General features: G+C 42.3%; 4 protein-coding genes across 13 annotated transcripts; 2 read left to right on the forward strand and 2 right to left on the reverse strand.

Moving 5' to 3' along the window:
• Nucleotides 1-2,475: 2,475 nt before the first annotated feature.
• PDIA5 (protein disulfide isomerase family A member 5) lies at nt 2,476-106,942 on the reverse strand. Its single transcript, XM_054070183.1, has 17 exons — nt 106,788-106,942; nt 94,927-95,053; nt 91,074-91,161; nt 77,347-77,430; nt 76,553-76,598; nt 69,407-69,499; nt 68,072-68,132; nt 64,187-64,254; nt 59,497-59,588; nt 59,321-59,392; nt 54,741-54,877; nt 35,964-36,034; nt 34,749-34,912; nt 32,126-32,256; nt 15,646-15,716; nt 6,676-6,810; nt 2,476-3,698 (listed from the first exon to the last, which is right to left on the reverse strand). Exons 1-17 carry the CDS (start codon nt 106,860-106,862, stop codon nt 3,618-3,620), a joined length of 1,596 nt encoding a protein of 531 aa, XP_053926158.1. The 5' UTR covers nt 106,863-106,942; the 3' UTR covers nt 2,476-3,617.
• A 30,849-nt stretch (nt 106,943-137,791) lies between these two features.
• Nucleotides 137,792-421,183, forward strand: SEMA5B (semaphorin 5B). 7 transcript variants are annotated; one of them, XM_054070049.1, is made up of 24 exons: nt 137,792-138,077; nt 225,105-225,165; nt 276,425-276,630; nt 292,200-292,299; nt 307,460-307,505; nt 331,893-331,955; nt 346,248-346,346; nt 347,087-347,300; nt 349,811-350,096; nt 354,085-354,220; nt 358,736-358,943; nt 361,090-361,297; nt 376,442-376,559; nt 382,631-382,812; nt 385,941-386,084; nt 388,139-388,286; nt 389,612-389,837; nt 390,474-390,692; nt 391,154-391,210; nt 392,444-392,614; nt 393,516-393,665; nt 394,566-394,610; nt 397,766-397,971; nt 414,820-421,183. In XM_054070049.1, exons 3-24 carry the CDS (start codon nt 276,477-276,479, stop codon nt 414,973-414,975), a joined length of 3,336 nt encoding a protein of 1,111 aa, XP_053926024.1. In that variant the 5' UTR covers nt 137,792-138,077; nt 225,105-225,165; nt 276,425-276,476; the 3' UTR covers nt 414,976-421,183. The 7 variants fall into 7 exon arrangements, with proteins under 7 accessions (XP_053926024.1, XP_053926019.1, XP_053926022.1 ...); XM_054070044.1 differs by lacking the exon at nt 391,154-391,210 and adding an exon at nt 215,007-215,216 and having other exon boundaries at nt 392,444-392,617; nt 414,820-421,182; XM_054070047.1 differs by lacking the exon at nt 391,154-391,210 and adding an exon at nt 414,283-414,352 and having other exon boundaries at nt 392,444-392,617; nt 414,820-414,953.
• A 7,444-nt stretch (nt 421,184-428,627) lies between these two features.
• SLC49A4 (solute carrier family 49 member 4) lies at nt 428,628-500,464 on the reverse strand. The gene is made up of 9 exons (XM_054069961.1): nt 500,066-500,464; nt 479,353-479,446; nt 466,132-466,400; nt 460,842-460,971; nt 455,590-455,698; nt 454,887-454,954; nt 449,854-449,981; nt 437,822-438,004; nt 428,628-435,019 (listed from the first exon to the last, which is right to left on the reverse strand). Exons 1-9 carry the CDS (start codon nt 500,355-500,357, stop codon nt 434,904-434,906), a joined length of 1,389 nt encoding a protein of 462 aa, XP_053925936.1. The 5' UTR covers nt 500,358-500,464; the 3' UTR covers nt 428,628-434,903.
• Nucleotides 500,465-500,742: 278 nt separating this feature from the next.
• HSPBAP1 (HSPB1 associated protein 1) lies at nt 500,743-539,114 on the forward strand. 4 transcript variants are annotated; one of them, XM_054070409.1, is made up of 10 exons: nt 500,743-500,954; nt 507,285-507,405; nt 508,338-508,418; nt 514,158-514,343; nt 519,489-519,670; nt 523,494-523,634; nt 527,300-527,467; nt 535,147-535,230; nt 538,191-538,301; nt 538,518-539,114. In XM_054070409.1, exons 4-10 carry the CDS (start codon nt 514,205-514,207, stop codon nt 539,073-539,075), a joined length of 1,383 nt encoding a protein of 460 aa, XP_053926384.1. In that variant the 5' UTR covers nt 500,743-500,954; nt 507,285-507,405; nt 508,338-508,418; nt 514,158-514,204; the 3' UTR covers nt 539,076-539,114. The 4 variants fall into 4 exon arrangements, with proteins under 4 accessions (XP_053926384.1, XP_053926387.1, XP_053926383.1 ...); XM_054070412.1 differs by lacking the exon at nt 508,338-508,418; XM_054070408.1 differs by lacking the exons at nt 507,285-507,405; nt 508,338-508,418.
• Nucleotides 539,115-558,233: the final 19,119 nt, after the last annotated feature.

The raw sequence follows: 558,233 nt of genomic DNA on the forward strand, positions 1-558,233 counted from the left end.
TTGCTTTTCTCAATTCAGATTGGAAAGCAAGTCTTTTCCAGTCTCCTCTGTAGGAGTTGCTCTACTTTGAACACATAAGGACATAGTTATTGGGCCACAGATAGATGGACAACTCCTTTACAACAGAAGCCAAATTATCCTCTTGGGCTGCAGGGGACTGGCATATAAGCTTATGCTCATCTTGGGACTCCAGTCAAGGTCTTCCATATCCCAGAGTATATACTCTCCTGGGATCTTGTCCAGGTTCCCTCTTCCCTCATTTTGTTTGATGAAACAAATCCAACATCTGAGGCTCTTTCATTGGAAGGGAAAACCATTCCCTATCCAGCTTCTACTAGTCTGCACTAAACACTCGGTCCTGCTCCCCTTCGTCTCTTGGTCTGACTACACCACAGGACTCAGAGCTGTGGGCTATTTATATCTTGTTTAAGCCAACACTGAGGAACAAAGTCATACACAATCCTTGTTTGGCCTCTCTGCTCTGTACACACTTTATCCTTCCTCAGCAAGATTTAATCAGCTTAGGGTTAACTGTGTAGTAGATGTCCAAGACCTCTAAATCACACCCTGAAAGGGCTGAAAGACCAAACTTGTATTTGCAAAAGCAGAATCTCCGTTTCACTGCAAACCATTTGTTATCAGCAGTTAAGTTTCTTGCTAAAAAATGATTCATGGTTTGAAAGCCCAGATTACTCACTTTTAACCATGGCAGAAATTCCTACGTGGCTATGAACGCCTAGGCTAGGCATGGGCAGTGACGGGCTGGAAAGTCCGAATGCGTGAAATGCCCAGCCGTATAAATACACAAAGTAAGAGCTCCTACCTATACGATACTTTTCATTCACAGTCTGTAGAAAAAAACTGTAAAAGCATTTCATTTTCAACGTGACTGATGCAAATGCAAACATAAACTGACTTCACTAGCAAATACAAACACCAATTTCTGCTTTACTGGAAGCAACAGAGTTACAACAGTGTAAGTGAGATCCAGGCCTTGTCTATTGATTAAAAGCACTTGGAAGCGAAGCTCCTAGCTCGTGGTGCACCCTAGTTCACAGTAACTAAGGCTTTTGTCAGCCATTTGATGTAATCATTTACCGTGTTCAGAACTGCATTTTTCAAAGACAATTCAGACTATAAACCAGATGAGTCATGACCCTGTAACAGAAGGTAAATTATTCTCAAATATTTTATATTTGTGCATTAACACATGATTAGCCAAGAAAAAAAAAATGAATGCCCAAGTCCAAGAAGTAAATGACAAAAGACTGAAGGGAAAAATGAGAATCCTTAATTTCAATTTTATTATGGTGTAACCAGCTGTAAGAAATTACTGGTCTGAAGCACAGTGTGCAATTGTCCTATCCTAAACATTTACTAAAGCCTATAATTCAGAATGATCCTGACCAGTGATGTCACCATTGGCAAGCTATGATTTTTTTCTTCCTCTTCTTTTTTTTCTTTTTTTTTGAGAAGTCTACATTTCTCAGCATTCAGTGCAAACACAAGCATAGTCTATGCACGGAAACGCTCAAGCATTTCTGGAGACTGTACTTCTTTAATGCCAGCTGCTTTTACTCAGATTAAAGAAAAAAATGCACTAAGTTCTGGACTGGTCATACTTGATTGTTCACTGGTAAGAAAAAGCATTCCTATTTGAAATCAAATGGCATCAATATCTTATTACTTACTAAATGCAGGGCAGAATCCTTGCTACCAATGTGACAATAACTTGAAAGAAAGAATTGCCACTATCTTAAGCAAAGGTACCAAACACAACATGAAGCAACCATACTAACAGAAAAGAAAAAAAAAAACAAAACAATAAAGACTTAACAAATTAAACTACTTTCACACTAGAATATTATGTACTACCAGGCAACTGATTTTTTGAAGTGAAGAGACTCATCAGGTGCCTAATAAGAGAAGATCCCTGGCACAGCTCCATCGCCATTCAAACTGATGTCATGGTTAACAAGCTGGCTACCATACAAGGCCAATCAGGCTACCAGTACCCCAGATTACTCACTAATGGCTTCAGGAGCTTAACGAGCACCTAATATACAGTGCCATTAATTGGGCATGAGAGGAGGGAAAAAATATTGGGAAAGGAGATCAAGATGCCATTCACCTTCTGGGCAGCGCAGCAGCGAGTTGTCTATTAGCACAGCATTCACCAAGGAACTAAACTAGCAGAAGAAAATGAGACAGGCAGAGTGAAGAGCAAGAGGAAGATTATAGACCCAAGGCACCGTTCCTCACTGTAAAAAGCTGCTTCCTCTACTTGCTCAGTGTCAAGGCAGATGGAGGCCAACCCTCACAGCACCAAACGCCTCACAGTACCACCCAGCTCGCCTGGACGCCGGGCACCCATTCTGTGTGCACTGGCTCTTCCTAAGCCACTACAGTTGCTCACCTTGTGGGGAAGAAGCTGAACAAGGCCGATTAATGATAAAAATACTTGTCTTTTTTAAAATTTATTTTTAGTTCAAAGAGAATCACAACTTCCTGCCCCTCCCTCTCCCCTCCTGTGAAGACATAAGAACATCCAGATCAACATAAATTTTTTTTCAAGCATCAAGAGTGTAACAGACTTCAATGGTTGCTAATACAGGTTTTACAGTGATGATTGTTTCAGGGACAGATTGTTTATCCAACTCCTTAAACAGCATAAAAGGAAAAATCCCACATACAAATGCTTCTGGCATGTAAACATGTAATATATATAATTACCGCGTTATCAAAAGTATTATGCATTTATCAAAAAAAGTTGAACATAACATTTTCCGACACATATTTATCATAATTTCAAGGGAGACTGTATACCCTATAAGGGCAACTGCATACCCCTATATGGTAACCACTCCTGACTTAATTTACAAGGCATTTGATGATATTAATGCAAAAAAAGGAGAGTTTAGTTTAATTTTACCCATGCTCTGCTGATTTTTGATACTTGGCTTAATTAACTCAATACAGTCTCTATAAAGGTATGTAAACAGTCCTGATTTAAAGATCAGAGAGATTTAAATGAAATCAATAGATCTGGACTGGTCAATGCTAATGTCTTCATTAACTCAGATACCGTATTTATCCCTGAGCTCCTTAAAATTGTTGCCCCAAATCTCACAGAAGAACATGTAACTATTTCACAAGAACGTAAAACGGCATTTGGATAAACCTGTGTCTTACAAGCCCCACTTTCCTTCACTAGTTTAAAAAACAAACAAACAAACAAATAAAACCAACCAAAAACGTGTCCCCTCCCTTTTGTTCTTGACATGTACTGCAATACCTTTAAAAAAAATTTCACCCAATCAAACAACATCACCTACAGACACACTACAGACTACAAAAATATTGCATAGGAGTGTCGGTGGGCATAGTCTCACAACATGAGAGAAAATGCTAAGTTTTCTTTAAAACGTTATGGCAACATTCTAATTTATTTTCCTTTTAAAAATCAAGTGGTTTCACTTTATTTCAAAATTGTACAAAATGGCCATGGCTGTTTATAAAAAAAGTCTCTCTCTTGAGAATATGTGAAGTCTCAGGTATGTTAACAAAAGACCTGGAACCATTCACAGTGCAGCGGAAAGCTTCTTTTGAGGCAGAAACTACAATTCATCCTTCTTCTTTCCTACTCTTTCATGGTCTCTTTCTCTCAGGATTCGCATGAAAGTGGTGAATCCTGACTCCTGGTTTTGAAGAAAGAAAAACATGGGTCACATTTTTGCAAACAAACCAAAACAATGCATCAAGAACACTTTAAGCTTCTGTATCCCACAGCAGAATATAAACCAAGGAACGGGTATTGCTTCTGCGTTGCCTCATCGGGCAGTGCTCTGGTCCTATGCTGTTCTGCTGCAATGCAAGGGGAAAATATCCGCGCAGATGCCACGTGTCAGACTTTGAAGAGATGGGGCGCAGTGGAAATGGCCCTAAAGCTCACAGGACAATATAAAATCTGTCCCTACAAATGCCATCGATGCTTATTTGTCCAAAGTGCTCAAAGACATTTTCATGCCACATTTGTATGCCACCTGTGTCATTCAGACAGCAGTTAGTGGATCATTTGTTGGCTGTACAAACATTTGCCACTGTTCCTCATCCCTTAATAGTTTTGATAATGATCTTCCTCCTTTTCCACAGAGTCAGATGAAGAGAATTACATTTTTTCAAGTTACTATCAAAATTGTTGTCAAACAATATCAATCTAGACACCAACCTCTTACAACTGCTGATTTCTAAGGCTGTTGGATGCCAGCAGTTTCCTTTTCCAAGGAAAGCTCTGGGCACAGAACACAACTGGCAGGCTTTTCAAAAGGCTCAAATACATGGAGGTGTGAGCACCTGTGTTTGAACACACTGTCCACTGGCACACAAACACTGTAGCTGCCTGGGCAAGTAAGGCTTTATCATTAAGCAATCCCAAACCACACCAATCAAAGCTGGTGATAAGCATGGAAAAATACAAAGAGGTAGAGAACAGAGGTAGAGAAACAGAAGTCAAAGATTGACTTAAAAAAATACCCAAAACAAAGAAAAAAAATCAAAATATAAAAAGCAGAGCTGAAAAGCTTCTGAGAAGGTCGAATAAGAAACCACTTCTATAACTATTCACTAATCTTCCATTAAAAGAAAAAAGTGACAAGCTTTGGCCATACATCATCTGAAGCCATCTGACAATCACGAGCTCCCATGGGAAGACCCCAGTTTTCAATGTCATTTAAAGTATACTTGGGTCAGAGGGTGTTTTAACTCTTCCTTGCTCAAAGTGCTTGGGGTAAAATGTCCTAAAATCTCTCCTCTGGAACTGTAGATTCCATGGAGGCTACTGCTGTGGGTCACGCGCTTCCACAGAGCCAAAGCTCCAGTGCAGGGTAGCAAGCAGCTGAGAGCTCCTGCTCTACCGGCCACGGCTCCTGCTGTAGCAGGTCATGCTGCTTCCATGGCAGTTTGACATGACCTCTCTTCCTCCCTGCCCATATAAAACGATGAAACACAAGCTGGACCACACCGAACTAAATGCTAACGACATCTACTGATTTAATGCCAGAATCAGGAATAGAAAACAGGTCCCCTGGCTCCCACTGCTCTCTTGAGATTTCTTTTGCAAGGCAGGAGGCGGTCGGCCAAGTTGGGTCAAAAGGTGTTGTCGTACCAATGAGAAGTCCTTTAACAGCGCAATCCTGTGTTACTGAAACAGAAATGTGAACAGACCTGGAAACTCCATGGAAGACACCGTGCTATGCACTGCCTCCAGCATTACCATGATAAGAGACAACAAAACCTAAACTGATGCAGTTTAGCAGAAGACTACATGTCCCAGGAGAGATGGGACACAGTTGGCAGCAGCAGAGAGACTGCAATAGTCCTGTTGGGTAATTTCATTCTACCCAAGAAAGGGTTGGCTGCATGCAGGAATTAGTCAGTCCACTTTCCAGCATAGGGATAATCATCTCCCAACTGCTGTTGCCTCAGAGCATTCCTGTCTTGCTAAATTCTTTTCATCAGCCACCATAGATTCCTCTTTTCATAAATCATTTCTTTAAGCATGGGTTAGAAATAAAAAGATTGTGGCTGAAATATTACTTAATTGTTAGGACACATCTTTGCTTTTAAGAAAAGATCCACAATCAGAACTAAACAGTGTCCTTAACGATGCCTGGATCAGCACCATAAAATGGTAATTACTGGGGTCCTAATACTGGAGAAAATTAGGAGGCAAAACTCCATGAAGACTTCCCTAAGATCCTAGCTGACAAAGAACCTCAGAATTTGGCTTTTTTCTTCATGCTTCTCTGTAATTTGGTGAGCTGTAATAGCAGTAGTAACTTTCAGGCAGGCTCTTTTATCAAAATGACTGGATGGCTTCAAGACCCCAGGTTTTTCTTGCATACCCTAGCTTCTCCAGGCAATCAATTACTGCTGAGAAGTAATGTCCCTCTAGGAGGTTATGACAAAGAACACACACCAATAATTGGATTGCTCCCTTATTTTCAGACACTTTACAACCATCGAAGGCATTATGCCATTTCTGCCCCTTGTACTCATAGCATATAATTAGCTGGCCACCGCAGGACGGAAGAATGAAACTTCAGCCCATGGGCTAGATGGCACAATTGCTCTTTCCATCCCAAGCTCCAGGAGTGAATCTGATTCAGGAAGAATGAGATATTTAGTTTCCCTGAGTCTCCAAAGGACAGCTTTGTCCCTGCTATAAAACCAATGGTCTGTCACTCTCTGGCAGCCTGGTGGATCTGTAACACGTCTGCCATATATGCACAATCCAGATCCAGAACTGACAGGAGCAAGTTCTGTATTTTCTGGCATTTCTGCACCTAGCAGCAGCTCATGCAATAAACCTTCCACTTTCACTTGATCCAAATTCACTTGCAGACTTCAGCCTAAAGAATAAAATATACAACAAAGCACTACCCAATCTACTTCTTTTTCCTCATTTCGTGTTCCTAATATAGACCAAGTATGCTTCTAATGCAGAGATGCGCAAGGGTGTGGCACACAATGATTCATCCATGTAAATCGGTAACGGAAGCTGTTAAATATCCTTCCAGCTTTGTAAAAATTTACTCTGCATTTTCATTCGCAAGGCAGTACAGGCAAGGGAGACCTTCCTCCCCATTTCAGGTGACAACTCTTGCTTTCACTTACCCCTCTTTCTCCTGTATATTTTTCCACAAATTTCCCATAATTGTAGTAGTTGAAGGTGGGGTAGCCATCAACGCCCTCCTGCTTGCACAGGTCATGATTCTGTTCTTTGGCACAGTCCACTGCAGCGTAGGCGATCTGAAATGCAAGAGAACAGCGTGAGGCAGAAGACAAAGCAAGAGTCAGCTTCATGGTTATGCTGCAGCTTAGACTTTGCCCTAGGAGAGACCAAAGTCTCTCTTCTGCTAAAAATGCAACAGGCTTTCTAAAGGCTGTGGAGGAAGATCAGAGGGTGGTCAACAGGTCAAGCCAGATGAATGGAAGAGCAGAAGGTTGCTCCCTCCCGATCAAACGCTGCACTGCTCACACAGCACCTGGCCTCTGCAGCTGCGACGCACGTTCAACTTACAGAGCAGACAGTCACACTCCTAGCCCTCTTGTTGAGCACTGCCTTAGACTCCAAATGGGAAATCCAGAGGCTGTGTTAGTAAAACCAAATCCAAGCACAGCAGTCGTAGCTTTGTCAGGCTGCAGTATTTTTCCTGCACTTTGGTTTTAAGTGATGAACAGTGACAGGTGACTTTGATAATGGTAACAACTCACCTAACCCAATCTCCTCCCTGTGGCATGGCTAATACTTGGAAAAGTTAACTCTCCTGTTCTTGGACAAACACGGGTGGTCACTTATGTGGCCTATTAATAGATTAGTAATTTCTACCAGATTAATGATTTCTAGCCCAAAATGCTTTTTGTGAACTCCATTCAGTTCTCCCATGGTCACAAGGGGACGGGTGAGGCCAGCGTGTAGTGCAAGTAAAGCTGTAAGTTGCTTTCCTGCCCTCTCAGCATGGCTTTGTTTACTCTTCTGTCTTTTTCCAGACTATCCTTTAAGGCAGGGACTGTACCTTCTGTGCAGCCATTAGCGAAGCAGGCTTTAATTCCTTTTGAAACCTCTAGATGCTACTGTCACACAAACAAACCCTGAGTAGGACACAGCCTGCTGCGCTCAGCCCTTTGGCAGCAGAGCAACACCCTCTGTCCCTGCCTGCTCCAGCACAGGCACAGCGAGGACGCACAGCCTCGCAGCCCCAGAGCATCAGCTCAGGCTAACCTTAAATTAGAGCATTTGACAGTAGAAACCTGAACCTGTGAAGTATTGAGGAAAGCTGCACTTCACATTTCTGATGTTTAAACAAAACGTCATTTATAGGCTTCTACTTAAAGCAGCCAAGCCCTCTGCTGTGATTTCACACTGACTGTTCCCACGAGCGGCGGTTCTGGCTCTGAACATACGCTGCTGCTTACGTAGCCTTCACAGCCCTGTTACATGCTCTGCTGAAGAGCAAGCAAGTTTAAGTACAAGCTACATAAAAACCCTAAACAAATCAGAGGAAGGATTTTTTCAATTGTGGGTTACAATATATCAAATGCTAATTACATAGCAGGCACATCTTAACTTGGAATTTCTGTTCCACGGGCCTCCTTCAAACAATCGGATCAAAATACCTTTCACTCGCACGACTTTAAGGATGCAGTTGAACTGTTCTTCTATAATTAAAAGATCACTTAATATTCCACAATGCCCTCCAGTTTCATGGTGACACTGTCAAAACAGGAAAACCTGATCTCACTATCCTAGCAGTAATTAAAGAGATTGGCAAAGCCAACTTCAGTTAATTTGCTTGTTTTGCTTTGGCTTTGAAAGCCTGACAACACAACACTCAGCGATATGTCGCTTGAGTCTATCTGCAGATGGAAAGCACTATATAAAGTGAGCAGTGATCTTACCTTAAGTATTTGGTTTCTGTTTTCCCATTTCAAACATTAATAAGGGTATTACAGTAACAGGACTCTCAAGAGCTGTTAAAAACACGTGATCACACTCTTCTTTTTTTCCCTTTCTGTCAACAGAAAGGATCCTACTCATTTAAGGCCAGTTAAAACAAAAGGTTAGGAATAAAACACTGTGAAAGAACTTCACCTAAATATTTATGCCCTCCTAACATTCGCAGCCAGGCAAAATTTAGAGCCCTGTTGGCTAATCCTGTGTAAAGGAAAGCTTACAACGGAGACAAACATTTATTTCATGTGACAGTATTGATGTAGAAAGAACACTGGAAGCTGTGGTTCCCTGAAAACAGGAAAAATAAATAAAACTGTTTGGATGTGTTTTTTTTCTCACTGGCCTAAGTATCACACAGGGAGAGAGATTACAGCCAGAAAAAGGTATATGTGCACTCATCCAGATCACAGTAGATGGTCTGAGGCACGAAAATGTTGTGACTGATGATCCATCTGTTCTTAGATAGTCTCTTGGAGATTAAGAAAATTAGTTTTTAGTACACTGGAAAGAGAAGTCCTTTTTATCTGTACCTCTCTGGAAACATCTAGACTGGCTTTGGTTGGAGCAAAGACTCCAATTTCATTTAGAAAAGGCTCTTGTGAGTATTGCCGCCAGCAAGGAGAAGGTGCAGTGGAGGAACGCAATGGCATAAGCCACTGTTAACCTTGTTCAGCACATCTTTACTTGCTGCCTCTAAACAGATGACTGATGGACTATAAGGAAGTGGCTTCAGAGCTGTTTTAGGCAGACACTTTAGTAGTCTGCTTGAGAGACAGCTCTCCTCTACAGCACAAGGGAATCTAAGCTGGTCCATCTGTGCATTTGTTGTGCACCGAAATAATGCACAAGGATCCCAGTCTAAGTCCGGCTGCAACAGTCAAATTAGCCTAATGATATGTCTAATTAAACAGGACTAATGGCGAGGGACACCTACATCTGGAGTAGCATTTGGAGGACACGTCCACAGTCTGTGATTCTCTGAAATGCTCCCACTGCGAGTTCTCACACAGTCCTACGGACCCACCACTGCTCCTGCAAATGTAATTTTTAACCCAGCTCTTCAGAACATGCATTCCTGTTCTGTTATTTTTAGAGCCAGTGAGAAAAAAGAAACAGCAAGTTTTAAAAGCTTTGTAACTCATACAGACCTAAGCAAAATTTCATAAAGAAACATCTAATTCCCAAGACTGTATCAGAGGCTGTATTTCAAATGCCTGCTGCCAACTGTAGCTGAGTAAGAGTACTTAGGAGAGCTTGAGTGATTACTTTAGAGTGGAAATGTTAAGGAAACCTAAATATAGAGGTTGCTACCATCTCTGTGCACTCATTACCATAGCATCACAGCCCTAATTGTCTTGCCTGTCTCACAGCGGAAGAACAAATATAGTGCACTGCAAGAACAGAAAAGTAATGTGGAAAAACACTTGTAGCAAAAGCACTTCTGGACTGAGGACCAATTCCAATCTCAATCCTATCAACTTTAGGCAGCTAAGCTCTGAAATATATCGGAATTCCAGCAAACAGCACCGATGCCCTTCCTGTGTTCCGTTTGTGTTTTCATGGGCTGTGAATATTAAACTCCATTTTTCGTAGAGAAATGCCCTACAGCAGGTTTCAGTGAGGGGGAATTTCTCATGACTATACTAAAAGGCTGCACATAAAAAGATGCAGCCCACAAAAAGAGAGTCCTGCCTCAAGTGAGCAGTGATACATTGCACAGATGTTTTCCTCTCATTCTGAACCATCTTAGCAACAATCATTTTTTTTCTGCATTGCTAAAGAAGAAAACTGAGTCAGGAAAAATAATAACCCAGAAAACCCATACCAAAATGTGTCTGAAGACTTCTGAAGAATATTAGTCTCAGAATTGATCTTCATATTCAACTACCAGCACCTTACATGGAAGTTCACTGGAAAGCATAGGTTAGCAAGACCTATATTCTTTGCCTTGTAAAAACCCTAACTTTATTCAACCAGAAATCTCGGAGACATTAAGCATAAGACACCCCTGATATGTATCCAGAAGCCAAGATCCTTGCCATCACCTCTCAGGAATTCCCTCTTAGCAAGAGGCGAAAAAAATCTTCTAAAAATCAGTGGCAGTGGTGTCTCCTAACACTGGTGTAAAACTCGTGTGTGAGTGTGTGTGCGCCTATATACATTATGCCCATTGTGGAAACCCCCAGGGTAACAGCTTTCAGAAAACAAGACTAATTTTATGGAGATTTTTAATGTTAGGGCTAAAATTTAATTTCATTAGCTTTCCTAACTTTCGTCTAACCAGAGGGAAAAATACACTGAAAAAACATTTCAGGAAGAAAAACCTTAAGTGCTGTATCTGCATCATGCACAAAATTTCTCCATAACCCAAAGCTGCGCTGCCTTAATATTGACAATACATCATTATATACAAGTTCTCTCTCCAGAGGCAATGCCGTTCAGGTTTATCATCATCCTGTTCAGTAGCTGTAGCAGGAATAGAATAGTTATCAAATGAAAAGATAGTCAGAGACTGTAGACCCCAGAGGAAGTTTCTTGGAGCACATCCAGCTTTCTTAACATTATTGGTAGTTCCTCACTACTGGCACGCAGCTTATAATAATTAATAATATCAGGTTAGTATGCATAATAATAATAATAATAATAATAATAAAGTTAAAAAATAAGACCAATTAATATGCATTGCACATTTATTCCACAGGCAGCACAGTTTACTATGACTCTAGCAACGTTTGGAACTAGCAAATATCTTTATCCGAAAAGGGAAATCCCACAGCAACATTTCATGGTTTTACCAAGGAAGTGGGAGCTTAATGACAGAGCTGAAAACTTCACCTCGCACAGCATTAGAAAGTGAGCAATGTATGACCAGCTCTGCGGAGCTCTTAAAAAAGGAAACAGAGCGTGGCATATCATTCAGATGAAGTGGTCTGATCACGAATGCTGAGCTGTTGCAAAAATCAGAACTTTACATTTAGGTGCTTAAATAGAAGCGGAGCTATGCTGAAAATGTGACCACTGATCTACGTGTGCCTCAACTGTAACAGAAGGATGATGCCTTCTTTTTTTTTCCTGCATACTAGAAGGAAAAAGAAGTACTTGCAGTATCATCTAATCATACAGCAGAAATCACAGCTCCTTTTCAACAGAATTACAAAGCAACTTTTTGCTCTAGAGGCATCTTGCAGGTAAGGAACACAATTACATCCAGTGGTTCAAACAGATGTGTAGAAAATTGAAAGTGGGATCCCTTGACCTTCCAGGTAACTCCTCCTTTCTATTCTTATACCTCTTTTTTTCACTTTAACCATTTGTCTCCCAGTCACCATATGACAGTGTAGTAAAAGTACCCCCTGCAATCATAGTTGCTCTCCTGTTAAAATATGTACTGCCATATGCTGGTTTATTGATTCGAGGAGATAAATCTCTGCTGGAGCTAATATTGACTTATGTTGTGAAAATGGAAGTGAATAACTCACTGAATATTGATTTCAGGGATAAACTTAAAAAAAATTAAAAGTAAAATTGCAGCATGGAAAAGAATGCTTCTAAGCAACATTTTTAAACTATAGTCAATTCCAGAGAACAATTACCTGATTATTAGAAAAAGAAGTCTGTTGTTGCCAAATGTCTTAAAAGCACCTACGAATAAGACAGATACACATTCTTCTCTCTGTTTACTCCATAGGTTTCCATTTATATTAGCTGTTCTTGATCCCAATGGCAGTTATGAGCTTCCTTGCTAAAGCTTATGGCAAGTCGACTACTGCTGTCAATGAGAGAGGCCTTGCAAATGGAAGATAGATTATTAGCTGCCCTCATTGCCACAGCAGCATCACCATAGCTGCAGTTCATCAGCTGTTCTCAAAGCACATCTATTTGCAAAGGGAAGATCCAATAGTAGTCACCATGATGCACAGTGCTAACATCACCGTATTTAATGAGTCTAATTAAAACAAAATTCAACACATGCTTTTTAAGCAGAAAGAGATCAATTTTGAAGCCAAACTCAAAGAGTAACTACTTTGGATAACTATACTGCGATTTGGTTGGTATCATGATTTTATACCATGGTTCACACCTAGCAACATGGCTGCAAAGCCAATGCACAATATACACTGAGGATAGACCAGTTTGTAGCCCCCCAGCGAGCACCCCAAAATACCCCATGAACTGCACTCTTTCCTGCAACCTCTGCCACAGCTGGTTCTGTGCAAACTCTCTATAAGCCAGCTGCAGTGCTACGGTTTAGGTCAGTGCATTTGTACAGGAACAATCTTCTGCGAAAATGGAGAAGACTGGTCATACAGCAGCCGCTCTGCGGGAGTTCCAGAGATCTGTTACTTAGAGACCTTGAGGAGTCAAGCACTTTCCTTCTGCAAATCCAAGCATCACAAATCAGTTCCTTCAAGCTGGACTTTACGTAATCAGCCAAACTGCAGAATATAGACTTTTTTTTTTTTAAGGTTTAGCTGGTGCCCTTTCAAGAGTCTCTGGCGCAGTTAGTGACACATCTTTCTGCTCTTCAATCTGCTCAGCAAAGTGACAATCCTCACATTTGCATTTTTTGACATACACAGGTCATTGCCAAGACTCAAGCTGCAAAGCAAAGGCCAAAGGCTTTGCCCCCGCCCCAGCAGCTGTTACCAAAGATCACAGCGCCCCAAGACAAACATGTTTCATCTGACTTTTCTTCCTTTTTCTTTCCATTTTGTTTTGTTTTGTTTTGTTTTTAAAAAACTGGAAGCAATATGCTAACCGCTTCACTAGAAAAGCCTCACCACTGCTCTGGTCTTACTGGCACTAAATTTCTCCAGGTAGATGGAAAGACACGGCTCTGCTTTGTGGGTTACAGCCAGAGCTGTGTTTTGCAATAACCACACCACTGCCCCAGGCAAGCACGCAGGCTCAAGATTTCTGCTAAAACCACCAGCAGTGATGTGGCCAACAAGAATTGACATTCGGGGCCAATGTTCTGAGCACTGCATTTTTAAACTCCGACTCCAGCAGTGCAGATGATTAAAAAGTACACAGCATTACACACAACCCCGGGGGGGGCTCCTGCGCCAAAACCACCCCTTTGCAGCAGATCTGCAGGAACAGAGATACGTATTTAACAGCTTCAAGCTCTGCTCATCTTCAAAATTCCAATGTAAAGACTCAAAGTCTCCCACAAGACACCTTTTAAGATGCTATTTATAACCAATTCAAGGCTGGAATGTATTTGATTGTTCTTTGGCTTCTGCAGAATTAAACATTTAATTAAAGGACCACTCCTATTCAAAAGAAGACACAGTTTAAATGCTACTATACTCTGTTAAAGTGAAAATAAAACTTTCTCTAGGGGAAAAAAAAGACACTACTAGGGAATAAAAATGAAAATTAGTAACTTCCCCTGTTTTTGTAAGAAAAAAATACTTCTTCTCTCTTAAGTAGTGATTTTACAGAAGCTTGAAGACCTAGAGAACTAGAAAACAGCCAAAGTTTGAGGCTTCAGCGCAGTTTGAACCATGGGAATAACCACAATGCTGCTTGTGAGAAGAGCCATGTGTCCTTCTAAAGTCTTAAACAGGTTTATTTTCTTTTCCACAAGGGCACAAACTGGCAGCAAGAAGCACCTTGGCAAGTTATGGTCGTGCACAATTAAGTTGGGCTCCCCAGACAATCAGCCCCTGGCACTTTCATAAGTCACTCGGGTGGAATAACATAGTTTTCCCCAACTGCACACACCTCTTTGAAACTGTACCAGCCTGAATATTCCCTACTGGCTCTCCTGTTCCAACTCATTACATTTTATACCTCCCCACTTCAGCCTTAAACTGAAGTCAAGAGTTGCAACCGTCAATCACTGCCCTGAACTGAAACCTGTGGCCTGAACTGAAAGTTTCACAAGCCTGCGTTTACCGCCACCATGTCCAATAAACTGTGCCATGATTCAAATTGCTTGTTAATACATCCTGGGGCTCTAATAAGCAAGTTTCACATTGTCTGGTACATTTGCTTCATCTCCTCTGAATGAAATTTTAATGAGTTTAGGAAAGAGAGGCTTCATTGGGAACTACAAGAAAAGTGGGAAAATGAGGATACTTTCTCAGAGATCTTGGAAACAAGTGAGTAACCAAAAGGCATCTGAGCACACAAATTTGCAGCCGTAAGAGAAATGAAAGCTGCACGTCTCTAAAGTTTCTGTGTGCCAGAGGGTATATGTGATGAACTTCTAATTTTATGCAACCAGTGATACAAGAATGATTTGCTTCTTGTCAATCTGATGCATCTGTGAGTTACAGAAAAGATGAGAGGGAAAGAAAAAAGAACACCACAGAAATTCTTCCGTTACAGTAGCATGCAGATTAGCAGAGCTATAACTGTTTCAAAATCACCTCTTTGTTTCCATATTAAATCATCAAATTTCCATGCTATACCTAAACTCAAAACAATAGTGAAATTGGAACAAATTCAGAGAGCAGAATGAAATACAGTTCACTGAAAGATAATAAGAAGGTTTCTAAGTGATTATCTGGTGAAATCCAATGGCTCAGGTGTGGTGTGGGTTTTTTTTTTAAATCCCAGTTATGCAAGCACTCAGTTAAAATGGTTCAGCCAATGCAAGGAAATTAACTGGTGTGCTTCAGTCATCAGATGTATTTCCAAGGCAGAAGCATAAGGGTCCTAGAAGGGCCTGACATCCTGGACTCAAAGTCAGCCAACTTACAGAAATACATTATATTTATGCTATGCAAGCAAAGATTAGTTTTATGATTGAGGCCTTCAGGACTGTAACACAACTTGTGGTTTCTCCACACGCACTCCACATACGGCTGACAAAAAGCTGAAGGGGAACGCAGATGTAAATTATCTTTTATTAAACTTTCAATGAGAAAGAATGTATTTTGCTTCATAGAAAAGAACTCTACCACAAAAAAAATTAAACCGAAAAGACAACAAATAAATGAAAACAGAGCAACTCAATTTGACCAAAAAGATACAACCCCTAAGATGCAGATATATTTCTATTAGTGTAACAGCAATGTTACCTACAGGACTAACACCTGATCAATAAACAAAGTCTGTAAAGTATAAATGATGGAAAACATTCTTAAATATCTCCAAAATTATTAACAGCTCGTTACCTTTCGATCTTCTTTAAAGACTTCAGCAGCAGTTGTAAAATGCGGAATGGCATTTTTACAGTGTGGGCACCCTGTTTGACATGGGAAGAAAAAAATAGCATAAAAGTTAGGTGTAAATAAGATACTAGGATAAACTCAAGGCACAAAGTGAATTAATGGAAAATTCGTATTAAAAATAATTCTAAACAAGTGTTCTCCAGTTCTGGGAAGAGCAGGACAAGACATCTGTAGACCATGTGTCAGCTACATGAACTTAAAACCTCTCTCACGTCAGGCAGTTTAAGCGTACACTTTCAGTTAAGCAACATCCCAAGTAAGAAGTGCGGTGCAGCTGGCTTTTCTCTATCGTCCATCCCTTAAGAGCACTGGAAGATCATAGAATCTTAGAATGTTTTGGGTTGTAAGGAACCTTTAGATGTCATTTAGTCCAATCCTCTGCAGTGAACAGGGACATCTTCAACTTGATCAGGTTGCTCAGTCTCATCCAACCTGACTGTGGACGTTTCTAGGGATGGGACATCTACTAATTCTCTGGGCAACCTCTGCCAGTGTTTCACCATTCCCATCGTAAAAACCATCTTCCTTATATCCAGTCTAAATCTACCCTCTTTTAGTTTAAAACCATTACCTCTTGTACTATTGCAACAGGCCCTGCTAAAAAAACCAACAAAACGCTTTCCTGCTGGCGTACCTCCTCTTGGAAGTGCCACAAGTACAAGCTACATTTGGACATTGTTGCGAACAGGAGAAGATCGGAATTTGGAAAGGAAATCACTGTAAGAAAAACTCAATATTGAAGACCAAGAGGAGCATTTAGATGTGTCTGATAACTGTCTGCGTTAGAGCCAAGCCATCAGGACCACAAGGAAGGGAAGAGGAGCAAGTACAACAAGCCACACATCTTTCACGTACGAAGAGCAGATGTCTAGTCCCAGCTTAGGATATTGCTGCTGGCCTTCTTGGAGACCTTCCTTCCGTGCACCACAAAAGCCCAGAATAGTTTTACAGACACAGCACACAAGAACTTTGTGTGGGAGATGAGCTGATACTTGTTTGTACCACTGCAGCATTGAACAAAAGGCCAGTTCACCCCTTGCTTAAACACACTAAATTTACTCAGACGTTTCAGAAGAAGCCACAGAAGGGGAACAAGAACTGTTCTCTTAATTCAAGATTCAGATGCAAGCGCTTTTAATTCAGATGCAATGTTTATTATCTATTATTAAATCTAAACTACTCTGAAAGTATCAATACTAAGTAGGCTTTGAAAAGGAGCGTACCTGCCTGTGTGTGACGAATTACTTTCTTCCAACAAAGCATAAAGAGGTTTTTCCCAAGCAAAGACTCAGGAACTCTATTTTTTGCTTAGATGCACGGAAAAACCAGAATGGATACACTTCTGTCAAGCCTATATAATACCAGCAAGCATGAAAGAGTCCACTCTGCCATTATTTCTGGATAGGAGCAGAACAGAACACCAATGAGTTGTTCACAAGCTCTAATTATGGCTTATGCTACTGTTGTTCATCGTTGTAAAACACTGGTAAACAGCGGCTGCGCTACTTTCAAGTCAGTATCAAACAAAAGCCCTCTTATGAGGCTCACGGCCACCCTCTCATGAACTGTACTCACTCTTTTACTGACAAGAAAAACAGTATCTGTGCATTAACACTGCACAGTCCTTTTCACAAAGGAAAGGCTGCACACCCCTTTCATCTTCACCAAAGGCAATTTCATTACTTATGTGCACTTCTTTGAATTTTAGAGTATTTTTTTCTTCAGAGTAGCATTTTAAAAGCATTGCAGTGACACACGTACAAATACAAGGACAATCTATGCAGTAACTGAAAACACCAAAAAGTCAAGGGGATGTTTCCTGGGAAAGTAAGGCAGTACTGTAAATCCATCTTAACGGCTTCAAACTCTTTACACAATATAATGGCAGCCTATCCTGATGGCAGCTGCATTTCACTGGGAAGTAGTGCAGGTTGTCTACAGCTCGTAAACTGTTAACTATTGAGCAGTTTGGTATTTGCCTGGGAGAAAATGGTCAAGAAAAGGAGAAGGTAGTGGTGAAGACTACGGCTCCAGGGTGCTCCTGCTCCCACATCCGTCAGCCCACTTTGGTGACCCATTTTCTCTCTCACCACATGCCTGTCCTGTCTGCCTGATACTGAAAAGCCTTCAGGTCAGGCCTGCCTCTTGACATATCCTGGATAACGTCTTGTACTGTGGAATGACTGCCTTGGTTGACCTGTTAAGTCTGCCCTATACAAATAAATCAGAACTGGTGATAATATATAAAAAGAATTCCAGAGACAAGAAAACGAGAAAAATCAGGCACCCTTAAAACAAGAACACTTGTTCTAGCCTACGTGCTTACACACTGTAGTTTACTGGAAAGCACGTCCAACTGTTACACTAAAACATAAAAGCTCCTAAAAGCTTAAACCTTTCAGGTTCCCCTTTCTGATCTTGAAACACTAGGTTTCACCAAGCAGCAGCTTTCCAAATCTCAATAAAAGATATTTCAAGAGACACATGAGACTTCACGTTTTCTTATTCCCCTTAAACATCTTTATGATCCATGAGTCAATGTGTTTCCCTTCTCACAGGTGCCGGATCTGCAACTGTATTGAGGGGCCATTGGTAAAGGCTCTCTCTAAAGTCCCCTGCTAAAGTTGCAGCAGGTAAGAGCTCTCCACGAGCCACATTCTTCAAGAAAAGCAGAACATGATTCAATAAATAACAAGCATGCTCCTCCAGACACAGGGAAGTCCAATGGCTATTAAAAATGCGAGCTGCTAACAGATGGCTGGTAAGAAAACAGCCCAAGTGGCCGTTTAGCTGGTCACTGCTCAGAGAAGCATCAGCAGCTGCTCGATGTCCCTTCCGCCTCAGCAAATCACCACTGCAGATGCTGCTGCGTGGTGTTCAACAAGTGGTATTGGGGAGGGCTTTGAGTGTCGTTCTCAGCAAAGATGCACATCTTGTAAGGCCAAAAGGAAGCATCCAATTATCTAGATTGTTATGGCTTTTAGGAAAAAATAGGCAAAACCTAGCATGCTGTGAGGTTGCGGTCAACACCACCACACAGAGGAGAGGGGCACCATGTAGTTCAAAACAACTGATAAAGGAACCTGTGCTCACAGCTTTTATTTTGTTTTCTCTGTGATCTTCTCATCCTCCCACTCTAGCATCAATTGACAAAAGGTTACCTTCATTTACTGATCTGAAGCTCCACCCCTCCTCCCCTTATTTCTCTCTTGGCCAAAGCTCCTTTCTTTACCGCACGGTGCTTGCAAAACTAAAACACAACCATATGGCTTTTGGCAGAGCGGACTCCAAGTCCAGTAGGCATTTTGTTAGCCTTGGACATCCACCCACAGAACAGATGTGAACACTATGCTGAATTCCCAAGGAGTTTCAAGGAGTCACTGAAAAAGGGGGAAGGAGCACATCATATGGAATAGCAGAACTTCATCTGTTACAACTTAGAAGAATTGCCAAACGCAGCAAACACTTGGAAGTCACCCAACCCAGTCATTCTATTTAAAGCACACATGCCAGAAAAATAAAAGCAGAGGTTGATGTCTTCATTTTGACAGACTGAAAACTTGTTCTCCCCATTCCCTCTTCACACCCACTATCACACGTTTATTTTAAGTGTTAACACTATCTTCCAGATTTGAAAGTGCAAAGAAAGGAAATGTACCGAGAGCTGTACTTGAGGATAGGAAGTGTGCAGGCTCCTTACAAAGGATTTTCCAGATGGGCTGCAACAGAGAGAGATTAAACTGGTGGCATCTGAAGGTGTGGGTAAGGTGCTGAGAAGCAAAAGGTCTAGACCCTTTCTCAGTAGTATTTATAGCACGGTAAGTCACTATGGACTAAAGAAGTGGGAAGATTAATTTGGTTTCATTTTAGTTGAATAATTTGGGTGCTATGGTAGGCACACAGGCTTCCTACAGGGCCAAGAGGTGGACTTTCAACTGAGCAGCACTGGAAGTAGCGCTTCAAGGAGCAGAGCCTTCTAATGTAGGTAGCAGAGCTTTGCTTTACCAATTTTTTTTTTCGGTTTTACATAATTGTCAAATTTGATCTCAACAGGGTTAACAGCAGATGGGAACTGAATAGTAATTTCCTGTGCCTAACTTCAGAAATCTGAAAGAAATCTGCTCCTGGAACATCTAGCCTTTCCACAGGATCCCAGCACTGCTGCTCAAAACCTCTAATCACTTCTGCAAATCTCAAGCTAACTTCATTTCCTAATGCAGAAACACACTTGCATCACCTGGCAGGAAAGCAAGAGAGCTTGACGTCGTAACACACATGTGGCAGCATGTGTTAAGGCCATTCTCTGTTCCCAATCAGCAAACGATACAGCTTCATTATAGCTCTGGCCAGATCTTCTCACCTCTCTGTGCTCAAAATTTTGCACTCTGGAGGCCCCCTGTTCAGCTCGTGGCACTTTCTGCTCTGCCTGACCACTAAACCCTACCTGGAGGATCGTGGCTGCCTGCTTAAGCCACAGGTCTGCAGATCCACAGGAGAACACCTGCAATAGAGGGGCTCTAGGTTCCCTTCGCCTTTGCACGGCAGATTTAAAACTCTAGATGAACAAATTATTTTTTTTAGGTTTATTTTTCTCCACCACTCACACTGTAAAGCTGGGAAGGCAAACCACAGTACGGTCATGGCAGGCACTGTCACATCCCTCACCTTGAAAAGCAAGTAGTTCTCTACTGATCCAGTACATGAAAAATACAGTTTCTGTGGGTAAGAATTCAAGAGGAATGGCTGATGAACAGCAGACGAGGGAAATCAAGCAGGCAAGCAAGCAGGCTTCATTCAGAGCCATTATCACGGAGGGGCTGGAGAGGGAGTTAGATTAAATCTCCTCTAATTACAGAGGCATTTAAAGGAAAGCTAGTGGGTCTTTTGGGAGATGAAGTGATGGAAAATATATAGCCCAGCTAATCTTCCATGGTCTGAATTTACTGATAACTAGAATAATCAATCACATGGTAGAGCATCTTGTCTGGTTCTTTCCTCACAGACACCCAATGAGGCAGTGTTGGTTTGGGCACAGAAAGGTGTTGAGGAGGCTGGCACAGAAGCTAGCTGCATCCTCACAGAAACACTGGCTTTAGGACTTGGAAGAAATAAAGAACTGCAGGGTTGAACCGGATATGGTTTCCAACATGATGCCACAAGACATTCATATACATAATGTAAAACAAAGGTATTGCATAGGGAGAGAGAAAAACTTACTAAGTGCTCACAGCACCTTGCAAACATTTTTTTTTTTTTAAACAAAAAGCAGACTGAAGAAAAAACAATAAACACCCATTTGTCAGGAAAGGTAAGAAAGACAAACTGATATTAAAAACCAAGTGCACGTTGCCCTACACATAAGAGTAATCAAGCATATGTTGTGGAAGCAATTCAATACATCCACGGAAATAATATCCTGTATTCAGAATTGTAATCATTTCTTATAATTGTGGAGTCCTATGGGATGCACAAAGAGAATTTCAAAGCAATGGAACAATCAGGTGAATAACCTACATATCTTTATTACATTCAAATGGAGAATTTTTCATTGGACGTGGTTTCTGTTTTTAACCAAGCGAATTGTTTAGAGGTGATAGTGAGTCAAAAGGAAAACTTGAGATTCTTAAAACTTCAATGTACAGAAGTATTAGGACCAGAGAGCAATTATAAAGAAGCCTCCAGAGTAGTGCACGAAACAGATTCACCCTGTTGGACAATAGTCATGTTACTACATTTAAAATAAAATTGCGAGCAATTTTCAGAATTGCCTAAAGGAATCAAATTCTCTTTACAAAAGACATAGGTTTCTACTTGCTTAAATATGAAAACGTCCTTTAAGTTACTTCATGCTTTGTTTAATTCGAAACTACAAAGCCTGGTGATATAATGCAACCTCTCTACAGCTGAGCAGTACAAGGTTAATTCAGTTTCTTTAGAAGAGTGGAAGCTGTATTAGCATAGCATATAGAAGAAAGGTGAAGCTGTTTTTAATGAATATAAATCAAAAGCTAACAATTTGTACAAAATAGATAAAGGAAGCAAATGGGCATCAAAGCAGTATGTACAGTCGGTAGAGGTAATAATGATGTTTTAAGTATATAAGGGGCTTTAAATGCATTAGAAGCAAAAGAAATCCAAACAATACTAGCAATATAGCTTTGAAAGAAAATTATGAAGTTGTCAGAAGGAACTTTACTGAATATATAAATGAAAATATTAAGTAGGTGTGGAGAGAGCCCCTGTGCCTGGCACCTCCAAAATGCTGTTTGCCATTCTGGGTCCATAAATCAAGAATTGAGTTCAAACTGGAAGGGGAATCAGAAGACCTACAAGAAAAATAACAGGACTGAAAGGTGTGTTTCATGGCAAAGGGAGTCAGGAAGCTCAGTGTGTCAATAGCTTAAATGCAAAGATTAAAAAGTGATAGAAATAGAGAAGAATCAGTCTAGTTTTCATTATAACGAGCTCTTCAAGCTGGGTGCCAAAGGCTAAGTAACCTCTAGAGCTGGCTGCAAGATGAAGCCAGTCAAATTCAGACAGGAAATTCACATTCCCCATCACTAGGGGATTTTTAGTCTGAAAGGAAATGGTTTTCCAAAAGAGAATGCTTTCACACAGTGGTTCTCCACGTGATCGGTCTGCAGCCTGCCCTTGACTCACATCGCTGAGCTAAAACTGCTACAGAGGCGAGACGGTTTTGCTGTCCTCGTATCAGTCTCCCGAGCGGCCGTAGGCTGCAGCGTGCCAGCCCCACAGGTCAGGCGAGGCCGACAGCCCCTGCTGACCCCAACCTGAACATCCCAACCAAAGTGGCTCTACCAGCGCACATCAGGCATTCTGACTTCAGAAAGCATTACCTTATACTTTCTGCCCACTGATGTATAACCGCATCCACGCTGTTTCTCTGTGTGCTTTCAGCATCTTGTACATAATAAAATCTGATAAGTGAAGTAACAAAGTGCTGCGTATATATTTTACATGAGATCTTCCAGAGACATCGTTTAAACAGGCAGACATTGTAATTCTGTAGACTGTTTCCATATCAAATACAGCAACTTAAACTGTTGGTATTTTCACAGCTAAGTCCTGGCTGACTCCTCAGAGGAGACCTGAAAGCCCAGTGATTTGTGAGACGGTGGCATTTGTGCTGTCTGTGCTCTGTCTTCAGCATGAGAAAGAGCTCTGCTCCTCCGTCAGCCCCCAGCTTCCTTTAGTACCTCTCAATGGGTGATCTCAAATGCTTTAACTAATATCAATTAATTACGCTTCAAATTGCCCCTAAGAGAGCCAGACGCGATTATCCCCCTCTGTCATTACACCCAAGGTTAAATGGAGTCAGGAAGAGGTTAAGTGACTCTCAGGGTTCACAATCCTGCTTGATGGGGAGCAAGGCTGCAAGGTGCTGACTTGCATTCATTCAACTGCAAAACCATCAGGGCCTCAGAGGGCTCAGCACGTGGCAGGATGCAGTCCTCAGTGTGCGAAGTGCAGAGCAGTGAATGACTTTCTGACTCCCCATCTCAGCTTGAAATCATCACCGTCTAAATAACAGGGGTAGATACTTCTCTCCGTTATTGGTTTTTAAATGACTGCAATTCTAAGCAAGTGAAAGCAGCACATTGCACAGCTATCAAAGCAAACCCGGGAGCTTGTAGACCGCAGAGTAAAGCAAAGTCTTTTTCCACTTCAAGAGTTCCAAGCTATTAACTAGAATTAAAACAAGAATATTACTTGGTCAATCAAAGAAAGACAGGCAACAGACAGTAACCGAAGCAGATAGGGGCTGAAAATGGGTACTAATGCTTAAACCAGACAGTTTGTGTAGCTACAGAAGTTACTGAAATCCACAAGCAGATTTAAGAAAGGCATTTGGAGATGTTAATGAAAGGTTAATTCGCTGTTGTTCTACTAGTAGAGAACTGCAGGGTCTTTTAATTGAATACCTGAAACCAAAGCTCATTTTATGACATGACCTGATACAAAGTGTAATCATATTTCCAAGACGCGAGATATTAGTATTTGAAAGGAGGGAGAGTTATCCTTTAATTTGAAAAAGGTCATGACGTTTTTCATTAAGCATCAACTTAGGTCAACTAAGGCTTCTGTTGCTACTCTTAACAGCAACAGGCAGCCTACCACCAATTTCACAGCATGCCGGTGGGTCTTGTTACTTTTTTTTTCCAGGCTATCTGAACTCTTATTTTGTAGCACTCTGGGTGTATACAGAGAAGATGAGTCATACCTAAACCCAAATCTTTGGAAACCAAAGCCTTAGACACAAACAATTGCAGTAGAGCAGTCATTAAAACAGGCCAAACTGCAAAGGCAAGAAGAAAAATTCAGCACAATCCTCCTGGAGTGTTTCATCCACTACAGAAGTCAAGCATATGACCGATGGCAGTGAACTACAAATAACATGACAACACTTGGCATTTGGCAAAAAGCAATCCTTTAAGATGGAAAGCTGTACAGCAAGCCACCTCTGGACAGAAAGAGTTAAAGAGCGATGGCTACAAACAGGACAAAACTGAAGTGTCAGTTCCATTGGACCTGGATTTCCCCTGGATTTCACCGTGTCACAGGCCGGAGTGCATAAAGCTGGTAACAGCAGTTAACCAAGTCAGCACCAGTCTTGGTTAACTGCAAAAATAGTTGAAGAATGAACAACATCATCTTGCCACCTAACACGCCACTGGATGCAACAGATGATCAGAAGACAAACTGCTCTGAGTTCACAGCGGTCCAGCAGAGTGCTGGGGGAGGCACCACTGAATCACACCGGCATTAAATGAGGCTCAAAAGCAGTGCCCGCTGCATGACCAGAAAAAGCATCCCTCTTACTGGAAATGAGTTTGATGACAACGAAGGATAGGTGGCATATTCATAGTTAAATGTCTCCTAATGTCCCCCACAAAGACTTTACATGGCATTGCACGAACATACAGCTGTGTTTCTGCGTGGGGAGAATTTCACAGGGCAAGGGCATACACTTCCCTCCTCTTGCCCTTTCTCACACGCCTGAGCTCTCTCTATACAGGTAATGTACTTCACACCAACTCAAGCAGCCATGACATTTTAGGGTTACAACAGATTTAAAGCATGAGTGTTCTACAAAACAAGGGGAGCTAGATCACCCCCAAAAAGTCAAGTTTAATGCCACAGCTTCACAACAGCCACCTCGGAGCACTTCCATCACGGCTACACACAGTCCTGTGAAGTGCCTCAACCTCTGAGTTGAGAGTAGTTAAAAACGTTTTCTCAGTGCTAATTATATTATCCTCGACACAACAGTGGGGCTAAGAGCAGTTCTGAGAGCTTGATTGTAGAGAACACTCTATAAATTCATCCTTTATCAAAACCAGCCTGTTAATGGGCTCTGTGGCATCAGCACTATTTACACTGAGAAGAATGCACCTTGCTAAAGTGAGCCTGTAGCAAGAGCACCACTAATGCACAAGAGAAACCAGTTAGCGGCAGAGCTAACATATCAAAATTCTGCAGTGCCAGCCTACGCAGGATTTAAAGCCTCATTATCAGAGGGTCCAGACTTCGTTTGTGCCTCAGTCAACAGCCAGAAAATCCTTCCTGCAAGGGTTTTTGCCTTGAAACGGATTCTTTCTTCCTGTTCAGCATGTTTTTAATAATTTTTTGATAGCTTAAGCTTCATTTACAAAAATACACATTTTGTTCAGGCTCTTTGATGCTGCCCCCTAATAAAAACTTAACGAGATGTGCTTGCAAGTGACGGGAAAACCTCTTGGTGGGAGCCAATCCAAGGCCACCACTGGACACCGAATTAATCTGTGCTGTTGTTTCACTCTGTGCATCTGGATTCATTAACTCAACTGTTGAGTATTTCAGCCCCCTCCGTGCACCCTCCATACAGAATTATGTGCTCAGCACTGAGACCCAGACTGGTCATCTCAGGCCCAGCAGTCACAGTGAAAACTGTCGTGTTTGTTACAGCCATCCGGTTTAGCCAGAACACAGCATTATCTCACCAAACCTTCCCACGCAAAGGCTGAGATACAGCGCAACCAGCTTTGTCCCAGCTTACTTCAAAAAACAGGAGGGATGAGCAGCTTTTTGATGACATCCTGCATTCCATGAGCAAACTAGCAGGGCTGCAGGAGCACACTGGTCCTGGCCGCTGGCATAAATAGCCAAAACAGCATCTGAACCAACTCAGCACACAGTGCAATCCACACTGGCAAGGATTCTCAGCAAAGTGCTTTTCTGTTGTTGTATATTCTTCAATGCATAACTTGGACAGAAGAAAATGGGCAGTTTTTACTGAGAAAAGACAGAGAAGGTGCATATGAGGATAAAGAATAATTAATATTTTGAACAAAGCCTGTGGGTAAAACTAAAGCAAGTTTGCTTTAGCTCTCAGCATCTTATGCACCGCTCCTGAAAGTCACAGGGATGGGCAGGACTGATTTAGTCAGAAAATACGTGTTCCTTATCTGATACCTTACTTCTTGTTAACATCACCCAACAGATGATGTTAAGATTCCTGCTTGACTTAGAAGCCAAAAAGTTTTCTTTGTTTTACATCAGAACAATACCCAGACACCATCTCCCACTAACAGCTTAAAACAATATCCAGCCTTTCAATGGCTCAAACACCATTCCAAAGTCTTCTGCAATTTTATCAGGTGCAACACAGATTAAGCAATCTCATTTGCTTCTTCCAGACCTAAAAAAAAAACCCTATAAATTTTTAAAGTAAATATCCAAGGAGTCTGATGTCTTAATTGCACATCCTCTTGTCACAGCATAGCCCTTACTCAATACAAAAATACCTCGTTAAAACCATCCTCAGTACAGTTTATTTCTGAGTGATTTTTTGGTAACCCCTGTGGGTCAGGCTTCATCAGAAAATAACCTTCTCCAGCTGACAAAAATAATTTCCAGTGAACAAAGAACCGGAAATCATCTCCCAGAAAAGTATTTATTAAAAATACCCATTCTGTGAACCCTGTTGAGTCCCACAAATCGAGGCCATTTGGCAACATAATAACATCAGCAACTGCCACCCTTATGAACCATTAACAGGAAGCATTTTCCCTCTCTTATTTCTCATTGCTGCTGAAAGTCTTTATTTTTGAGAATGCTTGTTACCTTGTGTTTAGAAATGAATTAATGTGGTCAGTGCTAGGACCTTCCACTAAAAGTGAATTATATGAAAAATAAGTGCCAGTCCCAATCCCATCTAGACCTGTTAATGACTGGTCTATCATATTCCTCTTTCTGATGTAGTTGATCCATTAGTAGTCTCTTTGGAGGCAGCAATCTTGACCAAAAAATGATATTAATGTATTTTCGTGTGTTATTTTCTCATCTTATGAGCCACACCTGTTCATCTGTTCATACACAAGAATTAGTAAGGGGTGCTATCAAGCCTTTCCTATTTAGAGGAAATCAGAGCTCCATGAGAAAGGTAAAAAAACCCCAACCAACCAACCAACCAAAAACTATACAAGAAAAAAAACCCAAACCCAACAAAACAAAAACAAACGCCAAAACAAAACAAAACCCCCACTTTGTATTTTAAACACCAGTGTTCCTATTCCTAGAAACACAGCATTGCTGTGGTTAGAATTCACTTCTGGAGATCATCTAGTCCAACTCCCCTGCTCAAAAAATGGATCAACTAGGGCAGCCCAGCACTGTGTCCAGTTAGGTTTTGAATATCTTCAAGGATGGAGATTCCACACCCTCTCCAGTAAACCTGTTCCAGTGTTCAACCACCTCCACAGTGAAAAAAAACAAATAACAAAACAACCATCCAACCACTTCGTCTTATGTTTAAGTAATATTTCCTGCATTTCGATTTGTGCCTAACACCTTTAGTCCCGTCCCTTGGAGAAGAGTCTGGGTCTGCCTTCCTCATCTCCCACGTGGTCCTTATGCAACCTGGTAAGATCCTCCTGAGCCTCCTCTTCTCTAGACTAAACAATCCCAGCTCTCTCAGCCTCTCCTCATGTCAGATGTTCCAGACCCTTAATCACTATCATGGCCCTTCACTGGATTCACTCCAGTATGCCTATGTCCTTTCTGTACTGGGAGCCCAGAACTGGACACAGCAATCCAGTTGCATCTCACCAGTGCTGCAGAGGGGAAGGATCAGCTCCCTTTACCTGCTGGTGATGCTCTGCCTAACGCAATTGAGGATTCCCATTTCTGGAGTCTGTCCCCAGCTCTGAATTGTTTCTATAAGAGCAGAAAAGACCTAGCATAAGTTTGAGGGAGCATCACCCAAGAATAGCTAAAACTTGATGGTCATATCACCAAATTATAACATCAAAAAAGGCATATTAAATCCCAGGGATGAGCAAGGTGGAAGACAGAACTATGTAAGTTTTACTTAGAATGTGATGGTCATTAGTTTGGTACAGGTCTTGGCACTGGCTCAACAAGAAAGCTCATGTAGAACTCCAAGGTTTCCCCAGACAGAAGTTTGGGTTAAAAGTTCCCAAAGAACTATTTGCACCTCCCTATTTCATTGGAAAATACTCAACTAGCTTCAATCACATTTTTTTTTTCCCCTTAATTCAATTTCAGTAATGCAGCAAAACCATCTGAGATGATGTTATTTACCGGAACTTTGTCACCTTTTGTCATTCTGACAACTAATCACAACCAGATGCTTCTATTTTGCACATTTTCAGGGCTACAGTAGGAGGAGGTTAAAATTTAACGCACTGGCAAAGTCAAATCTCAATTATCTGGGATAATGGAGTGGAGAGAGCACATAAAAGTAAAAATGCAGACAAAACACATTCAGATAAGCTATATGAACAAACACTGAGGACATAAGAGAAAGGAGAAAGAAGAAAGAGAAGTCAGTGCACTGATCCCAGAAAATGAGCTGATGCAAACTGGTCAGTCCAGGCTGTGAGGTATTTAATGTTGTCAGTTTTAAAACAAACTGGGTTTAGACCACACGTGCACCTAGTATACTTCTGGCCATAACTGGGTAAAGCACTGCAGTCTAACTGGGCTAGGCTGGATATATTCTTGTCCGTTTGGTTCATGTCTCTAGTTGATCCACAGCTGCACAAACCCCGATCATCCATGTACAAGGCTGTACGTGTACACTGAAGCACATTCAGACCTGTTGTTTCTCTCCCCATTTCTGGATGAAGCCACACAGTTACAAAAGGAAACCTGGAGCAGTTGATGGCATCTAGTACTCAAATGATTAGCCAATAGAGATAACACAGATCCCATAAATCCTCCCAAAATGCCCCATAAATGCCATAAGCCTACTGCTTTCAAATGTTCCTCAAACCCCTCATGGCAGTCCCCAAGACACAACACACATCTGTGACACCATGCTTCGCTTCAGTAGACTGTATCATTGTCCTCCTCTTTTTAGGCATTTGAACTCGGAGATAAGAGAGCAGGATGATAATTACATCTTAGGACCACAAGAGCTACAGAGGAGAGCTGGGTCAGGCGCTGTGCAGCACAGACACCAAAAGTCCGCTCCAAGCGTCAGTCCACATGAGGAGCCTGCATGTCACGGTGACCAGAGGATATAGACCTGCCCAGAGGACACTCAGATGAAGATTAGATCCGTGGCAGTTACTGGCACAAGTAGCATTAGCTTTTCTGCAGCTGACACTCTTGCCCCAAGTCAGTAGTAGGGACCTGCCCCCACTGCTGCCTCCTGCCCCAAATCAGTCGTGACAGTGCACACAGATGCCACTGCAGAGCACTGCAAATGTGAAGCAAGAACATCACTCTCTGTGGGTGTCATGTCCACAGGGGTGGATTTTTTTTTACCCAGTAATTTCAAGACTTTTGATTCTGATCCTCAGTCCTTAAAATATTCCACAGGCACCAAGAATAACCTTTACGCTTCACCCGCATTCAGGGTGATGGAGTAATGAGTTCCCCATCTTTTCCATGTGGAGTCTTCTCTTCCAGAGCTAAATCACTGTGAAGCATTGTTCAGTACCATTAAAGCACCGCTCAGCTCAGTCCAGAGTTATTGGCATAGCAGCAGATTGATGGCTCTCCTGTACATATTAAGTAATTTGGACTGGAAGCTCCCACAGAAAAACCAGATCTCATTTTAATTTGCATGTAAGATATATATCTGTGGCCTTTGCCTAAAGGTTTGTCACTCTAGCTGAAATCTTTACAAAGGTCAGAACACTCAACTTTCTGCTTTAAATTCTAATGACAGAAGAGAGATACACTTCTTAGCATAAATATTTATATATAAACATATTTTATATATGCATGTATACATACACCCCCCAGTCTTAAAATAACCCAGCATATGTCTAAGTGTAATCAATACTGTCATAGAGTCACAAGTGAATGGAATAACACGGTGTGAGTCTGCACTGACCTAAGACGTGGATCTGAATAGCAAAAGAAAATTATTTGAGATAATGGGTCATGGCAATTTTATCAGTGTTCTTTCTGCACTAAAATAAGCAAGTTAAGACTAATTGGCAATGTAAGCTCCAAGAGGTCTCAAGATGGAGAAAATGGTAAACAAAAGCTCATTATCAAGTTTAGCAGGAGGCATATTATCACTGCAGAAAAGCAGAAAAATAGAATGATTTGTACCGTTCTGTTGCATTAATGATTATTCACAGAAATCGGAGATTTAAAATATTAATCTCCCACTTTCCCTCGCACCCAACAAAAGACAGGCTTCTTCCACTCTCCTCGTGCACCTGCCTTCTGCTTTGCACTCAGACACTTCCACATTTGGAGAAAACAAATAAGAAGCCGTGCATGACCCACATACTGGCAACACAGCAGTAATGCTGACTGTCTTAGGAGTCATGGGAAGGCCAGAAATGGTTCCACTTAACACCTCTCTGTCCTGCATATAGGTGGTCTCATCCAGCACAGTATCCAAACCAGCACAACGTGTCTGAAGGGTAGCCTCAAAGGACCCCACAGTCTTACATCATGCGAGCCTTGCATTTACAGCCCATTCATACAGACAGGGCCAGACTGATCTTTATTCACTCCTCTTGGAGTAGAAGTCAACCTGCAAACAACAGTACCATAATCAGCCCATCAGGCGAGATGCCTTGCTCTTTCAACCCTGAGAGCTACATACTGCACATAATGCCTTGGCTTTAAACTTGGGCTTAAAAAAGAACAATTTAAGTCCCTAAAAAAGATGCACCTAAAAACCAAAAGGGAAATGGATCTCTCTCATCCACAGAAAGTCACTCACCAGGTTAAGTGAACTCGAGAGATGGAAAACTCCTCAATCTTACCATTTTGTGTGCAATCATTTGATTTTAAAGTTACAGCTTGCTCTCAACCAGTTGGGGTCTATGAATCAGAAATTCCTGGCACATGGTCAATTTTTAGTCAAGAGGTGGTAGGAACTGGAGTTGAGAAGGGATTAAGTCCCCTTCCCTTTTCTTTTACAACCTTCCAGAAACCTCCCCTCTGAAACGCACCCCTCCCTTCTCCCAAATCTAGCAAGGCTTCACAGGAGCCCCAAAGCATTCACGTTCAATTCTCTAACAGAAAAGCAAAATAAGGGGCTGCCTGATTAAACATTAAGGATCTGAGCTTTTCCTCTCTTTCTGGAAAAATAGTTTCAGTTTAATGAGAACAAGTTAGTAACTTGTTATCTGAAGTTTATCCATAAACCGCAGGGCTGGCCATGTGATAGGGAAGATTTTTTTCTTGCATCTGGGGGGCTGAGTCATGGTGCTATCAAAGCAAGTCGACACTATCTAATATTAAGTGCCAGGATTATCCTCTCCCTTTGACAGACCCGTCAAACATTAAGAACCTGTACCAAGTCTACCTGTCTCTGCAACAACAGTGGAAAACAAAAGAGGTCCCTCCCATTTACCTACTTTAAAGGGCCTGATCCAAAACTTCTCTAGAAATATTCTCAGGAGCTTCAAAAAGAAAGCGTTCATCTGAAGCACACAAAACAATCAGGGAAGAGGATGCTATGCCCATATTCCCAGTGGAGATTTAAATGTAGATTTATTACAGACAAAATTTATTCCATCAAAATTTGTTCTCAGCCTCTAGAGACAGATTCCTCCTACACTACTATATCAATTTCACTGCTGAAGTGCTGCACTAATGAGCCAGGCTCTCCATGTCCATTGTGCTACTATAAAGGATCACATTTTGTTATATGGACCATAAAATGCAGCAGAGGAAAATAAATCTCTTTTGATTTTGTACCCCTGCTTGCTTTGCTGTCTGTATTAATATAATAACTCTTTAAATAAACACGGTATACTGATTTGTTTCCGTTTATAAATGTACAAATGACAGTGCCAATGATGGTCCCATGCAGTTAGATTCAAAATCAGTTCTTCACACTTAAAAGTTGGGGGACAGCAAGAGAATTAATTTAGGATTTCATAAACTAAGATTTATAAAATGTAGAGATATATTTACTTACAAGGTGCATAGAACATGACAAGAGTGTGCTTCTTCTTCTTCAAGGACTCCCTGAAGTCTTCTCCAGCCAGGTGGATAACACTGGTGTGTTTTTCTTCCCATGCAGGCTCAGGTGGAGGTGGTGCTTCAGGACTAAACAAGAAAGTAAATTAGATTAGTTCGAAAATATTTCTGGAAGCAGGCAAAGAGGCATCACATCCTGGTTTTAATTACCATGAGGGAACTGAGGTCGAACAATCCTTCAAGGTGCCTGTGCAGCAGAAAAACAGGCCAAATATTTCCAACATCAGATAACACAAAAGATGCAAGTTAATTTATGTAACTCAACAAAAATATAATTTAAATGATTGTACTCAGGCAAAGGAGTAAGAATGCAGAATCAAGATTTCCTACATTGCATCCAACATCTAGGTGGAAAGAACATTACTCTTGTACGACCGTGTGACCCATAGGCATGAATTGAGAAGAACAGCAAGCAGGTGGAATCAAAAGCCAACCAATACAGAACAGCATCTTCCATTCAAACATCCTTTTTGTACTCTTTATCGCTATCATGCAAACTTCTATAAAGAATTTCATGACCTTCTCTTGAATTCAGATATTAAAGCCAGGATGCAATAATCAGCATCGTTCCACTTGGAAGACTGGGGGTGACTGAACTGGAATATTTTACCTTGATAAAGAGAACATCAGGTTTCAATTATGACTGCACATACTGACTAGATCAGAGCAATTCTGTACATCTAGAACGCCTCTAACAAAACTTCTGCTATTCACCAGCTCAGAGACTTCTTCGACTCATTAAATTCATTCCTGCTGTATCTTAAATAGTGATTGCTTATATAAAATCATTACAATGGTGCCACAGTATAAAGACCTTCATATGTCGCCCTGGTAATAAATTAGCTTTTCAGACTTTCCTGTCTCTTTGAATGTCACCATTTTAACTTTTTTCAGGTACATAAAAACCAAGTGGAGAAAACTTCAATTTTTAAAATCCTACTCAAGGTCACTTGGTAGACATCCATCACATTTCCATCAATGTTGATTTGCTAGTTGTTAGCAAAAGAATTAGGGCAACTGAATTTTCATACAAACACAGTTGGCGTGAGCTAGCATTGGTAACAGTTAAGTCAGAGGTGCGACTGCTTCTCACATAGACCTTCCCGTGCTGACCTGAAATAAGCTACCCACATACTGGTAACAACCTAGCGTGGCAGCACTAACTAGTCACCACAGAGGGACCGGAGCTGAAACCCGCACGGCTGTAACTAGACCACTCATTGGGTTAGGTTGACACAAGCTGTCCTTCATCTCCAGCCTGCATCTCAAATGCATCCCTGTTTCCATCAACTTCAGTGCAGCTGTGACAATTCTATCCCTGGTCGGCAAACAAGGACCTTACTCTACTGTGTCTCTAGTTGGGAGAACATCCAGCAGTCAAGAGCAGGAGACAAGTTGTCTGGGATTCCCCTGTGTTGCTGACCACCTGAGGCTTCAGACAGAAGTCTTCCAGGGGCACAGCAGGATCCAGAAGGAATTACCACCCTTTCCCTCTTCCTCACTGCTTATTCACCAATAAATACAGGCAACATCAACCTGTTTAACGCAATATATATTACATACTGCTCAAAATACTCCAGCAAACTGGTAAAACTAGGACAGCGACAACATCCAGCATTGACACAGCAGCCTGGAACCTGCATATGCAGGGAGACTAAGGGAGTATTATGTCTAAACATAAAATATAGATAAAACTTCCCAATGTGCTACAAAGATGCTGCAGACCATATCTATTACCTGATCTGAAGTACTCAAAGATGCAAATTAAAAAGAAAAAAAAACTCACAAGCCCCATGCATCCAGTCCCCCTCCTCCACCAAATATGAGTGGAAAAATTAAGATTACATTCCTCATGCCAACTGCACTCAACAGTTAAATGATTTAAAAACTTCACAAAACACTGCAATTTTTTTTCCATTGAATAATGCAGAAAATACATTAGGCTTACAGTACCTAAAGGAAATGCATATTTTATTCCAGAATACTTAAAGAGAGAATTGTAACGGCAATTTACTTTGAAACGAATTTATTTTCATCATACATCAAACTTAATTCTGCATATTTTAGCACAGCAGCCAAGAAAAGTTGGGAAGTGCAGACAAAGGTGCTGGTTTTGTTGGTCTTGCTGGCTTTCCCTCAGCCCTACATAGCTGGTATTCTAGGCACTGGCTCCAAAATGCTGGAAAGAAAAGTACAACTGCAAAAATCAGTGAAATCTGCTGCTTATTATAAAGAGGAAACAACAAATGTTCTGTTTATTTTTCAGAACCATTGCTATTCCTTCTCCAGTGAGAGGCTTAGGGTATATTTGAAAAATATTTATTTTGGGAAAGAATTACTGGGACAACTATGAAAACCCCCACAGCAAATAAAGGATTTGGTGTATTAGAGACGATAATTAACATACATGTTTGTATGGCTTTGAATTCTGGAATTCAATTTGCTTTTATTAGCAAGGGATTTAGGCAGTCGATTAAGCTAGGTTTAAAGATTTACTTCCTCACCAAAGCAGTCTTCAGGAACCAGTAACCTGAATAACGTCTCAAACCCTCAAAACTTACTTCAGCAGCCAGTCGATGATCTTCTTCTTCGTTCTGAGATGTGGTAGAGTGTATTTCTCCTCTCCATCCTTAAAATACTTCAAAGTAGGAAACCCTGAGATGTGGTATCTTTCTGCCAGTGCTTTGTTGACGGTAGCGTCGACTGCTGCAAGGACACCTGGACTCTAAAACACAGAGACCACTAACTGTAAATCCCAGCAACATACACACATGCCTTTGGGAAGAAACAGTGGACTTGGGGGCAATCACTCATTATTTAGCTGCCTTCATTTTCTCATATGCTCAGCACAGACACACACAGAGACACAGACGACTGATGCAAAACCAGGAAAGGACATCTTATGGACTAAATGCAACCAGAGCGTTACCTATTCTCCTCCCGTTTCTGACAGGACTATCTGTATATAATTTAATTCATAATGCTCTAACAACTGTTCCCAGGAATGGCATTTCCTCTCATAAATTCCTCATTCTCCCAGAAGAAACTAGCATTGTGAAAGACATTTACTTCAAGCCAAATTCACCTTTCCCTAACTTGCGGGCACCTTTACATGGACCAACTTTAGGAGCACAGACACTTGTGAAGTGTGATTCATCTGACCTTTGTTTTTCTCATCTCCTCCTCCTTCTCTAACAAGTACAAAGGGACTCTAGATGTCCCTACTCAAGACACTTTAATGTGGGGGAGACTTATCCTACTTCTCTTCTTGCATGGTGTACACATTGTGAGAATTGATCAATAACACTAATACTTACATTACTGGATCTCTCTTCTCCATCCATACTGATGGAGCACTTAGGATGAAGCTAATGGAGTGATGCAACCATAAAACCAGGGTATTTGAAAGAGGGACCAATCCTCTTTGTTTTTTTCCTAAATCTAATTAATAAATAAAAGCCCATGTTTCTTCAAATTTGATGCCTTTAAGTAAAGGAAAAAAAATCCATTTTGGATTTGATCATATTATGTATAAGGCCTACAGCAGAATACATAAACATTTTTCGATTTTGTTTTCGTTCAAGACAGAATGTTCTTTCTAAGACTTTGGCAGGGCTCATGCATTAGCGATGAGACTGTACTTTGGAAGCACATTTTGAAGGGTCCTGTGGGAGGATGAGAACAGCTGAATTTGTTGTAGGGGAAAAAGTCACTTTTATTACTCCAGTTATTTATTACTGATTATTTGAAGGATATAATAAAGGAAATTAGCTTACATCACTGGCTACATGGAGAAACTCTGCAGCCTTCTCATATTCTGGCTTCATTTTCTTACAATGCCCACACCCTGCCAAAAAAAAAAAAATCTAATTAAATTGTACATGCCATAGTTACTCATTGACCCATACATCCATTATCAAAATCCAAAACCACGTGGTACAGATTTACTAGCATTTAGTAAGCATTTTACTTATTTGTGAGGCCTTAGTACAATTTAGGATCTTTTCCAAAGTGATCACTATTGTTTAAACAAAGAATTTAATCTATTAAAAACTAATAATAAACTCTCAAACTCACACTCACACCTCTTTCCTCCCAGAAAGTAGTATGACACAGTACTCATCAAGCTCATCACTTCTAGCATGCTCTTGGATGAGGCACAAACTCGCCCATTTCAGTTTCCAAAACTTTATCTGCTTTAAAAAGAAACAACACAGATCCTCACGTGATTTCCTGACATTAAGTGGAGGCACAGCTTAACTGAGTAACGTAATTTGAATTAAACTGCACTGATAATAAGCCCTGCTTTACAGTGGTGCAGCATGTCCCCGTAGCAAGGATTTGCACTGATTTAATCACATCGGTGTAATTACACCACCACATATGTTTTTCAACATAAGCAGGGCCTGTAAAACGGAGATAATGGTGCTTTCTTGCTTGTGCGAAGTTCTCCGGAGATCTGCCATTACTTCACTGCAAAGTGCTGACATTACAATAAAGTAAAATGAATGCATGAGTGAGAAAAGTGCATTTAAAATAAATTATTTGGGTGTAAATGAAAGCGCTTTCAGCTGGTGCAATTGCTTCCAGGCAAGCTGAACTTTCAGGACCAGGTGAGGCTCCCACCATGACGTGAAGTTACGCTCCAGCACCTACGGCAGGATGCTGAACCTCCTCGTCCTCGCCATTGCCACCAGGGGACCAGCACAACTGCAGACCCCACAGGGCCTGAGCAGAGGGTCACAGAGGCAAAGATCCACATCTGGGAAAGGTAAGGGCTGGATTCTGCACCCAGACTGGAGACACAGACAGCGGTAATAATGTGCATGGCACAACGCCGTCACTCGGTGCTCGCCTGCCCCACTGAAATGTAATCTCGACGCAATTGTTTGCAGCAGCAGCCAGCTTATCTTCAGCTGTTATTGTTGGAATGGGTACTTGAAAGTCCAGACTTTGCTAAGCTCTTGCAAGTCATATCAGAAAATACAGCTAGAAATCTGCTTCAATGCAAGTGCAGCAAAGGATATTTCTGAGGTGTATGGGCAATGGGGCTGGGGCTATTTTTACACCATCTAAAAAAACATCTAAAAGAAAATAAACCAAAGACTCTGAATCTCAGTGCTGCTTTCATTCCCTCTAATAGGATGACTGCCAAAGCCAGCAGATGCAAACCTAAGCCTGAACTCAACCAGACAACCCTGGTTTATATTGTACAAGTCAAAGAGCTTTCACAGCCAAAAAGTAATAGGACATCCAGGTGTAACTTCACCACAGCAAGCATGGACTTCAGCAGAGCTCCAATCACTGCAGCACACCATGAAATGCTTTCAGGACATATTTATAGCACCAGGTGGATACATTTGAATAAACACTGCAAATCCAACCTGAGAATTACAGCAAATACCCAAATAGTTGATCCCAGACCAAACTTCAGCTCAAACACTAGCTAAGGTCCATGACACCTAGTGATCTGCATAGTGATTGCAGCATTAAAAAGCTCCACGTCCTTCTTTTGAGCATAATCAGTGTTTTAATATGGTAATAGCAGAACAACAATGGGATCTCAGCAGGAGGAAGCTTTGCTCTGGTTTTACATGGTGGTGGCGGTGGGGGCATATGTGACCAAGCTGGGAGCTTAATGTGACAGCTTCAGGAACAGGCTGGAAAAGGCTGAAGAAGAGTTACTGTCTCAGCATTGCTTGTCTTGGTTAAAAGCACGAAAGAGGCTGGCAAAATGATTTATTTGCCACCCACAGAAAGCTTGCAGGAACATGGCTTTGTGAAAGGGCTGACAGTTCCCCCTGACATCTGCCTGAGTTGATTTATTCCTCTTTCTAGGAGACAGGAACTTTATTCATTTTGCGGTCTTCATCACTACTAAACAGAGGGCATCCTGAATCATAGAATCACCAGGTTGGAAAGGATTCACTGGATCATCGAGTCCAACCATTCCTAACAATCCCTAAACCATGCTCCTCAGCACCTCATCCACCCATCCCTTAAACACCTCCAGGGAAGGTGACTCAACCACTTTCCTGGGCAGCCTCTGCCAGTGCCCAATGACCCTTTCCGTGAAAAATTTTTCCCTGGTGTCCAGCCTGAACCTCCCCTGGTGGAGCTTCAGGCCATTCCCCCTTGTCCTGTCCCCTGTCACTTGGGAGAAGAGGCCAGCTCCCTCCTCACCACAACCTCCTTTCAGGCAGTTGTAGAGAGCAATGAGGATTCCCCTCAGCCTCCTCTTCTCCAGGCTAAACAACCCCAGCTCTCTCAGCCGCTCCTCATAAGACTTGTTCTCCAGCCCCCTCACCAGCTTCATTGCTCTTCTCTGGACACATTCCAGAGCCTCAACATCCCAGAACCGAACACAGTACTCAAGGTGCAGTCTCACCAGTGCTGAGTATAGAGGCAGAATAAACTCCTTGGACCTGCTGGTCACACCGTTTCTGATACCTTCTTGGTCACACCTTCTTGGCCACCTGGGCACACTGCTGGCTCATGTTCAGTCGGCTGTCAACCAACACCCCCAGGGTCCTTCTCCTCTGGGCAGCTTTCTAGCCAGACTTCTAGTCTGTAGCACTGCACAGGGTTGTTGTGTCCCAAGTGCAGGACCCGGCATTTGGCCTTGTTAAACCCCATGCCATCGGTCTCAGCCCAGCAGTCCAGGCTGTTCAGATCCCTTTGCAGAGCCTCCCAACCCTCCAGCAGATCCACGCTTCCACCCAGCTTAGTGTCATCTGCAAACTTGCTGAGGGTGCACTCAATGCCTTCATCCAGGTCATTGATAAAGACATTGAACAGGGCTGGACCCAGTACTGAGCCCTGAGGAACCCCACTTGTGACTGGCCTCCAGCTGGAGTTAACTCCATTAACCACCACTCTCTGGGCCCGGCCATCCAACCAGTTTTCAACCCAGGAGAGTGTGCGCCCATCCAGGCCAGAGGCTGACAGTTTCTGAAGCAGAATGCTGTGAGAAACTGTGTCAAAGGCTTTACTTTAGTTCAAGAAGACTCCATCCACAGCCTTTCCCCCATCCAGTAGTTGAGTCACTTTGTCATAGAAGGTGATCGGGTTCGTTTGGCAAGATCCGCCTTTCATGAACCCGTGTTGACTGGGCCTGATCACCCGGTTCTCTTGCATACGCTTCATGATAGCACTCAAGATCACCTGTTTCATGACTTTCCCCAGCACTGAGGTCAGACTGACAGGCCTGTAGCTCCCTGGATCCTCCCTGCAACCCTTCTTGTAGATGAAAGTCCCAGCTCTGATACCTGGGAACTTCTCTGAATTAGCTAGCTCAAATGTCTACATAAAAATACTGTTTTGCAAGGGTAACTTCACCTTGGTGGGCTTTACACACTGTGTTTTCCAGCCTGAACAAGCCTCACAGTGTGCTCTAGACATGATATCCACACAATTTATGCTATATTCCACAATCATTAATATTAGATCTGATCAACCAAAAGCATCAGACAATCAGAAAATTGTCCAGGTTGTCAGGAAATAAAAAATGATACAAAGCATCTGAAATTTATGTAAGTAATATTTTGGGATAAGATATGCAGACTATGAAATATAACTGTTCTGGGATCTTTCATGAACATGACACAGATGCAGCACTACTAACTGCCATGAAGCTAATTCATTCATGCTTAAAATACAAGGAAAGCCGGATCAGGTCTTTAAAGGCACTTAAATGCAAACCAAAGTCCTCAAATCTTTGTCATGCAATGCTTGTTCTACCCGTGAGAGAGGACAGCATGACATGCCAGTCTGGACAAAAACCACCACACTGAACTGAATCTGTAAGAGGGACAATGAAACTCAAGAGCTTCTCCCACAATAAAAGACACTTCTCTGGCCACCTTTATGAGAGTTTCACTACTGTGTGCTACAGCCTGCTTCCACCTACCACTGCAGAAGAGAAATGAATTGCAAGTCAGACCTACACACTGCAAATCAATTAATCTCTTCTATGATTATTATTCCTACCTTTCAATAATTCTGTGAGGATTGCCATTAAATTCTCAAGACCAATCGAAAAGTCACTTAAATGAATTCCAAGGTCACTGCCTCTCCTCTGATTACTACATTAGGTTCTTCAGCAGCAGCTATATCCTGCACTAAGCTCCTCACCTTTTAGACATTTTCTGTTCATAAAATGAACAGGAAAACAACAACCACCCTAGAGGTCCCTAGCCCAGATGCTCCAATGTGCTGCATAAGGTCTGCTGGGACAGTGGATGGAAGCCCATAGGTCTGTAGTGGGCATCTGCAACAGTTGTGCTCTTAGAAGATGCAGTGTCTTGTCAAGTGTATACTTACATTAAAACTAAAAGTCTAAGCAAGGGAAGCAAATCGTTCCACCTCAGGTGAGAAGAGAAAGGTCAAAGTCAACACAAGGATGCCCCACATCCAATTACTCCAACCACTGACATCCTCTGAGCCTCTCTGGGTCACAGCTTGTGGAAACACTCAAGTGACATAGGTGTCTACAGAAGAGGACCGCCACAGCTTCGGTCTTTTTCCTCAGAAGACAAGTTTCTCTCCTGGACGTGCAAGTCAGAGTTACTCTCCATCCAGCAGCAGAAAGCAGTCAGGGTTCAGTGCCTGGGTCTCCTGAACAGCTCTGGACAACTCCTGTGACCTCTCAATACCTCATCTCGCTTGCCTTGCAGAAAACAAGCAAGTGTGCAAGGGCCAAGGCTCCAACTGAAAAGAGCACGCAGAGTAAGTGTAAAGGAGGAGCATTACAAGACAGGAAAAAGAAGTCAAAGCTTACATAAATCAGTGCTAGGACATCTGGTACAAGACAGGCCCTTGCTAACATTTCTAAAACAGATGTCTAAATGAAGCAAGAAGTCTGTTTTGCCAGTTTATTTATACTCAGTATTCTCGTTTGCACTGTGCAGGCAGGCAGATAAACAGCTCCTTCGTTCAGTGCAGTCGCTGTCACACAGCTCAGCTGCACCCTCAGAATGACAGTGATCAAAGGTCTCCACATCACCCCAGTGCAGACAAGTCATTCCTCCCCAGAATCCCACTTAGCACTTTGCCTTTCCTTCCCAGAGTGTGAGCATAGGCAAGTGCAGAGGCAAAAGCCAAGTGGAATACTAACACGCAAAGGCAAGCAGCACACAGACAAAGGGGAGGTTAACAAATGTACAGAGTAACCTTTTTTTCCAAGTAAATATCTATAGCTGTTCACGGCAGCCTGCTTGGCACTATGGCAAAGACTCACAATACAGAGCTCAGTCGCTCCAAACATTTCAGAAGTGAACTAACAAACAATTCTTCTGTTTAAATCAAGTTTTGCCTGCAGAAGACAGGCAGAAAACCAGTCAAGCAGTTCCAGCTAAGCTCCTGCGTACGCTTTCTTAGTGCTGTCCCCAGAATGTAAATCTGTTTCTGTCTGTCATTCACTGTTTGCTTCTTTCAGGTTATTATGACTATATAAACACCACATTTTTGGTCATGTCCTCTCATTTCAAGGCAACATTGTCTGAGGATCTGAAGTGTACGTGACAAGAAAGAGATGAAAGCCAACATCCAGGCAGTTGCGGACAAGGAATTTCTGACATGAAGAACCCTACAGATAAATCAAATTGCAAATAAAGATTTTAAAGAATCATTACATTTCTGCCATCGACAGACTGCCTCAGTACTGTTACCATGTACCAGCTATTTACTCTACCGTGCCAGCTCCACATCCATCTATGGCTGCACAACAAAAATCCCTTCATTAGCCTGACGAGAAAACAAATTTGAAGCACAAAGCATATCCTGCTTTCAGCAAGTGGGTCACTGGCAGTTCAGACCCCACTCAAGGATGATTTTCAGACAACTTCAGGAAAAGAAAAAGAACTCTCAAAAAAATCAGACATACCTTTGCTAAACATTTAACACCTGGGGATACATCTTTAGTTTCTCCTTCCTAATCCCAGAGGAGCAGTAACCTCTAAACAGAATAGTGACTCCTTATGTATGCCCTATTGTTAACTTTGAGCATCCACTTTTATATATAAAAGTATGTATCTAGCAAGGGAGACACCATCCTTGGAGCGAGGGCAAGGGGACACACAAGCCCCAGTGCCCTTATCACGTACGCAAGAACACAAATGTATTCTCTCTGCCATGGAAGTCTTTACCACGCAAAGATTTCTTATGCATCACGTAAAAGCGTAGCTCTAAGGTCTGACACGAAGCACATTACAGTTCTTTCACTGATGCAGGAGAGCACAAACTACAACAGCTGCAGATTCCCTTGCATAATTTAGCCGTCTGCATTGCAGACATCTGATGGGGAACCATGCACAAATTTGGGAGGGAGGCTGGATGACAAAAGCGGCTGTCTTTCCCCGTAATAACAGGTACAAATTTGCAACTATGTAGGTTGCATGTTCGTTTAATAGTCATAGCGGTCACAGATGTCGAGCCATGCCCAGACCTCCAGGTTTCTGCTTTAAAAAACAAAAATAATAATTAAAAAAATCATCTTATAAGGATCAGGAGCTCAAGAAACTTTATGGATCCTTTTCCCTCTGAGTACTTAGCCCTACCACACTGCCCATCTCCTCCTCACCAGCAGCACTCCCCACTATGGTAAAGTTTCAAATACTTAAAGCTGTTTCAAGGCTTGATGCTTTCTTATAAGAACAGGAGGAGCAGTTTCAGCATTTGTAACATGATACTGAATACAGATTTTCAGCAGTTAGAAATGTGTGCATGCATATACACTTCATTCAGACACTCCCTCACCTCACTACTATACTTCTAAAGGCAGGTTTGATTTGATCAAGTACCACACTGCTTAGGGATCAGTAACAAGCAAACAGCTTTATGGCCTTACAAAAGACAAACCCTGTGAAAGGTCAGCCTGGAAAAGACTCTGAAGAACTAGAAATATAGAATTAAAAAGAAAATACTTCAGCAATTTAGATTATTGCAGTCATGCTCCATTTATGTGGTTGCAGCCTAACGCCTCGGCTGCGTGGGCTGCACAGTTCATCCCAGTGACAGGGGAACAGTACGGCATCTTGTCCCCACCGTTATCACCATCTCACTAGCATTGCCACAAACTCACAGTTCAGTCAATCTGTGTGTGCAATGATCTGGGCAAATCCAATCTCAGCATGTGCACACAGAAGAAAGTCCCTGCCTGCTCCAGCAGCTCTTCAGTCTGCAACTGGGGCACAAAATGACTTACAAATCGGTCACCCTGTCTCCTACATATATGACTTGCCAATGTGACGCGACCCCAGTCACTGTCGCTCTTGGGAGCACTTTGTGCATGTGCTGGTGGAAAGCCTCAGAGCATTAAGAAGCACAGCCTGGGTCACTACCAGACGATTCAGATGGACATCAACAAACTCCTGATCAGGCCACAGGAGCAGGTCAAGAGCACATGGTCTACCTGATACCTGCCTGGTACACCGTGATGCATGCTGAGGGAGCCAAGCCTCACCTCCTTACTTGATCACATTGGTTGTACAGGTGAAAGCATTTGAAGCAGAATTCCTTATCTTTTCTATGCCGGCATAACTGTTCCCCCCCAGCATCACTGAGATTGCTCAGCAGCAGAACATTCGTAACAGCTTTAGACAGTTACAGTAAGCATTTGGATTATTTATTTACTTTTTAAAAAGACAGTCAGATCATTGCATTACATAAGATAAATCAGATCAGAGAAGAGAGCTTAACCAAACATATCCTCCGGGAAGCCTGTCTGCATCTGTACCATATTCACAGCTCCAGCAGAAGGGGTACTACCTTCAGCCAGCAACAGACCTCGGCAGCGGAAGGCTCAGCACAGCAGGGGAGAAACACTGAATGGGTCCTGCAGGCTGCTTCCATAGGATTTAAAAGACAACAGCTCTGATGAACTGCATAACACATGCTTCTGCCCTCATTTCTGGTCACGCTGGAGCATATCTTCTTTTGACGTAAAGGGTCAGAGGAAAGGGTGAATATTCTCCATGGCTAACCTCAGCCACAGGCTGCTGCCTCCCAGGGATCCCTAAGAGTTAAGCAGGGGGAGAGTTCTGCTCTATCTTGCTCTCAGAGTGTGCTCTTTCTGCTTTCAACCTTACAGGGAGCCTTGGCTGAGCCAGGCTCTTGAAATTAGCCTTTGAAAAATATACTCCCATCTGCAATAGCATAGACTCCAGCATGTGTCCAGAAACAATCTTTAAGCTAATCACCATCTTTATTTAAAATAAACTAACAACAAAAATCAAATGGTTCCTTGTTTCCATTCCAAATCTGGCTTCCAGCTACTGGAGATTACACGGCATGTATATACCCTACTAGTCAAAACTATATGGTGCAACTGGTAGGAATCACTGTTGGGAGATGAAGGTAACTCCTACCATTCCTCTTCGGTGGGAAAAGAAGCGAAGGAAGGTGGATGAGCTGGCATTGGGAGATACGAATTACACTTCCTACACCAGCTTTGAGGAACATAGCCCTGAGTAGGTGTTGAAAATTAATCTTCCCCTATTGAAATCTAAGAGAGACAACAGCATGGCTGCCTTAAGGTAAAACTGCTGAGAGTTTATGAAAAATATCACCAGAAGGTTTCCTTCCCAATTAAACCATAATTACTGCACATGCAAAAGAGACACCCCTCTGCCTTCTCCATTGCCAGATGATCAACAAAATTTTGCCTTGGGGAGGGAAGAGAAGTTGCACTGCTTCCCCTCACTCTCTTACCCCACTATGGAAGACTTTATACTTTGGATGTAGCAATGAAAATACCAGAGAACAGAGGTTAGATGAAACAGCTTTGAATGTCCAGCTAAGGAAAACACCATAGCAAGTAAATAATTTCCTAGGATGCAACTCGTACAAAACATCAGCAAAATGGATGTAATGCAAGCAGATCTTCCTAAGAAAGGTACATCTGAAAGCTGTTAAGTTTATGGGGCAGGGGTTTTAAAAGCAATGGCAACATTGGCTGTTACTGTGGAGATACCTGTAAAAGTCAAGTATCAGGAAGGGATACCATGCGGATTGCGTACTTTTTGTCCAAAATCAGAGAATAAGTGGTCACCAGCTGAGGTGCATCTACCTACTTAAAAGAAGTATGCTGGAATACTAGCTAATCACAAGCAGTCAGGACCCTCCAGGAGACACCTCCACCATCAGCACAACACCTCAGTATAAAAGCAATAGATTCATAGAATCACTTATTAATAACTCAGAAAGACAGCATCACTTGCCAACTACCATCTGAAAGGACACAAGGAGCAGACAGGCAGCCAAGCAATCTTTCCCTGTAGGCTTCCATGTTCATTATTTGCCCTTTAAAGTAAGTTCTCTATGCCATCTTCCACAGAATAATAAAAATTGCAGCCATAAGGTATTTAGGAAGATAAACTTGATAATGAAAACTCTGCTGGTAATGATTCAAGTAGCAGAGATACGGTAAGGCACTTTCCAAATGACAGCCCTGCACTGTATATTAAGCTTATCCAGGCAAGGAAATTAATTTACTTCAGAAGAAATAAACCTGGTGCTTAATTCTTAAAGCTAATTCCTACTGTTAACCCATCATTAGAGACAAGTGAAGTAAACCTATAAAAATCAGTTATGCTTCACTCCTATCAGAACTTACCCTGAGAGCATTAAGGACTTCTACGTACACCAGGGTGAAGCTTGCAGGATACTCGCCCACTCTGCACACCAAGACAAGGACTTTCACTGGACAAAAAAGGTCAGCTGAAATAAGTCCTTTGAAAGACCACTCTGAATAACAAAATAATCTACAAAAGAGACACAGAGAAGGGTAGAATACGCGGAGTCGTCCCTCAGCTGTCACTTCACAGCTGCCCCTTGGCTCTCCGGCAGCCACAGCGGCTCCTTTGCAGCAATTTCCGTTAGAAGGAAGGACTTCTTAAGAGAGAGGGAAGGCAACAGCAATGTGAGAAATGAGGCAGCAAACCCCCAAAGAAACTAACGTTCCCTTCACACCACCTGCCACACACTCACAGGAAGGTTTTTCCCTGACTGGAATAGCCTTTGCAAATGTCTCCTTTAATAGAGAAACTAATTGCTTCCTATTGGAGGCAAGTACACAAGTACATGACGATGCATTTTGAACAAATGTCCCGCATTTCTCAAAACTCAAGTATCTACAGTTCAGATTCTTTCCTTCCTCCTTTACTACTGCCCTGCATACTGCTTTTGATACACACAACTGCTATCAAGTAATTTATTTGAAGTACGTGCAGTGTCCTCAGAACAGCACCGTGGCACAGAGCAAGTTGAGTTCCAGCCTGAAAGGCAGAGCAGCCACGAACGCCCCAAATGTCTGGGTTTGCTACTCTTTCTGTTATGAAGCTGAGCCAGGCAGAACAAGGCTCTTCCCTTTAGGTCCCAGTAAGGGCCCTAAGCAGGTCGCAAGTCATCAGCTCTACCTGTGACAGCACTGTTTGATTTGTGCACTCTCCCAGTTGCAGACTTGGTTTCCTAAACCTGGGGGCCAAAAACCCAATCACCTGCCACAAGCCAAGGATTGCTAAAGGCAGAATCCAACATCCTTCATGTTATTCAAGTCTTCGCAATGTTCATAAGCCTTCCGTACCCAAATGCTTGCAATGCTGGAGCATCTTGCAGTCTGGCGCTCACTAGATAAAATTCCCATGCAAGGTGAAATGTTATCTCCACTTCACAGACTGGAAACCAAGACAATTATTTAGCAACTTGGGTCATAATTGTACAAATCAAAGCAAGGCAAGGAACTAAACTATTACATCCTCAGGCCATGCCTACTGCTTTTATCATCCTTTTTTTTTTTTTAAGAAGTTTACCCACCTCAAAGAGCACAAACTGCTTCAAAATGACATAATTTTATACAAACTGTGTGCTCCAGCATGAAAAGACCGATATAAAAGAGACAATGGACTCTGTCGTTACTGTCTTCGCCCTTTTCATTAGGAATCCTATCAAGTTTTACTGCAAAAGCTAGTTATTAGGATTTTTACACTCTCCACATTCCTATTTATATTAAGTACCACTAAAAACCCATATTGATTTTTATTTTTAAACCCTCAAGAAACATAAGTGCGATGGACATTAAAAGGGAAAATCCATGTCAGGTTCTTCATTTTCCTGGTTTGCTGCATTTCCAAGAATTCCTGTTTTCACGTGTGATTAAATCTACACTGAAAATCACTGCTGTAATTAGTTTAATGAGGCAGGTCATTGCACTGGCAGGTCATTGCACTGAACTGTTTACACTTTCTGAGATTTTTTGGTGATACTCAAATACACATAATACCAAGCAACATCCTGATGTAGACTTACATGCCTTTAAATATAGATGAACCTAGACTGAGTGTCCCAGTCTTCTTCCCTCTGAAATCAACAGGCAAAACTTGCTCACTTCAGTGGAAGCAGATTCAGGAGCCAAGAATGTACCTGTTTCTAACTGGTTTATATGAAGAATATATCTGTTCCAGGAGACTGCCAGTAACGTACAGCCAAGAAGTACTTACATACAATGAACAGAAAGTTGGCACAAATTACACTTGTCCAGGGAAGCACTTTATTATATATTCCATTAAAAATGCATTAAGGCTACATTAAAATTAGGCACCTAAGGGATGCAATGAGTCAGGAAATGTGATGTTGAAACCAAGGCAGATCTCTTCACCTATCCATCCAGACTCTTAAACAGCAACATTCATCATCCAAGTGCCCTTGCACAATTCCACCTTAGGGTAATTAGGGCACTGCCACAGCCCATCCTGACATCTGCAGTTTTTCACCGAGAAACCCAACAGACCCAGGTGCTGCCTATGACCTACACAGCAGTCCTGAACATTTGCCTTATTCAAAGCTCCAACTATTCTAAAAGCAAGCAGAGCTTTCCGCTAGCTCTAGCAGGAACAGGACTGAGCCTACAGCAAGCACCTTGCCACACGCATGTCTCCTAGTGTACTGTGCCACGGACAAGTAGGCAAAGATATATCAGGTCTAAATGCACCTCCTGCCTTGCACGCTACAAACTTCCAGTAAGCTTTGCAGGTTGCAGTCAATTAAGCACAGAAATGCTTGACTTAATTTTCTTCTCTGACAACAGCATATCTGAATAATGGGCATAATATAATACTGCATATATGGAAAGTTCAACTCAAAGAGCAGAGTTCATTTGTCAGGTTGGATTGTCAAAGCTTATGATGATCATTCAGGAAATTGTAAACAAACCCCTGACCAAGGGCTACATCCTGCCAAGTTTTCAGCTTCTAACTCCTTGCCATTTTGCACAGCTAATGCAGATTTGGAAAACATGGCTCTTCTCTGCAACTTCTGCCACACAATAAGCTCTTCTCACACACATCTTTATTCAGCCAAGGACTGATCAACATTATACAACCAGAAACAACAGCACAGAGTGCAGAAATGGAGGGACACTGGAGCATCTGCTATTATTGCTCGGCTGCTGCTCTTCCTGGGAAGCTACCAGAGAACCCTTTCTGCAGACACCAGCCAGATGCATGGCTTTTCTCCAAAACACCCAATTTGGATGATGCCAAGGTCGAGGTCAAAAGGCAGACTTTTGGTCACGAATGAGTATTTTCCATTCAAACTAAACTTATGCCATCAACAGAGACAGGCTGTAGCTTCTTATGAAGAGCTACCACTAGAAAGTGTCAAACAAATTAAAGGGGCTCCTAGCACAGGTATAGCAAGGACAGCTTCTCCGCTACTTACTGTTTGTCTTCACCCTAGAGGCTGTACATCTGAAGGCAGACGTCAAAAGCTGTCTATCCAGCCACCGAACGCAGCCAATGTTTTATTTTAAAAACCACAAGTGTCAGATATGACAAGGACAGATAAAAATTAAAAGGTATTTCCATCCATTCCATATTCAGTGTTGCTTGTTTGGGTAACCCACAAGCCTTAAACTTCCAGTTAACTCATGCAACTGCTTTGGTTTACATTTTAAAAAAGTCTGTGACTGAATCATGAATTAGTATGGAAATATTTATCACAGGCTGCCAATGTTAAGCTGCTGCTGACCTGTGCTGGAAAGGCTATTTTTTCAGGCTGCACAGTAAATTAATTCTTCAGCCTTTTCAACTCGTGGCCTTTCTGTTGAGGCTGCCAGTCGACGTACCAATTAGCGCTCGCTGGAATGGTAGCTTGCTTTCATAAGGAGCTTTCATAAGGAACCAGTGGGGGTCTGAAAGGGAGACTTATTTATTTATAGTTGTAAAACCTGGTTTTGAAAAAAAGCAGATTTGATTTTGTGCGCACATTTTGCGTTTGCTTTACTTTAAATATAAAGTGAGAATGGATTCCTGCATTCTAATATCACCACATGCAGAAGAAACAAAATCAAGAGCACTGAAACCAATGGTGTTACTCTGGCAGGGAGAGATCCAAGTCCGCTGCCTGGTTATAAGCTGAAGTCCTTCAACTTGTATTGGGCTAATTGGTTAGCATTCTCAATAATGAGTCCACAACGTGGCTTAAAACCTTGGAGTTTAATGCACGAGAGGAAGGAGGGAAGGGTGTAAAAAACTGTTTTTCAAAGCTAAAATTGATAAAACGGCTCCCTGTGCAATTAAAAACATGCAAAGCTGAATAGCTGTCTTTGCAAAGCACCAACTGCATAATTTATTGGGCTGGTTTATGAAGGGAGAGAAAAATATCTGAGGACAGGAAAGGAATTTCACAAACATTTCAACAATATATGAAAACTACAGTGCATTTTATCATCTCAAGATTTATTTTTGCCCTCCCTTCCATTAGGAGGGAGCAAGAAAAGGTGTAGCAGGGCTGTATTTCCATAGCCACTTCCAAGAACAAATTAAGAAGGGTAAGGAAAAAAAAAAAAAAAAAGAGGTGGCTGCATTTTCCCTGCATTCCCTCCTTATCATGGGAGGAAAAGCGCGATGGCTCCAATACCCCACTAAGAGTACTGACATTTTTTCTAACCTGAAGGTCTGCAACTACAGCTTATCTGAAGCCTCCGAAGAAGTCCCATGAAGAGGGCTGGGAAGAAGACAGGTTTAACATGAATTTAAGCTCATGCACAAGGAAGAAATGTTGCCACAAATAGATCTTCATAGTCTAATCCTTTAAAAAAGTAGATGTCCATTCACACTAACAGTACGGTCAAAGCATCTTTCCCCCCTTCTGTTATCTCTGGCATCAGTACGGGACCACAGACTTTGTTATGTCTGATGAGGTATGAGAGGAGAGAAAAGCAATACCAAGCAACCATCAGAGGTGACTAATGACCACCACTAATTGGCAATACAGACTACTCAAATCTGTGCTCGCTGAATGTACCGAGAGAGGCTACAGCTTGCAGTACGCAGGACACTATTGCACATGACGCTGCAGGAACAGGTACGCTTTAAAATGTTGGCAATTTCATTTGTGGTAACAAACCATCCTGAAAAGTAACTCCTGTGCATGAAAAGCTGACACTTTTAGAACCCGTTTCTGAATTGACTTTCATTTCAATCCTAGGCTTTAAATGCCCTCCAGTAGCATTTCACTTGACTTATCAGTGACATGGCTAAGATTTTTTTGTGCAAGACTGTGCTTTGGAGAAAAAACGCTTGGAAAAATGTAGAAAGGGAAATTTGTGGGCTTTTTATTCCTTCGATAAAACCAAGTCCGAAAGACTACAAGCTGCACTAATTTGAGAAATATTTTGGACGGAATTAGTTCTAAAATTGCATTTGACTCAGCAAGTTTGATGGGACAACTGAAAACACAAGCAGGGCATTTTTGTGCTCAAGTGATTCAGGAGCATTTTAAACCCTAACAAGTCCCTGTGCCACTAAAGCATTTAACAACACTTGACTGGCAGTATAACCCAAATTTAGAGACATTCAGAACCCAGCTGCCATATCAGGCAACTAAATAAATTGATCAGCTGTGGGCTTAGATACCAAACATCAGATACAGACATGGAGTCTTTGTTTCCATTGCTAACAGAAGACTATCATAAGCTGCATAGGTGCCTTTATTATGTTACGTTACAGAAATAGCTTTGGCTGATGTGACGCATCTTCTGTAGAGGCTTGGAAACAGGCTCACTATCATAACTGTGCTATCTCAAGTTGGCAAATATGATCAATCCAAGCAAAAACTCCAAACCTTTTTGGGGAAAAGGGCATTTATTTTTTATTTTACATAGTGCAAGAAATATCAGTTCATAACGGATCAACACATAGAAAAATAACTTCACGTGTCTGCAAGATGCCAATCCAGATATATCCAGGATAACACTACGCTCACCACCAGCAATTATGAAATTTTAGCAAAATGCTTGAATAAGGAGCACAACACTGCAAACCCTTTGCAGGTGGCTGGGGAGGGAGAACGCCTTCAGCCTCCTGGCTCTTTGGGTCGCTGTTTACCTATGCTAAACATTTGGATTTACTGAACATCCTCTTAAGGGCTTTACAAAGAAGGTTAAAAATCCTGCTTTGTGTCCCCAGCGACCTGCAAAGCGAAAGCAGGATGAACTCATCCTGCCCACTTACATTTCTCAGAGCCAGCAAAAACAACTCAAAGCAGCACACCTTCTGCTTTACGGTTGTGCTAAACTATTGCAGAAAAAGGTATAGTGTGCCTCATAGCAAGAGGCGCAAGTTGCATGTTACAGACCTTCCTAATGTGTTTAAATTACATATAGCTGCTCTAGTTGAACACAGTTACGCTAGGCTGCACATAACACAAAATGCTCTAAGCCTTTAATTGGGCTAGTAAGTGCAGCAGATTGTAAATAATGATAGTGTAGTCCTCAAGGAACATCATTAGTAGCCAGAGGCATGGAGACCCAGTTGGCCACATTCATCACAGTGCCCACTTCTGCAGCTCACAGATATTTACCAAGAATGCATTTGGTTCAGCTGTAATTTCAGCACTTGGGCAGGGGGGCAAGAAGGATTAAAAAACCTTTCAGTTCCCCACACATCTTTTAATACTACACCCTATTAATGTGTTGGCCATCTGACTACACAATTAAAGCATCACTGAAATAATTCTCTCCCTGGTAGAACAACTTCTCATGAACACAAGATTGACAGTACACTAGAAAAACTCCAAGTCACATGTATGATGCATGGTGACACAGGTTTTTTAAGTACTTGCTAATTCCAGGAAAGTGCTGAAATCCCATTGCTTATTCGTGGCTACACAGAAGTATAACCTGAGTTCTGGTCCTTATATTGTACAGCTATTTCAACAATTTTTTTTTGTATTAATATATAATTTTTAGAAGAAACTTTCTCATCCTAAGTTACCAAGGTTAAAACAAGTAAATTGTCCTCTGTTTTTACTGCTTCTTTTACTGGAGAAATTGATCTCCTAATATTCGTAAGATGACTCCATTAGCACATTTAAGAAGTGCCAGGAGAAGATCTTTTAATCACAGAGATAACTGTTTGTGATAGTTGTCTGTCATTAATTAGCTTGCAAACCTTACACTCTCTGCTGAGGATGCCCAGAGAGGATTCTTACAAACAGATCTCTTACATATGTACAAGCTGGATTCTGCGCATAAGCATAGCACTACTATCTGAATGTAAATAAAGTGCCCCAAATATTCAAGTTGCATTTAAAATCGAGTTGTTATCGTAGGGAATATTCTTTATCCCAATTCTGAACAGCTGGAACATCTTATTAGGAGATTCCAACAGCCTGATTCAGGCATTCGATTTACTTTCCAAACAGCACTTGCAAAGTACTGCTGCACCTTAGCACAGAACACCCCTTAGTACAAAACACACCTATCTGGAAGCACTCCTCCTCTGCAAATGGGCCACACAATATTGTTACTGATAAATTATACTTGTGTTTTAAAATGTATTAAAAAAACACTTAAAACTGAACAGATCCCTGTTCAGATTTATCATTAACTTGCATTTCCAAGAGAATTAGATTGTAGTTGTGTGTGTGTATATCTATTTTTAATCAGACTTGCTAAAAGAATGAGGTTTGCAAGGCCAGCCGTGGATTTCTTCCCTTTTTCCCTCATCCTGAATACAAGATCAGACTCCTTTGCTGATTTACAAACTCAAAACCAGCAAGTCTTTTAATTAAGAGTAAAAGCTCTCTAAATATACAGAAAGCTAGGGCTAGAGAGAGAGGACAATCGCAAGCCGTTGTGTGCAGACAGAAAGTAGGGAAACTCAGCAGTTGCATTTCTGTTTGGCAGCTGTTGTTCAGCCAAGCCAGCAAGCGTACAGCTCCTGAGGAGCAGCAGCCCATGCCACCACTTGCACACTGGGGTGCATGGAAATCTGGGGAAGGAAGGATTTGTGTAACGAAGGGTAACTCCTGAGCAAACCAGGCTTCATCCGTTCTGCTACTTGTGTTTAGGTTTTCAGATCAGGCGTTAATCTCCGGTCGCACTTTCATTAGTACAAATAATCCAGTGAACACAGTGACAAAACAGCAGCCGGTCACCTGCTTCAGTGGATCAAAGCCCTAGACAATACATGGGGCAAAAGAAATTAATTATGGTATGTTTTTCAGGTAAGTCTTATGAGCAGATCTTAAAAAAAAAAAAAAGGCATTTTGGAGCTAACTCCTGCTGGCTTAAAAGGAAGCAGGATTTCAGCCTTCATGCCAAGACCCTCTGTTGTTCAGCTGTGAGCACACAGCCTGCCTCCAGAGCCCTAACCTTCAAATCCATGCCCATGAAAATGAACATCTCGCCCAAACGCAACTGCCAGCACAGCAGCAAGAGGATACAGAAGCTCCTCGTGTATTACCCAATATAGCAGATTTGAGCCTGAACCTTCCATTGCAGACAGAAGGAATTGGTGGAATCAGCTATGTCGCTTAAATAACTTACATCCTACATGAACAAAGTGGTTAACACACTCATACCCAAAATTATATAGGAGGACAACATGGCTGGAACACCTTTCTGAAGGCAACCCACTGCATTTCAATGCTCAAGCTAAAACATCAAATTATGATATAAAAATAATAAATCAGCCCAATGCATTCTCAAGACAAGCAGTAAGTAGTATCACTACCAGCACTGCATTAGTTTTCAAATGTCCTGGGGACTTGCTGATCTTAGATCAGGTTTTAGCATACTTCAGCACAATACATAATGACCATCACCTCCTACATTGTCAGAACACAAACTAAAGCAGAGGAGTGAAAATGCTCAAAACGACACAGCAGCAACCACGAACAAGGACTCAGGAGCTCATGGTTCTCAAGCTGAGCTGCTCAATCAGCCAGAGCTCTGCTTTGAAAGCAAACAACACAGAAGACAAGCTGAAAATGGGAAGTCAAGCTGTAAAATGATGAGTTCTCACACTATTTAAGCATCACTACTGTCTTCAACTATGTTTTGACTCAGCCTATGAAGTTTCTCTTCCAGCAGTACATCTCCATCCTAAAACCTGGAGTCAGTAACTTCACAAATGTTTCATGCTTTGTGTATTTAACAATCATCACAAAAAGAAAAGCCTGGACCTCTACTGTGAAACCTCTACTGGAAATCATCATTGGTTTTGTTAGCAAGAGTTTGGCTCATGGTACAGAACAGAAAAAAACAAACTCACATGGCGCATGGAACATCACTAGCACAGATGAATGATCTTTTATAAACTTATCGAAGTCCTCATCCGTCAGGTGATAAACTACATTTTCTTCATCTGCCCATGGAGTCTCTGGAGCCTGTGGCTGAGGTGCCTGTGGGCTACAAGACAAACAGACACAGCTGAAAAGCAGCTCTCTGGTCCTAAGCAGTCATTTTAACAACTGAGAATGAAAGGAACAATTTTGTACAGATGTCTCTACGCTTGTGACACACTAACCCTACTAAACTGCTTCCCTAAGTGTACCCACCCAGAACTCACAAGCATTGAAACTCATAAAACTGGGGGAAAAAAATGAGTTATAAAATCATCCACAAAAAGCTCGTGAGGACAGATCAGCAATGGAAGAAGATGGAACAAGGAGTTAACCAGACTGCTGGTTATTAATATACATTGTAGAAATAAGATGCACTCTGTTATTTTCACTCTCCCCAGCAGGATGCTCCCCTTCTCACAGCTGCCACACTTCGTAGTTCACAGGAGCCGTTGCAAATGAAAGAAAAAAGTAGCGAGTAGAAACAGCCAATCTAACCAATCACCTTGAATACTGACAGCATGATTAGGTCTGACAGACAAAGGAGGTGCAGTGTTGGAACCATGAGGTAACTAAGCAGACCGTTTCCCCAGGAATGTACAGTTTTACCCTGATCAACCCTGTGACCTGGGGAAGCATTGTTATGTCCTCACTCAGCAGTGGGTTTGTAGGCCTAATTCAGCAAAGCTCCTCAACCGCATGCTTAACCTAAGAGATAAGTGACATGTTCTACCAACTTCACTATGACCGCACATGAGTTTAACCATCTTTGATGGATCAGAGCCAGAGAGACTGCTCAAAGACATGGTGGCAAATGTGGAAACTGAACCCACGCTCCTCTGGACCAGTTCAGTACTCATCATCCTGCTAAACAATTGTTCTAGGCTTTTACCAATGTACATTAAAAAGAGAAATTGGCAGACGTGAACTAAACTATGCTAATTGACATTTTATTTATTAAAGCAGTGTTCACATAAAGGACACCCAAACATACGAACATTTGGAGCCAGACTTAAAAGTTATTTTATCCTTGCCAGTTGTAGTAATGAGTTCCAAATACCCCCCAAAATTCCCCACATTCTTTGGCAAAGTACAAGTCTGGACGTGACCCCATCTCTGCTGAAACAGATTTACTATTTCTGATTAAAATGTATTACTGTGTCAGCTGCCTGGAACAAGGAATGGCAAATGGATGATAACTCATTTATCCTGCCTTGCTCATTTCTAGGCTGAAAGCCTAGTTTGATAAAAAAGCAGTAGAGATACACAGATTCAGATAGCAAATTATGTTGATGTAAGCAACGGGTATGATCCAAGAATATTAAGCAATCCATACAAAACTGTGATGCACACCTGTGCTGCTGCTTACATGACAAACGAATGAAGAAAAACATCAAAGAAAAGATCAGAGCTGCACTCAGCCAAGCAGCTGAGAGAGAAAGAGGCAGGTTCCCATCCATAAGAGTTCAGTCCCTAAAAGCTTAGCAGATCATCAGTTCCCTTGTTGCCAAGCCTGTGAGGGAGCAATAATTTGCAGGTATCCTGGCAGAGTGAAAGCTTTCCAGAAAAACCCATAACACTTAATGAATTTGGAAGGGGAGTTGGATTGAATAGACAGAGCATGACCAACATGGACACAGGGGCTACAAAGCACTGGGAAAACACAGTGTTTAGCAGGGCCTGGCACAATCTGTTTCAGAAAGGAATTAGTAAAGCAGGGCACAGGATGTTTATTCAAATAGCCCAATTTAAAATGCTGTGCATGCTAATAAGCCTACACAGGAGTTGGTAAGAAGCACTGCGAGGCCTGGAGGTAGCAAAAAGCAAAATCTAAAACGTCATTCAAAGCTGAAACAAGGCACATCCAACTCTTGAAGACCAAAAATAGGATGACAGAAATCTGGAAGAGTTATCAAGAGCTAATTCAACTAAGAACAGAGAACAGGTTCTAGTTTTAACTGAGTAGCTGTTGCTGAGGACGGGCCCAAGAGGCGTCCCTAAAAACAGCAAGACAAACTAAGCAGCTACTGAAGGCTGCAAGAAGCTGTCCAGCTTGTCTACCATCCAGGCTGATGCAGTGAATTGTGTGATTTTAAAAAAAAAAAAAAAAAGAAAGAAAAAAAGGAAAAGAATTATGGTATATACAAGATAGCATCTTTTACTTTAATAATACTGCATGTTGGAATAAGGCTGTATGATGGTTTCTCTCTATCATCTCATAAAAATATCTGAGACTCCATAAGATAGTAGCCTGTGCCTATTAGGGAGATAAGAGAGGTTAAATATCTGTACAACTGATGCATTAGAATACTTTAGCGTAAGGAAGAAGCACCTTCAATAAGTAGTAGAAGTGTTGCAGCCCTCAAAACTAGCAGCATTTCTTCTGAGTAAAGAACATGGAAAATATCTGTTCAATAATTTAAATAATACTAACCTTCATTAAGTTATACCATGCCCTCCCATAAAAGTGGCACAGAACAACCACTTTACCAGTAACATCTACAGAGAAAAAAACAGAGAGGAGAGGGAAGAAGGAGGAGGGGGAAGAGTGGACAGTTGCTTTTCTGCACTGTATACCTAGTGTCAAAAAAAAATAGGTCATTTCATACAGCTCAATGTCTGCTGGATACTCTTTCAAGAATCTACAATGACAGCATATGCATACACAGTATAAAAACGTGTTGGCTTCCCTCGCCATGGGCTGCCATATACACTCCAACACTGCCATGTCCCTGCTCCGCAGAGCAACATCTCACGTCAGAGCAACTTCCTGACTGAATTTTAATATTATACTATTCTGAAATATAACCTATGCACCCTGCAGCTATCTAATCACACTCTGGCTTTCCTAAAGCCCTTGCCATACTGTTTGACTACTAGTATTGCATATTCCTCCGAGTAATACAATATTATGCATGTAGCAGATTTAGACCGTATATGATTTTAATTGCAACATCAATTACTGGCAAAATTCAAGTATGCATAATTTCTCAACATGGTTTCCTTAAAAGTTGACTTATACAGAACACGGGAAAGAAGGCTTCTGCTCAGATTATCTTTTGGGAAACTAATACTAACACTAAGTGAGGACAAATAGCTGTCTTTAGCTCTGGACTGCCGAAATATCAGCCAAAACCCGCAGTGGCTTGTTAGCAGAGATTATCATTGGGAAGAGCTTGCAGCTGTTCTGCTTTGCCTCCAGTAGCTGTGTTCACTTGCTGTCACAGCACTGATATAAAGCCACTGCATATTACAGGGATTATCTGGATATTATGTGGGCAGACGGGAAAAAAAACCACCCCAAAGATCTAATGTTTCACATGTGGTGGCCAAGAGATAACCACATCCTTGGAAAAGTGAAAATAATACAGTGCATAATACAGTGCAGGTGATGAAGTCACATCCTTGCTCCAAGGGCTGATCATCTGCCTCAGCACTGCCAGAGTTGCCAACTTGATCATTCATATCTGAAGGCTTAATGGACTAAATGAGGCTTAAAGACTATGGCTAAATTCCTCTTTCATCCACCAGGCAGTCCTTGCCTGCAGTGTTTGTAGCTCCTGATGCTAACAGGAAGGCTGTTGTCACCTCATTTGTGGGTTCCAAATCTTGTAACATCTAGCCTACCACTGCTGTAGACCCCGGGCTGCCTGCAATCATACACGTGCACCCAGTGCAGCCCCAAGGGTCCAGTAAAACACACTGATTTTGAGCCAGTTTTGCTAAGCCACATAATCACAGTACTTTGCAACTGTCTTTTCCTTTCCACATGTTTCTTTGCTTTTATCAGCTTCTCTTCAGGATTATTTCTGTGGCTGCAGCAAACAAGGGAGGGTTACAAAGATGACAGAATGCCCAAGAGCCGGGGCTAACTGCTGACAGCATTTCTCCATCACCAGAATGGAGAGCAACTACACACTGCTTCCCTCTCTCTCTCTCAACTAGCCCTCTAGGCTCATTCAGTCCCCAAAATATTTATGACTGCAAATAGCTCTCTTTAGGTACAACAAGATACTTTCACCATCTTCATGTCATGACAGGAGACACAGACTTTGTAAAAATGACTAACAATCTGGGATGCCTTGATCTCCGGTTTGTCTCTGCCAGACTCCAGCTAAAGGCTTAAGAACCAATGAGAACCGTGCACTCACTATACAAATTCTCATTAGAACAACAAAGTCAGACCTTTTGCAAGGTATTAAAGTTCAGACGCTCAAGATCACTGGAAACTTAAGTTGGTATTTCTAATGAAGCTGAGATCTGTATATCTGCATTTATTTTGGTCCACAGAGTCTCCTGTTACAGATGAAATGCAACTGCAAAATGCAAGACATGCATGCTAAAAACAAACATTAGGCAATCGCTCTGTATTGGTTCAGCCAATCTCAGTGGGGTAGTCTTGTTTGCTCTTCTGAGCAGAGGGAATGAGGGAGAGGTGGCTGTTCCTAAACCATTACATTCTGTAAATAATGAAAAGTACATAAAAGGTGGAGTGCATGAAGTGCCTTACTTTTTGAGCCACTCTGCTATATCTGCCGCGGTAGCACCATAGTTCTCAAAGTGGAACAGGAACTTTCCTTTCCTGTTAAAGCAACAAAACAGGGTTTAGTCCTTGCCCTGGGAGATAAAAACATGCAATTATAGTTGAGTGTATGATTTCTAAAGTACTAGCAAAACATAACTGACTCAAAATAGCAGATTGTAGGATATCCTCGGACATTGTACTCTTCCTTTATCCTTTCAAATTCAGCAGAGTAAACGTTCATCCCCGCAAGAACCTGAAAAGACAAAGCATAATTGTACAGATTCTTACAAAACAGCAGAAACATTACAACCTTTTTTTTGAAAAGTAAAAAAAAAAAAACTAGGCTCCAGGCAGATTGTTACTTCATTCATATTGCTGTAAAGCAAGAGGAGCTCTGTAAAAGCCAGCGAAGTTCTGATTTTGTGCAAGGGGGAACAGAACAATGTTTGAGTTTAGTACGCAGAAAGCACACACCAGTTTGTCACCTCCTCCTTGCTCTGGAAGTGTCTCTGTTTCTTGTTATTCACCCACATACCTAAAGAGATTTCTCTCAATCACACTACTTGCGCTCCCTTTGCGTATTTGGATTTTAAGCTACAAGCTTATGTAGGACACAAATAGTTCCTCATCTCTCTGGTTTCCACTCCAGCAACAAATTCACAATCTCAGTTAACATCCAGAAGCTCTAACTGCTCAAGCCCTCGCGTTATCCTAGTTCAAAAACGCGCTTACCAAACAGCAAGGGGAAATCAGCTTTACACCGAAGTGAAAGTAAAAAGTGCCCTGTTTTCATAAGCCCAGGAAATACCTCATGGCATTTATAAGCTTTACAAACACTAATATTACCTGACTGGTAGAGTATAATGAGAGTCAAGAATTAACTTTCTCCTACAGATACAAAGAGAGGCATAGAAGCATAGTAACTTCCTAGACTAGAATATGAAACAAAAAGCCTCTCCTTCCCTTTCTTTCCCTTTATCCTAATCCACCCTCCACCTCCAGAGTCCTTCACACCAAGCTTCACGCTCAGGGCTCCTACAACTTATCTGTGCCCTGATCAACTGTAGTCCAAACATTTCTGACCTGAAAATTTGACTATGGGACCAATTCTGAGTTTCTGTGTGTTTGGGATTCACACAGAGGTAGTTCTGCTGTCAAACCTTCAGCCAGCAAGTTGCTGAGACACCACTTCATGATTAACTTAGTTTAACAGCATTGACAGCTTACATCATTTCAGCAGTAGGGTCTTAACCCAAACGCCTCCTCCTTCTCCCTCCAAAATCAGGATTTTCTCCTTCCAGCTGAAATACCACACCAGAATTAAATATCAAGTTCCTGACTGCAGCAAACTGCTCAGACCAACCAAATGTGCTCAGAGCCGGCATGAAATAAATTTTAAAGCAGAAAATCCTCATTTGAAGGTCAACCTTTTCTAAGAAGGTGCTGGAAAGTCACAAAAAGATACTTTGTTTTCTCTCCCTTATCCTGAAAAGGGGGAAAGGAAAGCTAACTGAGTACAGAAAATAGGGTTTCTACAGGCTGACCAAGACTCCCACTTTGAATTTTCCTTGTAGTTCCAACAACCAGATTGACTTAATTCATTTAAGATTATCTACATCAAATTCCGCCCTTCCCTTATCTTCCATGCCTCCAGTCGAGGTTAGGTAAATGCAATTGGATCAAGACACAGTGGTTGTTTCATAAAGCGAGAAACTTTATGAAGTCCATTAACTAATTCATAAACACCAGTCTACCGGATCTCACATTTGCTGTGAGCATTCAGAGGAGTTCCTAGGTTTTAAACAGGCATTCCCAGCGATTTCAGATACTCTGCTACAATTTTAGTGTGTCCACCCAGCCTAAGGTGATTGATACAAGTCAGTAAGTTGGATTCATATGGGTGCTCATGTATCATTTGAATATTAATTAGCAAAAAGCCTATTCAAATGGGATTAATTTTTATGACAAAAGTAACAACTTTTGCCAGCCTATAGTCACAGAATTATGTAATACCAGGCTGCCAGAGACAATCAAAATACACCTACTACCTAAAGCCGAGATCTTCCATCTATACCTGAGCTGCTTCTTCCAGATGTTTAGCTAATCTGCTTTTAGCAAATGACTGAATGACCCTGGCTTCAATTTAAGTCTATTACCTCTTGTAATAGCCACATCAGAAACGAAGATCAGTTTATTCCTTTAACCTCTGCAGTGACATTGGACATATTTCAACACTTACCTGCTTTCCACCACACTACTTATAACCTAAATCAACTCTGAACCTTTCCTAGCTGGCCACATCTTCTGGGCTTCTGACCACTCCCATTCTATGAAGACCCCTACCTTGCTTCACTATTTTCTTGACGGGATTTCTCCAAAACTGGCACCTCCCACTACTATATGAAGCCTTCCTAGAGCCAAGTTTACCGAACAGATTGACTTCCTTCATTTGATATCCGAAATAAGCACAGGAACTTTATGCTTATAAATTTTTTAGAAAAATTAAGACCACCACCTAAGAAGGAAAGCATTTCAGCATATGCTCAAGCTGGTCTTTACTCAGTAAAGTACATTCATGAAATCCATAGGCATTAAGGAGATGCTGACATGCTTTGCGGACCATTAGTTCCTCCAGGCACTGGTGCCACAGCACGTTGGTGACAGCCTCTTGCCAGAGCCCACACTGCTCAAACTATGGGAATCTTTCACACCAAGCACAAAATAAGCCATCCTCTTCCTATTCGGAGCCCCCTTTTTTTCTCTCTGCATGGGGTGTAATGGAATTGCAAGATCTAAAACAAACGTAACGCTGAAAATGCCACCCTGCTTTCCTCTCAGTAACGGTACTGGGACAAGAGACAACCAGTCCCGAGAGAGCATAGCAACCAATGACAGGTACAGTTCACCTTTTCATTTTTACAACCTATTAAATAGGCAATACTGTACTCGTTTTCCTGCTATATAATAGCAGTAATCACTTTTGAGCCTGGCACATCCTGACAGCTAATGACAGGTCAGATTAAGAGGCCAAACCTTCAGCTCATCCAAACCAACCATAAACTTTCCAGCAAAGCATGATCTGGAGGTCAAAATTGCTCTAAGGTACCCCACGGATAATTTACGATGGGTACAGTGCAGTTAACTTTAGAAATGCCAAACCACATACATATCCCACTTGGGAAGCTAATTAGGTCACATTTAGAAGAGCAGACTGATTTTTGTGAAAGACACAGGTGGCAGTGGCATAACTGGACTTTCCTCTGAACTCATCCTGCACTAAAAACACTCCAGTGCAAAAAACACCTCTGACCTGAGCTGCATTAATGACACACAGTGGTAGCCTCAGTGCTGTGCCGTAGCCCTGTCACTCGGCTGTGCAGGATTAGCCCAGATCTACAGAAACCATGTCCAAGCAAGGAAGGAAATAATCAAAACTAGAGTAGACCTGGAGCTTAAATTCTCTGGTCTGAATTTAATAAAACAAGCTGCACATGCACAAGGGAGGGATAATTTCAGGAGAACAGTGCTATGCAGCATGATTTCTCTCTGGCACTACCTCTGTACATGATTCTTCACATTCCGAATTCCTGCCCAGCCCATGTTTTGCCACGTAACCTCTGTGCAAGATGGGAGTACCTTCCCAAAGATGCTCAAGCAAGGGGAGATGGCATAGTGCTGCCTGGCTAGATGAAAACACTCTTGAAGATATCTTCAAGGGCTGTACCGTGTCCTAAATAAATCTGAACAACTCCCACTGATTTAAGCCCTAAGCAAACAAGGATTCAGAGAATATGCTTCTGAAAACAATTAGTCAGGAGAACGTGGGGGTGTCTGACAGCACTTGGTGCTTATTTGGAGCACTGGCCAGAGTTGCCCTAGTGATGATCCGCACTGCTTCATCTTTTCCTTATTGCATGCCACATCTCCCAAGGAAACCTGTAAACTCAGCAGTGAATGATCCAACAGGTAGGATCAGACCAAATCCAGCTAAAGCCGTGAAACAACACTGCTGTTTCTTTGTCATTCTTGTATTATTGGTATCATATAAACAACACACTAAGCCTTGACTTAAGAAAAGCCTTCAGCTTGCTTAGAGACATCAATATGACTTAACAGTACAAACAATTAACTAAATTATTGTGACTGTTGTAGACAAATTTTACTAAGTCAAATTATATATGACAATATATATTCATATATATATTCATATATATTCATGACAACATTATATATTCATATATATATATGAATTATATATATATAAGTCAAAACTTATTTTCATTTCAATCTGGTATGAATACTAATTTTGTTGACAAGAGTTATAGTAAAACTACAAGATCTTGTTAATGTTTATGCTTAGTGGCTAGGAGGACAGTAGCTCATGTAGGGAAACCTCCCTCTTGCAGTGCTGTGATCCTCCACTAAAGAAGTGGATTAATTATCACTCTAAAGGCATCCATTCTTGATCCCTCAATGAAATATCAGGCCAAAAAACTGATCAAACCCATTACGGAAAACATTCCTCTATCTTTACCAACATAAGCTCAAAAGGAGTACAAACTCACAATTTAGAAGCTAAACATAAAGCTACGTAGTGTCAGAGTCATGGCAAGAACTACACTGAATCTAAACATCAAGTAAGTTAACATCTCATTCTTCAAAGTTTTAAAAGGAATAAAACAAAGAGAGAGAATCCTGAAGAGATCTGTAACACAGTCATTAATTTCTATTTTGTTTTGACCTGCTTAAAAATTCCCCACTTCAATAGGTATTTGTAGTTTTAAGCACTCAAAAAATAAAAGTGTTAAAAGGATTTTATAAGTTTTGTATAAATCTTATCTTCTCACTTACATATTTACCCTTCAGTTCTGTGGCTGCCTGCTGGTAAGACGGCATCATTCTCTTACAAACACCACACCCTGATAAAAAAAGAAATCGTTTAAGTAATATGCCAACAATTCAATTCTGACTGTTCTACAGGATGTGTGTTCCAAAGCATACAAAACTACATTTTTTAATACAAAAAATTTTAAAACAAAATTCCTTATCTATTTCAATTAAAAATTACTAGATTATTAGTTTCTAAGGATGTTACTTCTTGTTACATGCACCTGTTTTTGCATGTTTTTCATGCTCTTCATTTTCACACTCATTTCTCATCCCAGTTTTGGAAAGAGTAACACCACCTTGTATTTCTCAGGCTCTGAGCCGAGCCCAGAGGGAAATTTAGGATGAAACTCACATTTCAAAAGTTATTGGAAGATGTCATACTTGTAAACTCAAACAAAAAGCTTTTTGCATTTCTGGTCCTTAAGGGGGAAGGGAGGGATGTGCTTCAGATTCATCCCAGCCTAACAAATCTTTGAAATTAGTTTAAGACATTTCCTAATCACATTAAACAGAGATCAAAAGTTAAACAGTACTTTGTTAATTGAGAAGACATGACTCAGAAGAAGCAACAGCCCTTGCAAGACACAGTAACTTTACAGGCTGAGCAAAACACAAATGGCAAGTGAGGAAGACAACCAACGTGTAGCTGGAGCATGCTAAGAGCTGTTTGATGATGCTCTAGAGTGCTAAACAGATTAACACTAAACCACCTTGTAAGCACCAGGTTTCACCTCTGCCAAGTAAAATACACGCAAGCATATGGGCAGGGGCAGGAAGGCAGACAGTAGGAAAGCAAACAAGCTGCAGCCAAGCACTTCAGATGCTTTTTGTGGAGAATCTCGGGACCACCATGAGACAGTAGTCAACACTTTTATTCTGGTGAAAAGAGAAGAATTCTGAAAATATCTTCCAGAAAAGAAGAACAGATTTCGTAGTCACCGGTTTAGGATCACATCAGCATGCCTGGGAAGAACATCTTTTAATCAGAGGAAAGAGAGCTCACTTCTGCAGTCTCTCCACCTTTGATCACTCTGTTGTAGAATTAGTGCTGCTCAAAATTATGATTTTTTTTTTTGGTGGACACAGACCACTCATTTGAGGCCCACTGAAGTCTTGCCGCTTCATTCAAACCACTGTACAGCCATCAAAAGACACAAGTTGTTAACACCATCTTCTGACTCTTCTGTTTCTTCTCTCTTCAGTAGCCTCACACCCCAAACTCTCCAGGCTATTGATTTGCCTCTGTTCTCCTCTTCAAACTTACTGCTCCCTGGACTCCCTTCTGGAGCACAGGCTCTTACCAGCCTCCTCCACCCAGCCATCATCCCTGTAGTCCTTCTGTTCCCAGCTTTGCTGTAGCCTCAAACTTGCTGCTGCCAATCCCACTTCAGTACAACCTCTCCTGCCCACACATTTCCAGGTTATATTGTTGAAGACACTGCAAAGCCATACACGTACACATATGCATAAAGGGGTAACCCTGAAAAATGAATTTTCTTCTTTCTTGAATTTTGTCTCAAAATGGGGAGTGGGGGACTTAAACACACATTAGTTTTCCCAGGGTTTTTTTAAGCTCTGTTTTCAATGATGTTATAAACAGCTCCTTTTTCATGGATTCACCTTCTCTCGTAGGAGACTTCTTTGACAGAGTTAACTACAGATTAATCCGAATGCCTCTAAGTGTACCTAATTTTTCATATTTAGTACTGTCTGACTTTATATTATAGGTCTAAAAGTACAATGAATGGTCTGCAAATGGCAGGTAATATCTTCTAAGGAGAGTATGACTTTGCTCTGAGTCGTTTTACCCGAACCAAGCATTGTCGAAATATTAAAGAAACTACATTTAAGTTTGCAGTTGCTTTCATCTTCCTCCGCACTGGTATGTAATGAAAGAGCCCATTTCCTATGAATCTGCCACAATGAATTTAAAGCATCTTCCTTCAACAAAGTAAAGAAATAAGGCACCTGCCTTCCCCATAGTTCCCCAGACAAAGCCTCTGAAGTCTTCTTGTGCCGAAGACCTCCCTAAGTCACCCCTTACAAGTCAAGAAAAGCAGGATTTCCTTTAGTGCCCAACCTCGATTTGCTGCTCCCAGTTATGAAAGGTAGAACCTGTACGTAACCAGTAACTTCAGCTGCCCAAAGCCAGTATTTGAATGCATCTGCGGGATGTATTCGGTCTTCAATAACAGGAGTAAGAAAAGAAAAATTGGACAAGAACCAACTCAGAAGGTCTCGTGTGTTAAATAAAAGATGAGGGAGTTAAGAACTGCAAAATCAGAGGGGAGAAAAAAAACTTACAAGTAGGCTTCCTTCACAGCAGTTTAGAAAGCAGCAAAAGTATTACAGCCCCAAAGACTAGCAGGTATTTTGCCACTTCAAAAGAAGAGAAACTGGAAGGAGGAGAGTTTCTGGGGGAACGGTTCAAAAAGAACGCAGGGTTAGATAAGGTACATTTCAGGAAGAGACTCAGTTGTGGAAAACAATTATTCATGATACAGGTAAACTGTGAAAGTACTCTGCAGGTGAACTCTTCCTGAGGCGCAATTTACAGGCAGAGCAGGCATATCATCTCCTGCTGAGGCTGAGGCAGCAGCAGCGACTGGCAAAGACCACGCACCATGTCAGGCCACGCAGGACCATCCTGCTGCAGAGTCTGAAGGCACAGAGCTGCAACTAATTTAATTACAGGGAAAAAAAACATTCTCTTAGTTAAAACTTATCAAACTTATTATCAAACTAAGTCTTTGGCAATCCTGGCCATCTTGGCAGTAGTCAGATGGGACTAAAAAGGTAGAATAGCATTTCCAGCAGTAATTACAAGGAAAAATACACTGAGAAAAACCGAGTAATGCTGCCACAGGGCACTTTTAAAGAGACTCAGCCAGCAAATTGCTAGTGGTGCCTAAAGTCAATTTCTCTATCAGGGCAGTGTTGGGAGGCTTTTCTAGCTTAGGTCACACATTTATTCCTTTCTCGCAGCTCCCATTTACCAGGCGAGCAACAACTCCAGTGCCACACTATCTTGTTTTGAAGAGCTGGAAAGCTCTTACATACCAGTCACCAGCAAACAAACAAAATAAAAAAATAGAAAAGCAGTTGTAAATCTGCAAAATTAAGGAACAAGCAGCAAATGCAATACTAACAATACAAGGTCAAGGTAACAAATGAAATGCATGACACCAATATGGTCTTCTCTTTCCTTCATGCCCCCTGTGCCCCAAGAAATCCCACTTGCATTCAAGCTCCTCCTGCCAATGTCGGTAGGAACACCCAGGGCGCCTCCTGGATGGAGTAAAAAAGATATTCTTGCTCCTGACCACTCTACTGTTCCCTCTGCCTGGAGTTAGGAAGAACAGTTGTTGTTTTCAAACCCACAGTCTTCTCCAGAGATCTTTTGCTTATGTGGAACCAGCTTGTCTCATGCTATGGCCCAAACTGCAAAAGTCAAAAGTGTGTGCAATACCCATTTGCACTTACAGGTCCGTAGAGGCCAGAGGGCTAAGCACTCTCAGACAGAGGTACTAACATTTATGCGCTCAACATACAGGGTTTCTGTCTTTTACAACACAAATCTAGAAAGGACAATGGGTAAAGAAATCACAGAAAGCAATGGAAGAATGAGTCAAAGTCATCAGCAAAAGTGAAAAGAATCAAAATTAGGATACAAACAATGAACAACTCAAGGAAAACAGGACAAAAAGTCAGAACACCACAAGGAGTTGAATGATAAAGATAGTACAAAATGGTATTAGTGAAGTACAGATGAGACTTTTACTCAGACTTGGTCATTTCTTGGTGGAGAACTGAGAAGGAGGTGACAGGACATGCTGGGTTACTTACATGGGGCATAGAACATCATCAGAAGGGGTTTGTCTTCCTTCTTCAGAAGCCTTCTCAGTTCCTAGTGAAAGAACAATAGAAAATAAAATCAGACCTACAACCAAGGACACCTCTTATTATCTGTGTTACAACTTTAAAAAGTTAATATATGTATCCATGTTCCCCTACTTATCTGAGGGAAGAGAGATCATCTTTTCTAACAGACAAGATTTTCCTCTTTTCCTCTTCTTGCTCGATTTTAACTTGAAAGATCATGGCAAATTTCAGTATAGATTCAAATATCTGCTAAACATCCCAGAACAGTATCTTCACTGTTGAGGTGTGGAAGTTGCACAGCTTGGTTTATTCTCACAGAAGGACCTCTGACTGGAAACTTGTTCTTCCCTGACTCATCCAAAAAACATACTCTAATTCAAAAAGTCAGACTCAATAATAAACAAATCAAGTTCAGTTTCCACACTATGAAACTCTGTGAGAGCTATGAAAAGCCATGAGAATAGATTTTTCAGTACCAGCATGACAGAGAAAACATATGAAGTTTTCAAATTGAATGCAACCCTTGGAAGGCTTGTAATAGAGTACATAGGGTGAATATTAAAAATTAATCTTCCTACAGAAAGTGAATGTCAAAATAACTGTTTCTAATATTAAAAATGAAAGCTAGAGAATTGAAAAGGGCCTTTACAAAATACCAGCTAGAGTCCAACCAATTAAAGTTTTAAAAATTATAGACTAGAAAACTAATACAGAAGACCAAGCTGATTATATTAGAGAGAAAACGATGGGTAGCTGGCACTGGCTTTTTAAGGTAGTTTGACTGTATTTGACGCTTTGCCACCTAACATCAAGAGGACAGCACCTGTACAAAGTTAAATTACTCAAGATCTGGATCCTTTTCCTTCCTACTCCAGATTTCCTGAGATGACCTCAGGCACAAATGGCAACTCAAGGTTGAACAACAACCTGCACTTGTAAAAGTAGTATTTTAACTCCTACTTGCATCCTGCAGCGACTGCATCTTGCAAGATGTTATTGCTGAGACAAACGGGTTTCTTCCACCACATCATCCACAATGTTTTGGTACTTGCTGTGTAACTGGCAGACTAATATCACAGCCACATTTAGGGGAGAGGAAGGTGGGAAGCAGGAGACTTTATTCAATAGTTTCCAGAATCCACAAAATCTATTAAGTTACTTAAAACAGTTTGGGTGCTTCAAACTTCCCTTCCAAAGAAAGGAAAAAATGGTGCTTCGTTAAGAGCTAACACAAACATGCACACTTCCTTTACCCCATATATTTATAAAACATACACAGTGTCTATCCAGCTAATTTACCTTTTCACTGTCAACATGCACAACATCTTTGGCTTCAGGATCCTCCTCCCACAGTGGAGCACCTTCTGGATCCTTGAGAAAGGCCACCATAGACTGTAATAAATAGGGGAAAAAAAGCCATTTAAAGCAAAATGAACGTAAAACATGAGACATCCAATCTCAAATCCATGCTGTCACATAAACCCCATTCAATTAGTGCCTTTGCTTTTCTGCTCATATACTCATCTGCCCTAATGCAGATGAACACAAATCTCCTGTTGCAGAACCAAGTCATGCACTGGCATGTACCTTCCTCACAACTGATATCCCAACTTATCAGTTTCCATTTCCAGTATAAAACCAGGGAAAACAATGTGGAAGTAGACCAGCACACAGACAGTAGCTTCAAGGATTCTTCAGCGAGCTCTGTCAATGGTAACAGATCTGCAATACTTCCACAGCTACTCCCTGGCAGGAAAGATTTCTCTTTACATAGAGGTCAGGTTCCCATGTGCTTCACCACATCTCAGTAAACTTTGAATCCAAAAGGACTTGTTGGAGGGCACACTGATACTCATTGTGAGGAAAAGCAATAAACTCTGCACTTAAAGATCAAACTGCTTATTCAGTCAAAGGAAGAATAATCCACGAATGGTTCCTCCTATGACCTATTGACCTACAAACTGCACTCAATTGATTTTTAAGTAGGAGAGTGAAAAGCAAACGTGACAAGAGAAGTGGGAATACAAGATCCTATGATTCTGCAGCTCCCATATTCAATAAGCTGAGTGTACAGGCACTCATACTTTATAACCGTTTTGCCCAACTGACAAACAACCAATGATCCTTTTCAGTAGACCACAGTATATACTCTTTTGTTGTAAGGGAATACGCTCTGCTGGTTCTTAATTCAGCCTAAGCCTGAGGGAAACTCCTGCCCTCTGAATCCAATGAGACACTCTCCTTGGATTCCAGTGGAGTCGCACTGCCCTCCCATTTCATGGAAGCAATGGCTTGATCACTGTTATCCTTGGATGTCTGTGCCCTAGGAAACTAATACTTGGGGTTCTGTGTTCATTCACCACTCAGACTGACCCTGTTTCTTCCCCTGTGGCATTCCTTGTAGGTACATGTCCACTCCCTAAGAGGATCTTTGCCACACCGGTAACATAGCTAGGTCAAAGAATGCCAGGTTGGAAGGAACCTCAAGGATTATCCGGTCCAACCTTTTTAGGTGATATATAGTTAAAAATGAGGTGGCCCAGAACTCTGTCAAGCTTGAGTCTTGTAAATGTCCAGTGTAGAGGAAGCTACCATTTCTTTATGGAGATTATTCCAATGTTTATTCTCATGGTGAAAAAATTTTCTTCTGCAATCCATTCGCAATCTCCTGCCAGGAGCTACTTATACCCATTACCCCTTAACTTTTCCATATGACTCCTCATAAAAAGGGAGTCTCCATCCTCTTGTTAGACATCCTTTATGTGCTTGTACATGGTAACAAGATCTCCCCCAAGCCTTCTCCTCTAAAGGCTGACAAACCCAGTTCTCTTAGTCTTACTTCATATGGAAGGTTTTCCAGTCCTCTGATCATCTTAATGGCCCTTCTCTGGACCCTCTCCAGCCTGCCCACATCTCTTTAGTGTAGTAGGGATCAAAACTGGATGCTGTACTCCAGGTGCCGCCTAACAAGCACTGAGCAGAGTAGGTTAAAGACCTCTTTATCTGTGCTGCTGATGCCACCCTTGACGCACCCAGCACCTTCTTGGCCTTGGCTGCTGCAAACCGTTCGCTCATGTTGAGTTTGTTGTTCACCAAGACCCCAGCTCCATCTCCACAGAGCTGCTCTCCAGCCAGGTGGAACCTAGTCTGAGCTGCAAAACAGGGTTACTTATTCCCAGGCACAAGACCTTACACATCTCCACTGAACTTCATAAGGTTCCTGCTAGCCTACTCTGTCAGCCTGTCCATGTCTTCTTGGAGGGTAGCTCTTCCCTCTGGAGTGTCAACCTCCCCACACAACTTGGTATCATCTGCAAACTTCATCCCAACATCCAGGTCACTTATGAAGATATTAAACAGTGTCAGGCTCAATATGGATCCCTGGGGGACCTACTTGTGACTGTTCATCAATTTGAGAACGAACTATTTACCACCACCCTCTGGGTACAGCCTGTCAGCAAGGTCCTCACTCACCACACAGACCACTTGTTTAGGTCCCCGAGCAGCTTACTTCATTATAAGATTGAGTGGATGATGCCACAACACCACTAAGAGAACTTACTTGGAGCTGAAGCAAAGAAAACTTTCATTAAAGCTTCTTTTAGCCCATTTTGCCAAAGCAGTTTCATGACTGAAGAGCAAAGCTGAGCATATACTAACACACATCAAAAGCATCCATCTAAAAGCACCGGTTTGTACTCCAGCTTCTCAAGAGCAGGTTAGCAGCAGGCTGAGTGACACATGCTGCTGAAGCAGCGAGCGAGATACTTGTGCAACCTGTTTGCCTTTGGTAGGGCTGCTCTGGTACAACATCCCAACAGCTTATCAACAGATAGCAAAGTTTGGTTCATTTTCCTGCATCTCAGTTGGTAGTGCAAGGCTTGGGAGGATTCAGAGCTTACGGCAGGATCCATTTATTGCATTTATGTTTCTGTCTACTTGCACAGCTGATATTGAAGAGATTTGTCTTATCACAAGAGGCAGAGTACATTAGTCACTAGACGGCAAGCAAGCATTTAACGTACCTAGTAAGAAGGCCTAAGGGGTAAGGTGGTAGCATTGGGACCAAACACACTTTAAGGAGAAGAAATTTTTTTTAATACAGCATCAGCAGAGAAAGGAGCTAACTAGGAAAAAAAAAATACAATGCAATTATAGTTGTAAAAAGCTCTGAAACTAGAGGCATTAAAATCCCTAATGACGCTATAGGGAGACTTAATAATATATGGGGATAGGGAAGAAGAGGACAAAACAGAGGAGATGTTCTATGTTTAGGAAAGCTACATTAGGTTCTTGCTCTGTCGGCACAGATCTTAACTATACACTGGAAGGGAGGAGAGGGGGATCAACATTTTAAATGGCTAATGAGTGCGATCGACTCCGCTAGTTTCAAGAATTCCTGCATGCCAAGTTCAGTCATGTAGAAACATACGTGGCAAGAGGATGGGGGATTAAAGAGCTTTAATTCATCCAGCCTCTCTCTCAGCCAAGAAAGAAAAAAAATTAGATGCGTAATGTCTTCTGGCAGGAGCAGGCAGTACGTTGCCTTGCACTCATTACTCCACATGGTGAAGACAGCTTTCTGTGTGACTTTAAATGGGAAAGAACCCCCACCCCCATGCAAACCACAGCACGTTCTAATCACAAAAAAGCAGTGGTCCCCAGGCTGCTGCATTAGAGACCAGAGTGAGGGGCAGCCACAGCGACCCCCACACTGAAGAACCAGTTATGTTCCTGTCCTGCCATGATGTGGTCGGCACTCGCTTTGAGGCGTAGCACTGACAGAGCCACGCTGGGCTGCAGCCCACTGCCTGAACCCCTGCAATAGCTTTGAACTTTAAACACTGATTCCACAGAATACCGGACATGGCTTCATCCATTCTATGCTGCTACAAGCAAGCAAGTTTTAAAAGCACATTCATGGGCTATCATTCATGGACCTAGGTTTTAACATGAAAAAAAAATCTGTATCTTTCTCTACATATACATACAGAAATACATCCTTATATTTTTCCACTCCTTTCAAGTGTAATGGAGTAGTGATGCTAATAAAAAGATTTTCCTTGATTTCATGCACACGCTTGTTACAACAGCAAACTTGAAAATGATTCAGAGTTGAGAGTACGACCAATTTACTGGGTTAGTCTATTCCCTTTGCTAGTACCGAGGAGATCTGTACTATAATGAGTTTTCTCCATTTTAGAAAGAGCATTAAAACTCTTCCTCTACTTTATCCTCCAGAAAAGTCTTCATCATGTAATAAACACAGCCTGGATGCTGGGCTTATGGCACTATCGAGGATTAAGACATGGTGTGGCTAAAGCAACACATGAACAGATGTACCAGTTAAGATCAAAGACTGATCTAAGCTTCAGTCTCCAACAGCAGCTGACTACAGATACTTGGGGAAAAAACTATCCTATTACCATTCTTATCCAGCATACACTGCTATATGCTCTCAGTTTCTGGCAAAAAGTAATTAAGTTTATGAACTCCGCACCAGCTGCCATATCTGGACCTCTGTGCTTGCTAACTATCAATGGATGTATATGTTACAACTATCTAAATCTGGCTTTAAGACCCCTAAGTTCTTGGCTTCCACAACATGTAGCTACAAGTTCCATGTCTATTTTTTAAGCACTGCAGTTATTTGGTTCAAATCAGCCATCCCTAAATGCCACTGTTTGCATCCAAATAGGAAGCCACTCAGATTTACAAACATCTATTGTGATCTCCTCCAGTTGTCCTTTTTATCCAATCCCAACCATCTTCACGTACATACTCAAGCCATCTGTGCCTCTGATCATCCTCACTGCCCTTCTGCAGTTGTTCTACACCGTTCACTTGCTGAGGTAACCAGAATCCCACAAGATGCAAGAACCCAAGGGGCCCAGATGGTAGAGTAACATTTCCTCTTCCATTCTCTGTTCCTTTCCTAATAATTTGATTTTTAAATACTGTTAAGCACAGGGCCTATATTTCCAAGCCAACAGCTGTCCTGACTGGTAATTCAAAACTCATTACAATAGCTTGCACTACTCTAGCATAGCTGGAGCTGTATCCTTTCCTTCCCTTTCACGTTCATTATCCCGCAAGTTGCTACTTTCACATTGACAAGTCACTTGGTATTGTGAGAACTTAAATCCCTCTGTAAAGAGTTGGAAATACAGTTTTAAAACCATTCCGAATAATTTTGCCTCACTGAAATTTGCTATCTTGCAGTCTTCCATGAACTGCTCCGGTGGGGGACCCTTCCACAGATTGCAGTCCTTTGGGAACAAACTGTTCCACCAGAGTTCCCCCACAAGGTCACAAGTCCTGCCAATAAACCTGCTCCAGAATGGGCTCTTCTCTCTTCACAGGTCCACAGGTCCAGCCAGGACCCTGTTCCAGGACAGGCTTCCCATGGCGTCACAGCCTCCTTCGGGCATCCACCTATTTCCACATGGGGCCCTCCATAGGCTACAGGTAGATATCTGCTCCACCGTGGACCTCCATGGGGCACAGCCTGCCTTGCCATGCACGGTCTTCTCCACAGGCTGCAGGGCAATCCCTGCTCTGGCACCTGGAGCACCCCCTCACCATCCTTTCGCATCAACATCGGTGTCTGCAGAGTTGTTGCTCTCACATATTCTCACTTCTCTCTCCAGCTTTTTCTCCCTTCCTAAATCTGTCATCTCAGAGGTGCTACCACCATCACTGATGGGCTCAGTCTTTGCCAGCAATGGGTCTGTCTTGGAGCCAGCCTACATTGGCTCTGTCAGACAAAGGGGAAGCTCCTAGCAGCTTCTGACAGAAATCACCCCTGTAGCCCCCTACTACCAAAACCTTGCCACACAAACCAACCAAATAACTCAAACAGCTCAGATCCTAACACAAGTCTCAGCAGCAGGAAGTTCTGACTGCCAACTCACCCCACTGTAAACACTGAGCTATCCTTTATTCCTCTTTTTTTTTTCTAACAGTAAACTCACAAGGGCATCTCTGCTAATTACATAAGGATTTAGTTACTTAAGTAAAATTAAAGCTTTGCTCAAAAAACTGTGTGTACTATCAGCTGCATCAGACACATCCATAAAATTGCCCATTACTTCGGAAGAATCCTTTTGCAGTTCTCTAGAGCCGTGTCCATCATTCTCCAAAATGTCATACATGTATTAATATATCTACTGGATGCCTGGAAAGAAGATCCAAGTTTTATTGCGAGAAGCTTGCTGAATGATGTGAAATAAATCCTTTAATCTCCCTGTTCTTCACTACGTCCACCTGTCCATAAAATAGGTATGATACCCTATGTAATCATGTTACTTTGCTGCTCCCTGTAACGTACTGGGAGATTCCTGACAAACACAGCTGAGAGAAAGGTAGGTCACAGCTTCAACAGAAGAAAATAGGGAGAAGAAGCAGTACACGGGGAGAAATACAGAAAACAGTCAGGCAGCTATGAGCAACAGAACAAATAAACACTCAGCCGACTTCTTTGACTACTGCACAGCTCTGATGCACCGTATAACATGTAAATCACTAGCAGCTTGCTTCACAGGGGCACTTTCTTAAATTAAGAAAGACTAGAGCTCTTAGAGGGAGGAAGCTTCAAAACCCCTCTTCCACCCATACCAGAACTGCACATCCCTCTCCACAGATGCTGCTTTCTTCTCCCCAGCAGGCAGAGCCAGGTTTGTTAGAGGAGAAAGAGAAAGGGGAACTGAGCATCAGAGCTGGACAGAAGTAACTTTTGGAAGCCAAGTCATTGCAGGACTGCAGCCTCACACAAGGATACTCCCAGGGCTTCAAAGAGGAAGGCTGCACACCTTACTGTAAGGCCTGCTTACTGTGCTTTTAGTCCACTATTTCCACAGTTGCCAAGATCAACACATTCATTTCGCATTTCATATCTTCTTCCCATTGTCCTCACAGCATGTTGGTTTTTGTTGCTTTTTGTCAAGGTTTGCAGGAGGAGAAGGAAGATTGTTTTATCCTTGCTGCACTAGGGACATATGCATAGGAACTGCGGTTCCATAATCCAATAAAAGATAAGGCCACTCAGCTCTCTTTAAAGTTTATAAACACACAACCTAAAAACCTCAGAGAACTCCTTATCAAAATGCAGTATAAGCTAATGCTTTTAGTTATACTGCCATTAACAGCATCTTGTAATCAAAACAAGAAAAATCCTATTTGTATCCAGCCTGCAAGTTAACTCACAATTTACCTTACAGTTCAATGTGGGTTAAATCTTTTTCATAATAAACAATTTTCCTGAATCTGTAGTTGGCAGATGTTTACACACACGAACACCTTTAGGTCTTTCTGACAGCTGTTTATGAAGATTAACCCCGCCCTTCCATGCCCTCAGCATGAATTAGTACCAACACCTGTTTTTAATCCACAAATATCTCCCCCATATCTAGCAAAACCAAAATAATAATAAATATTTAAATTTACCTTCAATGTGACCGCTCTGTTATATTCAGTGTGAAATGCACCGTCTCTGTTGAACAAGGAGTGGGGAATAGTGTTAACTTAAGTAACGTCGCTGGAAATCATACAGCTTTCTCTCCCTCGCTTCTCACTAACCAGAATAACATTATACTGCCAGAGTCACTGAACTAAGTAGAATTTACAGTACAGTAGTTTAAGGGGGGGGGAGGGGGGGAAGAGTAACAAAAAAGGGAGGGCGCAAAACACAGCGTAAAGCAAACAGGTTTCTAGTAGATAATTTCCTCCCTGACACTTTAACAAGAATATTTACTAAGGCATGATCTTTAAAGATGGAGATGCAGCTGATTGGTGTCTCTTGCACTTAATAGTACTCCCACTCCTATTATTTCCAGGAAGGAAATCTCTTGCTGTCTGACTACACTTGCCTTTCTCCACTTTACGAAGTACTATCTCAAATCAGAAAAGCAAGCACAAATTGGTGCTTGCAAGCATATGACAAAGAAAGTAAGAGAGCTCAAACCTAAGCCCTGTGCATTGGGTAGTTTTAGTTCATTGCGACTATCTCCCAGGCTCCACTTGTACTTTTGGTATACTCTATTCAACAGCAGAATAAATTTATCTCAACTTCTCTCACAACACATGCTTGCAAGCTCAAGAAACAGCAATTGATTTCACATGTCAAAGGATAAAAAAATAAGAAGTCTTCATGCTGCAGCAGTATGGAGCTGCAAGGAGAACGAATGGTCCTAACAGGGGCATCAACAATGAGGAACTACAAATCCCAGCCCAGCACTCACTTATAATGGAGTAATTCCACTCCTTTCTCCTTTGAATTAGGATCTACTTTCATCTTCTTGCATAATTTTCGGCTTTCAGTATCACTGCAAAAAACATATTGGAAGAAAAATGGTTACAAGAAAGGAAATCAAATGCATTCAGTTCTGAAAACTCATTGCTGTGCTTCCTCATCAGCAATTAGTTGCAAGTAACAGTAATTAGGAAGCTGTTCAGCAAAGTTTGTGGGGAAAGCATTGTGGAAAGCTGCATTAGCCAATTTATTTCTGTTTGCTTGGTCAGGACACAGTGAACTGTGTTAAAACCACATTCCAAAGCCAGGTCCTAACCAGTAGAAAAGCAGACCATTCTGGCATGTCGAAATATCTCACGAGACCTTCCTTTCCATAGGATTAACATAAAATTTACAAAGTCAGTTTTCAAGAAGACCATGTTATTGTTAGGGTATTGTTCAAATATCACTATGAAAAGATGCACTGAGAACGAGCAGGTCAGGTTTTATATCTGGCAGAAGATAACTCAAAACCAAAAAGCCGATCTTCATGGTATGTCCAAGCCCAGATCACAAATGGCTAGCCTTAAAAAGATCCCGCAGAAAACAAAAACCAAGTCAAATTCTGTAGCCCCAAGCTCAGCAGCTCCATTCACTCTAGGCATGAGGGATGCGTCCTGAAACAAGTGGACATAAAGACCATCTGGCACAGCTCCTGAAGAAGGAAGCAAGTAACAGCAGACAGACCTGCTAGAGGTGGTTTTGAAACTGAATGAGTGTGAACTGCTTCCAACACCAGATTAGGCTGAACTGAAGAAGAGGAAAGGATCATGGGAGAAAACTGCATATATGTTTGCTTAGGTGGGCAAGTAAAGGGTCTTTGTGATCTAACTGATGTCTTAAAGCACAAGCAAGACTGTGAGGATACTTCAAGCTAAGGTGAATATGAAGTCAGTCAAAGGCCTGGGGAGATGAGTGAAACACTGCAACTACAAAAAAAGAGATGATGATTCACATTGACAAGACTATTCTTTGCACTGACAAACAGAAAGATTAAAAACCTTGGAAACTTGTTCCCAGCAGAGGACAACTTGTACTTTTTACACAGATAAATCAATTTTGAAAATTAAAACACTGAAAACCCATCAAGTTTAAACTGATTAGAGACACATTAGGGACACCAAGATGCAAGGGTTGCAAAAGCCCCACCAAATTAAGTGCTGCTGCCAGCACTGGTGCTAACTCTCCCAGTGTTCTCCAGCTGCCTTTCTACAGATGTAAGGCATAACAAACAGTAAGTTTGCAATGTGCTGCAGTGGATACCCTGCCTGCTATTAGAATATTATGCAGAAGATGGAAATGAGCATTTTAAGGAACTAACAAAGCATGCAACTACCTCACCAGAAAGGAGCACTTGTAATCCCAACTGTATAGAAGCATGTTTATCTGAAGAGTCCTACTGAATTGTTGATTCTTCATTTTCAGATCACAGCCAAAGCTACTCATTACAACCCATAAATGTATTCTTTGTTTCTCCAGGAGGCTGAAAATCTGAGACCGAGAAGACAGTTATTTTCCTGTTGTATGCTGCATCTTTGTTTACCCCAGAATGTAGTGGAAGGTGGAGCTAAAATATGTACTCTGTTCATTGAATAATATGAACATCTCTTCCTGTAATAAAACTAGAAAACAAAAAAAAGACAGCCTGGATTCGGAGTTTTGCTGAGAAGCCGGTTTGCCATGTGGAGTCTGCACAAGAAAGCCTGCAGCAACATTAAACCCAGGAGCCAGCAACATCCTGTCTTCCCTCACCTGTAGTCCTCCAACAGTCCCATAGGCTAAACCGAAGTGACTCAAAGGTCAGGAAATCTGAGGAGAACGCACCAGTTTCAGAACACCCTCCCATCTTACCCCAGACAGATCCAGAGGTACAGAGAAGTCCCTGCAGCCCTGTAGTCAGCTGGAGCTGACTGCCAGACAGTGAAGGAAAGGCAGCTTATATCACAGTTGACATCCGTAAATGCTCTTTTAGATATTCCCATATGTTTCCAAGATACACATATATTTGCAGCCACTTCAGCCTTCCCAAGGCAAATGTTAGGTGGCTGAGGCGAACAAATGTAACACTGAAACCCACCTCCACTAACAGGGTCTGTGAAACCCCGAGACATACAGACAGTTGTTCTGGCATCAGTAGGAGACCAAAATGAGTATCAAGACGCGTCTTAATTCTGTTGCCAGTTCTACCACCAGTTTGGTGTAATTGGTCCTTATACGAGATTTAAAGATACAAACACTCATCTTAGAAAAGTTGTGCAAAGTTTATAGTTGAAAAAGGCTACAAAATATTACCGCTGCAATGTACCTGCGAGCAAGCAGCTAGTGACTCCTACCACTCCAACTCCTAATGATTCATTTTCTCTTTGCACGAGTTTTATTAAAAATAAGAAAGATAAGAACAGTTGTTTCATTGAAGTCTGCCCTGCTTTCAGGGCTGCTCCATTTGTAGAGATTCATGTATCTGCTTGAATGCACATCCATTATCAGAGGAAAGAAAGCAGCAGTTTTCTCCAGTATGTCTCCTACCATTTAGTGGGCAGATTCTCTGCACCGCTGCATTGGGAGTTTAGTCTGTTTATGCAAGCTATCTGCACTGATGCAAGGGATGAAAGAGGAGCAAATTCCCAGAATAGGAAGTGTCTAAATATGTATCAGGAATTTTTTCATGCATCAGTGCACATTTTTGCACATGCCAGACCCACCAATTCAGATGCGATACTAATGATTCTTCGGAAAAAGCTGAATAGGAGACATATTGAAATGGCAGAGAGAGACCCATTCAGCTTTTCCTTCTGCTTTCACTTACAGCCAGACAAAAATAACCTGCAAAGAGCAACCTGCTCTGATAACACTTGGTAATGACCATTACCCTTAATAAAAGTAAATATCAACACAGATGCAGTCTCTGCTCTGAGATTTGTCTCTTTTGGATCTCAGCCAATAGCTTCTCTCTAAAGATGAGCTCCTCAACTCTCACATGGGAGAGAGTAATTAGGACTCCAGTTCTTGCAATTTAATTATACCACTTGAAGAGGCAGCGTAAGAGCTTGTTATACAGACTAGAATAAAAAAATAAAAAAAAAAAGAAAGAAAAGAAAAAAATCAACAACTTAAAACCCAAGAAATTACCTCCAAACTCAGCACTCTGCTATCCAGGCCCAGATACTCCAGACAAGGCACCAGGCTCAGGAAATACTGGTTTGAGGACGAGGTCAGTACCGTGCCCCCAGCAGCCATCCTTAGCCACCTCACCACATTTCTGTCCAGAGAAATTTGAACCCTTGCAGGTCCCTGCTGAGCTACTGCTGAAGGGACCCCTGCACTGCCTGCAGGCAGTGCTAGAAATTACCCAGCTTTATCTCTGTTTTGGATGATTTTCCACATCAACCTGTTTGCAATACCACAAAGGATCTAAGCAGCAGCTGTCTATGTGGTATTAAGGTTAGATTTGAAGTGGCACCATGGCACAGCTTCCTTCCATTCCCCACAGGCACATTCTCCACACTCCCCTTCCAACTAAACCAAACCGGGGCTCCAAAAATGCTCCTTTGCTGGAGAAGCAAAGACATACGGCAGTTTGGTAAAAAGAACAAGAAAATGAAAGATCCACGCTGACCTGACCTGACTAAGCAGAAAGTCTAAGTAACAACAAAGACCGGGTGCATTGCAGGAATACTTCACCCCTTTCATTCATATCCTCACCTTCTCTACTGTGAGATACTTCTGTCATCTGGAGTTATAACAGACCTAGCAGGAAGCCTGAGAGGAGTGCTCCCTGTAAACCTCTGGGGTCCCCTGTCAGTGTTAGCATGCACAAATAACCACTTTGCACAGGCAGCCAGCTGTTACCGAGGCAGGAGGAGGGCGAGAGGCTTGGGAAGGAGATCTGGCCTCCTTTGGCTCACCACTAGTGAAACCAGCACCTAAAGTGGATGTGCCACACGCACTCGTCAGGAGCAGTGCGGGATGCTCTGCCCGTGCAGGGCTGCCCACAGGCCTGGGAGCCCATGGCCAAAAGGACAGAGAAGCAGTGAGAGACACTGATGGCAGTCCCAGAGAAAGGCTTCTGCAGCAATGTGGCAAGGTAACTTGGAGAGAGAAAGACCAGAGGACAAAGTCGGACAGGAGGAAGACAAAATAAGATCCAGGGGTTTGGCTGCAGTAAGCCCACATTGGTTTCCAAAACCAAAACAATTCCAAGCTGTATGGATCCTGAACAAGACATGGTGTTTGGAGGTGCAATGCAAAACACCCTCCTTGGAGGGAATTCAAATACTGTCCTGGCAGGTCCTGAAGGCAGCAGGATAAGATTGAGCACCCTTGGCACCATCCTCTCTTATAAGCAGAAATAAGCATCTGCAGCTCCCTAATTATTTCTCTTATCACATAATGCTGCTCATCAGCTTCTCATCAAGAAGGGAAAACAGCCCTACAACCACATCGGGCCCTGGGGAGGAAGGATCCAGAATGCCTGTCAAATCCCCTCTTAGGAAAAGACAAAAATGCCATCCAAAAACAGTTTGTATCTCCAGTTGCCAAAATAACAGCAGCATGTGTATGGGCTGTATGGCCACGCCACTTCAGCGCCTCGGTGCTGGCATTTACTAACACTTTGCACTACAGACTGGACCCAGACTTCTTTTTCACCCCTATCTACAGTGTTCCCAGGCACAAGAGAAATGATTAATAAACACACTGACAGCACCAATTTAAGTAAACAGGTCAGTAAATCTGCCTGCGCTACATCACTCCTCTATCAGTGTACCACGTAACCACACGTGAAACACACACCTCACAATATGTAAACAGTTTCTCTTTTCTATCTGTATCTCTCTCCATCTGACACAGGGCTCAAACACCCACATGAATGATACTTCTGCAGTCCTTTATATCACAGTTGCACTCGTAGACCCCAAGACAATGAAGGCTCTGTTGCATTGAGGGCTGTATAGACAAACACCATCACATTCACAGCTGGAAGACAGGAGATTGAGCAGGTAAGGCAGAGGAACAGACTCTGAGAGCAGGGCAGTATCGCAGAGCATAAACAGGGCTGCCAACAAAATAAGCCTCCCAACACTAGAAAAAGCTTTCAAAGGTATCAGTCAAAGCCGTCATCTTGTTATCAGCATGCTCACTCATTATTCTCTCTGTTGTTTAATTGCTTTCACTTATGTTATGGTGAAAACCATTGGACAGATAACAAGTTCAGGTATAACTCCAGGGAAGTGCAACTGCAATTTCAGACCAGCCCTCAGAAGTGAATTATCAGAGCTTCCCAGCCCAACGTGCAGCCTCTACAAAGCCCTCTGGCTACCTTCCAGAGAATACCCTCTCCAGACAACAGACCGATAAACATCCTGAGAAAGCACAGAGTTGAGATCCTGCCAAACAGCTAATTGAGCTTGTGACCCAAAAAAGCAGCAAAAGGAGTGCCAATGCCAGAAATTTCCTCAAGCCACATAAAAATAAAAACCACATTTGCACTTGCAAACCTAATCTGAAAGAGGAAGTCATTAACAGTCAGTTGTAGTTAGATGTGCTCCTACAAGGTTTCAAAATCAAAAATGCAATTCATTAGCCATTGGTGGGGACAATATCGGATTTTGACTACACTCCTTCCAGTCATCAATCCTGCCCTCCAACAAGGACTGCGTGATCCATTTACACTACAGCAGCTCGTGTGCTCAGCTGACAAAATGAAGGCAGACCAACTCTTACAAAACTCTCCTCCTCTCAGACTGTGGGCACTGCCTCCTCATCACCCCCCCTTCTCACTCCCAGCCTGGGACAGCATGCTGACGGTATGTTACATTTGTAAGGCACTTCGTATTCCCTACTGATTCCAGACCATTTTCTATCACTGTCTTGAGACAGATCTGGAATCCGAGGAGAGGGGAAAATCACTTCTCAAACCGTAAGCCTAGCTTGCAAGAGTGCATCTCCAAAGAGCTGTGCTAAACAGCCACTGGATGGTAATGGCATACATCTACTCAAACAGAAAGCCCATATGCAGCTCTCTGTGCAGACAGGCACTTTGATACTACGCTCCTGAGTGAGGTTTAAGAACCTACAGACACTAAAATAGGAACAGGACCCAGGAGAGATGGATGCAGAAGTAATCAGCACAGGGAGCTTAAAACACAAGATTTATCTTTGAAAACAAAGCACCATTTAGCCACTGTTTTAGGTTCCTGACAGAAATTGTTTTAAAAAAGGAGTAACAATAGCAACAGGTTTCCATAGCACAGAACAAATGAGCCACTCAAACGAAACGGCAGATGAAAAGCATGAATCTTTGAAGGGACGGGGAAGCAAGAAAACGAAAACCAGAAAACATACTGCTGGAAAGAATTAAAGATTAGGATTAGCCAACTGACAGGACAGAGTCTCATATGAATTTAGGGCCTGGTTTTTTTCCCCTAGAACACAGTAAAAAGCCTTCCTGTGACCCACAAGGCAATCACAGCTTTCTGCTCCAAACGCTCCCCTGGAACGTGCCAGGAATGCAAAAACAATAATCCATGTGCTGTGAAGGCCCAGCACTACTCATCACCCAATACAAACGACTCCCTGTACCCATTAGTCAATTAGAAAGGCCAGGAATCTATAGGAATGAGATTAAAAAGAAGTATTTTCAGAAAATTAAACCCCATGAGATTAATTTTTACTGCAAGGAAGAGTGAGCCAAGGAGTAGAAAGAAACCCAAGACAAAAAGGTAACATGCATTGTCAAGGAAAAACAATTAAGGGAAAAAATTATAAGCTCCAGCTCCACAGAAAGTCAAGAAGTTATAACAAATGGTACTTTCCATGGAAGTATAAATTAGTAAGAAGCACTCGGCAGCCCACATACCTGCACAGAAATAAGGCAGAAACATCCACAGGAGATTCCAAAGGCTTTGCAGGAACTTCTATAAATGCCGAAGAGTCAAATTCTTTGCAAAGTGTCAGCTTTCCTCACCAGACCCACCCAGACCTCCTCTAACCCACAGAGCCTGGTACAGGGGTACACTGCCCTGACCAGGGCTACCACTCTATTTTGAGTTCATACTAAGATCCTTAAGAAGGCAGGTTTTGAATGTATCATCCAAGGGCACAAAGTCACTGCCGCACATTCTACCATTCCCTTGGTGCCTGTTTTATCACCTTTAGCTGTGCTGGGGGCCTGGAGAGGATGCTAGAGGATATTTTAAATAAAGTATTGAACGCAGGAAAATGGAGGTAACTTCATATTAGCTATTCGCAAACTTACTCTTCATTTTAGTCTCAGAAGCAGCCACGTTGAAGATTCACAGTTAATGAGAAATTCTAGGCAAAACCAATGTTTAGGGTGAAACAGATATGAGCCCAAGCTTGTAGACCCAAGCACTACAGTGAATTTTAGTTAAACACTCAGCATTTCAGCATTAATACAATACAAAAGACTAAATGGGTTTATGTCAGGAACTGAGAGCTTGCTTAAAAAAAAGAGAATTTTTGTTTCCAGACTGACAGAGCACTTCCTGCATGGTCACTCTTCCAGTAACATAAAAGGGCTTTAATGTGAAATAGCATTAACTGCACAGACAGGTTATGATGAACACAGGAGGAAGGTATTGAAAATCTATGCTGCAAATGCAGAGTTTGCCTATATAAATTGTATTCACACAAGGATCACGTTGCCAGTGTAACTATGCTTGCAAGGTGTTCCTGATGGATACCTGGCTTATCTCCCCTGGACCAGCTGCAAACAGAGCCCCTGCCAATTCCCCCAGGCTGGCACCTAACATTATGTGCCACCCATTCCTGAGCTGCCACTGCCCTTTGCCTTCAAGTCCACTGTAGAAAAAGCCAGAAGTCTCAGACACAGCAAATCTACTTGGACGGAAGAGGTAGCATCAGTGCAAGAGCAGCACTCGTTTCTTCTTTCTTTTTTTCTCTCCTCATTAGATCTGGTCATTTTTATTTGCAATTTCAAAGCTTTTCATCGGCTTTAAAATTCAGCTACAAGGAAGGATGATGAGTAGACTTATTCTCTTAAATAAATCCTACTGCTGATTTGGTTTACAGGAGTGCCGGTAGAAACTAAAGAGCAAAATGACACTTAAAGCCATCTGTACCGGTAGCCTTATTTCTGAAATTCCTCCCTGCTATTTCAAGGCATTAAGCAAATTAATTTATGATTGCGTATATGGGCATAGCCTTTCTGTATGAAAGCACAAGGAAATTAATAGTTTGAGAAGGAAGATTTCAAAGAGGCAGATAAACACAAAAATTGGGGGAAATCCCAGAAAAGACAGCTACTCATTAGATTTGGCTCTCTCCTGAACCAGCAGATATTTAGATACAGAGCCCTGAAAGGGCTGCTCTACCAGCCAAATGATGGTCTTACCTCTATGCTAAGTGTCATGGAATTACAACAACAAGTAATTACTAGGGATGGGGACTACAAGAATGATGCACAGGACACACAAAAAGGACTACAAGGGATACACATACAAAAGCAGAAAAAGGCGGAATAAAACCAACCAAAAATTAGTCAGACATTTTAACCAGATGGCATTTCCTCTTCCTAGCAGTCTGATGTGCTAAAGCCAAGCACATGCGCTATGACAGCAGATAGAAATCACACAGCTTTGTTTATGTTTGGGACCTACAGTAAGGAGAACCATACAAGTGGTAGCTGGGAATAAATACCCTTAGCCAAAGAAATGGGTGCTTTTTTGAAAGTATCAATCCATAGCTGGGCAGTTCTGTCTCATCAAAAAAAACGAGACAATTCAGTAACAGCAAAACTTAGGAGCGTTCACTAAATCACATTCAGGATGGAAAGAGACAGTTTCAACCTCCTGCTACCTCCTCAAAGCTGCACCTGACCACAATGCATTTTATAATCTCCCAAACAGATTTTCTTCTCTTCGAGAAAGCCATCTTACTTTCTTTCCCCTTCCACTTCCAAACTATTTACAATCTTCCAAGTAACATTAGTCTTTGGCCACCCCATGATCTACCAAAAAACCTACTCGACAAGGCTAGATGATAACTTCATATTGATTTCTCTTCAAAACCAGACCCCAGGGCATCACAAACTAGGACTGGAGCTTTGTTCGCTTTCAAGACAAGCAACAAAAAAATTTGTTGCTCAACTCAAGCAGTAATTTTATCTTATTGTGTTCCCAGGCGCATCACTCTGTACCTTTTACTCACCATGATAAGGATTTGTCAGGAGTTTCTACGAGGGAACGTGCAGAGGCTGCAGCACGCACACGGACCATCCGTCCACCTATGCATCCCACACCAGCTCCACTGCACTCTAAGCTGCTATTTCAGTTAGCAGCATGCAAGCTCCAAGATCACACAAAGGACAAGACACTTGCTTTTTTGCAGGCATCTTAAGCTTTCAGCTCCCTCTATCAGCCTCCTACTAAAAATAATTGAATAATAGTCCTCCGCTTGCTCACACACCCATCCCAATCACATCTAAACTCATCTATGCTGCTGTAGCATGTTCTCTTTCAAAGTTCGACAAACTCTTTATAAACATCAACTAATGAATCGGGCCATATTTACCCAGCTGCCTGGAAAACAGATACACCTTTTTTTAACTGCACGAAGTAAGAAGTGAATCATCCACAGAGCCAGGAACAGAAGCTAGGACTCTCAGATCCTATTAACACGGCATCTCCCCAAACCCAGGTCTCAAGACACTTGCTCATAAGACATCTGGAACACTCCAAAGATGCACTGATCTGCAATGTTGTGCTCTATCCCTGCTACAGGTTAGCCTCAAGCCAGAAAAAAATGCAACAGGTGATACAACAGGGAAATAAAGAAATAAAAGGTTGCAGAAAGTGTTGTGTTCAAACTGAGAGCAACAAAAAGCAGCAATCATGCAGAATATTGCATTTACCAGGTATTATTAAATCAATATTCTGTCATCGCTCACACCAATGTTCATTCAACATCAAACACCGCAGCAATGACTTCCTAATTAAAACACAGAAAGGCTAGAATAAAACATTTTTTGTCACATTTGTTTGTGGGTCTTTTATTGACATAAAATAGTTTCAAGTCTAATTGTGTACAGAGCCACAAATGCTATCTCAGCACACAGGAGCAAACAGCAACCACTTCAATGCCACAAGCAATTCCCCTGCTGCCCCTTCATCTCTAGCAGGAGGCACCTATCTGCCTGCGCAAACTGATTGAAATCTCCTGTGAACGAGGGCTTTATCTGCAATACTGCATACAGAGGCACTCCTGAGCGTGTTGCAATCAGCATGGCTCTGCTCCAGCGTGCCACTTAACATAAGTGAGCCTAACTTCACAGGAAAGGCAGGTACCTGGCATTTCCCTACGTCTTCTAAGCCCAGGCACTCTGGGGATTCTCTGCTATCCTGCCGCAAAGTGACAAATTAAGTGGCAACCTCCTCAACTCTGCACTAACCATCTCGGCAAGAAACTAAGTATTTCCCCACATTAGGCTGAAAAACTTACCCCTCTGGTTTCCCTGAGAGCACTCGACCTGGAACTGAAAGCTCAAGTCTAACCTCCATCCCACACCACAGACCTAACAGAAGCCAAGGCCAAGGAGCGCGGTTTCCCTGTAAGCCAGCAATTCAGGCAGCCCGTCTCCAGCCGCAAACCTGCGCATTCCCTCCACTGTATGAAATACAGAACATACTGCTGAGACTTAGCAATCCATAATGACTTCCGTCAGTGGAGCAGTCTGTTCTTGCTTACTCCTGAAAATCAGGGGAAGAAGGAGAATGACAAGAAACAAAAAACAACACTGCCAATAAAGAGAAAGAAAAGAAAAAGACTGCCATCACCACCACAGGGAAGCAGAGATACAAACCACAACTCTGCATGTATGCCAGCCTTGCCAATGTTTGGATCTGAAGGCAAAGAAGTCCGCTACAGCGGGATGCAAAGAGCAAAGCCAAAATTCCCTGCTAAATATTGCTGCCAAACAAGCTATTTCTTGTCAATATTTGTAAAACAAATTGAGCTTGTGCTGTAAATATCCCTGCATCTGTGTGCTGTTTGTTTCAGTATGAAGACTTGCAAATAAGCTTCACAGCATACTTGCAGTGGGAGAATAGCTTGGGCAGCGCTGGTAGGACTCAGCTGTTCAGGCCCTACAACTGGCCCTTTGTGACTGGTGAGACGGCACTACTGCAGCCTCTCTTGTATTATCATGGCAACGAGGTGGGCAGCAGTTTGCAGCCACCTGCATTCAAAAAACCAAAAGCAACAAGCAAGGGGAAAAAAAAAATAATCTTTCAAGGAAAAAAAAAATTCTTTAAAAGTTACCTCAACACTAAGAGACTGATTTCAGAATGCTTTAAAGATTTAACAATGACAAAACTTATTTCAGGCTCAAACTACGTGTTTGTGGGTTTTATTTTTGCACGTGTCAAGACCTCATTTGCCACAAGCCAGTCTTCCAGCTCACCCTGCCCCATGAGGCAAGTCAAAAAAACCCTCTGTTAAGACATCCCTCAGCAGAAAAGAGGAATAGAAGAGACATCTCTGACAAATACCCAGCTACAGTTGGACCGATCACCTATTTTTTCCTGGTTCTTCCCAAATGAGTGATCTGAAAGAAGTGCTGTTCTACCCTCAAAGAGAGTTACGGCTATTGCTACGTTACAGCACCCTGTCCAGTGGCTGTCACATGGCAAGTGGCAATCTGACTGTGATATTACTGCCATCAAAGCAAATTTTAGGAACCTACAAATCTATTCCTAGGACTCCCAACCTCTTATTGCATGACTTTTACCAGGCTGCTTCACCCTCTGGGAATAACTCACCTTTCATTACAAACAGGAAGTTTAAGTTAAATATTTCCTCACTGTGGTCATAGGAAAGGCACTGCAAGTACCAAGCTTCCTATGAAATGTATTAAAACACTACCTGGTGGAGACTTCAAAATAAATTTCTGGCAAGTAACTTCCATAACAAAGTCTGGGTTAGATTATAACATTTGGAAAGGGAGAGCATATTAGCATATGATGAATTTAAGTTTATTTTACAGCAAAACCAACAATTTCTCTCCCCATCACCATCACTTACGAACTCAGGATCAAAGACTGACCCATTGAACTAAGTGCCAAAACTTTTCTGGATTTCAAATGGAAGTCCTAAATGATGTACCTTTCCTTCCCCAACCCAGAACTAAAATACATCCTGGAGATGTTTACTGCTTAGTTGTATTATTTTTGAAGGGCCAGATAAACAGCATCATCATTCCAGCAGTCAAACACATACACACACGCACCCCACCACCACACGTTCCAGCAGTTGAAAATACACACACACACACCTACACAGACCCCCACGGAAACAGAAGACGTAAAAAGGCAGTGACCACTCCAGTCAAAAAATGGGGCAGATTAGAAACTAATGCCAAGAGGCTCGTCCTATTCGCTAGCCATCATTACTGACAATCAAAAATTGTTTATCAGTGCTTTTGCAGGAAAGGGAGACGGAATTTCAGAGCTACGTCAGATCTCCACGCAACCTTCTTCTTGTCAGGGTCAATACAATTTATTTTCTGGCTTTTCAGCAGGTGGTACAGGCTTCACCGATCTGAGGAGCAGCCCTGCTTTCTGCCAGCTGATGACTTGGAACACCGTCCCCGTTAGCTGGGCAGAGATGAAAGTTTCTGTGCATTTGGACAAGCCCAGTAGAATGCAAATAGAAGGCAGAGGATTCCACGGGAGAGATACCTGTCTAGTGGCAGGGGGAGAGCAAGACAGGTTAACCAACAAAAGCACATTGTTTGCTTTAGCAATGATTTATTTTGTGTTACTGCTTGATGGATGGAGATTGGTTTCGAAAGTATAATTTTAAGGGAGCTACATGGTTTTCAGAGCTGACTTAGATTTGCGCATGGCACACAATTTATTCATACCACGGCAATCCACCCAAACACAAAGGTAAGCAGCAAGCTGCTCCTCTGCAGCACAGGAAGAGGAATTTGCCACCTGCAGGCAAAGCTCTCAAACCTGCAGAGACAGAGAGCTGCTATGATACACAAGCTAAAACCACAGGCAATGTGTTACTGAACAGAACCACAGTGGAGGTTTTCACACCTGCAAACCAGAAAGTACACACCTGTTCATTCCTCGCCACACAAGAATAAACCTACAAAACAAGTTTCCCCGCCTCCACATTAAAAATTGCCATGAACCTACAAGCACAAAGAGTGTTCTCTAAAAGAAAGCACATTTTATTCAGAAACACAAAAGGGTAGACACTTCAAAACCAAGCAAACAGCCCTACTCCTTATGCAACTTTTGCAATTGGAGAACTGCATCGCCTGTCAGCTGAGGCACAACATGTGGGATTCTCCTTCCCCAGCTTGTGGGAAAGCCGAAGTAGTTAGCATTTCCATGCTACATGCTCCCCATGAAAGGCAATGCTATCTGGGGTCTCCAGCTTCAGGCTGAAGAGTACACTGTCAGAGAAGTGCGAACAGCTGTAAGGAAATAATGATTCCTCACCGCTGGTCCAAAGGAAGAGAAGATGGTGAGATTTGGCTCCCTACAGCTATTAAGAAACTGCAGAGAATGATGTAGGTTCAGTTACAGGCAAAAAATTTCAGAGTCATCAAAAAAAGCTAAGTCAGCAACAAAGGCCAAAAGGGGAGGGGAAGTGGGGGGAAGAGAAAAACAGCATGACACATACCCACAGTCTATCCAGCTTATAGTACCTCGTCCTTTTACCTCCTGGGCCACGCTGGACAGTAACCTGAGTGAGCTCTCTGCAGCAGCAGCTGGAAAACAAAATAAAATAATAATAAAAATAAATCAACAACTGCACTATTACTCCACATAGAAAAACACAATAGTGCATTCCTTTGTTCTGAAGCACTGCAAGAACATTCTCTCTAACTTGACGAAACCAGTATCAGAGGGATCAGGAAAATCTTCTGTAAACTAGAAGGAATGCTGGCTGCAGCTGAAATTGAACGGCTTCTTCTCTCTACCCCGCCCCCTTAAACAACACGCTGAAATTCATACCTCCAGGCACACTCCCTGACCTACATTTATGAAGCTATACTATGTGCTCTTCTGCAAACCAGCTTCCATCCCAACACTGCCTTTTTCCTGTGGCTGGGCATCAACCCATTTGTAACACTGCCTGCTAATTAGAGCAGCTTCATTTGGGAACTTCATCAGCTGTAAGGGCAAGTCATTCAGTATCTCTGCCTGACTCAATTCTGTCCCTGTCATACCCAGAAAACAACACGCTGTTATTCTCATAATAACCCTGAGAGCTACCCAAACCAACAGTGGTGAAGAGCTCAAAACTAATAGTAGAAAGCACTCAGGAAAGGTCCTTCCAAGAACTGTCCATATTATAAATACCCAGATGAGATTTTTGTAATGCCATGCCACATGGGCACATTTTGCAAAACACTTCCATTTCAAAACAGTCTTATAAACGGTATTAAAAATAAACAGAGAAGAAAAATGAGTGGGATTGTTCACTCAACCCCTGCTCAGATGTTGGCTAACCCAGCCCGTGCTAAGACCTGATGTGTGCTGGGAACAGCACCATGAGGTCCAACCAGAGCACGAGGCAGGCAGGACAGGCAGCCAGGAAGAGCGGAAGAGCCCTTATACAACCGCGGTCACCTGCAAACTGCTGTCTCCCACAGCCATTATCTTTTGCCTGGTAATTTCCTCAGAAGCCAATAACTTATGGAAATGGCACAGACCCAACCACCAAGCTGCTGGGTATAAAACATAAGCTTACCCAAAAAGCTTCTGAAGTGGATCCAGCAGCAGCTGGACTGCTGAGACTTCCCTGCTATCCGGTGTGCACTGGGCTGGAGCAGGAAGGATCAGCACACTCTCAGTCAGCTGGGTGACTAATTCTTTTCTTTCCCTCACAGGTGCACAATTTTAAGATTTACAGGTTGTAAGTTATGAAATATTTTTACCTGAATGGTAAAAAAGTGAATTAACATGACAGACCAGTCTGGGGGAAAGGGGATTGAGCCCCTGTTTGTCATGTTTGTTTATTGTATTTCTTAATGATCGCATGAAATAAAGTTTAAATCACAGAGTAAGTTGTCCTCTAAATTCAAGAGATCTGAATGGACCTGGACAAACGGGACAAAAGTTTGGGGGAGAAAAATACAGAGGTTCAAACAAGTATGAATTCCCCAACAGAAAGTGCTTCCTGCCTTGACAAACAAAACAGGAACCCAGATCCTCTTCCAGATCTATTTAAACTGCTGCTGCTCCAAAACTATTTCAGCTAATTCAATATAAGACGGGCTGTATGGGATCAGAGCAAACGCCTCTGTAGACCAGTACCTTGTCTCCGGCATTAGAAAAAGTGAAGGCCTATATTGGTCAGAGTAGGAAAGCAGAGCCAGGAGTGACAGCCACTTCAAATAATCTATAAGCCTCCACAATTTTTATGTCAAAAACCTCCTGAGCCACAAATGGCTCTTTACATTCGAGAGCCTTTGCTTGAGCCTGATGCCATCAGACACCAGCCCACACACATCAGCTCGCAAGAAACTCTCCTACCCTCAATACTGATAACACACAACTGCCACCTCTCTCCAACACAGGGACGCAGACACGTGGGGGAATTCCTCACATGTACTTGGAGTGGAAAAGTTTGACAAAGCCTTTAAAAATATGCATTCAGGACAGGACAAGACTTGCTCCAGAAGGCTTACTAGTTGAGCAGCCTTGGCAGGATACCCAGCCAATAGTGTGAACTAAACATCTATAAATGAGGACATCTCCTGAAACCAATGAATTTTCCGCTTGAGATAGAAATACCCATCCAGTTCTGCGCAGCTGAGAAGCGAAGTCTTTGTTCCAGCAGTACAAATGGCTGGCCAACATGTCATCGCAGCTGGGGGATGTATATCTGGGATTAGAACTGCACCTTCCAATTCCTATCTCTTTTTATTCCCCTCCCCTCTCTCTGGATGACAGGCAAGAGATTTCTAATTGTGCAAGGATCACTATTCTAGCAAGAAACACTAATCCCACAGTCAGCTCTGCATGCAAAGCTTCAGACCGCTAAAACCAACCAATTAAATAACAAAAACAGAAAAAAAGAAATCTCCACAACATGGCTTTTGAACAATGCCCACAGGGCAACATTTATTTGATGAGTGTCAGAGCTGAAGCGTTCTGGTTGTGCTTCTAAAAATGAAAGCAACCAACACTTAAAATATTAAGCGTAAAAAAGAAAATTTCCCATTTAAAGAGCTGAATAATACAGATGTCTTTTTTATCTAAAGTGTTCCTTTCAAAATCAAAAAGCGTTAGAAATTCTTTTATGACTTTCACTTTGAATCTGTTAGTACAAAACCATTTGGCCAAGTCTGAGGCCTCAAAGTTCCCCACTACAGCAAAACACAAATATTTTAATAAAAATTAAGTCACATATTTCACTTCAACTGTTTCAGAATAAGCTTATGTTTAGAAAACAAAGTTAATTATCCTAACACCTGCACACTTTTGTCTGCAAAATTCTCTGATACTGGGGGGAGGGAGGATATTAGGTCACCACATGCTGCTCCAATTTACCACACTATAAACCCAGCGCAACTCTACCAACATTAACACATTTAACTGTGCTAAGACCTTTTTGACAGGTCAGAACAGGAGGGCCCAACCCCCAAACAAAGCATTATCTTGCATTGTTTTCCTGCAGGAAGAAAAAGGAAGCAAAAACAATACAGCTCTAAGGAAAATCATCTTAGTGACTTCCATGTCCACACCAGTATTACGCACTTGCATATGAAGCCTTACTAAAGATTATTTTTTCATTTTACATGATGTTACACAAAACAACACCACACACAAAAAAAACCCAAGGCAACAAAGGAGGAAAGGTACATCAGGAGCAGAAAATCGAAAAGCAGACAGGCAGGTAAGAGCAAGAGTGAACAGCCAGTAAAGGAGCACCTGAATGACAGAGAAGACAGCAATGAGATTCAAGGGGACAGGTGGCATGATGTGAAATGAGCCATTTCTCCCTCTTACACAAGCAGTTAATTTTTTTATATTTTATTAATTAAAGTTGAAAGACAACCATGGGACATCCAAAGCTGTCAGAAGCAAAGATGGATTGCTTTCAGTACTACCAGTACTCATTAAGCCTTTCAGTGTCACCAGGAAATCGAAACTTGAAAACCACTGTAACAAATACACCATAAAGTCCTGACTGATAGCTACTATAAACAGCCAGTTTTGGAGACAAAGCCAGAATAAAGTGCATTTTTGCCAATGTGACAGAGCAATTAAATGATCAAATTAAAGATGACTCCAGTCCTGAAACATCAGGAGTCTCCGAGTTAGAACAAAGGACAGTGGTCCTGAAGAAGCCCTTGTAGTCATGTAGAAACACCTTGCAGTCACATAAGGCAACACTGAACAGAAAGCAAGTGAGAGGGAAGAGCTTAGTCATCTGAGCCTGAACACTGATAACTGAACACGCACACACCTTGCTGGGCATGAAGAACTGTGACATCAAAAAAAAGAGGGGAGGAGGAACTTACCAGATTTGGAATACAGCACTAGTACATTATTCCGAGTCCTGAGAAGCTTCTTAAAGTCCTTGTGGTCACTTATTTTTTCTATGAGTGGAGACACCTTCAACGAGTAAGCAAACGCTGGCAAGAATGCCTGCAGAAACACAGACAGAAGCATTAATAACAGCTTCCATGCTGAGAAACAAAATAGAAAGACAAACTGCTTCTGAAATTGCCTTGACCTTTTTCCATAATCTTGAGACACACTTCCTTAAATAAACTATCATATCGATTTTATCAGCAAAAGCAAAACAAAAAGCCATAGACATGACTTACTCAAACTGTATGTTTGAGTAACTGGACCGATACCACTCCTAGCAAACATCCTTAAGTGGAAAGATGAGATAACTACAACACCATGAAAGCCACCCCCGTTAGAAGTTTGTTCCCTGTCAGATAATAAGATAAAAATTCTTACGTAAATTTAATACACTGTAACAAGAGAAATATCAAATTACCACTTTGAGAGCACTCTTGTCCCTAAATCTGAGAACACGCTGCAATCTTCATCGAGTACTTTGATATCCCACAGAAGACAGTGAGAGCCACGAAGTTAAAACAGCTAACCCACGCTGACACAGAGCAGATGAAGGAAATTAAAACGGAATTTGTAAGTAACCCAGTATAAGCATTAGACACTAATCACAACCCTCTCCCGTCCACCCTTCCAATGCAGAACAGAGCTTTTGTTTCCCACTGGCTGTACTGTACATCACACACACCAGTGATTGTGCTGCAAGATCAAGTTTGGCTTCCACTGGCCACATGGAAGGCAGTGCATTTAATCTCTCTGCATTTCAGTTTGGCATTTATACAAAGGAATATTTTTTTTTGGTTGTTTCTTTTGTCCTACTTAAATTATGACTACTACAGACGCCTGTCTTTTATCCTACAATGAAGTAAAACTCTTATCAAAATACAACCATAACCTCAGCTGGGGACTTCACTGCTTATTTGTACTACAATAATCTTCAATAACAATAATAATCTTATCCATCATGTTATGCCCCCTCCTCCCTCCTGCACCATACTGAATTCATACTAATGGAATGATTATGGGAAGCTTAGCTGGAGAAATTATCTAGTTCACATTCACCTTACACTAAAACCTTAACATTTAATTGCTTGGCTAAAAGCTTTTGCTCATTTGCCTAACACACACAAGAGGTTCAATGTTTTCTTAATTACAGAACTAATTTTGATGATGTCTCATTCCTGGAAAATGCATCCAGGGTGGATGTGAAGTAGTAAGAGGCTGTTCTTATATCCCGTGTATTACAGACTGCAGCACTCAACACAAGGCACAAGCCAATCAAAGTCACAACACACGGCCCCAGGTACTATATTTCATTACAAATTCAGTTATTTGCAAACACCACGTCACTAAGGCACAGAAACAAAACCTGCACTTACCAAAGATATTTTATAAGTGCCAGAAGTTTTCACACGTGGAAAGGGGAGGGGGAGTTCAGAGACGTACAGGGTAGAGGCTTAGCTGAAATGGGCGTCATCTTCAAGACAACCTCAAGACATGTTTGGGAATTTAAACATACTAGAATATACAACTTTAACATAAAATATAAAAGCACAAACATAAAAGCCGCATGGACTTAGAGTGAACGAGTTATCGCCCTCCTCAGGCAGGGTTCCCACCATGGAGCCCTGATGACCAGATGGTCTGTGAGAAGGGGAAAAAGCACATTTGCAAGTCAGCTCCTACCTTCAGCATAAATGTCCTTGGTGCTTTAATTCAATCGACAGATTCACATTTTTCTAAAATCCAGATGTCCAAAGCTCAGCCTTCCTACTTCAGGCTGGTTCATGTGAATCATTTGTGTATTTTCTGAGATAAATACATGATGTTGCCAATCAAAGTAGACAAATATAGTTGTGCTAAGTGGGGTGACAGAGACATGCAAATTACTGCACAAAACTCATCACAATCAGAGGCCGTACAGGAGAGATTAATCTAACATTGCCTTATGAGCAGATCTCTTTAATCCTAAGTACTTTTAAAAAAACTTTTCCCTTCACTTCAGTTTTTAACTATCCAAGCGTCTTAAAGTTTTACTTATGTCTTGTGTTATAAAAGGCTAAATCGAAACTTCACTGAAACTAAGGCTGAACACAGCGGGGATAAGTGAAACTACAAGGTTGCTTCTTTTAGAAGCTTGCTTCTTTTAGAAAACTGGACTCAAATAAGGAGATTGTGGTCTACGAACTCAACGCCAAAAATAAAGAATTGGACTAAAAAAAGCCACAAAGGCCACTTTCAACATGACACCAAATGATATCATGAACTTTGTTTACAGCATCTGTAGAGTTTTAACCATAGCTTGGCAGCAGGTGTATTTCATGTCTTTTCCAGATGGAAATGCTGCTTAGTCATTTCATTGATTTCCTCCCTTTCCCCCCCCAGCCAATAAAGGCAGAGGTATAAACCTCTTGAAAAATTGGATTCCAGAAACAGCGAGTGCCATACCTACTGCCTTGTCACCATTGCCACTAACAGAAAACTCACTGCGCTGGTAGAACAGCAGATGCTTGGAGGGAGAAGCACATCACATCGCATACATCCACTGCTTCTTTGCCCAATTCCTCCCCAGGTATCAAATCAATTCATGTTACTCATTTTCCTGCAGTTTTACTACAGCAGCTCTCTCCAATCCTATGATTTAGATCAAAACCCACTGGGAAAGGCATTGTGCATAGAAGCGCACCAGTCAGCCCTGTCATATAAATCATCATCTCCCTTTAATTAAGATTAATGTTGCAGACTTTCCCGGTTATAAAACCCTAGAAATCCAAGTTGAAGGCATCAAGCTGGACTGAAATCCGCTGCCTACAGATGGAAGGTAGCCACAGCAGTACTGGGTGGTTATTGGCTGAGCTGAAAAGTTCACCACCTCCCAGTAAGCATTTGTACTACATGGTGTTTGCAAACTGGTAAGAATTAAGCAGTTCCACACTTTCCAGCCTTCTCCTGCTGAAATTAATGAAGACCCTATGCAGCAATAAATGAGAGGCTAGGGTTTTCGTAAAACCTCCCAAAGAACCTCTGTCTTTGCCAGCAGCTCTGTTGCAGGTAAGCAACGCTGAGCAGTCATTCTCCCCCGCAGCTGCTTTGCTGCATTCCAGAGCCAATGGTGTGATGACCCATCCAGCAACTACAATCTCACCAGGGCTAGAGCCTCTCGTACTGTCAATAACATGAAATTAGGAGGACAGAAAAAGAGAAAACTATGGAATCTGTTTCAGCCTCCTTCTCTTCGCAGAAAACTAAGCTCATATTCCTGCACAGTCCATAGGCAAAGCGGCAGCAAAGATGAGGCTTGTTTACATGTACTGGGCTCTATGACTTCAATTGTGAGCTATGACTCCAGTAGATTTATTCCAGACATTTTGCAGGAAACCTCATCAGCCAGACACTGTCTGATCAAACGCTGCTTCTTGTTTAAACCCAGGGCACAAGACATAAGCTCATACTGAAAAAAGAAGAGGTCAAGAAAGGTGGCAGTCCCTCCTGGGCAGGAAATCTCTTTTCATATGCATCAGGAAGTGCTACTTTCACAGGTAGGGAACTCTACAAATATGAAACAAGCTAAAATTGCCTGTCACTTGAGCATCCTAAAGCTTTAAAATCTATTCAGGACCACCACTGAAAAACTAAAAAAAAAAAAACCCATTTCAAACATTTCCTCAAAAGTTGCTTACCTTGGTACCTGTTAAAATAGAAGGCATATCAGGACCAATACGCGCAACATCTGTCAACCACCCCTCTCCTCTCGACTGTTATGCTGACAAGAAATAGCAATAAAACTGGGGAGAGGCGCATTTTGTTTCATACCGTTCTGCACGCTGCCTAGCGTAACAGGTCCTCATTTACGGCTGGCTCAGTGAGCTGGAACCCACACAACAGTCACCTGACATCTTTGAATGCAGAAAACTTCGGTGGAGACCTTCAGAAAAAGGCAGACTACATGTGGCAGACTATGAAATGCAAATCTAGTAGCACTTCTATCTAGTCTGCAGATTTTCCCCAGCTCAAGATCTCAATCTGCATTTATTTTCACAGCATTTTTTATGGCGTAGGTCGCACATCAGTCATGTGACTGGAGTGTCTGATCTAAGATGCACAAAGGATTCTCAACTAAAACATAAGTGAACCCAAACTCCCAAGACAGCCAATTCAATACTGCTGAGAAACACTGCTATTAGAATACAAGGTACAAAACTATATGTGCTCTAGCTCTGCCTCTGCTCTTCAAATCAAAGCATGTTTATAAATATATAATCTTGCAAGCTAGGTGGAAGAAGTCTGATCAGTCTGAAAGGTTTAATTTTCCTTCACACACACAACTCTCCAGTAAGTCCTTGCAGAGTTGCCAAACACAAGCGAGTTAAAGAGCAGCAAAAGACTCCACAACCCCACTCCCTTAGAATGAGAACCCAAGAAAAATCCGAGCCTTCAGAAACTCAGAAAGTTACAGGCAAACAACTATTTGCCAGTTATACGTCCAGGACCGACACTACCAGAAAATGCGGTCATCTCTCAGGCCGTGTTTTCTCAAAATCATCAAGGATCTGAGAAAGCAGAGTTTATTTCACAAGTTTTTTATTCTTGTCTGAATCTCATTTCAGAATGAAAAAAGGGAATATCTTTCAAGCAGCACAAATATGAACGTATTTTCATATTTTACATTTATTATTCAAATTAAATGTGATAAATGCATCACTGCGGTTCCCACAGAACACAGTTCAATTTATGAGTTGCTCCCCGCAAAAGCTTCATGACAGCATGGTCTTTTGCTAAGGATAAGCAGTGGGTCTGGAGAACAATTTATTTATTTTAAATTAAGGGCAATGAAAATACATGGTTTTAAAAACAAGAAAACACAAATCAAAATTAAGTAAGGTGGAACTATCAGAGGAGTATTCTTGTACACTGGACAGAAAAAACTGTTTCCTATTTCTCCTATTTCCAGCTCAAAAGCATGAAAAAATATTTCCCTGGACACAAATTACGCATAAAAGTATATATGGATAGGTGGCTGACACAGTGCTTAACTGCCTGAATCTACATGTCAACATACAGTTTTTATGTGCACGCTAACATGTATAATTAGGTAGACAATTTGCACACTATTCATCAAGAATAACTGAGGCTGACACAAACGACGCTGATTCCAGCACAACTGCTGCTTGACAGGGATGCAGTCATACACTCGACCACAATTTCAAAAGCCCATTTTTCAGCAAGACATTGACTTTGATTTCTGTCTTAGCTTAACCGCCCACTGATGTCACTCTCATTTTGGGACAACAGCATTCAACCCACTGTAAATACGATCAATGGGTGATCCTGTACATATGAAACAGATTGCATCTGACAAGGCATTTTATGGGAGTCTAGCTGAAGAGCAATCCTGCCTCAAAATTCCAAGCAGTAACGGAGATGACTGAATTTAACTTCACAATTAATTTCTTTAGGAGGGGAGCAGATCACATTCCAAAGTGGTCTCCCCTGCTACATTAAAAAGGAGGTGGGAGGTGAGGGGAAACAGGCAAGAAATGCCAAGAACAAGACTGGATCTCACCTTCTCTTCCCTACAGTTCCAAAAATGAACCCTGTGGCAGAGCACATGCTTAACTTGAGAAGGTGGATTTGAAAGAACATCTCTGTACCGCAGTGATGGAGGTTCGTAAACCCGCAGATCAGCGGATGGTGCGGCCAGGTCCTGGTGTGCAGGCAGCGTGCACGTACTGAAAAAAACAGGTCTAAGTCACCTCCAGGCAACTGCAAGAGAGGAACCGATCTGTTGCTCCCTTCCCCCCAAATTTGTTCTTGCTTAAAAGTACAAGACATTCAAATCCAAAGCCCCCTTGTTTACAAGAATCACAGTTTGACTGCAGATGTTTTATCTTCCTTGTTCATCACACAAACCACTCTTGACCTTGTGCAATAATTGCTTGCTTTTCACTCACAAGCCCTCCCTCTGCTGCTATTTACATTCAGGGTTGCGCTGCTTTGATCACTGAGCCATTTGTAACAAATGCCTTCCAAGATGGATAGTGATAAGTAGGACAGTCCCGTTTTCATTCATGATTAATATCCAAAATAGCTGTAGAAATATTTTAATCAAATCAGATGAGGGGAGACAGGTTCTCTCTGTTACTTGAAGGTACCTCAAGGAAGCCTGCTAAGAATTTATTACTTGAATGAGAGGGGGAAGAGAAATCGTAGCACGTGGGTCTCAGATGTCAGGGTTCACATCTGAAGTAGTCCCAGGTCCCCGCTGGGACTGCAACCCCTTTTTCCAACCTTATCTGCAGGGGTTCCCAAACCTGCAACCTGCTGAGGACCCCCAGCACAGGGACTGCAGCAAGTTAATCTGCGACTGATCTGAAAAGCCATCTGGGGGCTCAGTGGGGAGAGGTGGCTCCGGCACCTGCAGCAGCATGGGATGGCCAGGTGAGAAGCACTATGGCAGACAGACCAGAAGATCAACAACTTCTGCATTGAAAGACTGACAGCACTACAAAACTGTATTCTTGCCCAACAGATTTACATTTGCAGACACTCCCACTGGACGGTTCTTGGCTTTTGTTCGTTTCCCATGAGCTCCACAAAGAATGCATTCTGACCCCATATATAATCAAGATCAATTAACTCTCACCTCAAGCCATTCAAGGAATAAAAAAAACCAGGCACTGATGACATTTTATTGCGGTGGGTCCTATCTGCAAGAAGCAAGTGTCATATCTTCTTTTATTCGCAAAGGCAGGCAAATTAAAATCTTGACACAGAGTCATGGTATTCTTTAACTTAGGCTGAAGAATGCTACAAATAAGGCACTCCACTGAATGTGGTGCTTGCTCTGTTCACTTTCCAAATATAGAAGATAGCAAAAAATACCATGGAGACGTCAAGATTTGACTAAACTCTACTGTTCATACCATTCTTAAACACTGTGTTTCAAGGAACATAAGCTATAGGCATAATAGTCTATACTAAAGGTTATTCTTAAGGACTCTGTTGCTAATTAATTGTATGGTTTATCACTGGTTTTCAAATGCTTAGTGAAGGAAAACCTGTGCAACTATTTACTAATTAACTATTGACTGTAATAGGGTCAATTACTAATGCTGACAAAGAACTTTTTCCTTACTATGCATGTGAAGCTTGTTCTCTCTGCAAGCCAGGCATTGGTGCAATATATATTAAACAAGCTGCTGATGAAATAATGGTTCAGGTATCACTTCTGTGCGAGCACATTTGGAAGACTTCAGAAGCTAAGGGCATGAGCAAAGCTTAATCCCCCACTAAAAACTGGGTTTTGAAGAAGTTTAAAGAAGTATCATCTACTCAAGAAGCACATAGGAGCTGCTATAAAAAGAAGACAAAATCACTATTAATGGGACTTATAAAGAAGAGAGAGCGAAAAATGACACCTGAAAATCCTTAGCACTTTCTATGGCACTTGTTATCTTCAAAGCATTGCACAAATATTAACTAATTAATCCTCACATTTTTCCCACCAGGTGATAAGAGATGAAGCTTAATTTAAATATTTGGAGTAAGATTCACACAGAAAGGAGGCAATCTGCAAGAGGCAAAAGGGAGGCAACATCAGAGTAGGTTGGGATGCATTTAATCCCAGAGCAGCACACAACCATACATTCATGGTGTGCCATCTCCTGAAAAGTGATGAGGGGATGAAAAGGAGTCTATTTGCAGCCACTCAGCAAATACACCTTATGTCTATAAACCCAAAGACTACAGTCAGGACAACATCAAGGCAGCCACCAGCGAGGTTAGCTTTGTTCCGCAAGCTCATAAATCACAGTGCCCTCCACCAATGCTACCAGCTACTCAGCTAGCAAAGTGCCAAAACTTTCACAAGCATGAAAAGGTGGAAGGATCAAAGTAAACTAACTTAGTTCCAGAGTGAACCTGTTTGCATCCAGGAAATTGAAGGCAATGCTAGTTTCTTATTCCAGTTGCAAACTGCATTGAGTTTTTCCATTCACAGACCTCCAAACACAACACCGAAGCAAGCAGAGACTCATTACCCCCTTTTTAATGAAACGAAGGAACTCAAACTGTCACCAAAAATCAAAAGAAATGGTGAACAACACAACAGGCTCCTCTTCCACCATGAACTGCTCACAGGGTGGTGAACAGACCTCTGGGAAGAAACACCACTTCTGATGATCACACTGTACTCGTGGAAACACCCCAGACCTTCTGAAGTTAATAGGAGCTTTGGCACCAAAGCCAATGGATTCAAAACATCACTCCATGAGGTATGGAGCTGAGTAAGTAAACCAGTCCTGAAAGCCAAGGTTTGATTTGTGAAGGTCATCTGAGGAGACAGAGCACAGCCCATGTCACAAGTTCTACAAATACGTATGTTGAAGAGGGAACAGGGACAAAGAAGGAGTGGGGCAGGGGAGCAATTAGGGATCTGCTTCTGCACTAATCTCTCTCTGACTGTGGGAAAACACTTCCCAAAGCGGCTCCTGTAATACAAACTAACTGGGAGGGAAGAGGCACTCCTGAATTCAAGCCCAAATGCCACCACAGGAAACAGCACCTGAGCACTGCAGAGGAGAAGCAGCGTTCACACGACACCTGCAAACTCACTGGAGGCAATGCCATTGCTGCCGCCCTGCAGGACTACCTGCAACACAAAGAGCAGCCACATCCCAGCCCTCACCACAAGCTTGGATTCACAAGTTCATATCAGCGCTTATTGGTGCATTGGTCATGACACTGCGGGGACCTGAGGAGCTGGAAGCCCAAAGTGTTTCTTTCAAGCCTTTCTTGAAGGCACTTTGAAGGGTTTGAATGAGATCAAGTCAAGAATCCTGCTTCACAAAGGCTGCAAGTCAGTCAGACTCCTGACTCAGTTTCTCTGTCATCACATCAGGACTGAGAAGATGAACTGACCTTTGCAATGTTGGCCTGAGATAACATTCATCAGTGTTTGCAAAGCAAACAAATCCCAGATGCGTAATCCTGTTGGAAGCAGTGGCTGGCCTCTGCTAGGGAAAGTACAGTACTGGATACATCAGAGGAAATGTAAATTCACCTCCATGTGAAACTCCTTCCCTATGCCTCTAGCAGTAAATTCAGTCCTCTGGTTGTGAAATATAGTCAACCACTTGACACATCAAATAAGGAATCTAAAGTTAAACCCCAACTTCCCTACGACTCTCCGACTCATTCAAGAAATAAAACTTTTCAGCAGGCGGAGATCACTGCAGTATCTTCCTCACATATTCACACTACCACAGAAGATAACACCTTCCATTAGAAGATACTGAAGTGTTTTCTTCATTCAGCTTTGTAGTTTTCCTTCTACAAATGCAGGAAATCTTACAGAGATAAGGATTTCAATTCTCGGAAGCTACCTCCAATTTTGGGTCCTACTTTAGAAACGAGCCCTGTTTTTCAGGAGTGATAGCATGCATGACTCTAGCTGCTGTCCCAGGTGCATTGCCAGCACTCAGCACTTCCAGGAAAGAAAAAACAACAAACCAGAGGAAAACAAAAAGTCATGGCTGGGTACATAAAAAAAGGGCAGAGTGGAAGGGAAGATAATGTTCTCATTAACCTCTGTCCCACCAAGAAGCCGACATTACCTTGGCTTTAACTTTACACACTGAGAACGTCCCGATTGAACAGCCTCACTGACTTTGCAAACATTGACTCAAGAAAAAAATTAAAAGCAGGTTTTGCAATGTCACAGCTGTAGGCTAGTTTTTTAATCCTGCCATACAGCAAGTTACATATTTCAAGATGAAAAATCACACCTTCCAGTGCAAGATAATGCAAATTGGAAGAAATAATTTAAACTACTTGTACACAGCAAAGGAGAAAGAATTAGCTGAATCAACAGCTCAATGAAGACATCTGCTCAGCATGCAGCATCACAGAGCAAGTATGATGCTGGGGCAAATTAAGAAGGGGAAGAGAGAATAATGTGGATGAATTATAATGGCCTCGTATAATTTCATGACAACGGCAGGCCCACTCTGCTCATCTCAAAGACACCAGCTCTGTAATGCCCAAAGAAGGGCAACTACAATAGATGGGAATAGGAAATTCATGTGAAAAAAAAGCTGGGGGAAGGGGGGAAACTTTTAATCTTCAAAAAGAAATCACAGCAAAATACTTATATTATCATAAAATGAATGTTACAGTAAGATAAGGTCTGACAGTTGCAGTGATATAGAAGGAAATACCACAAATACCTCCACATGTTTAGTTATTTTAAATGAAGGGAAAATTTAGTCCACTTGTTACTCCACTAGGTCCACAGTATATGCTGAAACTGAGAAATACACTACCACAAGTAACACTGAGAAAAGTACTGTGTCTATGAAGGACGAGCCATGGGGAAAAAACAACCACACCAAGACGCCTCCAACATTTTAGGAAGAGTTCAGCCTGACCTCAGTTTCACTTGAAATCAATAAACTGCAAATAGCAGAGGGCTGTGCTTCCTGACCAAGCTTAGAACAAACCAAAAATTGTGCAGGATGCAGACCATTTCTTTTCCCTCCTCCTGAATGAGCTGACAGCCAGGCCCCTGCCAGGGGCAAACGTCTCCATAAGCCAGCGCTGATGCTTTCTGTCCCACAATGACAATTCTAATATTAGCGCAGAGTAAGCATACGGCAATTAGCAATTCCGCACTTGATTTGTGTGAATTAGATGAGCAGTCCTGGGTCACGCATTTCCAAATAGGTTTCAGATCACACGTTTGTAAAAAAATTACTGTAATATTTTGTTAATTATTTACTCCATTTGTCCAGGCAGAAGGAAGAACCTTGGTTCATGCCAATAAAGTAAATACAGGAGTGCTTTAAAGCATGTCTTTGCCAGTCATTTGAGCTAATTATGCTAAATTCTGTTGGACAAAAAAAAAAAAGCAGAAAAATCAGACTTTAAAATATTCCCGTAAGTCTAGGAGTCTCCCTGAGGTAAGGCGCGTTCCACTTAGTGTAATACCAATGAAGCATCCTCAGATCCCCCAGAATGCATGAAGATGGAGAGTGCCACATTCGAAGGACGCTCAGGGAGGGTGCAGCAGGGTGGGCGAGGGAGAGTACAAGGGAGGGGGGCAAGGAAGGTGGGCAAGGGGGGGCACAAGGAGAGTGCAGCGGGATGGGCAAGGGAGGTGGGCGGCAGGACAGTGGGCAAGGGAGGGCGCAGGGAAGCTGAGCACAGGGAGGGTGCAGCGGGGTGGGCAAAGGAGGGTGCAGGGAGGGTGCAAGGACAGCGGGCAAGGGAGGGTGGGTGCAGGGGTGGATGCAAGGAGGGTACAAGGAGGGTGCAAGGAGGGAGGACGACGGTGGGTGCAAGGAGGGAAGGTGCAGGAAGGGTGCAAGGAGGGAGGGTGCAGGAAGGGTGCAAGGGCGAGGTGAGGGTGCAAGGAGGGAGGGCACGAACAGGATGGGCGCAACGAAGGTGGATGAGGGAGGGTGCAAGGAAGGGTGCAGCGGGGTGGGCGCAGGAAGGTGTAGTGGGGTGCAAAGAGGGTGGGTGAGAGTGGGCGGGCGCAGGGTGGGCGCAGGGAGGGCGCAAGCAGGGGTCAAGCGGGGTGGGTGCAAGGAGGGCGCAGCGAGGAGGGGGGGCGCGTGAGCTGCCCCGCGGCGGGGGCTGCCGCTGCCCCCGAGGGTCGCTCCCGCCGGGGCGAGGGTTCGAGCGCTGGAAGCGAGCGGCGCCCAGCCCCGCCGCGCAGCCCGTCCCGCTCCCAACTTTCGCCCAACTCCGCCCCGGGGACACGGACACCCGCCGCCCCCGCTCCGCCACTCACCGCCAGCCCGAGCAGCACCAGCGGCAGCCGCCCGCGCCGCCGCGCATCCCCCGCGCCCTGCCCCGGCTCAGCCATCGCCGCCGGAGCCGCTCGCAGCCGCCGCCGCTGCGGGAGCCGCTGCCACGTCTGGCGGCGCAGGCGCGCCCCGCCCCGCCCCCGCGGCACCACGGGCAATGGAGTCCGCCCCCACGGCCCGGGAGCGCGGCGGGACCCGGCGCAGGCGGCGGGGGAGGGCTGCGCTGAGGGGTGGGGCGGCAGCCGGGACGCTAAGGGCGGCCGGGTCGCTGCGAAGGCCCCCGGTGTGCCTTAATGTCCCCCGCTGCTCTTTGTATGGTTATGGACAACGACTAGAGCACCGAATAGTTCTTCACCATCTCTCTTAAGACCCTCTTTAAGGACTTTTAAGTCACAGAATCACAGAATCACCAGGTTGGAAAGGACCCATTGGATCATCGAGTCCAACCATTCCTAACACTCCCTAAACCATGTCCCTCAGCACTTCATCCACCCGTTCCTTAAACACCTCCAGGGAAGGTGACTCGACCCCCTCCCTGGGCAGCCTCTGCCAGTGCCCAATGACTCTTACTGTGAAGAATTTTTTTCTGATATCCAACCTGAACCTTCCCTGACGGAGCTTCAGGCCATTCCCTCTAGTCCTGTCCCTTGTCACTTGGTTTGGGTTGGAAGGGACCTGAAACGTCATCCAGATTGTTTCAAAATCCGCCTGCATCAGTTAATGTCCTGAGCTCCTGTTTCTATGATTACATAGAACATCTAAAGCGACGAACACTTCTTTATCATCTCTCTTAGGTCCCTCATTAAGGACTTTTAAGTCCTTATCAAGGCTTTTCCTTCTTGTAGCTATGGTCTCAATAAGCGTACAAATCCCTCCTAGTCATAGAATCGTAGAATGGTTTGGGCTGGAAAGGACCTTAAAGATCATCCAGATCATTTCAAAATCCCCCTGTATCAGTTAATGTCCCAAGCTGCTGTTTGTATGATGATGTACAACATCTAAAGCTCTGAATAATTCTTCACCATCTCTCTTAAAGATATCAGTCCTTTAAAGACTTTTAAGTCCTTACCAGGCGTTTTCCTTCATAGAATGGTAGAATCATAGGATAGTTTGGGTTGGAAGGGACCTTAAAGATCACCCATATCGTTTCAAAATCTGCCTATATCAATTAACGTCCTGAGTTGCTGTTTGTATGATTATGTAGAACATTTAAAGCACTGAATACTTCTCCACCATCTCTCTTGAGAGGATCAGTCTTTATCAAGGCTTTTACTTCATAGAATCATAGAGCGGTTAGGGTTGGAATGGACCTGAAACATCATACAGATTGTTTCAAAATCCGCCTGTATCAGTAAATGTCCTGAACTACTGTTTCTATGATTATGTAGGAGAACATATAAAGCATTGATTAGTTCTTCACCATGTCTCTTAAGAGTATCAGTCCTTTAATGACTTTTAAGGCCTAATCAAGGCTTTTCCTTCACAGAATCATAGAATAGTTTGGGTTGGAAGGGACCTTAAAGATCATCTAGTTCCAACCCTCTGCCATATTTGCAGCTATGCTCTCAGTACACGTATAAATCCCTCCTAATGATAGAATCGTAGAATGGTTTGGGTTGGAAGGGACCTGAAATATCATCCAGACCGTTTCAAAATCTGCCGGTATCAGTTAATGTCCCGAGCTGCTGTTTCTATGATTATGTAGGAGAACATCTTGAAGCATTCAAAAGTTCTTAAATCTCTCTCTTAAAGCTTGATATTTTAAGTAGTTCATGGCTTTTCCTTAATGCAAATATGGTCTCAGTACTCTTAAAAATCCCTCCTAATCATAGTATCATAGAATGGTCTGGGTTTGGAGGGACCTGAAACGTCATCCAGATTGCTTCAAAATCCACCTGTGTCAGTTAATGTCCTGAGCTGCTGTTTGTATGTTTACGTAGAACATCTAAAGCACTGATTAGTTCTTCACCATCTCTCTTAAGAGTATCAGTCCTTTAAGGACTTTTAAGTCCTTATCAAGGCTTTTCCTTTGTGCAGCTATGGTCTCAGTATGCTTATAAATCCCTCCTAATCACAGAATGGTTTGGGTTGGAAAAGACCTCAAAGCCTATCCAATTCCTACACCCCAGCCGTGGGCAGGGACACCTCCCATTGGATCACGTTGCTTCAAAGCCTCAGCCAACCTGGTCTCGAACATCTCCAAGGATGGGGCAGCCATGACTTCTCCAGGCAACCTGTGCCAGTGCCTCACCACCCTCAGAGGAAAACATTTCTTCTTAATATCTCATCTAAATCTCACCTCTTTCAGCAGAAAACCGTTCCCCCTATCCCTGTGATCCCCAATAAAGAGCCTGTCCTCATCTCCTCATCTTTTGTGTAGCCCCCTTTCTGTACTGGAAGGCTGCTATAAAGTCTCCCTGGAGCCTTCTCATCTCCAGGCTGAACAACCCCAATTCTTCTTTCATGTCCCACTGGCCTCCCCACTTTGTTAGGGTTTTTGTGCATCCACCTTGCTCCCAGTGCCTGCCTCTCTTTCGAGAGCCTTCAGGCAAATAGCCTCCTTCCCTGAAAAGGGAACAAAAAATAAGGAAAAGGGAGAGGAGTTAACTGGAAGAGAGGCTTAGAAACTAGGATCTGTTCTCCTTGTAAGTCGTTCCCACTTGTTTTCATTAAATCCTAAAGGAGAACCCTGCTTTATCCTCACATGTCAGCAACGATGCCAAAGTGCAAGCAAATAAGTACAGTGAGGCTGACCAGGATCGATTTGTGCAGCATCCATTATAATCACCATATTTGAATGATTGCTGCATCCAGACAAACAAATCGTGCCCCTGGTTAGGCACAGTCAGTGAGCCAGCTCTGCCTTGCAAGGACATGCTAGTTGTCCTGCCAGTAATCTTAAGGTCAAAGCGGGTCATCTGGGTTATAATTGGCTTTCCACAAACAGAAGGGATCTTCACCTACCGCCCAGCGGCCGTGTGAAATTCTTCCTTGGCTGAGCAACATTAAAGGAAAATCAAAGGCATCTTTTCGAGTCTGATCCTTACAGCTGGCTGTCGCCTGAGCATTAGACTAAGAGGCTGGCTGCAAGGGAGCAATTTGTAGATCCATACAGCTGACTGATCACTTCGAGCAGTGATCATGAAAACGGAATGCTGTTGACATTAACAAGCCCCCAGTGGAGATGCAATTTTGCAAAGCAGAAACACACATAGAGAAAGTTATCACTATTAACATTTACACTTTTGTGGCATCTTTTTGCAGCAAAACCAGAGCGCACTTTTCTCAGTCACAGCTGGATAACCTTCAGCAAATCATTTCACAGTGCCATGCCTTGCTTCCCATTTGCAGAAGGCCTTGTTTAGCCTGCCTTTAGATAGGGTTTGCAATTCTTAGCTCACTCTAAAATGCCAGTGAATGTACACAAGGCACAGCCCAGGAGCCATCAGAAGCAGATTGGGGTAAGGAAGGACAGAACAGCTGGACAGACACTTGGGGAAGGGAAAGATAGGAATCCTTTCACTCTACAATGAAAGAACCCCAAACAAAACATCCTTGTCGTCAAATATTCGTACTTCTACAGTATATGCTATTTGTGCTGCCACTTCTCCCTTGGAGTCCTTACTGACTGGGATGGATGGAGTGGAGCACTGTACTAGTCACCACCACCACCGCTGTGGTGCCAGCTTCCCAATCTGCAAGCATCAGCCTGCTAGCAAAAGGCTCTGGATCCCCAGCTGAAGACCATTTCAAATAAGCTATCAAAACCTCCAGGAAGAGGTAACATCTTCCAGATGCTGTTCACCTTCAGCTCTCCACCCTAGAGCTGAAAAGATTCTGCACACAACTACCCTGACTCATCCAGACCTCTAATCTCAGCTGGGTACCCAGGTCCTCAAAGACTGTTTAAATCCTTCCGTGACATTTCTGTGTAGAAAACTGTTATATCTTCTGACTCTTCGCATTACAGTTCTCAGTATCAGGCAATGCAAAAGTAACCTCAACGTGGTGGAGTTTCTCTGCTGTGTCATTACCATACAGGATGTGCTGCCATTGTGGTAGGAAAGGATAAAATAATGGGACATGATTGTTTCCTCACAATCTCAGGAAGGAAGAAAAAGAAAGGAAGAAAAAAAGAAGGCAAGCTATTTCAAACTGCTTCTGAAAGGTTATATAAAAAATCCAGTTTGAGAAGCTGCAATCTTTCTATGCAGAAGAATATAAAAAGGATAACCATGTGGCAACTACAGTTTCTTCCTTTCAGTTCGCCTTGATAAGTTGTACTGACATGACAGGCATCGCCAAAACCTAAGAGACAAGAGATTTGAGCATCTGTCTCAGGTTAAAAATAACATATCAAGTATCAGCTCGAGACAAGGCCTTACACAGTGGCAAGTACTTAATCAATCCAGTTGCGCATTACTAACGGACTCATCACAGTTGTATCTGAGTGCACCGCTATCCAGCATCACCAGTTTTACCCTGCATCTGTTTGGCATTGATATCATACGCTGCTTGTTTCTCTGTAATTGTAGTATTTGTATATGGCACTGCAAAACATTGAAAGTATTCATTAATTCACCACTGAGAAGCAAGGAAGAATTACTGCCCTTGGATTATAGGTCAGAAAACAGTAGCAGAGAGATTATATGATTTGCCCAGGGCTATAAAACCAGACAGTTTCAGATCACGTACATTTCCAAAGTCTGCACTGGGTCTGCTAATCCTTACTTGTCTATCTACATTCAAACCACTCTTTTACCAAGAATAAAACACAAAAATGGACCAACAGCAAGTATGTCTGTAAGGAATTACGCTTTCCACGTGCCCCATATGTTACTGCTTTATTTGACAAGCTTTATTCTTTGTTCTCTTTTTAACTAGAACAAGTCTCTATCGGCCTCTCACAAAAAGTAAAATGAGTCACCTTTACCACAAAAAATGACAGCAGAGAGGATGGAAAAAGATACAAGCCCTTTGCAAGCCATACTGAATCCAGGAGCAACATGGTCTGTGCTGGGACCCCAAGCGACATAGCATTTGCCCAAAATGAAAGCAGGATTTGCTCACTGCCTTAACTACGTCAAGTTCTCCTCCTTCTGTCCAGCAACATCTCTTCCTTCTTTAGTCCAGCTTCAGCCAACTGATTTTGATCTGTGGGCTTATCTCCTGTAAGTTTTGTGACATCTCTGTCAAGGCACTGATTGCATCAGCTGAAAAAAGACATATGAGCTGGTTGCCATCAACAGATGGATGGTATTGTAGCCCTCGGCTCCTCATGACCTTTCCTACAGCTCTTCAGCACATGATGAAAAGGAAAAGAGACAGGACCAGCCCCTGTAGGATTTACATGGGAGTGGTCTCAGAGAAGAGGCACAGCTGTACATTGCTTTTCTCCAGCTGATGTCTGTCAGAGGGGAGAGCCTGAAGGCGGCTTTCCACTCTTGCCGCCTCCTCAGCACCTGGTAACAGGGCTGCAGATGCATATCCATACACATCGGCTAACAAGTTCCATGGAGGATCGTTAGCACACCAAAATAAGGGAGACGAAGGTGCAGCTGTTACATAAAGGACTGTTTCTTAGGTGAAACATTGCAGTTTCATACTTTCGCGTGAACTCTTTTTAACATTATTTTGTTAATGGCAGGAATACATCATGAGTCTCTCTCACGGGACTGCTCTCTGCTATTCAGCTGTGACTTATCTGTGCTTTTCACCTGCTTCACTCACTACAGTCGACAGGAATGGCATGGAGGCAAGTTGGGCTGGAGTTCAGTCTGAATGCTTTTATCTCCATGCTCTGCAAGGATGCTGTACTCAGCCGTGTAACTCAGTGCTTCCATTTTCTGCATCACACCCCTTTACGTTTCTGAGGTCTAGAAGGACTGTGGGCTTTTTGTACAGACTTTGCACAGCACAAAGAAGAAATACACGCATGCTGTGTGCTTTCATGGGAATTTTACTTTTGTACTTTATTGTTGTTGTTTCCTTCATTCTAGAATCAAAGTACTTTTGGACCACAGGCAGATAGATGCTCTTTATACATGAGAGGAAAAAAACAGTAGGTACTGCAGGAGTCAGTTAAAAGTTGCATAGATATATTTTCCAAATATTTCCTCCTAGAAATTTTCCATTACAGTTTTTATTGCTTACTTTAAGTCTGAGGTCTGCATGCCCTTTTACATTTAAGTGGCCCTACTGTTAAGAACACTGTCGTTTCTTTCACTGAATCTCCAAAGCTGGATATAATGTGTTCCTGAGTAACATAAAAACCTTCTGCAGCACAGGCACCTTGCTGGCAGGTAGTAGATAATTTATGTCTCTCAGTTCCCTGCTAAGAGAATAGTTTAAACAAGATTAAAACAACCATTGGAGTCTGGCTGTTGTGCACTGACTGCAGCACTAGTGCATGTTTCCGAAGTACTGTGGTCAAAACAGTTTCCCGGTGATTTGCAGAAGCTTTATAAAATATTTGCAGGGTCTTTTACCTTTACTACATTATCTGAGAAGTGTCAAACAATGAGCTCCTGAAAAGGGCTGAGATCTGAATCTGAATTAGCCCAACCCCAGGTTTTCCGCACGATCTAATGGAGGCTGATGTCTCCACCTGTAAATCAGAAACAGGTGCATTAACAGAGTTTAGCTAACACACTTTGGATTGTGATGGTGCCTACATACCCTTGTAACAGGGACCTAGCTGGTTATTTTAGACAATATAAGTCTCTATTCTGCTGGCAAAATGTTCAACTTTAATATGCAAATCCCCTTACTGAGTCTGATTCTGCCATGCTGTTTAGAGGTAGCCTCACGCTAACAGCTGGCAACAGAGAAGACGATGGAGCTTCTCCTGGGCGTAGACTTATTATGCCTCTGCTCTGGGTACACAAAGTATTCATCTGTAAACTGAATATAAAAATAGGACTATGAATACACAATCAAAATACCATTCAGTGTAAAACAGTGTCTGCACTACTGGCCTCAGTCTTTAATGGAGCTGTATCCATCCACAGTAACTAAGCATATGTCTCCGTATTACATCAAAAAATATATTACCATTCAACCATCAGCATATATTTACTGCAGACAGTGTTCTACTATAATATTTTTCATACATCTATCCTATGAGAATATATCCAATACATCCAATACACACATATTCAGTGCTTTTCCTTCTCCATATGTAGACAGATAATTTTTGTCTACTTTTTATATACACACATGTGCACAAATATACGTGACGTATATTAAACAGATGATTTGTGTGGATTTATACAATTTTATATAATATTAATAAATATCCAGTCAATGGAGTTTTTTTCTCCATTTTTCAGTTTTCCTAGCATTAGTTTGCGTGATTAAGTACTGCCTGTTTGAGCTCAAGATCAGCAGTCACTATTAAGTCTATGACTCCGCAGTCAGTAGCTACTCCATGCAATAAGGCAAAGTTTAATGAGAGGGATTATCTTCCTGACAGACCTTGTCTTTGCAAGGACCACTACTCACAACCATAGGAAAAAAGCTGTGCTGGAGTGAAGCTCACGTGAAAAAAAATCCTACCCTTGTGATCAATCCCCTTGGTTTTCTGCAGTTGTGCAGTCAGAGTAGCAATTTAGCAATTCAGTAAGGAATTTACTATGTCCTTAGGATTTGCTCTCTCTAAACCTCCTTCCTTCCCTGCATATTGCAGTAACCCATCTTTTACTAGGGAAACACCACAGAGAATGCTGCCTGGGAAAAGAGATTGCAGAAGAAGCAGGGAAGCAAGTGGGAATAAGACCTTGATCCCAACTCTTTGAAAGTAATGGATTGACTTCAGTAGGCTTTGTCTCAATCCTCAGCTGTCAGGGAGAAAAGTCAGTAAAGGAAGGAGGAAAAATAGCTGAGAAACAACAGGGAAACAAAGGAGGCAGAAAGAGAAAACACTGAAGACAAAAGGAAGAAATCAGAAAGGGTAAAGTACCAAGGGAAGGCAGGCAGGGGAGACCAGAAGTGAACACTACTAAAACATCAATAGAGCAGAGTCAAAAAAAAACAACAGTGACCAATCCGCGAAATGGGTTGTACAGGAAGCTGATTTACTTTTTGGGTTTAAGCTGGTTGTCCACATGGCACAATCTCAACATTGCCAGTGGCAACTAGATTTACCTTTTGATGGGCTTTATGGCATGTCCTGTGTCTCAGCTTCTCTGGTCAGCCAGGCCAGCACTTCTCTAGAGAATGCCATGGCTCCCAACGGCTGTATGCCTCTAGGTTTCCTCTCCAGGGAAGAGGCTGATATGCATCTGTGTCTCACCTTGAATACGGAGCTGAGCACCTGTAGTAGTCAATGAAAATGAAGGGAGCTCAGAATCAGAGAAATAGGTAGTTATGCCTTTTGTCTTCAGTGCAGCAATGAATAGATGATTTAAGGTGGGTCTTACAGTCACATGACTTTCTCTTGGGCCAAGAACAGGAGTTAGGAGACCTAAATTAAGCCCTGTCACAAGGCTCTGGCACTGTTAATAACTCTATAGTATTATTTTTCTTGTTTTCTCCTCTTGAAATATGCATAAGCCTGGTGACACATGGCAACTCAGCTGCTGTTTGCAAAACAAAGCTTCCACTGTGAAATCCTCTAGTACAGTCTGTGTTGAGAATGGACCATCCTATAGATCTGGTTGTTCTCCTAGATCTTCCTTTAAGAATACATTCAATTTTTACAGATACTTAGCAGTACCTCTGCATGGCTCTAGGCACGGTAACACAGTAAAAGAATCTTTGCAGATTATAACAACACTGGGAGAGAACTCTGACAGCCAGGTGAATTCCTCTCTATATCTTCATTATCGAGGGTATCCTCACACTATCTTCTCAAAAAAACCTGATCCAACAGAGATTTGATGTAGCTGAAAAATATTTGTCTCCTCATAAGATTCAGCCTGAGTCTCTGGAATTACAGTATTGCCCCAGGACAGCCAGACAACAGTTCTTTAGGATACAGAAGAGTGATGAGGAGCTACAGACAGCATCTCTCTTCCCCTCACCTCCCTGTCCTTTGGGAAAATGCTGAGCAGAAGAGCCAGCCTGAGTCTCCAGCCAGATGCAACCAAGGCCATGATCTCTGTACATGCAGGTAGCAGTTTGTATTTTGGAAGGTAGCATCTTTGTTCTGTCTTCATTTGTGGCCCTCTGCAAGCGCTTAGGCTGAGAAGTACTCCCCAGATGAGATGAATCTGTGGGAGACTAGGATGAGCAAGGAAACAGGACCAGGAACCAGCATGAAGGGCAAATCTAAGAGAAACTGTGTAGAGATACAGCTAGAGTTGGTGGGGAAAACTCACAGGTAGATGAGGAGTCTGCAATGGCGCGAGGACATTAGGGACAGACTACAGGACTGCGTGATGGGTTGAGTAAGGAAAACTCAACTGAACTTTCAAAATTGGGGAATGAAGCTTAAGGTAACAAGGCAGGAGCTGGAAGGACAAAGGAAGCTATAGGCATACTCTCCCCCAGAGGCATTAGATTCCCAGGTTTTTGCTCTCATTACATGCCTTAACACACTGATCTAGAGATGTCAGTTTGCTATTTATGTAAGTTAACTCTGGTGTCTCAACTGTCAGAATGGGAATGCTGAATTTTACTGATGTCAAAGATATAATATAACCTGCCAAATGGAAAACTGTTTCGTTTGGATTGCTTTTTTTAAAAAAAAAAAGCCTAGGAAATCGCATGTACACAAAATCTGTTTGGAGGGAACAAAGTCACTCGCTGAGAAGTTAGGAGATGCCGGATTAAGAATGCTTGAAAAACTGTACTAGCCTCCTTAAGTGTGGTTTGCAAGATGCAGTTTGTAACTGTGTAATTATTTTTTTTTCCCCACTGATTGCCTAACCTGTTTGTTGCAATCGTTGGGAGATGTGCAATTAAAGGCAGGAGATAACTGGAAGGAAAAAGATGGTCTTATCATCAATGCAATTTGACCTATATAACATTGGGCAAACTGCTTAACTGAAAATTTTCCCACATTATCTCTAAATGTTCATATCTGGTTCTGAGTATCCAGCTTGGTATCTAATCAGATTTGCAAAAATGCTGAGCACTCATAAGAGGAACTGAATTCAATCAGAGCAGTGCAGTGAGTACTTCACACTCTGTACAGCTGACTGTTCTGAAATAGGAGGTCTTAGACAGTTAGACTGTACATTCAGAACAGGAAATTCAACCTTATGTTCCCTATCTATGAAGTGGAAGGGCATCCTCTTTTGTCTTACTATATATTGGGAAGACAAACATATCAACAGACGTGAAGCACTCAGGCACTTTAATGATAAACAGCGTACAAAAGACCCTGTGCTAAAGAATATAACTCACATTAAAAGAAAGTCTTGAGTATCATACAGTAAGGAAGCAAGGGGCATCTGTGGGTCATGGAGCTTAAAGTGAAATGTGAAAAGCTATGCATGTACTGAGCACCATCTATCCTGTGCAGTGAAAAAGAAAGGGGATTGTGTTAAAAAAAACTATGGTCAAATACTGACAGATGCCTCTTTATGTAAGAAAACTGTTTTGGAAGAAAGGAGCAGTGACAAGAGAAGAATGTGTTTCAAAAGGCATTCTGTCAAGCACATGCAAAAATGTGTTAAGGACCTATAAAATGGAGATAATGATACTTCTTGCTAGTGAATTGCTTTGAGAACTGCTGGTGAAGTCTGCTACAAGACTTAATGCATTTTTCTTTTCATGGGAACTATAAGTTCTTACCGAGTGACTCCAGGATAGCTCAAAGGATGGATCTGAAGACAATTGCAGTCAGTAGGAAGTTAGATAGTTTCAGGGGGGTTTGGAGGAAAATCCATAGGCCATCAAACCCAGTTCAATTTTATGAAGTGACTTGACGTCATGAGCTGTAGACCCTAGAGACAAAACCACGGAGTTGAGGTTATTAGGGTGACATGAGCTGGGACCTGGGTTTGGTTTATTTTTTAAACAAGTTGTGTGTTGGCAGCAACTCAGAAAAAGCAATATATATATAAAAGAGGAAGGATAACATGGTAATAAAACAGCTACTGAAACTAGATCTGTGCAGACAGAGAAGTCTCTGAAATAGAAGAAGGGGACAGCTCTGAGACACTAATAAGTCATTGTCCAGCTGAACTAGTAAGAAGCAACAGAATGAGGTTTAGCTGAGGCTGATGGGATCACCTCAAACTCATTTCCCCATGTGCTCTGCACAAGCAATATAGGTGAAATGCCTGCTTTTTCCCCCTTCTGTCAGTTATACAGCAGAAAAACTGAGCACCTGCTGAAGGCATTTGTCAATGACAAGCAGCAAATGGTAGCACTAAAAGTGCAAGTCGGTGCGGCAAATGTGACCTACGAAATATGGACTGACAGTGAAAAATGCACAGATTTGAAGTGCGCCATAGCCCTGAGTTTATGAAAGCAGTACATCTGGGCAGCTATATGGGAAACAACGACAGGGCACATGTCTGAGACGTTACTATGGAAAGACAGAAAGTGCATGGTCCTAAGCATCATTAAGAAATGGAGTGTTACCACTATAGTGAAAAAAAAGATAACCGGATTCCCCATTTTTAATCTCTTTTTGTCAAATTCTCGGACCCCGCTCTAACTGTTCAGGTGGACATACTGTTCCTAGCACTGTTGAAATACTCCCTAAGAGGCCATGGAGACAGAAGGTTCTGTCTCCCACATGCACAAGATCTGCTCCACTGTGAGTTCCCGTGTGTAAGCTTTTTCCTCATTTTGCACAGAGTTTATACGAGCCCCACACTGTGCTGTGGAAGAAGGCTGCATATACATTAGTGCCGTGAGTAACATCAAGTTCCTGTTACTGCAGCTGGGCTGCAGCTCCCTTCTGTACGTGAGTATTTGATAGACCAGGTGTGCAGGGCTTCCAGAAGCAGAAGAACCTCAGATATTTTATTGTGTTGCTTTTAATCCTTATCTGAGGGGCATGTGAGCAATCCTGGATTCAGCAAATCTGTCAAAATGAAGAATTACCAAATGCTTTACCAGAATTACCCAGCAGGACCGCTGGGCTGAGGCCAATGGCATGAGGTTCAACAAGGCCAAATGCCGGGTCCTGCACTCGGGGCATAACAACCCTGTGCAGCTACAGACTAGGAGAAATCTGACTAGAAAGCTGCCGGAGGAGAAGGACCTGAGGGTGTTGATTGACAGCAACTGAACATGAGCCAGCAGTGTGCCCAGGTGGCCAAAAAGGCCAATGGCATATTGACTTGGATCAGAAACGGTGTGACCAGCAGGTCCAGGGAGGTTATTCTGCCTCTGTACTCGGCACTGGTGAGACCACACCTCAAATCCTGTGGTGAGTTCTGGGCCCCTCACCACAAGAAGGATGTTGAGGCTCTGGAGCGTGTCCAGAGAAGAGCGACAAAGCTGGTGAGGGGGCTGGAGAACAAGTCTTATGAGGAGCGGCTGAGGGACCTGGGTTTGTTTAGCCTGGAGAAGAGGAGGCTGAGGGGAGACCTCATTGCTCTCTACAACTACCTGAAAGGAGGTTGTAGAGAGGAGGGAGCTGGGCTCTGCTCCCAAGTGACAGGGGACAGGACAAGGGGGAATGGCCTCAAGCTCCACCAGGGGGGGTTCGTGCTGGACATCAGGAAAAGATTTTTCACGGAAAGGGTCATTGGGCACTGGCAGAGGCTGACCAGGGAAGTGGTGAAGTCACCATCCCTGGAGGTATTTAAAAGATGGGTAGACGAGGTGCTCAGGGACATGGTTTAATGGCAGATAGGAATGGTTGGACTCGATAACCCAAGAGGTCTTTTTCAACCTGGTGATTCTATGATTCTACTAAACTTCCCAAGGTAAGAGCTCTAAGCTAGTAGCTCTTTTATTCTGCTGTCATCTCTTTGGAAGAGGAAACTCTTTTTCATTAGATATCATCTAGCACTATGGTGTTCCAATCTGATTAGAAGCCCTTCATGCTACTGTATTGCAACGTCATTATATTAATAGTAATGTATATTTTCCATTTCTTCCTGATAAATCATGAGATGATTAGGAAAGAAATGGAAATGTTCAGCTATGTGTGATCTATGGATTCTTCCTAACCACAAATTTCTTGGGATTGTGCTTTTCCCTGTCACATTGATATCCAGTTGGTTATGTATTCATAAATGCTAAATCTTTAAGTTGGAATGAACTTGTTTTAATATTGTCTTCTTACCTGAGGAGTTTAAGGGAAAAGACCTTTTCTCTAATTGGCAGATAGACATAATTTCTTTGTAATGAACATGGATATATTTGGGTTACATAAATCAAAACACTCAGCTGTCAGTACTACAAGAGGGATGACATGACTTATGCAAAAGAAAATCGTAATTTCCAAATCTGCTGGAATTACAAACCCAGAACTTTTATCAAAGTTTGTTTATTATATACTGTGTTAATGCTTAAATACTACAACACGTGCAAGATTACATAATAAGACTCAGCAAAATAAGTTAATTTTTCTGCAATGTCAACTCATGTTCCTTGTTTAAAGCATGTTGTGTGGAAAAAGAACAGCTGACTTCTGGTGTGGTTTTGCTGTTGAGATTGTGTTTGCATGCTGTAGTAAAATGCCCTTTTATATGCCCTCTTATTAAAGCTCTTCATTGTTTTTCTTTTATTTTGGGGACAATGCTATCACAAGGGCTGTTTGATTTATATTTGCATTTTGGCAGATGAACCTGTTAACATAAGTATCAGATTTATTTGTCCACATTGCTTGTAATGTATTTAAAATAATTTTAAAATCCATTTGACCTTTCACTTCTGATGTGTTGCTGAGTTCTGAGTTTCCTCATACACTTCATCAAGTGTATGAGTAAACCAGCTTCCTTCCTTTGGAGTATTTTTATGTATTGTATACTAAGCAATGCAGAGAATATAAATGTTCTTTGTTTACAAACAACAGAGTCCCATTCAAGTGTTAAACAACTGTTATTATTAATTATTTACATTGTGATAGCTCTGTAGAGACACTATCCTGGAGCATGGCTCTATTATGTTAGCTGCTATACAAACAGATGAAAAAGATGATTGTTACTATTCCTTATGGCCAATATGCTGAGTTGCCCAAGGTAACAATGATTTGTTTATAAAAAGGAGCAAAAGGGCCTCAATTAATCCAAACAAAAAAGCCTAATTGTACTACTAAAATAAATTGTGGTAAGGAAGAAGGAAACAAAACTAGAAAAGAATGTGGTAAATTAACTTCACATCTGTTTACTGTTGGAATAATAGAGGGATCGTCTATTCAACTCTTCAGAAGGGCCATTAAAAATAAGACTGAAGAGGAATGAAGATGGTTGTGAAAGGAAATATGCTAAAGGGAGTGAGACATTTTTTAATGGCTGCTTCCTACCTCACCTTCGGTGTGCTGGAATACATCAGTGCACTGTTGCAGCATCAAAGTCAGCGCAGACCAGACTGACTGTGGAGGAAGACCTAGATGACTCATTACTCTTGCCAGTTTTGGCTAAAACCTGAACAAGAACTGAGTTCCTGTTGTTGCTCTTTCTTCTGAATCTTTTTTCTTTCCCATATATTTCTTCTATATCTTTCTCTTTTTAGCTTTTATTTAGTAAGGGTTTTGCTTAGCTGGGCAAGATCACACGCCTTGTTGCTATGACATTAAATAGTCTGAGATCCCTGTGTTCAAAATCCTGAACCCTATTTAACTTCTTAGGACTGGTCATGAACACACTTTTGATTCACTCATCCCATCAAATTTAATGTAACGGTGATGCACGGAGCTTATGATCTAGAAGTATTACACTAATCTAAACTTATAAAAAGACTACTATACATTGTCATTTTGGACCCACAACTATTAGAAAGTGTATCTCTTATTAATAAAACCAGCATCAGTAGGTGTTAGATCCTTTAGAAGACTTAGGTTTAAGAAACATGATGCAGAAAGTCAGCAGCATATCATGACACTGAATTCTGTAACACTCCAAGCTAGCATTCTAATTACTGGATTACCTTTCTTTCTCCTATCACGTTGCTGTTTCCAGCAGATTTAATTCTTTATCATTGCTTCATTTTCAGTATTATTCCAGTTTCCTGGGTAGCCAACACAATATACTGAGTTCCTCTGAATTATCCAGAAGCAACAGCCTCCCACAAAACCCCACTCCCTTCAGAGTGCCTATTTAAGCAAGATTTGGTATGTCAGGAAAGCAGTCAGGCATGCTTTTTTCTGTATGCTTGCTAAATGATACTTAACCTACTGTGCCAGAATCTGGAGAAGACTGTTTTCCCCTCTAGACTTTTTCTGAGAAAAAAAAAAATTGTTTCTTTTCTCTCTGAGAGGGTCTTTTCCATTAAGTTTTTGGAGAAGCAATCTCTGCTAGAAGGCATGATCATGACCATAAATGCTTCTCAGCAGTGTAATTCATGTTTGAGAATTAGAGAAGTCCCTGTCATTTAACCTGAGAAAGAAGCAGGCAGAAGCAGTGTCTGCTCAATTTATCAACAGCAAATCTGACAAAAAAAAAAATACAATTCTAGTCTAGTTTTGGTGGAGAGCTGAGCTTTCGGCAGGACTCTTTTAATTAAAGATATCCCTGATCAATGGTACTTATTTTCTGCAGAAAATGGCAGCAGAAGCACTGATCATAACCCTAGCTATTATGATTTTGTAACATTGTTGAAGTATTTCATATACACTTTGGTTCTTAGATGCTTCTTTTCAGGCTATATTATCCCTTGGTGTGTTGTGGCCATGTGACTGCTGCGATGCACCATTTCCCTGTACAAATAAAGTGAAAAAGGAGGGTATGTTGATCTACTTATTTTTGACAGGGAACCCAACCTACAATGAAGAATATTGGACTACAGTTCCCAGGAGGCTGTGCAGCTATATTTAGGAATCAAAATATTTTTCATTTTCGCTGCCATTTCAGACTGTTCTATCTAAAACCTTAACTGCTCCTTATTTCCAAGAAGCTCTAACCAAGAATCCTTAATGAGACAATAAAGGAAATAGCAGGAGAAAGATCTTTTATGGAAAAAAAAAAAAAGGAAACCTAGATTTCCGATTTTCAGATGCTGTTGTCTTCTAATGAGTTTATTTTCTATTATGTGAGGTACTTAGGCTGATTCTTCAGAAAAACTGGAAGTTAATAATGATCAATCTACATTTACTCTGCTCATCACCATAGAGGTTATGATGCATGGCATAATTGCAGTGTACTGAATGTTTCTCTTTTATGGCTGGCTGCAGAGGCTGTAATAGCCTCTTACTCATTTGTAGGTGCAGGAGTTCCTCCTTTGTTTTAGGTGGCAGGAATTTGTACTTCTGCTGCTGAGATTTTCAAACTTTAAAACATTTAATTATCATACAAAATACATTTAATTTATCATACAAAATTTACATTTAATTATTATACAAAAGTTATTGTTCTGTCATTTTCCTCTCAAAATGACCTCAGTGCACGTGACATCAATACTATATCAAACAAATCAAAGATGCTCTTAGAAAGGAAAGAGTTTTCCTGAATGCTGTTTTTTACAAGGAAGAATTTATCACATGCTTTAAGTGTTCTGGTTTCTTTGTTTCGTTTCTTTTTCCCTCAAAGATGATAAAGAAATGGAGAAGACCTAAAGTTATATCTGGCATAATTCCAGCACCAGCCTGTCTCTTATTCACCAATGAATTATTGATCTATATTTCTGAGAAAGACAATTAACATGCAAACAAAATCAGGATGGACTATGTGTATTTACACATAATAGTGAAACACAACAAAGATAAAAGAAAGAAGTGTAAATTGTCTTGAAGATAAGACACCAAGGATAAAGTGAAATTTCATGAATGTATTCAAGTACATTGGCCCAAGTCCACACTGGGTCTTAATCCACAGCTCACAGATAAATTTGTTTCACTGTTGTTTAAAAGCAGAACAAAACCTGATTCCAGAGCAGTTACAATGAACTGACAACCTCGGCACAGAGCACAATGTACTGGATTAGACTAGAGGAAACACATTTAGCTAGATAGCTGCCACCAAAGAGAAAGGATGAGCTTGTAGCTACGGCTTTAGCGCACAACCGAGAAGAGATGGATTGACTTTTTGTGAAAATTATCTCCTCTCTGTGGGTCTGTTCCCTGGGTAAAACAAATCTGTTTTTACTTTTCTGCTTCGTGAAGACCTTTGGTGAAGACATGCTGTGTCACCATATGAGATGAAACCTAAGCTTTGTAGAGCAAAAACCATGTACCTTTCCTACTTGAAGGACGAGCCCAGATCCACTCACATTTCCTAACTGACAGCTCTGGCCATTTCAGCCGAAATGTGGCTGAATTTTGAAGGGAAGAATGTGTTGATACTGTTATCTGTGCTGGCAGACAAATAGGACGAGCAAAATTCACTAGAGGTGCCCTGCACGAGGGTGTGCCTGGGCTGGCAGAGCTGCCCAGCCTTGTCAAGGAGCTGCTGGACAGGAAAAGCCATGGGGCACGTGCCCTGAGGTGGAACCCAGCCTGACAAGGCTGCATCTGTGATAATGTATTTTCTGCTAAAAATGGTGAGCTGGAGGATTTTCCCTCAGCCTGCCCAGCAGCTCCTTTCCCTTGGGACATGGCATGGCGCCCTGACGGCGCTGGGCAGTGGTGAAGGGAGGGTGACCATCAGCGAGGCCAGCAGAGCTGGGTCCTGCTGCTGTGCCAGGAGCTCCTTGGTGGCTGTCACCCAGGAGGAGGTAACACCTGGAGGCACGGGCTTTGGTCATCTTTGCAATGGTGGGGCGACCATGGTGTTCAGAGCTCCACATGTACATTTATAACTGATTTAGAGGACCTACAAAAGTGTTTCCTGGGGCTTTAGGGGTAAACTTGAGACTGTACCTCCTGAGTGTTACAGGAGCCCTCTGGGTGGGCAATGGGTCTCTGTCGCGGCTCACCTGACACAGAGGTGTTTCCATCAGTTATGAAGGGACAGAAAGATGTTGGGGCACTGCTAGAAAGCCCAAAGGAGACAGCACTGAACACAGTCCCTGGAGGCTGCCAGGTGTGTGTGTGTGGAGGGGGGGGGGTGGGGGGCAGTCATTCATAGGAGGTTTCTGTGTGAATTTCATAAAAAAGATTTGTGGAGGGCAAGAAAAAGCCAGCTTTGCTGTGCTGCTTCACAAGACATGGGTGCCGGGGAATTGTTTATCCCTGGGGACTAGCAGATGCTGCCAAGGTGGCAGGACACAGCCTCCCTGCAAAGAAGCAGGGAATCATAGCATTACTAGGTTGGAAAAGACCTTTGAGACCATCAAGTCCAACTGTACCTGTCCACTACTAAATCACAGAATCATAGAAACACTAGGTTGGAAAAGACCTCTTGGATCATCAAGTCCAACCATTCCTATCAGCCACTAAACCATGCCCCTGAGCACCTTCTCTACCCGTCTTTTAAATACCTCCAGGGATGGTGACTCAACCCCCTCCCTGGGCAGCCTCTGCCACTGCCCAATGACCCTTTCTGAGAAAAATTTTTTCCTGATGTCCACTCTGAATCTCCCCTGGTGCAGCTTGAGGCCATTCCCCCTTGTCCTTCTCCCTGTCACTTGGGAGAAGAGGCCAGCACCCTCCTCTCTGCAACCTCCTTTCAAGGCTAAACAACCCAAATTACCTCAGCCGCTCCTCGTAAGACTTGTTCCCCAGCCCCTTTGCCAGCTTCATTGCTCTTCTCTGGACACGCTCCAGAGCCTCAACATCCTTCTTGTAGTGAGGGGCCCAATAGCCCTAAGTGAGGGGCAGCAGGGCTGCTCCAGCCCCAGACATCAGGAACTTCCCTGGGGACAGGGACCCAACTTGGTGGGACCGATGGGTAGAGCTGTGGGGAGCTGGAGGTATCTGGTGCATGAACCGAGGACCACGGGCTGGGCTGGAATGGGGTCCTGGGCTGGGCAGGTGAAGGAGGTCCAGGGGACTGCTCAGGACATTCAGACCTGAAAGTGCATCCAGGGCCCACGCAGTGGGCTGTGTGCTACTGCTGTAACTGGGCAAGAAATGAAAATAAATATCACAAAGTTCTATAAAACGAAGCATCTGATAAAAATAAGCATTTTTATTGAGTATGTATTTCAGCTGTGGAACATATTGTCACCAGAAGCCACTATGGCCAAGACCTGAAAGAGATTGAAGAGGGTTTGGTCAGTTATGTTACAGCAAGATTGACCAAATTTGGCATAATTTATGTCAGATTTCAGAGAGATTTTAAAGCCTGTGCTCCAGGAAAGAGTTGAGTCTCTCAAGAGATTAATTTGAGATTTAAAGCAGAGAAAAAAAGTATGTGTATCAGATTTTGGCACTGCCCTCTTAAACTACTATTAGAGAGGATACTGATCTGAATAGATTGCCAAGTTGATAACATATGACAATTTCTACACTCTAGGCAGAGTGCAGCCATGAAAAACAACAGTGTGTGTAAAGGGCATGTGATTTTAGATTTTACAAGGGCTACACCAACTTAGCTGCTGACAAATGAAAGCATACCTGACCTGAACATCTTTCAATCAGAGAGGTTCCATCCTTCAGGAAAGAGGAATAACTGACAAAAATGTTATTGCTTCCACAAATTAATCGGGTTTCCTGCTCTTTTATCTGTTACATAGCCTTTTGTTCTCTCCTTCCCCTGCCCTCCCTTTTTAGCTTTGCATGCATGGGAGACAGGAATCCTTCATCACTTAGGGAGCTGCTTGTACTTACAAAACCAGTGCGGTGTTATAACATTACTGATGACATGTGAAAAATCACCTCTGGATGTGCCAGTGTATTAGCAGGGCAAACAATAAGCAGGGCATGGAAACCTGTGGCAGGATTCCATATGAGTTCAGACAACATCCATATAAAAGGTACAGTATACGAACATGGAAAGAAGACTGCCATTTGCACCAACTGGCCGGCTGCCACCCACAGTTTGAGCAGCAAAATGTGGTTCTTCAAAGTTGACAGACTACAATTTGGGACCTTAAAGAATTCATGGGTGAGCCTTAAAGATTGCATTAGTTGTATCATGCCTTGCCCAGAGAGCACATATTGGTGTAAAAGGCAATAAATTAGAAATATATTTCTTTATGTACTTTTAACTCCTTTCTACCCAGCAAAAAGCCCAAGCACTTCAGGAGTCATTGTGATCCCTTTCCCTACCATGGAAGTGCAGTGATTTCTGGGCTGAAAACCAGCAGCTGCTGCCTGATCCACTATGGAACAGTTTGAACATTGCATGAAGAATACTCTCTCTTGCTCAAAGCACATGGCATGTATAACCAGTAACTCATGAACAGTTTTGCCACAATCTGTGCCTCAAATCTTTCATGGATTCTGTTTTTCCTTCCAGTGTTTCAGTCCTTTACTTACTATTTTTCCAACATGCGCTAGGAAACAAAGAGAAACAGAGCTTCCTTCAGCAAGCACGCATCTGCTTTGCTGCACCCTGTCATGCAGCATTCTCTTGGCAGAAGTGTTGGGATTTTATACTTTTACTGTGGACTCTTTTTCTATTGCATGCAAACGTTTAGTTTTCTCCCCAGGTCACTCTGCAGACTGATTCTCTCCTCTCACTTGTTTGTTGCCCTCTTGTTTTCAGCATTGGCTGAAAATTTGCTCATAGCTGAATTTTCATCAGAGATACCTGTCAACAAAAGGCATCAAAGAAGAGTGCTTAATTTGGAGTCTAGCTGGTCAAAAAAAACCCACAAGAATTAATCTTGACCTGAGCTCCAAGCAGCAGCAAGACATCACATCTCTGAGACTGACAGATGCTTTACCACGATGGCAGCAGCAGTTTAGTACATTATAGTTTGAGAACTGCTGTGTTTGCTGAGTCAGCAACATTGGCTGCCTGGAAACTGAACTGCTAATTGTTGAATGCCTATACTAAGATCTTGCCCGGCTTCCTCCCCCTCTTCAAATGAAGACATAGGGCTGAATTATAGGTGAAAATCTGGATTAAAGTGAACCTCAACTTTGATAAAATGAAGGCCTTCAGCTACTCTTCACAGCCGGATGTGATCTATCAAAAGTTGTGATTATTCAGACCTACCTAGCTTTAAACACTCCCAAACTTTGGGAGAAGAATCCAAATTCTAACGTTGCTATTCAGGCTCATCAACTGAGCACCTTTGAGTAAGTCTGAGTTGGTATAATTCAAGACATGCAGTACAGTAGAGGATGTGTGTTTCAATGCCAATCACTGAACTTCAGGAACCCTCAGAACCATCAGTTGTAGCAATGTGGCACCAAACCCAAAAGCTTGTTTTGAACTGTGCAGTGAAAAATTATTGGTACTTAAGCTGCGTAGTCTTTTCCCCTGTTATGTCAGGAGCAGATGACAGTTTGAAGTGAGTACTGCTGCCTCAGTGCAGCATCTGATATGTTTGTTTACCTGATGCAGTGTTCTTAGGTAGTGATTAATGAAAGCACTTGAGTCAGAGCCTGTATCCATGATGAACATTAACAGGTAAACCTACAAACAGCAAAGGATAAAGCTCCTCAGGGAGGGAAAAGCACTGACTGGTATTTCAGTCTCACTGCTTCTTCTGATATTGGTCCAAATCAGATTGTTCAGAGGTTGTTACATTTCAACCCAAGCCTCTTAAGGGTCAAAATAAATTTATTCACGAGAATTAATGTTTATAGTCCAATCTGACCCTACAGAAACCAGTGGCTAAATTCTCTGATTTCATCAGACCCAGGCAGACAATTCATATTAGAAATCTCATTTTCTTCTGTGGCAAAATCAAAACTGTCAGGGTATGCTTCTGTGCAGAAACTCGGAGGTGCAGAAATGCCTGTAATATTAAGAAACTTGGTGGTATTTCCCTTTTTGTTACACAGAGGTGTACAAGTAAAAAAGGGAGGTGTACAAGTAAAAACACCACAGGTCATCAGTGCATTTAAGCACATGCCTATCCTTAAGCAAGTGCTTGAATATCATTCCTTGAACTGTAATGGGACTTTGGGCTGCTGTTCAAGGATAAATCGATATTTATGTTCCTTGAACACATGAAACAGGCTTGCTCATGACTTTTTTGCTTTGCTGGATCAGGGTTTATAACCCTACAAGTTGATTTCTATCCTAGTCTGCCTAAATATTTCAAGCACATATACAAAAATAAACCTAATCTTCAGCCAATATTCCACTTCTCTGGTCTCATGACATCCAGGACACAAACCACTGATCTTTCCAATGATCTGACTAAAAATCTAGTTTTAGAAGGTTTCAGCAGCTAATCACTCCTGCAGTTGGAATACCTACATTACTTCATCTCTGTTGCATGTGACTAGCTTGGAAAATGAAGTTAAACTTGTACAATAGAAGTAATTTAATACATGATTTAGAACTTGAACCATCTTACCTCAAATTAATTTTCATGCCGGGAAACCTTCACTTGTATGGGTAACCCTATGTGTTTTGATGAGGAAAGAATATTAGTGAGGTTTGGCCTGCTGACTGTAGAAATGATTGTATCATAGACAAGTGATAATATTTACATGTAATATAGCAGTTCCATTTATTGCTCAGGGGAAAACACTTCCAGTTTTTCTGTGTTTTTTTCCTTCCCTATCACTGTCAAATCTCACATTTTTAAAGAAAGGAAGAAGAGAATTGAGCCTCCTATATCTCAGCCTGTTATGACAATCTGAATGTAATATATAGGCAATCAAATAATTGATCGCACTTAACCTGATTACCTACGAATGAAATCATAGCTGAAATTTAGATCAGTCACTTCTCTAATAAACCAGTTCTGTTGACCCCTGACCAAGCTTCAAGCACCTTTATTGCTGCTGGGAAGGATACTTGGTATCTTGTAGATATGGATTTTACATTTGTAGATTCATAGAAAAATTTAAGTCGGAAGGGACATCTGGAGGTGTGTAGTCCAGCCTTCTGCACAAACCAGGGCTAGCTTCAAAATCAGATCAGGTTGCTCCAAGCCTTGCCAAGTTTTGAAAATTTCCAAGGTTGGAGATAGAACAGCTCCGATGTCCCCGTGTCTTGGTGATGCACTAGTCCCACCAAGATGATTTTTTTCTGCATTTCCAATCAATATTTCCCTTGTTGCAGCAATGGATTAAGGTAGTGGAAGACTGCAACTGTATCCCCTCTTGACCTTCCCATCTCCAGGCTGAACAACCCAGTTGCCCCAGCCTCTCTTTGTACATGAGGTGTTCAGGTCCCTTAACTCTCTTAGCCTGGAGTCTCCCCAGTTGTAGCAGCTGCTGCTCTACAAGCCCCAGATTCCACATGGGGGGTTGTTTGCTCAGCCCTTAGCCTGATCTGGTGCACGGGAAACTTCTGACCCCAAGGCCTGACTTTTCATTTGCCTTTGTGGAACTTCATGGCATTCCTGCTGGTTTCTTCCTCCACTTTGTTGAGGTCCTACTTAATAAAAATCCTCCTTTCCAGTGTATCAACCACTCCTCCAGTTTGGGCATCACTTGAGGAAGTTGTGTTGTGTCTCAGCATCCAAGGCCATATGGCATAACAGCAGAGTAACATATTGGCTTAGTCAGCAAGTGTTAATTTTCAGCTTATCTGGCAGGAATAGAATTCTTGATAATTGTTGACCAGAATTCATGGAATATTTTTGGCCACTAGACTAGACTGAATATACGAGATATCTTGCAGCATATATTACGCTAATTACAAATATATATATATATATATAGTAATTGTATTTTGGTTATACATATCTAAATATGTTTTAATCTAGTAAAGGTATTTCTGACAAACAGGTTCTGGTGGAAAAGAAATACAAAATAGATAATCAGTAATATGTAATTATATGCATATAAATTTGAAGTGGTTGGAATTACCTGAGTAGAAAGAGCGCAGTGCTCAATACCTGTGAGTCAATAGCTGACCCTGCCCGCTCTGACCACCCTACCTGCACTGCTGCACTGCCTTCACTAGGAAGCTCTTGATTGCTTTGCTGCTGCACCTTGTATTTGAGATGCCACCACTATATGTTGTGATGGCCAAGCTGAAGGAAGGATGTGATGTTTCGGAGAAGTTATGGGGGGATTAATTGCTGAAAATGTGAAGCAGAAAGCTTCTCTCTTAGTGCACTAGCCCACTCTGCTGTGATCATTTTTCTCTATTCACACTCCTGGCTGTGCCGGTGAAGGGAAGCAGACACTCTCCCTTAGGAAGCAGCGCAGTGTACACTCCAATGTGACAGCGTTCTTCGCTTTCTGGTACTGCAATGTTTGTGGTATTCCACAACCTCTTTGCTGAGGTACTGCAAGAAAAATGGCGCCTGCCTCTTCTGACGTTTTTCTTTAACAAAAACAGGCCACACACTGCAGTAACATCCAGCCCAACCTCTTCCTGGTGTTTAGGTTTACCAATGGTAAAATAGCAATGACTATTCATATTCCACGTGTTACCAGCTCTTCATAGGACAGCTCAGCCCAGGCCCAAGATTGCCTTTCATCACAGAACTGCTTCCATCAGGCTTCTTTTTGTGTGGGAGAGAAGGCGGCACCTTGCCTCAATGAATGAGGCAGTGAAGAGGGCAGAGCGAGCTCTCTGTGGGAGACCTCCATCTCTCCATACTTCACAAGCCGGTTTCCCTAAGGCGTGGCCTTCCATTCCATTCTACACTGTGTAGATCTAAGCTACGTTATCCTAAAGCAGCAGGCAGAGCTGTTGGGTTTAGGGTTACGTTTCAGGTTTATTGTTGAGAAATGTTTCAGCTTGTGAAATTGTACCCACCCTGCCTAGGAAACTGAAACCACTGAAGATCATGGATCTGTCTGCATCAGTTCTAGTGGACCTATTTCTTAAGAGAGAAAAGACTTTGTCACTCAGTCGTGACCATCATAGGTGAAACTGCAACATAGCCTCTTCTCTAGGCCCTTACTTTCAATACCTGTGTGAAAATCCGCAAAACAGAGGGTTGAAATTTAAACTAATTGGGCTCTGGCTAAAGATGAAAACATGCTTTTAAAAGCCACTCATATTTTGATTGAGAAAACTGAAGAGTTTAATTTTTAAAAATCGGGGTTTTTTTCTCCTGACCTGTTAGTTTAAACAGCTCTGCAGCCAAAGTGGGTGAGATTTGAAACTCATTTGGCTTTGGTCTGGTTTATAAGCATCTGAACACCTCACATTGAGTAGGTTGTTTTTAGTTAGTAACAGCAGTTTTTAGTTAGATTCATTGAAAACATGCACATATGAAAGGATACTGTATTAACTGAGTGTTATGAACTTCTTAAGTCCTCAAAATGGCTTTCCAGGTGTCCTGAGTCCCAAATAATACAGGAGAATTGGGATCTGCCGAACAGATATTCAGTTTTAGCAGCAGGTTCACATTCCCAGTACAATAAGAACTGCATTTTCCAAATCAGACACTGCAAGTTGCATTATCAAGACATCGGTCATCACATAAGGGGGTGGAAGAAGGAATGCTAATACTTTCAAAACCTGCTCACATTTAGACCCAGACTTTTCAGTATAGCACATCTCACTGGATATAACAGTTTGTTGTATACGTGGATCCCTGTAAAATTCCTTAATGTAGCTGTTTAAAGGAAAATTAGAATAGGGCAAGATACTGCAACGGTTGTAATGGGAACTCGCATTGTTGAGCTCATCTTTCAGCTGAATTGCCTAAGGTTGGGTATGAAGTCAGTAGATAAGCTGTCAACAGTCCTGAATTCACTTTCCATTCAAATCTAGTTCTTGCACAGAGTACTCAGCAAGGTGTCTTACGTGCCAAACAACATGTCTTTAATTTAAAGCTTAAGTCTAATTGTAAAGGTACTTATAATCCCCAGGGAAAAAAAAATCCTACTTGTATTTACCAAGGAATTTTCCAGTCCCTTGCATAATGTATGTCTAGGAGTACCACAAATGTGTCCAGTGCTAGGTTTTACACTTCCAGTCTCTAGGCAGAAGTAATTTCCAGTAAACACAGCCTCAAGGCTTTAGAGCTTGAGTTAGAAGAGAGGGAAAAGCAGTTTCTGATGCAATATAAAACCCCCTAATGGCATTGTTAAAAACTAATTTTTCACTGCTCCTTTTACTTTCCAACAGATAGGTGACTGCTAAGTGCTGTACATCTTACCTCAGCGGGGATGCTCGCTGGGCAATGACAATGGCTCAGGTTAACATTCCCTCCCTCCTGGTACACCATGTAGTTAACTCAACTTTTATGTTTCATGAGTCTTTGTCTGCAAACAGGGAACTCTTTACTTCTGTGAGACTCAGTGGGAACACAGGCCTGCTCCTCTTAAGTATGATATTTGCTGACTTTGTCATGTCGAGTGACATATGAAAACTGGCAATTAATAGTACCTGGCTTCAGGGGAAGAAACAATTGTATATCACTTGTCTGTAGGCAGCAGAGGCTTTAGATGTAATTCTCTGAAAATAAAGCAGTTTGTCCCAATTTAAGCTCATTTCATTTCTTTCCAAAGAAGTGAAATACAGTCGCTCTGGTGATAGTGTCAAGTCATCCCTCTGTATTATTCTATTTGTTCCATCACAGCCTCTTCTCTCCAGGGAGCTCATTTGTATTCTCTTGCTTTCAGATCATATGACTCTTAGTTCATGTCACGGATTTAACTGTGCCTTCTCTTTAGTATAAATTAAAATGTTACTGTCACCACCAGACTGAGCCCGGAAACCACAGCTGTGACTATTTAACAACCTATTTTAAATTCAAGAAAAAAAAGCCATGTACCTAAATATTTTATGGCTAATGGCCATTTGGCTTCAGATCTAAATCTCAGGATTCAGGATAATGCTTACTAGCAGTATTGCTGCACGCCATTGCTTTTGAGAATTTGCTGATATTGTATTTAAAAATGTGCTTTTCCCCTTTTTGAGAAAACACTGCACCATCCAGAAGGGCAGTTGGGCTCAACTTGGGTCAGTCACTTGCAGCAGCATAAAGATGTTCTGCTGTGTATATTTCAACTGTTTTCCTCACTGCAACCCTACTTTCCCTCCTGCAGTGTTATGAGAAAATAAAAACTTGTAGGCTAGTAAAGTGACTGCTGAATGTATTTAGAGCTGTGCCCAGCTCTAAATTTAAGCATAATTTGAACTTTTTTTGCCACTGACACACGCACTTTCCCCTTGCCTTGGTCCACGTGAAACGGTCTGTCTACCTACAGCAAAATTACTTTTCTAATGAGCCTGTCACTACTGTGGAATTGTGATCCAGAGATCAAGTGAGGGTGAATGTTGTTTCCTGGCCTCCAGATGATGAGGCCAGAGTCAAGATCTTCCTCTGGATCTCCCCTTAAAACATATACCCGTCAAAGTTATCTGAATGCCCAGAACAGCTCGAGTTCAAGCAAGTCTGTGCAGCCAGTTTAGTTGTAAACTGACCGGTTTTCTGCGTGCAGGTGCAGATCAACACAGCCCACTCTGGTTCAGCGGCGTGCAGATGGCCCGACTCACAGCAAGCCTATGTCTGATCTCTCCTTAACCCCACAGATCTCTGTTTGTTTGACACTTGCAGGTCCTTGTCCCCACCAGCACCCAGGAGTACACCTATTATCCTGCCCCAAGTCCTCCCATGCCTCTGAGCCTTGTTCCTCCACCCCACCGCTTGCATCCCTGCTCTGTTGAACTCGTCTGGCCTTCCCAGTGCGTTTGAAGGCAGCCAAAGAAGTGCCTGTTCTTCGTAGGCAGTGGGAGTGATGGGTTTGACGCCTGCTCCCCACAGCCTTCTCTCCCCCAGCCACCTCCGCGGGATGCGGTGCCAGACCCGCTGCTGGCCGTGCAGGCAGATCACATGCGTGCTGCGCACACAGACACGGACACGGACACAGACACACCCTGTGTGCGGGCTCACACGTGGCTGTGAGCCCACGGAGCGCACCCCACGGGTGCCCCTGTGGGGATGCACGGATGTGGGGATGTGAGAGATGCGGGAGATGCGGGGGATGTGGAGGATGAAGGGATTGCAGGGGTGTGGGGGATGCCGGGGATGCGGGGGATGCAGGGGGTGTGGGGGATGCTGGGATGCAGGGATGCGGGGGATACGGAGATCTGGGGATGCAGGGATGCTGGGAATGTGGGAAATGCGGGGATGCGGAGATGCGGGGTTGCGGGGATGCCGGGCTGGGCTGGCGCTTCGGGAGCCGCTAGCAGCACCTAGTGGTAACGGCCGGCCCGGGCAGGGCGCAGGCTTCACCAAACGTCCCTCTTCTTGGTGAAACTGCTCTGTGCTCCGGCTGGAAGTGACCCCAGGAACATCGCGTCTCTCCCCCGTGGGGCTCTGGGGGATGAGCCGGTAGAAAAGCAGAGCGAAGGGTGTTTCTCCAGCAGAGGAGGCTCCGGACAGAGGTGCAGTTCAACACCTCTGCCAACAACTGTGATGAGTCCTGCCAAGGGCTGAGTTTCTGCCAAGACCAGAACAGGAACCCGGTACATCCTCTCCCAAGTGAGGCTTGGGATTTGTAGATTGAAACCAAATTGTTTGGTGTAGATCACTTCTGACTTCTCCCATAGCATTTCTCTCCTTTTCAGAGAATCAGAACTGTACCTCTTTGAGTCACAAGCCTTTTTCTAAAAGGATTTGAGTAGTTTCCCTGTCTGGCCAGTGATTTTGGAGAGGTCATGCTGTGCAATGACATTAAAGTGCCTGGACCTGAGTGTCCAAGGAAATATTACAGACTTTAATTTATATGCATTTATATGGCTCTCTGAGCAATGCACATGCAGAACCAACAGAAGTACTCCCAGCTTGGGGGAAAACAGCAAAGCAGTAGCGGGAAAACACAAGAATAATAATTTAGGACAATCTTTTCTATAATAGAAAAGTGTTATCCATGAGATGTTTAAATGTTGACAGATACTGGATAAAACCCCCTTAGTTTATATGGTCTCATGCTACTCGCTGGTCAATGCTCAGTGCTTCATCTGTAAGTTTCAGTAAGAAGAAAGGTTAAGCTGGGTCTTCTGGAAATTAGATGTGCAATTATGACATTTGGCAAGGTGTTTTATCCCTGAGGCTTATATAACTGAACCACCTGCCCCAGCACAGCAGTAAAGCCCCACACTGTGTTCAGCTTCCAACACCCAGGCTGCTGTACATCATTATTTAAAATTTAATCTACTAAATTGAAAGATATCATGCTGCATATTAGGGTAATGGAGGAGCTTGACAGTTATTTATTATTCACATGTAAGTTAAGACAGTACCCTAAGAAGATGCTATCACAAAAAATCCACTTGAGTTTTTTCTGTAGGTCTTCAGAACAGACAGGAATAGAAAAAGAAGGGCAGGTGTGGCACCACTGTGTGCAAGGCAGCTGGCTTGGCACCTTCCAGGCTATGCCTGACTCGAAGTTTACACCCGAGTAGCAGCTTTGAGCAGAATACACAGCCTCATCACAATTATTCTGTGCCCATTTCCTGTCCTCAACTTTCCAGTGCGAGTTTTAAAATGGAAATGAGAATGAAAATACTATACATATAAATAATGTATGGACTGTCTCATACAAGCTGTATCCAAAAATGCGTTACTGCATGAGCAGATGTGGTGATACAGTTACTTGATTAAGGAAGGACTGAGAAATTAAGAACAGGCAAATAATTACGTATTGTATAATGATCATCTCAGTGGGTCTACGCTGTTACTTCTCTGAGACGTGAGCTGGGAGAACACCCACTGCCACCAGAACTGGCTGTCATAGCAGTGATGAGCCATCATACAATTACACTGTTTTTATATCGCTGTAACACACTGTCAACACGAATGACTGGATCAGTTTACGGGAGAAAAAAACCCAGCCTCATTATATACGTACACACACACATGCAGCGGCATCACTGCCGGCCATTCTGTCTGGGAATTCGGCTGATAAATAACCGAGGCTCTTATCTTGCGATTTGTAAATGTCACCAGCCCAGATGCATTTTAACCCTTTTCCTGCCGGGCTGCCTGTCCATCAGCAGAGACCATCCCTGCCGCTTTCTGCGGGTGCTGCTCAGGGTGCACAGCTCTGTGCATCACCGGGGGACACCCCGGCACACCAGACACTGCAAAAACAAGTTGCATAAGACTGGCCCTCCTCTCTACCCCCAGCGATTCCTCCGAACAGCCCCAGCCCGCAGCTGCCTCCGGGCCGCGCACCGCGGCGCTGCTGCATCCCTGCATCCCTGCTCCCCTACGTCCCCGCTCCGCGGATTTTCCGCCACCGCCTCCCTTCGGCGTGAGAAAACTTTGCCGCTTCCCTCCCCGGGAAGGGACGGGGAGAGACAGCCCCTGGCCAGGGGAGCAGCTCCGCCCGGGCCTCGCTGAGAGCCCTGCCCGGAGGGTTCTCCAGGAGCGGGGTCTGCACGGCATCCCCGAGCCCCGCATCCCCCGAGCCCCGCATCCCCCGAGCCGCGCATCCCCCGAGCCCCGCATCCCCCGAGCCGCGCATCCCCCAAGCCCGCGTCTCCGCGCCCCGCATGCCAAGCCCGCACAGCATCCCCGCCCAAGCCCCGCACCCTCGAATCCCCGAGCCCCGCATCCCCGAGCCCCGTATCGTCGAGCCCGGCAACCCCCAGCCCCCTCGTCCCCCAAGCCCACACCCCCGAGCCCCGCATCCCCAGTCCCGCATCCCCCAGCCCTGCCGGGGGGCAGCAGCGCGTCTCCCATCCCCGCGTCCCTCCTGCGCTTCGCTCCCATCCCCAGCAACGCGGCCGTCCCTGCCCCTTCCAGCAGGGAGGGAAGGGGGTGGATTTAACTACAAACATCGCTCCGCCGCCGGCTCTTCTCGCTCTCGGCTGGTGCCTCTCCCCCACCCCCACCCCCACCCTCCCCACTCCGCCGGCGTTCGAACCTGCTCGCCCAAACTCGTGCCCCCCCGTCCCCGGGCAGCCCCGCCGCCCCCTCCGCGGGGTCCCGGCGAAGAAATGCCCCGCTGAACTTTGAATACATTAGTTGACATCAGTGCGAGTTAGGGCTGCCAGCCCCTAGCTCCCTCCTCCTTCTCTATACCTCCTCCTCCTCCGCCTCCTCCTCCTCCTCCCCTCCCCGGTCTCCGATGGAAAGAGTTGGAGCCGCGCTGATAGGAGCCGCCGGGAGGAGACGGCGGAGCGCGGGGCAGGACTTGGGTCCCAACTCCGGCCGCGACGCGGGGCCGCTCCCCGCAGCCCTTCGAATGGCCCGGGGCGGCGCTCGCTGAGCCCCCCTTCTCGCCGAGCCGAGCCGAGCCCCGCTCCTGCGGCAGCCGGAGCGCGATGCGCCGGTGAGCCCCGCATCGGGACCCCGCACCGGGACCCGCACCGAGACCCCGCGCACACCCCGTAAGCGCATCTCGGGCCGGGAGGGGGACGAGGGGGGCTCGCAAACTTCCCAACTTGTCCGGGCGGCGCTGGGATGGGGTCCCGGGGAGCCTCGGGATGCTGCGGGGATGCTCCCGGGGAGCCCCGGGATGCTGCGGGGGATGCAGCGGTCCCTCCATCCTCCCCCGGCCCTGCGGGTGAGGGTTTCTGCGCCCTCCGCTTGTTTCCCGCGGGCCGAAAGGGGCTTCGTTTTTGTCGCTGTTTTTGCAGTTGGTTAGCGAGGAGGTGGCAACGAGGTGTTTTCTTGCCTCTTTCTCTCCCTCCCACCTTCCCAGCTCGTCCTAAACCCGCCGAGCGGGGCTATGGCCAAAGGGAAGGGGGTGGGAGCCCGATAGCCCGGACGAAGGGATATTAATGATTTTGTTTTTCTTCGGATGGTAATTTGTCTTTGTGGTAGGGGTGGCCCATTAAATTTCAGCTCACGTCCTGATGGAGATCAAAAGCGAAGGGGAGAGGGAGGCAGAGAGCCTGGTGCGGCTCCTTAGCTCCGTGTATTGTTAGAAACTTGTGCGGGGGGGGATTCCCAGAAACAGCCTTTGTCGATCCAGCTCCAACACCCACACCAAAAGTTGGAGGTGCGTGTTTTCCAACACTCCCATCTGCTCCCCGGTGCAGCCCAGGAGCGAGCTTGCTGTTACGCCTCAGAGGAAACAAACAAAAGGTGCGTTTGCCAAGGCGATGCTGAACCTGCCTGTTCACGGGCTTTTGGTGGAGCATAAGCATCGCAGAGTATCTGTGTCCTAAAGGTTCACTGTCCTCTGTTGGCTCAGTTTAGACTCTTAGATAATTTTCTGTCCTTAAAAACGCTCTCTCAACATGATAGATGCCACGTCCTGGGGTTTGTGTTTTTATTTTATTATTTTTTGCTGGGTTTTTAAATTTTTGTTCTTTTTTTTTTTTTTTTTTTTTTTTCCCTTGAACTCCTTATGCGTGGCTGTATCGGTTTAGCATCGTAGTAAAGTTTCATTTTTTTGTTGTACAAATGTTCCCTCTCATTACAGAAAGTACTTCTTTTCCTAAATTGCAGTCTGAGCGGCCAGAGGTTAGCTCTCTTTGCCTCTGGATGGGTTCAGTGGCAGGCTGAGACCCTAAGCTGACTGTACTGTGGACAAAATAGAAACCAGCTACGCTAAAAGTTGTAACAGGTTTTGATTCTTACTGCTGTTCGAGATCAGTAGAGATCCCGGGTAAGCGAAGGCAAGGAGGAGGAGTGAGAGTAGCTGGAACAAGCTACTTGTACAGAAAAGTGATCTCTTGATTATTTGTGTGATTTGTGAGCACCTAAGGGAGAAAACTAGTCATAAACGGCAGAGAAGGCGGCAATGGGAAAAAGAAAAATCCTTCTGAAACTTAACCAGATTTTTAAATAGAGGCTTTCTTTTTAAACAGCTACTTGAATCATCCATACATTTTCATTTTTTTTCTCCATTTTGGACTAAAACTTTTCTGTTCAGAATGGGTTGGATAATAAGTACACTAGGCAGACTGGAGTAAGGGATCTCTGCATTTTATGTTGTGCCTTTTGTGTTTTCAGTCTTTTTCTCTCTATCTTGCTTTTTTTCCTCAGAGAGATTAAGTTTTTGTCCTCTCCTGCCAGGGACATGTTAATCCTGAAGTCGTGGTGAGGAGAGAGGTCTTGTCATTCAGAATATATATATTTGCTTTGTTCATCCCCCCAGCCCGTTAGGCTGATGGAATTGGCAGTGGCTGCCCTCTGTGACCTCCCTCCCTTCCTGCAAAGAGCTGGGGCAACCAGGGAGGAGAAAATGTGCAAACTCTAGTGAGTGAAAAAGCACAACCCCAGAATACAAAAGGCTTGAACAGAGAGATGCAAGAGGTGAAGGTCTGTGAGGGGAATGACTTCTAACAAGGTGGCCCTGCTCGGTTCATATAGGCTGAAAGAGATGGCATGGGGATGGGGTTAGCAGGAATGTGTGTAGCCTGATAGAAACTCAATACAGATGTTGCCTTGGGACTTCAGCTGCTTTGCAGTAAGATTAATTTAGTGCTCTAATAAAATGGCTTTGGTCCTCCAGAATGATTGCCCTTTATTCTGCAGGCAGACAGCTGACTTTGGGGAACATGCACCCAGACTTTATAGTTTTTGCGTCCTACCTTGGAGTCAGTTGTAAAAGTCCTGCTTGAGTGAGGCTGAGACATGATGGGTCCTTGTTAAAGAACATTTTCCCCGAGAGCAGTCTCACTGTGATATTACACAAGGCTGGAATGAGGGACTTCTGTTTTAGCCAGGAGTCATCAGGTGAACAGTCATGCTAGGGTTAAATAAGACCATCTGCATGAATATGTTTTCCTGAAAACAAATACATGACATGAAAAGTTTCTGTGCACAGTCTAGGCTGTTGCCTTGCTGTTTGGCAAAAGGGGGCAGTATCAAACAATACCACAAAGAAATCCGCTGCGTGGCTGCCTTTCTGCCAGGAGTACTGATGTGTGCTGTATCTACTGGGATCTGGGAATTTAGGGTGCTATCCGGTAACCCTTATTCAGGTAACTACTTGTGAAGACGTCAGGGATGTTAATTGACTGCGTAAAAGATGCAGGATCAAAGCTGTCATTATTTTACTTCGTGGTTGCATGTCTTCCATATGCTGGTTTGATCAGAAAGCTTGAAAAATAAAAGACAATGCTGTATGATTGCAAAGCTACTTTTGCTCACATTAAGTAGGCTGAAAGCAGTAACCTTAATCTGTTCTTACTCAACTGATTTTTTAGGGAAAGCATGATGAAGCCCTAGCTTTGGATTGCTGCTCATATAAACGCCCTCCAAGGAATTGTCATCACTCTTTTCTGTAGTAAGAAAACCAAACATTTTCTTCTCTAAATTTAACTTTCTTTTGGAATTAATTTGTTTCCAGCCTAGAGAAATGTATTGATCTGTTCTATAAAATATTTGTTTTAGAATGCATTTTAAAGTCTTTTCACCTTTTATCTATCTATATGCCTGGCATCATTAGGTTATCATTTCTTAGTTCTTTTTCTACTGAGAGCCATGGATAATTTGGCTGAGGGTCTGTCATCAGAAAGCTAAACACGGGGCTCCAGCTTTGTTGGGTCTCACTGCCTTCATGGCAAGAGCTACAGTGGCAAGTGCAGACTGACCCCAAGAGAGGGCAGGCACTGAGGAATAACGAGTCCATTATAGTAATGTGAAGAGGTTGCACAGCCAGGGCAGTGCCAACATCTAGAGTTTAGGTGCAGTCCAGCGTGAAGTTTGCAACTAGAATTTGCCTTGCTTCAGTTCAAGCCCAACCATGTAATTTCTGGTGTAAAAGTGAAAAAGGGAAATCTAATCATCTGCAGGTAGTGGTGGAGGCGACTCAGAAGAGTTCTGTAGGGGTGAAATTACTTTGTGTGGGCTGTGCAGTGGAGACGTAGTATCAAGTAATGCTGAGATTGCAAAGTCAGTCTTAAGTGATAGACTTCCCTTTTACAGACTAAATACTATAAAGGTGAACTGCTGCTATTTTAGGTGGAGTCCTTGTGACCGAGTGCAGGAGACAAACTATGGAGTATTGCAGCACTATCTTTGATGTGCTTTGAAATGAGCTATGTCCGAATATGAGTGTTGTTGACTTTGAGGGTCAAGTCAACAGTTCTTTGTTATTGTTCTGTTGCCTTTTTTTTCTTTCTAAGGAGGAAAACCCCAACTCACTGAAGGGAGAATGTCAGCTAGTTTTATTGCAGGGGTTGTTTCCCTTCCCATTACACTGTGGGCTGCTGACTCTTCCACCACGCACAGTATGAGGACTCATTCCATCTCTGTCCATGGTGGCAATTTTCCTTAGTTTCAGTGGGAGATGCCTGAGTATAAGATACAAACTTCAACAGTATTTGTGAGTGCAACTTGTGTGGACAAGTTGCTTGCTGGGGTTTGTTCTTTAAGCACAGTTAGACTGAGTATTTGTTTCACCTCTCTTCTAATTGTTGTCCAAAAAAATGCTGCATGACAGCAGTTACTCCTTATCCCAGGCTCATACCGTGCGAGCAAAGTGCAGCAGAACTCTGAGAGCACAACTGTGACTTTAGGTACGCAGGATCTCCTTGACTACAGTGCTGGAAGTCCCAAAGTTACCTCTGCTTCAGCACTTATATAAAGCACACATTTTTAAGGTCCGCACAAAATCACTCAAAGTGGTTTTCTGATGATAAGCTTATGAGTAGTGATACTCCAGAAGCATGACTGGTATCAAGTATGTATCTACAGATCAAAGGGGTTTGTTTTGTTTTGGAATGTAATAAGCCTGGGAGCTAATTTACATGTGAAGGATGTTACCAAGTTACAGAGTATGAGACTGAATTGGTGACAGCGCTATTCATGCGCTTATAATTAAGTATATACCAAAGCACTGTGCTGGTTAAGGACTGGTGTGTCTGTATTAAATTCTAAGTGATCTTTAAATGAGATCATAAGTAAACACGCTGATCACTAGTCCTAATGCCCAAATGAATTGTGAACACCTGGGGAGTTTATAAACCACCTGTATAATTTCATTGTTTTTCAGTAAAGGGTCATTTGTGGAGAAAGCACAGGATATGTTCTTCCAAGAAGCAGCTGCGAAGGAGCTTGATCTTACAAGGTGCAACATGTTCTTTTTTCTTGTTAATGCATCTCTGGGAAACAGCACCCTACATGATCAGACCCTGATAAACACAAACTGTAGCAGTGTCTGACCTCTGCGTGTCACCTGCTTTGTTGAGCAGGCTAAATGCTTAGGGGCTTGCTAGTCTCAATATGTAGCATCCTCCTTATGAGGCTGTTGCTGGAAGCCAAATAAATTGCAGAGTGCTGGTTTCAAAGGTTTGACTTTATCCATTGTGCAGCAACACATGACCAGCTGGGATGTAGCAACCTGCAGGGGAGACCCATAGTCATCGGCTTTATCTCTGCCAAATATCATGCTGCACCCAAAAGCTCGATCATAACTTCAAACCCACTTGGCAGCCTCTGTAACTGGGAATCGTACAGGACGATCTGGTGATGCCAAGTGGATCCTCCGGTGGCCTTGAAACCTCTGTGCTGTGGAGGATGTACTCTGATGCTGGGTGTGCTCAAATGTTAAGCAGAGATGCTGTCGGCTGTCCTGCAGAACAGCCAGGCTAAGTCCTGCGTGGATGATCTATAAGCCTTTTGCAGTTTAAGGGTTTGTGGCTTCTGAAGTGTGTCTATTTTGCAGATTGTTTGTGCCATAGTCTTCAAAAGCTGTTAGCTTTTAAGACAAGCAGATGGCTTTAACAAAATATATTTGTTGGCACCTGGAACAGGTGGATCTGGAATCAATTTATAGAGTGTAATTTTTCCACACCCCTTTTGGAATAATTTTATGCCCTGGAGCCACTTAAGATGCTTATTATGTAGCCAATAGGGAACAGCTTCTGTCTGACTACACAAGGTTTTACACATCTTTTATAGCTAATGCCTAGATTGAAATACAAAATTTAGTGCTGGAAGTGCATGTGAATTTGTGAAACTCCCTGGAGAAAATGTGGGTGCATGTATCAGTGGATGAATTATGCTCCCACATAGATAGAGAGGGCTTTTTTTAGTGGTAACAAATGTCCTGTGCTCAGTGTTTGTTATTTTAAAAGTAGAATTTTTCATTTCAAGTGCACACCTTGTGCAGGTTGCTGATGTAGACTAAAAATGAAAAAATAGCTTTAACTGTGTTTGAAAGGATAACAGAATGAAAATTTCGTATGTGATATGAAAGTGTCCTGATGCAGAGATCAAATTGATGTTTCTAAAGGCTGTGACAATTACGACTAGTTATATGGGAAAGGAGAAGATCCTGCATGTCTTCTCAAGGGGCAGGAAACAAGCTCCGATGAGACCTCGGCCACATCCTCATTCTTGCAAACAGAAACGGGGCCAATGAGCTTATCTGGCTGTGTAGACTCATAGTAACTTCAAAGAGGTTTTGAGTGGGTGTTAGGACCATCTGCACAACTCAGAGGTAGGATTATGAACTAAATCTGGGAACGCTTTGGGGCCAGCCTCTCAAGGGCTGCTGACTACGGGTGGCCTGTTGGGCAGGTAATTGCTTTGCTGTGTTGCCTGGCCACGTGCAGGTTGTTTAGCCTGCTGTTTCAGCTAAAGGCTGCTTATTTATCTCCTACGATGCTGATTTACAATAGATCAAAGATTAGAGGAAAAAAAACCCACAAAGAAGACAAGAAAGGAAAGGGTAGGAAGTTCAGTCTGGATAGTTCAGTTTGACAGGATAATGTAGTAAATTCAAGAATGTAGAAAGAGATACTTTTGGGAGCCTCTGTATGTAATGCAGGGAAGGAAAAATTGGTCTCAGAAGTTTTTAGAGCGATTACAGATCCCCCTGCCTCATGTTCCTTTCTCTGCTCTCTTCTTCCTGATTGAAGACGTTGTCTGCCAGAAAGAGTTTTTCAAACACATAGTTTGGACAGGGCTATCAGTCTATATTTATAAAACACTTAATATTTCACTCACTGACCTTTTTGAGGTCTGCTCCACATATGAAGGGCATTTTCATTAAAAATAGAAAGCTGAGACTCCGTTTCTGTCTGTGTCCAAGGTGCTCCTCCGGTCTAAGAGAGCTTAGCTTTTAGTTGTCATTGCAGCTAGTAACCACCCTCCTGAAATAAAAAGCAACAGGGGAAAGAATATCAGTAGTGGCTTGTGGTGGGATAAAGACACATACTTCGTACAACATGAGCAGAATAGTGCTGTGCACTCTAACTATGCGCTGTTCTGATACTGATGAAGGATGATGTTAAGTAATACATAATACAAATTATGAAGAATTCCACAGTTCCTGTTTTCTGAGAATAATGAAGTGATATAACAGCACAACTTGCCCTTATTTCCATTTTGACAACCATGCTCAGCAGTCAGAAGTAATGATCATCAGGGAAAGAAACTGAGGCATAAAAGGACTGCTGCCTGGAGAGGTTTGTGCTGTTAAAGACATCATGAGATATAACGAGGCAGTTAAGTGCCAAGTAGGATTGCCAGTGACTGAAATCTGTACAAATTAGACATTGAGGTCTGTGAAAAGTCTGATCTTATGTGACTTGCTCAAGGTCATAGAGTGTATTAGAGGCAGAGGCAAGGTTACATTCTCTGAAAACACTTATTCACATACTTACTTCTAAATATGTAGCTAAATCCTATAAACGAAACGTTTCATCTCATTCCTCTCCTGGATCAGAGCCCTAGACCTGTGCCTGACAGGACTGCATTTATCTCCTTGCTAAACATTGTCAATAAGTAACTTGATTGCACAAATCCTTTAAACATCTGAGCAGTTCAGTTCCAGTTAGGGTGGCTACTGTTAGAGGAAAAAGTACCCTGACTGCGTGTGCACAACTGGTCCCAACATTTTGAAGATGATCCAGGGACTATTCCTGTATTTTGTATTTTTACATGCACACTGGACATACATCTGTCTAGATTGAATTAAACCAAATGCAAGTGATTAACATCTTTAAAATTTAACATTTTCTCTCCTTTACCAACAGAAATTGTTCCCAGGAGAGTAATTTACTAGATACAAACTGTATTTTTCTAGGACTGTACATCAAGAATGCAAACCATCGTATTGCTAATGCTCTGTGTTCCCTCTAATGGGTCTTTGAAATATTAAACCAACTTATGTTTGGAACGAGCTTTGCACACCTCCTTGTCTATGGTTGCTTTGCAAATCCAGGCTTCACTGCTTCGCCTTGGAGAATTATGAGTTTATTATACTCCGTGAATGCTAATAGCACTTCGTTTTTTCCCTAAATTTCTTCTTCATATGTATTTATTGATTCTTCATTTGAGCACAGTGTCTCAGATAATGATGGTACTACTGAGAATTGCTGGTGTGAGTTAATTTTAAGAAGGCTGAAGTTACAGTGCCATCCTTCTTCACCAAGAATATCTCTGTACTGCTCATAAACTAAGGCATCCAAAATGCTAAATCAGTTAAGATGACTGGATAAGATTACTCCCAAAGTTACATTTCATTCCTAGTTTCATAAAGACAAGTCTATCAAGGTTGACAAACGTAAATTTAATTTTTCATTGAAAACTCATTGGTGGATTTGCAGACGATGTACTTCAGGAATGCAGTCATTTCTACAGTCTCTTGGTCTTTACTCAAATGAAGAATGCTGACCTATGAGAGAACACATGTGAACTGGGTTTTTAGTGTTTCACTGTTTAGTTTATATTCTACTTCTGATTCCTGGGATTCTTCCCTGTCTAGTCCCTTCTCCCACAGTGATGGATGGTAACTCCAGAAAGGTGCTTTCAGTCATTTTATCTCTCTTCCCTGAAGGCATGGAACTTCCCTGAGTTGATTCATGTTCAAACTTGTCAACTATTTTAAGCAAGTACCCAGTTTTGATTTAAGTATTTCTGAAGGTAGACAACATCCTGCAATTCTTGGTTAAGTGTTTAAAATTCAGTAGCCCCTGTGGTTATGTTGCCTCTTAGTTTCTCCATTGCCAGGTTCTCGGTCCTGTTATGCTGTCATCTGGAGAGCAGAGCAGTAAATTTTTTTGCTGTGGAAGTGACTGCAATCAAACCATCTCTTAATTTTTCTGCAATATTTCAGTATAATACTGGATTTTTCCGTGGTTTTTTTCAATTCTTATTGCCTGATGGCTCTTCTCTGAACACCTACCAAGGATGCTACTGGCCAAAGAAGACCGTAGTGCTGACAGCTGCAAAGGTTTGGGAGAACCGGAACAGCAGAGATTGCAGAGCAGAACTGAGCAGATAGCTGGCAGGAGATAAGGGCTATAAAGTTGGAAGGTAGAAGAAAGGGATACTGGCATAGAAAGCTCTGGGCATGAGGAGCGTGGTGTGATACACGCCAGGTGAAGAACTGGGGTAGTCATAGTGGCAAAAGGCAAGACAGGTTTTCACTGGCAGAGGAGGATGGCTGAGAGGTGGGTAAGAGCTGCAGCAGCAACACTGCTTGTAAATCAGAGCAGCATTGTATCAGAGGAGCTCTCTGCAGGGCAATGTCAGAACACCTGTCTACACTTTGCTTGGGCATAACCAAACTCTCTCACTCAGGAGCACTCCAACCAAGGCAAAGAGAAAAGAGACACTTTAACTGAGAGCAGAGTTCAGGTTGAATTTCTGGTTAGGAAGCCATTCAGTTCTTGCAAGTGTAAGATCTGAACCTGCAGAATAAAACTCACTTTTGCAATCTGTACAAATGTATGAAGTGTTTCTCATTTCAGTGAAATGATCTATGGATGAGAATTTAATGGCCTGAGTTCTTGATTGCTAACAGAAGGCAAACACTTACGGCTGGGCCCCACTAACCTTAACTGTGATCCTTGTGGTCTGAGAGGACTAGAACCTTCCCATAAGTAATACAATTTCTGTTTTTAGTTTGGAAAGATGTTATCATTTAATGAAAACTTTGTTTTCTGGCAGCCTACTCTGGTATTCATTTAAAAAGTTCTTAAAGGACCTCGACATCTATGAAAAGTGCAAGAACCCAATTCTATTCACAGTTACACCCACACAGCCTCATTGAAGAGCTGTGGCTGTGTTTGACTGAGGACTGGTAGTAGGAGTCCAAAAACTCAAAGACAACTTTGTACCGATGGAAAGGGATTCCATAGGGCTGGTATCAGTCCAGAGGCACTCTCCAAAATTCGGGCTGCAAAACCCAGCACCAAGAGAAGCATTTCCAGTTTTAATTAAAACAAAACCCAGAACAGGATCTCTATTTCAGTTGGATTTCAAGCTTCCCAAATGTTTGAGATGCAGAAGTAATTGATTTGAAACTGATTCAACTGAGGAAAGAAAAACCCTAGACTCTGGAGTTTTTACTTTGGTTGAGTAAGACTTTTCTCCACAAAGAGGCCAAATGAACTCCTGAAGTGCTTCAATGAAGTTATCAGGACCTGAGCCAGTAAGAATATTTCCATGGCAGACTTCTACCTGGTAGAATTAGGGGTTTAAATTAATAGTATAAGGAATTAGAAATAATCTGATGTGTGCAGTCTAATGGTCTAAGATATTTATAGAAGAGATAAGGAGCTGATCCTGCACCAAGGGACATCAGTAGCAAGAATTCCATTTATGTATGTTAAAACTGGATTTTCATTTAAAAAAACCCCCAAAAGTTCACATCTTGCAGTTCTTATCCAAGGAAAATTTGCTTTTGAAACTGGCATACTACCTGAGTCAGGGCTGCATTAGTTTGCCCCAGGTTTTCAACCTGACAGTACCTTGTTAAAATGCAGCAGTATAATTTAGGCATCTCTTATTTGTTTTGAACAGCAGAGCTAACATTTCTGTCAGTTACGATGACTTGATAGACATGATTAAAAGGCAGGAGATCAGGAAAAATGCGTGCTTATCACAGCCAACCCTCCTCAATGAAAAAGTAAGTGGCTCAGTGGCATATTTGCAATTGAGGTGTAACTGAAAGCATTTTTAGAAATGTGCTTTGTAGACTGCTTTGAAATGGTGTTTTCTATTATGACCAGTTTCTGGAACAGATTATCATGATTGTAGGAAGCACTTCAAAGCAGATTGATGTAGGAAGATTTTTCCCAAAAAACTTTAGCTTCACTGGAAGACAGAAAGCTACAAATGTGTCTGCAATCTGTGTTGTTTCAGCTACAACAGCATTTATTTGATAAAAATGGGCTGCTGTTAATTTCCAAAATGCTATAAAGCTCTTTGTATTTTACTGGTTCCTCTGTTTCATGGAGGGTTTTAAAGTTTGTTTTTCTTTTCGCCCGTATCCCTCTAAATTTCTGGTTTGTATTTTTTGAAGGCCAAGATTTCACCACTGTAATGAAATATTGAGCTGCATCTGATAAACAGTCAGACACTAATTTAATATATTGGTGGCCAGACTTTCATAGAACAGATCTTGACAAGCCATCTACTCCATTTCCCGACCTCAGACAGCATCAACTATACTTCCACCATTCAGCCAAACACAGGCTCAGCTGAACTCAGCAGTAGCTAAACCTTGGTTGGAAGTAGAGATGTGCTTAAAATACATTTGTCTCTGAGTTTTTGCTCACAAGATGAGCTGTATTCCATTTCAGCAAGACTCCTAAAAACCTGACTTGTCGGCTAAAGTCTGTATCTTTTAGAATTGAAGTCTTCTGTGCAAACACAGGAGCAAACGTGAAAAGCCAACTCTGTAGTTTGTATGAAACCAGGTGGTAGCAGCACATTGAAGGGTGATGGAATGCCTGTCAATTCTTCTTGTTTTTCAAGAGTACTGAAAAAAGAAGAAGTGTTTCAGAAAGTGAAAGGCAGCAGTAAGAAGAAAGACAAGAATCAACTGGAACTGTCTTGCTCCGCTACGTCTAGTAGCACACGTAGAGAACAGGAAGAGCAATTTACAAAAAAGTTGTGTTATTTTGTGCCTTATCCAGCTGTAATGTAGCAAACCCATTGTGTTGTTCTTTATGATTCCTAAGTGAACAAATTTCCTTTTTACCAGGGAAAAAGATGAGGCAGAGAGAAGTTGAGTCACTTGTCTAAGCTTGTAGAGGGAGGTGGTGAATGAGTGCCCTGCAGTCACAGTCACTTCTTCTCGTTTGACAGCAGAAACATGACAAATTCTTTATGTTAAAGCAGGAGTGCCTTCAAATAGTTCCTGCCCTTTCTGGGAAATTATTTTTTCCTATAAAGCAAAGGGCAAATGCTGTTGATAGATACCTTATGAATACATAGGGTAACAATTACAAAATATATTTTTTTAATCCACAGTCATCAAATGAACAATTCTGACAAATCAGTTTGATACCAAAATATTGCATTGTTTTTCTGTATCAGGTCTTTCAATAACTCTAGCGATACACTCTGTATGCTATAATCTATGGATTCAGTTCAAAGTTGCCATCTTGCTGACTAAAGCCCTACCAAGACCTTCCCTGTACCTTTCAGCTCAAGTGTTTGCCACCTTCTGGAGGCTGGGAGTCTGTCTTATTTGTTAAAGAAAATAACTGTTGGCAGAAAGCCTCTTCCACACAACTCATGTAGGTTGCATCTTGCTTTCCTATAGCCATGCCATGTCTCGCGTTCACTACAGAACATGGGAATGGAAGGTCTGAATACGCTGCAAGCTTGTGGATCATCAAACACCCTTCAGCATTGGCCCTGCTCTGCCTTGGCCTCTTGAAGGACTCTTTTAAAACTATGCTATGTGGCACGTCTTTAACCTGTTCATTCTCACTCACACATCACATCATCATTCAAAAACCTGCTTTATTCCTTGCTTACGATGCTTCGCTTTGGTTTTGCTCTGTCACTTAATTCCATAAAATCTATTCTTTTAGTCTAGAATATAATTTATTTATAGAATGTGGTGAGTGAATGAATCTATCTTATGAAAAAGACATATTCTGTTTCTTTCTGAAAAAAAAGCAGATCACTTTTAAATAAGCTTTTAAAGCAGATAGATCTGTGAACCCTTTCTTACCCTTTCTTTTCTCCAACATAGAAAATTAATAGCCAAGCACCAATTTTGCCTGTATTTTTAGTGAGCATAAATTAATCTACTTAATATGTAGTATGCTTCTTGCATCTACACATAATTAAATCATATTTGTTCTTAGAAACTATTCATCTAGTGTAAACCTGCTTCCTGAGTAAATATTCCTTTAATTAGTAGAACAAATAGATTGCGGGATTTGGAGTTGATTATCACAGCATTCCTTTCCCTGATGTCTGCTTCAGAACTGCGCAGCGGAGAGGTCTGCTAAATACAGCCAGGGAAAGCAGCAGCAAGCTGTTTGGCAGTTTGAAAATAAATACGTCTTATGAATACTTCACACCTACGGAACCCTTCATTTGGGGATTACAAAGTGCTTTGCCATGCTGTGTGGATATTATTTATTTCCATTTTAGAGGAGGGTAAAGTGAAACAGAGAGAGATTAGGGCCAATACGCAACACCTCCATGTTGTATTAATAGGCATCGCTGTACTAAGATGTATATGGCTGTACGCTACTCGTGTAGAACAGCAGAGGACATGGCTTTTCATAGAGTCTAATGAGGTACAGTCTCCATTTCTGGATGCCTAGTTTTGCATTTCTGATCTCAGGGCTCCTGAAAGCTCAAAGCAGATGGAAGTTTTGGAGCGTTAAAGACACTGGGGATCTCGGAGCCGTGCTTCTCCGGCAAGGCACCTCATTTTCAGATTTGGCTGCTAGTGTTTTAGTGGCTTAGGACTGGGGTGTGCAGTCAGTGGCAGAGCTGAGAGAGGAGCGCAGCTGTCCTGCTGCCCAGCCTTGCTGTGCCAGAGCAGAACAATTTAGACACAGATGCATATCCTTATCTTCATTGCACAACTCATCGGGGAGGTTGGAAGCTCCATCTGAGCAAAGCTATGTCTGTGCCCGTAATGTTTCTGCATTTGCCTCTGTGAAGGTGTGTGTATGTGGGTGTCACTCTTTCCCAGGAGTTTTTACACTGGAACCATATAAGAGTAATTCTCAGAAGTTATGGGAGAAATGCATTTCCTGTGGGAGGAGTGTTTAGGAGCTGTCAGCAGCTTCATGTTTCCGAACTGCACGGTAAGGAGTTTCTGATAGGGGAGAATAGATTTTGAGCTCTGACTTTCTCCTGCTGAGTTAATTAGCTGGAGTTTGAAGCACTTCCTCTGCTGAGCTGGAGTTTCTTATGTAGGAAAGAGAAGTAAGAGGCCATAGCTAAATGAGAGCTCCAATTAAGGACGCAGGTGAATAACGCTTCTAAATGGCTGTCTTGAGTCTGAGCAGAAGACCGTGTCTGCCAGTGTAATACTATTTGGACAGATCCTTAATGAAAAGAAAAGCTTTACTGTGGAATCAGCAGCCAAAACTTCCTTTTTGCTGTTACAGTGCAGTATGCCACATGTACTGCCCTTCCTCCTGGCTTTGCTTCAGGATTGTGGGCAACGGAGGTGGCATTTGAAGGAGACTTGGGAATATCAGAGCTGAGAAGGGCAACTGGATGCTGGATACCATGTTAACGGGGACAGCTCTTTGCACTTGCTTGTCTTTGGATGAGTTAAATTCATAAACCCATCCGCATTCAGACACACTGACTTAGAGAAATACTCTCTTACAGTTGCTGTTTTCTTTGTTTCCTCACTGGAGCTATTAGCTGATGTAGCTGAACCTGATCATATAATGGACTGTGAAGGAATGGATATGTCGCTTAAACAAACGCATCTTTAGCTGCTAACAGATTGAGTTTTATTTCTTTACGCACTTTAGCTCCGATAGCTCAAGGGCTGTTCCTTCATGGCTCTGAGGGCTTTGTTTTAAAAGCAAAGGCATCAACTGCCAAGTACATACCTAGGATGTTGGTAGCGCTAATATAGCCTGTGCCTTGTCAGCTAGCACAGGTATGCCTGCCCGTGCAGGGGTTGCAGCTCTGGCCTGTGATGGGATGACAACTGAAGAGTGCCTTTGTGTGGTTTAGTGGAATCCTCTTAACCACAAGAAGATGTTCTGGCTGTGTAATACAGTATCCGGTCAGGGAGTTAGCAGGAAATACCTATTGCAATTTAGACTTGCATCCTGGATTATTGGGCAATAATTTCAGTTTTGTAGGAAGTTCTAACTCATGCAGAGGTCAGACGGTGCAGGGACAGGAAGTTTAAACCAGCTCCAAGAGGATGTCTGATGAGCGCTCTCTGCCTCACCTTTCCACTGTGAATGAGTACAAGAGTACGTGTAATCTGTTTGGTTAATTGAGATCAAAAGTTCTTTTGGGATAAGAAGTTACTCCATGGATAGCAACTTGTGCCATATCACTCATGTGGAACCTCTACCTGTCTCTGCAACACAAACAGCAGTGGGAATCCATCTGAAATCCAAGCGCCTCATGGTTTAAATGCTTTCTCCTTGTTTCCAGATAACAATCTCTTTAGCTCTTTGAGGCATTTAATGAAAATTGTTTTAGCATGACTGCAGGATGTTTGAGAGCATTGTGTGTGTTCTCGTGTCGTTAGGACTTGAAACCATGCAGTACAGCTGGACCCTTAGTGTTGTACTGTGCTGTGACAGGTAGCATTGATTTTACAGTTAGGTGAGACTGATTTCAAATGTTCCCTTATTGAGTTTATTGGCACGTACAACTAACGATGTTAAAAGGTTAAATGGTATGCACGTTACACTGCACACAGCCCAAAAATTTGTTTAGAGAACCAAAACAATAGAGTCTCTTGTGACTGGTCCCTTCACCCTACAAAATTTCTGTGCATGGATGTCTAGCCTTGCTAAGGTTGTTAAAAAACACTGGAAAGGGTCTTCTCACATCTTTCTTGTACCTCTTGGGGAGAATATTTCTAATTGAAAACAGAATTGAAAGAAGCGCGGAATGGGCTCTTGAGCTGAACATCAATTGAAGACTTTGAGCATTCCTGAAACATCTGGGAATGACGTGGCATCTGTGGCTAGTGTGAAGCCCTGTTACAGGCTTACTGTGTGAATATGAGCATCCCATAAGCACTCTGTGCTTCATTACTCAGCCCCCTTAAAAAACAAATAACACTTCATAGAGATACTGTGAGGCTTTGGTCCCTGGAATTTGTAAAGCTCTGGAAACAATTAGTCTGGGGCAGCTATGGAATTGCAAGTATTAATATTGCTTGAAGTCATCATGGAATCATAGAATGGTTTGGGTTGGAAGAGACCTTAAAGATCACCCAATTCCAACCTCCCTGCCATGGGCAGGGACACGTCCCACCAGATCAGGCTGCCCAAGGCCCCATCCAACCTGGCTTTGAACACCTCCAAGGATGGGGAAGCCACAGCTTCCGTGGGCAACCTGTGCCAGTGTCTCACCACACTCATCGTGGAGAATTTCTTCCTAATGTCTAATCTAAATCTTCCTCCTTCCAATTTATAGCCATCTCCCCTTGTCCTATCACTGCAAGCTTTTGTAAAAAGTTGCTCCCCAGCTTTCTTGTAGGTTCTTCAGGTACTGGAAGGTCGCTATAAGATCTCCTCAGAGCCTTCTCTTCTCCAGGCTGAACAACCCCAACTCTCTCAGCCTGTGCTCATAGCAGAGGTCCTTCGGCCCTCTGATCATAATCCTGTGTGAATGTCACCTGCTTTGATCTGTGTTAACACTTAGAAAGGGACATGAATTGGCTGAGAAAAAGAGACATGTGCTGTGATAGCTTAAATACAAATCTGGGAATTGGTAAGTTTTAACTTCTCAACTCATCCCTTCCAGCAGCTCACTCATTGCCTTGGGCAAACGATGGGAAGTCAGTACTGGGTGTCTGTTGAAGTAATAATGCATAAGAAAAAAAATGTAGAGAAGGCAGACAACATTTTCTAGAGTTATGAGAATTAATAAGAGATAGTTTTAAAGGATTGACTGAAAAGTGCTACATATTTTAAATGGTTTCCTATCTCTGCATATTAGTTGTATGCATAAGAAAAAAAATCGGTTGGAAGCACAACTCCCATTTGGTGATTTCTGTTTGAAATGACCCTTTCTTTCAACAAAACAACAGAAAGGACAGATGCGTGCTATTACAAACAAGATGTTTTTGTTCAAACTGGCAGCTTTATCTCTGAAATCCACCCCGCTGGAGCAGCACTTGCTGAAAAACTAGATCCCCACCAGTTAGCTGCTGCTTACTCTTCCACTTCATTCCCCAAATTACTTGCAGAACATCTGGCATTAGCCACCCTTTCTTCCTTTGATGCAAGAAGTTTGCATTCCCTGATCTTAGATTCCTCCACACCTGTGCTCCCAGCACCAAGCAGTGCTCAGTGGTGAGTCACTATACCCACTGTGTGTCTCGTGTTAGCTTTGCTCCTGGTGACGTGTGTCTGCCTTGGTGGAAAAAAAGAAAGTAAAAAAACATAGACCCCAATGGCATGGTAACTTGAATTATTTCCCTTCACCCTTTCCCTTCCCACAGTGGAAATCCGGCTTGCATATGGAGTTCATGAACTGGAAACAAGCTGCTGACTCTGTGATTGCTGTTGGCTATGATCCTCCAAACCTTAGCATTTGAATTGAAAGCCAGACCTCTCCAACGCATTAAGACTCATGCACTATCTTTAATTGTGGAGCTTCATTTCAGGACTGAGAGATTACAAGAGTTGCCAAGGCTCTCTTGTCAGTGGTCTGTGTTCCCATGATCCCCTAGCTAACTTGAAGTTGAAGTGGGCTGCAAATGAAGATGCTCTCCATTCTTTTCTTTGCAAGTGCATATCACAACAGTCCAGTTCCCACTGAAGTTCTCATCAGCTTGATTTGTTGGTATCAGCTTTGATGTGCACTGAAATGCTGAGAGCAAATTGTCTTTTTAGAACTACCCTCTAAAAGTTTCTGAAGAAGTTACTGTGTTTGTTCCTCCTGAATTTAAAGCTTATGGAAGGCTATGAGCCTCCTGCCATGGACTTGATCCAAAGGTCACTGAAATAAAAGGGGGAGGGTGTCTTAAAATTCTTCCATCAGCTTTGGAACAGGCTGTCTTTTGAAGATACTCTCTTCTAATCTGGACCAAATATTCCTGAGCACTATGTGTATCATTGCTGTTTCAGAAGCTTTTGCATTTTTCTCCTGCTGGCATGCCCAGTTTAGAGTTCCTCTCAGTTAGCACGACTTGTGGTCTGTAGGAGCACGTTGGTTTTCATTACTGCGTCAGATATGGATAGCTACAAGTGCTGTATTTTAACAGAAGGCTGAATATATCGTTGTTGTACAACTGCAATTAGAGCCAATAGCATAGTTTACTTTTAAACTAGTGAGACTACTGAGGACGGTATTTTTTTTAAGCTGAACAGGGATTGTACATCTGTTGCAGTACAGCTGGAATACATGTCGTTCAGGGCAGGGTGTCCTCTCCAGGGTCTGGGTGTAGCACTTTATATGCTGTCCACCTGCAATGGACTGTTTTCACTTGGCTGCTCTGAGCTGTCCTCATGGTTGAAAATAAGCAGATTTGTTATTTAATGCCTTTGGCAGTCTGACAGGGAGTTATAGTAAAAAATCTAGAGCACGCTTGGTTGGCATCCTGTTCTCGTCAGGAAGGGCTCATGTAGCAACAGGTCCCTGTGCTTGTTTTCTGCCAGAGGTGTTATATCTGCGGGAGGGAAAAGGACTTCTAGGGTGTTGCTCTTTATTGACTCATGTCTGCAAAGGATAATCAGTACCATTGCTTCTTGGAAAGGGCTTTTTGACCTTGGCTGCCCTCATTGGTGAAGGGGATGAAGGCAGTAGCCGGGAATTCGTGGGTTCTGGATGCAAGGAAGTGCTCCTGTATTAGGTTTTCCTTAGAGGTTATGGATCTGCTCTGCCGAATGCAGGAGGGCAGGTTTCTTCCATTTCTCTGTCAGAAATCCCCTCAAAAGCAAGAGCAAACTTCAGTGAAATCCCTTCTCTTACAGGCTGGTAAATTATGTGGCTTTTTGGTTGGAAATGGGCAGAACTCCAGCCTTTCTCATGCTGCTTTCTCAGTAACCTCTGTTCCTTTCTTGATTCCCATCCTCATTGTGAGAAATGGGCAAGCTCCCATCTGCCGTCGGCCGGTCTGATGCCCTTCGGATGAGGCAGGGGCTCTCTCCATCCCCACACAAGATGCTGTCAGTTCCTTTTCGTCTCTTTGCCTAGTCCCTGCAGACCACAGTGCTTCGATGTTGTCCTTTGCTTTCATTCTCATAAATGTACCTAATCCAGTGATTACAGCTGTTTGTGTTTCACCAGAAGACCTTCACATCTGTGCTATGGGCTGGTTGGGGTGGTGAGCGAATCGGAAGTTTTCAGCTGCTCCAACCTTGGGCTGAAACACAGAGACTTTTAAATGACATTTTCAACAGAATGCTAACAGTAACTGTTTATGAAGCCAAGAATATGTCTCTTCATGCCACTCAAACACTTTACTGAGGGTGAGGGCACAATTAGTCATTCGGCAGGCAAACATCTGGTGCTTTCACATGCCCTGCAGCTCTTCCTAGTTAGCTGGCCTCACCTAGCCTGGCTAACCTAGGAATGAATGTCTTAGCACAGACATTTTGATCGGTGGTTTTCACCACCACCATAAATGGGCAGGGGGAGAAATTTGATTGCTCTTGTGGTCTTTTCCAGTTCTCTCTCCTTATATTTCTAGATCCCAACTCATTCCGGACAACAATTTATCTCTCTGGGGTTGTGTGGTAGATAAAAGAAATAGGATTTTTAGAGGATTTCTAATTCGTTAACTCTGTCTTCTCAGGTAGAAAAGGAGTCAGAAAACCAGGGATAATAAAGAATGCCCTTATGCAGTCTGTGCTCACTTCCTCCCCATGCTTGGCTTCTCTTCTGAATCCAAGTCACCCTTTGAACATGGGCAATTCCTAGCTGATAGTTCAATCCTTTAAAATCGTCTTCTTTTTGTTCCTTTTCCCTGCCCTTGTTTTCTCCATCACAGGCAACCCACCTAGGCTTTTAATACTAGAATAAGAGAAAGTTTTTTTGTTTTCCACAAGTGGGGTAATGTCCTTTCACAAATGCTTATCCTTGTAGCCCACTACAGCCTTCTTTCAACTCTTCCAACTCTTAGCACATCTTTTGTCCTGTCTGAACATAAAACTGCTCATTTTGTATTTTGTTTGTCTTAGGTGTTCTTCCAGAGCAGTATGAGATGTGCCATAGGCTTCTGTTCCACCTAGTCTATGGCTGATGCAAGGTGTCTTGAAATTTGGAGCATGAGCTGAAAGTGCATTACAGCTGCCTAGCAATGCAAGCAGTGTTTGTAGACAGAGCCCTGAATTGCTCCAGGTACCTCAGTAGATCTTAATCACAACCTGTTTTCTTATCCAGGCATAGCTTCCAGGCACACTCTGTCTCAGAGAAGCGCTACGCAACTTCTCTGTTGTTTTGTGGAAGCACGAGAGAAGTTCTGTTTAAAGTGAACTTCACCATCGTTTAGAAAGTAAAATCTCTGTGGTGAGAAGGCTTTGCTGCACAATATTTCAATAATTGCAAGGTGATGGGTACAGCATGTTGTACAGGGAGAATCTGTGCTCTCTGTTTTGTGACAAATAGAGTAGTAAGCAGAATGTTGGGGGTATTTTGACCTTTTGACAGAAAGAAGAACTAATAATAAATCATAAGCTAATTAGAACTGGAAAAGGCCTGACAGCATATCCAGTTGATCCCTTGCTAATGTGGGATTGTTCCCTGCAATGCATTTCCTCCTCTTGGTTTTAAATGACTGAGCATCTATTGCTTCCGTTGGGAAAGAGTGCCATTCACCATTTGTGATTCTGTCTAAAGCGAGCCTAAACTTTCCTTAATTTCCTTCCCATTCTCCCTATTAACTCTTTTTAGATTTTTACACTTTTCCAATGTTTGTAGATGACTCTGTTGTTACCATTTGTGGTATCAGTCGTGAATGATCTGTGTAATCTTCATCCTTATAAGCTGCTGTTTTTGCTGCTTCAAGTTCCGCTCTGGAGATGTACGTCTTCCAGTGGCAGTAATTCATGCTCAGCTCTAACTGCAGCATGTCTTTGATAAAGCCACCTGTGCATCTTATGTGCTCTGAATAAAAGTGTAGTTCTGCATACCTTTGAAAATGCGGTGCCACAGTCTTGGAGCAAGATGAGTCCATGCAGTGGGAAGCCACTATCCCCCTTTTTCAATGTGAATGTTGGCACCTGTTCCCCTGGTAGCCCTAGGAAAGTTATTTTCCTTGTCAGATCTGAATCTGGACACAGAGCAAAATGGTTTTAGAGGAAGATGCTCCTTTTTAGACTATCCTTGCCATCATTTACTTTGACTATTAGGCTACCATTTTCATTTATTTTAGCTCAATGAGCAAGCAGCCATCTGGAATTATACATCAACTCCTGTTTCATATATTTCATGAGTAAGTATAAATTAAAACATCCTATTTTGGAAGCCTGAAATTTTACCAGTGCCCAAAGATCCGGAGAATCCATTTAGAGGAAGAATACTAGTAAAAGTAAGAGAGGATAAAAAGCATCGCTGGCTATGTCTTTCGGTGTAAATCACATTCATTTCATAAAAGTCTTGAACACATCCCTTAAACTTTAATACCTGAATTTCAAGCCCAGCAGTCAGTGGGGTTTTTAGCACCAGCCAGAGAGTACTCATAGTTGGCAGGCAGATGGTCCTTTCCCCTCTTTTACATTCTTTTAACGCACTAACACTGCCAGTTGGGCATTTGAAAGCCTCATTAATTTTCCTCGCTGTTTGGCCATAAGACCTTGCTTGTTACTTGCTGTCTTCCATTACTGAAACCTGTGCAGTTTTCAGATTGTGTCTGCTCGTTGCTTTGATGTGGGGCTGGATTATTTGCTTTGCGTGGGAACCGAATGATGGAGAAGCTGAATGATGTAGAAACACGCTGAGCTGTGATGTCAAAAGCACAAGTGGTTAGAGTGTGGAGAGGAGAAATTTGGTGTGTGGGTGCAAGGAGGGAATTAGAAATGAGAGAGAAGGGGTCATGTCAAGACAACATTGATGTTAGATCCAGCAAACTCAGAGGGGACTGTAGCTTTCTCCAGTTATATTGTTTGTGTTTTGATGTTGTGGAGTAACCAGTGATGTTTCTCTATACTTTCTGGAGAAGTCTTGGGTTTCTGTGGAGTATGTGATGCACCTGGAACTACTGGTTTTGCATAACTTTCCCGCTCCTCCAATAAAAAAGAGTAATGCTTTACAATGTAGCACTCCTTAATAAAGTGAATCTGCAGAAATGGCAGCACTGAGCTGCATATTGAGTAGTTTTGAATGGCTCCATATCTCATTATCGAAGTTACAGGATGGATTTTTTGACTGCCTGCCCTGCAAACTCATTTTGAGACAGGTGTGTTAAAAATGCATGTGTCCTTGGTTACCTGGAGAGAGCAGAGGTGCTTTGTAGCTCTCAGTTGAGTTAAACGAATAGAGCCTGTATTATTCATCAAGACAAAATCATTTTCTGAATCTGAAAAAAAAAGAAACTGTCTTGGCTTTGAAAATCATTTATCTGGCCTTGATTTTCCTGAGGGCAGCAAGTGGAAGTCAAGTTTAAAACAGAGACTAAAACTCTTTTTTTGTGGGATCAAGAAAAGTAAATTGCCAGCAGAACCACTTTTGATCAGATGAGTGTCTGCTGCAGGAACTGACTGTGCTGCCTGAGCAGCACAATGCCATGGTGTTCGTCTGCTCTCCAGTCAGTTAGCACTGCTTTGTGCTTTTCCTTTTGGTGTGCCTGGCAAATTGAGAAAGATGGATGTGTAAAAGGTTTTGTCTTTCTCATGTGGACTTCTTGAAGGTGAAGAGCTCACTGATAGATCGACAGTACTTGCATCTGTCAGCACGTGTACAGAGAAACCACTGGCGCCAGGAATTCATGGTAACGGCGCCTTTGCTGATGGCATGGAAAAGCATTTCTTGTTATGTCACAGCTTAAAGAGGGCATGACTGGCATTCTGCAGATCTCAGCCTGGGGCACGGGGGTCTGTGTTCTCACAAGCTGAGAGTCAGATACAACCAGGTCTTCAGTGCAGAATTGAGGGTGATAATCATGATTCACGTGCTGACCGTTCTATGATGCTGTGATTCTATGAGTTCCTCTGCCAAAGGGTAGGATGTTGATGGAGCCATTATCTCTAAGGTAAGAAGTAATTCTATATCCAAACTGTTTTATCATGATCAATATCCATCCGTTTCATACCTCAGCATTCTGCTTTTGAGCCCTTGGGTCTTGGACACATTGCAAACTGGAGCAATTTCTATTCTTGCTGCCATGGTTAGTTACAGGAGAAAATAAATCTCTGGAGAAAAGTGTGTTGGGCTTGTGTGTGAGCAGGCACGAAGCAGAGTCACCAAGGGGACTGAGGCAGCCACAGCTGGGGTGCATGTGTGTGTAACTAATAACAAAAGTAATATATTGATTGATTTTTCTGAGCTTTTACACTAAGAGAGGCTCTGTGGAGAAATTTTTCTGTATGAAGAACTAGGATTGATGAGTGTGGAGAACATGGATCCATATTTGCGTTTGGCCTATAAGCCAACTACTCTCTTCTAAATTCCCCTCCTCTGAGTTGTAACAAGTAAGGTCACCAACCAGCCACTAAGGCACAGCAGAAAATAGTGTGTATTTTTCTGCTCTAAAAATTCAGTTGAAACATTTTAATCCTTGATGCCAATGTTGGCGAATTTTTTCACTGATTCTCTCCTGTTATAGTGGTGGGTAATAAGGTAAAACCCAAATAAGATACAAGGAATATTCAGCCTCTTCTCCAGGAGGAAGAGTTCCAGATGTTATCTATGCAAGGAATATTCAAGATATCCTTTATTTGTGTCTGCATGTGATTCTCCGTAGCATTTCAATTGGTTGCAGTAGTCCTTATCTTCCCTCCTGAAATATTTGTGCACCTGTATGATATATAATTAAACAGGTACTGTTTTCCACTCCAGACCTGACTTCATTGCTAGACAGAGTGGAATGTCTCCTAAGGATAGTTCACAAAATATTCCATCACTAGAGTGTGAGATAATTCTACTAGGAACAGCACATATCTTGTCTCCTCAATGAATCTCAGATTTATTTTCTGTAAAAGATTTAAAGAAAATCTACCATTCTTCTTACCCTTTTGTAAATATTATTAGTTGTCACCCAGATTCTTGCAATAACATTTTGTCTGGCTATTTTCTCTTCTTTGTTATACAGCAGAACTTAATTGAACTGAATGAACTATACATGAACATGAAGTGGTGATTACTCATCCCTGCTTGAGTTAATTCCCAAATGTAATTTAAGAATTTTTAAAAATCTTAAATTCAGTAGTTTTAGAGCATTGATCACAAAATTAATTAGATCTTTCTAACTATGCCATGCAAATTATGCATTATACCCCCAAAATACATATACCATATAAAATTGATAAGTGTTGGGGAAGGCTTGTTGCTGCAGCTGCCTGCAGTATGCTGTTGTGACTACAAACATAGTGGGACCACAGCGTGATGAGTTACACTTTGGTGGCTGATTCTCTGTGCAGAGGAGGCTGCCGTCAAATGCGTTGTAGCTGGAGTTGAGCTGGAGTAAGATGTTACCGCTTCAGCTGCTAACCTCCAAAATATTTATAGAGGTTGTTTTATTTAGGTTAACATGCTTCACTTTTCATTTGCAAAAGGCTAGGAGCACTCACAGAGTTAATTTTTATGTTTATCTGAGGAATGGTAACCATGTTAGCACAATCTCTACCACTGCTTTTTTATTGTCTAAGCAAAGCTATCGCTTAGATTATAGTTGTATGTTTGTTTGCCCTGTATTATCATTCCTTTTCTGAAGTCTTTCCTTCTTCAGCCACCACTCCCCTCCAATCCTTCTCTCCTCAAATCTTGTAGTCTTGACTTAAATTTTGGCCAGATTGTTTTATTAATTTTTAAGTAAATTGGCCTTTGAATCCATCTACAAGACACAGAAAAACTACAGTATAGTGACAGTCCGTCATTTTGTGATAAAGCCATGTACAGTGCCAAGCACAGTGGGACCCTGGTTCCTCACCAGTGCTGTGGAGTCTGAAGAATCCCACAGAGATGCAGGACTGGGATGACATCTCCAGACTATTGACTCTGTTTGCTACTCTTGAAAGATGATATGTTTGCAGTCCTTAATACATCTAGCAAGACCCATTTTTAAAGCATGTAGGTGTCTTGTCCCCACTGTTCTCACTGGAAAATGATTAAAGAAACTCAGTCCTTTGATGGTCAGAAATATTTTCTGAGGTGTATGCTAATTCTGTTCAGAGACAACTTATATCATTTATTTTCTGGTATGAACAGTTTCTTTTAACATAAATGGCTCTTTTATACTTGATATATTTACAGTCAGTAATCATCTCCCTTCTCAGCTTTTGTTTTATGAGGCTAAATAGTCTAAGCTCATGAGATTCATAAAGTGTCTGATAGCATGAGTAGCTTTTCTCTGGATCTACTCAAGTCTGAATTCCTCTTACTTGGGTACAGGATAGAACTGTACTGCACAGGTCCGTTAATGATTTCCCACATCTGCTAAACAGAAACATGTTTTAATACTATGATGTGGTTTCATTTGTCTTTTTAACAACTATGCCCTGTTAATGGCTCCGGTGCTTGTGAATGAAGTTACAAGCCCAGGAGTTCATCTTCCTAGCCAGTGATATCCAGAACATTCTTCCTGGTTTTTAAAGACATTGTATTGCCCTTTGCATTATTAGATTTCTTGCTCTATGCCTGTTATGTCATGTATGATATTGCTGTTCTCTTCTTTCACCAATTTCTTTGAATTGTGAATCAGCATCACCTTTCATTAGAACGTACCAACAAATTAGAAGTGTGTGAACTGTTAGAACTTGGGCTGCAAGTTGCTTACTGAGTGTCTGCACCATCTGCAAGGACTCAGGCTGCAATGAAGCTACAGAAGTCTGAGTTGGAAAGTTTTCATCTTTCAGTTCATGGTAGCAGACCACATATTTAACTCTGCCTTTAGTCAAATCCCTAACATACCTGTCACGTTGGTTTCCACAGCGCTGCAAGATCTTGTGCTGGGCTAAACTATTTCAGTATGTGCATACTTCAAGGTACTCGGCATTTGCTAAGATAAAGCTGCTTTGCTCAAGAAAGCTTTTCAACAAATGTTTCAGAAGATATGTTTCTAGATGTGCCCATGCAGAATTATTTGCAGAGCTGTAGCCTAAATCACTTTCAATTTGATTATGATACCGATGCAGTCTGTGTCAGGCTGTGTATGGGTATTTATACTTCCCCGAGTGTGTAGGATTCAGAGGTCGCCCGCTGTGCCACTGTCATTCCATTAATGAAATTGGAGCAAACATGGTTTACTTCAAAGCAGTGGGACTCCATATAGACAAAATGTATGCCTATGTGGAGGTCTTCTCCAGAGCAGGATTTTATGCAATATTACTGAATCTACTAATATAGATATAGACTGGAAATTCCACTTATTGGCACAACCTGAAGCTGGTCAAATTCCACATTGAAATTGTTTGTTGCAGTATCCCACTGACCTACTCAGTTATTCAAGTGAGGTTACACCAGAGGATGAGTCTGGCCAGTTAATTTACCCTTGATGACAGCAGTTGTGCTGCTGATCTACACAATCGGATTGTGTTTTGGCATCGGAAGGACTCTGGGGAGTCTCACGTGATCTGCACTGTGAAATTAATTTGATAATGCACCATTGTTTTCCCTAAGCTTGATCATTCATTCCCTGCTGAAGCTAAAGGCCCTCAGGATTGGATTCATCACATTTAGAAACCAGCTACGGCTTTCCATTTACAGGATGTCAAAATCCCTGTGTGGTCTTTCTCCTAAAACAAAAACAAAGCAAGGCACTGTGTGCAAAAGGAGGCCTGGTGGAAGTTTCTGCTGGTGAGGGAGACATTATCATCCCTCAAGCTCTACAATTTACTGGGAGCGCTGCAATCCAGAGTCACTGCCCCATGAAAAGCTGGCACAGAGTTTCTTTAGAGCTCATCATGAGTGAATCTGCAGGTGCTCATTCTCGAAGGAACTGATGCAATCCCTCCCAATGAACACTAATCCCAACAGGTTAGGAGGGAAGCGTCCAGTCCTTCCAGGCTGCTGTCTTTCTGTGTCATGCCTGCAGATTTCAGCTGTGCCAGCTAGAGGCACTGGGCCAACTCTAGCCTCGGTATAAGTCCATTAACATCAGGAGAGTTGTCTGCACTTAAGCAAGGCTAACTTTGGCCCACTGTGGTTAAACTTCTGTCAGTATTTCCGCTAAGTCCTCTTCTTTATTCATGGCTTTGGAAGCTGGCTGTATAAATGTGCTCCATGCTGACATTTGGCATCCAGCATCTCCTTATCCCAGGAGCACAGGTTTTCTTCCCCTGTAAAACAAAACAAAATAAATAGAACACCCAAACCCCATCGAGGACTTTTAATCTGATTTCCTGGATTAGAAATAAGTAGAAGTTTGTTTCAGATTCTTTCTTATTCACCTGTGTCTCTGGGGTGGATTTGTGTCAAAGATTACCACATGCACCTGTACATACTAAGAGAATCTGTTCTTACGTGTGATGTCAGCTCATATTACCTGCTTTGGTAGTCAGGGCAAGATGGCCCTTTTAGGAAATGTAATGTATTGCTTAGGACACTATGTCCTTAAATAACTGGCTTGTGCTGAGCAAGTAGCTCCTTTGTGGTTCTGTATCCCCTGCCTAAATCACAGCAGCTACTTTCAGCAAATAAAGGTTTTGTCTTCACACAAGGATTTGAGTGTTGATAAATTTGTTCGTTACTTAAAGTAAGCGTTCACATAGGCTTTTACGTAGGCAACTTTCAGTCTTAGAGTTGCTTGAGGGTAATTCATTGCGGTTTTGCATGGCTATCACCTGTCGGTGGCCAATGGCGTAGTGTGGGCAAGTCACATGTGAGTCTGTCAACAGTCTGAGTGAACAACACAGGTATCGGATACACAAGGGGGTCTTGACCGAGTCTGTTGTGCAGACACTTATGCCAAAGCGTGTTTACATGAGCATTCATGAAACTGCTAGAACTTCCTCTGAGGTATTTCTTTGCCTAAGTTTTTTTTTTGCAAGTGCTGTTACTTTATGGACAACACTAAAATCAGCCTCACAGTTGTTTGTGGACAAATATGTAAATGCAGTGTTTGTCAAGAGGAACTTGCTGGAAGGAGTCCAGATAAAAAAAGAACCTGCCTGGAATTACTGCCCACACCTGGAGCAGCTGAGAAGGAGATGCTGTGAAGGGAGACTGGCTTCTGCCCTCGGATCTGTCCTGTACTCCATATTGCTACAGCAGACCACACAAGGGTAGTTAGGAATTTAGGTGTGGGAGGGGCATATCTATTAGCACATGCATATTTATCTATTTCACAAGGATATAGCAAATTTTGAAAGATAGTCATGCCTGTGCCTTTTAAACAGCTGTACTGATTTAGGTTGTTACTGTCTCTCAGCTGTTCATTATCTGCTGCTCAGTTGACTGATCATGTAAGTATTCCTAATTTGTTTCAGTACAAAGTGAAACAGTTAATTTAATGAAGCTTTTAATTAAGCTGATAGCAAGAAGGGATGGCCAGATCTTAATGTGCTGTTGTTTTCAGCAATGAAGATAGGGAGGTGGCTCTGATATTTGCAAAAGCCTGTGAAGGTACAGAGTTAGAAGTGATGGTTCACTTCATATCTTCAAGGTATGTCTTACTCTAAATGCATAGGATATGCTGTTTCTAAAGTACTTTATGGGCTGTTTTCTCTCTTCTGTATCAAAATACAAAGGCCTGGGAAAAAAGGCCAAAGAAAACTGAAAAAAATTATGTTCTTGTAAAGTGCAGGCTTACTGGAAATTAAATCCAGGCATCACAGATTCAGACTTAACCATACTTGCGTTCCTTATTGCAGCAGTGTTTATATGGCCAGTGATGGAAAAATCCCAGTATTCACAGATCCTCTTTAAGACTAAAACACCTTCCCAGGTTTATCCAGTGCATTGCCTTTTTTTAGCTCATAAAGCAGCAGTCCTGGGGAAGCATATGTTCATGGACCTGTGAGCAGTAAGACCTTGTCTGGTTCTTGGTAATGAAAATATCACAGCCCATCTGCTTTTCCAATTGTAGAGCTGTCCTGGTTGCTGTCTCACTGGCAGGCCAGCTGGAGGGAGCACTAGATGCATACACATCTAGTATTAATTTAATGTACACTATACAATCTAGTACATTTTCACACACTCCTTTGATAACCCTTATGCTTTTGGTTTTAGTGCTTCTGGGGATGGGGGAAAAATCGGGCCCTGAGGACATTTAGGCTCTGCTTTTGAAGGCTCTGAGCTTCAGAGGAACCTAATGGAAGCTGTGGGTGCCCAGGACCTCTTTAAGCTACACCACAGGTTGTGCTGCATTTGCTCACGCAAAATTAGTACCTCAGCTGCAAATAGTTCCATTTGCTTCAAAGCAATCATGAATCTGAGAAGGCGCTTTGCAACAGGAGCGAGCCTTGGGGCCAGATGACTGGAGTCATTAGAGTAAAGCAGTGTGAGCCTCCCAGGGATGCCTCAGCTCTTTTTGAAAGGGTGAGTCCTGAGGTGTCTTGGATCCTGATGTGGCTGATATTTCTTCTTGCTGTTGACCAAACTGATGAATATCCTTTGCTGCATGAAGACCTGTTGTTTGCAAAGCAGAATGTAAAACCTAATATTGGCATTCTGTTTTCAATGTATTTTTAGGTTCAGGCAGAACGCTCAAAGTGAGTTTTGCTTTTATCTGAAATCAGTTTCCCTTTCCAGCTATGTGTTTTCTTCATGATTATTTTCCCTCTGCAATCCTGCAGTGATTTTTAAATATTCACAGCAAAATTAAAAAAAAACAGTAAGTGGAACTGTTTGTAGGAGTCTTCCCTGTAAAGAAAAGCTTGATATTGTTGTAAATGTTGGACAAATAACAGGCTTACACTTTAACATTGAAAGTACTTTGTGATCTTTACTGTGTCATAGAACATGTATTTGTTAAAACAGTGTAGCACTTTTCATGGCCTCTGGTTTTTACTGCTCTATCCTCTGTATGTCCTTTACTGAGTCTCTGTTCATTTTGGTACTTGAGCACAATTGGGGTTTGATGCATTAGAATATTTTGGATTTGTATCTCTGATGCTTATTACTATATTGCCTAGTTCAACCCGAAATTATGGCCAAAATGCAGGAATTACAGGTGATGTTCTGTAGGCAGGGTAATTTGGGAAGTCATAATGGCCTAATCTGGCTGTAAAATATAATAATTTAATTACACCTTTGCAAATACCGCAAAATATTCTAAACAGAGTGAAGAGCCATCTTTTAGAAAGGAAACAGCCTGGCTTCCTTAGTCCAGCGAAGCTGCGGTGGAAAGGGGATATGAATGTTCATAAACATGTCACGGGTGTTAATATCGGGGAAGGAAAAGAACTATTTAAGCAAAAGGACTAGGATGGCACAGGATTAGATGTGTATACGTTGGTTCTGAGTAAGTTGAGAGTGAAAACTGTAATGTTCTGTCTGCTGGAGAAGTGAGGGGTAGGCTTCTGTCAAGGCTTTTGAAAAGGGGAATGTGTTTAATATGGATCATGGTTGTTTATGAAAGAGATCAAAGATGTGGTTGTGTGCGAAGGCAAGAGACTGGATGACCCAGCAGAGTTCAATTAAAGAGCACAAACAGCCAAACTTTTGTTATACACATTTAAGTGTCCAACTCAAAATTGTGGTCAGCAAACCCCAGCAATGTTACAGTTCAAATTGTCTTTAGTTTACCTCATTGCGCATACTTCCAAGATTTTGTAGCAGGTGAGATCTGGATATTATTTGTAAGATCTTACCTTGCATAAAGCAAAACTTGACATTCTCATGATGACCAGCAGAATGCACGGTTGGAAAAGAAGTATGTTCGCCTGCTTGTCACTACTCTATTTAGACATGACTGGGTATAATAAATCTCTTGAGTTATCTTCCACATGCAGTATTCTGTATCTTATGAATCCCTTGAGTGAAGTTTAATGAGAAAGCAAGGTCACAGAACAATAAGGGAAAATTGCCGTGTTTCAGCAGTGAAGACAAAAAGATTGATCCAGTCAATAGCCATCCAAGTCAGGGGAAACCTTTACATTGATTTCAATGGAAACTGGATCAGAGCATTAGTGAGTAAATTACTGTCTGGTCTCAGCACTGTATCTGTCTAGTATCGTGATACAACACAATTATATCCGTGAAGACATTTTAGTCTGTGTCTGTGCTGTAAGGCATTAGAAATTAAAAAAAAAAAAAGTGATCCCAGTCAGAGCATTCTCCATACTACAAAGGTCATTAATTTTTATCTGGAGCTGTGAAATATAATTCAGAATTCTATAGAAAATGCACATTGGCATTTGTGATCTCTCAAAAAACTGCAGATAGTCACTTTTCTTCGATCAGTAAGCTGAGCTCTCTGCATAACTGGTTTCAATCAAATGCTGAATTTATTCATTGGTAATTTAAACTAAAGATGGATCCAAGCTGAAATGTTGAATCCTAAACCTAAGTCTCTGGGACAGGTTTCTAGATTTACAGCTGGGTTACTCTATCAGGGGAGTGGTTGTCTCAGATGGCATGTTTTTCTTGTTAGTCTAGCAAGAAAATGTTGGATCCAGAGCAAGAGCCACAGAGCGGTACTGTTGTAGTTGCCCTAAATCATCAGTACCCTCTACAACAAGCTGCAGCGCATGCACCAGTCATGTTGTGGAATTCCAACTGTGAAATCCAGTTTTGAACTCCATTTTCAAGATGATGACCCGGGGCTTGGAGGCTGAGGGACTGAGCAGGTATCCCTGGCAAAGCCAATATTGAACCTGGATGGTCTGTGTTGCTGTATTTAGTCATAGAGACTATCCTTCAGGTCGCTGAGCTGCATTTTAAATTTTCAGCTTGCTATAACCTCAACGAGGTCCCATGTCTTCTGAGTTACATGTGTGGAGAAAACAGCATTTTTTAGAAAAGTCTTCTTTCCCCTCATTATGCTCTCAACTTTTTTTGAATATGCTGTATGCTGGGGGCTACTGATAAAAATTTCTTTTTCACCTCTTGTATTGTTAGACAACAGAACAAACCCAAGCAAATGAAAAAGCACGGAGAACCACACGGCAAGTGAAACCGTATTGCAATTCTGAACATCTTAAGTATGCCAGTGTATTTTCCAGTTATGCAGACAAGACTGTCCCTGTTTCTTCTGCTATATAAATTGAACTACCAGGTCTTCAGGGATGGGACCCTCTCATTAAAACACTCTTTGGTGTGTTAGCATTTTGTTTCAGAGCCGTCCATAGAGAATAATTGAATCTGACTATTGTGTTTGTCTGTGCAAATAGACACCTCGTGCATTCACTTTGGTAGCACTGCAAAGCCTCTGCTTAGTATGCACATGCTGGAACAGTAGCTTAGCCTGCCCTGCCCTGCATGGAATATGTGTGTATATTGGATGCATTTGCATGTGCCTATATCAGGTGACGCTGGTAGTTTATTATTTTGCAGTATTGCTATGGGCTTTCCAGGCCGAGAGAGATGGCTCTGTGGATGAGGGAAAGCTGGTATTCTTTCTACTTCAGAGCAGGTGCTTAGGTGTAAGTGTTTAACCATTGCAAAGTTGGAGATGGAAAAATTTGAGGTGCTGTGTGAGAAAATACTTGGACCAGTAAGGAGTATGGGCTGTATTGGTCACATCTGTACTGGCTGGGCATCTGCACTAAGCTCCCTTAATCCCTGACAGCTGTCCTCCATCCACTTCCTGTGGAGTGCTGGGACCTGGATCCCATTTGGTGAGCCCATGTTGAAGGTGTATCTTGTCACTGGATGCTTCAGCTCACCCAGGAGCTGTGCTGCGAGCACAGAGTCAGCACAGTGTTGCACCCCAGCATGGGTGTGTGCTTCCTATAGGGCTCCAGAGCTTTTTCCTCTCATGTGATCCAGTATGTCAGGCACAGCCCCTGTGCTGACTGCTGGAGCAGAGGAAACAAGAAGTCTGCAAGTGCCAAAGTTAGAAGCATGTTCTCTCATATTGCTCATTAATGTAGAGGACATTTCCATGGTGCTGCTGCTTCCTATATTCCACCTTCCTGAGACATTTCAGAAAATACAAAGCTGTCTTCACCATTTTTGCTATGTTCTTTCCAGCTTGTAAATATCAAATCTGTGTTCCCATGTTCTGATTGGGCTCTTGCTGAGTTGGGGTTACTGCCCTTTTAGGTCAACTGCTCATCAGATGATGTGAATGCTTCCTGCTGTTTTAGTGCAGATGAACTGAGTTAGGACATATACTGTTTCAATTCAAGTTGAAAGACCTTTATGTCTCAGCTCTCCATTTGTTGTTGATGTATGTCTTTGCTTTGGTCCCATTGCACTGGGAGCTCGTGTTGAGTTCCTTGTTTGCTCTGACCCCCTAATTCCTGTCCTGGAAAGCGGTGGCTCTGCAAGTAGTTCTTAGGCCATCAGGGATGGTGTGCATTCTTGTCTCTAGATGAATGATTCCACCCTGTCCCATGGCTAAATTAACTGTGGGTTTTTTAAGAGGAAACAACACATAAAGAAATCTGGAGCACACTGTATACTTACCTGGACTGGGGAGACCAAGTGAATACATCTCCTCTTAAATGCAGCGCTTATTTTTTTGTATTCCTTAGCTGGGTTCCTTTTTTGGTTTTGGTTCCAATCTATTCCTCAAGAACTTGAGAAGATCATTAAATTCAAACTGTTAATATCTGTGGAACTAAGTGTTGCTACTGCAGATAAGGGCTCTGCTCCATGTTCCAGGGTCCTCTTTGGCATATCTTAGCTCTGCAGATGTTTTCTCTTGTCACTCTCCATCAGATGTCACTTGTCACCCTGAGCAGCTCTGGGCTGCTGGGGTCAGACAGCTCACATGCTGTGAGGACTGCAGAGCTCAAATGCTGCAGTGGTCAAAAGTGCATCTTTGAGATGGGCTCAATCAAAACTACTCGGAAAAGAGACCTGATGAGTGTGCAGATTTGAGAAGTGTCTGTCTCCTCTCTTCATATTGACAAGTTTAGCTCTTGTATGTAGCCTTTATGTGTCTCTGGCATTTTCCACGGTGTCACAACAGCACTGGTAAGGTAGGAGCTTCTTTATGAGTTGGAGCTGAATGGTTTTACTTTCTCTAAACTGGCATCGGACGTATGCAGCACAGACAACTCACAGGAGTCTCACTGTTAATGTGACCAGAACTGGAACAGATAGGACATATTTGCGAATCAATTCCTGACTCCCCATGCATATCTTTGTCCTCTGCCATTTCAGCAGTGTGATGGAAGCAGATAGTATCACAAAGATTTTTTTCTTTTCTCTATAACATAAAACATGCAGGATAGTATAGACATCAAATCAGAAGTGCATACTAGTATATTTTACACACGTGCTAGCTTGCTTTCTTTCCCTGAGTAGGAGATATTTAAAATAAACCCGGCATATTCAGAATCGTTAATGCAGCAGTTAAAGGGCGTTGATCATAGCAGCTTCCTGGAAGACAAGTGTAGCCTAATATATTTGGCACTGGCCTGAGACTGGAGGGGTAACATACTATTTCTGGCCCTGCTATCAGTTTTTCCTGCGTACAATTTCCCTGTTTGTAAAGACAGACCCTTATCTCCTTCCGAAGAGTTTTAAAAATGGTTGAGAAAAGTCATGGGAGAGCTGTGGGAATGGAGAACCTGCTTGGCACTGGAAAAATCTGTAATTTTTGGTTTTTGTACTAATATTTAAGCAGGCTCCTGTTCTGCCTTGTCTGAGAGGCCTCTTTTAGGAGTAGGGCTTCAGCATATGGGAAGCTTTTAAAACACACAGCGTAGGTCAGACCCATCCCCACGCAGATGGTGAAGTGCTCTGTACAGCTCGATCTCATGCCCCGCTGTAGTGAATGGGACACTGCTGCTATAAACAACCTGTGGGATGAATGGCTCATTAAAGAGAAGAGGAAACAAGTGAGTGTTGCAGTAGTGGGGAAATAGGGAGGAAACTGGAAGGAGTGGGAGTGGTTGAGCAGTCTAGCTTGGACACAACTGGATTCTAGATTCTGGTTTCACTTAGTTAGAAAAATTCAGCTTTCTGTGCCCGCACTTCTGCTTCCATTTAAATATAAAACTATTTTCCAAACCTCTGTTTATCTTCAGAAACCTGTTTCTGCCTGTTTTCATTTAGTTTTTTTTAAAATTACTAGTTTAACCCAGTAAGACTTACCATGGATTTTCTTAAGGGGAAGAAATGGATTCTGCAATTTCGAGACAATAATGATCTGTCTGTGTACAACATGAAAGAAAGAAATCGAAGGAATTTTTTGACAAGGAACAGACATCTCTGTAAACTAATCTTCTCTAAGCCAACTGTGGAGAGATTTAGCTTTCTGGTGTTTCCCAGGAAAGCATATATAACTCAGTGCTGTTCAGCAGTTTCAAGTCACTAGATGGGATGTAATTAGCATTCTGTAATGAGCTGGTGAGCCCACTGATAGTCTTGCCAGGAAAATGTTTAGGAGTCTGTAGAATGTACTTTGTACATCACATGCAATTGTTTGGTCCATTAAGACATTTCTCCTCAGCTCAAAAGGTGCATTTGATGCTTGTATACAGATGTGGTGCTTATATGGGGTACGGTGCGGCTGCTTCGAAGAATGCGACAGTATCAAAATCAGTGGTGCACTAACAATTCTGGTTTTGTGAGCTGCAAGTATTGTTCCTGTTGATTGCCTAGAAAGGAGAAGCTGACAGTGTGGGATGGGAGGGAGTGGAGAGACGAGCTTTGTGCGTGTGAGGAGGACATAAAGCCTGAGATAAGTGATATAAAACCCCACTGTGAGTACACAGGGAATGCCTGATTCCTGCCTATCATTAGAGGGAGATGCTCCGTGGGAGAGCAGATGTCTTCTTCAGAGCTAGTCACTGGAGTCTGGAAAGGCTCTTGGGGAAATCTGCTTTAGACTCGGAGAGCAGAATATAGCACATGTTTTCTGAAATACTTTCTGACTGTGCGTGTTCAGCACTAGCAATAATTTAGGCCCCAATCCAATACCCACAGAAGCTAATGGGTGTCTTTCCGTTAACTTCTTTTTAATAGACCAAGCCCATAAAGAGAAGACAAGCGTACTTTTAAGAGCCTGCTAATCTGTGGAGCATGTGTTACTTTGAGTGAAATTCCTGTGTGAATGGAACATTTCCAAAAAAAAAAAAGAAAAAAGAGTAAATATCCATTTGTGGAAGTTAAGAAACTGTAACGGCTGAGAAAGGAAAGGTCAGCTGCATTCCAGGCTAAAGAGTGAACATCTTCATGGTTGTATGAATGTGCTTTTTCCGTGTGTGGGATTTTTGAAGACACCTTAATATTGATTTCACAGCATAGAAATTAATATTAACAAGAAATCCACGCAAACAAAGCCCAAATGTCTTGGCTTGCCTCAAAATAAATTTGATGAGTGTAAGGAGCAAGGGAGGCAACTTCCTTACAGACAAAAGGAAAAAAGGATTTACCTGCTGTTTCATTATCAACGCAGCTTTTGTTGCAGATACACATTCTAATGTCAAAAAATAATTTGATAAGTGACATTATTGCATTGCGTGCTTGTCTAACCATTTTGTATTGTTTGTATAACTCTTGTTTCATTTTTATTTTTAAAGCCAGAATGGCCTATGAGCATCTCGCCTCATTTTCTGTTAAACTACAGAACTTGAAATTTCACCTGCTAATTCCAGCATTAAATCCCATAATATATGGCTGTGCTAGAATATACCTATAGTAGGAAGCAATTCAAACTTTGAGCATTCAAGAAATGTCTCTGACATCTCAGGTTGAGGGGCTGAGTGAAGAGTAAAAAGTCTGCTTTTTCCAGTTTGTTTGTCTAATTTCACCTTCTAGCGCTTTCATCTGCCAGATTAAAGAACTGCGTAGGATCAGATACCAGATATTGTGGAGGTTCTTACAGTCTGTGATCAAATCTCCTCGTAACCTGCTCTTTGATAAGCTAACAAGATTGAATTCTCTAAATCTCCCACAGAAAAGCGTGTTTTCCAGACCATGAATCATTCTTGGCTATTTGTTTGATACTGTTGCACTGGTGTGAAATTGGAGGTGTCCAGTGGAGAATAAAGCTCTGTTGCTTTATTTGTTTATTAGAGGCTCTTGTTCTTTGAAAAATATTAGGCTTTAAATACCTTCCAAAATGTGACCAGCTCTGTATTTCTACCAAAGAAAACCAGACAGTAGTCTAGAAGCATCTCCCCTTCTTGTGTAAACTCACAATTGTAAGTATTTGCATAGGGGTAAATGTTTCTTTACACTTCAGAGAGGCAGTGATGGTGCAGTAATGCTCACTGAGCCCCAGATGGTGCTTGAAAAGCTTCTGAAAGAAGGAGGAAATGTTATGATTGGGACCAACGTGATAGCAACACCAATATCACGTTATTATCAGCTGGGTGACTGAGTCGTTTTGTCTTCATACTCCTGTTGCTACTTAAATCAGCAGGGAGTCCTCCACAGACTCCTGTAGAAGCAAGAGAGTACCTAAACACCGTCTCCTTGGAGGCTGTACCTGCTTGATCCAGTCATCTCCTTTCTGTGGTCACTGCATTTCATGGGAAAGCTGAGCATTACAGTAGTACTATAAGTTAGTAGTTACTTTCAGCTGAGATGTGGCTGCAGATTTTGCTGGCTGAGACAGAAGGGCAGCCTCGCATGTTTGTTCAGTGTGCTAGCGAAGAAGAAAAGTTGGCTGTTGGCTATAGTGACACAGGGTCAAAACTGACAGCCGTCAAAGGCATCAGAGTTTAGGAGGAGTTCTCCTCTCTGTCATTCACAAGACCTATCACACTTGAAGTCCCATTTCTCCTGGTGTCTGCCTTTGACAGCAGGCAGCCGCTGATGGTTACGGCAGAACCTGTGCAGTATACAGTGCATCAGTATGGAGAGAATTCATCCCTAAAAATCGCCCCCTGCATTCAGGGCTGATGCCTTCTTAACTTAGCTGGTTTTATGTTATGTTGTTTGAGGTCATTTTTCACTAGATCAAAATTTCCTATCTCATGCCAGTGTTAGATTTAGGAATAACAGAGCTGTCCAACCCACCTGTTGAGAGAGAAATCGGTTAAAATTTTAACTCCTTTTTGCCTAAACTCAGTGCCATTTTTGTGTGTGGTTTGGAAGCTTATATTCTGAATGGATAGAAGAATTAATGGCTTATGGTTGAACAAAAAGCCTGTAGTATGTGTGCTCCCAAGCATATTAGATTGAAAGTAGCTTGCGAAAGCAAACTTGTATCCTGTATCTGACTCAAATAAGGTCTAAGTAGAGTGTACAAGATCGTGGCTGTGATTTCCTGGTTGTAAAAAGGAATAATTCAGCTTATGTCTGGAAAGTTTTACCTGGTTGATAACCAAGTAAATGACAGGAAAAGCTCACAGTGAGCCTTCTTCTCCTGTTGTCCTATTCTCCAGAGACGGTTCTTGAAGAGCTTCTTGAGACTACAAGAAGTCAGTGAGAGCTGAAGGCACTCATGGTGCTAAAGCTTCCGGTACATAAGCATGAGAAGTTTGGCCAAGGCCAAGTTAAGATAGGGTATAATTATCTGTGCTAAAAGAAATTTCAATTCTCCCTCTGTAGGCAGGAACCTGTGTTGCATAACACGTGCATGAACATTGTCAAAATCCAGCTATTACAATTAGTACAGCTGTAGTGGAAGTTGTATTGATCCTCAATGAAGAATAACTGTTTATGGCTGGCAGAGGCAGCTTGCCTGCAGGATCCACTGGGGTTGGCACATTAAGCACTGTTCAAGCTAAATGCGTGAACTTCAGCCTCTTTTACTCCGCTTAGGTCTGCTTATATTTCAGATAAACCACCAGCAGTTTGATGTTTATAGTGGAATGCAATCTGAAAATCAATGTTCCCTTGTCTGCTTTTGCCATTGTGCTCCATTGCCCTTTGTGGTCTTATGTTATTAAAATTACATCAGGTGTGTAGCTGTATTGTATGATTTGGTAGTTGGAACGCAGATAACACTTGGATTATTGGGTCAGACTTATTTATTATCCATTCAGAGAGGGTGGATATCTGATGTGAATTTCTGGAAGTGTCTGAGTCGATTTTGTAAGCTGAGAACAGTTTCCCCATCATTGGCTGCTGTGTGCAGCAGTCCTCTGGCTGCCGCTTACCTTTGCTTTATTGCATGCTCCACTGGAGCGTAATGAGCATGTACATTGGCAATTGCTTGTTGTGTGTGTGTGGTGAGAGGAAAAAACCTGTAGATGGAATCCAGCATCTCCTGATTCCCTGGCAAAAGAAGAGGGGAATGGGTGTTTCTTGATCCTTTGTACATGCTGTGTGGGATTAGCACTTGGCTTGACACTTCTCTACTGCTGGCACTGATTTGAGGGTCAAGGGCCGGGGAGAGGCGTGTGTGGACAGAGGAGAATAGCTCAAGTGAGCAAGACAGTCATCAGCACTGAGCAACTGGGTGTGTTATAATGACCTCCTTATCCAACTGACTTACTGTTATCTTTTTGCCATCTCTGACTTGTACTCACTCAGTGTCTCTGGATGTTGCCTGTCTCCTCTCTGGGTGTGTGTATGGAGGTGGGTAGGATAGCACATACACCCCTGCCTGGCCTTCAGGAAGGAGTTTCCAGCTGTGGGCAGCAGCAGGTGGCATGCTGTCGTGTGCAGCTGATGTGGTGCAGAGCAGCATTTCTCGGAAATGCCCAGGTGAGCCCCAATCCAGAGCCAAGTGATGACATTAGTATGATGCCTTTTGGGGTTAATTAGTCTTCCTTGGAAGCATGTTGCATTTGCTTGGCAGAATGGTTACGTTGCTCCCAAGCGCCAAATGAAAAGTTGTTGTCTTGCTCTCAAAGCTCAGCCTGGCTTGTTGAGAGCTGCATTGGGTGTCTGCCCAGCAGTGCACTCCAGACACCTACTCTTGCGGATGGGGGCAGGTTTAAACAGACTTGTCTTTGCGTGGTGAAGAGAAGAGAATCATCCACAGCACATGGCTGGACTTGTGCAAAGGAGGAGTCAAAGCCAGGATGAACAGTCTGGCCTCACTTGGAAGCTGAGTAATAGAGAAGTACATCTGCATGTGGTGGCCCAGAGCATAGCAGCCAGCACACAAAAAAATCCCCAGCCTCTTCCCTCCCTGCAGTCCTCAGTTCACTGGCGGACCCCTACAGGTTTGGTTCAGAGAGACTGCAAGTGGATGAATTCCCCTGCAAATTCATATTCAGTTACCCTCCCCTCCCCAAAAGCCAGCTCCCTGCTCAGCCTTTTCTTGTAGAGAGATGCAGGGTTGCCCTGCACCTCAGCTTCTTCACTCAGGTGTCTGCAAGCTGAAGAGGGGAGGTACCGTGTGCAGTGCCTTCCAAGTGAGGAGACATACTCAGCCAGCAGCTGCTGAACTTCCATATCGGGAGCTGAAACCCATAGACGTAAAACGTTGAACCCAGGTTCATATGAAATCTTGAGAATATTTTACAAAGCTGTATGCGTATTATTCAATAAAACAGATTGCACCTGGCCAGCCCTTGGAGCTGTGCATCAAAGGGTTGCACACACGGAGGAGGAGAGAGAGGGAGGGAGCTAGGGAGAGGCTTCTCATTAGATTGTTATCTTGGAGATGATGCTTGGCTCAGCAAGCCTGTTGCTTCCAAGGTTATAGTTTAGAGTTTATTTTTTTGTTACCATCGTAAATAGGTTCTGGCTCCTGAGTCTGACTTGTCAGATCTCCCTAGGATCAGGTATGGTCTTTGTCATACACTTATCTGGCTTTTCCCTGGCAAGGTCCAATTTGCAGAGCAGCTCTTTCCATCCCAGTTGGTTCATCAGGAGGGACCTTGCTTGCTAAGATTCTGGTTTGTAGAGAGTTGTCTAAATAAACTGGGCTCAGTCCATGGTTCAGTATCTAGTCTGCCTGGGACTTTGTGGTCCTTCACATGTTTCCTTCAAGATTTTGTTTCTTTTATAGTCAATCCTACCCTTCAGCCTGCATACAAATTGTTACCAATCCTCTCCTTCTCTGGTAGTTCTGTTGAGTTCTCCCGAAAGGTAAAAACAGCAGGAGGTTTGTGTCCTGTGGTGTTAGCACTCTTCTCTGGTCGGCTGCAGAACTGGCTGCCCTTGAGAGCTCTCGGTGTCGAGGAAGAAGCTCAGGCTGCTGTATCCCTGTCTGCAAGCACCAATGGTACTGAAAAAAGGAGGCTCAGACATGCCTGGGTAGAGTCCAGATGTTGCAGACGGGTAAGGGGCAATATCAGCCTGGGGTTTGTTGGTGTGCCATGCAGCTCAGTGTATATTTCTCTAAGCTGCAATGCCTAAACTAATTTTGATCTAGTTTGGTTATGGATTAGGCTTTTACAGAGTCCCAGTTTTCTTCTTTCTCTGATTCCAAATTTCCAAAGCAAAGGGAACACCTGGAGTGCAAGATAATACAGATGTCAGAGATTTAGGCTATAATATTATAGGATATCTTATTTTTCCAAGTATGACCTTCATCAGCAGCTACACATCCAGGTATTTAATATTAAACTATTAACATATAACGTGGATTTGCAGCTCTATTTTCAGTGCAAATATTTTATAAAACACTGAAATTTAACATGGCTCTATATTCCTTATTACAGCATAGTTAAACCTGTAACGGCAGTTTCTTTCTTTATCAAATCCTGAAGAATCCTATTAGCTGTTGAGCTATAAAATCCAATTGGCCTTTTTCCCGTAAGATCAGCTGAGAAGATGTGATATAAATTCAAAATATTAGCACAGATTTTAGCCTAGGGCAAACACTGTTCTCTGCAAGGATATAGGGCCTTCACTGTACTTACACTAATATTTGTGACATACCCTTTACCCTGAGCTTGAGACTTTGCTTTCCCAATCAACAAGCCTGTCTGCTTGAGACTTATTTGATGAGGCATTTTATGCATCCTGCTGTGAAAGTAAGCACAGCATCTAAGGGTCATTTGAAGTCCAGCAGTGCACAAGTCCTTTCTTTAAGACTACTTGAAGGGGAGGGGGGGGGAATTGGAAGAAAGCTCTCAGAAGAGGAACTTTGCACCAAATGAGCAGAGTGAAGCCATGGGAAGAGATGACCACACAAAGTTAATCACACCTTCTAAACATTTCCAAATTTAAAGGAAAAATGCTAAAACCTACCCATTTTCTTTTTCTTTCCTGGCAAGTCCATTACTAAGTTTCTCACACTAGCATGTAGCTCTGTGCGTTCTTTCAGTCTACAAGCATGTCACAGGCATGAGTAGTGTAGCTGACAGGACACTTGTGTTTTCTGCAGGAGATAGGAGGACCTGTGCTGTAAGCACCACGCTGATCGTGGGGTCAGCGATGGCTCTGGCACAGCTGGAACCCGTAACCATGCCTGGGCTGGGTCCAAACCAGCAAAGCGCTTGGAGAGCTCTGTGGCTGCAGCCTCCATGGCCTCAGGGTCCAGAGGGATTTGCTCACGTGCAGTGAATGCACAAGACCCGTGTGGAGACTGAGCACTTAGGCTCAGCAGAATGAGAACTGAGGAGTTGGCTCCGATCAGGCAGGGCTTTTCAGCTTTGGCTCGGAGCCGGCCATGCTGGATCTGTGCTGACTCACAGTAGCGAAGTGTCTCTTTACCATTTTCATTATTTTTTTTTTGTTTTCTGTTACCTGGGATATTCCAACTTCTCATTACTTTGGATAGTAAAACATGGATGGGATATGTAATAATTTTTTTTCACTTAACTAGAACATGGGAGTTTAACACACACCTTATAATTGGCATCCGTTACACCAATAAAAACAGCAATTAACCTGTTACCCTTCTCTGAGATTGACAAAACAAGGAAGAAAATTGCATACAAATTAAAGTTGTTGCCCAGCAAAATAAAATCTTTTTCTGTCTCTCAGAAATGGGAAAGTTTCAAAGGCAGTTCATTGAGATCAGAAGAAAAACTAACCATCCAGGGGGCTTGCGCCAAGTACCTTGAAAACACATGGATTGCTTTATTGCTAAAAATCTGCTCTTTTTACTATGTTAAAATGTAGAATACATATGTAAAAACCGGCTTGAATTGCTAAATTTCTTGCTCACGGAGTTCAGTAGCATGAACATGCATCTCAGTACCTCATGCTGTAGATGAGGGTTGGGAGTCCTCTGGCTGCACGTACTTTATGAGAAGTAACCTAAGGATCAGAGCTGGTTCATGGAGGAGATTATTATTTCTTTGGCAGGATGTGAGTCAGCAACAGGTAACGTCTACAAAGATATGACTGGAGGGGTGAGTTGGGCCATTTTGGGTTACCAGTAGGACAGAAAGCCTCACCTATCAGCAGTGTGTAGTCATAGCCCGGGGCATGTTGTGCTCTTGCCAGAACTTGTCTGGGAAGTAATGTTTGAGCAGGCCTGGTCTTAAAAAAAGACGCTTAGGGTTGGCAGATGATGACTTAGATGAGAGTCGTTCCAGCTGATTTAGTCAGGCATAGTGTCGCTAGTCCTCCAGGAAAGATATTAAATGACGTTTCTGACATTTGAAATCATTAGTTATCACTTGGCACTTTTCAAAAGTGAAGAGGTGCCAGTTCCATTTTACATGGTTATTTCTTGGCAGATTTAATAGAATAAGAAGTCATGTAGGATTTTCTTCTCCGTACCATTAGACAGCAACTGTGTGCATGAAGCAGCGGCCCTGGTGACCTGTAGCCCAAATCCTCCTGAAATTCACCCTCTTTTTCATATATGAAGCCTGAATAAATTCAGTGTAGAATTGTGGCCATGATGTGTAAGATGCCGTTATATCTTCCCAAGAAGAAAAGTGCTGTGAAAATTCAGGATCTGTATTTTAAAACACCCCTCAGGTGGACTCATGCCTTAAACTCTATCTGAAAATAAGCAGAAATGCCAGACATCGCCTGTTTTGCCCTGCTGCTGGCCCCTTCCTTCAGAGCACATTAGGAACAAATGTAGAACTCACTGCTCGCTTAAGCACTCCAATGAATATAAAAGCAAACATGGTGATAAAAAATCAGCAGCCTTTTCATCGAGTTTTAACTCTGACTCTTTGGTAACAATGGAGGTGTATTACATAAAATAGAAGTTTAATATATAATAATTTCTTCATCCTGTTATTAAAATTCTTTGTGGTGTGTCTTTATAGTTAGTAAAAGAGCAGTGGGGTAATTGAGTGGAGCTATTCACGTATTGTTGGAGGAGGTGAACAAACTTTTCTCTTCATCACTATTTCCTCCAGTGAGAGAAAACACATTCCTTCTCTGATGATGTTGTGACTTTTGTCACGCTCTGCTTCTGAGTGTTTGCTAATTGGCACCTCTCAGATGAGCCTGTCTGTCAAAATCACATGTGGCACCTGGATGCGTAATGTAATAAAATACTCTCAATATTTGAAAGGAATTCAGATTTAATATCATATTCTATAAATAAAGTCTCCTTGTTGATATGAGATTAATGTGATATGCCTTTAACCATAAAAATAAAAAGTCTTCTGTGGATTTGCTTTCTAATGCTGAAGCTTTAACATCACAAATCAAGACAAAACTTAGGCCCATGGATAAGTGCCACTGAAGCTGATGACCACTGGGAATATATTGAATTTTAAGCATGTGCTTCTTAAATGCTGCTCAAAGTAAAGCCCTACTTTTCTTAAAACTAATCAGATTTTCAGACTTTATTGGTGTTCTTATTTCTGTGGATTTGGGAATGTCACTAAGGATGGGGACAGACTGTTCAGTTTTCATAATATTGCTTTGGCCACAGTCCTGCAGCCAGATCCAGAAGAGTGCAAATTATTATCATAGGAATGGAGGTTTCCGGTATGCTATGCAAATTTATAACCCCCTTTCTTTACTTGTAGAAAGCTAAACTTAACGTCCAAGAACAAATGATCATGCAACCAAGTTCATGGTAAAGATCATTGGCATAGAAGGAGGGGATTTCTATTAGCACGTTGAGTTTCCCAAATGAATGACATTGTCTCTTTGCATGTGCTGTGTTCCACATTAGTGGCTCTGCGAGTTGCTCAAGCCTCTTCTTTGGTAATAATGACTGTAAGTAATTGAACGCAGAGTACCTCAGCTAAAGCCCCCTGGGGTCAGTGAAAAGGTCCTTACCATCTGGTTTTGATCATGCTCTTGTTTTCTGTTCAGATCAAACACTTCCTGAAGTAGGAGCTGGTTTTAAGAGAAAACGTCCAGCACTTCAAGCTGAATGTAGGTGTAGGTTTGGAGTCCTTTTCCTGGGAGGTGGCGACGTATGCATTTTGGAAAGAGAAGTATGCCACATTCTTAGAGTCGCATACACAATGTGGGAAGGCTGGAGAAGCATGTGGCTGAGCATAAAAATGAAGGATAAAGTGCTTTCCTTGCCCTGGTGAGAGTGTGCACATACAGACAGAGAAATGCACGCAGACAGAATGAGCCCTTTCATGCAGGGAGTCATGATTTACTGATGCACTGACTGCATACCAAGTGCAGCCATGGAGCAGGGCTCTGCCCCTTGGGAGGTTGGGGGGGTTGACACCCAAACGCTTTGAATCCTGTTTTCTTCTTTAGACTGATTATTGTTCCACTGACTGCATGAATTTACTGCTGACCTACACCAGTAAGTGTGTTAAGATATAAGTTCCTTCTCATCTTCTCTTCCCTCTGTTTCCAAACCGGTGTAAAAGGCTGTAAGGTGATATCAGCAGTTTGCATAGGGAGTGCTGGGCTGTCAGCATAATGTACTTTGCTCAGATGTGAATGACTTTGGTGGCCAAGATATGGGCCTATTTCCTTTAGTACTGATGATCACTTACATTGCTATTGCCCCCGCTGGGTCCCATTCTGCTGGTTATTGCTGCAACGCTGAGGAAGAGGCAATCCCTTTGCCAGATCAAGGGCCTGACTCTGATTTCACGTCCTCTGTGACAGAGTAAATGGGTTGAAGTCAATGGAGCTGTGCCAGTATGAGAGGAGAACAGAGCACCATGGGTGATGGATCTGCCTGCTTAAGGAGTTTTTATGGCTCCCAGGGCTGTGATGTTTGAATGCCTCACAAACTTTAAGACCACTCCTGTGGCACAGGGAAGCACTGTCATCCCTGCTTAACAGCTGGGGAGCTGAGATACAGTAAGATGAAATACCTTGGCCAAGGTCGCTCTGGAAGCCTGTGACAGAGCAGGGTCTGCCAAATAAAACCTTGCCAGATCTCAAGCTGGTATGTGGATGGCTAGGCCAGCTTTCCTCCTAGCATGGGGCAAACGGGCTGTCCTTGCCTTTCGTCCTCCTCTGCCCTCATCTTCCTCCCTTTCTTGTCTTGAGCTGCTTACCTGAAGGCACTGAAAAGGATCGGGCAAAGCCCAGCCGCTGGGATACTCTCCCTGGCACGGACCAGCGGTGGTCTCTGGGGGTGCAGGTGAAGGACAGATGCCCATCTCCCAGGAGCGTGAGAATCCAGGGTCAACACACCAATGGACTGTTCATTACCAGGGTCTGAACAGTAGCACCTTCGTCTCTCACATTTGTATTATTTAGGGTGACTAATCATAATAACAAATTGATTAAGGTTAACTGGATAAAGTCATCTAAGTCATATTTACTGCTAAACTAACTGCCCAGGGAGGTGAATTAATGATCTTTACAGAAACCTTTTATGGTTATTTGGCCACAAGGTGCGATCTGGTTTGATCTTTTATGCAACATAAATCAGTTTAATGGTTAAATCTGTGCAGCTAGCTGTTGAATTTAAATGAGGGCTTTTTAAATGAAGTATGATGCTTTTCCACACACAGAGGGACATTGAGCAGGTGTATATTGCAATTAAATGGGAAAACTTACAATTAGATAATGTTAAGTTTGTGACACTGGCTGACAGAAGCCTGGAGATTCATGGTGAAGGTCCATGATCAATCATTAATTCATGCCACTTCAGAAGGAGTAAAAATGCAAATGGTCTCAGTTGAGGTCAAAGCAGTGTGGGAGAGCGATGCAGGTCGTGCAGCGGATGGCTGATACCAGCCATTCATTTCAATAGCCTTAGGTTCAGTACTCTGTTGAGTCACAGATGGAAATTAGTTGGGCTCAGCAGGTGGCTTGCGGGCTTTCTAGAATTTATGCTTCATTCAGCAATACCCTGGAAGGTCCAGGAGATATCAGGGACCTGTTGTAAGAGGCAGGCTACAAACATGTCCTCGGAGATGACTTCAGACAGTTGCTGATTTTCCAGGATAGGAGAAAGCAAAAAAGGCATTAGCAGCTCTCCCAGCCTCCCTGCACTTCAACACTGTGCTCCTAAGCTGCTGATGCCATCACAGCTGCTTCTGCCCCATTTAGACAGCGGTGGTATCTCTCCCAACAGCTAACTGGTTACGTGCTGAATGCCTTCTGGAAGGTGGGGGCTGGCAGACCTGTGATAATGCATCCTGGGTCAACAAAACAGATCTGAAAAAAAACCCCAGTGCTTCTAATCCTCACTGCCTTTTGCCCAAGCCACGAGACCACACTGCCTGCTGTCTCTTCCATGAATGCTATCTTCACCCAAGGATGGAAAAAGGGACCAACACTTAGACAGGTCAGCTTAGTCATGAGCTGTTTCCCAGGGGATTTGCTGAACTTGAGAGCAGTCTGTTAGACACACCTGTTTGCTCAGGTGCTTCCTGAAGAAAGGGAGAACTGTTTGGGATGTTAACTGAGCACTGAGGAAAAATTGTTTGTAGTTAGGATGTCTTGGAGAGGAGTGAATGGTTACTGTTTGATTGACTTGTCTTCTGAGTGCTCCTATGTTAATGTTTTACTGGTGATATTAAAGAAAAGGTAAAGAGCCTCGGGGCAGGCGGTGAGTTGTGGGTAGGTGAAAGTCAGGGGGGGATTGGCTCAGGCACCCTGAGACATGTTTACCCATTCAAGTAAAAGTTGTTGATGGGCATGACCCTCCTAGTCTTGTCTCCTTGTTGAGTAGAAGACAGTTGGCTTTTTTTCCTGTAGGGCTTGTACCTGTTGAATGATGGAGCTCAAATGCTCAGTGATTCAGCATGTTTGAACTCCCTTGTGTTATGCGGGCAAGGCAACGTAGCTACTTGCTTACAGTCTTGAGCTGGGACTCGTGAGACTTGGGTCATCCAGTTACAGCCTTAGCTCTTTTACCTGGATGACTGTATGCTTTCTGCATGTTTCCCATCTATCTTCCATCATGGAAAACAGATGTAGTAATGAAGAGGTCTAGGTAAATATTGCTTGTAAACGTGAGGATGAAAATGGCTGCATAAGAGTTAAGCCTGCTTACTGTGGATGTGCATCGAGTTTACTGCTGGAAGCAATACAGTCTCTGTAGAAGATGCGTCAATGCGCAGGATCAGGCACATCATGAGCAATTCTTGGGTTTTGGCTTTTCAAAACTACCGGCCAGCTTGTTTTGTTCCTCCCTTCTGGATCACCTGTCCCGGCAAAGTCAGTAAATCATGTTTCAACACTTACAATAATAATTTATATCTTCAAAGCTCTTTGCCAACACGGGGTAATTGATGAATCATGGTCAACCAAGAAACAGTTTAATGTTTTTGATTTTTAACTTACTGTGTTACAAAAAACACATGAAAGTTGTAAAAAATGCTGGTCATAGAGTAAAGAAAGGAAAATGTCATGGGTTTCCTTCTCTCTTCTTTTACTGGTCAAAGCTGTGATTGATGAAGTTTTAATTCCTTTTTTTTTAATAACTGGAATGAATTACAAAAGAATGGGGGGAGGAGGGGGGAAACAGGACAGGACACACACAAACTAGCTACCTTCCTTCCAGCCTGCTTCCGCTGTGAATTTGCAGTATTGGAAATTGGGGCTGTTTGGATTCTAATGCTTTTAACTCTTGGGTATTACCTTTTTGGGCGGAACAAAACAGAGAGAACATAAAAAAAATGTGGTTTATAGAGCCTTAAAAACTGAACAGGGAGGTTCAAGAAAGTGCCTGAAACTACTTCAGACAATATCTTTTTTTGTACCACATTAAAATGCAAGTCGGTGCATTAAGACTCGCAACACTTTGACGGGGTAAATAAATATTATGATCCTATTTAACATATGCCTTACCTCTTGTTTATTACCTTTTTGTGCAGAACAAAATAGAGAGAACATCACAAAAATATGTGATTTTTAGAGCCTTAAAAAACAAAAGAGGAAGTTCAAGATAATGCCTGAAACTACTTCAGACAATATCTTCCTGTATCACATTAAAATGCAAGTCAGTGCATTAACATTCCCACCACTTTGGTGAGGTAAGTAAATATTATGATCCTATTTAACATATGCCTCAAGCCATATAAAAAGCCAAATAGAGACTTGGTATACTTAGATATAAATCATTAAAACTGCAGCTCCTTAAATTAAGACTGAATTCAGTCCAAAGAGGAAGAGTTGAAACTGGAATTATACTTGGTCCTCAACCCATCTCCTGTACACCAAACTGTGATTTAATGACATAGTGGCATATGAAAAACAGTACTGATGACTCTGATGGCATTTCAGATTTTCACTGTCATGGTCGTTTTGCTGTTTTTAAATCAAAGCTCATTTTTTCTGCTGTGCTTGGACTCGCATAAAGGGTGATAACCAATCTTGGATCTGTCTGGCTTACACTTGGGGCTGTTCCCTAGAATCCTGGTATTGTATGAAGCTGGTATCTCAAAACAAACTTTGAAAACTTGCTTGGTTGCCAGTTCAATTTATGGGAGTGCATATGGAGGCTTGGACTCACACAGAATTTTTTTAAAACATAAAACAGGGCTGTTGTGGCAGGTTGGGAAAGTGATTTTCTTTGGAAACAGTCTGTTTTCTGTAGAAAAACAGTCTGAGGCTGGGTGCAGGATGCAGATGCCAATTTCTTTATTTCTTTAGTCACGTATTGTTCTTTAACACTTCATAGAAAAATTGGCTTATTTATTATCAAAACGTTCGGGATTCTGAAAATGGACATCATGATCACGCTGTGCTGAGCCTGTACTGGTCTCTTAGTAACTTTTATCCGTGTTTCAGGCTGGAAATCAAAACAGAAATCATAGAAGTTTTGTTTCATTTGCAGACCATTAGATTAGGGTTGCTCACGTGGCTCTAATGTGGGGTGTACATTTGAGAAACATTGAGAAGTGGAAGTTTAATTCTGTCAGCAGAGAGAGTGGTCGTCATCTGAAATGCCTGGCCCTGACAAAAGTTTCTCTGGGATACTTAAGTCAGTCTCTGTTCTGATTTTATCACTTGATTTTCTTAATTTGGTATTTCAAGTCTGATTTTAATAATAAGGTTTGTCCATTCTGCTGGAGGAGAGGTGTAGTCACAAATTGTCTTAGCCTCTGAATTTTGGAAGGTCAAATGCATCTTCTCCTTTTGTCCCACTGCTCAAGGAGGAAACTGAGAGGAAAGGATTGCATGGGGAATCTCTCTCAAAACACATGCAGAGTCTCAGCAGTTACTTGCTTTGGTTGTGCTTTCAGATTTGCCCTGGCAGAGTTGTCCAATTAGGAATAAAAAATAGTGTTGGAGCCTGACTGTGGTACCCAAAGAAAGAGTCGGTTGCTGAGCATTCAGCATTGCTCCCAATTAAAGCTGCTATAAAACATGAAGCTGATGTTCTGTGGTGATGCAGGAACTGGTGAGAAGCAAAGCAAGTGAGGGTAAATTAGCTCTGCTAGCCCAGGTGTCCACCTCTCTGTAACTCTGCTAGATGTGCTGTGGGAAGGAGTGGGGAAGTGGTCCAAACAGTTCAGGTGTTGGAAGCGGCTCACAACAGGAGGAAAGGAAGTCTCTGGCTGTACCACATCTTCATTAATTGCCAAAAAAGATTACCCACTTGACAGTGCTGCTCCAAGTGCTCTGTATTCAATCCCACCTGGCTATGCTGTAACTCATTTTCTGCTTTTGCTGCATGAAGGAAACAAATAGCTTTGCCATTGTCCCTGCTTTGCCCTTGAAAGGTGAAGATGCTCCTTCGCAGGCAGAGAGGAAAGGCCTAGAGTAAAGCCACTTGCGTGGGACTTGGAGGACTTTGATTTAATTCTTGCTTATACCACGGCCTGCTTGTGTAACCCTGAGCAAGTTGGTTAATCTCCACGTCCTTTGAGTTCTGTAGTTGTAGGATAATCCTCCCCAGCCTTCTCCTTTCTTGTTCAGTATATGTGCTGTTCAGGGCAATAGTGGCCTCCTTTTGTTTTGTGTAATGCAGTAACTAGACAAAGAGACTCCATGGGCTGCAGGAAAAATAAAACAGTCACCCAGGCCACCCTGTGCTGATTCAAGACTGGGGCAAATGAAATCAGAGAGTGGAAGGATGGTGCTTGCCGCATTTGGGAGTGGGGCTTTGCCTCATGGACACCTACAGGAGCAAGGCAGTCATATCTCTTGGGAGAGCTCTCATAGCTGTGCTAAATATTTCTGTGCTGATGTGGAGACAAGGACTCTGGACGGTGACGGTGACGTTGCAGTGCTGCGTCAGCCAGGAGGGATAATGAGGTGTTCTGCTGATAGGAGAAAGTATGTGTGTGCTGTGCAAATTCCTGTGAGTCCAGATACCAGAGTAATTCCAAAGCAATAAAATTCCATTTGCGGTTCTTGTCTCATTTCCCAGACCTGGGACTTGCTTTATTTACCTGAGGTTCACAACACCTCTGTTAAGGTTCAGAAGAACCTAGAGGCTGAGATGGGATTTCTAACTCTGTAGGACAGTCATCATTTGAGTTCGATCTCATACTGGACACCACACCAAGAGGCTGTGGGTTCTTAAGGTAACAAGTCACTCCCAAGCTGGAAGCTGAAATGGTTTGTCACAAATCCCTGTGTCTGGCTGTGTCAATTTGAAACGGTCCAGTGGTGCTAGGTCACCCTTACATGTTATTTGACCTGTTACGACATCATAGGGCTGTCAGTAATTTGTACTTCTGCAACAGATGAGAGCTCTGCAGGGTGCTGCTCCCCAGCAAGACAAAGCAGAACACAAAGGGTAAGACACAAATGACAACATGGAGAGATGGCCAGTGGCCAGGTTTGATGATACAATTTTTAGGAAATTGTGAGTGTGTAGAGAAGATTTCTGTTTTCCCTGACACCTTATCGATTCTTGTGGCTCTAAGGCATTTGAGTGGAGAGGCATCATGAGAACCGCTATTCAATTCTGCAGGAATAAATGGAAACCTCGTACTGCTGCGTGACAGCCCCAGCCCTTCTCCTGCAGGGGAATCACCACATCTGAGCAACAAACCAGAAGTGGCCCAAACATGAGCTGCGAGTTGTTGGACCCAACCCTGCTGAAAGCCCTCGAGCACATTCTGAGGAACCTTGGAAGGGTTTGCATGTGTGGTTCAGATCTGGCATTACTTCTGTCATAGCCTCGACCAGCAAAGTCCCTGCAGTGACTGGGGCCCGAGCAGCGTGATTTACAAGGGAAGTTACTGTGTTAAATAAAAGTTACATGAGGAATAATTTACCCCCAGCGGCGCACAATAATGCTGCTGTAATTCCATCAAGCAGCTCTGCTGACATCAGAAACGGCCTGCGTGAAGTTTCAGTGTCTCGTTAATCTCCTTGGGCTCCTTGAGGGGCTCGCAGCCACAGCTCATGCTCCTCCATCGCCCACCCTCCTCTTGCCAGCAGCCACAACATTGGAGGCACAGGCACGCAGCCCTTCCAGCGCAAAGCCCTGTGCCTCCCCACCACCCGTCTTCCCCCACGAAGCTCGTGCGGTTTGATGGAGGGAATTGCGCCCATCCCTCCATGCTCCTGGCTGGCTGGGTGCAAGTCAACTCCAGCCTGGAGTCTGTAACCGGAGCCTTGGCAGGGCGCGGAGCTCCTCGGGCTTATTAACCAACTCCTCTTTGATGCTTGCTGCAAAAAAAGAAAGAGTTCTGTGGCTCCTGGTTTGCATCCAGTGAAGCTGGGGCGGGTGTAGACGTGGTAGGAGCGTGCACACCTAAGCTGCAGGCATGGCCGGCAGCGTGCCAAAGCAATGGTCTCGAGAGCCCGGAGAGGAGCTCTGCTGCTGGGCTTGCCAGATCCTGACATCTGGCTGCAAATCCCACAAAGGGCTGGGAGCGTGAGCTGGGAGAGCGACTACCCCATGTGGAGAGCGGGGCGGGAGTTGCTGAGCCTGGAGCAATTTACACCAGGGCCTCGCGATGTTCCCTTGCTCGGGCCCCTTGGACTGTTGGAGTGCTCGTGACCCCCCCAGACCTTCTCCGGTGGGACTGTGAGCTATAGCATTTCAAGAGAGAGAAGGATGACAGGGGGATAAAGAGAAGCGAGGGAAAGGCACCTAATACGATTTCAGAGATCGCTCTGGCAGTCTGTCCGTGGGAGGCTGCCATGTATAATAAGGAAACCATTTGTCTGGGAATGATTCAGTGTGTAAAATTCTCCCTCCCTGACCTCTTCCTAAGTCCCCAGCATGAGATTGCGGGAGGTTTCCAGCAGAGAAGAGCCGATAAGGCGCAATAGTTTTCATATGCTTGGAGGAGAGGTCGAAGTGTCGGGTGCTGAGGCAGCGTTGTTGCTGCCACGTGAGGCTGCGTGGAGCCACATTTCACCTTTACCCCATGGAGAGAGGTGAATTTTGCCCTGCTTGGAGACACATTAACCATCAGGGAACTTTCGTTTTCTCCCAAGCTGGCCATCGGGCTTGTGCTTCCCACGGTCTTTCCCCCTGCCTCGGGGAGCATGGCTAGATAGACCCCACCAGCAGCTACAGAGCTCCTTCCCCACCAAGTTCCACGGGGTTGCCTCTATGCTCTGAGCTGGCCCACTGGTATGTCCCTGAGGTTTCCACTCGTTTTGTGGGTGACCATGGGGAGAGCTGAAGACTGGAGCAGCTGCCCTAAGGGAGCCTGGTGATGGGGGCTGGTTTTCAGCAGGGAAAATTTGTGTGAATTTTCTGGAGCTCACTGTAGACACGAGGGCTGGATCTTTTTTTCCTTCTCAGGTGGTCTGGGAATTCCTCCTGTCCAGAACTGTAAGCCTCTACCTGACTTGCACAAATGATTACAAACCCATTGTTTCTTGGGAATTGAACTGGTTTTATAGGTTGTCAGGCTCTCCCAGCAAGTGTGGTTCACGTTTCCCACTCAGCATTCACTGTGTGCAAAGGGGAAGGGGAGAGACAGCAATAACATAAGCCTCAGCGGTGTTGAATTTACAAATGCTGACTTTTAAAACCTGTGTATCTACCTGTGTGTCCTTCCCTGCCCCCTCATACGCATCCTGACGTTTTTGCAGGGTTTTATCATTGGAAAGCATTATTATCTCTTGGGGTGGGATCCTCTTTTGCTGCTTGCTTTTTTCATTTAGTTACTCGATACCAGTGCAAAAAGGTTATGAAGTGTGAGCAGTTAAAACCGTCAGGGATCTGTGGGCAGCCCAAGGGGGCTGCAGGTCCCTGCCTGCTGCCACTGTCACGTGAGGAAGGAGCAGCTGCTCTTCTGTGCAGTTCCCTTCCAGATCAGCGCAGCTGTCTCCACATCCAGCATTGCTCCTTCCCTTTTCATTAGCTGAATGTAGAGATGGCCAAAATTCCTGACCCTACAAGTTCTGGGCAGTCCAAACTCCGTGTGGCTGGAGGCCATGAAATTCATACAACATCCCTTGAGGAGCTGAAGGGGGAACCGAGCATAACTCAGAGATGGGAGAAGAGACAAGCTCTGCGAAGGAGCAACTGTTATGCTGCAAGATGAGGCTGGACTGGGCATGCAATGGGGTTTTAGGGTGAGAAGTTAATGACCTTCATCAGCTCACTTCCCCTACAGCAGTGACTTAGGCTTGTAGCTACTGCACTGCTGGTAAGGTAACCAGCTCAGTATGGGGGCTGCTTTTGAACTAGTTATGAGTGTGCAGGTAAAAACCTGCTAGTGGGCACTGCAGGCTTAGTGAATTCACAGGGTGCGAGGCCAAGGTGAATGGGGCACCTAGGGTTAGCCAGCAGCAAGTCTAATGCTCAGCAGTGAAGGTGTCAGAAGTTCAAACCAGTACTTAGGGTTTGTGAATTCACCTTCTGAATGCATTGCTCTCCAGGTCTTTCAGAAGTATCAACATGGACTGTAAGTGAAGTAACTACTTTCACTGTTATTAGGTGATACTTATTAGCAGACAGCTCATTTTCTGTTCTGTTCCTGGTGGGGACGTTTTGGCCAGAAGCAGTTTCCAATCTGGCAAGCACAATGAAAGCATTACATGAAGGGAGAGAAGGAGAGATTCATGGAGGAAACATTTTTGTTTTCTTTTTCTCAGTGCTTTGAAAATAGCCCCTAAGCAGGACATGTCAGCCAGGAACTGAATTGTCTCAAGTTGCCTATTTGTGTGTATCAACTGGAACCAAGTCCCTCTGTACTTCAGTCTGTTTTCTGATTTTGGTGGGAATATGGGAGAATATGGGGGAAAAAGCAGCCTGGACTGCATTCCAGGGGGGCTGAGTATCTGCTAGGTCCGTCAGTGGCCGAAACCTGCTGCTGTGTGGGATCGTAGTATCATAGTATAGTAAGGGTTGGAAGGGACCTTAAAGATCACTCAGTTCCAACCCCCCTGCCGTGGGCAGGGACATCCCACTAGATCAGGCTGCCCAAGGCCCCATCCGACCTGACCTTGAACACCTCCAGGGATGGGGCAGCTACAACTTCCCTGGGCAACCTGTGCCCATGCCTCACCACTCATAGTGAAGAAATTCTTCCTAATGTCCAGTCTAAATCTGCCTCTCTTCAGTTTATACCCATTCCCCCGGTCCTGTCCCCACAAGCCTCCCTGTCCTCCATGTGCTTTAGCATAGCTTCTAGGAGGATCTGTTCCATGATTTTCCCAGGCACAGAGGTGAGGCTGACAGGTTGGTAGTTCTCAGGGTCGTCTTTTCTACCCTTCTTAAAAATGGGCACAACATTACCCTTCTTCCAGTCACCAAGGGACTTCTCCTGACTGCCATGACTTTTCAAATATCATGGAGAGTGGCTTGGCAACCACATCCACCAATTCCCTCAGGACTCTGGGATGCATCTCATCAGGTCCCATGGACTTACATATGTTCAGATTCCTCAGATGTTCGCGAACTTGATCCTCCTTGGCTGTGGGAGCAAGTCTACCCCCCTAGTCACCATCTTGCTCTCCCATGACCCAGGAGGGGTGAGGAGAGCAGTTATTGGTGAAGACCAAGGCAAAAAAGTTGTTGAGTACCTCAGCCTTTTCCTCATCTTTTCATACATGATCCCCATTTCCAACCATCAGTGGGGGGTACGTTATCTTTGATCTTCCTCTCTTGATTGATGTACCTGTAAAAGCCCTTCTTGTTGGTCTTTACTTCCCTTGCCAAGTTCAGGTCCAGCTGCGCCTTGGCCTTCCTGACTTCATCTGTGTGTGCAATAAGTTGTCCTTTGTGAATGTCTCATCCTACCTGCTAATATTCAGAGATTGGCTCCAAAATGTGTCGTATTTTGCCTCTCAGCAGTTATAGTTTGCTCTCACAACGCTGGATATACTTGTTACCCATATGAATGCCCTGTCCCAACTTTCTGTGTTGTACTTTCTCCACATAGGTGCCAATATGGGTGCACTGCAAAGTGCCAAAACCGATCATGGAGGAAAAACAGGGATCATGGAGGAAAAACAGGGAGCATGGAGGAAAGTCAATGGCTGTCTGTCAGTCATCACCTTCCTTGCTCTGCTGTTCGCTTTTGCTCTGTAGAACAAATCACATAACCTTTCTGTGTCTCAATTCCTTCCCGTGTAATGAGGACAAATATTAATTTGTCTCCTAGTGACAGAGAGCAGTTGTGTTCGTACTTATAAAATGCTTTGGTAATCACAGGTATTCTGTCAGTGCCATATTTTGTTATTCTGCCATCTGAATGATCAGCGTTTCCTGGTGTCTGGCTGCCTAGACCTTCGTCTTTGGGGTGGACGTGACGCAGCCAAGAAACTGTGGGTCTGTGTCACAGGTGCTGGTTGTGACCCCTGGATTTGCACTGTTAGGGTAGAGCCTGGTGCGTTGGCGGCACATGGAGCTGTATGGCAAGTACAGACTATAGCTCCATGGGGAGAAGAGGCCTCTCATCATCTCCTCTGAGCAGCTTGTACACCCTTCTTTCTCTCGCAATCAACAAGCCTGAGAGCCTTTTTCACCACCTGCCATATGCCTGAATTTTCTGCTTACCATGAATGACTTGTGATGGAATGGTCAACAAACCCATCTCCTCAGGCTCTGTGGTCCTGCACCTTGGTATGGTGGAGGCTAGCTCAGTGGTAATTAGCAATATACACTACATTAGCACTTCGGCGTGACTTTTCTCAGCAGTCTGTAAATGCCACACCAGCCCTTCCTTCATTACCTTTTCTTCTCTTCACTGTTGAGTTTCAGTCCTCATCCCCAAGGAGCTGCTGCTCTCTCACTGACGTGTAAGCACTTCTTATCCCTTGACTTTCTCTGGTTTTCATATGTGGAATATTATTTCCCCTCTTGCCCTGCCCTGCCTACACACTTAACAATTTATGTTTCATTTATAGGCCCTGTCTGATATTTTCCCTCTGCATTTTGTCTTCTCAATCTTTTTTTTTCTTTTTTTTTTCTGCTTTCCCAGTCTCACTTTTTTGTATAGGAAAATGGAGTTTGGAGTCTTTCTAAATCATCCTGTAAAACCAAGCAGAGCACAAGCTCCCAGCAGCAGCAGCACTCTAGGTGCTGGCTGAAAAATATTCCCAGAAGCCTTTTATTATTCTTTTTCTTTTTAAATACCATTTTCAGCTCCATTCTGTAGAAATTGGTTGCAGTGCTGCAGAAGCTGTTTGGTTGCATTTCTGTTGAGAAGCTCAGGACCCTTCCACAGGGACAGCTGTGCAACCACAAGGGAAATCATTTATTTTTCTTCTCCTAAGAGCCTCACAGAAGCTAATCTTGACAAAAGCCCCTGGGAGCTGGAGCCTTGCACAGGCAGGAAAGCTGGCACACTGTCTCTAATCAGGGTCACTAGAGGAAATCAAAAGCAGAACTGGGACTGGGATTTTTGCACTGGTGCCTCCAGGCATGTTCTTGGAATGTCTTCGATGAGTCTTCTGCTGTCACGGTAGAAGCACACCATCTACTCCTCTACCACATGGAATGGAAATTGCCACCAGGCATGGACAGCTAACAAACTTTGATGTAGGAAGAATAGTAGAATGGAGGCATGGCTTTGGGACAAGCATGGATTTATTATGATACATGACAAATAAGATACATTTTGTGAAATAGCCCTTTTAGTTGACTAAAAAGATCAAATAGTTGCATTCAAGATTCCTGCTTGAAAGGCTTTCTGTTTGCAAACAGCCAAGCAGCATAAAAGTTAATTGTTCTGTCTAGTGAGGAAGCCATTTGCCCTCTCACACAAGTGTTGATATGAAGTGCAGTGGCTTGGCAGTGGGAGTGGGAAATCCATATGGGTCTTTTTAGGACACATTTGTTAGGATGTGTGCAAATCCATCTCTGTGTCCCCAGCTGGCCAGATGACAAGGAATGACAGCTTTCCTAGGCTTTACCTCTCTGGAAACACCACCACAGTGCACCAGCAAACCAGGACTGCCCCTGCCCTCAGCTCCAGGCAGCATCTCTCCAACACGGGCTTGCCTCCCTTTGCTCCATAGGGTATGTTGGGGATATCTAGAGCACCACAGTGCTGTGACTGAGCTAGCATTCCTCATTGTTCCAGAAAGACTTGGGACCTGGATGAGGCTGTATAAGGTCACTTTGAATATTTCTGATCCTCAGTGCAGTCTGTTGCTCTGACCTATCTGTGCGGCAGTGATCCCAAGCGTCTGGTTTGTAGGCAAGAAGTGGGGAAGTTGCTGCTTGCTGTATATTGTTCTTTAAATATCGCTGCTGAGAGGTGCCTGCACCCTGGGAGGGATGCTGCTTTGGTTTGGGAGCGATCCAGAGCATAGATTCTCTGATGAAATGTCATGTGGATTATTTCTTTTTAAGCGTAAATGAAACAAAGCACGAAAACTGAGATGTGATGTAGAGCACGACCATCCAGCAAGTCTGGATGTTCCGCTTCCACAGCTCCAGCCGGTTTCTGCAGAACGTAAAGGGCTAGCTATTTTAGCAGTAGCGTGATTAGGTGCTAGGAACGCTAATGATCCAAAAAGCTCAGTTTTAGCTTACCTGAGAATTGTATCCAATGTTTTCATGCCTGTTAACTTTTCAGACAGCAGGTTTCCTAGAGGAGCCAGAGATCCAGGCAACTACATGAAAAGTTACTGCAAATGCACGTAGTGTCTGACTAGAGCTGTGGTCTGTGGGAAGTTAGACAAGGTGAGACTGTAAAAGGCCGGTAATTGTACACAAGAGATGGCTGTGATTGCTTTGAATGTGGAGCTATTGTCAGGAGCATAGAGGGAAAAGCACAGACTATCTGAACACTCTTATCTCAAACTTGTGGCTAAGCGAAGTCAGGAAATGATTGGGGGGTGCTGTTGTTGTCTGAGTGTTTTAACCTCTGAGATTTGTAGAAACTTGGGACTTTGTGCTGCCTTTGGCATGGCTTTGCTGCCCTTTGCCAAGTTTCATTAATCAGCAGCCAAGGGTTACGTGAAGGGTATGGTGTCTGCCCGATGGGAATTCAAGGACCGAAAGGAGAGGTTTCAATAACGTTTGTTTAAAGGCACTTCAAGTCTTTTTTTATTTTGGCTCCTGAAACATAACTGCCATCCTTTAACTATTATCAATGGCATTAGAGCTTCACGTAGTAACAGCACGCTGGGATCCATGAGAGAGTGTCAGACTGGCTTGCTGCTACGTGAAAAATGTCAAATCTTGCAGCATCTCAGCTCTTGATTTTTTTCTGGGTTTTAGCACTTTGGAATTTGATGCTGTCATCTTATCAAAGGGAAAAATGTCTCAAATTAGAGCTTGCTTTAAACAGATGCTTTACAGTCTCAAATAAGTACAATTTGTAGACATAACTCAGAGATAAATTTAAATGCTGAAGGCAGCTACATTCACCAAATTGCTGGGATTCAGCTAAATGGATGAATTTTCACACTAGCTTCCCATCACCCCTCAAACAGACCTTTTCCTTCTGAGGCATTTCTCTCAGTGTGCTCCTGTCCCTGAGACTCTGGTCTGTCTTCCACCCTGAACAGCACTGCTGTCCCTTTGTCTTTGTGTCTCTTATGCATTACCATTCCTAGTTGTGTGACGGTGTTGCGCTCCATATGCCTCTGCGTGTGTACTAAAAGCCCTAATTATGGCATGTTAAATGAAACAGTATGTAGAGCGTGGGCTAAGTTCTGGGATATTTTTAGTCTTTTTTTTGGCCTTGTCATGGCCCTCACTGTATTTCTCTGGGAAACAGTTGCTGAGTAGCATCGTTTAGCTTGTCCCACATAATTCCGGGCTCTTGGAAAGCTGGAGTTTCCTGCCAGGCTTGAGACTTCTGGGGCAGCTGTTTTCCCACCGGGAATGTGCCCATTTTAGCATATAAGACCTCATGCCTTATTAATTTCGCAGAGCGTTTTGGGGTGGAAAAGCAATTTCAGGACTAGATGTTAAGTATTGTATTTGGCAGGGGGTAAACTCCAAAGGTCGTGAGTTTAAACTGCCACTGGATTATGTGTGGTTACAAGGGGATAGATTGGCATCCCCTTGCTCCCTTTGCCTGGCAATTGAAGACACACTGCATTACCGCTTTTGAGGGTTCCTGATTCACAGATATCCCCGTGAAAAGGGACAAAAAGCATTACTGCCAGTGGCAAACGAAGATGCTATGGATGGGTGAAGGACAGAGAGCCAAATCAATGTCTCCATGGAGGAGCATTCAGCTGAGGCCAGCAGTGGCTGATGCTCGACGGACAGGCAGCATGGTGGATGTGCAGCATTCAGCTCGGCAAACATCTGGCTGCTGGGGAGGGATATGGGGAGAAAGTGAGGGTCCTGGCTGGAGGTGTGGAGTTTGTGTTGTGAATTGTCAGGAGATTTAGAAAAGGGGTATTGGAAGGCCAGGGTGGAATTACAGGGGAAAAAAGAGAACGGGGGTTACTGGGGTGGCTATGCAGGGAGGGTCACCCAACCTGGATCCAAGCACAGCATTAGCATTGCAACTTCCAAAACAGCTTGCTTGAAATATGCTGGGTTCCAAAAATCATAGAATCATAGAATCGTAGAATCATAGAATCATAGAATCAGTAGGTTGGAAAGGACCTACTGGATCATAGAGTTCAACCATTCCTATCAATCCCTAAACCATGCTCCTCAGCACCTCATCCACCCGTCCTTTAAAAACCTCCAGGGAAGGTGACTCAACCACCTCCCTGGGCAGCCTCTGCCAGTGCCCAATGGCACTTTCCATGAAAATTTTTTTCCTGATGTCCAGCCTGAACCTCCCCTGGTGGAGCTTAAGGCCATTCACTCTTGTCCTGTCCCCTGTCACTTGGCAGAAGAGGCCAGCTCCCTCCTCTCCACAACCTCCTTTCAGGCAGTTGTAGAGAGCAATGAGGATTCCCCTCAGCCTCCTCTTCTCCAGACTAATGAACCTGGGGCCAGAGACATGGCCCCAGAGGTCTGCCCTACCCCATTTGTCAGGGCCCCTGTTCCACAGCAGAATAGGCAGAGAGGCAGAAAACTCTGTGCTGCCTTCTGCTCCTGTGGAAAACCCACCTTTAAGCTGAAACCAGTGAGGAGATGGACACGAACCAAGCTCTCTGGCTGTAAGCTGTTGTATTTAAGTACAGACACGTGTTCTACTTTGCCCATCGCTTCAAGCAGTGGTAACCTCTGGCAAATGGTTGAGGCAGACATCTGGGGATGGTGATGTCTTAAACTGCTGTAACATGATTATCTAGGGCTCATCTGGTTTTTGTAACCAATAATATTCACCTTTGCAATCTCCTCTTTCCTACCCTGAGCACTAAAAGTTTTTTGTTTCTTTTTGATGTAATGAGAATTTCATGTAACAACACGGCTTCAGGAACTGTGGCTTTACAAGGAAGAGAAAGTTAAGAGAGACTGTATAAATTCACCATGTTCTGTTATTTTACATAAAAATGAAACAATACCATACTTCAGAGACAGAGGAGTGCTTTTATTAGCTGAGAAAACACACATGAAATTCAAGTTTTACATGCAACAGCACAAAAGGTGGGTAGCAGGGCTAGAGGCAGAGCTGATTTCTTCCATGGCTTAGCACTGACTGGGGAAAAGGAGCAGCTGAAGATCCTGAGATTGGAATTCTTCCTCCGCTGGGCAAAGACCTTAAAAAATAGAATAATATATCTTCTGCAGTCATTATACTTGCTTAGAAAAGGAAGACCTTTATATGTTTTTGTTTAAAACCAGTTGTTCACTTTAAAAAATGCTAAGAATCTGAGGAGTGAATTTAAGAATTACATTTTTGGAGAAAATGCTGCTGGTCCCAAACTGACCAAGGCTTAGATTAATCACAGTCTTTCGTGCAATAGAAAGCATTTGAGAATCCATCAAGTTCATGGGAAAGTGATCTTGGACAAGCAACAAATAAATACTGTGACCTTTTGACTCTGCTAGCCCTGGAGCTGTGGTAAGTTTGCAGTCAGGCACTTGATTCCAGACACGAATTTTCATTGTTGCAGTGAAGCAAATCACCATGAGGAGGAGGCCTCGTTGGCCCTCTCTGCATGGAGATATTTTCAGATCTCTAATTCCCTGTGGGTGCCCCCTCCATCAGTGACAGTGTAAATGGGAGCCAAATGACAGATGTGCTCAGGGAGCCTAAAATACCAGCATCTCGAATTATGTTAGTTAAAGCAGTACCAGGAATGCCAGCCTTATCAGCGTTGTGGTCTGCAGTGGTGGTTCTGTCTGAATCCCAGCAGTATGGGATGGATTTGTCCCTCTACAACAGTACCATCTTGATGTGGTGCATGAGGAACATGTGGGGTCCACCATTCCTACTCACATCTCTTCAGCTGTTCAAAGAAGCCGAATTAACGATAGGAAGTAAAATAGCTTTTTGAAAAAGAATTGGTCTTCATGATTATTAATTTAACGAACCTTAGAAACAAATGCATTTTAAACCTTATGTTAAGGGAGGGGAGTTTCTCTGCAATTAAATTGGCTGATCTGTTTTTTTTTGGCTTGGCTTTCTGTAGCCTAGGCAGAGCTGTGTCTGCTCTGGTTTAGACTTTTAAGTGTCATGTTTTAATTACAGCTAAGCTTCAGTCATTGAACCAAGTGTCATATTGCCAGAGTGACTTTCAGACCTTGTGAGATCAGGCTTGGAAAGAACTGATTTGTCTTATAGAGCCTGAAAACTGAAAAAGTGACTAGAGGTCCTTTTTGTTTTGCTTCATATATTTTATGGGGATGGAGGTAAATCTTTTCTTGTTCAGATTTTCAGTCTTGTCTCTCCATCCTTAGTTCCGAATGAATGTTGGGAGAAGGTAAGGATGTAGATTTGTGTCTTGTGGTTGATTGTGGAACCTGATGAATGTAGTTAGGTCTCATACATAAGATTTATGTGAGTTAGTTCAATAAGACCCAAGTTCACGTTTCAGCCTTTCCTACAGCTGCTTAGACTTATATCCTCTTCAGAGCTTATGTTTGTGAAGTTTCTAAGAATTTAAACTTATCCCAGAAGCCTCCACTTTTCTCTGTTCTGGATTAAAACTAGTCCATGGGTTCCCAAGTTATTAGGAAGAGGACACATTCAGACTGCTTGTTGGGTCTCATTTCCTTAGGAACCAGAACAGCGTTGATTTTTGTGTAACTATAGGAACTAGCACTTTAAATAAATGACCTAGCCAGTGTAAAACTTGGGATAAAAGCAGGAGTTGAAAATGATGGTTTCTCCTGATTGGTCATCATGCACAAGGGAATAAAAGGCCTGATTACCACGAATCTGCTTGGGGAGACAATACAACCAGGCTGGATGTTGTTCTGGTCTGCTTGATTGCTGCCTTCTCCATGTGAGTTCAACATGGCACATTCAGGGTGTCGTGTGAGGAGAGTAAGAGGAATTTGAGCTCTGTGCAGTCATTGTTGTTCATGGAGAATACAGCTAATACAGTGTTTCTCATTATTATAGATCCTGGTGGGGAGTCTTCTGCACCAACAGGCTCCTTGCAGTTGCTCGCTGATAAAACTACATGAGCTGTCCCTTGTGGGATGGGAAAAGACTAGTCAGTGTGGTAATGTGTGAATGACTAATTCTGGACTGAGGGTTGATCTTTCATTTATTTCTGCAAAGACAGGAACGTGCTCCTTGCCTTCCTTCCACAGATCACCCTCACCTGCCATACCCAGCCTTGTCACCTGTTTGTGAACAGTGATTCATGGGCTCAGCAAGCACATAGCAGCTGCAGAACATCCCGGTTCCAGAGATGGTGACAACAACTGTGATGCTTCTCCACCACCAGCTGAGAGACGCTCCCATAACTAGTCAGAGCAATCACTCAGTGAACGGAGAAGTCTTTTAGTCGAGAGCTGTGCCAGGGACTTTCTTGTACTGTACATGAAAAAGCCAGACTAGAAGAGCTGGGTTGGCCTGACCTGTCGCTGTGCAGGAGGGAATAAAGTCTAGTCCCCCACTGTGCCCTATGCAATATTTCCCCCCACACTGACTCATTTCACCATGACAGAAGAAAGGGAAGCAACAAGCTTGGTTCTGCCCCTTTGTTTCCCTGTAGGGTGGCTGCACACAGCCTGATGTTTAATGTTTCTTGCAGTGGAGTGGAGACAGCTTTTCTCTGGCCAAGATTGAAGGGACTGGAGCTGCCTGAGCCAAAATGTGTTCCCTGGGCCCCGCTCACAGGGTGAGCTTTTGCCAGCCTTCACTCAGGGCAGATGATGTCTTACAATCAAGATGTAAGTGATTGCATTACTGGGTGTTTTTCCCAAGTAAAAATGGCTTTCCAGTAATGTAAAATTTTTCATCCCTGATCATACTGTGATGGCTGTATGGTAGTTCCTCTGCTCCTGCAGCTAATCATCCTTTCTGATAGACAAAGGTTCATTGACTCATTTATTTGCCCTTTTTTCTCCCTTTTAAAAACTCCTTAAATTTCCATTACTGAGAAAACATTTAACTGCTTTAAGACCTCCACATGGGTTTGAGTCTGATTTGTCGAGGCTTTGAGGCCAGACATCTTCATTAATGACAGTGGGTTCCTTTTCAGATAAATCCTTCTTTTTCAGAGAACATATTCCCTAAAGAGTTTCACAGCTGATTATGGACACAAATAACTCACCAGGAAAAGTTAGTGATACTCAGCGCTTAGTAAGCCCTGAGTTATTATCCAGTTAATGCTGCGGCACTGTGCATTTCCAGCTGTGTTGCAGTGGCACGCAGACCTCAGCAGCTGCTGCGGAGCTCATCAAATAGCTGTTGAGCATCATCCCTGATTTGTCATAAACCTAAAGGTTCCTCTGGGGAAAGAATGTTATCGCCTGCCACAGCCTGGCTGCACTACAGTGGTGCTCCAACACTGTTGTTATCATAGGGACGTTTCTTGTTTGAATTCCTCCCCTTTGCCTTTATTACCTTTCCATTTTTGAGGGAGGAAAGTTGTGCTCGGCTTATTTGTAGCCCTGAGCTTGTGAGTGTCTTGTCTGGAAATGCAGATTGGTGGATGCTTTAGGGCTGCCTTCATGTCTTGCTCACCAGCTGAGTTTACCTTTTAAAAATACTTGCATTCCTAACCATACCAAGAGAATAGTGGGGGTTTTGGTGAAATGCTCAGATATGCTGTCCCTATAGAGAGGAACGGAGTTTCAGATGTAAGTTTTGGGATAGACAAAAGCTGTGTTTTATGTAGGATTTTAGTATTTGCACTTACTCCGAATATGAACAAACCCAGAAAACTTCAAAACCAGAAAGAAAGTTCTAAGGGGGAAAAAAAGATTTGTTTGGGGTTCACAGAAAAGTTTTGTTTTAAGAAATGTTTATCTTCTGGTGCATAATACAGAAAATGCTGAAGCAAAACCTTATTTCAGAATATTTTCTGCATCTGAAAGTTTTCCGTGTTTGATTTTTCCCATTTTCAGAATTTTTCACATTTTTTTCCCCTTTCAGACTCAATTTCAGCAGAACTGAAAATTTAGTTTTCATTTTCCATGATCATTTCCCAAGTTGTTTTGGTTCAAGCGAAAAAACCTTCCAAAGATTTTCTGACCACTTCACTCTTAGTGCTGCTGAAAACTCTATTTGGATATTCATGTGTTTCCCAGACACCTGAAAAATCCAGCCCATGGTCTGGCGCAGAAGGTGTTTTGCAAATGCAAGAGATCACAGTTAAGTTTCTGATCCTGGTGGCCAGATCACTTAAACTCTCTGTGCTTCACACATTTCTTGATATTAGGTGAATGGCAATAAATTTGTTTTTCTTTTTAGGTTGTTTGATTGTCTAGGCAGGATCTGAGTTACTGCAGTCCCTAATTTCAGAGTCCAGCTTTTTAACTCAGCCAACACCCCTTCAGACTTTTAGTTCGGAAACACCTTGTTCAAGTCACTGTTAAGTGGCCCTTATATTTGTATGGAAACATTATCAAAAGAGACATGGAAGTCACTCCTGGCCAAATACCCATCTGTCTGTCTCTGAGAAACACTTTGACAATGGTATTTGCCGTCCCTACGTTGCACTCTAGTCCCAAGAGACCTGCAATGGTCGGTTCCAGGGACACCCAAGTACTAGTGACAGGTGAAAGTATTTGTGTGTTTTCACAGAGAATTTCTTCTTTCGTTACTGGGCTTCTTGCACAACATGCCAAGTCACTGTGATTGGGCTGTGAATGTCCCAGTGACTGTGCTCTATAAATATCCTGGATGGATAGAGACAGTGCAAAACGCAAACAGAGCACTTAAGTGGTGAGGACTATTCTGTTGGGCATGCTGGGTTTATGCAGGTTGTCATTGGGACTATGTGTCACAAACAGGCTGCAAAAAATATTTTCAGCTGCTTGAGATAAAATGGACGGAGGTGGAGGCTTTGTGTTGGCTCGAAACAGTGAAATGCTGTAGGGCCAGAAATGTTCTTTATGCTGCCAGCTCCCAGAAGACTTTTTTGGCCTGAAAGCTCATGTGTAACGGCTTATATATTAGTTCAATAAAAGATACACATGATCTACCTTGTCTCACTATCAGTCCATCACCTAAAATGTTACTGCAGCTAATGGTGGTTCATATTTGATTTGTATCCAGTGTATTTTAAGGCTGCAAAACCATCCAGGCAGGATAGATGTCTGTCTCTGCTGTCCTCTGCCTATTATTTTGTATGTTTCTGTTAATGGCGAGCTATCCTGTAGCGTTAGTCAATTTAAATATTGAAAACAAATGTTCTCCTATTTCTCTGCCTTGGGGATAGGAGTGATTATTTCAGCCTCTTCACTGTATATGAATCTGCATCTGTTAGAGGTCTCTATTCTGCAGTGAGTGCAACGTATGAACTCAGTTTGCAAATTCATCTGAGAAATGCTAAAACTGGCACCTAGTTCTGCAAGTACCTATACCAATGATCTATCCGGTGATCCGTATACCACATTGCTTCAGAATTGCAGTTTTTTTTAGACTTTGCCACATGGGTCAACGTCTTTCTGTCTCTTTTTTGTTTACATCTTGATGTTTCAGTGTCACCAGGATACATTATTATGACCCTGGGATGCAAACAGCCCATTGCTGAGGGTTTTTTTTTTTTTAGTAACTTGGCAACGTTATCTGAAGCAACGCAGACTCTTGAAATTGGGACATACTGCAATACACAGGGACAATGAAAAGTATTTGTGGTACAGAGTATTTCTTGCACATTTGAAATCTCTGTTATATCAGTCTTAATCAGAAAAGGAGCAGCTGAAGCAAAAAGCAATCTTTTTGCTGTTTAACGTTTCTGATAAAATTAGCATTTGCAAAAAATACACTTGGAAATGGTGTAAGAGTTTCACACAATAACTGTAACAATGTTTACGGCGCTGTTTATAAATATGTGTTTAGGGAGACATAAAAATGTAGATCATTGACCTGATAAGCCATAATATCATTTTCATAGCTATTTAGGTGTGTCGACTGATTGAATGTTTAGAATGGGTGCAGCACATGCAGTAAAAATTTGCATGAAAACCATACCAATTTCAGTTGCATAGGAAGCATTTCAATGTAGAATAGATGGGCTGCTGGATTTATCTGTAATTTATCTGCAGGCAGGACTTGCCCAAAGGACCTTTTGTAGTCCTATCGTGAGATGGCATAAGGCAGTGGGAGGCATTGAGTACAGGATGTAATGAAAGATTGTGAGCTGCAGCTCCTGGGTTCAGCTCCTGGGTCTGTCCTGTATACCCCAAAGGGGCAATCTGCCATGGACTTTGTCCAGTTCCTTCATTTCTCACCCTTGGCCAGAGGGAGAGCTGCTCCCACGACTATAAGCATAGAGACAGAAGCAGATGCTATTCTTCATGCCATTCTTGACATGGGTTTAGTGATGAGACCCCAGCTCTTTTTAGCTGTGGAACGCCGATTTCAGCATTTGGTGGCTGCAGAGTTGGGATACCATTAGCGACAGAAGGCTCAGCCCCTCTCCAACAGTGGGTCAAGGGAGAACCTACATCCCTAGTGAGTGGAGAGTGGAAGAGCCAGGAGAAAAACAAGAAAGCTTGGGACAAATTGCTATGAGTTGCAGAAAAATAACAGGAATTTTGCAAAGCTGGTACTCAATGTGGTGATGTACCATTTATAATGTGTCTCAATGTATCCAGATAATTTCGGGCATCTTGTTTCTTCAAGCCAGTGTCAAGACTTTTTTGTATCCTGCAATCTGGAGCTCATTAAATGTATGACACATGGAAAACTGTGTTTGCCTCAATAATGTAGTACTGGGGAAAACAAGCTCTTAACCCCATTTTCTGTTGGACACCTTCTGCATTCCAAATTCAATTGATTTTATATATGTGCACTTAAATGTTTGTACTTACATCTTGCTGTGTCTGAGTGCAGATTTGAGCCACGCTCAGTGCAAAAGATCTCCCCTAGTCACCAATCCTTGGTTGAAGGCGGGAGAAGTGCGTGAAGTGCAATGCGTCATCCACCCATCATGGCCTGAGAGACGGAAATGCCCCCTTACTGCCCGTGTTACAAACGGGTATTTCTCCAGAGGGAGATATTGAAGAATGCAGTGCATTTAGGAGTTTGTTGTTGTCTGCTTCAAAGTGAGGAGAGAATCAATAATTTGTTAGGCTGTGGGCTGACGGCTTGTCTGAGTGCCAGCTCCACTGCCCTCCAGGATCAGCTGCCAAAGTGGCTGAGGGAGCAAAGCGGGATGTAAATTCCACAAGTCATTTTCCTGAAGCTCTCATATGGGAAAAATTTAGAAGCCTCTCACTAAGGACAAAATCCTTCAAGGCTTAATTCTTGTTTGAGCAAAATTCCTTCTGAGGTCAGTAGACCTAATCTCAAAGTCTTATCACTTGTTTACCTCAGTGGGATTTGATTGCGCGTGTGTGGGGAACAGAGGGAGGGAAATGGACAGAGTATGCTGGAAATGGTTTCCTGGGAGGCTGGAAGAAGCCTGGCAGGTTTAGGCTCTCCAGAAATGGGTGCACACGTGCAAAGAAGGCTTGATTTTGATGAAACCAAACTTGCTTCCTGCTTTCTTAGCGGTGGTAGAAAGAGCAGGTGAGGATTACTGTTTCCTGCAGAGGTTTTTTGGTGCATGGTGGGGACCCAGCCCTGTCTCTCAGGGGCATTACAGCTGTTCTCCTCATGTGTTAGACATGTTCTCCTCAGGAGAACATCATGCTCTCACGTATGTGTTTAAGAGGTGGTTTGCATCTGAGACCTTCCTTCTTTCACATATTGGAGGGAAAGAAAGCCCTCCCAAGCTGGCAACCTCCTCCTATCTTTTCAGTTGCAATGGGTATGGTACATGAATCTGGGAAAAGAACCTTTCAGGGGGCTTTGGAGCAAGTCCTGGCTCTGCCTTGCGCATGTGCTGGCATAGCAGAACCCCATAAAAGGCCCCTTGTCCCTGCTTTGCAAATTATGGCATGCCAACAGTGCCCTCAGCAGAGATTTCTCCTGCCCATCTTTTTTCCTCCCCTTTCTCCCTGCAAGTTGAAATGTATCTCCTTTATACCAGACTCAGCCTTTATTAGCCAGAGATCACACCTCTGTATTAACCTTCCAATAAGGCTACCTCAACTGAGTGAAACACCGCTCCGGAGGGCATACGTTATCATAAAAGTCACTGCTGGTGTCACACAGCTGCGTACAGTGCAGGACGTGGAGTTGCAACTTTTTTTTGTTTGAGGCTTTCTTGGTTTTTAGTAGAGAGATTGAAATTGTTCTTCTCTTCTGCTTTCTGGTGAGTGGATTATAGACGTCCTGTGTAAAATTGGCTCTAGGAAATATAATCAGAAAATATATATAGGCTGTTGCATTGTTTTTATGGATCCCAGGTCATGGTACAGGGGAGGTTCCGTGGTAAAGTTTCATTAAAAATAAAGAAAGAGCACTAAGAGCTCTGCTGCTGATCCAGGAAAGGCAAAACTTCATCAAGCCAAGTAACACTGGGCCATCTTGTACTTTATTCCCTGCTGTTTATCTAAAGCACATTTCTTATATTCAATAGATTTCTACTTCTGGCAGTTTGTAAATCCATGAGTTTAAGAGCTTTTGACTAATTAAGAGCAGAGAGGTCTTCACCATGCTGCCACAGCCCCACTGAATGAAGACTTTCTTAGTGGTTTTCTCTCTGGGGGCATATGAGGCTAAAATGACAAATAAATGAGTCTTTGTGTACATACACATACATATATTTAGGTGTTCAGGCTATATTTATATCCATATGCATATCTGGTTAAAAAAGTCTTAGAAATGAGCACCTTCAGAGGGAAGAATCCATACTGTAAGGCAGTCTTCTAGGTGGGTCTCCAGATGTGTTATAAACTATTTGCAGGTTAATTGTGGAAAAAATTGAAGAGATTTGATCCTAAAGGTGAAGAGATCTATGTGTTCATGTGAATGCATGTATGTGCATGCAGGCAGCGACTGTGAGGGATGTCTGTGCTTAAACTGCTCAGACAAGTTTTATTACTTCTGTCCATCGATGCTGTTTTGAAATATGGCAGGCTGATACTATTAAGGCAGCTCAGAAATATCTTTCCAAAATGACTTTTGGGCCCCAGATCCCACACTCATTACTTCCCTGATTCACTTCAAAATCTGCTCTCCTCAGCATCTGCTGTTTGCTCACACAATGAAAAATGGATTGTTACCAGCGTTTTTCTGTAACAAAAGGTGGGGTTGGGTCCACATCCAGAGAAAGACAAGAAAGGATCGCAACCGAGGAAATGACTGTTTCAAGTTGCAAGTGAAAAGTGGCACTTGAAAAGTTGGATGGTAGCACCCATATGAAGGAATACAACTGAGTTAAAAAGATATACAAATGAAGGGAAAAGCAATTTGTTTAGAACTCACAGCTCCGTTAACCTTACTGGTGTTAGACAACGCCTCCGCAGTAAATTCCATACACCAAAATTTAAGGTTCAGATTCAGGAAAACATATGAGTTCTTAACTTCATCCCTGTTTAGCAGCATGATGCAGAGCTTTTCACGTGACGGTGAGTCTGGTTGCCATCTCTCATGAGGGTTGGGGCAGCACAGAGACCCTGTGAATTTTTAATGACAGGTAATTCCATGTATAGGTGTTTGTGGTGCCACAAAGGGGAGAGTCTGATCTGAACCAGAGCCTTCAGCAATGCAGGAGCGATGCAGAATGGAAGCAGTCAGGGTAAGAAAGATTTTTTGATGGAAGTTAACAAAACACGTCTCATTTTAGTGTTATGCGTTTGAGAAGAACAAAATAACTCTTAAGGCCTGAAGGCTGAAAATCAACTTTGTCTGGGTAAGAGCATTTATCAATGTGTTATGATGATGATACTGAGATCACACCTGTAGTGTCATGCACCAAGACCATGCTCTTAACTTCAGAAATCACTCTCCAAAGGAAGACCTCAACACTAAAGGAAATACGAGAGTAGGAATGAATTTAGCCAATTTCATCTAAAGACATGGTTGTTGCAGGATGATCATCTTAGGGGTCATTTAATACTGGGAAAAGGAAATGACACATAACACAAGTAGTAACACAAAGAACAATGAATTCAATTTTACAAAGAGCAAATTCAAATTGGAAATGAGGCTAAACTTTTAGATGGTTTAGGGCAGGCAGAAAGGGAAGTCATTTTTGCTTAATGAGGTAGTTATGAGAAACTAGGTAGAAATATTCTGTTTTCCAAATTCAGCAACTATAGAGTTGAATCTTTCCTGCCTGATACAGTGGGTTCAATCAGGGAGCCTAGTGGTGTTTTGTCAGCCTTGTCCATCGTGACCATTAGTTGCATTAAAAATCCATACTTGAATAAAGGCACTACAGAGGCATCGGTTCATGTTGAGAATCCTTCTTTCACCTCTAACAGTGAAGAAAGAAAGTAGTTTTTTTTGTAGCTTCACAATATGAAGCAAAATGTTAAGTGTGCTGTGGTTGTGTGAGGTGAGGTTTATAGCCTCATGGAGTTTTACAGCCTCTCAGCATTTGTGTCAGAACCGTGTTCTAGAAAGGCTGGTGGGGATTTTTCCTAGGATTGCATGGGACTTGGGTACTTCACTCTTCACTGTGTTGTGGAGACAACTGGACACCTCAGAGGTATCTGTTAAAAATCCTAATCCTTTATTCCACTTCCACTGTTTCTTTGAAGCAGAGCTGCCCTGAAGGCTCTTAGTGATGCAGAGGTTGATCTTAATTAACCACCTACAGGTCTCCCTGCTCCAAATGGGCTCTCGTCTCCTGCCTGCTACAGCACTTTCTAGGAGCGTGCCTGAAAACAGACTTTATCTCTGTTGCCAAGAAAACTTTATGAAAAAAAAAACCTACAAATTCGTACTGCCAGAACCTCACATCTGAGTAAAAGTCGACTAAGTGTATTTCCAGTGTAAACTTACTGGCATTAGTGAGCAATGCTAGAACGGATATTTAAGTCAATTATTCTAATATGATGAAGATAAGTGATTTAAAAAACGTTTATCTCTTTGTGGCACAGATACATAGTTTATATTTCTTGCTTTATTTTAAATATATTGCCAGGCACGAAATACCTAATTAATGAGGTTTTGTAGTGATCCCAGTTAACAGCTAATGATTATGAACAGGTGGGTTTTGCAATGTCTGGAAATGAAATGAAATGATAGCATTCGGTTCATGGAAATGGCTCATGTTGTCCAATACAGCTGATGACTGCTGTGTTTAAGTAATAGAATTCTCCTAAGGATTTGAGCTCTTCAAAAATTAATGCAATTTTTCCTGGACCTTGATAGTGATCAGGAAGTGAATGCAAAACTGTGATCTCATGTCATTTGGGAAGTCAATGGAATAATCTGATGAGCAGATCTTGCTAGGGATCTAACTATATACTGCAAATGAAAAAAACTCTCAAGGCATTGGTCTCTGCCAGCAGCAGTGAAAGTGGAGAGGACGGTAGATTTTATTCCATAATTTATCTGAGATGATAATGGGTGGTGTCCCAAAGTGCAATAAAGCAAGGTTGCCTTTTGCAGGAAAATAGGTCAGCCGAAATACTAGCATCAGTTGTTAAATGCTAGTAAAGATGCATATGTTGGAGAGCTGGCTGGAAAATTAATTTATTGAAACATTGCTCTTAGAGAAATCTTTCTTTAAGTTTTGAGATTTTCATTGGAAAATTCAAAATTCTCTGTTTCCAACTACCAGAAAGTTTCAGATGGAAACCTCGTTCATGGTCAAGATGTTTTCCCCAGTGCAAATACATAAACACTTTCAGGAGTCACTGTACTTACTGGTGTGGACATTGCTTCCTCTACAGCAGAAAATAATTCATTTTTGCAGTCTGGTTTGTTTTATTGCTTGCTTCTATGCATCCCTGACTGGATATACTGTAGCTGCTACCTCCTTATTCCAGTTATGAGTTTCCTAAGTCTTGGTTTCTCAGTTTCTGCTCCAATCATAAGTTTGTAAGGTGGTTGGAGGTTTTGCCATCTCAGGTGTTCTCAGGTCTCTACTCTTTGCAGATGAACTGAAGATTAGTAATAAAGTGTTTGTGATAGTCACTGAAAGAAATGGCAGCAGTTGCACTGGCAGTAAATGTCAAGGGAAGAAGCTGTGAAGGCTGAGGAAAATAGATGCAAATTATCCAGAGTAAGGGCAAGGCATTTTTCTGAAATAACTCAATCTTTTTGGCTGAGGTTAAAGAATGGCAATCACGGATTTAATCCATCCCTCATATGAGTCATTGAAGTTGTTGAATAATTATCCATAAAATTTATACTAGTGGAGTTTTTCCAGGACTCTAGGGAAGGCAGTGCTCCCTGGGTGTTTTGTGGGAATATTTTTCGAGCCTTTATAACACATTTTCAGTGTTCATCAGCCAATATGTAGCCCTTACTGGACTCAGCTGTGTAACTGGGGAAGTTGAGTTGTCAGCAGGATCTCGGGGGAAATGATCTGTTTGTTCCTTCTTGCCTTCACTTCTCTCAATTATGGTCCTAGATGCTCCTGTTAATGCCCACAAACATGTGAGTATTTGCACCGAGCAAAGGTTGTTTGGAGCTGCAGAAAAGCTCTTTTGGCTCTGCAAAGGGATCTGAATAGGCTGCTTAGATGGGCTCAGGCCAACAGGATGACAAGACCAAGTGCAGAGACCTGCACTTGGGACAAAACAACCCCATGCAGCGCCTCAGGCTTCTGGAAAAGTGTCTGGAAATCTGCCTGGTGGAGAAAGACGCTGGGGATGTTGGTGTAGACCCAGCACAATATGAGCCAGCAGTGAGCCCAGGTGGCCAAGAAGGCCAATAGCATCTTGGCTTGTATCAGAAACAGCGTGGCCAGCAGGTCCAGGGATGTAATTCTGCCCCTGTACTCAGCACTGGTGAGACCGCACCCCGAATCCTGAGTTCAGTTTTGGGCCCCTCGCTACAAGAAAGACATTGAGGTGCTGGACTACATCCAGAGAAGGACAAAAAGCTGGTGAAGGGGCTGGAGAACAAGTGTTATGAGAAACGGCTGAGGGAACTGGGGTTGTTTAGCCTGGAGAAGAGGAGGCTGAGGGGATACCTTATTGCTCTCTACAACTACCTGAAAGGAGGTTGTAGAGAGGAGGGAGCTGGTGTCTTTGCCCAAGTGACAGGGGACAGGATAAGGGGGAATGGCCTCAAGCTGCGCCAGAGGAGGTCCAGACTGGATATTAGGAAAAACCTTCATTGACAGGGTTATCAGGCTATAACAGGTTGCCCACAGAGTCACCATTCTTGGAGGTATTTAAAAGACAGGTAGATGAAGTGCTTAGGGATATGATTTAGTAGTGGACAGGTACAGTTGGGCTTGATGATCTCAAAGGTCTTTTCCAACCAAGGGATTCTTTGATTCTATGAAACCTGTGTGATCTGCATTAAAGCATGCCTTCATGCAGACAGTCCTCTGCATTTTTAAAGGTTAAAGCACAGGTGTTTCAGAATTTGTTGGGATAATTTATATAGCTTAGGCAGGCTGGTGCCCTGTAAAGAGAAAGCAGAGCTAGCTGGACATGTGCTGGTGGTCGCAGGTCACTATTTAAGATACAGATATATAAGTTAATCTGAATAGTCAGTAACTTTGTGTCTTAGACTTTCAGCTGAGAAGTTAGACAGTGTTAGAGGGTCTGGTTAGATTAGGCAGCGTGGAGATTTAAACTTCAGTCTTCTATGCTGAAGTGTTGGGTTGTTCCTTGGTTGCAGATGCCAGGTGGTCTTTCCCTGGAGAAGGTCTCATTTTTGTCCTCATTTAAAATGGGAGAACCCTGTGGGATGAGAAAACTCTTTCCTGTGTGTTAAACTAAGGACTTATTTGCAATAACCTTAAGTAGGTGTCAGTTGCCTTTTTTTGGTTAGATACCATAGACTAATTCCTGTCTCTGCTCTGGGTCTGTAGTTGAAGAGAGTAGTTCATCACCTAGGGAAAACAAGTCTTTCTTTATAACTGTTTCTCTTCATTTTATCTCGGCTTGTCAGTGTCTGGCAGATTCTCCATCCTTTACGCCATTGCTCTTCAGCCGTCATTAGCTCTGCATGTAGGGCAGACTCAGGGATTTCATTACATCTCTGAAGTTTTGTTCACTCTTTCTTGGATTTTCTTTGAACTTTATTTTCTTTATAAGTGAGAAAGGCCAAGTTCTGCTCTGAATCTGTTCTTGCTTTGTGTGTTCCTAACAGTTGTAATTACTACTGGACTGGACTGACCTGAAGCAGTGCTGTAACTGTGCCTAACATTTCTGTTTGGAAAAGCATTTATGATGTTGGCATCTGTATCTCATTTTGTTAAGTTTACTTGTACTGTTTAGAACTATCTGAGGAGCTTTATAATTGCTTGTTTTGTAATACAGCTGCAAAGAATTAAGTAAAAGCTTTATAAGTAATCTCTCCTTTCCTCTATTCAAGGAAAAACTGTCATGTTTTCATATATCAGCTTGTTTGGGGTCAAAGCTTGGCTTCTCTCTGCATTTGATAGGCATATATAAGTGCTGCATCTGAGTAGTTCACAGAGGAATTTAGCACTTTGATTTTAAAACGCAGTGCCAAACATGTGGAGAGAACAGCGTAGCTTGATTAGAATGGAGCCTGTGCAACGATGGGAGGCATATTTTCAGCAAAAATTACTATGAGAGGAAACGATGACTTAGGAAACCAATTGCAATTAAAATTGTAACTGAGTTGATACTGGAGATTGATAACCACTAGCTTTGGATATTTGCTGGCTATTCAGAAACTCAGAAAATAAGTGTATTCTGAGAGCAGAGATATGGAGTAAAGATGGCTTTATGTTTAAGATTCTGCATTGGGACTCAGAAAACTGACATCAGTTCTTTTCCTGGCTGCCTCACCAGATGCCTGTGTAGTCTTGGGGATGATTACAAACTTTTTACCATATGTTTATGCTGCATCTAGTGATCTGGAGCCCTCATTTTCATTGAGCTTCATGAAATTGTAGCCTACCAGATAATATTTACTCATTAGACTCTACTAGAAAGTAAACAAATGGTCTTTGGAAAATTAAACTGAGTCACGTTTACACTGGATAGGGATTCTGTGTCCTGGTCAGTGATGGATGAAAAGTAGGGCTTTGGGAGATGATGACTATATCAGACTCAATGCTTAGACCAGGCATGGGATCATTTAAGTTGTTACAAAAAATATTGTAAGGAGGGAGAAGGGAGAAGGGGAGGTAATGCTGACTGTGAAGGTTATGAGCTATTTTCTCAAGATTTTAGTCACATAGCTCAGGGAAGAGGAAGGACCTGACAGAAGCAGAGAGAGCCTTCCTTAAAGAGGATTTTATAACAATGTTATTGTATCAGCCAAATGCAGGCACACTTGTTTTTTAATGAAGGAAAAAAATTATTTTTTTTTTAGATAAATCATCACAAACAACCTTAAGAGAGAAATAGAAGGAAGAAGGCCAAAGAGGCTATGCCAGAGAAGGAAGTGTGCAGTCCAAGGGGTTCAGAGAAGACTGCAGTGGGACTGTCTCTGAGAGGGAGGATTTACATCACTAATTCTTGACGGGTTTACCTTCTGGAACTCCGACCTTGGACTGTTGTCTTGAATTTGGCCTCTGGGCTGGTGAGTTAGTGATGGAGTGACACACATCTCTGTTGTGCTGAAACATGATATTTTCATATTGCTCATCGTGAGAGGTTTTGGTCTCTGATCATTCTGTTTCTCCTGTTCCAGTGATGAGAGGATTTGTCGAGTAGCTAAAACACAAAACTGAGAGCTGGAAGGCTTGGCCTCTGTTTCTGAGGTTGCCACGACCTATTTGTGATTTTGGAAGAGGCAAAGAATGACAGACATTAGATGTAGCATTTTCCAAATGGCTTAGAGCTCTTTTAACTGTGCTGTCATTGGACTCAATGGGGCTTTCTCCTTTGATTTTGTTGCGAGCAAGGACCTTATATTTCAGACTGTGTATGAAGTATGTAGGTTTCTGTAATCATTCGGATGAAAAAATTGTGTCTGCTGCAGTGCAGGGAACTGATACAACTTTTGCAGGTGCTGTTTACTGGGTGGGGAAGCACAGTTTGACTAAAAAGGTAGGTCATGTTCAGGCCCTAATTATACCAGTTCAAAGCCAAAATAATGTTGTTGGTGTGTTTAGCCAGAATTCATTGCTACACAAATACTTATTCCTTCACAGTCACTCAGTATAGGTACATGTGATGCAGTATGGGCAGGGGAACGGTGAGGGAAAATTTATTAGTTTGGTCCTAGAATGTATCCCAGACTCAGTAAATAGCATTGCAAGGGGTTAGCTTTGTAATATTGCTTTTCCACTCTAGCGTTACAAGAAGATGCTATTTACAGATTGTGCCCAGTTTGTGCTCTCTGAAACTAGGAAAAGTTTCCACTTAGGGAAGACTGGAGCTTCTGTTTGGGAAATAGAAAAGCATTTTTAACTCCCTTATGGGAAATTAGTTTTTTTATTTTGACAGAAATATAAAATGTTTCTCTCTGGTTTTGTGCAGTGATCAACCCAACACAGAGTTTGCCAGAATAACGAGTCTGGTCTGGAGATTCATTTCCCTTTGGGCTGTCTGGCAAATAGATACGGGTCCACACAAAGTTGTTCCAGGGAAAGGGGCAGTATTGGTCCTGCAGGCAGCTCCCAGCCGGGAAGTACTCTGAAAAGGAGGAGGTGTGAAGTTGATCAGGTGGTGCCATTTGCAGAGAACAGGCTGCAGAAAGATGTTCAGCCGCCTCAGAAGTCCCAGATACACTGCTGGTATACTGAGCGTAGGCTTGGTCATCTCACAGGGGAGAACAGGACCATATGGCCCAATCCTGACGCTGGAAAAAGATAGACATCCAGAGGGACCGAGTGCCACTGTCCCTAGAGAAAAAGGAACAGTTGTGTGCTCCTTACGCTCTGGAGGCTTGCTCAGACAAATCCCTCCTGTACTGTGGGCAGTCTAGAGACTTGGGAATGTTGGCTTAGTGAAAGTCTCTTTGACTGCTTATTGGGGATCATAAGCCCAGTGAGGTTGATCTTCAAATCTGCTTGGACTTCAAATACTTTGGTTTGTGTCATGGCTGCTGCAAGTTTGGGGTTGCTGTTCTAGAGCCATCAGTGCTGTAAAAACACAGACCCTGTTAGTTGTTTCTCTGATGTCCTGCACTGTGAGCTGTCAGGGAGCCATGCAGGAGCCTGATAGAGACCAACAAGAGAAGCTTGGTCGCCTCACACCTCGTTTTTGAGAAACATGGTGAAAACAAACAACTGGACACATCAGTGTTAAGAAATCAAACTTTACTGTCAAAAAGAGTTACGTTGGGAATTTCCTAAGCAGATCTACTCACTCCCTCCTGGGTCTGGTTTAGAATTATGGAGTGAACTTGGCTCAACGGGTTTTACTTCTCTGATCTTTATTGCCCAGAATGGTGCTCAGCAGCTGTCTCTCTGGAGGAGAAAAGGCATTTTCTTTGACTAAAGATGCTTGCAATTATTTCCTGTCTCCCCTTCAACTCTTTTCATATTCATATTCATATTTTCAATGCTAATGAGAATCATGACTATACGCCAAAAAGATTCTCTGTCCCTTAAAACTTCTCTTAGAATAGCCAAAGACAAGAAAAAGTAATGAACTAAAGCTTCCTCTGAGTCTTTGACTCATCCAATCACTTAAATTAATCACTGTTAAAGAAAAGTGTGCAGCTTGGTGCAACTACCCAGCATGCGCTGTCTGGCTCCATGACTTACGTTGCTTCATCTGGATATCACAGCGTACATATGGTGTGGGATTACACTCTGTCCTCAGGTGCCTCCCTCACTTACACTGTGTAATCAAACTGATTTCAGGATGAATGTCGGCTACAATGGAAAACAATTTCCAAGCAGCTGTAGGTTTAATTTAGGCCTTTTAGCATCAAATTCTCATCTCTAGTATAAATCCACGGAAGGAAAGAGTTTATTTAGATGCACACCTGTTGAAAGTAGAATGTAGACCTAAATGTTGCCTTCAAATGATATCCTGGGCCCTGTTGCTGTGATCTTCCATATATATGTAAGTGTGTATATATATATATATATATATATATATGCATTTGGTGACAACTTTAAAGTAAAAGTCGTGGCTGCACATGGGATGGGCAGGGATGAAAATAGTTCCCAGCTCCATGATGTTCTCGGTAGAAACATCTCACGCAATGGGGACGAGTGTTTAGGAGGGTCTGCCCCATAAGTTGGAGCTCCTCCCTTCCCCCAGCTATGCCACTGGCTTGCTGTAAAACCCTTTGCAAATCCCTTACCTTCTCTGGAGGTTCAGTTTTGCTTTTGTACAGCAGGAACAATGATTCCTTTCAGCTGCTCCTCCACAGCAGTGATTGAGCGGGGCTAACAAGCAGTAATGCTGTCTTCAGAGAGCGGTAGCACTGAAGCTACTCTAGTGAGTGTTTTGTACTAGGAGAAGAATGGATCCTTAAAATATTTAATCAACAATCTCTGGGTATATATATACCCCACTTCTGCATTAAATACTCTTAGTGATTTAGCACTGTATTATGTCTTTCCCTCTTTTGTTTATCTCATGTTCTCATCAAGAGGAGCTTTACTTTAGGTCATGATAAAGCTTTTTAACCATTCTTTTACTGGCTATAGTTGTTAGGAAATCTTCTGTTTTGCTTTTAATTGTGACCCCATTCTCACTTCCTGAACTATCTTGACTTTTTTTCAAAGGGAAGCAATAACGAATTTCCATGTGGGCTATACCTTGTAAAAAGATTATCTCTATTTATTCTTTTTGTAAAGTTTTCAGAAGGGAAGGCGCTGTCCCAATGCACAGAAGCAATTTTTCTTTTCAGTGGATCCTGTGACTCAAATCTAAACCTTTGCTCTCAGAGGAGCACTTTTCAAATGTTTACTTACTTCTTGATTCCTGATAGGCAGTCTGGAAAAAAAAACAGATGAGGTGTTGCTCCTGAAAGTTATACTGCTTTATATTGTTTGAAAGGCAGAGATTGAACTGATTTGTCTAGCAGCTTGCTTTTTTTCAGCTTGGGGAAAGACTGTCTTTGTAGCTCAGACTTTTATCAACAGTCCAGTAAAAGTGTTTTATATACATGCATAAAAAATCGTACAACATTTATATAAAGCCTTTCATCTTGATGCCTCCAAAGTAGTTGACAAATTTGTCAAGTAATTTGTCATCTACTTTCCTCAAAAGTTATCTCTTACTCCAGGATAAAAATTGAGCTGTGTCTGTGCTGAATGAAATTATTCTTGCTGCTAATAGGTTTTTAAAGTAATCAGCAGACTTGAAATGCATGCATTACAAAATTTTAATCTAAGAACTTTAGAAACTTTTCCCCGGTCTTCTAAGGAGATTTAGTTAAACATGAAGCCACTCTCTTGTTCTAGTGAGGCCAGAGGGGGGAGTGGTGTGTATGGCGTGCTGAGCAGAAGGTGATCAGCACTGTGTATGTGCTGTGGGTAACTGGGGAATAAAAAAGATAAATAATACAACACCAAAGACAACACTAGGGTCTTATAAAGATCGCCTTTTGACAGTCATTTGGTGATAAATTCTTATTCTGTGGCACAGCTGGAACAGATTGTTGTGCATGGGCAAAACCTGCTTGGGGATGTCTGCTCTTCTCTGTGCTTAGTCTCTGTGCTGAGAGTGGTTGTCTTCCCAGGTCTGGTGATGTTCCTCACAGCAATTTGCCCTTTTCCTTGCTGGTGACAACATGACCTTCCATGGCCAGTAATTCCATATGAACCTTATATATAAACGACACTTGCTTCTTCCCGAAGGGCTCTGAGTTCACTTACCACACATATATACACACACTGCTCCTGTAAGGTTTCATCAGAGGATTGGTTTTGCTGCTGAACCCTTCCCTGTGCAAATTGTTGGCTACCTTGTGACAAAAGCATTGCAAGGTGACTAAAGGTTTCATGGTCGAATCCATAGCACAAGTGTATTAATGGAGTCAAGTACAGTTTATTGGCTCCAGTGTATTTCTCTGCACCCTTGGCGCATTTATGCTTCCCGTACGAAAATTGGCTGAAGGAGTCAACTGCAAGACATCATCCCAAATTCCAGCTGGGATGCGTAACTTGGCTACATGGCAGTCTCATCTCTTTTCTCCCCCCGTAGCGACTTCCCATGTTAAATAGTTTCTCAGGACTCAAAGGGGAAGGGAAAGATAATCTCCATGCCAGTGATTCTACTAAGTAGAAAAATTGCATAAATAAATTAGCCATGATTAATAGTGAGAGATTGTCACTTGTCTGGAAGTTGTAGCTTTCTGAAATGACAGTCCTTGTCTTGCTATTGGGGGTTTAGGATGCAGAGAATGAATGAGGGGGGTAGGGATTTATTTTATGCATATTTTCAAATTGAAAAAAATGTGTGATTTATTTTCTTTTGCTGCAGCCTGCTCCCAATTTTCAGTTTACATTAATAGCTGTGGGAACAGCAGTTCTTATTGCCATATACTTTAGCTATTAACACTGTGTCTGGTTTGACAGTACATCTCTTTTAATTTTTTTTTATTCCCTTGTGATCATAAAATATTTATCAGCCTTCCTTTGTAATCTCCTTTGGCATGTCCAGCTCGTTAATTTGTGTCTTTCTTTTCTCTTTTAGAATTTGATTTTTCTAACATCATGTGCTTAACCAGAAGAAACAAACCAACTCTATTAAAACTTCCTTTTATTTTTTTTTTTTAAATTAGAAATATGTTTGATTTCATATTTAATGGAATGATTTCTCCAGGAGCCCCTAACAGATTTTTACCCCAAAATGTTTGCTTCATTGATATTTTAATTGCTATAATAATCAGCATTCTGAATAAGAGGCCTTTCCCATAGCTCACTAAATCCATACTGGCTGAGTAAAGCATGTCTGTGATTTATGTGCAGATAAACAGCTTTGGATCCTATCCAATCACTTCATCAGTTTTAATTCAGCTGCCTAATCAGTAGCAAACAGGAGGGTTGGTTTTTGTTGCTTTTTTTGCTTTGTGTTGCTTTTAACAGAGTGGGGGGTGTTAATATTAGGGTTTGGCATGTTCCCCAGAATGGCACAGATAGTTCCCCCATTTCTCATCATGTTCATGTCAAAGTCAGCTCTAACTTTCTGAAAGAGTTTATAAGAAGGGGTTGAGGTGCCAAGACCTGCCTTCGGGCTTTCGTTGGTATCTAAGGAACCATACAGATATGCAGCCTGAACAAGTCTGCTCTTATCTCATGTTTTATAAAGGAAATCCCTCAGATTCCTGAGAAAAGCGGAAAAGCTCATATAGAAGCAGATTTCATTCCCTGTGTGTGTTTAGGGGCTGATGTCTTCAAAATTTTCTTCACAGCAACCATGTTTCTACTGCTGCTGCTTCTTAACAGATTAATGACTTGAGGTCCAGGAGGTGGAGGTGACTGGTGCAGCTGCGCAGGGGTAGGAGCAGTGCAGCCCACTCTCACCTGTGTAACTCCAACCTATTGGTTGCTGTTACGTGTTGGCTGTGTGCAGAATGTATATGAAAAGGCCAGGGTAGTCCAGATGACCCCAGACTGAGAGTCTTCTAACTTAAGGCCCGTGGCCAGAGTTCCTGACCTCATTTTTGTCTACAATGACCCAAGCAAATGCTTGTTAAGGTTAAAATATTGAACCATTTACATTATCATCTATTAGCACCATGAGGTGAAGTCTTCTCTGATTTATAAGCAGCCTCTGAAGGATTACGGAGAATAACCTCATTTTGGTCATCATATCTAGGGCAAGCAACACCATCTGTAATAATAAAGCTTGCCTAAAGAGCTTAGCATGGCATGAGTAGTAAACCATAGCTGTGTGTCTCTGAACCTTGTCAGCTATCCTGGCTGCCCTTCACTTCAGTGTGGAACTGTGGCTGGCCACTGGAAGCCTGCAAGATCCTGAGATATGACCAAAGAGACGTTAGTAGTTGTTCTTCTGTATCTATTTTTTCCTGTTTGATAGCAGCCCTTGCTATGTAAGCAACGAGCAGGCTTGGGGAAGCTGTGCTAGGCTGGGTGGCCCCCACTGTTTAGACGACAGGTTAATTCAGAAGGAGAAGACATTAGCATCGCTGTTGCATCTTATTAAAGGTTTGCATCATAACCCAAATGACATATGCCACCTTTTTTTCTGTTTTGGATTAGAACCCCACAGCTCTGTGTTTCACTATTATCAAGAAGAATCCCAATAAGAGCTGCTAAATTCAAACTTTTTGGCTCAGCTTTAATTCCTTACACACACCCATTGCTGTAGGGCTTTAAATAGAGCTTTGAATCATCGTAAAATTCAGAGAATTAGGCTGGGCTGGAGGGAAGGGCAGTAGATTGTGTTTGTGGCATTTTGGGATCAGTTTGCAGTGCAGATGTATGCATCCTGAGGGACCTTGGGTGAGGTACTTTATCCATCTGCCGTGTTGGGTTTTTTATAGCTTGCAAAAGGGCAATAACACCTCCCTGGCTTAGACTGGGGATGATGGAAACCCATTAATGAAGAGAAGACATTCAGATTCCATGGTGATTCTGGTACAGCTCCACCTCTGCTACAGCAGTCATCAGGCTTTTTTAACGAAAGTGCTCAAAGATTTTTCACACACATTTGTGAGAATTCCTTTACTCTTGTGCACAGTCAGAGGAAGGCAGTATGGCTTTCCTGGGGTTGAAGCAGTTGGTGACTGGGTAGCAGTCATGTCTCTGCCAGGAGAAGCCATTCACCAGAGCTCAGCTGACAGCCCTAGAGGCATGACCATAGCCTCAGGGGGAGCAGAAGTACCTGCTTTCTGCTGCTGTGAGCCAGCTGTTGTGCTAATCCCCAGCTCCTTGACTCAGGATGGACAGTTTATTGTTATAATTTTGGAATTCTCTGCTTTTGGCTCAGACTGCATGGATTTGGAGGAGTGAGTGGAAGGGGAAGTTTGACCATTGCACTAAGCTACTTATGCTATCGTGCTTCTTTTTACTTGATGATGACACTATGGAGGTACTACCAGGCTTGGGATTTTCCTGGCTTTGACTGAGCACACTCTACATGTCTGGTTCTTTTAACCTCAACAGGACTTTGGAGCATCCTGTTCCTGTTAAAATTAACATGAAACGAACTTTCAGAGTCCTGAAAGATGAAGGCTGTCTTCATCTACTGCTTTATTGGAGAGATAGGAAAGATTTCATGTTGCAAGCTGAGGGGGAATTCAAACATCTTATAAGGCTCAGTTTCTTGCAGGTGAGTTTAGGAAGTCCTCTATTCTCTGGCCTGAAGGGAGCTATTATATTTAGAGAGGTAGGCAGTTTGCATACCAAAATCCTTCCAGTGATCAAAGTCAAGAGTTTGTGCTGACCAGTGGCTTACTTTTTAGAGAAGACGAGCAGTCCTGGAGGTTTGAGCTTACAGTTGCATCTTATTCTCGTACAACCTGGTGTGCTGGGCTCTAAACTGCCTCCTGAAATATCATCAAAGAAGCATTTTCACAGTTTTCATTTTAAAGAGCAAGAGTTGACTGGCAGTGAAGATTGAGTCCATTTGTCAGGTGCTCCGTCACCCCCGGTTCCCTTGGGTTTCCCACCTTCAGGATTCAGCCCTGGCAGAACAGCTGCAGAAATTTTCCCAGTTCTGTCCCTTTTCTATGATTTCTTCCACAAAGGAAGACTGGCAGGAGAAGGAAGGAAATGTGAGAGTGTGTATGCATGTTGTTCTTAAAATTTTGAAAGAAGGCACTGTGGAAGCATTTTCTGGGTTATGGAAACGTGATGAATGAGGCTTCTTGTGTAAAACAATTGCTTCAGTCCTCTCAGTAAACTGGGTAACTGATTCCTCTGTTGCTTGTTGCTGCAGTTTGCTTCTTTCAGATGTTGCTACATTTGTTATGACTTTTTCTTTGTTCTTTTTTACTTTCATTTTCTTTTTTCTCTCTCCCTCTCTCCTTTCCCTTTTTCCTTTTCCTTTGTCTTTTCCTTTTCCTGATTCACATTATTTTGAAACTGTTGTTCAAGGAAGAACTACCAGGGTGATGAGAGATATGCCTAAGGCTAGAGGCTGATGGCCTGTCCCTGAGTGTGGCACCTTAACCCCTGGGAGCATGGATTTTGGGAGCATTTTGGGGAGCATTTTGTTTCCCCAGGGGGAAAAAAAAAAAAAAGTCTTTCTAGCATCTCCTTTCCTTGTCTATGATGCATGTGCTTTTTCTCAAGAGTGCAGCAAGGAAAATCCCATCTGGTTCGTGTATGCTCAGACATTGCTCTAATGAAAGCCATGTAAATAACTAGATAAATAATTTTCAGCGAGCTCATCTGTAGAGCACAATAGGTAGCAGAGTCAGAATCTCTTCACACTGAATCATTTCTTACTGGCTGAGTGGGATTCATGCTCACAAGCCATTGTGCAGTAGCATTCTCTGATTTTTGCTGTCTCTCTGTCTTTTCCCTGCCTACACATTTAGCTCCTTGATCTCTTGCTCGTGAGCTCCAGGGAGCAGAGTATACCATGGCCAATGTCTGCACAGTGCTTGGCACAAAGAGTTCAGGTGTAGGGCGGGCTTTGTGGTGGTGCCATCAGGTGAAGCTAAAGAATAAATTATTAGAAAATAATCTAGGATTTGTTGTAATTTGTTACAATTTTTGCCTCTCTATTTTCATCAGATTTTGATGGAATTGAGGGGTTTTGATAAGACAGAAGGGTGAAAATAATGCAAATAGCCTGTGAGGTGCAGGTTTCTTGAGCAGATTTGTTCATTCATTTGTTCATTTGCTTTGGGATCAGTCCTCTGAGCGTTCGAAAAAAGGGGGATATGGGCTCGCAGCCAGCGTGGTAGCTGTCTGCCCTGATGGGTGTGCTAAGAGACCTGGGGCAAATCATGTCCGTTCCGTTCACGTGTCTTCATCTGACTGCAGCTCCTGGATTGACTTGAACAGTTTAAACAGATCTTTACTAAGCTGCATCTGACTGCATTTGTGAGTAGTTCTGCTGACAGAATGCAGGATGCAATGAACTCTGACAGGGGTGAATGATGAGGCAGGGTGATGGGTGGTGGGGACAGGGGTGTCCCCAAGCCGAGCACTGCAGAGGGGAATGATATGTGTGTTTACAGCCTACAGTTCTCAATGGTGCAAATCTGCCACTTGGAAATTCCTTGTCTCTTCTGTGAGGATGAAGAATTCAGGATTGTGAAAAGTTCAGGCAGGGCTGCACAGTTTCTAAGTTAGATTGAGTGAGTTAATATATTTATTGTTTCTACAAATATTTGCTGCTAGCAAATCAGCAAGCTAGGATATTTGCAGAAAGCAAATATGAAGAAAAAAGATTGCAGCTGAAGCAAGTTTTGAAGCAACATTCGGATGAGCATTAAAGGAATTGTTTTGTGGTTAAACTTAAATAGTACCTTTTTTTGTCAATAAATAATGTAAAAATTTGACGTTAAATTCTCTTCCCCATTGGAGAGAAGATGTAGTTATAAATAACACTGACAACTCTCTCTCTGATTTTTCCACAGGTTACTAAGGATTTTACCTGGAGCATGATTTCGAATATGACACTTCAGTAATGCAGAGGCTGTAAGTAAATATTTAACAGCTGTGTTTACACTCTTTCCAGAGCTTTGCCAGAACTCATCTTTGCAACACTCTACCTTGAAACGGGCTTGCAAAGAAGTGACTGGAAGATGACACGATTCTAAAGTGGAATGAGCCATTTTAGACACTGCTTTATCATCTTCTTGTCTCATTTAAGAACTCCAATAATGGTTGCTTAATCTGCAGGAGGAAAGACAAAGACATCTGTCAATATTGCAGGAAATACCACAAGCAGACAAAAATAGAAATACCTCATTAGTGTAGATGAGCAGTGACTAAAATGTAACATTACCAAAAGCTGGCATGCAGTTGCTTCCCAAGCACAGAACAAAGGCCAAGAACCTCATTTTGCTTATGATACCACAAAGTAAATAGGCCTTCTAGAATCTGAATGAATAAACCTGCTGCCCTGGTCATGTATTTGTTGGCTTTTGGTAACTTGGTATCAGAGTTGGGTATCTGAGGAGTCTTACCTCAGAGGCAAACTTTTGTGCAATTCCTGGTTGTGAGTGCTTGAAAAAAAAAAACAATTTCCTTCTCTTCCTCAACTTTTCCATCTTTTTCTAAGGTTAATTAGCAAGCTGTTAATTTTGGTAACTCTTTTCTGAATTCTGCATTGTTTTTCTTAATCAATCCTCTCAGATCTGCTCAATCTCCATTTAATGCAGTCAGCTACTCAACACCCAAACCTTTCGTAATAACTAGAGTGCTAATTTTTCCTTTTATTTCAATTGTAGTTGATGGCTTTCGTCAGGTGTTATCATGTAACTCAATCATCTGTCATTGGAATTTGTAATTTAATCAATAAAGGAGGGCATTTTTTCTCAAGGAGATCAAAAGAGAAAGAGCGCAAGGAAAATGCACAGTAAAAGGAAGGTGAAGAATAAAAAAGAGTGTTAGGAACTGTGGTTTGCACTTAATGGCTGCACACCCCAGTGGCTATATCTGCCTGGCAGACAGCAAGGAAAAGCGATACCACTATTTTAGAGTTAATTAATCTAGTGACAACACCTATGCAGTCATCTTGCAAAATCTAGAGGGAAAATCATGGATATTACTTGGGCTGCTGTGACAAGTACCTTCTATCAACTCCACCACACTGAATGGTGTTAGCAACCCTGTACTTGAGCAGTAGTGTTCACAGTAGCAGTTTGATATCAAGACAAACACCAGGAAATGAAGCTCTGTACTATGCAAGATCCTCCAGCCTTTCTGTTCTTATGCTTTTGTGGTGTCTCTGTTGCTTTAGACAAGGGTAGAGGGAGGAGTAACCACTTCACCAGGGCGCTCTTGATGTGCCCACTGAACGGCTCAAGGCTTCACAGCGCAGGGATCTCCCTGACCTCAGTAAAATGTGGCTGTGTCCTGTGTACCTGCTTTGTCCCCTCCCTCTGTGTTTGCTTCTGCTGCTTCTACTGCCCCAAAGGAGGCAGTGGTACTGTACTGGCTTGGTAGGATGAGGGAATGGTTGTTCATTACCAGCAGTGAGACCTCTCTTGGTTCCATGCCCTGGAGAATTTAAGAAGTGCCCTAAACACTCTCTGCCACTTCTGCTGCAGAAGTTATTTTTTTCCCAGGGATGAAGGTTTATTTTTCTCTCAGCCTTTGGAAGGCGACATGCCTTTTTCACACAGCAAAGCAGCTTTGAGCAAGGCCTGGAAGGGAGATCGAATGTGCCACTGGAGAAGTACGTGTGCTGGGTCACAGCTGGGAATCTTGGCTTCTTGACTTCAGAGAAAGATTGCCTGGAAAGATCTCAAATATCAGCCCACTGAAGTAAAACCCTTGGTTTTGCTGATAAATTGCTGATAAGTATTATGGTCTCAGCTTGGCAAGGTCCACAGAACTCAAGATGAAAGATATCAAAATTATTAATTCAGGTAATATTAAGATCAAAAATTACAATAAATCATTTGGTCTTCAAATGAAGTCAAAATGCTGATGTGCTTCTGTCCCTCACAAAGCCCTGCTGCTGGCGTTGTAGCCGCATTTCCTGTGAATGAAATGTTGAGGCAGCCATTGAAACACGCACCTTGGGGGATTTTCAGAACATGTTTTTTAAGTGAAGCAGGCACATTAGTAGTGAAAGACTTAAGAATACAACATTTTAGAGAATTTTTAACATGCCATGTGCAGCATTTGTTTCAAAGATTTTAGTATTCCCTTTGAGGACTACTCCAGATTGAGTAAATAGGTATTTAGAAGGTCTTTAGGTGCTTATTTTCAACCTAAGTTGGCAAACTTTTCCTGTAGTAAGCACATAATTTCATAAGACAACAACACAATCAATGGATGAACTCTACAGTAACTAATCTTAAACACTCCCACCCACCACCAAACACTACAGCAGAATAGCAGAATCTATTGCTTAATTGTGATAGAAACTTACCTTAAGATTTGTTAACCGAATGTCACGAATTGAAGAATGTCTGCACAAGTGCTTCATTGAAATGTCTTGGTGCTAATTTCTCAACAATTCTGCCTTCTGGAGTCTTCTTGAGTTCAAATCCTACTCCTGTTTTGCCCAGCTGTACCAGAAAGTTTTGGACAAGGGGTGTGTGAAGTGTGCCAGTCAGATGGTGACAAAATCTACAAAACTGCAGCTGGCCAGCTTCTGAAAAATCTCTCCCTCTTCCCTTGGAAAATATCACAGAAGCCTTTCCTTGGATGAGCAATATTGTAAATATTGGTTAATCTTTTTTCATAAACCTATGTTTAAGTCTATTCCCCAACCTTTCAATGGTGCCAAAGGATTACCAAACATGCACCATATGACTGCTTATGATCCTTGCTTCCTTCTGGTGCACACCAAATAACGTCATCAAAGTCAATGCTGTTTTGCCTGCGGTGTTTGGCCAAATATGAGAGCAGGATTTCTCCTACCGAGTAACTTAATGTGCTGTATTTGAAGATTGACTTTTTGGAGCAACCAGACTTGGACTGGCCAAAGCAATCAGTGTTTTGCCTAGCCAGGCAGCCTAGGGAACTGAGCTGTAAGAAGTGAAAAGCTTCTGATGAGAACTGAGGTTGAAAGCATTTCTCGGGGTTGATTTAGCACTCAAGAGCTCAGTGCTTTGTGGAATTGTAGCATCCTCAGAAATAAGCAATGGCACATGCAGGCTTCCCCTCTGTCCTTCCCACAATAATGACCTCCTCTTTTCACCTAAAAGGGAGAAAATAAGTGATTATGCTTTACTCCTACTTTTCAGTGGTACTTTGCACAAAATCCTACGACCGAGCAGAATAACTGGGGGGCTGAGAATCGTGCATGTGTATAGTATGTCCACAAATGTTTACGTATATGGTCATTAATTCCCTTCCCCTCAATATCCCTTGCTTTTAAGCTGTAAAACCATTTCAAAACACACCAAATTACCTGGGAATAGTTGGGAAAATAAATAATAAAAAGGAAAAGAACATTGCAGCCACTTTAAAGGACATTGAGTTTTGCTTCCCCTGTTTTTCAATTCAACAGGCTGCAGAAGGACTGAGTGTCATTTAGCTATCAAAGATTTTTGTTTTCCTGATCATTGTGAAGTAGCATCATTAACACAGGCAAATTACCATGCTTCACTGTGCTGTGTCCATGGTACATTAGAGGCCCTTTTCCACTGGTAAAGCTGGGTCTATTCTTCCGTAATATGAGGGGCCCATTGGCAGTTCTTTGGCAAGTGAGACAGAGGGACTGTATAATGAGAAGGAGAGTGGTCTAATAAGGGGGAAGAACTTGAACATGACAAGTGCAGGGAAAGATAGCAGAAGGCTGATTTATAAATCACTGCATAATTGGCCCAAAATATTAATCCATTTTCACAGGGCCAGGGAAGAAGGGGGCTGCAGTTTTGGGGTAAATGAACAACATGATTTTTCCAAAGTGCATTTTAGAAAAGTCAACCACTCTGTTCGATTTCTCTTCGCCATACCAAGTGCTGTGCTTTCAGACTAATGGAAACTTGTTTGTATTGCTTAATTTTCTTCTTTGAAATGGCATATTGGCTTTTGGTAAGAAATTGGACTTATGCTTGCATATGTCTGGATTTTTCAAATAGGTTTTTAGTTTAATAAGATGAAACCAATTAACCAGAAAAGTCATTGCCAATGGATTTTACAAGTACATAAAAATATATTGCTTTTTCTTGAAACATTTCATCACCCTTTTAAATGTTGCTTTTTCTTTCCTTTGCCACTAGTGACAAAGCACTATGATGAATTTATCCCCTTATGCCTTTTCCTGAAGACATTGATCTCTGGCCCTGAACGTGTGTGTGTGTATGTGGGGGGTTATAGGCATATACATATGCATCTATTTATTTCTGTCTCACTTTGCCCCTGCTGTTGTTCTGTGTGTTTAAGTTGTGGCCTGAGGAAAAACAGAGCCCACAAGCTATAAAAAGGTGTTCTTAAAAGGTTACTTAAAGTGGCACAGGACCCAAGAGCTAGTGAGCAATCTCTCAAAATCAGATGTTCATGCAACCACCGAAACATTTGGTGCAACGGAGTTGTCGAGGAAGGCAATTGCACCTTGTCGTTACCCCACTGCGTCCTTTGGAGAGGAAATGTCTCCAGGAAACTCCTCTAAGTTCCCCCTTTATGCCAGCTTTGCCTTGCAAGTGAAGGTGGGGACAGGGGCACACTGTCCTGTAGCAGCACAGAGGTCTGTGGAAATTAGGTCTGGTCTCTGCCTCCCTGTCTCTGAACAGTATTGCTCATTTAATCACTTCTAGCAATAGTTTACTTCCTTTCTGAATAATTAAATTGGAGGGAGTTTTCATATGAGGCCTTGCCAGCCTCCTCTACCCCTAAATTTCCATTGACTCTCTGCCTGCGAGAGCGCTGGGTGACACACAGGACATTGGTGCACACTGAGGAACCTCAGGATTTCTCTTTCCATTACCTCAGCCCTCCTTGCAGCTTTGCCTTCTGCTTAAATTGCAAAGGAAATTAACTTCTCTGAGGATGTGGGGTGTAACCCAGGCAGGCATTGCCTTGAGATGACATGGTTTTCACTGCTCTGATCAATTCTCTGTAAACTGAAGCATAAAGAGTCTGCTTTGATCTCCAAGAACTTTGATAGTTTGTCTCACCAGCTGATGCAGAGATGACTAAAACATGGTACTTTAGGTTAAAATAGGGTGTCCATCCAAGTACATGGTGTATGACACCGAAAATTATTTGTTGCAAAGTGACATCTCTGTTCATACCAGCTTTGGCCAATCCAAGAAAACATCTGCGTAATCTGAAAGAATAACAAATACTAGATTTTAGTAATGGGAAATGCTTTAATTCTTGCCTTCCACAAGCAGTGGGAGTGCCCTTCAAGGCGGTGCCCTTTTTGCATCCCTGCTTCCATTTAGCAGTGGTTCTCACATTTTAAAAAGGTCTAGATGTTTTCCCAGCAGCCTGACATCATTGCTAATGCTCTGCGTATTTACTGCATAACTGGTGACCTGATCGAATTGAAGGAAATGATTACGTGGTGGGCTGTAAAGGAGATACCCCTTCCAGCAGGGTGTGAACTTCAGCGCAAACCGAAGAGTTGCCTCAGGTCCTCCTGGGTTTGTGAAACTCTCTTGATTAGCCACACCAAGTTGTGAATGATGCTGCCCTTTTGAAAAGCTTGGATAGCCCAATACCTCCTTCCAGTAGCTGCGGCGGGAGCTGCATGTGCTGGTTTACATTCAAGCTCTTCTGCTGCTTATTTAATTCCCAAATTTTTTGGCCTTTGTTGAATTCCTAGGCTGTCCCTCATACTAAAATGACCTTGTTCCACTCGGGAAACCTCCCCCTATTCAAACAATTGGTACCAACACCAAATAACTGCTTTGTGGTATCCAGTTTTGTCCTGCATTTGTTTTAAAGCTTCCCAGGAACCCTTGGCTACTTCGCGCAAACTGTTAACTTGAGGGTAACAATTTTGTCTGGGTTTTGTCACAGAAATTCAATTAAGGAGGATTATGAACACAGTTGTAGGCCTGTTTCATTTACAGTTGCAAATGAAACCCGGGCCACACACTGATCGTTTATATAGGAAAGGAGATGCTGTGTAGTTTTGAGCGGTCGAATTACCTGCGTGTTCCTTTGTGTGGCTTCACTTATTGCAGAAGGGAGGGGAGGGAGACTTGCAAAATGAATAAAGGAGTGACAGAAAGGCGGGAGAGAAATCGCCAAGGGAAAAACTACCCCCACTGCTTTTCCCTAGGAGGCACACTTCCCGTCTACACATAATAAACTCCACAGGGAATTTCTTACTCCTTAGAAAACATATTCCGAAGGGCAAGAGCGAGTAGTCATTTATTTATTTATTTATGGTTTACAAAGAGCAATATTCTGTTTTCACGGCCTTGGTTTGGCTCCAAGTCCCAGAGCCACCAGGGGCAAGGCATACGGTTTCACTTCTTTCCAGTTCTTATTTCTGGGCCTTGCAAGCTAACTTTTCTATTTCTTTTTTCTCTTTTCAAGTTTTTCTGCAAGCAGCTCAATTCCCCAGCTAAGGAAGAGGAGGGGAGAGGGATGGTAGGAGAGGACTTTTACCAGATTGGAGCAAAGTGATAGCTGCTGCAGAGGCTGGTTCCTGGTAGAAGCAGCGTGTTTGGAGATAGTGAAAGAAGAAGGAATTTTGTTTATTTTGTGGGATGCCTTTTTTAGTTATGAAGGGCAAAACAAAGGGAAAACTTGTCTTGATATCCTCTGATGAAATGTCTGTGTTTGTAAAGGAGTAATATATCTCAGCTTTGCTTTGCAACAATAAACTTGGGAATGACTCTGCACCACTCTGGAGATATGTGAAGGGCGCTGCACTTGGTCATCTCTTCTTCCTTATAGGGGCTTTGTCCCACAGCTTTGAGCTCTGTCCTCTTACCCTGTGGCTGGGAAATCCCACACTGATTTCCCTAGGGTATTGCTTGCCTGAAGAAACATAGGATATGACCTCCTATTACTAATAAGGCTTGGCTCTCATCTACTAAATGTTATTCATTAGGAGTCGTCACTGTTTCGCAGATAGGGAAGAGTGGTGCCCAATGGTGGAAATGCAGCCCCAGTTGAGGCAAGAGCAGGAACTGCCCCTGTCTCCAGTGCCTGTCCTAAGTTTCTAAATAACTCCTGCTAGTGAGCAATGGAGTGCCTGCTGAGGGATCTAAACAGTGCGTTGCTTTTGATTAAAGCTCTCCTCAAGTATACTCTATTTAACAACTCATTTTCCTCTTGTTTCTTGCTTTCTTCCTGATCCTTCAGTTCCAGGAAGGGTTTTACTGTCCTTACTGTGGTTTCAACTACATGCCCAAGAGGCTTACTGGATTCTTCACCAGATAAGGCGAAATAAGCTTTTTTGTTTCCACCTTTAAATCACATAGTGCTCAGATAGCGTTTCTGTAGACCTCTCTATATACAGCCTTGACACTGTTAAAGTCTGAAAGAGAGTCAGGCAGCTTATTAACTCTCAAAAATTTCAGCAAAATTCACAGGAATCGATGCAGTGAAGTGTGAACAATTTCTACCTTTGCTCCACATCCAGGGCAATTAATCCTGTGGTGAGGGGCTTTTACAGCAATTTATATTTCTCAGTTGTTTTGTTGTAGAGTGCCAGACCAACTTGTGAAAGCTTGTTGTTGAGGCAAAACCTGCATGAAAAAAAGTGAGAGGCCTTATATTAAGTGATGATCTGTGAGGGTCTTACCTTTTGGGCACCTTTTCTGAAGAAGTTAGGACAATTGAATTCAGGTCCTCAGCAGCTTTCAGTCCAGATGAACATGACCTTGGAGTGGGTATTATGACTGGATGGATTTGAGTTTGAATAACTATGCAAAAGTCCGTGGGTTCATGCTGGACAAAAAAAATGCTCAGAGGGAAAAGGAAGAGGATCAGGATTTTGCATTACTGTCAGGTTATTTTGTTACAGCTGATTGGGACAATCTATCATAATCCGTTTTGTTGAATAGTGGAGGAAGGAGAGGAGCATCTCCAGAGGGTGACTCATCAGAAGGGTGTGCCTCTAGACAACAAGATCTGACCTTTGGGAGTGCTGATCTCCTACTGACAGACCAAATGCCTCGCTGCCTAACGTAGCCCAGCTTTCAGGTGAATAAAGTAGGGTGAGATGAATCTCTGCCTACATTTCAATCACATTTTATATTTAGTAAAGCATATAAAACCAGTCTTTTTTTTAGCATCTTTCAATCTGTAGATAGTAGAGTTAGATCCTTAGCCAGCAGAAATGAGTTAAACTTCAGTGCTGAAGAGCAGATTTTCATGGAGTAACTTCTACTTTGCTCCAGTTCAAGCAAAGTCAAATCTCTGTGGAGTTCTTGAGGGTTTTTCCAGTAGTACCCCTAAGCATAGTACCTACACCTCAGCAAAGGGACAGAAAGAGGCTTCATGGTGCAAGGTACACATGATTTCATATGATGCCTTATATTTTGCATGAAGTGCTTTTATATTCATGACATCTGGCAGCATTGCCCTCTCAAGCTGTAGCAAAGAAATAATCCTTTCAAATCAGCTCTGATGGAGACTGAAATGTTTTTCACTAGCCTAGTTTAAAAATCATATTTGAGTCTTTCCCTCCTATGGCTGCTAACTGGTTTAGCACAAACAATGCACACAGGCAGTAGCCATTTCAGCGGTTTCCCTGGAACTTGCTGTACACTTACAATTCTTTTCTTTCTTTTTTTTTTTTCTCTTTTTTGAACAAGCTTTTTTTACACAAAAGGAAAAATGTGTAGTTGAATCATAAAGCTAGATAAAGTATTGTGAGTCTGGGTTGGATTGAGGCCCTTTTCAGCCAAATAATGACTTTATCTGCTTATAATGGAAGAACTGAAAGGGATGTGGGAAAGTAAGACTGAAGCACACTCAGAAGCCTATATTTCAGAAACAAGGAGGAGTCTGTTGGTTAATATAGGAATTAATAATCCTCCAAAGGCACCTCTTTTGAGCAGATGCAGTAGGAACTGTCAGTGTAGAAGGCACTGACTAATTCTCTTTCAGAGCAGCTAAAATTAAATATTTGTTATAGCTTTATGTACGTACACTCTCAGCAGGGGTAGTTTTCCTTCCCTTTAGGCAAACCCAGAAGAGGAAGAACATTTAACAGTGTTGAACCACCCAGTTTGTATGCCATATATATGTGCCGCTGAACCATGCCTGAGCTGTCAGTCCTTAGACTCCTTCTGAAAGGTGAAATCTGGGCTGGTTGCTAGCAATCTGTGTTGTTAGAGGCACTGGAGCAAAAATGCTAATGTTGCTCAGAAGGGGAAGGTTTGAAATCGTAAGCAAACAGAGAAGATCCATCATGCATTTTCACAGATGATAAAAGGCTGACAGTGGCAGACTGCTTATCAAAAAAGTAGATTTACTGAAATAGCCTGTGCCTTCATTAAATAGTTTGCTTTTTATGTTTTCATTTTATTTCATTTTGCTGAAGGTGTCTGGGTTGTTTTTTTAAACCTACTATTACTGCAGTGGCAAACTGGCTAATTTAGATAATTTCTTCTGTTAATGCTTAAAAGAATCATGGACTGCAGTGTTCCCTCCTCTCTGATGTAGTGGAACCTTAGCACAAAGCCAGTCCCTTTCACAAAAGCTGAGCTTCCTGAAAAATAAATTATAAAATCAATATAATAATTATAAGTATGTTCCTTGCAAGATGATAGTGCTAGTGGAAATGTGGCTACACATTTCACTTAGCATAAGTCTCGTGCCATAAGCTGTGCACAGAAAATGGGTAGGATCGATCATTTTTAATCACTAGAGAGAAATAAAATGCAGAAACAGAAACGTTACTAGTATGATGTGACTTCCGTGCGCTGAAGGGACCATTCCTTTCATGGCTCAGAGAGGTACCACGTCTTGTGGGTTTGTTCCCAGGGAGACAAGCTGTTGCTTCCCGCCTTTTCTGAAAAAGTTTGTAGGATAAGAAGTGAATATTAACAATTGAAAATGCAAGCTGCAGTAATGCCATTTGCATCGGGATATTTCTTGACCCATGGAGGATGTTCACTCTTTGTTGAAGAAAAGATCGGCAAAGGAACTGTGGGGTCTTGATGGATCTAAAAGGCTACCTGGCAATAAATGTGCTTCTCGAATCTTAGAGTGCTTCCCAGGACTGGAGATCTCTATTTATAGCCTGGCCTTTTTCCTGGAGGACCTGAGGTGCTATGAAGAGAATCAATTCCCTCCAGTGCTGGGTGTGATGGGGGAGTAGGCAACGGCGTCGAGTGAGGTTTTTTAATGAAGGATGTGGAGACAAATCCTTCCTCCTGCAGTATTTGCTTTGTAAAGTTTAACAGTCCCAGTGACCTTCACTGAGAAAGTCCTTCTCCAAAGACATTTTAATGGCGAACGGCATGGAGTTCACCTGTCTGCTGCAGCAGGGGTTAAGACTGAGTTGATTCTGATGAGATTTTAACCTACAGTTTCAGGAGTTGTGGTGGTTTTTTTGTTAAGCCAGATGCTTATGCTGCAGAGCCATCCTTCCACACTGTTTTGAATGCTTGCAGTAGTGAAACATCACTCATAAAGTGCATACACTGTTACGATTCCTGACTTTAACTCTTAGCATATTTATAGGCCTCATTTCCATTTTTTGTGGTCTCATTAATGGAACAGCAATAATAAATTGAAATCTTAATGGGGGATCATTTCACCAACAGCAGAAGGTATTAACGAACTTGATAAGATAGTTGAAAGGAAAATAACTTTTTAGTAGTGTAATTTTTTTAACCATAGCCACTGATTGTCTCCTTCCAACCATGTGTAATGGGGATAGTTTTGGAATTATGAACGTCATTTATAATGGACGTTTTTATAATCAGCCTCCTGAAAGTCTGGCATGGGAGATGGACTGTCTGCAGGAATTCCAGAGGGAGCAGCCATTCTGGAAGCTGAAGCAGGAGTGGACTTTGCTGTAGTTGTGGCAGTAGTGATAGCAACACAGAAAGTACCTTTTGTTCATGTGAGTTAATGACCTTCATTAAAATGGTGGGAGGTGTGCCATTCACTTCCTGTCGTCAAGTACTTGGAGACAACATTCAGGTATGGTCTCATATAGGAGTTAAATTCTCCAACAGACAAGGGAATTTCACCTAATAGTCACACATTTGTGAAAAGTCCCTGAGAAGTCTCTTGGCGGCACTTTTCCCACTGATATAGTGGAGGGTTTTGAGTTAAGGGGGCACAGTAGAATTTTCAGGCTTGGTTAGTTAATATCCGTGGAGAGTTAGTATCTTCTGAGGGAGAGGTAATACACTGTGGGACAATCCCTAACTGGGAGTAAGAGGTACCAGACACTATCCAGGACCTTTCCCAATGCTGACCTTGTTGAAGACCTCTGGGTTAGAGTTAGTTACAGCTGTAAGGACATTTCTATATGCAAGTTTAGAGGCTGAAGGCTAAAATTTGTAATAAATTCGCAATAAATTTGCATTCTGGTCGCTGGTACAGAGCATCTGTTTGATTCTTTTGCAGCTTGTTCTGGAAAATTTGTTGTTAATGAGTTTTCTTCTCTCTGAGCACGTATATTAATGCTTTTTTGACTTTAATTACCCATAGATATAGTAGAAGTTTGAGATAGATTGTCAACTTTTCACCCACCTTTCTTTCTTTCTTTTTGTTAAACAATAAATTTAAAGGTACTGGAGTGGGTTAAGAGTTGCATGTTTGAACTGGTTGTTTTTTGCACGAGAGCAAAGATTGGTATTTAAATGTGCTATTCAAGCTAATAATCTCATAATCAGGAGTCTAGCCACCTGTAAAGTTAATCTAGTCTTGTGAGTACAAGTATGTGCAATATTTTGAGAAAACAGAAAAAAACAGTATTTTCAAGGCAGGGATGTGAGCGGCCTAATTCTCTCTTCTTTCGTAGACAAAGTTAATTTGAAAATTTTCTCTGGTATCATTGTCCGGCTTCTGTGCAGGCAAACTGCATGAGCACGAGCCTACAGAGCTAAGCACGGGATGAGCAAGTGCATACGGAAGTGGACAGATAAATGCCAATGCAGGGGCATTGGAAACAGGAATAAAAAAGGGAAAAAAGAAAAGAGGATCCATCTAGCCTTACTGGCAAATAATCAGAAGAGTGACTATAGGTATTATATTACATTTTTTTCTTGCTTAGGGCTATATCTAAAACTCACCAAAATGATGGGAAACTTTCCACAGTGTGCTTGAGCTTTGGGCTGGGACACCTGATTCTCACTCAGTCTTTCTCTGTCTCAGCAAAACAAATTGCTAAGTGCCTCAGGCAAACAAAGATATTTTCAACAGCCAGTGCTACAAACACTACCTGGCACTAGCAAAGCAAATTTAATCTACTGTGGCTGTAATGACTCTTCAACATGTAGAGGAAAACAGTTGCTTTGAGTTAAGTGACATGGATATGGATATGGATATAACCCAACCATGTGGCGTGGTGCTATGTATTCAATAAGCTATTATTTTTATATAGACAAGTGACCTAAAAATGCTTATTCCTGTTTGCTGCATCATCATCTTTTAAAGTTCTTGCTCTAGGTTTAGTACAATTGTATTTAATTTCTCCCTGTTTTTCATGTCTTATAAAGTTCAGTGTGTGCCGATTTGGTTTAGGGATAGAGGTGGAGCACAGCTGGTGGAATGGAGGAGCAGGGAGGGAGCAGATCTTTTTAAAGCAGCTAAACTTGTAGCCAAAAAAGATACTGCATTTATAATGTTCCCATTCTTCTCAATACTTAACAAGAAAAATGATTGTGTGTGTGTGACGTGAATATTCAGCACAGAGCTTTGGTAGCTGACCGCTCTCTTTTCACAGCCATCCAACCGCACACACATTCCTAGGGGATTACCTCACTGCCAGCCTCCTCAAAGTGTGGGATACGCTGAAGCCCACCAACTGCAAAGCTCCTTTCTGCTTAATGTGGTGCTGATTTTAGGCAATGACCTTTAAAACCACAAACCTAACCCTACATCTCCCCCAAAAAAGTTTGTTCATCTGTTAGCTAAAATGAAGAGATGCTGGCAGTGGAAATAGGGTAGAGTCCGTAGGTTATGTGTAGAAATTCCTCTCCAAGCTCTCCAGTCCTCTTTGGCTCTAAACACTCCATAACTTTTCAGCCAGAGAATGTTTGTCCCTTCCTTCTCTCTCTCTTTTTTGTGTTCTTCCCTTGTTTTGCATATTCTGACAACACTGTTTACTTCAGCCTGCAGCTCCCACTGCTTTGTGTGCTTTCTCCCCATCTCACAATTGCACAAATAAATTACTGAGGAAAATTTGCATTTGATGGGAATTTTAAAGTGATATTAAGTTTTATGGGTAGAATATAGCGTGTTTGAGTTGGCTTAATTACACTGAATTTTCATTTGTGACATGGAAGTCTTTATCTGTAGAAGGCTATTTGTGTCTTTCATCTTTTTTGTTATTAAACATGCCAGTGGATTTGAAAACCTGAGGATGACAGGTCTCAGAAAGTATCATCTTTCATGTATCAAAATATATGCTTATGCCAAGCGGAACAAATCAGCATCATCCCAGAGCTGCACAGTTAATTTATGCCAGGAATTTCTGAGCGCCAGGCGGTCAGAGTCCGAGACCCATATGTGTTGTAGCACCCTCTAGTCGCTTCATGGTAACTTGTCTCACCCTAGAGGAGAGATGGAGCCTGACAGAAGAATATAGATCAAGCGAAAGTTGATTTATAAGTTTATCCAGAGTTTCTGTGTCCCGATACACTACGTAGGTTGAAAGTGGCTTCCTTTCCCCTCTCAAATAGTGGTACATGCTTTGGAGTCCTACTGGATTTGGCTCTGGTGAGTGAAGGGTTTCTCTTCCTACTGCCTGTCCTGCTGCCATGGCAAAGGTGCAGATTGCTGTTGAGATTGCTGGAGCTGAAGTGGGCTGTGAACACACACTACCTGTTCTGCCACCTGGTCTGAGGTCCTGCCTGCAGAGTGGTGGGCAGCCATCGGGGTCCTGTTGGCTGTTGCAGCTTTGTTTCAGGGAGATGGGGCCATAGCCTCCCAATTCCCATTTTCACCCTAATATTAAGTATCTGAATTGAAGGAAGGGACAGAAGTGCCATTATTCCAAGCCACACATCTAACTAGAACATGTTAAATGCATACCACTGACCAGGAATTTAGGATCCCCAGATCTGGCCTCCAGAGCATAGGTCCTTGATTGAGCTCCAGATGAGTTTGGACTTCTTGACAGTTTCCCTGGAACAAGAATGGTAAATTACAGCTTGAGATTATCACAGTGATTAATACTAATAATGCTGGTGCAGCTCCCCACAGTGCATGAGACACTGATGAAAGTGCTAGTTTCAATTTATTTGTTTTTCAGGCCAAAGATTTCCACACTTGCACAACTCCCCTCACTGCCATTTCCCATGCAAAGGGCCTGCGTGCCCCTGAGACTGATACTGCATCTGCTCCTCTGTGAAGACAAAGATAAACTGGTTCATGGTGTGTTGTTATTTCGCTTGCTCTTCAGCATAAGAACAAGCAGTAAGAATGCATTTAAGATGTTAATGAAATTAATGAAAGCCAGATCTCGGAAACAGCTGAGGTTGTTGACTGTCTCAGGCAGATTTGTACTTAATTTTAATTACAGATGAGCCAGAACCAAAACCCTGATTAGAATTGCTCCAGAGTTTGGATCCACATCTCTCAGCTTTGCAGTTTGGACCAGTTTCCAATGTTTAATTCTCTTCCCATTTTATTTTTCCTTCTGGTTTTACTCCAGGTGTTTTAATGATTTCATTTTGTCTCTGGGAAAGACTGGCCTCAGTGACGGCTGTGAGACCCGCTGCCGCGCATCCCACTGGGGCTGCAGAGGTATCGTTTGGTCGGAGGATGGGCTGATACACACCAGGGGAGCGTGTACCAGACTTTGGGTTGTTAAACATTTCTGCGCCATCGACGCCGGCAGGTGGCTGCCCCTACTGGCATTCTGGCAGCGCGGTAAAATACAGTCCCTGGGAAGTCGTCCTTTGGTTCAACAGCAAATGTCTTTCTCTCTGTCCTGAAACAGCCATGACTCTTGACCAGTCCCCCAGCCGCAAATGCGATTGATGGTTTGTTACCGTGCCTTTGCCCCTAATGCCAGAAGATCCCATCAACAGTGCCATGTTCTCAGTTTGCACATATATCAATTCTATCACAGAATTTATACTTTGATTGAAAAGAAAAGCCTCTTGGAGACAATGTATTAATAATGAACAAATTCCTTTTTATGTCTCCGGGATATAAGGAGACCTTGAGCCTTTCCATGGCGAGAGAGAATGGTCTGAACAGCCCAGTTAGAAATTTCAGAGGTAGCAAACACATGGGAAAGACTGATTTATTATCTGTGTTCTTTTGTTGCTATACTCAAACATCAGGAACAGCGTTACTTTGGGCCACAGATATTGCGCTGTGCATTTTTAGAGTAGGTTGAGAAAAATACCAGATCATAATGGCTCTAAAAACAGTGATAAAAGAGAGAGAGGGAAAAATAATTTACATTAAATGCTACAGTGCTTCACTTACACAATATAATAAAAAGCAAATTTTGTGATTCAAGTAATGATTGCAGGTTATTAAACTAGGCTTTAAAGACTTTATGAATGAAAGGCTTTTAATAAGTGATGAACATGGATGATAATGCCCTTGAAAACAGAGGGAATCTTTATTAAGCTTGACACTTCTGTTCTCCACCCACCCACTTCCCTGCTACTTTACTTGGTCCCTGGATCACTATCAAAATACGTACCTGTGAGACGATGTTTCAGCTGGAAAACTACATGAGAAAGCACCACCTTCCATGGCTGTCAGGGCCTGGAGAACATGACATATTGGGGAGAGGCTGTAGCACCACAGATTCCTGCCAATCAGAGCAGGGGTCGTGGGGCAGCTAAAGCAGGTGGGACTCTGCTTCTGGAGCCAAATTCATCACCAGATGGTTTCCATGTACGTGTGTAAGAGATCTCTCCTACACTGATCATTGAAAATTTAAGCAGAGAGTTTACTGATAAATGAAAGTTGCTCTCTCCAGACAACCATTCCGTTAGAGAACTGGCAGCTGCTGATGCTTGCAGGTGTTGGAGCTGATGGGCAGAGCTGAGCTGTGCTTCATTAGGGCCTGATTCAGAGTATATTGACATCTCTGGGTGCCTTCAAACTGGCTTGAAGGATCTGACCTGGGCAATGCTGGAGTCAGAGACTCTGACAATTATTTCGCTGCATCTTTATATTTTCAAGAGTTCTGACCGGTCAGGGTGTGACTTACTAACCTGGAGAGGAGGTGGCAGAGGGAGAGCTGTTCTGTTAAGCTGTGCAGCAGACAGTAGATCTGTCCTTCTCTCAAGTGGTAATAAACTGCTGGTGGTATGAGGGAAAGTGCTCCCACAGGCACTGCCTTTGGATTAGATATCTGCAAGTCATAAAAAACTTCCTGTTACGAGAGTGAGCATATCAGACAGCCCTGCCCAACTGTGGTTTTGGATAACTTAATTTTACCTGCTCAACTTGCCTCCTCATTTCAGTGGAATATTCTGCTCTATTTTACCTAAATTATTAAAGACTAATGAGGTTTCCAACCTAGAAGTGACTGCATTTCAGTGATGGATGAGTTGATTCTTGTGTGGATATAGTCATCAAGGCATTTTTAAGCATCTTCGCCATGAAAGGCACAATATAAATGTGAAATATTATTTTGTGCCATGCAGCTGCTCAACTCTGAAATACACATTATGTCTCGGTAGTATAGACAGTGCTTAAGACTGTTATATTAAACTATTAAAGCTTATAGAAAAAACAGAGATGACAGAGTGCAAATTAAATCTGAATTATCGTTAAATTGCTGTGCCAGTAGTTTTCAAACACATTCATAGTGACCTGGAAGAGAGCAGGGGGAGTGGAATGACATTCACACCTCCTAATTGGAGTAATTATCTGTTCTTTGTTGTCATGCTGCCCACAACAAGGGCATACTGGAACAGCAGTGACACGGGTAGGGCAGAAGGATGCCTGTGGACCACAAAGGATACATAGGGATGTTGTCGATGTCCTACCATCTTTATGATTTAAAGTCAGAACATGGCCAGGCAGTCACTTTGTCAGGTAGGTAGTTTTTAAAGGTGATAAATGACTGCAGGTTCTTTTCTATGCAGGGTGACAGAGGCAGGAAAGGGGATTCATGGTGCATGGCTGGGTTGTGCTTGTAAGAAATGTTGGTCTCCTGGAGAAATGCCAGTTCTTCCTCTCCTCTTCTATCCCTCAGTTTGGAGCCTCAATGGACCAGAGGGTTGTAATAATTCCAGCTATGGGCTTTCATGGAGTATCAGATAGAAAAGGAGCTTTTTGGGTCATCTAAATGATCAGTCTTTCAGAACATAAGGACACCTGACAGTATGTTTCGGACCATGCTTCTCAGGTGCTTTGGTTCATTTATGTACAGTTGCATGGCTGGAATTTTCAAAGCTTCCTTTGGAAGTTTATCCCTGTCCCATTCTCTAATAAGCGCTCCACAGTGCATTTTAGAATTAAGATTTTGCCTTTGTTTTCCTCATTTCATTACTCATGATATTATCTTTGTGTACCTCTGAAAAATCCCTTTCCATCCTTAATCTTTACAAGCGCTTGCAGGCATGTGGGTATGTGTTTATTATGAGTCAACCTCATGCCAATCCATCAGTTTGCCTCTTGGAGCACTTTATGACAGCAGAAAGTGATTAATTTTCAAAGCAGAAACAACCTTTAATCTGCAGAAAAGGAAACAAACTTTCCCCCGCTTCTTTGCTGATTGAATCTGGAAATGAATGAATGATATCCGACTCAAATGTGTTTCTAAAATAGTTTTCATTAAATATAATCGGTCAGTGTTGATCATCAAAAGCGCCTTGAAGATTGGCCTATGTATGTATGTGGTACTAAAGTCAGAATGAGCTCAGTGATCAATATTCATCCAACAACTTAATCTGCTCAACAGTGTTAAATGGATTTTCCCAACATCCCCGCAAAGTAGGGAAATAATGTAACTCTTGAGCAGGAATAATAAAGGAGAGAGGATAAATGTGATGTCCAAAGCAATGCTGAGCAGCTTCTGACTTGTATCTTTATACCTGTCATCCTGCTGCTTGTCATCACCAACTGGTGCAGTTACAGCTGGGGAAAACTCCCAAGAATGGCCAAGAAAATCCAAGGTTTGGCAAAATTGGAGGAAACATCTCAATGTGGCTTCCCCTGTATGTGCTTTTATAGTCCCAGATCTGTTAATGCTCACCACCGGTGGTGGAATCAGGACTAAAGCTGAGTGTGCATACAGCCTTAGTTCTCAATATATAGTTTATTTGTTTTCTGGGTGTTTTTTCAGTTGTTGGGCTCCTGTGCAAATGATGGGAATACAGATTCCTGTCTTTAAGTTCATCCTTTGCTACACTGCTAAAATACATTTCCTGCTTCCAGCATGGAGCTGAACTTTGGTCCATGAGAAACTAAACTCAAATATGCAAGTTATTTTACATACTGCTGCGCTATGAAAATCATACTAATTTTATAGACATAGACGGTGAGTTCAGTAATGGCTAGAGATCTGTGTTCCTCTCTAGACTTACTGTAGGAAATCTTTTCAATTTCCCTGCTGCAAAATGAGAGAGTAACTAACAGTGTATTTAATTTAGTTATTTAAGGCCAAGCCTGCTACGGGACATTTGTCTCTGGCTATGACTTCTGGAGAGATTTGAATGAATGACCAAGAAGAATCTGAATCATCCAGTCATGCAAATTAAACTATTTCAATAATATGAAGGTTACTTTTCCTGATCCATAGTAATTGATGAGGCTCATTATATGTTAATATCACTCCTTTTTTTTAATCTTACATGTAATTTGCTACAGTGTTTCAATGTGAAGGTATAATTAAGATTCAGTTGGCAATTTCTTTCTAGACCGCTCTCTACAGTTGCTTAAATGAAAATTAGCGCTTGGGATGCTATTTTCTCTAGAGGCAGAAGAAAATATTCTTTTTGATACTTCAGATATGAATCCATTCAGCCACTGCTGAGTTTTCTAAGTGTGAAAAAAATGCAAACTATTACATCTTCCAGGCAAGCATTGCTTCTTTTCTCCCTGCGTGGTTTGGTGCCCCTGCTGAAGGTCTTGTGTTCAGTGCAGCAGCTGGGGCTCAGTTCCTAAAAACCCTCTGACCGTCTGATTTTCATGTCAGCTGTGACCAGTGACCTGTTCCATGAATGTTAATTATCAGTGTGCATGGTGCTGGGGGGTACAGCAGCCAGCCACTCCAAGATCTGCATGACCAAGCTGTTGGTGCGCACATCCTGGTGTGAACCTTCATGAAATTCCATTGGAATATCACCAGGCTTATTATGCGCATTAAGGGCTTGTGTGGAGTTTAAACTGGGCAAAAAAAAAAAAAAAAAAAGCCTTGGCGGTGAGGGCAGGAAAGGCATATGTGTGTCCTTGTGCTTTTGTATATCATCACTTGGCGCTGATCCTCTTCTTTGCCACCAGGCTCTGGCTGCGTGTGGGATTTAATGACTGCCTACCAGTTGACTACACCCATGAGCTTGTGCTGGGGATGCAGCTCGCTGTTGACAGTAATGCTTTGGAAAACAGCGTATGAAAAGAGCAAAGCAAAATGTTTCTGTAATATCATGCAAGGAAAGACAAATGTGGGTGTACACAAAAATGTCTAGGCAAGCCTGCTGAAATGGGCAAGGAGAGGGGGAGATAGGAGTTTCAGTGCTTTTGTAAAGCAAGTAAAATAGCCACTACTCCTGTAGTGGGAATTTCTGAAGTGGGTGGCAAAATCTCATCTTTTTCTTTTTGTAGTAACCATTTTTTGGAACAGATTGTTTTATCACTGTTGCTTTTAGGCTGACATCAGGTGCTTTATGAACCGCATTTCAGAGGTTTTCTCTGCCTGAAATGAGCGGGACCATGTTTTTGGAGCACAAACGTTGTGCCAGTGTGAACCACGGCTGCCTGGCAGTGGTGTTGCTTGGCAGGGCACATCAGGTCATTTTTCTGCCCAAATGGAAATATGCATCTACAGGGATCTCAGTGTGAGACCCCATGGGGGTTCATAGGTTTTAGCATACAGAAATTGTCCTATCAAAGCAATGCAGCTGCCCCAGGGATAGAAGATGAGTAGAGGAGGAGAGGCTGCCCATGCCGGAGGCTGCAGCTACCGTGTGGGCAGGAGGGCAAAATCCCACCTCTGCCCCACTACTGAAGTGGATGGGAAGATGTGTGAACACCTTTTTCAGTGAGATAAATGCTGGTGTAAAAGCCAGAGCAATCATCATCCTTCTCTGCAGTGGGGTGCGCTGTGCAAAATCCCTTGGTGGCTTTCTGACTCAGTTTCCCTCCCCTGTAAACTGAAGGATATCTTTCCCAAGAACACTGTAAAAATGATTATGCTTCAGTGATGCTGTAGGGTGATGGACCACATGAGTCCTCCAGAGAGACAGCTTTCTGTCTGACAGCTGCTTTAAAGATGTAAAAGGAAATGCAAAGATTTGGCTTCACTTTGCACCATGTGGAAAAGCAGGATGTGTCTTTCCAAAAAGGGAATTTATCACAACGTTGTAATGTTGAAGGACTGCAAGTGGTGTGAGCCCTATTCTCTGCGGGTGTAACCACAGCTCCTGCTCACTGCCTCACACAGTAACGGGGATTTGGAGTTGCCTGTCCATGCAGGTAACTACAGTGGAAGTGTGCTCTCTCTGTTCCATGTGTTGTACCATGGTGTGAGTTTTGGAACCGGGCCTGTTTTTAATAAACTGTACCTTTTCCTCAGCTGCTTCCTGTCTAAATACTGTGTGCTAACCCAAAAATGAGCAACCATCACAGCAGCTGTCAGTGGATTTTTTTATGTCCTCAGCAAAGACCCTCTGAGGAATTTCCTTATTAAACAGCCGAGCTATCAAAAGTGCCTTTTCCTGCCAAAAAGGGCAAAAAGCACAGAGAATTGAATGAATGTTCAGTGAAATTCTGTTGCAGTTTAACAAGACCGGGCCTTGGAAGGAGATCTGTCCTGACTGGTGCCTGCTGCAAAGAAAATCAAAATAATACACTAGAGTCTTGAGCATAAAACCTTTATAATTTTTGCTCTGACCTTTCAGGGTATACCAGTACTTTTGACGTGTAACTGATGGAAACTGTCACCCCTGGAGCTGAGCTGGGCCAGGGGGTGTTCGTAGGGCATCAGGCACAATGAAGTCTTGGCTACTTGTGGACAAACTCTAATCTGGGAGAGTTGTTTCAGCCTTCAGTGTGTTACAGATTTGAACTTGAGAAGAGAAAATATTGACCCCAGTTGTAAGAAAACAAGTGAAGTTTATTGGTCTGCCTGTAACTTTTGGTGGTTGAGTAGAAGGCTGGAAAATCCTGGTCTTGATAGACCAAGTGGGCATGTGGAGGAGATCCAGCAAACTGGAGGAGAAGTGGAAGCAGGCAGGGAAGGGGAAAGAGGAAGGATGTAACTTCAGTGAACACATCTGGAAGTCGCTCTTTGGCTCACTGTGTTTTTTTTATGGCCAATTCGAAAGAAGTATTGTTTAGATAATTGCTGTTGGAGGGAAATGTGTGAGAAGACCAGGGCCAGGGGTGATAGTGGAGGAAGTGGCTTAGAAAAATGTTGGAACAAGGCATGAGAGAAGCAGCAGAAAGGCCCAACCTGCATTTTTGCAATGAAGGAGAAAAAAGATCTGATTTGAAGCAGAGAGTAATGTTAAAGAGAAGTACCACGACGGCAAGGCACGAGAACTGATCACATGAATTAAGACTATTCATTTCAATGTTAGCTCAGAAATGTGCTGTCTGCTTTTATTCCATCTCAGCCTGGTTTTGGCCATTTTTGTTCTGAGTCACTGCCGGAAGGTGTCCTTTAATGCTGCTCTCCTGCACAGAATTCAGGAGCAGTGCTCTTTGCCGAAGCTAAGTCTTTCCATTATCTTTTTTCTTTCCTAAGGGAGCAAAATTGATTCCCAATAAAGGAGGTGGTTGATTTTTAAGATTCTGGCACTTGCCTATTTGTTTGATCTTTTGCTTTTCCATTTAATGTGTTGTTCTCTGTGTCCCGCCTCTAAATGACTTTCAGCTGGTCTGTGGGCATGGACTGCAGATCCACGGCTGGGCTCTTGCGTGCTGCATCCCTTCTCCAGGGATTCCCAGCACATTGTCAGGTATGAAAGCTAATGAAAAACGTTGTTTCTCCTTTTCCTCCAGCAGACTTGATTTTTATTCGTTTTGTCCCTGCCTGTCAGAGTCACCAAAGCTCTTTACTCACAGACCTTAAGCGCACTCTGCTTTGCTCTCCTCTTATTCCCCAGAGTAAATTACCGCTTTTTTCATATGCTTGCATTTTCCTTATGCGTTTTTTTCCCTCTCATCATAGCCTTTTATCCTTGTTGCCTCCACTCCTTTTGGTGCTGAAAGATCCTCGGCTTTCAGGCATTTCCTATTTTAGTGAATATGTTTGGCAGTAATAAACATCAGAGCACAGTCCAGGCCAACAGTGCAATACATACCTTGATAGTTCTTATTTATTCCTGATTAATGTTCACACACTCAAGCCAGACAGTTTCCAAGTTAGAACATTTTCTCCTCTGTCTCTGACCACTGCAATCTCTTCCTTTTATGTAGAGGAAAAAAACATGTTTTCCTCCTGCTTTTTAAAGGGATGTGGTAGTAGTAAGGAGGCTGGGTTAGGAAGCTGGCTGGTAATTTTGCACATTATATACAGGGTTGAATAGGACAAAGCCTATTCCCCAGAGTTACTCTGCTTACCCAGCACTAGGCATTTGTTTATGATGCAATACTGTGCAGATGAAACAGTGAGCATGGCTGTGTCTGTTATCCAGTATGTTTTTTTAATACTTTTCTGAAGATAACTTTTATGCAGTAGGAAGCCGGTTATTTGACACACCATATTCTTGTGGGCAGTATATCCCTACAGGATTCCAGAAGGCAACTGGCAGAAAAATTAAGGGTGTATATTTTAAACAGTGCTTTCGAGAGATGCTTACAGCTCTCATTACTTGTTAGGAGGATGGAAATTGCCATGCCAGATGAAACAGACAATCATTCTTCTCCGATGTGCGGCCAGTGACAGTATCCGATGTCAGATGCTTTAGGGAAGATGCAAGAAACTACGACGTGCCATAAAGGAGCTTCCTCTGACTCACACCCATCAGAGCTGGCTGGTGCCCCAAGGTGTACAGATGTAGTATAGACAGTGATTTTTAGCTCATGACTGATGTTAGGATTGAGTCATCAGTGTTACTGAGAAGAGCAGTGATGGAAGCAAGGCTAGCTAAAGCAGTGTGGCTCGGCCAAGCATGGGAGCAGGGAAGGTCGGGATAAATTGAAATAGTACAGTGGAAATTCTCTGTTTTCATTACATTAATCAGTTACAATCCATACCATTTAGTCTTTCCCTTTAACTGGATAAATTAAGTAAATAATTTATGCAAGTCCATAGGCAAATATTACAGTAATGTGTGTCTTAATTTGCTCAGAATTAAAATAAGCTTTGTTAATGAGTTCTTATGGTCATGAAGCAGCGAAGACTTATGAGCCTCTGAATTACTATAGAACTTGAATGAGAAATAAGTGTGTTTTTTTCCTAACCTAATTCTGCTTTTGTTTTTAACTGCTTTTATCCATTTGAGTGACGGGGATTTTGCTCTTCTTTCCCTATGTATTTAAGCCAGCAGAGCTATCACTCATTTTTGATCTAATAACGTTATGGGGGACAGGAGCCACTTGACTTCCAGTAATTTCTTGACCCACCACCTATTGAACAGTGAAATAACATGGAATTGATACAGATGGCTTGGCTATAGGATCTCAATATCCAGGATGTCAGCATCAGCCTGAAATATCGTGCCTGGAGAGCGTTAGATGTGAGCACTGCCAACCCTGACATCACCTGCCTAGGGAGGCTGCACTGTGTCAGTTATTCTGGCAGGTGGTTTTCTGGAACAAAAAGAGATTAAATATCCCAAAGAATTTTAGTCAGCTGCATAAAACATTATGAAAAAGAACTATCAAATAAGGTTTGCGTGTTACTTGCTCTCTGGCTGGATAATGACAGCACTCTAGGCATTGCTGGCTGTTTCCGTAGGTGTGGGAGGCACGGATGCTGGTGTGGTGGTGAGGCTCTGCTCCTGCACCTCTAAGAGCACATTTGCTGAAGAAAGACCTGCACAAGCAGCAGAATTGCAGCAGCTTTAGCTGTGGTTATGTGGGCAAATCTATTTTCATTCAGCACTGTCAGCAGGGTAAAACCAGGTAGGACTGCAAATTATTCAATAGGTTGGTCCGTGGTGCTCAGGCAGACTCTAAGGCACCGTGATTCCACCTATTGCTCTCTGCAGAAAGTAATCAACTTGACTTTGGGGGTTTGGATTTTTTCTCTTGTCTTTCAAAGCTTCAGCACATCTCCTGGTTTTGGCTACAAAGTAATGACCTCTGGAAAACTCTCTTAGCACAGGGACAGTGCTTGTGGTCCTTTACTTTGAATTCTTGTATTCTGATTTCCAGAGAACTTTGCTGTTTGGGGGATCCGCATCAGTAAAGCTGCGGTAATGCAGAAGTCATCTTGTCCTGAATTGTCTCATTTTAGTGGCTAACCTGTACTGATGTCCATGCTGCCCCAGCTATCTGAAAGCTCCTTTCCAGATGCAGCCAGATGAGAACTGGCCCACCTTTATCTGCACTGCTTCAAACACTCTTGCAGTTGCATTAGAGTTTATGATGATGATAGCACCTATTCTGGAAGCAAAATGATGCTTAAAAAAATTAAAAAGGCAAATTTCCAAATAAAAGGAGAGAAAAATGAAAGAGCAGGGAAAGGAAATAATAAAAAAAAATATACCTGGTTCAACTGCATGCACAATTTTTCACCGTTCTTGGGAGAGAATGGCTAATACTTCTTTCCTCTGCAATTCCAAGCTTCTGAATGGGATTTCTGATTTACCTGAATATCCTCTTTTACACTGAAATCAGACTCTTAACGTTGCTTATACACTCTTCTTGCAGTTAAAAACCCAAAGTCATTTTAACATTCCATCTACTGTCTTTACTCCATTGAACAGAAATAATGGAAAGAAGATAGAGTGATAAAGAAAAACACCAATGGGAAGTAGAATGAAAACTGATTGATGAGACATAATGTAGTTAAGCAGCAGATGTTAAGCACCGTTAACTGATTGTCTTATTACGTTCTTCCAAAGGCTCATCTCCCCCGACCCTCACAGGCCGAGTGATCTGGATGTGTGTACTGCAAGTCAATGCAAATCAGAAGCAAAATATTTGCACGTAGACTTATAAGGAGTTTTTCAGTTAGACAGTGGTGGTATAAGTGCCAGCTTGATCTGCTTTATTAGTGCAGTTGTGTCTAACCTCTCTAACCTTTTAAACATGGAAAACCAACAGCTTTAAGTGGCTGTAAGGTTTGAATTACATTTGCACCCCAGAGGGACGCAGCAGTGACCTGGTGCTGATGGATTTATAAGTATGTTATCTGACAGGAAGGTGGAGTTAAAACCAATTGGTGCAGCACGTGCTTAGTTATTAGACTAAACTACTTTCCTTGGTGTGGATGTCTATTTTAGTTCTTGTGGCAGACCTAGGTAGTCCAGGGGATTTCTACTATCGATATGAAGATTATGTTCTTATAGTTGTTTCAAATATCAAAATCAAAACAGAAGTAATTTTAGACATTAAAAACTCCACACCAACATTTGAATCACCAGCACAGTGAGAAGGCTTTTACTTAATATATTTTTTTAAAAGCTAATAAGATTATTTTCTATGACTGGTCTGATTTCAAATGTAAAAAATGTTAATTTTTTGTGAAAGACTTTACATTTAAATCCTTGGAATAAACATGCTTTATTGATGTACTGTCTTGTCTATGTTACATCATAGCAGAGTTTGGTTTACTTAGCTGGAAGCGATAAAAAATCATTCTTGAGAGTTATGAATTGCTTTCCTTATTCCTCTGGAGCCTTTTATTCTCTTTTGGGGCTAATCATTATCAAGTGAAGAATTAAATATTGATGGGGAAAAAAATGAAAACATTTTAAATGGGCTGGAAAATATACAACTGCCATGTCTATGAAAGTCTTCAAATTAAATAGTAATATTTCAGCATTCTCTAGTATGTCACAAACCTACATGTGTACATTCCAGCTCAAAACAACTGTCCTGTGTAATGGTTTCAGTTTTACAGATGTATTCACTGTTAGCCTATGTGTGAAGACTACTAAACAGTTTTTAATTAACTTATGTCAAATGTTGCATAGCGGTACATCAACAAGAACTTACAAGAAGAACAAATCTTCATTCAGCTCAGAACAATACGTGTACATAATTCATTACACTTGTACAGAAATATCCTATGAAGGCACCTTAACTCTGACCCATGAGGCTTTGCAGACAACAGATGTCTATTTTAATAATTATTGCAGTAACAGGGATGAATAGGAATATACCCTCAGATGCTTTTGCACGTAGTAGCATTTAATGGTGCCTATATGTCATCTATCTCCTTGCATTATATTGTATAAATCGTCTTGCAGAGCTAGGAGCTGAACCAAACATTCCAGCCATATTAGCCCCAATTAATGACCTCTTTGATCTTGTGATAGCTTGATGGAAGTGAATGGCATGGACCTGAGCTTTAGATTCATAAGGAAACGTCTCTTTCTTCAGCAGACTCTAATTTTGCCTTTTCAGCTCCTCAGAGACTGTCTATCAGGCAGTGTCAACTCCTATGTACTAGGATTCAGATCTTTTCAGTAGCCTTATGGCCCAAATATTTTCAGGCAACTTGTGTAGCCCTGCTTCAGTCTGTTGTGACTAAGTTGCTAGTGATACCCGTAGTACACGTTTTGAAGATGGCGTGAGCATATCTGCACCTGGCGCAGGGGTTCCAGTATAGATCAGCCCTAAAACGTGAAAAGCTTCTCACCTGAGTTGGTGAGACTGCAAAACATGAGTAGGCCTTCCAAACTAAAGTGGTATTTGAAAGTTTGTAAGTTGTTATCTTTGTATTCCAGGAAGAGCTACACTTTGGGAGGAAAAAAGCCCCAATCCTATTCACTGCCTAACATGTTCAAAACCACTCCCAACTGTTTTGCTACAGACTTGTCTTGGCTGTTCACTCTTTCTTCTAGTGGAGGACAAAGTGGCTGAGTGTGCGGCAGTCTCAGCTTGTTCAGATATCCCTGTACCACTACCAAAGTTCTTGCAGTGGCCTGGGTGCCAAGACTCGGCGAGGTAACACCTCCTCACAGAATTAAGTGTCTGATGCTTGGAGCAAGAGATTAAAGAGGTCCATGTGTGGGTATTTTGTGATGAGAACTCATCACTAGTGCTGCAGCAAGAGGGTGAGAGACGAGAAGAAATCAGAGTGCTGTGACAGACAGTTATGTGGGCTTTGTCTCCTGGTTGCATGACATTGTCAACAACTTTCTTCCATAGAAAAATTTTCCTCTTAGCAATCTGTGCACGAATCAGTCAGGAACATGATGTCTGCTTTAATAATTTTTCCTTATTCCTATTGCCTTTCAAGTGGTCACTGAGGTACAAGGACAAGAAAATTTAAATGTACGAACAGCCAATAACAAGCAGCTTTTGCAAAACTCGCTACCTTGGCAGAGCTCTGTAGCAGCAGCATTTCTGCTTCAGTTTCTGTAGCTGATCTGTGCTGCATCCCTACTATATAAAACAAAGCAGCTTGGGACAAACAGGACTGTGTAACGTATCCATCCTTGCACCTCTCCAGCAATAGCCTCTTAGTGCATAGATCAGTGGACTATTTACCTGATGAGGTGGAGAATATGAAGTCAAGGATTTTCACTCGACAGTGTAGTTCCTATTTGAAACTTGTGTGACCACCCTGTGATTGCCATGTTAGCAGCAATAACGTATTTTACTGAGAATATTTGGCAAGGAGGGGGTTTATTTTGTGCTTTTCCTGTCTGACAGATGTTTTTCGGTTGAAGCAAGGGTAGAAATTCCCCACAGTAGTTGCATGGAGACTTGGCCACATCCACTGGCATTAATTATAATAATTGTCCTTCGTAATTAGCCACGCGCCAGAGCTGGAGGCACAACGTCACGTCTCTGCTGACTCTGTCTGATTGTTGGGTCCTTTTGCAGATTGCTCTCCCACAACTGGGAAACAGATTGTTTGGGTTGGAATCAGAGAATTGTAGGTAGGCAGCAGCTGCTCTTGAGCTTTTTTTATATGCTAGTTGGATGTGTGAGATCAAAATGGTTTTGTTCATTTAACAGCCTGTTCAATGGAGGAGGAAGAACAACATGAGCCCCTGTAGCTGGTAATGCTCTGTTCTGATAGAGGCTCTGTCTTAGATGACACTTAGGTGTATTTATGACTTTGTAAATGGTTGGTTTCTGTTCCGCCACAAATGTAGGAAACAGCTCTACGTGTACCTACTTCTGACAGAGAAACTCTTACTTGTTGCGTGTCATGCCAACCTGTGCAGGTGGCCTTTGGTTTGACCTGAACTTGGCTTGAGTGTTTACTCAGTAAATACAGTGCTACTGAAGTTATGCTGGGATTTTCTGCCTTGTAATTAAAACCTGGGGGTGACCTCACTGTCAAGACCCTCACAGTTAACATGTACGCCTATGTACAAAATTTTGTTTGAGCCCTGAGCTTCACTGATAGCGAAGAACTGAGACTTACACTTTTATTTAGCAGAGTACTCTGCATTCTGGGTTAGCATGTGGGTAGTCTAAAGCTTAGCACCTTTTCCTGAAATGATTTCATATCAGTGGGAACAGGGGACTTACTGGGTACCTGTTAAAAAGGACTGGTGATCTTCACTAGGAGGTGTGAATATCGCACGTGGGTTACTGCGATAACCTACATAAGCTAACACCAGTCATGTGGATAGCAAGGATAGGATGATGGGGCTTACACTACATTTTCCTCTGAAACTTAGTCCTTCACATCATGTGTAGTCAGTCATATCAAACTACGAAAGGCAGAACTCCACTGTCATCCCTACATCAGCAGAACTGTGACCTTCTCCACAGCTTGCAGAGCATTTGATCATGTCTGCAGCAATGCTCTGAATCCCCACAGTTTATTTCATCCTAAAATCGCAACGCATTTCACAAACCGAAATAACAAAGGTATTTTGATAAGATAGACAGGCACTATAATAACCATGTTATTAAAAAGCAAGTTAGTGTTTAGAGAGGTTAGGACTGCCTAGAGCGTGCTGAGATTAAAATCCAGAGACCTTGCTGGCCATTCCTGCCCCCAGACATCAGACCTGCACCAGGTGATCTGCTGATCTGAATGATGCACTTCTGGTGTTATTGGTAGACTTGAGATGAGTTACAAGTGTGTGAATCTGCCTCCTACAATATTGTGTGCAAATTGGTGTTTCGTGTTCAGGGCATGGCATCAGTGCAATATTGAAATGAAATCCAATCTGTGCCAAGCAGCCCTGACAACGCAGATACTACAGTGATGTTGTAGTGAGTGGACAGGTAACCAACCATGCTGAGCCATGAGATGGTTGTTTTCCAGAGACACTCCTATGCAGTACGTTATGAAGCCTCGATGATAAAAAGATTAACTTCTCAAAATGAAACAAAGACACTCCACTTTATCTGGAGAAGAAATGCAAGGTGACTGCCAAACTTGAATTATGGAAAGAAATCTGTGCTCATTGTACTCAACTAGATCTTTCAGAATTGGCAGTAAAATCACAGTTTCTTTTTTCTTTTTAGGCCTCAGGCCAAGTGAAGGATGACACCAAGGGGTGAATCTGACTCTTTGCTCTGTTTGGTCTGGGGATGTGGGAGCAGAACAACACAGTTTACTGTGATGCCCGACTCAAAACTTTCAGAGAAAGTGAGAAAATCTACATTTCCCTCCTCCATCAAGTGCATTAAATGACTTCAGCTTATGATACTGCACTACATTATTAAAGCTGAACTCCAAGGGAGCAGGTGGCCTAGTGATGTGATTTCACATCCCAAGTTTGTTGGCAAATCTGTCTTCTTAACATCAAGTGAGAATAAATTTTGGTGGCTGCAGTCTACGGGGTTTTAAAAGCAAGGAGTTGTTAATGATAATGGATATTGGTGTGTAATGTTTGTTTTTTTGCAAAGATGTTGACCGCAGTTTTTACAAAACACAATAGAGAGAGAGAAATAAGACAGTATTTTCTCTGAAGACATTGTATTTCCAAACTATTCTGAAAGTTTGTGGGAGTTGGGACTATCTCTTCTCTAAACAGTAGGGGATATGTCTATGTCCAAGCTTGGAGGACAATTTCTGGCAATTTGACTGGAGAAGTCATGGATCAGAGCAGGAAATCCATACTTGTTGCCTATATGCATTATGCATAGTTTAAATCAGCTCCAAATTGAAAAGAGAAATTTAAATAGAAAGAAAACCCATATCCAGTGTTCTCGGTATTCAAGAAAAAAAAACAAACAAGCGGAAGAATCTGCATCTCAATCCCATCCTTGCATTAAAGGAGATGTACTGAATTTGCAGAATGGCTGCAGCAAGTTGTGAATAATGTATGAAAGGGAAAAGTTGCTTCCCTGTGCACAGAGAGAATGCAAACAGCTGTACTGTTTGCTCTGTGCTTGTTGCACTGATACACCAGCATCGATGGGGACCCGGAGTGTAGCAAATACAGAATTCCTGAGTTTTCCCTCCTGCTCTGGCACCAGTCCTTAAGAAAGTTTAAAATTAGTTTTATTGCCTATAATTAATTTTAATTTCTCTTCTCCTCTTCTGGCAACTGGTCAGTTAAAGGGAGGGAGAGGGAATGAGAAACATATATAAAGAGGCCAAATAAAGAAAAGTGAGTTTAAATACAAGGTAACTAATGTTTTGTTTGTTGTTTTGTTGTTTATTTTTAAAGCTCATCATTCTCTGTTTCAGTGTTGTTTATATACTGCTGCTGAAAGTTGTGAATCTGTAGGCTTGGCAAAAGCCAATGTCTTCTAGTGCTTTGGTTTTGTCAAACAAATTCTGATTTCTATTGCCTCTGTGTTCACCCACTACTTCGAGCAGCTAAACTGCTTTGATAGGACAAGTCACAATTTGATCAAATATAGGGTTTGTGCTTCCATGCATTGCAGGTCAGACCTTCAAATTTTTTTTGTCTTGATAGCTTCCTGGACAGAAAATGAGGCCCTTACCCTGTTATGTGGCAGTTTTATGGTGGTGTTAAGTAAGGTTTAGAACCAGCAGAACACCAGTTTTTCGAGAAGGTTGTCTGAACTCTTGTCTTTGGGAGAAAAGGGGAATGAAAGCAAGCTGATTGCTTACTCAGCTTTGTAAATAATTAAATAAGCTTTTAAAAAAATTTAAATAAGCTTTAAATCCTACAGTCTAAACTTAAACAAATGAGTGAATAGTGAAACACAACTTGAAAATCTGTCCCTCATTGCCAGAAGAACCTTTTGTCTGATGCGGAGAAGAAAACACAGACAATTAGTCATTTTTATGCTTTCAAAGCATTGGTTTGATGGTGCCAAACTTTTTCTGACACATCTCATCTACTTCAGTTATCTGTCACTCCAGCTAACGAGGTTTCTAGGGCAACTGATATCTTCGTAGTGAACAGCCCAGTGTGTTCTGCGGTTTCATAGAAGCTTGCTCTTAGTGGCTCGTTTTCCTTCAGCACTCAGAGATTCTACTACCTTAATTCCTAAAATCACAACAGCAAAGTATTATTATTATTTATGAGCATAGGTGAATCACTTTTTTTGTCTTAGATATTTGCAAGGCTAATGGTAGGAAGGCTTCAGATTTCTCCTCTGTCGAGTGAGAATATTACTGTCATGAACTTTGTCAGGAGTGCAGTAGCTTCGCTGCTCTGGAAGAATATAGTTGCCTCAGCCTGGGAGCTGCGCTTCTCATCTGAGGAATGAGAGAGGTAAAGAGAAAGGCAGGGGAAAGAGTGAGCTCTGGGCTGGGGCTCCAGAGAGAGGGAGCTTCTGCAGACTGTCCACAAAATTCCTTCTATCAGAGACTCGGTGATTCTCAGTAAACTGATAGGGGATTATTTGTGTTAGTAGAACCTTGTCCTGAAAGGACAGGAGGTAGTTTCCTGGCTAAGGGAGATGAGAACATTTGTTCTATAAGTCCACAGCCTTGGGGGAGTTCAATGGGACAGTGCGGTTGCAGAATGCTTGTTCAAATATATTTATTCTTTGGATCAGGAAAACCATTAACCGCGCTACCTGGGAGAAATAAATTATCTCATTAGTCTGAAGTTCCAGATTCTGAGGGATAATGTCTATACATTTTAAGATAATAAATTATGTTTGGCTCCAGAGTCAAATCTCTGTTCTTAAAACAATTTCTTGTAAAATATGATCATTTTATCATTCCTTGTAAGATGGAGAGGTAGTGATAGAGAGATGTAAGGAAGCTGCACCACAGCTGGGTGCAGCCAGGACAAGAGGCAGGGACTTGCACTGCTGTATTCACAGAGATATTCCCTTGTGTATTAATTTTGTGTTCCAGTGATGCCTAAAAGATCTTTGACCACAGTTTTAGGCTGGCTATTTTGTATTTGAAAAGCATCTAGTGTGTTGGTGGCAGCTATTTAGTAAGGAGTATTCTTCATTGCCTATTGGTATCATTCTTCCTGCGCTGTTTGCTGTGTTGAGGCAGAAGCTGAACAGCATTGATGATTCAGGTCTGATCCTGGTTTCCAGGCCAAAATATTACAAAGAAAGAGCCTTGCTGGCTCATCATCTAGCCAAGGATAAATGAGTTCCATGGTTTTCACCAGACCTTCTCTAAGAGGTGGCACAGGGGCAAGGAAATGCAGAGTTAGCTATTGAAAATAAATGATAAAGTTACTTATAATGCTTGCACTTCCAGCTGGAGCCTGTTTGCTAACACCAGCCACCCTGGCCACTAATGCTTCCTGCTTCCCTGATGAGTGTCCATTTTCTACTGCTTGGCTTGGTGTAAGAATACTGTGAATAGGATTTTTTATTTATTAGCTGTGTTAATGTGGCACATAGGAGCTGCATTACGCTGGGCACAGTACAAACACATTTATTTAGACTTGTGTGAAAATTACTAATGAGAAAGATGGCTGGCCAAAGCTCTAAGCGTTCTAACACCTCTGAATAAAACAATGACATCCCAATAGTGTTTAAAGTGATGATTCCAGCAGAAACTCAGCCAACTGCTTCCAGAAAATCCTACAGCATACCATTAGCCTTCTCTAAATAGTCTATAAAACAGAGAACTTGACAAATGTTAGGAGACGGTCTTTACTGTGAAGTGTTTACAGCCCAAAGCATCCATTCTTTAGAGGAATCTCTACTTATATAACGTTGTCTGGCGAGAAGATGTTGTTACTTCTCTTCTTTAAAATTATGCACATCTCTGGATGGTCAAGACAGAGGGCAAACTGAGATGAAAGGAAAACTCTTATTTGTTTGAAAAGAAAGAAAAGATGAAGACTTAAAGCTGTAAGGACTTGCCTGAGGCCACATAGAGAGTCAGTGGCAGAGCCCAGGACAGAAGTTAGATGAGCCAAGTCTGTAACAATATGCCTTAACAAGAATTTAACAGGGACATGTTTTCCTTCAAAGCCTGTTTTCACCTCCCTTTTGAATTATCTTTTGGTTGAATTCTTATTTTTTCTGAAAGCTATCTAAAGAATGTCGTGGGGAGTTTCAAACAGAAAAGATACACTGAGGAATTCAAGCTTTGGGACATTTGCTTGGGTTTGGATTTACCATGCACAAGAAGAGCTGCTCTGATCCTAATTCTTAGGAAGGAACCTCAAAGATTGCAAGAGTCTATAAATATTTGCTTTATTTGCAGTGAAGAGTACAGGAAGTTCTGAGTTAGCCTAATTTAGGCTTCAATATCGGCTATTTATATACTACCTCCTGGGACTGCCTCTGATTACTGAAAGAGTGACCTTATTGGAAACCAACAAGTAGGTCTGCAGTTAATTATAAAGGATTCAGAGCTTGCTGCAGAACTCTAACAAAGGTATTTTTGTGGATGATGATACTTGTTTTTCTTTAACAGCTCGAATCAGGCAAGCTAAAACAGATGGCGTACTTGTTACTGCTCTCCGAGAACACCTATAGAAAGACTGATAATAACTAAGGGAAGCCAGGCTTTATAGTCCTCGAGTAATGGCAAAGCTCAGGTTGTCTGGGCTCACAAATTACCATCTGAAAGCAATAATGAACTGGTCAGTGGGGTCAGGAACAGGTGATGCTGTGTGGAGGGAGAGAAAGAGAGTTTTGTTTGTCTCTTGCCTTTGGAAAAAGTGGTTTAAACATTGTTGCCTCCTTTTTAACTTTATGATAATAGCAGTGATTTAACTTAATCTGAATGTGGCCTTTGGAGCAAATCTGCTCTAGGACTTTTCCAAAATAATTTCCGGAAGGAAAGAAAAAATCTCTTTGAGTAAAGTTCAGAGTAATGTCTGAAGAGAGAAATGTAAAAAGCTGACTTATGGGACAGCAAGTTTATACATGGGATGATGTTCCTCTGGGGCATTATAGAAAATGATTATAGCAGATTCGTTCATCAAGGCAAAGTAAATCAGATACAAGGCAAAGCCCTTAGGAGGGGGAAGAACGTATTCAATTTAGTGAGGCAACTGTGATAGTAATTAAAGCCCAGATGGAAACCTTTGAATGTGTCTGGCGTCTGTGTATCCACTGCGTTTTTTTCTGTTAACTTGACATTATAGAAGGAGGACCCAAAGAATAAAGAGATGATGCTTGAAATTTCATCAGTCAAGCATTGTTCCAAATTTGTTTTATGGTAAACAATCTTCAGAAATTGCTTTCGGTGTGTATGATACAGGCTGGGAGTTTTCTCAAGTGGTAATTCATGAAGAGAGAAATGGTACATTATTTCTAGATTTGTCTTCACTGAAAGGCAGTCAGGATTAATCACACCATTTGCCGGCTTTGACTGTGAACCTCTTGTACATTGGACATATGGATAGAATTTCATTCTGCTGTTATATATTCTCCCTGAAGCAGAGTGCTATGCTGTTTACTTTATGAACAGATACACTGCAATATTTCACTAAAAATCTCTATACAATGAAAGAATTAATGTAAAAATCAAGGATTAAAAAGAAAAATGTTTTCCTACTTTTTCCCTCTAATACACAAGCCAAGAGCAAAGGATGGTATTGTATGGAAGTACTGTTAAAGTGCTAGAAAAATGTAAGGAGTGATTTGCTGTTACTGGTGAATGGAGGGCTGGGGGTGGCTGTAACTCTGCTGGGCTGTCGCACACATTGGGAGCCTCAAGCTCTGCTTGTCCTCAAACACTGCCTTGTGTTTGAGTCATTACTTTATCTGGAGCAGACAGACTGCTTGATATCTAGTAGAGTCCTGTATATTGTGCTAAGATTTACTACTACCGCTTGAGTAACTGGAGACTTGCAGCCCGTGCTGACGTTTGTCCTGGTTAGACAGGCCAGGCTTAGGGTGCCAGCACCACCGACCAGCCTTTCGTGTCAAAGAAGGGTGAGCAAGTCGAAGGTACAAAAGCAAAAGGGAAGAGGGGAGATATTCCTCTTCAGGTATGTTAGATCATTTTTCCCCATATCACCTGTAGACACATATTGAGAGGATTTTAAAGAGGTCTGTTACTCCCTAGACACACCAGTTTATTGGCAATTTTGTGACTTTACAGTTGCACTCAAAGCTGCAGTTAAGTATTTGTAATTAGCAGCAATATTAATGGTCTTTAATGATATTAACTCCAGGCAGTGTTGTTTCCCCAAGTTTTCATTACATTTATGCCGATAATGGCTTACATCCTTTGTACTAAATCCATGTTGCCAAAATCCTTCTGGTGGTTTTCACTTACAAAAATATTTCTGTGTGAGCATATTTCCCCTACGTGTGCTCTCAGTCTTCATTAGCTTTTTGGGCTTTTTTTTGTACTGAAGTACATGGGGCCTCTTTTGTAGTCTGTAGTCTGAAATAACAAAAAAGCCACATCTTAAACATATGAAGCTTTCTTTTAATGAATTTTTTTTAAGAGCTCTGCTCTTAATCCACCTGCTCTGTGGCTACATTTGCTCCTGTGCTCTCTGCAAGTGGTTCACTGCTCACTGATGAGAACCCAAGTCCCTTTGGTCCCACGACTCATGAACTTGAGACAAACTAAATTTTCAGATCTAAATTTTTTAATCTTCATTTTACCTTCACTTTTAACATTAGAGAGCAAAACAATTATATGTGGCTACAGAAGGTATTTTTCACATAAGTCAGGTTGCCACTTCTAACCCTGGCAGTGGAGTTGCTGTGTTCATGGGCTCTGTGATCAATCCTCCGGAAAAGGATAAGAGACTTGCAAGTCAATAAAAGACTTGAGTATAGTGTAGAACTGGAGCTTATTCCCAATCACCTTTTCTATCAGCTTTTCACCTGCCATCCCGTGACTTTGCTTAAAGCCAAACTAATTGTAATAATAAAAAAAAATTACCCTTTTTTATTCCCTAAAACCAATACCCTCTAAAGTTTATAAGACTGCTGGTTATATTTATGGCTCTCATACCTCCAAAGAGAGGCCACTGTGCTTTTGTCTGCTATTTCATTGCTGTCATGGGACTGAAGTCCGAGTCTTGCATCACCGTACGTAAGAGGAGACTTGAGAGATTCATAATGGGAAAATGCAGACAGCTCTGTAATTTATTGCAAGGCTAAGGGGCAGCGCTGTAGTTCCTGACAGCTCCAAACCCTTGTTCTCCGGGATAGTCTGTTTCTAATCCACTGCCTTTACTGGATCTTCCCTCCGCCTCTCTGGATGAATGGACCAAGGCTGGTGAATATCTATATTGCAGCATTTTCCCTTGGTATTGCAACAGCCTTTCACTTTTAGGACTTGCTATTGTTGAAATTTGTAAGGGATTTCAGGAACTTCACAGCAGAAAGGCTTTTTCATTAAAAAAAAAAAAAAAAGAAAAAAAGTTGCCTTTTTTCTTGTTGCTCCTTCCCCAGCCCAGCATAGCTTACATATTCATTGTCCCACCGGATACTCCAGCAGCAGCTTTACATTTGTGAGCCCTGGTACTTTGCTGCGTCGGAAAAAAAATGGGTAGACACTGAACAATACCTACTTTTTAGCTTATTTGAGGAGAATGCTGTGAATCTGCATAATGGCCTCACACAGAAAGTGCTCTATCTTCACGAGTTAGTGAGTCAGTTTGGGGGTATTCTATTGGCAAAAGCTTTCAAAGAAATTATGCATGGTAAATTAATGAAGGCCGTCTGAACTATTATTGTGTGTGAATGCACATGCCATTAGAATCAATGGCTGGCTGAAAAAAGTTAACGGTCATTAAGGGACTGTTAAAAAGGCCAGTGGACACAGATTTACTCCCTAGCAGGGCTCTGGTTGCCTTAGGTGAAGGCAGAGATTGCTGGTTGCCTCCAGGCCACAGGACAGCCCAGGCTTTCTGCTTTCCTGTCCCCATTTCTCTTGGCTTCTGTCACTGGCAGATTTACAAGAGTCTTCAAGAGACGGGTCTTCTGAGCAGGTAAAGACCTTTGCGTCACTTTTCCTTATTCTTACGAGTGGTTGGCAGAGAAAGTCCAAGTGGCTGAGCTCGGAAGCTCATTTGCGGGGGTGTGATATGGAGCTCTTCAATATAAAAGTTGCAAAAGAGAGGGTGCTGTTTAGTTTTGGAGGATGCCAACCTGTCTGAGGGTAAGTCTTTGAAATATTGCTCAGCTGAGTGGTAGGGTATCACCTCCAATTTATTATGTTCAGATAGCAAGAAAATAAATCGAGCACTGCGACAGATCTAACCATTGGCCAATGGTATGGGAAATGGAGCGCTAAACACCAACTGAAGATTAGACAACTGTGTACCATTACTGGCAATTCAGCTGTGAATTTCTCATGCACAAAACATAAGTGACTTGAGCTATTGCCTGGGCACTGATATTCCCCTGGGCTGTGTTCTTTTCCTTGAGCACAGTTGATTTTTTTTTTACATTGTATTTTGAGTGCAATGAGTCTGACTGAAATACGATGCATGGAGAAAATTAATGATTTGATATCTTCTTGCTGCTGCCAAAAGAAATATAAAAGCATCTTTGATCTGGGGGCTTTAAAAAAGTAAGCTAGACCAGTTACTGATACTTACTTACTGACCTAAGTAAGTGATAAAGGAACTGTGTCGAAGTTTAATTAGTCTTGATCAAGATAACATTTTTATGATTTAGAACTAGTGGCCTTTTGAAGAAGAAAGGCTTCCAGTTGTCATTTATGCCATAACATGTCTTTTTATCATACTTTGTATGTCTTCAGCAAAGGACAGTTTTTATTTTAGAGGAAAAGAGAAATGGCTTATTTGATGGAGATTAGCAGGGACAAGCTTACTAATATTTGAAGACAATTTCTCTGTCTTACCTTTTTCCCTGTTTCATATCCCACAGAGATTACCTCAGACTGCCGTTGTTAGTCACTGTTATTTATATAAAGATATGTAATGTTTGTGCTTGAGGGGTCGTCTGTAACAGGGTATGCGATTTCAGATTGTAGAGACTGGCAGGAATTACTGTGAGGAATTGCTTTCCAGTGACAGCTTTATCCTGCCTGTAATGGGTCATTGCATGTGACTTTCAATTAATCATGCAACAACAAAACATTGCGTCTGGCGACAACAGTGTGTCCGTTAATATGGAGAAGTAAGTCTCAGCCTTATGAACACAAATGAAATGGTCCCCTGCCCACTCGTGCACTTTAATCAGTAAATCTTAACCCAGAAGGAACATTTCTCTCCTTCCCTCTCCCCCATCATCCTCCATTGCAGTCTATTAAGGGGCAATCCATAATGTCTCGTGTCTCTGTAATGGTCTGATGGTGTGCGGTTTTAAATGATTCCATGAATTTGACTTTGTCTCACTCTGCCTTGACCTTGGTGTCTTCAGTGACTTCTCCTCCCTCTGTTTTCAAATTGGGAGTGGGGAGTTGGGAGAGAAAATAGAAGAGTGACTGAACGGACTTTGGAGATCCTTCACAGGACGTTTAATGTTGCTCTCTGAGGAAATAGGGGAGAGAAGAGGTAAGAGAGAAACCATTACTGGAAGACAAAACACACTGATTTGCAAATTTGCAGGAAAAAGACATCCTGCTGTCGAGCATAGCTGGCTCCATAGACTGAAGCCTGGACCTCATTGGTAAGCACAGTGGAAAACTTGCAATAATTCTTCATCTTGCTCACTCTCCCGTTCATAATAAGATTGCTAAGTAATGTTTCAATTTAAGTAAGCCCCTCAATCTCACTGTGTTTTACAGCTTTATCTATATCCTGAACATAAAGAGGCATTTGGGTGCCCTGTGCTTGGGCTGCAAAGGAAGACACACACCGTGGTCTCAGTCGTCAAGTACATATCCCTGTTTTTATATCCAGCCAAATTTCAGAGTAGAATCTCACTTCCATGGAAGCCTTGATCTTCTTTCACTTGTTTTCTTTTGGTATAGTATTGAGGGTTTATACCTTGTGGAACTTAAACAGGAAGCCTGATAGTAATTGGTGTAAATGTTTTTTTCTTTTTCCCCAATGAAGGAGACAAACAATTTTTTTAAAAATTGTCCGAAGAATCTTCAGAGTATCCCGAGAGCTGCTTTACAGCAGAGCATTAGGACTCATTTTTGTATCTCCTCCCATAGATTAATGCTGTTTGTGAATGTGTAGCACTTCTGACTGGTAGCTATGAAAAGTGCACACTGAATGAGGCATTTGTGTTAGTTATGGCTTTTTGGTGTGTTGGGTGCATTGGAATACCTTCACTTTTTGTAAATAAAAAGCAGAAGTGTTGGGGATTCTGAGGAATAACAAGGTTTGTAGCTCTCTGGGGAAATCTTCATGCTCTGGCTTGCTGAATCTCCCCATTGTCTCCAAATCATCAGCCAGACAATAAAACAATAGTTAATCAAGGGTTTATCTCGAACATGGTTATCCTGGGGTAAATGCAGTATTATACTAGTGCCATACAAGGTTCTTACTCCCTCTGGGCAATGTAACTTCGGCCAGTTGGCAAGGGTGTTGCTTTTGGTTCTTTAATTAAAGCTAACCCCATCTATCTTGCTGTACGAGCAGTGGATCTGTCAGATGCTGAACTTGCTAAACTACATAAAGTAAAAATACCTGCCCTCCCACAGACTGGAGGCATTTAGCACCACAGAAGCTGAGCTCCTTGGTGATCCCTGGCAGATGCAAACCCAGCACAGCTTCATAAAGCCATTTACTGCCAGGTGGGGGCCATCTATTTACATCAGGCTTTTCCATCAGGTGAAAGGGGTTGGCAGGTGTGTTAGGATCCAAGCACACACAGGGGAGGCCTCCAAGAAGGAGGGTTTGTAATCAATTTCTTATTCCCAAATTATTTTTCCAGGATCCCCGCAGTATGGTGTTGAGAAACAGAATAATTTCCTTGCTATTAAGTGCCTGAAAATCAGCAGTAATTAATTTAGCGCAAATTCTTCTCTTCCTCTCCCTCCTCTTTGCTCAAAAACACAAACAAAACCCCTTTCCTCAACAGAGGAAATGCAGATGGAAGCAGTCTCTTCTGCCCTAGTGCAGTAGTGTATAGACTACATCTTTTTCACCCCTTTCAGTTCTGTGAATAACATAATTGCTTTGTTATCCCTCAGGGGATTTGTAATATTAACATTGGTTAATGACATTAATTTGAGTTTTTACCATTAATAAAACGGCATTGCTTAGAATTAAGCATTACATTTCAATTAGTAGTCCATCGAAGACTTTAATAGTCTGGAGCTTTAAAGCGATATATTTTTTTAATTTCTTATTAATTTTTTATTGTATCATGCTAATTTCCAAAGAGTGATTGAAAGCCCAGCTGATCCAACAAACGACCCTATCTGCCATGTTTCTGGAGGGAACGTCTTTCTTTTATGACATTATGCAAAAAGGTCACATTTCCACAAAGCAGGAATCTGTTTCAGTCACCTCCTGAATTCATTATCATCCTTTTTACTTTTTAACATGAGGCACATGATATACAGGCACCCCAGGTGGACATGTTTAAATTAATCTAGTAATAATTGATTCAGAAGAGATTTGGAGGACAGAATTTGCATAAAAGCCATAATGAGAGCAAATCCTCCAAGGCCAGACTGAACCGCTAAGTCTCTGAATAACTTACATCTCCTAAACTAATTTGGTTATATATGCAGGATGAAGGTGTGGGGGCTGGAGTGCCATGCGATTGGAATTCATTACAAATAATTTATTTTCTACTGAAAGCCTGGCCTCGGAGTGTATTAAAATGATATCAGCCCCCAAATGCTTGCTCAGACCCTGCCTCCTGGAATATGATGACAAGGTTTCTATCCAAGGGCTTGTTTGGGCTTTTAAAAGCATTTCTGAGGAGAAGAGCTGGCACCTCAGGGCTGGGGCGTCTGCTGGCAGACTGGGTCTCCAGGCTGATGGGAGAAGATTCAGACGTCCGGTTTTGGCTGCACATCTGAATTTGTCAAAAGCATGAGTGTGGAGGATGTTCCCAGCTTTCAGTCCAAATATTCTTCCTTTCCATTCCAGAATCAAGCTGCTTAGCAAAGTGATAGATTGTAGATAGGGTTTGTATTAACTCCCGGATCACCTTGGTATCTTTGGGAATTTAGGGAAAGGGGCAACTTACAGGATGGGGACTGTACTGTGTACTGTTTAGGTAAAGTAAATCTATGGACGGTGAAAATTACAATCACAGTTCATTAAAAGAATGCAGCCAGGGGCTTTCTGAAGGTCACCTATCCCGCTTTACTTTCTCTTTGCCTAAATACAGGTTTTGAATAAAGCTCTAAAAGGGTGATGCAGTGACCTAACAGCAGTACCAGTGTTCTCGGGGTGGTGAGCTTCAGCTAGCAGGTAACACAGTACCATGCTCCTGGTATAAGAGAAGTTGAGTAGGCTGTTTGTAGGAAGAGGAAAATTCAGGTCAGCCTTATAAGAAACTGCTGATCACCAGATATTTCTTTTTTGGGAGAGTTGATGTCAATGTTGTTTTCAGCAGATGAGGAATCAGTTGCATTTTGTTTACACACAGCAGTCGGTAATAACATGCCATTTGTAAGCTGTATATTTTCCACGATGCTTCTCTTCACTGCTGTCCTGCAGCCCCGTAGCTCTGGGAAAAGCTGTTCTATACAGTACCCTAAACCAAACATGAGAGTTAGGGCAGACCAAAGCAGCCCTGCTGCTAACGAGAGGAACAGTTAATAGACCCCAACAGGTAACTACTGCTGCAAGAAATATGAGAAAAGCTGAGAGTGGTAGGAGAAGAGAGAGTCTAGCTGACAATTATTATTTTGTCTGTTCAGATTTGGGGTATATGTAGGCCATTTGAATGCCTGCTAGCCAAAGGTTTCCATATGATAAATGATGCTGTGCAGTGCCAAGAAGATGCTGCAGCAAAATATATTCTTGTTTCCAAGCAGGCTGAAACTTGGAATTGCACTACAGCGATGCTTTATGCTCACTCTCCTAGAGTTCCAATTAAACCGTGAGTACGTGTTATGTAGCACAGGGTAATTACAAACCTTTGACAAAAACAAACAAGCTGTGGTTTCTGTCTCCTGCATGGGCAAGCGTTGAAAGAAAATGTTATCCTGTCGTTGCCATGTAGGGGTAGAGCAAGGAGCTGCTGGGTGGGATGAAACGGGTTTGTGATGTGCAGCAACTGCCTTGGATCTCAGTGCATGGGGCTGCGTGAGTGGTGCAGGATGGAGCAGAACGGGGGTGGGTGGCAGGAGCTGTAGCCCTGGAGCTAGCACTGGAGTCTTTAAACTGGGAAAAACAAGACTCTAGGGAAAGCCAAGCCCATATGTTATGGCTGACTCTCAGTCAGGAGGTTGATTAGTGTGATGATTTCATGGCTCAGTTTTCATCTGCTGGAGACTTGAATTCTAAGATTGCTTCAGGTCAAAGGAGAATTAAGTGCATTTTATTTTATTTATTTATTTTTTAAAATTTCTTCTTCCTGTTTTCACAGTTGTTTGCTCACAGAGCCACCGTAGTGGCTGCTATACAGTTTGCCAGCATTGGCTGGCTGCTTGACACAATCTGGGGACTGCAGTTGTCCCTGGCTTGCCCTCTTGATGTTGAAGAGAAAAATCTTCCAAGTTACCAACCTGTATTAGGTTTGATACAATTTGGAACCATTGTCACTAACTCCTTCCTAAAAATCCCATTTGATGTCACCAGTTAGACCTTCTAATTAGAGCTGAATTAAAAACTAGTGTCAGTCAGACAACAGTACTCTAATAAGTAAAAAATTCAAGAACATTTATGGTTTTCATATTAAAATGTGAGACAAAAGAAAGCCCCATACCAAAAGCATTTGGAAGAGCCAGGAGGAGTTTACTTCTCTTTCTGTCTCTACCACTGCAGTTACCAGTGACCAAGTCAAAGAGTTTTGTTGTGCCTCAGCTGCCCCTGCTGCAGTGGGGAGGTGAGGGAGCAGGAGTGTCACACCTCTGGATATGACTGCAAACAGAGGAGTGTCTCCAGACTGTCAGGCACCAGAGTGTGCTGGAATGACATTGGCTGTGCAGTGCGGTGCTCCGAGCTGCAGCTCTCCTAACTTGTAAATTTACAAACCACTCCCACATTGTGCAGGAGAGTAACCTAAAGAAAAGCTGCTATGTTAGTGTTTCTACAACAGCTATAGGCTCAAGTCATGGGTTTATGAGCTTGAGTAGCAAACCTCAAGCCGGAAAGAGCCTTTGCAGTAAGTTTGATGCTGAATTTACCTGATCTGAGTGTGAACAACACATCTGGCACCTTGGATTTCTAGCACCCACACAGAGGACTCTACGTCACACGTACTGTGAGAAATGTGACTTACATTGCAAGGGGTGCCAAGCCCTGGACATGCTCCTCTGCTGCAGGCAGGGCCTCTGGAATTGTTGTTCTTGCTGTGTTGCTGCTGCCTCATTAGCCCTGGGATGGCTCCTCTCTTGAGCTGGGTTAGTCATTCATCCTCTCCTTCTGATGGAGCATCCAGAGACTTTGACGGGGAGCCAGGAGCTCCTGATTTCTAATCTAGGCCGCAGTGAACTTTGTGTCTAAATTGCAGTTGTGCTAAGTAAAATAGCATCCATTGCGCTATGTAGTTATGTTAGTCTCTGTCTTCGTCTCTCTATTTCACAGATGGAGCACGTGAAAAATAATTCCATAGCCAGTCCAGGTCCCAGAATTACTAAAAATATCTCCACTTTGGCATCTCTGTTGACAGCTTCACAGAGAGGCCATTCTGTGACCAGCAAATAGGTCTTTCCACCCCACTGTAGAGTTAGTTTTCTAGAGAACGGTGGAGGCATACCACCAGGGAAGTAAATGAGTGTAAGCCTTCATTGCCAAATGCAGTCTTTGGATAAACAGAAGACTTCAGACTCCAAGGCACCTTTTCACAAATACTAAATTCATACCCTAAGCAAGCACTAACAAAACTTCTCATGTCTTTATATAATGTGTAGCTAGTGAAAAAAAAAAAAAAAGATGTAGAGTCCTTTTGGGATAGCCTCTTGAAGCACTTCGGGACGCACTCAATGTGTGGTCAGGTTAGCACTATTCAAAAGCAGGTCTGAGCGTCAGCAGAGTACGTATTTATTTATGCCCACTGGGTTTGGCAGGAACCCAATGGTATATTTTGCTCTGTTACACAGGCTTTTGTTGTTGAATCAGTGTTATTTAATGGGAGCTTTCTGTAATAGATTCCTGTTCTGGAGGACCTCCTCTAAAGGTGAGGAAACAGTTTCCAGGACCATGCAGCCGCTGATTGTTCTTCTGAGGGCAAGTAACCAAGTGGTGGCTGACAGTGGCTCATTTAGGGCTTACACCAGTCCTTAAAAAAGTGGGCTGACACCAACCAGTTCATTTTGTACCAAGCTGTTATTGTTTTCTCTCTAATTTGTTTGTTATTGAACATCCCATTGCATTTTCTGGCTTGATTTGGGACCCTGATCAGTCCTGGATGGGTTTGAAGAGCAGTGGGAAAGCGCTTTAGAAATAAAATGCCCCAAAGTGCACTGTCAATCTGTAGTCCTAAATTCAAACTATGGACTATTACTATTCAGCTCCAACAGAGGCTTTGGGAGCCATGGACTTAAAAACTATATTAGGTCCAATTGATTTCTCCCTTGCAAAGAGTTAACCGCATCATTTATATAGATATATAATATATACAATCTATATAAATAGTATGAGGTTGATGATCAGAGGGCTGGAGCACCTCCCATACGAGGACAGGCTGAGAGAGCTGAGGTTGTTCAGCCTGGAGAAGAGAAGGCTCCGAGGAGATCTTATAGCGACCTTCCAGTACCTCAAGGGGGCTACAGGAAAGCTGGGGAGGGACTTTTTACAAAGGCTTGTAGTGATAGGACTAGAGGCAATGGGTATAAACTGGAGAGGAGCAGATTTAGACTAGAGATAAAGAGGAATTTCTTCACGATGAGGGTGGTGAGGCACTGGCACAGGTTGCCCAGGGAAGTTGTGGCTGCCCCATCCCTGGAGGTGTTCAAGGCCAGGTTGGATGGGGCCTTGGGCAGCCTGATCCAGTGGGAGGTGTCCCTGCCCATGGCAGGGGGGTTGGAACTGAGTGATCTTTAAGGTCCCTTCCAACCCAAACTATCCTATGATCCTATAACAGAAAGGTTGCAATGAAGTGACCTGTGATTCAATATCTCCATTGCTTATTCCTGATATGAAGCTTACTGTGATACTGCAACTGGTGCCTTGCAGACTGTGGGAGGCAGGAGCTGTGAGAGCACCCCAGAGCTCAGCAGGGAACTCAAGCTTCTGCTTTGCTGCAGGAGAGTGTATTACCTGTGCACTGTTGTGATCCACCCTGCTGCTGAATTAGAGTTGGGTTTTTTTTGGAGATAACACTTGGTTTATATGCATGAAAATGTGGTTCTCTGTTGTGAGAATGAGTTCATTGTGAGGCTCTTAGATGCTGTGTTGGTGGAGGCCATGGGAAGCTCTGAGCAAGGTGGACATGTGAGAGCACAGCAGTGCTCAGCCAGAACGAGAGCTGCAGACTGTAAGCTGTTGTGGAATTATGAGGTGAGCTCACTGATTCTTCAGAAGATTGTAGGGTGATTTAATTAAAGCTAAACAAGATCTTTTCACTGATTCTCATCTAAACAGTAGTTTGACCAATCCCACGTGTTTTCCTCAAGAGTAAATAAATGAGAAAACCTCGTTAAGTGGGAGCCTTAAGGCACCTCTAAGGGTGCCGATGAGATCTGACATGTGGATGTGCAAGTGCAACATGCCATGTTCTGGCTGTGAGACAGATCTGTCTCCCCAGCACAGGCATGGCTGAGGGCTGAGTGTATGGATGTGGCTGAGGGCACAGGGAAAAGCTGTGTCTTTTCTTCGATAGTGTGAAGTGGCCCTTGGAGCCAGTCCGGTGGGATGAATTCCAGCTGGTGAGGGTGGAAGGGGAGCGCAAGGAATGGTGTATGAATAAAGGACTGTGGTTTTGTTGGCCTTGGAGTTTTCTAGGGCAGAGCTGCCTGTGCCAGCCTGTCGTAGCCGCATTGCTGAGCTGTCTTGCTTTGTAATGTTTATATTTATTTCTCTTATTCTTCCAGTACGTTTTTTAATACTTTCATGTCCACCTCTTTCCATTGCTCTTCCTCCAGCTGGTATCCCATTCTAATAAAATTATAACTGTGCCAATCACAAAAGATCCGAAACAGAAGAATTAATGCTTTTACAGGAGGTTCCTTCTTTTAAGTTTTTTTTAGAGGCATCTCTTTTCTCTAAAATGAAAGATGAAGCATTTTCTTTTATCCTTAAACTTTACTGTCACGTTTTATTAAGTCAAAATGATAGCTACAGTCAGAGGAAAGCAGGATATGAATTCCTGGTACAGCCATTTTTAAAGTGTGCTTTGTTTCAAAGCTCTGAAGATTGATTGAAGGTATTTTTCTTTTAGACATGGAGCTTTAGTCAAAGGGGGCCTGATCTGAGTTACCCTCTGTAAATCAGGATTAGTTCCTGTGAAATCAATGGAGCTACAATGATACAATACCGGGTGAGTTAGAAAAGACTCATGCCTCGGGAATGAATAAGGGAGGGACTAAGGGTGATCCCCTGAATGCTGCAGTTGTGCAAGGGGTGAAGCCACACAGCAAAGCAGAATTATATGCTATCCCTATCGGGCTGCTGTGAAAGAGGCTGGGTGAGAAACGGGCATGCAGCAGTGGGTTTGTGCTCACATGGTGCTGTGGTTGCAGATCTCAGCTTTGGGGATGCACTGAGCATGCAGACCTCCTGCTTTGCCCAGACGGGGCAGCCCTTCGCCTGTCCCTTGCCACCACCGCTACAGCCAGGGAGGCCCAAGAGCTGAGAGAGCCTGATTTAAGAGACAAGGGGATGGTGGCAGAAGTGGTGCTCTACAAAATATCTGTCTCCGAAGCATATTTCACTGGATCCAATGGAGCCTGAATTTGTTGATGGTTTTTTGGCAGAAGGCCAGAGGGATTCACTGTGCGGAGTAGGGGGTGGGAGGGAGATGCCCCATCACTGGGCTTTGAGGGTGTGCAGAGGCGCAGAGGACAGGTTTTCAGGAAGGAGAGGACAGACAAACTTGGACAGAGATAATCTTATCGGACGTTTTTATCCCCTCCTTTTTTTTTTTTTTTTAATATGTCTGCATTTTGGAGGGGGAATAGCTAAGGTGGAAGATACATGAAAATGAGCAAATAAAGAATTGAAACGATATGTCCTGTCTGAGATCTGAGTTTAACCAGGGATTTAAGCTTTTGTCTCTCATCTGCACTGAAACCTTGACAGCTGGTTTCTTGAGCCCTAAGCCATTTTGAGTCAGATAAGAACAGCTCTTTTTATTGCCTTTAACTGTATCTAAACAGCTTAATGCTAGGGCAGGTTCCAATAGTGCTAACCACCGCTAGCCGGAGCTGTGCTTAGGGTGTGCAGTGTTTTAGCAGTCTGATGAGGATTAGTTTTAAGCACTGGTCATACTGCAGCACTCAGTGAAAATCTGCAGGCTGGGGAAAATTAGAAACTAGAGTTCGGCCATCTCCACCAGAAATAAAGTGTTTGCACTTCCTAAGTAGCTGCTGGACTCTCTCAGGCAGTTACCAGTTTTCTCTTGGCATACAATTGACCTGCTCTTGCAGATGGCACTGCTTTGTGTTCGGATTAAGTTTTTATCAGAAATAAAGTTGCAGGAGCTAGGAATAGCAATTACTGATTTAGAGACTGTCTTAAAATATTGAGAAAAAAAATGAGCAAGTCAGCTTGGGAAGGGGCAGGATGAAGGAGTAACCTTTTGCAATGCTATCTATTGTCTGGTTATTGTTCAGCTGGTGCTCTAGAGCTCTGGCTTCTGTCGCCCTTGATCAAGCTGGCGTTTACCCATTGACTCTGACTCTAGTAGACACCAATTCAGGGCTGCATATGATGCTGATTTTGTTCAACTTCCCAGCACATGAAGGATCCACACATTTGGTGGATGCAGTTGGCTGTAGGGGAGAGAGGACATAGGAAAGGACACCAGTTTTTATACTGTTCCTTTTTCATCTTTATTATATACTACCTTCCACCTCACAACAAATTTGAAACCAGTATTTCAAGCACATTTTGGCATTCTCAAACGCAATAAGGAAAATAAGATGGAACTTTACCCCAAATACTGGTTACAGCTTTCTAAGGAACACTGAAATCTCTTGGACTGTGGTAAAGTCTCCCAGGGAAAGTGGCAGAAATCCAGCTACTTGGCACAGTTTACAACTAGTCCAGACAAAACACTAGTAAATGTACTCTACTTTGGCACAGAATAGGCCGTGGGATGTTATGAAGCTTTCCAGTATGCAACTTTTTGTCATTTCATGACCCTGATGAGTGTGAAACTTGAATTCACTCTTTTGCTGATTGTGGATCATGTAGGGCCTTAGCGGAGTCTTTGATTTAAGAATTTTTTTCAACTAGCTTGAGATCATTGTTTGGATGTTTAGCACATTAAAATGGCTATACTGTCTAAGTCCGTCTAATGTAGCTCAATCTGTCTCCATTGAGTACCTTATTTCTAGGATTAGCCAGGAATGGCTGCACCGGGAGGAGTAGAGCATGGCTAAAGTGAGATTTCCGTAACTGTCTCTTCCAGCTTGTAGCATGGATATCTGACAGTGAAGAAGTCCTTTTGCACCTTGTGCGTTTCCAACAACAACCATTTCCTGTCTCAGGAAAGTTCAGCTTTGTCTTCTGGAACTTCAAGTAGATCTGACAGCTGTACAAAATGCATCTCCCCAGGGTTCACATCTCTGTGCTGTGATTCACTTCTGTATCTGTACTGAAAAAAATGATCGTTCAAACCAATGGCTGAAAATATAATCCTATGTTTCTTCATCAGTAATTTTCATTACAGTGTTACTTGCACAACATCTCCATCATCTGAGATGTCACAGTGCTCAGTGGTGTACGCTCTGCAGTATACTTGTGCTTAATGACTAAATGCTCTGCTGGCCTTAGCTTTGAATGATTGCACATCTCTTTCTTCTGCCAGTCACATTTTTTAATTTAACGTGATATTTGCTGTGTTTTAAAAAAAAAACCCAAACCTGCCTGTAATGGAGGACTGTAGAACCTCCTCTGGAGAACTGGAAGATGATTTTATACATGCCTGCATAAAATCTGCATGTTTATAAGGCTGGAAAAAAATGTAAAATGCTGTAATCTCTCACTTACACTAGTTGGGAAACCAAGTCCCTAGAACTACCCCAAATCCTGAATGCCAACACTATTTTCAGTCAATGGTGTGTAGCTGCTGCTGAGGACATGCATAATGGATGCACTGGCAACTCATCTTTGTGCCGGTGTTTAAAATCGCAGAGAAATACAGATAAGAATAAAATCTAGGATGCATCTTTCAAATCAGCTGTCTCCCACTGCTGCTGTAAGCGGGCCCTTATTGCACCCACGGTGCCCAAAGATCTTTACAAACTTCTTCCAGCTCCTTGGTGTTGCAATATTGTTCCCTATATTGGAGTTACTCAAATGCCATGAGCCTGTCATTATGTATCAGTGCCTCATTTTATCAGTCACCACCCTGGCCACTTCAGCTCCCTGAACATGTTTTGGAGACTCCAAACAAAAATATCGAGGTATCGGGCACTGCAGGTGTTGACTGTTATGCTATGTTTATGAATCACTACACCTGTAAGAACTGAAAATCTCATTATGTGTGATTTTAACCAGAATCAGCTTTATCACCAGATAAGATTTAAGACTAGGATGCTCCATTTGTTTGAAAACATGTTTGCAATAAGTGAACAAAGTTACATGGGAAAATACAATATGCACATCTGTAAGATTAAATTTGGCAATGCAGATTTTCCTAAGCTGCAGCAGCGTCTTGGGGAGCCTGTGGCATGGACTAATTAATCCTCCATCCCCTGCCACAGACCTGGTAGGCCCAAGGGAGTTTTTAGAGCTCTATCTTTTCGGCTGCTATTGTTAAAAATGCTCATGCAGAAAAGGCATGACTCCCTCCTAGCTGGGGAGTGAGCACTCCTCCTCTTTAGCTGTGCCTCAGCTCTTGTTTCTGGGAGCTATAGCATCCCATGATAATGCAGGCAATCAACTTGCTTCTCACCATTTTCCCCATTAAGCTCTTTTAATTTTTATGTTAGCTTGATTAGTACTTTCCTGGCAACACCTTTAAATTGGCTTTTCTTTTTCCTAGACATTCAACAGCAGTGGTAAAATGTATAAATCTCCTATTAGAACAGTATTAATTGCACATGTGTTTGAATCATGACTGATGTTGGTCTTTCCATAGTGTTCTCTTGAATGTAGCATGACATGGACATATCATGGAGCTGATAAGTGAGGTGTCCAAGCTGCGGGGACGCATTTATGTCTTGGGGATTTGAGATTTCTTGTTATCAGCACTGGCCATTGCACAGGCTGCTGTTTAAGGACTATACCCCAAAGGTACACAGAAAGATGTGTTTAGGGAGCTGTGCACTTCCCTTCTCTTTGAAGTCAGAAGCCCAAATACAGTTGTAAATTGGGTCATTTTTAAAAAATGCTATTTGTGGAATATTATCTTGTGTACTTAGCACAAGTGGGGTTTGGATGAAAGGGGAACCTCCACCTTCTCTACCCATTTTACACGCTCTGCATAAGCATTCGTCTTTCTGAAAGTGGAATTATTTGTATTTCAGGTATCCTCCCTGGGCCTACCTTGGAAGCTAGATCCGCAGCTGCCGTTCAGTCATGGTTGTTTCAAGATTAAAGGCCATTTCCCTGTCATTGCCAAGCCTTTTTCTTCTTGCTTTTCATCTCTCAGCAACACAGAATGTACCTGAATACTCTGAAGCTGAACATCAGCAATGTGTCAGGAAAGAACACCCCACAATTGCTTTTGAAGGTAAGAGCTTCTATTCCTATTTCAAATTCCAGTAGGATGATCCATTTTGAAATCCCTCCTGGTGTTGTTATGGATGATGGTTTATTCTGTGCTGTTTTCCTGACAGTGGTGATTCATAGGTCAGGGCAAGTGGCCTGACGAATCGTATTGCCTTTGATGCTTTATGGTGTTTTCACTCTGAGGTTTCACAGCAGTCATTTAATTCAGATAGTTTTTTGACTACCGGTGGAGGAATCTCCATTTTCAATTCTGCTACAGGCTCCTTGTAGTTTTATGGCACAATGAAAGAAAAACTATAGACAGTTTCCTTGTCTATAACTAGATTCAGTAACACTCAGAATCATAGAATCATAGAATCATAGAATCATAGAATCATAGAATAGTTAGGGTTGGAAGGGACCTTAAAGATCATCTAGTACCAACCCTCTGCCATAGGCAGGGACATCCCACTAAATCAGGATGCCCAAGGCCCCATCCAACCTGGCCTTGAACACCTCCAGGGATGTGGCATATACCTCACCTGGCTCGCTGGACATTTAATGAGTGAAAAGTGATAGAGTTTGGACATACTTGAATGCAAGAGAAGTAATATTTTTAAAAATCTCAGGGAGTGGGTACTTTTCTGTTTGTTGCTTTTTTTCTGTTTTGGTTTGGTTTTATGATGTTCCTCTGCTAGGAGTTTTTCTGTCTTTCATCTGGGCATTTAACTTGACAAGGTCTTAAGAATGTGTGAGAGGGCCTTTGTGTTGCAATGGGCAATCCTCTTACTGTTCTTTTGCATCAAGGAATTTCTCTTACCCTTATCCCAGGAGGATTTTCCAGAAGTGTACATGGTCTCCTAAGTCGCTGTCTGCCCAATCTGTCCACCTACCCACATGGCAGTTAGATCACTAAATCTGTACCACCGTTATTTCTGAATTTGCCCCAGACTAGCATGTTAAGCTCAGTGTACCACCATCATCAGCGGCTGAATCTCTTCTCTAGAAACGGTGTCCTCCTAAATGCTGAAATATTGATTTTCGTTCCCATTTAAGGCTTTTCAATGCATCTCCAGTTACATTCTCCACTAAAGGCAATTAAGTACCTTGCAATGTGTCTCTAGTTAGGTTCTTTGCTAAAGGCAATTTAGTTGTGGTTTTGTGACCTTTGAGATAGGGTTTCCAGGAAGAAAGTAGTCAAAGGCTTCCTTGCTGACCTTTCAGGGTTCTTCAAGACAGCTTTACACTTTTGCACAGAGGAAGAAACTCTTGTTTCTTAATTTGGAGAATGTTAAGAGATTTCTTGTCTTTTTTCCATTATCTATGCTTTAAAGGTTTAAGTGGATTAAAGTAAATTAGAAAAATCTTTAAGACTACATGTTATGGCACTGGCTCTAACCTTGCTCTGGTGGAATGGGTAAATAAACCTTGATTTTAATTGCTAAATAAGTCTAACCATCTGTTTAACTGGGGAGGGGGAAAAGGAGAAACTTGTGGTTAAAATGTGGTGTAACTCAGTAGGATATTTTAATAGCTAATATAACAATGAGGATGTTATAGGTAAAGAAAAGGGAACAAGTATGCATTCTTTATATTAACCAGGAGCACTAAACTTTGAGTTTAGAGAGGATGTGTTTGTAGGATCCAGCACCGAGATAAATCATTCTGCAAGAAATATTAGAGCCCCGATTCCTGGTGTTGAGGAATTGGTGGGCATTTTGGGCACTCAGTACAAATGCTTCTCTGCAGAACTGATGTCTAAACACACTAATAAACTGTCAGTTTGCTTTGTTTTAATTGGGCGTGAATTTTTCACAGAAAAAAAAAAATCTCTCCTTCCCTTTCACTGTTCTTGTTCCCTTCTTCTCTTTAATGATAGAGGGCAAAAACTGGTATGAGTTAATTAGAACTTGACAATTACACAAAAGAAATGAAGATTGAAATTGCAGATACATCAAGAAAATGACCCAGATTATCACTGGGGTCTCTTAAACTGAAGTTAGATTCAGAGTTACTTTTTTTTCTCAGCACCTGTTTCCTCATGATTGTTTATGATACAGATTAATCCTGCATTTTCTGCTGCAAACCTCAGCTGGAAAATGCACAGGAAAAAAAGGAAAGGCACCTTATTTCCACTGCACATGGCATTTAAGTTCTATGGAAGAGTGTTTACATCTCCAAAAGCACATCTTAATTTGTAACATAATTTACCTTCAAGCTATACCCTGCCCTCATGCCAGCACAAGCAGGTTCAGGCTACAGAGGAGACGAGTAGGGAAGTCTACATCTTATGTGCTGTTGCAAATTGCTCCGAGGATGTCTCTGCTTAGCAATGCGGCTCATGGGCTTTGTATGGGTCTCCAAATACATTATCCATTGATCACAACCTGCTATACAATGGCAACATCAAGCCAACCACTTGAAAGAGTGACCCCAGCAGCAGCTCTGCCCATGCTCCCAGTGCCAGGGGAAGGATTATGTTACAGCAGCAATTTTCAGTGGATGTGCAGTAATAAAAAGTAAGGCCCATTCAGTCGTTCAGGATGCATTAATTTACTGCGAGGAAGAACAGATTAACAAAACACTTCATGTTACAACGATCTTGAATGGCTTCTTTTTAGCAACCCTGCTGGCCAGCCTTCCCATAACAAGATGAAGGGGATGCCATAACGAGTTTTGTGTTCTCCAGTCTTCGAGTTCCCACCTTACTTGTGCTCAGGCGCTTTTTATTGTCCCTGTCCTCCAGATTATGATATTCTTAACATTCAATTGACTGGATAATATGCTTGCCATGGAAGAATCCAAGTAAAACTCCTTTCTGTCTAGCTTTTAACTCAATTCCTGAGAAATTATGTATTTTGTATGTCTCATCTTTCAATTATTGTATCTCATCCACACTACTCAACTGTCTGTTTGAATGGATATCTCTTTGTATTGGTATGGGAGGGGAAAGAGAGAGAATAGAGTACATGACCCACTCATTAAGCAGAAAGGAGTCTATGTATGCAAAATGCTTTTATTTTAGCTCTGTTCAGACCTGAAGAAATGCTTTTTTTCTTTACAGAGTCCATTCCCCAAATGACTTGCCGTTACTTGTGACCTAGAGAAAATGGTCTAGACAAGTCAAGGGACATAAATTCTGGTCCTAAATGTGCTTATTTTTATACGCTCAAGATAAAGTTTGCACTGTCAGGAGAGATGTGGGCTGGGAAGGGGTTGTGAGCTGAATGATTTATCCTAGCAGCCTGCATAGAGATCGTGAAGTACAGGTTAGGAATTTGTGCTGTGAGTGCTATCCTGTGTGTTTGCACAGTACCAAAATAACACAACAGAGCCCCAGTTTCCCTGGGGCTTGTAAATAATGCTCATTGTACAGTTCAGCAACAATAATAACGTGCCCAGTTTGGGCTTTTCATAATTAGATTGTTCTACTCTGTGCTTATAGGAAATGCAGTTAAAGTTTGATTTCCCTTGTTAGATCAATAAGAAAATGATCTTTTACTTCTCAGGAGCCTGTTTCTGGTGTCTGATTACCTATTTGGCCGTGAGTGGGTAGCTACATTAGGGATCTTGCATGCTTGTTTGTTTTTCAGTGAGTTGAGATATTAGCAAAACAAGTCAGGTATATTCTTAGTGCATTCTTTTTTATTTATACATGGAGGCACGCACACGTCCAAGTCACATTTCACTAAACAGTGTGTCATCCCACCATAGCTCCACTGTGAGCCACTCTGGTATGCCAGGCACTGGAGAAATTATCTCTAGTTCTTCTCAGTCATGGTCATTTTGTCTTTTCCGTATATATCTTATAACCAATAAATTGATCCCTGTGCTCACGGCTGGGCTATGCCCTTCCCCATACTGTCCTGGTTCTTAGCGGTATTCTTCAATGTAATACAGCTATTTCTTAGACATAAAGCATCTTTGCTATTTTTTAGAGACATTCGGAGCACCTTCGTAATCTGCCCCTTGGGAAAGCCAGAAGCACCTTCTGCCATAGCAATACTACATAAAATTTGTTATTTTGAGAGCAAGAGCCATGACTGATTGTAACAAGTAACAGAGTGCTTATTTCAGCCTGTTTACCAAAAAAAGTGCTTAAAAGTTTGCAATTTCATCTGTTTTAAATGAATTACGTGGATGTTCACAACTTAACTCGAAATGAGTGGTGTACAGGTTTCTGCTTGCAGTTTCTACCATTATTTATTTCTTGTTAGTTTTATCCATTAAGTAGCTGTGCTCAGAAAAAGATGTGATACACATCCCGGATTCTTCTTGGTTCTGTCTCACAGGGTTTTCTCCGCTGCATCGTGGCATATAGTGTAAGCTGGAAGAACATAATTTGCCCCTGCTTTAATAATTGCAACTGGTCTTCATTTGTTCGGAACACCTTAGCTGATCCCATGCTGAAGCACAGGAGAGAGTTGGACTTGGTTGGATAGCCCAGGTCTTCTCAGGCCTGGAAATCTCAGCTGTGCAGATTGTGTTATCAGGGCTGGTGTATGTTCTCAGTGTGCAGCGTTTTACCCATTTTCTAATCCTCAGTCTCTCATAGATGCAGACAATTTGCTCTGTGTGTTGCCTCAGGTTTTCAAAATGAATTAGTTGGGGAGTGTTTAAATCTGGGGTTTTACTTCAGACTGTCTGTAATTATTACCTCCTACCAGATGAATGCGATTCAGGTTACTTGAATGTAGCCTGCTATATATTTTCTTAATATTTTTTTCTTTAAACAACATTTTATTGAAATGTGCCCAGCCTCAAACACTGAAATCTGTGGGGAACAGTTAAGTGTTCACTTGTTGTATTGAAAGGAAAAGCTGTTTTAGCTTTGTGGGCTGAAGGATAATAGAGTATGATTTATTTCTTTTCAAGGTTCTTGGATGTTTTACCAAACACCCCCACTATTGTTGTATTGGTCACTCATACATTATTTGCTTTACTGTATATTGATGGAAAAACCCCACATTAGCATCCTTCAACCCCAAAGGCCCTCAGGAAATTGTGATAAAGATCTACACTTTTCTAGAGCAAGTGAGATTTTGACAATTCAAATCAAAATTTTGGTTGACAAAGTATGAAGATTGTGGGGTGAAGCATGAGAGGTATATCTGGCTAAACATCAAAGAGAAGGCAAAATACATTACAGGAGAATTGTCTTTAGGCTCATAGTCTTGCTGCCCTTAAATCTCCATACAAGGAGTCCAAACATTACATAATGATGGCGTGTTGACCAAGAACTGGTGGCGTCCTGTGAGTGCAACAGAATATTTGACCTTCAGTGTTTTTCAGTATAGATTTTTTTTCCCCATTAAGCAAGCCTTGTGGCAATTTTCTTTTAATCTTGAAAAATGGAACTGTGGCAAATGAAGCTGATATTTTCTTCTTTAGGGTTGATTTAGAATTGTTTGAAAATTATGACTAATAAAGCCATAAATACACAGTGGTTGGGGAAGTAATTTTCTTTCAGGCAAAACTTCTGAAAATTATACCCAACAGCTCTCAATATATTTTTCATTCCATAATAATAATTTTAACAACAATGACGCTAGTTCTTTGACACTTCCTCATTAATGGTGTCCAAGACATTTCACAAACAATCACTATGAGATTTGATTGAAAAAAATAATTCAGTGTGCTGTTTCTTGGGGCGTCAAGAAGAAAAGAGGTCTTGGAAAAGCATCCTTCATTCACAAAATGCTTTAGACAGAGCAAACAATGACAAGCAGGAGAGATGGAAGGCTTTATGGTGATGCTCCAGAAAGCAAATAATTGAGTAACTCTTACATATCAGAGTGATGAGAAGGTAAATCTTTAAAGAGGCATGATAGCTCAAGTGAAGAAGCAGCCTCTGACCATGAGTGGCAGTGATGATGAGAAGGAGGGCATGGTCAGCAGCATGAAGTGGGGTCATCATGTGTAGGCGTTGGTACTCAGAAGTTCACCAGCATAGTATGCATGGACCAATGGACCAAAAACTCTGATCAATAGCTGAGTAGCCACAACATAGTGGTTGGATCTAGGATATCGGAGTGGGTTGCCTCTTCTCAGAACTCAGGCAGCACCTCAGAGAAAGGGAACAAGGTGGCAAGCAAAGTGCTTTTCTTCTTTTTCTGCATTTCAGTGCAAACAAAGACATGTCTTATGGAGGCCTCATTCCCAATTTTAAAGTTTACTTAGCATAGTTCTCAAACTGAATAAGTTTGTGAGTCAGTGATATGGCAGACCTAATTTATTTAGCACATCTGCTTCTGATGAATGTTAATATATGACATTCTCGTTGAACCTTCTATTCAAGGATGTCATTATCCTTTGATAAAATTCATTTTAGCACTAGCAATCCCATAAGAAATTACAGAATGGTCGGGGTTGGAAGGGACCTCTGGAGATCATCCAGTCCAGCCCCCCTACTAGAGCAGGTTCCTTAGAGGAGGTTGCACAGGAACATGTCCAGGTGGGTTTTGTATATCTCCAGAGAGGAAGACTCCACAACATCTCTGGGCAGCCTCTTCCAGTGCTCTGTCACCCTCACAGTAAAGTAGTCTTTCCTCATGCTAAGGTGGAACCTCCCGTGCTTCAGTTTGTGCTCCTTGCCCCTTGTCCTGTGTTTGGGCACCACTGAAGAGTCTGGCCTCATCCTCTTGACACGTGCCCATTAGATATTTATAAGCGCTGGTAGGATCCCCTCTCAGTCTTCTCTCCTCCAGACCAAACAGATCTATGTCTCAGCCTTTCCTCATAAGAGAGATGCTCTTGTTTTTATTCTTGTTTAATCAGGCGGGATTCATCCTGGAAAGCCATGAACAGTCTCGGCTCAGTCGAGCACTTACTATGTACTTACATTGAAGTCAATGGGATTGTGTACTTGAAACCAAGCATATGCTTCTGTGCTGAGCTGGGAAATAGAGTGCACAGCACTGAAGCATCAAGTCTGTAACTGGAAACCCTAGCATATCGCTCTCTTTCTAGTGAGTTCTGCTGCCATAGGTCCAACTGGCCAAGTTGTTCCTCTAAAGTGGACAGATCAAGTAGTTAAGAAATCCAACACGTTCCTCGGCTTAGTATGGGATTAGCTGGATGAAGTCTGTGATCTGCAATACACAGTAGACTGTGTTAGAGGTTTTTATGATCTTTTCTAGCTTTGGGAGGTGCAGATAAAATCCTGAAGAAACTTTTGTGCTTAGGCTGAAAAAGCTCTGACTTCATAGATCATTCATCTTTTTATAATATTGGGTGATCCTGAGAATGTATTTTAATGGAAATGCTTGAGCTGCAAAATTCAGATTTGTATCTTATACATGAGGATTGCTCTGTTTTACAGCACATTAATAAAAGAGGTGGAGGTCATTGGTGAAATGTGGTCTTTGATAATCCTTTACTATTATTAGCCAGCTTCCAATTTAGAAAACTGATCCTTATGAGAACAGGTTAATTTCAAAAGTATTTCAGTATTTTACAGCCTCTGCTCCAATTCATTGGTGTAACTGACTCATGGTGGGACCTGTGTCCTCAGCAGACAGGAGTCCTCATAGGCCTGGCTACCTGAAAAATATGAATTATGTATTTTATTTGGCACCTCCAGTTCAGTCTCTGGCAAACCAGCAAAGAGGGCCAACTTCTGTTTCAAGTGCACGTCAAAACCAGACACTTTTGCTTATGTGGCAGATCCATCTACCCACAGGTGAAATTCAAGGAGAGTTTAGCCGTGCTTTCTCTGCCATCTCCTACGTTCCCACTAGTGAAAACAGCTGTCCTGAATCTTGCAGCATCTCTGCTGGCACAAGTGGGTGATGTAGACATATAACTGTAAGGATAGTGAAAAAAATTTGCCTTCAGATGTGGAGGAGGCAGATCGAACGATGGTTGAGAGGTGACAAAGGAGTGTTTTTTCCATCGGACCACAGTGGCTGTAGGAGCCAAGATGCAGCTTGCTTTCCTGTCTGGAAACAGGGATTAAACTGATCAGAATGTCATAGAAAGCTGCAAGTGATGCGTGAGCACTCACCTTATCTTTCTCAGAGAGGGAAATTTTGTGACAGCTGCAGGGCTTGTCCCAGTAAACAATGGATTACAATACTTAAATCTCTGCCACATCCTTAAGAAATCAAGAAAGCTCTGGGTTTGCTAACGGTGGAGCTGTGTGTGGCACTGGTTAGCTGAGTGTTACAAGGTGGTGGTGGGGCGCAGGACTATGTCTGCATGACACCATGCAGTGCTGTGTGGAGTAGCAGGCAAAGTTTTTGAGGAACGTTGTTGAGAAGTGTAGGCAGTGTTAGGGTATTGTTTGCCCCGTTTGGTAGCCTGCTGTGGAAACCCAAATCACACTCTTTCCATGAAGTCCTGTGCTGTGTAGACACTCCTGTTTCATCCTGTGGATCTCAGGCATGGCAAACAGACACGCTAATGCCTCATGGACATCCATCCATATCCTACACTCTTGCAGCACTGTGGTGTTTCCTCTTGCTCTTGATGAGCCATTGCCAGTGGGAATCTGCATTGTTGGACTTTAGTTTGGGGTTTGAGGTCTTGTGGGGGTCTGAATAACAGGAGCCGTGCTGAAGAGAGTAGAGCCTCTGTCATGTTACAGGATGACTTTCCCAGTCCACCATTGTGAGGTTTGGGAACTCGCAGAGTGGAAGTCTCCTGGCTCTCCCGTGAGGCAAGTCTTGACAGAGCTTCTGCCTGCTCTTCACCATGTACAAATAGGGGTCCAAGTGAAACAGAATGGGCCAAGGCTGGCCTTTCTGATGGAGCAGAAATGCTGAAAAAATGTAGAAACGTGCAGAATTGGGAATGTGACTCAAGCCCTTCAATTCCCTTCCTTGAGGGGCCCCCAGGACAACCTAACAGCATGCTGTCCCATACTGGGAGTGAGCACTAGTTCATGATTGTTATCTGGTGTTTTCTTTATCTGGGATTGAATCCCTGAGTTCTTCCTGATAGACTGGTGTGTTTGCCAGCTGCTCCATATTAATAATAAAAAAGTAAATAAACAAGCAGTCATAATTGTACATTTGCAAAAATTAGATTTGGACTAAGTTTCTTTTTTTCCATATTGAAACAATTTATCAACACTTGCTTTGAAGAAATGACTAAAATTTAGGAAAAAGAGTCAAGATGCTCAGTATGCATTAGCAGCAGTTAGTGTCTCCTGTCCAGCATGGGATTTACAGGTTATTAGACCTTGACACGCTAGCCAGTATCCCAAAACCCATTTAACAGATGGAAGCACTGAGGCACTAAAGAGTTTCATGATTGGCTCAAGACCAAGAGGACTCCATTGTTAGTGTCATTGGGTGCTTGGGACCACACCTAGATCTCCAAATGTCATTTTTCTCTTGGGATGGAAGAAGCTAACTTTAAACGATATCATGCCTATGTCATTATGATTATTGTGATTCCTATAGCTCTTTGAAGATACAACTTGAATCTTTCGCTCTCTTCCTTTTCCCTCCAGAGTGGTAAACAGCAGAGTCTTTTCTTCTGTCTCCTTCCTTTCCTTGGTAGCTGAGAGATGAGACTATTCCCACTTTCTTAATACCAAGAGAGAAAAAGCCTTATTCTTTCTTCTTCTAATTGTCTCCTGTCCACATGCTCCAAGACAGGCTGGAGAGGGACCTTAGCAACCCTTTTGCTTCTTGGAATTCATTGAGAGGGAATGGCTCTCTGCAAGCAGATATCACAGTGACTCTCAGGCCACCCACGAGTTAGATCATTGTTTCTCTCATCCGAGGAAGAATTTTGTAGTTGGCCAAGACAGGAAGAATTGATTGAGTGGGCAGGAAATGAGGTAGAAACATGGCTAGAAGATGAAGACTGCTAGAGAAGAAGGCAGGAGTGGGAGGGGAGGTAAATGTGGGGTCAGAGGGGTAAACTTAGTGAAACCATGAAAATGAGACAGCTGGAAGAAGATCCAAATTGGATATGAGTATTGAGGGGAGAGAGAAGGAAACTGACAGTTTGGCCCATTTAATAAAAGGGGTTGTGCTCTGCCAATTGCTTGTGAGTGGAGAGGGGAGATTTGAGAAGGCAATGAAGCTAGAAATTGTGATGGTTTGGATGAGGACATATTTAATCTACAGTTAAAGATTTTAATGGATCAAGTTAAAGAAAGAGAGAATACCAGTGATGAAGTGGAGGTGGTGATGGGAGGACAAGACAGCAGGGTGGTATGTATATGTAGGATGACTTTTGGAGTAAAGCCAACTTGAGTTTTTCGGCCTCATGAATAAAGTTGAGCTCTGAATGCTGACACGTTTATTTGCTCAGCTCTGCCCATGCAGCAAAAGATTTCTCCTTCTCCTGATAAATTTGCTGAATTGTGGAGTGTTTTTGTGTTGTGGAGACTACTTTTACGTCACAGCATGGGGTAAGCGTGAAAGTTATTTTCCAAAGACTGTTGCACTAGCCTGTGGTGTGACCTACAGCAGAGCGCTAAAATTTAAAATGAGGTTGATATTAAAATATGATTCATTGTCAGTCTAATAAAGATAACACTGTAAGTAGACTTTACCCTCTGTGCATCCTTGCGCGTGTCCGCACTTGCTGCATTTGAGAAGACGGGTGGTAGCATGGGTAGTCATTAGCCTTCTGATCTTTGCTTACAGCCTTGTTCGCTTTGTCTCTGATGGGTTCTAATCAGTGGCCCACAAGGAATGGAAACAGTGGCCTTACTCTCAGCAGGCAACTGTCTACTTCATGAAGTATCCTCTGAATACTGAGGGTAATTTTAGCAGAGGATGGTCTGAGATGGTAGGTTTGATTCTGAAAAGAGGATGTCAGAAGACAGCTTGAGACCTTACCTTATGTTACAAAGTGGTTTGCATCTGTTTGGCATTGTTGGGATCCAACACTGAGAGCCCTCCAGGCTAGTGGGTGGTGTGAAAAAGATCTGTGTGGTTGTGTACTTGTAAACTGGAGTACCTGCCAGTCACTAAACACGGTTTGTCCTGTGCCAAAGCTGAAGCAAATCAAAAGGAGAGAAGATCACACAGTTACAGAAGTCATGGCTGTCATCTGGACCGCCTCATGAATGCTGACATACACAACAGTAATTAAACATGCCATAAACTAGTAGGCTGAGTTAAGAGAACTTAGACAATCATGAGGCAGTAAGGGAAGCACTCAATGTGTGGCCAAGTTAACATTGCACAAAAGTAGGCCTGAGTATCTGCAGAACAGGTATTTACTGATTTCCATTAAGTCTGGCAGACCCCCAGTGCTACATATATACTCTATTTCATTGCACATGCCTTTACTCTTGAATCAGCTTTTACAGGGGCTTTATGTCATCTATGGGGTACAGGTTGTATTTTCTGGAATAGGGTCCCTCTGAATCTTCCTTCGTGTCCAGCCTCCCTGTCTTCTTCCCTTAGATCTTTCAGTGATATTTTTTAAACCTTCCTGTGAAGTGCCAGGGCAGGACCGTGGTTCAGTGGGGGCATAGTTAGTCTGTATAAATAAGTATAACCTTATTTTGCACAAAGGATCCTTTGTCCTCTTTAGTTTAGTTTCTTTTGCTTCAGACTAGGAAATCCATGTTGAGAATTATTCTGGAATAGATGTCGTTGAATAGCGCAGTGGTTACTCTTGCTCTGTGCGCTTAGCAATGGCTTTGCAATTTCAAGGCATGGGCATTTAACCTCTCTGCTCTCGTGTGGTGTGTGCTGGATGCATAAAACTGTTACAGCCTGCTGGAGATGCAAACTACAAGCGGGCTTAAGTGAGATGAAGCAGTAAATGCTGTCCTTCAGACAGGGAAATCTCAAGTCACTGTTTACATACTTCTTCCCTCCAAAACACACAGTGCAAGGGTGAGGTGGGGAGCAGCTGGTTTTGAGGAGTTGGAGGCTCAAGTTTTACCACATCTTTAGAAGCTGATCCAAACCCCATCAGGCTCAGTGGAAAGCCGCCAGTGGTTTGAAGAGCCTCTGGATAGGCCCTTTAAACCCAGCTCTGGCAATTTGGCACACTGTCCTTGGTGCAGCTGACTAACCCTCCTCCCAGTCCTGTACTCTCAGGAAGCCGGTGCAGAGCAGCATGCTAGCAGGCTGCGGGGACCACCCTCTGAAATGGCAGAGGACCTCTTTTCACCTTGTCATGTGCAGGCATAATAGCCTGAGCACAGCTGTGCCTGCGGACTTAACATTTCCTGCAAATCTTTGCCTTCTTTACAGCTGCATACTTGAACCACCTTGAGTGTGGAGGGACTTGCAGAGACTTAGAGGCTCTGAATCAGATGTCTGGCGATGGGTGGTGTTGGAAACTATTAAACTTTTGTTCATTGGTCCTCATGTGGCGGAAGTGAGAGCATGGATCTTTAACCCCCTGGAAATGATTAGGAGTGAGAAGCACAAAGGAGGCCTTGATGAGCATTTTGCCCCTAAGCCATGTGGTTCCTTGCTTTCCGGCTCCTGCTGCCGAGATGCAAAGCCAGGGCCTTGGTTTTTAATTTTTCATACTGTTTTTAAACAGATACTTTTGCAAATGTAAACATGCCCCAGCACTGAGGGTTTGCAGCCAAATTAAAGAGTCAGCACTGGAAAAATCAGCCTTCTGAGAAAGGTCAAATACAAGCAAACTCTGGAAATCATTGGGTCCATATGTGCAAACTTCAGCTAATATGGGGTAGTCTCAGGGCAGCACTTACCTCGCAGAACTGAGTTAGCTTCAGAATGAAAGGCTGGAACTGTCCTTACGGATGCCTGTGGCCTGAGCAGGAGATTTGGTTGCATTGAATGAGAAAACACCCATGTCCTGACTCTTGGTTGCATTTCCATTTCACTCTGTCTCCTCCCTTTTAATGGAAAGAAAGAAGGATAAGAAAGAAAATGCGCCATTTGGCATTAATTCTGACAACTCACATTTAGACATTGTTAGTTGGGACCACGCTGGGTTTAATAATCTTCAACTACATGCCTACAAAAGCTTAATTTTGCTATGAGGATGCATGCCTTGCAGCCTTTAATTTAATAACCAGGAAAGGTTTCTTTATAAGTTGTACCACCTGCAGGAGTAATAGACACTGCCTGTTATTTCTTGGGCTTGATTGACATTTCAGCCAACATGGAAAGATTCAAGCCACCTACTGCCTTAATTTTTTTTAATTATTTTTACCTGTAATTTGTCAGAGCTTGCCGTTAAGATGAAGAACTGATGAATGTACCTCTCTGAAGTGAGGAGCTTTTGCTTAGAGCAGCAGATGAAGAAATATTCTTCCTGCTACTGTGCTGTAATAGTGGGTTAGTTAGTAGGAAAGGGTTGGTAGGAGAGGAGGTAAAAATGACAAGAGAAATGATGGCCTAAAAGCAGGAGCCTTAAAAGGTGTCATGATTATACAGCAATCCCCTAATCCCATCCCCATCAGCCAATAAAAATGCCAGGAGATCTGTAGCACATGTCAGCGGGCTAACCTGCCTGAAAGGTGTTATTGTTGCTGGTTATGCTGTTTGGCTCAGAAGTGTCTCTGCAGCTAAAGAGCTACTGGAAAAGAAGACAGAGCCCCATTAGTTAGGAGCATGCCAGAGGTGAAACTGCAGTGCCTCCCTGGTGCTTGTACATCATTAAGGGTCCCAGAGGACTGTAGGAGGTGGAGATGCTCGAAGGTTAGCTGGGCTGAATTATTCCTTAACTCATGCCTTTTCATTGAAGAGCAGAGGAGGTACATGTGTTGTGTGTGGTTACATAGTGTGATAGGAATGTTGAGAAGCCTCCAGCTCCTGGCAACAGGGTTTTTATATTGTGAGGATGGAGGTCTCATTGTCAAGAGGCCTTGGCAGCATTCAGTTAGGCGAGACATGGGAACAGGCTTAATGATGTCCAGCTCCATGGTGAGGGGGCTTGGAGTTGTTATGAAACATGGTGGTGTTCAGGGCAGAGGCAGAAACTCTACAACAAGGTTCTGCTTTGGAAGGGGAGGCAGGAGAAGAGGAGCATAGGGCCTTCTGTGTGTGTTTTCTTAAGGTTTTGATAATGGAAGGTTTTGATTAGGTTTCGCCCATCCTTGGAGGGAGAAGAGACTTGAAATTGCTCAACAAATATCCCTGCGTCAAAGATTTTAAACTGCTGCACATCTGTAATACTACAAGGCATGCCAAGACGCCAAAGGCCTTAATGAGATTCCTCATCAGCACTGTCATGTCACCTGTGTGTCAAGGGAACTAATGCCTGCAACAAAACATTCAAACCTGGCTGCCTTCAATGAGAATTCTCAATTTATCACTGGGGATATAAAATGACAATGGAGCATGTTTTCTTCAGAGCTCTTTTGAACTGGTCTCAACTGCATCATTATTGTTATGACTCATCAGGTCATTGGCCTGTGTATTGGTATCCGGTAGGCATGAGGCCAAAAGATATTACCTTTCATGTTAAGCCTCCTGAATCTTCAACATCCAGTCCTTGAATCAGATGGGGTTACTCATCAAGAGGCCACAGAGGGATTACAGAGGTACTGATTTAGTCTCATTTGTGCCTTGGTCCCTCAGATATTTGGTATTCTCCATCTATTTAACAGCCAGAGTTGTTAACAGTTGGAATAGATTTGCAGGAGAAGTCCTTGATGACTTTATGAAAGATATGTATGAATCTATCCCCATTTATTTTGTGTGGTAAATGTACGAAGTGAAAAGTTGAAATTCCATGATCTGTGATATACACAAGGTCAAAGTTGGTTACTATATTGAGAGTTGGGATTCGGTCAATGCTGTAGCATCATGCCTGAGAGTACCCTAAAAACAGTAATTCAGCTTTTTCTTTAAACAGGCGTATTTTTATTATATCAGAACTATCTCCCCTAGATCTCTCCACTGACGTTGTGTAAACAGGTGCAGCTTCTAGAAGAGCTTTGTCTCCATGAGCATAGCATAGTCAAATATATTGCTTTGCATTTAACCGGTGTGATTTCAGTTTGCACAAATGCCTAGACGAACAAATCCAAGCTAGTCGATAGAGCCAGTCTCAAGCTGGTGCAATTTCTCAGCCGCAAAGATGCTGTGATGACATCCCACCCCCCATCTAAATTAAGTAATCAGTTAAGTAATTTAACTGATAGGGATCCCAAGTGTTAGGTAAAAGGAACCCTAGAAAAGAACCTAAAACCTGAAGAGAAGGTATAACCTCTTATTGGAGTAGCCAGGACTTGCATGCAGATAACTTCTGCTCTAACTCAGTTTTCCCTCAGTTGACCCCACCTTCTTTTTCTGGAGGGCAGCAGTTTCTCTTTGCTTACTGCAGAAGGCAAGGCTATGCTTGTGTTACAGCAGGCAACCCAGTCCCGTCACATCACTTAACCCTGGCACTGGAAATGGTTCTGCAGTCTTAACAGAAGTGAAATAGAGCTGCTCTTCTCTCAAAAACCAATGCTGACACTCTGTCTTGGATGTGAAAGTAACTGCTGAGACAGCTCTGCATTTCTGTATGTTTTTTCGCACATTCTGTGGAAAATCAGAATAAATAGAAACCCTTTAAATAGATTAATAATTAGCTTTCCCCTGACAGATAACTCAGTAGAAATCCATTAGTGGATGTCCGGGTGAACTCATTGCTTCTAGAGCAGCTTTATTGTTTTCTGCTTTCTCATTTTTGTTGCAGATCTGAAGCCGTGGGTGTCGAATTTCACCTATCCAGGTGTGCATGACTTTTCTCAGCTTGCACTGGATGCCAACAGGAACCAGCTCATTGTGGGAGCAAGGTAAAAATAATCTTTTAATTAGTCCAGGGCTGCTGCTCAAGGTCTTTCCCTTCAGGTTCTGACTTCAGAGGGGAATATTTCCAGCTTATGTGGCCAGTCTCTCTCTTAAAAAAGAAAGCTATAATTTATGTAGAGGGATTTATATTCCTAATATAATTGCAAAGAAGAGAAAATTGCTAGAATTAAAAAAAAGAAAGATGCAATCAAAATGACTGGTTAGTGAAGCAGAATGCTGGCATCTCCCTTGGCTATCAGGAACATTAGAAGAGTTATAGTAAATCATTCTGACAGTCCTTCTGTCAGAACAAAGTTGGACTTTATGGTTTATTTACCATAGCCATACTTTCCCTCTGTACCAGATTCACTGACACACCATTGTATGAGTCGTAGTGAGACTTTGGCAGTGTAAATGATGGCTTTCTTTCCTCTTCTTTTAGAATTCATTCCACAACCTGTTTGCTTCGTCTTGCTGATATAGCCAGATCCTCATCTAATGCATTTTGGTCCAACTCTGTTGTTCTGTCCCATTGTATATAATTACCATACATTTTCCTTTATTTTTAAACATTATTTATATTTAGGATGCTGTGAGAGGAGAGTAAAAACAAATAGTATGAACATAGGCAAGCTCTAACAAATTTAGAGCTGCGTTTGTAAACAAGGGAAAGAACTATGATTCAGTGAAATAATATACGTCAGGAGTGGTTGAATCATGAGTCCCAGTAGTGACTGCTTTTTATTGCATAATAAACAGATAAGACAACCCCAAAAGAAAAGACTAAGCATGGACTAACAAATCAGTTTAAGTATAACATTTAGAATCAGATAACATTGTGGTAGCAGTCTGTGTTATTAATGAAAACAGAGGAAGAGACTGCTTTCTTCCTGGTAGAGGACAAGGAGGTGAGGAGCAGAGCTGGAAGAACTCATGATACAAACAAGAGAAAAAAGCAATATATGTAGCAACGGGAGAGTTGTTTGCTTCACAGACACAACTGAAGTGTGATTTAATAGAAATTTTCTGTGTGTATTTGTGCAGTAAATAATAACACTTACCTTCCTGTAGCTGTTCAGATTGCCAGTGGCCCCCTTGCTCTTCATACAGAAACATTTTACTTTTCAAGCCATGGCTTTACCTGTTCTGGAATCTTGAACCAGCAATTATTAATATTTATTACCTGAGAATGGCATTGCTTTGGAGATGGCTGTGAACAGTGCCTTCTGTCAGGCATTGCACAATCACAGGCACGCTGTTCTGAGGAATTTATAGTTTAGATAATTTGGCTGCATGGCAGGTCTCCCCCTGTGCAGACGCTGCTAGCGCTGACACAATTCGCTTCTGCTCAAACCCCACCACCATGTACTGGAGGGAGTCTCTGTCTCCGCAAGAGTTTGTATGAGTGCAGATAGACACAAGGTTACAATATCATTATAAACAGGGGAAATGATAGCAAATTAGACTTCCCGCTGGAAGTGCAATATAGTGCAGTGTATTGCCTCATGAGGAAGCAGTGGCAAGTATTTACAGAATTTGCTTGGAAAAGTCAGTTTTTATGAAGCACTGCCCACCTGACTGGGAGACTGAAAGTTTTGATGGTGCCACACAGACCTGTTGAGCAATTCTTGATAGAGTTCATGGACATATAATTTCCCTGGGTGTTTTCTGGGGGCTGGATACAGGCCTGGCATGAAGAAAGTGGGGGATGCTGAGCCCTTTCCCTTTTCACCATCTCATTTCCACCCTGAGTGAGGTGACAGGGAGAGATGCATCGATATGGGGGTGTGGATGGCATCCGTGGTGTTGTACAGCTCTGGGCACGCTGAGCTCCAGGAGCTGTAATGTAGAAATGGGAACAGGAGAGGAGCCTTTTATGTTCCCTCCTTCCCTGATAAATCCACACCTTGTTCTGGACTATTTTTAGGGGTGATTTTTTTTTAGTCATTAGTTGCTCGTGCACCATCTGCTTGAATTTGCAAATGAAACAATACCTCAAAGAGATAGGAGCTGTCTCTATCCATCTCTACAGGGTGTAATTTATGAAATCTAAATTTAAATGTTAACTGTGTTTAAATGTGCTACTGTAGATCTTATTAGGAGTAACGCCAGCTATTCTGAGGTTGTGGAAGGAGTTTGGGATCAGGGTGGAGTTTATAAGTACTCCTACTTCTCAATTTCCTGGTTAACATCATTCTCTTAGATGATAGCGATATAAATTATTTCAGCCTAGTTCTTTCTGTCTCTATCTAAAAGCAGTATGACTTCACCACAGCACCTCTTTGGCTTAGTTCATCCTACATTTCAAAGCTTCACAGAAAATGCTTCCTAAAAGAGAAGAAGATCCTGGGGGCTCACGAGGGTTTTTGGTTTCGGGAATCGGACACAACATGACTGAAACTGTAAGAGGTGTTGAGGGCATGCCATGCAGACAGGGAGCTGGAATAACACGAGCCTCAAATTTTTAAGCTCTATCCTTATCTGAGAACCCTCCCCGAATGACTAGTGCTGTCTGAGTGCTAACCAGAGGAGTCTGATAACTCCACTGCACCAAACACCTGCCAAGCCAAAATCCCAGAAACAAAAGAATTAGTTTCAAAAGCCCACCATGGTTTCTAAGCAACGTATTTATTTGTCACATCATTTGTAAAACCCAAACACTTGCAAGTGAGGATGCGAATAGTTTAGAGCACTGTAAATCTCACATTGCCTATATTATGAGCCACATTTCATTAAGTATAAAAACACACATTTAAAAAATTCATAACCTTCATTTTGACTCATAATTTGCATATTTTGGCTTTGTTTTAAACGCAGTGTTAGTATTTTAATGCACTGTTTTTCTTCTGTGAATGAGTGATTGTTTTGAAATATTTGCTGCTTTTTTCAGCTCTTGAGCGCATGTGATTACTATTTGAGCTGATTTTAACGGGAGGAAAAACAATTTTCTAGACCTCGTTATTGTTGAGAAAAAACTTGAAAATATGATCTGAACAGCTCAAAAACCCAAAACACATAAATCTCCTCATGCATTAAAAAAATCCTGATGATTTGGGGAAGTTGAATCCTGTTTTTTTCTGTGCTAGCTATCAGCAATGCCATTCTGTCCAATCGTCCTGCTTTTCTGCAAAACACTTTCTTCTTTTCATCAAGAATAAGCCTTGAATTTTTCAGACCTGAGAAACCTTACCAGTCAAAGCCAATAAAGGAGCTGAAATGGAAACTGATTGCAGCCTTGACTATGTAGAAACTTCCCTCCCTCTCTAATAGCATGATCTGGAACACTCATTGTCTTTACTTTCAATCTCTTTCCCATTATTAGATTTCAAATTTAACTCTGCTATACCACATTCCTAGTGTGCAGTTTGCTTTTATTAACTGAGGGTCTATTTGCTCTACCTAAACATCTGAAATCAAAGAGTAATGGTGAGGAAACGGGTGGCAGTTTCTTGCAGATTAGTGTCACATAATGAGTTATAGTTTTGAATTATCGACACAAGTTGTATATATGCTGCCATGGCAGAAGAGCCACAGAGGAGATTATTCTGGTACCAGAACAAAGGCTAGGAGACTGGGACACTGCTCTTTTGTCACTAATATAGCTGGTGAATGGACTGGGAAGAACAGCTTGAATGAGCTGCTTTATAATAAATGGCTTAACAAAGGAGATAAGCTGAATTTCCTAATTTGATGGGCAAGCAAAAGAGACCTGTGTTAGAAAGTGGTAACTTAAAAGATGCAACTATTTGAATTGATGGCATCTGCTTGCTGTAGCTGAAGGCCAGATATAGACACTGTCAGAAACTGTGGAGAGCAGCAGACTGCCTGGGCAGCCAGACAGCCGCAGACCTTTTGCCTACACCAGTATGCCCATGCTGTAATGGGGATGCCAGAGGTGATGGTGGTGGGGCAGGAGGAAGCCTCCATCCCCATTCCTGTAGGATGTTGCACCTCAGCTCTCCAGCATTCTTCCTTTGCTCTTTCCCCTCCCTCCTTCCCTTCCCTGTCCATAGCAGAGACATTCTGGCCTTCTCCCATCCCCATGGCAGTGATTACATCTACATGTCGGAGAAGCAGCTCTCTGCTCTCTCATCAGTGCTATAGCAGGGTGCTCAGTTCCCAAGGAGGGTGGGTTTTGTGGAGGAGGTACATAGTGTGGCTGTGACATCCCACCTCCTTGAGGAGCCTTACTTCTTGAGACTATCTCACTACTGGCTGGGCAGAGACAGAAGCCGGTAAAGAAATGATGATATGAAACACCCAGCTTGGAGTCAAGCCAAAAAGCATGTTTCACAAAAGCTCCCTGGTGAGGAGAACATAAAACGTTTAAAGGAGGATGGCTGAGACACCGTGTGACAATCTGGCACGACAGCAAACTGAAGGGAAACAGCTTGGACAACAGGAGGATGATACCCAAACAAATGGCTGCACAGAGAGTGGCTGGGAAGCCTTAAGGGAAACATTTGACTTTTCCCAGAAGGAAACTGTAAGGGTGCCAGCTCGGGGCAGTAGCCTGCTGGGGCTGCGGATGGTATATAGCATGGCTGTAAGGGTTGGCTATTCGCAGTGAGGGGAGGTGGTACTGTAGAAAACCAGCCAGAAAGTATCATGACCAGAAGTCCTCATAGTTCTGCCTCCCAAGGGGACTGTCAGCTCCATCAGGACATAGGTAAGGATCATCTCTCATGCCTGTCGCATGGGGAACTGCAGCTCAGGAGCCCTTGTCACAAATTACCATTACCAAGAAGAGCCTGGATGTAGAGGGCAGTGAACAAAGGCTGCATGAAGAGGCTCAAAACTGGAAAGTAAAGTGCATCTCATTCTAGACTGCCAGATTTCTCTACAATAAATGTAAAGCCACTAAGCTGCTGGTGATGCAAGTCTGTATGTTTGGGTGGGATTGATTTTCATACTCGATTTAGAGCCGAATTGAATGTGCCTGCTAGTGCCAATAAAGGAGCTATGGTTAGTTTGGGGAGTGGGAAAGGTGCTCTATTTCCAAAGGCTGTTTTAGGGGGAGCAAAGTAGCCTGAGTGCACTCCTTCCTGGCTGTTTTTGCTTCTGGCTGTATAAGCATTAAAACAACTCTGGATCGTGCAGGCTTAGGAGCTGAAGACTGAATGGAGTGAGTGATGTCCCAAATGAGTGGCTTTAAGTTGCAGCTTGCAGAAATATTGCAAATTCTAAATAGACTCTAGGACCCTCAACCAGCACCCTGAGTTTATTGAAAGTCTCTGGTGAATGATAGATTAGCCTGTCAGACACCAGGTTTCATGCAGATTTCTGGCTGAACATAGGCTCTTTCCTGCTTGCTTGGCAGAAAGCTCCAGAACACCACAGTAAAACTCTCAAAACCTGTGCTGCTTGGAAAATATCACTCTTACCCTTGGGCACCTTCAATCCTGTCCAGATCTGGACTGCCACTGAACCCTGAAGAGAATAAGTCTCAGCGGATTACACTGCTTGGGCAAAAAGAATTTTGCAAACCAGGAAATTCAATGGTACAAGTCGCGTCAAAGTTGATCTGCAGATTTAGAGTATGCGTGTTGGGTCTAAACTCTGTCAAGAATACTTTCTGTTGCCAAATGATCAGGGTCCCTCACCATCATTTGTCTTCACAGGGCTTCTGTGAGGCAGGAAAGCGTGAATAATTTTATGGTATAGATGAGAATCTGAGGCCCAGAGGGATTAAAAGCAAGCCAGCCCTGTGAAAAGGCTGTGATGCTGAGACATGAATTTATAGTAGATCTGAAAGGTAGTGCGTTGCTGCCCCTAACACAGGCATTCCTGCAGAGAGACCGCTTTCTGAAGGTACCAGTCAAATCTGCACAACTTTGGAGGTCCCCGCACTTGGCTACTGCAAACATAGCCAAAGCTCTTCTATGGACTCAGAAAACCTGTGGCAGAGGTGGGATTTGGACCTTGTACTGTTCTATTCCCACCTGGTAATTTAATCACTTGTCCTCAGCCTTCCATCTCCAAAGAAGATCTAAGTCTTCAAAATGCTCATGGAAGTCCCACACACTTACACTGGGACAGTAGGGCTTCAGCATAGCTGAAAAAGTCATGTCTCATGTAGCATGAAGAGGCTAATGTGCGAACAAGCTAACATTGGCCACAAACACATGGGCATAGACAAAGGTTAAATAGTCCACTGGCTTGTCCTGACATGCCATTGGTCACTGACTACAGGATTTGACTCAATACTTCCCTGAGACAAAATGAGCTGAGTTACTGCCATTTTGGATGGCTCGCATTGGTATCACACTGCCTTACGCCAGCTTTGCCCCCTACTAAGTCATGTTTGGCTGAGAAATTACCTTGCCAGTTGAGGTATTAATTGGGACGTGAGCAAGCCAAGACCATGATAATAATTCTTTTTATTATATCTAGATCATAGGAGGGTAGCTGAAAGTGCTGCTGTGGAAAAGCCTAGAAAAACAAATACCATCCTTTGTCATTGTGATTTTTCCTATCAGACCAAAGAATGCTCTCAAAGTTGCATCCATGTAGCAGGGGCTGAAGGGGGGCACATTACATGGTGATGTGAGCAAAAAAGGGAGAATCAGTCTCAGAAATCAACAAAAACTTCGAGGACAATTGATGCTTTTTAAAGAAGCTGCCAGACCTGCATGGTAAAGAATATGGTGAAGGTGAGAAACCTGTGATTCGGTATTGCAGCTAGTTAGAACCATAATTGGGAGTGCACGGTTTCTTTACACAGGGAAGAAAAATGTGATTTGAAGTGCAGGTTTTAACCTCTCTGAGCCTGGAATAGTTCAGAGGGAGATTTTCCTCTCTGGTACTGTGCCATGTGAGGTCAACTCAGCCCTTGTGTAAGTGCAGATGCATGAAGCCCCACTGGCATGTGTCATTTACACCTATGGAGTTTGTTTTTCTGTGCTGGTCTGCAAGGAGTCTGAATTTACCATACCTCAAATTTGTTCTGTCCCTGACTTATACCCCTTGGGGAACAGCAGAATAGGTATGGACAGAAAAGGACAGAAAGAGAATTGTGACTATGACAGTCTGGGAACTTTGGAGCCTCTTTCAAATTTTGTTCAAAGTGTAAATTTTTTTTCTTAGTTAAAATTTGTGCATTTGCTCAAGTACAGAATGTGAATTTTAATTCACTCAAAACAAATAAATCAAATAAAATGCCATGTGGGAGCACTGTCAGGTTGCTGGGTCAGACCAATGCAAAGAAGAAGCCGCAGCTGCAGGAGAACAGGGACAGATTTGCCCCAGGTGTTGTACATGAAAAAGAGGGTGAGGTGAAGCAGTCTCTGGTCTGTCATCTTTGTTGGCAAAGAAAACAATTGGTCCTCCAAGTTGCCTGCAAAGCAGTACCATCTACTTCTCTGCAAATAACCTCACTGGCATGGTAGTCGGTGCACTTTTGCCCATCCCTGGAGGAAACAGGCCATGGGCTGACTCATGGGCAGTGTCTGCGCAGGCAGTGCTGTGTGAAAGGCAATCTTGGCACAGCACAGACTGATGAGAAGCATCTTTACACAGCGAATTGCAGGCCTGGCTGGAAAAATATCTCATATTCAAGATAAAATGAAAATTGGTGATACCCTATCACAAAAGCAACCACCCATGAGAGGCTTGCTTGCCTTGGTAACACACTGAGAATAATTAAGTTTGAAGATTTGTATTTTAGTGACGGGGATGCAAGCAAACAGAAGGTCAGGAAAAAGGAAAAAGTCTTTTAAAGTTTTGGAGGTTTGGACCTAATGTGTTATATAGCACCAGAGGATGGGGCTGCAGAGCAGTTTCGTTTTGCATTGCTGAAAATACTTTCTCTTGCTCTGGTTAACTTGGTGATACGTTGGTTTCCTATGGCAAGGTTCAACATAAGGACTTGCATATCACTTTATATCCATATGCTGAGGTACTAAGCCTACTGTTCTGTGCCACTGCAATGATATAAAAAAGACAGCAAAGAGAAGAGATCGGTTGGCAATAACTTCAACTCACAAGCCAACTCTGTCAGTATTTGCATACAAGTCATGCTGAACTCATCCAGAGTTTGAGAAAAGCCTGACAGAACTGAGCATGTTTATCAGCCTAAGTAGGCAGGTGGGGAGGGGCTGCCAGGGAATATTGGAATGATAATCAGTGCCTCAGAAGATGAGGAATTTTACAGTATGACTTATTGAAAGCACACCAAAAGTGATGGGCAAATAAGACACCAAAGGTCCCTATGCGGTTTGGGGCCATATCAAGGTGCTATAAATGCTCTGTGACTGCCTGTTGGATGAGGGGGGAGAGAAGAGCTGTCAGTTGCATGTCAAGAGACACTTGAAGTAGCATGTGGGATAGTACTTGATGGTCTGAGAGATGGACTCACTCTTCCAGGAAAAGAGGAACAAACCCACACGAGTTGTAAAAAATTGGCTCAGTTTCCATCTCTGAGGTTTTGAAGAAACTCATCTTGTGAAACAGAAGGAGTGAAATGTAACAAAAAAACATGGAAATTGTCCCATGTTTTATTAAAATATTCAAACAATATTACAAAAAAAATCCCACTCCCTGTTCTCTGAAGTGCGTACACAGGGCTACTACCCTCCAGAAAACGGCTGGTTCAAGGCATCTCGGGAGCATAACAACACTGTCACTCCCAAGGAGGTGGGATCACATTGGAGCAAGGCTTTGGCTCTTCTACCCTGCGGAAAGGGAAGGGTCAGAGACACCAGAGCCAGCTTGCTGCTCTCCTTGCAAGTTGGTGGAAGAGGTGTGACAGCTCTCGATCCAAGGGTTGATCCCTTCTTGCATCCCCCTCCCATGGCAGCAGCCATCCATCTGGATTTCTGAATATCAGTATAGTCCAAGGGTGTCGGTGTCCTGTGTGCTCTGCAGCCATAAGCACCTGCGTCTTTTGGTTCTTCCTAGAATTGACCCTGACTACACAGCACTGAGACGGAGCAGATCTGTACCATGTGCCCTATGCCACAAAAGCTGATGGTAATTCTCTGTTGAATGGAGTATAGAGGATTTAATTTTCATCCTTGTTTCCATTGAGGAGTACTAAATGGGCTTCAATGGCAATCCAGAAACAGAAGCTGGGACCCTGGCTTAATTTCGAAGCTGCTTAATGAGAATGATATGCTGCTTGCATAAGGATTCTCTTCTAAGATGATGCTTCTCTAGCTCTGGCTGGATTTATCACTGAGAAATGTTGCTTTGGGAAAAGCAATTGCTCATACAGCAACTGCATCGTATTACTATATGCCATTTACTATGGTTCTCTGTTGAACATCTATCGATTTTTAAGGAAGAATGATATACCGGACAAGTTTTTCTTCAATAGAATCAAAATTACTAGTGAATGAGGATCCAGCCTGTAAGGGAGATGCCGGCTCTCCACCTTTTCTCCAGCACAAGTACGCCAGGCCCTTCAAATGAATCACTGGTGTAGCATCTGCAAATGGATCATCTCATCACACTCAGGAGCAGGCATGTAATTAACTCCTTCTGACAGCAAAGGCCAGAATCATCCTTCAGGAGCTGATTTTCTTGGGATGGTTGGCTAGTTCAGAAATGAGTATAACCATCTGAAAAGTTCAGCCACAGCTGGACCTGCATAGAAGCACTGTGTGTTAATCTAGCATGAGATTTGGTAGCCAAGAGCCCTGGGGTCTGATCTTGATTCCATCACTGACTTGCTGTGTGCTTTGGAGAAGGTCATTTAACCTTTCTCTGGCTCATTTTCTCTATTAGTGTAAGGGGGGGAATGATACTAACCAGCTCCCAGGGTGTTGTGAAGCATGACTAAGCTGTGTTTGTCATGTACCGTGGAAGTACAAAGTATATCTAAGGCCTCTAGGAGCAAAGATACGAATTGCTGACAGGAGTTGCTGGCTCCTAGCCTGAGGCTTAGCCCCAGTATGTGTCTTCCAGGAGTGCCAGAAGGGAGTATTAGGTTTGTCACATGCATAATTCTGTGTCTTGTTTTGCATCACCCAAAGGGCTCTGTTCTGTTAATTATTTTTCTTATTATCTACACTGTGACAGTTGTGAGTCCCTCTTGCAGACCTGGCTCCTGTTTGCAGCTCAGTGGGTGGAATGCCTTCTCAGAGCACCACAAGCCTACTTGATTCTCCGCTACCTCACCTAGGCTGTGTGGGATGCCTGTTCCAGTGCAATAATAGCCCCCAATATGCAAGAGCAACTCTACACTCAGCTCTCTTCAGCTTTCCCTAAATGTATTTTTTTAGCATGATCAGACATTATTATCAGCTTCTATTGGTTTTGTTTCTACTTGCAGAGTAATTTTCTGTATACAAAGAGACAGAGCTTGAGATAGCCTGCTCTGTAACGAGGGAGAGGTGAGCTTCTCGCATCTACTCTCAGGTGCAGGCAAGTAGCAATATGTGAGTAGATGTACATGTCTTGTTGTGATACAGATTGGCTGAAATAAGGCAGCATATTGTTGGTCTCTGCATGTCAAAGTCCTGAGGGGTTCTGGTAGTGGTCAGCACTAGGGATCGTGGTTCCCAATTTCTAGCAGGGATTGCTCTGAAGCACAGAGAGGTTAGCTGACCTGTCTAGTGTGTGTGGAGGAGGACGGAGGTGTGAAATGTGAATAAACTTCACTTGTTTAAATGGAAAAAAGAATCTAAAGCTAGGGAAGCCTTTCATTTACACCTGTTCATTCCGTTGACTGTAGGGATGTTCCTCCTGATCTGCCACAGTAGAACTGAAAAGTGTGCTCTCTTTTAATTAGAAGGAAGCACCTTTTAATCAGCCAGTGCAGTGCTGACAGATGCAGTGCCTGAAAAGAGGCATTGAAAAAGAAGCCTGAATGAGTGTCTGAAGCATGTTCCAACCCTCATAATTTCAGTACTCCTAAGAGGAAGGGTCTCAGCTTTTATTCAATTACTCTTGTTATGCAGCTTCCTGATGGAAAGGCTTAATTCGTCTTGTAGCTCTGTTGCTCAGTGGCATCGCAGACAAAGTACTTTGCCTTCACTGTAAATTGTTCCAAGGCCAGGCAGTGTGTGAACAAGAGCATGGGCATCACGTTACAATGTTCATCCAAGGTGCGCTTGGCTATATGAAGTAAACACTCGATAAGCAGCTTTGACTTGGGAATGTCATGGCAAGCAGATTTAAGTGGATATATTCTTCCACTCTTTCCTGAAACACATCTTAGTGGCTCTCCTGCTGGTCTTGTATGTATGCTTTGTGGTGCCAGGCACAGGAAGCACTTAATCATTTTACAAGGCAGCCAAATACAAATTACGCAGCCAATTAACAAATACTTTCATCTACAGGTTTTATACTGCAGCTTGGCTCTGGTCATATGCAGACTAGCACAGAAGGCCCAGTTCAGAAAAGTAATTCAACATCTACCCAGTTTCCATGAGTGCAAATGGCACTTCAGCACAGGTTTACATGCGGCACCCCAGCCTTGGAAACAAGTTATTCTCCTAAGCAGGACACAGTCTAATACACCAGGATATCATCTTCTGGTTGTGCTGCAGATATACTTTGTGATCTTAGCTAAATTGCTTACTCTATGCTTTAAATTTAAATGAGAACAATGACTCTTCTTCACTCTTCTGTGTATATTTAGGTGGCAAGTTCTTGAAGACTAGGATATATAGAGCAGGAGGGTCTTAACAGCAGCTAACTTCATATATCTGATAATATACCCCTGCAATCAGAAGGGACAGAGAGAGGGTCCACCCTCAGGTTGTTTAAATAGGCATTTGCTGTGAATCAGTCTCCAGAGGAACCACCATCAACCCATTCTGTGTTTTAACACAACCAAACCGCGGTCTTGGCCGAGACTTCAGCGTATTACTGTTTAACATGGGCATTTTCAGAAATGCACTCATGTTAATGAATAATAAGGTTAGTAGTAATAGTAATTAGGAATTTAAGACACCTTTTAATGTGTATAATACCATTTGTCCCAAACTACTTAAGAGGAGTGTAGTTGCTTGCTCAGTAGATGGCTGAAATGCAGCCAACTCTGGGATGAAACAAAGCTTACATTTTAATGCTGCAGGGTGAAATTGTGTGAACTTTTAAGACAGAAAGTGCATAAGAGGGCTGTCCTATTCCTCTATGTTTCTACACCAGCTTTTTATACAGGAGTAGGAGGTCATTAGCATAACTGGTGGCACCAGACTCTTGTGGCCTAATCCAAATGGCTTTAATTTAAGAGAGAAAGGAATTAACCAACATTCATTTACAAGATAAAATGGGAGGAAAAAAGAAAGAAAAAAAGACCAAGAAGGTACCTCACCTATTCATGCCGAGATCTCAGTGTTCTCATATATTTCTTACTCCTACTCTTTCAGCTGCTTTAAATTATAGGTCAGAAAGGTATTAAACAGACATAACTTCAAACACAAGCAGAAAAAAAGGACACAAATGGGGAAATTCTAGGTATAATAAACCATGCCTGTCATTCAGACACCTTGCTCATTCTTGGACTGAAATTGCAGTTAAAATGCAATTCATAAAAACGGCACTGTCTTATTCAGCACATCTTTCCCCTTGGCTTTTTATTCCTCATGTAGCTTTACAGAATAAATATGGTTAAAAGAGCATGTTATTAACTAAGGATTAGTTGATTCTAGCTGGGCAGGTCAACTGGAGTCTGGAGGTGTCTCTGATAGCCTGGTCTGCCTACCGGTGTTCATGTTATTACTGATAAGATGTTAGAAGGATCAAACAAACAAAAGGAAACTGCCAGTGGCAAGCTGATGAAAAATGTAGGGAAACCCTTATTTCTGTAAAAGAGCCACAAGGTCAGACTTAAAGAGCTGAGGTTAGTATAAAGCCTTTGGAAGATCGCTGTGCTATTCACATTAGCACCACTTTCCTGCCTGGTTGAGGTCTCAGCCACCTGAGCAATTGCAGTGCTAATACTTTGCCCAGGTGCTGCACAGCAGTCACTGAGAAGACAGAGACTGGTTTTATTTAAATGGACACTATTCCTGTTTGCAGCTGTTTAGTCTGAGTTCAGTGAAAATTGTGTCCTTTAGATACGTCTCTTCCATTAAATATATTTTGGTTTGAATTTGCTTTGTAGTCCTATCAGGGAAAAAAACCTAATATTAAAATTTATTACTCAGTCAAACTGTCCAGCTTTTTACAAGACTAAAACAAGGAGCTGAAATCTGCATTATAAGGCTTCCAAAATCAATGCATTTAAATAGCATGCTTAACAACAGCGTAGTAACTTCAAGTCCCTAGTTGTGAGAATTTCTCCTTAGGGTGTTGTAAGATTGGAGGCCAGGAACACGCTTGACTTGTCCAGGGAGAAAGCTTATTCCATGATATCTCATGTCCTGGAATTGCATTAATATTTTAGTGAGAGTTGCATGTGTTTTTCTAAGGGAGCTAAATCAGATCAGTCACTGGATGTGAATTTACCTCTATTTTGAAATTTTAGCTTTATGTAAGCTTAGTGCCTCTGTTCTGCTGCATGCACCTGCAGGACATAATATTTAGGTCTGTAGTTGATGCTAAAGAGTTAATAGCAAGTTGAGACAGACTGTACAAAAAGAAGTGCAGGACTTCCAATGATAGGACTAGGAGAGAAGATGGAGAGCATAGAATCATAGAATCACTAGGTTGGAAAAGACCTCAGGAGGTACAATATTTACTGATATATTTTGTTCAGATACTGCTGATGGGTCTCATTCTTCTCTGGGTAATCAGTCGTAGCATAGGATAGGATGGTGCAAATCAGCTGTCTGCTGAAGATTCAGTACAAGGACTTTGACTTCCCAAGTTCCCCATCATCCTTGTTCTCGTTCTTCCTTATTGACAGCCAGCAGCAGTTGAGACCTTTTGATTTATTTACAGGGCTAGGACAAAATATGCAGGCAACTCTATGATAGTGAATTAGGTGATATACAAGCAAGAGATAACAGAAGAAGGAAAAATTGCTCAAGCTCTGTAGTGATCATTGTGACCCAGTATGAAATTTCTTATATATCGACATTTGAATAACTGTCTTTGCTTGGGCACAGCGTCCTGTTGACTACAGACCCTAAAGAAGCCTCTTCAGAAGAGTTTCTTAGGACCTTTTTCATCACTATAGGAGCTTTCCACTGACCCATCTGACCTTACTGACCTAAGACTGGAACTTGCTTTTCTGCTACGTAGGGAAATGTCTGGATACTGGCACTTCTACGGTAGATAAAGCTGTATCATTGAAGCTGCACTTTCTACTATTTAAGTAGAGCCACCTCCAATAACATTGTTCACCGGGTATAATATAATTGTGTCTTCTCTGGGAGATTGTTGTAACAGGGATGCTGAACAAGAATGAAAGCTCTTCGTACTCCCTGACAGATGGAATGCAAAAATACTAAGTTAGATGTGGCCAGACCCTCAGGCACACAATCAAGTCTGTATGGCTTAATATGTCAGCTGGTTCCTGGTAACTGCATTGTCTTCACAAGTGAAAATGTGAGATAAATCGTGTTAACTAAGCCTCATTAATAGATGTTTATGCAAACGTGTATTCCCTCCGATTTGTGGTGGGATATAAACACACAGGAGGAGGGATACAGGAGCTCAGCTTATGTGTGGTATCTCATGCTACAGTGACTTCTGTCACGAATTCCCTTGCTCTGTCTGTAGAGATGTGATGACAGGAGAATTGGGACTATCTGTAGTCATTGCGTTGATTTCCCTGCTGGTTTTCTGTGCAGAGAGATTCTGCTGAGAAGTATCTGTCCTCTTCTCCTCCTTTTCCATGAAGTCCTAAATGGGAGCACCCACAATGACAAGCTTGGAAGGACCATACTATAGGAGTCATCTTTGCTCCAGGTGGCTTCTATCTAACTCCAGTTTTCTCAGTATGCAGAGGAAAACATGAGCACACCCCATACAGGACTTCAGCCACAGCCTTTTGAGGGTTTGCAAACAGTCTCTGTGTTGTTGGGATTTCATTGTTGTTCTTGATTAGGGGTTCTGTAATATTTCACTCCAAACCTGCTCAGTTTGACATACACTAAGACACTGACAAATGAGGGGCACATACCTGTTCTTGCATTCTGCGGAGAGGACTCCAAGAAAAGCCGATTGTTTGTAGACATGAATGACCAAAATCTATGACTTGCTTTTATAATTATTCCTTTTCTTCTTTGGTAGCCTAACAGTTTGTAATTTTTCTGTTTGTTCGTGCAGGAACTACCTCTTCAGACTTAGTCTGCACAATGTTTCTCTTATTCAGGTATGTTCACTTTTTACTTTCTTATTTTATTTGACTTGTTAATGAATGTTCTGTAATATTCAGTGTACATTTTCAGAAGGCTCTATAGTGTAAATTTGCCCAGAGTGATGGAGCAGGGAGAAGACAAAGTCAGAACCAGATGCTTATACACACTCCAACAACAGTGCTGGGGGAGGGCTATTCTACACTTGCCCATTTGGACAGTGCTCTCTGCTCTTGATTCTTGAGTGTTTCGGCGGTAACGGGATCTGCCAAAAATATGGCATCCTAAGGAACAAGGCATGTAGTGTGACTGATAGGGGCTTAAACACAACAATCAATAGAAATTCTTGGCTTTCATTAGAAGAGATGTCAGCAACATATAGGAGAAGCTTTTACTATTCTTGTCCATCCTTGTTTTTAGCCACTATTGGCATTTGTGAACACAGACTGCTGAGGAGCTGTGTTTTGCTGAATGCAAAACCAAGATTGTCTTGCAAACATTCAAGATGCAAAGAGGATTGAAAAATGTATGTTAGCTGTGGCAGAATGAAAGCAAAGCAGATAAAGATTGAAAGGGCTTGCAAGTATCCAGAAGTATGAGGACTTTCTTCTCACTGCACTGAATCTGGAATTGAAAGATGCAGCAAAAATTGTTAGTGAAAACCCCAAATGCTTATCTTTAAATAAATAAATAAATAAATAAATACTTATTCTCTGGGATATTTACCATCATCTACAGTTGCTAGAGCACCAAATCATTCAATTCAAATTATTATACCAAGAATTCAGCATTTCTCAGACAGATTCATGGGCCTCCTTCCTGCACATAACCACTCACAGAGGCTCTAGGGGTGGATTGCCAGTCATTCCCATGTACACAAGCCTTTTGCTGTTAGTAGGAGTTACAAGTTGAGATGAAGAGAAGAAAAGATGTTTAATGGTTGTAAAATGCATTGAATCTTCCTTTAAAAGGAAAACAAAGTCCACAGTTACCAGTGACAACAATGAAGAGTTGGAGAACCTGATACTCCCATTTGGCAAGAGTTTCCTTTTGCAAAGCTGTATTAGCATGGCTGGAAGGCTTCCAGTGAGCACATAGGAGAAGGAAGTCTCTGTAGTTATGTGAGGTGTTGTACCTCCTGCAATGCCTGTTATAAGACTGCCTGACACAGCCTCTTGTACTTATCAGATGAGAGATCCCCTTCCACGAAACCCAATTGTGAATCTCCATTATATACTTCTGAAGTCAGGCTTGACTTGGGCCCTTTTCAGTGCTGCGCATTTCCTTTCCTACACTGCAAAACATGGGAATTCTCCTTCTATGGCACTGGAGGATGCTGTGAGATCTCCGGTTAACATAATGAGCTTAGTTTGCTACTGCTTTCTGGGTGTATCCGGTCATTTTGCCAAGACTTTTTGCATGACAAAGAGAGCACGGAATTATGTTGACACACGTGTTGGGAATGATGGAAGTGATTGTTTCCTGACCTAATGGTTGCCTAAGTAGCTGCTTGGCTTGTCTCCATAAAGCACATGATGTGGCTTAGAGGCACCCCCTCCCACCTTCTCCCTTCACCGTGCATCATTTTAAACATCAGATCAGAAAGTGAGACAAGAAATGCAAGGAATTGGCACTTGGTTCCGTGGAGGGTGAGAATGCAGTTTAAGAAGTAATCGAAATGTTAATCTGGGGTTTTCTGTATTTTCTCTTTGCTTGTAATTAAAATACAGCGTGGATCTGGTCAGGACTGATTTGGGGGTAGTCTTTCCTCTTGAGACTGTGGTCTGATTTATTTCTGTTCATGGGACTTACTTACCAGGTTACCAGCAGTGCTAAATCTGCCTCAAGGTACAGGATTTTATTGACAGATGTCAACATCAGTGCCCCTTGCATTTGTGCATCCACGAGGTGTGGACAGAAACACGAGGAGCACAGACTACGGAGGCAGCAGGATATGCTGGTTGTGAGGCAAAGCCTGGTAGTGTGAGGAACGTATCTCTTTGGGAGGGTTAGAGGAAATTTAAAGCTGCTTTTCCCTGAGTATTCTTGTGCAGTTGGTTATATCCCCAGGCTGTTCTGTTTCTGTGGGAAAACGGCAAGGGCACATTTCAGCCCCACAGCAGTCGTGGAAAGGAGAGGAGACCAGGATGTTCCTGTGAAGATGACCCTTAATTGTCTTTTCAGCAAGGGCGGCAACAGCATCTTGTAGCAGCAATATCCCTGTACCACCTCTTGCCAGCACAGCAAATGCAGTGCTTTAGTCTCTCATTCTAGTAATGGGTAGATCTACTAGCTCACTCTACGTAATGCATGTTTGCCTTGGCAGTTATTCTTCTTTAACCAGAAAATGAGTATTTCCTGCCATTGAGCAGGCTATAATGTTTTTCATCAAAGCATTTCTTTATTCAATGCTTTCCAATGGGAATAAATACTTCTTTTCCTAGATTATAATCCCATTTATGGACATTGCATATCACAAACCCAGTGTTAACCATGTTGTTACACTCTGATTTTAGAAAGGTTTTAAGCTCCCAGACTATAAAGCCTGTGCTCTTTCCTTCAACCTGTTGAATGACTGTGGATATCTTTCATATAAGCCCAATGCAAAACCAGTAAAATGAGCAGGAGATCTCCATCCACTTCGAGGATCATTTTATGAAACCATCACTCCTGAAAATACATTTTATGTGTCTTTAGTTCCAGAAGCTAATGTTGTGGTATTACTCGTGAATCTGTGTTGAACTGACATTAATATAAACTTCATTTTGTAATCTCCATAGCAAAGACCACTCTGGAGTATAATGTAGCCACTCCATGTAGTTGGGATAGTAAGTTTTTGTCTTAGAATTGCAATAGACCAGAAGGCAAAATTTAGCATTATGTGGGAAAGTTACTGGAAAAGAACTGGTCAAAAAGATAATATTACCCTATAAAGCAGTTGAGATTTCAGGGTGGGAAAGAAAAGATGTAGATTCTAGGATGTGTCAGCTATTGGACCGTATTATACTTTCATAAAGGGGTAATTTCTTTTTCTCTCTAGCTCCTAGTTCTTTGTCTTAGATTCCTTCTCCAGAAATAGATGCTTTTGTCCCTACTGTTCTACCATGTGCCAGTTTACTCCTGTGTTTGAATATTATATCGGATCTGCTGAGGTTATTTTTCCAAGACTATAGAACTGAGCTTTTACATGAGAACTAATGAGTGGACTGGAGCAGAAACTGAAGCAGAACAAGCTAATTTCCTGCTTGACAGAACAAAATATCCCAACTTCTCTGAGACTTCCCCCTCTTTTCTCCTGTTACCAAAATGTGTTTCAGAAATTCCATTTGGGACCTGAGAAAACTTTCACCAAATGAGTTTTACTTGCATAAGAAACTTCATGGTGGATAATTTATTTTTTTTTTGCTGAATGGCAATATCTAAAAGGTATTTTGGGGATCACCAAGGTATTTTGGGGATCACTTCAGATTTTTTCTGCCAAAATTGAGGCACATTGTTAAAGAAATTCTCAAAATCAGCAACTTGACATGCCTCAGGTGGGGTATCCAGAAGCACCTGTTAATTTTGAAAACGTTAGCATGTAGCATTCAAATTCTTGCAGCAGTCAAGAAATACAATTTGAAATTGGTTACTGTTCTTAATCATTTAGCATCTTTTTAAACAAAATCCCTACAACATGTTTCATCTCCATCTTTAAACCGTCCTCTCGTATGTATTGTAAGTTCTAAATATGAGATATTTTATAGAATGTATTCTTAAAATATGCACTTGGAGCACATGCTGTTTCATTCGCACGTGGGCCTGAAAGAAGGCTTGCTCCTAATCTGCAGTTTTCACAGTGAGGCCACAGAAAAGTCCATTTTATACTGGCATTTGTAATTAATAGAGTAGGTGGAAGGGTCATTTTAAAAACATAAGCCTTTGAACAGATTTCAAAAATGCACAATGCTGATTAGGACTTCTTAGCAAGGAATGCTGTTCTCTGATGTGCATCAAAAGCAGGCTACTTGGCAGGCATTTCATAAATCCCAATGCAGTGCCTACCCTCTGTTCACCCTGATTTTACCTGGAACTCAGAGTTCTCAATAGAACTGTGTGGGAAATGATTTTTCCAACCTTTTTGAGATGCCAAGATATTTTTCATGGAGATCAAAACAAGACTTTTTGACACCTTTGTAAAATCTGAAAGAGAAGGAGATAGACACATGGTTACTTAGGATGCAAATATTGTGTGTCAAGTTATTTTCTGAAGCATCAAGGGAGAGGATTTGAATGTGCATTTCTCTCATCTCAAGCGATTAACCTGCTTTGTTTGGGGCATCTTTTTTCCTTTCTGTTCCTTTCATTTATATTTGTGACCAAAGCTTTCCCTCTGGATCCAAGGTTACCTTCTGGACTGTTGTCCAATAAGTTTAATACAAACTGTTAGCATTTTGTAAAATGTTTTTATTTCAGTTAATTTTAAGGGCAGATCTCTTCTGAAAAAGTTTCTAACCTGCCCCGTGAAGTCTGTATGCTGACCAGTTTTGTTACATCATCATAATAGTATTTAAAATATTTTAAGAGTATGTATGTATACCCTTTCTTAAAAATAAACTGTATTTTAACAGAAAATGCAAGAATAAATTGGTGCAACTATTGCAAAACTATTTGGATGTCATATGTTATTTAATCCATTAAGAAAGAAACAAAAATTTGAGATAAAATGATGCTTCAATTAACAATCTGATATTTTTTCTTGAGAATAAAAATAATTAGTGAGGACCAAGTTCTTTTCCCAGTAGTTATAGCCCTGAATTTTATAGGTTTGCCTGTGGAGTTACATGCTGTCCAGTACCACCTGGGCTGCCAGGATCTAGATCGCTAGTTAGAGATGTAGAACTACCCCACGGCAAAACATGAAAATGCTAAAAAACACATGACTTCATTCACTTTTTAAATTTTGCTCCAAATTTACAGATCAAAAGCACATGCATTCATGTGGACACTTTGGAAAATGTTACCCAGTTATTAGGGCGTAACTTGATGAACTTTTCAGTCCCACTGGAGGCACAAGACTAAAACCCAAGCTATAGGTTAGCAGCCTGTTTAAGCAGCGTTAACTCTCAAGCTTGATCTGAAACTTAATGAAATCCATTTCTCTATGGCTATCATGGGTATTTTTTCAAACCCCAAATAGAGACAGAACGTTCCTGCGTGGTCCTGTAGCAGATGGACTGCAGCTACATGTGCAGTGCATTTCTCGTAAGGTTGGTTTTACTCCATTTTTTTCTTTTCCTTAATCTAAGCAGCAGAAACATCCCTGCTACAGAGATCAGGCTCTTAAACTGCACAGCTGCTCCCGAAGGCACACTTCCCTCCCTGCTAGTCCCTGGAGGGATCTTTAACTCTGTGACATAATCACTGGTTAATCAACAGTACCTATCAACAAAGAATAGTTAATAATAATAAAACTTGCCTGTCAGTTCTCAATATGTCACATAGCAACAAATGGAACAGGTTTCATATTTTGCACTTTGGATCAAACTGAGCATTAAATGCATTATTTTCTACTTGTTTAGGGCTCAGTAGTGCCACATTAATGTGTGCTGATGAGAAACATGCTCTGCAAGTATATAAAAGTGTGAGGAGAGGTGGCAGAGTTTAACTCGTTTTTTCTCTGTGTAGTTGAATAAAATACGATAAACAAAACCAACAGGGAGCAATGAGTAATATAGTTTACAGCACAAATTGTCACTCAAGTAATCTTTCCTGGTGAAAATATTTCACGGAGAAATTTTAAGGATTCAGAACATGTTCACAAAGCCCTGGCGCTCATCACAAAACTTACAAATAATAGATAAATCTTACAACCCCAAGAGACGCTCGGTAGGCACCAGACAGGGCTCAGGGCGCCCGGTTTATCTGCCTGGTGTTTGCTGGCATGCAAAACAGGGATATAGCACCCCTTTGTAAAATGCTGTGAGTTTTGTCGAGAGAAAGAGGCAAAAGCATTGTATTTCAGGTTTACTTGCAGAAACATCCTTGAGCCAGAGCAATTCCCATTTTTCAAAGTATCCTTTCAAAAATCATGAGGAAACCAGGTGTTAATATATCAGCACAAACCCTGGGGTGCTCAGAAGCTGGCCCAACTTTGCAGAAAATATTTATTTCTTCAGTCTCCTTGGAGTGTCATGGTCATCATCCAATTTAAAATCCAGTTTGGGAAGTAATTTTGGGAAAGAGTGAGAATACTTTACCAATCTTTATGTGCCACTGAGCCGCCTGACAGGAACTCCATTTTGAAATATTCAGGAATAAGCTTCACTTTCCAGAAATCATTTTCTTAAAAGCAGTTTATTATTTGTTTCTTGCAGATTCCCAGATACTTGTTGTATCATATGGCACATATTTCTAGATAAAATATTTATTTATTTATTTTTAGGCCAGTGCTGTTCCCTCATTTAAAAACATAATCAAAACCTCTACTAGAGCAGATGCAGTCTTTAATATGTGGCTGGTAGCTGAGTTATGATTGTCACATATTTTATCAGTATGCTACAGTTTTTATTAACAGATTAACATATAAATCTACTCATAAATCACCTTCCAAAGCTGCACCTAAAACCTCTCACTCTCAGCCTAGAGGTTTAAAGCTATTCCATAATAAAGCTTATATTGACTGAACAAACTTTCTGGCAAATTCAGCTTTTTATTCTTACGTTATCAGGTTCCCAAATCAAATCTGCTCCCTGACTACGCCCTTAAAATGACTGATTAGGAGCTAGAGTGTGGCTTTCAGGTGCAAGTCTGCCTTCCCAGGGTTTATCTTAGGGAAAAATTTCTATCTGGAGTGGGAGATGGGGAAGAAGATGAGGCATGTCAAACTGGAGATGACCGTGGCTGAGGGCCATGCTTCATCCTCCAAGGATGCAATTCTCCAGCTCCTCGCTGTAGGGAACTGTGTAGGCTCCAGCATATGCTGTTGTGAAACAGCCTTGTGCTGATGTTACTCATCAGCTGTAATTGGGAGAGCAGAGAAAGCAAATCTCTTCTCACACTCTGTAGCATTGAGTGATTTCTGAACACAACATCCTTTCTGTCTGAAAGAACCCGAGTCAGGAGTCCATTTATAGCCAGTAAAGCTTTTAAGCCCAGGTTTAGCTTTAAATAAATGCCAGTTTTCCTTTGAGAATTGTCCAAGTTAAGAACACTCTGCATGCTCTACTGAATGAGAATACACTTCAATATGTGCATTTATAGATTAACTAAACTGGCTTAGAGTGCACTGTCTGGTTGTGATCACTATAATTGCCCTCTAAATTAGTATTTAAGCATGGTATAGGAAGTTCTGATATATATGTTTACATATATATTTCTATGTATGTATGTACACAGGCGGGTCTTATACATAGGGTTGTATAGCATATATAGAAGATGCAGGAGCTATACCTGCTTGGATTCATACTTGGCATTAAGCAGAGCAGCTCTCCTGGAGCTAGTGAAGGCTGTAGACCTGATTTACATCTGGAGGAGAACTACCTTGCACGCTTACATGGTGAAGTGAGGTTTGCATGATGCCTGTCAGCTATGGATTGCCAGCCCGCTTTCCTGAGTAATTTGTTGTCGTTCCCTCTTCCCTGCCTCACCTCACCTAAAACCCAAAATTACTACAGGGGTTTTGGTCTTTGTCAGCAAACATTATGAACAGGATTCAGAAATTGAGAATTTAATTAGCTGCTGAAGTCGCTTACTGATAGCAGTAGCATATTGGGCTCTTTATTTGATAAAACCTTGCCAGGCATTTTATGTGTAGGGAATGAAGACTAATGTTCTTTCTCCTTGCAACTTACAGTCAGGACCATTAAACATCCTTAAGAAAGGGAAGGGAAAAAAATGAAACTGAAAAACACCTGAACCCCTTGGACTTTTCATTTTGTGTGACCAACATTGCTTCTGTATCTTTGCAAAATGTATTTTGGTTTTCTTATTTACCCCTTTTTCTCGGTGGGCTGCTTTCCACTTTACCAGCTCCAGGAGGCTCTTGGGGATCTGTGCACGCTTATGCTCTGGTTGTCCCCTGCCCTGACATACGCTTTCATCTGCTGCTGCTGCTGTCAACAAATCCAGCCCTGCAGATGTTCCTGAGAGGCAAATCAGCCTCTCGTTGCAGGCTACACCTTAGCTAAACTGACATTTATATAATCTGAGATTTATATAAAAATATGAGTATACCGCTTCTTTATTATTATTACTTTAGGGACGTGGTGTATTTTTAGACATGGAGAGACTTATTCTCTAGCTGTGAATGCTGGCTCGCCACGAGCCACAGAAAGCATTTCGTATTTGTTCCTGTTCCAATTAGGATAGTCTGATCTGATCATTAGTGAAGACTCTAGCGCAGGACAGGTTTAACGCAGCACCTTCGCCTAAGAGCAGTTGATGCAGCAACAGCAACCTATTGAGTTTCACACGCCGAGCGGAGGGTACACGCAGTCAGCTGCCACTTCATGGTCTCTTGGAGAAGAGGTGATACCTCCCAGAGTCCCTCCCCTGTTCAGCCAGCTGGAGTTTGTGGAGGTGGTGAGCTGCTGGTCAGTGATGTCTGGGAAGAGTTCCTATCACTCTGCCGGACCCAGCACTGCCGTTTGCTGCTTCTCAGGGCTGTGCACTCAGTGATATGCTCTTCCTACCTGGGACACAGTGCCCTGACCTGTCCGTGGCATTAGAGCTGAGCTGCACGGGGAAGTCAGAAGCAAGAAGAGTCCTTGATAACACAAAGGGCAGCATCTTCCAAGATGAACAATGGAGCATTTGGGCCAATTACTGCAAAAAAGAGGAGCAGGTTTTTCTTTAAGACTGAGAATATAGGGAAATAGCTACATTTTATTCTCAAAGCAAAGCTTAAGAGAGATTTAAATTATTCGCGTCTCTTGCACTGGCTCTCTGCACAGGATTAAGTTTGACCCTGATAGCATCCAGTCATTTATAATGAAAGCGTACAAAAAGAATATCACCATTTATTGATTTGCGCCTCTTTAAGAGGGCCCATGAATGACCTCATATGTTTCCCTTTATAACCAACTATTGAGCCCTTAGAAAAAAAGAAAAGAATTATTTTATACTAAATACATTTCATGTCAGTGCGTGCATTTTTTCCCTAGATAAATAATCCTACTTTTCTCTGTTAGTAACAGTTGAGCCGATGTGTGTTTTACAGCTTCTTTTAAATACAGCAGTTCTGAATGACTAACACGAGGGGATTATTGAGCCTGGAGCTGCACAGCAGAGTCACTAACATGGCCTGTGCAGCTGTTAGCAGAGCTGGGGAGCAGGGATGGGAACTGTTTGCTCATCACTCCCACAGCACATCGATCCTGTCTCAGTGCAGCTTTGAGAACCTCAAAAAGCTTTGGCCTCCAAGGTTAACCCGCCTTCCCCAGACTGAGCTGAGGAAAGCACAGCCAATGTGCTAAAAGGACAGGTGAGTAAACAGGCACAAACTTGACTGTGTCTATGGTATCTCCAGCAACCTCAAATGGAGAATGATGGCAAGTTTTCAGGCTCAGAAGCCTTTCTTCAGGGCTGCAGGAGGAGTAGCAAACCTCTAGATAAACACTACCAGGCAACAGCTGCTGTGAGTCGCCTGCTAATGGGAGGAAGGTTGGGTTCTATCACTGGAGGAGGATGAGGGGTGTGGCTGTGGTGTATAAATGAGTCCCTGGATAGTGCTGCTGCTTGAAGAGTCAATGGAAGCAATGGTTTTACAGGTATTTTGCAGTTAACTGAAACTTCTTTCATGTAAAAGTTGCTACAGCTGCTTATATCTGATACACTTGTATTAGTAATATGACTGAATAGAGACTAAGCTAATCTGTCACTGGGGATTCCAAACGTGGAGAGTCAGTGAAGGAGATATACAGGAAAAGAGGTGTGTATTACTCTCCATTCTCTGTGAGAAGAGTTTGGATAGCTGTCTCACATGGACTAGCTGTCTCACTTATAGGCTGCTGTGGGGAGTTGAGTTGGTTTCCAGCCATCTCCAGCCTGGGCTTTTCTTTCTCCACGTGTGAAGCTGACATAATGACACTTGTCCTTTTGAAGTACTTTGAAATATGTGGCTTTTTGTTCAACTCCTAAGTATTATACATGATGATATGCACTTGTAAACACATGGAATTTGCCTTAATCATGAGTCTGCAAAGTTGTTATATTGTGATTCATAGTACATGTAATATTAAGCAGATGTTATCTTCAACTCTGCTTTCTAGGTAAGCAATTGTGCAACTTCAGCATGTCTGTATGTTTAAAATGGACCCATTTTTCACTACCTTTTTCCTAGACTTCTTAAATGAAGACCTTTAAATGGAAAAATAGAATAGCTGAGGGTCTGAGGGGGGATCAGGTGCAATAAAAATTTATCCCTTTAGATAAAAATGCTCAGAATATAAATAACACTTTAAATTTGTTTTATAAGAGAACATCTTGGAAAGAATTTGGAGGAAAGGTTATTAAAAATATTTTTTCATCTGAAACCCTCTTTTTCAGGAGTTTGGATCAAATGCCATACCTCATTTTAGTAGCTAATCACTTCAGACAGGAGACAAAGCATGGTTTTCCATTTTTGAAAGAGAGTGTTTTATTTCTTTTCTTAACTTAAAAGTAAATAAAAGGGCTGCAGCCATTTGAATAGGCTACAAGGTTGTGCAAAGAGGAGTTAAGTTTTATTAAGAATGACAATAAAGTTCCTAAGTTAGCCTGGAAGAATTAAGGGGAAAAGTGCAGTTGCCTTAGAGGAGAGGATTTTGATGCATGGGGCAGAAAGGAATGATCAGTGGTTCATAAATATAATAGTGGTAAACACAGTGACAGAGGAAAAAAATGTACATGACTAATATAATTGTTACAGATTTAGTAGCTTTTGCTGTGAGATCAGTTATTGAGGATTTAAGAGCAATTTAGAGAAAAGAAATTTAATTTTTTTTTCAATGCAAGAGAAATGTGAAAGCATTGAAAACCACCAAAAAGGAGTTAGAGAAGAAGCACAAAGAGCTATGCTGCATTAATCCTAGTGGAGAATTATTTTATATTCCTTCATACTAACGACAAGGCATATTCTCAAAACTCATTTATGGAATCTTTGACTTTGGTAGCAGTCAAATGCAAACATGCTGGAGGGGAGGTGAGGGAAGAAACAGGTGGTGGGGGAATGTAAGGGCAGGACTCAAACTGAAAGGAATTGGAAAATAAATCCTGGGTTGGCAGGAGAGTGTTGACTGGAGAACAGAACAGAGGAGTTGGGAGCAAAGAATAAAGGACGCTACATCAGAGTTGTCTTAGCAGGAGAAGGACCAAATAAATTCCTTGTTGAGAGAAAGCTTGGCAGAGCTCACTATGGCATCAGGTGCTGACGTCTGGTGTTGGAAAAGAGAAGGCAGAAGCAAGGCAAACTGTGACAGACCAAGCAGGGAGTCTGAAGGCATCTGTTTCCCAGTTTTAAGAGGAAGCGAGATGAATTGATGCGACACACAGTAGTGGGGCTCTGGCCGCTTACAGTGGCAGCAGGCAGGGACTGAGTCCAGCTGGGCTGGGCAGCAAGGGGACAGGAGAGGTAAGAAACACTTGAACTTTTGATGGTGGGACAGGAGAGAGGCAGAGAACCATCTCCCTTATAATGTCACAGTCCAGCTTTGATTTAAAATGTTGTGCACTTTCATTTTGCTGCAATAAACATAAGACTTGAGAAATATCTTTTGGATTCTTGAAAAATCAACCCCTTTGCTTTTTTTTTCCCAAACTGACTCTTTGTGATTCTGAAACAAAGTATTTGATTTTACATTGATCAAGTGCTGAACTTCACCACTGCATATATTAGTGGTGGTGTGATGACATTTCAAATGTGAAGCTTTTGATATAAAGATGTAAAGCAATATAGAAATATAGGTCTTTTCTAGCTTGTCATTTCCCCACTGACCACTGAAAGTGTTGCTGTGTCTGTAGATAACTGTAGCCTGCTGGAGCCTTCCAGTGTAGTTAGGACTGGACGGATGTTGGCTTCATAATTAATTGGAAATGCTGGAGAGAGGAGCTTGGGATATTGTATGGGGAATTCAACACTGTTGGTTCTTTACTTTATCTGTATTTAAGTGTTCCTTGCTGATGGAGCACAGATGGTCTTAGATTAAGGTAAAAAACATGCCAGAACTGCAGGCTAGACTCAAACTGGGGAGTTAAGCTTGACATGAAATAAGCAGAAGGCTGTAATTAGCTTATCAAGAGCGTTAGGCACCTGGTGGAGGAAAGCAGATATGTAAAGCACAGTGTAGCTATAGAACAATAAAAAAATACCGAAATTTATTTTATGAAACTTGGGGGACATTTCATCACTGAATTCCTCTTCCAGCCCAGCCTGGTAACAGCTGAAAGGTCCTACTTATTCTTGCTTATTAGTGATTTATCAAAAGTGACATTTTCTGGCAGTTTGTGATGCTGAGCACCAAACTCCATAGAAGCCAGAGAGTCCAACGGTGAAAATCTAGGTGTGTTGCCAAAAACTTTCCTGGGAAGCTTGTGTCACATTTCCCCGTGCACCACATGTACTCCCTGACTGCAGTTATCAGCCATCTCACTGTTTCCTCTTGTTCTTTCTGCCTTTCTTTTTTCAGACACACATTGTCTTTCACCTTAACCCCAGGATTTAGGCTCACTGGGGCAAAGTTTGCCATTTAAATTTGAGGAGAAACGCCTAGCAGAGTGCAGCTGAGTATTTCATGTACTTCCACAGTACATGTCAGAATCCTGGTGTCTAGGAATAGGGGTCTGGATCCTTTCCCTAGGTATGCAAAACAAATGGAAATTCAGATATACATCTGCTGTGTTGAACAGGGAATGTACAAAGACTCCGTTTTAGCGAGGGTTTAGATTTTTTTGTTTTGCCTATATTCCTGAAGCTCAGAAACTATTAGTTTAAAATGGGGAAGAGCAGGAGGGAGAGTCTGGTTTCACTTAAGTTCCTCTGGTACAAGCAGGCTCAGGCGAGATCTGTTTTCATCCTGCCTTGCAAAACTTTCCCAGTTTCTCTGGCTTGCACGAACTGGCTTTGGTTAATTAAAGTAATCACAAAGCATTTGTTTGGTCTCAGTAATGCATCTTTCAATTAATTAAAAATTTCTTGTGTCTTTTTTCGTTTCTTCATGGTGCTACACCAACCTTAAGTGCATAGTCAGAAAATAATGTTGATAGGATAAATCGAATCACATGCATATTTATTTGTTTAGCTGCACACTGACCCTTTTTTTTTTTGAGCCAAGACAAGTTTCAAACCATGTTCAACATCTTATAGGATTTTAATGAGAATATATTGCAGTGTTTGTCTCATCTGAAAGAGCATTAGGCTCCCTCCAGTGCAATAGATATGATTTCCCTAAAGAAAAAGAGTAGGCTCAAACCGGTGAAAATACCACCTCGAGTTCTTCATTAGTCTCTTTAATAGTGCAGGATGTGCTGATTTTGATTCTTGAGTCTCAGTTTAATTGTTGGGAAAATCAGACCCAAATTGAGTATTTCCTTATATACTTAGTTTAGGTCCTTCTTAAAGCAAACAAATAAATGCTGAGCCAGTATGTTCAATGGTGTAATCTGGAGGGGAATAGAGAATGCAAGGCCTCCCCAGTTTAGAAAGCTGATAATACACAGAGGTTTCACGTGTGCTTCAGTGATTACATTTTGGGTTTGAAGCATAGCCGAACTCTTAATGGGAGTGCATAAAAATGCATTCAATTGACTGTGCAGGATTTGTCCAGTTTGCCTCAGAAGCAGAGTGGGGGGGAACAAAAAAAAATGTATAGTGGGGAACCGTTAAAATCTCTGTGTAACAGTGAGCTTCGAAGAGGCACAATGGCTAGGAAACCCGGAGCAGAAAAATGAAGGAGAGTAAAATTGCCTTACTTGATACAGGAATACAAAAGAGACTACAGCCATGGTAAATTGATTTTGTACTGAATATTGGCTGGTCCATTGGAAGGGTTTTTGAACCTTCTACTCCAGAGATCATTGTGCAAAACGGTTAAGAGGAGGCTACTTATAAGTCTCGTCACATCCATCAGTAGAGCTCACAATGAGGAAGGAGGGATTTAGTTCTGAATCGTGACTCTGCCAAAGAACATAAAGGGGTGGCGATGGACATCTTTTGGTGGTAGAGGGGCCTCCAAGGAAGAATTGCCTCCACTTTATCAAGGGCAGCCATTGCTGTGACTCCATTTGTTGGCTGGCTTCTTAGAAACAGCTTGTTGTACCTTGTTTGTAGCAACTGAAGGGAAAAAAAATACCCAAGAAAACCACAACAAAAACTGTTCATTACAGAATAAAGAGTGCTAATGATGTGAGAAACAGTGCGGTATGGTACCCACCTCACCAGTGACAGCCACACCTGCATGTGCATCAGCTGTACTTGTATTCCTGAGCTGTGCTCAACTGCAGTGGAATTTTTCTTTAATTGTTTTTGACTGAGTGTATTTTAGCCTCTTTAGTTATTTTACTGATTTATCATATAATCTTATGTCTCTGTAATCTCCAGTACATTTAGTAACGTTTGTTGTCATAAGCTATAGACTGAATGTGACATGGCAGGAAACCAAATTCCACTGGCTGTTAATTACCCAGTGTGCTAAAAGTCTCAGTTTCTATATGCTTTTGATCTTCAGTAACAGGAACACTATAAGTCTTCTTTCCTTAACATCTTCTGTGCTGTTCTCCAGTTCTGGATGTTGTCATTTGTTCTAAACTGGCTACAGGTGAGAGCTTTTTTAATGTCTTTTTTTACTAGCATGCCAAATGTCCAGTTAACTAAGACTATCAATTTGCACTTGGCCCTGTCCCTGGTTTTGCGTGCTTAAACACAATAGAAACATCTAATAGATTCAGTTGTTTTTTAAAAAAAAAAAAAGCATTCCTTTACAATACTTGCAACTAAATCATTGTCAGTGTTAAGCACTTTCAAGCAAAATGAAGTGGATCATCAGCAAAATGAAATTGTTGTCACAAAGTGACGTTTTTCTTTACACAGAATGATAAAATACAAACACTAGATAGTGGAAACAGAAATTCAGAGCCATCTTTATCTCTTCTTTAGAGCTGTATCTTTCTTCCAAAGTAACATGTTGGTGTGTTCATCTAACTTTGCTGCATAAATATGTAGCTGTCAGTCTAAGCTCGGCAAGTAGCCACAGCAGGGTGTGTATGCCTTCTTTCTTTACCCTTATGGACAGCAGTGCAATCCGATCTGTTGCTAAAACCCGTAATGTGAGCATCATTCCTGGCTTCTACAAGCCCTTCTGTTCAGGTATAGTGTTGCATCCATAGCTCCTCATATTACTGCATCACTAATATCTTTGCACCCTTCCACTAATTCTCCTTTTTTTCAGTGAATCTTTTTCCCATTACATTAGTGCTTGTATTAATTTTAAGGGTCTCTCTCAGATCTATTTATCTCTTCCTGTAAGAGGCTCGCTCCACTCGGGAGCAGCCCAGGAAGCCAGCATCTCTCTCCCCTTTGGTTAATATGCCTTTTCCTCTTGCTTTCTCCCATGTATTTTCTTTGTGTCTCGGAAAAATCTCAGCCTTGGTATGTAAAACTCTTCTGGTTACCAAAACCTCAGGATGAGTTATGCAGCTGGTGAGCTGAGGCTTTTCCCTGTTGCGTGGTTATGCTCCGTTGTCTCTGTGCCCTGCCTTCCACTGCTGCCTGATGTCTCATATATTACTATGTTTTGCTTATAATGTGTTTTGGCAAGGTTGTAGCTACACCAACCACGGTGTGTTGGTGCACGGGGAGTCCTAGGCTCTGATGGTGGCTCACGGGCACTACAAAACCAAATTTGGATGACAAAGAAAGTTCCATTGTGTAGAAAAGCTCGTATTGTCCTCTGCGTGGAATTCAGCATCAACTTGCAAATGTTTTATACCAGGATTACTGCAAGCTTAGAGCACTGGCAAGTCAATCTGCTTGCTTCAGATATGAATTTTAATTTGAAAGTACCTCCTCAAGGTTGAGCTGGCTGCTCCGTTATAAGCTGTGATTTGTACACAAACATTCCCGAAGAGCTGAAAAGTACAGGTTGTAGCCTGGATGTGACTATCCGCATTTATTGTTTAGCTTAGAAAGCACTGTTTTAGTACTTGGTATCAAATGTTCTTTAGTAAAGCTTTAGACAATTGCCATTAATAATAAAACTTTGTACTTGTACAGTACTTTCTATTTGAGTACGCTGTAGAAACCATGATCTGTTAAGCCTCACACAGTGCTGCTTTCAGGTAAGAAAATGCATGCTCTGGAGCTGTAAATTCCTACCTGACACTGCAAAGAGGGGAATGTCTAATTTACAGACCATACGTTGTTTAATGGACTCTTGTATAGGACAAACGGAAGCCAAAGGCACCAAAGCTCAGATTTGTTTTGTACATTATGCTGTGGCCTTGCCCCAGGGTGTCAGAAAGAAGACAGGATGTGTGGCATATCTCCTGTTGTTCTACTCTCTAAACCTGCTCCCTCTGTGCTACACTGATTCAGTGCATGCATTTTATGATACTAGGGGGAAAAAAAAAAAGCTATCTAAGAACTCATTTTGTGCTAGAGAGGAAAGCTTTTAGTCCACAAGAGAATGAAGTGCGGAGCTCATCCCTGCCTCTGACATGCTCAGTGGCTTTTCCTAGGCAGCTGACCTCTCTCTGCTTCTGGTTTTCTTTTTCTCCTATGTGCCTGCATTGTCTGTTTAGCTTGTAAGTGCTCTCAGACAGAAATTCTCTCCCATGACATGTTTATATATTGCCTGGAAATATGAGATCACAATCTTAGTTCATGCCTCTACATGCTCATACAATAGAAGTAAATAATAAGAGATTTTGAAGCTGTGGAAGAGTGAAAATCAGTAACGTTGACCATCCAAGAAGAACTCAAAGCAGGCGAAAACTTTCCCTCAAAGAGATAGTAACGTTTGCAGTTGAAAACAGGTTGTAGACACAGACACACAACAGAGGAAGAGGAGCTTACTGCGTGCCACGGGGCTGTGTTATTAGGATGTGCTTTCTGCAGGAGGAAGGCTGCAAAGGGTTTAAACAAATATTTTACCTAGTGTCTGAGATAAGGCAGAAACATGAACAGAGTGGGTTAATGTGACTCAGCTGTTGTACAGTAGCTCTTTGGGCTGGGATAGCTCCCTCAGAGAAAGGGGAGCTCCCATGCCTGGAGGCTGAGCCCCTGCTCTGTCAGATGCTCCGGTGATGCTCCCTTCATCCATGCGTAGAATCTGAAAACGGGTGGAAGGACAGCCTCTACGCTACATCAGCGAGGCTTAAGAATGAAACCAACAAAGAGAATGCAATCAGACCTCCTGGAAACTCTGTTCCCTGACTAGTGGGTGCAAATGTACACTATTTATATAATTTCTTGTAAAATAGGTGAGGTAGGGCAGTGGAACTTCCTTCAGGGTATTGCATTTCTCTTTGTAAGGATGCGATAAGAGTCTGTGAAAGAGACAAACATGAATATCCAAAGATATGTTGTTGGGAGCTGAGTTAAAGATTCATTCTTAAGATGAGAAAGTCCTTTTTGATAAATAATTCCATCCTTACTAAGCCAGCATGTAGCATTCATTTCTGCTCTGATGTGAACAGAGTGAGTGTTCATTTTCAGCAGCCAATAAATGCCAGGCCAAAATCAATCCCAGTAGAGTAAAAGAGTGACTTTTGTTTATAGTAAGAAGGTCTGATTCAGAGATGAAGGTTATGGGAACTGAAACCCACCAATGAATTCTTTTTGTATGTTTGCCAACCTCCATCTTCCAAGTGTTACATTTTGAGGTCTTCCCCAGCTGACTTACTGCCCAGCCTTCCAGAGCACTGTGCAACTGGCCTCGTCTCTTGATAGGTAGCATGGGTGCTCAGTGTAAAGCAAACAGCTTGAATATTAGCGCATCTCAAAGGATCTGAGATCACGTAAGGGAAATCAATTAGTAATTTGATGAAAGGCAATGCAATTCCCTTCATCCAAGGCTCCTCCTCTCCTCCTGATGAATTGACTGAATCCTGTGATCTTTCCTCATACCTGTCACTGCACGCAGCAGTGATCTGTAATTTGCATACTCCAGTACGCAGCAGAACTATTTATTGAAGCTTGGCATTATGTTCTTTCAGTATTAGTTATCTGTTTATCAGACATGTTTATCACAGTTTTAGTAAATTACCAGTGTTGGAGCTTCAGAAATAGCCTCTAGGGATTTAAGCTACTGTGCTTTGTTATTAAGAAGTTAGATTACAGTACGTTATTATTTATAGTGCACTGTAAATGTACCTTGTCCTCAAGAGACAAAACCCAATGCTTCAAATAGGGAATTCAACTTTCCACTTTTAGACTAAGGCAGCAAGTCTTGATGGAAAAGTCCTGGAGGATTAAATAAGGAAGAAATAGCTAAAGTGTTGTAGAAATATTTTTACAGTACACATCGCAGAAACCTAAGTTAAACAAGAACCTTTTCATGGATTTTTTCAATCCAGCCTATAGAACTGTCTTTCCAAGATTTTTCTTCTAAGTGCTGTAAGACTTACCAATTTCTTCTAAATGCTGTAGAACTGGCCCAGGGGAGGGTAGGTTTACTCTGGTGCAAACTTATTTAGAGACTGCAAGTATGTAGAAACATAGAAATAAACTTATGAAATGGATTTGTCATTTTCAGCAAGAATCTATGGGTGATATTTTAGAGGTCCAAAATCTGTTCATCAGTATGAATGAAAAGATTGGTGCTGACATCTTGTAGGGGAATGAACTGGCCTCTGATTGGCCACTGCCTGAAAGACTTTGCACCCCAATTTAGCAAAGCCCTTAAGCTAAACTGGTATTGTAGGGTATGTAGACACGTGCTTTATTTCCATTTAAATTGGCAGATACTAATGCAGTGCAGAAACATGGTCCCCCTGTGTTCCTCTCTTGCTAGAGGTGGAGAAAATCTTCCATTCTTGCTGTGAAATGAGCTGATAAAGAAAAAAATGATAAATATAAATAAGAAATGCAGAGATTTTAGGCCAATAGAAGGAATCCAGGAGGTTACCTTCAAAGAAAGTATTTTTCCAAAGGTACATTTTTCTGAACATACTAGCACCTGGTACAGCTCCTGGAAAGGAAGATGTAAATGAATACACAAGGAAAGCAATAACTCTGCCAGCACAGGTCTCTAGTGCACAATAACTGTCATATCACAGCACCTCCTGCCCTTCTCCCTCATGCATAACTCAGCAAAGAGTGATGTGACTGGCAGACTCTGCTTGGGGTGCCCTGCATGGCGCAAGTGGAGAACCGAAATCACCTCTTACTCTGTGGATGGATTGAGAAGTCTCCTGTGGGCACTGTGAAGGGTTGATGGAAATGGAAGCTCCTACCGTTAGCATCCCTGCAGACCCAAAGCTGGGACACAAGGTGCTACTTCTGCTTCTGCTGATATTTGCAAAAACCTGAGGAACTCAGTACCTTTTAGGAAATACTGAGCATCTCACAGAATCAGCCCATGGTTGGGTTTTTTTTCAGTAAGCCTGTACTTGGGTATTTTTGTCTTCTTCCAAACGTACACAACGTACATTTTTGTATTACACCTTTTCCCCTTTAACAGAAGAAAACAACGTAATTCTGGGTCTGTCTGCAGGCATGCGAGGCTGCCAGTAGCTTGCACAGAATACTTATTTAATGGAAGTGAGGTTGGTAACAGATGGATAAGTTTCTAATAAATGACTTTAGAAATTAAGAATGGGTTTAATTTACCTGATAAATATGTATGTAACCTATTCTCTTCCAATCTTCACTTTCCAGTTCTAAAGCAATGTTCTGGTTTTACACAAAAAACCTGTAACCTCTGTTGTGCAAGTACAGTGCAGAGATTAATGTGTGCTTAATCTATCAAATTCATATGTGGTGTTTGAAGTAATTATAAATTGCTGCCCAGAATGTAAAAGCTAGTCTATAGAAGTAGAAGAGATTTTCACATCAGCATTTGGGGATGCACGTAACTATTGATAGCAGGACTTGCTAGTGACAGGCAGGTACTTGGGATGCTAGCACTGGGATGTGCAGGTAATTAAATAAATGTATCTAGAAAGCTTCTCTCAGCAGTGCGCGCTGAATAACTGATTTGACAGTGCATGATGAGCTAGAATTTCTAGAGCGTTGTTGATCTGCAGTCTGAACTGGGAGCAAACCATGATGCTTATAATTTATTAGAACATACATTAACTCCTTCTATGCCTGAGTGTGACATTTGAATATTCAGATGTCCACTGAGCATAGCCATTGTGGCCCATATCTGTTAATTTCTAGTTGGGCAGTGTTGCACCAGGTACAGGTGGTTGTATACATGGCTGCTTCTCCTGTGATTGTTCTCCTTCATGTGACTTTCTGAAGATGCAGCAATAACACGCAAACCTTTTTTTTTTGTTGTTGTTGTTGACGTTGTTGAGAAAATCTTCCTGCATAGAACTCAAGAACAGAAATAGAGTTGTGAAGAACCAAGTGGCCATGCAATTTGTCTGAAGGAAGGCGTGTTCAGTTCAGGATCAAAGTTGCTGGTACTCCTCTGTGTGTCTGCACAGGGGCTGGACAGTCCTGCTCATGGTTTAAATGGCTCTTGTCTTAAGCAGCGCAACTACAGCCCTGAGCTGGTTGATTCATTCGTATGGCATATGGATCTGGTGTTCCCTCATCCTGCACATGGGTCATGAGGTTGTAGAGGAGGTCCACAAAGTGCCTGGGAATACTGTTAGAAACTGCATTTCTTCTGGAAGTGCAGGAGGGAAGAGATGCTGGAGAGCCTGTAAGGAAGTAACATGAGAAGCTGGAGTGTTCTTGGTAAGAATGCAAGGGGAGGAATTGCTTACTTCCTGATGGCCTAAAAAGTATTTGCTTACTTGCATAAGCACATGGAAAGCAGGGAAACAGCTAGGAGAAAGTGCACTCTGTCCTGTGTTTCTATGTAGCCTTGCCACCAGGTTTGTCACGTCTTCGATCAGGCTCTGTTTTCCATGACACATGTCATGAAAGTTGTTTTATTGCCACATGGGTCCACAGGTGTCTACTCGACTGCTTTTGACTGACGTGTAGCAAGAGATACAAAAATAATCCCAGATGTGTTTTCTGGAGCCAAGAAACTTAAATGTCTTGGATAACTGAGAAAATGAGTCATAAATTCAGGATGATGACCCAACTAAGTGACCCAAAATTTCTGGTGGATACAGTTTGTACATCATCCAAGCATGCAGAGACAGCTTCCAGCAGTAAAAGGAAATTTTTTCCTTTGGTTTATTGATGGAGATGAGGAAAGGGAGGGGAGATGGCTAAGTCAGCTGTGCAAAAAGTTATGATCAGGTAAGAAGGCAAAAGTACAAAGCATCCCTTTAGAGTACTGTAGTGTTATGCAGGTGTTTAGTAGATGTCTGCCTCACTGAGAAACATATGAGTACATACAGAAGCACTCCAGAAGAGAGAGGTCTTTCTGAAAGCTTCTCTGTCAAATGTCCAGGATGCAGTTTGATACTGAGAGAAAACAAATCTAAGGCGGAGGAAGAAACTTTCATCTGGAAAGAATTGGGTTGGGTTGGATATACCAGTAAGATGCAGGAGGTAGAGCACCAGCATTACACAGGGACTTTGCGTAGAGAAGCCGAAGACAGCAGAGATGACAAGAGTGGGAAATTTTGAACTGAAAAAACAGCTGATATGTCAAATAATGAAACCAAGCAATTCTGAAGGCTCATGTGAAAACCCCAAGCTCAGAAGTGTGAGTCTGCCTAGGACCTCTTGCCAGGTCCAGCCCAAAGGCTATGACTACAGATGTGTGTGGGTTCCTACGAGCCCAACAGAAGGACATGTTTAGGCTGTAGGTCAGCTGACTGTTGCATATCCATACCTTGCAGTACAATTACTTAAATACACATTAACTCGTTGGCCTTGCAATTATGTTTTTATTATTGACAAGATGTTCTGCTTTGCAGGGTTGTGAATATTTTCTTTGAGTCACTAGAGGTCATTGGAATTACTCAGCCCTCAAACTAGCTCCTCCTTGTCCTACCAAAGACATGTGTGAGACTTGTAAAACATGCTCTGGATTGCCATATTGCCTAATTATCCTCTGAGCTCTAATGAAGTGCTCCCTGACTAATGATGCAGTCACAAACAACATGTTCCTATAATCTGGGCCATCACCAAGATCTTCTGTTATCACTAGACATCAAGGTAGTGCTTCAGAAAGGTCAAGGGCAGTGTTGCTTAATAAAAGAAAACAGTTAAGAACGGAGACCATAGCTGGAGGGGACCAGTGCTCTAACATGAGCTATGTTTACAACATGCCTCAAAGCTCTGTGTGGTGCAGGTGTTTGGCAGGAAGAGCTAGGTGTCCCCTGGGAGGCCACCTTCTTCTCTTGTGTTGTTGCATTCCCAGAAGACCCAGAGAATTTGCAGAGAAGCAGCATTGATTGTTGAAGTAACCAATGATTTTTGTTTTCATTTTGTCCTGTCAAGCACCGTTAAGGTAAACTGGGCTGTATAACAGAGAGTGCTCTGTATCTGTTTTTGAAATGGGAAGAAGAACCACCTAATAAGCTGTCTCTTTTAAGATTTTTTTTTCCCATTAATATTGTCAAAATTTGTTCCAAGGTGTAAGGATACTGTGGTTAGATGAATATGGGCTAGATTTGGGTGTTAGGACCAAAACAGTGCCGCGCAGTTATTTTGCAGATGCCAAGGGTTCCTGGGAGTCACCAGTCAGATTTTCTTGCTCTCCTATAATGGCTTATCGACAGGAGCTATCTCATCCAGTGACATATCCCCTCTCAGGATATGGCTAAATGATTGTTTCCAGCAAGGACTCATGCCAGCTCTCACAAAAACACTTCTGAGGCACAAGCTTTTGTCCTACAGCCTGGATTGGACAGCAATACATGGGAGGTATTTCCCAAGCGAATCCCAGGGAAAGGTCTGTGCTCTCCCCTTGTCCCACTGGATCTTTGCCTGTGCTTGTAAAGTCTTACTTTAAGCCAAAGTGAATAGAATGCTCAGCTAATAGAGAAGATACTTTTTTTTTTTTTTTTCCAATGAGGTAGAAATATCCCTTCCCCAAATGTTGTAATATTGCATTTCCTGGTGGTACAATTTTTTGCAGTTCTGAGTTAGTGTCTTTATGGACCTGAGCTGGGTCTGGGAAAATTCCTCCTCTATTCTTAGTTGTCTCCCATCTCTCTCCTACAAAAATAAAAAAGTCTATCGTGTCAAGGGGACGATTTCTATGGAAGTTTAAAGAAATATCTTGGCTGCAGTGAGGAGGTTCAAGAAGAGTTCAGATCCAGACCATACTTTGAAGCTATTTTCTGTGTTGGTAACACACTGGGGGGAAAAAAGAAATCTTGGCACTTCTAGGGGAGCTTTGGATCTGTATCTGAACTTTGCAAGCCTGGCCTTTCCCTATGTAACAGAGCTATTTTTCTTGTACTCAGAATGATGTATTATGTATAGTATGGATGTTTATATGTATTTTTACCTCCAGCTAACAATACCTGCTTGAATTTGTTAAGACTATTTTTAAAAAATGCTGAAGGGAGGAAAATTGCGAAGGGCACTGAGTGGTTGGGTATGTTGCTGAATATTTTAAAACTAAAAGTTCTCTTTTAGCAGCTTTGCTGGTCTTGACTTTTCTTGCAAAGGAAGGGGCCCCTTCACTCCAAAGGAGTCAGTCAGAGCCAACCGGGGATCCCACATACTTTTTGCCCTGGTCTCTAAGCCCCCATTCAATATTGCCATCAGCCCTAATGCATTTTGCTCCACCTCAGGATCTGACCCCACTTGTCTGGCATTTCAAATCACCATCCTCCCTTTCTCCCTTCTTCCTGGCTCTCTGGGTTTTATCTGTCAGCTCCTAGTTATTGTTTTATCAAGCTCACTTGGCTGCAGGTTTACTTAGGAGGTGATAATCTTGTGGGTAAGTTTAAGGAGACAGGCAGATTTGTGCAGAACTACTGGACATGGCTGTAGGAGTGGTTTTCATTTTGGTGATGAAAGCTTGTACTTCTGTAAAGCACTGTCCCCTCTGAAAATGGGAGATAGCTCGGTGTACAGGGCTTGTGTCTTGGACCTTCCAAGTTGAATGATAATGAGAAGTTTTATTTACATGTAAATTAAAATCTATCCTCTGTTAACATTCCAGTTGCTTCTGCCTCTGGACTTCTCAGCGATTTATCATTTGTGAGCACAGTGGGAGCGAAATACATATTTACCATCACTATGCAGCTTTTATATTGGGCTGTGAAAATTGGCTGGAGATACTCGCCCTGGCTTTGGGAGTCTCTGGACATGGTGGTTGGTGACGTTGTCATGTGACTTGTGTGTTTTGGTTTCTCAGGCAACATCCTGGGGTTCAGATGAAGACACCAGGAGGTCCTGTCAAAGTAAAGGGAAAACAGAGGTAAGTTTTGCTTTGTTACTGTGACGCTGTGGGTAAATTTGTTTGCATCATGCGAAATCCACACAGGGAGCGTGGATCTGACACCACCTTCAGCTTCTAAATTTGCAGCAGTTCAAATCTACCACCAGAAGTGTATAAGCACCACTGAGCAAGCCATTTCAAAGGCCTACTGTCCGAGTTATTAGACTTGCTCTGCATGAAATTTGAAGGTGATTTCACTGCTGGAGAGGACACAATTTGTGACACATCAAGGAGCAGAGTGGTGGTAAGCCAGCAGTAACAACTTGCAGTGGGGTCTGAGGCTGTGCAGGTTGGCTTAGTCTCGTTGCTCAGCAGTGAGCCGCTGGCATTTGGCCATGTGAGCTCTGATGCTTGTTTGCAGTTAGAGTTCATCTTTGTATAATTCTCTTGAACATGAGAATGGGAAATGCTAGCACACTGCAGATTGTTCAGGTGGAATATCACAGAGCTCCTTTGGAGGCAGGTGCAGTCTGCTGAAATGCAGTTTAAAGCAAGAATTACTTGAACGGAGGTATACTGTCTTACAGGTCCAGAGTGCTGAGCCAAACAGAGGTCCTTTCTACTCCTCTTCTGAGAAGCTAAAACAAAGTCATCTATCTAAAAGCAGGAAATATTTTGATTTTTCAAATGTGGTCTTGTTACTGCTCAAAAATTTTCATGCCTCAGCTGAGAGGGCATCGAGTTGTCCCTAATAATACACTGCAAAGAGTTCTCAGTCTAAACCAGAGGAGTTGGACAAAAGATAAGAGAGGATAAGCATGATCTTTGCTTAAACATGAGTGATGAAGCAGAGAGTTAGTGTGGTTGTCCTGAAATGCTGGAATTCCTCCAATTTCCAGTTCAGTACTTTAAACGCAGGATTATATGATCTTCCATTGACCATGTCCATGTTATATAATAAACCTTGTGATTACTATATTATCTTGTATATACTCAAAGAAATCTAGCTTGAATTTGTCTCCTGTAACTGTGGAGGATAGGAGTATGGGTATCCTGAACATGCGTTAGAGTTTCATGTAGGATCTTTGTTATGCAGGAAAACACCATGAAGGCAAAATGGGCTGGATGAGGCGAACGCCAAACATGGCCAGCCAGTAGGAGAAGAACCAAACAGAAGTTGAACAAAGTTCAAAAACTCTAAAACCCAAGACATGGAGAATTTTTGAATTTGTAGTCTTTGTACTCTAAAATGTGTAAAGAAAGGATTTTGTTCTTTTCTTCCATTGTAAAGTTTGTGAGATTTAAATTATATCCCATTGTTCATGAAGAATTTGAATTTATAACCCAGAATTATTTTGTCAACCCCTGGATAAAACCATGCATTTGACTGAACAAATTCTAGGATAATTTCAATTTATCTTTTTTACTGTCACGCTGAAAGGAAGCAATGGTCTGAGTATACCGAGCATCTTTACTGCTGCTGCCTCCTCACACTAAAAAGAATTTGCCAAGAATTTCATAAGGATAGTGCTCTGAATAGCTCAGTTTATGCTGGTTGTGATCCAGACCTTGAAATTTTTGAGGGGGCACAGTGGCCATGGGTGTGAACTTCTGAGGAACTATAATTAAGCAAATTGTTGAACACTTCTTGACATACAACTAATGGCAAATAGAGGTGCTGACTAATAGTCTAACAAAAAGGCATAAAGCTACAAACAAAGGCAGATGGATTCTGTGGTAGATGAGTAAACTAAGGTCTCCCAAGTGTGTATCTGCTCTGTGTGTCCATGGCCAAGTCTTGGACTCTTTTGGGGAGAGTCTACACATTTATTGTTCATTACACTGCAGAGAAATGACATAGTGCTGGCTCCAAAAGTACCAAGTTTACCCTACCTACCTGGCAACATGCTCTACTCCAGCTAAGAAGTCCAGCTCTGACCCAGTGTCTCTGCCCTTGTCTTGGTAAAATCAACAAGTGAAGGCAGTACTAATGTGGATATTTCTGATTCTACTGTGCCTTGATCCAGAGAACAAACAAGATCCAGAGCTCTGCCTGCCTCAGCTCTGCTTTGTCAAAACTTGAATAATAGCAGTTTTCTACCTGGCACAGATGATTTGATGATAAATGTGTTATGGATTGTCAGGCACTTAGATATGTGGTGATAGAGGCTAGAAATAAGTAGGACCTTTGGCTCTTATATTAATTCACGGTGTAGTTTGTGTAAGTTATATGACTGGTCCATTTTCTGTGCTGATTTAATAATGTCTGTATTTTAGGGTGAAGTTTTCAAAGCCACCTAGTATATTGCAATGCCTTTTTCCTCTTCATTCTTACGCCTGTTGAGTATCTAAATCAGATTCTTCCTGCTGCTTAGAAAATGTCTTCTAAAATTCTTAGAGCTTTGCTATAAGGGAAATAAGAAGTTCAAGAATAAAAGGCACAAAATGCATATCACGGAAGTATAATTCTTATGGCATGATGAGTACTCTACATTTAAGAATTTATTAGCCAGAGAAAAGGGAGATGAGAAATCTGGGGCCCAGATTTAAGTTTAGAAGGCATCATTCGGTTATTTTTTCTGACAACTTGTGTAGTTCTGGCCACAGATTTCACCTGCTTATTCCTAAATTGACCTCAGGAATGTGTTTGGCTGCTGCACCTTTTTAAGGAAGGCAAAAAGTTTTGAACTGAAGGCCAGAAGCAAATGGGCTGACTGTGTGCTTTGCTGACTCATTCTATTGGCAGACCACCTTCCCTGTTAACAATATCTACTTAACTCCCTCTTTGGATCTGGCTTCAGTTTTGAGTGGCTGGGGCTCATTTTGCCCATTCTCTGCTTGATTAAAGAGCCCTTTACTTACCAGTATTTGGTTTTTTTTACAAAAGCACTTACACGCTCTTGTTAAATCACTTACGCTTTTTGATAAAGTACAAAGCCAAGCCTCTTTCTTTAAATCATTTTTTTACTCAACCTGGATGTTTTTTGTGTCTGTTTTCTGCATAGTCCAATTTTTCACCTGTCTTCCCTTGTCAATCTCTCTAATGCCTGGGTGTGATTAAAACAGTCTTCCACCTCATATTTACCTTCCTTTGTTCATATACCTGGCAGTTTCATAAGCTCTTCTGCTGCAGGAGATCATGCAGAATTGCCTAACCACTGTGACCACTAAATCCTTTTCACACTTACTAGTCTTGGTATATAATCTCCCGGTCTATATATGGAGCCTTTTTGTTCTTTGGTCTTTAATGCATAATATCTTTCAAATATTTAATTTGTTTGTTGAGTCCAGCTCACCAGCCTTGGCAAGTATCACTTTGTGTGGTAATTTCTATTTTTGCAATATTTGGGTTATCCACGAATGCTTGTTAAGAAAAATGTTGATATTGGGCTAGCATCACCCCATCTGAGACCCTGCTGGAGTAGAAAGCTTATGAATTATTTCACTCTGAGGGGTTTTTTTTCAGTCCAATAATTTATCAGATTTTAATCCATTAATGTATACACTCTTGAACCTGATTTTAAAATTAGATCTCCACTATATGTCATGTGGTATTAAAACAAACACCTCAGAAATGTCTCTTTCATTTGTGTCGTATTTATCAAGCAAAACTTGTAGTTTCCTGAATGAATTGTATATGCTTCATTTGCCATGTCTCTAGGCAAATGCTGGCTTCCACGAGTAATCTTTCTTATTTTTGCAGTATTTAATAAATGTATCCTGATTAGCGCCTTAAAATTGTCCCCTGGAAAGCAGCCACATTACTGAGAGACAATGCAGAGAACAAAGTCAGTGTTACGCTGCTTTTCTTTGTCTTCCAAATGATATCACCCAGAGTTTGCAGTTAAAATGAGTGACGGATAGAACAGAAGGGGAAGAAGTGTATTTAATTTCATCAGGAGTTGCTCAGCTTCTGCTTTCTAATTGGTTCATCTCTGTGTAACAGTCCACATCTACCACATCTAAGGAATTTTGCCTGGCATGGAAAGCTGTGGCTTTCTAAACAAGAGCGATTTGGTCTTTCTTTTGTCTAAGCACACAACTCTTTCTTAACTTTCCAAAAGCAGCACATTGTCATTTCAAAATGTGAAAAGGAACCATTTGTGAAAATGGCAGTGATCCAGCTCTTACATGCTGTCCTAAGAGCTTTGTGTAGGAGAAAGACGATGCACTAATAATACTTCTGGAGCAAGAAAGAACCAAGAGAAATGTCTGATTGGCATCCAGCTACTGGTTGTCCCAGTCTATTGCCGGTAGAGCTTCTTCCTTTTCTTGGGTGATGTCCTGATGCAGGAGGATCTTATGGCTCCCACAAGGTTACAGGGCCACAGCCAGAGCCCACCTGCAGGGTTTGGTGCAGAAATTACTGAGCTAATGGAGGAATCTGCTGTTTGAGGCCTTCAAGTGGTTCTGCATCACATGGAGGATGTGCCCTCTGGTTATCTAGTGGAGCTGGGAATATCCATGCCACTTGGGAATGGTAGGGAGTGTACTGATACACTCTGATAGCTCAGGGAGTGCAGTGATAGGATGAGAGGTAAGTTTTAAGCTGAAAGAGGGGAGATTTAGATTAGATATTAGGAAGACATTTTTTACTGTGAGGGCGAAGAGGCAGTGGAACAAGTGGCCCTGAGAAGTCATGGATGCCTCATCCCTGGAGGTGTTCAAGACCAGGTTGGATGAAGCTTGTGAACAGCCTTTATCCTAGTGGAAGGTATCCCTGACCATCGCAGTGAGGTTGGAACTGGATGATCTTTAAGGTCCCTTCCAACCCAAACCACTCTATGATTCTATGAATAAGCATCCAGGTAGGACAGGCATCTTATAAATCCCCAGGCAAACAGAAGTAACTGAGGCCATCAGATATTTTCCCCCCTTTGTAACTGTTCCTAGAGATCTGAACCTGCATTCCTAGTATTTCTGCTAAGCTACCTATGCAGAATCAGCCCCCAAATTTGATTTCAAGTTCATTAAAGAAAACGTGGCTGGAAAAATCATTAGCAATTCTCTTTGCTATCTTTTGCACTCAAAGGAGAAAGGCAGCTTGGTCAGAAGATTGGCTTAAACTGAGTAATAGGATTGTTTGTCCAAAGAAATAAATACAGGTATCTCAAAATATGTTAATGACAGTACTCAAGAACGTGTTAGATCTTGATAATTTTTTTTTAACAAATTGGGATGACCCGCAATAGATGAAATGTTTGCTGAACTCTAAAATGTTATGGAAGGGGTAACATTTGAGTTCTGCTGGCTGAGCTCTGAACTGCAGGTTGTGTTCCCCAAGTTTGTGTTTCTTCGCATACAGCATGTAACTGTGTTTATAGTCTGTGATTAAAATATACTAGTATGTGCTGAAATAGCATTAGTGTTAAAAAAAAAATTATTAAAAAAAGGGGTCTCTGACAACAGGGCTTGAGTGGTTTATTCAAAGTAAAAGACCAATTGAAGTAGTTCCTATATGTGGTTATGCTTTCAAAGAAAAATACATCTGTACAATGAGATTAAGGGCTTATAACATTTCAGAATTCCAGTGTTCAGAGATGACAGATGAAACGACTCAAGAAGCACCTACCGCTGGCTTATTTGCAGCATCCTGAAAATGTCTTTTTGAATTTTACCTCAAATCAAAGCTGGCAGGTGTTCAGCCCCTCCATTTGCTGATCTGTCCACAGGAATGAAGGGAATAACAGGGCACCACTCTGCGTTCTTAGGTTTGAAATGTGCTTTCCAAGCAGCCAGATATCTGTATGAGTTAGAAGGAGGTCCACTCCTGCCCACTGTCATGGATGTTACAGCACTCCCAGACACGTTTAAATCTAAAAGTTACTGAAAATGAAATAAATTAGGATAGCCAAAGCGGAGGTAGAAGGGATAGAGGGGCTTCAGTGAGGTTTATTAGTGACCATGAGACCCGGTGCCCTATGTGGTTGAGCATTAGAAGTTGTGTACATTCCCTTTCTAGAAAAAACAAGGATAATTAGACTGGAAAAAAGTGGTATCTCCTCAATTTAAGGCCTTATCTCAAAAAAGGGACCAGTACAAGGTAACTTTGAGGAAGGACCAAGGATCCCAAAGTGGATAGCACACAATTCATAGGAAAATTTGAGATAATGCTTAATGCTCTGTCAGTGAGCCACAACTTTTTATCAGCTCTGCCATATATTTAATAATAATCCCAGCTAATATAACTGGGTTATTCTCATTAACCATATAAATACCCAGTCTTCTCCCTTTATTTAAATCCTTAATCTCTTGATCCCAATAATATCTTCTGGTGATGAGATTTGCAGACTGATCATATCCAGATTTAACTGTCTGCTCCATAATGTGAGTACAGGATCCAAATATTGTCTCGTCTGGACAGACTTGAGTTCAAGCTTGCAAGATTTCCTGGCTTTAAAGCCTTTCTGAATTTTGCCTCCTGCATGCCTAGAGTCTTCCAGCCACATGGAAGAAACTGCATTACTTAGCTCCTATTTTCTGTAGGGGTTTGTGAGATCAACTTACTAACCAGTTGCCTCAGCTACAAATTGTTGCAGAGAGCAGCATGTTGAATGACTTTTCAGAGCAAATCCAGGCTAGTTTAAAGAACACAGAGTAGAGGCTGTTCCTTGCTAGTTCTTTTGAGAATAGCGTAGAAAGGGGATCTAATGTAAATCTCACCAACAGTGTCTTGAGAAAAATCCTGCAAGCTGGAATGTTTAAGTGGTTCTGTTTCTTCTTTGCATTTCCTAGAGGTTTTCGTAGACTAACATGACTAATAGTGGGTATAGCAACCAGAAATGCCTGATGAGCACAGTATTCCTCTTAGGGCCAGGCTAGAGAGGTGGAATCTGGTAGTTAGACCTTTGTTGCCGTCCTTCAAGATCTCCTTTGACTCAGTGTGTCACCGTGGCAAATCCTGGAGCACCTCTGTGTTTTGATTCACCTGGCTGAGAGAATAGGGCAGATAATGCACATCTGTTTCAGAACATTACTTAAAACTGTATAAATTGCTTTGAGACCAGTAGATGACACGTACATGTTATCATTGCTTTTCCTCCAGGAACATGGAGCTCTGTTACCACGATCAGTGAGGCAAGTCCAAGGAAAATGCCTGCTCAGCTAATTCATAGGCATCATTATCTAAGCAGAGTGGAAAGCATCCACTGGTCACCCCAATTTCTGCCTCTTACAGCCAATGCAATAATTAGTGAGCTTGGTGTATCCAGTTCCCTGAAAAGTGTCAGCTGCCAAGTGTTTCCAATCTAACACCACATCCATACTAACTACATTCTTTTGCTCTTTGCTGGAGCAGAATAGGCTAGAAGTCACAGCTTAAATATTCAAGTGCAGGTTCAGACGGCAGCAGATATATTTGCTCAGTATGATTTTTCCTGTTTCAATAAATAACTTCTGCTTTGGATTGAGTGGGTACAAAAAAAATTGTGCTTAATTAGGTTAAAATAACAAAATATTTTACCAGCTTCCAGCATCCTTACCCACTCAGGCTACTGTGTCTTGCAGTAAAGTGTGCAAGAGATATATCAGTGCCAGTAGAATCTAGAAGATCATCCATCACAGAATCACAGAATCACAGAATCACAAGGTTGGAAAGGACCCATTGGATCATCGAGTCCAACCGTTCCTAACACTCCCTAAACCATGTCCCTAAGTACTTCATCCACCCGTTCCTTAAACACCTCCAGGGAAGGCGACTCGACCACCTCCCTGGGTAGCCTGTTCCAGTACCCAATGACTCTTACTGTGAAGAATTTTTTTCTGATATCCAACCTGAACCTCCCCTGACGGAGCTTCAGGCCATTCCCTCTAGTCCTGTCCCCTGTCACTTGGGAGAAGAGGCCAGCTCCCTCCTCTCCACAACCTCCTTTCAGGTAGTTGTAGAGAGTAATAAGGTCTCCCCTCAGCCTCCTCTTCTCAAGGCTAAACAACCCCAGCTCTCTCAGCCGCTCCTCATAAGACTTGTTCTCCAGCCCCCTCACCAGCTTTGTTGCTCTTCTCTGGACACGCTCCAGAGCCTCAACATCCTTCTTGTGGTGAGGGGCCCAGAACTGAACACAGTATTCGAGGTGCGGTCTCACCAGTGCCGAGTACAGAGGGAGAATAACCTCCCTGGACCTGCTGGTGACCCCATTTCTGATACAAGCCAAGATGCCATTGGCCTTCTTGGCCACCTGGGCACACTGCTGGCTCATGTTCAGTCGGCTGTCAACCAGCACCCCCAGGTCCTTCTCTTCTGTGCAGCTCTCCAGCCATTCTTCCCCCAGTCTGTAGCGCTGCATAGGGTTGTTGTGCCCCAAGTGCAGGACCCGGCATTTGGTCTTGTTAAACCTCATCCCATTGGTCTCGGCCCAGCAGTCCAGCCTGTTCAGATCCCTTTGCAGAGCCTCCCTACCCTCCAGCAGGTCGACACTTCCTCCCAGCTTAGTGTCATCTGCAAACTTGCTGAGGGTGCACTCAATGCCTTCATCCAGGTCATTGATAAAGACATTGAACAGAGCTGGACCCAGTACTGAGCCCTGAGGAACTCCACTTGTGACTGGCCTCCAGCTGGAGTTAACTCCATTGACCACCACTCTCTGGGCCCGGCCATCCAACCAGTTTTCAACCCAGGAGAGTGTGCGCCTGTCCAGGCCAGAGGCTGACAGTTTCTGAAGCAGAATGCTGTGAGAAACTGTGTCAAAGGCTTTACTGAAGTCCAAGAAGACTACATCCACAGCCTTTCCCCCATCCAGTAGTTGAGTGATTTTGTCATAGAAGGTGATCAGGTTAGTTTGGCAAGATCTGCCTTTTGTAAACCCATGTTGACTGGGCCTGATCACCCGGTTCTCTTGCGTGTGCTTCATGATAGCACTCAAGATTACCTGTTCCATGACTTTCCCTGGCACTGAGGTGAGACTGACAGGCCTGTAGTTCCCCGGATCCTCTCTGCAACCCTTCTTGTATATGGGCACAACATCAGCCAGCCTCCAGTCTAGTGGAACTTCCCCAGTCAGCCAGGACCTCTGGAAGATGATGGATAGGGGTTTGGAAAGGACATCCGCCAGTTCCTTCAATACTCTTGGGTGGATCCCATCTGGCCCCATAGACTTGTGGACGTCTAGCTGGGCAAGCAAGTCTCTAACCGCCTCCTCTTGGATCACGGGAGCCTCAATCTGCCCCTCTAACTCTTGGATTTGTAAACAGAAGGAACAACTTTCTTTGCTATTAAAGACTGAGGCGAAGAAGGCATTAAGTACCTCAGCCTTGTCCTTATCCCCTGTCACTGTTATTCCTTCTGCATCCACTAGAGACTGGATATTCTCCCTCGTCCTCCTTTTCCTGTTAATGTACTTGTAGAAAGACTTTTTGTTGTCTTTCACAGACTTAGCGAGTTTTAATTCTAGTTGGGCCTTGGCCCTCCTGATTTTTTCCCTGCACGATCTCACTTCGTCCCTGTAGTCCACCCAAGATGCCTGTCCTTTCCTCCAGAGCACATAGAGCTTCTTTTTCTTATTGACGCATCTTGAGATCACCCTGCTCCACCAAGCTGGCTTTTCCCCCCGCCGGCTCCTTTTCCGGAACACAGGGATGGCCTGCTCTTGAGCTGATAGGATTTCATTTTTCAAGAGCGCCCAACCCTCATGGGCTCCCTTGCCCTGAAGGACTGTTTCCCACGGGACTTTGCTAATCAACCTTCTGAACAGGCCAAAGTCTGCCCTCTGGAAGTTTAATGTGACTGCTTTGCTAACCCCCTTCTTAATCCCACCTAGAACTGAAAACCCTATCATCTCATGATCACTTAATCCCAGGCGTCCTCCAACCGTCAAATCCCCAACAAGACCTTCCCTATTCACAAACAGCAGGTCTAGGAAGGCACCCTCCCTTGTTGGTTCGCTAACCAGTTGTGCAAGGAAGTTGTCTTCGATGCACTCCAGGAACCTCCTAGACTGTTTCCTTTCTGCTGTATTGTACTCCCAGCAGACATCCGGAAAGTTAAAGTCTCCCACAAGGACAAGAGGCAGAGATTTAGAGACTGTCCCCAGCTGTTTATAGAAGAGTTCATCAGCAGCTTCTTCTTGGCTGGGTGGTCTGTAACAGACTCCTATCACAAAGTCCCCTTTCTTGTGGGCTCCTCTGATTTTAACCCATAGGCACTCGATCCCGTCCTCACCGTAATCCAGTTCGAGAGTTTCAAAGCACTCTTTGACATAGAGGGCTACCCCGCCTCCTTTCCTACCCTTCCTGTCCCGCCTGAAGAGTTTATATCCCAACATAGCTGTAGTCCAGTTATGTGAGTCATCCCACCACGTTTCTGTGATGGCAATGACATCATAGTCACCTTGCCCTACAACAGCTTCCAGCTCATCCTTCTTATTGCCCATGCTGCGTGCATTGGTGTAAATGCACTTCAGCTGGGCTGATGAACCTTCAGCCCTCATAAAGGGAAGAGAGTTTATTCTCGATTGACTGGTCCTTGGAATAACTAATTCCACAGACCCAGTTTTATCCTTACTGTCCCCACTTATACTCGCCCTCACTTGCCCTGTTGAGGTGTACTGGTGGTCCTCTCCAGCACACCATTTCTCAGCCGCTGGTTTCCCACTTCCAGGCTCATTCCCAACTAGCCTGGTCTCCTCCCCTTCCCCCTTCACATCTAGTTTAAAGCTCTATTTAAGAGCCTAACCAGATTTTTAGAGATAACTTTAGTTCCCCTTCGAGACAAGTATGACCCATCCCTAGTAAGAAAACCTGGGGGTGGGTGGGTCACCCCATGATCAAAGAAGCCAAAGCCTCTCTCCTCACACCAGGCTCGGAGCCAGGCATTAATCATCTGTACGTTCCTGACTTCCTGCTCCATATTCCTTAGTATTGGGATGGAGCTAAACACCACTTGCGCTCCAGAGCCCTCAATCATCTTCCCTAAATCCCTGAAGTCTCTTTTGATGGCTTTCAGCTTTCTGCGCTGTAAGTCATCATTACCTATTTGAAATACTAAGAGGGGATAGTAATCCGTTTCCTTCACCAAGGAAGGGAGTTTTCTATTGATATCCCTCACTGAAGCCCCCGGCAAGCAGCAGACCTCCCTGTGGAGCGGGTCCGGTCTGCAGATGGGACCCTCCATTCCTTTAAGAAGGGAATCCCCTAAGACGATCACTCTCCTCTTTTTCTTGACAGAGGATGTTTTTAGGGCCCTCCGAGGATGCTGGAGCCTAGGGAATGTTTCCAGGCTGTGGGGACCATCTCCTTCTTCCACTGCTTCTTCCTGGGGAATAGGTTCTACCTGCAGCATTTCATATTTATTTCTGAGGGCTATCTGGGGGTTAATTGTCTGGGTGGGGGGAGCAGGTTTCCTACGCCGGACAGGAACCTGCTGCCATCCCCCATCTCTTGTTCCCCCTGCCTCACAGATTATAGGATCAAGCTGCTCCGCCGCATTGGCTCCAGCAGCCTGCTGGGTTTGTGCGAGGGCACTGCTCCAAAGATCTATGTCCCTCTCACATTCCCTGATAGTCCTTAACCTATTCACCTCCTCCCTCAGCTCTGCCACCATGTGAAGGAGTTCGGCGACTCGTGCACAGCTCCCACAAGCGTAGCCGGTATCAGAGGCACAGGCTGGTATTGGAGGGGGGCATTGCCTACAACCCAGGGTCTGCGTGGCTGCATGGACCCACTGAGGCTCTGTCTGGGTGGCAGTATCCATCCTGCTCGCTGCAGCACCCGGAGCAGTTTTAATCTTCTGCCTGGTAGCCACCATGGTCAGCCACCAGCCACCAGCCTCTCCCTGAGCCCTTCCTGCTCGCCCTGACCGCTCAAACTGCCCCTTCGTAATAACGTGCCCCGCACCTCTTTGCCTCGCTCCTCTTCGCCGCGCTCCCAGTCGCCGTGCTCCCAAGAGACCCTCGCAGGGAAATTCTTTTTGGTGTGCTATCTCCTCAACTGGGAAGAATTTTATAGAAATAGAAGTCTGTTAATCTGTAATATATCTCTGTGCAAAGAAGGGAATTCTGCAAATTAGGATTTTAGATTTCTGCAGGAAAGAGTTTTAATTAGGAATGTACTGAAGTGCCTAGGCAGGAAAGGGTCCAGCAATACGTATGGTATTGGCTGGTTTCAGTCATGAGCTTATACTCAGATTCTACACAAAGCAGAGAAAGGTAGAGGCAGAGCGGGATCAGATAGGTACTCTCTTATTGTGTGAAATTTAGGTACAGAACTGCATTCTGGATTAGATGCCAAATCAATCATATTTGGAAAATAAAACCCTGTTGAGAGAGGAGCCTGTACCTTCTTTTTTTTTTTTTTCAATAGCATCCCCTCAGGAATTTCTAGTACTAGAAATTTCTATATTTTCAGTTAAATATATAGTGGTCCTAATATTATGTGGGATTGAATAACTGTGCTCTATAGAAAAAGGAATTACTTAACCCATTCGTGAACTGCAGACATCTCTAGAGGAGGGAATAACTAACAGGGTTCACAGCACCCCATGACAATGATGGGTGAGGGCAGAGAGGCTGTCAGGCACTTCGTTTTATTAAAGGAAGCGATGAAGCCTCTATTCTCAACACAGAGCAGGTGGGACAGTCCTGTTTGACAGACTGATGCGCAGTCACCATGGCTGGTCTTCTGAAATAAGAAGTGCTGAATCAACCCAGCTATAAATTCAAGCTCTCATTTCTGGATACCAGGCATTATGTATCTGATCCCTGATACCCATACTGAGAGTCAAGGCTGGCAATACCTGCTCTGTGGCACTCTGTAGCCTCTGCCTGGGCTGGGCGAGTGCTCCTGGACTGGCTCTGCAGTCCCTGTGATCTTCGCCATTCAAAAGCAAGCCCCATACATCATGCCCATGCAGCCGCTTGTCTGTGGATAACACTGGTGGGTTTTCACTAAATGCCATCCTTCAGTGAGTTGATTTCCATACAGCAAATGAAAGGAGATAACATGTAATCCAGCTAAGGAAGCCTCTTCCTTTCCAGGTGATAGGGAGTGTTTTCACACTGCTGAATCTTGCAAATCAAGTCTTCAGGGAAATGATCAACAGCGTGGAGCACTGTGAGACAGGGAAACTTGCAGAGTGATTGCTGCTTACAGAAGAAACAGCCGTGTCTGCAGCAATAGGCTCAGCCTAGTGGCAAATTATGATCTGTTGGAGAGAGGAAAGCAAACCAGGCAGGATAACCCAGACAAAGTTTTTTTTTATTTAACAAGTTTCCTTTTGTGTTTACAGTAGAATATAATAGATTTTATTCACTTGGAGCCCTTTGGGTGCCAGTCACTAGCTGTTGCTCGTATCCTTTCCTGTGAGGTAGCCACAGGTACCAGGCTCACATTACACTTCTCACTGGGGCTGTTTGGCTGAACCTTAGGGCAGACGGCTCTCAAGCCTCTTAAACTGTCTGTGGAAGCTGCATGCTAGTATTGCACCTCCCATTCCTTGTGTGTCACATCAGAAAGTCCTTACCTTATGTGGCTTCTTCCTCTCCCATGGCTTAACTCCCTAAAGATGCTCACGTAGCCTGATCTGCAGTCCACAGGTCTCGGATGTGAAACTGTGGGGGAAAAGAGAGACTGTGGCACTCTCCAACAGCATGAAGGATATTTTCGGGAAAAAAAACCAAAGGCTAAGTCTGGTCTTGTGTTGTCACTCCTACTGCAGCGTCAGATGACTGGAACCCCATGCCTTTGGGACTGGCATATCTAGGGAGTTATTGAGTTCCACCAGCAAATGGTTCTGTAGTTGAGGTTTCCTATTCCTCACTGGTCTGGCCTGAAAAAGAAACTCCTACCATGGAAAATCCTGAGCACACAGTTTTGATGAGAGGCCGGGTGAAACAATCAATTCGAGCATGAGATTCTCCAGAGCAGCCTGGCCTATTAAAGAGAAGTTCCTGCTATTTCCCTTCTGGCATTAGTGTGAATTATAGTGCAGACAGACCCAATGGCCTTGACCAAAGTTGGTGTCTGTGTAACTTTTTCTAAGCTTCAACACCACTGGGTAAAATAGGTCAAAAGTATCATCATAAAATGAAAGAGGATTCCTCCTCCAGTCGAAGCAGAGCACAGAAAAAGGCGCTTGTGTAGTACACACTCAACCTGATGGATAACGTCCTATCCAGGCTCTGTGCAGGGCTATGATTAGAGAAATAACCAGCAAACTGGGCTTGCACACTTAGACCACTATCTCTTTGCAGATGTGCACTGCTTGGTGCAACAAACCTCAGTCCAATTTAGGGCCGAGGAAGGTGTATATTCCAGTTGCAATACAGGTATTTCTTTAAAGTAATAAATAATCCTACAGTCTCCTTCTAAAAAATCCTCTGTCTCTGTCTTGTGTCCCTATAGGAAGAGTGCCAGAACTATGTCCGAGTGCTGATTGTTTATGGCAAGAAGGTTTTTACCTGTGGTACCAATGCCTTTTCGCCAGTGTGTTCCAGTCGACAGGTCTGTTTTTCCTCTTTTGTGGTCATGGTGAGGGCTGGACACATGCTTTGGGGAAAGCCAGACATTTGGCAGGGCATCATGGCTGCAAAGAGAATGTTCCAAATGTAGCCAATCTGAAATTGGTTTGATTTTGTTCTTTGGGTCCCTTTGGGCTGCTTTGAGGCAGTGGGTTTATCTGCAGGTGAGGAGCAAAAGTGAACTGGATTTGAATGAAGTGCTGCTCATGTAAACTTTGGGTAAGCGTTCGAAAATGGGGAATATAGACAAGCTTAGCTGTAAATGCCTCCTAAAGTGAATGCTTGATTGTTTCCTTAAAATAAATGGCAAAACTCCCTTTGGCTTCAAGGGAGGCAGGAGCAGGTCCAAAGCAATGTTTATTTTTATATGTTTTAATGCCAGTTTACATTCAGGAGATGTCTATGGAAGATTAGAAACCTGTGCTAGCAGCAGGAGCACCTGATTACACCGAGTGGGTTGAGGCCTACAGGCTTTATTGGCTTGGGGAATTAACCTTCATACAAAGCAATAGGATCAGTGAGGTTCAGACACAACTTCTTATGTTGGCAAACGATGGATGTAATGATCAATTTACAGCCATTGCTGACATTACTTTCTTACAGCTGCCTGCTTGTTTTATATCAGGGGTTTGCTCATAGGTACTTGTGGGCAAACTGAATTACCTGTACTGGTAAGAATTGCAGATGCTCTTTAAATTCTCTCCTTTCTCATTTTAAATACAGGTAGGAAATCTTAGCAAAATCATTGACAGAATTAACGGAGTGGCTCGATGCCCACACGACCCTCGGCATAACTCAACAGCTGTGATTACATCACGAGGAGAACTCTATGCTGCGACTGTAATTGATTTCTCTGGACGGGATCCTGCTATTTACCGCAGCCTTGGAAATGTTCCCCCACTTAGGACAGCACAATACAACTCCAAATGGCTCAATGGTAAAGTCATGTGGGTCATATCTGATAAAGAGGTGTATTAAAGTCATCTTGACAGGCTTGCTTTTCCTCTGTTTTCATATTGGGACCCAGTTATGGGGAAGGGCTCCGGTGCAGTAATCAATGCAGCTTAGAAGATATTTAAAAGATGTGTCTGGAAGTATTTCAGATAAGTCAGTTTAGAATATAGAAAGAGGGTCTTGCAGACTCCTTAACACATCCATAGGTCTCTGTCTTGTGAGATGACCAATTGCGTCAATTTAACAAGAAAACCCTCAGAGATTTGAAGATCAAAATGAACTTAAAGCATCATATTGCTGACCCATTTCTGCACAGTTAAGCATCCTCTACTGTCGCTGACTCAGCTGAAGATGGTTAATTTCAGTACAAGACTAGTCCAAAAATGAGGAATTTCACACCAAGTTATGTTCTGTGCTGTTGTGGATTTATAGTTATTAAAAACATTGCTTACCCCAGCGTGATAATACCCTGCATTAAGCAAGCGATATACAATTTCACTGAGCTCACACCTCCTGACTGGGGCAAAGCACACCTTGCCTGAGTAGACTGTAGTTGTGGAGACCCCTGTATTTCCCAGGTAAGTTGACAAGATACTCAGAATCTTTCTATTGGATTTCAGGACCTTTCAATTAAAGATAGAAGCAGTGAGCCTGTGCACTATTCGGAGCTTAATGAGACTGAACTAGGCTTCTGCAGACATAGAGAAGTCAATATGGAGATCTGAATTTTAGGAGAAGGATGTTGTCAGGCAAGACTGAATTAGGACCAAGAAGCACCATAACCCATACGCACTCATTAGAAATATGTCCCTCTTGTCTACGCGTGAATGAAGAATTCAGAAAGAAGTAACATTGGAACAGTGGAGTTTAAGGGAAGACAAAAAGAAACTGAGTTTCTAGTCTGTGATTGGAAGAACTAACGTGATTCTTGGATTTATAACCTTGCACCATGTTGGTAACATTGGAGTAATTTTATCCTGTTCTGGCCACTTTTCAACTAGAAATAGAAAAGTTGAAGGTGATTCGGAGAAGAGCTGTGGAGTGATTTGAAGCTTGGAAAGCCTGCCTCAGAGTGAGAGACTTACGGAGCTCAATTTATCTGTCTTTCTGAAAAGGAGATAAGAAGTGTTTTGTTCGTGGTATGGAAGTACTTACACCAGGAGAAGATTTTTGGCAGGGTGAACTTCTTTAAGCTAGCAGACAAGTCATGACAAGACCCTGTGGTTGGAAGCTGAAGCCCAATAATGTCAAATGGAAAAAGAAGTGGAGGTTGCTGCTGGGGCAGTCTTCAGTTATTTCAATGAGTCGCTGAGGAAAGTGATGGATATAAAGCCACGTGACATTGCCCAACAAGATCAGATCTCCTTCAAAAGATGTGGTCTAATTCACCTGTTAGTTACTGCATCTAATGGTGGAATTACACCTGAAATTCTCTGATTCATGTTAGACAGAAGGTCAGATTGGTGATCACAATGGCGCCTTTAAGATTCGCTGTTTGAAGAAGAAAGTTTGACAGGAGACACTTTGCAGTGTCCTCCCTCTGTACCTTTGTCTCCCTCCCAAACCTGCCTTGCAGCAGCATCAGCCTGCCTTCCTCTCTCTTAACAACTCTGTTCTCCTTTCACTCCCGGCCTGCAGCATTAAAGGAATTTTGTACTTTTCTTTTTTCTTCTTCCATTGAGCATTACTCAGAAACGAACATTGTAAAAGCACCCCATAAAACCGACAGGAGTTTTTTTGTTTAGTCAAATATTATTCATTGGCTAATCTTTTCCATTTGCCAAAGAAACCGTTGGGATAAAAGACCGTACATTTTAAATCTTTGTTAAATACTCAATTAAAATATTCACTACAAATCCAATTCAAGGTTCTTTTAAATTCTTGTGAAAATAACCATAATTCTTGGAGAAAAAGAACTAAGGAGAACTTGCTTAAATACCCTCAGTCTGTAGCATGGTTTTGTTTTATGGACATAAGATAATCTTTTGTGCCTAGAAGCTGGAAAGGTTTCCTGATAAAAGCCAGATGCGATTGTGCTGGGAGAGTAAGTTGAATGTTCCAGTGCAGCAGCCTGGGGAATTGGGCGGATGCACACAGCATATTTAACACATCATAAGGTGCATTTCAGAAGTGAATAGGTGAAGGAACCCGATGGGAAGGCTTTGTGTTGTAAAATGAGTATGGGTACAGAGAATAGTCATGCATATGCAAAGTGTTGAACTCTGCTTTCACTGAAATCAGTAGCAGCTTTGCCAATAAACTGGAGAAACAATGGGGTCTTTCCAAGATCTGAAAAATGGAACTAGAGCCGTATCCCCATATATCATTATTCATATCTACTGTTTTTATGTCCTCTGCTGACTCCAAACTCCCTGTGGTCCCAAGCTTTGACAGCCTGTGTAAAGGGAGCTGGCGGTGCAATGCATTGAGCAAGTCAGTGAGCGTGGATTGATTTCTGACCTGTATAAATCTCTTCAAATGTTTCTTTTTCAGAGCCTAACTTTATTGCTGCCTACGACATTGGTTTGTTCACTTACTTCTTCTTCCGTGAGAATGCAGTAGAACATGACTGTGGGAAAACAGTGTATTCTCGTGTGGCAAGGGTTTGCAAAAATGATATCGGAGGGAGATTTTTGCTGGAGGACACATGGACAACTTTCATGAAGGCCAGACTGAACTGCTCCCGTGCTGGAGAAATCCCTTTCTATTATAATGAATTGCAAAGCACCTTCTACCTTCCCGAGCAAGATCTGATCTATGGTGTCTTCACTACTAATGTGTAAGTTGTGCTGGTTTTACTGCCCTTCTATCCCCAGCAGTCTGAAACTTAAGATATGCTGACTGCTTAGACAGTCTGAGCAATCACTTTTGAAAGATCCTCTTGTTAAATGTGAGGGAGTGGATCAGTCTGTGTTATCCATCATGGCAACGTAGCCTTTAGGACAGTGCTTTCAATCCATGGTTCACAGATTTTAGAAGTCCCCGAAAGGTGACTGTGTAGTTCTGCGTTAACTTAATTTGATATAAACCTGGCCGTGACAGACTTCTGACTTTTAGCAGTGATTATGCTACTTGTGTAGTTTCCAACGGAAAAAAGTAATTAATTTTCAGCCAGGCTGTCTGCCTGGACGAGCTGATACAATTGTGTGACCATTGGGCTGGCCCATGAAGTGGACAGGTGCATATGCCTGGGAGAGAAGGATCGGAAGGAAGAGAATGGGACAAATGGGATCACAACAGCCTTGACTGAAATCAACATCCATAGGTATTGAACAAAACTTTATAGAAGCAAGGTCATGTGGGCTACAAAGCATTTGACATTTCCACGGGGGAGCGTACCCCTGCTACAGACTGTTTCAGGTCCACAAATCAAAAGCAGTGTTGGAACGCTGAGGGGAGGGCACGATTTCTGAAACTTCATAATCACTTCTTCTTGGCTTGATATTGAAAAAGCTTGTAATTGGAATGATGTAGCGTAGCTGTGAAAGCAGAAAGGAGGAGTTAATTAAAAAATATATTAAAAAACTCATAATGTGTATTTTTAAGTCAGGAAACTCAAATAACTTCTTCTCTGCAGCCCAAGGCAGTCTGTGTGGTATTAAGTTTCAATAATACATGTTCTCCAAGGGTGGGTATTATCCTGATGTGTAAACTAGAATGAAAATTGGAGTTAGTTACTCTGCACGACAGACACTCAAAAGTGCCTTCCTCAAAATGGGTAACCAGCTTCTCTGGGGTTTTTCTGTGCAATGGAGAACCATTCAATATGAATCAGTCTGTTCCCAAGAAGCCCACAGGAAAACCAAAGAAGTGAAGCCCCACTGAAATATATGCCTTCTTATTTTAATGTGTCATTTGCTGTCACAAAGCATCAGTCCCAACTTCTTGAGCTAAAGCACTGTTAGAAGTTTCATTATGAGAGTCAACAGAGCCTGAATGCTATTCCCGCTTTGCAAATGCCAAGAAGAAGGTGTTTGGCCACCTTCATCCATCTTCTGTGTTTAGTTTCTGCACTACCATTACTAATAGGACCCAAAAGTGAGCCCGTGGAGAAGCAACTATTAAAATTAAACATAACTGAGCACTGCACCTTGACTGTGGACTTTGGGGAAAATCTGTCCTGGGACTGAAAAAAGCAGGAGTCATTTTCTAAAATTATTTAGACAACGTTAGCCAAGCTTAGTCAACATTGAAAGGAAACCTGGCTACTGCTTTGGGCATTTGACAATTTCTTGTTGGTTTTGGGTTTTTTTTTTTTAATATAAGAGGGAAGACATAGGATGCCTCTGGTTGGAAGAGTTCTTGTCTTGTCTGCTATTTCTGTCTCTCAGGTTTAATGTGAGACATGTTGGGGTTACCTGTCTCGTCTGGGTTACACTTAAGTCACTCTTCATACATTACTGGCGTCCATTCTCTCTTGTATCTTCAGAGGACAATATAATATGTAACATTTGTGTAATTGAAGAAATGAGTTATTGACTCTTTCTAGCTGAAACTAGATCGAGTAGCGTTTTGGGTCTACAACATCATGTTCTTTTGAGAGTTCAAAGAGAAAATGTTCCAATTTGTCATCCAGCTAGAGAAATAATGGTAATTCTTTTAACTTCCATTGTGACTTATATCATGCTGTATGGGCTCTGCATGCCAAAGAGGGGTGATGTATGCTCCAGTTTGAGTTACTTTCCGATGCACCACAAAACTATGATTTTTTTGTGCAAGGGTATTTTTATTTTGGAGGGATCATGTTTAATGCATTTAGGGTCATCTTTAACAAAGGGCTATTAGTGGTTTTGGTAACAACCATACAGAGATTTATTGCTTTATGTTTTGTTACCCGGCTGAATCACTGGGAAAGAAGTTTTTGGGGAAGCTGCTGATGAAATATTTAAGATGGTTTTATTAAAATTTTTCTGGGAGATAATAGAGATAATGTTAAAACCTCCTTGAGCTTAACCCATTCTCTAAACCACCTGGTTAATCACAGGAAAAAGGAAGTGGGAATAGAGGAGGTTTCTCTTCACACCAGGACAACACAGAGCCAGCTGCACGAGCTGATGTCACTGGCTTGAAACTGAGATCAAACTTTTCATAGGGAGGGATGGGAAATATGCCAGGCCACAGATGGAAAGGAAAACGGGCCACAGATTCATTTAAGCCCTAAAAATATCCTTTCTTTTTTTTTTATTTAGAAAAAAAGTCGTTTTTTTAGACTAGCACGGTTTTATCCTTTCTTTTCCTTTTTCATTTTCTTTCTCATTCTCTTTTTTTTCTTCTGTGTGTGCCTCAAGGCACTTACTTGTCATCCATCATTAGCTTTGTCTTAAGAGCTGCCGTCTGTGAGCATGCTCTGCATCAGTGGTGCTCAGACAAAAGTGGAGAAAGGTTCGCCTGGCATGGCTTTGACATGTTCAAAGAGAGCTACTCCATCACTCCAGGAATGGGAGGGGGCAGGGGCTGGAGCGGAGAATGGGAAGGCAAAGCAAGAAGTTCTTCGTGATGTTATATTTCTTGGAAGAAACATGCTGTGAAAGAATCTGTTCTTCCACTTTCCAGCCTGGGATTGTGGAGCAAGGCTTCTTTTTTGTGTGAGAGTGTAATTATTGGTTTAGTAAAAAAAATGTGTTCTTTTCAGAGAATTCAAATTGCTTTAATTAGCAGAAAGATACATACAGCAGGGCTTGGGTTATTTAAAAGGCACCGTGACGAGTCTGTCTCTTGTGCTAGCCCTATTTTTAGTTTTATTCTGATATCTCTTTTTCTAAACGTTGTTCTTTTTCCTTTTTTTTTTTTTTTTAATAAAAAAATAGCAGGAGGGGAAAGGGAAGAGCTGGGAGAAGGTTTGACTTTCAGGTTACCACTTAGCAAACGTCCCTCTTTGGGTTGGCTTCCCTGAGGTGCCATCATCATCTGGGAAGTGCCTTACAGCCTTCTTGAGGCAAATGGAGATGAGCCTGCTCAGGACCTTGCAGAAATGGGTCCTCTGTGACTGAAATGGGACAGCAAAGGCTGACTGATCTGTGTGCAAGCCTGACTGGGCAGCAGAGTGTCCCTAAAACAAATTCCCTTCCTACAGTGGCATTTCCCTAGCCGTGTCTCCCCTGGCTGGTGTGTGCGTGGTGGACAGTCTGCCCGAGACAGATGCTGTTCGCAGCTGGGAACACAAAGAAATGAATTGTGATCATTGAAAACAGAGGCTTTCACGTATCAGCAAGACTTTTTTGTGTGCCAAGCTGCTGTAACAACCAGCCTGGTTTGCGCCGTCACCCTTAGCCTTGATCCTGCATGCGTGTACTTTTATATAGATATATGTGTATATATATATAAATATTAGGGGACTATTTAGTATTGAAGAATTCAAGAGCCTGTAGAAACAGAATTTCACCTTGAGAAACACCAAGAGATTAAAAAATTGGGTTGTTTGTAATCAATAAAGATAGATGGGATGTTAAAAAAGTAAAACATAAAACCAGACACAAATAATCTATGCAAGTTAAACTGTATTCACCTTTCTTGTCAGAACTGCTTCCGTGGCCCTTAAATCACAGGCATTTTAAAACCAAGCTTAAAATTCATTCTCAGAATTGTCATGCAAGCCATCTCCATTTTATAATTTATTTATTTATTTTTACTCCCCCTGAGATTGGTATCACTCTACGTCTACTGAGCAATTTACATGTATTTTATTTGAGTGGAGTTTGATGTCTGTTATGATGAAAATGTCAATGTTCTAATGATTAAATTGATTTTTTTTTTCTTCCTTTTTCCAGAAACAGCATAGCTGCCTCCGCAGTGTGTGCCTTCAATCTGAGTGCCATTACTCAGGCATTTAATGGCCCTTTCCGTTACCAAGAAAACCCAAGATCAGCATGGCTGCCAACGTTAAACCCCATCCCTAACTTCCAGGTACTGTAGCTGCTCTTCAGTTTATTCCAGACTCTTTTGCGTTCTGTCTTTCCAGTGGGTTGACTTGTGCGGGACTCGTTCAGTCCATGGAAATCCTTGCCTCATGTTCTTGAGACCACAGAATTCATGGTAAAAATTTAATTATTTAACCAATAACAACAATGCTCAGATTTTTTATAATAATGAATAATTTAGATCTCTGTTATGCTCATCGCTGACACATGAACTCGGAGAATGTGATCCTCACAAGGGGACATAGAGACACATCCTCACTGAAACTGGGACGAATTGAAAGCTGAAGCTGCACAAAGTCAAACTAGAATGGAAGCAACCTATATTTTTAAACAAGAAAGGCAATTAACCCCTGTGACTGTGTAAGAATGTGATGAATTTTCCATTACTTGATAGGGCCCCTAAGGCTCAGAGCAAGATGGATGTCTTTCCAAGACACAGTAGCTCTACCAGAAGTTACGGATATATTGCAGCAGAAACTGGTGGTAGGGGACACACAAGAATGGTCACAGTGGTTCCTTTGCATCTTAAAAAATCTTTTTTAATGAATGAGCAGTTTTCCAGGATTGTGAGTTAAGGCCAGCATGAAAATTATAGAATAACTTCAGCTGCTTTATGCTCAGATTCAGTCCTTGCAGTGCAGATTATGTAAGTGACAGCCCCAGCAAACCTGAGTCTTCTGAAACATGAGCCCGTTTTACAGCTCAGTCTCCTCCAACCTGAAGAATCCTCGGAGGATGGACTTATCTTCCTGTCCTTCCTTCCCTGTGGTGAATGCTTTCAGCCCGTTTCTGTGAATCTGGCTCTCCTTTACTGTGGCAAAGGTGCTGAGGCTGCCTGCAAATGCCATCTGCCTTCAAGCTGGTGATGTCAAGGACCTTCCAAAAAGGACTCTGCAGTTGCCTTAAATCGCAGCAAGAGCAGATGGGATGCAGGCCCACACTGCGGGCAGCAATGCGTTTGGGTTCAGGCTGAGCAATCTGATTTCTCCCCCTAAATTGCCTCGTGGCACCTGAATGAGGGATTCTGCCTGTACAAAGTGGGACAGGATTGGGCTCTTGATCACCCCCTCAGCTTGGTGTTCAAAACCAAGAAAGAAAGTTTCTCTGAAGGCCCAGCTATGCCAAATGTGGCCAGGCTTGCTTTTTTTTTTTTTTTCCTTTTATCTTTTTTTTCTTTTGAGTTTAAAGGAATATTAAGGTTAACTGAGAATGAAGGACTTTCTGTCCCTTGCCAGGCTAACCCAGGAGGAATAGAAAAGGACTTTGGAAAGCATTCCATGTAGTGAAAAGTATCAGATAAAATGTGGAGTGCAAAGATTGCAGCAGCAAGATGAAAGAAAAGAGTCAGAGGAAAATAAGGAAAGGAAAAGGAGGTATGTGGCGGACAAAAGGAAGATTGCAAGAAGAGATTAAAATGTTTTTCAAGTACAGGAGGAACAAGAGGTCAGTGAAGGGCCTTTAGGAGATGACAAGGGTAATTTAGCGACAGAAAAGACAGATATTGCAAAAAAATTAAATTAATTTTTTTGCCACGGTGTTCACAAAGGAAGATGAGGGAAAGATGCCAGATTTTTTTTTTCTTTTCTTGCAGAGAGGAAGGAGAAATACTGAAGGATATAGAGAATCAGGGCAGTGCAGATAATCAGGAAATTAGAACAAAACAAAACTAAATCAGAGGGATGCTTTGTCAGCACATGGGCTGCCAATAGACCAAACGGATTATCTGTGACTCGATGAGAACAGAAAACAAAACCAACAATGACATTCCTGCCACTGGGACTGCTCCTTAAGTGATGCTCTAGAAAGGAAAGTGAGTGGGGAGAAGAGCAGCCAAGGCAAGAAAAGAGTAAACCGGATTGTAGGAGATCACAGGATAGAGAAAGATAAAATCTCTAGAATTTGCGATGAAGCGGTCATTAAATTAATAAGACCACTGCAATAGAAAAGACATTAAAACCCACCTTGAGGACATGTCAGAAAAACACTGATATTTCCTTAGTCTGGCTACTCTGGGAGATGCTAAAGTGCGTGTTCATATGTGGTGGGAATTAGTATCGCCTTGTTCACCTAATTCACACAAGCTCCAAAATATTGTAGGGCTTGGTCCACCAGCTGTTAGGACCTGTATTTATTGTGTGAATGTGAGCTAAATTCCTGTCAATTCATTTTAGCATGTGGTAAGAGGAGCTCTGCATGGTGCACCTCAGAAAGGCAGCCACTCTGCCAAGAGTTGCTTTGATGCATATTGAGAGTTCTCGCATGGGAAATCTGTACAGTGTAGCTGGAGTGCTGTAAATTGACACCCTAATTCACAGTATACTAACTTCTCTTCCAAAGAAAGCCCAAACACCTGAGCCCAAAATAAAGAAAAAGAAATGTGTGGGTTTTTTTCTGGTGAAATTACTCAGGTGTGAGCGTAATGATGTCGTCTATCTGGACTTCTGTAAGGCCTTTGACACAGTCCCCCACAATATCCTTGTCTCTAAATAAGAGAGGTATGGATTTGATGGATGGACTGTTTGTTGAATGTGGAATTGTTTGGATGGTCACATGCAGAGAGTAGTGGTCAGTGGCTCGATGTCCAGATGGAGATCAGCGACAACTGGTGTACCTCAGGAGTCCACACTGGGACCAGTGCTGTTTAATATCTTCATTAATTACCTAGACAGTGATATTAAGTGCACCCTCAGCAAGTTTGCAGATGCACTGAGTGGTGCACTTGACATGGCGGAGGGAAGGGATGCTATCCAGAGGGACCTGGACCAACTCAAGAAGTGGACCCCTGTGAACATCATGACGTTCAACAAGGCCAAGTGCAAGGTCCTACATCTAGCTTGGGGCAACCCCTGGTATCAATACAGGTTTGGGGATGAAAGGATGGAGAGCAGCCCTGACGAGAAGGACTTGGGGGTCCTGGTGAATGAAACACTGAATATGAGCCAAAAATATGCTTGCAGCCCCTCTGCTCCACTGTGGTGAGACCCTACCTGGAGTACTGCATCCAGCTCTGAAATTCTTAGCACAGGAAAGATGTGAGCCTGCTGGAGCATGGCCACAAAAGTGATCAGAGGGGTAGAACTCCTCTCCTACAAAAACAAGCTGAGAGAGTTGATGTTGTGCAGCCTGGAGAAGAGAAGGCTCTGGGGAAACCTTATTGTGGCCTTTCAATACTTAAAGGATGCTTATGAGAAAGATGGGGACAGACTTTTTAGCAGGACTTGTTGGGATAGGACAAGGGGTGATGGTTTTAAACTAGAAGAAGGTAGTTTTAGACTAGATACAAGGAAGAATTTTTTTACAACGAGCATGGTGAAACACTGGAATAGGTTGCTCAGAGACCTGTAGGTGCCCCATCGATGGAAACACTCACGGTCAGTCTGGATGGGGCTCTGAGCAACACTCATCTAGTTGAAGATGTCCCTGCTCGCTGCAGGAGCATTGGACTAGATGACCTTTAAAAGTCCCTTCCAACAGTGAGAAGCAAAGTTGTCTATGGACTGAATATGGAAGTTGGCGGGAATTCTATTTGTACCACTGATTCCCATGGCCTTGGGTCGAATAAATAATCAGTCACCCAGCTGTCTTTTGGAGTAGTAAATCTTTAGCTCACCTCACATGGCATTGTGGGGAAGAGTGAAGAACCAGACCTGACTACTGAAATCGACCACAAAATTCCATGGAGAGTGTAATCTCTCACTGGCTTTTGAAAATGCTGGATTCTAGATATTAGTGTGAGATAGAAACTCAGACCTTAAAATATGTTATCCATCTGGTAGGGTTTACACTAGTGTTTAAGAAGATGAGCTCTCATCACCTCCTCTATTCTGGGTGCACCAGGGCACTGAGTCCTATCTCAGTGCACCCCTTGGTGATGGAGAATGGGTTGGCAGCAGTTTACCTGACATTTGCTGTGAGAATAGATGAGCTGCATGTGGGGAGGGGTAAACTACTAGCTGCCTTGCTTAGTGAAGCTGGAGGGTATGTTCAAAAGAAAGCACATAACAGAAAGGTAGTGCAGTGTGTTGGGTTCTTCAATGCAAAACCAACCCATATTTCAGGTTTTTTAACCTTCAGGTTTTGTGCATTGTATGGACTGAGATGCAAAATAGAGTCTGAAGATGATTTTATATGCTTCAAGGATTACCACAAAAACTTTCTTTCCACTACTAGCTTTATTCTACAGCTAGCTTCATATCTTTCTACAGCTAGCTTTAATTCTTTCTTCTTCTCCTCAGTTTGCTAATGCCTTTTTGTGTGCTGGCTCCTGGGTAACACCACATCACTGCTCAGTGGGCCAGCTGGGAGAAACAGTGGGCTGCGGGCCAAAGCTTGTCTAAGGACCTAAGATCAGGATAAGGGCCAGATGCTGTGACTCCCACACAGACTGACCTTCACAGGAAATCAATGTGACATGGGTTTCCAGAAGGATTTCAGGGTTTGGTCTTGAGCTGCTGGAGTGGGGAGAAAATGCATGTGCTGAAGTTCAATCTTCCGTGTTTAGTGTGGGACACTGAATGATGACAGCCCTAACGAGAACCTGACGGAGAGAGTCCTGCAGGATGCGCAGCGCTTGTTCCTGATGAACGATGTCGTGCAGCCCGTGACTGTAGATCCATACGTGACTCAGGACAGCATTCGATTTTCCAAACTGGTGGTCGATATTGTTCAGGGGAAGGATACTCTCTACCATGTGATGTATATTGGGACAGGTAAGAGCGTCACAGTGCAAGAAAGTTCCCTCTGCTTCCTTGTAGACCTAGCAGCCCTAGTAGTCCCGCTGTGACGTCGTTGTGCAGTTGTCATTCACTATCATTTTGGCACAAAACTGCATAGAAACCAGTTTGCTTGACTAAATTGAATGCGTGGTGGAGGACTTGAGGCAGAGTCCCAAGTGAGCAGACCATAAATCTGCAGTGTGTTTAAAAACAACAGTTTCTCTTTTTTATTAAAAAGTTTGAACTAATCAGACTAATACATAACTGTAGGGAAGAGCAAATGTCGTTGAAATGCTCTGTGGTTTAGTGCACGTAAGTTGCCACTCTGCACTATGATGTACTCATCTCTGAATAAACAATAATAATACTTAACCTCTGGGCTTGCCCAAGGTTTTAGTTATTTATTTGCTTGCACTTCTGTGTGCCTACTGTTGTATGACTCCCAGTGCTTTCGGGAATGGGCATGCACTGAAATGTAATGCAGATGGGGAAGCTGAGGCAAGTGCTTTTTAGTGGTAGCATAGGGAGCCACTGGTAGAATTAAGTATATGATTCAGATTTCTACCACCTCTAATTAGCAGGACACGTTGCCTCTTCTGGAAAGCAGAGATATCTTGGATAAATGAAACATGCTGAAGAAGGACAAAGTGTTATAAATGATTATCTTAGCCCATATTCATACTAATGATAGAGGTTAAATTAAATAGTTTGATTAATCAGAGCATATGGCCAGCCTCATGGGTATAATGTTGTTACCCTCTACTGCAGACGCTTTGACTTTAGAATAAGATGGATTGCCTCCATAAGTGTTAGTTTAATCTCACATCTGAATGCAGAGTCATTGCCTCATTCTCCCGTTACCATCTTCCAGGACTGTGCTATAATTTATCTAACATTTACCACTGCTTACTTAAAAAATTATCATCTTGGATGTGTGCTAGTAACATTCTCACTGTGAGAGCCTCCATGGATATTGATTATGATGAGGAGAAGATTGTACTTAAATGGAAATACAGCATAGTTCTGCCATTTTGATATCTTTATAGTTTAAGCTACAAAGCCTGAGAGAAAGCTGGGATACTTTCTGCCTCGAATCATGTATGTAGAAAGGTCCACTGCCATAGCTTTTCCTCCTTCTCCAATGTTTGCATTCTGGTCTTGGTTAGTGGTGACTCAAGAAAGAATAAACTCTGCTGCATCTGAGGCATTTAAACAGTCAAATGCTTTAGTAGAAACAGCCCTGATTAGAGACAGCCCTGAACACAAACATAGTCCTGAGACAAACTGAGCTCAAACTTGGGCCTCCACCCACACTTAAGGCCCTCCGAAGTGAAAGACAAGACTTGCATGGCAGCCAATGCCACCACTGTAAATTGCTGAGCTTTGGCACCAATACAGAATTTATCAGAACAGAAGGGTTAAGCTTCAGGAACAGCCAGGACTGACAGACCTCTTCTGGGTTTTAATAAAAAATGGTGTGGTTACCCCCTTTTCCTCAGCATACATCTCCCATAGTTTATGAGATCTTTAAATGGTTTAGGCAAGACCACTGAGCACAAATATACATATTTGTGTGTATGCACTGCTGATGCTATAACATTCTCTTGTCAAGCTGGCAGGACAGCTTCTTTCAGGAAGAGGATCAATTAGATCTGTGACCCACGCAGTCATTATGGAGGCCTCTGAGATTACCAGCAGGGCTGCTGCATCTGTTGTCGTTTGTCATGGCATCAAATCACACCGATCTGCTCCATAAACCAAAAGAAATACAGACTCGAGGCACCAGAAATGATCCCCGCTATCTCAGGTCACCTTGCTGTATAACTCACTGGTAATGAGAGCAGACTTTTCTGCCTAAGTGCTCCAACTGAGAAATTTTTCCAGGTACTCACTCTCCAGAGAGTTCACATCCTTCTGGTTTCCCATTAAAATGCATTCACAGATGGTTTCTATAATGTCTGAGAGTTCTGAGGATTTTAACCACGTAGCTGGAGCTCTCTCTACCATGGGCAGCAGGTGACCCAGAACTAGGTTTAAAGCAGCTGTGTAAAGATGACATTAGTATTTCACACTTTATGTAGGTAAGAAATGAAGTCAATGTCTTCAAAATTTACTTGTGCTTTGTTTCTTATTCCATTAGAGTATGGCACCATCTTGAAGGCCCTTTCTACCACTAACAGGAGCCTGAGGAGTTGTTATTTAGAGGAAATGCAGATCCTCCCTGATGGACAACAGGAAGCAATCAAGAGTCTCCAAATTCTGCACAGCGACAGGTCGCTCTTTGTGGGCTTAAATAATGGAGTGCTAAAAATTCCTCTGGAGAGATGCTCCATGTACAGAACCGAAGGGTAAGTGAATTTACATCTCTGATATATTCCACTTCAACCTAAAAAGAAAAGCACCAGGGAAACATATTCCTGTCTGATTTGGTTTAGAATGCTTTTTTTTCATCACTACAAGACAAAAGACACTGTTGGAAATGGATCTCCCGATAGATACATTCATGACAAGGAGCCATGAGAATAAGCAGTATTTTTTGGTAATTATTAATTAATCCTCATCAGAAATTAATTAGGTGTTTACCACAGAAGAGCTTGCAATATTTACTTTTTTTTTTAGCTTGGCATTTCAGTATTGCCTTAATTAACTCCACGTGTTTTGCTGGTGGCTCTTATTGGCAGTATAACTGCAGGTTTCTGAATTTGGGTTGCAGCTAGTTTATCCTGACTTATCTGAGTGATCACCTCTCAAATGTCTGATGAGACAGGGCTGGGCTGAATGGCAACTTGTTATAGCTTTTGAGAACCCAATAGCTCATCTCAACTACGTGTGACACTTCTTACACCTGGATAGTTTCTGTGCCTTGACTGTACCTTTTAAAGAGAGTAAAAAATAAAGACTTCTAATTGTCAGCCCTGGCTCCAGAGCAGTTTTCCACCCAGAAATGAGTATAGAAGTTTTTTGCATTCCAATGGTATCCCCTCTCCCCACCCCAATTTAAGCAGGTGAAAGTGTGATACCAACTCACTGAGACATATGCTCAAATAATCTCCCTGAGCATGTAGTGGGTTCAGCTGTGGGTAATTGTTTATTTACAACTCTTAAAAACATTCTTCCATCTCCTCCTCTCTTGCTTTTGCCTTGCTTTCCTTCATGAGAGCTTTCTCTGAAACTGATGTCCTCTGTGCTAGACAAGAGGAAGGAATTCGTTAGCAAAGTCTAAACGGATTCCCTCTTTCATGCCCTACTGCAAGATGTCCCTGTTCTCTTGCCAACAAAACTGATATAAAAAAGTCATCATCATTTTATTTTCAACAAGTAGAGTTTATCTATCAGCTTCTACTACATTCGTGTCTAGCTAAACATAAAAATGTCAGCTCTATTTTTGCTGAATCTCTTAATTATCCCTTTCAGAAAATATAACTCGATCATGACTGTACATTTGACACAGAAGTGTTTAGTGTTTAGCACTTTAGTTGCTTATACAGACAGGCTGACATAGAAGTGTTTAGTAAGAGAAAGAGAACCACAGATGGAAAATGCCATCTTGTCCTTAATGCCCTTAAGAGCAGAGATATAAAAAGGTAGAACATAACAGCTGTCCTCTTCAGGCTGTCCTGGAGAGTTTCAGTTTGAGAATATTTATGTTCGTATACATATATATGATCCGGTTTCAAGAGAAATGAGTTCTTCCCTTTCTTTCTTTTCCTAATCTTGAGTTCAGCTTTCTGGTAATTTATAGATCATGTCCCAGTTTCAGCCTGCATAAATACTTGCTATGACACTTCCATTAAAATTCAGATGGTGGAGATTTGCTCAGCTGTCTGAAAAAGGGACAAGCAGGGAAAAAGCAGCAGTAGCTAGAGAGCAGAGGAGTGAGAGGACCTCACAGGAGCACCACCTATTTAGGATCTGAATGCCAGAGCACAGTCCCCTGTTATGATCACCTTATGCCAGCAAAACAAAAACCTGGCTCCAAAGAGGTTCTCTTGCACACTGGTAGCCACAAATAACTTCAGTTTTATGCATCGTACAGCACTGCGTCCTAGCCGAATTTACTTGAAGCTTGTGTACCAACATTGTTTTATTCTAAAACAAACTTTCTGTAGGCATTTTTCAGTGAAATATGGATAGACTCAAACTCTTCCTTCGTTGACTGGTTTCATGCTGCTTTTAGGCAGTTTAAGCTAGGTGTTGGGCTGTACCAAAGCGCACAAGATAAGGGTCTCCTGACAGCATGGTGAGTGCATGCCTTTGGTGATGTGGAAGGTCAGAATTTGCTGAATTCAGGTGCAGGCCAGGTAGGATGCTTTTATACATTGTAATGCATCTTTTGGCTTATGGCTGAGTATTGTGGAGGGACTGTGTGTTTGAAAGAAGGAGGAAAAAGAAGCAGACTTAGAAAAGCCAAGGAAGGCATATATTTATTTCTGTGTTTAAAAGCATATTTGTGATATTATTATAGATTTTTAAGATAAGCTTTTTTTTTTTTTTTTCGGAAATTATTCAACTGCAATATTTTCAGCTGCAAATGTTGGAACAATTTGCCCTTAGCATCTTGGCTGTGTAGGTGATAAGTCAACTTCGCCGCCTTTGTATTTCAATACTGAACTGTATCGAGAAGGATGTTTTAATTTCCTCCAGTGCATTCCACCTGGCACTTCTCCTGGGCTGTGATTTATTGCTTATTGTTGTGCCTATGTTTAATACATGCCAATATACAGTCACCACCGGAAGAAGGGCTCCTGCCCCTACAGCACCCTTTCCCACTTACTTTTTTTGTCGTGCTGTGACTGCTTGACTGGTCTCTCTGAAAAGCTCTGGTTTCAGCAGTTTTTATAATCTAATTGTTTTGATGTGAGCTCAGGAAACTTGGAGGTGATGAAGAATTTGTGCCTCCCAGGCAGGAATACCACAACACTGTTTTGTTTTCTTTGGCTGTGCCTCATGTTATCAGGAAACTTTGCAGCCTTTTATACCCCGAGGGCTGATGTGGGTTCTCAATTGCTGACTTGGAGTTCTTGCCTTCGCCCTACCTTTTCCCTGCAATGGGCAATCACGTATGGAGAGAAAAATGATCCTAGCACTGATCCCTTCCAGCAATCCCTGCTGCTCTGATGGTTTAAAACCTCGGGTCTTGGTACTGAGGCTCAGAAATGGGACAGAGGAAAAAGCAGTAGTAAAGGAAAGAGACGGAAAGGGAAAAGGATTTCTGCCATCTCCTTTACTGTTTGTTTATTGACACAGCACCAATTTAATCTCTTAAATTGTGACCGCTAACTCAGCCCCATGTCTTTATGTAGTTTGTTGACACAATATAGTTCTAGGTGTCTGAGCAGCGTTTTGTGTGTGCCCACTGACCTGTCTCAATCTGTCTTTTCAGAACAGGCAGCCTTAGCAACAGGGCAACGGGAAGACATCTGTAATGTCAGCTGCCCAAATTTACAGGCTGGACTTGGCTGCAGGGACCTTGCCTTGTGTGTGTGTTTTCCTGTTGTGCTTCAGTTCCCTGCTTTTGCTGGAGACTATTAGGAAGATGTCCAATGCGAGCAAAGCCTACAAGCCCTTTGAACATGCAGCGTGTTTTGCTGTGTGGTAGCTTGGCTGTACTTGCTGCTGGATTTTGCATGGCTTTGAAATATTTGTACCCTCCCTGCAATTTTCAAATGAGCTTGGATTTTTGCCTCAAGTTCCCCCCAAGCTTTGGGGAGGGATGTTTGGAGAGCCAGCACTGCAGCTTTATCACCGACATCACCATATATCTAGAATATGTCTGAACAAGATCCTGAATCTGAATTGCAGAGAGGTGAGGACTTCGTATCTGGAGCATTATTTTCAGGTAGTGCCTATATGTAGGAGTAAATTAATATTTTTTTCAAAGGGTGGGATGAGATTATTCATTTTGGGAATTGCAATCTAACAAGTAGGAAAATAAAAATGGTTGTTTCAGGGAACACTTAATAATCTGTTTGAGCTGCCCCTTTGCAATGTCAGGGCTGCGGACTGGACCTTTGAACAGGCAGAAACCCTAAGGCAGACCTTGGAGTGATTTTGATTACGCATTCAAATAAGGAAAAGATAATGTGTTTGGGAATGAGACCAAAAGGTCTCTTGAATACCCACCTTATCTGCTGTCACTGTCCTGAACAGCTGATTTTAAAGCCCTTTATGCTGATATTTATCCTTTCCTTTTCCTCTCTCCAGTTTTCTGCAAAAGATTTGCAGTTTGCATGATGCAAGTTGCAATTTTCGCATGTACAGTGTGGTTCTAAGAATAGCTTGGCTTGCCCGTCATCCCCCTGTAGTGCTGTGCTCATCGTGCGTGGGTATCCCATCAGGTTGTGCAAGTGCCGCCTCAGGTCAACCTCATATCGGTGGAGATTCTTCTGCTTCTCAGGCTATGGGCAGAGCCAGATGCTCTTGTGTGAAGCTGTGACACGCTCTCATTTGAACTCTGTCTGCTTTTTTGACCCAGTTGCAGGGAATTTGCTGTTGAGCGATGCTGAGATTTTGCCCTCCTACTTGGCCTAAATTCTGCCGTACATCCCCTCCGGCCATGGTGCTTAATGCAAAGCTAGCAGAAATGACTCAGCTGACAGGTACTCTTATTTGCTGACTTGAGATCTATTTGAGAAACACAATTCACCTCTAAATAGCTCTGGGCCAGTGATCAGACAACTAACTTACATAGGTGAGTAACTCCTGAAATGGCCCCAGGGAGTTTTCAGAAGAAAAGGGTCAGCAGCTGCAGTAAAGAAGCTGAGAATTTTCTGCCCTCTTTGTGTCTCCAAAGTGCAAAACTGGAACTTCATGGATAGTCGCTGTACCATGTACACCCTACACTTTAAGGGGGTTGATATAACGCCTGGAGGATTGCTTTGATGGTTATCGTTATTTTCTGCTTTTTTTTTTTCTGATCCTTATATGGTGCAAAATACTCTGTGACGAAAGAAAGAAGGACTTGAGTTTAGGACTGCAAAACTAGAATTGCAGGATTATCAAATTTCCAGAGTGAAACTGCTGGGGAACTTAATTGTGGGAATAATACAGTCTGGGAAGAGATCTAAAAATCTACCAGTTTTGGGTAAAGGGTGGGCTGTAAGTCCTTTGATCTCTTCATCAGAATGGTGAGAGTTCCTCAAAGGAAAACAAGTAACTGTTGTTGGGTAAAAAGTGCTAGAGAGAAAATGGTGAAAGAGGTAGGGGAGGGAACAAAGCACTGACCGTTGTTCAGTGGAGACCTGCATCCTGCAGATTGCTGAGGTGATGTTGATGGACAGATTGTTCATCAAAGACCTTGAAAATCTAGTCCCTTCTTTTGAGCTGAGGCTGTTGAAAATCTGGCTCAGATTTTGTTTTGAAATGTCTTCCTGAGAGTTTTCAAAAATAGTGAGTACATTGAACATCCTTTCAAAAATAGAGGCAAAAGGAAAGGTAACAGCCTACAAAAATGTTGTGATAAAGCTTAATCATCAATTTCCATCTGCTTTGGCTGATATGACCTCTCCAAAATTAAGGGAGTTGGCTAATTGTTGTACCACAAATAATGCTGAAGAGCTTTGGAAGACTTCATAGGCAGAAATGTAAGCCAGTCTTCTGTCATCCACAGTATCCAATGATACATCAGAATAAATCACTAAACATCTGAGTTGGCGTTCTGGTTGCACTTAAGTAAATAGAGAGACTCCTACTGACAGAATGAAGACGTCAAACAGAACCATGAGCACTAAAGCTCTTGGAAAGAATGAAGTTTGGTAGATGAAAGGGATCTGTATTCTTTAAGTAGAAGTACAAAATTATACCATTTTCTCTATCCTGCAAACACATTTGCATCTACTGTAGCAGGCAATTACTCCCATTTTCTTTAATGTAGTTGCTTATATATGTAAAGTTAAGTGCATCCATACTATTTGCAGGATATGAACCTTTAAGTTTCAAGCGGATGGTACGAGTCTAAGAAACCTGGATTTCAGAATAGCAGTCAAATGATCTGGGCAAGGGACTTAGTCATATGTCTGAAACGGGAAAAAAAAAGAGGAAAGAAGGTAAGGCTAAGCGGTGATGTAGTGATCGAGGGCATGTTTGCAGTGAGATGCCAGAGAGATTGGTTTTCAGTCTCATCTTATGTGACATTATCTTTAATGGCACGGAAGAAAGAAAATAGCATACTTTGTAGATGGCATTTAAGTATGAGGGAATCACAAATAACAGTGAGGAGAGAAATGCAATGTGGTACCAGTAGGAAAGCCAGCAAGAGGCTGAGTTTGAGCAATAAGCCTGTGCTGAGATTGCTGGTGTTTGCATCACTGAAAGAGAGATGAGAGAGGATGAAAGAGTGGACAGGGGCTCTACTTTGAACCAGATGAGTTATCACAGTTTTTCCCATTTCTATGAAGTGCTCAAACCAATGGCAAGCTTTACATTCCTTTTAAGATGTTTGTGTACTTCTAGGTTGCTGCTTTTAGCTCCGAACTATGTAAATGGCCCCGAGTGAATGGTACTGCAGCAGAAGGGGAATTCAGCCGCAGCCACAGTGTAGGATTATGCAACTACTGAAACAGATGAAGGTCACTTCAGAAAAAGCCAAAGAAAATCAGATAATTTCAGGGCTTTCGGGCTTTTGTCTCCTTACTCTCACAACTAGCTTGCCAGTTTGTTTCGGGGGACTTTGGATTTGCTAGGAGGGAGGAAAAAGCAGAGAGGTTGAATATGTCGAGGATTTTTGTTTGCTCATTTTTAAAGTGCTCTGCCAACATGACTTATGTTGCAAGATCGGCAACGGTTTAGTGTATGGACGCCTTTACCTCTAGCAGGCTGGCTTTAGGCCAACTCAGATCAATGATGTCTCAAAGTCATTACCATCTGATGCCTGCTAGGCAGGCTATGTGAAATTAGTTTCGACACAGTGGCAACTGACAGGAAAGCAGGTAGTTTTCTTGGAATATGTAATGCTAGGATGACATTGATGCTTTTGTTATACAAACAAGATTAATAACTAAAGCTACCAGCAAGCCCCAGGGCAGATATCCATTGCATTTGTCAATTCTTGCAATTTGCTACTATTATGTCATAAGATTTGTATTCTAGGCAATGGTCATATTCAGCAACGTGGTTCCTGGTGCAAAAAAATCTATAGCCTTACTGCTGCTGTGGCTGATTTGCTTCGTGTCTTAAGCTTCCAGCCAGCATTTGCATTGTAAACCACAAACGTGTCTAATGTTAATACTGAATGAATATATTGCTACAGACGCATCATTAACTTTTTATTAGGAGATGTGCTGTTTTACCTGTTTGGGGAGGAGGAAGCACCTGGAGCCGGAGCAATTTTTTTATTGTTTGTTTAAGTCTAAAATTTAAGTACAGGTAAGTGCATAAAATATGTATGGGTTGTAGAAAAACATAATATTGTACTGTCTAGTATCTTTTACATGTCAAAATACCAAAGTACTGTAGATCTATGGGAACACTCCGGTCTGCAAAGTGTTAGGGCTAGATTTCAAGAATATCCTTTACTTACGTGATGATTTCTCCTGCTAAAAAGTGACATGGACATTGTTTGATGGCATTTTTATAGCTACATGGGAAAAAGCAATGGAGAATATGTCAGCGGGACCTTTTTGCTTCTTATGCAATGTTAAAATAGCCCTGCACTGGGCAAGAGATGTGTTAGATCCTCAGGGTGTAGTAGGTGGTCTAATATTTATTTGCCTTTACTAAGATGCCTTAATCTACAAAGGCCCTGTCTAGTTGAGTTTACATCTTGTTGAGCAGAAAATAATTACCCATAGCTCAGTAAAATCCAACTTTCGCAAAGGAGCTACTTGAATATGGATTACTTTGTGCAGCCTGGGTGACAACTGTAGACTTTTTTCAGGTTTGTTTTTTTTTTATCATCACTCACTTTCTAAGTTCTCTGCCTTTGCAGTTTTCTTTCCTTTCCTGAGTTCCCATTTGAGCATAATTTGTGTTCTTAAATCATCAGCTTTTCCAGAGGCTATGTAAAGCATCTGTCTTTGTCCTTAGCACTGGATTCGTTCTTGCTTAAACCACCCTTTTTCCTGTATCCACCTATGCCACCAGACTACAGGAATTTGCTGTGTTTACACAGAAGTCTTAGATCTGTGACCACAGAGCAGAAATGCAGGAGCAGAGCACATCTTAACCTGACAGCCACCTCCAGACACTGGCACAGGGCAGAGGCAGGGAATATCACTCGAGCACACTGATTGTCCAAGCTGCTCTTCCAAAAGGATGTCTAGTCCTCCCTGGCTCTTTCCATATGGCAGCCAGGGGGGAGTAGGTTTTCTTAAGGCTCAAAAGCCTGCTGAGACTAGGAAATGGTTGTGCTTCGCAATCCAGACAAGCATGCCCCACTCAGGAATACCTTCTGGCTGTTCCTTTCATTAGGACTTTAATAGTATCCGAGTTTTCTTCTGGATTACCAACCCCATCACTTGTAATCAGAAGCCCTCTGTACTTCTGTTGTTATTAGAGGTCAGTTGTGTTTGGCACAGTGACAAGAGTTTGTAATAGTGTTTGTGGAGGAACACTTTTTCATCTTTTTTAATAACCTGCTTTACTGATGTAAACATAAATCCAGTTTTAATCAGATTTTTTTTTCTTAGGTTGGCATTAATCTTCATATTTGAATAAATGCAATGTTGTTTTATTTCATGGCTTTAAAAATAAAAATAAACATCTATCCAATAAAGAAGTTACTACTACTAAAAGATGATGGAATGCTATGTCAGAGAATAAGCAAGGGAATAGTTTGTTGTATAGATTGTATGAGGCTATAATCTATAAACCACAATCAATTAAAGAGATACTGAAAATGGTAGAACAGGAGGTGGAAACTAGCACGCCAGGGTCCCTGATGTGGAAAAGAAAATGAGGTGAAGCTGCCCCTGAAAATACTCTGCCTGTGCGCTGCTTCCTTCAAATAAGTTACATGTGTTTGGCTCATAAATGGACTTCAGTTTTAGAGGTTATTTTACACCATGGTTTTAATTTATGCATTCAAAACAAATCATGCGCAGAGCATCAATCACTGATGCTAAGCATGTGTGGGTGATGAATTACACAAGCACACAACACATGCACGCTTCAGCTTCTCTGACACTGCATCCAAGGTCAAGTGCCAAAATACCAAAACTTGTCTGTCCAAATGAACATCAACTGTAGCCTTCGCAGCGGTAGTACCTGTGAGCTGTAGTATGCTCTTCCAGACTAGTGCCCTGCTCCACAAATAGCTCCATTAATTGCTTATGAAGTACATGGCTACTTGTCTTGAGGAACGGGCAGTAGCATCTGGCACAGAATATGTTGTATTCACCAGCTGAGAAATGAAACTGCTACTTGACCAGCGTTTGACTAAAGCAGCTCAGTTCCACTTGGCTTCTCTTCTCAGTGGGGAAAGATAATGGATTTGTACAGATCACTAACTCATCTCTGCAGTTTGGATTTTTAAAGGTATCAAAATTAGAGAGATTGTTTGAAGGTCTGGTGCTTTTTTTCCCCTTTCTAATCTTATTTTCTTAAGCCATGAACATTCTTTTGATTCTTATTCTTCTCTTTTCATGCCATCTGGCTTTAGGGAAGACAGAAGTCCGCTCTTCCTTGCACAGGCTATTGAGGTTGTCAGTAATTATGATTTGGTTGGCTGGAAGCTAATATGATTATTTGTTTAGTTCATCCCCTCCACAGGTTGATAGCAATGGGACAGTAAGCTAACCTTGTCAGGAAATGCCTGTCTGCCAAACACAGCCTCATGCTTGCAACTAACAGGCACAGCTAAAACCCCCTCATTTCTTGCAAAGGGCTGTTCTGTCAGAGCTAACTGCTCAAAGAGCACAACAAAGCAGTGTGAAATTTTGAGGTCTTATTCCCCAGAAAGAGCAAAGTGTAATCCTGTGAAGCCCATGCTCTTGAGATGCCGAGCACAGATGAGTGTAGGTTTCTCAGGGCCTTGCAGGATCAGACTTACAAATGTTTGCACTGCACTAGCTGATAGTGCTGCAATCTCTGTGCCTCTAATAAACCAACTGATGGCATCCTTGGTATTTTAAAGGACTAGGTGCAAAATTACAGTCTTCCTCTCTCCTTGGAGAATGTGATATTCGCTGCAGGTACCAAAATCATCAGGAAAAAGGCAGACCCCTCTCTTGGTTCATTGGCAGGGTTTTGTGAGCAAATGCACTTTGGGAAGGGAGCTTCTCAGTCTTTGGATCTAGAGCCCTACCTCTGAACATCATCGTGTTCTGTCATTCCATTGCTATTTGCTTTCAGTTATCAGAAAGGATTAAGAAAGAGGTAATTGTAATCAGAGAATGAAAGCTAGGGGAACAAGCATGTCCTGGCAGATTCAAGGAGGGGACTCCTTCAGTGTAAATGCCCTAGATGCGTTTTGTGGCTTTTGGTACAAAATAGCATGTTTGCCTGTCTTCTCTCTGGTAGTAAGAGTGGGAAGAAGCTTGAGTAATTCTTTCCTTTGGTCTATCGAAGCCTATTGCCTTGAGTCTGGTTCTATTGATTTGATGATCCATTTATTACACAGTCTAAAGCTTTGTAGTTCTCAGGGGAAAACAACCAGAAGATGAAGTTACCTAGACCCAGAGCAATTAAAGTGGGAATGAGAAACTTTTGAACTACAGACATGCAAGCTTTCATGAAGATTCTGAAAGAGGATGTCATTCAGGCTATTACAAAAAATGTTCCCAAATCCTTGTGTTATTTAGCTTATGAGATTACCTCTGTCACTTTGCAATGCACCTTGGAACAAGCATTCTGTTTAGGAAGTCATTGTGCTCAGTGATTGGTCATCTTTGCTTAAATCCAGTCCTCTCATCAAGAGAAAGAAGAAAAAAATAAAAGACAAACAAACACCCACCCACACACCCTCAAAAGCAGACCAAGTCACTGGTGATGCCTGGATTTCAGTGTGAGTGAGCAGATCCCACGCTGGTCTGAGCAGAAAGCTCCTTGTCTGGTGATGACACTTCATTACAGGACACTGAGTTGATGCTGAGCTGAAGCTGTATCTGCTGTAGCAATGCCACGCAGCCAGAGGTGGGATCAGGACATGACACAGGATCTGAGTGGAAGTGTGTGAAAGGGAGATTCAAAGAACCCCTAGGACTGCGCTAGGATGACTCCAGCATCAGGTCCCATCCATATTTCAGGAGGGATGAAATTTACCCAGAGGTAGAAAGGCACTGGGGGTGGCCCCTCAGCCACACATGGGGGGCCCACACCTCTAAGGTATCTCCTGGTTCCCCACAGTCTTTGGGTATCCTTTGTCTTCCTTTCCCTGTTTCTTTCCTCCAGCCGTCTAAGCTATATGAATATGGATGGAGACACAGCCTCATGCCCTGCACTTGTCTCCAAGTAGGCCCTTGGGGGCACAGGGAAATACAAAGGTGCTATGAACTTCCATCCTCAAATTGCAAGACTGTGACTTTTCTTGAAGAGATGTTGGGCTGGACCAGCGTATTGGAAGCAGAAGGGTTTTTTTGCAGTAGATGCTGTTAGTGAAGGCTTAGCACTGTCGGGCTTCAAAGGCCCAGTAAAAACTCTTTTGAGTCATAGTAAGAGTTTCCATTGACCTCAGTGGGTAGTGCCCCACTCACAGAGTCTTAATTCTTTGTGTTATCCCAGATCACGGCTGTAGAAATCATTGCAACAGCCAGCAACAGGGAGGCTTTCAGCTCCCGAACAGCAGGCAGCAGGTGAGCTCTTGTGAGTAAGATCTTATTTTCATGCAAATGTCCTTGGTAAGTGAGAATAAGGAGCCGGAGAAAAAAATACCTTGAATAGAAGATACAAATGGAATTGTTTTTCAATTGAGTGTTTTCAGTGTATGCCTTTATGCCTCAGATAAGACATTTATTGTGAGGCAATGAATTAAAGTGACTCGGTGTTGATAGCAATGCCCTGCCATAATAAACCTAACCTCTTAGATATCTGTCAAGAGGTATTCTCCCGAGACCTCACCAAATGCACCACGATTAGTAGATGGTCAGAGGGGAACTGGGGGCACAGATCATGTGGTATCATCACGATTGCACTTCAACAATCATTTCATTTTATGGCTTTCGTTAAGTAAGTCATTACCAATAATACAGCCAGTATTAACCTGCCACACACAGGTAGTCTTTGGTAGTCTAATGGATTCCATCCACCTGTGTGAATTATGATGGGAGACAACACTATGTCATTAGTTTCTTGGGACATTCCCAGCCTGACACTGAGTAGACCTGGGTGTGTTTTTCACTGTATCATATGAAATCTGGCCCCACTAAGCCAGTGGCAGAAGTCCCATTGACTTTCAAACATCAGAAATTCATTATGGCATGTAAATGCCTCTGTATCTCCTTTCACAGTGTTTTCATACTGCCCTCCAAGACTTTGGATCCCACAGCCTGTGTGAGACTATTCAGTGGCATCATACAAAATTGTATATATATGTAAACATTTCAATTTATTTTGTGTTCTGAGCACAGAGAAATGCTGTGATATCTCTGCATTCTCCACACTGTGGTGCCTGATCAATTAAGAATTACAGCATATTTCTTAGGCATTTTGACCTGTGCATGCATGTATGCATATATATATTTCTCTTCTGCTGTGTGTTTGCTGCTGTGTTTTTATCTTTTAATGACATAAATAGGGATATAATCTTTAAAGATATTGTAAGGATATAAGTTAGGGGGGGGTTTGATGTGTTCACTTAAAGTATTTGCCAGAAATGTTCTCTGGCAGTAACACATGTTGTAATGCTTTTCTGCTCACAAAAGGAAAAAAATGCAGCAAATTGTGTGTAAGTAAATGCATTCCTCCTCACACTTAAGTGTATTGCTGTCAGCTGATATAATAGGTTTCTCACCGGAGTAGAGGCAGATGAGTGGGCTCTGAATCCGGAGGGGAGGCAGATAGCATAGCTATTTTGGTTTTAGATTTCAAATGGTTTTGAGGGCCTGCCTTCAGATGAGGAGAACTCTTGGGCTTTGATGGTTGTTAAATTACAGAGTGCGCATTTTGACAACCCAATGGAGCCCAGGCTGCGTAGGAATTCATTACACCCAGGATGCAGAGCGCAGGGACAGCACAGCGTGGGATGGCTGTAGCTCCCAGCCAACAAGCGCTGCACTGGGCTTTTGCTGGAGCCCAGCATCATGGCTTTCTGGTGGCCCTGCAGCTTGGTTACTGATGGCTGGGGGTCAGTGGCGGTGGCAGGGGATGCGGGCTGTGACTCACTGAGTGTGCCGTTAGGGATCTGTAGCTCGCTGCTTTCAGCCAAGAGCAGCACATTAACTACATGACACACATTATGACAGCGCCAGCAAAGTGGTCAGTGCCTAAATGGGATATATTGCATCCTACGGAGTGGCTGAGGGCTGAAGCACAGAACATATGGAGATTATTTCCTGAATTTATGCAGCACATGTTTTGCTATAAATTAAATTCAGAGAAAATGTGTATCATAATAGGGTGATGCGCACAACAGCCTTCCCTGTTATGAATTACAATGACCTCTCTCAGCTCGCTGGGTGCCCAGTGAAATGGCTTCATGCAGTTGGAAACAATAGCATGTACGTGGTGTCAGTGTCTGAAAGCCTGACCAAAAGGCTCTCTAACTAAAAGCAGGAGCTTTCTTCTTGTGTTGGGGTTTTTTTTTCTGCCATTGCTTCTCTCCTTCTTATTCTTCTAGAAATCACCCAGTTTCCTTCTGAAGGGCTGGTTCTACCAAGAAGGTGTGCAGATGCCCCAGAGTCTGCTCAGTCATTAACCGGGTGCTGCCCGTGCTGAGGGGCTGCTGGAGGCAGCTCTGGAGGTGGTGACAGCCCCACTTCAGGGATGAGGGTGGTGTGGGCTGCCAAAACAGCAGGACAGGGGTCCTTAGCCAGAATAATGAGCAAAGCAGTACGTGTCCCTTCTGTGCCCTTGGGTTGAGGATCTCAAGTCTTTTCTAGGCAAACATTTGATGTTCTGTTACTTAGGGCTGGAGCAAAAATCATCCTTGCATTTTCTCTGGGTGTACGGAAGCAGCTGAAATAAAAATGTAGTAGAGACAGTCATTGTAACTACCTTCCTAAAGCGTGAAAGATGAAATTACGTTCCTCACAACTCTGTGTGAAATCTTTAGTAGAGGAAATGTAGAAGTTGCCATTTAGGAGCAAACTGGAAACTCATAATGAACATATACATATATGCACGTGTGTCTGTGTGTGTGTGTTTAAACATATATGAAGCACTGGGTACCAGACAGCAAAACAATCTAGGGTTTGTTTGGGGGCAAATTGCTGTGAAGTCGGTACAGACTGATGAATGTTTTCAGCTGTGCTTAAGGGACTTGCTTTTTCATTTGCAGCTGATTACAGGCTAATAGGATTTCAAAGATTTCTGGGAGGTAACAGTTCACATCTCATTGCATTTGATTCTTCTTTTTTTTTTCTTTTTTTTTTTTTTGATGTTTCATTTATCATACTGATACCTACCCTTAGAATAAATGTTATTAGTCTCCTGTTTAGCTTCCTGAACTGATTGTTTCCCCTTGGTCCCTTGCTGCCATCTAATTGGCAGTTTTCAAAACATTTGGGACTTCTGGAAAGATCCTGTCTGCCTTTTGTGTGATACAGGAGAATGGATCATTGGAATAAAAAAATCTGTGAATCTTTTAGGTTTAGTCCTCTCTTCTTTGTCTTTCACTAATACATGCATGATGTGGCTTGTACTTTTGGTTTTTTAATGAAAATTAACGATTTGAAAGCAACTCATGGGAACAACCAATAAAGCTGAATTTTATCAATGTATACTAATTCTGTGACTGACCTTCTCTGTTTAGTGGCTGTAGTAACCCTAGTTATTTTTCTTTAGCAGCTCACACGTTGGGAACACACATTTAGCCTGTAAATATGGATTCAGGAGGAAAATGAATACGGCAGTGTTCAAAGCAGCCAAAAGCTTAGAAATAATGTTCTGCTGTGACTTTTCCAAACTGACATCTTGATGTTGGGATTATAAATGAAACCATTGTTCCAGCAGAGGCCAAGACTAATAGAAAGCCTTTATTACTCGTCCATTGGCTAATTCTGCTTGTCTAACCCCTTTGGACGGACACAGTGTCAGAAAACATACTCACAGAGGTTGCTTTGTGTGAGATTTGGCCTGCTGAGTGATTACATGGGGGCACAAAGATATCTCAATGACAAGTGCTCTTTGACTAAAATTTGTAAAGTCATTTTCTTTTCCTAGGCCTTGGAGAGGAGTGAACTGATTTTTAATCTACAGCTTTTATGAGTGATATTTGCTTTGTGGCCTATCACCCTTCTGTTCAGCTCTTCTCCCCTTTCAAGCAGGTAAACCTCTGCTTAGAAGAAATTGTTTCTTCTGCTGAGCCATGGTGCTGCTGACAGCTGTCATATACTTGAATACGTTGTCCTTAGAGCTATGCAGTCCTAAAGAGCTTTAATCTTTTCTCTTTGCACATGCAGGGAATGCCTAGGAGCCAGAGATCCCTATTGCGGCTGGGATAACAAGCAGAAGCGATGCACCACCATTGAGGACAGCTCCAACATGAGCCTGTGGACTCAAAATATTACCGAGTGCCCAGTACGTAAAAGGAGTGGAAATATTTTATATATACCTGTGCGTTAGTGTGTGTGTACGTGTAGAAGGGAGAGGGAAAACGAGTGCATGGCAGCCTGATGAGGAAAGCACGGAGAGCCCAGTGGCACACACTAACTCATGTGCACAGTCTTCTGTGCAGGACGCAGAGCCCTCCAAATGTATTTGTTTGCTCCAAAAGAGGGATCCCAAAGGAAGTGTTCAGTGCTCCTCATGCCCAGCCATACCTTGAGTGAAGAAGGTTGGGTCATATGGTTAAGTTAGTGCTGAGAACCATATAAGCCCCAGATAAAACCCGAGCTTTTGTTGGGCTGCTCCACTGTCTGCACCATTTCTTTGGCTTCCCTGCAGTTTGGGGAAATCACAATAGCTGACTGTAGCGTCCTCAGGCAACACTGAATTAATTTTCCTCTTGGCTTCCTGAGCTGGGCCCAGGAGACAATACTCACGAAGAAGCATTGCACTGGCAGGAAGAGGGACCAAGAAAGCAGCAGAGACAGGGTATGCATGGATGGTTTGCATAGGGAATAAAAAGATATGGTAAATACTAGAGAGCATGAGGGAAGGGTAGAGTGTAACCAAGAGCAGGAGTATGACAAAGACTGTTAGGTTATAACTTCACTTTAGGAAGCCAAAGACAAAATCTATATGATATTGCCAGGAGATTGTCTTCTTTCCTTGCCCTGGTCTCCATCAAACACAGCAGTTAAAAAAAAAAGAAGTGTGTTTTTGCTTGAATCACTTTAAGTTAGCTCTCCAGTTCCCTTCCCATCCACCCACCCTTCTCTGACAACAGTATCCAGTCCCTGGCTGTGATCCTCAGAAGCCGTCTGGCCAAATTTAATTCCTGCTGCTTGAGCTGTACCTGCAAGGTGGCTTGGGAGGAAAACAAGTCTTGTTAAATAAATTGGGAGGAATTCTCATTAATGTCCATCATTATTATCTAACGTCAATTAGCATGTTAATACTGCTAAGTCTGGTAGATAGAGAGGCCTGGGTGAGTTAAATTGTTAGTATGCTATTTCTGTCTGAAGGTGCTGGGATGTTTATTCCCCTTATCTTCCTTACTTCTCAGAAATTTTCCTGGGAAATATTAGTCATTACTTCAATCCATCCTCAGCTTGGCAGGCTTAAGTTTTTCACTGCTGGATTCGGAGGCTTGTCTGTTTATAACCCTCCTGTGTTGAACTGGGATGCAGTGCTTCTTGATTGCCCGTGCTGTTATCTGGTCCTGCTTAATGCCTGTGTTTGTTGATAGGTGCGTGAGGTGTTAATCCTCTAGTGTGAACATGTCCGCCGTGGTGCACGCTAGGGAACAGGCTACTCCAGATCATTGTTTCAAGGTCGTAAAAATCCAGCACAGCATATTCAGGAGCTTTGGCTGTTCTCAGGGCACTAGTTTTACATTTGTTTTAGCGTTTCTCTTGTAGATTATTTTCTGTGTAGGTGCTCTCTTTCTGGTGCATGCATCAGCCTTGTGCTCCTCAACTGATGGCCTGCCAAGCTGCTTAAAATCCACATGCAAGTGCTTTCTTTTTGTTTTTCCTCTGCCCCTCGCTGGATCAAATTCACCACTGGTGTGGAGTGGGATGGCTCATTTAAGCATCTACATCAGCAATATCCAAGTATTTCCTTGTGTTCAGTGGAGGATAAAGGTCATGTTCAACAGAGATAAGAGTTTAGGACTGCATATGCAAATGATCACTGGAAAGGTAGGGACGTGCAGTGACCCAATGCCAAATTTCACTCCTGAAAAAGGCGAGTTTATCTCTCTATCTGGGAGTTTAGTTGGATGAGTTACTGTCTTAAGAAGTCCTGGCTTTTCTCACCCCGCTTTCCTGTGCCAAGCACCAGATGCTCAGCTGTGCTGGTACAGCTGTATGTGAGATCACACTCAAGTGTGACATGGTGTAGACTAAAAGCACCCCTCCTAAATAAACTTTTCCTAACCCAGATAATGTCAGTGAGTTCCTCTGCAGCCTAGCCCACAAACAGATGTCCTGGCACAGCTGAGAGATTGGCATGCGGCAACTTTTAAAGCCAGAACTGGCATATTATTGAATTATATCCTACAGAGGCCAGGCATTTGTGTGAGTCAGCCATAACACTAACACAACTTGACTGTTCCTCTTGTGAAAACATGCCTGTTCAGAGCTACTCTGAACATCTTTGTACAGCACTACGTTGTACCACCAATTCCCACTCTCCAGCTTTAAAGTTATGGGATCTTAGATAGAGGGTTAATCGTATAGTGTTAACATAGCACCTTGAGCAGTGGTTAATATATGTTATTACGAGGTAACACCCAGAACGTCCTACAGGTTTGTTGCTAGCATTGTGATGTCAAACATTTTAACATTAAGAAATTATACAACATGAATTGCACATGCTGCTCCTCTTTTCCCTGTATTTGCAGTGTCATATCAGGGAGTCCTGAATATATGATTTCATGCTTAGGCTTGGGAGAAGGGAGTGAGGTGTGGTTTTTTTTAGAAGAACTGAAAAAAAGCCACATCTTACTTTATAATACCTTACTAATGCCAACACGAGCCACCACCAAGAAAGGAACTTTAGATTTGTCTAACAAACTCCGTTAGCCAAGCTCATGGGGTCACTGTTGATAGTGGTTGGCAAGTCAGGAACTGAGTATTCCTGATAAAGCATATAGTCCTCCTTATCCCATGCGAACTGATGTGCTTCCTCACAGGTTTTCATCCCAAATCCTTTCTATGTGTACAGCAATCCCCTGTCTCAGTCATCTGGCATTTGCTCCACGCTACATCCTGTTCTTGCTTATGAGTGCCAGTCTCCCCGCTCCTTTTTTTGGTTATCTAGCAGATTTGTACCCTGTGCTCAATTCATGTGGGCTAAGCCACTCAGAACTGCAGTGCCCAGGATAATCCTGCTTTGGTCCACACTGAAGCGTGCCCAGTGCACAGAGATGACCTCAGGTGCCAGAACCAACATCCATGAGTCTCTGAAAATTAAGCTTTTTTCTTCTTCCTTCCCTCCCTCCCCCCCTAGGAGTTTGTACCCTCGGCAGATTGGAATGTATTTCATGGGAATCACAAAAAGCTTTTCTAAGGACAAAAAGCTTTTCTTTTTTTTCAGTTACTTGCTCTGAACACTAGCTTGTTTCAAGGAAAAGTTTGCTACTTATGGACATTCTCTTTCCCTAGGTTTGGTTTTAGAAATGATTGAAAAACTTTGACTGAAACTTCGCAAGAATTTTCAGCTTCAATCAAACAGTCAACATGAAAACTTCCTGATGAAACAGTTAAAGCTTGGCAAAGTTATAAGCAGTTGACATCTCAATCCTAAGAGGAAGCATAGATGACTCAAAAGAACAAGGAATACTTCTAGCCATGCCTGCAATATCAAAATAAACTGAAAATATCCTGGTAGCAAGGGATAGGAATGGTCAGTCTAAATTTTTTACATCCTGCACTTTAGATGGTACAAGGAAGAAATAAAAACATGATGCCTTTGGTGGAAGAAGGCAGTTTATGAAATTCAAGAACTCTGGAATTGGTAATAGTATCAAGTGAGAGAAGGGCATTTGATCACATGTGTTTTTAAAGATGTCTTTTCTGTCTGATTGGGCACTGTGCTACAAAGGATTTGACTTGTAAAGACATTCCTGAAAAAGATCAATGCATAAGAGTTTTGATCCCACTTCCCAAGTTTGCTCTTTTGAAAATATTCTTATGAATTTAAAGATGGAACACTAATCCATATGTAATTTCTTAAGTATAAAAACTTCCCACATTCACAACGTGATATGTTTATAAATCTCAGCATTTTGGTTATGGCTGCTTATTTGTTTAATTTTTGGGTAGTTTCCCAGTATCACTTATGAGCCAATAATTATTTGTCAGCTTTTTTTTTTTTTAATTGAAGCCACGGGCCATATCATACCATTGATTTCTGAACAGAACTCCCTGCTGGAATCAGCAAGGCTTCCTGGCTCAGAAATGAACAGAAAAGATCCAATACTTGGATTATGACTTTTTGTAAGGCAGGAGGAAAAAGGAGATAAAAATCTAGTATTAAATATCTGAAAGTAGTTCTTTTGATTTTTTTTGTCTCCTGACTTTTAACAACCCAACTGTATTGATTTTTGACTGCATGCATCTTTAAAACAACAAATTCAACAACAACGACAAAACGGGTGTTCTTTTCTTTGGGCATCTTGCCTTTAACCTGCAGCCCAGAAGAAATTTTTATGAGGAGATGATAATCTGTTGCAAACAAAGGTTTACAACAGATGCTTGGAATCCCCTGACTGCAGCCTGATGAGTGCAGGAACAGATCTAAATCACTTCCATGCCACTGCTGCATGGTTTTGGTGCTGCTGTAGATGGGTGAGAGGGGAAGATGACAGCCCCCTAGATGCGCATGATGAGTGTTTAAAGTAGTGCCAGACTTGCAGAATAAACACAGAGCAGCATGTTTCAGAGGAAGAGTGTTTGAAAGCACAACTCCTGTGGCTGTGGTTGGCTTTCTGTGTGGCTCCTGAGCAGGTTAGCAGTCTCTCCATTCCTCAGTTTCCTTGTCTGACCCTCTGTGATGATGCCAGGGGACTGATCCTGCTGACTGTGGAGCTCAGTGAAGCACGCATGCATGGCACAGTGGGGTTTGTTAGTGGTAGCTGCCTCAGAGTTTTGGCCCCAGCATTTTCCTTTCTTCACCCTTAGCAGTGGGAGACACCCAGGTCAAATCCAGTGTTGCCTTTTCCAGCAGTTTTACCAAAGCTACTGAGCATCTCACCACTCGATGTGACTCCAGTGGGGATGAGACACTGGCACGCAGCTGCCACCCATGCCATCCCGCCTGCGAGGCTCTGCACTTTGGAACATGGGTGAGGAGGATGGAGGGAGCCAGTGGGGGATGTTGCATCACGATGCTGTAGCAAGGAAATAAATGTACCGAGGCAGGGCCATGCCTTTCTGCCTCATGTTTCTGAAGTCAAGGGCAGAGGGGAAGCCAAGGGCAAGGGTGTTCAGGGCAGGTTTCCAGACATGATCCTGGAATTACTGGATTTTGCAAAAGCAGTAGAGCCAAGCACAAGAAGGCAGCGGTGGCCTGGAAGGGATCCCAGGAGGAGCAGGCAGCACACATCTTTTTGTCAGCCTTGGTGGTGAGAGCCCTAGCAGCTTGCTCCCCCAGCCCTCAGCTTAGCGCTCACCTATCAGCACTGGTTAAAGCAAGGCAGAGGAGAGCAAGCTCTGACACTGTATTTCCTGGAAGGTCTTTACCCATTCTGGGCTGAAATAGTTCTATTTCTCATGATTTTGGTCTGCCAAGATGACTGTATTTTTACTTCTTCACTGCAGTGCACAGGAAGCTCAAACCCCAGCCTGCTTGGGGCTGTACAGGCATGAAGCAAAGGGCAGAGGAGATAGATATCAGCAGGGTCTGGAGTATAAATTGCCTTGAGATGAATTTGTGCTCTTTAGCCCACTGTGTGATCCTGAGCATTGATTCTGGTCACCACCATCTCCTCCACCCAGCTTAGCCATTTAGGCTATGGCTCTGTTTAGAAAGGGAGGCAGTTCTTACTGAGTGTTTGCACAGGGCCAAAGTGAGCGAGGCCCCAGTCTCAGATGGTCACTATGGTTATACGACAACCGGCTCAGGAAATATTCTGCAGGAACAGTCCCAAGCACTGCAGAAGCAGGAGCATAATGGAGTGAGGACAATCAGCACCAGCTGTTGTGTTGCTTGAAAGGCTGAAGCTGTACAGTGTGAGATGAGGGAACGTGTGGTGGTTTTGCGGCATGGCAGATGGATGCTTGCGCCTACTGTGGTGCTGGCTGGGTCGGCTTGGGTGCCTGTGCGCACACGTTAGGTATGCAGGGTGGAATTTGGAGGGTAAATATTGATGCAGCATTGTCTGAAAACAACCCTCTGTTTTGAATCTTGCTCACAAGCACAGACAGCTCCCATCTAAGCTGCATCCTAATCCCCCAGCAGCTTTGTTTGGCATTTCTATTGTGGGGCTGTCTCCAGAAATGTAAACTTTCTATTAATGACCTTTTTTCTTTTAAAATTAGGTGAAAAACCTGACAACGAATGGAAGGCTGGGGCCTTGGTCCCCATGGCAACTGTGTGAGCATTCAGATGGGGACAGCACAGGCTCCTGTATGTGTAGGTCACGTTCATGTGACAGCCCTCGTCCTCGCTGTGGAGGTCGCGGCTGTGAAGGGGCCAGGATCGAGGTCGCAAATTGTTCAAGGTACCTCAGACTCTTTATGCTTTCTAGAAAGGGAACAAGAATTGTGCATCTCTACAGCTTAGCTCCTTCCTTGTGTTTCTGTGGCCATGTTGTTGTATTATGGCCAAACTGAGGTACATGATGTCCAGAATGAAGTCTGTGAAAAATCAAGGAACCCAGGGTCTCTGAGAGAAGGACCTTCCGCCAGGGCTCTTGGAAGATGGGCACCCCAAATTAGTGTTCACATTAACCTTCCCTACACTCTGCCTCAGTTTCCCTCAACTGCACAATGAGTACTGACCCATCAGGAGGGGGAAGAGTAAGCCAGAGTTATTGTTGGCCAACTGAACAACCATAAGATAAAAAATTCCAATAAGCTCATCATTTTTCAGAGTTTGGATTTCGAGGTTGAGTTACCAAAAGTGAACAGAGCTCCTTCAGAGCAACACTTGTGAAGACAAGGCTTAGCCCAGCTCTAAGTAAGATTTGTTTGCCTTGTTTTGTGAGTCTGTGAACTGTCTGCAGCACACTGGCTAGGTGAAAGCAACAGACCATTGTCTGGCAGTGAGTGGTGCTTCAGAAGCATGCCTGCCGGGAACAGCACTTAAACAACGCCTGTAGCTCAGCTTGTGTCAAAGAGCTGCCTTTCCAGGGAAGCCTGAAGCTGGTGCCTGAGCTGTAAAGAAGCCAAATGTCCTCCAGTCAGGTGCCCAAACATAACCATAATGTTTGTGTCCATGTTACCCCACCACCCTCACACTACATCATGTCATGACTCAAGGAGAGATGATGCAATAATGTGAGCACTACTTAACCAGGGTGGGGTGAGCCTATATTTTAGTAAATATTGGGTCAATATATTTTTTATCTACTTTATCTTCTCCATAACATTCATTCCATTAAGGACAGCTGCCTCTTGATTCCTCCCTGGAGATCAGTGCTGGTCTTGGCACCAAAAATTCAGCAATACTCATGTTTTAATTGGCATCTCTCCTTCCAGTTGTGGGCTGTGCTGCCTGAAAGGCATGCAGTCCTTCCTGTCCCTGTGCTGCCATGGTGGGCTGAGTGGAGCCTTCACAAGATGGGCTTTTAATGTCGGTGGCAAATGGAAAGCATGCCACTGGATGGGTTTGTCAGCACTGCTCTGATGGCAACAGGGGCAGGGACAGCTTCTAAGAAGGGGATGAAAAATAGATTATTCAATCTTAAGACATAGGAAAACAGCATGGTTTGAAAAATAGGGACATCTGGTCATCCTACACCCACCTCAGACCTCAAATTTCCTTTAATTGACTTCATATGGCATTGAGATTTCCTTTTGCAAAGAGAGAGCAGGATGCTTAAAGATGAGTTCTATTAGAAAGCTTGGGATCTGAAAACAAAGCATCTTTATTTCTGTTAAAAATCCTGAAATATAAATAAATGCTGAGAATTGGGCTTTTGAGGAATTTTTAGTAGCACTTTCTTTCCCTTTTTCTGCAATAACAGCAATCTTCCCTTTTTTTTTTGTGATTGTACACATAATCTTTCCTTTGGGTTGAGGAGTGGGGAGGTAGTAGGTGGGTTAAAACATGACAGAATAAGATTGAATAGTAGGATTTTTATATAAGTGAGTTTCTTGTTCTTTGACCTTGTTTGGGATGGGAGAAGGGAAGGGGAGGGATGAGAGAACAAGAGGAGGAGGGGAGAGACATCTAACAGGGTTCTGAAAGAAAGCTGCCAAGAACGGGCAAGAGTTGATAACAAATACAAAAAGTGTGAAGGGCAGTGTGGGTTTTAACTTTCATCCTCTGCCCTGATTGGTGCCATGCCAGAAAATATTTCTTGCCAGCAGTGTTATTAGTTCAGTAAATGCTTTGAAAATTAACATCTGTTTTCAAGCTTGGCTTTCAAAAACCAGAGAACACCTGAGTTGTTTTTGACTAGACTTTTTAGAAAGGTTTTTCCATAGGAAAAAATCCCACCCAAAACAAATGAGATTTTTTTGACTTAAGGCAGTGAAGTGTCAAGATTAGGCAGTTCAGTAAGACAGAGCGTTGCTCTGGCTCCGTATGAAATGAAACCTGCAGCGCAGAAGAGACAAGGCACAGTTCCTCCTCTCCTGCTCCAAGATTCAGCAGTGCCGCCAAGTCAGAGGAAGATGAACCTTAATAAATGCAAGATTTTAAAGATGAAATGTTGCCTTCTGTGTAAGCACGTGGTTGGGTTACTGCATGGCAGCAGCATTGCAGGAGTCGGCCACCTGCACACGCTCAGCCTGCTGCAGGAGTGAGGCACAGAGTGGTCGCTGACTTCTCTGTCACAGAGGTATGAACTAGGGTTGTCGCTGAAGTATGAACCTCATCACATTTGCTTCAGGCTGTTGCCACTGCTCAGCAGAGATTTGATCACTCCTTAAACCGTGAAACTCAATCCTGCCTCTGAGCTCTTAATTGCCTTCTGGTTTCTACAGATTTAAGGTCACACTACAGTGATGTTTGCAGGCGGCCATGAAAGCTAGAAGAAATTATTGATATTTTTAACGAAATTTTAGATTTCTATTTAATAGGAATCAATGCTTAAGGCTTTAAGTAAACACCAAATATTATGAGGTTTGTGATAAAATCATAGGAGTTGGCAGTAGTATTGCTGTAAGAGATTTAAAGCATCAGTATCTACTGAATTAGCAGAGGGTAGGTTTTATACAACCTGTGGCACAACTGGCATCAGTTAGCCTCAAAACCTCAACTCTTTGTGCAGAAGAGTGCAGAATATACAACTTTGGGATCAGCCGTTGGCATAGAAAAGAGAGGTTATGAGACATGGAGGAGATAATGAGGGGATAGTCAGTGAGAGAGTTACAGCAACCAGACTGTTGCCCAGCAAATCCTAGGAGGATTTTCAGAATAATTCATCATTGGCTGTATTCTCTTCCTTTCCAATTCTCAGACACTTCAATAGGAGGAAAGTTAGACCAATGCTAAGCATTTCTGAAACTCCCTTTTCTAAATTCTCACTGATATAAAGTCTGGTTGAAATGCATAATCTCTTCTGCAATGAGTTCAATGATTCCTCTGGCAGTGCCTTATGTGTTTTGTCATTAAGCACGGCATGAAATGGGCAGACCGTTAGGTAACACCCATGCTTTGTTCTGTCTCTCCCTTTGTTAGAAATGGCGCTTGGACACCCTGGTCTTCCTGGGCTCCATGTAGCACTTCCTGTGGGATTGGCTTTCAGGTCCGCCAGCGATCCTGCAGCAACCCTGCTCCACGGTATGGAGGCAGGGTCTGTGTTGGACAGAGCAGGGAGGAAAGGTAAGCGGTGTCCACAATGCCATGTGTTCACTTCTGTGGTTAAAATGTTGGCAGCTGGAAGTGGTGATTCTTATATAAATGCAGATTAATGAATGCACAAAGAAAAGGAATTTCAGAGCCTGGGAGGGATGAGATTGTTCATATGTATGGCTACTCTCTTTGGCTTGTGGCCATTAGAGAATCATAGAATCATAGAATCACTAGGTTGGTAAAGACCTCTTAGATCATCGAGTAAAACCATTCCTATCAGACTTTAGAGCTGCCTACCAAGCAGGACCTTTCAGACCATCGCAAGTATTCCCTTCTCCCAAACAGAGGGCTGACGTCCTCAGTGAAGCTCTGCCTGCTGTTAGCAGTGTAGAGTTTATAGATACAGTTACAGTGTTCTGATCCGTCCTTGAGCAGACAGCTGAATACATGTGGCTTCCATTGCCAATTGCATTATTTGGAGCTGATGCACCAAAAGAAATTCAAGACAAAATATAGCTCAATTCACAGATCCAGGGTTGAGTTTTTGCAGTCCTTGGCATCAGGAAAACATCTTTTTTTCCCTCTAAACTGCAAATTTCTTGCAAAATCACTAAAAAACAATACTTTTTGAACCTACAGAGCCATCTGCAGTATTGTGCTTCTTCAAGCCCAGCCCCTCATTAAACACATGCTTCAAGGCATCCAAATTTGGTTTCCAGATTTGACATTTCATTAAAGGCCACCTCTGCTTGGCAGGAGGCTATTGCTTGTCCCTTGAGTGGTCACATAAGACAGATCTCTCTGCATTTCTCAGAATACAAAGGGCAATTCATTTAACTTCCTTGATTCGGGACATTTTAATGTTTGGTTTGATTTGTAGCCATTCAGAATGTTCCTTTTTTGAGGTTTTAAAGACTACATCTGAGTCAATTACAGACCTGTGTGATTTAATTTGAGAACAATACTGATGAAAAATCTGAAGAAAATTAAAGTTAAGGGAAGATGAAATAGCATTAATTTAGGGTCTTCTCTTAGATGCATATAGCATCTAGTTCAGCTCCGGTTGCAAACCCTGGTTTCTTAGGGTCCAGGCAGGAGTAATGGCCAGATTTGGTGAAGAGAAGATTGGAGGTGACTGTGCCCCTGTACCCAGCACTGGTGAGGCTGCACTTTAAGTACTGTGTTCAGTTTTGGTCTTCTCTACAAGAAAGAGATTGAGGTCCTGGAGCATATCCAGAGAAGGGTGAAGGGGCTGGAGAACAAGTCTTACAAGGAGTGGCTAAGGGAATGGGGTTGTTTAGCCTGGAGAGGAGGAGGCTGAGGGGATATCTTATCTCTGTCTACAACTGCCTGAAAGAAGGTTGTAGCAAGGTGGGTGTTGGTCTCTTCACCCAAACAACGGGTGATAGGATGAGAGGGAATGGCCCCAAGCTGTGCCCGGGGAGGTTCAGATTGGACATAAGGAAAAATTTCTTCACTGAAAGGGTTATCAAGCACTGGAGCAGGCTGCCCAGGGAGGTGGTTGAGCCCCCACCCCTGGAGGTGTTTTAAAGACAGGTAGCTGAAGTGCTTAGGGACATGAATTAGCAGCGGACAGGTATGGTTGGGCTTGATCACAAAGGTCTTTTCCAACTTAGGGATTTTATGATTCTATGGTTCAAGTTTTTAGCACCTGCCATTACTGACAGATCACTGTCATGGTGATCTCCCATTACTCCTCCCATGGAAAAAAAATTACTATCCATTTTCTTTGTGACACGTGGGCTTCAGCTTTTGAGCTCTTTTGTGAATTCAGTGCATGAAAGTTTTGAGATTAGAGCACTTTTAAAAACCTGATCTTGACCATTTACTCCAACTGCCTCAGTAAACTCAGCCTCGTTAACCACTCTTCATTCCGTACAAAGCGCACAGTTCTCTGCTGTGAACAGGAACACTGCTAATCTGGCTGTTGTGTCAGCCTTCTGCTGGCTTTCAGTGCATGCATGAACTGCACCCAAATACAGTGTGCAGTCTTGCATCCATCACCATTTCATCTCTGGGATGTGCTGACATGGACATTTGAGCAATGTGCTTTCTTCTTTCAGATTCTGTAATGAGAACAGTCCGTGTCCATTACCAATTTTTTGGTCTTCATGGGGTCCTTGGAATAAATGTAGTGTGAATTGTGGTGGAGGGATTCATTCAAGGCAGAGATCCTGTGAAAATGGAAATACATGTCCAGGCTGTGCTGTGGTATGTATTGTTCATTGGCATCTGGCATTTGGTACTTAAGTACTCAGTACTTAACTCCCCTCTCCATCTTGGTTTTATTTCTCAAGCTGAAAGTACATCCTCAGATTTCACTGGAGAGGATGCTGAAATGAACCTGGAAGCAAAGAGGTGGCAGATTCTGAAAATCAGTAAAGTTGGTGTGAGTGTGGGTGTGTGTCAGCATGGGTGTGTGTGTTTGTACAGGTAAGGACAGACAGGTACACAGAGGACTTCCTCAGGCCTCTGTAGGCGTTGTTATCAAGTACTTTACCCAAAAGCACAGTACGTTTTCTTTCTTCTGTCCCACTCCCATTGAGTCAAGGAGGCCTTACAGGCATCAGAAACAAGTCTCACTGACATACTTGAGTAAACATGAGGTCAAACACCTAGTTAACCCATCAATAAGGCAATGGCTACCCATTATCTCTCTTTATTTTCACTTTCCTATTCTGGCAGCTGTTTCATGCAGCTGTTTTAATTAGTTTTATGGAGATCTTTCTTTCAGTGCAAGTAGATTTGATCTGGAACCTCCCATCTGTTCACAAGCTGTTTGGCATTTACTCTAGAATCATAAAGTCCTGAAGCATTACATTTATTTCCCTCTGCCAGAAAAGACTGATTTATTTATTTATTTTTAAACAAGAACACAAAGTTTGTCACAGGAATTCCTCCCACTATTGGTGAGAATTGTAAAGCCTCCAAATCACCCCATCTCCATCCAGCCAGAATGTTGTCTGTACTCAATGGATGCTCAACACCAAGGGTGGCAAATGGTTCATAGCACTTCCTAGAGAGTTCAAAAAGGCAACCAAATAAAAAATAGCTGTAAAAAGAGATGATCATCTTAAAAATAAAACAATAAACTTTTCAAGGAATAAACCATGCCAACATTTTGTCCTCATGGGGCTCTTCTACGCTGACCTCAGAGCAACATCTCAGGGTCACAGCAGAAAACTTTTTTCCCGTTATCATTATCTATTGCCTGAATTATTCTCCTGCCCATAATGTACCAAGCTTTCAAAGCCCCACAGGACTTTGAGTCAGCAAAGTAACACAAACCTGAAGGAGACATAAAAATAGCAAGCATAGTTCACCCTTGAGGTCTGCCTGAAGCTATGCACCACCAGTGCCTCCAGAGTCACCACATTTTGTGCTGTGCCCTGCACTGACCTGTACTGTGAGGTCAAGTAAGGTAGATGGAGGCTGGTTTAAATGCAAAGGATACTCCCTTATTTTCTGCATTGTAGATAAATCTCTGTCAATTAGACTGCTGCTGTTAAGAGGAGAGTGTTTTTTCTTCTTGGCAGGAATATAAGACCTGCAACCCAGAGAGCTGCCCAGAGGTACGCAGGAACACACCCTGGACCCCTTGGATGCCTGTCAACATCACCCAGAATGGTGCCCGCCAGGAGCAGCGCTTCCGCTACACATGTCGTGCCCAGTTGTCTGATCCCCATGAACTGCAGTTTGGGAGGAAGAAGACCGAGAGTCGATTCTGCCCCAATGATGGCTCAGCAGTGTGTGATACTGACTGTACGTCTTGCCAGCTCCAGGGAACTGTGGGGCAAGCCTAGATTTGATGGTGGAAGGGGGGTCCTCTCAGAACAACAAGAACAAGAGAGTGTCTGCATAAGTAGGACTAGTGTCACTGCAGAATGGCAGGGCTGGAGAGAGCCCTGGCTCACAGTTGTGAGCTTGGTGTTTATGGCAGTGTATAGATTTGCTCTTGCTACTGCCAAACTGTCCCAAACAGAACAGGCAAATAATGAGAGTGTAGAGAAGAGAAGAGCCATTCCATGGGACAGTGTGTCTGTACTCTTTTTTCTCTCTGGAAGTCTCCTTCTGTGTTGCCTCTGGGGTTACTCCCTTCAGTACTTCTGTGATGCAAGGCAGTATTCTGAAGGCACAGCCCTGACTGTCACAATTTGTTGCCCAGAAAGGTCATTTATCAAGGTTATCAGTAAACTCAGTTTGTGTGTGTACGGATTTCATTTTGTGTCTAGCTTAGCTGTAACCCTGTGAAAAAAAAACTCTTGCTAAGAGCTTCCAACAGAAACTCTTCCCCAAGGCACAAAAATTCTGATTTTATTAATGAGCTGAAGCCCTTTTAAAATGCCCAACAACTGATTAATTTGTGATCTCGTGGTGTCTTGTTTGTTTTCCTTGAAGCTCTTGTGGATGACCTCCTCAAGACCGGTAAGACCTCTGCACGGATCATCAATGGGGGCTGGTCCTTCTGGGGAGCCTGGTCTTCCTGTTCCAGGGACTGTGAGTTGGGCTTTAGGATCAGGAAGAGAACATGCACAAACCCTGAACCTAAAAATGGTGGCTTGCCCTGTGTGGGGTCGGCGATGGAGTACCAAGACTGCAATCCACATCCCTGCCCAGGTAAGCATGATCATCTTCCTGCATGAAATTCAGAAGTGTTCTTCACCGTCTTAATGGTAGAGCCACAAAAAAAAATCAATATTTCCAAGGTGGTGGGTTTATTTTTTAATTTGGGGGATTTTTTCTTTTTTTTTTTTTTTTAAAGCTATTGTAATGACCCACGTATGTGATCTTTAGTGATATGACTTATGTTTCATCTTGGCTTGGAGAGTAACAAAGCCACATCCTCTAGGGGAAGTAGTATCTTGACTAGCAATTTTTTGCTTCAAGAAGGTGTGAGGCTTCATCCAGTGGAGGGCATGACGGGGCATCTGCACCTTAATGAGGAGATAGACTTAATAAATGTGGCTTAATACTGTGTAGAGATGCTTGATGTGGCGATTCTTCTTGTGAACACTTGTTTCTTCCCCCTCTCCTGCTTACGTATTGTTCTTGCGATGGGCATCTACTCTTGACATCAGTTACCATTTCCTGCGCAGCCAGCAGGGAGTATTCTTGCCTGGTTTCCTGGTTTTCGAGTTTGTCCTCATGTTTATGTTGCACTCCTGGTCCAGAATAGTAATAATAGACCATTGACTACTGTATTCTCTCTCACTTATCCTTCTCCTTGCTCTGTAATAACTATCTAAACTAAATTTAAGTGGACTTACACAAATTACCTTGCCTCTTTGCAGTCTTAGCAATTATCTACCTCAGGCAATATAGTTTGTGGCCTACACTTGAAAATAATATCTTATAATAGTATTATTATGATTGTAAAATAAAATACAAAGATAAAATTCCAATGCAGATAGGATAATACGATCAGAGTGTGCTGCAAGAGCATAGCAAGAGTGTCAAATATTGCACTCTATGGCCTATAAAAAGAAAATAACACTAGCACTATAAAGGCAGCTATTAGTACTATTTTGGAAGCTCTCAGTGGCTTTTCACTAATGTCTGTACCCTTCTTCTGTGCTGTTTTCTCCCCTTGGACACTATGATGTTTTCCAATCTGTTCTGAGTGCATGATTACTATTTCTCTGTGTCTCCCTCCTTCCCTGCCTCACTCAATGTGTATACACAAATCCTGGGTTTATCTTGTGCTGATTAATCAGGTTATTATCTTCAGAAATACTGGCATGTGGACCTGCAAATTAGGCATGCTGGTAGCCTGACAGGGGGTGGTTGGGAATCAGGGATCTTAAGTCTCTCTCTAGTTTTACTGTTAACCTGTTATGGGGCTGTGCTCAGATAAAGCCTCTGAGTTTTTGTTGGAAGTAGAGGACTCAAGGCCCCCACAGAAGGGTGTAATATGAGCTCCACTCAGGTTGTACAGCACTTTTTTCCCCATCTGCTGTTCCTGTAGGTGAAGCATCAGGAGACAATATGATAATAATGACAATGACAATTGTATAGTAAGGTTTAGGAAAGATTAGATTAGATTAGATTAGATTAGATTATTAGATTAGATTAGATTAGATTAGATTTCAGTGACTACCCTAAAGAATAGTTTCTATTTTGGCACTTCGTGATGCAGTCTTTTGTGCATAGACCTCATTCTGCATCTACAGAGTGCAGCACATTCATACCCTCTCTTGATACAAAGTTCCTGTTGTCATGCCCAAATGTCCTGGGGTGCAAGAATCTGCTAGCTAGTCTGGGCAGGGTGGATCTGGAAGGTGAGATGATGGGGCTCTCCAGCTTTGTCACAGTGAGAGGAGTAACCAATGGCATTTACCTCCCTCTCCTTGCTTTTCAATGTCCTTCAGTGAAAGGTTCATGGTCTTGCTGGACACCTTGGTCTCACTGCTCAGCAACCTGTGGAGGAGGACACTATCAGCGCACCCGGACTTGCACCAATCCAGCTCCATCTAGCGGAGAGGATATCTGCATTGGTCTGCACACTGAGGAGGCCCTTTGCAACACACACCCATGTGAAGGTAGCCTGTTCTTGTGCCTGCTCCAGCTGGCTTGGGTGGTGGAGGGAGCAAAATGTTTGAAAAATAAATCAGGAATTCCACCAGTTAGAAGCTTTTCTGTCCATTCAGGAAGTGTCTATTGAGCCAGGTAAAAAGGAGAAATCCCAGTGTTCAATTGCAATTCATCACCTTTCTCTTCACTTGTTTACTAGCCCATGCTCTGGCATTCTGGTGCTGGACAGGCAAAATCCTGTTAACAGCTGTCCATTTAAAGTAATTGAAAAAGCAGAAGCTTGGCTCTTCAACGTGGAGTCTTACAAAACAAAGAAAAGAGTCATGAAGCATGAATCTGTACAGTTACTGAAGGGACAGTCCTTCCTTTTTCTTACACACAGGGGCAAATGAGCATGTGCTACAAGTCAAAGGACAGGAGTTAGATCTGTGCTGGGTTTGAACATCTCTTGTACGTTTCTGATCCAGTGCAGGCTAACTCCTGCCCTTAGGAACATCAGAAAAATTCTCTAACTGCTGTCACTTGCGCTGGCTGCTTGGGGTATGCCTGGGAGGCCACCTCAAAACTTGGAGGTCCTGGTGGGTGCAACGTTGCCTCATCCAGCTCTTTGTATGTCTTCAACCAAGAAGCTGAAATAGGAGCTTTTAAGACAACTCTGTGCTGTGCAGTGCTTCTCCAAGGGTTGGTTCAGTCTGTATCAAGAAAAGTACAACCTGACAAGCAGGGTATGATGCTTGCATTGTTATTTGTATAGGGAAAATGAAATCCACTGAAGGCCCCTGAGTTAGATGTGCAAAAGAGGTCCAGGCCAAGATCTAGACACCCTTCAGCATGAAAGAAGTTTAACACCTACAAGGGATCATTTTTCTTCTTGGTGACTTTGTGTGTTTTCCTGATCTTGGATTTCAGGTGGCTGGTCAGAGTGGTCGGAGTGGAGCCTGTGTAATGAAGAGGGCATCCAATACCGCAGCCGTTATTGCAAGGTACACAGCCCAGACTCTTCTCAGTGCGTTGGAAACAGCACACAGTACCAAGATTGCCTATATAATGAAATTCCTGGTACGTACGGCCTCATGGAGGAGGGAGAGGGTGGGCTGATTCAGGAGAGCAGTTTGTGCACTGACTGTCAAGCTAGGCTGATATTTTCCCTGCTCTATATTGGGTTTGGATGCTTCTAGAAAAGCAAGCATGGAAACAAACATGTTCTAAACTCCCTTGTGGCAGGCACAGGGTAACTAGCACTTCTTTAGGGAGTTTGGCTTTTCTTTAAAACAGAATTGCCTTGATCTCTAATAAATAACTAATATTGCTTCATGTGAGTTGAAGCTTTTAACATTGCGTACTTCATCTCTAGCTAGGTTATAAAAATGATATCTGTCCTCAGTATGGATATGGGCAACAGAAAGTGCTTGAGTTCAGGTATCAAAAGAAGCATCCCAAAAGAGTGAAGAAATAAGGTGAGGCAGGCGGAGAAAACTTGTGTGAGAAGTGGGGAGATTAATCACGAGTCTAACAAAGCAACACTGTTGATGGGCAGATGGTCATCAACATCTTCCACCCTGTGTTTTGTGGAAATTGAACCTCTCAGACAAATATTTTATATGGGTCTAGACTGAATAACCCCTTGCCACATATTCTTTTCTGGATTACAGCGCCCTGACTTAGAGATCTGAGACCTCTATGCAATGGTACTCTTCTTTTTCAAGGTTTTCTAGCTATGTTCTTTCCCCTAAAGTAAAGAATCTAAACAGTGATCAGGTAACAGTACTAGAATTGTCAGGTCTTTGGGGAGGTTTTATTTCTTGTGTTTCAGACTCTGAGCTTATCATTCAATTTAGAGAGACTCTTGATGCAGAACACATGAGCAGTTTCTCGTGTCTGGAGCACAGGGGGTTTAATTACTTAAAGAAGTAAAGTGATGGCAAAATGACAACTTTCTCCAATCTTGTCTTTGTTTAGTGATTCTGCCAGCCTCCAGCATCGATGAGAGCACGAACTGTGGAGGTAGGGTACCACTAACTATACATCTTATTTTTATCTTACTTGGTTCCTTTTCTCCCTGTGCAGTATCAACAAAACCGTTAATCTATACAGCTCATATCCCACTGATAGCCTTAATTCCACTGGAGTCTTGCTGTCTGAGTCAGACTGGAGGAATGTATCGCATGTCCACTTGTCAGTTCCAAGATTTTTATTTATGTCAGGGTTTGGGTTGCCCACTGAGGTTCATTTACTGGGGAGCACATTGCCTGTCTCTCTCTACCTGCAAGGTAAATGGTTCAGGAGAAAGGAACGGATATTCCTCATTCCACCACTATAAGCCTCCAGTTTTTTGAAGGCAGGTGTTTCTAAATCACCTATAAAATTTTCAGTGAACAGGGTCTCTTAGACACATCCTTTGCTGATATAGGACGAGATTAGAGTTTATACTTGTCTGCCAAGCATCTCCTTTCATTCAAGTCCTCACCTTTCACAGAACTTGTGTCTCCTTTCTGCATGTAACTCAGAAAGGTCCAGTCATTAATGTCACTTTTCCACTGCCCTAGGAGCTCCTATGATAAAAATGCAGACTGAAGAAAATGGCAGGTTCCTTCAACGCTAGTTTCACACTAACAGCCATGTCAATTCCTGCTAGCGCCACGTCCCTGCTTTCCTGAAATCTAGATGATCTGCAGGCTGCCAAAATCTCTTCTCCCTGTGGAGATCATGGCAAAAAACAGGCCCGCCACCTGTGGCACAAAAATGTGGCCTCTCAGTTTGTGACTTTGGGACAATCAATGAAATTAAGATTTCAGCACCTGTAATGTAAGAGTTGGCTTTCTGCGTCACTCTTCCCTCATATCTGCTTCTGTTCAAGGACTCCTTGCTGCTTCTTGCACTCTGCTTTTGTGCACACTTTGTTCTTTCACCACCACCACCATTATATTTGCTATTGCAATCTACATTTTGCCAGAGTTAATGTTATTTATTACTTAGTTTTCTACAATATTTGGCAAAGAAGGCAATCAATAGAAATTCTGTTGATGCATGTCTGAAAATCTATATTTTAAAAGTGATGAGCCAGAAAGCTTCCCCCCTGGGGACTTACATGCTGCAAACAAAATAATTTGTTTTTTTCTCTAAGAGACAGCTAAAAGTTACCTGAAAAATCAGATGAGCCTTTCAAAAGTGAGAGGGAAATGTAAAAGAATTTTACGTTTTAGAAATGATGTGGTACTGTAGTGAATTAGTCAATGTAGCAGTGAAATGAAACATTTACTGCAAAATAAGCAAAGTTGGACAGGAGAAGAATGTGACAGAGGGTTTTGTGTCTTCACTGTGGTTTAGGTCTCATGGGTGATGTAAAGCAAGCAGAGGTTTTTAGAAAGGAAATGTCTTTTTGGAGAAGTCTTGTAACATTTAGTAGGAAATTATCATCTTTCTGCTGATTTTTTGGACCACCATCCAAAACACAAAAGAAAGTAGCAATCTTGCAGTAGAATTTTTTAGTATGGTTTAAAAAATAAATGTACCTCGTCAGTCTAATAAACTCTGTATGCTCCTTACTGTAATTATGATTAAAGTGCATTACTTTGCTGTAGAACTCTATTGGTTTTGTTCTCTTTAAACTCAGGAGGATATTTTTTAACTACAGATTAGAGCAGAGCAATAGACTAATGGGCAGAATCCTCTATTTGAAAAGCGTATCAGTTAAAATGTAAGATGGCACCAAAAAAAAGCACACCGTGATCAGACTAAGAATGAACCTCATTTAAAGCCACTCTCTGAGTAGTCCCTTCCATTTCTTTGCACACAGTCAAGTCAACACAGCAGTCTGTCCAAATGAATTGGCTTTTTAAGTATTACAGGAATTTTGCCGCTGCAGTCGCCACTGAGCCAAAGTGGCTGTTCCCTGGGACAGCTGCCCTGGGAGAAGCAGTCAGGGGTCCCCCACAGGCCCCTGGTACTCCGCTTAGAAATACGACAGAGCAAATGCAGAGGAAAAGCAGCGGCATTTGGAGTCATCGTCACCGATTCTTTTGCTGTAGATCCCTCCTGCACACAGCAAAAGACAAGATGATCATAACATTTTGCCACCCGAGATTGCTTCTGGTTGCTTCGTTAGTGTGGTGGCTACAAAGGTCACCTTTGTTTGCTCTGTTGTCAGAGGAGGTCTGTTGGTGGTTGATTTTACCACGGGGTTTGAGACTCTCTGAGATGAGGGAGGAATGAGGAGTACTGTTTGACTTTGCCTTCCCCCAACTCATCTCAGCTGCCAGTTAGGTACCTCCCAGCGCGTGGGATGCAGAACTACAGCTCCTTCCAGAGGTCAGTGCTGTGCTTGAAGGGTGCTGCTGCAATCCCACATGGAGAGATCTCTGTAGGAGACTTTCATACTCCAAGGGCTTTTCTGTTTGAAATATTTGCTCTGTAGCTACCCCACCAGCACCTGCCTGCAGCTGGCTTCCTATCTTTGCAGTTCATGGAGAAAGCCAACAAAGAAGTGTTTTTTCAAGTGGTTCCCCCTTTTCCTTTTCCACCTCATCTTTCCCATTCCCCTCAGGACCCCTGTTTTACTGTAAGCAATGCAAATACACCTCGGGGGTAGTGCAGACATAGCAAGGCAATACCACCCTGTGAATAAGCAAGAATTCTGAGCCCGCTTGGATTACATGGTGGAGGAATGTGTCTCTTCCCCACTCCCCCTGCCCCCCTGCCTTCTTAGTCCCATAGACATTTTGGGTAGCCATCAAAAAGGGCTTTCTCCTCCCTTCCTTCCCCTTCAGAGAAACACTGAGCATTTTTATCCCCTTATTTCCATGACACGCACATGCTTTGGAATCCATTAATGTGCATTGTTTGTATGGCTCATTTCTTTAGCTGTCAGCTTAACATAATGTTTAGTTTCAATATCAATAGAGGGGAGAGAGGAGAAACAGGGAGGGAGCTTTGAGAAAACAATGTATGAACCTGTTAAACTGCACAAGGCAGAACTGCACTGGGGAGACTGATTTGCAGGGAGATTATGTCAGTTTATACTAGAATGTAAGACTCTGGCTTCAACAGCTTATTAATGTTGATCCCGAGATGCCATAGCTCTGATTTGCACCTGTGGTCTTGTTGGGAGGGGGGAAAAGGCGGTTATTTAAATATAGCATCTCTTGTCATTTTCCTTGCAGGTTTTAGTCTCATCCATCTGATTGCCACTGGGGTCTCCTGCTTCTTCGGCTCCAGCCTCTTAACATTTGTGATTTACGTGTACTGCCAGCGCTGTCAGAGGCAGTCCCAGGAGTCAACTGTTATCCACCCAACCACTCCCAACCATCTCCATTACAAGGGCAACACAACTCCCAAGAATGAGAAGTACACCCCTATGGAGTTCAAGGTAGGGTACTCGGTGAGGAATACCACGAACAGCTTGATACTACGTGTACAAATTCTATATTTATGTCATGGCTGGAATGGAGTAGGTTTGTGTTTCTGTGCCCAGCTGTTGGTGTTAACACGTGGGGTTGAAGGGGCATTGAGCTGTACTGTTACAAAGGGGTTAAAAGTCCCATTACCGCAATGGGATTTTGTTCTGTTTCACAGTCCTGATGAATGCCAGTCTGGAAAGTACATGCCAAGGTACTTCAGCCCATTCTGACTGTTGTATATATAAGAATTGTCCTCTTAGAAATCAGCAAGAGCTCAGTTCAGTGCATTGTTAGTGCATGGTAAGAGGAAATGGAGGGGAGGAAGAATAAAAATGGAAAATTCATTAGACAAATAGCTGGTAAAATGCTTATCAGATTCTGGAAACGCTTTGGGAACTGCCGGATTGGAGAGAATGAGAAAACAGAGAGGGTTCTGCCCTCTCTGTCAGTACTGGACAGAATTTACCCTAGGCAGCCATGCAGAATTCAATGATAGCAACTGAACTGGGAGCTGAACCCTTAGGGGAAGACAAGTGTGCTAGAGACAATACTCTGAGACAGTAGCACATCACTGTATTTGAGAATCAGTTTCCAGGTTAAGTGTGCCATCAGTGAAGTAAGGAGTGAAATGGGTGAAGGGGTTTCAAGTCACCATGGGTTTCAGCTCACCATGTGACCTGCCTAAGGTCACATGAGGACTGTGGAGCTTTATTTCGGACATGAACACAAACTAGAAGGAAGCCCTGCAGTTTCTTGTTCCTTCGTGTAGTTATGTGCTGTTGACATTTTGATTGTCTGTTTCTGCTGGTCTGGCCCAGCTTCTGCCTGAGACCCAACAATAGGATCAGTGGTGGGACCATTGCCATAGTCTAAACTCCCTGGCTCTTTGGAACTGTTTCTATGTAAAGTGTTATAATGCCGGGCACAGGACAACTCCTGATAAATGGCCATGATTGCGAACACACATCAGAAACAAGAGCTTGTATCAAATCATTTGAAAAGAGTCAATGTTGTTTTGGTGTTTTAAAGGAAAACAGTTTGAGCTGGAACATAACAGACAATGAGCATGTGCTGAATTCCTTCAGACGGGCATTGCAGTCTGTCAGAAGATCCCATTGCCTATAAATGCAGTTTCAAAAACACATTTCCTAGCAGCAGAAGGCTATAGTTGCATACAGTTTAGTAAAGGTGCAGCATCATAATGCGAGTCAGCATGGATTTGTGGAAAGTAAATCATGTCAACCAAATTGGATTCCTTTTTTAAATTAAATAAATATTGATCTAGATAGGAGGGAAGCAGTAGACGTATTGGGATTTTCAGAGGCTTTTAACAGAGTTTCACAGGATGTATTATTCTACACATTCTGCATATACAGGTTAGGTAATAAATTATTAAGACAGGTCAAGAACTAGGACCTAATCCTGGAAGCTTCAAAATATGAGAGCAATCCTTTCAGTTATGTGAGTAGTTGTGCCAGAGTCAATAGGAAGACCTAGATGAGAAAGGCTTGCAGGAATAAAGAGATGAGCAAGAGTATGTCCTTGTTTCTTATGCAGCAAACAATGAAGAAAAGAGACACATGTATTTTTTGTGGCCTAAAGTAGGTAGTTACAGGGTTGGCTTTGTTTTAACTTTTTCTTCATCACAGATCTTGTACTATAGGATGTTATCGGATGATACTAAAATAGGGAGAATGGCTAAAATTTAGAAGGATGAAGTTGTTCACAGAATGTTCTTGATCGATTCGATAAATGGATTATGAAATGCAATATATCTATGCAGAGTGGCACAGTGGAGTACAAGTAATAACAAAGCTAAGCAAAGTTTAAAATAGCTGTTAATGCAGTATCAAGAGGGAGCTGACCTCTTTGATACATCCATTGCTGAATACTTGATCCAGTGTGTAGTAACAGTGAGCAGCTGTTAGAGTCTTCTTTCGAGGAACATAAAGAGCCTAGGCATTATATCAAGTTTTGAAAAGTTTAGTTTATTTAAAGTAAGGCATTAGCTAACAGGGGTTGTATGAGTTAGGCTGGGGGAGAAGGGACTTGGACAGAAGGAGAGATAGACCAGATGGGGCTTATTTATAGAATGTTAGGAAGTGAAAGAGTTCAAGTGCATAAATCTGCAGTCATTGGACAGACCAAAACTAAATGTTTAGGAGCAAGGGGCTACTTGCTAGGAAGAACTCAAAGTCATGCTCTTTCAGCATGGTGAATGAGGGAAAAAGATTTATAGAAAGGGTAAAATCTGTTTAACAAGTGGAGACCCTGTTCTCTATTCCTGTTGATTATTTCCTTATGTTCATCCTCTCTATTATCCTTCCTATCTTAAACTCTTGCCTGAAAATGTCTCATTTAATACTGCAAATTTGCCACTTTTCAATGTTCCCTTGAAGAATATAACAGTAGTGCAGTAAGAGGAAGGTTCTGTGTGCTCTGTGCTGTGTAATTACTTACAGAACTTGTTATTAGCCAGCTTTATATTTAGGAATAAATAGCAGATTTTTCTTAGGGTCAGGAGGGAGTTTTTCATGCCTTCAAGGAGCATGTGTGGCTTTATTGTGATGCTACACAATTAACATTCCAATGACGGAGGAGCTAAAATTCACCTTCTGAAAAATGAGGGCTGGACTGAGCTTGGATATGGGCCCATCTGAATTTAAAATGTGCTTGTACGAAAAAAAAAGCAAAAACATCCGAAATACCAGATTCTAAACCCAAATAAGTTCATATTCAGCAGATTCTAAGAAAACTTCTCCAACATTTTTTAGTTAATAAAAGCAAAAGAATCTTTGTAGTTTTATGGAAGTGGGTGTGAAAGGGTTAAAAATCCATGATTAAGGAAATACATGGTACGTGGGCTACTTTTCAGTAACAAAAAATGATAATACACAGTGACATGGTGGTAGCAGAAGGCTGAGCATATGCACAAGTCTATTATTTTCCATTCTTTGACAATAATAAGCCTTCTGCAACCATCTTTAGTTTGTTTTCATCTTGAAACATCTCTGCTCTCCAACCAGCAGGTGAACACAGTAGAAAGTTTGGCAATGTTGTATTCAAATGTAAAGCACTGAACACAAACTCACAAATCAAGGTGAATTTTATATGAAGGCAGATTTTAATGAAGGAAGTGCTAGCTGATATGAGCCTTGTTGGACATTTCAGCACAGCAATGCAGTAATGCAGATCAGATGTAAATATCATGCGTAACGGTGACCTATTGATCATTTAGCTGATGGTAACTTGCCTAGGCAGTGATTTGCAGATGAGTGTTTTATTTGTGCTGGCTTCTTTTCCCTTCCTGTTTTGCTTTCTTCAGAATGCTGTCAGGTTTATTATAGTATTAGCTATTTTAGCCATGATGGCTTAAAAGATTTCATGCATATGCATTTACCGGCAGCATGTTGATTTTCATTTGTTATTCATAGATTGTAGGGGAGAGACCTTTTGGGTCACCTAATAAGCAGTTCATGTTTCATTAATTGATTAAAGTTCATACAGCATTCTGACAATATTGAAGACTGTGCAGAACAAGAGCATAATGAAATAAAAATTATCTGCTTTTCACATTTTGGCATGATGGGTTACAGAACCACCTACAACCTTCCCAGTACTGCCGTGTCGATTAGTTAATAACTGGCTATCAAAGCAGAAAGAAGATCCTCTTTTGTAACATCTTCCTTCAGCTACTTAGTGACTTACTCATGTGAGTTACTGAGTAGTGTTGTGCTGATGGAAAGCCAGATGATCCTGCAGTAGAAGTGAGAGGAAGGTTGAGCCCTTGTGAATTAGGAGGTCTTGGAACAGCAACACATGGAGAAAGGAGTTTGGACTGAACTTCTTCCTATTGCTAAATCCTCTGCCAATAGAAAGAGCCAACTTTTTATTCTACACGGGATTTGGACAGGCAAAGGCATCTGCACATTGGTCCAAATCCAAAATCCAATGGCCTTTGGATCAGGCCAGATGGGATTAGTGAGAAATTTAAGTTTGTAGGATGGTTATGATGATGATTCTGCAGATTTTCTTCTCAATTGTGCTGGACAGACCTTCCTTTGTCCTTCCTTCCTTCAACATAGCTTTAGTCACGAGTCACACAGTCAAATTCTTTCTTTACTGATGCCTCAAATAAGCTAGGGAAGCACTGGGGCACTGCATCTGCTCTTGTCGAAGCTAAGGGCCAAATACTGAACTTGTGCTCACGCAAAACAGTTACTTAAGTCAATGAGTAAATTTATCGGGGGGGGGGGGGGGAAGATGAGTTGAGAACTGAGTGAGATTGCAGGTTATGACAATGAAAGAGATAAACTAAATATTTGATCTATCACCTGATATCTGAAGTTTCTAGGAGGACAGTACACATTAACTTGAGTAGGAATGTGAGTGTGTCCTGCACTTACCCCAAATCATACAGCAAATTAAATGCAGCTACCAGAAAGTAGGGGGAATATTAAGTGGGCTCTGTATAAATTAGAAGCTACAATGGATATTTTTTAACAAAGTGAGAACAATGCTGTTCGGAATCAAGTAACAGTGCAGAGCAGACACTGCTTGTGAAGGACTCTGGACTCCGTGATGCACACTTCGTTACTAATTCCAAATAATGGATGACAATGAAAGATCAACATGGAGGGTTATGGAACAGAAGCCAATTCTGTCTTTGGAAGAAGAATCCTTTCTTCTTAACGAAGCAACGAGCTCGGTGTTTCGTGTGGCTTTCAACATTATGAAAAGAAATAAAGCTCAGGGCATAGGAAAGTAGATCCCTGTATAGATTTTAAATGTCTGTCTCTTCGTGACGGTCATTTCCTTTGCTGCTAAAAATCACACTTTTTTTTATAGCAGCAAACAGCCAATGGTCCAGGTTTAAATGAGTTTTAACTACTGTCAAGTGCCCTTGAGGAATATTTGTCTAAGTCAGCCTTGATCTCTGAGGGTGTTTGTTTCTTTCTGCTATGGAAAACTTAGGCCTTCAGTGTCCTATCGCTTAATTTGATATGTTGCTACTTCAACTAAAATTGGCTAACCCATTTATTTGTAGTGATAACAGCGCATGCACTGATAGCACTGTGATATAAGCTTTTTTCTTCCCCCAGTGACCCTTTCACTGTGAATCATTCAAGCCCCAGGAAGTGGCTGTAAAGTTCAGGCATAAGCCAGTAATCAATGATACCTAACACCATCAATAAGTTATCAACAGCCTCCCTTAAGTATTTGCTCTGTGGCATTGTGTAGAGAGATTTAGCTGATGTAATCACCAGGAATGAATAAATACATAATTTTCTTTATATATAGATATCTATCTATATATAAATACAGTAAATCAAATGGAAACATAAATTTTATTCCCAGTGAACTTCATGTTTAACAAAGACTATTTCCTCTGAACAAAGTGGCATTTAAGAACATTAAGTGCTTCAATGGTAGAGTACATATTTTTCGTACTCACCATGAGTATAGTATTATTTGAAAAAGAATAGTCAGGGCAGGGGGTTGTATTGGCAAAGGAGCATTGTGCCCTTTCTTGTATGATCCTGCAGTTGCAAATATCACTTCAGGGGACTCGCAATTTGCATAATGCCTGCTGGGAAGGGAAAGCAAGAGAGCTTACTGATGGGGAAAAAAGGATTAAGTGGTGTGTCTCAGTCAAAATCTATTAGTGTCTTTTCTCCCCTTTATATCGTTGGGTCAAGTCAAATTGAGCAGTCAAGCATGCCTGGAGGTGTGGCTGTCCTGGGATGATTGTGCCTATAGAGTGATGTGTTTCTCTTGGAGGTGTCCTCACCCTGTGACAGCAGTGGCTCAGCAGGTTGCTGTGTGCAAGTCACAGATATCTCTCTCTCACAGATACATTATTCAAGAGTAAGGGAATCTGCCAATTTGGATCTGAATGTTTCCTTGCTCCTGCTCCATCTGGGATGCTAAGCTGCTGCTTACAACCATTCCCCAATGGCTTTTGGTCCCCACTGAATCCCCTCCTCACGCAAACCCTTCATTACTTCTCAGGGTTGTTGCTGCTCACTGTGGGGTGGGAATCCACGTTGTTCTTCCTCCACCACTGTCTTGAGAGAGTCCAGCTTTTGGGATGACCTTTTGTCATCCTCTTTAAGCACACTGGGGGTAGATGCTTCATATTCATCCTGTCATGTTTTTCTCTGTTGACTCAGCCTTCCTTCCTCCTCTGCACTCTGCCTTCTTAGCATCTAGGCTAGTCATCATGGATGCTGACTCTAGCCTTTCTCTGGGGTTGTATTACTGCAACTGTGATAATCTGTGCACACAGGCAAGTTAGATAGGTTTGTAGGTAGGCAGGGTTTGGTTTGGTTTAGTTTTAAGTAGACCAATGAGTATAGCTGGAAAAAAGCTGGCAGGTTTTTTTAACATGCAAGCTGCTGTTGTGCAGACCTGAAGACAGACAGATGTATTCAAAAGTTTATCTGATTTTTCCATCTACACTAATGGATCTGATACTTAATATTACCTATAATACCTTTTTCTTGCAATTTTTGCCTCTTCTAATTTCTCTGGGGTTGACATGTATCTGCCCCTACCCACCCACTTGTGCTGGAAGAAGGAGAATTAAACTGAGAACTGCAGGAATAGGAATAACAAAACTGCACTGCACTGGCTGCTGTGGATTTACATGACTTCCCTCTACTGGTCAGAAGAAGAATATTTCAAATATACCCTCGCCTGATTTGCTAAAGTTAATGGTTCTCCCTTGGTCCAGGTGCTTGAAGTGGTTCTTTGCTCCCTGTCTCCAAGGTGCTCTGGCTAGCGGTGTTATATGCATTAGCCAAGAAATCAGCTGGGACAGCTGACAGTCAGCTGACAAGTGGGAAATCCTCAGTGCCTCCAACATATGCAGAATGAATTAATTATGTATTTGCAGAAGAGTTTAAAAGGAGCCATGAAGGAGGCAGGGAGCTAAAATAAAGAGAGACAATGATATTGAACAAACAATAAATATCAGAAAGGATATAAAACCTTTGTGGTACACTTGGAGGGGAGCTGCCTCACTATTCATCTGGAAGAGGTCCACTAGTAAATAATGGATTTTTACGTACAATTATAAAGAAATCTCACTGTGAAGATAGCTGTTTCAGTGTTCAGAACTACAAATCAGTGTCCAGGGTGTGTTTGGTGGCTTTGTGAGAGGGCAGCCAAAATACCTGAGCTGTTTTCCCCTTACCCGTGACTGGTCTGTCCTAAAGAACAATTGAGTGCTCAGGCTACTGCCGCTGCACAGGCTGCAGGAATACTACATCCATTGGTACCTTTCCCTGGGGCTTCATTTGTATATGTGTGATAGGTTTGGCATAGGGTAAGAAGGAGTAGCTCTGCTTGCATTCCCCTGTAGCTCAGATTTTCTCATTAAGTCAGCTCTAACATCATCCTGAGATTTGGCACAAAGCATGTGAGTAAAGGAAAGAAATGAAAACCCGTCGATGAAAGAGTCTAGATGGACCATATCTGAGAGTCTGTGAGATGCACCCAATGAATAACTCCAATTACTTGGAGCTATAAATATCATGGATCTTGGGCAAACCCCCAGTGCCATGAAATGCAACGGTAATACAAAAGCATTTGTGAGAAAGCAGGCCAATTTCCTCCCAACTAATTGAGTCAATGTTAAGCTACCAAGTCCAATGCACTAAAGTTATACAGTTAGCTCCAGTAAGTCTGTGTGGGAAATGCTAGTTGGATATGGGGACAAGTGGCACTAACTGTAACCATGCAGGCCCACAGTTGATGGAGTATGGACATTCCCCATTCCATGAAGCATATCAATGGCATGTTAAATTCTGCTTAGTCTTTAAAGTTTGGCAGAGTTGGGGGCCATACTGGAAAGTGAAACCAGGAGAAACAAATGGGATTGACTGTACTGTGCTTTCAGTTACAGCGGTGGAAACTCATTGAAACAAATCTGTGTCAGTGTTAATAAAGCTAAATAATATTTGAGAGGCAACAGGTCACGTTTCCTTATGAAATGAAAGGTGGTTGGGCTGAAGTGACAACTGAGCCAGGACTGTAGTGCTGAGCAGAAGGAAATCAAACACGATTGCTTTTTGCACTGAGTTTGAGGATTAGTCGGTGAAGAGAAAGCAGGAGACTGAGCTGCATAAGGGCAGATTCTCAGCCAGTTAAAAATGTAGCTTCACTGGTCCATAGAGCTAAAGAAAAGAGGATGGTATTGGTGTCTTAAATAATCTTGTGACATGTAAGTAGAAATCATCTTGGAGATGAATGCTGCTGTAGAGATTGAAACCTGGCTAATGGACTGTGAACACAGGGTAATCATTAACAGGAACATACAGGGCTATGGGGAGGAGCCGTGTGGGGCAGCACAAGCAGTAATGCAAGGTTTGGCTTTATTTAATATCTTCATTAAGGAGTTTGGAGACGGTGCAGCCGCTGTGTTAATTAAACTAGCAGAAGATATTAAACTGGGAGGTGTGTCAAAAAAAACCCCAGTCATTGGTATAGAAATAATGGGAAAAGACCTGGGGAGGTTATAAATGTGGAGAGGAAATAACAAGGTGAGATGTAGCATGGGGAGAAAACAAAGTAATCTTGTGGAAAATAGTCAAAAAGCAGCTATTTGGAGGGTGGGAGACACTTGGAAAGCAGTAAGATTATAAGAGACTGAACAGAGTAGGCAGATGGCAAATGAGGCCAGTTTTTACTTGTATTTCTATTTTTTGCAACTGTTTTTTTGGGGGTTTTTTTGCACCACTGCAGTCACACCTTTGCAATTCTCAGTCTAAATGTAACACTGTGGGCAGGCGCCAGGCTGCACGACTTGCCTTGGTGATTCACCTGAATAAGAATCTCTGAGACCAGCTAAAAGCTCATGGCTGCTTGCTCCAATGTAAGGCAGGGAGCAGTGGGAAGCACCTTCCCCAGACAGACCTACAGCCGGTCACTGCAGCCCTACTACTTACCATCAGTGGAAGCCCAGTCTAGTCCAGTTGCTCTAGACGGTCATCACCAACCAATGTGAACTGTTAAACTCATTTTTAGAAGGCGGTGATTATACCTCTGGTGAGTCCACCAGCATGCACAAGGGCAGGTGCTGTAGCTCAGCTCGTGAGTCTTTGTAGTAATACGGTTGTATACATGCGGGACCCAGGAAGGGCATACACCAAGGCATAGTCTTGCAAAATCAAGACTGTTTACACCTTCCCACGCAGCTGAGATCATGTCTGCTTTATCCTGTGCACAAGCTATATTGGGAAACAGCTTGGGGCAACCCTGAATTCCTCTTTTGTGTCTGGACGCCACGTCATAGGTGTTGCCACTACAAAATTACTGGCAAACCAGGGATAAATAGCAAGCTTTAGGCTAGACACCTATACTTGCCAGTGAGAAGATTTCCATCAATTCCTCAAACTTTAGTTTCCAGTTCAGAAAACTACTTAAACCTGGGTTTAGCTCTAAGCAGGAACCCACCTCAGTCTGTCCTACTATTGCATAGTTTGTTTTCTCATCTTACTCATATGGTTAAAGTCAGATATGTGTCAAATCTTCTTTCTCACAATGGTCTTTTATGTTGCCAACTCTGAAGTTTTTTATAAGCTTAAAAAGGCAGTAATATAACCTCACTCCCTCCTAAGTGTAAGAATAAAATAGCTATTTTCAAACAGCTATAGAAAATGCCAGCTATTCTTTTTCTTATAATTGAATGTTAGTTCCATTGTCAACCTGAGCACATCTACAGATGTGCCGTCATTCGGGGGTTGTTTAATTTATTTACCAATAACAGTGAACAAAGGATTTCCAGTCTAAATATATGGTAAGCTTCCATCAAAAAAAGAGCATGCAATCATAAGTTTAGTGTCCTGGTGGGATTTTTTTGTATCTCTTTTTGAAAGGAAAAACCTACTTAAATTGAAAATAGGTTCCTCATCTGAACATCTGTGCTTCACTGTAAATCCCACAGCCTCATTGAATTAATCAGGATCACTATATAAACCCTGGCCACTGCTACCTTTGACTTCAGTGTAGGCAAGGCTCAGGAGATTTTATAAAAGCATCAGGTGAGATTGTTTAGTGTAAGACACAAAGTAAATTTTTAAGAAATATCAGAAAGAAGAATCACTAGTATCTTAAAAATCACTCAGCTTGCAGTAAATAAACGTGTCTTATTGAGGTCTTCCTGGTAACTTCTATCTTTCCAGAGTTATTTGTAAAGCATAGGTCGAGAGGCACAGCAGTGTTGTGGCACCCAGTGGATCAGAAGAAAGGGAGTGTGTGGGTGGGCCAGAAATCATATTTCTTGGTGTCAATTATTGCTCCATAAAATAGCTGATCTGCATCAAAAAGGCATTTTGCTTGATCTCATTCCACTGTAAGAAACAAATGACTTTAAAGGAGCACAAAAACCCCTAGATGTTGGATCTTGTCTTCATTACATCACTGCACAATTCCCTTATCCCTCCGCATTCCTGGGGGATGAGGGGAAGTAACGGTCATCTCACTATTGGACACCATTCCAAGGAAACTTGGAAAGGCTACCTCAATTCTTTTAGGGCTAATTATGCAACTGAGTTCAGTGGGAGTGTTGTCCTTGATTTCTGCAAAGGCAGGATGCAGATGAGCTTCATTTCAGTATTGCTAAGAGGAGTGCATTGACTACAAAGTTGCTGTCTGCTACCTGGACTCTGATTTTTAGACCTTTGCCTCGGTCCACAGTGGATGACCAGGTTTAGCAGTGATTGGAGTTGTTACCCTGAGTTCTTTAGTGCCTGTGTTCACTTTGTGATGAAGGAAATGGGAAGTTTTTCTTTGTAGTACACTGGAACGTTCAACATTACAAACTTGCAAGATAGAAACCTGCAGCTATGCAGTCTGTCCCAGCACAGGTGACTCATCTCTGATGAGTTATGCCCATTGGAAAGGTGCACAATGCATTGTTCAGCCTCTTCAGACAGTGAAGTAGTCATAACAACCATAAATGCTAGACAGAGTGGTTTGAAGCCCAGAAAGGTCACTTAACTTTTTATTTCTTCGACTTACCTTTTTAAAGAGGAAAGTGTTATGAGAGGGAAGTGGAATAACTGAAATAACCCCTGTCAACAGAGAAGTAGTGAAGAAACTGGGGCTGGAGGATATTGTCCTTGCTCACTGACCTCATGGGCATTGTGGTGCTCTGAAGTTGGTGGAGATTAACCTACAAAACTCTTGGGAAACTTGCTGACTGTTCCCACACACCAGCCACAAAAGAGAAAATAAGAACTGGAGCTCAAAGAAAATGCTGAGCTCCAGAAAGATCAGTGTTTTCTTTGTGAGAAGATTCAGGGAATCATAGAATCTGTTAGGTTGGAAAAGACCATTAAGATCATCAAGTCTGACCCCTAACCTAACACTGCCAAGTTCACCACTAATCCATTTCCCTCTGCACCACATCTACACATCTTTTAAATATCTCCAGGGATGGTGACTCACCCACTTCCCTGGGCAGCTCGTTCCAGAGCTTGACAACCTTTTTGGTGAAGAAAATTTTCCTAATATCCAGTCTAAACCTCGCCTGGCACAACTTGAGGCAGTTTTCTCTTGTTCTATTGATTATTACTTGGAAGAAGAAACGAACAACTGCCTCACTACAACCTCCTTTCATGTCAATGCATACCACCTTGTGGGAACTACTTTATGGCCCTTATTTTGCTGTTAGTTAATTGTACGTGTATCAGAAGCTCTAGGAAATATCCTTTTCAGTTTAGCTTCTCAAAAAACTATATGGTATTCCTTTTAAGTGGGGGTGGGGAGATGTTCATCCCCTTTTAAAGTCAAGTTTTGAAATTTTCACGATTGTTTATTGAAAATTGATCTGTTTATGTGTGTAAGAAATGTTTATACAGCTTGCACATGCAGCTGTAGGATGGGAGTAGTACTGAAAGTCTCGTACTCTTATGCATGAAGATGTTTTGATACATCTGGGAGAATGTAAGCAAGTAGGTCAGTGGATTATGACTTAATGATTTGGAGCAGAGGCAGAATTTGAGGGAGTAGTGGCAAGGCATCACTGGAGAAAAAGTAACAAATGGAAAATCTGAATGATGGCTTAGGCTAAAAATATCAATGGTGAAATCTGAACAAAGTTAAATGGATGCGTATGGCACAATGCAGTCATGTTGAACACATCCAATGCTTGGCTCTGCCTTGGGAGAAACAGCCAGTGAGTGTATGTCTGTATTTTCCCTGTGGTATGAATACCAGGGGGCAGAGCAGGGCACAGTGGGGGAGGCATCTGTAAACTTTCCCCTCGGACTCTTCCAGTTCTAATTGCTAATACAATAGCAAGAGTGATCACAAATTGTTTATACGTTTCTGTAAATATTGAAATGCTCAGGATTCTGTTGTTCTTGGCATAGATGTGCAATTCACTGGCAGCCAGATCAGACCTTTTGGTTACTTCACAAATCACATATAAGGGAGAAAGCTGCTACTGTTTTACATTCACTTAAAACCATATCCATCTTAATCCACCTGAAAACATCCATGCTTGACAAAGCAGAGTTCCTGTGTCAAAGGATTTTTTTAAATATATTAGCCGTATTCCAATGCAACATAATAAAAGGGTCTTTTAAAGAAAGCAGTTGAAGTTGTGCCTACTTTTGAGTAATCGATTTGGTTGGGTTACTGCATGCTGGTGGCTTACCTTCTGCTAACAGGTTCTTGAATTGAGGTTAGTGGTGATTAGATCAGAAGAAACAAATGATTTCGAATATGCTGGGATGGCATGACTCATGATGGAAGGGTGGAAGCAGGGAAAACTATTTGATAGATTCGTGTTGAGTTTCTAGATATCAGTTGAACAGAGCACTTTTTCTAAGGACATCCCACAGGTTTTCGTATTAGTTCAAGGTCTTGGTCTTTCTGATCCTGTTTACTGAGCAACCAGTCCTGTAGCTGCAGGCAAGGGGAGGCATTAGTATTTGATATGGGAGGACGAAGAAAACAAGTAGGGGGAAATACAGGTTGAGCATCAGGAAAATTATCATCAGGAAGGTCTGGTGAGTGCTCAGATGACTCAAACATCTACCTGAAGTGTGCAGGATGGTAGCGCAGAAGGGCTCAGGCAGAAAAGGCAAGTCTTTCTTCCTTCTCTGAAACCTGTAATAAGGACAGCCTGGGATATTTTAGTCAGCTTAGTTACTGCAGCCACAGAGAAGTCAAAAAAAGAATTAAACTCTTGTCCCTTCTAAGAGGATTTATCAGGCATTGTCTTGAGCAACTACTTCTTGGCCACTATAATACTGGGAACTTGGCTTAGAGGTGGCTGAGGTGAAGAGGCACTTGTATGAGTTGGGCTGTAAGCAAGCGTCTGGTCTGTGTTAGTTTTTGTGATCAACTGTAATTGTACGGTGGTGATGAATCTTGGTCTTTCCTGTGGGGACTGATAAATATTGATGGGAACACCTATGGATGCTGCAGGCTGTTTTAATTCCCACAATAACTCCTATGAGTTCAAGTTGTAATGAGTCTCTGACCTTGACAGCATAACCAATATAGCATTGGGGGAGTGCCTTCCAAAGAGAAAGTTATTGGCCATCTCTGTACTGCCACAGCGAAGAATTACAGGATGAGAGCAAGGGTTAAAGTGCTGCATAAACCAGCACAGGAGCCCACCCAGAGAGATGTAACCGGGCACCACTTCTCCTGCAGTGCATGCAGGAGTATTGTATATCTCTCAAATTCACTGCTGCCTAATTCCCCTTCTTCAAAATATCAACCAATTTCTAGTGCCAAGGAGCCTAATAATCTGTTTATTAAAATGAGACAGACAATAAGTTTGTGTGGAGAAATGTTAAGGCAGCACACACTGATCATACTGATTTAGGACTGTACTGCCATTGCAGCATTTCCAGAGACAAATTATTTGCAGCTAATTGCATTATAAATTCCACTAAACCATTTTCATAAGGTATTTCCTTTTCCTATAAGCCCTTCATCGAAAATAAAACCAAAAAGAGCAAAGGAGCAGTTATGGGTTCTTTTCCTAATTAAATGTTATATGAAGGTAAGATGAGAAAGAGAAAAAAAATGTAGATCATGTTAATTAAATGCTAAGTCTGCTATAAGGGCCTAGTTTTAAACACTGTGGGACATGTTGAAACTCATACAGATTTTCCAGCTGAGAGCCAAAAAAGTAGAGTCCTGAGGTGTTTGTCCTCAGATAAAGATGGTCCTTGGCCATCCCAGGTCAGGATTTTGAAGTCACCAAATTTTAGAGGTGGTAATCCTGGCATGTCATAAATCTTACCTGTCCCAAAAAGCGACCCAGATGAGGCCTGGGTAGTGGGTCACCTTCCGGAGAGCCCACGGGGTGCACCAGTGGGAGTCAGCCTCTTCCTCTGCTGTGGTGGATCATGACTGTGGGGTAATGCTGCCTGCTGTGGGTATCCCGGGCTAGAGACACCGACAGGGAACAGAAGTCATCGCGTACAGCCACTATGAACGCCTGTAGTGTTCATCTGGGAACAGTTTCCCCAAATACTCACTACTTAGCAAAATGCATTTTTACAGGGATCTCAAAAGTTTTTATCAAGCTGGGTCCGAAGACGCTGAAGCGGAGAGCAGTTAATTAGATTTCCCAAGGAAGCATAGCAAGCAGTGGAGGACTGGGCCTGGCTTCTTTGTTTCCCAGCCTCCAGCACAAAGCAGAAGTCTGTTGCCCACACTATTTTAATATTTCTTTGGGTGACTGGGAGCAAGGCATGACATTTCTGCTTTACATATTGAAAGGGACAAATTCTCATTCTTTGGAAATATTTGTTCTCTCCTTGGTTCCTACAAGTGATGTGCTGTGAGCTCATTTTAGAGTGTCCAGGAAGGGAAAGATCACAGTCAGACCAAGAGGAGGCTGAGTCTCCTCCAGATAGCGGGAGGAGATGTTTCAGGTGAGATGTTTCAGGTAGCGCCCATTTCAAAAAAAAACTGTTTGGCAGTTCAGTAATTGGGAATTTCTTTGCCAAGGCACTTTTGCCATAAGAAAAGTCTTTCCTCTAATGCCTTGTATGGAACTGGGAGTTGCAGCTTGCAGGGTAGCTCTAGCTGTGAGCCTGCTGTCGGATTAGAAGAAAGCATTTTCTTTTCTTCCTCCTCCTCTCCCTCTCCCCATGCAGTAAAATTACTCAATTACAATGACATTGGGAGATAAATGTACTGCCTGTGGTCTTTCCTTTGAGCCTAGGGGTGTCTGATCATTTCAGCTGGGATGTGGCTACGCTCTGACTGTGCTGTGGGCACATGCACAGGGTGAGACCCCTCTGACCTAAATGTAGCCTCCTAAAATTTGGGCACCTACTGTCAGCATGTCTCCCCACTGCTGCCGGGGTTGGGTGGGACAGAGGCTCCTCAGAAGGCAATTTTAATCTGAACCTGCCTTCATGCAGAAAGAGACTTCGCTTTGTCTTGCTGATGGAGCCCCAGTGCCTAAAGTTTAGGTGACTGGAATTAGATGGGTCACGTGAAGATTGTGACACTTATGAAGTTGGGCATTTCATGGACTTGAGCATTAGTTAATTAATCTTCATCTTCCCTGAGCTGGGTCAGGTATGAGCTGTTTGTCTCAACAGGTAACTGTGGTGCAGCTGTAACCCTGCATCAGGGAGCATCAGGTTGTGGCAGAACAACCATTAGGTCCCAGGACTAGTTGCCTCATTAGACCTCTCCATCTCTCTGCTCCAGACAGGAGAGACATTCGTATCCTCTTTAGAGGTGCTGTGCCCCAGTCATGAATGAGGATGCTGTAGCAAACACGCCTAGTGTTGACTCCCAAATCAGAGTGAGTTCCCTGCATGACAACCACTAAAGGTACACATAGGAGTGACATAGGCCAGAGATGTGTGTAAGCAGTCTAAGACAGAGGCTACTTGAAAAAACCTGTGATAAATGTCCTCAGGCAAACTCACAGAAATCACATGACTATAAAGATAAACGAGAATGCTAAAATCATTGCATGCCCCCAAAATAGGATTTTATCCTGGTGCATAGGTAACTGCTGGCATAGCAATGGGCTTTCATCTGGGGGGAAGGGGACATCTGCTTGCTGATGGGAAAAGCGATAGCAATTCTTGCAAAAAGCAAAGAAGGGAGGGGAGAGGGGTGGGAGGAAAATCCCATTTCTAAATTTTCGTGGTAAAAGGGGCATCGGTGGTTCTTGGTTTTTTTATGTTGTTGTTACCAACAATTGTTGCGTGGTTGTTAAATTTTTTGAAAGTCATTTTAGTTTTTCCAAAAGTGACCATGATTTGTTACTTACACTGTAGCTTACAGAAGTGACACACTTAATATCGGGGGGTCCAAACCTGGATATCTACCAATGGAGATGGAGATCAGGTAAATGCACACCTGCTCTTCCAAAGAGAAAAAGCTGCCATTTGGCAACTGGTTTGAGAGGGAACTGCAGGCTCTAACATGGGCGTTTTGGAAAGATTAGATTGAGCAGTGCCATTAATCACTAAGTTTCATATAAGCCCAGCATGGGTTTGTGTGGCAATGGTGTTCAGACAACATGCCATCTACCAGGAGACTCCGGGTCCCTGGAGAAGGCTCTGGCTTCTGGCCCTAGCAGTAGCTGAGCACAGGTCCACCAAAGGAGACCTGGCAGGAGCTGTGGTCCCCTGCGGTCTAGCCCCATAGCAAGTCTGATGTACTGTCTTACTCTCCCAGCCGGAGGGAAGGCGGTGGTGGCTGCAACAGAGACCGTGTTGGAGAAGGCAGGTGAGAGGGAGGTGTCTGCAGGTAGAAAAGAGTAATTATGTGGTGCCAGTGCCATGCCTGTCATTTCCTCTTCTCTTTTACAGACACTTAACAAGAACAATTTGATACCAGATGACAGGACCAACTTCTACCCGTTGCAGCAAACCAACGTGTACACGACAACCTATTATCCCAGTACACTGAACAAATATGACTACAGGCCTGAGGCCTCCCCTGGAAGGACCTTTACCAACAGCTGATGATGGACAGATCCTACAGGACTGGATCACTTCCTATATGAATTTTTTTTTTAATTGATTTTATGGACCAAATACTGGCCCAGACTCTAGATGTAAATATTGTACAGTAGGGTCTTTTTTTCCCCCCCTTTGATTAATTCTATTTCTTGTAAACAGCACATCTCCTTACAAGGACAAAAATGCATATGGACCATTCTGCAGAGCTTTTGTGGATATTTGGCTGGAGATGGCTCTTACTACTGCAACTGTTTATGACTGGAAGATCAGTGTTGCTATCCAAGGCTGATGTTGTCAAGGAGGTGGCTTTGTGCTGGGCTCGGTGGCCACCACGCAGCAGCACACGACAAATGAGTGAGCTCTAAGCAAGGCAGGAGGTGACCTCCTGGGGCAGGAGTGTCTGTCCGGTGAGGAACATCCTTCCTGAGACAGGGTAGCAGTGGTCCACTGGATGACACACGGCTCACAAGACAGGCTGAACAGGACCCCACCGTGCCAACAACTTGAAGAATGTTTTCTTTTTCTTTTCCTCTTTTTATTTTTTATTTTCTTTTTTATGTTTCTGCTAAAAACAAACAAAAACAAAAAGTGACTTTCTAGGGCAGTGTTCCCTGTATCTTCAACAGAATCTTTTCATATTACAGGAAATACTCTCCGCAGCCTTCTTTGGTAATATGCAGTTCAGCTGATGAGAAACAACACACAAACAAAGTGTGTTACCCAAAGAAGCTTTCCAGAATGTTTCCAGTCTTAATTAAAAGAAAATTATACAGGCAGTGAGACACTGAGAAAAGTAAATGTTGGAATAACATCGGAGACATGGACTTAGAGTGCCTAACAAACAAAGATGTTTATATCACTGGAAAAAAAAAAAAGATGTGATGATTGCCGCACAAGAGCCACGGGCTTTTTTCTTTCTTTCTTGTTCTTTTTTTTTGTTTTCTGAGAAGTGTTAACTCTTTTTGTTCCAGCTTTGATCCTGGTTGCATCTGCAGTAAAGGCAACTTTAGAGGCCACGCTCTTCTTGTGGAAAATCACCATGCTTTGGGCTAGTTTTTCCTTTTGTTTTATTATTGGGTTTTAGTTCATTTATTTTCAAAGAGTGAATAATTCTGACTTTGCAGGGGGAGGGTATTTTTGTAAGGAATGTTTCTATATTCTGACACAACCCAGAAAGTCTGCATATTCTTATAGCGTCTTCCAGTCAGTACTCTATGAAATAGTAACACGGCTGAGTAAAGTGCATTGTTTGCCAGTATTTCTTTAATTTTTCTGAACAGAAACTACCCAAAAAAACAAATGCTGCTGCAGCTATTGAAGTAAATTGGGGCAGTAGCATTATTAAACAGTATATCCAGCCTTGAAATGTAATTTTGTGTATGTGTGTGACTGTGTCTATAAGAACTGTATTAGTTTGATGCAGAAGCCATGTTGTCTACAACCAGATGTTTGTCTGACATAATTGTTTGGCAAAAAGGAAACTTATTGCTGGTGCTTAATGTACAATTACATCTGATGTGTTAGCAACGTGAACAAGTTCACTGCTGTTATCATTCAGTGTTTCTAAATATTTATAATGAACTCCTGATGCTAAGGATTTTAGAATGTCGCAATACTGAGCATGAGATAAAAGTACACCCCTAAACGCGCATGAGGTCCATGTGGTCCTGAGCTTGGCTTTGTTGTCTGCATCTTACTCGAGCAATTGCCATGCCCGTGTTTGGCCATTGGCTCGGCTGTGTTCCCAGCAGTCCTGTTTGTCTTCGCTTTATTTCAGATTTTGCTGTAAGCCGACACGGGTTGTTTCTCAGTGCTGTTCCTTTGCAGTTGCTTGGTTGGAAGTCCAGCTTGGGCTGTGTGCTCAGCTCTTTCACATAGGTAGCCAGTAGGAGATGAAGAAAGACCATATTCTTGTGACAAGTGTATTGCTTTTCCTGCGAGGAAAAACCAACATGGCTCTGTAAGCCCCTGTAATGGTGGTTTGACCAGAAGACAAGAATAAAGTAGCCTCCCATTTTTAAATTACTTTGTTCGACTTCAGTTAGCAGTGATTGAAGGCTGTAGGGATATTTGTAATAAAGTGGGGTCATTAGCACTGCCATGAGGACACCTTGGGCTCAATGGTGCTCTTCATTTTCAGCAGTTGTTTTTCTAATTTAGAAGCTCATCCTGCTTCCACTCTGGCCTCAGCGTGTGAAATAGAGAGAACAGAGGAAGAGAGAGCGAGGTGCCCTTAAAGTGGGGTCAGGAGCTGATGCAGTCCTCAAAGCTCTGTTTGAAGCAACCTGCTGCAACTCTGCAAGTAGGCACAGCCAGGGTGAGAGCAGCAGAAGTGAAGCAGAATCACCAGGGAAGCAGGAAAGAGCTGATAACAGGCACCAACACCTGCAAGGGAGGCTCTTCCCAGGCTCCATAACCCCATTTGAGCAGCAATGCCTTTGTGCCTCGTGCTGTAATGAGTTAACTCCATCTCACTGAATTTCTGCACCCCCCTTAGGAACCTTCAACATCCTCACTTAACGTAGTTCTAACAAGTATGTAGCCCAGGGGTTGAAAATTATTACACTAGACTATCAGGATGGGATTTCCCAGCTTTAATTTATGTGATTCAGAAGAAAATATTGGTTCCCAACACCAGTCTATCCACTCTAAAATTAAAGCCATCTCCGAGCTTCGCCTTCGGAATATTCCCTGTATCAACACATTCTGCAATTACCATGTGTGTGGCAGGGTTGCAGCTGACGTTTGGAGGATGTGAGCGAGTCAAACCTTGCAATTATTTGAATTTTCTATTTTTACTTTCTTTTTCTCCCCTCCCTTTAATCATTTTGCCATTTTCAGCTTCACACAATAACATGTTGTAAACAGATTTTTTCCCCAAAGTGCCACATAGCAGCTGAAATTATTGAAATGTTCAGCTCACCAAGATAGGTCATTACTGCCATTGCACTCAGGAGGTGGATATTTTGTAGGCTCTTGGAGGGCAGATGCTTCGAGGGTGGTGCACGCGGTTATAGTTTCATCAAGGCATTCCTTCTTACCAGCCATCCAAATGGATTCGGCCCTTTTTCATATAATTGGCAATCACAGCAAGGGTCTGTGGACTCCATTTGAGCAGAAAGTAGAATCTAGGAGAGAGTGAAAGAAAGAAATCAGAATGCTTGTTACTCGATTAACGTTTGCAAGAGAGTGCAGTTCTTTAAGGACAATGTTAATGTGGTGTAAGGGTTGCATTTTTTATGAGCTCTCTAATGCGTGGCGGGTTAATGACACCATGTACAGTGATATTCTTGCAATCCAGGTAATTTGGCAGCTTGATCATAAGGTCTGTAATGTCTGTAGCAGCTTGAATTGTTCCTGCAGCTGGATGTTAAATTTGCTAGAATTTCTTGTTCCTAAGGCTATCTTACGGTACACTGGAAATGCATTTAGTTCAGGAGCACTGCTTTCCAAAAGATTAATCTTGCTGTATATATTTTTTTCTTTTCATTTCTAAGACAGAGAAGGTGAACCCTGGGTAATTCGTGTGTTGGTCTAGAGACACCGTTTCTCTGCACACCCTTTGTATAGGTTTCAGGCATACAGTATGTAAAATATGATGGAAATCTTACAGCCAAGTATGTCATAGAAGCATCTTTAGTTCAACCATTCATCTTTCTTTTTCCATGGAAGTGGCTGCCTTTCTCCCTCCAGAAGGAGTATGTGTTATTGCACTGTCCAGGCTGTGTTGTGCTGTTGCTGTCAGGCTTTACTCGATCAGCTATAACCCACCAGAAATAACTTGTGCAGCTTGCCAATAGACAAACCACTTGATGAGCAAACCACAGCAAAAGAGGTGCTGTTGCTCTAAAGATGTCCAAGAATGTTCAGCATATGAGCCAGGGCTGGTCTTAAATACGTGAACTGTACAGATACTGTAGGAGAAGAATTTGTATCGTCTTACCACTACCGTTCCTGATGCCTTATATTCAGAAAATTAGAGGATTGGTTTGAAGTCCACAGAGAGTAGGAATGGAGTCCATGTCTGATGCAGACAATTTGATGCCTCCAGCGTTAAATGTTAAGCCCACCTGGAGAGAAAACAAAAGGTGTCCACCGAGATTGAATTATTCTTTGTACCAAATGTAGGGTGGGGAGAGTTATATATATATATTAAAATATATATAAAAATGTAAATGTAAGGTTTGTGTAACAACTTACTCTTTTTTTGTAATAGTGTATACATCTATCAGTGGATAGATACAGTATATATTTATAATATATACACACACAATATATATATTTAGCAAAATGCCTGCAGAGGAAACTTAGAATAAGAAAGGCAGTGCTGGTGTTCAAATTCCACAGGGACAAAGTGAAGGAAAAAAAAAAGCCTGTAAAAATCTAGTATCCTTTCCATTAAGTTTAAAAAAACACTTTTGAAGTAAATGAAATATAATTTTTTAATTGAAAAGAAAATTGATTTTTCTAGTTAGAAATGCTGATTCTCCCCTCAGTCATTCTGGTTAAGAATGATTAAGAAAAAGATTCTTGTTACTGCTTATATTTTCTGAATAAGCCTCCCAAATCTCTCATGTGTATCACTCTTATTGTTTTTGTAATTATAAGTAGGGAGTAATTGTGCAAAGAAAATTAAAATAGCAAGTGGGAGTAACAAATATTGTGCCATTAGAGGAAAAGACGTCATCTATTAGAACGTGAAAAATGTCATCTTCCATGTTAAAGAAGTTAGCAACTGCTTTCAGAGTTATTGATTGGCATTATGAGCCTTGACTTATAGCCACGCCAGGAGGCTTTAGTACAATGTTCAGGGAAGAGAAACCGTGTAAACCCATGGCTTTTGTTTTTCAGAGGGGTCCAGAGAAGTCCCCAGGCCATGGGAGAAAGGCAGCTGGTGTCCTGGGTGTCTCTGGAGCTTCCAGCATTAGCAGTCAGGGCTCTGCATCCATTCCTCGCCCTGTCACTCCCTCAAGCCAGCCTGCATGCACGGCACGGCACCCCTTGGAGCTGTTTGGTGTAACGAACACCCAGTACATTGGGTTGGAAGGATTATTTATTTCCAATAGATGGCTTTAAAGCCCTGGTAACCAAGGCCCAGACTTGTACAGGTGAGTCTTCCCAATAGCTTGTGAGAAGAAAGCTTCAGGCAGCTTCGGAGCAGATTTGAGGCAGAGGAGCAAATCCACAAATTTTGATGCCGCCTGATTGCCAGAGTATTCAAAACTGGACAGAAGCCTCTCTGGATCTGGGTCTTTGTGGAGCTTATCCAGTCTCAGGTCCCCATAAATTCCTCCTTTGCACCCTTTGGGGAATTTTAGTGTGTGTATTCATCTGGGCTGGAGAAGCAAAACCAGCAGCCCCGTGTTTAGATAGCCACGGATGTAAGTGCTCAAGAGCGTTCAACACAAGTTTGGGTCTTGAACTTGATTTTTCTCCTGTTCTGCCTCCAGCCTCAGCTGCAAATTCACCCCTGCTATCCGAGAGCGTTCAGAGCTGTAAGGGCAGCATTTGGCTTGCTGCAAGTCCCAGCCGCAATTTGATTTTAAACAAATGTGACCATGAAAAGTATTAACACTGCGCTCTAGTTCTGAAACCTCCATGAGTGGGGTGCTGTTAAGTCGCGTGCCACGGAGTCAAACAGAGGTCAGTGCAGATGGGCCATTAATAACTCGAGTAAAAATGGTTTTAGTATGAAAATGTCAAACAATGTAAAAGCCAGCCAGCTGCATGACGGTGCGGTTTCCATCCACGCACCCCTCCTTAGATAGCACCGCAACCTGCACATAGATAAAAGCGATGCAGCTAATTAGGTGTCTTCCCACAGAGGAAGATTTAGGGAGAATGAGTGGTATGTGAGATGGAAATGATAGGATTTAACTTGTAATTGAGGTGGGAGAGTGACAGATGCAATACTGCATCTTGGGTACATGGGAAATGATTATGCGAATGGAGAATGCTTGCCCCAAAACAGCAAAACCTGGAGAGTATTATTGGACTCTGTTGTGAAGGCACATCACCCTTCCTATGCAATCGAACTTGATGGTACTTTAGTATAAAGGTGACCTAGACTGTAATCACTGCCTTTAGACACTGTGAATTTTTTTTGGGTACTCTGTATTTTTATATATTGTACAATGTAAAGAATAATTCAGAAATAAAAAGAGACCAACCTGGCAAGCCTGTGAGTTATTTCCCCTTGGTGGCTGATGCACGGTGGGGCCGGGGCTCTTGAGCAGTGCTGGCAGGATGGGTCAGAGAGAACAGGAGGAGCTCCCTCCTGATGCTGGGGGCCAAGGGCAACACAAAATTCACTGAGCCGCTTGTGTGGGGATGCAGCATTGCAGCATACGTCCTTCCTCCCTGTTTGCACTCTGGCTGCATCTTTAAGCTCCCATCTGGATTATATTTGTCATGAGTTGTGGACTGTGTGGTTACAAAATTGTGTTGCTGAGTATAACACCGAAGTCTGTTGCTGCAGTTCAATTCCCACACGAGCTGGAGTACAGCTCCACGCCAACCTTGGCGTGCATTTGAAAAATGGTGTTTCTGAGGAAGGTGCCCAGTGAGGTAAGATCAAATCTGCCTGAATTTCGGGGTGCCAAATCCCTGTCTGGTTTGGCAGTACACATCTAAGCTCCCCAGCTCTCTGCAGGCAACATTGAGTCTCCAAGGACACCAGTGTTCACTGCCCAAGGAGACTGGCTGGCTGCAGTGAGCAAAACCTCACTCGCCTTCTGCGGAGCCTTTCAGGTGTACGTGCTCAGTTGCGATGAAATCCTAGTGCTGCTCCTTCTCAAGCCCTACATACTGATGTGAAAAGTTATAAAAAGCCGAGGGACACATTTTGATTGAAGGATGATCGTAGCCTCGTATTGAAGAACTTTATAGCTCTTGTTGCATTTATTAATCAAAGTAAAGACCATGAAAAGTGACAGAGTCAGGAACATTTTAGTTTATGTTCCGATACAGCTCAAGACTTATATTGAAGTTTCATACAGAAAATTACACCATAATGTCATAAAAAATAGATTGGATTACTAATAACCTGAAACGTGCTACACCTGCATACATAATACTTTAATCCTACTAAATCATAAGCTATCATTTGGGTGTTTTCGTATTCTCAAGTGTGCATATAGGAATTTCTTTTCAATGCAGACCATTAAAAAGTAATTGAGAGGCACAAGATCAGTAAAAACAAACTTGCTGTGAATAAGATGGATTTTTTTTCCCCAGTTAGTTTGCACGATAAGATGGGGAGGCCATTTCTGAACAGTTTTGTTCTGCATCAAGACACCTCTGCGCACAATTAGAGTGAAATATCACATTGGAACCTATTTCCAATTTCCTTAAAATCTGTCTACCACAACATTTTTTTTTCCTAGTTGCTAATTTGATTCATTAACATAACAGTTTCACTTGTAGTTTCACTGTAGCCCCAGTACATTTTGTTCTCTCACCCTCACTACACATCCCAACTGTACCCTTTTTTCCTCTTTAATTCTTAACTGTGTGTAATAAACAGTGAAAACTTTGTTACCTTGCAGATTCCCCATTGACTTCTTATTAAGCAACGCCGTGGGGCTGCACTGGTGGTGTTGGGCTGCCGAGCAGCACCTTCTGCCCACGGGGTTTGCTGGGAAACACCTGCAGCAGCGCAAGTGAACTTGGGGCTGGGCTGGGGTGCAGAGCTTTCTGCAGCACCACAGCCCCCTCCAACGTGCAGATTTTGGGGAGGAGGAAAAGATCTAGGAAATGGAGAAGATCATCTAAGAAACTGAGGAAAAGGAAAAAAAGCATAAGATTTGCTGTGATTCATTTCTACGTTTCCTCCCAGCTCCCTACAATAAATGCTTTAGGGAAGCCCCAAGCCAGATGTTGCAGTGACGAACCTGTCCAAGCCCTGTCTGTCTGTCGAAAGCCCTTTTGCTGGCATTTTCTGCTCCAACAAGGACTGGAAATTTTGTGGCCACTGGGGCATTTGCCTGGGCAAAAACACAGCCAACAGTTGGCACTGTGGAGGAAAGGATGAGCAGAGAATTGCAGCCCAGCACAGTTAACCTCACTGCTTGTGAGAACTCCGGATCAAGGACTCGTATGAGTGATTGAGAGGTGCCCAGCAGAGAAGGACTTGGGGGTGTTGGTCAGTGAGAAGCTTGACATGAGCCGGCACTGTGTGCTCACAGCCCAGAAGGCCAACCGTGTCCTGGGCTGCATCAAAAGGAGCGTGGCCAGCAGATCAGGGGAAGTGATTCTGCCCCTCTATCCCTCTCTTGTGACACCTCATCTGGAATAATGTGTCCAGTTCTGGAATCCTTAACATAAGAAGCATATGGAACTGTTGGAATGGGTCCAGAGGAGGCTACAAAGATGATCTGAGGGCTGGAGCACCTTTCCTATGAGGACAGGCTGAGAGAGTTGGGGTTGTTCTTCCTGGAGAAGAGAAGGCTCCGAGGAGATCTTATAGCCACCTTCCAGTACCTGAAGGGGCTACAGGAAAGTTGGGGAGGAACTACTTACAGAGGCTTGTAGTGACAGGATGACGGGAATGGGTATAACCTGGAGCGGGGCAGATCTAGGTCTCATATAAGGAGGAATTTCTTCACTATGAGAGTGGTGAGGCACTGGCACAGGTTGCCCAGGGAAGCTGTGGATGCCCCATCCCTGGAGGTGTTCAAGGCCAGGTTGGATGGGGCCTTGGGCAGCCTGAGCCAGTGGGAGGTGTCCCTGCCCATGGCAGGGGGGGTGGAACTGGATGATCTGTAAGGTCTCTTCCAACCCAAACTATTCTATGAACGAGCTGTAACCACTGCAGAGGAGCTGTGTGCTGGCACCAGGGCATTATCAAGACCAAGTTAATTTCCTCCTCTGACCAGGCACCATGTCCTGTAGATAGTGCAGAAATAAGAAATCTCCTGCAGCCTGATTATCTAGCAAGGCTTTCACCTCTCTGATCTATGTATGACCTCGTACGCAGTCAGGAACTGCAACCACCTGGTTCTGCTGCCAGGTCAGGGGTAGTGACTGGCAGAGGTGTCCTCTGTTGGTCTGACAAAGCGGGGAGCACAGGGACCAGCCCCAGGCAGTATTTTTCATGGCTCTGTGGCCCACAGCTCACTGCATCCTGAGCCCATACAGAGCTGTCGTTGGCTGCCCAGAGCCCAAGGGGTGACTGGGAAGAGCATCACACAGACCCCTCCTCGGAAAGCAGTCAGGCTGTGACAATGAAACAAACCCCCAAGTGGCTCTACTGCCGCTGTGCCCAGCACACCCACAGATGCCCTCAGTCACAGCAAGGCACAGGGATAGCTTCCAAGCTCAGGGACAGTCCCTTTGTCAGCTTAAATCTGCTCAGTGCAGCCACCCCAGTGCAGAGCTCAGCAAAGAGCAAGCTGCTCCTCCTCCATGGGCAGAAGAGTCAAGACTTTCCCTGTGAAAGTACCACTTCTCATGGCATTTTATGTGGGTTGTTTTTTTTCCCCCTCTTGAGCGTACAGCCAAGAGACCGCAAGCTCTCAAGCACATAGCTCAATTACAAAAGCTTTGGAGATTCATTAAAAATGCTGTTTTGCTAACAGGTGAAATACATTTTTGACATAGTTTGTTTTGCTCATTCATAAAAAGCCACTCGTGGCATTATCATTGCACTTTCTGATTAAAAAGCTGAGTTTCAAATTAATCAAGAAAGCTGTAGATTCCAGCATCACCCAAGTCTGTTTCCAAGAGAAAACAAAAAGCCAACACGGCCCCACCACACACAAACACATGCCCTCCTCCCCCCTCCCAGCATGTGAGGTAAGGACGCGCAATAAATTCTTTACATTGTCGGGAATGGGAGAGAACGGGCTATGAGGGTAAGACATCGGCCCATTTCCCAGGACAATCTCTCCCCACCCATCTTTGGTCAGATTTCAACCCTTCAATCTACTTAAGATTTCCCCAAACCAAACCTGTTTCCTCTGGAGAAAGGACTGAATCAGGATAAGGTAATTTTGTTGGCATAAGAAAGTGAGTCTGGCTGTCAGCAGCTGGGTTAACTCTTGCCTTTTCCTGCTTTGCCGTGGTGGGCTCGTAGGGCAGGTTTGTTTTGTGACCCAGAGTTTTATCACTCTTTTTTTTTTGTTGTGACTGTCCCTACAGTGATCACCTCATGGCAGAAACTCAAGCACATGTAAGATTGGTTTGCTCTCATTTTAAGACTATAAAGATGACAAGGAAACGGTGTGGTGGACTTGGATACTGGTCATGTCCACTTCTTGCCTCCATGGTGTGTATCTCTACAGAACATGGATGATGCAAGTCATCAGTTCTTTGCACCACCTGAAGCAGGTCAAGTATCCAGTGAACACTTAAAGCTCATTCTGGCTGCAGGGGCTGAGGTGTCTCCTGGCTGTGCTGTACCCCTGTCATGCATCAAAATAAGATTTCTGGAGATTTTTCAATGCCAAAAGTCACAGTTCTTGAACCGGCAGTGAGTCAGAAGCATAAAGTAATCCTGTATTTCCGTCACTCTGGAGACAGTGCAGTGACTCCCGGCAGTGGGGTCAGCATTGACCGTGGTGAGTGGCAGTGGGCTGTCAAGGTTTGATCCATCTAACCTTGTTGTGTTCTTTCATTTTTAAACTTCCCATAGTCATTTCCTTGCTGTTGTGGAAATAGTGGAGCAAGCAATGGATTTCTCCCCTCTCAAGTGCAGGGTAATGAACAGCCATCAGAAACTTTTCATATTTCCATGATGTGAAGCATCAATGGCCACAGAGAAAACTGTACCCATTTTTGCAGTACTCAATTTACTGTCACGAGCAAGCGATCTGTATGAGAGAGCAGGCATAATGCTGGTACATTTTTATTACCCTGGCAGGAGCCACATTATTGTTTTCTGTTTTCACATTTCTTAGCAACATCATCTTTTTGTTCATAGGTTTCTTCATAGGAGTTCGGCTGAAATTATTTTTATGTTGTACCCAATTTACATGCTGACCTACATCAGCCTGTCCACAAGTGAGAGCCTTGCTTTCTTCCTGAGAGCTTCCTGGCAATTACTGCTGTCTTCTGCTGCTCCATCACTTCTCTGGCACTGGAAGAGACAAACCTTGCTTGGTAGAGGTTGTCCATCCTGGAGCAGCCTGCGCCCCGGCAGTCTCCGACACACCAGGTGCTGTTGCAGTCAAAGAGGAGCTGGACCCAGTAAGTATGGACTTGTGCTCCAAGCATCCCTGTAGCAGCCCAGAAACCCACGGTCCCACATCAGTCATAATAAAAGTCATCTTTAAATGCCATGCCAGTGTACAAGGTAGGACGAGTTACGATGTTTTAGCATAAGCTAAGACCTATTCTGAAAATCTCTCTTAAAGAGGTCTTTCCTGCACTTTAGTGTCAGTTGAAGTCACTCCTGCATGAGGCTCTGCTGTTTAAGTTCACACTTCTGCTTCTCATGTGCTCACCATAAACCCTTCAGAGGTATCTTTCCTTTGCTCATCAGAGATGTTCTTTAAGGGCCAAAACTCAACTGCAAAGCTACGTCCACGATCCAGACTCAGCTCTGCAATCCAAGGCAGGTTTAGGAGATGTTGAGGTTCAGGCCACAGCAGGACAGTTTATTGGCTGCTGGCATTTCCTCCAACTGCGTTTGCCACCACTCACTGAGGTCCCACCAAGGTGGCTTTTCCCTATGTGCTGCCCAAGGAGTCTTGCACCCCCTGCCCACTACTTTTTAGTGCCTGACCCAGGTGCTCACTGTGGCTCTATGTCTGTGGCCAGGCAGATGGATGGACAGACAGATGGATACTTACTCACTGCACAGCCCTTGCAGCCCCCAGGCAAGGGGTCCAGCCCATCCTGGTGCCACCGGCAGTGTTCCTCCAGCCCCAGGACCTGCCTGCAAATATGGAGCAAAGCAGAAATCTGCCAAAGAGAAAGCTTGCTGCAGCCATGGGACGTGATGCAAAGCCTCCTGCTGAGAGGCAGGACAACCTGGGGCTGCCCCACTGCCATGAGGCTGTGCTACCATGCTCGTTCGGCTCCCAAAGAGTTAAGGTGATTTTTGTAGCCCTTATCCAAGGATGACTTCACGGGGTGACTAGCCCACACTGGGAGAGAAGAGCGTGATGCTCCTGGCAGCTTGCGTGAGGAGCCCTGGCATGGTGCATGCTCTGGAGCTTCCCCTCTGCAGGCTCAAGCCCAAGCTGTAGCAAAAAAATACCCCCCCCCCCCAAAAAAAAAAAAAAACAAAAAAGAAAAAAATAAGAACAGGCAGTAGGTGCAGAGTAGTGTCAGTGGTGTGTGTTGGGTAAAGGCTAATGCCTTGGTTCCCAAGAAAACTCCCTGACTGCAGCCCTGGATCATGCTCCTGGAAGCAGCTGTGGCCACAGAGCCCTCGTGTCCCCTGGCAGGAGAGTAAAGGCAGACCCACCTGATTTGGGTGCTGCTGCTGTTGCTCACCCAACACCAGCGTCCTCTGGCACTGGGCTGCAGCCCAGAGGTGCCAAAACATCCATACCTGCTATCTACAAATGACCCTGACTTTTTTCCCAGACTGCTGGCCCCACGGCCATTAGACACGAGGGATCTGTGAGCGGTTCCCCCACATCTGGACACATCTGGACAGAGCATCAAGTGCCTGCACCCAGCCCACAGCCCAGCTGCTCCCACAGGTCCCATCGGCCCATGTGCAACTCCAACGTGGTCAGAGAAGGAGTCCCCAACAAGAATGTGCCAATTGGAAAAGAGAGAATAAATGTCATTTATATGCCAGGGAGACAGCAGTTATCAGCAACAGCAAAGAAAATAGAAACCAGGTAAACAAATCTCTTTGAAGAAAGATAAGCACAGAGGGTTCACCAACGCAGCAAACAGCAGGTATCTGAGATGGACCAGAGATCTGTGGTGGGGGATGGATCAGCTCTCATTCCCCTAAGGATGGAGACTTCTGTAACACTGCAAAGATAAATACAACTGGGAACTGTGTCATTAGAGGAGCCTTAAGCTCCCATATATAGCCTGGAAAGAGACTGTTGCTAAGAATAGCGGGGCCCAGATATTCCACAATGCAAGAGTTGTCAGAATTCTTCCCAGCAGTAATAGGATGTGAAGCTATTTTAAACTCACCCTGGTAAGTAGTCATGGAGTTATTGAAGAGCTGGTCCGAGAAAATAAACATGGATCAAGAGATCCTGGGTTGGGTCCATTTCAATTAGACACAGAATAAACACAAGGAAAGTTATTACAAAGGGTCTTCTTTCCGAAAGCCCAAATGGAGACATTAATGATGGGAACCTGCAAAATCAACTCACTTGCAACATCCTGAGCTGTGAGTTTGGATGAGGCAAGGTGTGAAATCAGAGCCAGGACAGTGCGGTGGGGCAGGAAGGGCACCTTCCCCTCCCTTGGTTCCCTCTGCTCTACACCACTCTTGTACCCCTCAGTCTGCAGGGACCCTGGGTCCAACAGTGGTGCCAGACTCCCACCCAAACCCCTCACTGAAAGCGATGGAAATCTTCCTGTTGGCAGGGCTGGGCTTTGGGAGAGGCCACTTTCATTCAGACGAAGAATCCCCATTTCATAGCAATATCTGCAGTGTTTTTCAGCGATATGACAGCAGAAATAAATTACACCCCTGTATTTTTTCAGAATAAACAAACAGTGATAGCAGCACATCTGAGTAACCTGTTTAATGTGCAACAACCAGTACGTAAAGTAACACGCACTTCACGGTCAAATTCCAGTTTTAAGAAGAAATGACACAGTGGATGTGTTACGTTGACAAATATATAGTGGTTTCAACACCATTTTCTTAAAAATAAAAATACATCACATCAGAATATCGCATACAAAAAGTAGAATTTGCCCTAAGATAAAATTTTATCAAATCATTTAAAAAGTTACAAAAGTAAAATGCATACAAACTCCAGTAAAATTGAACAGTCTTACAGGTCGAGGATAGTTTACAAAGATACTCTCCAACCTGTCAAACCCTCATCCTTCTCCCTATGTTCATGCAGTTCAAAAACCCCCGACTGTAGCGTGTGTCACATAACTGAAAGCTGGTTTTCCAACCTTATCAAGTGCTTGTTCCTAAAATGCACAGTGGAAGACATTAAACTTGGTAAGGGAAAAAGATATTTCAATCTAGTAAATATCATAGGCAGAGAAAATAAATATATCTTGAACACACACGGTTGTCCCCCGGGGAGGAGCAGCAGCCAGTGAAGTGGCCTGAGCCTAAAGGGAAAAGCTCCTCATAAAGAAAAGAAGGGTTTTGCTCATTGCATTTTCTTCTTGTAGCAATACAAAGTGAGCGCAACGAGTCTGTCCAGATATAACAAGCAGAGAAATCACATGGGGAAATCTAGTGGGGAGAGACAGTGGAAGGAAAAGCTGTTACTGCAGAAAGCAAGTCCCACCAGTCTTGTCTGCCACACCTTGGAAAACTCATGACACTACGGCATGTGCCACTGCCATAGCTGTTCCTGCGGCACAAGCCATGGCACAAACATAAACCAACGGCCAGAGCCTCAGTCTTGAGGAAGTAAAAATGATGCTCTGCTAAAACATGGTTGCAGAAGGCATCCCTCCTGTACAAATAACCCAGGCACCTTCTGGGCATCCTGGCTGCAGCGTTTCCTTTCTCCCCCTCTGCCCAGATCACTGCCTCCAACCTGGGAACAAAGCCACCCACACACAACTCGGGGTTCACCAGTGGCAGGAGGTGTGCTGGTGCTGCAGGAGCAGGTCTGTCTTCAGGTGGGCATGAATTGCTCCGAACACGTTGTGATCCCAAGTAAAAGGCAGGACCCAGCACATCTGTGCAAATTTTTGCTTGTCTAAACTTTGGAAGGAGTTAAATTTCTTCCTCTATTTATTAGTTTCATCTGTCTGGAAATACAAACTTCAAAAATTATAAGCAGATTAACACTATCTTCCAACTTTACTGGGGCTGCCACCTGCTCCACGGCCATTCCCCTCTGCCATCTAGGAATGAATGTGGAGGGAGCAAGGCAGATGGTCCTGGGCCACCTACAATCCTCCCGGCAGCAGAAACACCTGCAGGGGAATGAGTGAAGCCTGCGTTGATACCTACGCTTGTTCACACACAAGGGAGTAAGTCTAGAGGCTGTCTCTCCTTCAGAAGGAAGCTTTTCCCCTCATCAGCTATTCCTATACGTGCTTCCCTCCTCCTTGCAGCTCCAACATTGAGATCCACATTCCAGACCCATGGAAGATGATGAGGTTGTTTGTTTTGGCAGGGTTGGCACGTAGCCTTGCGTGACTGTGCATCTGGGAGCACCGCTGCCTCCTTGCACACACCACAACCCTGCTTCCCAAGCCTGGCTCTTTAACAGCACCAACATCCAACACCACATTGATATCAAATACTAATGCGTGCTTTTACACCAGCGTAGCAGCTGTCTTGCCAAATTATTACAATGATCCAGACTTAGTCCAAAAGGAAACCCCCAAAACCAAATGAAACACAAAAGCGCCTTTGTCAGAGACACTTACTAACTTTTGCAAGTGACCCAATACAAGAAATGAAGATGAAAAATTAAATTTCTGCTGCCATGGCATCATACGACAGTTATATCCACTGTGCAAACTGTGTAATTCCCATTCATATTTCAGTCAATCCTCACAACTAAATAGTGCTTCCCTTTCTAGTACCAGCCAATGTATGCATATCAATCAATTCAGCTTGATTATATTACAGCATAAGGCAGCCACTTCCTAAGTTTACTGTAGAATAAGCCAGGCATTAACTCCCTGTCACCACAAAACATCAAATTTTATATGGATTTGAAGAACTCAACACAATATTTTTGTGCCAAAATGCACTCTGGAAACCCCTCTCCCTTTAACCCATCAGCCTGATGCTCCCCAGTGTTACTGATGCAAACTAAGGCATTATGCAGCCTGGGGTTTTCCAGCCCATTCCACGACATCCCAGCTCTGTCAGAAGACTGGGAATAACTCCGTGATGCTCTGAACCTCAATACCCAACAGGCACGGTGCCCATCACTTGGCCTTTCCAGGTGTGGGAGCTAAAATTCTAGGTTTCAGGCAAATTACAGGCTGCTCATACCAGACTATCTGCTCACATTTATGCAAAATCCTTCGGGTCTGCACTGTCTTCCAGCTTCAATGATTTTCTAAAAATGCCTATTTTTATGCATAGTAAGTACGTAGTTGTCCAACCCATCCCTCTAAAACTAACTCGGGAGCATGGAAGCTCTTCTCTACACCTCCTGCACAGACTCTGGCTCAGGGGATCAGGTGGTACATGGGAAGAAGGACTCAAAAGGAAATTAATGCAATGAAGAGAGACAGTGAACAGTGCCGTTAAGTGCAGCTGACATCCACTAACCCTGAGCTTCCTCAGTAGCACTGTGACAGCTAGCACAGCTCCGCAGCTCACAAGAAGCAGCACTGGAAGCTGAATCGACAGCTGTTACCGAGCCAAGCAGAAACCCGAGGAGCAGCCCATACTTAAAATGAACGATTAAAGGGAGAGTGGACACTATAGAGCATCCTTCCCAGCATTTTCAATATAAAACACTGCAAAATAATTTATACTTTAGGGGGCTCTGCACTGCTAGGGAAGAAAAAGTGTTCTTCAGGGTCATGAAGAGAATAAAATATTGTGACTTCCCAAAGCACCTTCCTCCACTGGCAAGTCACAGGCCAAGCAGCAGCCAACACCAGCTGCTCTGCAGCACTGCAAGGTAATGCCTCACTTGGATAAAAAATACTGTTGTTGCTGACTGAGAAGTTATAGAGACTTAGAACTTTAACTAATTAATAACAGGCCTATTAACTATTTTGAGCCTGTTCTGCACTACTGCTGATTGTATCCCTGTGGTCTCAAACTCTAACTTCCAATAAAGTGCAGTTATTGACAGCTCAGACCCTCAGTAAATCCAAAGGTGGGCCTAGTGATAACCCATATACAAAAAATATTCCCATGGGTTCAGCTGGGTTACTGGCATGAAACGGACTGCTCCTCCAGAGAAGGATGCTGCTATTGGGCACCGATGAGTATAAAAAAAAGGTTTTCAGAGATCTGAGCAAGCACATTTGCAACACCCACCTCGATCCCACGCCAGGCTTGCTAATCTAATAAAATCCTACAGCCAGAACATTGTGTGTGTGGAATGCAGCAGCGTCCTGCACAATCTCAAATAATGGGGGCCAATCCATTGGTTTTCACCCAGGCAGATTTCCATCAGGCTTGCTGGGAATTCTGGTTGAATTCTGGTTCTCCAGCAGAGCCCTGCGGTACTGCTCAGCTCTGGACAATGTCTATTTTGGTACAAAGGCATTGGAGGCTGTAATTAAGACCACGCACTACAGCACTCGAGACAGACACAGAAACTTCTACCAAAGAAGTAAAGTTTAGGAGAGCAGCGAGCAATTCACACCAATTCAGAAGAACAATTGGGAGGGGTATAGTTAAAAGATGATGTTCCTTCTTCCCCCCTGACAGTTTGGAGAGTCTCCACCTGGCAGCACTGACAAATGTTCTGAATTGCTCAATGCTTCCTGGAACAGAGGCAGAATAGGTTATAGTCTGAATACTGCCTGAAGTGCTTCTCCATCTTAAAATAGTCAGGACAGTGAAAGGATTAGAAATCTCTGTCACTCGGGACAGTACCCAAACTGTGCAATTTTAATCTTAATATAGCTACAGTAAATTGCAGAAGCAGAGCTCCGAAGAGCCATCTGAGCTTGCAATTCTGCCATGCAACTCCAATCAGACTCTTGGCAAGTGAACCCCGGTTTCAGAAGACAATAGGTAGCAGTAGCTACTGGATACTGAAATTATTTCAGGCTCTAAAACATAGTGGAAAGAAGCTGGACAGTTAATACCATTCATCTGAAAAATGGTAAAGAGGATGATGCCAGGAGTTCTGAATGTGCTGGTTAGATTGATTTAGTTATCCCAGCGTAGGTTAGCTCCATTTCTACAAAAAACCTCCTTCAAGACAGAAAAGATCATTTAGTAGCTGATATAGACAACGAGCTAAGTCAATTTTCTATTATTACAGTAAATACATCCATTGCTCTGAAAACATAAAAGCGGGGAACAGCTTGTTTTATTACACTGCACAGTTACACTCCTGAGTTGAAGGTATTAGTGGCACATTCTCTCTGCAAAAGGACGGCAGACAGAATGAATGGATCCATGTCTGAAAGGCAGCACTCAGTTCAGGGTTTATTCCAGTGAGTTTACAGCATCGGTGTCACCCCAGGGTGGCAGAGAAAGGCCCCCACGGACCTTTGATCCAGACTTCTACAGATGCAGAGCCCTGCACACCAGCCTCCTCCAACATGCACGCACCCCCCGTGATAAAATTGCTACGGTAGGAAATCTTTCACCCCTGAAGAATATTCATGTCACAGACAGTGTACGTATGCATTTCCATCCACGGCAGTGACTGGTTTAGTTACAAACAGTGGCATACCACCATCCAGAGACATGATTCCTTAAAATAAATCTATGTAGACACATATCCTTAGATAACTTATATATAAAAGATATATATATATATAAGTTTTATTAGTGTATACATAGATATAAATACGCATGCACACACAAACACACACCCCTAACACGAAGCACAGAGCACACACATGGGAATACTGTAAATGATGCTGAACCGAAATCTAAGAATATAATTAAGAAATTAACAGGTTTAAAATTGAGTTAAAAAACTATTCAAAGTGTCTTTAATATTTATGTTCAAGTAAGGGCCAGAATGACCAAAGATTAGTATTGATAAAAAGAGCTGGCATTATATTTCCCATATTATGCCAAAACTCATGAGTTATTTCTCATTGTCAAACTCATTGTCATTTCGCCATTGAGGCAACTCATTAACTAGAAAGATTTTTTTTTAGGAAACAGTGATTTTAAAGACTTGGGTTAACAAACGACATAGTCTAAGCACCCTCAGTCATAAACTAATCCTAAAACCCACACACACCTTAGAGTACCAGAGAGAACCAGTAGGACTTGGACATCCACACCCACAAGATTCAGTGGCACAAGCAGGTCTTCACAGTAAAAAAGGCAGTACTGGAGACAGGGGATGAAAAGGTGACACAGTGGTGGCCTTTAAAACAGCAACATCTACCAAGAATGACTCTCCAGGAAACTCCTGAAATACCACAAATGCTCTGTTTTCAGGGCATACAGAACAATGGTGGTATTTCAGAGATGACTGCAGGTGCAAGTTGGATTTCAGTGGCAGCTACAGCTATCATTTATATGTGCTCCAGGGTGATAACAAACACCTCTAACAACACTGCAAGGACTGTTTGGGATATTTAATATGGATAAAAACCCTGGTACCGGTGTCTTATATCAGAAATCACCTTATTAGAATGAAAATGTAGTGTACAAGCACCAAATTGTTTTAGCTTAACTATTTCAATGGACATTCATTATGGAAATGACTAGTGATTTCAGTATGAGATCTTAAAAAAAAGGATTTTTTCCCTCTTTTTTTTTTTCCTTTTATTAAGATGATTTACCGGTTCAATTAGATATTCTGATAGACGACTCCAAAGGATACTGGTACCCTGGTGTGTACAGCCTTGAGTCAGCACATGCACACACACATACACACACACACACAACTGTACATCTCACTGCTACATCAACAGCCTTTTAAATAGAGAGCCCCAGCTCTGACACCAGGACCACATATATTCTCTTTGTGCATTTTGGCATCACCGCTCAAGTTCTACGTTTATCGCAAATCAAGGTGGTCTTGACTGTAAGAACAGCCTGTCCCTCACCTTCTCTAATAAAGCCATAATTAAGTCTTGAAATTTCTTTGCTATTCCACTGTTCAGCCATGCAAATCCAGGCAGATGTGCAGACTGCAAAGCTGACTTCCAGCCTCTTCCAGCCCCTCACCAGTCCGGCGTTATCACACAGAGACGACAACGTCAAGATAGAGTCTGTCATAGGACTCGCGGAAGCACAGAATGAGGAGCAAGCTGAGCAGACACGATCCTGGCAGGCACCAGTTGAACCAGGAGAACTCTGTAAAGCAGAAAACAGACCCAACCTCAGAGTTATCAAACATATCCCATGTTTAAAGCAACCAAAACTTTGATTGATGGCATGTTTGAAGGAAATTGCTGTGTTCTGAACAAAAACTTGACAGCTCTCGATCAATACACGGTTAACATGGTCTAAGAGACTCCTCCATGGATACCTTATGTATATATAAAGTTATATATATAACTGATGCCTCCAGCTAATGTTAATCCTCCTTATATAACCTGTCAATGGAGAGAACAGGGAGAAAAAAAAAATCTATGATTGCTAATGTAGAATAAACCACTTCTGAAGACTCTACTCATTAGTTCTTTGATTTCTGTGGATTGAAAACTAAAACAAATTAACTGCAAAAGAAGGAGGATTTGATTTTGTATCAAACTTGCTACACAGTATAAGGAGGGAAAACCAATTCCTCAGAAGAAACTTGCGAGTAATACAATCGATTTGATTTAAAACTAGTTGCACAAACAGCTCCTCAGAAACCTCTTTTTAGCTGTTAGACATAATGTACTCTTCTTAAAAGCCTCTGTTCCACATTCAAGAAATCCTATTGTCTGATATCTGACTACTAATTAGCAGTTTGATTCCTCATTTTTCTTTTAAACAAGTGCACCACAATTTCCTTTTCTTAAAATCTGTCAATTTACTGAATAAACATTAATTTTACTAGAGATGGTGTGGGGGGGTTTAAAGTTTCCCTTATTATTATATTTGATTTTACAGAATCCCTCTCCCTCAAGGTCTGAGTTAATCTAAATTGAGACTTCAGCTCTTCTACCTTCTTAGATCTCTACATCATATTACTAAAAGAAAAAAACCCACAATTTATATTACACAATGCAAAGGATAAAAGTCAGGAAGCCTAAAAAAAACAAACCCAGCCTTCCAAAAGCAGCAACCTTCAAAAACACCTTCCCTCATCTACCAAACACTCTTACAGATTTGTAATTTTATGAAAATCTTAGTAAAATTTTCCTAGGCTTGGAGAAGACCATGTTATGTGATGCCAGAAGTCAACAGGCAAATGCTGCACCAAAATCTTCAATGCACTGGAAAGTTTCCAGGGCTTGGCTCTTTCACAGCCTTTGCAATATTAGAGTATGAAGGTATAAAAAGAGACCTCCAAATTAAAACTCCTAGAGATTATTTGGCCTAAAAAGCAAGACTGAGGGAACAAGATGAAGTTGACTGAGTTCTGATTTATCTGTAAGCTTCTTAAGTGCTGTTAGAGGATGAATCAAGTGAAAGATAAATGTTTAATATCATTATTTACCTTCTAAAGGATTTTTTTTTTTATCAAAGGAGCCAATAGCAACTGCTGGCATTGCTCCCCCAGTGACCACATGAGCTCTTGGACTTCCAATCATTTGTGAAACTGCATCATGGAGAATGGACCATCCCGAGAACAAAATACCTTTTGATTTTTTTTTCTTTGAAGAAATAGGGAAAGCATTACAAATTTATAGACATACTAATTTCAGGTCTATCCTTACCTGCATTTACTGATACCTGCTAGGGAAAGAAATACTAAAAGGAAAAAAACGGCCCCAAATACCCTATTTATATGGGACCAAGCTCACTTTACCATAATTCTTCAGCCAGAAGTGAGACATTGTATCCCCATCATCAATTACTGAGAAGTTCTGAACACCGGATTGTTCCTCTGAAAAATGCTGAAAATATCCTCAGAGTATTCTGCGTAATCCATTCAGCACAGGTGTAAATGTTGGAAATAACAGTATATGTGAACGGACTGATTCACACCAATCACTATTAATCATAAAAGGATTCTTTAAAATGTAAAGATAAAACATCACACCACCTGAGCCTAGCAGGGATAGAATTCAGAGTCAATGTCAGTGTCAAAGAAAAAAAAAGAAAAATAATTTCTCAGTCTGTATTTACAGAGCACAATTTGGAACGAGGTTGCTAACCTCCTTGCAATTCTGTGGCAGAAAGACACACTGGAAATTTGCTCCAGGTTATCGTTATGGTTTCAAGCACAATTCATTCTGAAATTTGTCGGTCTCCTCTTAGTTATAACTACACCATCTTAAGAAGTATATGTGCTCATGACAATATATAAAAGCTCACAATTTCTAATGTTTCCAAAGGCAAGATGGGTTCTTACTTTACAGCTAAGAGTAATAATATAGTCTACTAAATAGCAAGTTGAAAGTTATGATTATGAGTTATGAGGAAACAGATATAATAATAACACTTGAGAGATAAGAATCTAAAGAAGGTGATGGAAGTATCAAGCAAAACACTGTTCTGCCTCATTAGGTCACTGGATTCCACCTAAAGGAATGAGTATTTTGTCTTTGAGCAGTGGTCAGTAGACAATCTCTCCCCTGCAATATCATCTCCAACCCACTGAACGGAGCTGACTGTAAATGGGGTCTTTCTGCTCTGCTCCTCCAGAACAATCCACTTACATCCCGAAGCATGAGATCGGATTAGCTTTATTGTGGTTTTGAACATTCACAGACACAATTATTATTAATGGCCTTTATAAAAATATGACGATGGTGTGTATCTTGATGGTTTCTGGCTACATCAAATTCTCAGTAGAATATGACTATATACATCTCATCTCACCCTTCATTTTTACTAGCATGCATACAGAAAAGAACAATTGGAATTGTTCTCCCTTGCTGCTACATACAGGGATTCAAACGTTTGATTATTAACAGAAATTGTATATGCAAATTCTCCCTTTACTGACAAGGGTATATCTTCATGGAGAATCATATTTTCAAAGTAGCTTGTATTTCTTACCTGTATGGTAAAATGTGAGGAAAAACAAAAGCGCACCCATAAACACATTACTCAAAAAAGTGACAACCCCGCAGGTAATTCCTTCTGGAACAGGGTAGACTGTCTCCACAAAGAGCTCGAAGAATATTGGTACGCTGCTGTTGAGGAATATACCCAACAAAATGCAGGATGTGTACAGTGTAGCTATAAAAAAACCCAAACACCAAACAGTTATTAATTTCACACTGGCATTTCCCCCCCTATTCAGAGCTGCCAAGAACACTAATACTCAAGTAACTAAAAAATGCATAAACTTATTTTTATCCTCTGTGTATCATAAAGTATAACATATCCCACTAGTTTTAGGCAGAATATATTCATTAATTTGGAAAAAAAAAATTAGAAATACTGATTTATTTATTTTTTTAAACAGAACCCATGAAAACACACTCAGTGATTTGGAATTCACTCTTAAGTAAAACAAACAGAACAAAATTATGAATGCAAAGCATCACTTACAGTTCAATTTACATCTGAAATGAGCAGAAACTATTGTTCTATACACAAGTAGAACACTTAATGCACCAAATTGGAAATGGACATGGATTAACCTTTTGACTTAGCTCTAAAGGTCAAAACTAATTTCTCTTTCATTTTACAAGTAAATACTAATGATCTACCAGATATCAAGACATTAGCATTCACCACAGCCTGAGCTGCAACATGTTGAATCCCTTTTTGCTTCAAAAGGAAATGAAGGACACCCGGTGCCTGGCAGGAACAGAACATATTTGATAAAGCAGATTATTTACTGCTGAACAACAAATTATTTTACTTGGATGAATCAACAAAGGATACAGACATTTCTTCAGCAGCCTCAAGAATTTGTTCTACAAAGTTTAGCACTACCAAATACTTTACAGTGCTTAATATCTTACTAGAGATGCTAATATGTCTTTATTATTTATTAAATAAGCTATTATATTTATTTCTCAAAAAAAAAAAAAAAAGGAAAAAAAACTTCAGAAGAATTTAGCACCTACTTAGAAAGGTAAGTAAGTCTTTGCTAAGTGCTGTCTTTGGAAGGGGAAGATTTCCTGAGCAGCAGCCTCAACGTGAGGTTACTGATCAAGTAAAAAGTGTAAGGAAACAATTAGAAGAGTTGGAAAAAGAGACAGAAAAGTCTGGAATATTTTTTGAAGTTCCCACCAAAGTGACAATAAAACGTAAAGACATTTTATTCAGATGTGAAAGTGTTACCAAGTCATTGGGAAATTATTTATAGCATCTTTTCACTGCAACATGGTAGAAAATCTTCAGCCCTTTTTTTAATATGGCTATATATATTCATATAAAATAGAAACTACATTTTCAGTTTAATTTATGTTCTCCTGCTTTGGAAAGGGGAGAACTGAAACAGCTCTGCTTCATCTTCTGTTAAGCATTGCTCAGTCTTTCAATTGAGAAAGTTGTTAGGAATCAGAAAACTTTCAGACAAAAAAAATTACAAAAAGAAAATCACTGTTTCTTATAATATGGAGAATAATGGAAAAGAGATAAAGGCATTAAGATGCAAAAAGGACTATCTATCAGATCCTCCATTTGATGTGATTTGCTTCCAAGGCACAAAGGCATATTTCTTTCTCTACAGAGGATTTGCTTGGACAGGAAAAAGAGGACAGAAGACTCAGCCAAGAAGATGACACAGATGGCTCGACTTCAGGAGGGACAGCTGGCCCCCACTTTTTTTTAATATACTGGAATGTTCTGAGTTGTTAAGAAAAGAACAAAGAGGGGGAAAAAAAGAACAAATAAACCACAATAACTTCTTCAACTCTCAAATTCTCTTATTATGAAATGCAGAATAAAAGTCAAAGAAATGGATGCCAGACATTTTCTAGAGTTCGCAGAGAGGAAGGAAAAAACCCAAACCAGTATTAGCTTGCTTTCCCCAACGGGCTCTTCTAGCTAACACCGAAGAACTGATTCCCTAGCTATAAGAGCCATATATGTGCAGCAAGTCCTCACCAGTATTTAAAATTTCATGAGCCTCTCTTTGAATTCCTGTTTACCTCAAACACCGCTGCATATCGCTCTAACTGTCTCTAACTGCTACCAGGGGGAGCCAGAAAATGCAAGAACTGAATTCAGTTATTTGATATTTTTGTGTTGGCTTAAGACACCAACACATAAATCAAAGAGAAGTACATCTCAAGACAAATGAACATCTACCTCTCATTATACTCAATTAAAGGCACCTATAGATAACTACTTGTAACTTCCTCTGAAAATGTTCAGCACTCTCCCCCAAAGAAAAGGAGGTGAGAGCCAGCAGTAATTCTGCGTTAGAGCCTCGAACAGTGAGTATAGTCATGAAGCTGCTGAAAGCCGCAATGAGCACCATCAAAAGTGGAGCTGCATATGGAGAGCACCAGAAGCAATACCTCTACGGGAAGAGCAAAGCCTCTTCCACAAACTGCAACAGCCAGAAAAGGCATCACACGCCTCTGGACAGAGGCAATCTCCAGATGGATAATTTCCAAAAACTTATATTCACTTGAGGTGAAAGCAAAAATATGCGTCTAAGATTAGCAACCATTTAAAAGAGCAAGACTTCAAATTTCAGTCAATGCAGTAGATGTAAAAGTTTTCATAAAACAAACAGAATGTTCAAAAATAAATTTTATAGTTTAAAACATACTAGTTGAATTACAACATTGCTCATCACTTACTAAAATGTATTAATTCAACTAGACCTTAAGCAATTAAGTACAGTAACTCTGCACTTTAGAAACAACATCCTCACATTTCCTTGTCATCACAGCTTGCTTCAGTAGTACATTTAGCAAATACACCCACCGGCACACAACTCACACTTCCACAAGTGGAGCAGCTTTAGCACTACCTTTTGCTTTCCCCAAAGTATTATCTGCCTCGTGTGTGCACGCTGAAAACTGCCAGCTGCACAGCAATGACAAAGCCTCTGCTGATATCACAGGTAACTGAATCATAGAATCATAGATTAGTTTGGGTTGGAAGGGACCTTAAAGATCATCTAGTCCCAACCCTCTGCCATGGGCAGGGACACCTCCCATCAGATCAGGCTGTCCAAGGCCCATCCAACCTGGCCTTGAACACCTCCAGGGATGGGGCAGCCACAACCTCCCTGGGCAACCTGTGCCAGGGCCTCACCAACCTCGTAGTGAAGAAATTCCTCCTTATGTCTAGTCTAAATCTGCCCAACTGCAGTTTATAACCATTCCCCCTGCTCCTGTCCCCACAAGCCTTTATGAATAGCCCCTCTCCAGCTTTCCTGTAGCCCCTTCAGATACTGGAAATTTGCTATAAGATCTTCTCAGAGCCTTCTTTTCTCCGGGCTGAACAGGCCCAATTCTCTCAGCCTGTCCTCGCAGGGAAGGTGCTCCAGCCCTCCAGTCATGTTTGTAGCCCTCCTCTGGACCCATTCCAACAGCTCCATATCCTTCTTATGTTGAGGATTCCAGAACAGGACACAGTATTCCAGATGAGGTCTCACAAGAGAGGAATAGAGGGGCAGAATCCCCTCCCTCTCCCCACTGGCCACACTGCTTGTGATGCAGCCCTGGACACGGTTGGCCTCAGCTGCGAGTGCACATTGCCGGCTCATGTCGAGCTCCTTATTGACCAGTACCTCCAAGTCCTTCTCTGCAGGGCTGCTCTCAAGCACATTGTCACCCATCATGTACTGAAAATGGGGATTGCCCCGACCCAGGTGCAGGACCTTACACTTGGCCTTGTTGAACCTCATGAGGTTCTCACAACCCCACTTCTCCAGCCTCTCCAGGTCCCTCTGGATGACATCCCATCTTTCTGGTGTGGCAACTACACCACTTAGCTTGGTGTTACCCGCAAACTTGCTGAGGGTGGACTCAATCTCACTATCAATATCATTGATAAAGATATCGAACAGCACCGGTCCCAGTATGGACCCCTGAGGGACACCACTCATCACAGATCTCCATCCGGACTTTGACACTTATAAAATAAAATACTTATAAAACAAGGTGCATATATATGTACACACATATATGGAAACTAATAAGAGGAAATTCAAGGCAAAAGGACAGACAGACACCAATTTAAATTCTAAGATCCAATGGAAATGACAGCTTTAGCTGGCTCAAAACATGGCTCTGAAAGTGAAGGAGACGTACACATCTGAAAGCCTACAGGATTCTCCCTGAATAGGTACACACTGTAGTGACTGAGAAATATTTCATGTTTCTGTGAATTACCCAGGGTCTTCCTGAGCGCTATACAAATAAGCTGATTCCATTGACTTGGTAATCAAGTCACAAATGTAACTGGTCAACTACACGGAAAGTCAAAGATAAGATATGGAATTTCAGAAAAATAAATTATAGGAAGAAGTCAAATAAGACTACAAAAGTGTTTTTTGCCTTTTGTTTCATGTACTAAGTAGTGCACAGCTCGTATTCCAGTTCACGGGCAACAAGATACTGTAGCAGAAGAATATCACCTATTAGTAGAAACCATTTACTTTCCATTACAGCGACCTTGCATTGAACAAACAAATGATTTTATATGGTAGAAGAACAGCTGCTAGAGTTACAGCAAATGTTTTTTCAATTAAGACAATCTTGATGACAGTCATTGGAAATGAATATAAGGATATGAAAGCGCTGACAAAAAAAAAAAAATCAAAGGATGATTTACCAAGAAGCTAACATTATGTCCTAAAGCCTAACAAGGACAAACAACTAGCTTGGCTAGGCATATCCTGGGGAAGTGTGTCATGCTATTAGCATAAATAAAATCATATTTTCTTAGGAAAAGGAATTAACTGCCAATGAAGCTACGCACAAAGTTATGTACCAGAGACAGTGGCAGCTGTGGGCATCAATAAACAATGGAACTGTGCTGAGTTTCTTAAAACAACTCTGATTCTTGCCATGTTTTAAAGATATTTGTGTGAATTAACCAGCTATTTCACAGGTTGGCTACTGCAAAAAGAGCAGAAAAGGCAAAACACCCATCCGAAGCACAGCTGTTTTGGAGACCTGTCCTGGAGCTGTTGCAGCAGGAGGCTCGGGCTAGGCTTCACCATGTCATGTTCATGCTTGAGGTGTGAAGCAACCCATACTATTCCCTCAGCACTCATACTCCTCCTGGCCAGGAAGGAAGCAAGGAATGAAACTGGCCTTGATAATAGCACTAGGGATGTTACCAGTCAGAGGAAGCAAGATACCAACTGGGCACTGACAGTGACAGAGTGGTTTAGCACAAAATGGAGAAAAAGTGGCAAGGAGGAAGAAGATTCTTTCCCAGCTTCTTATCCCCTGCAGATCTTCAGTTACCAAAAAGCAAATACATGCCCATATCCCAGAAACGTACTTCCTTTTCTCTCAGCCACAAGCAGTGGCAAAAGCTCTACATCAATTAAAAAAAGAATTAGTAAAATAGGTATTAGGAATACAAACAGGGATGTGATTTAAGTGACGGTGTACACTTGGTGTCCCTAGATGTGCTTGCAACACAGCAGAAAGAGTCTAAAGTATCATCCAAACAAGTTCCTAGAACTTCCCAGGGTGTTCTGCAATGTGTTTAGCAATTTACTTTTCAATCGTATGATCACCAAATGTATAACTACAGCCCTCGATCCAAACTCAAATGAAGTTAAGGCAAGGACCTCCACTGATGTAAATGGCTCCTATCAACCCACTGGTATGTACAGCTTGGCTGATTTTCAACAAAGAATATTAAATATTACCTTTTTTTAGGAAAAAATAAGTACTTTGTAGATAAATTTACAAAAGACATGCAGATACTCTAGAGCACTATCAAGCCCAAGCAGGTGCTAGAGTGTCTCCTTCCAAAGTCCCCTCCTAGGAACTCTGGAACTCTGTACAATTTGTAACTGTTTTCTTCTTAAACAAACTAAGCCAAGCCTCACACAAATCTCATACAGATAAACAGGAAAGTAAATATGACTGAGTATATTCTCTTGGGTGCACCATACAATTTAAAGCAAAATCTACAGAGATCTAGAGCACTTTGCTATTGCCCATTATAACAGTATGCCAAATGGCAAAATGAAAGGATAATGCTTCACGTGGAGCTGTGCTTCATTGACCTCACTTTAGTATCCCCACCAATGATTTGAACAATTCAAACTTAGTACCCATCAAATTCTCTGAAGTCTGTTAAAGTGGAATGAAACTTCTCTATAATTCAATTCTTGCTACTGGCCATGGTAAGAATAGTCACGGAAGAAGTCTCCCTTAATTTTTCTGTGAGAAATGTGACTCCCTCAAGGTAAGACAGTGATTTTTACTGTAATTCACTTACAGGAATGAAAAACGCAATAGGAGAAGGACGTCCCTGTAGTGTGCCTTTATAACATCAATATGTTTCATTGCATGGATTTCCATTCCAGCATGCACTGATCAAATTCTTATCTCACTATATAGTTATGAAAGTAACCAAAAATCTGATCAAATTGGATTTGTTCTATATACTTCCCAAGAGAAAAGCAAGTAGAACTCTCTTTGAAAGCAGAGCATTCACTTTGGAGAACTAAAGAGACGTAGAAACGACTGAGTGAGCCTCAAAAAAAGAGCTGGGTTGGGTCTGGAAATCATACAATATTTGAGGTTTGCTACCAATGGATATTTAAAGTGTCCAGATTTATAGATATCCATCCCTGAAACGCTCCTTTCAAATTCCAAGCACTGTGCTGTATTTAACAGTGCAGTTTAAAAATGGTTTTAAATAAAACTCTTAAATTAGTTCTTCTTTAAGCATTCTTCTATCTGTGGATTTACAGAAGCCTTCAGGAAGACAATGACCATTATTGTCATCTTAAAGGTAGGAAAAGCACAACAGGAGTGGTGGCAATCATTCGCCCACAGCCATAAGCCAGTTAATGCTGAAGTTAGAAATGTTTTCAAGGCCACTGTTTTATCTGGGCCCCCCTTCTGTCTTATATTTATCAAGCACAGGCTGTTTACGGTAAAGAAATTAAACTCAAAGAATAAAAGAATCAGTATTAAATAATTAACATCACTCTTCTGCAACTCTGTGCTTTGTAGATGAGGACAGAGAGGCAGATGTGTTTATAACGTTCAATCTGTTGAACCTGAAAATAAAGTGTAGACTGCTTAACCTTAATATAGACATCAAAGCATGAATTTGCCACCGTATTCAGAGTATCTGCCACGCAGCACGAGAAAAGATTTTGTAAAGCAAAATTCTGCTGAATGTGCTCATAAATATTAGAATATTCTTGATGTGCTATGCTGAAAACATTCAATCTGAGCTGTGAGCAACTAGAGCTGCATATCAATTTTTGGAAAATGCTAGTATCCAGAGATACTACCAGCAATATAAAGTGGCAAGATACTGAAATTGGCATTACAATGCCTTACACAATTATTTTGGGTCAAAGTATCCCATTGTACATAAATTCACATAATAAAGTTTAGTACAAAGCAAACTAACAATGGACTTGGCATAGAGAAACAGATCAGCAGCTGCTTTGGGAATTCAATGGAGAAAACCATTCTAATGCTCAATGTGTACATAAAATGGTCTTTGCAACTTGCTGGAAAATGCAAATAATATACATTAAAATTAAAATGTCTTAGAAGAAAATTCAAGCTTGCTTGAAATATAAGCTGATTCCGAAATCAAGAGTTTTTAAAAGCTGTGATTAGCTCAAGAGAGGTGTTTTAGACAGATGATATAGTAGCTATGATGGAACTGTATCATTATTGCCTGGCTTTCTTTTTTTTTCCACAATGCAGTTATAGTTTATAAACATGACTCCAAATATCCTTTCTATAAAATCTTTTGGAGATACATTAAGAAGTCAGCAAATGAAAAAACCTGTCTTGCTCTGTGGCAGGAGGAAAACCAGAGCATATTATGATAATGCAGAGCAATGCAGGCATCGCACAATACAAACAATGCTGAACAGAATCATTTAAAGAAAACACAAAGCAGTCATTGATTTTTAATACCTGCATTAAAGGTCTCCATTCTAAGTAATTACATTTTGTAGCAAATACCTTTAAATGATGATGTGCTTATTTACAAGGAATTAAGAGAATACTATACAAGCAAGCGCAGGAAAAAACATTTTGCCGTGACCATTTTTTTCAAATACAATTTCTCCCCCAGTATTTAAACCAGACATTGGTATAACTGCTACAAAGAACACTGATTAAAAGAAGGGGGTTGGTTTGCTTGTATTTTAAAAACAAATCTTCAGAGACTTCTTTCCTTTCCCTTTAGGGTGAATAATTGGCCATACACTCTCATCTTTTTTGCAATTCAAAAGCCTGCTTCCATGCAAATGCACCCACCTGAGCGCTTACTCTGGAGATCAGCTGAGATACACGCAGAGGGTTTTAGAAGAGGAGAATGAGAATGTATACCATACAATATGCACACGCTAAAGAAAAGACTGTTTGTGGACCTGGAGAAACCACAAGGTCTACCTATGGATGCAAACATTCATAGATCAAGCAGCTGTCAGGTGAGATGAAGTGGATGATGATCAGAGAGCTGGAGCACCTTCTCTATGACGACAGGCTGAGAGACTTGGGCTTGTTCAGCCTGGAGAAGAGAAGGCTCCGAGAAGATCTTATAGCGACCTTCCAGTACCTGAAAGGGGGCTACAGGAAAGCTCGAGAGGGGCTATTCATAAAGGCTTGTGGGGACAGGGTGAGGGGGGATGGGTACAAACTGCAGAGGGCAGATTTAGACTGGACATTAGGAAGAATTTCTTCACCATGAGAGTGGTGAGGCACTGGAATAGGTTGCCAAGGGAGGCTGTAGATGTCCAATCCCTGGATGTGTTTAAGGCCAGGTTGGATGGGGCCCTGGGCAGCCTGATCCAATGGGATGTCCCTGCCCGTGGCAGGAGGGTTGGAACTAGATGATCTTTAAGGTCCCTTCCAACCTGAACTATTCTATGATTCTATGATGTTCTCTAACCAACCTTTGTCTCTAGGGTGAAGCCTGCCTTAATGCCTGGGTCAGTACAACATTTCCCACGAGGTGTCTTGCTTCCTCATCAAAAGGACCGTCCTGTCCCGTGGAAGAGCTCCCTTTTAACTGAGCCAGCAGTGCATTAAGTCATGTGGATGATTTAGTACCTTTACAGTTTAGGAAAATTTAGGGAAAAGTCCAACTTGCTCAAGAAAACATTAGAGGCAAGGCAAGGGAGGAGTGGGAAGCTCCTCACAGAATGGGAGCTAGATAGTTGGAAAGGAAAGGCTCCTTGGAAGATCAAACGCAAACCCCTCTGGAACAGTCAGTTTTGAATCTTGCTTGTTCTGTCTCAACATTTGAATAAGACGAGATGTCGACCAAGACCCGAGATGTGGATGATGTGGACCGAGACTCATCACTGGCTCTGCAGCACCACCAAGCCTAACGTTTGTGCTCTTTGCCACAGGATAGGGAGAGGTTGAGTAGCTTATTAACCTTCTGGCAACATTAAACCCTGCTGCACTTAATAACATGTCAATCCCTGCTTTGCACCAGGTGATAACACTGCAACAGTTCAGTGCCTGCAAAGTGGCTCTGCGATACAAAGCATTAACATGGACCTCAAAAGCAACCTCCACAACCCCTCAAAACTACCAACAACAGAAAACCACAATGATGGCTGCTTTTGTTTTGCTCATCTTCCAGCTCTACAAAAACACACAGAGGGTAACTACCTGGAAGTCCACTGTTAGTACTGTTCCACTGAGTATGCAGAGCAACTTCTACACTAACCAGCTACCTCAAACCACTTCCCCAAGCGCCAACGGCCTGCATTTGACCTCCTACATTTATACTCTGGTACACTCTATGTATCAAACTTTTAATTAAAAGAAGAAAATAAAAAAAGTTCATCCGAATAAATTCAAATGTACCATTTCTCCCAATTACTGTGGAATGCAGAGGTCGTCATCATATTGCATCATTACATTGAGGAATAATCTAGCACGAGGTCCTATAAATTAGCTGAAATAGCTTGTGTGTTTTCATCCATAACAGCATATTTCATAAAGATATACCACTGCTTGTCTGTGTACAAGGATCTAAATTGAACAGGAGCATTACATCTATTTTATATGAACGTAAATGAGAAAAGGCTGATACGAACCCCATCTATGAAGTTTAGACATTATGCCAGAAGAAAAAGAGATCTTATTTGGTGGCTGCACATTAGGCCCTGATGCTTTAGATTGCCTTTTTTGAGGAATGCACCATATTGCTGGCATTTCTATTCAAAACAAATTTGTGTTTTACAGAAAAGGGCTCAACATTTACAGGGAAAGCACAGACAGAAAATTCTAAAATATAATTTACAACTCAATCTAAGGAATAATTTACTTTAAAAGGAACAATATCTGCATGAGAAGAACAACCTGATCCCTAGATTTTTATCAAAGGAAGTTAGTTTAGAATTCTTCATATCAAACTCCAAATACCTTAAGTACTTTTATGTCCTGACAGTGGATCAACTTTCCAAAAAATCCCCACCAATGCACCTAAATGCTATAAACAAGTAAGAATTCTTCTAGAACATATGTTCCATGCCAAGTTTCTTGGAAAAAAATAAAATCAAAGACAGAGCTCCATCAGTTTTGTTTTGGATCATTGGCAAGTAACTACATAATGACTTTCACCTCTTGAAACCTCTCTGCTTCATTCTTATGCATAGACTTGAAGGGACATTTATGCGTTTGGCTTGTTGCATCAATTCAGAAGATAGAGTTACTGTAAAAATTTACATTACTGCAGGCTTGTAGAGATGAAGCAGGCAAGCACAAGAAATAAGCTTTTATTGCATTTATTTCAGATTTGATGGAAAAGAAAAGTATGGTCGTTTGGTATGACAACAGGCACTATGAAATTTGATTTACTGATTAAATTAAGTTTTATTTAAGCAGAAATTTGTTTGAAAAAGTTGAAATTCCAAGATAAATCACAAATTTGACCTATCCATTCAGATGGTGTTTCCCCTGAATTGATCATTTATTTCAATTTGCTGTACCCACTTTAGTTTATAGTTGTGACATATGCAATGTACCAAGGACCCTTACTGAAAATCAAAGTTAATTTCAGTAAAACAGTGTTTTATACAGTACTTTTCACACCAAGATATTTATTAAAAATGGGGAAAAAACAATTTTCATTTGTCTTATAATGCATAAACTTGCTTATAACAAAGATAGCACTGTATTTAAAATGGATTTGCAGAATTCTTTGATGAGTACGTATTTTTAAAAATCTCAATGGTTTAGTTTTACTGTAACTCACTGCCCTGTTGAAGATCTTGGAATCATAGGTGGATCAATCCTTTGGTGCAGATAGTAAGGTGAAGGACAGATTTTTAAGAACTAAATTGTTAATTTTTAACTAAGGGTACAGCTTGCTGGCAGCACGAGTAGACCTCTGAGCTCTTCCCTACTCCTGCCAACAGCTTTTCCCTATCTTTTTCAGGCAAAAACTGAGTTTATTTTGGGCTTGGAAGTGTTCCCTGAACCTGCATGCAGGTGCAAAAAAAGAGGACAGCACAGTGCAGGGACAGATTTAGATGGCTGAAAAGATGATGGGTCACCTTGGTTTGAACTGCACCACATGCTTCCAATAATTAACGTTAAGTTTGGAAACTCTAAGTTCCCAGACACATTGTTTCTTAAATGCAACACTATTCCTATTCATCTGTTTTTTCTTGGATTCTTTCTTACTTTAGTTATTCCAAAACACTTAAACCGGAAAACCACTCAGGCCTAAAATCAATTCTACACACATTTTCTGCCTTCTTATTACTGGGTTTTGTTAGTTTTTAATCTTTTTATTAAGTTATTCAATGCTGGTAAAGATATTTCATATTCAGGAGGTTTTCTACACACACGGGCGTCTGTCTTGGTGAAACTACTGCATTACCAAAGGCACGAAACCAGGTTATAAAGCAGTTGACTTAAGACTGCAAATATTTGTCTGCAATATCAAGTATAAATTATAGGAATTAAAATCTTTGTCAATACCTGTGGTTAAAGGCAGATGAGTGACACTAGTTAGACAGGTGAGAGTGAACCAGGTTGATGCTAACGTTGCTCCTGATAAAAGCAGCAGCAGTATAAACTTCAGCATGCCCCTGATAAAATCTGCAAATCTAAAACAAAAGCACCAATCAGAGCAGTACAAATGCTGATTTTCATATTATTTAAATGTGATATTTGACAATTAATTCCGTATATTCTCATTTAACATTTTGGAGTCTATAAAAACAATTTAAAAATCATTTCTCATTTTCAGAAATAGAAAAAGAGGCATTTTCATAGAATAGTGATATTTCTAGCTGTCAAGCTGAAGAGCCATAGATTTTTTAGCTGTCACAAAGTAACAACCAAACCAGAGCAATTCTCAAGGCATCAACTGAAAACACTCAGCATACAGGAATGGGTTTTTCTCCTTCTGCATTTGTTGGACACAACATCACACCACTACTTACATCTCTGTTTTGTCAGCGTTTGCCAGTCTCCCTTGGCAGACACACCGCTCAATTAGCATAGGAAGAGGCTGCTGCATTTCATTCAAGACATAGTTAAGTGTCAAGATTCATTCCTGTGGGAAATGACAAAACTCCAAATACCAGAATCCCTAGATCAAAGATGACAAGAAACAGCTTCTGAACCCTCAGATGCATTAGCGATGAAGCTTTCAGTGGCTTAGGCAAAAGAGGAAATCTTTACACAGGTGGTCACTGTCAGTGGCTATTTTGAGTTGAAACGTTGCAGAAACCAAGAGGTGGCAATCCTCTCCTGCACAAGCCCCACTGACAGTCGAGGGGAGGACAGCCCTACAAGTCCTTGGGCAGTCTGGCTGTTGCACAGATGGAAATATGATCTTTATACTACCTGATGGTACAATTGCTTTTTCCATCTTTTTTTTTTCTTTTTCTTTTGAGGAGACATAATGCTTTTCAGCAGTGCTCACATTGCAAAATTATCTGTGCAACTGCTCTTTTCAAAAGGGATTTCAACACAGCTACTGAAAAAGATGTATTAGAAAAGGCAATGTCATTTAGCCACTGGTAATTTCCTATAATCTCCTGCTTAGGAGATAGGATTTTGGGCTGGATGGGTTAGGTAGGTAAGTCTAAAGAATGTCTTCTGCCCTCATGGCCTCCAATCCTGATTAGGCTGACGGCAGCACAATCCACCTAGGTTGGTACATGACAAAATCTGTCAGCTAACTGCTTTCTCTCCTCTTTCAAAGATCACTTTACAGGCAGATACCAAACAGCTTACTTGATTAAACAGATAATGCTACCAACAGTTTGAGAACTAGGAAGCCTAGCTCTACATACAACAAAGATGTAATGCAATAAAAGAAAACATACATATAACCCCATTTCTTTGCTCTTATTTTGATTCTCCCTGTGCTTTAATCCCACATTGAATTTAGCAGCGAGTAATTCAATAAGCAGTAGAGCAAGATCAATGCTGCATATAATGTTAAAAGTTTATGACTGCAGTGTTCAAGTGGCTTACACATCAGTCTCTAATAGTCAGAGGTTAGCCGCTACTGTTGTTTTTTTCTGACAATCTAAATCCAGCAATCAGAATCACTTCTTCTCAGTGGTTTGCCATTTTCTTTATTATTTGGGATCACTGGGGTCAAAATCAGCAAATTTTAAAGCTTCTTAGAAGCATTTCAAAGTGCAAACTTTTTGCTTCTTCCACAGAGACTCCCTGCTTTGCCTGCTAGCGAACATCACTACTTCCTCTCCTTACAGGCCAGAGCAGGTGCCTGTATTTTGTGTAATCAAACAGTGTGAGAAATAGCAGCCTACTGGGAGGGACATTCACAAACAACAGATCTGGAAGGGATCTCTAGGGAGTTCTCCATCTCTATACTATCACCAAGGATATGTGTGGATGGGAGCATGATGTACAACTAAACTCTTGAGGATAGTTAAGTGGAGTGAGTATCTACTTTTACCGAGCAGCTGGCAATGCTTTTTGACACAAAAATCGTGATTTGGGTATCAGTGGTAGTAGTGTGCTCCAAGGAGCTCCCAGATGTCACAGTACTCCAGAAGGGTCAAATACAAACTTAAAGGTTTATGCAGCTACTGAATTCAGCCAGCATCATACATAATAGGGAACAATGCCATAGCAAACTTGCCAGAACTCGGTAACCGAGGGACTTCTGCTTCTTCTCTGGTTACAGGAGAATAAAGATGACTGTAAACCTAGTCAACTCTTCAGAATACTTGTTTCAATAAAAAAAGGGAGGAATTATTTTTATCCTCTGACTCCAGCATCTGCTTTCAAACCCCTCTGTTCTGTTTAAATCTTTTTTTCATCATCTAGAATGTAAGGGGATATCTGCAGCTGCGAAAAAAAGTAGGCACACCAGCAGAGAAGGTGCTTACCCAGACACAGAACTCTGAGCCTACTGCTGGTAACAGTCTCCTGCAACCCAGCAAATCCAGCCCTAAGCGGGATCCTTCAGTTAAAATCACAAACCTGCATTGCTGACAACACTGTCTGTTGCTAAGGAAATCACCACCATGTCATAAAGTTTCCACATTTTGACTATATTGTACGTTAAAAACAGGAATAAAACTGAGCTGTGGAGGATAAAACCTCAGAAATATCTATGATCATTAGCAAATGTGGAGAAAAAAAATCTGAGAAAAGGGAACAGATTTATATTCCCATTCAATGATATGAATGTTGCTCTTTGACACTGCAGTATCAGTATCATTTGAAAGCTGCCAGCAAAGGGCACCTGCCAGCTGCCCAAAATAGCCCAGGCTTTTCAATTATAAAAATGCATCACAAAAATTAGCTAAACATACCTAAGTTCATGGCTGTCGGGACAGCAGTGGGTGGAGAGTCAGAGAATTTATGTATCGTGCTGAGGAAAACTCACACCATTTTGAAAATGAGATAGATGAACAAATTTCAAAACTGGGCATTACTTTAAATATAGATGATTTAACACCTACTGTGATGTGCAGGACCAAAAACTCCAGGGCAAGGCTCAGGTTGTTACAGTTCTAAATGGTAGAATCTGCATTGACAAAAATGGAAGGACCAAATTCCTAGACTGCACCAATTTCACTTTGATAAATTAGCATGGAAAAATAAATATTAGAACACCCTCTGCCCCTCCACCCTAAAACGCAACAGCGTCTTGAGAGGGGGTTAAAGGAGAGAGCTGCTTGCTTGGCAAATCACACTTCTGACACTGAAATACATCAACTTGTCAGCCTTGACAAGAATCATTACTTAATTTTCCTAATTACAACTTTCAGCAGATTACAGTCACACTCGTCATTGATTCAACCCTACACAGATAAATGCTGAATAGGCCGAGGAGGGAAGAGTCATCCATCAGGAGTGACAAATCACCTCCTCCCTCTCTTCCTGTATGCAAACCCTCCCATTTGAACTGTGTATCTTCCAAGTTAGAGAGACATATTTGGAGACAGACTGTTGGTATTTTTTTAATTTACTCAAAAGCAAACCTCCAAATGCTACAAAATGCTGGTATTCAAGAAGATTTGAAATCAATTTTGAAGCAGTTAAAGAGACTGTCAGCGTTTCCTGAAACTTAACCCAAGCAATATATTAAATAAATTAATCTACCATAAAGGTTGAGATTTGCATGTTGGCATTGAGTCAGCAGATTCTTTCCTAAGAAAGTTAAGTCAGCTGCTAAGGGTGCCTCTCTACTATCAAATGTTGCAAATATACCAGAGATTAACTCACAATGGAAAAGATTAAACTGGCATGCTACCTGCTTCAGCATGTAACCTGCTAAGGCATCTGTCATTTATTGCAGTTGGTTTTAAACATCTGCTTCTCACAGAGAAAACCTCCTATCTGAGCTTAGCTGATCAAAAGCAACTTTTTTAGACGAAAACAGGGTGTGAATTTTTGTTTCAACAGATTAAGTCCTTTGGTCGGCATCTGGAGTGGAGAGGAGGGAAGCGCTTGTTTCTCTTCTCTAGGTCAGGAGTTTTTTCCTCTCCTCCTGTTGCAGTTGCTAGGCAGCCTGCAAAATGTCAGGATGAGAAACCTCACATTTCTTCATGCATTGTGTACTCTGATGATGCATAGCAAGTGAAAGAAAGAGAGCTTCAATTTCTGTCCTAGAAAGATGCCTCTCTGGGTCCACAATGCCACAATGACTGCAATGATGAAAAACCCCTGCACTTGTGCTAAACTCTAAACTCGGAACCAGAGTCTAAGGAAAGGATATAGAGAAGCCAGGACAATGCTCAGGTATCCCAGTGCAAGAGGAACATGTGACTGGTTTTAGTCAGTTTTATAAAATCACTGCTCTGGTAACTCCTGAAAGACTTTTTCTGCCTCACCCTGTCCCTTTTCTTAAAGGGGAACTCAATGAAGAAAAAGCAGCAGATTTTTGGAAGGACAATCCATTTCTTGCTTTTCTGCTCCCCATGTCATCAGCGCTCACGATGGCTGGATAGAGCTATGTTTGGATACAGAAAAAGTGTAGGTACAGATGTACTGTAGCCCATAGCAGTACAGCAAACTACTCAGGCCATAAAGGAATCCAGCAACCCGGCCAAAATGGGCTCAGACTGATTTCTTTGTGGAGGAATGTAATGTTATTGTGGGTAGGTTGCCTGTACTACACTCCCAATACCCCTTTGGGAATCAATATGCGGAAAAGTGTTGATGGAAGGAGACAGACACTAATTTCTTCAATGCTTTCCAAATGTGCTACAACAGGTTTGCCCTCATACCAGGCACCTGAATTCACGATTGTGTTTAAAAGGAGCATACAGGAAGCACTTGTCAGGAGGAACCGTGTGACTTCCCAAACTGAGGTCTACACATGTGGTGTTCTCAATCCCCAGCAACCACTAACGTGGAATATACAAATTATTGCTCTACAAGAAGTACACCAAAACCCCAGAAAGTATTTTTAAGTTCAAGTTGCTAAAGCTGAGAGAAAACAAGTTATGTTATTAAGAGGATAAGCTAAATGACAATCGCAGTTGAAGAAATGGAGGACATGTAATTATTCCTACCTTGCCATCGCTATGCCAACAACACAACCTCCAACTATAGACCAAAATCCAATCCAGCCTGCATCTACCTGACAAGAAATAAAAAAAAAAAACAAACCCAAGGGAATGTGTTAAAGCTGAGAAAATAAGATGATAAGATGTTATTTTCAAAACAAATGGTGTGCAGGAGCTGCAAACTGCTAGTAACAGCCCATGACAACAACGCGAAGAGCAAGACTTCTTCTAGGATATTCAAAGGGAAATAAATTCACTAGAAGACAGTATGACTAAGTAGCCTATGCCCTAAATGTGACCCCTGTTTATAGAATCTCAGTAACATCCTCTGGATTTTTATAATCCTCTACCAAAAGCTTAGAAGCCCACTTCAAGTCACTTCATCTCTTCCACCTGGTAAATATTATTTTCTTTTACTAAAAGTGCAGCAGCCAATGATACTTCTATTTGTTTACCCGCCCCTTCCTTCTTGTTAAAACGTGCATAAGGTTCTGAAAATTCTCACCACTGGGGCAGGGTCAGCAGGGAGAATCGTGACAGTTCAAGATGCCAAAGCTGCAGTTTATTTTGTTTAAAATTTTAGGAGCCAAGTGGTCCATGTGTATGAATAGCAGCTTAAATGTAAAACCTGATAAAATTGTATGGTAGTGCAAAATAAAAACACACCACTTACAAAACTGCTGCTGATTATCAGTCAGGAGATACTTACTTGGCTTACGTGAACTGGCGTTAATATCAAATCCAGAACACCAGACCAGCCAGAGAAAACACCCAGTGGTATAGCATAGGCTAAAGCAATCATCAAGAACCGGAAATTGCTGTAAAGACAAAACATAGGCAATTAGCTGCAGCTTGTATCAGAAATTGCACCAAGATTAGCCGCTGGAGAAAATGACACCCGAGAACCTATATTCTGCCCATCAAGAAAAATAGCAGAGTTCTGAAGAAGGAGCGAGCCAGGAAAAACAATAAAGGTATCCAGCCATGTAAATGAAATTCCAGTGGCTGAGATGTTACTGCCTTAGCACAGTGAAAATAAAAAAGCCAGTCTCTCCACATAGGTCCAAGATTTTTGTAACATGCTGGGCTCATGTGTTTCTCATTTCCACGAGCAATTCCTCCATGTATTTGCATGGGCAATGTACTTAGCCCAAATGTATGTCACGAATAATAAGCATTAATTTAAATGACAAAAAGCGTATTTCAAGGATAAAATCTGAGAGTCATACTTTTGAACTATACTTTAAAAAGAAAAATAAAAAAAGAAAAAAAATGTTTTACTTCTCTTTGTTATGGTGAAAGGCAGGGAAAGCTCTGGGAATGAGATGGGTACAGTTGCAAGAGCGGAGAAATTCGACCGAACTGTCAAAACCCAGACAAGTATAATATTCCGCTCTAAACAGTCAACACGTTTGCTTTTTCCTCCCAATTAAAATTATACAACCTTCAGTATTCAGTGAAGATGAAGCAGTCAAAGCTGTGTCATCATCTTCATCATACACAGCTAAACAGGAGTTGGCAGACAAATCACACTACCAATTTCCCCCACCCACTGTAACCAAAAGCTACTGTGAAATCTTTGCTAAGAGACATCCAACTTTTCCTCGAAAATGTTTCAATTTGGGAATAAAACCAGAAAAGACACTCTGGACTCTGCAACACTGGTATTTTTAAGTGAAGGGATTTTACAGTGATTCCAAGGTTATCTCATGGGATATCTGTGTAACCGTAAAATGTGGCTCCCCTCATTCCCAAACAATTTACATAGAATTGATCCTGATCACTACCAGTCCCTTGGCATGCAGCAGCAATTTGATAGCACGGAGTTATGAAAGCCAAAAGGGAGGGAGAGAGCTTCAAACACTCTCCAAAACATTCAGAGGTTTGCAGCTTACGCTGTTTTACTCCCCTAGAATATCCACGCACAGCACACCAGCCAGTGTTTTTTTGCACTGTTCTTTTTCACACATCCTCTTCTTGAATAACACATTTCTATCACATGAACATATCCTCCTCTTTCAATATCATTCATGTCAGATTTATTTTTTAATGCAAAGAAAAACAACTCCCAAACTTTCAGCTCTTCCATACACTGCTTCTATTTCTCCGAATGCTAGAACATTTGCTGTCTTCCTGACAACTATTTTTTCCTCTCTTATGAATGCTGTACTCTTATCCTACTCTATCTTGTATCATCTTGGCATCTCTAAAGGCAGGTTTTCTGACACTATTTAATACTATCCATGAAAAAGCTATTCCGATATCTGTAAAATGAAATAAAAGGAAAAGTGCTCACTTCGCATGGACATTATATACCTGTGTCACAGACTGCAAAGAGGGAACAAGTCTGAATGCACTCTTTCAAAACAATGCTTGCTCAATATTCAAAATCTTTGGGTATCTGAACCTCATCCTCATTAAAGAGCTACTTTTGTGGGGGTGAGTACTTTGTAACTTACTTGACCAAGATGATCTTTAGTGAATTTGTCTCTGGCAACTCAAGCGATCAGACAGACTGGCAGGTGGGACAGCTGCTCTGTGCCATGTCCGACTCCTAGTCCCAGTACTAGAGAACTAGCTCTGCATCACAACATCCCCCAGTGACAAGAGGCTGCCCCCCTGCCCAGTCTCCACAATAAGGAAGGTAAACAGGAGAAAGCGTGCAAGGCAGTGACAAAGCAGCACCGATCACCAGACGTCATTCTGTCCCCTTGTCCAGCAACAGCCAGTGCTGGCTACATTAGGTGCTAAAGCTATTTGAAACGCATATATTAAGTAGCAGCTCCACTTTTCATGGCGCCAGTCACTTGTATTTATTTTTGCAATTTTGCAATTGCTCTGCTGAAAATAGAAAAATGTGCTGTCTGTCACACCATCAGTTGGTGAACCCACACTGTTTTCCATCGGATCAGCCCTTATGACAGGATATCACCATTAGCTTCTCTGTTAAATCATTCTGCTGGAATATGAATTGACTTTTTCCTCTGTTTTTTTCAAGAATCCACTTAATGCCACTAGAATCTGTAAGACAGGCTGGTTCAGAGGGCAGCGCCGTCAAAGTCAGTCACCATTTTCAGAATAACTTTGACAGTGCCTATTAACATCAGGCATGCTCTGAGCAGCTTCCATCAATGGATAGTGATGTCATCTGAAAGTTTCATCAAAGAAATAATGGTGCAAAAAAACCCTGTTATAAAACTCCCAAATTGGTAATGTAGTGCCTTGAAAATATAAAAGGGATCTAAGTGGCTAAAAGAATCTCATTACTTCAAAGCAAAAATCACAATAGGTTTTCTTAATGCAGATTTAAAGTCTTATCAACTATTTACTTATATTAGATTCTTTTCCATGGAAATTTGCAGTATATTCTGAAATAGGAGGGGAGGGAAAGAAGTCGTATTTTCTTGACCAAAGAAACTGAGAAAGGGCACTGTACTTTTTCTAATGGAAATTCAAACTACACTTGTTGCAGTGTGTGATAGATTGTTAAAAGATTTGGGCTTAGCTCCCAAACCATGACTAATCTGTCGTCTCCCACTGCAGGCTGAAGAAGTCGGTGTCAGGAGATAACCAGAGATCAGCTAATTGTTATAATCTGTCAGAAGCAGGATTCCTCCGAATCAGGAGGAAGAACCAAGTTCCTAATCAAGTTCCCCAGAAACAGCCTTCAGGGGATAGTTGACCCTAAGAAGATATGCATGACACAACTCTGCAAGAAGCAGCTCACAAAGATGATTGCTCAAGGACCTGAAGGCACTGAAGAAGAGTAGGAGTTTCAAGGAGATGATAGATCCCTTTGGAGTCCAAAAAAAAAAAGGTCAATGACTCCAACGGTAAAGTTATGCTATCCTGCTTTATTTTGAAGTAATAAAACTGCAGCTTAGGGGAGACAAGAGAGAAATGATGAACATCTCAATTCTCATGAGTGTTTTTTGGTGCACATTTAGGCCAGCCCACTAACTCACACACATCCTAAAAGCCTTACACACAGTTCTCATAACGGAGGGCAAGTCTGCAACAAAAGGGAAATCATGATTTCCTGGTACGCACCAGGTGATTACCCCGTTAAGTCAAAAGAAAGGCTCTCTGTGCCAAGAATTATGAAGTCTAGATTAGGAAGGCAACAGAGCTTAGAAGCCTAATGAACCAGATGATGGATTTATCTTGAAGCACTAGATACCATTTTCTTTTATATATCCCCCTTGCTTGATGGATTGTTGCTGAAAGGCTCCCCAAGATAAGTGGGTTTAATGATGAACTGTTGATTGTTTCACGTACAGAGGAATGAAGAAGTGTCTTTGATAAGGGATAGCGTGGAAGAATGCATAAATATCAGAGGGAAGGGAGACACAATGATCTACCCATCTGCACTTTTAAAAACAACTCTTGGTTCTTACTATTTAAGCATCTAGGTTTTTTTCTTAAGTTTCATCGATTATGAATAGTAAGCCGGGTTTGCCGTTTATCTCCCGACCTTATCAGTATTTCAGGTCCATTGCTTACAACACTTCGAACAAGGAATCGAATGGTTATAAAGCTCCCAAATGGGGCACTGTCAACAGAAATTTTATATTTCACCTGCGGAGTCAGTTGCTGTTAGAATTTCTGTACAACAGCAACATTTTTACAACACAGCCCTCAGGCAGGGTCTCACTCCACACCAGCTTGGGTGCTTATCAGCATTATTGTGTGTGCTAAGTGTCCTTATGGGAATTGCTGTTTTTTTCATATCCTGACTAGGTCACTTTGCAGACTAACCCAGCCAGCTGTACTCGCATCTTCTCCCAACTGCCAGCCTGCTCCAGGATAAATACACAGGATTAAGCATCTTGTCAAGTATTTACTCCCTCAAACTGAAACAAAAGCCTCAAAAGCAAAAGAACAAATCCAATGACAATAAGCGATACATTGTTTTTGCTGTCTCTCTCACTCCTAGAAAGTAGAGCCCACAATAGGTCTGTAATAACTAAATACCTAAAGGTCCACAATTACCAAGTTTCAACCAGCCCTTCATACACAGATTCAATGCTTACCACTGCATCACCCAAGAAACCATTACAGCAAGAGCTTGAAGTCCCCCGGTGAAGTTAGCCATACACAGCACCATGGGAGCAGTTCTTTGCCCCAGAAGCTCATCTGTGCAGCATCAAGTACAGGGCACAGGCCATCACAATTATTCAGCATTAATATTACCATTACTTTAACTGTTCCTCTGAGATTGGATTCTCATTACACAAGACGTTGTACAAACACTGGGAGTGGGGAGGGGGGGTAGGACTTTGTCTTCCCAAAGCAGCCCAAGTGGGAGAAGTTGCAACGCTGGAGATGTCACTTTCTTTATAACCTTTTTTTCTTTATTTTTAAATCTAGAAATTTAAAGGACATTAACTCATCTTTAAGTCTGTCCAGAAACTTACTTGGAGACACTTCTCCTATTCCCACTTCATATTTTAACATACAATTAATGAGATTTAGTAGTTCATATAACGGTTTCAGACAGTTCATCTACAGCTCCCATGGTTGAACGAAGGCTGCTGGATACTCCTTTGAATGGCAAGCAAACCCCAATATTATAAGCATGGAAGAAAGAGGCTTATTAGCTAGTTATGCCCAGTGTTGTTAATTGTTATCTCACACCTAGCAGTACGCACACTGTATGTTCTTGTATAACCTAACGTTAACAAAAGTACTGCATAAGAAAAGCCACACTAGCAGATGACTGAAGCAGTCATCTGAAGCTGCTGAAGGACATCAGCATGAAGGCTTGAGATATACTCAATGACTTAATGTCTGCTTTATAGCAGTTTGCGTCCTTTCATGTCTCAGCATTAATATTTAATTTTATTCTGTTTAAAAGCACTACAAAACAACTTGTTTGCTCAATGAAAAGATTAAAGCACGCTTGTTTTTATTTATTTAGGTGCTGATCTGCTTTGAAGCGGAAACCCAACGAGGACCTACCTTAAGAGTCTGCAAAAACTTCTCCTGTAGCTGAGCCGTTGACTCGCTGCAGCCACGCTGGGAGGGAAGGGAGGGCGGGAGGGGAAGTAGGCCAATGCTGCGGAAAATATCAGGGAAACCATTCCAAATTCTAAACAAGAGGGCAAAGAAAAACAAAACCGAGAACAGATGTTAGCATTGAAAAACTTGTATTGGTACAGCATCGCTATCAGTCAGCCTCCAATACATAAATCCACCACAAGTGCTTCACTGCTCCTGACAACAGAACTTTGCAACTTGAAGGGCAATTTCTTTTTACCTCCCGGAGAAAGATTTCAAATTGAGATGGAGAATCAATGAGATGGAGAAATACTAGCAGTTCATTGCAGCGACAGAAGCTGCAAGAGCCAGGCTCACACATGGGAAACTCAGGCGACAAAAGGAAAGTTTTTGCTTTTTCTCTTTGAGGAGAACCGCATTATGAAGACACATTTCCTCACAATAGAAGGAAAGCAGTGCAGGTAACAGCGCGCTAGAGACTTTAAACAGATGGGACTGGGGAAGCCCCAGGGCATGGAATGACAATTACTTGGCACACAGGATGATGAAAGCAAATGGAAGGTCAAGCAAGGCAGCATCTCGGACACAAACAGTATTACATGGCAAGAGAATATAAAGAGAAAAGTGTAGGAGCAGCCATGTGTCTCAGGAATAGAAGGAGCATGGGTAATAGGTAGAAAAATGAAAGAATACAGCTGTTTGCAGACTCTCGTCTTGTTCAGCAGCAGGTATTCTAGACATTTGAAAAATTTCATAGTAGAAATTTGGACTTGAACTTGCAAAGCAATGAGCAACTTCACAGAAAATTCTCAGCAAGCCTGTGATTAGACATTCTGAGGAAAAACAACTGTACCCACAGTCAGCCTAATTAATTTGTTTTACAGGCCTTTTATAACATATATCACGTTCTTCACAGTCCTTAATCCCTATATTTCTCCTGTCCCCTTTGAAAATAAGATTCTTTGCTGCCGGAGAGAAAAACGTGGAGTTGAAGTGCGTTACCTTAAAAGAACCTGTGATCTTATAACAAAGAATTGTTCACTGACACCACAAATAAATTCCAGCAGAGCTGGATACTCAATTGCAATTCATTTTCTTTTTTCTTCTCTTTTTTAATAAATAAATATGAACATGGCACTTTGCCAGCTCTTCTGCTAAATCAGAAGAAAATAAATTCAGGAAACTGAAAAGTAAATAACACTTGGGAGTCTAAATGGAGATAGGGAAGGGAAAGCAATGCTTCTACTTGGTATATGGAAAAAAAGTCTACCCTAGATTTCTTTGGAAGATATAATGAAAATCTGACAATGCCGTTCTTCGTATCAAATACTGAAGGACTCATTTTGAATTACATGGTGTCTCTCTTTCCTGCTGTGGTCTAATTGCATGTTTCGAGAGGGTCAAGGGCACTTTAACTAAACCCACTCACTGCATCTCCTCTGCTCTCCAGAAAATAGATTCTTTCTTCATGTACATTGGTTTTAACATCATAAGCAGTGAATAAAGAACTGACCGTAACTGATCATCCCACATCTAAGAAAAGGATGAGATGCTCTGCCACTAGAGGATGATGCTGGACATGGAAGCAAGGCTTGCCAAAAGCTGTTTATCCCCTCCTCCTGCATCTAGGTCTAAATACAGGTTTAGAGGTATACGTATGTACATGCATATGCGCACTTTAATCCCATTTTAAAAGAAGACTTCAGATTGCAGACAGGTACAACCAACAAGAATGTTACCACGCAAACCCATAAACTTTGTCCGAGGTGCTTATTATTTAACTTAATCATACTCCAGTGCCATGAGGTTATAGGTTAGGTCTTTCTCTGAAGAATGTAAAACACATTGATAATTTTTTTAAGTTACAGTAATATTTCATTACAGGTGCCCATCTGAGGCCTCTTCTATGAGTTGCCTTGAGATTCCTGCCAGTCAAATTGCTGCAGAAGGAGCAGTGAAGTAATACTTCATATTTTTTTAATTATGAAATTCAGCATGCAGTCCTTGCAGCACATACTTGCAACCCTTTAATGTTTCCCAGTGTTATAATTTGCAAGCTAACAAATTTGCCTCGCAAGCACTGCCCTCACATACAAAAGAAAAGAGCAGAATTCACTTTGGAAGCTAAAGCAGCTCCCACTACTGAAGAATAAAAGTTTGTAGTGCCATTTGAGCTTTGTGTATTACACTAGCTTCTCTATTAAAAAGTCCAGGTACTGCCAAACACATCCGATTTCTTACACGTTGCTTTGCTTCCTCATTAGGAAACCCACACCTTTATCTCCATCATCATTTACTCTACCAGAACAGATTAAGAAAAATAAATTCCCAAGACGAGTTTTAGATTGTAAGTAGGGAATAAAAGTAAGCAAAAGATAAAAGGTAAGAAATAGGTCAATAATGAGACTGAGGGAGCTGCTGTCACAAAGGAGGAACTGACTATTTGCTTCTCTACAGTGCATGTTTTTTTTAAACAAATAACGATTTTACATTGATATTTGGGAAAACTCTGTCTGCAGTCCAGAATAATTCAAACTTCCTTACGCAGATCAGGTAATACAATTCAAACCTGATTTGCTACATTTGTACTATTCCAGCTGTGAACAAGAATGTGCAGATACAGAAAGAGGTTGTGGTAACTCAGCTAAGCTCTTAGCCCACATTTGAGATAAAGGAACTGCGATTTATTAAAACACAGAAGAGACGGGAATTAACAGAGCAATTTCAGAACGGGTTTCTAAGCAATTGCTTCGTAATCATGTTTGAGGTTAAGTCCTTGGAAAATTAGCAAACTCCTGGCATGCTACGATCCCAAGTTAATAACTGACATTATTACCGTCTTTTAGAAGTCATCACCTGACTTTTGGAGACTGCTTATCTAACACTACCTCACACAACAGCAACAAGCTTCATCACAAACACAACTCCAAGGTGCTTGTCCTGTGAAACCGGCTTTCCCATAGTATCTGAAAGGAAAAGTCCTGCCAAGCCCGACCACACTTGCCAAAGAAGTGGGGAAGTAAGACATGAGTCCAATTCCTCCTTCTGCCACATCTCATAACACTTTTACTAGCAATCAGTGAAGCCAATTTCAGCTTCATTTTCTGCCCAGCTAATTAAGGGGATAAATAGCAGCCTACCACACCTATTGGGTATGTTTTGGTCCACGGATAATCAGAACTGTACAACTACCCCAAGGCAGTCACCCACCACGAGGCAGCCTCCCTTCCACCTCTAGAGCCCACCTGGCATAAACACAGGACAGGGGAGATGGGACAGTGGGGACTTTGCTCCTTCAGCTCTCCAGCGAAACAGAGCTGAGGTGAAATAGGACCCTCGAGGGATTCAAAGCAACCTCCTCTATGATGGCTTCTACCAATTTTAAACCAGTTGGATCTTTTGCCACCTTCACTGTGATTCACCGCAGGCCAGTAACATACAGAACTAGATCTTTTTCATTGCCTGAAGAGTAAAAGGAGCTGTAGCTCCTGAAAAGACACCTCATACAACAAAACTACAACCGCAGCTGCATGAAGACGCCCACCTCTGTTCAAAGCATTTTCAAATACTAAGTAAAAACTACAGATGCCCAATAAAACATGTTTCCTAGGCAGCTGAAAAGCAGCTGTAGGAACATCTTATGCTGGGACCAACAGCCCCAAACAGGTCTACAGGATGCTCCCAAACCTTCACTGGCTCAGAAAGGCAGAAAGAGCTGTGCCAAGACACAGGGCAGACAACGCCCACCTCTGAAACTTGGTGGCAAGCAAGATCCATCGCCGTTTCTGAAGAAATTGCTTAGAAAAGCCTCCCAGAAGAAAACCAAGGAGAAAGTGGATCTAATGGGCTGCTGAAAGCAACTTTTATAGTGCTACCAGACTCAAAACAGTGGTTTAGGCACAAAACTGCACTTCCTTTAGGTGGATGAACTCTTCTCTCTCCGAGGAAAATCTAAAGAGCTAAATCACTTTTCTAATCACTAGATTTTTCCTCCCATTATCTACTGCTCCTCAAAACAAAAGCTGACTTTCCTTCGTTTTTCCTTCTTTCATGCTGGCCACTTTCATCTGCCTTGAGATCTTTGGAGTCTAACATCATATTTACCTCTGAAAAAGGCTAACCAAATCCAAATTTCCTTGTTGTTGTAATACATTTGAGCCCAGTAAAAAGCAGGTTACTCAAGAATACTTGCTGAAATACTGATCCAACTTCTACAATTTCTTTAAAATGACCAGTAAAGTGGCCTGCACCCAAAAGGAGTATTAACTGACAAAATTTCCATAAGAATAACATCCAGGAATAAATGATTACAAATAGCTAACTCAATCCCATAAACCTACATGAAAACTGCACGGTGTATAGGACTTCTGGAACACTTACAGCAAACTACTGGCTGAGTTTCAGAGGCTGCAGTTTACAAGGAAAAAAACAACCTAATGTGCAGCTGCCGTGACACAGTAAAGTTCAGCTGATCTTCATTCTATATCAATTTATATCCACCAATAATCCCATTGTAGACCCTTAAGCCACTTCAGCAACTCTTCCTTAGTGCTTACTGCTAATTTTTGTGACACAAAGAGCCACAGCACGAAAAAGAGCATAAACATAAAATCTATTTTATATCAGGTGAATTTTATATCAGTGTATTTTTCCACTAAACCACTGTCACCTCATTGAAACTGCTCACCACATAAGAGTTATGTGATTTTAGTTAAAACCAAAACCTATAGAGTTTTAATCTCAATGTTAGATTCTTAAATACTAATAATCTGTACAGACTTAGAAGGCACATTCAAGTAATAAATTAAGACTGATTTAATGCAGGGAAGAATTCCATGCTAAAAGACTATTGGCTTTACATCCTCACAGAAACAGATGAAGAGAACCCACCCTGTCACAGACAGTTTTTAAATGAAAATTCAAGAAGTAAAAACCAGTTTGGAAGCACAGGGAAAGTGTAAGCTTTCCAAAGATTAGCTGATAAAAAAAAAACCAACCCTGAAATACTTCATCTGGAATCAGTCTGTACAAAAGGCTATTTTTAAATCTTTCCTACAGAAAAGGGAAAAAAATTAACCCTTCTGCTGGTACATTTTACCACTTCATTATTTTCCATCAATCAGTGACTGTTTTCTGTGCAGACCAGCCACCAGAGGGCAGTGGTTCACAAGTACCAAACACACATCAAAAGTATGTAAATTTTTTATCATTTTTTTCTCTTTAAAAAAAACTATTCTTTTTTAAACCACACCTGCATAGAGGACAGCCTCAATGCGGTCCTTGATGTGTTCAGTGTTGCTCTGAGATGCGAGCGAGTGGCGAGATGTTCCATTAGGAGATGGCACTACAAGAGGTCCCACCAGAAATGCACCAGCAGCGCCCAGGTAATTCAGCAGCGACGCGATGGCTGTTGCTGTGGCACGTTCATCCGGAGAAAACCACGTCGTGGAAAGAAATGGTGCTGCATTCATCACAGTTGGCCCTGCCAAGCCATTTAAGAGCTGCCCTCCATGAATCAGCCTGGAACAGAGAATAGAGACCAGAGTCATTGGGGTGACAATTGCTTGCTTGCTTTCTTTCTTTCTATTTTTTTTCTTTTTTTTTTTTTTTTAATTAAAAAAGCATGTAAGATACGGAGATGGGGATGGAACGACTGCACAAAGAAATGAAAGTCCTGTGCAAAAAAAGATATTCAATACACTAAAAGAAGTCAAATTAGACTGATTTAAGGAATCCAGAGCTACACGTTCTCATTACCTCAGATAAATTGAGAAGCAAATGTTCTCTTCAAAGCAGGAAAGGAAGAGGGAATAAAAGGAACTTTCTTTGCAGACAAAGGGTATCATGATAGGATGTAAAATAGGAAAAGTGTAGTAGCAGGAAAGTTTTAAATTACAAACATCTTAAACCTGACCCCTTGCCTGCATAAAATCCTGACAGAAGATTTACATTAGTTATGGCAGAACCAAAACTGAAACATTTCAGCAAAACACTCTGCATATTTTTTCACTGCATTATTTATTTTTATTTACACACTCAGATGAGCTCTATATGCCTACAGATGAGGAGGCCGGGCTGTTGAGGTTTCCAAGAGAATCGTCTTCTCCAGCAATCTGGCCATGCTCAACACACTGCCGAAACAGCCAAGCACACCCAGATTTTTCTTGTTTTTCACACTCATTGAGATTTAACAGATAAGACTGGTGACAGAACAGAGATAGTACTTCCAAGCAGTGAAGTCTCTGAAAACTTTGGCTTAATATTAGTACAATGAGCACATACAGAAAGGACTTTTTGAAAGCTCTCCTACACGTGGGAGTCAGCCAGAAACCTTCCACTTTGACTTTTCCAAAAAGTGATCAGCCATTAAAGGCAAAAGCATTTAGGAATTTACATAAAAAACTCATGCCTAAAAAGCAATGAGTGAGTCAAACAAAACATTGCAATGGCAGATCTAGCCATTGGGCAATAAAATGGTGGCAGATGATATTTTTAAATGGGCGGTGTTTTTTCTAAGCATAGCAGGAACTGGATGTTATTGTTGCAAGACCTGAGTTGTCAGACATAAAAAGCTACGGCCTGAAGATGGGGAAACATAAGCTAGCAGTTAGGCAATGTTTCAACCCACAAATGGCTGAATAACGTACAGTGTAACAAGAGTTTTTTAAAGGACAGAAATGGACAAAATATTCAAAAGAAATGCTGACAGACGCGGTTGCAATAAAAAGCAAGAGCTGCCACTGATTGTCAGTGGATTAGAAATTAAATTTTCAAACAAAATTTATAAAAATATATAAAAAATAAAAAAGACTAACCTATTTCATACCATCTGAAGGAAACTTTTTCCAAACTGGGACAGAAGGAAAGTAATATCCACTCTTAAATATAAGCAATTTTTTTGAAAGTCCACATAGCAAGGACAGATTTCATGTCTATCTGTTCATGATGTGCCTCATACAGACATCACCAAGGCAGTCAGGCCTTTTTAATGCTTGTTAAAACTGCCCCACTTCCCCCCAAAAATTAAAATTAAACAGTTTCAAATAAGTAAAAAGCACCTGCCTAAATGATGAATTGGTGTAGTTTTCTGGAGGACACACTACATGAAGCCCTTATGGTTACTCTCCAACCCCACGTACTTTGGAGAAACCAAGGTACCCTTGTGTACATCGGTATTGTCATTCTACTCCTGACACTACAATAAGTTATTCTCAAACTTATCCTAAACTGTTCCAGGATAGAGCTATGCCACATTTCAGTAGTAACTGCAGTAACTACCACAACATATAGAGATTTTATTTCAGTATTTCCTCTCGCTCTAAAGTGAATTTAATGCTTAAATTGTGGTTTGTTATTGTTTGCTATTGTTTGCATTACCAGAAAATAACCTTCATAGCTCTAGGTGCCATACTGACACTTTGGTTCATATATCCAACTATGGTAATATTGTTTTAATTCAAATATGCCCACTCTATTGAAATCCTAAGAGCAAATAAAACTCACTAAAATCAGAAGAAGATACAACAGTTCTTCAGCAACACCTATGGGCATGTAGGCACTTCATCTGGTAGAAGGATAAAAGTTTTGCAAAAAAAAAAAAACAAAAAACCCAAATCAACCCTGAGACAAAAAAACACAGTTTGTATACCATGAGAATTACACATACTCTTCATGTACTTACACTTCAGATTTAGATTATGTCTATCAAACTCCACCATCTGAACAAAGCTCTATAACTGACCCCTACACTCAAAGGAGAAACAGATGTTACGATCCAAAGGGAGAAAGCATTATCTTAATCCAGAATATTAATTCTACATTACTTTCCTGTCTTAGTTTCTTTTCAAAGAGGGAGCCAATTCTTGTGTCTGTAGATCTCTGCTGTTGGTGTTCCCTGGCTGCTCTCTCTCCTGCCTTACCCTGCCTGGTGTGCTGTCTGTTCCCACGGATTTGCCCTTCCATCTGCATTTTTGGCATTTACCAAGCTTGACATTATCATCCAGGGTAGAGCAGCTCTTATCTTAATATTGCTTAATTTTTCAAGTCTAACATATCTGGGATAGTAAGCACTATTTTCAGACTAAATTGCCACGGATATAGAGACTGCTTCCTCAAACATCTCTGCATATGATAACAGCCTAAACTGTATTTTATCTATTTTTTGATACTTGCTTGAATTAAAATACTTTTTTCCTGAGAAAAACATTATTTGTATTGTTCCTTTACAGATCCTTAAACTCATTTCCCTTGAGAGGCAGGGACGAGAGATTCAAAACACGATTCTGTGCATTGACTAAGCTGCTACTCTGGGAGACACATGTAGCAGCCGCTCCATCTGACAGAGAAATATGAACATAACAGTATTGGTGGCTTTTTGCTGTTTGTTACAACATCTTATCATGACCGTGCTAGATTTTGGTCTCACAGCCCACAGGAATCACCTCTTGTACACTATCAGTGCTAAAAATTGCTCCAACACCAAGAGACATTTATTTCTGTTATTCTCCTATTTTCTTCTTGCTTCTGCTACCAAAATGGTGCAAAGACCAACTGCATTTTTCCCTGTCAGTGTTTCAGTTCCATTCTAAGATTTATTGTTAGCCCTTTTCTCAGGGAAGAGAATTTAGCCCAGGACCCTACCCAGATGGAAAAAAAACTTCTCAGTCTTATTACACTAACACGGTAATTTTCATCTCTTATTTATCCAGCTCTGCTCTGTTTTCAGATGCATTACTTATCCAATCATCACCTAATTATTTTCATGTATCAAAAAGTACAAAGTTATCAAGTTCAAATAATAGAAAATAACACAAGAGTAGAAGGCTTTTTAATCACAATCGCAAAAGTGAAAATGGGAAAAAATGACACCAGAAATTCATCCCCAGCTAAAAAATATTTATGATTGTCTAGCTTAAAGCAAAAGTGGGCAAGTAAACATCTAGCCAAAACATCTTATTTCTAACTATTTCAGAAGCCTTGACCTCGGTGCTAATCAATTTTTGGGCTCTGCCAAACTTGTAAGTTCAGTTTAGCACACAAAACCTTCCCAAAAAACCAAAATATTATTTGAGGACTGGTAGTAAATACTAGTGCTAAATATCATGTCCTACAGCCCCACAGTAATGGATAAATTACGCATTTACATCACGTGTATATCTATCCATATACAAAATTTCAACAGATACGCATGTATACATATGCAACTTTGCACAAAATAAAGATCATGTTTGTTCCTAAACCACTCTCTGAACCACACAGAGGTAGAAGAAGGGATAGTTCAAGTACAACAATATAAATTAGAGAAGAAAAACTCATCTTGTACTATATTGTCATCTCTTTCCAAATTTTTTTGTCAAGTCACATTATAAATAACTTAAATTATACATTTTTCATCACTTACGTGAGAGAACATATTATATAAGTATTAAGAACTAACCGGGCTACACCTGCTTTATTCACTCCCTGCTGTCACTGTTGCAACATCCTAACAGGCAGCAACAACAAATAAAACATGTAAAGCTAGAAATCCTGAAATTAAAATATCACTGAGCAAACTGGATGTGAAAAAAAAAAAGTGTGATTATACAGGAAAAAGGTTTCAGTGATTGATGATCATACCGTACAGTTAAGACGGGAAAGAGCTTCCATTTACAGTCAGCTTTATTTATCTTTTTCTCTTTGTACAGATTGAAACTTTCCACCCATGGTTACAGTCCCATCAGGTAGTGGATCTGTTTAGCTATTAAAAAGCTTTGTGTACATAAACACTTTTTCTATGTAAAAAAGACAGATATTTAATGTTTCTGCTGCAGTATGCCTCATGCCTACATTTAGGAGCATTTTAAATGAAAGAGAATCTCATTAGTTTCTGTACTGAGACAGGGAAACAAAGGCAACAGTAGAGGGCAAATGACTGGCCCAAAAAATTACTTTTAATACAACAGATTTAAACCATCATACTAAAATAAGTCTCCAAAGCTCAGTTCTAAGATGTGTTAATTGAACTTGTTTTGGGAAGGCCAGGACTGAAAAAGTCGTATAAATATTTTACCACTGATTAACAAAGTGGAAAAAGCTTTTTCATCTTTTCTTTGGCAGACAACAGAGGAAGAAAGAGGTCCCGTTGCATTGCTCTGGCTCTCCAAACAGATTTTCTCTAGTAGCCTCTGACGAGCTCCTGCTCAACAGCGAAATTAGGTTCCTCAGACTCCAAGGAAAGACCAGAGCTCATCTCAAGAGCCTTGTGACTTCTACCATGCTTTTGCTACTAGATGCCATGAGAATTGACCACTTAGTCACTATTCAAAATTCTATACAAATGCAATGAAAAAAAGAAGGTAATTCAGTTTTGCTGCTATTTAGCAAATTGTGGGGAGCAGCAGTTGCTGAGAGAGCCTGCCTGCTGCTGCACAAAAACATGGCTGTGGTGTGCCTCTTCGTCTGGAAAAGTTTAGTAGATTAATTGCTTATTCTAACAATTAAAGTAAAAAAGGATTCCAGATAAAGAAGTTAATGTTTTACAGAAACGCACGGCTGATTTTTCTTTCACATGCCTGACATTTTCACTCATTGGAAGTAGTGGATTGTTCAGCTCCTGCTAATTTGGAAGACAAATGAGTTTATACAGTGATTAGCTCATTGTGGGAACTACTGGAAGCAAATGAAAGAGACCCTTCCACTGGAGGACTTAAGAGCACTTTTCAAGTGCTATTGAATTTAGCCTCACCACATGGCAACAAAGCAAGTAAGTACCTCCTATTCTAGAACGTCTACATTGATGTATGATGCAAGTTCTTCGCCCAGAAAAGGAATACCAGAAGACATGGGCATCCACATTATATGTTAGGAGATTTATTATACCTTGGAGGGAACGGATACCATTTTTTAAAAGAACGACCTCTGATTTTTCACAATCAAGTTACTAGAAAAGGATAAAACTTTTCCTTCAGACTCACAAAAATGAATGGAACAGAAGAACCCTCTATTAAGTGGAACCTTTTCAGGTACTTTTTAAAGCAAAGATAAAATTAAGAAGGTAAAATCCATGTTTTACAGCAATTCACTGCTATGGAGTAAAGGGAGAACCCAATGCAAATGCTATTCTGCTCATAACCTGAAGTCAGTGCAGTAAGGCTTTATGTCTGGGAAATGACTGGAAAGAAAAATACCTCTGGGTAAAGCAATGAATTCATCTATTAAAAGTAACATTCTGAAAGATGAATTTCATGGAAATGTACTTCCTTTCAATATTTTCATTAAATGATATATTTATACTACAAAAGCTCTATGCCTTCTGGATATTCATGGATTGAGGCCATTAGCATTTTTAGCTTGGTTTTGATGCATGCGACCACTGATATATGGAATAATTTAAAGCTATTTTTTCCTCATCAGTAAGAAAAATTATTACAAGCAGAAAGCCTGAGTCACTGTGTGGTACATTATTTCTAGCAATAACATGAAAAAGAAAAAAGACAAAACCTTAAAAATGTACTGTTCACCATTGTCATCAGGAACACAGTCATGTTTTGCCCCCTGTACAAAACCCATGTCCTCAGCAGAGTCTGTCACATCATTTTGGCAGCGGACTTGGAAAAGACCACAGCATCTCCCAGACACCCCAGCCTCCTACCTCTTCTCCCACTCTTAAAGAAAACAGCAAAAACGTTTGCAATGGTCTGAAAAATAGCGAGTTTTGGTTTTAAAACTAAAAGGATTGGAAAAAAAGAATTACTCCAAAACTATTATTACCAAGAGCTTGCCAAGAGACAGACAAGGATATGCTAGGAGAGGAAGCAGCAGTCTCCGGCCAAGTCCCCGACATCTCCATCAGGCATCCTGGCAGAGGAAAGAGATGAGGTGGGCGGACAGTGAGAGCCCTGGCAGAACGGTGACAAATTCACTCTCACCCTCACACCATGTTATTCTGCAGCCACCAAAGCTGTCAAACAGCTGCAAAGAGGGTTTTTTCACTTAAGTCTTTCTTCGAGTTGAAGGATGAGGGCAGATGAAACCAAAGCTTCTTTTTGCAATTTTATTTTTATTAAATGTTGGGAAGGGTTTTTTTTCTTTTAAAGCTAACTCACTCCACAAACCTGATATCTTTAAAGCAATGCTAATGGAAGATATACTCATCAAATAAGAACAGTCCCAAAATAAATAGCATTGCTGTAAGCATGAAGTAGGCAATTACATTACAGGTAATGAGGCAAAACATCCTGAAACAAGTTATCAAGGAAGGGCACCAGGACTGGCTGCTATCAGCGCTGCTGATGGGAGATCGCTTGGCACAAGATAGATTCTAAGTAGGATTTTTCAGTAAAAGAGGAGAAGAGTACAGCAAATTAGAAAATGGGATAAATAAGACCTCTTAAGCTACAGAAAGAGCAAGGTGGTGTTTTGATCATAATGCAGCAACTTTGATACAAATTCAATTAATACGAATTCTTCTTCAAGGCCAGAAGTTAGCCAACAGAATACCAGTCACAAGACTGAGGCAAAGAGTTCAGTATGACTAAAGATTAAAAGCTTTCTAGAGTTGAGGATAACACCTGTCATTAAATGAGATGGAGCTAAATATCCCATAAAGAATATAAATTCTCTTCCCTTCCAGCAAAGGCTTGTTCTAGTAGAGGCCTCGTAGAAATGCTGCCATTAAATATTGCTGCAATTCCAAGCCCTTTCTAAGATTTCAGAGTTTCCTTTAACATATCTATTGGACTTATCACTGAATTTACACAGGGTCTGTAAAGCTCTTAATTCAGCAGCTACCTCCGTCGCTCGGGGAGGCGGATGACACCCACTGTGCCACAGCAGAAACACAGCACAGGAGCAAGAGGAAAAAGTATTTATCACCAAAACTGTTGAGCTGCTTCCTTTCTCCACTAAAGCTGCTTCAGCTGAAGGAGAAGCTGATTTGTCTGCCACTAAAGTGGCTCCATTTGGGGGTGTTTTTCTGAGCAGAGAAGTGTGTTCAGTATTGCCAGGGAATACGAGAATCTTAATGCATCTTTTTGTTACTGGAATTACATCTCCAAGTTGCCCCTTTGCACTTTTCAGGCATGAGAAAGGTGGTTCATGGTCATTTCAGGACCAAGGAAGACAAAATATGAGATCATCCCATGTCACTCTTAAAGTTTTCAGGGGTGAAAAAAGAGAAACGTGGAACTATTGCAAAATAAGTCTAACAGGAATAAGATACAAACTAGGTTGCAACTAGCTAATAGAAACAAAAAGTACCAAAGACGTGGTGAGAGCAAATCTTAAAATATAATAAAGGAAAAAGTTAACTTTAATATATCTAAGAGTAAGCAAAAAAAAAAAATCCAAATCCTAGGAAGTGTTATTATTAAAGAAAAAAAACCTTTATAGGATTTACCAGTTACCAGTGTGTCCCCCATAAACAACTTTGTAAATAACCACTCCTATTTCCACTGTCATTCTCTGCGTTATTGTTTTGCTAACTTCCCAACAAATGTTTTAATGCTACTTGCTGCCAAGGAGTGCCCTCTCACTGCTGTGACTCAAGGTCCTCAGTAAATATTTCTCTGTTGTGAAATCTAATGTGAAGGCCAAACACTACCAGCCCACAAGCATACTAAGTTCTAATAAATTGGTTAATTAATATATTCAATCTAAATGACAAATTATGTTACATCCTTTACCTCCATGTCTTTAATTATCCTGTCTTTCAAAACATTTTAAGAAGTCTTACATCACACAGTCAGTCCTAAAAGCCACAGATTTATAGCTATGAGATGATTTCATCATTAATTTCCTTCTTTCTTACACATTCCAGCTCTTACAGCTTTTTCCCTAGATTTATTACTTTAGAATTATATGGAAGGCCGGAGCGGTATATAAATCTATTCCTAAACACAGAATATGAGATAAATATGAAGTGTTCTGTAGGGGAAAAAAACAAACCTAATTCTGTCTATTAAAAAAAAAAAATGGTCTCCTAGTAATATTAATGTTCAGGATAAAATAATAAATCCTAAAAGAGTCTAATGAAAATATTCACTTAGTGCAAAGCAGTAGTCAAAAAGGAAAGGACTGGACAAATGCTAGCAAAAAGCATTAGCAGTGCTCTGGTAACCTTCAGGGAAGGACAGAAGGTATATGCTCAGGAATGGTACAATTTTAATGTCTTTTTTTTTTTCTGTTCTATATAATTTGCATTAACTGAACTAAAACAAATGGCTGTGGTAAATGAGGCTTCCATAAAATTTAGAAAGGAATAATGGTTTGGAGTTTATTCTTAGAAGTTAACTTTACTGTCATACATCTGGCACATTTGATAAACCCAGAAGTGTATGGCACATAAGAAAAATACTTTTTAACTTCATCTGTATGATACACACATTAGTCTCACAGGTTAGTGGGCTGGGGAGGAAAGCAGGTAGCACCATATGAGTACGTGACTGGGACTTTAGTTGTCCATGGTTGGTTCCTCAATCTCATACCCAAGTCCATACTTCCACATTTTCGCCATGCTCTCTCACTTCAGTCTTCAGTGAATTTATGCAGTTCTGGCATTGATTTCCCAGTACAGTGTTAGGTCACACAGACAGAATGTGAAAATTCCCGATAAGGAACAGCTGCTTTAAGAGAGACACTCAAATGTGCAACCTGAACTCTCCCTTAGACAAATCATGCACAAACATGGACACCAAATGAACTGAAAACAGAGGTTAAGGTTTGTGTTTAAAACATCACCCAGAGAACTGGAGATGGTCTTAGTCTGCTATTATATGCTACAGCCAAACGAATAATTACAAACTAGAAAGGAGCTTAACAACATACTTGAATATTACAGGTCTGTGTGAGATAAGGCATATAAAGCAGCCAGGATTAAATGTCAGTCTTAACAGTGATTCCCTCATATCTGTGATTGCTCTGATAGGTGATGTGCTTTAGTAACTCTCCTTAATGTTAAATTACAAGAGCTTAGGGAGCAGAGACAGCTACGAAGTAGAAAAGAAAAATAAACCTGACAAACCTCATGAACGTTCTTGTAATTTTATGTATCTTAACTCTGACATAATCACCCCATGGAAATCCTTCAGTACATTACTGCACATTACCCAGGCACTAAAGGAACATATTACAAAACATGCAAAAGCATTTAAAGAAATTCCTGTTACACTGGCTTCTGAAATGCTGCAATGTGCACAATCTTGTCCATCTGACTGGCTCTGTAATGTTCAAATTGTTGTATTAGCACATACACACATTCAGAGTAAGTGCACAGTTTAGTGCTCAGCCAGTTGTTGCTAATGCATTAAGCGGTAATGCTCATCTCAAAAATATTATTTTATTTGGTATTATGCTTCAGTAATTGATGAAAATTGGCCTCCGGTCCTAACCCTCAAAACAATGCAGGTTGCCTGGTATAACATCACAAAGTGTGTACATTTACAGTGTCTCCGGAAAGCTTCATTGAAAATCCTCCTTTTGCTTCACACAGTTAGCTAGAACTAATTCTCTGTAGATTTTTTTAAACTATGTAAAAGATCGAACTACTTCCTCAGGTACAGCTACAATTCTTTAAAACTTTCCTTTCTTTTGGAGTAGACGAAATAAGCAATTTTATCAGTGTCAGCTGGAGATGACACATACTTTCACAGCATGAATTAATTAAATAAATAACCTTCTCCATCAGGAATTTGCTCATGCTCTTTTTTGTAACCCCAATATGGTTTTCAAGAGTATCGTAGAATCATAGAATAGTTTGGGTTGGGAGGGACTTTAAAGATCATCCAGTTCCAACTCCCTGCCATGGGCAGGGACACCTCCCACTGGCTCAGGCTGCCCAAGGCCCCATCCAACCTGGCCTTGAACACCTCCAGGGATGGGGCAGCCACAGCTTCCCTGGGCAACCTGGGCCAGTGCCTCACCACTCTCATAGTGAAGAAATTCTTCCTTATATCAAGCCTAAATCTGCCCCTCTTGAGTTTATACCCACTGCCCCTCATCCTACCACTACAAGCCTTCGTAAGCAGTCCCTCCCCAGCTTTCCTGTAGCCCCTTCAGGTACTGGAAGGTCGCTATAAGATCTCCTCTGAGCTTTCTCTTCTCCAGGCGGAAAAACCCCAGCTCTCTCAGATGATGCTCCAGCCCTCTGATCATTCTCCTAGCCCTCCTCTGGACCTGTTCCAACAGCTCCATATCCTTCTTATACTGAGGATTCCAGAACTGAACACATTATTCCAGATGAGGTGTCACAAGAGAGGAATAGAGGGGCAGAATCACTTCCCTCGCCCTGCTGACCACGCTGCTTGTGATGCAGCCCAGGACACAGTTGGCCTTCTGGGCTGCGAGCGCACATTGCCGGCTCATATTAAGCTTCTCATCAACCAGCACCCCCAAGTCCTTCTCTGTAGGGCTGCTCTCAATCACATCATCCCCCATCCTGTACTGAAACCGCGGATTGCCCCGACCCAGGTGTAGGACCTTACACTTGGCCTTGTTGAACCCCATGATGTTCTCACAGCCCCACTTCTCCAGTCTGTCCAGGTCCCTCTGGATAACATCCTGTCCTTCCGGTGTGGCAACTACACCACTCAGCTTGGTGTCCTCTGCAAACTTGCTGAGGGTGCACTCAATCTTACTGTTCATATCGCTGACGAAGATATTAAACAGCACTAGATGAAGATATTAAACAGCACTGTATCATCATACTTATACATCTCATCAGACTCATAGTTCACAGCCATTCCTTCTCCAGTTAAAGAAGCTATTCTTTGACTGTTTCTCCTTAAGTGTTCATTTCACCTTTCTCCCAGAACTCCTCATTGTAGTTATGCCAGAAAACCTTGTTTAAAGATGATCACAACATGTGCAAACTCTTCTTCCCACTCTCAAAATTATACCTGTATCTAAATTGTATTTGGGAATTTCTTCTTCACTTCTTACAGTCTTCATCCTTTCTTTGGTAAAGCCTAAGGCAGCACAAGTCTTTTGGAATAAACGATAAATTAAAAGTGACACAAGACACTGCATTTCATTGCATTTAAGCCATCTGGCCCATTTAAAATATACATATATTTAATCCAAGATTGGTCAGAATGGATGAACTGGATATTGAGCATCCCTTGGCATCTTGAGAAAAGGCAAAACAAGGGCACAGTTCTTCCTGGCCTCCTTAACGGTACATCTTTACCTTAAAAGGCTCACTGTGAACGGTAGCACAATATGGTTAATTCAGCCTCCTCTGCTCACAAAGTCCTTGAACACCACATTGAAACAGGCAACCCTGGGTACCTCGGGTGCTTATATACCCACTGAGCACCTAAGAACTGAAAGAGCGTCCCATCCTGCTCACCACACTGCACTTACTTTACCAAGCCATCCATCACATACTAGGCTGCTTACTCCTGAGTGGGACTAGCTCTACAACCAACGTGTTCAACACATTCTCAGCCCTCTCTCTGAGCCTCTCCCTTTGTTTTATCCAGTCACCTGCCCTCTACTCCACACCAAACTTTTTCTTTCTCAATGTATAGGTTTCCAAGCTCATTTTCAGTGTAAGCAACAGTAAGGAAAAAAAGCAACTTGCTGAAATAATACAGGGACTACTTTGAAGCCAACTGGAGTTCAAGGGAACAAAACCACATAAAAACCTTTTATAAATAAGTTGTTTTCTTAGTGCTTACCTGTTATGCAAGCATAACTAGTGAAGAGCCAGTACTACTACTGTTTTTAAAGAAGTAGAAAAATGCAGTAATGCCTGTAGTCCTTCCTCCTTCAGCATGAGAGACAAAAGAAAGTTAAGTGAACAAGTGATCCATATTCCCTATGAAACAAAACTAGTGTGACTCCTGTACTTACCAAAGAGTCCCAGGTTCAGGATACACTGATGGGACCCTCCAATTGTTTGGACTGTGTGATTTTTAGGAAGGAATTTGTCTCTATCACAAACTCTTAAACTGCACATGTACAGAAAGCATTCTTTTCAACCACAGGGAAAGTACAAGACTACTTTCGAATGCATACTGGAAGGGACTATGTGATAAGACCATTTTGCATAAATTCATCTATCTTGCTGCACAACCCTATACATCCGGTATGAGAAACACGAAGTAATTATTTAACATTTACATACAAATTACATATTTTTGGGATTTGTGGTACGGTTCCCTGTGTGATCTTGGGCCAGTTCCTGAACCTGTCTCAATTTCATTCCCCTTGTTTGCAAAACAGATTAACAGTAGTTATGCAGGATGGGTGAGGCTTAATTAACCCAAGTTTGTAAAGGGCTTTCTGATCTTCAGACACTATGTACAAGGACGACTAGAAAAATCAATTTAAGCAGCAAAGCAGCATGTAGTCCATCCATGTCCACGCTACAAACATTTAGCATATCAAATTCATACAGAAAATTTGAACAAACATTTCTCTGCAGTAGCAGCAAAAGTTATGTTAACATAAAGTATAAAATATGTATATTAAAAATAACTAATTCACTTACTTCTTCCTAATTTCTAGGTCTGAAACTGGAACGCATCTCAGGCCAGCTCCCAATACCATGAGGGATGATGTTAGTAACACAGTTACCCTCAGACCTAAGAAAAAAAACCAAACAAACAATATTTTACAAGCTAACTCAGAAATGTTTTATTAAAAATGTTGCCTAAATATATCTGTATTTACATGTAGTCTCACAGAAGAAGCAATGCATCTCTCTTTCAAATCCTAAATGTGTTGGTGCCCATATGAATTACAGATACATTGTGAAATCCTGTGTTATTTTCTATACTTGCACTCCAGAACTACAAAGAGTCACTCTGGGCAAACTATCCCACAAGACTGTACCCAAAATTTTACACATTTTTGGCAGTGTGATAATAAAAAAGTGATAATAAATGTATCATCAAAATGTATAATATGCCCTTTGGAATTACAAGGATCAGAGAATGCACTGCTATGTGTGACATGAAATCTAGGCAGATCCAAAGAAAAGTGTGGACTTGTACATTCTTTTCCAATCACTTCATAAGCCAAAACACAGAATTGTTATCGTTTTCTTTTATAAGGCAGATACGCATCTCATCCTGAAGAAATAACCATTTATTCAGGGGGAAAAAAGTGCAAGTATTTTTTTGCAGTCCTTGCAATTAGGCCAGGTTTTCACTGAGCTCAGCTAAATTGTCAGAGGCTGTAAATACAGTACTTTAGAAAAAGTTAGAATTGACTGATTCCTTGAACGTATTTTTGCCTCATACTGCGATTCTCAACTGAAGGAACAACTTTATCCTAGTGCTGCAAACCCTTTGGCCAGCAGCGCGCTTGCTGCCACTAAGGTGTTTCCATCAGCAGCAAACAACAGAACAGTGACAGCTGAAGGGTTTAACCTCCAGAATCTTGTAGCACACCAAAATCATTAATATGCACAATTAAAAACTGCTGATACAGTCTATACCTGTGAGGTTGTAATACTTCAAACAATTTCACAGCAAAAACAGAAAATAAAGGGCTTCCATGTTCTTAGCAGAACATAAAAAGAACAATTAAATGACGGCAAACATGCAGTATCTCTAACATTTAGATGAAATGAGTAACGACCCAAAAAAGAACAAGTCCTTATGACAACTCACCTAACAAGCAAACAATTTGATTCTTTCTAGAACTGCCAAATTTCAGAGAAGTAGTCCCTTTATGTTAATGACTCCTATAATCCATACAGTTCAAGTAGTGGTCACTATAAATATTTTGTCTCCGTGTGAATTTTAGGGGGGGTTAGAGCACATATCTTACTAAAACGTAATTTTAGAGGACAAGACATCACTTTGCTCCTATTGCTACAGCTTTTAGAGAGCCTTCCTCACGCGCATTAAACTCCTTGTGCTGGACACCGCACAAATCAAACTAGAGACGGCTCCTCTCTCCATCAACCCAGTTCAAGACAACCCAACTTAAAGGAAGTTCACATTATAAGTTTTCTGAAATGAAGCATGACTTCCTTTGGTACGGCTCAGTCATTAAAAGGAATGCAACCCGCAGTCCTGTGACTCTAGAGGACACTCACATCCCTGGATGCCCCAAAGAAGTATCATCAGCCAAGAGTATTTCTTTCCTTCCTTGAAGGATTTCCAGTGCCTGCCCAGAGTTACTTGCCTGACTGCGCTCAGCCAGTACATGTTGCTGTTAAACTGGTTTTTCAAGTGTGCATGTTCAGAGAGCCCTAACTAAATGTTCGGATAATACAGATGGTCAAGATCCTGTTGTTCTTCATGTTTGCTGGGCCACCACATGAGCCTTCACAAGGCACACTTAACCCCATGTTACCATACTGCATTTGTTGTGGGAGTAATTATTTGTGTCAGGACCACATTCGTGATGCATTTGCCTTTCCTCCTGGGAAACAGATCTTTGTCAGCATTGCTTTTGTGAATAATGAGAACTTGTACACAATAAGGATCAGAATTTTATTGACGGAAAATCAAAACACATCTTTTAACTGAAAAAAATTGAAGTTTTCCATATGCAAACACTGCACAATGCTTCAGGAAAGCTCTAGTAATGTCCATATCAACTGCATATTTTCCATGTAAACCATGGTTGTCTTGAATTACATTTCACAAAACACAGCACATTCTGCCTTTCGGAAGACACAAGGACAAACACAGACAGCCCTGAAGGTCCTGCTCACGGGGTGCCACAGGAGGCAGAGGCCAGATGCAAGCCCACGGCACAGGAGTAAATGAGTATTATCCAGAAATTTAAGTTTAAATAACCACAGGATGCATGAGGAGTGTTTCTAAACTAAAAAAAAAAAAAAAAAAAGTAAAAAATCTATTTGATTTTTTTAAAAATCCTCAACTGAAAAAGTAGAAACTAAAGCAAAGTTTTACTTAAAACTACAGAAAAGTTTTGTAAGAAAAACAATGCACAATCCACTGAATACAGAATTGGATACCAAAGCTTCTCCCCAGCCCTAATTCAAGGCTCATCTTTAATGTCAACCCCATCTGTTGGGTAATTTTAAAATAAAATTAACAGTTAAAGCCTCACAATCAAGTATGTTTGATCTCTCCAAACATTCTTTAAAGTCCTAATTTTGAATACTATACACTGCAATCTACCACTTTTAAATGTTTTGATCACGCAAATTATTCTTTGGCCTTTTTTCCCCCACCTTAACATGTAAATACACCCCAAAAAACTCTTTGGGTTAAAGCTGCATGTTGAAAATGATGACACCAAAGGGAACAAGTAAAAGACTGTCAGACAAGCAGCATATTAGACATTTTATTTGCTATTTAATTGATGTATTTCTAACCTCTAAGCACCCTCCTCTTTTATTTTGCTTTACATTTTAATCCTCTGAATTCATCCTCCTTTTCATCTTTGTTAGAAATTGGCCTTTAATAGTATTTTTCTGATTATTTCAATATTCTTGCTTTGAACGTTGCGGTGGTCCTTAATCCAAATTGGGCATCTTGGATTACTCTACAAGGCACACCCCAGGGTTTTTCAGATAGCTGCACGTGTCATAGGGATAGTGAATCAAAGTAAGCAACGAAGCCTGAGAAAAAGACCAAAAACCTTGCAATATTTTTTTTTCTCTATTTTAAAAGATCTAAGTAATTCACACAACTCAGATTTTGAGCAGATGTAATTAACTCCATGAATTTTACCCTGTGAATGCAAAACAGGAGGGGGCTACAAGGTCTTAAAATCCATCATTCAGCCTCCAGTCCTCTTCTATCAGAGGTTTCTGGAAAGTGAAGAAACTCCTTCAAAGGCATTTTCTGCCAATGGAGGAAGCTTTCTGTTCTTCAGAGCCTTTCTCCTCAGCTGCTCATTCCCACCCTGCTCTTGCAGGAGGTTTCTGGGCACCACAGGTCGTGCTGACCATTGTGCAAAGTGTGGCCATGTTCAGAACGACCAAACATCATTTAAACGGTAAGAGAAAAGTTTGAGCTAACAGCAGAAATTGATTCAGTAATAAAAAGACATGTTAATTATAATTTATGAGTGAAACAGTTAATATCGTTTAGCCCCCCCTGCTAATAACACAGTCTGCTTTACAACTTCAGCAGCCCACGCTGCATTTGCGGGCTTTTATTTCTTCTTAAAACAACTACACCCAAGCTCCCGACACTATTGGAGATTTAACACAAAGTCTCAACCCACAACTCTCTTAAGTCTCCTGCAAAACATAGACTTTTAGCCCAGCCGAGACCATGCTGTACTAGTAAACTAGACACGATTAACTGTGCCGGCAGGATATGCTGATCAGATCTGGCCCCTGGGACATTCCTAGCTGACCCACTAGTTTTCTTTGCTGGGGAAGCATCTGCTGCAGCAACACACACAATGCGATGAACCCTGCTCCCTCTTCCCAGACCGACAAAAAAATGAGCAAACCACAACACTCAGCAACTCGGTCTCACACTGCAGTGGGAGGTAGTGACCAATAGTGACGCTCAGTTGCTGTTCAGTTCCCTCATCACAACATCAAGAGATGGCACCTAACCATGGGTGTTGCATCCTAAACAACTCTTCCGGCATGCCTTACTTTCACAACGTTTTGTAAAGTATATGAAGAGAAAATGCATTCCCCCGACTCTTACCTCCCGCATTACTGACTTGTATGCCAGTAATTCATTTGTTATACTCAGTTTAATAAGAAGTTTAATAAAACATGTTGTGCAGCTACAATTAACTTATTCTAACTTGTTACATATTACCAGGTTGTCTTGCAGAAGGAGAACATGCTAAACAACTGCCCGTGGTCTTTGTTAGCTTTTAAGAAGCATGACCATTCCACCTGTCACCCATTATAATAAAACATCATAAAACACGTGACTGACAGACTGTAGAAACCAAATCTTTAGTCACACAAAACACACATTCAGGTCAAAAGTGTCTGTATGTCCAGAAGTGGGAATTTCTACTTCTGCTGCCTAGAGACAGCGAACACGCTGTGCATCCCCACCGCCGCAGAGGCCATGTCTGGCAGCACCCCGGCTGCCCCGCTGCTGCTGCAGACTCAGAGAGAGCTGCACACTTCTAGTTCAGAGCATCACACAAATGCTTCTGCAGTAGGAGATGTCTGGCTAGAAAGCTGCCTGGAGGAGAAGGACCTGGGGGTGTTGGTCGACAGCCACCGAACACAAGCCAGCAGTGTGCCCAGGTGGCCAAGAAGGCCAATGGCATCTTGGCTTGGATCAGAAACGGCGTGACCAGCAGGTCCAGGGAGGTTATTCTGCCCCTGGACTCAGCACTGGTGAGTGTTCAGTTCTGGCCCCTCACTCCAAGAAGGATGTTGAGGCTCTGGAATGTGTCCAGAGAGAAGCAATTAAGCTGGTGAGGGGGCCGGAGAACAAGTCTTACGAGGAGCGGCTGAGGGACCTGGGGTTGTTTAGCCTGGAGAAGAGGAGCCTGAGTGAAGGCCTCATTGGTCTCTACAACTGCCTGAAAGGAGGTTGTGGAGAGGAGGGAGCTGGCCTCTTCTCCCAAGTGTCAGGGGACAGGACAAGAGGGAATGGCCTGAAGCTCCGCCAGTGGAGGTTCAGACTGGATATCAGAAAAAAATTTTTCATAGAAAGGGTCATTGGGCACTGGCAGAGGCTGCCTAGGGAGGTGGTGGAGTTACCATCCCTGGAGGTATTGAAAAGATGGGTAGATGAGGCTCTCAGGGACATGGTTTGATGGCAGATAGGAATGGTTGGACTCAATGATCCTAGTGGTCTTTTCCAAACTAGTGATTCTGTGATTCTCTGTACACAACACACACTTTTCACCTTTCTGCTATGACTAATGGAAGTTTGGCCAGAGGAAACACTGCTGGATTCAGCCCTCCCTCTGCCTGGCACAGCCAGCAGTGGATTTCCCTCGTATGGCTCACGCATCCTGCTCTTGGATGCATTAACATTTGAGGGGTTTCCTTCCTTCAGCTGTGGATACTAAAATCAGCCCTACAAATGCAGAATACAACAACGCTCTGATTAGAAATGAGTGACATCAGCATGCTGCAAATATTCAGTTTTTAAAGACCAGGCTAGAAGCAAAAATCATCCCTTCTGACACCGAACTGAGAGTATTTTAATTCACTCAGCTACTCTGGTATTATTTTGCTTGAAGTACATCTAGCTAAAAAAAAAATTATATCATTCTGGTTTGATGCACACATGCCAGGAAATGAAAGACTACCCAATTTCAACAGCTGTTCCAATAATCCACTGTTAAACTGTGCTTTCCCCTCCAATTTAAAGCAAAAACAATTTTCAAACAAATTCTTGTTCTGTTTTTCTTGGCAAAACAAAGCACAGGATCTTGCATTTTTTCTTCTATGAAGTTCACATACAATAATCAACCCTTACCTTTAGTTTCAGTAAGGAAAGAACTGAGCTCCAAGCCTTACACTATTTTCCTTTGGTCCTGGAATTGGTCTTGTATTATCTAAATACCCTCCTTATTGTTTAAGCATCTCTTTTAAGACAGGTTTCTTTGCTGGATACCAATTCTCCTCTTCATAGTAAGGGTCTGTTTCTCTCCCTCCTTAATGTGTGCCCTTACATTTAGACATATTAAGACAAAAGCTTGATTAAACATCTTGTTTTACCAGGGAATCTTGAAAGCTCTGCACAGAGTCCCTGCTTCATCATTATCTACTGCTACCAAAGTCTTTGTATTTTAAAAGTAATTCTAGCAAAATTATACTAATAGCTGCATCAATTTCTCTCCTAAGATCAATTATATTGGTCATGATTAAAATAGACCCCCCCAAAATTGCTACCTATCTACTAAACACAGTGAATAAAACTTCCATTGTGCCTGCACTTGGCCAAACTGACTACTGTCATTAAGGACAATAAGGAGCAATGCTCTTTCAGAAGAAGCATCCTTGTATCAAGCAATACAATTCTCAAAAGAAAACAAGCTTTTCACTGATTTAAAAAGACTTCAAACTGAGTTGTGGTCCTGAAATCATTCTAACACATGGAACAAACTTGGAAAATTAGTGTATCAGGCTTGCCTCAGGTTCCTCAGCAGTACTTGATTGCAGAGGAGCATAAATAGTGTTTGAAACTCAATGGAAATAAATACATTCTCGAGAATAGCATCAACTACACTGAGAAGCAAAAAAATTTGGAACCAAATAAAAAGACTGTATGCAAGAGCAATCAACTACCCGGTCATACATAGCTAATAAAAAAATTACTCACAGTTTGATGGCAAAGATGTCATCGGGTGCTGTTAAGCACAGCCTAGATCCCCCTTTCTCTCTGGCTACACAACACTGACACTTCTGTTATTGCCCTGTCTTTAATAAGCTATGCTTTTTAAAACAAACTGAAGCCAATTGTTTCCATCTATTCCCCCAGGTCTGTGTGGCACTACCAAAACAGCATCCAAATCTCAACTGAAAAGGTTTAGGACAGGAGGTTTTTTAGGTTTTTTTCTGATAAAAAAAATGAAGCAAACTCCTAGTGACCTCATTTAAGGTCTGCAACACAGGTGATAGCACCCTTCTGGTTTCAAATAGCAAGAACTAAGCTTTATCTAGACCTATCTATACAGGATATGTCTAAAATAAAGCAGAGCCAAAGCTTCGTTTCAGCCCCAAGTATTCTCTCAAATACAAGTAGAACTTTTCCTGTATGGATCCCACAACACAGTCCAGTCCCACTTTCCAGTGGAGGACTGCACGGCAAAGACAGATTCCTCTAGACACTGTGCTCCAATTTCCATCTGACATAAACAGAAAGTAGACTGGGACCCCCCCAGATCAAACACGTACTAGAAAGCTCCTGAACCATAGATGTAGGAGGTAATGATCTTCAGAGGGGAAATTCTCTTCACAATTTCAGGCACCTGTTGTAACAGAATTTCTCTGCACTTGTTGGGCAGACACAGCAAGACTGTATCCAAAACTGAAAATACCAGTTCCAACACTCATCCCTGTCAGTCCTTTTGTCAGTGTAACCCTCCAAAGAAAAACATGCATTCCTGCAGAAACGTCTTCACAGGAGTCCTTATAAGAACCGCATCACTCCTGAATTAGAGGTTAGTTAAAAATCTTGTAAAAAAAAAACATCTTGATGTCTAGAATTTAGCTAGCCAAGTGTTTCAGAGAGAGAAGACAGTCATCTTTGGGAAATGATGGAACATGTCACAGCAGACAGAGAAGTTGCTATGTCATAATTGTGGGAAGCAAAGTTAAATATAACACAATTGAGAATTATTAGGACAAGCACGCAACCACTCTGCAATTTCTAAGCTGCTGCATCCTTTGCTACATGCATCCTAATTGTAAGGGAGCCAAGTTACATGTTCACACTCATATTGCTCTGCTCACTTCTGGTTTGTGTTGTAAATACTCTTCTTGCTTTATGGTATTTTTCTTTTCTCCATTTTTAATGTTTATTAAAGTATATTACAAATAATTAGTGTTCTGTTTACCTTAGAGAGTAATTTGACTGCACCTGTTAGAAGGAAGAACAAGCTATCACAACCATGTTAAAAGGGTGCAGTGTGCTCATTCGCTTCAATTATATCAAGGTAATACAATCAGTGGACCCATCCTGTTTTAACATTATCCAAGCACATAAATAATCTCTAAAAATAGAGGAAAGTATAGCTTAATTCTCCAACTCTCTAACCCTCTAAGGGCAGCTGAAACATCTTTAATGACCTAAGTTCTTCCAGGATGTCTCTCATAGCTAGCTCCACATGGATGTAACCACAGCTGGCAGCAGACTATACCTGTAAATGCAAGTAAGTATTTCAGAGTTCATGCACTAGTTTAGAAGTTTGGTACTTTAAACAAAGTAGCCCTGACTTTAAGAACTCTATAGGCTTAGTCTGAGCCTTTGTATATCTAAAAAGGTAGTTTAGAAGTATGGAAATTTCCTTCCATATGTCAGCTAAGGATTTTGAAGCATCCTAATAGTTTAACATCAGCAATGGAAAAATAAATGGCAAAAGATGCAGATTAAAAATCTGCATTGCAAGTTTCTACGGGTGTTGTAAATTCTATTTATCAGTCCAGAGACTGACATTTTGCATGAATAGATAAACAAAGCACTGAGTTGAATGGTATTTGCCTGCAGATCAAAACACTGATTTGAGAATCAGTTTTAGTCTCTCTACTAAAATATCTCCTATTCTTTTAATACCATGTTTCTCGTCTTCAAAGGAGACCAATTATTTTAGCTTTTTATTGATATTACACATTTTACTGTAGAGACCATCCATTTTATCTGCAAATAATCCAAGTGCAATGAACCTCTCTTAATCCTTGCAGAGTGCCTCTGAGACAAGACAGCACTGGCCCGGAGCAGCAGGACTGCATCTCTCGATATGCCTTACGAAATTGGGCAGGCCACTTACCTTCTGCTTCACTTTTCCCCACTACACCTCTGCCTTGTTTATTCAGGCTACAAACACATGGAAATGGGAGCCAGTCTCACCACGAGTATTAGAAAGGCTAGTACTTCAGGTCTTCTCTTCAACTGGGGCCAGCGCAGTGCTGGGATACAATTAAAAAAAGAGCTATTTGAGTGCTCACTAAATCAGTGAAATTAATACACAAACATGCATAAGAATTGTTATTTCTTCCTTCACCTTGGCTGCTTTATACTCTCAACTCCAATATGTACCAAAACACGAAGATTTAGGTGAGTCATTTAATCTATCTTTGTCATATGATAAAATGAAAACCTACCAACCAGGGCATGTGCCTGTGTATGCACGTTCTAGCGTACACATAGAGAGAGATGCAGAGCATTGACAAAAATAGCTAATAATGCAGTTGGGGACTAAATCTCTTAATTAATTTTGAAGCTAAATTGTGGATGCTCATTAACAAGTCAAGAGAAAGTGCAAGACAACAATCCTCTGCTCTAGCTCTCACTGTTGCATTCCTGGATGAATGCCGACAACCCAAGCTCTTTCAGCACCGAACAAAGGGGAAGGAAGCTTTTCTCTTCTCTTCCCACTCATTTCAAGGACTCAGGATTGCACAGCAGGCTTAATTACCACACAACTAACTACAGATCCTTACCTGTGGTGACAGAGAGGAAAAACAATCTCTCTTGTACGCATCTATCAGGGAAGATGTTCTGTCATTATCTTAGTGGTACTTGCCCATACCACCCAACGGTGCATGAAATTCTTCACTTTTAGAAACACAGAGACACTTTGCTTTGCCACAACAGAGTATCAAGAAGCAACCATGCAGCAAGGATTGGCAGCCACACTAAATACTGCCTAGTGCATCCGCTAAGCAGGACACTAAATGCATAGTTTCTCCTTTTTACTATCCCTGCTGTGAATTGAGGAAAAAAGAGCTGTAAGAGTCCCATTGACGTAATAACCATGTGGGTCTTGTGACTTGTAGGAAAGGTCACTGGAGTAAGCTTTCAATTTTCCTCTCTGTGAACATTTTCAGTGTTACTTTAACATTAAAATGCATCAGGCACTATTTAGAATACATATTTCATCCTAAAATGCACTATCTGCAGCACCGTAAGGGGTTGTAAACCCGTTTCATTTTTTAAGGCTCCTGATCAATTCTTGAGATTCATGTGTTTAATCAATTAAAATAGAACAACTCCACCTTTCTTGAATATTCAAAAGGGATGGTGTTCATCAAAAATAACCAAAAAAAAAAGCTTTCTAAATGCAGTTGCATTTAATGTCTTATATTCCAGAAAAAAAACACCAGCAGACTTTGCAAAAAGCAGAAGACCTCTCACTTTCACAACATCTCATTCCCTCAGGCCGAGTCATGGGATCTCCAGATTAAAAAAGAGGAAAAACCTAAAAATCCTCTCTGTTACGAATCTGCATGAGAAAGCACAATGTGCGGCTTTTGAGGAAGCTGGAGCATTAATCACAAGTTTCTGCAGCATAATTATAGTTCTAGTATGGCTACAGAGTTACAATAGCGCACACACACATGAGAAGCATTAAAAAAAACAAAATTACGGCAGGAAGTGATGGGACAGTTCTGAACGTCACTGCTGAGAGAAAAGCTGAGCAAGCCACAGTCTCCCTTTCCCCAAGATTATAACTAAAAGAATTCTTAAAAGCAGTGAAGCAGCACTGGGTTGTTGCTGGGAGAAGTCAAACAAAGTTCTCCAAGGAACCTTGCAAAATATTCTAAAAGAGAATTATCAAAACATTCTGTTTCTTCAATGTACACATCTAAGCACCAGCCTTGGTTTTGGGAGGGTTGGGTGTTATTAAACAAATATTTTATGTAAACCAAATTTCTGTTTGGGAATGTCAGAGAACAGATTTTCACAACAGGGAACACTATTTCAGGACCTGCGCAATGCATTATCTACTTATTCATTTCTGAAACTGCAAGCAAATACCCATTTTACACAGCTTCTTTCCCACAAACAGGGCATTTCTTACCAAAAAAAAATATAGGTAGAAATTGACAACACAGAAAACAGCTGAAATTTATTAACAAGCAATGAACCTCATTTTTGCATTTGTTGCAGACTTCTTTTCCACCCGTAAAACATAATGTGAAACTAGCTCTTAAGAAACACATTGGCCAGAAATAATGAATAAAATTTGTTTTGTTTGTGCAACGGTGTGGTTTACTGGGACTCAGAAAGCAGTAAAGCTGGGTCTGTTCAGCATTAGCAAATGAAAACGGTCTTTCTTTGTTCATTTCTAACAGGAAAAATAAAAAATATCATATTAATACTTTAAAGGAAACAGATTCTGTTTTCTTTAAAGGAAGCAGGTTCAGCTTTTGCAGGCCTGAACCTGATCTACTCTTTTTTCTCTTTAATGGAATTACAAACGAATAGCTAGGCATTATGAATACACTATAATATATACAGCTAGCAAAATAAATGCAATACAACTTTCCCAAATACTTCACTACTTCCGTAATAAAAATCTATGAAAAAGCCCAAGGGACTTTGATAACAGTGGAATTATTGTTGTAATTTATGCTGCAGAACTTAGCACCAGCTACCCTTATCTAGCAGAGCTGCCAAACTGCTAAATACTTCTAGAAGGACGGAGGTTGGCAAATTTAAATGCTTTTAAATGCAGCAGGGCAGTGGACAACCTAATGGAATTCTAGCGTTTTCTGTCCTGCTCCACAAGACTTTCCAGAAGCGGAGAGGCACCAACCAGAGGGGCCACATCCACCCCAGCATCCCACTCATTTGCTTAGGGACATGGTTTAAGGAGTGTTAGGAATGGTTGGACTCAATGATCCAGTGGGTCCTTTCCAACCTGGTGATTCTGTGATTCTGTGATTCATGCCTCCATCACAAGGACAGACATCATCACTCCCAAACCCACCCCAGCAGCACCGGAGAGCCCCGCAGGGAGTGGACAGTGGCATCCCAGGGTGCTTCTGGCAAGAGAGGGTGAAGGAAGGGATAATACACTTTCTGACTGAAAAGACGCACCACCAGACTGAGTTAGGAGGTTGGGTTGTGCAGAGGCAAAAGACTGGGACTTTGTTGGAGATACAAGAAGGCAGAAAGGTCAGCTGTGTTCAAAGAGACTACCCAGCTCCTGGTTTTAAAAGTACATCTCAAGCCAGTTCACAAAAGCTGTTTTTGCCAGTCTGTGGCAAGGGTGTTGCTGGCTACCTAAATCACATTTACTACTGCCTCTTCCCTCTCTCAGTGCCCTTTTCCCTGTGCCTCATACTTGCCTTGTCCCTCCACCTTTCCCAGCCTCACCACTCCCCACCCTCCGGCTCCATATTCTGTTTCTGCAACCATACCTCCCATGCTTCACCCCACTGCCTTGTCCCATACTCTCTCTCTCTCTCTCTTCCCACCCATCCAAGGGCTTTTCTCACATCTGCTCTCACTCCTTTGAGCCCTGAGATTCTTGCATGCAACCTCTTCTACTCTTCAACATGCAGGAAAAGTGGAAGATAGAAGGAAATAGGAAGACAAGATGGACATGCCAAAACAGGAAGGAGACATAAAGGTGAGGCAGGAGGTAGAGAAGAGGAAATGGTCCGATTGGGAAAAATTTGGGTCAAGAGAAGGTTTTGAGGGGTAGTAAAAATACGTGAGCATACAACAGGAGAGATAACGGTGCACAGCTGTCCTAGTATTATACTCTCTGCAGTCAACTTCTAAAAGCGACTATTGACAAAGTATTTTCCCAGCTGGACCTCTGCCTGACTTAATTCTGGAATGCTTAAGTGCTTTACCTCTGCTTGCGTTAACAGCTGCATAATAAAAGTAAGAGATCGTATTTTACACTGGCAAATTATTTCCCTATTCTCAAATTTGCCGACATCGAGGTGTAGCAAGTTACACACCCCAAACTCACCATGCCCATATGCTCAGCGCACCAAAGCCTCAAGATAACATGGCCATTACTATTCTCACATGAGCTATGCAAACATGTTAGGATTTTACATCATGAAAAGTTATTTCAAATCCAGCATGCTGTTTCCAGATGATCTTCAGTCTGTTGTGTTTCAAACAGCTGTCCCAGGACCACAGCTGCAGCTGCAAAGTGGTGTGCAAAGAGCACAAAGGGCACGGCAGTTGCATAAAGGGGAGCAGTACAAAGAAATGTCTGTGGAAACATGGTACAAAGCAGAGACAGGGATGATGCCATCTAACAAAAAGACCTAGTTCCAGAAGAGGACATCTGCCCATGGCCATGACTGATGCTTTCAACTCAACCTGGCCCATCAGGAGGTATGGAAAGTGCTGCTAACAATCAAGCTAGTATTGCTTTGATGAATCATAGTGGCATCAAGTTAATACAACTCATCAGATCCTCATTAAACCACTCCATGTTGCTAATCACTTTGTGTATCTCAAGTGGTCTTTCGCAGCATGCCTGACTCCAGTGAGGGTGGGCCAATCAATTCTCTAATGAGTCCTCACTTCTGCAATCACTTGCACAAATGCTCGGTGGACTTTCATACAGCCACAGAACACAAAATTAAACAAGCAAAGCAAAGTTTGGTTCAGTCTTCCTTTTTCTTTTCTTCTGACTGTGCAGAGGAAAAATATGTCTGTACAAACACACACACCAGCAACTCATCAAAACAACTTTTGTAAAATTATGCTGATCAAATATCAGCTCTGGTGGGATTTACCTATATCCAGCTCTAATTGCTTCTTTCATCTTCCCACATGAAAAACAACACTTCATCTAATTTCTTCCAAGATTTGTTAGCTTAGGAAAATTAATCCCTTTCACAGGATTTGGTAGGTGTGGATCAGTATCATTTACAAGACAATGAAATATCCATCACTCACAGCATGCAGTAGACAATGTCCACAGGATGACAGGGAACAACCCGGGGTAATATTTTCCTTCAACCTTTGTCTGAACTTGGTTGACTAGCATCAATAACTTGCCTTTTCACCAAACACATACAGCTTTCACTTCACATGAGCCATGGCATTCTCTCTCTCACTTCCTTTTTTAAAAACACGCTGAAGCACTAAGTTCACATCTATCTTTCATTAAATCCACAAGAGCCTTCTGCTGCTCTTGCTGGCATTAACCAGACTTTTGCCATAACATAAATGCTACTGAGTAGAATCAGTTGTTTATAATGAGACTTTACTTTTGCTTACTCCCTGTAATCCCAGTATGTTTCACTGGAGCACCAGACACATCACACTTCCCTTTCTCACTGGTTCCCTGCTGTTCTACCTGCATTTTCATACCTGTAAACTTTCCCATGGGTATTTCTTTCCTGTAGGCTGTACTAACCTACCAAAGCCATAGCGTCTGTACAAACCTTTACTGTCATTGAAGTGTGTAAATCCTTTTAGCTTGATCTCAACAAATTATATTAAAGTCTTACAGCCTTATGCCAAGTCTCATCCTAGGCTGAGGCTCGGCCTTGAACTTGACCCATCAATTATCAAATTGGTAATTTTGAAATACTGGCTACGTAGCTTGCAGTCATGCACATGAGATTAAAAAATTCTGTTTCTCAGATCATGACAAAAAGGAGCTGAAAACATACTTCTTTGCCACAAGGTGAAAACTCTCAGGCTTCAAAGATTCTTGATTTGTTGATTTTTGTCCTTCTTCTGTTAACCAAAATCCCACATTTATGGTCACTCAAGACACAACAGAACTATGACCATTGAAAACTCTGCACGTTCTTGTGAGTGCCCTCATGGAAAGTACTTCACACCATGCATCTATGCCAGCGATACCTATCAGTAGCTAGACCTGGTACAATTTTTCTAAGTTATTAGTAACATGCTCCAATATATATTTACTACCATGCTGTCTGAGAGCCTGATTGACAGATAAGGACCCTGAGATGCCAAAAGCAATGGAAATGCTTAACAAAAAAAAATCTTCCCCATCTGTTGGCTTCACTTGACCATTCATGACTCTTGGAACAACATCCTACTTCCTTTTTGCTCTCCGCACCCACTTTCAAGTCTTTCAAAATAAAACTAAGGGCATTTTGCAAACGCTTCCTGGATGAACATGCAAGGAAAGAACAAGTTCACGTCTTCTCTCTTCTGTTCCAGTGACCCTGGATGCAAGTGAGAGGAGTCCAAAGGTCCCCTGAAAGTAAAGTCACCATTTCCATGCAGGCAGCACAAAGTGACAATCTAGGAACTTCAAACATGAAACCAGCTATACAAAATTCTCTTTATTCATCATGTGTAGTTCATCTTGTACAGAGAACAGTTCTTAAGGCATTTTTGTATTAGTAAGGCCCTAGTTAGTACTCATACTCAATACTTATTACTATTTTGTCAGACTGAATTAAAGGATTTAACCTCAAAATTCCCAAGTGGAAGAGATAAGAACTATCAAATGTCTCACATAAGGAAACTGAGAAGTGAGAAGCATGATTTGGGAGACAGCAATAAAATAAAGGCTTTTATATTCAGCAAAGGAATAACTATACATACAAGCAAAAACATTCATGGTTTCAAAAGACAAGCCAATCTCCATTAAAAACCAAAATCTGATTATTGAATTTTTCTCTCTACTTCATAATTTAATTGCTAGGATAACAATGCTATGCAAATTTCATTTCAGCAAAATAAAGTTACTAAGAATACCTATGCGACCCATGCAAGCATATATCATTTTATAAAAAAGAACCAAGAATAATTACATTCCACTTTTACAAGTTATATGTCACATTTCTTCAAACTCAATATAAAACTGTGTTTACTGCATTTCAAAAATTAATGAAAAATATCACCATTCTGTTCAATGTGTTTCACGTAAATTATCACAAAAGATTGTGTTCTTCATTGCCTCGTCTTTCTTACATGGAACATAATGAAGACTGACATTATACATGGCTTCTAGATCTCACCTTGTAACTATGAACTTAACTAATAAAAAGAACCAGTGAACCAGATCCACAGAGGTATGCAAGCTGTTGATTTCCAGTTAGATATATAAACATCCTAACAGTTCTGCATGCTTATATTTACAGTTTCCAGGAAATGAAACACTCAAGGCACAAAACATCAATAAACACTCAAGCATCATGTGACAAATTGTAGCTAATTTTAATCATGTAAACAACAAGGGTCCATCCAAGGCACGCTGAAGTAATTTCCCATTTAATTTCAGTCTTATTGAATCTCTAAAGGTAATTATCATTTAAACAAGGGTTCTCTAATCCTATTGCTAAAGAAAATGCACCAGATAAGGCATGTTGCTCCATGGCACACTCCATCTTCTAACCTTTCTTCACCAAGAAATCAACCAACCAACGCCTGTAGTTCTACTTACAGAGAAGGGGTTTCAAACCTACTTCGAAACAGCACATACTTAAAGATAGTACACACAAACATAATTCCTGGGTTTCAGCATGCACCCATCCCAGAACAGGGCTAAGAAACATTAGGGATGCCAGTGCCCTCCCTATTACAGACACCCAAACAAGGTGCATGGAAAGCTCCTCCAGGCTCATGAGGAAAAGCATGTTGGAAGAAGTCTCCATGTAGCCAGAGGAAGCTGGGAAGCAGGAACCGGTCTCGCTCCCCAAAGAAGAATTTTCAGCTGCCCCACTAAGTGTCTGAAAATTAATATATTTTTGAGAACGACAATAGCTCAGGAAATAAAATCCAAACTAGCTTTCAATTTACATTCCTTACAGAAACACCAACTGAATCTAGGCTTCCTCCAATGCCTTGAATACCCTTTAAATACACTGTTAACACCCTTCAGAAGAATGTTCATTCCTTCTGAGTCTGTTCAGAACTTCCGGTAAGATTTTTTTTTTTTTTTAAATTACAGCCTTTGAAGGCTATCACTACTCTCCTGAAGAAAATTCACCCTCAATTTCTCAATTTCATAAAAACCAGGAAATCCTACTCTCCTGAAGAAAATTCACCCTCAATTTCTCAATTTCATAAAAAACAGGAAATCCTACTCTCCTGAAGAAAATTCACCCTCAATTTCATAAAACCCAGAAAATCCCTATACATCCACAGGAACACAGGTTTAAGCCAACCAAGACTGTCTGTCATGCCGCTTCTGACACCAACACCCATTCTGGGTCATCAGAGTCCTTGGCAGATGCCAACGACACATCTTTCCCAGCTCATATTCCTCTCATTCTTCAACTGCATCGCCAGCGTTAACTGCGAACAGGTCTCCACAAAAAAATCCAGGAGACACTTGGCAGGCCGGGAGGGAAAAGGGTCAAAGGCCAAGAAACAATCTGAGGTCAGAAAGCAAAAAAATTGTAACTTGTCCATCCTAGATCCCTTCTATACAAAACTGGAGAACATTTGGAGCTTACTTAGCATACCTTTTAATAAAAAGAAACACTGCTGTCCTCTCTCCTCAGAAGACCCCACACTTCTCTGAGAAGCTGTGATGGAACTGACTCACACAGCCCAAGAAACACTTCTTCCAAACAGGATTATTAACATGCCTATTGCTGAATATTTAATCTTTCAACTTCTAACAAGTCAAAAGGTAAAAAACAAAGTGGCCAAACCTTCGTAAACATACTGAAATAAGAAACACGTGCACAAATAATACAATAGACGTTTGATATTGAGACAGATTTACGTTTCAAACTATCTGCTATAATAGGCAACTAAACCCGAAAAAGACAACTACTTTTAGACCTCATCTGAAGCATCGTAACACAAAATCAGACTTAGCTGACAGCCGGCAGCTACTTATCAGTATCAGTTAGATCTACCTCTAACTGTGAAGTATAGAACCATCCAACAGCAGAATCTCCTCTCAAATTCTGACATGCATCACCTACAGTGCCATACTTCTGATACATGCCAGCTTTTACATATTGACACTTCACAAATTCATTTTTTTCCTGACAGTTCCTTTACTGGCTAACTCCAATGACAGATGACCGAAGCCAGAGAGTAAATGGTGTCATTTCTCTATATTTTTGGTACAGATAGTATATCTGGTATAACAAGCAGCATTTATTATTGCCCCATAGCAAGTGAAATACTGCCCTTGCAAGGTCAGACCAAACCAACTTTACAGCTTCAAAGCAGTAGAGTCACACTTCTCCCAGAACGTGCATATTCCAAAGAGCAGATACCTCCCCACCATGTGCCTCCAGCAGAAGTGTGCCCCATGGGAGAGTTGGGCAGCGGTGGCTCTCCTCTTTCCTCTGTGAGAAATCAAGCGGCAGGACTCCACCACCATTTCCAAAGTGAACAGCATCACATTCTCTGTGGGAATCATCCAGTCTCAGAACATGAAACACAACAAAGTCCCCACGCAATCTGCTGCTGTGCAAAGATCATGCTCCACAGCCCTTATGTACTCTTAAAGCATAAAGCAAGTGAGCTGAGATGCTCACTCAGGCTACGAACTGAAATTCTCTCAATAAGGAAAGCAACAGAGCTATAGCAAAGGGGTACTTCATATCAATATCTCCAAAAAGACAAAAACCCGTCAAGGAATTGGTTAAGGTAATGAGGAAAACACTTGTACACATCTTCCCATTAAAACATGCTACATGTGAAGCTAAGAAATCCAGCAACTACATTACTAATCACATTAAAGAAACAACAAAATACTAATGTTTCTTTTTCCATGAGTTACTTCAAAACTTTTCCAGTATTTTTTTTGCATCGCTCAGGATCAACTTTGTAGACAATGGAGAAATAAAAATACAGATTGTTCTAAAAGCACAGGTTCAAGTTTAGCTTTATTTCCTTCATACTGTGAGCAGTCATTGTCTTCACTGTACAAAACAAAATAACTTTAAGATAATTAACAACACTATTATACAGCAGTCGAGACAGACATTGACGACTTAAGTCTAAATTGCTTGAGACTGCCTGCACAGTCACCACGGACTCATTTGGAGAATGTATTTTCAGCCCAGTAGGTTTTATTCACCCAACGCCCCTTCAGTTTTAGGAAAAGCAATTGCAATTTTGACACACAAGCCTTCTCAGCTACAACTTTTCTCCCTGCCTTCCTTCACTTTCCCCCCTTCGCTCTCCATAAATGAGCTATTAATTCCTAAATAAATGGAACCAATAGCACTTAACATGGGGAGCCACAAGGGTACGTCGTTCCAATCTCCTGTTTAGAAGCCTGTTTAAACAGGAATTAAAAGACTAAACGCTTCTGTGGTTTGAGGCCCCAAAGCCCAGATGTGCAAACAGAAGTACTTGACCTCACCAAAACCATCCCCAGGGTGACCACAGATGAACTGCACAGGCCCTGGAGTTCTCTGGGAACAAACACCACATTCAGAAGTTTGCTATCAAGACGCAAAGGCCTGAATGTGTATTAGGAAACAGTTCCTCGTGCTCATCTTCTGAAACCCTGGAGCGCAACTTCTGGTTTATGTTGCTGTCTTCGCCACCTCCCTAGTGAAACTAGAAGCAAACCACCGCCTTCACGTCCAGTTTGCGTTTAAAAAGAGTTCCCAAACGCGGATTAGCAAACTGTCCCCCGTGCTCATCTCTCAAAATCCCTGACTGCAACTTCTGTTTTATGTTGCTGTCTTTGCCATGTCCCTAGTGAAAATAAAAGCAAGTCACCGCCTTGGTGTCCAGTCTGCTTTTAAAAATGAAGAATTTCTTTCAAGATGAATCAGCCGCCCTGAGCACTTACATTCCCTGACCCAAATATCAACACAGGTGTCTGTTTTACCACTCACTACCAGAAAATGCGATCATCCCCGGGTCAAACACCTACATGACGATGGCAGAAGAAAGGACAGCTCCAGATCCGCATCACAGCAGGGATACAGAATCATAGAATGCTTTGGGTTAGAAGGGACCTTAAAGATCATGCTGCTCCAGCCCCTCTGCCAAGTGCAGGGACACCTCCCACCAGATTAGGCTGCCCAAGGCCCCATCCAACCTGGCCTTGAACACTTCCAGGGATAGGGCATCCATAGCTTCCCCAGGCAACTTCTGCCAGTGCCTCACCACCCTCATGGTGAGGAATTTCTTGCTAATGTCTATTCTAAATCTTCCCCCCTCCAATTTAAAGCCATTCCCCCTCATCCTATCACTCCATGCCCTCATAAAAAGTCCCTCTCCAGCTTTCTTGTAGCCCCCTTTCAGTACTGGAAGCTGTTCTAAGGTCCCCACGGAGCCTTCTCCTCTCCAGGCTGAACAACCCCTACTCTCATAGCAGATGATGCCATATTGTCCTCAGCTTTAGCAACAGGTTAGGGTATTTTCCTTCTGAATGGCCTTTGATGTGCTTTGCTTGGGTGTCCTGCAAACAGTGCTCACTATGTCTTTACAGCCTTGGGGGGGAGGGGACGAAGTGGGACAGGGATCTGGGACAAGGGACAGGGATACAGGAGAAGGGACACGGGACAAGGGGTACAGGACATGGGACAGTGACAATTGGACAAGGGATACAGGATACAGATATGGGATATGGGACAAGGGATGCAGCAGAAGGGACATGGGATACCGGATACGGATACAGATACGGGACAAGGGGACACGGGACACAGATATGGGACATGGGACAAGGGATAAGGGACAAGGGATAAGGGATACTGGATAGGGATACAGATATGAGACACGGGATACAGACATGGGATATAGGACAAGGGATAAGGGATATAGACATGGGACAGGGAAAATGGGACAAGGGATGCGGGAAAAGGGTATGGGATGCCGGATATAGATATGGGACATGGGACAGGGATACAGGACAGGGACTCGGCGTCCCCGCCCGGCCCCGGAGAAGCCGCAGGAGCGGGCGGGGAGCCCCGTCCCCGCGGCCCCGCTCACCCTTCTTGTCCATGAGCCACATGAAGAAGAAGCAGGGCGCGAAGCCGATGGGCCCCCAGAAGACGAGCAGGGCGATGTCCCAGCCGCCGAAGCCGAAGGCCAGGCGGGCCGAGTTCTGGATGGGGCCCCAGGTGTTCCACAGCAGGCCCTGCGCGAAGCCCAGCAGCGAGAACAGCAGCAGCACCAGCCACCGCCGCCCGTACACGCGGCCCGCGGGGCCTCGCGGCTGCGGCGGCTGCGGCGGCGGCAGGAGGGGCCGCCGCTCCTCCGCGCTGCTCCAGCCCGACCCCATCGCCGGGCGCGCCGAGCACCGAGCAGCCCCGGCCCTCCCGCATGCGCCGTGCGGAGCGGCCGCCGCCTCCCCTGCCGGCAGGGGCGGAGCGGGGAGACACCGGGACTGGGCGTGCGGGGCGGGAGCTCGGGCGTGCGGGGCGGGGAGCTCGGAGGGCAAGGGGGGAGCTCAGAAAGCAAAGCGGGAGCTGGAGGGGGGGGGAGCGGAGCCCGGAGGGCAAGGCGGGCGCTCGGGCGTGCAGGGCGGGGCGCTCGGGCGTGAAAGGGCCGAGCTTGAGGCGCAAAGGCGGGACCTCGGCGGTGCGCGGAGGGAGCTCGGGCGTGCGGGGCGGGAGCTGGCGCAGGGGCTCGGGCGTGCGAGGGCGGAGCTTGGGGCGCAAGGCGGGAGCTGTGGCAGGAGCTCGAGCTTGGAAGGCCGGGGGTGGGGGGAGCCCAGGCGTGCAGGGCGAGGAGCCCCAAGCCCCCGCGGCGAGACGTGTCCGGGGTCAGCGGAGGGCACAGCCCCGGCTGCGGCGCCGCCCCGCCCTGCCCCGGGCTCCCCGTGCCGAGCGCAGCCGCCGGAGCGAGCGCCGCAGCAGCATGGCCGGGGCGCTGCCGGGTAGGTGCCCCGAGGCCTCCGTGCTGGGGCCGGGGGGGCTCGGGCAGGCGGTGCTGCTCGCCCTCTCCGTCCTTTGGGGGCAGCGCCGGCCCCGCAGGGTCCCGCGTCCCGGGGAGAGGTGGGTTGTGGCGAGGGGTCCCTCCCTGGCAGCGGGGATGCGGCTGGGGGGCTGCAGGGTCCCTCCCAGCCCGAATCGCAGAATGGTCCGGGTTGAAAGGGACCTGAAAGGTCGTCTAGCTCCAACAGTTTCTAATGGGCTTAGCGTGAATGGCCGTGTACTCATCCAAAGTATTTTACAGTGGATTTCAGTGCAGGCTGTAACTGAATCATAGGGTAGAATTGTAGGATAGAAATGGAATAGTTTGGGTTGGAAGGGACCTTGAAGATCATCCAGTTCCCCCACACACACCCATGGGCAGGGACACCTCCCACTAGATCCTACTTTTTCCCCCCAGTCTGGACCATAGCAAGTTTGTAATTGTGGACTTAGAATGGTTTGGGTTGGAAGGAACCTCAAAGCCCATCAGGTTCCAACCCCTGTGCCATGGGCAGGGACACCTCCCACCAGACCAGGCTGCTGAAAGCCTCATCCAGCCTGGCCTTGAACATTTCCAGGGATGGGGCAGCCACAGCTTCCCCAGGCAACCTGTGCTAGTGTCTCACCACCCTCATCGTAATGAATTTCTTCCTAAAATCTATTCTAAATCTTCCCCCTCCAATTTAAAGTCACTCCACCTCGTCCTGTCACTGTATGCCTTATAGTATTCTGTGATGAGGTGTCCCTGCCCATGGCAGGGGGGTTGGAACTGGATAGTCTTTAAGGTCCCTTCCAACCCAAACCATTCCATGAATCTGAGAATATGATTCTTTTTTTACTGTAGGGGTGGAGAGGCACTCGCGTAGGCTGCCTGGAGAAGTTGTAGATTCCCATTTCCTGGCGATTTTCAAAGCCATGCTGGTTGAGGCTTTGACCAACCTGATCTGCTGGGAAGTGTCCCTGACCATGGTAGGGGAGTGGAACTGGACAGACTTACTGCGGCTTTCCGGTACCTGAAGGAGGCCTACAAGAAAGCTGGGGAGGGACTTCTTACAAGGGCTTGTAGTGATAGGACGAGGAGGAATGGCTTTGAATTGGAAGAGGGAAAATTTAGATTAGACATTAGGAAGAAATTCTTCATGGTGAGGTGCTGGAACAGGTTTCCCAGGGAAGTTGTGGATGCCCTCTCCCTGGAGGTGTTCAAGGCCAGGTTGGATGGGCCTTGAGCAACCTGGTCTGGTGGGAGGTGTCCCTGCCCATGGCAGGGGGGGTTGGAACTGCGTGGGCTTTGAGGTCCCTTCTAACCCAAACCCTTCTATGAGTAGAAGCCAGCTATGGTCCAGATTGGAGGGGGAAGAAGTCCAGTTACAGCCTGGACTGAAGTCCATTTTAAAATAATTCGGATGACTATACCGTTGTGTACACTAAGCTCATTAGAAACTGTTATCATTTAAATAGATTGAAGTATATTTTCATTCCATTAGGTGGTGTGAGTATTTATCAGTGTATCTACTATCTGCACTTGTTGTAAAATTAATGGCTCAGCTGCTTCACAGTGCTCCATCTTCCCTGAAAAAACTGGGTACTGCTGGTTGGCTCGCTTAGGCGTTCTGTCACCAAGTCTGGGACGTGGCTTAGTGAATGCCTTTGTGCCTGGCTGGGGAGAGCCAAGCAGTGGGGTCCACTCAGGCTAGTTTCGGACCTTGTGTTAGTGTTGTAAGTGTTGATGTGCTGGTGCCCATTCCGTGGTCTCTCAGCCCAGACCACATACTCCCATGAAATTCTTCCCAAACCATAGAGGCATGGTATTTTGTTTAGTCCACACAGCTCTCTTTGCTAGACAGAGTTTCAAATAAGATGTTGCGCTGAAGGTGCCAAAAGGAAATTTATACCATCTGAAATGAGCAGAACTATCACAGAAAAGCAAGTGAAACTTTGTCTAGAAAAGTTTAGGAAATTGCCCAGGAAAAATAAAATTCATACACAATTAAGTAACATGGGGGCATGCGGTTAGTAACAAACTAAAACTTGAGCTTGCCATGTATACAACTTAGTGACAAAAATAAAATACAGTAAAAATATTGGACGAGATTCAGATTTGATCATGACCAGTACGTATTCCAGTAGTGCTCTGGGGCTCCCAGGAAGATTAATTCCCTGTTTTACTGGGTCTTTTTCATACATTACCACCTCAGCATAATTTAACCTATGCCAAAATGTTCTTTCAATTTACAATGGCTATGTTACTACTATAACATAATTGATTCACTGGCATTGTGCCAAAGACAAAGTGCTGTCATTTGCAGAAGTAAACAAAGTGAAAAACTATTTCTCTCTTTGAACATGTTTCAATTAACTCTAGTAATTGCAGGGGTTTCTTGGTTTTAGTGGCAGGAAGCCCATCTAGAAATAAGGCAAGTGGGGCTTTGCAGTGTCCTTTAACTGCAAACCTTGCCTCTTACTATCTGCACAGTAAGGTTAAAACTTGAGTATAAGCAGGATAACTCTTCAATAACTTATCCAAGCTACCTTGTCTTGTCATGGGTTTAAAGGTATTTTGTCTCTTGAGTGGGACAAGAAGAACGAGGCATTTCTGAGAAACTGTGAAAAAAGGAAGAAGCTGTCACCATAGGCTCAGAAAATCTAGGGTTATTTACTATTGACTTAATCATGATTTAAATAATTTATTATAATTGCTTGATTTGAAATTGCTCCATCTTTTCATAGCTTCACAACCCATATGCGCATCTTTCAGTCATGGCCTGACCTTTTCTATTCCAGCTATTTAATTAACACAGTGTAATATTCTGTGTGAATTATTCTTGTTTGCAGGATGTGGTATCATTTAAATTTGTTAATGTAAAGGAGCAGTGCATTGTTGATAAACTGTTGGAAACCAAATTAGCTTTATCTTGCGGCTAGCTGATTGCATTATTTCACTCATGGGTATAATACTTCTCTAAATATGCTAATTTCACTCTTTTCTCCATGTGGTGACATTTTTCTTTTTCTCTTTACTGACATTTGTAATATTTGGGGTGGGGAAATATTTTCTTGCTTTAACCTCATTATAATGTAGCTAAAGAGATTTGAATATTATCAGATGAAGTGCATATATGATCAGGCAAGCGGAAAGGTTATTTTGTCTCCTGGCCCAGAGCTTTCACGCCTGTAGCAGGACTTGCATGGACTGATGGCACCTAGATCCAAAATTGTGATACGCAAGTCCATTCAGGTAATCCTTGCCCAACCACAGCAGTGTATCAATTGGTAGGTACCTCCATTTCAAACCTAAAAGCTCTCAGGGTGGTTGCATCTTCATATGCATCCCTGTTCTGCCTGACTGGCCTAAAACCTGTACTGGAGCTCTGATAGAATGGTGGTGACAGATAAAAACTATATGGCTGAAGCTGTTATTGCTTCCAAATGCTCATCCCATCCCTGAGGCAGGACTGGCTGATCCGCTTGTGACTTGGCACCTAGACTGTGTTGATATAAATCTGGCTTATAACTGATAAACTGAAGGCTTTGACAGATTTGTTACAACCTTGAGGCATCTGGAAAGTCTAATTCAGCTTAAACACACCTATCATGGAATGACTGAGCTGAGCAGTTCAGGAGGTTATCCTCCCCATGGTGCTGCTCACGGTTCCAAGCACGTTAGGAAGTGCCACTTGCTCGCTCCAGTCTTCAGAGTTTTGGAAGATTTGCTCTCCACATGACTTTCTTCAGAGAGATTCAACAAACTTCAGCCTCCCCTTGTTTCTTAGGTCTCTCTAGCAGCAATTCCAAACATCATGGGTACAATCTTCTACTTCCTTGCGTTAACTCATATCTTGCAGTCAGGCAGGTAGCAGTTGATGGCATACGCTGTGAAAGCTACAGCGTTTTGGCACAAAATGGGCAGGACCCAAGATTAATTGAAAAATTGAAAAGTGGCATTAGGCAATTCCTTCCAACATCCCAAGAGAGGCCTGTTTTCCAGGGATTTTCCTCAACTCTGGTTCAGCTGTAGTTGTTACACTGTGGTTTGAGAGCCTCTGTGAACAGCGCTTGTGTTGCAGGGAGTTGTAATGGTTCCTTCTTTACATCCCCCATCTTGAACAACACTTCTGAAGCTGAGCTTCTGAGGTGTGAGCAAATCCCTTTCCTCCCTCATGAACTTTTGACATGCCTTTCCTTTGAGATACTTGAGGACAGGTTGTTGGGGATCTACTCTGTTTTGGGCTTGGTTTGGGCACCTTCCAATCTGTGCATTCTGTACCTTTCAGTATCTCCTCTCATCTTTCTTTTTTACTGAGAGGTAGATAGACTTCCAGCTCTAATGTTTGTTACCCGCACGAATGTCATACAATGATTTCCTTGTACTTGATGGGGAAAAAAGTTTTACAATGCCTCCTTTTTTTTTCTCTAGTATCAACAGGATTTAACAAGGAATTAAAATACAGACATATCTTTAGCTTACAAAAGCTGAACAGTTTTATTCTTAAATTCAAGTGTCAGTGTTATCCATGGGTCTTTCATGTATACCTTTTGATTGCAGGCTATGTATATCGTCATTGCAAAATGATCATTGTAGTGGATGTGATTCTAGGTGTGTGGTCCACCAGAGCCCATTGCAAGGTCCTTTAGGGAGATGTGGGGTAGCTTCTTTCACCTGTGGAATGCACCTTTGCGGTTTGCCAATGAAAGACAGCTCAGCAGATTTCCTGTAGATCTCACTAGGTTCTTTACTGTAGCTCTCCAAAGGGATATGCAAAAGTCACACTGGGCTTGGGCTTTGAGTACATTGAAAGCATTTTGTAGTCCATTTCTGCTTGGTCTGCTGTTCATCACCCGATTAATGGTGAACACATAGATGATAAACATACCTCTTTGAGAGGGAGCTGGAAGCTGCATGATGTATTTAATCATTGCTTCTTCTCTACCTTACTTAGCCTTCAGGCTCAGTGTCTTAGGTATTCTGTGGACATCATGTTGGAGGTCCAACTTCAGCTGACCATGGTCCATATGTTCTTTTGTTTTATTCAGGGCCACCATGTGCAAGTAGCTGTAAATAGCATCAAAAGGGTACTTTGCACCCCAAAGTTGTGTTACAGAAATCCAGTTTCAAAACCTGATCATTTCCTGCCTTTCTGAAAATGTGAAAATGATGGAAATGAACTGAGTCACACAAGAATTCTTAGGTTTGAGCTGGGGAATATAGGGTGAAAATCTCAGCCCATTTCCTTGGGCGAGGACTACCTCAGTGTAGATCCCATTGTGTCTAATTCCAGCAAGAAGAGCTAATCACATTGCTCTGGTACTGCTCTGTCCATTGTGTCTTTTGTGAATGTGTTTCTCATTTCTGATCAGACTTTGTCCTTTACTCCTATTGTCTTACATCAAAGCAGCAAGGAATAACTTAATTATTTCTCTGGTATAATTAACGATGTAGTCATTAGGGAGTTTGTTTCTGTTGGTCTGGCTAGTCATGCTTGGCTGTTGTACCATAGGCATGCTGTGTGCTCTCCAATTGAGTCTTCTGGAGACCTGACTGTCTGGATAGGTGTTTGGGATCAGATCTATACTGAAGACATAACAGTCACAAAATGTTGTTTGTTGGTTGGAAATGTGACTCTTTACCATGTAATTCTGTTTAGAAAGAAAAGGCTAAATAGCTTATTTCTAATGTCTGTGCTTTTCTGAACAGGGGCATGTATGATTTCAGGTTAAATTATTCTATGCTTTGTGATCACAGGCACAATGAGATTCTTAGGAGTAGATATGGTAGTACAAGATTTTGGGTTACCGTATTTCAAAAGGAGCAGTGGTAAAGCAGTTTGAATGTTTTGGTATGAAGGTGTATCTTTGAAGTTTTGCAATTTTATGGTTTTGCTGATGTTCAGGGGGTTATCTTAAATTTCTAAGTACCCATGTACTTTTGAAGACTGGATGTAGAAGACGTTATTGATTCTAACACTAATATTGAATTAGTCAGTGGTTGATGTAGTGACATTCACGTTTAAAAGGAATTTGAAAATATTGAAACTCCTCTACGGAAAGGACTTTCCCCAATATACTAATAGGTTGACAAACACTGAGATTTGCTAAATTTTGCATATTGCAAGAAGCTTCCAATCTGAAGGCAGCAAGCAAGCACTGTCATGGTTTGTTCTAAAATTAAAAGTCTCTTTGAGTCTCCTCAAAAGCAGATGCTGCTGGAAAGAACAAGAGTTCATGCACATCTGAGTGGAGATTTGGGCTTACAGAGCCCTTGATCTTTTCTGATGTTTAGCTCTTGGTGTTTCCAGATAAAGTAACTTCGCAGGCAGTTGTTACTTGAAAATGAAAACAGAAAGAAAATCTCTGAAGGGAAGAAGGGGTGTGTTGAAACCACTAGCTGCAGCTTGTTATATTATAAAGTTGTGAAAGGTAAGCTTCTCTGTGCTTTTTCAGTAAAAAGTTTCTTTTATGATTAATATCGATATTAAAAATCAAAACTAATGAAATGTTAAGGTTGCTACATGAGAACCTCTATAAAAGGAAATGGCAACTTGAAACAAAGGATAAACTCACTTCTTGTTTCACGCATGCTGAAATAAATGGAATGATATAAACAGGTGGAATAATACCTGTGCTTTACGTTTAATATTCCTTTAATAATGGCAATCCCTGAGTCTAATGCCCTAATTGTGCACATTGGTTATTGTGCACTTCAGGAACTGTTCTTGAGGGTTGCATGATGGGTTTTTCTGGCTTCTTTCAATCTAATAATTTATGCAATTCAAAATTACGTCTCTTATTTTTTTAAGTATAATTTCATGCTGACAATTATACCTCTAATTGACTCTGTCATTAATCATAATTTGTATCCTATGTGGTATAGTAGTGAACAGTCATGCATACTTCCATTATAATCCATTTGAGGATCAAATTCAAAAGACTGAGTTGTATTATTGACTATGTATTACAATGGCTTATGGGAAAAAGTATTTTTAGAACACTGTTCATTATTTACTACAAAAATGTATGGGGAAATGGTGTATTTTAGAAGATATTTATTCTTGCTGTAATTTTGAAATTCTTGTCAGTCAAGTTTGTGGTATAGGACAACAATAAAGTCATAAATGGTTGTGGTTTCTGACAGTGAATTTTATAGGTTGCATTCATCAATTGAAGACTAGTGCGTTCATATTTACTACTAACAAGGAATAGAAGAGGAAAGAGAAATAAAGTTTACTTACAACATAAATTCTTTTTTTCCTAGAAATAGAGATGCTAGTTCCCTGATGTCCCAGCCTCCTTACCTTCGATCATAATATTATATTAGTACTAAATTTTGTATTATTTTTCCCATCTATTAGGAAATGTTGTGAGAAATGTGTATCAGTGCCGGTGGGGTATCAGAAAGAGATGGCTTTGCTACTGAATTTCCTGAGCAGCAGGTGGTGTAATTTATAGCCAAAACAGACAGAAAGGTGGAATTGTAGCAGCCTCACTTACGGAAGAACAGTCTCTCCTTTGGAGAAATCCTTTTATATCCCTGATGGAAGCTTTTGGTCGAAGACCATAGTCTTTTCCTTCAAAGGAAGATGAAATGCCTTTTATCCAAAAAGTGCTGCAGTTTCATTGTGTTTCACTTTGCTTTCAGCAATTTTGCCAATAATAAGTACACAAAGCTCATTGGAAATATATTTTGTATGATTTTTGTCAGTTGTACAAGTCCTAATTTTCCTGAGTTTGGGGGAGTGGGAGAGCAAGGGGCTATTTCAAATAGCAAGGAGCTGTAAGGCCAAGGAAGGAAAGGAAAGCATTTTGTCTGCTAGAAGAGACCGGAGCAGCTGAGATTGTCCAACATCCAGTTAGTGAGCTGAAAACCAACACGACTGCTTTTGAAAACTGCACTATGGGATGGGGAGATAGGAGACAACAGGCAGAAGCTGGCCAGAGGTTCAGAGTGAGCTTTCTAGGAAGAGCCCTAGGGGATTTAGGAAGGAATTTCATAAGTGTATGCTGAGATGATACGCTGTCATTTAGAGCAGGGGCCAGATGTCCCTCCCAGTGCTGTGCTGTAGGCTCAACTTCTTCCTCCACCCCTAGAGAAGCCTGGCAGTTATTTCCTTTTCTTTATCGGAAGGACAGTTTGAGGTTTGAGGGCATAGCCCACAGCACTATCTTTCTTCATGTCTTGAGTCACTCAGACTTACTGTAAGAAAAACTATAAGATGCTCAGCTCTGCTGCAGCAGGATGGGAAAGTGAGTGCAAATAGAAATTCCTCTTTTGGCCTCTTTCTTTTCTTGTGATGCCCTTCTCCCGCGGTAGCAGACAAGGAGGGCAAGGAAGGGTGTGTTGACTTTAGGCTACTGGAGTAAGCTTCAGGTGTTGGTATTAACAGTGCAGAGATGCGTTTGTCTGGTCTATCCTGAGAGGCTCCGTGGCTACCTATCCTTTAGTAGCCAAAATATCTATCCAAATCTGGGTTAGATGCCTCCTGGCTCTGCTGCATCTGCAGTATTGACATTCCCAGAGTAAAAAATAATAGTAACAGCAGCAGCCGGTCAGGAAGTAATACCTAGATGTTTGTGTGGTATGTCCTGAAAACTATTCGTGTACATTTAGATGCTTTCTGTTTGCCCAGAGACAGCTGATTATAGTGCATAACGTTGTAATCACATGCAGATTATTTAAAGTTTGGGGTTTTTTTAATTTACAGAGTTAATGTGCTGTGAAATCATTAAGTCTGACCTCCAAGTCATTTCTCTTTGGTTTGGGGAGTTTCCACCTCCTCCCCCATACCTTCTTTTTTCCTACTTCTGGTTGTTGGATGGTTAAGGTTTTGGAGGTCAACTGATTTTTTGATTGACCTGGTTGTTCTATATTATTCAAAAGGACAATTTTTTTCTTTTAATTTTTTATAATATTTTTAAGGAAATAAGGACAATGAGGCATTACAGATTTGCAAGAAAACAAATTTGAAGATGCTTATACCGAATGCATTATGAGAATTTCCTTGTACTCCCTCTTTTAGAAAATAATTCTAATACCTCTAAATTAAATTTCATATTTAAGCAGCAGGGTGTTTTGGCAGAAGCCAACTACCACTCACTAATGAACTCTTCTACTTTGCCAAATTATTTTAAATGAATGACGGTACATTTAGCTTTTTTAATGACTGTACATTTAACTTCTGAACAACTTTGATCAAGTCCACATTTTGTCAGACTGCCTGCTGTGCTAAAGTCTTGATTCCCAATCCCCATTCAGTTATTCCGAAAACTTGTTAATCAGAAACATTAAATTATTTTCTCTCTCAGAAGCACAAAGTCTACTGGGAAGTACTTAGCCAATTAATCGCTTTTCTTTTCTTTTACCTGCCCTCAGTGCTGATGTCTGGTTAAGTCTTCATATTTGACAACACTTCACGTAAAGACGACTGGAGAGCTTTGGTTTTTTAATTGGAAGAGCTCCATTTCAGAATGTGTTACCTTTCTAAAGAACACCTACGTTTTTCGCCAATTATATAAGCTGTCACAGTTACAAAACTTGAACTAAAACTTGGTTTGGTTTTTCAGTTCCTGGTTGGATTCTATACATACCTTGTATAAAGTCAAAACATGAGACAAATTATTCCTGCTTCCTTTTGTGTTGTGAAACCACATCGTTTGTTGAGCCTGATAGAAAGAATTAATTTAACAGTATTCCTTTTCTCTCTTGGAACTGAGAAAATGAAGACTCCAACAGAGCTTTTTCTTTTCAAGAGGAATACACATTTCTATCCTCTCCTGCTACCTGCTCTCCCCTAGGAATTGGATATCCAATGCCCAAGATGTGCCATGGACATGCTGTTTCATTGCAATGCATTTTATTTAAATATTTTTTTGTTTACATACATCCATATACTAACTGTATGCTCTTATGTATGTTATAGAAACGTAGCTTTTGCCTAGGTATCCGTTGCTATCGATTTCAGGTTAGGAAATACTGAGAAGAAGGAGCCTAGCTTATAAAGTCCTTGTGAAGCTATGATAACAATAAATAAGGATAAGATTATTATTACTTTAAATTACAAATTTTTCTGCTAATCTCTATTCCAAGAGATATCCTCAGATATCTCTTTTGATTCCTTTATCACTCCTAGAGTGTATAGTTCCACCAGAAATCTCTGTGGGTCATGAGCAGAGTTCTCCAAATTATCATAATATCTGTTTGATGATACCTACCTTTTCTTGTGTGCCTTTTCTCTAACAGGCATTTAAATATACATGACAAATATTATGGGGAAAGAATTATATTAGCTGACTGCTGTTCTCACCAAGAAAGAGATAAAACTGAATCAAGACACTTTAAGATTCTTTGCACAAAATCAGCAAGAATCCCCATTTGTCTTTGCAGAAAAAACTAATGTTCATTTATTTAATGCTTTAAATTTTCTAAAACATTTCAAACCTCAGTTCTGGTTATATCATATATTGCATGTGATTATCTAAATCAAGATAAGACAGATACTCCTTTAATGATTTTAATACTGTTTGAAGATAGGAATGATTATCATCTTGCTAAGACAGACTGTCCTCTGAAAATTGTTTGTAAATGTTGTAGGGAAATAGGTTTATGACTGAATGAAGCGTGGTGAGATGACAAAAAGCTCCAGCTAACTTCAGTAGAGGAAAGGCTGTATAGTCTAATTGTGGTTTTTTTTGTTTGGCATCAATACAAACTCTCCCGGTAGCTCAAGTTCTGAGCTTCCTGCTGTATATTCACTGTGGTTAAAACCGCCCCTTTCGAAAGCACAACATGCATGTGGAAATCACATTAGAAAGCTACACAGACTCAACAGCTGGCTTCAATGAGCCTTCCTGTCTCTTCCAGTAAAATTTCTGCTTTGGTTGCACATCCCACCTGTTGACTGAAGTTACAGGAGGAACCTGAAGCTTTTGCAATACAACTCAGCTTTATAAAATTCTCCCCAAAGGTGCAACCTGCTTCTTGCATTTCTTTGGATTTACATGCTGTAAAATAATAATTAATTGCACTACCCTTAAAATGAAAACAGTTGAGTAGTCAGAAAGACACCCATGTTGTGGTAAACACCTTAAGCAGGAATAATTTCATTTGTATGGGTTGGAAAATCTGAGAAGTACATAAAGCCAGCCAGCTCCTGCGTTGTGAGAGCTGCCTCTGTACGATATGACAATTGCACTGGTTGAGGACAGAGGTTGTTTTACAAATCTTCCTGAGAATGTTCAGGTCTGGAATGAGTCTTGCCTTGGTCTTTGAATAGCATCACTGCTAAAAACCATGCTAAACTTAAGCCTCTTAGCACGCCTGCAGCCAGCTCCTGGTAGCTGCACCAGGGCATGCCATTGTGTCTGCAGATGGTCTTTCTACCTTCTCCGGACCTGCTCCCTCTGGATATACTAACCTACTGCTCAGAAACCCCCAGAGCCTCCTTTCGGGGTAGTGCAGACCATATGGTGAGACATATGGTCCCCATGAGGAGTCCTTATGTCCTGGTAGTGCAAGTTGCTGGAGTGTGAGACTGAAGGCCAAGTGTCATAGACGTCTCCGTGTCACAGCAACACCATGCTGTCAAGTGCTGCTCTGCATATGAGAGGAGACGTGGAAAACAACACAAAATCCAAACTCCTTCCTGTCATCTGCCTTAGGAAAGGGAAGCCATTTAAAAAAATCATGTTCTGTGAAGATAAAATATGGGAGGTCTTCAAGATGGAGTTTTCATGAGTGAAAGGAGAAAGACATTCAGTTAACCTGGAGGTTCGTGGGAGAAGGGATCTCTCAACTGTAGGAAACCTCAGCCCTTATACCTCCTACTGAATGTGTGTGAAGACAGCAGTTTAGAAAACTGAAAAGTATAGCTACACTGGAGTATAAACTCTGAAGGGGACTCACAAAAGTTACCAAAGAAAGACACCATGCAGAATGCAAGGGGCTCCTTTTACTGTGGCCATTCGCATTTCAGCATTCGTATATTTATTTTAAGCTGTAATATTTGAAACAATCCTGAAGAACCTTCTTCAGTGACCTTGTTCCCGGTGGGTCATCTTCTGTGCTTCTCCCAGCTCGCAGCACAGGGCTGTTCCATGTGGGAGATGCTCGTTCTCTACTACCCATCCCACCACTTACACAGAGGGAGGAGTGGGGGGCAAAATTAGCATTCAGCAGTGAAGGGGATTTTCTTGTCTTGTATTTATTTAATTCATCGTGTATGCCAAAGCCCCATTTGACCGCTAAATAGAGTGATTGAATTGGTTTGTTTTTTTAACTGACCTGCTAGGAGTTATGGGGAACTTATTGATTCAGTATGTTAAATCTTAGACGTTATACAGATACAGATTCTGGATGAGTTAACTTTAATAGAGGTTAAAATAATGAATGGGGTTTTTTATGATCTAGAGTTGTAGTCCGCTGCTCCAGCTCTATGGAGCTGTTATGTTATTTTTTTAAAAAATCAGCTTTTCCTTCTCAATCTCTCCCTAAAGAAAAGTTGTTCTGAAAGTGCTGAGTTTATTCAAGATTGCTAGCATTTCAGCTTGACAGTTTCAGTGGGGCACATAAATCTCTAAACAGCAAAGGAGTAAGTGGAAATCTTGGGTTAGTGTAGCTCTTCAATTGGCAACATTTCTTTCTTCTAAAATTCTGTATATGAAATTTTATAACACTTTACAAATACCTGCTGGGTTGGTTACGCTGCCATTTCTTCGATTAAATCAAATGTGTGGGAACCTGGTTTGCAGTGCTCTACACTCCTTGGAAAGAATCCCATGCAGAAAGACTGTTACTCATAAAATTTATGTTCTCTGAGCTCTGGCCATTACTCATAAGGTTTTTTTATTGTTAGCCTAATTCTAAACAGTTTGGCTACAGTGCTTTATTGCCTAAGCTATAAGTGAAAATTCTAAGCACATGCCTATTTTTATATATTTTTTTTAACATTTTGAGTGCAATACAGTGCTTTAAACTTTAATTTACTGTAGGAATGTTCTTTCAGTGTTTGCAGTAGAAGTTTGACATAAAAATATCTACAAACGTAATAAAAAAAATCAACCATAAACAAAAGAAGTGTTAGTTCTTATTATTTCCTGTACTGTGGGAGATGATAGCTAACACTTCATGTATCATAAATCATCTCTCTAAAGCTGTTTTGTTTTTTTCCTTTACATAGGTGAAGATGTCAAGCCATTTATTCCTGAGAAAGCCAAGGAAATTGTGATGTCTCTGGAGGAACCTGCAGTCTTCTGTAACATGGTTGGTGACTGGCCGGCCCTGAACTGGAATGCAAAATACCTTTCTGCGGTGTTGGATGGAAAGTCAATCCAGTTTAGGCTGGGTCTGAAGACGGTGGATTTAGGTGAGACTGGCAAGGACAGGCGGTACATGTCACAACTCTCTTTTTTAGGTGCTGCGATTCACTGCCTCTCCATTATCACTGTTCTCTCTGTAATGTATTGCTTCTCACTGCAGGCCTTGTTTTAGGACATTGGATTTGGCCAACAGTGGAACTCTTTTTCTTGTATGTTTATCTTAGTAGGAAGGTAACACTAGATGGGTGGGTTTTCTAACGTAAAAGAATCAAGCGTCTCAGTTTTCTTTCCTTGCTTTATCATGTGTCTATATTCAGTATAAGTCACAGTTTTTTAGACCCCACCTGTCTATTCTTTCTGAACTCGTCTAGCCTTCAGTTGGACCACCTCTTTCTTGGTATATACAGTCTGCAGAAAGATTCCATATGAGGCTCAGCGTGTTCCTATGAAAGTGGTAGGATTACATCATGTTATCTTACTTAACAACACTGTGTGAAATTTGCTTTCTTCACAGCATCATGCCCATATTATTTCATGTTCAGTTTTTGCAAGAGAAGTGATGAAACAGAAGTGTTAGAGGGAAAATGCTTGGCATTTTAGGATTTCAAATCATTTTACCAGCATGGATTGATGATTCCTATGCTGTTCTTGGGAAAACAGATGTTATTTATTCCTTTTTTACAGATGGGATAACTGAGGTGTAGAATTAATATATTGGTAGACATCTTCACAGCAGCATCTCTAGTTTGATGAGGTATCACCCAGTTTTTGCACTACATATAAAAAGCATCCCATTGCCAATAAAGAAGAAGCTGCATATATGACATTTTCCTTGGTACCTTGTTAATATATCTCAGTTGTAATATGCAAGGCTTACCAGGAAAAAGGATGGGTTGGATCCTATTCTCCATACATTTTCCAAATGGATATTCCAGCTGGGAGGGCTTCTGGTAGGATTGATGGAGTGTTATATAGCTAAGTGGTGGATTGATATTACCAACTAAATAGGTAAGAGTCATCATGACAATAACTTGTAGTCACTAAGGATATAGAGTGGATTTAAAAATCAGAATTTGTAAATCAGAAGTTGCATCTATCTGTGTTTTGCTTTTTCCTGAAGGCATCAGTCCCTAGGCAGCAATGAGTTTGTCTCCAGGAACCCCTATTATATGCTAATGTGAGCTAGAAACGTCTTCAAGAAGATGGGTAGAGCCTTCAGGGGTTGTATTGTAACTGAATGAGACCTGTGATGCTATAAAAAAATTGCATTGTAAGGATATATTAGTGAGGCCATTAGTCAAGCCATCTGAGTCTGAAATAATGTAATACATTTCATGTGCCACTGTCATTTGGAAGATTGTTGATATCACTTGTGTACTTAACATTGTTTTTCAACTAGGGCCTCTCTTTCTTGTCATTGTTCATGCTGGCATTTCCAGATGAAATGGAGGCTGTGATGTGGTTAGACAAAGGAATAGGAGAATACAACTAAAATTGTATTGATCTCTCTGAATATTCCTCCCTTGTTTATAATTGATTCATTGCTTTAAGACTAGCAGGCACCACTCCTGCCATTGAACTGGAAACGTGCAAGAAAAACTTCTTGCCAGTGTCACTCTGAAATTACTGCTTCAGAGCTTCTGAGATTATTTAAGCCATGAGGTTCACCTGGAAGATCCTAAAAGATTTGAAACCTCTTACCATGACAAGTTCTCATCTTTCTTTAGTGTCACATCTAGAGACTGAGTGGGGATTCCCAAACTGAAGATTCCTTAATATAAAAAAAGTGAGACCTGCAAATGGGACAATGTGGTGGAATTTGTTTGGATTTTCTTCTTTGCTTTTCTTGCTAGTTTGGAACTTCCTGAGGCCTATGGATATGGAAGGCACATTTGAAACCATGGCAGTCATGGGAGCTGGCGTTGTGTGAATTATTTGTACCTACTTAAATCTGTGTGTTTGATAGTATTCTGTCCAGTTACAGAAGTTAAACAGTATGAGTACATAAGAGGGGGGGAAGTACAATCAGAGCATTAAGTGTTGGCAGAGATAAGATACCTCCAGAAAGAGTGCCAGCATTCATTACAAGAACAGTGAAGGTGTTATTCATCAGGAAATCCCTACCCATCTAGTTCCAGCAGTGCTAAAAGATTTATTTTTCTGGGGATAGCGGGTGGGGAGCAGCTACTGAAGCTGAGTTTCTGATAGGGAAAATGTCAGTATTGTAGCCCATCTATCTTGGCTACCTGGAGCACACCAGCGACTACAGAGGAAGAAGAACGCTTAGCAAAGCTGACATTTCTATCTGCAGACGTTTCTTATTTTGACCATTTTCTCTGGTTGTTTAGTAAAACAAATAAACAGTGAGTTTACTGTGAAGAAACTGAAGAGAGCAAGAAGCTGTCATGCTGATCACAAGATCTCTGGAGGAAATTTCTCTTAGAAGTGCTGAATAGAGCTGGTGCTGTCAGATACAAAGCTGGATAGAAAAGGTCTGCAACTTGGACATCTGCCCAAAAAATTTTACCACTAAGGACAGTGAAAGAATTCAGACCCTTGAGATTTGATATAGAGGGAGTGCAAAGGTGACGTTAGGTGCAGTGGCCGAATAGGAGGCTGAAAATATAGTACAAATACCAAACACAGTGTAAATGTCACATAACGCTGAGATGTGAGATGGTTGTTGGAATTGGATGTGGATCGCCATTTTTTTTTTGCTTGTGACAGTGTCTGTGCTTTGTTAAGTGGTTATTCGTTACTTGGATTATTAATTTAAATAATTTTAATTCCTCAGCAGCTGGGATTAGGCATATGCTTTTCTTTTAAGTTTGAAGAAATAGAGGAGACATTTTACTTGCATTCTTACTGGAGCTTTAGGGTATTTTCTAAGGCTGTTCTCCTTTTTTTTCTACATTTCCCTTACTGCACATTGCAAACCCTGTCTTTCTGGGTAGAACAGAATTAGGTGCCTGTCAGGACTAGACCTTAACTAAGAAGGGGAGCCGATTCCTCCAAAAGGCGCTTCTTCCCTCTCTCCTTCCCTCTGATTTCAATTTGTGGCATTAGGTCAGAGAGAAGAGGACTGTCATACCTTCAGATATCATGTCATCGGACAGCACTGGTAGCTTAATTTAGACTTGTGTGGCTTAATCTACAATTTATTAATTAGGAAACAACTTCAGGTTTTAATCATTAAGTATTTGCAAACTGTTTAATACTGTTCTTGCTTTATGCTGCCCACTGCTAACATTTTTACTGTAGTTGCAGTCTACAGTAATCATAGAATCATAGAATTGTTTGGTTGGAAAAGATCTTTGAGATCATTGTGTCCAACTCTACCTGTGCACTACTAAACCAGATCCCTGAGTACCTCATCTACTCGTCTTTTAAATACCTCCAGGGGTGGTGATTCAACCACTCCCCTGCGCAGCCTCTGACAGTGTCTGAGAACCCTTTTGGTGAAGAAACTTCTACTGATGTCTAATCTAAGCATCCATCTAAGCAGTCTGTCTAGATTGCCTAAATACTTTTTTTATTACTATTCATTTTTCACTAAGCACCCACACCTTGGTACTGAACAAGTTACAAATTAAACCAAGCACCCTGCCCTGTAACCTAGAAAGTAGCCTTGCCTTTCATAGTTGGATTTTTTTAAATGAAACTCAGAGTGAAATAAATGCACTGTGAGGTACAAATAGCATATTTCTTACCTTTAAAACACTTGCTTCTGAGTTACCTTGGAGGACAAGCAGTTTCCTGAGCACTCTTTGTTCTCTCTCATCAAAATAATACAGATGCTGAGCCACCTTCAGTAGTGCTAGTATCTTTTATCTAATTTTTCCATCAGACGATCTTTTAGTAAAATTATGTGCATTACATTAATGGGTATTACTTCTGGGTATCAGGAGAGGGCATTGGACTGCAACACAGACAGGGAATCAGATGTAGGGGGTTTAGGTCATTACAGGTGATTTATGTGTCTTGTATGCAGTTCTTAGGTAGGGAGCCCTTCTGCACAGACCCAGGTCATGGATTGCTGAATAGTGGGGCTGATCTGACATTTTTAGTTAATGAATTTTGATAGTGAGGGGAAGGAAAACCGCTACCTCAGTTTCTACAATGGAAAACAGCAAAATGACAGTGATAAAGGTTTGTAAATGCTGTACGCCAGCCCAAAGGGAGGAAGAACGAATGTATGAGATTCTGTGAGAATTGCTGTGATAACAAAATGAGAGCAGTGAAGAACGAAGAGTGGCTGCTGCTGCTGCACAACAGTGAAAGGATCCCATTTCTGAGCAGCTCTGTGCAAGTTACAAAAGGTTAAATTGCAGCTCTATCATTGCCATTCATGCAGGCTGCAGTAATTTTTTCCCAGTAGCAGTTAAAGTGAGTGATTTTATTTTTTTTTAACATTGGATAAGCCTCTTTGAAGCTGGCACAATTAGCGGCTGTGGGAAATAAAGATCTCTGATAAACCAGAAGTAAAGTATGCTGTGATGTGGGTTATCTTGTAGGCCTTCCAAGTGACCTGACCTTGAGCTGAAAGGCTTTATCAATCAGCCTGACCAAAGCATGATGGGAGCAAAACATTGCTGGTAAATACTTTTATGTCTGCCAAGGAGTGCTGCAATATGATTTTGTCAGTCCCAAATGAAAAATGAGGACAAGCAGCATTTTAGATGGATCAGTGGCAAGCATGTGGTTCCATGATTTACTTCCTATGCGTTACTGTGCTGATTTGGTTACTGCTTTACAGAAAAGGGAAGATGAACATGTCCATCTGCATAAATCTACAGAAGCAAAATAAAGGATATACAAGTACTTGTATGAAGCTCACACTTAAGGGAGATGAAGCAAAGAAGGGGCGCTCGGTTGTTCTGGGAACTTGGGTGTATTATTGAGTTACTGTGCTGAAGGGTGCTTTGCACATGAACAACAGGAACTGTTGGTGTGGTTTTACCTCACTGCAAGTTCAAGTTAGCAGCCATTCATTTAATGAAAAAGAAATAGTCTCAGACTTTAATTATGAGTTAGGTGATGAGAACCATTTTATTGACCACAGCCAAGCCACTTAGTCCCACTTCATATCTCATGTTGCATTTCACTAGAGCAGAGAGAGAAACTACACGTTATTCTTACTGGTTCTGTGCTCAATGCTCATGTAATATTTGGCTTTTCTTTTGTTGCTCTAGTTCCCCAGTTTGAGACCAGCTGTAGCTATGTGAAGGCTACACTTGAAGAGTTTTTGGCATGGAGTTGTGGGCAGCCCTGTCTCTCTGGACCATTCAGTTGTTATGAGTACTCTAAATATTGGGCTTACGCTGACTACAAATACATTGCCAGGATATTTGAAGACAAGCCGGAAGTTTTCCAGGTAAAATAGTTTCTCTTCCTAGTTTAATCATTGAAAGTTATCTAGTGTAGCTTCTGAAACCTTTGCTAAAACCTTCTCCTCTCCTTTGGCCATTTACTTTAAAATTCTGAAATAAAAGCTATATATGGACTTTTAGGTAATTCTGGCTTGTTGCGAACTTGAGACCCTGCTGCTCCTGAAGATCCACCGTGCAGACAAATAGTACCCAATGTAACAGCTCCACTCAGGAGAGAGGATTTGATGTCATAGGTTCAGTTGCAGCAACTGGGCTGCAACCTGGCTTTGCCTTGTAGCTCCTTTTCTCAAGTGCACGGTTCCTTCTCTCCCTTAATATATTTAGATTAACTAGTTGTGAAGAGGAAAGATTGAGTCTGCGGGATTATTATAACATGATTGTCTGTGGAGGCAGTAAAATAAATGAAGTGATCTGTCCATGGAAATATATTATCCAAATGCAGGTATTGGGTCACCTACATGGACTATTTTATAGTACTTCCCCCATGTCTCTCTGCTAATTTCAATTCTATGTATTGGTTCACCTGCATTCCTGCTACTTCTTGCAAATTGTAAGAGGGCAAAATTTAGGATAGCCATACAAAAGGTGTATTTTATAAAAAGATATAAAGAAAGAGTAGTAAATGAAGCCTTATTGATTTCTGTACTTTCAAATGTGAAGACAGAATCATGATTCCCTGGAAACACTGTATCACTGGGATGGCAGAGAGTACAAACTGAAAAGCCCCCTCAAATTAATTATTTCCTCAGAAAACATTTCCCGTGCTTCTAATATATATTATATTATTTTATAGCAGTAAAATTAGTACTTTCCAGTGTGCAGTCTGTTTTCAGACTGTCTCCTTTGCCACTGTTCTGTGGGTCAGAAGGTAAGGTCTGGAGAGACCATTTTACCTTTCTTTCTCCCCTCCCTTCCTAAGCACACTGCAACACAACCAGGATCACATAAACTTGGGCAGCACGACTCTGATACTGGGTCATGGTTTTCGAACTAATTTGGGATCTCCAGGGATGCTTCAGACTTCCTCAAATCTTTGAGTGGCTTCCTCGATCTGTGATCCTACCTTGGTTTTCTCTCTGCCTCAACAGACAGCATTTTCTTGTATATTATGGCAGCTTAGAAGACCTGCATAGCCTGGTGCTCCATTCGGTAAAGAAAAACACACTGGAAGGAAACAATCATTTTCATACCTCCTTCTTCCCCTTGTCCCCGTTCAAGAACAAAAGTGAGGCTCCAGGAATTGCATTTCTGCGCAGGTGTGACGCCACAACCTCATCACCCAGCCTGTAACAAGCAACAGATTGTACTGCAATTTTAGAGCAGACGCATGCAATGGTTATGCCGTGGGTTTTTTTTAAAAGCAGAATCTGAGAAGGAAAAAAATCAATGGTGTTATGCAAGCAAATATGATGTATGTCATCTGCCAGTTTCACAGGCATGAGAGTGAAATGCATCCATCAGTTCCAGAGTCATATGGCTTTTGAAACGCTGCTACACAATTTATACCAGCCAAAAAGAGTTCTTTGTAGAAATTCTCTTCCATTCTTGTGTGAATTTGATGATAACCTCTTTTTTCTTTTTAGATTTTATTTAGATTTACGTAAGGTGATTTGAAGGGGGAAAGAAGGCCAACTGCACTGTTATTTATAGTGATTAATAGGGCCATTTAGAAGTTGTTTGAAATTTAGATTGCACTGTTTATCATTTACAGTTGTGTGGGCTAAGGTAATGATTCCATTATTCTAATCTATGAGCAGTATCTAGCATCTTACATTTTTTGTTCAGTTGATATTTCATTACAGAATTTGAGATATAAATCAGAAGGAAGATATATGCATGAAGTTTAAATAGAAATGAGACCTTTTAAAGTGACATACGGGTACAGATTAACTTCATTATAAGCAGCAAATGAAATAAATATAATTCACAAGTAATGTGCCATCTGTTATGGTTGGAACACCTTTTAGTGCATTTTTTTCTTAGTGTGGCGTTTTATTGTAGAAAAGGAAGCCACTGTGACAAGATTTCAGTAATCCTACCACTTCCTTTTCAGTTCATTGGTTAAAAACTATTTTGCCCATAATTGCTTCAACTATTTACTACTGCTGCAGCATTTTCAAAAAGTTCTTTTAAATCTAATATTGATTATGTGTGCTTTCTTTCCACTTAAATTGTAACAAAATACAAAAACTATTTAGGTGTGAGATTAAAGTGTAGAAATGGTGTTACACTTAACTTTATCACTGAAATAGTTGTATTGGATTTTAAATTTTATGGCTGCTGAAATCTATAGGAACGACATTTTCTTTTTGATTTTTTGCTGCCTTTGACAAATGTTTATATTACACTTCTGCATTTTTTTTCAAATGATATCTTTAAAATCAATAACTCTGAAATTCAAGATCTTTAGTAACACCTAATTTTTGAGAAGGCTATCACTCATTCTGAGGGTTTCCTGATACAGAGTCATGGTGAAGTCATCCTTATAATAATGTCTAACAGTAGTTTTCTTCATCCATAGATCTTATAAAAGGATAGTCATCCACCTGTCTGCAAGCAGTAAGCTTACATACTTAAATTAGGAGGCTAGGCTCCTATTTTCTCTTTATAGACAGTGGAAAGAGAGAGGCTTTTCCAAGGGGTGATTGAGAGTGCTTTGAAAACAGCAGGAGCCAAGCTTAAATTAGGTTCCTAAAGTTAGGTGATGCGAATGACTCCGAAGTGCTTTGCTGAAACGGAACAAATACCATTATCGTCCGTTTCAAGATGGGAAAAATAAAGCTCGGAGATGAAGCGATTTGCCTGAGACCATCAGGAAGTCAGGAACTGAATCTCTGTTTCCTAAGGCTTAGTCTGGGGCTCCAGCCAAAAGGCACCAGAATCTCTGGCCAATATAATTCAAATGCTTTCCAATAAACAAATGACCATTCCATGCAGGTGGCAGGGTGAGCAATAGAAAGATCAGAAAGCTTTATCCAAGCTATAAAAGAGCTGTCCTGCAAAGCCCTTGAACTATCTGAAAAATACCTCACTGTCCCTTGTTCCACAGCTGTCATCTGCAAAAGATTGGTTGTGGGAGGATCAATGGACCAGCAAGCTCCAGAAACATGTTCATAACAGATGCATACCTGTTCTGCCCTTTCTCACCATGTAATAGAGTTGTTTTAAGTTCACTGCTTTTGCAGTTGCAAAGGCAGGAGAAGAATGTGTCTATTAAATAATAAGGAACTTATAAAAGCCAGTTTGCCATGGGGTTAAAGACGTACCAGTGGGGCAAATCTGTATTTCCAGAATACATGGAGAAACTTGAGACAAGAGCAAGGAGAGCACAAACATACCACGTGTTATCAAATTGGTTGGAAAAGGGAATAGGGATTTTCCTTCATTACGTTCAGTTCTTTTTTTAAATGCCATATATCAGATTTTTCTAAAAGCGATACTGAGCTTGGTTGGTTAAGAGTGGAGAGAGGTAAAAAAGAGTGTTTGAAAAGAAGGAAAAGAAGCCACATGTGGCCACAAGTGATTGGGCAGCAAAGGAGGTAAGTTGAGTGGTGTGAAAGACTGGGCTGAGAACGGGAGACAGAGGCCTGGGAGTCTGTGTGGTCAGACAGAAAAACAAAATCAGCAGAAGAAATGCCACTGGAAAGGGCACAGGCCACGCATGTGGGAACCCCTCCCAAGGAGAAACAGCTGCAGTGTCTAATGAGCAACTGAGCAGTGGAGGGCAAAGATGGGAAACTCAGAGAACTGAAGGTAGGATGTGAATCAGTTCAACAACTTACACGAATAACCTTTTCATTGCTGTAGGATATAAGGTGGTCTGATTTTGGTTTTCCTGGAAGAAGTGGAAAAGAGAGCACACTGTGGATTGGTTCCGAAGGAGCAAACACACCCTGTCATTTGGACTCCTACGGCTGCAACTTGGTGTTGCAAGTACAAGGAAGGCAAGTAGTCCATATAGAATGGTTTTAGTTGGAAGGGACCTTAAAGATCATCTAATTCCAACCTCCCTGCCGTTGGCAGGGACTTGTCCCACAGACCAGGCTGCTCAAGGCCCCATCCAACCTGGCCTTGAACACCTCCAGGGATGGAGCAGCCACAACTTCCCTGGGTAACCTGTTCCAGTGCCTCCCCATCCTCATCGTGAAGCATTTCCTCCTTATGTCCAGTCTAAATCTGCCCCTCTCCAGTTTATATCCATTGCCCCTAGTCTTATCACTACAAGCTTTTGTAAAAAGTCCCTCCCCAGCTTTCCTGTAGCCCCTCCAGGTATTGGAAGATTGCTATGAGGTCTCCTCAGAGCTTTCTCTTCTTCAGGCTGAACAACCTCAGTTCTTTCAGCCTGTCCTTGTATGGGATGTGCTCCTGCCCTCTGATCATCTTTGCAGCTCTCCTCTGGACCCATTCCAACAGTTCCATATCCTTCTTACATTGAGATTTCCAGAACTGTACACAATATATGTTTTATACATAAAACAAATACGGAGAAAAGTTATACAGTGCTATAGAGTTAGTTTTGGACTCTTGAGTGTTAATTCTAGGTCTGACTATTTTAGTTTTCTGAGCTTTTAATGACTGCAGAGCATCAGAACTGTTCTGTAGGAAATGGTAGAACCTGAGGGGGCTGGAATTTGACTGGGTCGTGGAGGTGATGCATTTTTTTTTTTCCTGTGTTTGAGGAACATCTTTTCTGATCTGTGTTTTATGTGGCCCAATAATAAATATTTTAATCTTCCTAGTAGTTATAAAGTCTGGAATTAGGAGATACAGAGTTAAAACTAAAATCCCTGGAAACAAACTAGAAATAAACTACTTTAGACTTTTACAATAGTCTCTGTGCAAAAGCCTCTAATAGCCTGCTAGAATTGATTTAAAAGGGAAACATCAGGATGGGAGCAACCAGCTGTGAGCAAAGTTGAAAGGGACACTTCAGGCTCCAAACTAATTTTGGAGCATGTGGCTTTCTTGCTGTATCTTTCTGCCTGTTTGCATGCTGTCTTTTTTGGGCTTTTTTTTCCCATTCTTTTTTTTCCCTTCCCATGCATATTGGCCTCAGGGGGAGTTGTTATCTGTTATTGCTAGAGTAACAAAACAAGTTTCATGCATTTTTTGGGTTTGACAGTATAGAGTGGAAGGAGTAATTTGCCAGTGGGATTTTAATGTGATTAGTTACTCTGACATTTTATAGAACAGTAAAATCATGGTGGTCCTGTGATTAAAGTGCAGGATTGGAAGTCAGGCTTGCTGGCTTCTATGCTGGGCCATGCCACGGGCTGACTAGCTTTAAGGCCTGAGGCAAATGAATATGTCATCAGCTTATGTGTAAGATAAGATGATACTTTAGCTTTCAGGTGGGTTTTCATTCATGTTTATAAACATCTTTAAGATCCTCAGGTGTACTTTGAGCAGAGACACTCTGGAAGCCCCCCTCAGTGCTGCAGTTTGCTTCAGATCATGTCAGTAAGCATTATGCATTGAAGTCCAGACACTTAAGTGTGTTTGGGAGCCAGAAATGTCATTAAAAACCAGGAGACTTACACTCCTAAATATCTTCTGAGGATCCACCTAGATACTGGGTGCACTAAATAGTACAGTAATCCAGCAGACCTTATAGCTGCCCTGCCTCTTTGATCTCTACCTTCAGGTGTTGAACTCAAGCCAAAGTTCCAGCATCACCCATCAATGTCGCCTGCCTTTCTGAGACACTTCCTCCCCCTCTAGCAGAACAAGCAGAACAAAATCCTTGTTGCTTTCAGGGGAGAAGAAGCCCAAACCCTTTGCATGGCCTGAAAAGACAAAGTTGTTGTCCTCTTCAGAGTAAAACCTATAAATAGATTGCAAACTTTCACAATCTTGTGAATCCTGTGCTGCTTCAGAGCAGAAAGATTCCCTTTTGAGACTCACAAACTAGACAGGCTTTTTAACAGAATATAAGCTTATGCTAAACTTAAGTAGATTTGCCTTTGCAGGAAAGCCAGGGACAACTCCTTAGCCCTTTGTTGCTATCTTGAATTTCCTCCTTGCATCCCTCGGGCTTCTTAATTTTTTGCTTCATGATATTGCTTTGTCATGAGCCTGCAGGATTAACCCATGAGCCTCATAACCTAGTTATTCTTTGCCCCTTCAGAGAATCTAGCTTGGAGGGCAAAATGAAGTTGTAATTTGGCTTGGGTTTCAAGAGAACTGTTTTTTGTGCTTGCACCCAGCAGTAGCTTTGGTAATTACCAGGAAATGTCAGCGGCCGATGGCACTTCCATCTGTGCCGATCTCTTGCAGTTCTGGCTATCCTTCTATTCCTGTTTCTTCTGGTTTTGTGCCATTTGGCTGCTTGTCTACCATTTTCAGATCTGTGACTTAGAACTGACAACCAGAAGCAGAAGGCAAAAAAGAAAGAAGTGCAGTACCAAGGAAAGGGACAAAAAGAAAAGATCTCACTAGAGTCTGAAGCAAAGAGGAGAGCTCCTCAGATTGTCTGGCTGTCCTGTGAAATACTGCCTTTACTTTTTCATTGCTTAATGCATGGGTCACTTTCATGCTGATTTGTCTGGCACCTCTGAAATCTAATAAATTCTCCCTTTGTGTATTCCTTTCTGGTTATGTCCATCACCTAAAGCACTGCCTTATAAAACTCCTTTTTCTAAAATAGCATCTGTACCTGCTAAGATATTTCATTTATAGTACCCATAAAACTGGCACCACCAGTTCTGGCATATTCTTTTTTCTCTCTCTGATCTGGTCTATGTAAGTGAAATACAGACATAAGCTCCTGAGGATGAGGTCTGTGTCTCAGCTTTGTTTGGCCTCACACTGGTGTGCGCTGACCTGCTTCTTTGGGTGCATAGAGAACAACCTGGAACATGAGTACCCTCATGAGCAGAATGACCCTGCCCTGCTCCATCTGGGCGTTTGGTCATGCCAGTGAATTCTTAAAGCCACATTTTCATCACATGGTACTGATAACACTAAAAAAAACATGAGTGTTTCGGGATTATTATGTCTATGGATGTCTGTAGTTTTCATTTATATCATTGCCCTATCTGTGGCATAGGAGCATCGAGGTGAGTTTTTCTAAGAATGAGGGATTTGTGACTAACAGCCAAGTAAGTACTACAGGTGATGACAGGAAACAGAAATGATGTCAATACCCCTTTTCTGTTACCATTCTGAAAACACAATACCCTCCTTTAAAAAAAAAACTGGGTACAGCAGCTATTCATTCAGTGAATGAAAGTACATTGCCTCTAACCAAACTATTTCCCCTGGTTTATAGAGCAGTTGTTAATGCTCTGAGCATCTGTAAATGCTGTGTATTTCACTGTAAAAGGGAGGAAGGAAGAACTAGATAGGAAAGATTTTTTAAAAAAAATTATCTGGCTTTTAAAAAGAATTGGTGAGAAGCTGTAAATCTTTATAGTTAAAAAAATTTAAAAGTGGAATGTTTTAAAAACACTTTTAGGAGACAGCCTGTAAGCACTGCCTGTGTTCTCACTGCGTAGGAGATTCACCCAGCAAGGCAGGTTATGTTTTATTGAAAACCTTGCTACTGCCTTTAGTTCTTTGCTGTAACTGACATGCACTGAGTACATTTTTATCTTCTCTCTATTTCCAGGAAGAAATGGCACCTCTTCCCACCTGGTGACACCAGTTTCCTTTATCCCACTAGGATCCCTTATGAGGAATCTAGCATATTCAGCAAAGTCAACATTGCCAACCCTGATCTGAAATGCTTTCCGAAGTTTAGGAATGCAACAGCCCATGTCGTTATACTCAGTCCAGGACAGGTATCATTCACCTATAAGCTTTATGTTGCTTTAAAGATTCTGGTAAATTATTTAACTGCCTAATTAAAGGTTAGAAAATGTTAACATTAACGTTGACATTAGATGTTAACAAATCGACTGTAGCACTTCCCTCTTTCTTCACTCTGCACTCAGGCTTGATGCATTTCTCTCAGCACGGGAACTTTCTTTGCTCACAGTTATTTTACTAGCCTTTTTTTGGTACAAAACTTGCAAACATTTAGAGAGTTCGTTCGATCGGCTGCTGAATTCCACCACGGTTCTTGCAATCATCTCCAATTTGTCTGCTTTAAAACTTTTTTGAACGCTACTCCAATATGTCTACTCCTAAACCAGTATGTTCTGTAAAATGTATTTGATTAATGAGTGTGTAGAACCAGCAAAGGGACTCATGGTTTAATAGTGAAAAACTTCACTGGAGAACATAGGTCCGACTTGTTGCTTTAGTAGCAGAGTGTTGTGATGATGATACTTGCATTTAGAGCACACACCATCCAGAGGTTTCATGGTGCTTTATAAAGATGTGAGGGTATTACTAACCCTGTTTCACCGAGAAAGTTCAGTTATAAGTGGCTGGCTTATAGTGAGACAGGCAGTCAACAGCAGTACGAGAGTAGGACTTAGGACATTTAATTCCTAGTCTCCTGCCGTAAATAGTGTTCTCCTTTATTTAATCAACATGTTGTGTATTTGGAGTCTGAATTGCTCTTTTTCATTTGTTCAGCAGTGCACGTCCTTGTAATGCACTCCCATGCATCTCTAAACTGTCATGCCTTTCCAGAGGAATTTCACAATGTTCATTGCTCTGACCGCTTAAGGCAGTGGAGTTGCCACTTAAAGAGCCTTTTCACCATTCTCCTAGCAGATATTGTCACCTCTTTTGACCTACCAGCTCAGCAACTTGCACAAGTTTTCCATTGCCCTGGCGAACCCAGCTGCCTTTAACAGTTTAAAGAATGAATTTTCGCTAATGTAGCTGATTTTGAGGAGGCAGAGTGAGGAGCATTCCTGTGAACTGGTGAGATTGCAGACTGGAGGAGGATAGTAGTTTCCAACAGGAGGATGACCTCTTATCACCTGAGATGAGCATGCTCTTCTGCTGGTACAGTTGCAGATGGGGAGTGTGTGATCAACCTTCATTGTTTGCACTACATTAGCTCCTAGTCGTAATCCTAAAGCAAATTATTAGTTTTGCATTCTGCACTTCATAAGGTGGCGGTCTTCAATAACGTAAAGCACAAAGAACAAATTTTTACTATTGATAAAAATGCTACATCCATTCAGCACTGCATTATCCATGATCCTCAACACTATTTCAATTTATAATCTCCTTTGGAATGATCGAGTATGGTAGTGAACCTTTAATATGATCTTAATTTTAATGAGACTTAAAGCAATTACAAATTAATCTTGCCAGAAATAAAGCTCTTGAGCCAGCACAGTAATACAAGTTGTCTGTGTTGCCATGAAGGGGATACTGTTTAAATTTCTGGGGAGAAAGTAATGTAGAGGCAGTGAGGTACTGCCTTCATCCATTTTATTAGCACCTTTTGGGTGGTGCTTTCCAGCATCTAGAAGCTTATGGGGCAGGTGACTGGGAACTGCTACGTTTTGACAAAGAGGGAAGGAGTTCTCCTAGGTCATTCCTTTGTTAACAAGGGCAAAGATCTCTAGATAATAACAATTTTGATTCTCGCTTAGCTCTGGCTTTCAGGCAGAATTAATACAATTACTGCAGAATTTGTAGTCAGCTTTGTTTTGTGAGAATACGTAGCATCTACAGTCCTTTTCAGAGGATACATAGAATGTTTTGCATTAGATATTGTAAAAATAAAGCATTGAAAAATAAAGACAAAGCTGTTCTTAGGTATTCAGGAGAGCAACTGCATGTAGGGTGAGTGCAGCTTTGAATATCAAAAACTTAATGTGTCTAATGCCATCTTCTGGTCGTTGTTTGCTACAAGCTATTTTTCTACAACATTTAAGGCTTTAAAGCAGAATTCCTTCATTGTATCAATGCACAATGGGTACTTCAACTGCATCCTTTGTGCCCTTTCACTGTATTGTTCAGAGGTGAATCTCTGTTATGAATTTAGGTAGTTCACTGGTAGCTTCAGGTTTTGTAAGATTTTATGCTGTACTTGACCTGTGACTGTGGGGGATGAATTTCCACAGAAGTCTTAATATGACTTCTGGTTATAGATTAGTGATCTGTTTGCGATACAAATTATGATGACATTTGTATGTCTAACTTACTTAAATAGGGAACTGAGTAGTTTTAGGGTTTGCAGCTGTACGTGAGTATATCCATAAAGTTAAAAGTTCAAGTTGTACCACACAAATGAAGGGACTCCTTACAACTATTTGGACCTTGTCACCTATGTGATGTTTGCAAGGCTGAGTGGTATTTATGGGACAGGAGGTTGACTGCTGGTGGGTTTGTATTCTCTGAACTAGTGAGTTTTCACCCAAAGCATTGGTGTTTTGTTTATTTGTTCAAAAATTCTGCAACATTTCTAGTAACACCTTGATTGTTTTCACAAATACACAAGTATTGCTTCAAAGACAATAAATGAGGCAAAACATGTCTGTTCTAGTATCTTCCACCCTACACTCTGAAACAAGAATTAAGAGAGTTAGGGTCGTATCTGCTGCCCTCAGCTTAAACCTCATCTAGGACAGATGTCCTGTCTGCCATCAGTGGGAAGAACCTGGCACCTCTACAAGGCAATTCATCCTCCCTGTCTTATACAATTACAGTCCTGCAGGGACATTCATCCCATCTTGTCCTTCAGCAGAGTCTATAAAAGGAGCCTACGCACGCAGATGCTTAACTTTTTGATGATTAAAAATAAGAGACGGATACCACCTGAAAACACTACAAAAACTGAGATGCTATACAAATACAAACCCATTGATCATTCTTTCCTCTGCCCCGCTTCTTGCCATTTTCCTGCTTCCTTTCTGCTCACTAATGGAATTGCTCTTAATCCGTGCAACTAGACAATGGTAAAAAGACTAGAAAGCGCATCTCAGCTTGCCTGAAGGTTGACACATAAGGCTCCTCACATCTTCTTTCCTAATAGAGAGCAAGCATCTGGTACGCTGGGACTCGCACAACGAATGCCATTTTCTGTCGTGCTGCCCCAGACAGGAGGGGTAGTGGTCACGAGGAGCCGTGCTGTTACAGGCAGTGCTCAGTTCTCCCTGCTGCCTGTTCTCCCGCTTCCTGGCCCTGTGTCCCAGGTGCAGGCTGGAGTCAGGGGTGCTGCAGTGCAGCTCTAAATATCAGATGCGCAAGGACAGACCTAGTTGAGCTAGTCTTAATGGCACAACGAGTCCAAGAAGGATGCTCCCTTCCAGCCTGCAAAAACATTGCCACAACATGGGAAAAAAATGATTTTAAAAAATGTGTTATTGCTTGCTGTCTCTCTTTGTCTTCTGCTTTTCAGAAACTCTCCTCCCCTGCTTTTGCTTGCCTTGCCATGTAAAAGTCTAAAGAAACACATCTTAAACTCAGTCTGTGTCCATAACTACGGTTACCACTAAGTTCTTGTGTATACCTGCAAGGTTAACTCTTTCTGTGCTCCTGCTGCAGTGTCCAACATACCATGGTGTCCTGCTGAGCAGCCAGAGCTCTTGACAGCACAAACAGTCCTCTGGCTTCTAACCCAACCCTAAGCATACAGAAATCTTCATGAAGTCAGGGAGGAATTTTCCTATGTGCCACCTTTAAAGAAACAGGGTGAAAACTTTCAGTTTCCCCCCATAAAGTGGGGAACAGAAGAACACTCAGTCTGAATAACCAATAAGACTGTAATTGATACCACAAAAAAAAATGGCATGAAATGTAGTAATTCAAACTTTTTAAAAGGCAATTAAATGCTCTGGCTCAAAAGTATACAAAATACTTCTTAAAAAGAGTGGCAGTGAAAGACTGCTGTTGGAGAAGAGTTTAAGTGATTTTAGTGAAGCAAAATTCAGAGTTGTCTGCAGCATTGTACATAGCAGATGTGTAATAATTCTGTTTTGGGGAAGAAAGCAAGAATTTTCCTGTGGGAAACTATAGAGTTGGCCCCAGGTTACCTTGTAGAGAAGGCAGACAACCCAGCTTGACCTCTAGACACCAGAACTATTGTCTCTATCACATGAGAGGCAGAAAAATTCAGGAGCTGAATTTAGACTAGAATTGGTGATGAAAACACTGTTCAGCCTGCAACCCACATGGAGAGCCCCGTGAGTGCCCCAAAAGTCAAGCCAAACAAAGGTGAAAGCTACCATTTCCCAACTCTATACTTTTCGATCTCTTCCCTGAGCTTCCCTCAAGGCCTCACCCGAGTCCCTGTGGTCACAGCATAGTAACAGCCACGTTCCCTGCCTGTTCACAGTGCTTCTCCCCAGGGCTGTGCCTATGCTTCTGTTTCAGCGGGTGCAAAGACACCAGCTTTGGAGAGAGGCAGAGTAAGAAGTACCTTCTAGCCCGAGGGCAGCCAGGCACCAGCTGGGACAGGACATGGGCTGGAGTCGCAGCACTCTCACAGTGAGAGTCCTCATGTGGTGCTCCCACAGAGCTGGAAATGCCTTTATTTATTGTATTTTTCATTGCCAGGGTGGCAGGCAGCTCTGGGATTTGCTTGGATCCCCTTGGAACCTGTTATCTTTTCCTTACCATCACACTGGTGTGCTTTAGTGGTTCCTTTTCTTGTGCATTTACCCAAATATCTTTTTCTAATGAGCAGGAATTTCTCAGTGTAATATTTCACTTCAGGGTGTGCTCTCTTTTTGAAGCAATCCCACCTTTGCCCTACCTTTGCACTGTATCGAGTTAATCATGTCCACTGAGAATTTAAACCTTTTCTGTTCTCCGTGCTGTACAAGTCTTCAGCATTGCTCCACTTGCTCTCCCAACTGTTCTTTTGGTTTTTTTCTTCCTGTTACAGACTAGAATTTCTTTTTATCTTTTCTGAGATTTCTGTCCTACTTCGACCTCATCTGCTGTATTTGCCTATCAGTAGCCTAAATATTCAAATTATCTGGTTGGTTGCGCTTTAGATCAGTATCTTCCCAGCCCACAAAGCTAGAGATATTCTGTAGAAAGGAGGCTAACACAAGATTCTCTCTTAGCTTTGAACAGTTCTATCTTTTACACTTTACATATTCCCTGTAAAATGTTTGCTGCATTTGTGTGCATGTGTGTTACTTCACTGTGGTTTACTTTGATGTTTTCTATTGAAATGTCATTTCAAATGTAGCTAAATCCGTGTCCCATATTCATAAACATACGGAAGTCTGCTTTATTTTATTGTGGGATTGATAGTTGGAGGTCAGGGATTGTTTGTTTCAGTTTTGTTGGGGGAGGAGGGGTTTGCCTCTAGTTCACAAACAGAAGAATACGGGTTGGTAAAAGTAGAAGAATCCTACTTTACTTCTCTATCTGCTCATTATTTTTGGGGGGTTGTCTTCTGTTAGTTCTGCTGCTCCCTTGCTGTATTTTTTATTTTCTTATTACTTTTTTCCATTTCTTTGTCTTCTTTAAAGTTTTAGTCCTTTTGGGTTTGGTAATGACAATTTTCTTGCTGCTACAAATCTTTGTTTTAACAAGCGTAAGCTTGCCCAAAAATAAAGCGGGCAAGTGTCTCTGTAGTATCTAGTGTGCCTCTTTCAGTCACAGCTTTGTAGGTTCTATAAATTGCATCAGCAAACAGTGCCAGCTGCTGAAATACGCAACTGCACAGTTATTACCCTTAACTTGCTGGCAAGTAAAATCCAATTAGTCTCTACAAAGACCAAGTTCCTCCTCTTTGGTTTGAAAAGACTGGACCAGTTGGGTAGATAGTATTTCCCTCTAAGCTCAACCTCGTCTTTCCAAAGCAATTCTGTCTCTACTTTGCATGTCAATCACATTGATCCCAAACATTCCATTCCTAATTTCCATCTCTGTTTTCCACGCAGTCCTTCTTGCTGAAACATTTATACACTTCCCTTAATTTGCCTCTTGCTTTTGTTCCCTTGCTACATAGTCCTTCTACACCATATCCCAGTTTGCTAGTGTCTTCATCCACTTATCCTGCATGTTGCAAACTCACTTTTCCTACAAGAGTCTCATGGTAAACACCACCCCACTGTTGGAAACAGCCATAACTCCAGAAGCTATGCCGCCTTCTGCTGCACACCAGAATTTTCTAGGCTTCATCATTATCCCTTGTCATTTGGAATGCACCCAGATTCTTTAACAGAGTACAACGTAAGATCCCCTATAGAGCAGATAAGTGTTTTTTTTGTACGATTCTGCAGACAATTAATTGTGGGCAAACACTTGCTAACAGACAAACCCATTGCAGCTTATGCAACTGCACTTTTCATTTAAAGTGTGGAATTCTATGATAAAAGCATCACTCTGAAACTTGTTCTGTATACAAAACATGTTTTGGCTTTAGATTTTATAGGGTTTTGTACAATTTTAGATGTCAGGAATAACTAATCAGTGATATTTTTTAAATAAGGGCCTTCCACAGACTGACTTCCTTCTTTGTTTTGTATGCTGTACTGGATCAAAGTACAATTTCCAAATGTTTTTGACCTTTACAGAGCCAATGCTTTTTTTGTTGGACTTAATTGAAACCTGTGGAGAACATTTTGTCCTGTCGTCTAAAAATGATGCTGCTCCAACTGTCCTGTATGTGTTTGCAGATCTGGGACCACAGTCATTGTTTCCTACACAGACATTTTCTCATTATCTGTCTTTTGATATAATGAAGCGCAGGGCTATCTAGGCAGCAGGACATTCTTTTAGGTAATTTGTGTCTACCAAGAAAACGAATTGTCTGCAATTCAGATACAGATCATTGCTTCACTGTCCCCGTTCTGAAGTTTATATTTTTATCCATCTCTGACCAGTTTTACTCAAAAATGATCTTTTATGCTTTTCTTGATAGCTCTACGTTAACCTAATGTTCAGTAATCTGTAAAGCTTGTACTATATCATCAAAACAACAGCAATGTCTTTGTACCATAAAAGCCATGGGTTACAATCAATTTTATGTCACAGCTATCGTCCCGATATAGTTATAAAGCTCTGCTCTAAACTAGATTGCCATGATTTCTGGGACACCTTCTTTTGAAAGCCCATCTACTAGAAGTGACAAGTTTAATACTGATAGTTATTTACCCAAATTAAAGCTACATATTGTTAATCGCCTAAATGAGCATTAGGATACCTGCTTTTTTGGGAAGCCAGCTGGCAGTCCTTCTAAAGGAACTGGAAGTCTGCTCAGCTGGAGAGTCTACAAAAGAATTCTTGCTTGGCTGAGACTTTCTTTAAAGCTCTGCTCTACTGCTACCACAGCTGTGCTCCCGTTATGTGGCCAGACCTTGCTTACCTAGAGGAGTTAGAAGGTTACAATCTTGTTTCACATGAGGAGTTTGGATGAGAGGTAGTTCAGGATCATGTCAACTTCTTACAGAATAGTATTGATACAATGGGAGGAGAAAGCAGTCGTTTAAGTCTGCTTAAAAGAAGTCTTAGAAGAAAGAAATAAAAATCACCTCCTCACCCCATTCCTTGTCTCATTATGCTATTGTGTCCCACAATGCCTCAGTTAAAATACGATTTCTTTCTTCAGGCTGCTGCTAGTACCCTAATGTGATGTCTCCAATTCCAGGTCCTGCTTGTTCCAAGGCACTGGTGGCACTATGTGGAATCCATTGATCCCATAACTGTCAGCATAAACTCTTGGATTGAACTGGTATTTTCCTTTTTATGTCGATGTAGCACTTCCCTGTCTGCATGAACTTTTGTCCCTTGCCTGCCAAGTTCAGCCCTATTGGGTATGCCATATTCAGACGGTGGGGAGGGGAGAGCCCGTGTGGATATGCTGTTTTTCCTGAAGAACCTTCCAAAGTTCCAGATCTGAAGTCCCAATTCAGCAGAAATCACATGCAAGTTTACCTCAATTAGGCAAAAAAATAAACACAAGCTAAACTTCTCATATCCTATTTCTTACAGATATTCAGCTTTGTGCTGAACAGAGGATGACAAAACATCAACTTCACCTCAAGCACATGATTACACGCAAAGCTAAATTAGAATTTAAATCAGATTAACGCGATAGGAAGGGAGTGGAAGAGGATTTTTGAATTTTCATTTCTCTGTGATAAGTTTTGATTTGCCTGGAGTTGGATTTTCTCAAGTATTTGATTAATTTTCTTTTCCCCAGGCTTAGATTTTTTCTTGCCCATGTTAACTAGTATGTATGGGAGGGTTCGAGGGATAACTTCTCAGTGCTCCAAAAGGTTTTCTGATTCAAATTACTTTATCATTAATCCTGGCTTAATATAAAAAGAAAAAAAAACCTTTGAAATGGCCTGTGAATACTGCCTCACTAAAATAGTTATTGCTTTTTTTTTTTTTTTAAAACCTTTATTAGCCTGGAAGTCTGCAGGGGGATGAACACATACGTTCAGCTGCTGTTGAAAGACCACACGATATATTTCTCATACCAACATCAAACCAAGCATTTCTGGAGTAGAGGAACTCACTTGTGTGTTTCCCTCATGGAGAAATTCTCTAGATGAGACTATTTATTGAGAAAGAATAGCAAGCCCACAGCCCATAGCAGCCTGTCATATAGCCCTGAGCACAGTCAGGCTGTGTCCAGTGCCAGAGAAAGCACCAGCGATGTTGTAGAGCAGCATTTTAAGCCTGCCTTAAATTTGAGCAGCCTTTAAAGTAATCCAGAGGAACTGGCTATGTGCCCTGTGCACATAGACCCCAATGTCAACACACACACTTGCATCGTAAGCTGTGCATCACAAATTGTCCCCATCTGGAGGAGCAGGTCAAGATTGTGTCGGTTGTGCCAGGCTGGTAACTCCCATGTGGCTGGGTGGTGCGTTAGCTGTAGCATTTCTAGCTATTCTTCTGTGCTGCCAGATTAAATATATATATATTTATATATATATAGTGGAGCTAAACTGCATGGCCTTTCTAGTCATAAAGTTCTTGCACAAGTCACCAAGGTCCTGTTTGGTGGCAGCAAGAGTGAGTAGTTGTGTATGGCATCATGAGCAGAGGAGTGTTTGCAAGGTCTTGCTAGTGAAGAGCACACACACCTCCCCCTCCCCAGATACCAAAAGCTGCTGGAAACAAGCGCAGTTTTTACATCCCAGGGAAAGTTCCTTACAGAAGTTATCCCTGCAGCTGATGATGGCAGCTCTGGTAGGTGCTGGGCAATCCAGCTATGAAAATAAATTCTGACTTGGGTTCTAAAAGACAATACTGAGAACATTTCCATTACCAAATCAAGCAGTTCTTCATTGCAGCTGTTACCAGCTGCTTTCATATTGACAGATGTGAATCATGCCAACACTTATAGATCTAGTGAAACCACCAATTATACTGGCAAGACTTCAGAGTAGAAGTTTAATTTGGTTTTAGCTGGATGTTAGCTACTCAAACATACGTAGCAACATGTGATGTTGCTTCCTGACATACCCTCATGCAATCAGTACAACTCTGTTACTCAGCAGACCAGAATGAATGCCAGGAGTGATACACCTTAAATAATTTCCGCATGTAGATATTAAACTCTCTTTTGGGGGGTTGTTATACGAAGCCATTAATAAGCCAAGCATCCAAAGCCACAAAGTGCTAAGAGCGCTTCCCCCACTTCTCTCCCAAATCTTGCTCAGGGTTCCAGGATGCATTACTGCCTTTATTACTCATACTAGCAAGATGCGTGGTTTGCTTGACATGCTCCCTGAAGCCATAATTAGGCAGCTCAGGCTATGGATTAACTAGGTTACATTTTCCTTCCAAAACTTGTATGCCTAAGCATCTAAATGATAGAAAAACTTATGTATCTACTCCTAGGCACTTGTCATTGAAATAAATAAACCACCCATCTTGTTTGGGAAGTCTTACCGTCTCGTTCCACGTACCCTTCTCTTCCATATACAAGAAACTCAGTTAAGTGGCAAAGAAAGCTAATAAAGATCCTATAAAGTTTTGTTCTACTATCCTAAGCTAGCCAGTACCCAGCTGCACAGGGGTTGATGCAGGGAGTGACGGCGTAAAACAGAGACAGTTACTAACTTTGTTTTTCGTTTTGCAGGAGAGCTTTCAAAGGAAACATATTTTTCCTTCTGCTGATGCTTAAAGCTGAAGCAGTATATCAGCTACTGCTGGATGATAAAATATTTCCTGAATTTCTTCAAGACTCACTTTCGTGCCTCTGTAGCCACCAGATAATTATTGCCTCTCTGTAACATTTTGTGTGTTTTAAGTACTTAAATTAGACACGATATGTAGATATATAAAATTTGCTACGTACCTCCATGGTCCTTCTAGTCCTAAAGAGCTATATAAATGCCTACGTTAATTAAATGCTAACAGTGCATTGTAATTAAGCACCAGATTCAATTAACAGAACACTAATTAGGGAAAAGATTAGATACACACTCTAGAATATAGTTTTTGCAAATCCTTTAGGCAAGTAGCCACACCAAAGCGTGTGCTGTTACTCATGTGGGGAACTGTGCGTGTGAGTAGGAGCATCGAAAGTCTGGAGCCTTTCACTGACTTTACATAAATGAATATGGCTTTCAAACTAAGGCTGTCCCTTTAGTTCTTCCCAACATCTTCCAGCTTTCTGCAGAGACCCAATTGCTAACCTCTCTCCAAACACTTTCTGTTCCCTTGAGGCAGGATGCAGATCATGAAGCCCGTGTAGAAGAAGCAATAACTCGAATGCTGGTATGCGCTATAAAATCAGCAGAAAATCCCAGTGATGGAGATTGCTGGCTAAATCCCACAGAGGTAAGTCCCCTCTTGCTCCCATTACAGCAGTTATAACAGAGAATTACTGACATTTTGCTTAGCTCCCCCTGAGTCTTTCTGCTGCCTGAGGAAAAGAAAGAAGAATTTGAAATTCCTTCCCATTGTGTAGCAAAAGTAATTCACGGAAGATAATCATGCAACACTGAATTGAAACATTTCTCCTTTTAACTGAGTGTATCCTGGGTGTTTTCTTAGGTTGAGGCAACATCCCATGAAATCAATCTTCAGTACCTGAATAAAGCAGTGTCTGCGTATTTCAAGTGTCAAAAGGCAAATGTGTCAGAGCAGGCCAGTTCCAGCAGCACTGGTGCAGAGCAAAGGACAAGTGCCTCGTGCAAGAGGAGGAAAAGGGAAGGCAGCAGTGAAAGAGAGGGCTGCAGTTTACTAACCCACGAACTTGGCTTTTCAACAATTAAAGCAGGAAATGTACAGGAAATACCTTTTGGGCCTCATCTTATTCAAGTTCTACCAGTGTCTCAAGAAACAAGCTCAATGGGCGCAGTTGCAGTTGGAAGTGACAGTAGAGATCTTCTGCATGAAAATGAAGGAGGACACATTGGAAAGTTACATTGCTCCAGGAAGCAACTGGTAATGAACAATGACCGTGAAACACCTGCACATCAAATGGATTCAGACAGCAGTCCAAATGCCTCACAAACAGCCCTTTCTACCGACGATTTGCTGGACTGCTTGGTTAATCCGCATGTCATCAGTTTAGTGGCCAGACTGCTGCTGGAAAGAAGAACAGTTTAATACTAGAGTGCTTTATCATTTCGGGAATAAAGAAATTAAATGGCAGCCTTGTGTTTAAGGTGTATAAGCTTGGTAATAATTGAGTGTTTAATTTCAAGTAATTTTTAGGTACAGGGATGGTTAATGTTTAAATGGCAGACTGAAGCTGAGCTGGAAGAAGAATAACTGGGTAATGACAGCTGGGAAGAGAGAGATGTATTTAGTCAGAGAGCTCCTCAGTGTTCTGAACAAAACGGAGCATACGCTGTTATAATCCCACCTTGTTGCGTGGATGGGATCTTTAAAGTGTTTTACAGCTCTGAGCTGTGAGACAAGTATGTCTTAGCCGCAAACTTGGGAGGGAGTGCTGGGATGTGGTCCCATAGCAGAGGGGGACCGAGCGGGAGAAGATGGACTGACTTTCTGGAGTCTGCAGTGGTCAAGAGGTGATCGATTGATCAGTTAGGGGAAACAGTCGTTAGGGGAAACAGCAGTTAGGGGAAACAGCAGTTAGGGGAAACAGTTAGTTAGGGGGAAACAGTTACTTAAGGGAAACAGTCGTTAGGGGAAACAGTCGTTAGGGGAAATGGTTAAGTTGTTAGGGGAAACAGTTGTTAGGGGAAACGGGAAACGGTTAGGGGAAATGGTTACTTTGTTAAGGGAAACAGTTGTTAGGGGAAACGGTTAGTTAGGGGAAATGGTTGTTAGGGAAACGATTGTTAGTTGGGGGGAAACAGTAGTTAGGAGAAACAGGGATAACAGTTAAGTTGTCAGGGGAAACGGTTGTTAGGGGAAACAGGGAAAACAGGCGAAACAGTTATGGGAAACGGTTAGTTAGGGGAAACGGGAAACGGTAAGGTAGTAACAGTTGTCAGGGGACACAGTTGTCAGGGGAAACAGTCGGGAAACAGTTGTTGGGGGAAAGAGATGTCGGGGGAAACAGTTTACAGGGGACACAGTTGTCAAGGGACACAGGGGAAACAATTGTCAGGGGACACAGTTGTAAGGGGACACATTTAATCAGGGAAACAATTGGGGAAACAGTCGTCAGGGGACACAGTTTTCAGAGGACACAGTTGGTCAGGTTAATCGGGTAAGCAGTTGTCAGGGCACACAGTTAATCGAGGAAACAGTTGTCAGGGGATACAGTCAGGGGACACAGTTGGTCAGGGGAAACAGTTAATCGGGAAAGACTCGTCAGGGGACACAGTCGTCAGGAGACACCACTGTCAGGGGAAACAGTGTCAGGGGAAATATTTGTCAGGGGACACAGTTGTCAGGGGAGACAGTCAGGGGACACAATTGGTCGGAGGAAACAGTTCTCAGGGGACACAGTTAATCGGGGAAACAGTTGTCAGGTGAGAGTGTTGTCAGGAGAAACAGTTGTCAGGGGAAACAGTCATCAGAGGAAGGTGTCAGGGGACACAGTTGACAGGGGACACATTTAATCGGGGAAACAGTTGTCAGGGGAAACACTCATCAGGGGACACAGTCGGTCAGGGGACGCAGTCGTCAGAGAATGGTGGTGTCAGGGGAAACAGTTGTTAGGGGACACAGTTGGTCAGGGAACACAGTTAATCAGGGAAACAGTTGTCCGGGGGAACAGTCGTCAGGGGAAACATTTTTCAGTTGACACAGTTAATTGGGGACACAGCTGTCAGGGGACACAGTCGGTCAGAGGACACTGTCGTCTGGGGACACCGCTGTCAGGGGACATAGCTGTCAGAGAAAGGTGTTGTCAGGGGACACAGTTGTCATGGGAAACAGTCGACGGGGGACACAGTCAACGGGGGACACAGTCAACGGGGGACACAGTTAATCGGGGAAAGAGTTGTCAGAGGAAACAATCGCCAGGGGACACAGTTAATTGAGGAAACAGTTGACAGGGGAAATGGTTGTCAAAGAACACAGTTGGTCAGGGGACACAGTTAATCAGGTAAACAGTTATCAGGTGAGAGTGTTGTCAGGAGAAACAGTTGCCAGGGAACACTGTTGTCAGGGGACACAGTCACCAGAGGAAGGTGTTGTTAGGGGACACAGTTGACAGGGGGACAGATGTCAGGAAACACAGTTGTCAGGGGACACAGTTAATCGAGGAAACAGTTGACAGGGGAAATGGTTGTCAAAGGACACGGTTGGTCAGGGGACACAGTCGTCATCAGAGACAGTTGTCAGGAACACAGTCGTCAGAGGAAGGTGTTGTCAGGGGAAACAGTTTATGGGGGATACAGTTAATCGGGGAAAGAGTTGTCAGGGGAAACACTCGTCAGGGGACACAGTCATCAGGGGACACCGCCGTCAGGGGACACAGTTGTCATTGGAAACAGTTTTCAGGGGACAGAGTGGTCAGGGGACACAGTCGGTCAGGGGACACAGCAGTCTGGGGGAACAGTCGTCAGGGGACACCGCTGTCAGGGGACACCGCTGTCAGGGGACACCGCTGTCAGAGAAAGGTGTTGTCAGGGAACACAGTTGTCAGGGGAAACCATTTTCAGGAGACACAGTTGTCAGGGGACACAGTATTCAGGGGAAACAATCGCAAGGGGTCACAGTTGTCAGGGGACACAGTTGTCAGGGGACACAGTTGTCAGGGGACACTATCGCCAGGGGACGCAGTCGGTCAGGGGACGCAGTCGGTCAGGGAAACAGTTGTCCGAGGACACAGCAGTCTGGGGGAACAGTCGTCAGGGGAAACAGTTAATTGGGGACACAGTTGTCAGGGGACACCACTGTCAGAGAAAGGTGTTGTCAGGGAACACAGTTGTCAGGGGAAACCATTTTCAGGAGACACAGTTGTCAGGGGACACAGTATTCAGGGGAAACAATCGCAATGGGTCACAGTTGACAGGGGACGCAGTCGGTCAGGGGACGCAGTCGGTCAGGGGACACCGCTGTCAGGGGACGCAGTCGGTCAGGGGACACCGCTGTCAGGGGACACCGCTGTCAGGGGACACCGCTGTCAGAGAAAGGTGTTGTCAGGGAACACAGTTGTCAGGGGAAACCATTTTCAGGAGACACAGTTGTCAGGGGACACAGTTGTCAGGGGACACAGTTGTCAGGGGACACAATCGCAAGGGGTCACAGTTGTCAGGGGACACTATCGCCAGGGGACACTATCGCCAGGGGACACTATCGCCAGGGGACACAGCTGTCAGAGAAAGGTGTTGTCAGGGGACACAGTATTCAGGGGAAACAATCGCAAGGAGTCACAGTCGACAGGGGACACAATCGACAGGGGACACAATCGACAGGGGACGCAGCTGTCAGAGAAAGGTGTTGTCAGGGAACACAGTTGTCAGGGGAAACCATTTTCAGGAGACACAGTTGTCAGGGGACACAGTATTCAGGGGAAACAATCGCAAGGGGTCACAATTGTCAGGGGACGCAGTCGGTCAGGGGACGCAGTCGGTCAGGGGACGCAGTCGGTCAGGGAAACAGTTGTCCGAGGACACAGCAGTCTGGGGGAACAGTCGTCAGGGGACACAGTTAATTGAGGACACAGCTGTCAGGGGACACCGCTGTCAGAGAAAGGTGTTGTCAAGGAACACAGTTAATCAGGGAAACTGTTGCCAGGGGACACAGTTGTCAGGGGAAAGGGTTGTCAAAGGACACGGTTGGTCAGGGGACACGGTTAATCAGGGAAACAGTTGTCAGGGGACACAGTTAATCAGGAAAGACTCGTCAGAGGACACAGTCGTCAGGAGACACCACTGTCAGGCAAAACAGTTGTCAGGGGACACAGTGGTCAGGGGACACAGTGGTCAGGGGACACAGTGGTCAGGGGACACAGTGGTCAGGGGACACTGTTGGTCAGGGGACACTGTTGGTCAGGGGACACTGTTGGTCAGGGAAACGGTTGTCAGGGGATGCAGTCGACAGGTGGGACCGCTGGTCAGGAAACACATTTGGTCAGTGGACAGAGTTGTCAGGGGACACAGTTAATCGGAGTAACAGTTGTCAGGGCACACAGTTGTCATGGGAAATATTTGTCAGGGGACACAGTTGTCGGGGGAAAGAGTTGTCCGGGGACACAGTCGTCAGGGGACACAGTCGTCAGGGGACACAGTTAATCGGGGAAAGAGTTGTCAGGGGAAACACTCGTCAGGGGACACAGTCATCAGGTGGGACCGTTGGTCAGGGGACGCAGTCGTCTGGGGACAGAGTTGTTCAGGGGACACAGTTGTCACGGGACGCAGTCGGTCAGGGGACACAATTGGTCGGAGGACACAGTTAATCAGGGAAACAGTTGTCAGGGGACAGGGTTGTCAGGTGACACAGTTAATCAGGGAAACAAATGTCATGGGACACAGTTAATCGGAGAAACAGCTTTCAGGGGACACAATCATCATTGGAAACAGTTTTCAGGGGAAAGAGTTGTCAGGGGACACAGTCTCAGAGGAAGGTGTTGTCAGGGGAAACAGTTGACGGGGGACACAGTATTCAGGGGACACAGTCGACAGGTGGGACCGTTGGTCAGGGGGCACAGTTAATCGGAGAAAGAGTTGTCAGGGGACACATTTGTCAGCAGAAATATTTGTCAGTGGACACAGTCGTCGGGGGGACAGTTAATCGGGGAAAGGTTTGTGAGGGGACACTGTTAATCGAGGAATCAGTTGTCAGGTGAGAGTGTTGTGAGGGGACGTAGTAGTCAGGGGACAGAGTTAATCGGGGAAACAGTTGGTCAGGGGATGCAGTCGTCAGGGGAAGGTGTTGTCAGGGGACACAGTTGGTCAGGGACACAGTTAGTCAGGGACACAGCCATCAGGGGACACAGTTAATCAGGGAATCAGTTGTCAGGTGAGAGTGTCGTCAGCGGAAACAGTCGTCAGCGGAAACAGTCGTCAGCGGAAACAGTCGTCAGCGGAAACAGTCGTCAGCGGAAACAGTCGATGGGGCCACAGCCGGTCAGAGAAAGGCGTTGTCAGGGGACGCAGTCGGTCAGGGGACGCAGTCATCAGAGAAAGGTGTTGTCAGGGGACACCGTCCGTCAGGGGGGACAGTTAATCCGGGGGGACAGTTAATCGGGGAAACGGTTGTCAGGGGACACAATTGTCAGGTGGGACAGTCATCAGGGGACACATTTAGTCAGGGGACACATTTAGTCAGGGGACACATTTAGTCAGGGGGAAGGGTTGTCAGTGGGATGGTCGGGGGGGACACAGTTGGTCGGTGGGGGGAAACAGGGGCCAGTTTAGGGGAAACAACAACGGTCAGTTAGAAACAGTGGAATCTCTGCTAAGAGGTAACGCATCCCCTAATGCATCTGCTCCATCCCTTGCACAAAATAACTTCAGTTTTGTCGCAACGCTCTAGGATGGAGCGAGACAAAAGGCTTTAAGAAAAAAGTGGCTTTCATCTGTTTCAGAAACACTTGAAGCCGGGAGACAAAAGGCAGTGATGAAGTTACTGTTATGATTTGTTTAAAGCCAGATGCACACAGTCCCCTGTCTCTGAGGGACAAAACAAAGCAGTTATGACTTTATACTTCTGTTCTACTCTTTACCATAACAATCAAAATGTAATGATTTTTTTTCTTTTGGTTCTAAGTGGTTTCTGTACAAGCCCATCCTTTCCTCAAAGGATAGCAGTCCTTGGATTTGTTTTTGACAGCTGGGCTGTCCTTTGATTAAAAGGTTACAGAACTTGAAATATAGGCAAGAAGGGGGGTTAACACTGAGGCTATGCATGGAGGCTTAAAAAAAAACATGGAGAGAAAGCTGCCGAGATCTTCTGGGATGTTCTCACCTCCTCAAATGAGAGGCAAATGAGAATGGTGTGTGCCTTAGCAACTGGAGCTTCATAAACCCATGCTTTAAAAATTTATCTTTGCTCGCGACTACTAGCACCTACAAACCAGTGTGTCAGTAACCCGTTTCCAGATTCCCAGCCCTACACCACCAGCCCTCTAGCTGATAATTCCTTTGCCTGGTGTCTGTTCCCTGCTAAACCCATGTTTTCACGAAGATCACCTTCCAGCGATTTGCAGTCAAAAAATCGTGATTGCAAATTCTCTCTGCTTTTATACCGATCGCAGGTTGGCGGGGCCCCGACGGACAATGGTAAGTGCTCTAAATGCACACTGACAGGTCAGAAATACAGGAAAGCTTGACATTAAAAAAAAATAAATCAAATACTCTTGGGAAGGGATTAAACTGAAAAGGCTTGAAGGTTAATGTTTAAAAAGCACAGAAAGCTTATTCTGTTGGGCCATTTTTGGTGCGGTTAATTTGGCTACTGGATGGGGGAGGATTTAGTTCTCATTTCTCTGGCTGGGAAAGAGGAAACAACGTGGTATACGTCGTGTGCTGGAGACCTTGGGTTTGAAAGTGACTGCCTGCTAGTGGTAGAGGCTGTATCAGCTCTGTCTTTGACCCAGAAGTGCGCAGTTTCAGATGCCCTGCTCTTGCCTCATAAATGCGCTCAGACCCTGATGGCGCCCGTCTCTCATTTTCATCAGCAACCTGCAGGCAAGATGCGATTCTCAGCAGTGCCTGAGAAAATCTACTTTCTTCTTTTATGTTAGCACACTGAGCTGTCTCAGTGGGGTCGCACCGCTGCAACAAGACCAGAGACTTATAAACAATCCTATCGATAAAGTTCAAGTTTATGTGTTGGCACTGCTGTGCCAAAAGGATTAGAAATCAGTTAGGAAATACTTTAGTCTCATCTATTGCCTTTAGTGATTCACCAGGCTCTGAGGGAGCAAATCTGTGGAATAAGGCAGCCCCTCTTCAATACACGGGTGCATCTCAGAAGCGCTGGGAGAAGCCAGAGGGCAGCGCTGCTGAGAGCGGTTGCAATGGGGAGGAAAGGTTGCAAGCGCTACGTTTTAATTCACTGAGCAAAAATAATCCTGCAATAAAAAACCTTTTACATCTAGGACAGATATAGGCAAGGGAGGAAAAGCCCAGGCAATGAAGTGGAGGAGGAAGATAGCAACACTGCCTTCCAGTCGCCCACTCCTATAGCTGAAGCTTTCCTCCCAACTCCCAGATCATCTTAACATACCCCCACGATATCTGCACTGAACACTTCCTCCCTTTGTATTCAGGACTGTCCTTGAAAAGCTTTACTGGATGTTTCAGAGGCCTTTGCAGGACTCGTCCCATGGGCAGAGGGTTTGGTGTTGAGTCAGGGAACCTGTCTCAGACTCAGCACAGGAGCAGCTCTTCTCACAAGGCTGAGCAACACGTGCTCAGGGGCACATCGCCTGCCACTCTAAACAAATACCTTCTGGGTGGGGAGAGCACTCTTTATGCCAGTCCAGGTGCAGCCCATGATTTAAGGGCCGGACGGCGGCCAGAAGCTATTAGCAAAGGGGACAGGGAGACAGGCAAGTGAGCCTGTTTAGGATGCTAGGCAAAAGCACCAGAAAGACTCTGTGTCTCAGAGGTGCAATTATAAAAGTCTCAGTCATACTCTCAGCACACAGGGGCAGAGACAGAAATGCCCACGAATTCAGAAAGTCACGTAAGGCAAATGGCTCACACACCAATAAGAGAAATTTATAGCTCTGACCCGATTTGCAGGATACCCAATGTCGTGATTTCTGACATCATTTCTAAATCCATGGCCGCTGCGTGCAGAGGCTCAGACAAGTTTCTAGATATTCATAGTGTTAAAAGTAAATGATTTCCGACCTCTCTGGTGACAGCCTGGCTCAACGAAGAGCCAGAACCCAGCACCCAGCCCTCTGCAACCACTAAGTGGAAACATTCTTTCCCCCCAGGAAAGAGTATTTGTGACTCACTGTCAGCAGTGGGCATGGCAACGGTGGAGATCGTGGCCTGGAGCCATCACCAGGGTGGTCACAGTGCTGACATGTTTGTCATCTCTGCTTTAGCAGAGTGACAATAAGAGATTGCCCTGCATGGCCCAGTGATGAAGTCAAAGCTGTGCTCCATCCCAGAGACCAGTCCAAGCAGTGGTCAGGGTGTTCATCTCACATCCAGGCCACCCCCCATGCTCAGTGGAAACCCTGAGTCTTCCCTGCCCCAAAACCAGATTTACAAAGTGATTTATGGGCCAGCCTGGTTCATCTCTCCTGGACTGACATTGCTGCTTGCTGTCGCTGAGCATAGCCCTCTCCTAAAGGGATCTGCAAAGAACAAAACCATACCCAAACCAAAAAGTTCCACCTCTCCAGAGAGCAGGAGGGGAAACACCCAAATAGTTACATCACTTGGAGTTTCAGTCTTTCACCAAAACCCTCCCCACTACATTTCACTGAGTACCGTTTTATTTCACAGCACTATATCCCCCCACATTCGCACCTCTCAGGACTTCTGCTCTGGCTTCATATGCTTCATGCCACAAGTGCATAACTCAAGTGCAGAGCTGTAACGTGTGTTATGCTATAGCATTAACTATAAATTGAAATTTTAACCGATAATTGCAGCATATTGAAGAGGTGGAGAAAAACCTTCTGCAGTGCTAATTGCCGTTTAAAATAAAGGCAGTGCTGCAAATCAGTCCGTTTGCCAACTAGTAAGCTCCTCGCTGTGTTTCTCAGCTACAAATGCTAACTGTTTGCACAGTGGGCAGGCTTCCTCTCTGGGGGAGTTTCCTGACATTTCTGGAGTTACGGCAACACTGATTGATGAGGAAAGACCTCATTTTACAACCCACTTTATCTGAGTGTGTGAGGAGAAGGAGCTTAGATCCTCCACCCCATGCTTTTCTGTCCTTTGGGCAAAGAGGTCCGATTCCACAGCGAGGTGGGGACAGACCGTTCCACATCAGCTGAAGGGACAGCGGGATTACGGCACCTCCACATAAGGAGCCACAAATTTTGGAGGTGTGTTCTAGGCGACATCACAAGAGAATGCTTCCCTAGACTTCAAGTTCTCCCCTAATTGGTGGATTCTCCCCTAATTGGTGGATTTTGACTATCTCAGTGGGGTGACTGGGAGCTAGAGGCTCTGGTCACGTTGGGACAGTCACCTTGGCAGAACTGCAGCATCTGGGGCTCTGGGAAGGACTGTGGGGCGGTGGGGTCTGAAGGTGGCAGGTGCTGTGGGTCAAGGGAAGGACTCATGAAAGTCCCAGCACAAAGAGCAGAGAGGTCCTAAGAACTTGAGCCAAAGTCCAGGGGCTCTCCAGCTTCCCAGGGTGGCTGTGCTGAGGGACCTGGGGAGCCCTGCAGCAGGTAAAGGCATCCCACAAAGAAGAAGCATTGCTTTGCACCTAAATCATACGTGCATTACATCTGTCCTGGTCCTCGTGGTGTTGCTTACCTGTTAACAGGGACAGTGTGACGGAAGAGGCACAGCTAGCTCCTGCTCAGCCCCTCTCACAGTCTCACAGTTAAACTTAACTCCAGCTTTTGAAGGTGCAAACTTTGCTCCTTCCAAAGCTCTTGTGAGACTGTCCCAGAAACAAGCTTTGATTTCTTGCGATGACCAATTAAAACCACTTCGTGAAGCTATGAATCTTCCATTTCAAGCACTAGAGAACTTTTAAATCAGACTTCCCAGCAGAAAAAGGTTAGTCTGTATCTTTCCAGGCCAGGAAGAATGCTTACAGAAAGGGTTTTCACCTTCACAGGGCTATTTGACTCTTGTGGAACCACTTTCTGCCCCATGGCCATGGGGAGGACACCTCTGAGCTTCCACGGCAGCCAGAGGCTTAACTTGTTCCTAAGTTTCTCTCTCAGTCCTGCTGTGCCTCCTCCCCCTGCTCCTCAAAGCCTGGGCTATGCCCATTCAAAGCACCAGGCAGCAAAACCCACCCTTCCCATTTAACCAGCACTGGCCTTGTCCTGTCCTGGCAGGAGACACGAATCCAGTCCAATTAGCAGCAGCCCTAACAAAGCTGGTGGAAAAAGCTCCATTAAAATGAAAAATGTTGTTGTATAAATAGAAGTCGGAGCAAGCGGGGCCATAATGCAACTTGTTGCCATCCCCCAGATGAACAGCCTCATAACTTACGAGGAGCTCAATGCTCTGCGTGAGCTTTAGCCTGGTTTTCCCCAAGGAGGTAATACATTACCCCTGCCTCACGCGCTACATTCACTCAGCCCTTTGGGTTTTTATCCAAAGAGATTAGGAGCTCTGCTGTGGTTAAAAATGGAGCTTTCTGCTACATAGCAATAGTTCATTGAAATGTGTTTTAATTCCTTGTTTGCTGCTACCTTGACTGAAAGCTAAAGAGTCTCAAAGACTGATGCTGCACACTGCCCGTAGATCATCACTGCTTTAGCCACAGCTGTCTTCTGCTGATACCCCAACAGCCCTGTATTCCACCCAGTGGTGGAGCCTTGGGGACAACCCAGCCTGGGTGGCCCTCCTTTTCTTCCAGGTGGGGACACAAAGGGATCAAACGTCTCCAAATCAGCAACATACTTGACTCCAAGCACGTGAACATGCCTGACTGCCAGCAAGTTACATCCACGAGGAGGAGCCTCAGTGATAGATCAAGGCCAACTCCAGGATACAACCCATGCCATCAGAAGTACCATCAGCCTTGTGGCTGCTTTTCTGTGTCTGCCAGCCACGTTATTACCATTTATGCATTCAAATTATACATTTTAAACATTCAAAATAATGTTTAAAACTCTATTAGAAGAGGCGCAGGAGCCCAGATTGATAGAAGACAAGCCTGCCCTGGATGGGGCAAGACAGAAAGAGAGAGATGGCCAGGTAAGTCTTGCCCACGTCTTCATCTTTGGAGAGTTAATTAGCAAGGCAAGGTAATGGTATTTGTGCATTTACTGCATGCACTGATTACAATAAATTTTGTCCTGCATGTTAAAGTCAAAAACATCTCACATCTGCTAAAAAGCAATCAGCACCAATTAATGAAAATGTAATTTCCCCAGACGCTGCTATTAACATAATTCACAGTGTTCCTAGCAACATGAATATAATTAACCCAGTTAACCACGGCTCTCATCACCACTGCACCGAGCTGCCCGCGCCCGCAGAGGAGCATTGCTGAGCCCCTTGCTGAGGTGGCACATCCACAGGGCTGCAGGTCAGAGCTGGTCCCTGTTCTCCATCCTCTGCGACTGGGTTGTGAGTTACAGGCATGGCCCACAACCAAGCATTAGCAGATCTTCTCAGAGGCAAGACAACGCAACAGAGAAGGCACGCACTTGAGTTGGTCAAACACATCACAATAACTAAGACAGTCCCTTAACATATGGTGCCTTCCAGCTCGTTTTTCCAGATTCAAGCCCTTCATAACAGTGTGGTAACCACAATGCTTCACCTTCACCACCACCTGAAGCACAACAACTTACTGTTGGAGAGCAGCAGGACACGCCAGGAGCCAACGGTGATCCTCACCAAAGGGGTGCAGTCCTGCAACGGCTGGTACCTGGATCCATCAACACCTCCACACAAAGTGAGCCATGAAACAGGTCCAGGGTTGCACTAAAGCCCAGCATCTGGAAGCAAAATGAGATGGGGCCAGAGCATAGGATGAAATAAATCTGAAGTCTCTTTTGAAGGGCTGAGCTGAAATGGGGCTCCAGAGCCCATGGGTGGATGTGGGTCCCAGGTGTGGCTGGGCAAGACCATTAGGGCCTTCAGGTGTGTCTATTCCAGTGGTAAGGGAGGGTGAGCTACCATAAAACACTTCATGTGCTACAGCCTGTGCTTGTTATGGGAGAGGGGCTGGTGATGCTTCCAGTGTTCACAGGGAAGACCAGCAGTGGTGGGTTTTTCTCCTTGGTCTATCCTGATTCAGTGCCCCCTCCTGCTTCTCAGGTAGCAGCTTGGGGGAGAGGAACAGGAGGAGTTGAATGTTCAGGTGTTCACCCCAAAGTGCGTGGGTTTCCTGGTGCTTTGGTCCATGCTGAGCAGAGGTAAAAGTCTCATCCTGTGCCTGTGTCTCTGCCTTCCCGTCACCTCATCACTCTCCAAACCTAAGAGACAGGAGCTGGACTGCCCTTGGGAAGGGGAACACTGAGCCTTCTGTCTCCCTGGACCATGTTTTAGTGGCAAAGGAGGACCGATGTCTGCTTTCAAGGCTGAAGGGCAGGTGCAGGCAAGATGCTTTAGCCAATCTTAATAGCTTGCACAAAATTATTCCACATTTACTTCATTCGAGAGGAGAACTGGCATTTTCTCGTGGTCAAAATTAGTCAGAAACAGCAGTTTCACAGACATCCAAGTGTGCCCTGAAAAGACTTCTGGGCTGTGAGTTTAGAATAATTATTTTTTTAAACCCCTCCTCTCATTTTCAATGAACTTTCTCATCAAAATCAATGGGCAGCATTTCTAAAAAACCTCAACAAATTTGGAAGGGCATTTTTGTCCTGAGGGAAGAGCCCCTGATTTCTCTCTCAGCCTCTTTTTCTGGTGAGGTAGGAAACAAGAAGGAGGATGTTAAAAATTAATGAATGCTGGTTTTTTTTCCACAAGCGTGGAAAGTTTTCAAATGAATTTAAACCACTCAGTTCTTTCTTTTGACAGCTTTGGTCAACAGGGAGCTGATTTCCCAGCCAGATCGGGGAGCACCTCGAAACTACTAAAATTTGGAGAAACATTATCCAAACCCCATTTCCTAGCTTGAGACCACCAGTGCTTTAAATAATTAATAGGATTTCTTGCAAATTGATTTAGCTCAAATCACCTGAATATACTAGGCTTAAAAATGTGGGTAATCTGTCGGGTCAGAAAAATTTAATGAAGGTACAGACCTCTCCAAACCAGTGAGTAGTTTAACAATTATGCGATATAATAACATGTAAAAAGATGCTATGGACAAAAGTGAGATCATTCATGTTAATTAAAATGTCTGTGCAGCACCATTCCTGCCTTAATAGTGGATTTAAGCTGCAGCATTGTAAAGTGATGATAGAATGGTCATTGCTTTCCTGTAATTAAGGAAGAAATAAAGAATTAACAAGTGCTTTCGTGGAGGGCTGGGGAAAAACTGGCAGCTCCTCACCAACACTGTGCGAGTGGTATTTGGAGGGTTTTCCTGGATACTGGAGTGTCAGGGTGAGAGGTTGCCACCCGCACAGGGGCTGCTCCTGGTGGGGATCATCTGAGTCTTGCGTTGAGAAGGGTCAGGATGCCCACTGACCTCCAAAGCGCCCCTCATTTGCTTTTCCCCGCCTGCATTTTGCCTCTTCTCTGAGAGGTGTGGCCACCAAACCCGCCTGGCTGTGAGCACCAGAGGTGACTCGGTGACACATTTCAAGGCATTTTCTGTGCCATGTGCTGCCCTTTCCCATTCTCTCCCCATGGGTGGTGGGTGCTACACTAAATCCTAGCAAGCCTCAGCCGTGCAGGCTGCCCGGGCTGCGCTGTTACCCCAGGGAGGTATGAAATATTCATCAGGAAAAGCAAGTGAGAAAGTGAGCGATTGACTCCATGTCCGGGTGATAAGGGCACGGGCGAGGGGGAACTCAATTATTCATACCCAGTGGAGCTGCTTTGATAGCAGGGAGAGCAAAGCTTCCCAGCACCTCGCTGCCTGGGGGCAAGAGAAACACCCTCTCTCCTTCCCCATCCTCATTCCACTGGCGTTCATAACCCTTTCACAAAGGATGTAATTTGGCCCCCAAACTCCAGACAGGAGCTAAGACTCTGCACTCCCAAAATGAGGGACCCTGAGGAAGGCAACCCCAGTGCTGGTACCATATGGTCCCCCCCATCCCTCGTCTGCAAGATAGAAGTAATAGCCCCTGTGGAGGGGGTTGTGGAGTGGAAGATCAGCACGTCTGAGGCATTGTGGAAAAGCCAGAAATGAAATCCAGTCCCTCTGGGTGAGCAGAGGCGATGCCTCCCCTCTCGCTGGGCTGCAGCCGGGTGTGATGCCCAAACTCACTCCCCCTGCCTGGGGGTCTCCCTGCAGCATGGGGGGAGCACAGCTCTTCCCCAGCATTGCCCTGCCTCCAGCTGGGTGTTGGGCTTTGCTTACTCCTGCCACAGAGCACCCAAAACAATGCCCACGTGGCGGTGTGGGATGGAGCCACAGGAGGATCATCTCCGGAGCCTGGGACCTCCAGCCTCACTGATGCACAGTGCGTGCCAAGGTGGCTTTTTGAACAAAGTTTTCTTCTTTTTTTTTTTCTCCACAGTAATTCTTTTATTCCATCAGCTACAGAAAATCAATGCCTCTTTTTGGTTAAAAGTCCTGGCTTGAAGCTTTCAGTCCCTTAAATCATCTTTGTGTGATTTAAGGGGATGGTAGATCCTTCTCTGGTGCCATCTGCTGTGGTGCTTTCCCAAGAGAAGCTCCACTACAGAAAGGTGACCTGCTGGGATGGCACAAGGTGTGAGTAGGGCCAAGCTCCCCTCCTCTGCCTCATCTGCTTCCTGACCCCACCGGCCCCTCCAGCTGCCCCGCAGAGCACCTTCTCCCCCAGCACACAACTGTGGCTCTTCCAGATTCAGCTCCTCTCCCTTCCTCGTGCCCTGCAGCCTCCCAGTGTCGAAGCATCACTCCAGTGCAGCACACACACCGCACCAGGAGGCCATCTCCAGCCCTGCTCCTATGAGCACAGTGGCCCTCGCGCACTAATCCAGCCAGATGTTATTAAAACCTCGGTCAAATTAAACATACAGAGCTTTTAAGTTCTCCCTTTGGATTTAGCCGCAATAAATCTTCTGAGAGAATAAGCTAATGATGGGTTTCTTTTAAAGCATTTTGGCAGTTGGGTTGGACCCAACAGCAGCGAGAAGGAGCTGCTACCCCTGCGCCTGAACAGGGGTGGCCAATCAGATGCTTGCAGGATCCATGTTTTTCTCTAATGCTTTCTGGGCTTTGCTGAAACATTGAGAAGATGTGGAGAGTCCCAGAAATATTTTTAATTCTGTACTGAGGGTTTCTCCCTCCTTCCCACGTTCAGATTCATTTATTTTCCCTCTTGAAATAAAGACTAATGTTGCTGAATCCAAAAGCACAGCTCTTTTGTCTCACCTAGCAAGGAAAGAAAATAGCCTTTCTCCCCTTTCAATGCTAATGCATGAAAAATCTCCCATCGAAATCCCCATTCATCAAGCCAGATTGAAGGGCACGCAATGGAGGAGCTTATTGCCCTGCCACCTTCTACCTTGTACTTCTGTTTGTGTTATCAAATGGTGTGATTAGGAAGATTGCTTTTTCTTTTAAGTGCCGCAGGACAGAAAATTTACAGCAAGGGGCAACAGGAAAGGACATGGGTGTTGCTTTACACTGAAACTGGAGTGTTTCCTAACAATTAAGAGGGAGACACAAAGTTTGAGGCACAAGGTGATTGTCACTGTGTGCCCCGTGTCACCTGGGGGTGATGGGAAGCTGTTGGGGACAACGGGCTCAGTCTGGGTCTGTGGAGATGTCGACAGGTCAGCCACCACCTCCCCGTTGGCCCAACCACAGGGAGCCATTCTGCTGTGTTTATCAACCAATAGAGGAATAATACTGACCATTTCCACTGACAAAAACCACAATCTTTTAAACAATTATTTATACAATTAATAGAGAAGTCAAATAACCAAATGAATGATAACATTTTAAAGTAATTATTTGCTACAAATGAACATAAATTGTTTCAATATATAATGCATTAATTCCAGCAGTGGAGAAATTCATCCTAATTAAAGCTGTGCTTGGGCTGCAGAGCATTTGTCAGGGTGCTTGGCTTCAAGACCTGCCTGGAACCTTTTATTAGCTGTAAAGCCATATTTTCTTCCTTCTTGAATGCACTCTTCATGGCTTTTATTTTTGAGTAACACACATCCACGGTGAGCATTTCCTTTTTGTCCCTAAACTGCTCCACTTCATCCACTTTAATCCTGTGGGAGGTACAGTAGTGGAAGGACATAGCCCAGACATAAGGCTCATCTGCTCTAAAGTAATTTTTTCTCCCGTGGAAAATTTGTAGCAGAAATCGAGAGCATTTTAATGCCAGCTTACCTTTGCCAGCAGCCAGATTTGTCAAGACAAGGGGAGACGAGCCCAGGTATTCACAACAATCCCAATGGCACTGGGTGGGAGCTGCTCCGTAGCCCTCTCAGACAAACCCCACTCAGCCAAACAGGGACTATGCCTCAAACTGATGGCCAGGGCAAATATTTTGAGGGCATAATGCAGTTTCTTCCGCTTAATTCAATCTCTGCATAATCAGATTACCTTCTCTGGCACCTATCTATTTGTACCAAAGGCACATGCTTCCCACCTTTTATTTTTATCCTTCCAGGCAGCTGACATTGGATGATGCGATCAGTGGTGACAGAAAGGTTTCTGTTTTGATTAATGAAAGAGCAAGGTTCTGGGGGAAGGAGAGGCAGAAAAGCAAGGATGAAGGAGAACTTGGTGATAATTCAAGATGATTAGGGCTTGTTACCCTATTTTACTGCCAGTTGCTCTTTCTGAGGCAGAATGACTGGGCTGTGAAGGTCTGGAGATGTCCTTCAGGTGCTCACAGCGATGCTGTGGTGGGCCACCTGGTGCAGGTGCCCACGGCACTCACTGTCAACCCACCACTTCTCATGGTGCCTTGCCAGCATGGATAGGACAGGGCGAACAAAGAGGGAGGGACATTGTCCGGACAGATCCCGCCTCAGCAGGGGGATGTGAGAGATGGAGGAAGAATCTTGGTTTGCTGTAGAAGTGCCCTACAGAGACCGTTACTAGCAGTGACCTTTGTTGCACTGCCATGGCACCATGAGGGTGGACAAACAGCAAATCCAGCCATGTTTTCTGCCGGCACGTTTCCCCGTGGAGAAAACCAGAGTGTGCCTGTCTGCCCACAGCATTCTTTCTCCTCCTCTCCCCTGAGTATGGCTGGATGACTCCCTGAAGCGTGGGGGATTATGTCCCCTATTAAACACAGTGCAGGCTGTGCTCATCATCTGTGTAGCACCTCATCCGTTCATGGACATGTTGGCTTTCAATTCCAATGATGCCTCCCGGAGAAAAAGTCCAGTTAAATATTTCCTATAGATGGATCAATGCTGATCCATCTATAATTCCTACAGATGGATCACAGTGTAATCATCCGGCTTTCCCTCTTGTGTCTGTCACAAGGCTGTGGATGGATGTAGCCACATTGCTCCTCTCAAATCCTCCTCTCCTACCCTCTCTGTTGGCCTCATCTCCATCACCCTACTTCATCCAGCATCTTATTGGACACCAAGGCAGTGAAATGTCATCTCAACAGACCTCAGGAGCAGCAGGATTGCACCCAGACTCTTTATATTTTTATTAAGCAATGAGGCAGACCAACTCCTCCAGATTATATGGTCACCATTATCTTAGAGCTACACAAACCAGAAGCATCTCCCTGCTGAGCTGCCTTGAATGCCCGTTTTGCTAGTGGATGTGCGGACATGCCCCCACACTTATGTTAGCCTCTTTTTAGAATCATAGAATTGTTCAGGTTAGAAAAAACCTTTAATATCATCAAGTCCAATCCTTAACCTAACACTGCCAAGTTCACCACTAATCCATGTCCCTAAGCATCACATCTACACATGTTTTAAATTCTTCCAGGGATGAAGGCTCCACCACTTCCCTGGGCAGCCTGTTCCAATGCTTGGCAACCCTTTGGTGAAGAAATTTTTTCTAACCTAACCTCCCCTGGCACAACTTGAAGCCATTTCCTCCCATCCTATCACTTGTTACTCGGGAGAAGGAATAAATACCTCTGCCTTTCTATAAACTCCTTGCTGGTGGCTGTAGAGAGGGACAGACCCTCAGCCTCCTTCTCTCCAGACATCTGATTTTCAAGCCATCTCATTAGGTTTTGGAAATTCCTAGTCCTCAGGAAATCAAAAAGAGAAAGGCCTTGGCTCCTTTCACAAATAAAAAGCACAGCTTACATGGAAAATGTTCCTTGAGTGCCATGAGTTTGCCTCACCCTTGTGCAGCTTAAATATCACATGTGGCTCATGGAAATGGGGAGAAAGGCTTTCATTAGTGCTTGTTTTGCTGGTTTCTCACTATGTTTTGCCATCTCCATATCCTCTTTGGCCAGGAGGCATCCTGCCAGGTTGGGTTAACATCCCAGGTACCCTCTGGGCTGGCTGCTAGTGCTGGGGACCTGGAAAGGGCTGCGAGGGGGAACCAGCCTGGACCCTGGTCACTCTCCATCACCTGCACTGGCTGTGGCAGCCCCAGGAAACAAACCTACCGGATCAAAGCACATCATGTGGCAGAAACCCTCCTTGAGCAGAACCTGACTCAACATGGGAGGCATCGCTCGAGATACGAAATATTCATGTACAGCAAAACATTTCACCGGGAGAGCTGTCCTCTATCATGGCTCCTCCAGCAGTGATCTTTAAGGGTTTCCACCGGCTGGTCCTGCTGTTGTTTCACAGCACCATCGCACAGGCAGGGTCTGGAAGGGGATTTATAGGGGTATTCATGGCCATTCTCAGTGGGTCTGTGCAGGTGTGGGTCAGACCATGGTGATGGGAACAACATGGGAAAACACAGTTCCCACTCCCAGGTGTCTGCATGAATTCGGATACTTGTGAAGAGACATCCACATTACTGAAAATGGTCATGGCAAGGAAGGAGACTTTTCCAATAGAAATTTATTATTGTTTATTTATGAGAGCTAAAATTTCACTCACGCCTCACGCCCCATGGCAGCCATCGGAGCAGACCCACCAAAGTCATCTTTGTGGAGAACAGAAGTTTGGAAATAACGAGAAGCTTTGAGCCAGAGCAAAACCTTTGTCATAAAACTTCAGAAAACAGATTTCTTTTTCAGTGGGCCCCCTGGGGCCTGAAAATAAATATCTGAGGATTCATGTAGTAGTAAAAGTCAATAAAAATCTTTGAAGCAAATGGGCTATTGAGGAATTATGCGTAGAAATGAATGGATAGCTTCTTCTGCAAATCACTTCATAGAGGTGCTCTGACATAATGAAGACATGGTAGGTGCATTAGTAAAAATCCTCTTTTTAATAACTGTTATACATACGATTTTCCTAAAGTGACAGTTTACCAGACGGAAAATCCACTTAAAGATTTTTATCTATAAAGCAGGCTGCAGTCTTTCAGCAGAAAGCAGCCAGCTTCGTTCTCCATGCCCTTCCTGGGGTGGGGAACGCTGTAACTGTCTGTGTAATACTGAAGAGCAGTAAAAGCCTTCCTTTCCCCTGGCAAGAGGTGGTCAAAATATGATCTTGGGTTCACAATCAACTGTTTGGTAGCAAAATGCAAGGAGAAAAACACAAGATATGGAAATACGGTGGTTCCTGGCTGGAGAAACTCCAGACGTGTCCCCCA

This window comes from Cuculus canorus, chromosome 6 (genome assembly GCF_017976375.1).
Source record: "Cuculus canorus isolate bCucCan1 chromosome 6, bCucCan1.pri, whole genome shotgun sequence".
Classification (NCBI taxonomy): domain Eukaryota; kingdom Metazoa; phylum Chordata; class Aves; order Cuculiformes; family Cuculidae; genus Cuculus; species Cuculus canorus.

Bases quoted from the DNA above. Each gene is read 5' to 3' on its own strand.
- PDIA5 (XM_054070183.1), bottom strand. From the start codon at position 106,862: ATGGCTGAGCCGGGGCAGGGCGCGGGGGATGCGCGGCGGCGCGGGCGG. The intron at 64,255-68,071 runs GTAAGTAACCCA...TTTTTTTATCAG, and splicing joins GATGATGTTCTATGCCCCAT to GGTGTGGTGTTTGTAAGAGA. The intron at 32,257-34,748 runs GTAAGTTTTGAG...TTTCTTGTTTAG, and splicing joins ATCATCGACTGGCTGCTGAA to TCCTGAAGCACCACCTCCAC.
- SEMA5B (XM_054070049.1), top strand. From the start codon at position 276,477: ATGGTTGTTTCAAGATTAAAGGCCATTTCCCTGTCATTGCCAAGCCTT. The intron at 392,615-393,515 runs GTAGCCTGTTCT...CTTGGATTTCAG, and splicing joins CAACACACACCCATGTGAAG to GTGGCTGGTCAGAGTGGTCG. The intron at 394,611-397,765 runs GTAGGGTACCAC...TTTTCCTTGCAG, and splicing joins TGAGAGCACGAACTGTGGAG to GTTTTAGTCTCATCCATCTG.
- SLC49A4 (XM_054069961.1), bottom strand. From the start codon at position 500,357: ATGGGGTCGGGCTGGAGCAGCGCGGAGGAGCGGCGGCCCCTCCTGCCG. The intron at 455,699-460,841 runs GTAGGTCCTCGT...TTGTCTTTACAG, and splicing joins AGTTTTTGCAGACTCTTAAG to CAATTTCCGGTTCTTGATGA. The intron at 449,982-454,886 runs GTAGGAATAATT...CTTTTGTTTTAG, and splicing joins GTTGGCATAGCGATGGCAAG to ATTTGCAGATTTTATCAGGG.
- HSPBAP1 (XM_054070408.1), top strand. The intron at 519,671-523,493 runs GTAAAATAGTTT...TCATTGCTGTAG, and splicing joins ACAAGCCGGAAGTTTTCCAG to GATATAAGGTGGTCTGATTT. The intron at 523,635-527,299 runs GTAGTCCATATA...ATTTCCAGGAAG, and splicing joins TGCAAGTACAAGGAAGGCAA to AAATGGCACCTCTTCCCACC.